This window comes from Tympanuchus pallidicinctus, unplaced genomic scaffold, assembly GCF_026119805.1.
Source record: "Tympanuchus pallidicinctus isolate F22 unplaced genomic scaffold, pur_lepc_1.0 scaffold8, whole genome shotgun sequence".
Classification (NCBI taxonomy): domain Eukaryota; kingdom Metazoa; phylum Chordata; class Aves; order Galliformes; family Phasianidae; genus Tympanuchus; species Tympanuchus pallidicinctus.
In genome coordinates this window covers 26,347,210-26,923,925 of record NW_026294802.1, presented here as the reverse complement: position 1 = coordinate 26,923,925, position 576,716 = coordinate 26,347,210, and the positions used below count along the sequence as shown (strand labels likewise).

Sequence of the window (576,716 nt, the reverse complement as noted above, 5' to 3'; positions counted from 1 at the left end):
CTTTGTTTCTTCATCATAGGAGCAGTAAGTGGTTGTTACCTGAAGAAGAATGGTAAGCATACAGCAGGTGTTGATGCTGGGAAATGATATTCAGTAATGCATATGCAGTGATCAGTAAAACAGCCCCTCTAATTAATTCACCCATTTTGCCCTTCTTTTACTGTGGTCTTGCATTTCAAATTCTGTGAACCCATTTCTTTCTCATCTGCTTTTTTTGCTAGAAGCATGTAATCATTTGCATCTAATGACACTGTTCCAAATGGAGTATGGAGAACACCCAGTGGCACAGAAAAAAATGGCAGACTGACAGAGGAGGAGAGATATACTCTTCGTAGAGTATATGGGAGAGAAGAAAAAGGAAGCATCTTATTCAGGAAAGGGGAAAAGGAGTGGGAAAGTTAGCACCTCTCTTCACTGAGTTGGTTACACAAAATTCTCTTCTCCCTGAACTTTTTTCTTCCTGCCTCACTGTGTGAAGAATACGTCTGCTGATAGGAACCACTGCTGATACGTAGGGAGGCAGAAAAAGGGAGATGATGCCTCTGTTGACAGGAAATTAGAGAGCGTGGCATTGCTTCACAAAAGTTGCCACTGATCCCTAAAATGAGCGTGGCAGTACTGTGAGCCAGATAGTTTGGTCTACAGTCAGAGGGAGCCTGAACACTCTATGGTTGCTCTCATGGGGGTACTGACAGTAAGACAAGGTGCCTCTGGGGGATTGAAAACAGCGTAGTGGTGAGCACCATGGCACAGTAAAAATACATGAAGAATTTTGATTCTGGAATGGGCTTGTGTGAACCCTATTAAAAAAACAAATTAATTCTGAGTGCAAACACAGAACAAATTAAAACACTGAGCTAAGCTGAGTTTTAACCATTTTATGCATAGAATAGTAAATAGTTCTGGTGGGGACCAGAATGTGGTCACGATCATGAACCTGAAGCATAATATGAGCAAAAGCAGTGAACATGAGGTAATACTAAGGCTGCAAAAATAGCATTTTCCTTCTTTGGAGAGATTGATTTTGCAAGCTTAATTGTGTTCTTTGAATGTAGTTGTTCAAAGTAGCACTGTATGATAATAAAACATGGGATAGTGTGAAATACTACCTTGTTAATGAATATCTGCTTATAACAAGTACTTAGCTCAGTGACCCATTTTCTTATTAATTTCCCAAAAGGTTCAGCAACTATGCCCATACTAGTGTGATTTACTGAGAGAGAAGTTTTATTACACAGGACCTTCTTCCAAGGCAATTTTGATAAGTGATTTTATTTTATACCATTAAATTGGTTTAACTCACAGCATACAGAGAACTCTTTATATACCCCATAGAACTGGTATTGTATTTCAGATGGTTTTATCTTCTGAATAAAAGCCATGCAAAATTGCTTCTAGGTCATTTATGTTTCAGACTGTGGTAGATGCATCCGTACCTTAAGATGTTCTATGTGCTGTAGGGGAATATACTTAGTATTGCAACGTTGTAATGACAGCATGCAACCATTAAGACCCAGTAATTTGGTCTGTTTGGATGACAGTTGGACGATGGCAGACTGGCCCATATGTTTCTAATGCTGCTTTATTTCATTCAAAAAGATTGCAATCAAAGCAGGTGGATTTAATTAAGCATATTTATCTCATATCATTTTCAATTAACCTCTCTTTTTCTCCTGAACTCATAAAAGAAAGCTATGTTCTATAATTTATTTATTAAACAAACAAACAAAACAAACAAAAAATACCTAAACTGATTGTTGATTAATTCCTCTTGGTCTCTTTTTTTTTCTGCTTCATCTTTTCCCCTCTTTTCTTCATCATATTGGTCCCCATGGTGAAACTGCTCGTAGTCAAATCACTGAACATAACGCATCATGAATTCCTCAGTGGGTAAATGCAAACTGTTGTCTCTATTTCCTTGCTTTATTTATAATTCATACATATATATATATAAATTTATGTATTATTTATTTATTGTGAAACCTTATTTTCATGTAAAAGTCCAACGCAGACATGCATGTAGAGATTAGACTGAATCCAATTTCATTTTGTAGCATTCTACACACAACATATGAATATCAAGAATTTGTTTGACCATCATCTGTTTTTATATAGTTTATTTTTGTATATTTGTATATATATATTTATGTATGTATTTTAATATAGCATTTCAGAAAATTATCTAGGGGCATATGTAAACTGGATTGGTTTTTTTAGCTGCAGACTTATCAGGAAAGATGTTAACTCTTCAGAGGAAAATACGTAAGAAGAAAAATGAACAGATTTACAATTAACATACTTTTATCTTGTAACACTTCCTGAAAATATTTGCAGAGGGAGCTGTCAAAAAGTTGTCGTCAAGTAGAAAAATATAATCACACAGAATTGCAAAGCATCATAGGTACTGGAAGGGACCTTTGGGGATTGTTCTGCCCAACACCTTTGCTGAAGCAGGTATTCTAGAGAGATTTGAAACTTTTGAATCACAATAACTGAAATTTACTTTCAAACTTTATTAAAATTCCTATAAAATTTTTCAAATTCCATTACAACAGACTTCAAATTTGTGTTACGCTTCAGTTGCAACTATCCTTTCTGCTGCCAAAAAAAGTAGGCAATGCTGTTATTTGAACTTGTCATTCTTTAGTTCTGTGTGATCTGGAGAGCTGGGAGCTCAATCCTGTTTTCACAGTTACCAAGTGTTTCCAAGGAAATAAGAAGGTGGAAAAATTTGGAAAACAATCAGAAATAATTGTTACTTAGTGTAGGGAATAGATTTAATATTTATTACCACAAAAACTATCTGCTATTAGAGCCCATTGGTACAATTTCCACTCAAGTTCCTGAAAAATGATTGCATGTCAAATTTGTCATCAATATATATATAAATATATATATTAGATATATATAGAGAGAGAATCATATATATATATATTTGTATATATAGAGAGAGAGAATCATATATATATATATTTGTATAAATATGTATATATCTATATAATCATAGAATCACCAATGTTGGAAAAGACCCACAGGATCACCCAGTCCAACCATCCATCCATCACATAGTTCTCACTAAACCATGTCCCTCAACACAAAATCCAAACGTTCCTTGAACACCTGCAGGGTTGGTGACTCCACCACCTCCCTGGGCAGCCCATTCCAGTGCCTGACCACTCTTTCTGAAAAGTAGCATTTCCTAACGTCCAGCGTAAATCTCCCCTGGTGCAGCTTGAGGTCATTCCATTTCATCCTATCACTGGTTGCACGAGAGCTGACCCCCAACTCACTACACCCTCCCTTCAGGTAGTTATAGAGAGAAATAAGGTCTCCCCTGAGCCTCCTCTTCTTCAGATTGAACAATCCCAGCTCCTTCAGCCACTCCTCATACGGCCTGTGCTCCAGACCCCTCACCAGCTTTGTTGCCTTTCTTTGAACATGCTCCAGGGCTTCCAGGACTTAAGGCTTTGTTTCTTAAAGACATTATTTCCCAATCTGTAATGAAGGAAATCAATATGTCTCTGTCTCACAGATGTTTGCAAACCTAAACTCAGTCATATGTGGAAACTTGTGTAACATGATGGAAACTCAATAAAAATTGTTATGTATATGTTACCCCCAGTGTAAGGCTTTGGTCCATGAAATTGCTGCCATACGTAAGTAAAACTGGTCAAATTGCAGTGGGAGGTAGAGGAGGAGGGAAGAAACTTAAAATAGGATAGCTTTATCCCTGAGAATTGAGAACAAATCATGAATATTGAAGAAAATAAAAAAAAAACAAAAAACAACCCACAAAGAAACACTTAACTAACCAAAAAGAAACAACAACTTTGTAATCAGAATTAAAAAGCAAAAAAATGAACAAAAGACCTACACTTTCTCTAATTTAGTTCGTGTCCATAAGCATGGAGACGACTGCAAAGTTAAGTTGGTACAGGGAAAAAAAAAAGACACACCGTTTATTTCTGGATAAGTTCCTTAGACTCATTTCATAATAGTTTTAAGGAAAACAGGAATGCTTAGCTGGGGATTATAATCTACAGACATAAGTAAAATACATCTGTAAAAAGAGTTCATTTTGCAAAGGTCATGTTTATACAGATCTCTTAAGAGCTGATTTAATTGACCCCTCTCCCAGAGAAGAAGTGCTGAAATTTCCACAGTAACATACAGAAGAACTTTTTGGATAACTTCCATAAAATTTTCATCTTGGTTACACCTTCCAAGTTTTTTCCATGGATGCCTCCAACCTGTGGTTTAAGCTATTTTTCCTTGACATTGCCCATGCTTTTTATCCGTGTTTTTAAGGTGGATATGTTTGTCCAAATGTCTCACTAGTTTTATCAAGATTTTTAATCCCACTAAGAGCAGAGTACGTAGGTTTGATGTACAGAGTGCTTCTGTTAGGTCTATTTGTTCAAAATAGAAAAATATTTCATAAGTATTATGCCTGTGGATGCTCTTTATTATCTTAGGAATAGGTTAATAACACTAGCATGAGCTCTCTATCTCTTCCAGCTGTTCCCCGCTAGAGCTTTTGATTCTCATGTCTTTGTCTTTCGTTTTTAGTCTATTCTAAAGATGGACCCATCCTCTTCGACATTTTGCCATGGCTATGACTGCCAATTCCTTTTCAAGTTCAGCAAATAATGCAACAACTTATGCAATCTATTTTCTGTGCAGCTTCAGGGAGGGGATACTTTGCTGGACATGCAGAAGAGTGACTGTATGATGAATGGTTGTATGTCCCTGGTGTCTCAGTACACAAGCAGGTCTTTTAGAGATGTCATGACAAGGTGACCACATGTTGTTTGTGTAATGACTTCAGTGAGACCTCCTGGTGAACTATGGTCCTTATGGATATTGTGATCTATGCTAGGGTTTGTGATGTCTGAGTCTATTGCATATGCATAAATGCAGGAATCATCTACAAATTAAAGATGGCTGTAACTAGAAACTGTAGAATTTGTTTTAAAATGTAATTTACCCTTAAAATTATGTGATGGAATTCATATACTTAAAATTTTATTGAAGAGCTCATCAACTGTGCTGCAATGAATAGCCAGGTTACATTAGGCATGCAAAGAAAATTGTTTCATTTCAGGTGACAAGTGACAACATTATCTGGCACAACTACTAGTAGTTATTACAACAGTAAATGCAATGGAAATAGAATGAAATTATCCATATGCTGCACAGCAGAAATTAACAAGAATGTTGCATCCAAAATGGTAATTGGCAATCAGGGGAAGACTGAAAAAGAGATGTATATTATCTTGTTTAAGGTGTATTTTTTAGTGTTATGAGCAAACTCGATCTCAAGTAAACAACAGTGAAAATAAAGGCAGAAAAAATAGACCACAGAGTAACAAGCAGTGAGAAGGTGTTGTAATTACTCTAATTTAAACATCTGAAGACGACATTGCATCTTTGAGACATCCCAGACTTACTGTTAAACTAGCAAAAAGCAACAAAGAAAGTAAATATGTACTATTTTCAATATTGCTCAGATCATTCTGAAAAGGAAAAAAACAGCCCACCCAGATATAAATATAGATTTGAGCTATTATTTTAGAAATGTTTCAAAAAGCATTTCTCTACATTAGTTTAATATTCTTTCTTCTTAATATTACTTGAGGAGGTTGATTCTTAAAAAAAAAACAGCGTGTAACCTAAAGACTTAATTCTCTTGTCACATCCCACTTACCTGAGTTTCTGTGCTGTGAAATAAAGAAAGAGCACAGCATTTCCATCACTTGAATTATTCCACCTGGTGAAAAAGTCTCCCTTGGCTGAGACTTACAATGCCAAATGGAGGAGATGCTCATCTAAACAAAGACAGATGAGTTTGTATATGTTGGCCTACACATCTATCACTATTTTCTGAAATATGTATTGGAACATTATAAAAATTCCTTGTACTTCATTTTGAGCATTGGTAGCCACTATCAAGATGCTAGCTTCATCTGGGAACTGCTTTAATCCGGTGAGAATATTGTTAGTAGAAGACAGCCTCTTTTGCTGTGCTCTCCTCTTTGATTCCATGGCCATTGTAATAGAGATATATCTGTCCTTTCCACATTCTGGAGGTCTAAAAGCGATTCCAATGCCAAAAATTGTTAAACGTTGCGCTCAGGGTTATTTCCTTTGTATGTCCAATATGTTGTTACATAGGCAGGCTTTTTAAATATCTACATTTTCGTTATAAAATTTCTTAGAATTAACATCTCAAATAGATTTTGGGAAAAATAATTGAAAATGTTTAATTTTCTCTTTATCTATGTTATGCACATGAAGTTAAAAAGTGAAAGTCCAGAATAAATACACTGAATAAATACAGAAAATCTCATAAGCAATATTTTTAAAAAAATTTTTTGTCACTTGGTTTTTGTGAAAATCTTTAGTAGTGTAGGATTTATTTAATGTAAGGGATGAACTTTTATCTTTTTAAATTTTTTTTCACTGTTGCTCTTAAAGAGTAACACTTAAGGTCAAACATTTAATGATTCCATTATTTTGAGATCGATCAACTGTACGTATTATATGTATGTTTTGTTTTATCCTTTAGCTATTCATTATTCTCATTTTTTTAAAATAAACCATTATTATCCTATAATATTTTCCCATACAGCCGACATGATGCTGCCACAAACATCAGTATGTATTGCAATACCCAAAGTCTAATTAATTTCGGGATAGATGCTTCACAAAAAAAAAAAATTAGCAGAAAACATTATTTTTCTATTTTCTATGAGAACGCTTGTTTGGATTCTAATTATAGATTCCTCTTCTCAGGTTATTTGAAAGACGAGCAGTCTTCTACTTTTCCTCTGAGCCCCATCGCTTTCCTTACCACAGCAGCCCTGTGCGTCCTTTGTGTCTCCTCTCTGATGCATGGATCCATCCATCCTGAAGCTGTACACTAGCCTGTACTATCAGTCTTTCATAGTCTTCAGGATACATAGCAACATTAAATAGCTACAAAAGAAATGACCAAAACCAGGAAGTTTCTGTGTATCTATCTGAGATGCTGTCTACACATTTGGAAAGCTCAATCTGGCCTTTATAAGAGTAGAAGTGTAAGTATTTTCTACCATCCGTATTGACATTTGTATGGAAAACTGCAACAATCCTAAAACCACGGGTAATTTTTCCTCAAAACTGTCTTTAATTTTAACAGGGACTTAGGTTTTAAACCAAATGATACTTTTTTTTTTTTTTTTTCCTACAAATTGAAAACCGAGAAGCAAAGAAACAGGTAGTGGTATCAGGGTTGTTTTTTGTCTATTTCTTCATTTGTTTGTTTTGCTTTGTTTTATTTTCCCCCCAAAATTAAATGCAGTAAAGGCAAAAAAAATTTCTCATCAAAAATTCAGTATTTTCATAGCTGAAATAAATCAGCTATGATTTCATTATTCATTCATCACTGTAAACAGTCTCTTGGGAGAGATTGGTTATGGTTATAAATTAATTTCATGACTACCATTTCCTTGCTCTTTTTTCCATAGATCTTTCTTAACTACAGTTTTTAATAGGCTCTCAGAAGCATGGTCTCACCATCAATGGTGAGCTTAGGAAATCATGAAAATCTTGTTTCTGATATTCATTTAGCTGAATAGGCTGCAGAGCTGGAGGAACAAACATTGTGCAAAATAAATACAATATGGACTTAGCTAGGATTTAGCCAGAGTCAAGTGTATGGAATGAGCCATTTCCTTCTTTCAGACATGCCTTAGGGAGATTTTTGGTCTCTGTCTGACTTTCCAGATTACGTATACATGTTTCAGACATACTGGATTACAATTCTGCAATGTGCCATTTTGTGGCTATCACCTGAAAATATAGATATGGTTTTAAAATAGAAGGGAGTAATAGATAAGTATAAGAGTAAAAGCAGCAGGAGGAATCAAACCTGCCTTTGAAAAATCCTGAGTGTTTAACACCAGAAAGATTTTATGCCCAAGTTTTCAGATTCATAAGTGATGAATTTAAATATATATATATCTGTATATGGTTTATGAGTATTACAAGTCCAAGTTGTCAAAACACTTATTCTATATTTATTCTAGCATAAACTATAGTGAGATTGCACATGCAGTTAATTGTGCATTTCACATAATAGTGTCCACAGGGAAATAAATGAAGAAAAAATAACAGATACTAAGTTCATGTTTTGTCTTCCATGTACAACTGCATCTTCTCAGCCCTTTCTTCTATCTGATGTTTTCTGATGATATGGTCATTTATGCACTATGTTACTTGCACAGAAATAGCAGAAACAGAGTTAAATGTGCAGCCCCATCTTTGGTAATTTTATTACCATGTATGGCTGCTAGCTTAAGAAATGTTTTTAAGGTGTTTTAAAATGGAATAGTAAAATAGCCTTTGTAATTAAAAACAATTATTAACTACGTTACGGTACCCATGCTGATTTTAGTTTGTGCAACAAGGCTTGCAAATATGAAATAAACTGCTATATGTGTGAAAAGTAGGCAATCCTTTAGACATATAAGCCCCTCATGATTTCTCACAAACCTTCATTTACTTGTGCTTTAAGTCTATAATACTTGTCCTTCTGAGTATGAAATATGTCCTTTATAATGCATTACTCCAACCTCCTCCCCAGCTCTTTTCTCCAGATATGTGGTGCTCTCTTCAAGCTGTAAAAAACATTTCCCATTTAAATCAACATCCATCAGTGGCTTGGAACCCTTCTCTGCTGTGGGATTTTGTCCTTTCCTTTTGGTTAGCACTATGTACAGATGAAGAACAGAACAAGGACACCATGTTAGATTTATAAGGAAATAATGTCAAAATGGTTAATGCAATTCACCAGTTCAATAAACTGGATTACATTCTAGTAGGACAAAAGATCAACGAAAGCCTATTTATATTCATTGAGTGAAGGCTGCAACAGCAATCACATAATGCATTCCCCGTCTTTGGGCTCATTAGCTGTGCCTATTAGATTTGTTAGGTATCATAACATCCAGATGTTTCTGGACAGCTCAGCTGACATTTTATCCATGTGCAGATTAAATATTAATGGATGACAGGTGAAGAAGTGCAATAACCAGTCTTGGGTTTGGAGCATTTTCAACACGGACAGGGTTTTGTATTTCTTTTTTCCTTCTTCATGTCTTTTTTCAGAATGCATGAAAAAACAGAAAATCATGTTTAGCAAGAGTGTTTCTAGTAGAAGGAAAAGGCAGGGAGCATCTTATTTCTTCTTTGTGTACATTACCTTTGTATTCTGAAAAAAAATTCAAACTGGCACACCAAGGTTGCCTGTTCTTTTCTAGAAAGCTCACTATGCTCAAGTTGAGCTCTTATTTGAGCAACTGACCCTTTATTGACCCTTTCAGTTTCCTTTTTGAAACCAGTTCAATTCAGGAACAATTCCTTTGGCTGATGCTTTTGAGTAATAATATATTCTTACTCCTCCTCTCCAGTGGGGAGAATTTCTTACCCCACCTCATTGGGAGAATCCCCTCATTTGTTAAGGGGAATTTGTTAAGAATGTGGGAATTCTCCTACTGCTCCTTCTATGCTGAGTATCAAACTCTCAGTCATGGCCATTTTGCTCTTTCTTTCTCTCCCCAAGTATCATGATCAGTGAATAGCTAAGAGAAGTTTTTGAATTCATCTGCCTGTGCTGACATTCTTACCAGTTCAAAATAAGTGAGATACATAAGATATACTTAAAATCTTTATTTCTCTTTCCTGTTTTCTTCAAATATCAGAATACCTTTGATCGTAAGTAATTAACACAGGAATAGGTTTTGCCTTCTTTTCTCCTTTCTGCACTATTTTTTTTTAATTCCCTCTCTGGATTCTGTAGTTGTTGTATAACTATACTTTTTTTTTTTTTAACTGAAACTAGTGAAATTATTCTAGTTTGCACCAGTTAGAGAGGTGACCTACTGCTATAAGAAAGAAAAGTGAATTAAGGTCAGCCTGTTCATTAGGATCTTGTCGTTCCTACAGGTCCTCTGCAGTAACATTATCCCTTTGAATAGTCCAGTGGATGTGTATGAAAGATGGCAGAACCTGTCCCATTAACTATTTCAGTGTTCTACAAAGCAAAAATAATCTTACTCATCATTTAACAGACAATATTTTACTGTCAGATGTGCCCCAGGATATTTTCTGAAACTAATAAAATACTTTTTCAGACCAAATTAAAAAGGCCAGGAAATTTGCAAGAGAGTTCAAGTGAACTTCTTTGAATTCCTAAGCCATAATTAGGGTATTTGCATAAGTGTGTTGTCATGTGGATTCTGTGTAGATTTTCTTCTCTTGTCATCTGCAAGAGCCTGGGGAGTGAGCTTTGTTGCACTGATGAGTGTTATCCAACAATTATCAGTTTTTGAGAATGTGTGAGTCAGAGACAAAATTTTGTGCATTATGTTTTAACATTTTACTGTCTGTCCATTGTCAATATCTGTATTAGAAGTCATCCAGTTGTTTGCTTTGAGTGGCAGAGCAAATACATACATGAACCAAAAATAATTACTCAAAATGAGAAATGCAGCTGCGTAGCCCAATCAGAATGAAGTCACTGTGCTCTCTGAGTACAGTCAGCCTTAGATGTTCAGGAACAAGCAGCATATACTGCTTGTCATCTGTTGATGCTGTTTAACCTGGCAAGCGGCTTAGCACCACACAGTCGTTCAGCCACTCCTTCCCTTTCGAGTAGGATGGGGAAGAGAATTAAAAAAAAATTGTAGAAGTCTTTAGTTGAGATAAAACTATTTAATAAAATAGAGAAAAAGAAAATAGCTATTATTATTATATGTAAATGTACATGATAAATGATGCACAAGCAATCATTCACCATCTCCTGACTGAAGCCCAGCTAGCCCAAGCAGTGAAAGAGAGCCACCTCTTCAAAACTCTTTTCGCGTGATGTCACATGGTATGGAATGTCTCTTTGGCCAATTTAAGTCAGCTGTCCTAATTCTACTCCGTCCCAGCTCTGTGGGGCCCTCATTGCATATGGCCTTGGCTCTGTACAACACTGCTTAGCAGCAGCTATAAGCATTGGTATGTTATTGACACTGTTTTTCTCCTAGAACCAGAACACAGTGTCATACCTGACACTCTGAGGAGAACAGTTTCATCCCAGCTGAAATAAATGAATTTGAGAATTTAGAATTTTGAGATCATCAGTATTTCTAAACTAGAAAAGCAGCAAAAGTAACTTTTGTCTAATTGTGAAGCCCACTCAAATATCATCGTTTTGACATTTCATCTTGAAAATATCACTTTGGATTTTCAGTTCCTTGAAGAGTGATTTGTTCTGTTTTACTTCATTGTTGTTTTCCTCTACTAGGCAAGTGAATAGAGAATAAAAAGAAATAATCCAGTGGGGATGAAGAAGTTAACTGAGTAAAAAACAGAACATAAAAGACTACAGAAAAAAAAAAAAAAAGGATCAGTGTTATTAGGAGAAAAAAAAAACGAATTAAAAAAATAGACTTTATTTTCTTTTCAAATCAAAATTGAATATTACTACTAAAATATAAATTGCAGTTCTAGCGAAAGTTTGATATGTGATGCAGTAATGAATAGGTGTCAACATTTTATGGGCTGGTTCGGCCCAGTTCCATGACTGGCGGGGTGAAGGGATTTCGCAAAATCTGTGCCTCTGGAAAAAGGGAACAGGGGACCCCAAAATAATTAAAAACAGCGGCAATGATCTGAGGAGAAACAAACTAATTTACTAAATATAGTATCAGAATGCAAGATGACACACTATAATACAGTATAATCAGAAATGAAGCTAATAAATCAAATATAATAATAGAGAGAATGTCTGAAAGGTGGATAGGCTCACCACAATGCTGAGGTGAGACACACAGTCCAGCTGAGCAGCAGAGAGACAGGAGGAGAACCAACAAAGAAGAGCGGATGAAAAAAAGAGAGCATCAAGTGACCTTGCCAGGAGTTCTATCTCCTCCTTGTTATCACAAAGTCCCCTGGGGAATGTAGTTCTTTTTCTTTTCCGGGCAGGTACCCAGGACTTTAGCATTAACAGTTAAACTCCCAGTGCCCCACATGATGTTATGATGTGGAATACCAAAAACCAAAAATCACAAAATCATGACATTAGACAACATTTTTCACGCCTTACTTTGTGTAACAAGAACCAAACTTTATGATCATAAAGATACTTTTATTTGTAACTCCCATAGAAAATACATAAAACATAACTTCTGGCCCATCTTAACACTTGGGTTACTTTAACTATCCAGAACAGAAGCTTTTTTTTGTCACTGTAAACTCCTTTGAAGTAAAATTATAATGAGAAAGGAGCAACAGATTTCAGTGCAATAGAGAAGACTTCTGCATTTTATTTTGAAATATGTTTGGTGCTGATGAAAGAGTTAAAATTTTGAAAACTTGATGAAATCTATTCCTTATTTGATTTGCAGAAATAGAATGTATCAATCAGACTGACAAGACATTGTCATCTCAGACAGGTAATACTTTTCGTTACTTTGGAACATGTCCTTGCTTAAACCACTAAAATTACATTCATGATTGTTTGATTTTAAGTTTTTAAAAGAAAAGCAACTTTCCCAATATGATTTTTTTTCAAGTTTCCTTTTACCTGCTATATGAAAAAAATAAGAGTGATAGATAAGGGGAAAAAAAAAAGAAGGAAAGAAAACAAAAAAAAAAAAGGTATCACATGGACAATAGTAGGTCAGTGAACATGTGTTATAATAGGTCAATATTCAAAATGCACCTCAAATCTGGATCAGATGATAGCATTACAGACAGCAACATGCAGCAAATTTTATTTTTGGCTATTCCTTCTGACCCCACTTAAGATCAGTCTGTCCTATGCCATTCTAAAATCTTCTGGATGTTTTTGACACATCTCAAATCTCAGCGCTTTGGCAGTGAAATTATAAAAGCTGAAAAAACCAATTTGAACTCATCCATAATGTTTAATTAGACACTTTGTACTCGATTAGATGCAAAATCTTCAGCATCAAGATAACGGGTAAAAATTGTAGTGCAAAGTAACTTTTAAGCAGACAATTTCACTTGCAGTGCTTTTTGCTCCTTTTATAGAAATCAGCTGTCTCTGTAGTTGCTACCTCCCCGTAACCATAGGAACAATACCCACTGTAATTTCTTAAAGTGGAATCACTGATAAAGTCATTTAATCTACAGGAAAATATATGAACAGAGTTATATCATAATAATCATACATGATACTTCACACTGCAGCTTGCATTTCAACAACTTTTGTACCTGAAGGAAGAGTCAGGATGGTGACCATTTCCTCCACTGGTGATTGTGATACATGAGATTGCAAGTTGATTCCACAGTTTTATTTTTATTTTAATCAGAATCTGATGTTGGCCAAGAAATCTTTGACTCTTCTTCATGATGGAGACTGAAAACTTCAGCACCCATTCCAATTCTGCTTTTTATCTATCTCTCTACCTTTACAAAAGCCTCTGTCATCTGGCCTCATGGTAAAGGAAGGGCTTGGTGTGATGATGAGAACCTCCCTTGAAATCAGGACTATGTTGTATGGGGGGTGAGGTCAGCTGTATTATTCCACCACTTCCTCCTGCCGCTTCTTCACTTTCCTTGAGTGATACTGTTCAGAAAGAATCCAGATGTACTCATCCCTCCCATAGCATCTCCAGTAGATGAGCTATGAATTTTTTTTTTTTCAGACAATTAGACACCAGCATTCAGCAAATAAAACGTCACAAAATTCAGCCTAAAACTTGGCCTAAATTGGTTCTCAGTAGACAGAAATCATGCACACTGCTTAATCATAAGCTTCCCCTCAGGTCCCCTTTGGTTTCATTATTTCTCTTGAAGTTCAGTAGTACCTGGCGAACAAGAAAAGCAGCTATTTCCCTGGACTTTTGAGCCCCTTCGCTGGTACCTTTTCCTCCATTCTTTCATTTAAATTCTCAAAAATTCCTCCAAGCTTCAAAATACGGACTCCACTATATAAGCCATGGTGATCTTGATGAGAATTGATTTTTAGCCAGCAAATGTCATTCTTTAAATGCCCAAAGGCTGTTTAAACTAAGACATAGGCAGTGTTAGTAATGACAGAAGAATCTGATCCAACTTACCTGGCAGTTTCTGCTCCATAAGTCAGAGTAAATAAATGCATAGCGGGTTTTCTCGGGATGGCAAAAGATTTTTAAAGAACTTTGCAGTTGCCTTCTCACAGTGCTCTAAAAGATGTTTTGTTTTTTGTTTTGTTTTGTTTTGTTTTGCTGCATATTTGCACCATATTGTGTTCTATTTCCTAACTGTAAACCAATAATCTTTTTTTTCTTTTTTTTTTTCCTAAACTGAGAGCATTTTACTTCCTCCTGATACCACTGAGATGTATACTACTTTACCTAAAAATCCCTCCAAAATTAAAACATTCTCATTACTGTAAGATATTTGAATACCTTTGCAATGATGTTCTACAAAAGAATGGGTATAAACCAAGTGTTTACATCTTTAAAAGTCCAGAATATGAAAACCTTCTGGATTTCCACCATTAGAAAGATACGCTTGTTCTCCTTTGGCTCTCATTCAGAGCAAAATATAAAGATGTAAAGAAATTGAGAACCACTGAGTGGACATATAAATTAGAAAGAAGAACACTAATTAGGGAATATTTGGACAGAGAAACCAGTGTGTATTAAACATTATAAAACTGCAAGGTAGATTGGAGGAAATATGCACTTTCCTGTGCGTCAGCAGTCACCAACTGCTCCGCACTCAGGGACAGTATGGATCCTTCTTGTGTTTCCCTTTGATTGTACTGTTTCCTCCTGGAGGCTTGCCTACATGATTGCTAACTTTATCATTCATACCCCAGGATGCTGTGAGTAACCAAAAACAGCTCAGAGGGGAGCCCTTCTTAGAGGGCCTTGATAGGAGAGATGGGAGGACCCTTATCTCCAGGAATACCCCATACTCTGTTAAGTCACTCAATATTGCAGCAAGACAATGTTTAATGATTACAAAATGAATAGTTCTCTTAAAGTCATAGAACTGAATTATTGGAACAACCTCTAAAATTAAAACGAATTGTTAACATCAGTATTTACACTAAAATTTGCTCTATTAGCTCTCAGAATACCAATGTCGTGCTGCCTACTTGTCTCTTAGAATAAACTGGAATCTCCAACTCTTTCTTCAGATGAAGTACCTTTTAGCTTGATAAACTGAGTTGGCTTTTGGCACTACTTTCTCTTCCCAAAGAATTAGCAAAAGCCATGGAAATCAAAGTATGAGTATATTATGGCTTACTGTTGCCTGAATTTCTCCTCAACAAATGTTCTTCTGAGTTTTCTGTGTTTAGATGTACAAACACCACCTGGCATGCACATTTTTCTTCTTCACATTCCCTTGCAAATTAATATTTCTATTGAATACTTTAATTGGCACATTCATGGCTTCAGGCTGCTTTCCTTTTAACAGTCTTCTGCTAATACACTTCTGAAAATTCTTATTTCCTATTAGGAGAAGTATGACATACATAGTCATCTGATTCAATTTCTAAGTACTTTCTGCTTTACAGAGACTGAAAAAAGCTAAACGCAATGCCATTGCTAAAAAAGAAACTGAGAATTAGATCCTTATCCTCAGTACTTCACTCTCCTCCCACATCCCCAGTCTGGGGACTTATCATAATCTCATAATGGAATGAATGGAAACTCCAGTGTGTAGGTCTACAAAATTTTCACAGCAAGATTTCCGTATCAACAATAAGTTTTGCAGAAAGTTCACAGAGAAAGCTTTTACACTTTTGTTTAATCAAAACTCCATACCCTCTGCAAATTCTTTCTAAGTGGGAAGCATAATTCTCAGCAGTTATAAACTCAAAAGAATAACACCTTTGACATTCCCCTCTCTTTTCTTCCCAGCCTTATATGCCATTTCCCAGATTTTGCTGCTGATTACAACCACATCTAATCCTTGTGTGGGTTGCCATTTTCTTTTCATTTGGTTTGGTTTGGTCTGGTTGTTTGTTTTATTAGCATTTCTTAATACATTTAAAGAGTGTAAGGAATAGTAAAAGACCTGTGGCAGCCTCAATAGCCACATTTGTCTGGTAGTTCAACTTTCACTTTACACCCAGCTTCAGCATCTGGTCCCTCTCCTCCATCCTCCTGGCATCTTTCCCTCCCATTTTATTTGTAACTAATGAAAGAGTCACAACAGAAATGTTATTTGCAGTTGTTACATTTCAGAGAATGCAGACCTGAAATAACAATTTTGAAGACAGCTACACTTGTTATAGCACTGGTATCTTTGCAAGCTCCCTAAAAGGTACACGTGATATTTGATCCTTTTACTTTCTCTATGTGGGAGTTTTCATTACTAAGCCACTTGCCTTTTATGTTTGAGTGTGTGCTCTTCAGTATGCATATCCCCTAAGCCAAACAGTCTGCTGCATTTCATCTATGGAGGCAAGGAATTCTGTTTGCAAGGTGCCCTTATTCTTTCTGCTATTTCTTCATTTACTGGTTTAATAACCTTCTTTCACTGCTCATTGTGTTATTCATTCAGTTTTTTTAATCCACAGTAGAATAAGACTCTGCAAAGCAAAGCTGTAGAGTACAAAGGCAAGGAGGATTGAGTAAAAAATTGGAAAAGTCTTTATTTTATTCACTTTCTTTGCAATTAGTTATTAGTTAGTTATTAGTTATTAGTTAGTACATTTAATTATGCTACTTATTTATTTTTGTGTTGGCAAATACGTGAATGGAAAAGCAGAGTGATTTTCTAAATGCCCTTGATACATTTGCATAAGGAAAAAATTTAATAAGTAAAAGGAATCCGATCGAATTGTTCAATCGTTCAGTTAATTGATACTTCTGATCTAAAACATATTTGACAAATGTAGATGAGTAGATTATTCTTTCCATTCCAGAGCTCTTATTCTCCATCTCCTTGGTTTAGGTTATACTAGCAAGAACCATTTCTTACATTACTCTTTTTCTTGTCGGCATGAAAATTTTAATTTAGAGATGGATTTTTGGCTTCTATTCAAATAAATGTCTATAATCAATTTTACTAAATCTCTTCTATCACTTCTACTATGTGTCATTGTGTAAATAGTTGTTAATGATTATCCATTTTCTAGAGGCTTGGTCATATTGTAAAAAAAAACAACAGGAGTCTAAAAGTTGTCATTTATTGATAATAAAGGAAAACATAAGATTAACTCAATAAAATATTTTATTCAGCTCATTTCATTTTTTATTTCAGTTTCTCAGTCCTTAAATGTAAAATTATTATACTTTCAAAATGAAAGTCAATCATTTTGAGAAAAAAGATATGTTAAAACAGTTCCTTTCAAATCAGAAATTTTGTGTAAAAGCAGAAAAAAATTGAAATGTACCTATTTCTTTGAATACATATGTACACAAAAAAGCACTTCTGTGGATAACATTATTATTGCTCTGCTGTAGGACTGCTGTTTTGCCCTGCAAGCTGTCTGATACTCTCTTCGTATCACTGCTGCTGGTGGGAATGGATGCTATTGTTATTAAATATCATTTACACTTGATTTTCATCAACTAAAGGTTTCCTTGAGTGTTTTTACAGCTTGCAACTCTTGGGCAAAATTACTTAGTTAAGCTGATGTCTACAAACACAAACAAAAAAACTTGACCTTCTTGCTTTTTTTTTTTTTTTTGCACTTATATCTTCTTCCCACAGGTGTGGATGTAAAGTGATGGTTCCACATTTGCACAAAGCTGCTCTCTGTTGGAATTAGCCACATTATCCACATAGACTAGAGAGCTGATAGCAGCTCTGAATTCGCAGTACCATCATCATCTCTCTCCTTCCTTGCCTACCAGCTCTATGGTGGGGAGTGGGACAGCCTGCTGCTCTCAGTGACATTGCTGTCCCTTATTGGATGGAGGAAACAAGCAGTTACAAAAATAAGGTCCCAGTTCTATTGTGGTACTAATTCCCAGCTTGCTGGAATAGGAAACATACAGTGGCTTAGAATGGCTAAACGGCTGCATTTATTTACCAGTTTTGTTAAAGTCTCTTCAAATCTTTGTAAAGGGTCTGAGGAGGCCTTAAAAAATAAATTAAAAAAAAAAAAATCCACTAGACTGAGCATTGCTATATTTATGTCTTTGAGCACTCAATTCTTTCTCTTCAGTGTTATCTGTTGTGCTGCTAACTGCTGTGTCTCCCATGACTGCATCCTCAGCTGTCATGCAGTCCTTACTTCCATGTTGCACAGGAGAGACCATCAGGCAGCAGTCAGCCCACTACCACTTGCCTACATTGCAGGCTTTTCTGATTTTCTGTATCAACAAAACCAACAAAAAAGATGCTTGATCCAGAAATTATTAGTGGCAACCATTTCAGGTAGTTTCTTGGTTATGACCATTGAAATGACATATTAAAAGCTAACAAGCCTGAAGGAAGCAAGCGATCCACATCTCCTCCCTCAATAGGCAGTATGTACCCAGCTGGTCTCTGTGGTAATCTGAACTGAGTGCTACCCAAGAGAGTCATTTCCATTAACTCATCCTGACAAACAGTATTAACCATGGGCCAGTTTCCAAACTTGGACAGTGTAAATCAAGATCTTCAGTTAATTTCTAGGCATTAACAGCATTGCTTGGTTGCCAAATTGCCAGCTTTAAATTGTATAGTACTTCAGATTTTTGTGCAGGGCAACATGATTTAAGTATTCATGATGTTTGAAAATTGTATTGGATTTTTCCCAAATTGCTATCACACTTTAGAGCTGTGATGATCAAAACCAGTCTCAGAAGCAACCTCACTAAATTATATCATTTAGTAGGGACAAGTCAGGTCTGATATTGGTTACTTTTAGTCTTCTGGCTTGTCAAACTATATTTATTATCACTTCTCACAGTTCCAGACAGCAGCTGCTGCTGTTTTCAGCAGAACTACGGGAAAGAAGAGAACAATAAATGATAGAATAATACCATTTCTTTTCTTCTCCCCTCCTTCTCACTTCAATGATTGTTTGATAGAAGAGTCAAAGCTGGAAGGATGTGTAGTGGCGATCTTCATTAGCCATAAGGTCCTTGGAAAAAGAAAATTTATTTCTGTACAAGGACAAAATTTATTGAGGAGGGAGAATAGATATGCTTAAGGAGACACAAAAGGAGGAAGGTGCTTATGGGTTTTTTTGTAACTGCTGTACTACAGCATATTTGCCTGCTCATCCATAACCTGATATATGACTGCTACTCTATTAGGAAATGTTCAGATTTAAGAAAACTCTATATTTACCTTTCCTCAGTTCTTCTATTTTCTGTCCTGAACAAATGCCATTATAAAATCCTGTTGTTTTTTGTTGTTATTGTGTAGTTGTTTTAGTTTTGTTTATTTATTAATTTGTCTGTTTTAGAAAGATCCTCATTCTTTTTAACAAGATAAAGTGTTATCCTACAATATTTGAATTGAAATCAGGACCTCCAGCAGAGAACCTCTAGATGAAATGACAATAAAGATTCAGACCTTTCTCCATAAAGAGAATTTACCATCCAGTCAGAGGAGGAAATAATGCCAGGAAAGGTGAAGGAGGTGTCAAATTAATGTACTAAGAGATCAGTTTAGGTCCATATAATGCCATGACAGCTTTTCTGGGAGGCTCCCTTATAAAAGCCAGTAGGACTACATGTTAGGTAGCTTGAATGTAAAAACTTCAAGATACAACAGCAAGAAAAAGAATGAACATTCTATTTTATGAATCATTTTTTATCTTGAGAGATAAACCAGCACAGAAATGTGAAACTTGTATTTAGTGGTATCAGCAAGAGTAAACTTAGTGCCCATCAAATATTGATCTACCTAAGAGAATAAAAGTAACTGAAAAGATTCAAAGTTCAGTTCACATTATTAAATTATTTTAACATGTAATGACAAGACAAGATCTTAAAATTGCTTCAGCAATTGTCTGCAGAGATATTTAGTCATCCAGCTCCTCAAAGTGCAATAGTTTTTAGAGGTCAAAACAAAAAATCAACTGATCACAACAGTGAGATTCAGCTAATGAAAATATGTAGCCAGCTGAAATACGTAACCTTCAGCCTTCAGTGGGATGTAGCACAGTGAATTGGAGATCAGCTGGCCAATTTTGCTGTTGGTATAAATTGAGATACATATTTTATGAAGCCTACCTTGTGACTCTAGACATAAGCTACAGAAGTGAAGCCATCAGACTACTCAAGTTATGTTATAAGAATATTTGTAAAATATTTTTTCAGCATTAATTTTCCTTTCTTGTAACAGAATGAGCCTTAAATTAACCCGTAAAAGTCTTCCTGGAGATCTATACAAAATCTGAGTTTGTAGGGCATCATTTGGTGTTATTGACAAACTGAAATTTACTGCACGTTGTTTTTCTGTTTAAATATCAGGAATCACTTCTTTAGTGTGCAGATGACCAAGCATTGGCACAGGATGCCCAGAGTGGTTGTGGAGTCTTCGCCTTAGAGATCTTCAAAAGCCTGAACCTGAGCCTGAACAATCTGCTCTGCATGTCCCTGTTTGAGTGGGAGGTGGACCATATGGCCTCCAGATGCATCAGCCAGATTTACATATTCTTTGATTCTGTAGTACATTTCAAGTAACTCAGTCACATAGAATTATAAGGTTAAACGATAAATTGGGCTAGGATGGGCCTTAGGGTGTCCCTAAACCAACCCTAGGCTCACAGCAGGATACACTATAAGGTCAGGTCAGATTGCTCACTGCTGTCTCCACTGTGTGGACTTGAAAACCTCCAGGAATGGAGTTTACACAGCCTTTCTGGGCATCCATTCCACTGCTGGACTGAAAGCACTGTCACAGCATGTATCCCTTAGAGCCTAAAACAGTGTTTTTAAAATCTATTTCAATAAGAAGATCCATTTTCTTTTTCTACTAAGGATTCAGAAAACTAGGTAATTTAAATCTTCTAAGAGTGGGTTTTCTTTGCTTTGCCATTGTTCACAGTGCTCAGAGAATCAAAAAACAGTGAGAAACAGTGGTAAAAACTCAGGGTGCAAACGCTCAGATACAGTCAGTAAGTCAGGAAGAAACTGGAGATGAAGTCAGAAATGATTGATATAAGCTCATGCTCTTTTTTTTTTTTTTTTTTTTTTTTTTTGTATATTTCTTGACCAGTGAATTCAATTCTGAACTGTTAAACATAAATCTTCAATATTATTTATAAAATTCACCCACAATCTGCAGAGAATAAAATACGCTTCAGTACAGGATCCAAGTGCCAAATGAATATGGAGATGGAACATGCAGATGCATCTATGGCATTAAATCTGGATACATAGCACATTCAGAATGTTAGGAGAAGGAGGCTACAGCTCTCTGTTGCTTCTTTTCCTCTCTGAAATCTGTTCCCAGACAGTTTTTTCTCTGTTATGGAAGATAAGGACTTCCTGAAAGATAAAAACTGAAGGAAGTTATTTCCTAAATAAAGAGAGAGAGTGGGGAAATATACAAACACACAAAATGCACAAACAACAATAAAATAACAAAAAATACTAGGTAGTTTTCAGAAGAAAATAATGAAAGAAGAAACACTGACAGCTCAAAACCATGAAAAAATATTTTTATAGGATCAGTGCGAAAGTGTTTTTTCTTGGTTGCTCTAGTGAGCAACACAAAGAAAATCATTTATTTCTGTACACCAATATAGAATATTTTATTTTACAATACCAAAAAAGAACATTTCAACAACTGTGAACTTCTTGCTATTGCAGGGCCTCAGATTTTGGTAGTTGAGCTAGTTTGATGTATTTTCCTTCCTTTTATATCAGTCAGAAACATCCTGAAAAAGTAACATAAAAGATGACAAATTAATATTTCGCGTGTGGAATTATGTATCACATTCTACCCTGTGAATTATAGAGATTTTATCTAGGAATATAACCTTTCGTACAAATACATAGCACAAATGGAGTTCCACACCCAAAATAGACCATAAACTTTTGAAAAGCATAGACCCAGGAAAATGATGCATCAATACAATATTTTATTAGCAACTAAATTTAAAGCAAGCTTTAAATGTGTTCCTTCTTGATGCTGAGTAAATGAGCTGTTTTTTTTTTTTTCTTTTTCCCCTTTCTCTGAACTTAATTTATCAACCGTCCTGAACTCACATTTTCATTCTCTCAGTACCCTTAAGAGAGGAGACCTGTTGTTATTTTTAGTCAGTTCACTAGAACTTGAGTGCAAAAACTACAAGAATCTCTGCCTCAAAATGCCTCACTGAAAACACTTTTACAGGGGGGAGACAGCCCTTCATACCTCCCTCAAGCAAGAAAATTCACTCCCACCAATCCCCTGCCTTCCCCCTCCCTAAAAAAAAAAAAAAAAAACAACCCACAAAAAAAATACATCAATCTATTTCTCTGTCTCAACCAAAATTCCTCCTTCCTCCATCACTTTGTAGACTAGACACACAAAAATGCAGTCTTGTACACACAATGCTACCCCTTAAAATATATGTCCTGCTGCCACCTAACACTAGCAAAGCCCAGAGAATTATATGCAGTGGGTTGAGGTTCACCTCTGTAGCTTAAACCCTCAGCTTCTTTTAACCTCCTCAGCTAGAATCACTCTTTTTAGGGAAATTTTCATCCCAAGCAGGATATTTGAAATAGAGGAGATGAAATATCAAATAAAAGTGAGTGCTCATGCTGAGCACACAGAGATCCATTGGCACAAAGACAGATACCATAGCCCTTATCAAGCTACCTTTGTATTACATCAGTCAGCTGAGAAGACTGAATATCACTACTTTTTCGAGGCTTTTAAAAACAGAATATATTCTGCTGGTCTGCTGGCTCTGCTGTAAGGACAAAAAAAAAAACAACCACACAGGTAAACAGTTGTGATAGGATTGACTGACTCAAGAGGGAAAAACCTTCTGTGCTGGTCATCTGGCATTCCCTCTATAGTGACTTTACAGTGACAGAAAGCCTAAAGCATCCACCCACCATAAAATCTGTGCCTCAAAGAAATGAGATGAATCATAGCCTAAAGCTGTCTGTTTCCCTCACTGACTATGAAGAAGTCAAATGAAGTGAATGCACCCTCCTCAAATGAAGTTTGGAAACCACAATAGTAACAGTAAAGGGCTTTCAGATTAGAGGATCCAAGAGTTGTATAGGATCCAGATTTGCACACTTCATTCTGAAATGTGATCAGTTGCACATCCCTGTAATGCTGACCTCAGAAACTGAACTCAAAGGATTCCAGATGTATAAGGTATTTAAAAAGGCATAAGCTGGCTTATATTTGAAGTTCAGGGTGTGCTCCATAGAAAATCTTCAAAGACATACATCGAAAATTATGCAAGATTTGGAATGACCTACAAGGAAAGATTAAAAGACTGTAACTGCTTAACTGAAGAGCTTATACTCAAAGAGGGCATGTTAGCATGAAAACTAGCGTAAGAACAGCACACAGAAGAAATAAACATTTATTTGAAGTTGGAAATCTTTTGGAAAAAGAAATGAGAATGTAGTACTGATGAAGACTTCCTGGGTCATCAGTTTTTTCTCCCCTTGCCATTTTAGTCAGATATCTCAGAGAAGCTCTTAGTAATCTCATTTTAAAACAAGACAAATTCCTTGCTGAATGAAAGAATACCCAAATCCTCAATTCTCCGGCAAAGAGAAAAGTCTTCTCTATTACTGCCCTATCTTTATCTATGGCTCACATATTCTCCTTCATATTTCTGAAACAGTGTTTTTAATTTTCCAGCTAAGTGGTGAAATCCTTATTTTTAATAGGTATAGATATCACATATATGGTTTTATGTGTCATCTCTTCTGTCCATGAATTCTGTACATACTGAGCAATAAACTTCCACACATTTTTTCCCCATTTTGATTGTGTAGCTATTTGCATTTCCTTAAACTCATCCCCATTAGTTTTTTTTATATCCTCGACAACTGAAACTGAAGTATAGTATCTATTTAGTTTCAATCAGTTTCTGCATTTTAACCTTTCTCTGTCAGTATGATGTTGCCCCATGACATTTCTCTTCCTTTCTTTTGTCATTTCTTCAAAATCCCACAGATAACTAACTCATCTCAATTTTTGCCAGGATTCATTCTCTTTTCCAGCACTTTTCATAGTCTCCAGGATATAGTTTTACTTGCTTCATAGTATTACAGGTAACAGTACCTAAGCCTGGATTCCAAATGGTCTCAGACAATCAAGACAGAGACTTTATTTAAAGGCTTTATTTTCTAACAGACTTGGTCTTTTAAACACAACAATTGTTTATAAGAACAAATAAGAAGGCTTTTCTTTCATTACAACAGAGAGCAAAAAGAAATTAAAATTTACAAAGTTATAATCATATAAATTATTCTCTACGCATTTCAGAAATCAATGACAAACTTTCTCAAAATAAACTTAAATCAGTAAGTTTAGATTTTGACAGACACAAAGAAATACATTTAATAGTAAAACTGACTGAAGAAAACAGCCACTGGATACATTAAAGGAAGTCCTTTTGTATACTGGAGCTCCATGGGGTCTTTGCTGATGAAGTCTGAATAGAATTGTCTAAGGGATGCTCCTTAATTTGGAGTATGAGTAGAACAGAGACTTCATGAGAAGATTTTTCATGTCTTCCGTTTCATGAGGATGGTGACATTTTCCATGAGAATATGATGGAATGATTATTTCAGCTTTCTGAGTTTCTTCCACTTAAGTTAGTATAATTTCAGTCTCATAAAGCAATTGTGTTTCATAAATATTTCCTGTTTTATTAAATTTTGTTTCAATTTTGACAGTATGCATTCTAATAAGCAATGTTTCACAGTACACACATACACACACACATAAACATGCATATATATGGTATTTACTGCAGCATTCCACGTCACTAAAACTGGTTTTATCTGAATGAAATAAAATTTCACATACATATTTCTGCATGAATTATTTTAAAGTTTTCTTCCCTCATGCATTTTTATTGTTATTTTTATTCCAGTTGAGAATGAAAAAAACTTCAGAAATGTCAAAATTTCCCTTGTGAGACAAAGTCTATTTTTCAGCCATCCCTAGAAACTAACAGCAGTTTCTGAAGCCAAGAAAAATAATCAGAAGATCCATTTAAATAAATGGATGCTTTTAGCCAATGAACAAATAAATTTATGTTGTAATCAACATAGTACCTCTATGAGGTCCTTTCACATTCAATAATATTAGTATAATTAACGAATGATGTTGTAAAGAAGACATCAAAACATAAATTAAGCACTCAGGATTCAATTTTGCTCCAAGACACTCAAAACACTTCAGTTACCTTCAACAGAAATTGCATGTGCCTAATGAAGGAAAGAATTTGGCTATTAAGAATCACCATAAACAAAAAGTAACAGATTGTGAATGGATACTTCTATTAATTTTTCTAACAGCTTGCAAACAGCCCAAGCATTATGTAACATGGTAAGTATTATACCATTTTATGTTTGTAGGTAAGTCAGAGCCAGCAATGTCACATGATATTTTTGTCAGGATTAGTGATTGGGCAAGGTCAGCTTCAGCTTCAGTTTACATGCTGATTCAAAGTAGGTTTCATCTTCTCTCAAGGTATATATGTGCATGTATGTAGGTCGGAAGTCAGACATGAAATCTCCTCATTTTTATGACAAAGAGGAATGCAGGTCAGTATCCCCAAAACTGCCTGCCTTTCATTTCTTCATATTTTGGTTTCACTCAGTCAAAAACCAAGGTCACTATTTTATTATTTTTATTTTCCCTCAAGAAGAGGATGGTATAGAGAAATTAGCTTTAACAGGAACATATAACTATACAGCACAATGGCTGAAGCTCATCTGGAATAAAATATGAGTTATAATATATTACATATAATATATATTATATAAGTATATATATTATATGTAAGAAATTTTAAATATGAGCTATCAGAGAGCAATGAGCTTTGAAGAAAGAAGATTATTGTGGTTTAAGGTGTTGGAAAGCGAAAAACCTGTTTTCTTCTTTGAAAATTAAACTAAAAAGTATTTGATGAACAAGGTGCAAAAGATTTTTAAAAATTAGAGTTAGATAGAAGCAGATTATTGAGCTGTGTTCTATGGTACTAAATTCTTTGCATAAAATACTGGACCAGTTGCAGTGCCCAAAGACTGACACACACACGGGGCTGGCAGTCCAGAGCCTTCTGGGAAAGCAGCTGAAGGCAAGGAAGAACACCTACAGGTGTCTCAGATGGCACCAGAGTCCTCTGCTTAGGTAAATTAGTCCAAGTCTGGATAAAGAATAGCTATCCATTATTTCCCATCTGCATAAATTTATATTGTGGCCAGCTCTCATGATCCGATGTTTGTACATGATATTTCAGAATCACACTATTCTGAAATGTACTCAAATTTTCTTTAAGTGAAAAAATATGTTTTAACTGCTCTTGTAAATTGATTTTTGTTTCTGTCTCTGAATACCATCATAAGCAACCATGTCCTATGTCCACTATTTTACATAGGCATTCATTAGGAAAGGTTAAATTAGCTCTACAAATAAGTTGTAAGTTAGATTTATTTTCCCTAATTGAACTAGTGGGTTGACACCTATTGTCAGTCTTTCTGTGAGTGCTAGGATTGTATTACTTGTATCAGTCCTGAGTGGCTCCAATAAATTAAAAAAACTTGAAGTTCTTTGAAAGATATATGTTTCAATAAACCACAATTAAATTTGGGAGTTACAATTAGATCATTTTCCTAGTTTCATTTTTTGTTAAAGGATTGTTGCTTGTGTGGTTCAATAATGATCTGATATAGTGACCACAATTAATACAGTATTAAGAATTTTGAATTTATGAACCTCAAAATTAGGTTCATTCTCAATTACTAGATGTGGTGACAAACCACCGTGATTGAGCATTTCTCAGAATGTTAGAATGTTTCAACAGAACACTGAATGAACACATCTTTATTCACATACCAACTCTGACTGCTTTCTGTGATCATGTATAGCTGCCAGCACAAGTGCTTCAAAACAAAAAGACCAGCAAAACTCTAATAAAATATATGCAACATTTTAATAGGTCAAGAGTAGTTCTATTCAGTTATATTGAAATCAGAGGTTGAACAATATTTTGTTCAATTTTACCTGGCACAATTTAGACCAGATCATCAGAAGTAACTTTGGTAGATGTTCCTACCTTCTCTATGTGCATATATATATAATGTATATATATATTTTACAAGTTGTGAACATCTGAACTATTCCAGAAACTTCTGATCTCCTCAATTAATAGAGAACTACCAAAGTCTTAAATGTTGTTGTATTTTCTAGATCACAAAATTGAATTGAAGTTTCTCAGAAAACTTGCAAATTCAAAAATCACCAGAAGCACAGAATAATACAGTTGTTAAAACCTTAATAGAGCATCAGATTAGGAATTGTTTCTCTTCTTCTTCCCTTTCCTTCTCTGCAAGTATGAAATGAATTGTGCCTCTTTCTGGGCAGAGAAATGTGAACAAGGGTAGTTGTAATGAAGTATTATTAAATTACATCTAGATAAGAATGTTGATGCATAAAACATAAATATTTTAGAAATCTTAATTCTTAAATAAGTGTTGATGTGACTGTGAGATTGGGAAACATTGTTATGGGCTGCAAATTTTAGCCAGTTTAATTTCTTAACATCTAGAAGAAGGTGGAAAAAAAATATATTCCTTAAATAAAGGAAGTAAATCTCTTTGCATATTTGACATAAATTTGTTTTTAATGAAATTACTTTTCAACCTCAAGCCTGAATGTGGTCTGTTACTAAATGAAAAAGATTGTTCAATATCCTACCAATATCCTATCCAATATCTATGACAGACTGACTTCAGTCAACCTTTTAACTGTATATCAGCTGTATATTCTGTGAACAATGATTCACTATAGCACATGTATGTGCCAGCACAGTTTTACCACTGAGAGTATTTTACATGAGTATCAAATTTAATTTTAGTTCTTCATATGCTAGTTATTAAAGCATATTGTTTAGTCAGTGTTTCTAAGTGACATTCTTCCTCTTCTAACTTTGGACGATGATGATCAAATAAATACTATCATGAATGCATTGGAATGGTTTCTTTAGCTGGATTCCTGAGTGTCTGGGACAAAATGAAAGAACAGATCAGTCATAAGAAGAGCCTCAGAGACATCTTTCATCTGTGACAGCTGAAGGCTCACCAGACCAGATTTTGAAGAGAGATGGCCTTGACCTCTGCTGAAACTTCTGTCAAAATAACTGATTGGTTTTCATATAGACTGTCCATCAGATTTAACCCAGCAGGATGCTGTGGAGTCCAAGGCAGGGAGCCAATTGGAGCAAAAGAACAATAAAATAAATAAATAAATAAGAGCATGAAACTCTGGGGGTTAGGGGTTAGGGCAGCATTCTAACATTCAGCAATTCCCAAGAACATCTTATCTCAGCAAGCTGTGAAGAATTTAGTTTCTCATTTGTTTCAGCCTTCCAAAGGCATCTTGCTGGCAGATTGAGTTTCAGAATGAGGCTGCCAGGTCCATATCAATACTGGACAGTTTTCAACTGTGAACAGTACAGTACAGCATAATACAACAGCTTGTGACAGTGCTTCAACTGAAGACTTTTACAGAACCTGGAGATTTTCTGTTAGATCAATTTGGACATGGTCTGCCCCTCTCGTCCCAAAAGTAAGTGAAACAGCTGCAATAAAGGAAAAGTTTTTGCTCACTCAGCTTGTTGCGGACATTTTTTGGCACACTTTGCTGTTTTGCCTGTTCATACTTGCCAAAGACAAAGTGTTTTGAAACAGTTATACACTTCATGTTGTTTTGCAACTTTGCCCATTTAGTTTTTGCTATGCATTACAAAAAGAAAATGCCTGTAGATGTGAAGAGCTTACAACATAACTTTCAGACTCTCTACAGCATCAGTTTGATCTAATCTCATATAAGCAAATGACACATTAGCAAAATAAATTTTAAAATCACTATTATAATTGGTGTAGGCCTTTCAAACAAATCATTGATTGACAAAATAAGAAATATCTATTTTCTTGAGAAGGTGGGAACATTTGGGAATAATTAAAAAAAAAAACAGATGGAAATATGCAGAGTTTATATATATAAACTCTGAAATATATGCATGTACGTATATGCCTTTGTTTCATCCAAATAAAAGAGTGTTGTAGTCCTTACTGTGTATTTTATCATATATCATAAAGCACAAAAGGGAACTGCTGTACAGGATAATTTTCATGATTCCTAAGCACCCTTCATTAAATGTATGCTCATTTGTTTTTTATAGGTAAAGACTTCTCATACATTTATGAAATATGTAACAAAAATTTGGAACTCAGACAGCCAGGGCAGAGAGAAGTCAAGAAAGTTTGCCTGGAGTTGTGAAAATAACCCACTTTCATACCACATCTGTACAGGCAATTATTTTGCCTTCAATTTGTAATAACCATAAAGCATGTTCCCTGATCATGGAAATAATTCTTTCAGAAATTGACAAGCTAGGGCAAGTATAAACATGGCTCCTTCATGGCACTTTACTTTTCTGACAGTTCACCGCCCTTTCCCAAAGGAAGTGAAAGAACATTTCCAAAAGTTTCTAACTGATTAAGTCATTTAGAAACACAAATGGTACCAAAACAACTGGGTCATGCTTTTCATGACCCCTTATTTGTTGTTACCCTCAACACTACTTTGGATTTTCCCAAATATTTGAACTCCCTGTAAAAGCTCCCAGGAGTTGCTTACAAGATTATCAATCTGGTCATTTAATAGATAATCTCTTTTCTTCCCCATTGTATCCATTAGATAGTATTGATTTGGATCCACACTGAATTCCCATAATTTTCCAGATACTCAGGTGTTTTAATAAAATTCCACAGTCTGCATCATTGTTATTACCACCTTTATAACTGTGATGTGTGACAGAGTTCCAGCACTTTGATTCTCACTGCCGGGAAGCACAAAAAAAAAAATTAATTTCCAGGGTGAAGTGCTTATGACTAATATATTCCCTTCTATCAAAATGTTTCAGATGCACACAGGGAAAAACAAACATTTAACATGTATTACATTACGCACTTAACATATAAATTCATGTTTCCAGATATCTCTTTTTTTTAATTTTTTTTCCTCCAGTTATTGGTCCTTCTACTCAAATCCATGAATCTGTGCTAAAACTGTGATGAAAAGATGGTATGATGTAAATGTGCTGTTCAGAACTTCACAAAATTGTTGATTTCTGAAACTTGTTAAAAGAGCAGAGTAAGTACAAAGGACAACTGTAGGTTATAACAGAAATTTGTCAGTCCTTTGTAAAGCACATAAAAAGCTATGTTGAAATGCATTACAGAAGACATCTTTAGTATCTGAAATGAAAAATTAATGCAGTAGGTGGTGAATGAATGCTGAAGTCACTGCCAGCCACTCAGAAATGATGGTGATAAAGATCCTGTAGATGTTACGACAAATAGCCAGCACTTAATTGTGGGGATAATTCAAATATAGGGAAGAGGTATAGGTCAGTTCTTTTGTTCTAAAGTGAATGGTTTACTTCTCTTGAAAGCAACTCTAATTAAGATAAAAGGCAGGACATTAGCACTCAGAATTAACATTATGAACAGCACCAGCAGTATGCACCTCTGAAGTGAGATAGTTATTTATGGTGTCTGTGGTGCAGCAGGGCTCTTTGCATACACATCAGATATCGGGCTCCAATGTACACATACATGTTCAGTGAGGGAATTAAGAAGGTGAATATCACCTGGGGAGTGATTTAACAAACTGAAGCTGAAGACTCCTTTCTTCATGACTCAAGGCCTTCACGGATTCATATGGATTTTACAGATTATGTCTAAAAGGAGATGATAGCACATGACAGCAGCACTCCACAGCAAAACCAATGTGTGCCTCAGTCTCACCCAAGTTTGCACAGAGAAACCCCAGTTGGATCAGCCAGGCAGCCACAACTGCCTTCAGCCTGAGTCCTGGTGTGGGTAAGCCACTGCAGACACCCAGATGTCACTAGAGACAATCAGATCACACCCAGCCTATTGTCCAACTGAAATGTAAGATCAGAAATGTACTTCAATCTCCAGAGGTTGGCCAACTTATATATAAGTTTTTAAGATCAATAGCCTTTCTAGTCCTTGCTAGTGCAGCTCAGTTTCTTTCAGATATTGATCAAGACAAGTGAGGCATACTCCAGTGCAATCAATACAGTGTTCCCATAAAACCCCAGCAGTTCACTGCCTCTGTACCTCATTAACAAAGTTCCTGCCTCTTGTTTAACCAGGTATAAGATCAGCCATAATATAACATTACCAGAGATGATAACTACTATGATTGGCATAGCTTTTAAGTTAAAGTATTTTAACTTTGTTGAGTTCTCTTCCTGCTGGTGCCCCAGATTGTGTCCCAAATGTTACTTTTTTTTCTCTCTCTTTCAAACTGAAAGGTACCGTACTCATATCCACTTGAAAGCTATTCTTTCTTCCCTTACGTTCCCACCTATTTCCGTAACTGTATGTCTTATTCAGTCATGGTGAACAACCTTTGAATTTTTTCTCAGATAAAAGACTCCTGGAAGATAACAAAGCAAATAAGAAATTATGCATAATGATGCAAGTTGCATTAACATGAGCTTGGAGCACATTCATCTCAACAGAGATAACTTTTCCAGTTTCCAGGAGCACCAGAGATACCATGATACCATTTCTCTGGGGAGAGCTGTTGTTCATAATTCTATCTCTGATCTGAGAAGGGATTTCATAACATTTAGACAAACACTTTCAGTGCAAAGCAGTAAAATCTGAATCTTTTATGATTCCCTCAGCTGGATTTGACTCTTGAAGAGGCATATGAGGACAGATTCTGTATTCTTTTTACTGTTTACAAGTATATTTCTTTGCATAAGAGACAGGTACAGATTGAGAATCTCTCACTATAATAATAGCAATAATAATAGCAAGTTAGTAACAATATTTTGCATATATATCCCTGTAAAGACATTAAGAGGATGGGACTAGAACATTTTCCATTGCTACTAATGCTCCTATTTATCTGATCGGAACTTTTCTGAACATTAATATGTATGAATTAAGGTATTGGCATTAGTATCTGTATTTGCTTAGGTCTAAGGTAACAAAACTTTTCTGGGAATGATTTTTGAAAAAAAATTCTGTCCTGCTCCCAGAAAATATAGGCATTCCTGTGCTGTCAAACATGACTGTGTTTTGCTATGATGTTTGATGCAACTACAGACTTTTATGCCCTCATTTTCTGGTGATATAAAATGGAATAGAATACTTGAAGAAATAGTGAAAAAAATTAAGCTCAGAATTACAGACAGTCAGAGGACAGACATGCAGTTTTCTGAATGGAGTTTTCTAGCTTTATCCTAGCCCAGAATTCTTAACACAGAAATCACTGTGGTATTTTTACAACTTGTGCTCTAGAGGGAGTGAAATAGATCCTTATTATTGTCCCTTCTGGCCATGAACATCTACCTGCATAAAATAAAACTCCTAATATAGGAGTACTCACAAAAATACCTTGATGTTGCTCAGATCTCAAAACATACTTTGAAAAAAAAATTAAAGCAATTGATCAGGTTTTTTTCAAGTGTTTTGTCCCCACTGAACTCTTTTCTGCTCTGTAGTGATGCTCTAATAGGAAGAATAGAGGTTTTGCTACCAGTAAGACATACAATCTAGTATGTGTGAAAATTGATATATTTTAGATTTAAATTTTCTCCAGCAGAGGAAAGAGTTGAAGTGGTATCCCACATCTTAGATGAACAGTTTAATTCTCTTAGGGAGTTACACAAAAATGACAGTGTGCATTGAAAGTGAAAGTAACATCCAGAAAAGTGCTAGTGGCTTCCCTGAACCCAGATTTCCAAGTGAGGTTAGGTACTTTTTTGACATGCCCAGTGGGATGTCTGGGAAAGGGAGGAAAATAGGAGCCCACTGAAAAACAAAAACTCACCACTGCAGTCCTGATCCTCAAGGAAATGCAAGTACTGGGGTTCTGTGTGCAGATTTCTCAACTCCAGGCAGGCCAAAATTCACTTCCTGCTATGTCCCACTGATGCAGTGTATGCCCAGGATGGCCACAGCTTCGGCATTCTGTCTTTTCTGAATGTCTTTCTTGGTAATGGGGAAAAGCAAGATTTTTGAGTGCTATCTGTCCTGCCCGAAAGCTGCAGCCAGAAATGCAAGACAGGCTGGATCTCTTCCCCATGACAATTAGTGCTAGATCTCTCTCTAGGCACTCTCCCAGTCCTATCTCAGTTTCTGAAGCTACGCCTTTCCTCTTGCAAAGTTACACTGCTAATACCCTCAGAGCTAATGTGTGGTTTTATAATACATGTTTTATAGAAGATCAAGTAGTTAATGTTTCAAAACACATTCAAAGTAAGGTAAGCATAGATAATCAAAGCTAGTATGTTTTATTGCCGTGACTCTATTTGCATATACTTTTACTGAAATCCAGCTCTGATCAGTGAGCATCCAAATGCAGGTATGCTTTTTTTGTTCTTCAGATAGAGCTAGTGACATAGTCACCCTTTTTTGAATAATGGCAGAGGAGACTACCTCAAGGGAGAGAGTGATAACATCACAAAACTGGAATAAGTAACCTCAAAGATTAATGAGGACAACTGAAATACTTCATCTTGACTAAAAAAATGTTCAAGATTTGCATGAGATCTGGACTAAATGGAAATACTTCCACAGACTTGAACTGGATTTGTATTCATCTCATCATCTGCTTTAAGTAAAATAATACAGCATAGCAGTGATTCCTGGGAGAGTTTCCTTTTTCAGACCTTACACAAACAGACCTACAAAGCTGTTCAGTGATGATATTATACTTGTCTGATCTGTATTGCCTGGCCTGGATTAGATGACCTTACCATTCCTATTTCTCCCTCATTAAAGCACTTTCAGATAACTCAGTATGTAATACAATTGTGAATTAAATACAGTGAGAAATATACCTTTTACCTATTGTAGAATTAATTCCAGTGACAAGTAAAATGTAAATCTCAGGATTGCAGCATTTTGCCCACGAAGAAGAAAGCTAATTTCTCCTATCAATTGTGTCTGATTGTGTCTCTCAGCTGAAACGAAGAAAGAAGTCATTCTGAACATTTTGCTAATAAGTAATATCAATCAGGGAGGAATAATTACAAAGAAATGGAAGTAAATTAGCTTGTCTCTTGACAGCACTGAAGTGAGAAATGAGTACATAGGAAAGGGTATGCAATGGGTATGAAGAGTGTATTTGAGTGGAACATGAGTGCACTTGGAATGTAAAAGAAAAATGAGTTGAAGGGAGAATTTTAAGAAATAAAAGGCTCTTTTCAGTGGTGTTCAGCAACAGGACAAGGGGCAAAAACTGCAACACTGGGAGTTCCATACAGATATGAGGAAGAACTTCTTTACTGTGAGGGTAATAGAGGACTGGAACAGGCAGCCCAGAAAAGTGGGAGATTCTTCTTCTCTGGAGACAGGGAGCATCTTATCATTTTGGAAAAAAATTACATTTATTTATTGTTTCAGGGGAGTTTTGTTGTCTTTAGTACTTAGTCTCTGTTTCTTGATATGTCTGATATGGAGGCTGCAATCTGGACCTTGTTTCAAAAGTTGTTAAACAATTTAAGAATTTAAGATGCAAATGAAATATTACTGTATTCCTGGTAAATAATATCTTCCACAGATCTATATATGATCTGACTTCCTTCAAATCCTCTACCTAACATAAGCAGCTTGTTGGTTGTTAATAGAAAAAAACAGGAGAGTGATTATCCCGAGCCTACTGAAATCATATTTTAGCACTGTCACAAACTGCATTACTTCTGAATTACTACTTCTCTACATGGAGACTAGATTGCGAAGACTGTGGTCTGTCTTCAAACTTAAAATGAGAGGTGGCTCTAACATAGCAGAGTTGTTTCTCCAAAAATATTTTGTTGTCCTGTAAAATGTTACATATTAAAAGATTAATGAATTTTACCACAGTTGCAAATTTCATTCACCATCATGCTCTGGTTCTCTGAGAAAATGAAATCTTCCCTCATTCTAGATGAACATCACAGCTTCCATAACAAATTGCTTATGTTGATTTTTCTTAAGAGGCCATAGAACTGAGATTTGAAATTCCCAGAGAGATGGAAATGGGAGGAAAATATCTGGCTTCAGGGAAAACTGTTAACAGAAAATCTTCATGAAAAGGTAAGATAAATTAGGAGAAAATACTTAGTTGGTGTAAGTACTTTGATTTACAAAATATAAGCCATACAGCTTCAATCTTTAGTCAATAGGATCTGGGATTGTGATTTCTCAAAGGATATGTTTCACATCTCTTTGAGTTTTAGTACGTTCATTTTAAAAGTTCTGCATCATATATACAACGATGTCAAAAGAGCCAAATTACATCTCTGTCTGAATGGAATTCAGACAAGTATAGAAGGTAAAAAACAGATCTGAATTTTAGTGTTCAGATCAATTTCTGAATTGATCTGAATACAATATTCCAAAAATAATTTTCAAATCCTAATTGAATTCCAACCAAAAGCTATTTCTACTGAAATAGTAAACAAGTTAACAACAAACAAAAACCAGAGCTATTAAAATGTCTAAGCAATAGCTGTTTCCATTATTTAATGAACTTTAAATATAATTCTTAATAAAATTTCTTATGGGATTAAGGAGGGGGATTTTCTAGGGTTACTGTTTCTGAAGTTTGCCTGTTATTTCAGAATATTATACATGAAATTAAAAGCATTTAAAGATAAAATTTACAAAATTACTGAATAGATCAGAGAGTTATGCTTCCATCAATGCTCACTGAAATAAGGTTCCATTTATCTTAAAAAAAAAAGCTCTAAAATAGATTAGGGGTTTTTTTCTTTGGTTTTTTTTTTTTGTTTTTGTTTTTTTATTTTTTCTTTTTCTTTTTCTTTTTCTTCTTTTTCTTTTTCTTTTTCTTTTTTTTTTCTAATGCACGTTTTGTCTCGTCAGCAGTTCAAAGCTTGACAGGATAAAATATTGCTATGTACATCTTCTGTTATCTTGTCAGAATCTTCTTCCAGACGCTTTGACCTTCAATCCCATGATGGCATCTATTCACATGGCCCCAAGCCACATTTACAGCCCACACTGCCAGCTGCAAGTTGCAAGTCCAGGATAATAATATTTCATTTTCCCTGATGGTTCAGTTTTCTTAGGAAAAAAAAAAAAAAAAAGGAAAAAAAAAAAAGGATGTTATCATTGCTTTCTGCAGTTAAAGGTTACTAACAGATTGTGAAATTCCAGTCAAAGAGTACCTTAATAAAAATATTATTTGCAAAGTCATTTATGTAAGCTTAGATTTTTCAGCATATTCAGCAGAGAGAGAAAAAGCATCCACATAATTGCTTTTTCTCCTCTTTCAGCTATAAAAAGATTAGAGAAATAAGTGAAGCAATGTCATTAGCAAACATCACTAGTTCGGCACAACTGATGTGTTATTGTGCATTGAAACATAACTAGAAGATGTGAGACACATCAGAGAAATAAAAAGCAACAGACAGACTATTTTGGTATTGCTAAATATTCTGATTTTGCAGAAATATATCATTTGTTTTTTGCAAAAGCTAGTCTTTTTTCACAATTAAAGTGATCTGTAAGGGAAAAAAAATACACAAAACATAGTATAAAACCAGTATGCACGATTACTTCTCTCTTTTTCAGACAAGCAGAAAATCAGCAGATGTGTGATTTCTGTATTAATCTAGGATGTAGAATTGAATATTGAAGCAGCTATTTAAAGTTTGAATCTATGTGAAGAAGTATTAATATGCTAACACTGATAACTCTGTGCATCCACCCTATCATCACTGCCCATCCACTTTTCACTTTTTAAAGCACAACCCCTCTTTACATTGACAATTTCCCTTCTTTCCCATGTGATTAATAGAATATTAACTTGAGATAATTGAGTTCTGTAATTAACATTCCAGCCCTCTGTGCTAACAGGAACATGAAATTCAGGAGAAAAATGTTTTTTGCTCCCCATTAAGCTATGGCATTTCTCAGATTAGTCCTACTTATTTACCATTCTCTTTAAAGTCCAGAGAGATGAAATTAATTTAGGCTTGATAATTTGAGGGTATACCCAAACCTAGAAATCTTTATTTATCTTCTATTGCTTTTTTCATAGAAGTAAGAAAACATTTAAACAGACATTACTGCTTAATATAAATGAATAAAAATATTTAGTATTGTGTTAACTGTTGAATTATGGAGACATAGATAATAATATTCATAAAAGCCTGATCTTTGAACAGAAAGATTATACTTTAATATTTCACTTTTAGATATTTCAGCAAGTTCTGTTTTCAGTCACTATCAATTAATCTTACAAAATTTATTAGTCATTTTTGTTGGCTGCACTATCCTGCATAAAATAGAATTCCTTATCTTGCTAGACAGTCTCCTTTTTGTATATCGTTGCTATTTAGGACTTTATTCTTACTTTACTAAGTAAGAATAAGTAATGTTTAGAATCATTTATTAATGCCATAAAAAATATATGTGCAAACACTTGAATTGCCTTATTGTTAATTCTCAGGCTTAGATACTCTTGAAGCCCACAGAAAGGTAATATGCAACCCCTCTGCAATGGTTACAAGATTCAGATGCAATCATGTATTCGTTTGTGCAGATACTGTCTGATTTCACAGTCCAGTGACTCATGCAACAGAAAAGGCCGCTCATAGCTCAGCTATTCGTCCGTTAGCATCTCAGCAGAGCCAAGAGGTCCCTGCAATACCTGCCTTCAGGTCTTCTACAGCACTCTGCCATGTACACGTACACTCTGCCAGTACTGCCATGTCACATTCAGGAACTTGATGAGCTTCTGCCAGCAAAGAAAATGAAAGCAAGTGCTTTCACATAAATATTGATTTCCACCTTGGGAGCACTGGGTTCACACTGTCTGCATCCCCTGACATCTGTGGAAGTGCAGGTTCATAGCCAGGGAATATTTCTGGATCCCACAGCCTCTTCTTTTGCATCCTTTGTCAATATGGTATAAATGATTGCCTGAATCTTCTCAAAATTACCTAAAGGGCTTCTCAATTGCACAAGTAAAGCAAATGGGAATTCACTAGCAAAAATTATTCTTCCAAAGTCATAGTAAGCCAGAGGTGTCATTATGTGTAGCGCTAAGGTTGCTAAGTATTGCTTCCAATTTTGACACATCCACACATGCTTCAGAGGGACTGTCCATAACTGACTTGGAAAGTCCTAGAAGAGTGTTCTGCTGACCCAACTCAGAAGAGCTGCTCACACAGGAACAGGTCTCCTGCTCCCCCAAAACCTTAAATATGGACCTGCCATAACCTAGCAACCTGGTTTGTCACTGTGGAAAAACTTAATCTCTAGAAATTCCAGAGTGGCAGTAAAAGTAATAACTTTCCTTTCTTCTCTCTTTATAATAATTCTTTCCAAGAATAAACATAGAACTAAGTCTTAGTCTGTTTAAAAAAAAAAAAAAAAAAAAAAAGCTGTGCAATATTGTGGCTCTGTGGATAACATTCTCACTGCAGGACTGAAAGAATCTGAGTTCCATCCCAGGGAGTCATTCAATTAACATACAGAACTTTGGCCAATATTTACATCTCTAAATTAACACACATCACAGAGTAAGCAGAACTATACAAGCTCAAATACCTTTGGAAGGCATCATTGAGCACATAATGACCAGGACAATACCTTGCATAAAATTGCTAGAGCTCAAATGAGCAGTTCACTGCAGTATAAAGACCTCAGAGAGTCAGAGAAAGGTTTTTCTTCAGAGAGAGGAAATTGCTCGTTCAGGAGTTACCACAACTCTGTTAAAGACAGAGAGCAAAATGTGTTGTACTCATCCACCTCAGTTACAAGCAAAAGTGTGGATCACTAAAAAAAAAGAACTGAGAATGTTAGATTCAACAAAATTTTGACCAATATCTTCCACATTGCATCTAAAGAAATCAGAGTATTTTAGTCTGAATAACCCAAGTGTTACTAGGTAGACATACAGGTGGAAGGAGGGAGTAATTTTTCTCTCTCCTCTTAGCCCAAAGGTTAAAACAAAAAACAAACTTGAACACCCTTCGTAAGCCCTTGGATATGCCTACAGACACACATCTGAAAAACCCGTGCTCTGAGATGAGCTGTGGGTATTTTCACAGCCCAAATGTTCTCTTTGCCACCAGGGATCTCAGAGAGATTTAAGTTCAACAGGGCTACACTCTGAAAGGTGCTATAGCTGCGTGCTAATTATGTGTGCCTTTCTATAGCAGAATGGGAATTTGTATATTTTAATTCCAGCCATATCAACTAAATACATACAAGCTTCAACTTTACATTCCCTGGAGTCATTTTGAAAATTACATCTGAAGGTTTCAAAGATTGCACTTCATTATATACATAAAAATACAGAAACATGTACACAGGTTGAGGTGAAAATTATTAATTTAAGCTATTAATTTAATCCATCTTTTGAATAAAAAATAAAAGCTTCTCCAAGACTTTATCTTCTTATCGGGGAACGTGAGTCCTGATGAGTTTTCTTTAACTCTGTGTAAAGTTAAAATAGTCCTTCCATAGGGTTCTGCAGACCAAGACCCATCCCATTTACTAGTGCTGATGCAACCAAGGACTCTTACAGTGACTAAATGTACAACAGCCTACAGAGACAATGACCAGCATACTCAGAGGACTTAATCAAAACAGTATATTATGAAAATTTTGCAATAGACAGAGCTATTCAGTCACTGGAGCAGTAGTCTCATAGCTACAAAATATTCCAGAGCTAGACAGAAACCTTTTTTTCTCTGTTATATATTCAGAAAGACCAAAAATAAACTTTTTATTTTTATTAATGAATAATTTTCCAGATTTTCCAACTGATTGAATTGATTCCCTTAACAATGTTAGCAGAAGGTAGGAAAGAAAATCATGGTGAACAACAGAAAAAAATGTATATTTTACAGGATGAATAAGGGGAGCTGAGATGAGAAGAAAGGCACAGTCAGGGGAGATGAACTGGGAGGTAATGAGTGGAATGGCTACCCTCTCTCCCCTGTGTCCAAAACAATGTGTGTGTCGTGGGGAAATGGGGAACACTAAATGCTGACACATCATTAGGATGTCATGAGTTGTAATTAGACCTCAGAGCATGATGACATCATAAACCCATTAACACCAGCTGCTAATTATGGTGTCAATGGAGCCCCTCTCCAGGTGTTTACAGTCTGCTTCTTCACAGGCACTGTATTCAATGAATTATTCATCATACATCTACCTCTGTTTGATTAGTCAAAATGCACTCACAAAGTACAAACCTGGGCATAAAAGTGGATTTTGCTAGACCTCATTTAAGCTGTCATATAAATCTACTTTTTCAATTTATGAATAAGTAACCCAACAGTTTATCTTTTCTTTTCATGATGTACGAAGCAAAGAAATTGGCATAGAAAAGCTTTTCCGATAGTTTTTGTCTTCACAAACCAGTCTCTAAAAAAAGTAAATGCTCTCAAAGCAAATGCATCTTTTATGCTTTGCAAATACTATCTGCCTGCTGAATGAAGATTTTCTGATTTATTATAGAAACATATTGACACAAGGTAAGAGAAAAGAAAATAATGGGAGACATTTGTATGCTTTGGTAAAGTCAATTTAATTAGTATGTGAACCACACAGATAAATATCATCACTTCCTAATGTACTCAGTCTGGACACAAATCAAACCAAACAAGGCAAGCTTTTCAAGCAAAACTATTTATCACAAAATGAATAAAAACAAAAAACAAACAAAAAAAACCTCCAGCCAACAACTAGAGCAAACAGCCCACACTTGCTTTCTTATTCATAACAGCCATTGCTAAGGGTAAATGAAACAGTTCAGTTTAATCAGACTCTCACAAAAAAGTACTGATTCTTGTAACCACACTAAATAAATATCGTAATTTACATTATTATCTGGAGTATAAAACAAGCAGCAACTTTACAAATTCTAAGCCATAAATCCATTTGCTTCTTTTCACTCATTCTATCTATAAAAAAAAAAAAAAAAGATAAACTTTCATTAGTATAGAAAGCCACCTCATTATTTCTTTTTATTATGCCTCTCTCCACAAAACTGTCTACTTTCAATCTCTGAGATCCTCAGGAAAGAGACAATTCTTTGTGTCTTCAAACCAGGATATCATTGAACAATAACGGAGTTCACCGAAAACCAAAACTTCTTTCTCAAGAGAAGAACTAATATTAAGGCAAGTATTCTTTTTTGCATGAAACAAAGTGAAAAGGTGAACATACAATTTAAAAAATCCTGCTGAAATTTACATTATTGTAGCTAAGACTGTAATTACAAAATTTTTCAAATAAAAATGCTCTCATTGCCAGCATTTACTATACCATTTTTGTGCAGGGCTCTTGAAATTTCTTTCTTACCCAAGCTCTGAGTCTGTTGCATAGAGGCTGATGTTTTCCCTTAAACATGTTTGCAGTCCATTGGCTAGTCAGTTAACTCTCCCACAATACAGTCTGCTCATTTCCTATAGTGCCAAGATGTTCACTCTAGAAGATACAAATACCAATATTGATTAAAAACCAAATGTTAATCTGAAATGTAGAAATGTAATAGATGTATTTGACTTTGGTATTCTCAGTTGAGGAAATATTCCAAGACTAAATGTTTCACACACAAAAAAAGATTAAATTCAGAGTTCAGTGGAGAAAATGCTTTATCAGTAATTAATTTTTAATTCACCCTTAGTAGCAGTAACAATAAAAATAATATCCTGAGTACAGTTATGAAGTTATCATAAAAAAATTACCTTTTTTTCAAGAAACAGTACAACATAGAAATAAAAAGCAAGATACCAGACTTTGAAAAATTGTACCTTTAATTTGCATAATTTTATACCAACAGAGAAAAAAGACCTTATGTCCTTAAGGACAAAATATGCTCTGGTTACAAAATACACAGTGAACAGCCCCTTGAATAAAGCATTTACAACAGAATAGGTAGAACAGAGTGAGAAACACCTCAAGCCCTTAGAGTCTCAATGGAGCCACTATTAACTTAGTAAAGAGGGCCTGAAGATTTACAGAAGTGACGGGAAACTGAATATCTACAAAGTAGCTTGAAGGTAAAAGATATTCCATATCCCTATTCAAACACCTTGATTCTTCCTTCAAAACATTCTTGACATTTCTTTTGCTGTGAAGATCACCTTTCCCAAGCGTTCAGCTGTGATGTGTGAGAAAGCTTAGAAACAGTAATAGGTGTTAAAGGTCCTCTACACTTTATACCTCTAGCCCTCTCCACTTTGGAATGTACTTTACTTTTGATATAAGCAATTGTTATGGTCTATTTCTGTCCTGTCCTTAAGTGAATCAATATAAATCCTTGTGAAATGAAGCAACGTGTTACTAAATCAGGTTTGACCTTTTAATCCTTAAGAAAGTGTTAGAGTTGGCTATGTTTCTACATTTTTTTGGCAGTTGTTCAATAATATCTTTTTTTTCTTTCTTTCTTAAGAAGCTGCCTGGGGTAATTATTCACATAATGGGTATGGGAATAAGTAAGATGAAATATTTTAATTGCCTCAGAAAGAAAAAAAGAAAAGAAAAAAAGAGTGTACTTGTTAAATTGACATCACAGTAAATATTCATTCACTTGCAGATGCATCTTTTTTTACAATTATTGTTAGCTGAAGACAATAAAAATATTTTCCACTTGTTGGAGCAAGGCATTTACTTCAGTAGAGCATCAAATCAAAGCTCACGGCCAGAGCTCTCTTTTCAAAACACCTCGATCATCATCATATCTACCTGCAGAACAACCCATTAAGAACAGTCCAAAGATCACCTAGGAATATTGAATTATGTGCATTCATTCCTCCTGAATTCTCACATTTAAAGTTTATAATTTATAAATAATACATCCTCATAAAGACAGAAAAGAGCAAAAATAGGCCAATGGGAAGGAGCTGATCAGGGAAGGGTGCAGGGAAAGGGAGTCTATCAGTCTGTGAAATCTCTTGATCTTCAGTGAAAAGACTAAAATAAAAATCATTTATTGAAATATCCCCCAGTTCCATGTTGTGAAAATGTCTGTATTTTTTCAGGGGAGTTTTTTCTTACAAAATTTCATTTCTGCTGCAAACTATGTTTATTCTGTGGGAGTAATTTAAGGTAGGGTGTGATCCTGGCATCCATGCACTGCCTGTACTCATCACTTATTCTAATGACAGCCCCACTCAGCCACACAGATGAACAAGGACAGCCTGGCTTCAAGCTGTCTCTGGACTCCCCTTGCTCTTCTGTGTCTTAGTCCCATACTCCTAGACCTACTTCTCTGCTTTCAGCCCAGTGCACTTCTAACCAGTAATATCCTTGGGCTGCAAAAGGTTGTTTCCTTCCTGTGGATTGGCTTATAGTTAAACAAACCTCCATTTATACTCTTTGTGGAGCTGTGCCATCTTGAATGCCCTGCATAGGCAAAGTAAGTAGAATGACCCATTTACTATTGTTTCCATATTCCTACATTCCTTGACATGTATCCTGACAAAGATATGTGTATGTAAGTTTCAGATACTTTAACTTACTTTTTTAAATAAAATAAAAATAAATAAATAAATATTGGATTTATTTAATGAAGATAATGAAGATATCATTACATTTGTTTTAATGGGATGTTTTTCTCTCATCTCTCTTTTCATTATTATTTTTCCAGTGTTATTTTCAGGTTCAAATACAATTCAGGTTGTTTTCCTCCTTTTTATTGCTTTGCAGAGCTGCACCTGAAATATTTATTCAAAACAAGAAGTACAAACATAGAGCAGCACTTGCATATTTCTCTGGTGTTACCTGACCTCCTGTACAGTTCTTCTCTTTTGTTAATAGTTAAGAGAATAACTAGGATAGCAGAAGAGCATTTGCGCAATTAATAGTACTTTCTATTATTTTTAAGCAGAGGAGCAAGCAGAACAAAGACTCTGTTTGGAAGACTATCTCAGAAATTCTTTCTATAGTAGACAAGAAGCATCTTTCCCAGAAGGAGATTTTTATTTGCAGAAAAGAGCACACAAAGAGGACAATGATCTGATACATATCTGAGCTGGATGGGACTGCAAATCTATAGCCCTAGTATCTATAGTCTGTGTTGTATAAAACTTAATGAGCTCATATCAAAGCACTTGAGAGAAAAGATGTGTCTGTCCATGGCCCCAAGCACTCCTATAGCTCTCATCAGAATTCAGACACCATCTTTCTCAATATGTCATGGCCCAAATATAGACCTGTATGTGACAAGAACATGAAATCAATGAAAACAGCATGGGAAACCCAATGAATGGGATTTTTATTCTTTGTTTAAATTTTTCCTCATTAGTCTTTTATTCTGTTTCACATTGCTTTCAACAACAGCAATACTGAGTGCAGTCAGAATCAAATATGAGAGCTTCAAGAACTGAGCACTCCAAGCCTGAATGAGAAATAACATCCTTCAGATCAGGGACACTTGAAATATTTCTGAAAGGCTGCTTGGCCTTTCCATCTTTGTATTCAGGGAATGATGGAAAACAGAATCACAGAATCACCCGGGTTGGAAGGGACCTCAAGGATCATGTAGTTCCAACCCCCCTGCCTAGCAGGGCCACCTAACATACACATTCAGATCAGGTTGCCCAGGACCCCGTCCAACCTGGCCTTGAACACGTCCAAGGACGGGGCATCCACAACCTCCCTGGGCAGCCTGTTCCAGGGCCTAACTACTCTCCTTGTGAAGAACTTCCCCCTAACATCCAACCTAAATCTTTCTTCCTTCAACTTGGATCCATTTCCCCTAGTCCTGCTGTTGTCAGCCCTTCTGAAGAGTTTACTCCCCTCCTGGGTGTAGGTTCCCTTCAGGTATTGATAGGCTGCAATGAGGTCACCCCGCAGCCTTCTCTTCTCCAGGCTGAACAAGCCCAACTCCCTCAGCCTGTCCTCATAGGGGAGGTGCTCCAGCCCCCTGATCATCTTAGTCGCCCTCCTCTGGACCCTTTCCAAAATCTCTCTGTCTTTCTTGTACAGAGGGCTCCACACCTGGACAAAGTACTCCAGATGGGGCCTCACAAAAGCCGAGTAGAGAGGGACAATTACCTCCCTCTCCCTGCTGACCACCCCTCTCCTGATGGAGCCCAGGATCCCATTTGCCTTTCGAGCTGCCAGAGCGCACTGCTGGCTCATGTTAAGACATGTATATACAAATATACATGTACATATACATGTCATATACAAATGACATGTATGTACAAAACAAATATATATATACATGAATAAAGAAAAAGAACATGTTACAAGAAAAAGAACTAATGATGGTCAAAGGAGATCTTTATCACAGAAAGATTCCTAGGGGAGTCCACTTCATTCTAGGGTCTGAGATACAGCATTTACACAAAGTTTCTCAGAAGCAACTTCTCTTTGCTGCAAAGAAAATTGTTTTGATATCACAGATTTTTCTGGTACATCTTTAATGAATTTGGAACTTCCATGTAGTACAACTTGGATAAATTATATGATAGAAGTCACACAAGCACTTCAGTTAATGTACCTAGGTCTCTCTGAAATCAGTGTCTCCTATTTATTTCCATGGAAAATATACAAATATACATAATATACATAGAGCATATACATATATATATAAATATACAAAGAGTACAATAACACTGTTTGACTGAACAAATTCTAAGCTACAAAACTGTTTTTCAACATGATCACCAACATTAGCTCTCCATTTTTTGATAGCGATGAACAAGAGCCTGCATTCTGCACTGAAAAAAAAAAATCTGCAACAAAATTTAACAGAATATTGACAAGAAGGTTCAAACTCTAGTGCCATATCACGAACAGCCACCTCTAATGTCTTGGACTAATATAATAAAATAGGAGGCATTACTTTCTGAGCCACCCTTGTATATATTCCTAATTTTTCTAGTAAGTATGTATCCCTTCCAACCTGAGTAATTCTATGATTCTATGATCTGCTACACAGACAGTTCAATCTTCCTGAGTGTTTTCAACCAAGCAGTCACTGAACTAACAAAACACATACTAATTTTTGGTAACAAAACAATCAGATTGACTAATGACGCATAACTGACAATCTTTGCAGTAGAAATGCCAACATCCAAGGTAACTTCCATTTACTTCCATGTATGGTCAAGGGAGAAAAACAGATATTATTAATATGTATTCTGATGACTTATTTTGTATTTATTCTAGCATGAATCACAATCTAGAAATGGTTATTTGTCTCTGCCAACTAGAAAAGGAGAACACAGTGACCAGATCTGGATGTCTTCCTTTCAGCATTTTAAAAATAGCATTGGCATATTTTTTCCTTTTATGAAATTTTCTTCTCTTTCAAAAGCTTAGAGCACCTGTCTTCTTTATTATTTATCACTCCTCCAGGTGTTTTGTCATCCACCTACTAAAACAAAGATTTTACATTTTTCTTCCAGGATATGGATGAAAAAGAAGTGTTAAACAGCACAGGGCAAGAACTGACTTCCATACAGTTTCACTAGAAATCCACCCACATGGTGATGAATCTAAATTGCCAATGGAATTTGGAGACCCACCTGTTAGCCAGTTGTTAATGCATTACATGTATGTCTTGTTGATTGTGTGCCACTTTATTTTCTAATCTAAATGTCAGTCAGCACTAAGTCAAAAACAATAGCAGATTATATCACATTGACACTCATACTTTTATCAACAGATATCAAATTAGTTTGAGAAAATCTATTTTTCATAAATTGTTTAAATAGAAATTTATTTTATTATGGTCCAATCACAATTTAAGAATTTGAGTCCACAGTGATTTCAAATTTGTTTCTGAGGAAGCTATCATGAGAACAGATATATAGAAGCTAGGGTCATAATCTCAGGTAGGATATATTAATGACAGCCCACACTGAATCTGGATAATGGAGTCCACTTAAGAATCTCTGAGATCAGATCTTTTGTCCTGTTTGGTTATCTCAGATATGAATTCACTTGTTCCCACAAGACCACTATTAACTGCCTATCCAACCAGGGCCTCTTGGTCTGAAGTCGTCAGACAGAAAGTCAGTGTAGAATGCTGCTCTTCAGAGTATCAAGGAAGAATTGGCCAAGGTTCATGAATGTACTCTCAGCATTCTTCTCCACACAGTTATCCAATTTCAGGATCTTTCCTCACTTCCAGTATGTTTTGTCTAGCCTCTTTTAACCACCCTCTTCCTAGGACCTCTTGTTTCAAGGAACAGCTACTTCTGGGAATCTTTCTTTCAGAGCCATTTCTTCTTTCCTAAGTGCTTGCTTTTTCCAGTCCAAATAGTCATTGTGTCTGATAGTCTGGAGAAGGTTCTTCAAGTGCTGAGCAGAAGTCCCCTGAATCCCAGGACTATATCCTTTCTTTCTTCTTCACTTGTGATAGCCATAGCTTCGAGATTTTCTTGTTTTCTTGGTCAAGATTATTTGAGAACTCTAAAAATTATTTAAATTTCCATATTAATTAATACTAATTAATTGAATAGCCAAGAAAGAACTTCGTCCGGTTAGTTATGAATACTATATTTACATATTTGCATGTACAAAATACCTAAATACAGTAATGTCTATTAATCAGTCTTTTTAGTCATTGTTGGAGTAGAAAAATTGTGAAGTAGAATTATTAAATTATCTTTCTCCCTCTCCATGACTGAAAAATAGAGCAGGAGAACTTGGAAGAATTCAGTGATTGTTTCTCACTTTCACTCTATTATTTTTCAAAATTAAAACTGAAACATTTTGCCATTGTTAAGTTTCTAGAGTATTTAGGATTCCTGTAAGTATCCTTTATGGATTTCCTGTGACAATGGTTTACAGTTCTTAGCTTCTAATTATGTATATTACTTGACCTTTTTTTGTTCTTTTAAATCTTTTCTCCCACCAGAGTTGAAAGAGACCACAAGCAGAGGTAATCCCTATTGGCACTGCCACCATTGCTGTTACCTCTTGTTCTCCGCAGGGGCATTGAATCAACTGAGATTTTGTATTTTTTCCTTCTAAAACAGCTGTTTATCTATGGTTTTCTGTGCTAAACCCTCAACATACACCTTCCACTGTCCCTTATTATTGTCTCTCAGTCAGGCAAAACTGATTTAATTCTCAAATGCCTGATGCTGTGGGGGATTGAGCCACACAGACTTTACAGAAAAAGACAGAGATTTCTTGTCACACTTGTTCAATGCCACAGTCTCCCTCCTCATAACCTTGCTGGAGAGCAAATAAACAGTCTCAGCACGCAACTGTCCAAGACTTACTACTGCCAAACACCAAACTTGAAGCTACACTTTAGCAAAACTCTTCTGTTTAGCCCTCATTCATGTTATACCTCTGATTGTGAGTCAAAGTCTGACTTGCATTTTTTTTGTGGTAGCTGGAATACATTTATATCATCCGATAGTTATTTATTGTCAAGCCTCAAAAAAAGCAAGTCATGAAATGGTAAATGATTTCCAGTGATATCAGACCTTGAATGGGTGCTGATACAGTGACACCAGGATTATCCATCAGTGCAGCCTAGATGTGCATCTAGAGAAAACCACCCTTCTCCCTTTTCTCTGCAGAAGCAAGTTTATCTCAGGTGGCACGGTCTAAATTTCCCTCTTGTAGCTTTGATGGTCAAGACCCAGTTCATCGCATATGATTCACATACTTTATTACTTCTTTTCTCAAGTCTTGATTGACCTTTTCATCGTGTATCTCCTTTTCTCTGCCCCGGCCTCTTCACAAATAAACAAACTTCTCAAATTATGTTTTTCCCCCCAGTCTCACTTGTGTTATTTCCATACCCATATTAAGTATTTCTGTTATCACTATTACCTAGACAATCTTGGCCTTGTGATAGATCTCTCTTTTAGCTCCAGTTACACATGAAGTCTTCCCATCTCTCTCATAACTCCTGCTTATAAACCTGTGAAATCCAGCCTTTGCTCATGGCAATATCTGTTTGTGACTCCTCACACAGGAATCCAGCATATCCAGTAGTTTTTACTAAACATCTTGTTCAGTTAGCCAAATATCAGGCTAACACCTAGCAAGTGGTTTAGACATTGACTTGTACCACTATGAAGAGAGGACTAAAAGAAAGACAGCTTCAGTTGGGTTTCAGAAATAGAGTAAAAAATGGGAATAAGCATTTCCTTGATAAACAAATTGAGAGTGAAGATTGTATCTCACATGACAGTGTTAGTCTGAGGAGATAGACTTTAACTATCCTTGTAGCAATATCAGATACCTTACATAAACACCTGGGTTGATAGAAAAATAAGGTTAATATCAAATGAGAGTTAAAGACTTCTATGCGCTGGATTTGCATCTTACTAGAAAGTAGGCAAACAAAATAGATGGATTGGTTTGGGAAGTTATAAGACCCATAGCGAATATAAAGTAAAGGATTTAGTGGCAAGGTGCGATACAAAATAACTTTGCATATGGAATACTGTGTAAAAACCAGCAAGTTATACTTTTCCTACTGAAAACATTAAAACAATATTAAAGATTATGTTAGGAATGAGAGTTTTAAACTAAATTACACTATTTTTCTACCTGATCATTATGGGATTGTAAATCTCAGAGGATTTTCAGACTAGATTCCAAGGATAATTTACCTTCAAAGAGACAAACTAAGTATTAAATACTTATGAATAACTGTTACATTGTTCCTAAAGTAGTTGCTGTGGACTAACTAAAATTTGGTCTTGTAAAACAAAATACAGTTTTGCAAAAACGCTACAAGTTTTTTTATTTGAAACTGAACTAATTTCATTCCTGAAAGGATATTTAGAATCATAGAATCATAGAATCATAGAATGGCTTAGGTTGGAAGAGTCCCCAAGGATCACCAAGTTCCAAGCCCCAGCACAGGCAGAGCTACCTACCTCCAGATCTGGTACTAGAACAGGTTACCCAGGGTCCCATCCAACCAGGGATGGGACATCCATAGCCTCTCTGGGCAGCCTGTTCCAGCACCTCAGCACTCTCTCTGTGAGGGGCTTCCACCTGACGTCTAGTCAAAACTTCACTCCTTAGCTTAAATGGTAGGGTTGCCAGCCACTAGATAAAGTACTGGATCAGATTGCCCAGAACCCCACCCAACCTGGCCTTAAACACATTCAGGGATGAAGTATTAACTGTTTCTCTGTGCAAATTATTTGAACACCTCACCACTCTCTCAGTAAAAAACTTCCCCCTGACATTTAATCTAAATCTCCTTTCTTTTAGTTTATAACTCTCTCCCCTTGTCCTATCATTATCTACTTGTGTAAAAAGTTGATTTCCTCGTGTTTCTAAGTTCCCTTTAAATATTGGAAAGCTGTAATGAGTTCACTCCACAGCTGAACAATCCCAGTTCTTTCATTCTATCTTCACAGAAGAGGTTCTCCAATCCTTGGATCATCTTCATGGTCCTCCTCTGCAGCCTCTCCAAAAGCTCCACACCTTTCCTACTTTGATAGCCCCAGACTTGGACACTGTACTCCAGCTGGGGCCTCATGAGTGCAGAACAGAGGGAGATAATCACCTTATTTGACCTGCTGGCCACCTCTCTTCTGATGGAACCCAGGATACCATTGGACTTCTGAGCTGCAAGTTCATGCTGTGGCTCATCAACAATTACACTGTGGTTTTTCATCAACTAGGACCCCTGAGTTTTTCTCAGTAGGGCTACTCTCAAGGAGTTCTTCTCCCAGTTTGTATACACACCTGGGATTTCCTTAAACCAAGTGCAAAAACTTGCACTTTGCTTTGTTGAACTAAATGAGTTTCACAAGGGCCCACCTTTGGAGTTTATCATGGTCCCTCTGCATGGCATCCCTTACTTCTGCTATATCAGTTGTACCGCTCAGCTTGGTGTCAACAGCAAACTTGCTCAAGGTGCACTCAATCTCATCATCTATGTCACTGATTAAGAAGTAAAGAGGACTGGACCCAAGATGGACTCCTGGGAGACACTGTTCATGACCAGCCTCCACCTGGACATAGAACCATTGACAACATCCCTCTGGCTGTGACTTCTCAACCAGTTCTTTATTCTCTGAGTAGTCCACCCTTTAAATCCATATCTCTCCAGCTTAGAAATAATGGTGCTGTGGGGGACCATGCCAAAGGTCTTGCAGAAGTCCAGGTAGGTATCATCACTTGCCTCCCCTTTGTTCACTATGCCATTACTCCATACTAGAAAGCCATGAAATTGGTCAGGCAAAACCTTAGAATCATACCAATAAATCTCAGGAAAGTTCATCAAAGCAGACAAAGTCAGACATCTGTACAGAGTATAGGCACCTGTACAAAATACACATCTATGGAAGGAATAACTGTGAAAGATAAAAGTCTGATCAAATATTCACACATCTGTATAATAGTTAAGTGATGTGTTGCTAACTGATGTTACTAATTTCACAAGATCCTACACAAGTTCTCTACATAACACAGAATTATTTTATCAGGTAACTTTAAAATGGTGCCCAGCAGCTCGTTGGCTTCCAAGGCTTGCTCAATGCTATATATAGATCACGATGGGAGCTTGCTCTTGTGTAGGTACATGGAGATAGTTAACTATGTTTAAGTGTTTTTTAGAGAAGACTTTCTATTGCTTACTTACAGCCTCTGAAATTCAGGCAGAGAGTCAAATTGGTAAAATCAAGATATCCTCACACACCTGAGGCAGAAGGTGAAAATCATGTTGGATACCTGAGGACAACTCAGACAGCACAAGATAACTTATGCTAAGACAACTAAGTCTTACTTCTGCTATCTCAAACTGCTTGCTTAGACATCACTTTGCAAATACAAGATGATGTTGCATTACCTAGAAATAAAATCTAAGTGCCTTTGGCCTTTATTGCACAACAAATATAGTGACAGAATTTCAAATTTCGTCTTCTTACAGGTTAAATTTTAAGTAAAAATCTGTCACATTTCCAAATCAGAAGAAAAAATGTGGAGGAAATGAGTCCTATGACTCGAGAAAAGATAAAAAGAGATCTGCATACTGTAGCTGTAACTGTGTAGGCTGTTGTGAAGTTTGATAAAGCAGGAGTTCATCATCAATGACAATCTACTTATTAGTGAAACAGACAAGGAAATCATGAATGAAAAGCCATAACAGAGATATTATTTTCCTAAGCAGAACCCTGAATGTGCTTCTCACTAACGGAAGGTTATAGTTAATCAGTAGCTAACAAGCTGTAATATCAGTAGGGACAGATGTTTTCTAAAATGTAAATAAAATGCATCTGAAAACTCATCATCAAGAGGAATTTGTCTTTCTTGATTTAAGCATATTACTGATTTTTCTCTCTGTAATTATGCTGTCTATTTGTTATTATCTGCCCCAGCACTAAGGAAGATTTCACCCTATGAATGTCAGTTTCCTATGAGACACCAAAATCTTATTTTTTTAAAATGTATTTCATTTGGCAGCTTGTTGTATAATAATAGAGGTAAATAATGTTGACTCTGAATTTTAATTCTTTAGGTTTCTACTCTCTCCTTGGCAATAGTATTTGATGTTCAATTGAAAAAGAATGATAATTAAATAAATTCTCCTGAAAAATGTATTTTGTCAAATGTAGTCAATTTAATCTTTTTTTTTTTCCTCAAGGGAATCATCCTATAAATTAAGCTCATCTCTTTTAATTTCTTTTCCTCTTCTTTATTTGGCTCCTAAAGAATAATTTGTTAGAGTCTTTTGCTAAAAAAACACTTCAAAGTTGGTCCCCTAGCTGCAGAAATGAGTCACATACCTTTTATTAATATATCTGTGCAGTTCTAGATTATTCTTTCGTAGTGGCAACAAGAAAGATCATTTAGTGGGAACAGTTTGAAAATACTGTTTGCTTTAGCTGTATCAGTCTTGTAATAAAAGTTTTACTGATAACAAATAAGAATATGAAATCATTGCAACCATGACTTACGATGTCTCAACCACTCTCTAGTGATCTGAAGACACCTTACTCAGGTTTCATGGTTAGGTACAAAAGGGAAAGACTCCCATTTGTTTTGTCCCTTACGTGATTAAGCAAAAAAGCAAAACATCTTGCTACTTTGTGGCATGAGCTCTGATTGTTGTCCAAACGGCAGCTTCATTACCCACTGTGCAGTAAGCCAATCTCACACAATAACGAGATTCTGATTTAATGTAAAGTGTGGGTGCTTGGAAAAGCTATCACATCCTGGGATGTTCACAGTACTTTTTTGATACATATTCTTACCACTTGACCATTGCCTTGATACAGCCTCTGGCCTACAGTTTGTTGGTTAATGATAGCACTAATATCCCTACCTTCAGGCTAGCTAGACATCTTAATTAACCATATGTTTTTTCAGAATGCTCCTATCTTTAAAGACTTAAATGAGTATTTCTTTTCACATCTCTGATAGCTACTTCCTATCAAGGTCCTTTTATGTCTCCCTGGCCTTCAAACATTGAAATGTTTTCCATGAAAATATGACTTTTATTTTTTAAGTTATTAATTAGTCATTCAATTTGAGGTACTTTTACTGGTGCAGGAATGATTATTTAATGGAATTCTCACACCAGCATAAGAATAGAATTTCATTTTGAATTCTCTCTTTATGACCCCTAGTAAACTTCAGATTATTTATATATTTGAAAGATGGATGTTTTTGGATACTCAATTTCCATCATACACAAATTTAAAACATCTGGAGGTCTCCTCAGGATCTACTGCCACTCTTATCCTAGCTCTATCAGAAAAACAAATTATCAACCTCATGTTTCTGCTTCCACTCTTGCTGCTATAGCAAATAAAAATATTAATTTTAAAATCTACAAGCCTGGCTTAGTCTAACATTGAATATACCATGCTTTGCTGTTAGCTTTTTAAATTCATATTTCAGAAGATTTTGTGTTATTATGAAATTCATCCTGTTCTCAAATACAAATAAATTATCCAAATGAGTGCTCTCAGCGCAGGTGATATGATGTGTGTCACTTTAACTGCAAGGAAAATAAATAAACAAACAAATAAATGAACAAACAAATAAGATACCTTCATCAGAATTGTCTGGCTTATCTCTTTTCCAGAAAAGGAATGAAAATGCTAAGAAGAATTTAAAGTTTCAATCCTAATGTTTCAGCACAATAACTGAGCACCTGAGTCAAAGCAGTTCATGTGATGTAACCTGTGTGACTGTTAAGATAATGGCCTGCCTTGCATCCAGGGAATGGGCGGATGCAATCTGGAAAGACACTGTTAGGAACTTAATTCTCTGTTCTCAACAAATAGCAGACTATGCTGGAGCAGCTGATTGAATCTGGCCACAGTAATCTTCAGTCATTCTTCCATTTGCAGTGAGGCCTCCAGAAGGTAAAGGATGTGTTCCTTCTAGCACTATGCCCTCTGCAGATGCTCCCACACTATGGATTGTCCCATGTAGGAGTCCCAGCTTCTTTTTGTGCTCTTTGAGGATGAAGCATCTCTTGGAAGAGACCCAGAGACAATGTATATATGTTGATTGGATTTGTACTGCACTAAATCTATTCTCTCAAGCTGGCAGCACTGAGGCCATTTATGACATGCACAGAAACACAAAGCTGCACCACAATTTTTTTAGCACAATGTGATTTTCATTTCATGTGAATTATAGTCTCTCTGCTTCATCCTGCAATTGATATTTCACCAGTAATAGACTGGCACATTTTCTCAACTGAAACTATTTTAAGATACACCTTATTTTTTTTACAAGATCATGCACAATTAATTTGCAAAATGTTCAAATTTTTATCAAAGTGATTTGTAAGCTACTTGGTCGAAAATGTTAGATGCCCATTTTTTTTAGAGTCACTGCACTGTGGAAATGGATAAGCTGTATTGTTTTATTTTTTCACAGTTAGATAGCACTTTCCTTTATGAGCGGAATGGAAATGTATTATTTGCCAAATTTGTGAAATACAATGCAAACGCAAACAGATAACTGTATACTGCTTACTGCAGCAAATAATAAAGATCTCAATGCACTTTCTCTTGAAGTTATGATATACATTTGTCTGCTTCCAGGTTAATAATGAATAATGCTGACAAACACATACCAAAGAGGCATCTTCCACAAGTAGCTAAGTCTGCATCTTACAGGAAGAGAAGTATGGTATGTTCCTGGTTTGCATACTTCTTGTCCAAATGAAGGACTTGCAGGATGATGAACAGAGCTAAAGGATGATCTAGGATTTACCTAGGGCACACTATGGCCTTACTAGTAGAATACTAATATGCCAAATACTGTGCCAAATAATTTGGATGCGGCACATCTGGACTCACTTCTTTTGTCTCACTGTTTGGATGGCAATCTAATCATGATAATTGATTTGAGGATAGTCTCAGAAGACAATTCTCATAGTAAAATATTGTTTCATAGCTTCTCACAACACCTGTCACTTAAATTAATATTTGTTTTCAGTGAGAGATGAATATAGCTCCAAACAAAGTGTCTCAAAAAGAATCTATGAGAGCTATAATAAAGAACTGCACAGAAAAGGTAAAAGGAGTTATTTGGCCTTCAGGTTTTCTTCCATATGAGAGGAGTACAAAAATTTTGATAATTTGGTTTGAAAACATGAGAACATGGAAAAATATGTGAGAACATATATCAGATCATTAGTAGTGTGAAAGGCAAGCATCTATTCACTACAGAACATCCAGTCAAGGAAAGATCAAGAAGATACTGTTTTTCACGTGCTGTAATATATTTGCCAGAGTGTTGTATAAATCATTAAAAAAAAAGGATGCTCAGAAAAATCACTTTTAAAAAGTCAGTTTAGATGTTAAGAATACAGAAGTTGAAAGACAGAAAGGTTTTACGAAGCCTTAATACAGCTTAAGAGGTTAAGAAATGTCAAGTTCCACAAGTTTCACATGCTCCATCTGCAACTTTTCCACCTTATTAGGCTCAAATCTCATCACTACTGATTTCCAGAGATGACATTTCAAATGTAAGATCATACTTTAGATGAATTTGTCCTGCTGACTTTAGAGGTTGCAACAGGACATTTCAAGTATAAATACAATTATTCTGAATTGCTGCAGCAAATTAATACCCTACACTGATGCTATTTTCAAATCCTTAATTTACAGTCTTCTGGGTAGAGCTAACTCCATAACTTTACTGATAAAAAATGTATAACTACAAATAAATCGTAGTGCAAAATTAATCACTTTTCTTTGGGTTTGAGTAAAAAAGACTTCAATACTCTCATTAAATGAAATCAAGCTTACAACCGTGCTAAAGGACAGAGCCTGATCCTAATCCAGAGACCAATTAAACAAGTTTTTGCTTCAGTCTTCACTGGCTACTTCTCTTCAAACACCTCTTGAGTGAACGGGTCAAACGGTGCCCCATCTGCTGTAAGCAAAGATCAGGTTTGTGACCACCTGAGGAACCTGAAAATTCATAACTACCAGTGAGATGCATCTCAAAGTCCTCAGGTAAATGCCTGATGTAGTCATCAGGTCACTCTTGATAAAATTAGAAAAGTCACAATGGTCAGGTGAAGAACCTAGTGAGTGGAAAAAAAGGCAATACACTTTTAAGAAATGTAGAAAAGACACCCCAGGGAACTACTGACTTGTCATCGTCACTCCTGTGATGGAATGCTCATGGAACAGATCCTCTTGGAAGCACATGGAACAGACAGAGGAGACGGAGTATAACCTGCCTGATTTCACCAAGGGGATGTCCTGCCTGACCAAGCTAGTGGCATTCTATGATGGCATAGCTGCATTAATGGACAAGGGAGAGCCACTGACATCTATCTGGATTTCAGTTATGGCCTTTGATACTGTCCACACCAACATACTTCTGGAAAGACATAGATTTGATGGGTGGATGGACTGCTTGATGGACAAGGAACTGGTGGTGAGATTGTACCCAGGGAGCAGTGATCAGTGGCTCAGTGTCTGGGTGGAGATTAGTGATGAGTGGCATCCCTCAGGATTCAGTACTAGAACCAATCTCTAATATCTTTATTAAAGACATTGACAAAGGAATTGAGTGTACCCTCAGCAAGATTGTATATGACACCAAGCTGTACAAGGTGGTCGACATGCTCAAGGGACGAGATGTCATTCAGAAAGATCTAAAGAGGCTCGAGCAATGGGCCAAGGTGAAACTCATCAGGTTTGATGAATCCAAGTGCAAACTTTTGCCTCAAGCTCATGGTGAGCCCCACTGTCAATACAATATGAGGGATGAAAGAGACAGAGTCCCACTGGAAAAACTTGGGAGTACAAGTGAATGGCAATCTGGACAGCCAGCAATGTGTCCTCACAGCCCAAAAAGTCAACCACATCCTGGGCTACATCAAAAGAAGCATAATCAGCCATCTGGGGGAAGTGATCCTGCCCACCTGCTCTGTGCTGGTGAGACCTCACCTGCAGGACTAATACAGGTGTTGAGTCCATATTACGGAAGAAGCATGGACATGTTAGGAGCATGTCCAGAGGAGGACCACAAAAATGAACCATGGAATGGAACGCCTCCACTGTGAGGACTGGCTGAAAGAGCTGGAGCTGTTCAGCACTGAGAAGACAAGGCTCCGGGAGACCTAAGACCAGTCTTTCAGTGTCTAAAAGGGGGCTGTAAGAAGGAAGGGGACAGACTATTTAGTGGTCTGTTGAGACAGGAAAGGGGAAATAGTTCCAAACTAAAAGAGATCTAGACTGCATATAAGGAAAGGTTTTTTTTATAATAGGGGTAGTGAAGCATGGGGACAGAGATGAGGTGGATGCCCCATCCTTGGAGGCACTCAAAATCAGTCTATGACAGGGTTCTGAGCAACCTGCTCTAGCTGTAGATGTCCCTGTTCACTGCTGTTGCAAACCTCCACGCAATTCCAGCCCAGTCCACAGCCCCCTATCAGCACCCTTATCCTTCTGCGCCCCTACCCGGCACAGGGACACGAGACACACATGATAGAGTGTAGCTCAAGTGCCAATTTATTGTTGCACAACAACTACCTACATACCGTGATGCGCAACCACCCCGTGAACCCATGACCTGTTAAGCACCACCCAGAACCACCCCCTGTAACTACCACCCACTTTAGCCCAAGTATCACTCACACCGAGTACTGCTCACAATTGCAAAGGAATTTGGCCAGATAACTTTTGAAGTTTCCTTCCAATTCAACAGTTCTATAAGTTGAAGCTCTGATGCTGCATAAACTGATCTACAAAGTTAGACAGACTAGGAATCTAACCAAAATGTATGATGTTTCTTAGCCAAACTATATCCATGAATTTATTTTTTCATTTAAAAAAAGACATAAATAAATCAAAACCAAGTAAACAATGAACAAACAATAAACATGGAAGTGAAATTGGGGGAAAAAAACATGGCCTCTGATCTCAGTCCAGTACAGATTAAGGATAGATCATATGTTTGATACTAACCATCATTTAGGTCCTCCATTATGAAGGAAAACACACTAAAGCTCTGCAATAGTAGTTTCAGTTCTCTAAACCAGTGCATTCAAGAACAATCGTGATTTCATATAATGGAGGTTCCTTTCATCATATATTTGTTGCATATTTGGAGTATCTGAAATGTACATCTCCCTGCTTCATTTCCTTTAAAGAGGTGAACATATAAATGTTGTTTATGTACCCCCAATAAAACAAGCACAGTACAAAACGTAAGTCCTCCCACTCTCCAGTTCATTTACCGATCTATATATAAATCCCATTAGTTGGTTGCAAACACAGTATACAAGCAGATTATTTTGGTATTAATGAGGTGTTTAGATATTACTTGTGTTGCAAAATATGTGATTACTGAAATTACGTATTAAGCTAAAGGAATTGTCTGAGCTAAGAAGAGAAGGCTAGTTTAGCCAGCATGATAGATGCATGGAGTCTAATGAAAGAAATACCCTCTGTGCATTTGCACTAAGCACTATGCATCAGTCAGAACCAGGCTGCCTGATCATGAAAACAAACTTCATTGTGTTTCCTTTGTATTGCTGCTGACAAACATAGCCAACAGAAAAACTTTTCTGAATGAGATAGCAGTGAGGGGCAAAAAAAAAGGAGTAGAAGGCTCTTTCTGAAATAAATAAAAGGAACAGAGAGCAACAGGGAAACAGCAGCTACCCGTCTGTACCCCTCATGCCCACTAAGCATAAGTAAGAATTTTAATCAAAAGAAATGATCACTTCTCAATAGTAGCACTGTGACAGAGAAACTTACTGGAAGCCCTCTTCAAAGAAATGTCTGAGTGATGCCTTGGAAAAGAGATGTCAGGGAGAGAACAGATCTATCACCTCAGGTTGAAATTGACAAGTATTTCATTATATTTTTCTTTCTGTTTTTTCTTTCTATTTTTTCTTTTTTTATTTTCTTTTTCTGACATTTTTTCTTCTTTCTATATTTGTTTGCAATTCTGCAGCCAATTATTTAACCTGTGTTTTGCTAGGATAAATGTCTTTTGATTTTCTCCTTCAAAATTTTTAAATTACTGTCCGGGTCTCAAAATGTTCTGCCCAGTTCTGCCCAGTTCTGACAATAATGGATAATCTGATCCTAGGTTGGGCTGATGTGTTTCCAGGCTATATCTAGATGACTATTTCTCAGCAGAACTAGCTTCAATACTGATCCCTCTTCAACCCTCGTTTGCTCAGTGTTGCATTTCTATTATGAAATATGGCTTAAATCCAGTCAAAAATCACAATGGAAAAAATACATCCTACATCCTGTTCTGCTCTTGCAACAGTACTGTATGCTACTGCACTTTGGGAGCTGCTCCATGCGGCACGTAGAGGGAAGTCATGGGAAGACTATGAGCTTCAGAAGACCAGCTCAGCAGCAAAACTCACTGAGTGATCATGGACTAGGGTACCCACATCCGCGCTGAGTTTTGCTATTCTCAAGTGACAAAGGTCCAGCTCTTCATGAAGCTGCCAGAATCAGATGGTTCCACAGGCAGAGAAACACAGAGAACCATAGGACTGCACAGAAGCAAACATGAAAGAAGACTGCTGGAGGACTGTTTGAAAGAACATCTGTATGAAGGTTCACAGTTGTAGTTACTCCTGATTCATGACACTCGTCAGTCTTGTCTGTGGTCGTCTGAAGCTGGTGGGGGTTCTGGAGCACAAATGAGGAGAGGCTGAGGGAAACAGGACTGTTTAGTGTGGAGAAGAGTAGGCTCAGGAGAGATCTTATTGCTCTCTAAAACTGAAAGGAGGTAGTGGTGAGATGGGGGTTAGTCTCTTCTCCCACGTAAGTAGCAAGAGGACTAGAAGGAATGGCCTGAAGATGCACCAGGGGAGGTTCAGGTTGGATATTTGCAGAAACCTTTTTCCTTCCCTGAATGAGATTTTCTCATTGTAAGGATAGAGTCATAGAATCATAGAATGGCCTGGGTTGAAAAGGACCATAATGTCATCTAGTTTTAACCCCCTGCTATGTGCAGGGATGCCAACCACCAGATCAGGCTGCCCAGAGTCACATCCAGCCTGGCCTTGAATGCCTCCAGAAATGGGGCATCCACAGCCTCCATGAGCAAAGAGTGGTCAGTCATTGGAATGGGCAGTCATTGGAATGGGCTTCCCAGTAAGGTGGTTGAGTCACTATCATTGGAGGATTCAAGAAACGTTTAGATGTTCAAAATTTAACATACATTAAATGTTATATTAAGGGAGATGATTTAGTGGAGAAATAATGGTGGTGAAATGGTTGGACTGGATGATCTTGGAGTTCTTTTCCAATCTTAGTGATTCTATGATTCCGTGATTGTAACAAATATTAATTAAATTAATCTCTCTTGAAGACATCTACTTCTGGACTTCCCTGGTTTTTCACAGTACTACAATACTACAATAATGCAAATTTAGGCCAGATAGAAGTTATATGTCTTTATCTGTAAGGATATAATTAAAATTGCCAGAGGACAAAAAGCTTTTTTTGAAACACATGGAATTGTGTGTGTGTATATATATATATATATATATATACATATATATATTCCTTTCATAGAATATACATACACTGCCAATAACTTTCATTTACCCTTATGTCTATTGTCTATTTCAGATTTTCTTTTCATTGCAAGGTATTGTTCACACAAGGAAAAAAAAGGCCAGTTATTACAGAATTAAACCACATACTATATTCCTAAATGCCTGCAAACAATGCAGGTAATTACTTTTTAATTTTTTTCAAGCACCTCTCATCTGAGAGTACAGAATAGCCTGAAAGACATCCTTACATAAATATTGTATGGAAGAGTTTCTGACTATTAAGATAAAAAGCTACCCATTTCAGTATACCCCACTGAATTGAGAAGTTGACATTTTATAATAGAAAACAAATTCTGTTTATTTGTTTCAGCTGGTGTCTGCACGAATCGAAGGCCATAATGGTAATCTGGGATTCACAGGGTTGCATTAGAAGTGTTTGACAAAATCATCTATGATGATTGTGTACATCTGTACTCCTTCCAAGACACCACATATGGCACAGCCTACCTGCAGATTGTACTTCAGAGCGGGGTGAAACCTATATTGTCATATAGGAACATATGGAAATGAAGGCCACAAGCCTCAGAGTCTGCAATTTAGCATTACACACAGATGTTTTGTTGCTGCTGAGTGAGAGAGTGAGCCTGGGGCCAAGCTGAACAGGGCCATTCAACAGGGAAGAGCCACTGCCTGACAACACAGCAGCAGGGTGTGGGGCAGAGCTAGTGCAGGTGCCTGAATTAGGCCAGGGCTTATTTCATACTGCATGACATTACGTGGAAGGCCATGAAGTGATGGGGAGTTGGCTGGGGCCTGGCCACTGCTGGCCAGCTGGGTGTCAGTTTTTGGGAGGTGAGACATGGTGTTGCCATGGCCGTGGCAGGTTGTATTCTTAGCTGGGTGCTGGTCAAGGGGAAGCAAGTAACAATGTTACAATGTAACAATTGTAACAATGTAGATATATATGTACTGTTCTATTTGCATTTTTGTTTCATGTCCCTTTTCTTAGCAAATAGCTCTTATTTCAATGCACAAGTTCTATTTTGTTTCCACTTCTCTACCCTGTCCCACTGAGGGGGAGGGGGCATGAGAAAGGCTGCATGGTGCTGAGCAACCAGCCTGATTAAACCACTGCATAGCACAGGAGGAAAAGGCTCACCTCAGAGGATGACCTGCACAAGTACAACTGATCTTGCAGCCTTCAGACTCTCACTAGTCCTGCCAAGGCCTAAGAGGCAGAACTGGCTGTACCATCAGTTTTTCCTGCACTCCTTTACCATGCCACACTCTGGCTTTCATCTGCTGGTCCCACCTAAGTCATCCTGCAACAGTGTCAAATGTTTAGTGGGGAAAAAAAAATGTCATTTAATTTATTTATTCTTATTGTATAATACATTGCCATGAGAAGAAAGCAGCTTCAGGACATGTAAATTCTAATCTCTAGCTGCCTATGATTCAAACCCAGAGGAAAATACATCTGCTCAAGGCCTTGCAGTTTTGGGAATTTTCTTTGAAAAATTTTCAAATGAATTTCCTTGGAGCATATTTGTTCTTTCTCTCTTAGCAACTCCTTCCCTCACAGACATAAAACTTAGAAGGAAAAAAAGGCCTTTTCTCCATACCATTTTCATTTATCTTCTGAGCAAGGCAGTAGTTGAATGCACTACAGAATTATACACTTTTTTGAACAGCTTTTCTCATGTTCAGGTTTATTTATTTTGTTTCGCTCTGCCACAGGCCATTCTGTCATCCTTAATTTTAGAAAATAATTCTCTTATTCCTCTAGATCAAAGTGGAGACATTTCTGCGCTGGCTCTTTTCATGCTTTGTCCTTGTGGTCTGAAACTGGCAGTATCTGCAGCAACTGTGCCTCCAGCTTTGAAGTCCATGGGGGCAGCCTCATCCTGAGTGCCAGTCTACTCATCCTGAGGAAGTCCAAAGGCTCTTCACCATTGACAGTCTTACTGAGTATTAAATGTTTGGACAAACTTTGTTAGCGACTACCGAAGAACCAGCTGCATGGGTCCTTATGAAGAGCAGTCACCCATCAGCAGTTGCCCCGTGGGAAGGGCAGGCAAGTGCCTGGTTCCTATTTTGCAACGTTTTCAGGCACAGACCAGCAGGATTGGAATAATGCTGTTCAGTACCACTCCAAGCTGTCTGCACTTCTTGGTTCTAATCTACGTTGCAGGAAGGGAGGACAAATCTCCATGCTGATAGTAGCAGAATGGGGATTAGACCTCTCCTTCTATTAAAGCATTCTGGGAAATACAGTTTTTATAGTTCTCTATAAACAAGATTTACTGTAGATAGTAATTTCAATTGAAGATTACTTTTAGTGCTGCTGTACATGTAAAGATTTTTTAAGAGTAGGATATATCTGACAAACACAGGAATGAGGGACGACTTCTTAGTACGCTACTGGTAGAACCCAGAGAACATATATTGACTCTTCTGCAGTTGCATAATATAAAAGTATCTATCAATCAAAATCAGAGGTAGTACTTAAGAAATGACATAGCCTAAGTCATGGCAAGTATATTCTATGCACTGGAGACTGATGTTACCTTCTGTTGATATGATACTGACAAGTACTTAGGTATACTACCAAGTATATCTATGGCTGAAAGCATGATTCTTTTCGTGACTCAGCTCTTGCACAGGGTTACCTACAGTTGAAGTTAACACTGAAAATCAGAATTTTGAAAAGTTAAATCCCTTCCCACTTTACTTTTGGATACTAGAGGTCACTAGGCATAGGAAAAAAGTGAAATGATGGATGAGTTGATACTTGGGTACTCAACAAAGAAGTTACAAGAGTAAATTCTGGCTGAGCTCAGCAAAAAAAAAAAAAAAAAAAAATCTCTGTGGTATGACCCTCCCCATGTCCTTCTGCTTGGGCAATCATTTATATCTAATAACAGTTTAGAAGCTGATTCTTCTTGCAACAAATCTATTGAATGGATCTCAAGTGCCTCTGACAGAGGAAAAATTTGTGAAAAGGCACACTGTACCACTAACTGGCATTGGATAGGACTCTGTTTGACATGAAATTTTACTGTATTTGGTAGAAGCAAGCAGGGTCATCATGATCCTTTCTTTTTTTTCATTTTTATTTTTATTTTAGTGTACCATAGGGGTACACAAATGGGGATAATGTTTCTGTTCTTCCATCTCATTTCTAGGGTTTTAATTGCCACGATGAAGAGAAATAGCTGATTATTTTAAATATTTAAACAATTCCCTACTGTGTACAACTTTGCATGTATTCAAAATTTAAGTTCATCATTCCTGAATTAATTCTTTGACTGTTAGTTCTTTTTTTCCACATGAATGTTAGAACATGACTATATGTGTCATTTTTATAGCAGATGAGAAAGGCTTAGTATTTGCATTGGTTCAACTTTGGGACAATAGGTGTATACTATTTACATAAACAGGTACCAAAATTGTTGCTATAAGTAATTTTTTACTGCCACCTTGTGGTGCTGCTAACTTTTGCTGGCCAAAAAAAAAAAAAAAGAAAAAAAAGAAAGGTCCAAAATCAAGGCCTCATACAGATTCTTGTTCATGCAAAACCAATGAGTACATACAATTACACTGATTTATTTTTTTTCCTTCATGACATCCGTGGTGGCTTTTGTTTAATTTTTTTCCCAGCTTCTGGATTTCACAACTTCTTTCTTTGCTGTCATTTTTAGATAAGAATACAGCTCACAAAATGCAAACTATGAACCATTGATCTTATACCCATGAAAACTAAATGCAATCAAGACAATCCTTTTTTAAAAAGGCAAAACAATGATTGGAAAAGGTCTAAACACTACGGTGTCTTTAAAAATAAAATTATATACTTGATACTATTTTCAGTTCCTCATTTCCTCTATATACTAAAATTTGTCTTTTAACATGCTGTTCATATTTAGTACAGGTCTTTTTCTTATTTTGCCTCCTTCTTGTGTAAAACTATATGTGAGAAGTTAAATGTTGATTTATTTCAGCAAATTAATCCATTACTGAATAGAAAAACATGCTTCAGCTTCTTTTATGATGGAAGCTTATGAAAATAAGAGTCTTCTTGATTTAGATGGGATACAAATACAGTGCACCTCCCTTGCTCCAAGAACAACCTAAGTTAGGGTAGGAGAAACTGGTGTCTCAGTTGTTACAGCAGGAAAAAACTGGCAGCAATTCAGTGTATAATAACTCCCTTCCCTCAAATGCAAACAGATTCCCAAAGTCTACTTCCCTTCAGGAATTTTTCTAGCCCACATGTGTGCAGAGGATGATTTTACTGCGTCATTTAGACTGGCTCCCTGCTTGGGGACTGCATAACTATGATCATGCCCTTTAACTTTACACTCTTCATTTACTTCTGCATAATCTATCAGCTCCTTGGAATGAAGGCTGCCGCAGAGATAAAAACTCAGAGTCTCTGATGGGGAACTCATACATAACTGTTCAGGTCTCCTGGAAGATCTGTACGTGGCTATAACAATATCCTTCAGCCTGTTTTCTGCCTTTTTTCCCATGAGCTAGTGAGGGGTCACATCTCTCAGCAAAAAGCCTTCTAAATGAAGGGACAAAGCGGCTATCTCTGTTCATATGTTCATGAATAGAAACCTACATGAATCATCCAGATCATAGAGAATGGATGTTAAACCCTATGGAGGGCATACAGGATATGCTGGAATATTTTGCATGACCATAAGCAGAAGTGAAATGTACCACTGTCAGATGAAAAAGTGCTTTACTTTCACAAAACCCCCTGGAGTTAATTTGACATTCTCCTTAGCGAAAATGTGATCTGTCAAGCCATGCCTTGTGATGTAATCTCTAGGAAAGGTTGAACATATCCCTGCAATTTTCTTGAGCAACACATGCTAGACATAAGAGGATACAAGTTTTGAACACACTGTATAGGCTTTAAAACCAATAAACCTTTTATTGTGGGTTCATTGGTGGCCACTCTATCAACTTTATTTACTCCCCAGTATATTCACTTATTCTCCATAACAAGAAATCACTCAGATCACTGAAGGTGTGGCTTACCATAAAGTTTTTACTCCTGCAATATCGGAGCAGATGTTAAAGTGTTTCAAGAGTGAGGTTGCTTTACTAAGGAATAGGAACAGTCCCAGTATTAGCTTGTCCTTGCCCAGAAAGCAACTCATACTTACAGGACAGATTATATGATCATGTACACACTACAGTGAAACAGGAGACCATCCCAGTTAGGACAGTGTTTTTTATGTTCTATGGGATATTTCTGACATGGAATAAGAAGCAATAAAGAATACTTTCTGACCACAGGATGCAGATGGTTAGACAATCTAAGAAGATGTAGGCCTGCCTACTCTGCAGTCTCATCTGTGATGGCAGTACAGTGAGGAGTCAGTAAAGATGAAAGTGTGAGGTAAAGTGCAGCACTTGTTTCTTTTTGCTCAGCTGTCATCATCTTCTGGAATTTAGGCTTCAACAGGTAAATAGAGCTTTTCTTCCAGGCTTATGAAGAATTTTAACTTCATTCTACTATAAATGAAATGTATCAAATTAACACTTGAACTGGATGTAAAAAAATAACTATATAATAAAACATAAATTAAATATGTTATATAATTAGCGAATTTATACTCTCTATATCCTTTCTATACTATCTGTATTTTTGGATTTTATAAATGTTTATACTGTCTTTCACAGTATCAGTATAGACAAACTGTCCAGCATACAGTTAGACAAAAGCATACTAAAATGACTGAACAGTTGGTGGATGAGTGGGGCTCAAAGGGTTATAGTAAATGAGGTTACATCAGGCTGGTGACCGGTCATTAGTGGGGCTTTGCAAGACTTCATTTTGGGGCCAGTTCTCTTTAATGTTTTCATAAATGAGCTGGATGAAGGACTCAAATGCATACTAAGTAGCTTTGCAAATGACACTAAATTAGGAGAAGCTGTTGACTTCCTCAAGGGTCAAAAGGCCTTGCAGAGAGAGCTTGAAACATTGGAAGGCTGGGCAATCACCAATCACATGAAATTCAACAGCAAATGCTACATTCTGCACCTGGGCAACCCTGGATTAATGTGCAGAGTAGGGGTTGAGAGGCTGGAGAGCTGCTCTACTGAAAGGAACCAGGGGGTTGTGATTGAGGGCAAGTTCAACCTGGGTCAGTAGTTTGCTTTGGCAGCTAAGACATCCAACCACGTCCTGGAGTGCATGCCCAGAACAGCCAGCTGGGCCAGGGAAAGAGATTGTTCCTCTCTGCTCTGTGCTGCTCATCCTGAACTCGAGCAGTGTGCTGTTTGGGTGATATCAGGAGGACATAAAACTACTGAAGAGCATCCAAAGAAGGGCTGTGAAGATGGTGAAGAGACTAGAGGGCAAGGTGTATGGGGAGCATCTGAGTTCCTTCAGTCTGTTCAGCCCAGAGCACTGATTGTGATAACAAGCCGCTGAAGTTTGAGAAGCATTTGGACAATACACTCGGATGAGGGGGTTTAGTTTTTGGAACATCCTGTGTGGGGCCAGGAGCTGAACTTGATCCTTGTCCGTCCTTTCCAAATTAGGATATTTTTTTCAGCTCTCTTCTATTCCAGAAATAAATAACAAAGGGTGTACTGAGCATGCTGATTAATCCACAAGGAGAGAAAGCAGTTCTCAAAGTTGCAATGAGGAAGGAGAAATTTCAGGAACGGAAGTAAGCAAAAGATTTACTCCTTTTATGTGCTTAGAAAATTCTGACAGAATTACTCCCTGGGTATATGACAGACATAGATACTTCCAGGCATTTTATATTTCTGTTTCTCCTCTGCTGAGTTTTTTCACTCATCTATAGCTTCCCTCATCTTGTCCTTTCATGATAATTTTTGTTTACAAAACCATATTTTCTCACTTCAGCTACTGTAATATCTGAACTTTCTGTTAGTCATTTTATGTTTAACTTTCTTTTCATCTACTGAATTCCTCACATTACTGCTAAAATGCTTTTTCTGCCCTGCTCCTTCAGCCATAAAATCTTCCTGTTCATGCAATAATCACAGTCCAATTGTCTATCTTTCTCTGGCTACATGAATCAAAATAAAAATACACTGTCCTCTGCCTTTAAACGTCAGAAAAATTCTGGTTTTGTTTTTGTTGCTGTTGTTTCAGTTTTGTTTTTTTTTTCCCCTCTGTCTTTTGTCTGTTTTTCCTTCCATACCTCTTTCTTGTTTTTGCTGTACATTCAACATTTCAACAATTTATTGGCTACTTGCATTTGATCCTCAAGGGTCTATACAAAAAATGTCAAAAAATGTCAGAGTACTGAAGTGTTAGAGATTATAGAATGGTCAGAAAGGACTTGTGTCATGATTCCTATATATTCTAGAAAGACATCTTCATAAACTTTGGAATACATGGTTTTAGATAGCATGAGGAAAGTGATGAAATAGGGACGGTCTAAGATAGAAACAGTAGATACTAGCCCCACATAATATATCTGGAGGATGTAGAGAAGGAAAGGAGACCAGAGATGGGGCAACTGAAGTAAAAAATGAGAACAGTGTGTTTTACTCAAAAAAGTTTCCTTCTTTTCACTATCCCACTTACGAAAGCTTGCAGCTATGAGGCCGTCCTATGATAGGTAAATGGAAAAATACAATACCTTTTAGTGCTTGTTGTACATACAAAGAGTTTTAAAATGTTATAGAATTCAGGGGGTAAGTTGATTTTTGTTTCGTTATGTTTTGTATCTCCTTTCTGAAGAAGTGCAGTCACCTGGAATAATATACTGCGCAAAATCAGGAGGAGAGTATAAACTACAATATCGTATATCATGATATCATATATCATGAGCCACTCTGAAAAATACCTCAATTTATTCTTATTTTTTATGGAAAAGAAGCAAAATATATATTTACCAACAGCAAACTCTTTCTCACCCTATAAAAAAATTGATGAGCTCTAAGGTTTTTGAAACAATCTCATGTCAGAGAAGTGATCTATGCTAGCATCATTTAAAGTAACTTAAACCAATGATTATCACAGCTGATTATATCTCCAAAGACATAGTATCAATTGAAAGAGAAGGAACAGTGGAAGGTCTGGGAGAATTATGGTGATTGCAAATGTAGAGGAAGAATAAAGATGATAAGAGAAAAGCTCAGCAAAAACATTTTAATCAGATACCAAGGGGCAGAAAACAATACAAAAAGAACAGAGAAAAGAATTACAATTATAAGATAAAAGAAAGCATCTCTAGAAGTTCAAATATGTTTGTGCTGACAGAAAGCACTATTACAGCCTCAGTCTACTGCCTTACTTGCTGGCAAACACAGCACTAAAAATAACAACCAAGTGCTGGCAGTGTGAAAAATCTGACTGTGGCACTACATAAAGCCTTGAAATCATCTTCAGTAAAAGGAAAAGCATGACAGTGACCCACACATCTGTCTCTTTGGTTAATGGGAAAAGTGGTGGTGTGTGAAACAGCACAGAAGACCATCGCAGTGACTGTCAGAGTGTTTGTTAAAGAGAGATTTAGAAAAGTAGAAGGAGTGAGTTCACTGTAGTCCAAGCCAACTTTCACTCGTGTACAGACAAGTCAGTGGAATTTCAAAATGACTACTTTCACTGCATTTCTAATGGTAAACTTTTCTGGTTTGACCATTAATCAACCCAGATTCTTTAGAACTAAACACAAGACATCAGTTAGCAGGAAACCGGCTTTTCCTGGACCTCTGGGCACTCAAGAGCTGTTTCCGAGTGATTGGGACCAGACAGAGAGTGTCACAGTGGTAAGGTAGCTCTCCTTCTGTGTACTGTCACTTATGGTTCCCAGCAGCTGTATTGGCTCAGGCTGTCACTGCACCTCAGAGCACTGAGCAGGACTGAGCCAACATCACCCAGGCAGCAGAAAGGGCTCCCAGTGTCGTGCTTCCTTCAGAGCTGATGCTCATGTAACACCTAACAGTCTAAATTTCTGTCTCTCCCTTGCCCAACTCTAAAACCTTAGCATTCTTCAAGAAAAATGACTGAAATCAGTTTCTTTCATGTGGCTGCTTTTTTGCTTCTTCAGCACCTTTTTTTTTCCTACCAATAATCTCACATACATCTTGAAAACTGTCTCCCTGTGCTTCATGATTTACTGAACCCAAGTCACATTATGCAGGTGATACAATAGTTTAATTTAACAATAAAATCAGGTATGGTAGAATTGAATTTACATGACAGTCAAATGTTGTCACACTTGGAAAAATTATGGGAAGTAGCAGCGTAAAGTCTATGCACAGGATTTTCTAATCTACATGGATTTGGCAGTTTGTTTGTTATCTCAGCAACATCTGACACTTAGGGAAGGAAAACAACAGCACTGATGTAGCCCACCTGAAAAAAGAATACATTTGTGTTAATTACTGTGCAGTTATATCACAAGCTTCTCTAGAGAACTGACAACCTAAAGCAAGAAAAAGAAATGATGGATGGGAAAAAAATTACTCTTTCTTATGTCATCACTCTAAGACTTTATGTCCAGCTTTTTAAATCAAATATAGGAACTCTGGATGGCTTTTGCCCATATGAAATATTCAGAGAAAGTTCACAGATAAACAGCTCCTTTGGATGAGAATACGAATCCATATTCATTGTTCAAGTCTTCTAAATTTCTCTCAAATTGGCACCCAGAAATACGTATTTCTACCATTACTATATTGTGTTTCTAGTCTGCCCCAGTCAAGAGACTTGGAAATGTACTTCAGGGGCAAATTTCATGAACTTATTACACAGATGGGACACTTCTTTGACCTTATCCTGTCTAGCATAAATCTACATCGATATGCATTAAAAAATGCAAAGCAAACACTCTAGTAGTATACTTCTCACTCCTCAAAGGACGAGAAACAGATGTATAATTACTTCTTTAGCATCTCACTGGCAGCTGTTTCAAAACTATAGTGATAAGAGCAGTAGACAAACCACTCTAATATAGAAAAATGTGAAGTAGTTTGTTCAAAGTCAGACAAGAGCTGCATAGTTTAACTGCAAAAAAAAAGAATGTAAATATTCTGTGCCAATTGGAACTTGCTATCTTCTTATAATCGAGACCCATAATGATATAATATATTCTTTTGACTAATGAAAGATTTCAGACTCTCAAATATATAATTAATTATATAATCCTTTTAAAAAGAGATGTGCTTGCTTCAAAGGATTTACATCCAAAGGTGATTCTGATATGACTCAGGTTACAAAGGTCAGTCAAAATGGAAGTGCATATATTTTAATCAGTAAAGGGATTGAAAAAATCTCAACAGAAGCAAGAAATCTGTCCTACATTTGAAAATTCAAATTGTTTCAGCAAAACCGCTATGCAAAATATGTGAATGATGTTGATTGATACACATACTGCCATGGTGCAAAATAGTTAAAGTCTAATTTTCAGAAAAATTTGCTGCAAATGAAATGGCAAATACTTTCCCGATATATTGACACAGGCCAATATTCAGCTGTGAATTTCACTTAGATTTTTGTAAATCAGTTTACATATTGCTTATTTTCAGAAATGTTATAGAATTAATGTGAGTGCTCTTATCTTATGACATGATCTTGATGAATAAAGTGTGTCTAAGAGTAAGCTGATCTGCCTTTTCAAATGCACCGCTAATCTGTATTAGAATACACAAAAATTTCTAGCAGGAAGAATTTGTATATTTATTTGTTTTTACATTAGAAAGGAGATAAAATTAATTAATGTATTTATGTCACCAAACGTGCTTTTTTCAATGGGATTTTTATCTTTGTGGCACGATTGTCTTATATGTTTTTTTCTGTACAAGTTTTGTGAGCTGTGCCACATAGGCCACACATTTCCTGTTTTCTGTCCTCAAATTTAGTATTTTAAGCTGACAAGAGATTAAGATTAGGATACTCATTTGTGCATGGAGCACAGAGCAGGAAATCAATTAAGCAACCTGATCTAGTGGGTGGCAATATTGCCCATAGCATGGAGATTCAAACTAGGTGATCTTTAAAGTCCTTCCAGCTCAAACTATTGTACAAATCTGTGATTCTGTGATACTCTTCTGTGTTTTCCCATAGCTAAGCACCTAAAACAAGTACTTAGTTCTCTTACAGTACATAAGCTACATTCAAGACCTATGGCATTTACATCCTTAAGTACAAAGACCAGTCATTCTAGACTTCCAATCTGGTCAAATGCAAGAGCGGCTCTTCTAGAGGATCAATTGGAGTTTCTGACTTTAAATTGGTCTTTAGGGAAACTTGGTGTTGACTGTATACAGAAACTAAAATGGTTGTGCTTCATGCTTAGTCTTACAAAGCTGGATCAGGTGATCTGTGCCTGTGAGCATAGAAAGGGATTGAGTACCTCAAGTGGAAATGTGGGATGCATGATACTTGTATACTGAGAAGCACATACACAGAAGACTAATCTTCCAAAACCATGAATCTAGACCAAAATGACACTATTTTTTTCTCTTCAAAGAAGCAAAATTCACTCACCACAAAGAAGACAACTAATAAGTTATCTAATCTGGTGAAATAGCATTTGCTGTTTGAGCCATTTTGTATCTCTTTCAGCTATGCCCTTCAGTATGACTTGAGCAGCTGTACATTTTCAAGTTTTCAATTTCTGCACTATTTCTAAATAACTTCAATAAATCTGAAGTTAAGCATCCTCTTGAATCTACTGTTAAGAAGAACATGAAACTTCTCAGTAGAAAATATCATTTCATATCATTTTTCAAATATTATTTTAAAAAACTGCACATTTTAATAATTGTTACATGTTTTCATAATTGTTCAGACTATACTAAATGTGTGTACAGTCTACTCATTCTGCTGAAAGCAATAACTAAGAGATTAGTGTATTAGTATTTCACAAGCAAATTATGAAACTTGAGATTTCTCCTTGAATCAAGAGTCAAATGCCTTTAAAGATGAAGAACACTAGCAGAAGTCTTAAAATATTATATATGGTTTTACTTGACACATTATAACATTGGTATGCTTTCTCACTTTTCTGTAACACTAGACAGTAGTGATTCTTTGTGGCTTACATTTCCTTAGCTCCTTCTCTCAATTTCATACAGGTTCTGTTCACACAAGTAGTCTACCTTTCTCCTACCTTCTTGGAAACTTTTGGGAGAAATGAATGCTTCTTTCAAAGTATGCTGGGAGTCTTACCAGTTAATTCTCAGTAGTGCACCTGACAGTGGTGTACAGCTAGTACAGTGAAAATTCTGAGTTAAATCCTCATTTCCAGTGGAGATACAGGAAAGAAAGTAGTTTGGGAATCTCTCTGCTGTATAGAGCTGGAAATGAAACAAGAAGCAATTTGGAGTTAATTAACTCAAAGTAAATATCCTATAATATAATAGAAGTTAATTTTGTTCTTTTAGAATAAGTTCATGAATTTTTATACTGGTGAAATGTCTTCTGTTATTTGTGACATATGCTGTGATCTACTGTGAAAACTGCTTCCCTATGCAGTCTTTCTTCTGCTGCTGCTTTGGCAACATGACATTGTATTCTCAAACACACTAGTATTCCTCTAGATTGACACCTGAATTTTCTTATTTAAAAAGTATTTTTTTTCTACAAAGCTAATTTGAATGTTTTATATGAATATGCTCTAAATGAACATATTTACATGCATTGACACAGCTAGAGAGTCTCACAAAAAAGACTGTATCTGATATGTTTTCTCCATCGTGTGAATAGTCCCCTGGGATCTTATTCAATACGAATAGGTCCATCATTTTAGGATAGCACAGAACATTTTCCCAGGTGGCTTATGGGAATCTGCTTATCACTCCTCTTTTTCTTCCTGCATAACAATAGTCTTTCTGGAGATCATTAATAAGTCCCATGCAAACACCTCTCTTTCAAAATATCGCAAGCTGACTGATTTAATCTGCACTGACATTTCGAAGAATCAGCATAAATGTACTGACCAAAGAATTTGAAATATTTAATACTCAAATATGTATTAACTGGTGTGCCTTTGCACCCAGGATCAGCTCAGGAAGAACTAGAGAAGAAAAACAAAGGAACTTGAGAACGGAAATTAATGATTTGCAACTAAGAAGAAGTTCTACATCCCTGAGTGAAAATGGTCTCACAATAATAAAACTTAGCACTTGCAGAGTGCAGCCTTCATTATCTCCAAAATGCTTCCTCACCAGTTGAGACTAAAGAGGAGAAGGAAGCGCAAAGAAAACACTGCAGAACTTTATTGTCCTTGAGAGGTATACTGAGAAAGGGAGGATGATCATGAATCTAAGATGATTAAATACTAATGGCACAAACTTCACAAGTGATGAAACAGCCAAATAAATTACCAGCACTTGAAACCAGACACATTTAGATTAAAAGTACTTCTGTGTGACAGTTTGATAAATGTCTCGGATTTAGCAAAGCTATGCTGTCCCACTTTAGGGACCTTTGGCTTTGGTCACCTGCTTATTAATTGGACTGGTTTGTAGCTATGCATTGTGAGATGTCATCCTCATGTTCTGGATAATCTTTGGACAAACAGGATTTTATTTATGACTGTACAGCATAGGTCTTCTCAGAAAGTAAGAACAGCAAGTTGCTGTTTCAACATGTTAGTATCAATAATATTCAGCCTAACTGAAGATAGATCTATGTTGATAAAATCCAAGCTGAATCCAGACTAGTTTAGTTTGTTCAGACTTTAGGTCAAGTATTTAGAATTGCTGTCACCATGAATCAAAGTTGATTGTTTTATTATGACAGAGCTGATATCCTTATATATTCTGAGCAGTAAGTTATCCCATATACGACACTGACTTTTGTATGATTACTTACTGTGCAAGGCACAATATATTTTAGCTATCTTAATGTGGTGTGCAGAAAAAAAGAATCATTTGGTCTAAATTACTGTAGTCCTTTCAAAAGTGAATTGTGTCAGATCAAGATATGCTGAGCCATGAGGCAGTGCTCCAAGGACAGCTGTACAAGCCAGAAATACAGCCTGCTGGACAATTCACCCCAAACTGCACATTGATATGCATGACAGACCAGATTCATCTATACCAAATAACACTGAGAATTTGCCACTGACATTATTAAAAATTTATTTAACATTTATTGAATAATTTTGCCCATGCTTTCTCCTTTGTCCTCTTCACAAAGCAGTCTTTAATTTGATGAGCTTCAGAATTTACTCAGAAATTTCAAATTTAGAGTGAAATTTCACTGTGAAGTTTTACAAGTGGTATATTAAGCAAGATTGTAGAAATGTATCTCATGCTGCTAATCTTCAAATTTTTCTTGTTAATTGATGATTTCAAATGTGAAATCAATAACCTTGAATTTGTCTCTAAACTGCTGTACTGCATGACAATGCCTGTGTAGCCTGATAGACCATTCCTATCTTCATCATTTAATGGATATAGCAGTGGGTAGATGACTAGTATGTCATTTCCATGGGAAAAGTGAACAAATCAATAGTAGCAAAATGATAGATATGTGGTGTTGTCAGAAAAACAAAACCTACTGTTCATGGTCTCAGATGAGGAGAAAGCATAACTAATCAGAGACTCTGTCTATCTTAGCTGAAGACAACCTAAAGGCCCAGTCTTGTGAACAAACGGAACAGAATAGACTTTTTGAGAGAAATGTCTAGTATTTGACATCTCAGTATCTACAGACCTCTGGGGCCACAGTGCTATTGAACAATACACCTTTTATGCAATAATTACTGATATCTAGTCAGCACCAGCTGCAGAACTCTATCAAATGATTCTTAAACTAAATACCTTTAACTGTATAAGAAATGAATGTTGATTTTTAATTTGAAAAATTTTAGATCTCACCACAGTTTTTGTTCTTTTTCTCAGAGCTAAATTTTTGTCTATTCTGAATATACAGAACTTTACTATGTAAGCTTTTGATTGCATTGTCTCTCCTTACCATCAGCAGTTATAAAACTCTTCCAAACACATGTTTTTTTATCTGACCTAAACAAGAAACACCTTGTAAGAACAAAATGTTTTACAACACTCAAAAATCTCTCAATTATTTTTCTCTCATCAATTTTTCAGCAGCTTTTTAACAAATGAAAACAAAGTCTTTAGCAGAATAATCTGATAATGGTATTCCTAGTGTTATATTCAAGAACTGCGATGTTTGTCTATTTTTCTTGATACTCCTTAAGAGTTATTTTAGCCTTTTAAGTTGTACTTCAGAGTCAGCTATTTCAGTGCCTAAAGCCTGCTAAAAATCGTAGCTTTCTAGGATGCATTTCCTCTGCCGTTTATCATAAGCACTGTGTTTTGTTCTTAGCTGAATGACATTTGGAAGAATTAAAAACTGCACTGGGATAATCCAAGTGGCAGTTTAAAGGCGATATTTTGTTTACAATTGACAGCAAGATGCTTGCTGGAGCTAGTGAGCCTGAGCAGATTGCAGTGGGACAGGCTGGCTATTTTCAAGCTGCAACATGCAGCCTGGAGTCTGAACAATCCATTCGAGCCCGGGGGATCTGCGATATGGTTAGCAGGCAGCTGCAAATTAGCCTGCCCACAGCTGTGCAAAGGATAATGGGATCAAACACTGCTAACTGCTAAACAAACTGGCAAGGAAGTGAGGAGATCCTGGGAATCACTGAAAAAAAGCAAGGAAGTAATAGAACACATCCCCCCAAGTTGCCTCCTGGCTGGATGTTATGAAAAGTTTGATATGAAAGACTGTTTGTCAGTGCCTCCTCTTCTTCCACCAGCAGACTAAGTTTTTTGAGCTCGGACAGCAAATTTTTAGTTGAAACAACAGCAAAAATGTGTGTAGAGAATATCAAGTGACTGTGTTGCAGACCACTAGCAAAATTAACAAGGGACATGCAATCACAGTGTAGACATCCACAAATCTTCTAAATGCCACCCATCTACTCAGGGGATGTTGTGTAACTGTACGTTCTGTACATTGCAATAGATGTGGCAGATTGTAGCCTGGTACCCTGACTCATCTTATTTATGATGCAAACTTACATTTAAGGATTATTTAAAAAAAAAAAAACGGTATATCTTAAGAGTAAAATTATTCCTCAGATTCTTGATGACGAGAGGTGTAATGGACCTACTAAAAAGACTTCTGACTTTCTGGGGTATGCTTATAGGAGGTTTACCTACTGACAAGTAGAAAAGAGAGCAAAAGACGCACTTGAAACCCTCTGAACCTGAATGTCCCAGGACAAGATCAAATATTGATGCTGAAAGAAAAGATTTTCTTTTAACACACATCCATCTAAAGTGTGCGTTCATGGCAGTACTGGAACTGCAAAAAATACAGCAAATTCACTAGAAACTATATTTCCTTCAATGCCAAAGATGCATGAATGTATTTCATTTACTACTAATAGTGACTAAGATAATGAAACTCTATTATGATCAAAGGGCTGGAGCATCTCTCCTATGAAGAAAAGTTGAGGGATCTGAGTTTGTTTAGCTTAGAAAAGAGAAGGTGCTGGAGAGACCTCATTGTGACCTCCAATACTTGAAGGAAGCATATAAACAGGAGGGGGTACACTGTTTATGAGGGTGGATGGTGATAGGACAAGGGGGAATGGTCTTAAACTGAGACAGGGGAGATTCAGGTTAGATATTAGGAGGAAGTTTTTCACACACAGGGTGGTGACGCACTGGAACAGTCACCCAAGGAGGTTGTGGATGCCCCATCCTGGAGGCATTCAAGGCCATATATACCATATAAACCTCCAGGCTGCAACGTTTGGAGCCAATGTAAATGGTTATGCACTGTACTTTACCTGCTATCTCTTTCTTCTGATGGCGGACTAATTTACTGAATATGTAATGGATGACTAAAAAAAGATGAAAAACTGTTACTATCACTTGTAGAGCAACACCACAGTGCAGGACATTTCTTCCATTCAGACTCTTAAGAAGATTAACAGTAGTAGAGTAGTTTTTTTCTAGAAAGTGGAGCCTTAGAAGTGTTTTTGATGTGCACTGCACATCACCTTTCAATATTTCAATAATGCAAGCAATGTGGCTTTAAGTAATCTACTGTATTATAAATACCCCTTAAGCAGAAAATATGTGTGATCTGATGTTTCTGGCACTTTAATGCTTAGGCATGTTATGCTATATTTGGTTGAAAATTGCAGTTTTCGCACAATTACCAACTTTACTAAACAGATATATATTTTTATTGTCAGGGAAGACATGTATCAGAATCAGATGTAATAAAAGGCAAATATCAAAGAGATGACCTCTCCAGACCATCCATCTGATCAATAGAGCTGTATTCACATTAACAATTCATGTAGATAAGCTGAAGTTGTTCCATATAAATAAATTTTAACTAGATTTTGATATGTTCTTCACAGTTTTTAACACTATTGTTATGGTTTTGTGATTTTTGGTTTTTGGTATTCCACATCATAAGATCATGTAGTGCACTGGGAGTTTAATTGTTAACGCTCAAGTTCTGGGTACCTGTCTGGAAGACAAGAAGAATTACATTCCCCAGGGGGCTTTGCAGTCACAGCGGAGGTATGACTCCTGGCAAGGTCACCTGATGTACTCTTCTTCGTTGGCTCCTCTTCACCAGCTTTTCTTTGTGTCCTTGCTGCTCAACCGGACTGCACATCTCACCTCAGCGTTGTGGTGAGGCCTATCCACCTTTTGGACATTCTCTCTCTCATTATATTTGATTTATTAGCTTCAATTCTGATTATATTGTATTATAGTGTGTTATCTTGCATTCCGATACTATGTTTAGTAAATTAGTTTGTCGCCATTGTTTGTAATTATTTTGGAGTCCCCTGTTTCCCTTTTCCAGAGGTGTAGATCTGTGGATTCCTCCACCCTGTTAGTCACGGAACCGGGCCAAACCACCCCATAAACCATTGACAACTGTTTCTCTGAAATAATAGCTTAGAATTTTTTTGACAAACACTCTGTGTAAACAGTTTTCAAGCGATCTCTCTATTTCTTTTACATGTTTACTATCCTTAATTTGCATTGAAAGACAATTATTTTACTTGTATTTGTTCTATTCTCTGACTGAAATGTTGAGATTTTAGACAGAAAATTAGATGCATTTAATGAATATATGTAGTTTACAGTTAATAATACAGTCATTATGTCATTTTTATAAACCCAAAATATATCCAGACTTCTGCAATGTTTAAAATGTTTCAGCCCAATTATGATTATTAGAATTCTAGAAAAGGATAAATGTGATTTTAAAGGACTTATTCTCTCTTCTCTCACATACTGCATGTTACCTATGGTTATCTCTGTGATATGCAGTACTAGAAAAGAGTTTAAATGGATCTGGTGTTTATTCTGGTAGTCTTGATATTGTTCTCCTTGCCCTATTTTCATAGGGAATTGTCTATTCATTTAATCTTTAAATAAAGCTTCAGTGACTCTGAAAGACTAATTAATTCATTGGTATCTGCTGACTTGATGGTGTCAAATATGCAGCTGAATTAGAAGATGAAGAAACTTGCAGATTTTTCAATGAATATTTAAAAGTTATCAGAATCTATATGACTGAGTTATTTGACCCATGAATCAGAGGAAATCAATGAATCATTTTTATTCATGACAATACACTTCTTCATATCTAGTTCAGGAGACATAGCTGAAAGAGCTACAGCTCTTCTTCTGTATAGCTCAGTATTTTTATAAAGAAATAATAAATGTAGTGAATATTTGTTTGCAGAAACCAAATGTCTGTAGTTGATAGTTTTAGCAATAGTATTTCCCTTCAGTTCCCTAAACATAGCTAGATTTTCACCAGTCTATGCAATAATGTTTAATCTGAGTTCAGTTAGGAATGGCAAACAGTTTGAGTAAGGAATAAAAAGTCTATTCACCTTCATTATAGCTTTTATAACCACTCAGTTAGGTGACCTGAAGAAAGCTTGATTGCAGATGATGTGGGGTAAAGTGGGAGAAAAAGAGTTAAAGTGTCTTAGTAGTCACAGTTACATGATAGAATCTGAACAGTCCTTCAACTGAATCCAACTTGAAATGTTATTGAATTTCAACAAGAAAACAAAAACCATTCTCAACTAATCAGAATTTATACCTCCATGCAATAGGTCCTACAGAATCACTGAAGGAGTTTTATTGCTTCTTTTCTCAGACTTACAAATTACTCCTGTTACATCAAGTTCATGGTCTACTCCTGTAAAAAAATTGCAGTTAACAGCTGTGAACACTTCAGGCAAACAGAAAGCCATTTGACTGGAAAGAAATTGTACAAATACATGTGATATGTCTCAGATTTCTCTTCTACTAGTTTTTTGTTATTGGCAGTGTTTGAATGAGAACAGATTTGCTTGTTTGTTTGTTCTGGGAACATCACATAATTGTTGTTGAAAGTCTGCAGTTCTTCACAGGCCTCCCTCATGGAGCTGGAGAGAGGCTGGAAGCAGGCTGCAATTGCAACCCAGGCTGGATGTGAAGCTTCTCTGTTGGCCTCCTCTCCAGTTATCATCCCGCCAATTATCAGAGGAAAATGAAAAATGGATAGTCATCCTCAAATCTAGAAAAACAGAGTATAAATTCATTTTGAAATAATAAAATGCTAACCAGATAATTTTAACCAGTGCCTGCCAGAGAGGCAGACCCTCTCTACTCTATTTCTGATCATTTGAATTTAGTCTAACCTAATGTTTCATAGGTATTACTCAAACAAACTCAATATGCAAAATATGGCTGACATAAAGCATAAAGTACAACAGGCTATATTTTGTTGCTGCCATACTTGGATGAAAATATATTTACCTTTATCCATCTTTCAAAGTATTTCCCTCAGCAGCATTCAAACATCCCAGCTGGGAAGCAGGGACCTGCATGGTATGAACAAAAATTATCAACTCAATTAGAAAAATTTCATTTGGGAAATCATACTGTTTAGGATTATAAAGCTAAATACTTTTGTTTGGCTCATCCAGCACATCATTTAATACACACAGATTGCATATACTAGCTTATACTAGCCAGAAGCCGACAGTCCTTAATTAAGCAGAGTGTCCCACTGCCTTCAGAAGTTTTGGATTTGCTCAAAAGGGGACTGTCTAAGGGGTTGTTATACCCACTTTCCAGGCAGTACAACAGAGGAATAAAGAGGCTAAGTTTCTTAAGCCTTTCAGAACTATGTGAGTTAATAGCACATTTAGAAAGACTCAAATAACCTGACATCTAATCCCTTGCTGCAACATATGCATAGTATGAAACAGTTGTGCAGTTTGTTTTGTTGTGTCTTTTGGGGTTTTTTTTTGTTTCGTTTTGTTTTTTTTTGTGTGTGTGTGTGTGTGTGTGCTTCTATTTATATGTATATATTTTTTTTAATAAAAGAAATGTCTTACTAAACAGCACTGAATTGTCAAATCTGAAGAGCTCTGGGAACAAGATCTGAGTTTTCAGATTCCTTCTCCCCAGATCTTTGCCATTTCTTCTTTGCACAAGAAACTGTCTACCCATATGTCTCCAGGGCTCTTAATGCTTTCCTGTAAATAGATTATTTAGCCATCTCCTTTCTTCAGCATCACTCAGTCATTTCACACAAGTAATAAGTAAATATTCCTTATTAATTGTATGCAAACACTCAGTCACCTTTGTCAAACTTTCCATTTATATCATTACTTAGATTCTACTTGCAGCCACAATAGCTTCTTGTGCATATGCTGCCCTGTCCCCTGATTTCTTTGACCTATCTGTTGGTATATATTGCACCATGAAGAGAAAACACAGTCCTCCTGAAAACCCCAAGGCAAGTTTTCTCTGCAGGGTGAACTAAGTGGGGATGAGTAGTTTAGCTTTGTTTTCTCCTTCAGCTGGCATTTCATTAATGGTTCTATAGCAGCCCTGCATCTCTAGATATAAAAAGGAAGTGCAAAGCACTGAGCAGAGTGTGACAGACATGCTGCTACAGTGATTAATGTGCTCATCCAACCCGATGCCTCACCATCCAGTCAATTCATCACTCTCCAGTATTTTGGAATTTGTTAAATTCAATCCCATTTTTAATGTATTTTTACCATTAGGCAGCCTTTCTTTTGAAGTGTGATGTCACCAATTCTCAGTTTCTTTCCTGCTTCATTTTATTTCTTCACTGTCTGCTAAAACATATTTCAATGGCTGCTGCTGTACTGGGTGGGTAATTTCATTTTCTAATTGGGATACACTCCAGAAAACACTAAATATGTGGAGAAGATTTTCTCCTTCATTTCTGTTTCTTGGGACAAACACTCCCGCACCGGAAGCCCAGTTCTTGCACACTGAAGGTTCATGCCCTCACCCAGATGTTCCTGGCTGTGAAGGAGATAAGGACAAGAATTCTGCCATCCTGCCAGACCAATGTTGCAGTGGATTTTCATTATCCTTTAGAAGAAGTGGATGTACAGTGATCTGGCCCCAAAACAGCTCCAGCAATAGTGATTTCATGTCCATTTCTCCATCTGAACGTCTCTAAAGCAGGCCCTATGACAAATTTGTACTGAAAGGCCCCTCAAAACACCTTAGTGGGCAAAAGAGTATTAACAAACTTCAATAATCCAACCAACTCATTTTCAGCTTTCCACATGACTTTAAGCAGCTATTCTCTGACCTCAATTTTCCTTCTCTAGTTGCTGCATTTGGCAAGCTTTCTACAAAAATAAATCTTCAGCTTGGTTACTCTTATTAATGATGTCAGGCAGGGCATTTTGCAATCTGAGACTCTTTGTGCTAGAAAAGAGTTTCAACAGACTTGATAAGAAACACCAGGCAACAAGCACTATTTTGAGAAGGAAAATGATCGATCATTACCTCTGCACAAAGAGAAACAGAAAGTTGCTCATTTAAGTGCAGGCTTTGAATAATAAAGTAAAGCACTTTAGCCCAGCAACCTGCTAGAACTGGCAGAAAATAAAATACAGTACAGGGTCAAAAAAGCCAGATTTAGCAGGAAGCATCCAGAGCAAATATCACCTAGTAGGGGTGAAAAGGTACACCAGACAAGCCTTGAGAACAACACAGTTCATTTGCAGACTAGATGAGGAAGACTCCTTCCTCAGCCTCTGTACAGAACCCCACTGGTCTCACAGAAATTTTATTTCTTTTTCTTATGGATATGGACATAAGCACATACATGCAAATGTATAAGATGAGAACATCCAGCATTCTACCATTCTTCCATTCTAATGAAAAGCAGAAATAAAAGCACACAATTACTGCTGTAGGTTCATGTTACACTGTAATGTATCACTAATGTTCATGACGGAAGTGGGACAAGGAACCTTAAACCTGTGGTCTTATTGTCATTTCATTCTGAACAGTAACATTATCACTTCAACATCATAGAACCAGCTCTTTCAAGTACAAAGAAATAAATTCAAACAGCAGTATCTTGCCCTTGGGATGCATAATTGTTCAAGTGACTAGGTTATAAAGATTAAGTTAATGCTTTGTAAGAATATGTTGTGATTTAAAGTCAAAATGCCAAGCACAATTATTTCTTATGGCTCAAAATTAGTCTTTTTTCCCTTGTGTTGGAGACAAATTGTTAGTTCATCACTTGCGTCAAGAAATTAGACTATAAACTGAGCTGTCTTCAGTACAGCTAGCTAGAACTCATCCCAAAAATTTGAGATACTTGTTTCTAACACCTAGCTCAGCTGTGCAGAATCACGCATGGTAGTTCCAGAGTGTAGGTAACTACTTAATTCACAAAATAGTGAACTATAGATAAGGATAGAAAACACTTGCGCCTGATCACTGACTTGTTGTCCTCACTGTTTAATGCCATAAGAAAGGCAATAACCACAGGGAAATTGTGGTAACAGTGAAAAAAAAAATTGATGCCACCCAAATTTGAAGAGAGAGATCTGATTTTGTGGAAATTATTGTTGGAATAAAAACAGCAGAACAGTCTCAAAAAAGTTAAGAAGAAGAGCAGAGAGTTAGCCATACAAAGCCCACAGGAAAAACTTGTATTCAAATCTACCAATAAAAAGGCAGAGAAATAACCTGAGTGATGTCTGCATATAGTCCAGAGCAAGTGAAAAGAGAAGAGAAGGAAAGTGAAGATCTCTTCCAATAGGTCCATGGTCAGAAAAATGCTTCTCACCTCTTCTCCCCCCTCCCCCCAAGAAAAACAACCAATCAACCAATCAGACAAATAAAACAAGCAAGAAAAACTGGCCAGTTTTAAGAAAGACCCTGTGAAACTAATGAAAGGGACTGCTGAATTTCTTCATTTCTCCCAGAGTCTGGAGTAGATGATAAAAACAAAATCTTCTAGGTTTGCATCACCTAAAAACAGTTTGTCCTTTCTCTGTAGGACTTCTCACACATCATGAATATAAGTGTGCGATGCAGATCTTTAACTCTTAAAGCAGTAGTTTTAATACTTCATCCTATCTATTTAAGTGCAGTTTTCTTACTCAGAGCAATGTTTTTCAGAGAGACTGTTTATACTAAATTTCACCTAAGGCCAGCTGAGAGCATCTGTATGGTGGCTGGGACACAGACTGGATTCCCAAGCTTGCCTTGCAGTAGCCCCTAGCTAAATAGCACCCTGCTAACAAATTTGGAGAACATCATAGCCTATGTACGCTGTACTTATTTAGTGGCAGCTAAGGCCTACTTCTTAGAATATGCTCATTTGTTTTTGTAGAAAACAAACCTTCCTTTTTTATGCTAGACAGAATCTTAGTGAGAGTGGTCTGCTCTGTCTTTGACAAAAAGGAGTGTAATTGCTGTGGAATGCTATGCAATCCATACAAATGTTGTGTTGCACTGGCTTATATACAAATGCAAAGTAGTGGAAAATAACAGTAAGAAAGAAAGAAGCAGGAAGTCAGAAAAACTGAAATCAAAAGAGATTCAGCTGTGGACTCCATTCAAATGAAATTACTTCATTTGGTCCCATTATTTGTCTTATTTCATGTGTACCAGCAGTTAGAATTAATGGCCCACAGTTTCCTTCCCTGCCTAAGCCGCAGCCACCACGAGAGGATGGCTGCCATAATCAGTCAGTGTCAGCTCCGGAAGGGAGAATCTGTTAGATAGAAATTAATTTTTACTGCTGTTATTAGCTCAATTTTTTGTACATTTTGAGCAATTCTGTGTATATTTCCATATGGGAATACGTATCTACCATATATATGTAATACATATTACATTACATATATTTCCCTGACAGGAAAAGGTACAAGATTATCTTACAATATCTTCAATTTTAGACCTCTTGGATGCCAGCTTGAGATATCTGAGTGCACATGGTCCCCATAAGAATACCACAAGAGTACTGTTGGTGAGAACTTGTCAGAACATTGCTGGAAACATGGCTACACTACAAATGCACCAGAAAATACTTACCTTACTAACATATCCTGAACAATTTCTTGGTGTAAAAAAAAAAAAACACCTTAATTAATTACATGAGAATAAGCACATATATCCTTAAGAATTTAGAGAATGTCCGGGATCCTCTGTTGATAGGCACTGTTCACTGTTGTCATGAGTAATTACATGAGTAATTAGTGCAATTACAGTTGCAGGCCTGGCCAGAAAGAGCACTTTAGAGCTCAGCATATAACAACTCAAACACGTAACTCAAACATGTTGACCTTGCACAGTTTTGGTAATAATCACGCAGCACTTAAGAATAAATTCATAAATAATATGCCTGTAATCTTGTATTTCAATTTGAAAAGAAATTGAAAGACTCAAGAAGTAGATGTGAAAATACCTGATCCGAAGAAAGTTTAAACAATTTCATATTTTATCCATCATTCCCAGCCTTGGTTACTTGCAAGTAAAAACTGGGATGAAATTAACTTATTTTAAAAATACATTGCTAAGATTTCCATGTCCATTTGCATGGAAAAGCCAGCCTCTGTCTACCTCAACCTGATACTTATTCCAATTCCTTTTAAAGTCATTGCAAATCTTTCTGTTGCCTTGAACAGAAGATGAAACAATTTTTTCAGCACTGAAGTGAATCAGAGATTAAAACAAAAATATTTGTGTGACAATGATGTGTGGAATCAAATTCTGTAACCCAAGTAAGATTACAAAACAGGTATGGTTTATTCAGTGCTGTGCAGGCACTGGGTGCAAGGGGGATAGATCCGCCTAACTTGCACACCATCAGGAAAAATCATGCTACAGATATAGGCCAAATTAATACAAAATCAGTAGTTTTCCTGGAATTCGGATACATATTCATTACACCCCCGAGTACATCAGCATGCAGACCTCCCCTCTTGTGCATGCGTAGTGGGTTGTGAAAGGAAGATTTGTTGTTTTTCTTGCGAAGGCTTCTGACCTTTCTCGCTGTAAACTTCTGACCTTTCAGGTTTCTTCTTTCCCTGTGAACACCTCATCACCTTCCTCGCAAATGTCCTTGGGCTGTTCTCAAACTTTGTCAATACGGCCTTCAACCCCCTCACTATCCCACACCCATTATCTGACATCCCTTATTTTCTAACAAGCTCTACATTCTTACTTTTATAAACTAACTATTCCCCTTCACCTCCCCTTATTCTCAATCACTGTGAAATCTTTTTGCCTTTTTACTTTCACTTATGGGTCCCTTCTCACCTTATAACAACCTTTTATTACCCTCCTGGGTAGCAGGATGCAGTATGCAAAGACAGTACCAATTCTATCTGATTAGTGACTGGAAAGCCTTTATGTGTTTCCTAAATTTCATTCATTTGAACTCATTTCCTTAATGGTTATCTATAGGTCCATAAGATAAGATATAGGTAGATATAGATAATCAAGTTCAGCTTTGTCTGCAAATATCTGACTTATTAAGGTCATATAATCCCAGAACCATATCAAAAAATAGGATGGAGGGGATCACTAGAAATCTAGTATCTAGATAATGATCTAGTACCAGAATTTAGTACAGCCTCCTGCTCAGAGCAAGATACAGATTAAGATTGGATTGCTCGCCCTTTGGTGTTTAAAACTCCCAAGGACAGAGAATGACCCAACCACTCTGGACAATATCTCAAGGTGAACAGTTTTTTCCTTAAATGCAATTACAATCTCTCTCATTTTTCTTATTTCATCCTCCAGCTGGTGCCTCTCCTCTCCAAAACTTTCCAATGTGAATCTGGTTCAATTTTCTTTGTAAAACTGCAGTTAGATCCTCTCTTATTCTTTTCCTTAGGTTAAATACATCTAGCTCTCAGATTTTCTTTACTCCAACTTCCTAACTGCTGTCATGGCCACTCCATTGGGCCACTGTCCATCCCACAGGCAAATGCTGTGATCAGTATGGTAATGGCCTGACTATATACCATAAAGGAATTAAATGATTCAGCTTTATTAGTATCATCTATTTATAGCTATTCTTCCCTGATTATTAGTAATGTTTTCTGTACTGTTTTTCCTCTTGCAGTCAGTGTATTTGTGGACAATTTCTCCTTGCAGTTTGTGTCCCTTCTAGGTGAACAATTCCATTAGCCACTTTTATATTTGGCTCCATATGCTTTTGCATTCATCCTCTTCTTGGTTGTTGTTCTTAAATCAGTGACTTCAGACAAATTACTTTCTTATTACATTTCCTATATTTTCTCCATAATCAGAAAGAATTTGTGCCCATGTCAATATGACTTAGAAGAACTACCAGGTTGTTCTAACTACATTCTTCCATTCAATCAGTTTGCCAAAAAACCTTACAAAGCAATAAGCTGAGTTAATTGCAGTTCATCTACTTAAAATCCATATTTTTTAATTAACAGTTATTCTGTATTCCTCTGTAAAGTGTTAGTAAATAAACTCATTCGTACACTTAGAGAATTTAAGACCAAGAAGAGGAAGTTTATTCATTACTAAAAACAAACAAACAAAAAAATAACATTTCTATTTTTTGTATGTGTGTTTGTTAAGAATAATTCTGTATTAACTACAGAACTATCACTTATTAGCTATGCAAGGTTTCTTATAAAATTATTTCTTTTAATAAAAAAATATTGTTGAATTAAGAAAAGCAAGGAAGCAAACAGAAAATCACATAACAAAAAAACAAGAAAATGCAAATACCTGATAATATAACTGAAATTTTCTAATCCAATATATATAAAACATAAAAGATTCAAGGCTGAAATATAGTAAATGGATTGACTATAAGAATAAGCTTCAAGTTTGGAATTAAAATTATCAGAAAGCTCTGAACACATTAAATGTGACCTTTAAGCTTCAATTTCTTGTGTGAGAGTGTAAGGTTAATGAAATAGCTGAAAGATCATATTTGTAAGAAATCTGCCTGCTCGTGAAAGCAGTGTTAGTTTTGCCAGTGCTGTTAACATTCTCCACAAAGAATCAGTGGACTCTAAGGTCTGACATGTTATTTATTTGATAAAGTGTTTTATTCTTGAGCCTCATTTTTTTGCATGTCTATTGTTTTCTTCATGCTCTCCATGTTTCCAAGTTTAAAATATAAAACTGGCCTTTTTACTAGGCCAAAACTACACATCTAAAGCCTAGAGAGCATTTAGATTGAGAGAACTTGATGCTTAGCAGTCTGCATTGTGGGTTTTTTTCCATTCATACTTGAACAGCAAGACAGGTATTATACAAGTTGTTAAACTTATTTACATGAAAAAATTAGTTTGCCCTTTTTTTCTTCACTCAGTGTGTCATTTATACAACCCTTGCACTGTTGTCTTTAGATTAATTTTTCCTGGCAAAGTAGTTGCCTGTTTCTAAGTCCAATAAATAATTTCCATCACTAGTGGATTTGTATGGATGAATAGCGCCCCCAAAATATGAAGATGAGAGGGATGAAATGCTAAAGTGATCCAAAGAAATATATATATTCTGTTGTGAAGATTGATACGGAAATTACTGATTTCAAATTAGAGTTCCTGGAGGTGTTCAAGAAATGTTTAGATGTTGTACTAAGGGACATGATTTAGTGAGGAAATATTGGTGCTAGGTAGACACATGGGCTAGATGATCTCACAGGTTTTTTCCAGCCTTGGTAATTCTATGATTGCATAACATGTCATCAGTAGCATTCACTTATAGCCTCAGACAGGAAGACAATTTGACGAGGAATTTGAAGACAGCCTGCTTAGGTCTTTTTCTTACAGCAAACACGCGCAAAAAGCTAAAAGGGATGGAAGATCTAATTGCAGCCTTTCAGTACCTAAAAAGAGCCTACAAACAGGAGGAAAGTCAACTCTTTGAAAAGGTAGATAACAGCAGGACGAGGGGAAATGGTTTTAAGTTGAGCAAAAGAAGATTTAGGTTGGATGTCAGGGGGAAGTTCTTTACTATGAGAGTGGTGAGTTGCTGGAACAGGCTGCCCAGGGAGGTTATGGATGCCCCATCCCTTGAGGTGTTCAAGGCCAGATTGGATGGGGCCCCAGGCAACCTGGTCTAGCATTAAATGGGGAGGTTGGTGGCCCTGCATGTGGCAGGGGGTTGGAGGTTCATGATCCTTGATGTCTCTTCCAACCTGGGCCATTCTGTGATTCTGTGATTGTCTGAAGACAGATGGCTGTGTGCTCAATCCATCCCTGCTGAACAGGTCCTTTACTGGACAGTGACTCACTGCACACTGTCCCGCATGAGCAGTGTAGAGTTCCTCCTGTTCCACCTTAGGCTTGAGAGAGCATTTTCTCTTTTATTGTCTCTTTTCCCAGGTTCTTGTGTATCCTCCTCCATGTTTCCTGATTGGTTTGTTTGCTTATGTTCCATGCTGCATCTCATTCACTGCCTTCCTATTTCCTATCTTTATACTCATTCTTTCATCATATCTCAGCAGATCCAAAGAGGACACCATTTTTTTCATTTCCATCTATCTTAGAGAAGGGGAAGGACACATGAACAGATCATCTCCTCCATCACAAAGGAACACTCTGCTGTGGGAACATGCTATGTAATGCACAATTTACTACATGAAAACATACATGCCAAACCTCCCCATCATAGAAAAGGATTTTACTGATTTTATGTCTTTTAATGATTTTAACCAAGTGCCAGGTTCTAGAAAAACAAAGTTGATAATGGACAGTTGGAGGACAGTGACAAGTGGAATAACCCAGGGATTAGCATTTGATTCAGTCCTGTTTAACATTTTTACTAAAAATCTGGACAAAGGATGAAGTGTACCCTCAATAAATTCACATTCACAGATAAAACAAAAATACAGGAAGTGTCAGATTCATCAGAGTACCAAACTGGCAAGACAATTAAGGAAAATCAAGAGTCCTGCACCTGAAGAATAACAACTCCAGGCATCAGAACATGCTGGGGGTGGCATGGCTTGAAAGCAGCTTTGAAAAAAAGAGCCTGGGCATCCTTGTAGACACCAAGTTGAACATGAGTCAGAAATGTGCCCTTGCTGCTATGAAGGCTATGTTATTCTTGGCTGAGTTAGGTAAATTGTTGCCAGCTGGTCAAAGAAAGTGAACCTTCCATTCTACTCAACATTTGTTGAGTACCATGTCAAGTTCTGACTCCCTAGTATATAACCTGGATATGCTGGAAAAAGTCCAATGTAGGGCCACCAAGATGATGAAACTATTCCACCCAGAGAAGGAGAGGCTTAATGTTTCTAAGTACCTGAAGGGAGAATGTAAAGAGAGTGAAGTCAGGCTATTTTCAGAGGTGCCCAGCAGAAAAATAAGAGGCAATGGGCACATACTGGAATATAGGAGGTACCCTTTTAACATTAGGAAACACTTCTGTGCTGTCCAGGTGATGGAGCACTGGCAAAAGTTGCCCAGACCTGTTGTGGAGTCTCCTCCTTATAGATCTTCAGAAGCCACCTGATCATGGCCCAGAGCAACTTGTTTTGAGTGATCCTACTTGAGCAGGTGTTGGATCAGATGGTCTCCAGAGGTCCCAGCAAACCTCAGACATCCTTTGATTCTTTAAAACAGTGTTAAGCTCGTTTCCCTCTCTTTGTCTGCCTTCCATCTTATTGTTTTATGCATTTTGATTTCTTCTTAGGAGGAATTTTTCAATGTGCCATTCACCCCCTGGTGCTTTTTTATACGCACAAAAATACATTACAAGAACATTAAAGATGTGCCAAAGACTAAAGATTGTCAGCACTAACACTGCTTGTACAGTTTTAATTTGGTCTCTTGTGTATATGATGCAGCTGTTAATATTTTCCACAGAACCTCTGTCTCACTCAACTTACAAGATGGACAGTGCTTATCGAACAAGCAATTATACAATATCTCATTTGTCCTCATTTAAGGCATATAATTAAACTGTTTTTTTATGCAAAAATATTCCTTTTCCCATGGGCATTTCTAGAATACTCATTACTAAAGTGATTCTTTTGTACAGACATGCACAGGCTTAGTGTTTGTAAGACAAAAGGAAATACATTATTGGGATTTTTCCATAGAGTAATGAAGATTTAAGGAATCAAATCTCTTAAAAAATAGGTTCAGCTATTTCCTAGATGACAAAATGAATCTCTATTGCAAGGGTCCTCAAATTGCCATCTTCAGATGGATCTGATGAGAAACATTGAATGGTTCTTCCAGTAAATTCTTATATACAATGTGACAGCTCAAACACATGTATGACTACTGCTATTGATTATCTTGAAGAACATACAGAATATCTCCATCCTATGTGACCATTGCTGCAGCCAGAGGAATTGTTTCTCCTGATCATCTTCAAATAACTCATCTATTTTTGAGTCTAACTTCAGATAATTATGTATTAGGAACTTCCTGAGTAGTCTTAGTGATGAGCAGACATTTTATCCAGAGTAGTCATCTTTACCACTGAAGCACAGAACTTGTGTGCACAGATTGGATTTAGACACAGTAAGAGCAGCTTGGTGAGAATATTAGGGGCTGTCCAAAATTCCCATCTCAAATGCTTAATTGTGAAGACACAGTTCAGCCAGTCCAGTTCCTTACAGTTATTATCTTATGTATCTCATGTACATCTGAAGTCTCATAGCACTTGTTATAACACAGAAACTTTAAATGCATTTATTCCATATAAGAATGGAGGTATGTTTAGTTTTGTGAGGTTTGTCCTTATTCCTGCTGCTCCAGCTTTTGCTGTATATCCTTGTTCCACGCAGTTCCTAATTCACAAAATTTTCTTAAAGGCTCTCTTGCTCTCATCCTCTTCTCTTTAATTTGTCCCAGTCTTGGTGTCTAAGATATTCACACATGCTTGTATCATCATTCCAATCATTCTAAAACGCTATTCCATTCTTTTTCTCAAGAATCTTCATTGCAACCCCCTAACTTCCTTTTGTTCCCCAGATTCACTGTCCAAATCCCCCATGTTTACACAGTTCACCTGAGAGGCAGTATCTGCAACTACCTTTGTCCATCAGGGCCACATATTCTAAATTTTATCTAGCTCTTCATTGGATTTTGGTCTTTTGTCTCCCGATTACATTTCTTATTTTCATCCCTCACATTTAGTCTCTTTGTCTTTGAATCTCAAGCTCCCTACATGGATCACCATTTCCAAGCTCCTTTTATGCCTCTTCTATCTCAGACATTTACACCCATTTTTTTTTTTTTTTTTATTTAAGTCAAAACCAGATTAAAGTGGGCAGCAGCAGGTGGAGGAGAGGCCCTTGCCCTCCCAGGAGACATGAGTAACAGCTATAGGAAGGTCGAACTCAGCCCACACAGCTGTGGCACAAGCATACCCAGATGGAAGCTGCAGCATCAATATCCAATTGCCAAGAATATTAAAGATTATTCAAAGGCTTTTAAATTTCCCAAATTTGGGCAGTTTCTCTCAGAGACAGTAAAAGGTTCATTCTTGACAAAAGCACTGCACTTAACCACCTTTTCAGACAAAACTCAGGTCACATTATTAAAAAGCTATGCAAGCTCTTTATCTTAGGTAAAAACTCCCCCTTCTGCCCTTTCTTCCATTTGCAGAATTTGCAAAAAACATGAACTAATGTTAAAATTTTATAAACAAAGGCTAACATTCTGGCTCCAGTAGCTGGGGAGGGAAAGTTCAATCTTCACATTTAATTGCAGCAAATTTATAAGAAAATGAAAATGGAGATTTGAAATAGGAATGTGTGCTATGGGCAGTCCTTCAGATCACAGAATCACAGAATCACAGAATCACCCGGGTTGGAAGGGACCTCAAGGATCATGTAGTTCCAACCCCCCTGCCTAGCAGGGCCACCAAACGTACACATTCAGATCAGGTTGCCCAGGACCCCGTCCAACCTGGCCTTGAACACGTCCAAGGACGGGGCATCCACAACCTCCCTGGGCAGCCTGTTCCAGGGCCTAACCACTCTCCTTGTAAAGAACTTCCCCCTAACATCCAACCTAAATCTTCCCTCCTTCAACTTGGATCCATTTCCCCTAGTCCTGCTGTTGTCAGCCCTTCTGAAGAGTTTACTCCCCTCCTGGGTATAGGTTCCCTTCAGGTATTGATAGGCTGCAATGAGGTCACCCCGCAGCCTTCTCTTCTCCAGGCTGAACAAGCTCAGCTCCCTCAGCCTGTCCTCGTAGGGGAGGTGCTCCAGCCCCCTGATCATCTTAGTCGCCCTCCTCTGGACCCTTTCCAAGATCTCTATGTCTTTCTTGTACTGAGGGCTCCACACCTGGACACAGTACTCCAGGTGGGGCCTCACAAGAGCCGAGTAGAGAGGGACAATTACCTCCCTCTCCCTGCTGACCACCCCTCTCCTGATGGAGCCCAGGATCCCATTTGCCTTTCCCATTTGCCAGATGCCTCCTGCAAGAAAGAAAACACAGTAAGTTGATTTAAGTTTCTGCTTGCTTACACTTTTTTTTTTTTTTTTTGTATTCTTTAATGCTTTTCTTTAAAATTCATAGATGCAGCAGGGCAAAATTCACTTTGTGCAGCTATCTGGATGCTTCTGTCTAGTATTGCACACTGAGGATAGCGGGGGAAGCTGGACAGGAGCTGATGCAGTAATGTATCACTGACTACTGGATACTGTAGAACAGAACACATAAAAAAATCGAACAGAAAATTGCATAGAGGCCTCAAAGAAATTAAGTAAACTACTGTACATCCTTTTTCTGCATGCTATGCTGTTGTCTTAAGACTGAGTCACTCCCTGTTCCAGATAGGCCTATCACTTCTTATTACAATTAATTGCCTACTAAATGCAGCTGCTGTTTCTAGAACAGTAGGAAATTCAATTTTGGAATGAATTTTTAACAGATCGTATCAGGGACAAATTCAAATGACTACTTATCTTTCCCAGTAGTGAGGGAAGGTTTCTATCTTTAAAATAGGACTTGTTACTACCACCAGCATTGAGCCAGATTTCCTAAGTTGACTGTCCAGACATAAAGATTCCTTTTCTTATTTCCCAGATTTCTCCAATACTCCCAAGTTATTTCTTTCTTTCTTCAGCAATCCCCAAATGCCAAAAAATTGTTACCTTCTTGTAAAATCTTTGAAATCTCTTTGCAATCTTTTTTGCTTCAGTCCCAATGGTGCCCACTCTCTCTCCTCACATGATACCTTCAATCAGTGAGCAAATTCTCCAGTATGCTGTTTAGCATGATGCAAAACAAGCTGATTAGTAACAGCAGCAACAAGAGTAATCAAAAAAGAAACAAGAAAGGACTTCAAAAAATCTTCTTCAACACAGTTTTTCTTCAACACTTATCTTTTTTTTCTTTTTAAACAGAAAATCAAAATTTTTAACTGAAATGTTTGCCTATAGGCCTTAGGTGAGTCCAAAATTCAACTTCCATACACAAAATACTAGAAAAGAATAGCAGTTACTGCATCTTCTACATTCTAACAGCTAGCAGATATGTGATGCCATCAATAATGTATAAATATATATGGTTTGTATTTCTGTAGCCTTTTTTGAAGACCGTGGCTTATTGCAGAAATGATATTAAGCAATCAATCTTTATTTACAAAGCTGCTTTCATATGTACCATAGATTATAGAACAAAACCACACCAGAATATCAGTGATAAAACAGAACTAACAATATTACAAAAATGTTTCCAAAAGAACACAGCCCATATAAATTATGAAAACTGTACCTGATCAAACAGAGAGAGCTTTTATTTAAATGCACAAGCAGGTAAGGCTTACCTAAAGTCATTAGAAAGAACAGTCAAAAAAAGGCAGTCTCCAAAACAAAATATAAGAGTAGACAATGAGACAATGAGAAAAAAAAGAAAAAAAAAAAAAAAAGGCCATTAGAAATTGTAAAATCTTACTTTGAACCTTGCAGTAAATATGCATGACTGACAGCACAGAGGGTCGTTGTTGGTGGTGCAGAGTCCGGTTGGAGACCTGTAACCAGCGGTGTTCCTCAGGGGTCTGTGCTGGGTCCGGTCTTGTTCAACATCTTCATCAATGACCTTGATGAGGGGATAATGGCCACCCTCAGCAAGTTTGCTGATGATACGAAGTTGGGAGGATTGGCTGACACGCCTGAAGGCCGTGCTGCCATTCAGCAAGACCTGGACAGGCTGGAGAGCTGGGCAGAAAAAAAACGGATGAGGTTTAACAAAAGCAAGTGTAGAGTCTTGCATCTGGGGAGGAATAATTGCATGCACCAGTACAGGTTGGGGGATGAGCTGCTAGAGGGGAGCCCTGCGGTAAGGGACCTGGGTGTCCTGGTGGATGACAGGTTGGCCATGAGCCAGCAGTGTGCCCTTGTGGCCAAAAAGGCCAATGGCTTACTGGGGTGCATTAAAAAGAGCGTGGCCAGCAGGTCGAGGGAGGTGATCCTCCCCCTCTACTCTGCCCTGGTAAGACCTCATCTGGAGTACTGTGTCCAGTTCTGGGCTCCCCAGTACAAAAAAGACAAGGATCTCTTGGAAAGAGTCCAGCGGAGGGCCAAGAAGATGGTGAAGGGCCTGGAGCATCTCTCCTATGAGGAAAGGCTGAGTGAACTGGGTCTGTTCAGCCTTGAGAAAAGGAGACTGAGAGGGGACCTGATCCAGGTCTATAAGTGTCTAAGGTGTGGGGGGCAGAATGGCGAGGCCAGACTGTTTTCAGTGGTGAGTGGAGACAGGACAAGGGGAAACAGACGGAAACTGCAGCATAGGAAGTTCTGCACAAATGTGCGCAAGAACTTCTTTACAGTGAGGTGACGGAGCACTGGAACAGGCTGCCCAGGGAGGTGGTGGAGTCTCCTTCTCTGGAGATGTTCGAGACCTGCCTGGATGCCCACCTGTGTGACCTACTGTAGGGAACCTGCTTTGGCAGGGGGGTTGGACTCGATGATCTCTGGAGGTCCCTTCCAACCCCTACAATTCTGTGATTCTGTGATTCTGTGATTCTTTTCCAAATAATACATCTGAAATTTGCCTTTGAAATTTTAAATTTGAAGTCTTAACTCACTGATGTCTGGATCCTTTGTGGCCACATATTTATTTCCACAGATGCGCTGGACCATGTGCTTGCTATCCTTTCTGACAGGAAATGTAAGAGGAGTAATAGAATGCAGTGAGACATGAGATATGCCCTACAGAAAACAAAGGCAAGCATGGGGAAATGAATTGTGGCTGGAGCAATGGGAAAATCTAATGTCCTACTGGCTGAAACCTTGATTCTTGCAATATTTTTCAACAAGAAGCATCTAAATTAAAATCATGGACAAAAGGAAATATATTTTCCAGCTGAGTGCTCTAGTCAGAAGTTTTTGACCCTTGGCCTTCCTCATCTCTTTTTGGTTCTGCCTGCTTACAAGCTTTTTGCTGGTTTGTAGGCAGTATCAAGTGCCAAACACAAGAAAACCTGAATAGCTTTTAGCCATCACTCCCTTGTTGGCTTTTGAATTGACCTCAAATCCCTGCAGGTAAAGTATTTCCCAAAACCAGATTTCCTGTTTTTATGCCAAATCTTTTAGATAGATTTGCACTAATAAATGGAATATGTCTGGGACACAGACTCAAGCACTGGATGTAACTGCCTATACTGTTTAACTTTTAGCTTGTTTCCCCGTACCTTTTGATCAAGCAGTGATCACTCAAATTATATCTGCAAGGTTCAGGGCTAAAATATTCCACATGTGTTTTTTAATAATCAAAACAAATGCCACTTGTTTTTGTTTGTTTGTTTGTTTGTTTGTTTGTTTGTTTTGTACTAAGAATAAAGATTAGCCAAAATAATGCATGCTGTGAAAAACAATCCAATCTCTCCTCAGGGTATTTTACTAAGACATAGCATTGTCGTAAATGGTTTAATAAAATTTGGCCTTGGCTTTCTTCCTCTGTGGATATACTCATATATTCAGATATACTGAATCTCACAGAAAAATCCCTGTCCACACTGGGGTGTGATTTTACACATACCTCTCTTTCTGGGGCTTCCTGCTGGAAATTGCCGTCCAAGTGGCAATTAAATAATTTCTGCCATTTACCATGCAGGACATTTGGAGACTTTTGCCTTCATTTTGAACCCTTCACCCTAAGGATGTTGAGATGTTTGAAATGCCAACGTCCCTTTTTTAACTCTCAACCAATGTACACTGCTATTTAAGCCTGAGTACTTGAAGCTTTGCTTAATTTCTCATCTGCTGTCATTCCTTCTCTTCTAGGTTAATTCCTTCCGCTTCTCATTTCACATACTAGTAGAAGCAGAATATCATCAGGCATACATCACTAAGAATTTGTTCTATCTCTTCACTTTGGTTGGTTGCTGTTAACAAAATTCTCTAAGGGTAATTTGCCAAATGTCCTTTTATATCACCTTTATGCTCTCACACTCTGGAAATTAACTGTAAGAGTGTAATTAATAAATTCAGACATCCTCTCTCCCCCCCCCCCCTCTCAACAGATTGTGCGACTGCTTGTTTGGCTTGGGGTAATATATACAAGGTACCCCAAGAAACACTTACATAACAGTAAAAGAAGGACATATTCTAAAATCATGTGTTTAGGATGACAAAATGTGAAGCTGCCTTGGCCTACTTACCGAGGTGTGTGTTTCTACATGTGGGGGCTGAAAAATGATGGGAGCAGGAGGTTACATATGGCAACCTTACCCCTATCCTGAGGTGTCTACCCACTAAGATCAGCCTGAGTTGCCACTTTGGAAACAGAGCCTCCCTAGTTAAGATTGAGCTTCCTGCTGTACTTTGAGAGACACGAATTGGTACTTGGTTGTATTAAATCATACCTTCTTTTCTTGCACCAAGTCTTCTTGCTCTACACATCACCTTGCAATGGAGACCTGATATTTTCATCTCTTCCCTGTCCTCTTCATAGTTGCTTCAATGCTGATTTTGTCTATCAAAAATAAATGTTTCCTTCAAAATCCCTCAGTACTCTACCTACATCACTGATGGCTCCCATTTGCAACTATAGTTGCAAAAACTGCAGTCTACCCATTTTTAACCTGTTAAGTCTGTTCCTGTAACAGCAATATGTGGAACTTTTCACTGATCTCAAAATACTTCATAAAGTCATGTTTTTTGAAGACACAAGTCCAAGGTCACCTAGAATGCCAGCAGCAGAACTGGGGAAAAAATACAGTAGCTCTAGGACTTCCTTAGGAAGGAAAGAAATTAAGAAATGCTAAAAGGTCTTTAACCTCGACCTGAAAAATCACTCAGAGATGTGTAAATAAAAGCTGCGGTTTAATAATGCCAGGGAAAGATAAAGGTTCTAATTGTAAATGATGCTTCTTTCAGAATCGCAGAACTCTAAGGCCTAATATTATGCAGCCATTGAAAATATTTCACATTTATGAGCTAGACTGAGACTACTTGCTGTTCAGAATAACATTTATTTTTCAGCTAAAATATTTTTCAGCTGCATAGGTAAAAATCTATGTGTGAACTTTACCTTTTCATACTTTGATGATACATAAAGGACATTAGAGATACTTTATGTCTTTGCTTAGATGCAGTCCAGAACGGCAATAGGTCCCTTAAGCATATAATATTAATGCAAATTGTACAGTCCTTTCTGGAAATGTGTTCTGTGGACTATAGCCAGATAACTGAATAGTTGTATTAGCTCAAATAGAGCTCCTGTCAAAGGGCTTAGGACACAAATGCTCACTTTCTTCCTCATACTAATTACCTCCCCCAGCTATGAATGTGTTGTTTTTTCCTCACTGTGCTGTAAATCATCTGAATCTGTGTTTCTGAGTTGAGAAAATGGGTTGGGACTGGGGGGGTGAAGAAGCACATGGATAAGAAAAAAGGTTTCTGGGTCATCTGTTGTTAAAAGAGAAGACAGATAAATTGAGGTTTTGCAGGATAATTTTAAGCCCCATCTCTAAGCTGGGCTTGATGTTCCATATCCATAAAAAAAATAGGCAGTTTCTGTTGCATATGGTTAAGTTATGTAATTTATTTTGGTCATTACACTGTTGCAGAATTGCAAGGAGACTCACAGTCAGCATATCACAGAAATTACATCAGCCCCTGCTGTCCTCTACACAGTGAAGTCACTACTCCATTTTGTCACATTGTTATAGAATGCCTGAAATGTGACCAGCACTTGGACTTGAGGAGCTCTCGAAAGAGTGAAAAAATACAGATTTCATAATTCTAGTGGTGATGGACATTATTGAACCCTCTTATTACTCAAGTAGTAATGTGTGCTCATGGTCTCCCGTGAAGCACAATAAATCTAGGAACACAAAAATGCACGAATACTAAGATATTCGAATCCATCCCTGATTTTCTTTTCAGATAAAAGATGTATTTACCCTAGATTTTGTTGTCTGTTGGATTTCATTATCACTTCAAAATGATTTCAGCACTCCCTTTCTCCATTTGTCATTTCTGGAGCACTGGGAGAAAAAGAGGGAGCCATGGTACAGCCTCTCTCACTTTCCTATACCATCTTCTGTGTATCCTAGAGACATCTAGGTACCACTACAGACACACAGAACTTCAAAATATCTCAGAGATGCTCTCTATGCTACCAGTATATTATAGTCCTGTCCATTGCTTGGATATTTCATCCAACGGTGCAGCCAAAATAACACGAGTTAGAAACAGCAGCTCCAAATATTTCAACAAAGATGTTCACCTGTTTTAAAGGTAATGGTTGTCAACCTCTGAAGACTTCAAATCCACTTTGAGATACCAGAATCACAAAGGGACTTGTTAGAAAGGGAGGTGGGCTTTGTACCAGCTAGCTATCAAAATATATTAGTGTATGGGTTGCTTTCCACAATGAAGAGGGGAAATATTTCTGCACTGATTTTATTATCCTGCAAATCAAGTGGTAACATTTGCATCAGAAAACCTACCAAAAATTAGCATTTCTGAAATGGGAACCTTCTGAGTGATATTGAATGATCACAGGGGAACTGGACTAGATGGCCTTCAGAGGTCCCTTCCAACTCTAAGGATTCTATGATTCTATGATATTCGTGTTAGTTACGTGCAAGTACATAGGTATAAATAAGGTATGTTCATATGCATATGTGACAGTACACAGAAAATGCATAACAGAGTTAAAAACTGCCAAGCAAATTCCATTCATTAAGCTAGAAGTGACCAAATGCATGCTACGCTTTTGAGTGCCAAGTAAGATTAATTACAATACTCAGCTGGTCTCCAACAAATGAATGATCTTAACTGTTTTTCAGCCACCAGATGGAGTGAAGAAGAATAGTCTGTGCATGCATCTAGGGATGAAAAAGATCTCTAAAAAATCAAATTAATGTTTTATTGTTTCTGACAAGAACATTTTGTACCTCCCAAACCATGTACATTTGCAAAGCCAACTTTCATCTAAAACACTCAAAGTGGCTCAGAAACCACTGTTTGTTTGCCCAGCACTCTCCTATAGTATGAGTGCATTATATCAATTTTCCAAAAGGACACAGTGCACCACACATTTTAACTGGTTGAATTCTGGGTCACGCTACCTTGAATTTGACTGGTGGTATCTAAGAGTCTCTGAGCTTTTGTTTAATGCCACAAATAGCCTTGATGATTTCCACTGATGTAAGAAAGTGCAGCATGGTGTGAGTAAAGCACTCACAGCTACACATGGAATCCAAGTCTACAGCAGGATGATTTGCAGACATGGCCACCAGTGATTTCAGCTTTGACCCCCATGAATCCTCCAAACTGTTTTCAGTTCAGGGGGAGCTTACAGTCCTACCTATTCTATTAATAAAAAAAGTAGCAGGACCTAACACAGTTCATAGCAGGCTGCTTTGACATTGGTGTTCTTAACTTCTAGAAGAAGCACAGATCTATTTACACAGTCCCAGCTAGCAGCACTGCTGTAGTGCCTTTTATGCCTGGCTGGCACTGGTGAGCCAGATCGTGAGCCCTAACCCCAGCTGGGCCCCAACTCTTTCCATGCAGGCAATGGCACCACGAATGAGCTGAAGTGCAAATTAAGTTACTGCAGACAGACCCTTTTGCTGGTATAATTAGGGTGATCGGAGGGGAACAACACATTAGAAGTTGCAACTGCTGCTCCAGCATCATCCAACTGAGAGTTTGACATATCCATAAAAACAGCTTGGATGGTGACATTTGAAGAGTAATAAGAAATCCTGAGGACCTCTTCACATCAAGCTGTGTACATATGTGTAAATGTGTGTATATGTTTTAATGTGCATTTAAAAAATTCTACTTGTTATTTTGTGATGTTTCTAGATCCTTTCCCCTCCCTCCAAGTACCAGCAGGAGCTTGTTATGTAAGAGAAATAAAAAATCTGCTTTTCACTGCTGGAGACTAGATATATACAACTTTCTTCTATTTATGTCCTTAACATTAGATAAGGATATGTGTGGAATTACACATCCTACAGACATGGAGGACTTGATCCACCAAATGTTTTACTGTGACTGAGAGCTACAATTCTATAATTGCAACTGGATTGATTGAGGGAATAACTGAATAACTTCTCTAATATAGGTAGAGTCAGAGATTATCTGTTCTGAATGTATGTATTTGTCTGTTTATTGCAAAATTATAAAACCTGTGATGTTGATGTTCCATGGGAAGATGTGGGGTCTAAGTCTGTAGTGTTTCAAATACAAATTAAAGGTAATTGTTAGACTTCAGACTCAACATAAAGTAACAGAAAATCTAAAAGACCTGCCAAAATGATTACATGACATACAACATTAATATCCAGATGAATTGTTTCATCTTTCCCAGCTTTCTTTGCCTTGGGTATGTATGGAGGTACATACATTTACAAAACACAGGCTATTTGAAACTCAAAGCAACCCAAAATGAATGTTTCTAAGGATTATTCTTTTATCTTCATTTCTTAATTGAACTAGTGCTTACGGTGACAACCTTCAGCAATTTTTCAAGATGAGGGCAGTCTTTTACAACCATGAACTATGAGCATCTTAATATCTGAAGTTTTCCTTTTGCTTCTCCTTGTTAATGCCACAAAACGGTTTACACTAAACCAGACAGTAATTTGTTTCCTTGTGCCATCTGGTGGATATTGTTTGTAAATGCACAGTCATATCTAGAGAAATTCATCCACTCTGTGCAATACCAGGTTTTTTTTGCAAGGCAGTAATGCATCCAGAAGAACTCCAGCTGATGTAAACATTCCTGTATGCCTTATTTCTATAACTCGCTCCATTTTTATTTCCTGCAAGAATGGAGGAGGTCAAAATTGAACTATTCATATTGAAAAAGCAAAGCGAAAAATTATACTGTAATTCCGATTTCATATTCTGAGAGCTGTTACATATGCTTCAGAGGCTTTTTTTTTTTTTTCCATAATATTACTCCAGTGGAACAACCTTATAATAAATCAAAAATAGCTGATGATTTTAGAAAAACTTTACAAAAGGCACCGGTGTCATAATGTTGTTCCCACAGTTAAAGGAAAACTCAATTGTTTTTCATCAGTTCTTTGAGTAACTTCCATGCAGAAAAAAAAGTCAGACAGCTTCTAAAGTGATATGTTAAAATGAACACTTTTTATGAATTATTTTTAGAGTATTTCATCTAAATATTTCACTAAAATCACTAATACAGAAATAGTTACTCTTCCGGCTAGGGCTATTTTTTCTCATTTTTTACCATTAATCATTAATCATTATTTGTGAGTAATGCATTCCACTTAAAGTAATCGCATATTTGTTCATTTCTAGTGCTCCCCACAAAACTACTATTCCACTGTTTCTATTGATGAAGCTATTTATTATGGTTGTAAATCTTGTTTTCTAATACCAGAAGAGAAATGGTCAAAGTTACTCACACTACAGAAAAAAATCCCTCAGTATTTTATTTTTTTTCCTCGGAAATTTCTTGTTGTTGTCACGTGGGTGACAGTTCCAAGCAATGCTGATACATAAGCCCAAAATCATATTATAAGGAAAAGTTGATGCAAAATCAGCTTACATTGTGATTTTAAAATGAAATTAAAAGAGGGACAAGAAACCCTGAAATACATTTTTCACTGAATTTACTTATTTTCTAATAAAGACTTTGATGCTCAACTAGGTGCTAAATGAAAACATCTCTGTTCAGAAGCCCATTGTGAATCGAATCCCAGGTGCTTCCTACCCATCATGGCTCTATTCTGAAAAAAAGTTACATTTAGTTAGGATTTAACTTTGCCTTCCAAAGCTTTGATAAGCGTTATGCTGAACGTCTCTCATGTCTGTGCATTCGTGTCTGCTTAACAATTAACCAAGAATTACTTTCCCAACTGTGTCTAATTTAACTTTTGTGCTTAATTTTCAGGATTAAATTAAAAACAGATGGCCCCTGAGTGCTAAAATGATCATAAATTAGTCTTATATATTGAAATTAACATGGCAAAATATTAAAATGAATCTGAAGTGCATTTTTTTTTTGCTGTGCCTTGGTTTTTTATGAGTTAACATGATGGTGTGTATAATTGAGCAATCTTGCTGTACAGATATAGAGCCCTAAAACTCCATCTGTCTTGAGAGTCTCTTCCTACAACATGGTGTACTTTTCCACAGAATTATATAGAGGATTTTCATTTCATAATTGTGTTCTTCATTAAGTAAGTCATGGTAAGCACTGAGATGTAGGGACTGCTTCAAGCTCACAAAGCAATTTAGGGGCATAGGCTCTGTGAATTCCATGGGCTGAAGGTACTCATTCTGTTTCTGAGCACTATATGCTAACACATTCTCATCTCCCTCAGCTCCACATGCAGTCAGCAGAGCACTACTTACCTCTTTTTGCAAGAGCAATCAGATCCTCATGATTAAATTTAAGGAAAGGCTGTTTAAGTTCTCATCCTTTATCCTAGAAAGTCTTTGTGGGGAAAAGTTCCCTCTAGGACTTTCTTCCTCAGATTTTCACCTGAGGTAAAGAGATCTCCTTTTTCTACATGAGCCTCTTATGGGCAGGTTTGTGACTTGCACTGGCAAGAGCAAGAGTTATTTTAATGAACTATATAAAATATGGAGGCATTGCCACAGCATAGACAAGACTCCTCCTGCTGGTTTAAACACCATGCCAAAGGCATGACCAATCCTAAGTGAGACACGTTAATTATAGTAATTCATGCAGTGAGTAGATAAAAGGGCTTAAACGATTAGGCCATCAGTTTGAATCTTGAATGATCACTCTGTAACAGGTAGGCAGCCTGGTGATGTTTCTTTTCTGCTTATTTATGTGAAGTAATGCCAATCCTTCAAATGTTTCTTCAACTTCCATTTATCTCCTTCATCTTCTCTATCGTCCTTCTCTTCCCCTGATACAGCACTGTAGTTTAAACCAACAGGCTGCTGAACACCACACAGTGAGATGGGGAGAAAATTGAAAAATGCAGAAATTTCTGGATTGAGATAAGGACAGAATAACAAGAAAGTAAGAAAAGATGGATAGAAAAAAATAATAATAAATTTCATTTAAAATACAGCAACAAGTAACAAAGCAAGTAATGCACGACACAATTGCTCACCACCTGCTGGCCAGTGCCCTACCAGTTTCTGAGTAATGGTGAACTCCCAGCCAACTTCTTTGGTTTTACAGTACCACATGACACTGTATGGCACAAGATACTCCTTTGTCCTGTTTAGGTCAGTTGCCCTGGTTCCATCCCCTTCCAGCTCCTTGTATTCCCAAAACTCCTCACTGGCAGAGCGGGACAAGAAGCTAAAATGTCTTCATCTCTGTGTAACACTTCTCACCAACAACTAAAATAGTGTGTTACTGACCTTATTCTCACCTTAAATCCAAAACACATTGCTATTAACTCTATCTCAGCTGAAACTGGGACATATAATAACCAACAAACCATTCTTCAAGAAATCTGTGCCTGTAAGCACAAAGCAAATTATGTAGCAAAATGAAAACAACACATTTGGAGTTGATTTGTTGGTCTCTTCAAGACTCCCAAGACTTTGGGGATAACAAAATAATGTTAGGCCCCTGGGATCATGGTAGAATTAACATGGCCTCAAGTTCTAATGGTTCATCTGCCTGACCCACACAGCAAAGATGCTTTCCTAGTCAAAAATTATTCTTATTGCAGGTGTGAAAACCAAACAGCACTGCTGAGCATTACACTGACACCTCATCTGTACAGTAAAAGTATGTCACAGCAAACATAATAAAGAGCCATCAGTGGATATTTGTCCTTGGTTATCCTAGACCTTTATTATCAGTCCAAATGTACCTCCAAAAGGTCCCATGTGCCACCCTGACCTGCTGTGTTTCTGCATGATTTCCTTCACCTGTTCCTTCATCACAGCTGCAGTGAAGTGATTTGCCTGGGTTCTGCTTTGTCAGGTGGGAATCTCTTCCTTTCCTCTCTTTGCACAGTAAAATGCCAGAGAAAGTAATGCAGGGCACACTTGCTGTTCGTGTAGGGTCATTGGAGATTAAGAGAGGGAAGAGGTTCAGGAGGGCAACACCCCAAGAATGAAGTAGGCTGCAGCTTCACCCTGATGTTCTAGAGGGCAAAGCCTTGTCACGAAATCAATAGTCTCTAGCGTGAGGGGATGTTTACAGCAAGCAGAAGCACATGAATAAGAGAAAGCAAAAAAAATAATAATAATTGCATGTTGTTGTGGAAATACTGAGTATATGCAATTTGTTTTCTGTTTTCTGCCACAGCACAGCCTCCATCATTCATAGCAGTCTTGTTCTGTTGCACCAATTTTTTCATTTGCCTTTTCTAAGAGTATAGACCTAGGAATTATGGTACTTCAGTGGCATTTGAAAAACCTTTTTAGTTGGCACATGTCAGAACACAGAAGCCCCACAGGTACCTAAGACATAGTGTTATTTAATCTGCCTATAACACCTTTGTTTCTATTTTCTTTTGTGTTTGGCTTTATATAATTTTAACCTAGTACTAGTAAGAGCCTAGTACTAATGTAAATGTATGTGTTATCTTGAATGTTATGCAATTTTCCTTGATAATGATTATTCAGTTCTGCTAAGGTATTGCTACCAATGTGAATTGGCAAAAACCAAGCTCTATTTCCCATGATATCACTGACAAAGAACAGTCTCCAAAGGAAAAACGACAATAGGCATCTTGTGATAAACCTGTGTTTTTATCCTAAGCAATATTTTCTGCATCATCTTACTTCAAGCAAACTATTCAGAAACTATGTTCATTACAGAAGTCATTCTAGACGTCTAGAAACACAGTCTGTAAATCCAACCATCTAGCCAAAGCAGGATTGTGCAAGCCACTTTACATGGGCAGGCAGAGACTAGGTGAGGTGAATCAACTGAGCCCTGTGGTACTGGGTAGCAGAAGTATCCAAGTCTTGGGAGAGTTCCCTTACCAGAAAAAGAGGCTGTATGAAGAGGTCTGCAATTACGTGTATTTCTCTGTAAGCTGGCCGTGGGTGGGTTGAGTGCTGTACTTTTAGCTGGACCCTGTGTACTGTGCACACAGCCTCCCTTCACATGATGCTGGTCAAAGAGGAACCAAGACAGAAGGACACAGATTCTGGCAAACTCCTCTGCTCTAAGTGACCTTTCTTAACTGCCCTTCACAAAGTAAAAACTTGATTTTCCATGTTCCTCAGTTTATTTGGAAAGGTAAATGGCCTAAAGGAAGCAGCTCCCAGACCTCTCCAAAACAGGTACTTCCAAGAGAAAGGAATCAGTCTATAGGTCTTCTGTATGACTGGAGAACTATGATGCTGGCTTCCAGCATTCTTTTTGGCAGCTAAACAACCTCACCACAACAGAAGCAGCTACACTCCCTCCCCACCCTCCCTGCTTAGCCTTGTCTGTAGCCTTTCTCAGCTTCCTGCAAAAGAAAAGCAACCGATCTGAGCTCCACTCGTGAGACATGGTCCCAGAACTCAGTCCCTGCAGGTATGAGAAGACAAACCCAACTTAAACAGCAGGTGACATGTATCCTGATCAGTTCTCTCGTAAACAAAGTGCACAGCTTAAGATGAGGTTGGGTTTAGGTCTGCAGCTGTAGTCTTGGCTTGGGTTCTAGCTCTCTAGAAAGACAGAGAATTTCAAATATAGCCCTATGCTTGGTGTTTAGCTTTGTCTTTGCCTTTGTTATAACAGTGTGCAGTTTTAGCTTCACAGCCTAAAGGGCATGTCTTGTGAGATCATCCGTGCATCTTATGTAAAGCACGTACATTCAAGTATAGCTACATATGTATACAAATTATATTAATACCCACATGTCAGAATTCAGTTATCACCCTCTCAACTCATCAAAAACAAAACAAAACATTACATGGAATAGACTCTTCTCCCATCATTCAGGGCATTTTCTAACTTTAGTTTCTAAATATAATAACAAAAGATGGTGGGTAAATTTTATCCCCACAAGTTTTCTGAAAACAGGGTGTTGGTATATTTGACAAGCTAAAGAAAAACCTACTGAACTGAATTTTTGTAGAGAGCTGTCAACAGTGCACTGATGGAAATCTCACACCATAAAAAACAAATCTGTTATTAGACCTTTCATCTTTTTGGATGCAAAGAGCTCACCTAGAAAGCAAGAAGATACTGAACATAGGTGGAACTATTTTGTCTAATTGCAGAGCATCTCACTCAAAGTTGCTCTGCAGAGGTGCACGGCAATCCCTGCTCACCATCCAGAAAGATCTTTGCCCTGTTCGGGTCACGAACACTGCAGCACAGGGATTAAAATGTTAGTTACTAGTATCTTGCACTAGATAATTTACTGGCAAAGCATTACTGATGATTTCAAATGCGAGGACATAATTATATTCCCTCTGCCAAAAGAAGAATTATTCTTTTATCTGTATTGTCTTTATCTGCAACAAAAATGACATGGAATATTTCAAATATTTGAAAGTCTGAATCAAGGGCAGTCTAAAGGAAAATTCTATTTATCAATATTTTACACCTGAAATGTCTGAACAGTAGGTGACTCTTAATTCATGAATTCTCATAAATGTTAGATTATTCTAAATGCATTCATCACGCAATACATTTATTGTTTGTGCTCAGCTTAAAGGTGAAGTACTTCTCAAGATCCTCTTCATTTGTCGAAGTTAGAAATTGATTTTGTTCTGAATTCTCTGATTCACAAATCCTTCCTTCTCTCATAGTTCTTATAAAAAAAAAAAGAAAGAAACTTAGTTGAGCCTCCTTAATTTACATAAAACTGTGAGGACTGAATTAATAATGAAGGAATAAGGATTTTTACAAATGCATCCTTTGATGAATAATCTGAAAAAAGTGAGTATCTAACATTGTTGAAGTGTACAAATATGCAGAAAATAAGAGTTCTTTTTCATTATCATCTTTCCTGATAAAACTCTGTGATTAATTAGCACATTTATTATTTTCTATAATTTTCTAGAAAAGCCACCTAATATATATTTTTCTTCCTATCATAGGAATAGATATTTCAGTGAGCATTGCTAAAAGTCAGGGATAGAATTGCAGTTTTTGTACAAATTATACAGAAGATCCTTTACCTGCTGTTTTGAATCAAATGTTTTTGACTGTAGGCTTAAGTACTTTTCTATCTATCTGAAAATAAAACGTATTTTAGTGCAGAAGAAAATTCAGACCGTAACCCAAGCGGCAGATGTCTGTCTACATTTGTTGAAAATCTTGAATGTTTCCTTTGACCTCTGGTCATGAGAAAAGTTATGAAGGAGTGTCTATCAGAGCGGTTGCAACTTCCATGACAGTCTGTGGAAAGAAAAAGGCATGGCTGAAACGTAATCACAGGTTCAGTGAATCACTTTACAGCACTGCTTCTTTCTATTGATTCTAAGGGCAGACTAGTGTGAATGTGATAGACTTTGGTTTTAGACCCTTTCCCAGCTCTTGCCAACCTGAAATCATGTTGTCCGACTATTGTCACCTCTTTTCATATATACGTGCACCTACCAACTTGCCTCCTTGTTTGGTCTAGTAGAACACTGTAGGCACCTGGAAACAAGAAATTCAACTAACTTTCTTCCATCACATTTTCCAGTCCTCTGCTCCCTTTCTATCCTCTCACTTTTAGTTGCTTATAGTTTGCTCCCTCCCTCTTCCTATTTAACCATCCAGCCTCTTATCTATCTTCCCTCAACTGTTGTCACTTTTTCTATCTATGCAGAACTGGCTGGTGTGGAGAACTGCATACGACCATAGAAAAGCCCCTTCATGGACAGATCATTAGCCCACATAATTCAATATTCTGTTACCAGTAGCATCCATAACCTACACTGCTCTAGGAGAGCACAAGAGCCCAGCCTTTTTCTGCCCATGCTTTTCTTCCTCTTCATATCCCAGAGTGTTCAAAACCACTGAATTGAGAGTGTTACAGCATGTCACATAGGCTAGACATTTTATTACCCATACAGAGGCCATTTGTTTAATCTCTTTTTACTTCCATGTTCTCCAGATAAGACACATTAAATTCCATCTGTGCACAAACAAATCTTCTTTAGTGTGAGAGTGGTCTATCACTGAAAAATGCTGACAACAGAGGTTGTGAAGTCTCCATTCTTTTAGACAGTCAAACCTTACCAGACATAGTCATGGACATTCTGCTTTATATGACCCTGCTTGAGCAGAAGATTAACTAGATGACCTACAAGAAGCACTTTAAAGTGCTAAAGAGAAGAGTGTTAATGAACTTAAATTAATGCCATTGTAGGATGCCTGAGATCTCTGCGGTTTTGAGAAATGTTTGTGCTAGAGAAACGAGTACTACTGTGTTACTGAGGGAGGCTGAGACTTCAATGAGAAGAGGAAGTTTCTGTCTGCAACATGAATGTGGCATGAATGTGAGGAAACTGTGTGGTGCAGGGATATGGGAAGGGGGATATTGCACTGCAAGGCTCTCAGTTGTTAATCATGGAAAAGCACTGTTCCATAAGTGCTCCGTAGTAACAGGAGTAGAGAGTCTGGCAACAAGCTGTTCTGGAAGAGTTCTGAAAGTCTTTTGGTGCCACCAGTAGAGAAAATGTTCCAATACCACTGGGAAAGTGTAGGTGAGCAAGGATCTGCCCCGTGAACTGAAACTGTGTATTTAGGTTGAATTGTATAATGAAGTTTCTGAATGATTGAAAGGAAAGGGAAAAAGTATGTCCTTCTAAAAATACATATGCTCCAGATGGAGAGAAGGATGGGACAGGAGATGCAGCTGCCTGAGCATCTGCTGCTGCGCCTGGGGCTCTCTCCGAGATCCTGCTTTCATTGCTTTCTCCTCTTTGAAAATCCCTTGAAGAGGAGCCTGCAGGATTTTGCCATCCCAGAAAGAAGACACAGGTCTGTGAAGAGGAATTGCCTGAAATGAATAGATAGATCAGCAGCTGCACTCATGAGGTTTAGTCATGGGCTGTCTGGGTCATGGGACTGGACTCTGTAAAGTGAACAGCACAGCCACCTCATCTATCTTCATTGGGGTCTTTGTCCACTGAGTGGTGGGACAAGGATCCCAGAAGTGGAAACAGAACTCCTGTACTGCTTCTTCCTTCCAGATATGGACTAATATACAAAAGGACTGTGACTGACAGAATTGTTCCTCCTGCCTTCTTTTCTTTACCACACTGCAGTATTTTTGGAGGTAGAGGACAGATATGTTATTGTTTCTGAGTACTGTCTCACTGAGTACAACTGAATTGGACAAGGACTGTGTGAGTTGATTTATAAATGAAGATGAGCAGAGTTTGAAATATTTAATCTGACAAAGTACACACAAATACCATCAAAATACTCAAGAGTGAATGAATAATGCAACCTGCTTAATATCTTAATGGTATATTGGATGTGGGCTCTCTAAGACTCCCAAAAAACCATCCTTTGGGGTCACTGATGGAAAAAAGAGATCAAGAAAGTGGAAGCGATCTTGTATACAAGAAAGCTTCTCTAACTTCTGAGCAAGGATTTTAACTCTTACACATAAATAGTACAATACTTGCAGCTTTCACCTAAATGAGTGAGAAAACTTGCTAGACTGCTTTCTAGTGTTAAATGGGCTGCACACAATAGGTGTAAGAAGCAATTCAGTGGAGCACTTGTGGACTACACAGAAGCTTGCTTTCAATGTCATATTCCCTAATAAAAATGCAAATGTAAAGCTAATTCAGTTCCATGAGCACTCAATAAACCTCAGTAGGAGCAAAACAAAACGTTGGACTGTTCTTTAGTATAATATAGTCACATCTGACTCTTTCACTAATGTTCTTTTAGGAGTCACTTGCTTCTATCATTTGAAAGGTTCACAATTCATATGCCAAATGGTTCCATACTTTTCCAAGTCTATTTTCAAACCAAATGAATAACTTAGTGATCTCTGGGAGCTGTTGTCATTACAATACATGGCTTCAGTCAGAACATTTTCTACGTGAGGTACAATTAAATAAGTAGCAAAGTCAGAAACCCCTTCAGAGAGTATAGTTCATCTCACCTAACTTTAGCCACCTAAGTTACTGATCAAAGCTCTCTGTGTAGTTGATGGAGTTCTCTTGAATACTTCCTGAAGGTGATTCATCTCATCTTGAATTGAGCAACAAAAAGAGGTGAGAATAGTCCTTTGGAGGTACTTGTCTCTCTCCATCAGCTTGAGAGCTGACGTAAGAGTCTTAGGGTATATCTTGGATAATTAGCTTTAAGATCTCTGGTAACTTTTAGCTGTCTATCTGATCAATGAGTTATCATGATTTGTATGCACAACAAATTTAGAGAGCCTATTTCTCTACCCTGACTTCCTAACAATGCCCTAATTTATGGGCAGACATAAATATATGTTTACAAATATTTAACTTTTCAATTTTAAATTTAGACATATATTTAAAAAAATATATCAGAAAGTATTTCTTTATACATCCTTCTATTGTTTGCTTTCAATTTTTGTGGCCAAATAACGTCATCCTTCAATAGGTTTTAATTATATTGGCTGCTAGTTAAACTTCCAATATCCCAAACATAAGATCTTTCTGCTCTTACTGTTTAGAAACTTACGGGAAGAGAGGAAAGCATTCCCAGAATTCTTGCTTCCTGGAGAGGACTTAAATATTTTAGCTGACTTAAAAGTCTTGCCACTAGGCTGAGCATCAGGGCTAGACAGAGCAAATGGGAGCAGGCTGCCCAGGGAGGTTGTTGAGTCACCATCCCTGGACTTGGTCATTTAGAAACAATTAGAAGTTATACTAAGGGAAATGGTCTAGTGGGGAAATATTGGTGGTAGGTAGACAGTTGGACGAGATGACCTTGGAGTTCTTTTCCAACCTTTGTGATTCTATGATTCTATGAACTGAAGTATTTGATTACCGCAGCTGGCAATTGAGGGTGATTTATCTTTAAATCTTTAGTCTTAAAAATTAGTACAGTTAGTGTGCATGCAGAAAAAAATCCTGGTGATAAAAGAAAAGACATAGTCAACAACTGAACAAATTTGGGCTTGCTATCTCGTCACAAACTGAAAGAAGCAAATGCAACAGTAGATGCTTACCGTGTACAAATATTTTTAATTACACCAAACCATTTTCTTTACTGATTGCACCCCTTAAACTTCCTACTGATTTTGGCTACTAATGATGTGCATTTTCCTGCCTCCTAGCCTACTGTATTTCATCATTACTTTTTTTTTTTTTTTTGTATCAAAGGCTGTCATCAAGTAAAATGTAATCCCTCAGACCCAAAGAAGAAGGGAAAACATGGTCCTGTCCTGGGAGTTCACAGAGATGGAAACCTTTAATGTCTCTATATAAGTGCTGTGTTTGTATCTGTTGAAGAAAGAGGCAGCAAGTCTGGAAGGAGGCAACAAGTTTAGATGAGGCTAATCTGGACAAATGTCTCATAGGACATGGGAGACTTCATGCATGCAGGTCTATGGAGAGGAAAGTTATGAACAGAGAACACAACATTATGAAAAACATATTGTTGGAGTACTAGACAAAAATGGGAAAATTATCTGTGCCCAGTGTATGGAAGTTACTACACTTGAATGCCGCATTGCAGTGAAGGAACGCAGAGCAGAGATTTATGAGAGGATATTCATAGTTTAAAAAAGTAAAAAATCTTCTCTTGAAGAAAAGGACTTTGCATGCCTTTCCTACTTTACTGGACACTTCTTTGACATGTATTGTGTGCCTATCTAACAGTGACCAGGTAAGAATATCATACAGTAGTAGCCCTGAACTACAAGCAAAGCCAGAAGAAATAAATGAAAGTGATCATATTCAGTAACGGTAGCTAACAGCAATCTTTCTGCAGATGTGTCTTTCCCTTTAATTATTTCTTCACGTGTACTTGGAGTTCACCTGGAAAATACATGTTTGTAGTGGGGAATTCTGACAGGATATATTCATAGAATCATAGAATGGCCTGGGTTGAAAAGGACCACAATGATCATCTAGTTTCAACCCCCTGCTATGTGCAGGGTCGCCAACCAGCAGACCAGGCTGCCCAGAGCCACATCCAGCCTGGCCTTGAATGCCTCCAGGGATGTGACATCCAAACCCTCCCTGGGCAACCTGTTCCAGTGCATCACCACTCTCTGTGTGAAAAACACACTGATTTTACCATGGCCACCATGTTTTGTTTATGACTGACAGAAGTTGTATACACTGACCAGAATGATTTCCAAAATAGGTAACAAAAATTTTGCAAAATTAATAGAATTTACAATATAATATAATATAATGTAATGTAATGTAATGTAGTATAATATAATATATATATAATATATATAAAATATATTAATTGTTTATTATTTATTATATATATTATTTGTTATTATTATATTAATATATAATATACATATAATATATTATACATATATATTATATATAATATAATAATAATATATAATATAAATAATATAATATATATATAAATATATAATATTATATTATGTAATTCATTGAATTGACGGGGTTATTTCCAGTTTGGTGCTTGGAGGTTAGGAGATAAATATTCTTACAATGTCTTTATTGATTTTTATTTACTGATTTGATGACATGTACTATGGAGTCACTTAAATATACTCTCAGGAAATCTCAGTTTCATCCTGTCATCTCCAGTCATGATAAACATCACCCTTGGGCCTTAACCTTATTCCTTGTGAGTATAGCTCTAAGAAAATCCTAAAATATCAGTAATTCAGTTTAATACACAATAATTTAGAGACTGTTCAAGGCAGTAAGACCTTTTTCTTCTCCTTTCTGTTAACATAAAACTTCTGTACACACACATCACATGTATGCATACACACAAAATGCTAAACATATTCATAAAAACAGATTTGTTGTATAACCACAGCAAATGATTTACTGAACTTTAAGTCATGATCTAGTGAAGTGGGATGCGTTTTGAGTACAGCTCATTTCACAGCTCCTCCTAGAGACAGACAGTGAAGACAAGAAAGGGTTCATGGTTTGTCAAAAATTAACTGTTTTTTGGATGCATCCAACAGAAGTTTAGAGGCGACTCAGGCAGCCCTGTGCAGCTTACACTCCTGCCTGCCCTGTCACTCTCAGGGCATGGAGCAAGCAGCAAGTCACAGACCAGTGTCTCAGGGACAGACACTGCTCCTGGCTTCAGACAATCAAAGATGCAACTGAGCAGGAATTGCTCCTCAAGCCCCCAAAATTCTCAGGAAAACCAAGATATCTTTTTCTCCTCTCAGCTCTGTGTTCACTTTCTCTTTCAAAGTTTATGATGAAAAAAACTTCTGTAAAATTCATACATAAATATTTTACCACAAACTGTAGGAAGTTACTATAACGTTTTCCTGAGCATCACTAGTATTTGTTGCTCGCATTTCTGTTATCTGATAAATTATAGTTATATGTCAAGATGGATTCAAATAGCCTTATTGTAACTGATTATCAACATGTGCAAAGCCAAGTTAACCAAAACATTTCTACTCATTCAGTAACCACGTGACTTTTTTAGCATTACTTTGTCAACTTTACTGGATCGAAGAAAATAGAATTCCTTCTCCACAGGATTTTAACAAAATAACCCCCTTGCTTTAGAGTCTTTCAATAACCATACAATTTAAAAAATACCAAAGTGCTTCTTTTAAATTTTGGTTCATGTGAAATTCAACATCTAAATTCTAGTATAAGTTATACTACAGTGGTCTTTTGAATAGGCAGTGTTTGTCTTCCCATTAAACCATCACTCATTATGAGTCCTGCTTTCTTGAGAGTGGCTGAATATCTGCCTGGCAGTGGAAAGTAGCAAATGAATTCCTTGTTTTTCTTTTCTGCACATTAAACTTTTCTTTCACCAAGAACATTGTCTTCATCTATGAACTCTCACACTTTTACCTCCCACCTATCCCACAGAGTAGTTGAGTGAGTGTTTGCGTGTTGCTTAGCTTCCTGCTGAGGCTAAACCACTACATTTTCTCCAGTCAAAGTGGCAATCACAAGGCAAGACAAGTACCAGGAAGGTGCTACCATTTCAGACCAAGTTCCTGTTCAGCATTCATAGGTTAAAATTTGTCCTGAGCCTTCATGTAGAGGTGCTCAATTAGGGGAGAACAGAGAGTACAGATCAATCCCATGAGCAGTTCTGCTTGTTATTTCCTATCACCTGCATGAAGTTAACAATACAGGACAAAAAATGGATACTTCACTGCAGTAAGTGGCTTCATGTTCTGAATCTGTTCGATTTTACAAAGTACTCAATTGCAGCAACAAAACTCACAGCTGATGAAAAATTTTCAACACCCACCAATTTGTGCCATTCCTTACTGTTGAACTGAAGGACTCAGTACAATAGATACCACAAATGGTTTTTCTAATGAACAACCTCTCCCCCAGGCAAGGCACTGAGAATGCAAGGGATGAATTCGGCACTAGAAAATTTACTTGCTGAGCTGGGATTCATCATACAAACATCCCTTCATGAATATAAGCGTAAGTGCTTAGATTTCCATACACTTAAGTAAATTTCATTCCTCCTTTTTCCACAGTGCCATCTGCATTCGAGCAGATCTTCTCACTGGTCGTACCACCGAAATAATTGATATTCTTATTAGCAAATCTTTAGTTCCTTAATTTTCTCCCTGAGGAAATCTATCTCGGCATAAGCCTGTTTGCGTTTTCAATATATCTCTGTCCAGACTTTTGATTACAGCAGATTTGGGAATTCTTGACAAATAACTTTGAGAGGTTACTTGTAATTAGCTTTCATAATGTAGATAATTCTAACACTGAAGTCAAATTCACTTTCTTGGCCCTCAAGTGACTTTCAAGAAAAAAATCACAGTAAAATTCATATTAAGTTTTAAAATGCTTACTCTAGTCTATAGCTCCCAGTGCATCAGTAAGACACTTCTCCAAACATACTTTCTGGTTATTATTATTGTTATTATTCACATTTGTTCTATGAATGATTTCTGAAGAAAAAAAAAAAAGGAACTGTGATTACCAAAAGTATTGAAAAAAACTATTTGTGCAAAATGTAATAGGTTATTTTGCTGTCTACATCATCCTACTGCAGCAGAGAATAAGTCCATTATGACTATGTCTACATTAAGAAGTAATGAATAAGAGGAGAGCTGTATTGTGAAATAGGTGATGCTGAGGCTTGGATGTTGAAGAGCTGCTCATATTTCTGCTCTTGTATGTAACTAGGAATATATATTACTCTTGTAACAAGCAGGTGTCTCCATTTACATAGAGGATATGGTAACTGTAAAAAAATGCCCACATTTCAGCTCCATGTTTTGCTCCTGCGGTTAACATACTGCTCACATTCTTAAGTAAAATCTGTTTGCTTTTGTCTGTCTGTTCCATTAGTATTATCAAATATTTCTATTCTGTTGTTACTGTACTTTAATAAATAACTAATTTGATTCAAGGAAAGCTAATATAAATTGTATCTAGATTAGTGGATTTTAATTTGTAGAAAGATAGATTCTCCTTTGGTTCTAGGTTGTAAACCAAAGCCAAATTAGAATGATCAGGAAATTCACCACATAGGTACATTTTTAATTTAAACTAACAAATTAATAAAGATGTATGCTGTGTAGGAGTATTGAAGTCTACAAAGCACACGTAAGCAGTAACAAAACTCTGACAAACATGGGGAAGGAAAGAGCACTGATCTGGGCAAACTTCAAACACAGCATCAAGGATATAGCAGCTTTATTTCACACACCTTGTCACAACACACAGGTTAAGCTTGTGGATATTAGGGCAAAGTAAAACAAAACCAAGAACAAGCTTTGAATGGAAAATTATTTCTAAAAGAGTAAGTGCCTCTTATACTGCCAGTAATTTGAAAGATTCGCGTTTACAAGTCTTCCACAGTGGGCAGTGCTGTTTGCTGAGAAAGACTAGAAATGAGATGGCAGCAGTGTTACACATCAGGACTGGCTTCTCATAAGCCCTGTCCTCACTCTTGTGTTCACAGTACTTCATTATTTTATCTGCTTGTCATATTCATGAGCAGGAGGAGGAGCTTGAATTATTGGGAAATGGATATAAGTACTTGATATGAGCATAGGGTCATCAGGAAACACAGTGTTAGAGATAGAAGAGACAGAAAGTTAGACATGCTTCTTAGGTTGCAATCACAGATGAAGAGTAGTGTCTTGAATTTCAAGCCAAAGTAACCCTAGAAGACCAGCCAATATAGCTGAGGTGATATCAAAGATGTATTGCAATTTAGGCAGATTGGTTGATTTTGATTTTGTTTTTGTTTCTTCTGTTTGTTGTCTGTTTGTTTGTTTTTAACTGACGTGTAAAAAAAAGCTGGACTTTTTCAAGGAAGCCAGTTAAATGACTGTAGTAGAGGATTATATAAGGTCCAAGGAAGGACCACGAGGAAAGCTTAACTGGGAAATCCCTAGTATAATAGGAATAAGTCAGAGCACAACTTCAACCACTCCGTGCAGTTTTCACAGATCTGTATCCAAATTCAGACATCTTTTTATGATGGTAAATCCAAACTGTGAAATTTAAAAACTAAGCATGTTGTTTTTTGATTTTTTTCTTGATTTTTGGGTTTTTTGTTTGTTTGTTTGTTGTTTTCTCTTTTTTTCCCCTAAATATGTGTATGCCTTGACCTGGAATTCAATGTTTGATTTATTAAGATGCTACTCCTTGCTACCTTCAATTATGCCTGATCATTCATTACTTCTTGATGTACTTTCTGACATACATTCAATGTCATTTTCATACTCTGCATGGGGCACCTGCATGCCTTCTGGATCCCATTCAGTCTCACTGAAGCAAAGAGGTACAACTGGCAACTTTTTCTGTCAGCAAAAGATCTGTTTGTTGTAGAGCCATCCTTAGAAACTTCACGTCACATATCAGAAGGTGGGTAACCACTCAGAGGAGACTATGTTCTTTTTTAAATATACAAGTGTGAACTGTCATAACTGTGCAGTTTCTGAACTGCATAACTGGTTTCAGTGCAGCACTGGCTTCTTATAAATTGTGAATATTGCTGCAATTAGTTTTGGTCTCAGGTCAAAGACGCCTCCTTTCTGAAACCAGCAGGAGAGTTAAAAATCAAGGAGGTATTTGCATTTGTATTGCTGAAATTTAGACTACATTTTGGACGTTTTGAGGGTTGTTCATCCTATAATTCCTGTAACTACTTTTGCTAATGAATACTGGTTTGAACCTACATTTGCTGCTCATGTACCTGAAAATTAAAGTGAGATTCAGCAAATGTGGCAGGAGAAAATAAGTAGCCCCCCTCATTTACCGCTAGTCCTAAATCTTCCCTGTTTCTTGAAGGATCATCTACCACAATGTCTTTTTTAAAGACAGAGGTGCATATCCTAGATAAGCTTCACCCTGAGTGAAAAAAAGCCAGCAAAACAGATCATGTTTTTTGACTTTTATTTATATATTCACGACCACTTTAATAGAAAAAAAAAAAAAAAAGGTGACAAAAAAGGTGACAGTATATCATTATACAATGCTTCTCAGTACTGATAATATCTAGACACATGCTTTATAAGAAGACCCACAAAAACAAATTCTATTCACTGTGAGTAATTGTGCATTAAGTTTTCAGCTGCAGGCTGGCTGTAAAATACTTTTCTTTTGTGCTCTGGGCTATCATACTTCTGAAGCTGACAAAGACTAGTTATTAAAAATGCCATATAAAACAATGTTTCATCTCCAGCAAAAACAGTGAAGAAGACCAATATAAAAAAATTAAGACAGCTGAGAGGCTTATTTTTTGCGCTGGGGGGCATTATGATGCAGTGAGCATCATGCTTCCCTATGGCCACATGTATCAGAAGCAAAAACGTACTTTTAATCTAGCTGGACAAATACTTTTCAGTGTTTTCAAGTGCACTTTTTCTCAGACAGCATTGCATCCTAGATTTAGGCTGAAAGTCTGAAGAAGCATACAGCAACTGTGAAATATCCACATAGACTTCCTGAAGAAATGTACCTTAGTTTTACTTTGCCAACTAGTCAAATAAACTGACAGCTCACATTCTCCATACTCTGAGAAACTGCAAACATGCTGTAAGTATTGCAAATGATTTGTAAGTACTTGATAAAAGCTGTATCTGCTACAGGGTAACAACATCACATGTTATTTTATGGTGTTACAGTTAATTGCAGTAATGATAGACTTCTAATTGCCTTCAAAGAGAAAAGAAAAAGGGTAAAGTAATGTGAAAAGGAAAATGAACAATTAGCAAACTTTATACTAGTCATGGTGAAGATGGATAGGAAATAAATTTGGGGATTACAGTGCATGACATAGCATCATGTTGCTTTTTTATGATTATGGACAAATCTCTAATTCATACTGTCAGCATTCTTCACAATTGGGAAAGTGATAATTTGAATTTTCTGTTGCATAGTTAGTGATATATATACTACTTTTAATTTTCACTCTATAAATGATACAAAACTCTGGAGACTTGTAATTTTATTGTTATTGCTTAGTTAGTCACTTCACAATGTGGAGAGTGTCAGTACTGCTGAGATTAGAAATTCCGTTGACCAAAGACTAATGGAAAGACTATAACATGGATGCAGAAAAATCTTTCAAGGCTTATATAATGAGGAGAAGAGCACTCTGCAGAACAAGATGTTAACACTGTAGAAACATGGCTGGCTTTTAAAACCCAAGAAGCTGATTCCAATAGGGAACTAGGCTATTCTCCCTGCCTCTATTTAGACATGAATATTTCTGAATTTCAACAAGCACAGGTTCAGACTCAGTGGCTACTGCTTCCCAGAGGCCTTCAGTGAAAACATGTCTTTCACACAAAAAAACAAGCTGCAACACCTAAAGTGTATGCTTACATCTTGACAGGCAGAGTCTTTTTATGTGAAAATTAGAATGTTGATTAAAATATCCACCATATTTAAGTTTAAAAACACTAGTATTTCTTATATATTTGATGATAAACATCAAACATTTGCTTAATTTTTCTTTGGGTATGAATGTGCAACCATGTTTGTGTGCTGCCAATAATGGTTTTTCAATCACAGACTTAAAGGTTATTCCTCACCAGGCAATTTAACAGAAGAAAGAAACACACTGAAGGAAAGAGAGTTCAATTAAATTCCCAGTAAAGCAAGGGAAAGGCTCCCAACAACTTTTGGGAGCTGTGGACAAATTCCAAGTGTTCTTGTTTCTGCAGTTCCATATAATTCAAGCCATTTATGCTTCTTTTTTTTTTCTCTCAGTAAGCCACTGCTATCATACCACAGAAACAGAGTAAAAATACTCTATGTTTGCCATACATGAAAGGTTCCTCTAATATCTGAAGCATTTGGATGTTTCATATAGCTAAAGTCACAGGAAGAGCAGAGAATTAACTTCTTTGACATAAAGAGACATTGCATCAGAGTTACGACACAGTGCAGGAACTGTCTTAATCCTTTATGAAAACAGTTTAATTATGCAGAGAAGTAGAGCTTCCAGACGGGATAAAAAGCTCTTCTCTAACCCTAGTTTCCCTTTGTTAAAGAGCCACAGTGTGAATGAAATATCCACAATAGATAGAATAGAAGGTGGATTTAGCTCTGAAGAATTCAGCCTTTCCCAGGTATTCCCCATCTCATACAGTGCACCTCACAGCATCATTGTTTTTTACTTCAGGTCTTGTTCACTATGACTGGAGAATGTTGAAACAATTTATAATAGATGCACAAGAATGCGACAACATTTTGCAATAGGTGCACGATCAACTCCCCACAGTAAAATTATTGGGACAACTGCTCACTATCTGAGTGACTACAGGATATTTTGGTAGCCATTGTCCAACAAAGATGAAGAGCTGTGATTACTTCTGGATTTGTATTTATAATCTGGCATGTTTTTACGTGCTGCTCCTTACTCAGAACTTATTTCTGAGAGAAACATGAATGAATTCATTGATTTATTTTCGTAGCTCCCTTTATCACAAGCCAGTTTACTGTAAATCTAGGGGTTTAATCTTGACATTGCAATTTACATATAGAAACTATAGTCTATTTACATAAAATGTCTAGGCACCTGAAAAATGTATTGTCCAGTGTATAAACAGTTCTAATGAAGATATTTTTCCCTTATCTCTTACTCCATTACAAATCTAACCATCCATGGTCTCTTGAAAGGCAAGAGACCTCTTCCAACCCTAATTTTTTTTTAAGCAGGCAGGAGATGTTCCCTGAGCAATCATCCTTCCAGTTGTACTAACTGCCACTTCCTAGGGTGCTTTGTCATTAACAAAAGCTAATCTGTCCCATCTATTGGTTGGCACAGCTCCTCTGTACAAGGATTCCTGCCAGGGACAAAGATAAAACTCACAGTAAGGAAATACGAGCAGAAATTTAATACACACCTAATAATAATAGTTACAGAGATTGTTCTTGGTCCTCATGTTAGGAAAAATAGAGCAACCACCAAAGTTTTTAAGTGTCCTTCAAATTAAAACAGTCTCCAGATGTTCTCAGTGTTATCAAAAATCAGACTACAAAATTTAAGCCATTTATTTTATAGACTCCATCCGCATGGTTTGAAGGGAACTGCTCCAAAGAGTATTAGCAAAGTTCCTAGGGAAAGTAAATTTCAGACTAATGTCTGTGGAAGGAAGGAAGTTCTTCAGATAAACTTATGTGTCCTTTCTGAAGTTTCAAGTCCCATAACATATGTACTCATAAAAATGAATACATTAAATCCTATTAATAGTTTTAACAACATTCCTCACCCCACTAGAGCGCAATATTTTACTATCGCACTCTAAATCCTTCATATCTAGTATGCAGTGTTAAGAACATGCAGTGAAACAAGTGAGATTTGAACATATAGTGGGGAAGACAACAATGGGAAGAAAACTTTATTCCTTCAAAATTGTTTCTTCAAAGATTCTAGTTTTCTAGAAAACTAGAAGTTCACACCTGGACTTCCGCCAGAAAAAAAAAAAAAAAATTAGTTACTTAATTTAGTTACTTAAGTCATTATCTAAAAGTCTCTGAAAGTTACTCTTCTAACCTCATAAACACACATGTATGTACAAACAATCAAATGACAAGATGAAGGAAAATCTGACTTTTGAGCTCTCTTCATTCTGTGTAGATACATTGAGATAGAGTACTGAGTCATTTCACACACATCACAGATTGCTCATGTAGCACCCAAGCATCCCCCTTGTCTCAAGTGGAAAGATTATTTTATGAGTAAGGATTACAGGTATCACTAGAAGATACAAGAAGAGGTCCACTATTGCTGCATTGTCTGGAGCTGTTCTAGTTGGTAACCAGTACAGAAAGCCTGCTGAATGGAAAAGACCAAGTCTAAAATAAGGGTTGGTTTATGGCTTGCACAGTGTGCTCACTTCAGCTCCAACAATAAAAGAAAGATACTGCTTTGGAGCTCATTAATTATTTATTACCAGATATCTGCACCTCTGAACTGTTCCTGCTGCAGGAGCCACTGTGAATTTATGGTAATTCATCAGATACAGATGTTTCCAAATTCCCTCTAAAGCCATAAACAGGGGCTGCCAGCTGTCCAGCTAAGTTAGAAAAGCCTTGATTTATTGGAACAGATTTTAGTACTTAAAAGGCCTAATATACAAACTCTGGATAAGATACGCAAACACACGCCGAAATACTAAACAATAGAGAAGAAGGAAAAAAAAGTCAGAAGTTTGTTTGATGATCAACCATGTGGTTACTGAAATAAAGACAGATGGAAACACGTAAACATCAACTTTGTAATAGCAACTCTGTTATTCCAGATTCTCACTAGTGCTTCCCCTGACTAACTTGGTTTGCCATTTAAAGCCATAACTGTGAATCCTAAGCAGCTTTCAGTGCCCTTCATGCAGAACTGCTTCTGCAAAATAACATTTGCTTCATTTTTTCCTTTCTGTCATTTGTTTTCTGTAGTACTTGATCCTTCACAAAATTATGCATAGTTACTCAACTCACTGCGAACACTAGGGTCTTTCACAGAAACAAAAATACTTACATTCCAGAAGAGAAAGAGGCCATATGAGTGTCTTTGAAGACTTAGAATTTCTTTATTACTATGCTTGCTCTCACAATATATTTTTACTTCCATGCCATTAGATCAATGCTGTCAGAAGCTGTTCAAACTTTTAATGTTCAAACTTGCTAGCAGTATCATTTCATGTCAGAGGAGATCAGCTGATAAATGAAAATATGTATATTAAGCTTTGGTCATGCACGTGGTGTTAGCATTTCTGTTGCCAATTGACAGTCTCCTCTATGGGTTTTGGTGGTACATGATCCTATTGTCATTTTTCTAAGAACCAAATTCTTTCTCTTCTGATGAGACTAAAATCATTATTTTAATCAGATAATACATTTGTAGCCATGGCACATAAAGGATATGGATCAGAATATATAGAGGATCCTATTTTAAAGAACTGGCCACTCTCATCCATTTGCTAGAATTTTCTAAGAATGATACAGTAAAAAAGATAGCCAAGCATCAGATTTATATTACACACTAAGTAATTGATCCTAATGAGTAGCATGCACTTATTAAGAGTCCCACAGTGACAGAGATAACAATTCATGCAGCACAAGATCAGGTGAATGTGCACAGCACAACTTCGTACACTGCAGATACATTAAACATGAAACAGCCAGCAAACTCGTGACCCATCTGTAAGGAGTAGAAGTTCAGAAAAATGAGCACGAAGGGAAAGATAAAAGGGTTGTATTCACTATGTTGTGTGATCAGTTACATACTTTCATTTTCCTTATTTCCTTTCTTTACTGAAGTATGCTGAAAGACTGGAAGAGTCCTAATGATCCTCCTTATAATGTCCACCATGACTCGTGTCCACTGTGATTGCTAGGTTCAGTGTATTTTCAGTATTTTAAAGATCAGAAGATACACCATAATGGAGCAAAGTAATGAAAAGATCCTGTTGTGCATTAAAATAAACACATAAATAATTAATTAAAGAAATTGTCAACAATTCCACAAAAAGGGAAGAAACTCAGGGTTCAAAGTAAGGAATGAAAATTCAGAAACAAGTTTTGATCCCAAAGGTTCACAGCTTCTAATCAGTCTGAAATAAAATGATTCCTTGTAGATATCCCTAAGTCATAAATAACTGGATTTGTTAAGGACGTTCCAAAGTAACATATGTTCTTACCTATATCTTGTACCTTTCATCTTGCATTTATCCTTGGATGCTTTTCAGAGACTGGTAACTGGACTAGATGAATCTATAGTCTATCTCCATACATCTTCTCCTATGTTCTCCCAGTATCCTGCACATGGCATGAGTTACAAGACATGCATCTCACTTCTGATGACATGAACCAAGTGAGCAATACTATGGAATAATTTCCTAATATAGAATCAGTGGATTTAAAACTTCAGAAGGCTAATATATCATCCCAAAACACGTAGCTTTCATTAGCAACATTTTTCATGATGTAGCCAGTTTTATGTCAAGACTTCGTATTTAGGTGGCACAAATATTTCATGCTCCAGCACTGTCATATCTCATTTTAATCAAAGTCTACTTTAATCAGTAAACTTCTCCCATATTCATTTTGAGATGCTATTCTGAGCCAAACAAGCTTCGATCTCATCCATCTTTGAGATAATTAGTTTACCTATTATATTTACTCAAGCACCTAGGGCTATGCTTTCAGTATGTGCAACCCAAGGACTGAATAATGTATGAGTCTGCTAAGGACTGATTCTGGAGGAGGATTCTCCATTAGGATGCACTACTAAGATTGGCCTACTTGTGATGAAATTGTGATGATTAGATTGAGTATCCTTTATGTAGTTAACATTTGATAGATCTGCCAAGTGATTCCATAGCACTTCTTTCAATTCTATCAAAATTATTAAAAATGTTACAGCATCATAGGCGTGTGCTCATATCCTAAAAAACACTACCTGCACCTGTGGGGCGTTTTTCATGCCAGATTAATGTGAAGGATTTTTTTAATACCAGATGGCATTTAAAGAGGAAGTAAATTAAATTGCGAGGTCTTCAAATGCTGGTTAGGAATGCACTAAATTTGGAAGCATTTTTTCCATTGGTTTGGAGAAGGAACAATCGTTTAGATTTCTGATAAGCAAGTTTTCTTAGGAAGGTCTAAAGATGATGAACATGAAAATTGTAAGCTAGTTTTCCATGAAGAGTGTATTATCCCAAATATATAAATATATTTCACAAATTCTTTAAAAACCATTTAAATCAGTTAGAATATTAAAATTTTTCATCAGTAAGTAAGGTATTTGAAATAATATAAAATCAAATTTACAAAATTCAGATGGAAATATTGGAGCTTTATATGGTATTGAACCAGATTTTATGAAAACAAATTATGCCTCAGACTTGTCAAAATGAGGTGTTTTTCTTTTTTTCCAAAAGGACAGATTTAGAATGCTAGATTCAACCATTCTAGATAGTTTCTTTTGTATTATAGTCTGTAACACTGTAGTTCAGTAGAGTATTTTGAGCCTATTTGAACACTTGATAAGAAACAGCAAGATAAATATTTTTTCTATCTTGTTATTTCTCCAAAATTATAAATTTCTAGACTAGCTGATCAAGCAAAGAATGAAATGAAGATGGATATGAACATAAATGGTGAGATGGATATGAACACAAATGCATTCAAGATTAATCATGAAGTCACAGTAATGATCCCCAAGTATTTTTGACTGAATCTCAAATTCTGAACATTGGTTTTTATGTCCCCTCCAAAAATACACAGTTTTTATTTTTGAACTGCCACATGCAATGAAATATCCTGAAATAAAATGCTGAGTGCTATGTGTCTGCCAAATCACTGTGTGTTCTATGATTCCATGTTGGACACTGATGAAAACTTACTCCAAAAAAGCCATGTTTCTGGGATTTTCTTCCAAATCAAATCCCATGGGTACCATAGCTGTCCCAAACTTTTTGTGTAGCTATTCTCAACACAGAGAAAAAGACCTGTCTTTTAGCCATCCAACATACCTAGTCAAGCGACTCCAAATATTTGTCTCATTTTTATTTTGTTAATTCTTCTAAATTTGGGGGGTTATTGAAACTTTTGACTTCTGCCAGGGCTACTGCTGGAGAGACGTATCTATTCTTGATATAGGTCAGTGATCTAAATATCAGTGATTTCCCTAACAGTCTTCTCTTGGAACCTAGGGGAACCAGATTGTCAATTATATGCTGCAATACATAGCACTGTCTACATATCAGCCCATCACCTTGATCAGAATATCATACTCTTGTCGTCCTGCATTCTTCTGACACCACCCCATATCAGAACACCACCCTGCTAGTTGCTTGGCGCTTACATTCTGTTTCTTCCTGTGAATTCCCCAGCCACTGAACATCATTTTTCTTTTCCCTGTACCCCTTTACTATGAAAAATGAATATTGGTTCTTGCGCATTCTCCTGTACCTCTAAAAATGAACATTTATCCCAGACTTCTCTTTTCACCCTTGAAAATTTCTGTCCTGATGAATAAATAAGAAGGAGTCTCCTTCCACCATTTATTTAGTTGCTTCTCTTGTATCCAAAAACCACCTCTTTGTGAAGAATTGAGGCTTTACTTAACAGAAAATCCTTCCTTAAAAAAAAAAAAAAAAAAAAAAAAAAAAAAAAAAAAAGTGTGTATGAAATCTAAATATTATAGGATTTATCATTGCAAAAGGACGAGTGGTTTCATAGAAGGATCAGTCTCAAGACCAGTGCTCTTCAAAGTCTTTATTAACTATCTAGACAGTGAGATTAAGTGCATCTTCAGCAAGTTTGCAGGCAACACAAAGCTGAGCACTGTAGTTGACACAACAGAAGGAAAGGATGACATGCAGAAAGACCTGGACATCCTTCATCCTTGAAAAGAGAGCCCATGAGAACCTGATGAAAGGCCAAATGCCAGGTATTGTACTTTAGTACAGTCTACAGACTGGGAGAACTCATTGAGAGCAGCCCTCTGGGGAAGGACTTGGAGGTTCTGGTAGACAAAAAGCTGGACACGAGCCAGCAGTGTTCTCTTGCAGCCCAGGAGGCCAGACAAATGAGTGGATGGAAACAGGTAGAGGGAGGGAATTTCCCTCTACTCTGCCCTTCCGAGACCCCATCTGGAGTATGGTGTTCAGGCCTTACGTCTGCAGCACAGGAAGGACGCAGAGACATTGGAGCAGGACCAGAGATGGCCACAAAGATGATCAGAGAGATGAAGCAACTCTTCTGTTATCCTATCCTATTCTTTAATTTGAAGGGTAGTCTATTCTTGTTATACCCAGTATGATGGAAACTGTAGTGCTATCCTTTGAGGTGTAGTGAGACATGAAATCCATATGAAAGTTCATCATTCATCAGACACTGAGAGTCACTGATGTTTGCAATCAATATAAAAATATTATCTTTTTAAATTCTGAATACTTCCTCTCTTTCTAGTGTATTTTAAAAACTATAAGGTTTGCATTGCATATGGGAAGTCCTATGTGAGCTATAAGAAAGTCTCTGTCCAAAGGATTTACAGTAATTCTGTACTGGATAAATAGAACTGGATCCAAGAGTATAACTCTTCTTATATAAGAATGGACTTAACACCAGATGCCAAAGCTAGAAAAATGCAGGCATTAGTCCATAGCAGCATATCATCTGTGTAAAAATGGAGGTTGTTTAATAACGGGGAAAGTCACAAACTGGTTTAACAGGAAACCTGACTTCTGTGACTTCTGAAGTCCTTTGCTGTACTGCCATCAGGAGTCCGTGACATTGATTTAGAAATGCTATAAAAGCATTGACCCATCTTCAACATTTCCTAGTGTTCTCTCATTTTCTCTGGGCTATTTTAAGCATTCATTGACATTGTTCCTCCTGCCTTTCATCTGCTTATCAGTCACGTTCAGGCATCAGTCAGAATTTCCCACCTCAGCTTTCTACTTGCATACTGCTGATGCTGTCCTGCCAGGATTTCTCAAAGACTGTTTCTGCTTTCCAGCACTAGACAATAGTGTCTAATAATGCAGCTTCAGCACAGAAATAATTCACCTCAAAACTGGTATAAATAATCCGATATTTTAAAATTGTTTTATGACTTCTACTGTTGTTGAGAGACACTGATTTCTTAGGTTTTGAATTTAAAAGTGCAGCATATCATTTGTGTGTGAGTGTGGTCCCAGTTTGAGAAGGGCATAGGGAGGTCAGAACTGCAGATCAATTGTGATATAATTAATTACAATTACGTAACTTAGAGTTCAGGCAAGTGATCATTCAATTACACTTGCAGGAGATGGAGCACAAATTGATTTTGTCCCAAACAGTTATGCAGAAAGGTCACTGTATATTTCTGTTATGAAAAGAAACTGCTGAGAAACTGCCTCTGAGAAAAATCATCAAAACTAAGCTTAGAGATATTTTCAATCTGAATAAAGTCAATACTTTAAACTTTTTAAAGTAAAAACCATGATGCATACAGTTTGCACTGTGCAAAATCAAAGGGCAACTAAGTCTTCCAGTCTTTCACTCAACAGTTTTGGAAAAGGTATAGCCTGAAATAAAATGAAGTGAGAAAATTTTGAGGAATAACAAGTTAAAGATGATATTGATTATTCACCAAGAAAAAGCTTGCTATTCCACATAATGAGTTATTCTCCAACCTTGAAAATTATTTTTCTCCCACTTGAAGCAAACAATTTGCTGCATCTTCTAGGAGTCTATCATTTTTCATTGGCGCAATCATCTGAACTTGGGAAAAAATGCAGAATAATGGATAAATAGGAGACTTAAAACAGCTATCATTCTTATAGATCTCACTGCCCCCAAAGATACCTTTAGCTAGCAATCTTCAGTGCAACAATTTCCTATTTTAATACCTCACACTCTCATTTTATTGGTTGATTTGATCAGGTACAGGATCATAAATGTCAGACACGATGAAAAAGATTGTAACAAATGTTATTAATGCTGCTGGTGAGTCAAAATCAAATCTCTGGTGGACTTTATAAGTAGCCAGCAGAGACAGATGGACAAAGCATATATAGCAGCTAAAACTCAGCAACTCTTCCTCTTGTCATCAAGTTGCTGTACATGCCAGCTGGTCACTAAATTAAATTAGGTAAAATGGAAAAAACTTTGTATCTAATAAAAGGTAAGTCTTGAAGAGAATATAGGGATAAGACAAATTCCTTCTATCTTTGTTCTCTACAAGTTCAGCATTTAAAGATGGCCATACTGGGCCCCTCAGCATAACAAGGTTGATCAGCACACAGCTCAGCTGCTTATGTAGGACTTTTGTATTGCACTGGAAGAAGTCCCACGTAGGGCTTTCACTGCACTGATTGTAGAAGGCTTTTGGATGATTGGCTCAGATTAAAAAAGTGCTTTAGGTGAATAAAGTGTGGAGGTTTAATACACATTTTCTGATTCCAAGTATGTCACAAAAGTCTGTATTGAACTTCACATTTGAGGAATGCCTACTATTTAGAGAGATTATTTCTTGTGTGGACATAGGAAGAATTTCTCAGGATAGCAATGTAATTTTAAGATACTACATGTTTTATCCATTAAGTATCCATTAAATGAAATTAACCCTTACCTTAGGATTTCTCATGGAATTTTATCCATTCCCTGCATAAGCAGTTAAAATAACTGCTGGACTGTTATAAAATTATAATAAAGTTGGACTGCTGGATTGTCCAGTATTGCTGCGAAACGTATATAGTATAATGCTGCTTCCACTGAGGATGTTAATAACAGATGTCAAAAAGGCATGATGAAATTAGAAGTTCTAAAAATTATTTTAAAGTAGTAGACTATAACCTTTTTCATCTATAAATGCATCATTATTGTGCGAGTTTATATACAGGACATTGAGCTACATGACAATGTACAACTACTGAACTTAATTATAAAAAGTTACATAAAATTTGAATAGTAAACATCAGATTGTCTGAATTTGTAGATAAATACTTTTAAAAAAATTAAATTTATTAAAGAAAAATTTTCAAAATATAAACTGTAGAACAATGGAATGGAAAATTAAGAGAAGTTCCCACAAGGAGGAGATAGGTACTTGCCAATGATCAGACAATGAATATCATCAAGCTATAAAATACAATGGAAATACACAGGGCAAACTTTGAGAAAGGAAATATGAGCTCTGTGTTCTGAATCTAGACCTCCTAATCACATCCACTGGGTTTTGTTCAGCTGGTTAATTTATGTGGTTTTTCTCTTGAGCAGTACGCTTATTTTCCAATAACTGGTGGTCAAGTTCATGGGAGCTTGCAAAACTTGAATCTTTCTTAGCTCCATGAAGATATAAATATCAAAAGACTCATGGGTGCTGAAGAGATAAAGTAGAACAAAGTTAAAAAGAAAAAGAAAAACAAAGAAACAGCCTGAAGGATTTTAGTTTTAGGACGCAGAATCATTTTATGAACAATATGTTACCTCATGGCACAAAAGAGTTCGTTTTAAGGACTAAAATTATATAAAAATCATCTAGTGTCTTCTTAGTTTTTCCATGTGCAAGGAGGGTGGATCTGTTAGAAACAAAGACATGTGTCTTGTCAATCTACACAGTGAAAACAGTAAATGTAAAATCTATGTGGACTGGATTTTTGCATTGCATTGTATTGCATCTTTTCAATATAAATTTCTTTGCTCATAGTATGAAGGTCCTGACTTTGGTTTAAAGAAGTACTTCTTTAGAAGTGGTATTTTGGAGGATGTATTCCTTAAGTTTCACATTTATTATTCACGTCCATCCTTAGTTCTCCTCACCACCATCAGCAGAACAGCTTCTTTCAAGAAAACTATAAAGCACATAAATAAGAAGATTTGGGAAAAGCACTTACTTTGAAGGTTAATGTATCAGTGGACTCTAAATTTTAGAAAATTTCTGAAAATTATAAAAGCAAATTTCTCTCTCTGTTACATGCACATGCATGTATGCATCTGCACTCCATTTAAAAATGGAAAAGAACATGTGATTTTAAAACAGAATATAGACAGAATATAGGAATGAAATTCTTTTTTTTTCTTTCTTTCTTTTTTTTCCCATGACATTTACCATATTGAGGAGCTTTCTATGAATGGGTGGGCAGCAGAGTTTCAGATTTAATTCATAACGAATGGGGGATCTCATCTTGTCACCAGCTGACTAAAGTGGCCACAGCATAATTTACATCACCTGCTATCTTATGACTTGCTTTCCTAGTTTGTTCATTGTTCCTCAGGAACAATCTTTAGGACTGGAGATCCAAATAGATGAAAAATAGGTTCCACATGGTCATCAAGAATCAAACAATACATGGACTTTGGGCCTTAGGCTACAGTAGAAAGTCCTATAGTTGAAGGAATTTCTGTATTTTTAACGTTCATAATTGTAATGTTTTACCAGTAGTTCTAGGGTCATGATAAGTAATTATACTTCACAAAAAAAACAAAACATTGGATTTTACTTACAGTAATGAGTATAGCATTTATAATGAGTGAAGATTATTTTTTATAAAAATGTTAAGCATTCTAACAAATGACACGCTTTTTTCTTCACCATCCATCCCATTCTTATCTCTTTCTTCAGACACACGTCATCTTCTACCTAATTATACATCCAGAATTTCCTGCTTCCTGGTTCAGATTTCTCTCCAGGACATCTAACGTCATATCTCTTGGCTCTGCTTTTTCTTTACTGCAAGCAAAGCTACTGCACTTCTCTTCTCAACTTGGGCCAAAGAGATCATCTATCTACAGTGAAGAAGAAAGGGGAGAAAAAGTATTGTAAAAAAGTCACTAAGAACCTATGTAAACAAGACCTTTCCAATTTCCATATCAGTAAAACTGAGGATGGGAAGGATAAGAAATATCTTTAATCATGGGTTCAATCACTGTGTATGGAGGGCATGGGTACAGTTTGATCAAAATAGGTAGTTTCTGAAAGTCATGCCTGTCTAATCAGGAAAAAAAATCCTAAAAGACTCAAGCTAAACCTGTCTGAACCTCTGCTTTGGTCACACAGTGTGACTGGGTAAATAATATGCCTTGTCCATATGTTTATACAAATGGTCAAAGGTATATTCATGCAAATGGATATTCATTCAAATTTCAGGCTCACATTAAGAGCTTTAATACGAAGTCTAATTTTTACAGAAGGATAAAGGATAAATTTGTAGCATTCACACACTACACACTTTCTGGCAAAATTCTTATTATTTTGTAAAGAAGAATAAGAAAGATATATTGAAATGTAACATTTCTCTGTAAAGTAAGAAATGATTCTAAGCACCCACTCAATTAAATAGCCAACAATACCAGTAATTTCATGTGTAAATGCACATAGATAAAAAAGAAATAATGTCTGCTGTCCAGGATAACAGATGACTACACAACTGATATAAAGTGTTCACAGTGGATCCTCAAAAATAAAAGAACATAACATAGTTAAAATGCAAAAAGCTCACTTCTATTTTCACTATAGACAAATGTTATTATTGACTGTTGCAGCTAGAATGGAGCTCACAGTATGTCTCCTTATCTTCAGAACTCACTAAATTTGAAGTATCAAGGGTAATAACTGTGTCAGTGATGTAGATTGTATTATTGTTATTCTATGATTAGCTGAGCAAACAAGCTCTGTTAGCAATCATATCAATATATATTAGCAAGGGGAAAAGCAAAAGTATTCATTGAAAGTTCCAACCAGAAAGCATTCAGGCAGATTCATTTGTTTGCTCAGTGTTTATTGAAAGTGAACATAAAAAGGAAGCAAACGAAACCAGATGGAATTTGTTCTTTTATCATATCAGCAGTACAAAACTCAATATTATAAAATGCACAGTCATGCTCCTCAGAAGGAAAAACATAAATGTCTACTATAAAGTCAACTGGGAATCCATCATCTAGAAAGACTGAGAAAAGGAGAGACCTGAGTTAATCAGAGTTAATAGAGACAAGAGTACTGCAGTCATTAAAAAGCAAATATGATCCAAGGATGCTTCTTGTGAAGTACTTCCTGTAGAGAGAGACATTTATTTACATTCTATAGGACACTGATAATCTTTTATCTGAAATATCTCAAACGGTGTACAACTCTGGCTATACGTATCCATGAAAGATTAAGTGAAGCTGAAATAAGTCCTTGGAAATATAAACGGACTGAACTGTTGACAGAGATCTTGTGTTACAGGAACAGACTAAGCAAAATTACTCTAACCAAGTTAAAGGTGGGATCAATCGTGACAGTATTCCATATAAACACTAGAAACTATTTAAAATGAAATATAAAGGAATTATAATGGTAGAGGAATATGAATGCAGATAAGTTGAAAATCTGATTTTTTTTTTTTTTTAAGTCCATCATTATTGCAAGATTTTAGAAGAGTGTTCAAATTCAGTAAGGATTACAGAAGACCTGATCAATTCTAAAATGGATTTTGATAAATTTTAGAAAGATCTATAAAATAATATGCATATGGTAACCTTGTTTAGGACTTGATGGCTTACCATACATTTCCCACTAATTCACATTTAAAAGATTTCCAGATACTGTCAGTGATGCACTGTATTTAAGCTTCAATTTTATATTGAATTTTCATTGTAGTTCCTTATTATAAACGTGGAGTACTAGGAAAGGTCTTTATTATTACAGAAAAGTTGTAGGAGACTCTTGATTCCCACTTGTTACTCTCTCTCTAAACTCCCTCAATTTGAGAAATACCATTTATTTGTTTCAAAATTTCAGCTGAAAGACATTTAGAAATTATCTTCTCTGAAAAAGCCTTTAATAATTCTGTCTAATGGCAAGCAGAACAACATTAATGACCAACAAAATTAAATGAATTCCAAAACACAACTGTATTTCTAACGACATAATAAATCTTAACTCCTAAAATAAGTGAATAATTAAATAAAAACCCACACTGAATTTTTCACTTATAGGTTATCAATTGCTCAATATTTTAAGGCATGAATAACAGATCTCAGACTTATTTAGTGAGCACAGTATGACTCAAACTTAGCCTAGTCTTCAATTTGCAGTTCTACACCATGTCTATTATCTATTACTAAACAGAAATTAATTAAAGCATGGATCTATACTATACACATAGCATTTAAATGAAAACTGAAGGAAGAAAGGGTAACCATCTGCAGAAAAATAGAACTGAAGTGACAATAAAACATCTTTACATAGTCATTTTGGACACAGTCTGGCTAGTTTCCTGTTAATCAAAACATGGACAAAAAGAGAAGTTCTATTCTGCATTTTAATACGAACGGATTTTCAAAGAAAGGAGCTCCTGAACAACAACAAAAAATAAGATGAAATAGTATACAGCTTAAGGTTACTTTTTTCTCCAGTCATTTATTTGTTCCTTAACTTATACCAGTAGGACTTCTTGTAGAGCTCCGCTCTAAAGCAGAGTGAGTGAGTGAGTGTTCTGAAAATCAAAGAATAAATATTCAACTTTTGAGTCCTTTGATACTAAAATATGCATTCTGATTTATAACCCAAAATTGAAAGCAGGGACAGAATTGCAGAGCTTTGTAAATGCAAATATAATAGATTTTTTTTTTTTACAGTGAAATAAGTCAGACTTTTTTTCCATTATGAATGTATACATTAAAAACTATCTTTTTGATACCAGTTTTTAAGGGGAAAAAAATATTTTTTTACCTGATTTAAGTTAGTGTAGAGGTAGAAAGGCTCAAACCCAGTAATTCTAAGGATTCATGAACAACTACATGACCGTGTCTTTACCCTGTAACAGTTAGAGGAAGTGTCCACATGCAACTGCTTTGCTTTTGAAATACAAGTACTTGCTTCTTCTCAATCAGTGCACAAAACACAGCTAAATCAGCTCACATTTACTTGAGGTTAAGAACTCCTAAGTTAACTCTTGCCAAGGCTCAGTCAGTCATTACAGTCCATATGTTAAACAGCCATTGCATCGTGTTTTACATTTCTAAATCTAGAATTGCATAGAAGGGACCTGAAATGTGTGTCAGAAAAAGTACATTTATAAAGGATGACAATATAATTTTCTAGCTTTCACTTAATTCCAGGTTCTAGGCACAGGCCAAGGGCAGCATTACAGTGTGCTTCATTTAATTCTCACTTGGCTTCCTTAGCTGCACATCTGCTCTGTTCTCAGTAAAGTAATGTGAAGTAAACCAGTTTGACCCTTAAACCATGAGTTTGCACAAAGATCTATGTTGAAATAGTTTTCCCAAACACTGGTATCATTATCTTTCACTCTTCTACTCTGACCCTACTGCTAATGACAAGAAACATCACTGCCAAGTGAAATAGGAGAAAAAACTATGAATTTGAGTAATGGATTTTTGATGCATATTTTATATTTCCTTTTCCATTACTTATCTCAGGTTTGTTCTTTCAATGAGATAATGTGGAGCTGAGGCTACAAGCTATTAAATATTTCCTAGAGGTAATTAATACTAGAGGTTGTATTGAAATTGAAGTACAAAATAAGAAGTTATGGCTAACTCCTAGGTCCCCAGGAATTATCTTACTGTTCTTAAAATGCAGTTCTGAGGGACAATCAGGTATTCCTCTGGGTGTATGAGAAATCCAAGCATAATGAAACTGCAAGATCAAACCTCCCACATTGTCAATTCTGACACTGACAATGATCATCATCTTTCCCGTTCTCCTACAGTTAATTGCAATTGCGGGGGAATCCGTGGCTAAGATGATTTGAACCAATCTTACATTCTTCTGTGTCAACACAGACTGTTTGTTTCTATGGAAAAGCTGGGCTGTGTAATGCGGATAGCTTTCTAAGCTATTCAGAAGCTGTATTTCTTAATTATTACTATGTCAGCACAAAGCAGTGATTCCTGCTTGGATTTGTTTTACGTATTATGACTGACATATGGCACAAACAGCAACATGGTACTAGACAAAATTTCCATAAATGAGATAACAAAATATCAACAGATTGAAAATGTTTACTTTCTTCTTTGTAATGAAGGCTTGCGCTGAACTCAAAGACCTAAGTTATCCAGCGATGATAGCTGTGTTCATGCTGTGAAATCCAAAGAACAAAAGAGCTCCAAAAAAATAAAGAAAACAGGCAATCCCACTTGTCCATCGAACAAGGATGCAGGAAAATGTTCTCAGTAAATCTTATGAGGATTGTCAGCCTCAAAATTAGTTCCCTTTTGCTCCCCCACTACAGATCCTTTTCTCCCAAAGCATGTATCAACGTGATCATAAGAGTTATGCCCATTTCTCTCAAAATGTGAGCAATATGAGCCTGTAAAACTGACCTCCCTGTCATGATGCACCACAGCTGTGCCATCCAAATGCATTGGAGAAAGATTCGTGGTCTGTATCTACACATCTGTACACTCCAGTTCTCTTATTCCTCAAGAGGGAGTAGCCATATCTAAAATGTTTCTCAGCCTCATAATGCTCTTAGGCTCTGGCTGCTGTCTATGGATTTTCTGGTTAAGTAACAGGTCAGTCAATCCAAACTGTGTCAGAGACTGTGCTAGAAATACGTCTTTCTGCACATCACGTGCTGCCTCCAAATTCTATGCAATGCTATAGCTAAGTATTACTAGCACAAGTGTGAGCTGAAATGACATTCTCAAAATCAAATATATAAAACAGACAAATTTAGAAGTCAGCACTACCAAAAAGAGTAATGGAATTTACTCTTCTACATTTCTTTGTAATTTTCTAAAATCTGTACTTGTATTTCTTAGTTACTTGAAAGAGTTTTCGAAAATCATTTTCCAGATCCTCAATTCCTGAGTTTGCTGAATGTTACTGTGCCTCCTTTATTCAAATGCAAATTCTGATATATATGCATTCATGTGACCTTTAATACAGAATTCTTCTTTCATTCCAGTGACTTATCCCAAACACTATGCAATTACAAACAATAAAAATGCAAAATAATGTGCAGACAGGTATATGGAGAATACTTACTGGAATTAAGTATAGCAATTTCTCCTTTTCTATTTTTGTAAGCTCTCATAAGTGTGCATATGTCTCACATTAAGAAATTTAATGATTTTTAAATTACAGAGTTAGAAAAGATATACCCATATCTTACTTTACATGAAGTTTTTCTTTGACCTACTGTAGATTGTTAACACTTGGTAAAATCTTTTATCCTCAAGGAAAAAATAAGAAAGAAGAGAGGTTAGCGCTACAGCAACGTTATGAGTAGAGTGCAATATCAAAATAAAATAATTAAATATTTTGTGTTCTGTGTGGAATTATATCTGAAATTAAAAGGGAGGGTACAATTTGCCTTGTGAATTCAAAATTCAAAAAAGCAGCATAAGCAAGGGTGTTTTGCTCTAGCAATATGGTACTAATCTTTTATGTTTGTTCTGTTTTGTTTTCTTAAGGGGGAAATATTTCTGTGATTAGGTCAAAAGTAAAGATGCAATGTACAAATGAGCTCGTAGACATTAACATAGTTGAGTGAATCAAAGTCTGCCTCTGCTCTCAAGTAATTCAGATAGAATGTTGGAGAGTAATATATTTTTTTTTCTTTCTCTCTAGTTCTCTCCTATCAGCTAATGATCTCTGACCATATACATCTTTTTAATTTAAATTAAATTGAATAGAAATGATGGTGTCACTGTATGCTTTGCAAGACATAAAATAAACATAGTATGTACACTACCCCAAAATGTTTGCAGTTCAATTTAAGGATGGAGTTTAAAGGATCATAGAGAAGTGAAGGTTAATTTAACTGGGATGAACATGGTATCAAATGCAGGTTAACTTTGACGGTGATCAAATAATTCCTATTTCACAGAATCACAAAAACACCAAGGTTAGAAAAGACCTAAAAGATCATCCAGTCCAACCATTCATCTATTACCAATAGTTCTCACTAAATCATGTCCCTCAACACAAAATCCAAACATTCCTTGAACACCTGCAGGGTTGGTGACTCCACCACCTCCCTGGGCAGTCCATTCCAGTGCCTGACCACTCTTTCAGAAAAGTAGCATTTCCTAACGTCCAGCCTAAATCTCCCCTAGCGCAGCTTGAAGCCATTCCCTCTAGTTCTATCACTAGTTACCTGAGAGAAGAGGCCAACTCCCAGCTCACTACAACCTCCCTTCAGGAAGTTATAGAGAGCAATGATGTCTCCCCTGAGCCTCCTCTTCTACAGATTGAACAATCCCAGCTCCTTCAGCCGCTCCTCATAAGGCCTGTGCTCCAGCCCCTCACCAGCCTTGTTGCCCTTCTTTGAACCTGCTCCAGGGCCTCAATGTCTTTCTCACAGTGAGGGGCCCAAAACTGGACACAGCACTCGAGGTGTGGCCTCACCACAGCTGAGTACCGGGGCACAATCACTTCCCACTTCAACACTGTTTCTGATGCAAGCCAGGATGCCAATGGCCTTCCTGGCCACCCAGGCATACTGCTGGCTCATGTTCAGCCCAGCATCAATCAATACCTCCACGTCCATTTCCTCTATGCAGTCTTCCAGCCACTCTGCCTCAAGCCTGTAGAGTTGCCTAGGGTTGTTGTGGCCAAAGTGCAGGACGCAGCATTTGGTCTTGTTGAAACTCATCCCATTGGCTCTCCCATCTCCCATCTCATCCCAGCTCTCCATCCTGTCCATATCACTCTGTATGGCCTTGCTACCCCCAGGCAGATCCACACTTCCAGCCAACTTGGTGTCCTCTACAAACTTACTGAGGATGCACTCAATGCCCTCATCCAGGTCACCAATAAAGATATTGAAGAGGGCAGGTCCCAGCACTGACCCATGAGCAAAACCACTACTGACCAGTTGCCAGCTGGATTTAGCTCCAGTCATCACCACTCTCTGGCCCAGCCTTCCAGCCAGTTCCTTATCCAACCGAGTGTACCTGTCTAAGCCACGGGCTGCCAGCTTCTGCAGGAGAAGAGAATACTGTGGAAGACAGTGTCAAAGGCATTGCTGAAGTCTAGGTAGACTACATCAACAGCCTTTCCCTTGTCTACCAGATGGGTCACTAGATCATAGAAGGAGATCAGATTATTTGCTATAAACTCACTGAAAACTAAAAAACAAATGTATAATTTCACATTGCAATAATGAGGAGAGGTGTTACTTGAAAGCCCTCAAAGTAGACTTTGATTTCTAAGATGATTCATTAGATGTTCCTGAATAAGGATGCTATAGGCTCTAAATGCCACAGTTGCATTTAGTACAGCCTTCTTTACGTATCATATGACTGTGGTGGTGACCATCACTTTCCCAGTAATATACCTGTCAGCTTCTGTTTCCCAAATAATGTACTTAAAATCCTCTGAAATAAGACTTCTCAGCTGTTATTTGTTCATGATTTAGGGGCTTCATATCAGAATGAAGATTTAAAAATTTTTGTTGCGTCTCTCTTCCTTTTCTATTTTTTTACTTCTTTACAACTTTTTTCTTTTTGAATTGCACTCTATACTTATGACCATCTGTGTCTTCTTCAGCTCCTCTAAGGACTCACATGTCACATAGTAAAAAAGGCCTTCGTCACCGACTCTCAAAACATGAAGTCATATTTTTATTAACTAATTCATCTTCTCATAATGAAAGACTGGAGTCCAAAACTCTTGTTCAGCTACTTTTTCTGGATGAAGAGTTGTACAGTGAGAGCTTAATACGCTCTTCTGAAGGAGAAGATTGCATGGCTTTGAAATTTAATGAAGATAACTTGATTAATTTTGTTTTGAAATTTTAGTTATGAACTGCTGCTCAGCTCATTTCAACTATATACACTATAATGTTATGGTGTATGCACACACACATACCATAATTGAGAATACAAAATCAAGATCTCCAGCTTTTAAATTGAAGAATCTAAATTATCTGTGCAAATATAATTCAATCACATTAAGTATGTAAACGAGAACAATACTGCAGAGGAAATAGAAAGATTCAGAGCTGTATAACCCATTTTCCTTGTCTTACTGCCTCTCCTGCCTACATGGTCTCAGTTTCACTGCCCTAAGGACCCAAACAGGCAGAAGAACCTACTGGAGGTCTTTTATGTACATGTATTCCTGGGAATTCTATTTCATTTAGAACGTACAATATTTTGTTTTACAATCAATTTCCAGTGAACATTCCCATGATTTATTTAATTTACGCCATTCACATCATTCTCTGAGGACACAAATCTCCTCGTGGTTTTTTGTTCTGCGGTAATTTTCATTATATTATGGAAATACTACACAAAGTAAGTATTTTCAGATTTTGTGAAATGACAGGTTGGTATCCTTTCCTCATTCTACAAGTGCCCTGAAAAGACAGAAGCATTAAGATTTGCAAAATATCCCTGAGCTTTGGATATACATTTGGAAATATTTGTCACCTGCTTTCTCACACGGACATCTTGTATAACAGGCAGATTCAAAGTGTGGCCTACACCAAAAAAGAACTATGTGGTACACTTGTGGTTATGGCCTTTTTCACTGTGAAGACCTTCAGTGGCCTTAAACTTAACCTCTCTCCTTGCTTTCCTGAAATTCTATCTTTATAGTTCCCATCTGCTACCTGTGGTAAAATGAATAGAATGCTCCTAAAAACGTCTGTGTTCCTTCCCATTCTTAAGCAATCACTCTTTTTTTCTGTAGTGTACTGGAGGAATGACATTTGGGGCTTGGGGTAAATAAAGGCAGGATTTCTCTGACCTGCAGCATTTTTTTCAATCTACTATGTCATGTACTGAAATTAATTTATTCAGATTGACTAGAACATCCACCAAGTGGGACCTCAAACTGAATTTTACTTCTTTCTAGAGCTTTGATTCACAAACTTTGAGCTAAATTTTTAAGACTTTGTAATATTAATTTCTCAAGGTTAACCATGGGGCACAGAAACCTGTGTTCAACACTGATTACATATCAATAGGTACTACCATCAAAATTTAGACTGTCAGGCCTGTGTTCTTTAAATCTTTAAATGTGTGAGACTTCAATGCATGGGATGTAACCAGGCAGTAAGAACCAAAAGGGAATGATAATGTTTCACTTACATGTAATCATATAAATTCTTCAAATTTTACTGCTGCAGTAAATAGCTTTCAGTGTGAATAGAGCTGCCAGTTACTGTCACAGTATTTCACCTACAAAACTTGAAGAGACTAATTCACTTCTATGAAAATCTTAAAAGGTAATATAACTAGAAGGCTGGTTTAGTCTAACATTCATAATCTACACTGCAGTCTCCATGAAGTCAAAGCATTTAATGTGCCCCAATTGAAAAGCAGCAGCAGAGCTAGAGCCATGGACATCAACTATCCAGGATTTATGCATTTATGTGGTTTATAAGCAGTGAGAGGGTGTTGTGGTTTATCCTGGCTGGCAGCTCAGCACCATATAGCTATTCATTCCCTCCTCCCACACTGGGAAGGAAAAGAGAACTGGAAAAAGGTAAAACTCATTGAAAAAGATAAAGACAGTTTGATAGAACAGAAACAGAATGGAAAAATAGTAATAATGATGATGATGGTGGTATGGCAGTAGATGTTAAATCTTCCTACCAACATCCTGCTATAAGGTAGCAGAGGGGCAGTCTGACACAATGGTGTTCAGCATGGAAGTGTGCATGAAGAAAAGGTGTGGCATTGAATTCCTCCATGTGGAAATAAATTGCACCCATTGATACTCATTGACACTTGCTGAAAGTTTATGGAGGCTGAAGAGTGGATATGAACACAGTGAGGTGGTGAGTGGTGCATTTTCGTGCTGGTGACAGTGATGGTGGGATACACCTCTACAGGTGCAGATATTTTCCAAAGCACACATTCAGACTCTTGCTCATCACTGACAAAAATGCACAGTTAAAGTGGTGACTGTGTTGAGAAATATATTTTTGAAGCTTAGAAATTACTTTATCAAATAGTATTATTGTGCTCTTTTATCTATGGTATTTTCCATGGAAATAAACTTTCAGAGCAACTTGTGAATTCATGTATTCTATACAAAAAAATCTGAAAGAAGGATTTGGCATCTGGAAAACATATCCTGCTGTACTTGAGAATATCACAGATGCAATCCCAAGGTGCATTTGAAAAAGTGTCTTTTGTATTGTCTACAGCTGTAGGCTTCTGATATTCTCATATCTGATTAAGTTGGCAGAAGTATTTGGAAGCTGAAGACAGATGATCTTAAGCAGAAAGAAAAGGGTCATTTTTCAAAAGAATAGTACTAATGCAATGAACCTAGGGCTCTCAATCTTTTGACATCCACAGTTAGGAAAGAAAATATGTCAAATATTTACTGTGAGGACAGAGGAGTTCTGAGTTCATATGGACAAATCTATAACTTGTGCTTTGCATGAAAGTAAATAGAGAATACGGCTGCAGAAACTGAAAGAGTAACAGAGACCATTTCACCTGTCAGAGTTTTATGCAGTGCTAGAATGGTTCTAAGCACTGCTGTGTCAAGAAACTGAGAGTTACTATGCAAGGATTAATCTTTCGGGGTAATCTTTTGAAACAATAGTCAGGAAATGTCTGAATTTAAATGTTGTACACCTGCACATTATCAGAATGAAAATCTGTATTCACTGGAAGGGTATGTGAACTTTTTTCAATATCAGTCTTTTTGGACAGAATATTTTCCTGACCACATAGGAAATCTCTTTCATTGGCTCATACACGCAGAAAGCAGCCTTGTGCTCCTTTCAGCTTCAGGAGGAAGGAGAAAATAAACTCTAAAGTATTTCCAATATATGAACCCTGCTTTTGGATTCATATGAGTCATAAGAGAAGTTTTCCAGTACATTTCCTCAGGTCTTCTAAAGCATTGAGTTGATGTCAGTTTGGCTCCATTTTTCTGGCATAATAATTCTAGCAGAAGGCAAAAATTCAAAAATTCTGTCTAATTATGTCAAACATACAACGTCCCAGAATAGATAACTATCTTTCATGTGAAAAACTCAGCAACCTCAGCTATTTTTAAAGAAAAGTAACTTTCAATACAACATAGAGAAACAGGTAAAATCTTTTCTGAAGAAGTTGTGCAAAAAAATGTGCAAAGAACCTAGTTAATGACAGATTGCAGAATTAAGACATACATCGTGGCGTAGTTACAGAAATGATTCTATATACAGAGAGCTGGATGTTCAGAAACACATCAGTGGTTAAATGGTACAGAAACTGCAAGGGTAACTCTTACTATATCATCTGAAAGTCAACATGAAGCCCAAGAGATGGTTGCTTATGTGAGGTAAACAGAAACAGTAAGAATCTTTTCTCTAGATTCATTCTAACATATATATACTATTGTTAATATTTCATAAATACTGCAAAAAATTACCTTAGTTTTTCGGTTCTAGTTCAGAGGATCCATTATGTAAAGTCAAAAAGAACTTTCCTGTAGTGATGTCTGATGGTTAAGTAGACAATCAGGGTCTATTTTCTATTTGAGTATCAATCCTAAGACAGAGCATCCTATACATGATGTTCTTTGGAGAGGGAGCTGTAAGAATTAGATGTAAGGCAGAGCTTTCTGGGGCTGGAAGGTAAGAAAAGCCAGCAATGGGCCAAGAGGCAAGATGTGAGAACAGTCCCTTGACTGGTCTGGACCAAAGGCAAAGATGCATCATGTTAAACAGAGCATGTTAATTAACTTAATGAATGAGAAGAGAATGGATTTGTTTAATGAACCTGTTTAGGGTCTACTTGACCACAAATTGTTTCTTTCTGAAAAAAACTCAAATTGCTTGTGAGTAGCCTTTGTATTTTAAACTCCAGTAAAAGTTATCTTCATTTCCTATCCTATTCCCTCCAAAAAAACTTCAGATTTTAAGAAATTAACATCTATATTACTTATTTAGTAACAAAAGATACTTTGTAGTATCTGAACACCTGAAAATGGGAACTGGAGATGAGGCTTTTATAACTATTTATAGTAAATTTAACATCTTCGCTTCTATAGCTTCCTTTTAAAGTCATTTTCCAAGGAAACACAATGTTGTCTCATGAGTAAAATTATTTTGCTGTTGTCCCTCTGCAGATGCTTTTTTTCCATTCTGTTCTCTTTTCATAACTGCAGAGAGAATTGGGTTGCTTGCTTCTCCCAAGTAGATGTAAAGCATGCTTTATGAAACATGTTTTTCTTTTTACATGTGCAAAACTAACTGATGAAATGTATTTGTTTTGATGGTAACAGAAACAAGAGAGAGGTGGCACTGGTTTTCAATCATTAATTTATCATCCAGATTTTGTATCTATCTGAAGAGAAAGAACAGAGAAAGATCAGAGAAAGAATAGAAGTACTGGGGAAAATGTGCATTTCCATGTCTGAAGTAGCTTGTAGTAATAGCACGGGGATGAGAGGAGATGCTCAGAGGAAACTCTGCCTCAGGAAAGCAGAAAGACTCCTGCAGAGTGTTTGAGAGGGAGTCAATAAGATATAAAAAGCAGAATAATGTTTGGGAGAGAGCACAGAGTGTAGGAGTCCATGCACAAGAGAATTTGAAATGCAGAGTGCCTTTTTCAGTACTTCAAAAACACACTATCAAAGCTTGCAATCTTACAGATGTCTGTATCCAGTGGACAGCCATGCCTAACTGTTACCTTACATTACTGTATATACACTTTATCTTATGTTCTTGCTCTTTTTTTCTTTGATCATTTTCTTTTCTCTGCCCCAGTGCTCCCAGTTCAGGCATTTGGTCAATGAGGCAGGGACAGTTACCAGTCTGTGATGTTGGCTCTGTGTGACTCATTAGTCTTGGCTGTTTTCAGAGGATGCAGCACCAGTGCCTTCTGTGCTGAAAGGGTATATAGGCAGTTATACCTGGATCTGCAGCTAGAAGGATTTCAGGACACAAAGATCCCTGCCAGTTGTCTTTCTGCAAGGAGAACAGGTTCTACATCTAACACTACTGGCTAAAGCTCATTGAAAAATACGAACATAGTTTTTATCTCAGATAATATTTGATAAATTGTTTTAAATCTATTTATATTATGAATTCCGTGGAAAATTTACTATAGTTTTATTAGAAGGTTTAGTTCATTTTATTCATATTAGGAGCTCTACAACTTACCAATGATAAGAAAATGATTCTGAGAATTGAAAGCTGCCACAGATGATTCTCAGAATAATATTCTAGAAGCAAATTCTAAAAAGAATTAGAATTTAAAATTTCAGCTGTGTTTTCACCACAGATTTCATCTGGGAACAGAAGAGACAAAATAATTTGAATCAGAAAATTTTCATGCCAAATCCTTCCACCTGCTCTGCAAATGTTGGTGTGGGTGCTGCCACCTGGAGCTGCTGCTGAGTAAGGAGGAGGAGAGAATGGGAGAGCCAGTAGCTGCTCTATGCAGGCAGCACAGGGAAAACAAGCAGAAGCAGCCAGATAATTAATGTAAGTTTTTATCTCAGCTGTTTAAAGCATTTTTAAGCAAACTGAAATCTAGGCTGGTGACTTCATGTGAGCTCATAAGGGTGCCAACTCTAAAGTTAACAGTTTGATAGAAATTGGAGCTCTTAACCTGATTTACCCTGCAATAAGTGCCTTGGTTTTAACTAAGTTGTGTCACTTGCAGCCCTCTGCAGCTAGGATGGCAGGAGCTGTCTTGTAAATCAGTGAGAAGTAAGATGCTGACTTGCTTAGTAGTCATTTTTGAGAGTGTTTGAGAGTATTGTAAGCATTAAATTATTTATAAACAGAGCTGAATAGTATGCTAACTCATTAGAACATCTGATATCTATATGTAGCAATAAGTAGTTAAGACAAAGAATCGTTAAAGTTCCAAAAGACTACTAAGATCATCTAGTCCAACAGCAAGCCCATCACCACCATTCCCACTAAGCCACATCCCTCAGTGCCACATCTACATGGTTCTTGAACACCTCCAGGGACAGTGACTCAACCATCTGCTTGGGCAGCCTATTTCAGCACCTGACAACTCTTTTTGAGAAGAAATTCTTCCTAACATCCAACGTGAACCTCCCCTGGCTCAACTTGAGGACATTCCCTCTTGTCCTGTCATTGTTACCCACGAAAACTGGCTGACTCCCACCTCTCCACAACCTCCTTTCAGGAAGTTGTAGAGAATGATGAATTCTCCCCTGAGCCTCCTTTTCTTCAGACTGAACAGTCCCAGTTCCTTCAGGTTGAGTTGTGCTCCAGACCTCTTACCGGCTTTGTTGCCTTTCTTTGGACGTGATGACTATATGGATAAAAAGACCAACCTAACATTAAAATAAAGCTTATCTGGCCTGATTTCTACTTCAGTCTGTAGCAAGGAAGTGATAAAAAATTTGTAATGTTGCTTGAATAAGAGTCTTCCCTTTGCTCCCTGCTTGCAGAATCTAACCATTTCAGAGATGGTCCAAGGCTTCCAGACTGGTCCTACAGGGATACAAATGAAATGGCAACTTCTAGCATTCCCAAGTCCGAAGCAGAGCCTGGGTCTGCCCTGCCATGAAGCTTCAACACCATCTCTATTTTTCATATATGTATATTTACTGTCAAAGCTATTAAGATAGTACTTTTACAAATGAATGCTGTTTTATGTTGAAATATGGAAAAATATGATACCTTTTGTTAAAGGATAATTTAATTATCACTTTCGAGAGATGGTTATGATCTGCTGCACAAAGGCCTGTCAGAGTGCTGAGTGACTTAGAGCAAAGATTAGTTATTCACTTTCTAACTTTTCCAATATGAAAAACAAAAGTTTTGTTCTTATTAATAAAATATTAAATAGAAATTGTCCATTTCCAATTAAAATTATGTACATAGTATTTGGGGAGTTTATTCATAGGAAACTGTTGAAAAGACTAGTATTTCATTAAAACTTACATTTTTGTATAAAATTTCAATATTTTAAGTGAAATTGTCAGTATAAACAAATTCATTCAAGTGTTTCTCACATTATTGTCTTGACTATTCTCTGCTTGTGAAAATTTTGGGGAAAGCTCACATATATATATGTATGTCATTCAAGTTAGTTTTTGAATAACTGAAAATTTACAGGAATGGTTCAAATACTCTTCCAAATGCTCTTCCAATTCTTTTCCAAAGGATGCTTTTCCATCTGGTCAGACCAGAAGTACCAGGTGACATATTAAGTTCAGTCTACCACAAGTAGTCAAGAAAGGTCACTTTTTAAAACAAATTTCTAAGCAACATACGCTAAAAAAAGTACTTAATTGATATTCCTGATTTTACTTTAACTTTGCCAGACTCTATCACACAGATGCGAATCCAAATTTCCCAGAAGCATAACAAATGCTTACGTTTTCAGGTGCAGTGAGAAGGGGATCATATCAAGTTCTTTGGAGCAGAAGGTGAGCAGCTCTCCTGATGTCCAGAGCAGCACAGACAGTGCTAAAATATATGTATGGTTTAGGCTGTTGTTAGTTTATGGTTCAGTCTGTCGCTAGACTGAAAGAAAGGAGGTGCTCTGTCAATAAATTGATCCCTATGAGACACAGTATTTCTTTTATCCTGCACACTGAGTGATTTCCATATCTTTTGCTTTCCTAATGAGCATAATCTCAAATAAGTCACAAATATTAGCTGTAGTCAGTTATTACTTTACATGAGAACTTGAAGATTCATCATGACTTTGGTGTATTTTAAAAAGCCATAAAATGCAGGAACAGAAACTACTGATGTTGATTTGATTGTAATAAAGAACAAAACAGTACTAGGGTTTCTCAGAAAAATGATAATAGCAGAAACTTGCAAGCATGTTCAGGGCTTCCAAGGGATAGGGTTGAATGTTTAAAAGGCATGTGGAAAAGAGGAGGATGAAAATAATTGGGATACATGGGAGAGTTCAAAAATAATTGATATCCAAGGGCAGACTAAAAATGTCACTATTTATTAATGAATGCTTAGCATTCTTTTTAATGTGTTCTCCTCATTCTATTCCACATCTAAAACTGCAGTTTTCAGAGTTAATGTAAGTAATAGAATATTATTTCTGGAGGTCATGACTTTTCCCTTTTTTAGAGTAGAAAGGAAAAGTTTTCCAATTCTGAAATATGTGAGAACATCAGAACATTCCTTGTTCTCATGAGCAAAGCCCACCTGCTTCTTCCAATTGATTTAGCTCCTTTTCAAAGACTGGTGTCTTCATATGGTTATAAATTAGCTCCAGCAATTTGCACATTAAAAGCAGACAGCAATCATTTGGGCATCTCTTTTACAAAAGCAGAGCTTATGTAAAGTGATGGGAAAGTTGTTTTGTTTTGATTTGTTTTGTTTTGTTCCAAAAACTGAACTGGTTCTGGCAATTAGTAAGGACATTTCTTTATATAATTGAATGAAATAACCTGTCTGATTAATGTTCCCTTCACAGCTCTTATTTTATCCACCCCGTTGGCCAGGCGGGCTACAAAGTTTGAATGGTGGAAAAAAAAAAAATGGAAAAAAAATATAGTATACATTTGAATTGCTAGAAACTGTCATGGATCAAAAAATCACGGAATGGTTGAGGTGGAAAGGGATCTCTGGAGATCCAAACCTCTGATCAAGCAGAGCTACATAGAACAGGTGTCCCAGGACCAGGTGGCTTTTGAATGTGTCTAAGAACCCTACATATAAGCTGTATATAAAGAAGTGTGCCAGAAGGTCAGGGGAGGTGATTATCCCCAGGTCTTCTGCTATTGTGAGACCTCATCTACAGTCCTGTATTCATCTCTGAGGCCCCTATCAGAAGAAAAACATAGAGTTGCTAGAAAGGGGCCACAGTAGTGATGAGGATGATCAGAGGGTTGAAGCATATCTCCTATGAAGAAAGGTTGAGATATGAGGCTATTCATCCTAGAGAAAAGAAGGCTTCTGGGAGACCTTATAGCAGCTATTCAATACTTAAAAGGGGCTTCTAAGAGATTTTTTCTAAGTGAGTGAGAGGACAGAGGGTAATGGTTTTAAAGTGAAAGGGAGTGAATTTAGTTTTAGAAATGGTAGAAATCCATTGCCCAGGGAGGTTGTGGATGCCCTGTCCTTGGACGTGTTCAAGGCCAGGTTGGACGGGGTCCTGGGCAACCTGGTCTAAATGTGTATGTTTGGTGGCCCTGCTAGGCAGGGGTTTGGAACTACATGATCCTTGAGGTCCCTTCCAACCCGGGTGATTCTGTGATTCTGTGTGATTCTGTGAAATCATAGAAAGGTAGAAATTGTTCACTGTGAGGGTAATGAAGCACTGGAAAGATTGCCCAGAGAAGCTGTGACTGTCCCAACCATGAAACTGCTCAAGGTCAGGTTGGATGGGGCTTTAAACACCCTGACCTAGTGGTTGATGTCCTTGCCCATAAAAGGGGTTGGAGACTAGATGATCTTTAAGGTTTCTTCCAATCCAAACCATTCTATGACTCTATAAACAGTTCACAATCCAAGGCCTTTCTTCATAGGCTTGATGCTCTGTCCAGTCCCTTCGTCATATAGCGGCCTTCACTATACTTTTATCCAGTGTGTCTGTATTTCTCTTGTAATAGAGAGTCCAAAACCAGGCACACTAAAGAAGCATTAAATAGATTCATTATCAATGAAAGATTTTCTAAGAAGAAAATGATTTCTCTTTTTATTGGCTAAATTCTTCAATTTTTTTCTGAAATCCTTAACCGTCAAATGCTCTGGTTTGGTTTACAGCATTTCCCATGGCTTCTTTCCATTTCAGAGGCATGCTAATTTTCCCAGAAGAATACACTGAATGGAATTTATACTACATAGATTTATTCATACTCTAATGCACTTCTATACATGTAACTAAGAATTAATTTGCCTGCAAGAACAGAGTGACAGGAGGATTCTTACTAAAAGTACTGTTAAAGGATGCTGAATGGTGTAATGCTTTAGAAGCAATGTCTTCACTTCCAGTCATTTTAACTGGAAGAACTTTGGAACTAATTGGTTTAATGAAAGAGTAAGAATTTCACTGACAGTGTCTTTGGAATGAATACAGGCCCAAAGCCCACAGTGCCTTCCATTGTGCAGAGTGCTTGTGCTTACAGGAGGACATCAGGGCAATGCTGCTGCTGTTTTGTTTTTTTATGCCTTGGTTAGGTTTAGTTTTTCATATACCAGCCACTGCATATAGTCACAGAATAGAGCTTACCCATTTTCTGATTCTTTTGGGCTTCCCAAAGAGCTGTCCTCTTTGGTTAAACTGAAAAAAAAACACAGAAATGTCACTTTGGACAAATTTTAGCCCATGGTACTGCACTTTATAGAAAAGCCCATCAACTCAAATAACAGTTAGTGAGATGTACACATTTACCATAACCTTGAGAAAGAATGTCTGAACTGTTGCAGATGTGATTCTATAGACATTGGGGAACAGGAAATGAAGGCAGAGGTTGAATCATGTCTGACCAGCCCCAGTGAAAGGAACACACACACACATCTTTCCATGGGCAAGAGCAGCAAGCCACAGAAGCTCTGCAGAACCAAGAGAAGGAGGACCTCTGGGGATGGCAAGGGATGTCAACCGTTTTATTTCTGAAAGAGACTGAAAAAGGGCTTACAGCTGCCCTTCACAGTGGCGAGGCACTGCTGTACCCAACAGCTTTCCTCCCACAGCACCAAATCGAGGTTACCGGAAAGGCCCCACAGCCACACAACCTGACCTTTGCCACAGCCCCAAATAGGAACAGTCCTCAAGAGGTGTGCATAATTGCAAAGGTCTTCCTTCCTAGGAAAAGGACAGACAATGTCAACTTCCCACTGTTTTTTCTAAAGACAGCCTGTGAAAGCAATGAGACATTAAAACTGTCACACTCAAATACAAACTGTAAACACAGACGCATTTAGAAGTTTGTGAGCTGCTTGTTTGCATCTGATTGCCATTTTTTTCTTCAGAATGTGCATACTTGTAATAATATTTGGCTTGTGTTGCTGGCATTTTAAAACAAGCACAAATATCTGAATATCTGCCAACTTCTTGCACATATTAATATGCCACAACACAATATAATTTCTTTTTAGGAATGTTTTGTTTTTACAGGTTTACCCTTGCCTTGAAAGTTTGATGCAAATTTTCCTTGATCATATTAATTTGCCTGTGAGAAGTTTAACAGGGGCTGGATTTGTATGAGACATTCTTACCTATAGGTACAGCAGAATGTAGCACCATCTACTCAAGAAAAAGAGAGAGCCTCCAGTCCAGAGCCCCTCTTTCCCTCCCCTCCTCACTACACAGAATACAAAATCTTAACATCTTATATAGAGGACAGTCCTACAGATTCATCGTTCAGACACGTTCAGAATGGAAATCAAGTCAGAGAGGGAATATGAAATGAAAACATTCCTTGATCACAATCTTAGGATAAAAACCACACAGCTATCAATGCATATAAAACTTCAGAAATATTCCTGAAATCTAAGGATGATACAGGTAATCAGAAATCCTCTCACGCAACACAAAATTATACTATTTTGTTATTTCTGAATACTGTGCATCTAAAGAAAATAGCTTTCCTCATGATTCCAACCCAGATCTACTGGTCACTGAAGGTCCTGTGGATTTTTCCTGACAGGCAAACTGCATTTAGCCAATGCTGAGCCTGTTCTGGGGACTGTGCCATCTCACAGTGTGAGATGCACAACTTTTATCAATCAGAAGGTGGCACCTTATTAACGCTGCAGCGGTGCCAATGTGCTGGCATGGTAGGCGGGCTCTGTGCTGTGCTGGCTGCAGAGGGCAGGAAGACTGGGCTGCTGCAGTCAGAGACAAGGGGGAAAGTGCTCTGAAGTGTAAGATGAAGGTTTCTGGTGATGTGACAGACATGCCAGCCCTGGGCAGAGACAATTCTTGGAGGCATATCAAAGATATGATAAGATTACCTAAATAATTTGAACGTGTAGAAACTGACCAGATAACATTATTACTATAACTCTCATTGTATTTTATTATTCCTACTTTTACTGAGCAGAGTTCTGGGTCTTTAAATTATGCTCAAGCTTTGAATCAATGCATATTTACATCAAAGATTTAATTTCAGCCCTTCTCAGATTTGCAGTAATTAGATTTTGAAGAGTATTTAGTATGAGTATATTGGACTGGATGATCTTGAAGGTCTTTTCCAACCTTGGTGATTCTATGATTCTATGATTCTAAGTATAGCCATAAATGTACCCCTATGGAACACCCACAATGACTGTGCACCACATCAAGGCTTGCCCCACATTTTAGGAGTTGAAGGAGATATTCTGCAGCTTACCTAAACATAATACAGCTAATTTAGTTAATAAAGTTGTAAACATTTGAAAAAGTGCACAATCACTTAGGTTGGAAAAGACCACTAAGGTCATCTAGAGCAACCATCAAATGTCAACTTGTACTTATTTTTTCTTATCTGGCTGAAAAAGAAAAGGGAACTGCATCTCAGCAATGCTGGAGTAAGGCAGTTTGGAAGTTGTAATGCTAGACAGACGTTCATTTTATTCTGAGTTGTAAAAATTCAGACGGTGAACAGAACAGAATTCCCACAGGCTCCTCAGTTCAGTGCAAGACATATTGCAGAAGTGGTTTGACATGTTTTACAGATCAGACACTTAACTGAAGGTGCTTCCAAGATCAAATAGGAGAAACACAAAACTGGAGAAAAAATATAGAAACATTACATTTTACCTCAATTTCTGGATCCTGTCTAGAGTCTGAACTGCTGGCTGCAAACTTTGGGAAACTGAGGCATATTCAAATTCAAACAGCATATTTATTAAGCGTCAAGCCCTTCTAACACCATTAGTATCAAGGTACGTAGTCAAATATCAGCCCAGGTACTATATATTGTTATATTTCTTCTCAAAAAAAGGAATTATATATAAATTAAATTGAGAAATTTGGATGCCAGAAAACTGACAAAATGGTGGGACTGCCGTTGTTTTCTATCTAGATTTAACTCTCCAGCAGCAGTTCCTTCGCATGGACCTGCAGCATGAGCCTTACCAACTCTCCTGTCTTCCATGGGTCAAATGTTAATGTTCATTACCACCTAAATGGGCAGATTCTGAGACTGCCTGTTTTGCTGATGAGAGTGGATTTGCAACTTAAACATCAAAGAACATACAGAACATAAAATCAGGAATAAAAGCAGCCATATTGGGGTCCATTTAACAATTCCTTTCTAAATATAAGTACCAAAAGATGCTTGCTCGCTGATAGTTCGCTTGGTGCTTCATCATTCCCATACTGTCTATGAACAAGTCAACCTTATTCATCCCTTTCTTGCTGCTTTTGGCTTTGCAGGGCTCTCATGATTCCCCTCTCAGTACCCCATTTTCCTGACTCCAGTTCCAGCTTGTGCAGGTATTTTCATATGCCTTTGCTCCGCAAAGCTTTGTCACCACTGGTTCTGTATCTCCTGCTCCTTCCACTGGAACCTGTCTTCCTAGAGTGTTGCTTGCTCCCGACTGCCAGAATGAAAAAGTTAAAAGTTAAAACTTCAGTTGGCAGCCAAGTCATCCTGTGCCAGGCAGGGTGCCACACATGACAGCATGCATCTTTGAATTTGTTTTTCCAGTAATGAAGGAGAACAAATGACAGCTGGAGGTTTAAATGGATTCTGATTTTATTTTGAATAAATTTTAATCAACTTTATCCCACAGGCTCCCTAAAGAACAACTCTGATATGAATGAATTGATGCAGAAACCTGGTCAGTGGTGACTGTTTGAAACCACATGTCAAAAGTACTGTGTGATTACTGACTGACATTTTTAATTATTCTTTTTTTTTTTAATAACAATGTTGAAGAATCACTTTTGATGATTAGTTGCCTAACAGGACAAATGACTCTCAATGAATACGTGCAAATTGTAATTGGAGGGAAAGGCTGAGAAAGAAAATCCATTTTCTGGTTCAACACGATTGTTTTAATTTTAGTGCTTTAAAAACCTGCTATTAATTAATAAAACCAAAGTTTCAACAAAGGCCAACTTTATGTTTTATTAGCCTGGCCTAAATAACTTTTAATATGTCTTTAAATAATAGTTTACCCAACTTCTATGTTTTATTTGTCTGGCCTAAATAACCTTTAATATATCTTTAAACAGTAGTTTACAGAAATAATTAATGTAATTACTCCATTTGGCACTTTTTAATGAAGCTATTGCACTGCGTGAGCTGCTTCTGAAGGAGATGAAGTACAACAAATCTTACTGAGTTATTATTTCATTATCTGAAATTCTGGTGATGCTTATGAAAAAACACAAACACCGTGCTGACAAAGATTACTTGCAAACAATCGTCTGCTGCTGAAATATAAAAATAATAATAAACTAGTTCCAATCCTATCAGGGAGTGATTAATTGTGAAAGAATTCAAATGATTGCTGTGATTCGGATTTCACAGCAGCACAGTTAGCAGGCAGAGGTTAGCTAGACGGCCTTTGTTTGATCATTTGAGGCTCTGTAGCAAAGGAGAAAGAAAAGCACTTCTAAGGGCATTTCGCTCTGCTTGTCTTCAGAAGGCATGATCCACAGAGGGAAGGTGTTTCTATCTTTCACTCATTTGTTTTGAAAGTTTAGGTTTTGCGTTAATAACACTGAAAGAATTTCCAGGCTCACATGAACATGTCTTAGTAGGTCCTACAGCCAGTTGGAGTAAACAGGATTATCTCCTTGGCACACTGGAGGACCTGGCATCACTTTGCTGCAGGATGTCAGTCGTTGCACACAATTGATTAAAAGATGCTAAGTTCCAGTTCAGAAAATTCAAATCCTCACTGCATGTATTTTACCATATAGTTAACTTGTAGAATTGAAGAGTAAACAGGTGTGGGATGGATTCCAGTGAATTCTTCAGTCTTGCTCTATGAGTACCTGTCGCAAAGTCAAGTCATGTTTGGTCTAGAAACTTAAAACTTAAGTCTGAAGAAAATCACTGTCCCAGTTTGTTCTAACATAAGAAAAAGATTTCACTTGTCAGTGAAATGCATGTAATGCAAGCCACTCACAACAAAAATCACTTTTCTCTGTCTTTGCTAATTTGCAAATATTGCTCCCAAGATTAAATGCGTTTCAGAAACTGACAAAGGAGCAATTTGTCTTGAGAAAAAGCTCGTCAAAGGGATACCACTGGTACCAACTCTCATAGCACCAAAAAAGACTAAGTCTTCTGCTCTGACTGATTTTTGCTATGTCATCAGCAGAGGACAGCCCTGAAGGCACTACTTGCTAAAGGGCTTCTTCCAGTTACCCAGATCTGCAGTGGTGCTGCAACACCTTCTTTATAAATGAATAGAGCCTGGAGTGATACCATGCTGCAGCTGGAGTGAAGCTATACTGTGGCAACTCTTGCCTTGAAAAAGACTATGAAATCCATGACTGCATCCTACCTGCTGAGACCACATTCCTCACTAGTTCATTGTCACTTAAATGCAATCTCTAAGCCTGTCAGCACTCTAGTATGGTAAACAATTTTTATGTTAGGAAGTCAAAGTGCCCTAACATAAGAACAAAGCACAGGAAGGGAAACACTCATCTCTGTATTCTTCCAAACTCTGTAGGACTTCCTGAGAGTAAGAGCGTGTAACATCCATCCTGGTTCCCTTCTACCCATGACTGGAATGTGGCTATCAATGGCTTCAAGCTGTAGCCATATTGTATTAGGCTACCTGAAAAACGGCTTTATATTGACATTTCTAATTGTTGCAGACCTCCACACAATTCCAGCCCGGTCCACAACACCCTATCAGCACTCCTCCCATCTGCACCCCTACCCGGGATGGGGACAGAAGAGACGCATGCCATAGGGTGTAGCTCAAGTGCCAATTTATTGCTGCACAACAACTACCTACATACCATGACACGCGACCGCCCCATGAACCCATGACCCATTAAGCAGCACCCAGAACCACCCCCTGTAACTACCACCCACCTCAGCCCAAGTATCACCTACACTGAGTACCTTTCTAACTATTCTAATCAAGTAGCTGCCGCAAGAATTTATTTTGGCCAATGAAAACTATTTGTCCTCTCATTCATGCCTGCTGAGACGTTTATTAGGATTAATTTTTTAGATTTTATTTGCTAGTATGACGTAAAAAAAAATTCAAAGATCAGTAGATATTCACATGCATGAGTTAAACAGGTCTCTTGCTTTTGCTGGAAATGTTTCAATGTTAGCTGTAAAACTGAGTTACTTCACCTGACAGAAATATTCCATCATAAAACAAACTCAGATTTAAAACTCTTGGCTGCCTGACTTTAAGTCTGTATTAATCACATGGCATAATAACAAGTGAATCATGTTCTGAAGTATTATGCTGGATCAGGACCTTATGGTAAAGTTGTCTTTCAAAATTTCACCATATACTTTGCATATCTATAATGACTGTGAACACTTACTTCTGCGTATAGAAGCAAACAGACTACTTCAGCAACTGAATGAAGTGAGATGTCTGAAAGATCCCTATTGCACACCAACAAAAAGCAAATGACAGCTGCTGAAGAGCTAAACTTGATTTGGTAACACCGAAATGTGCTGGTTTGAGCATAGTGGGTAGTTACAAGGAATGCAGCTGATTTTCTGACCTAACCTACTAGAAATATCGTGTGCTCTAGGTATGGGATAGGGCCCCCAAAGGAACCTGCAAAGGCAAATTCGTTTCCTGAAGAACCTTCGCAAAACATAAAGGAATAATAGTTTTAAGCCATTTTAGATAATAAGAGAAAACATGCTTTCTAAATGTCTAAGCCAGAACAAATGCATAATTCCAACATCTTGGTCAAACACCATTTCTCCTTCAAATATCAAGCATAACTGAAGGACTGGGAAATTATTCTCAAGCTACGCTTAATCAATTATTCACAAACCAGTCCTTAATTTAATGCTTTAAGCACCAGTATTGTGCCTTTTTATTTATCTATTTTCTGAGTCTAGAGATTATTTTCACAATATTACTTGCAACTACTATTACCAATAGTATATGATTGATCACCTTACTCATGTGATAGTTTTCTGTTCTTGCAGAACAATAAAAGGCATGTCTCTAACAAAAAAAAAAAAAAAAAAGCAAAAAAAAAAAAGTGAGCCTTTTCCTATGTTTCAGTGTCATAACTAAATAACTAGGCCATGCTCAAGGAGGTTAATATTTTTTTCCATTATTTAGGAACAGCTTGTAGAATGAAACTGAAGGAACTTTCTTTATCCTTTAGGTTTTATACTTCATGCTTGTTGGCCTAATGTTTCATAATTTTTCCATCTATCTGTGAACTTTTAAAAATATTGCAGTTTGTAAACACACAGTTTATTTCAGTAGAATGTATGTATATTCTATGTACCATATTTCTTCTGTTATTGTGCATCAGATGTCCATAATAATTTACCTCCTTCCTAGAAAGTCTATTACAAAAATGGGTAGGAGTTCAGAAAACCACAAGGAGGAATTAAGGGCTGAAGAAAGGCTCACTGGCAAGTTTGGCAAAACCAAATATTGTCACCTCAAGGAGGAGGGGGCCATGCAGCTGAGGGAGAGATCTTCTCAAAGGAGAGAGACAAGAGGAGGGACAGGGCTGGGACAATGAGCTGGGCGGGTTGGGTAGGTGGATGAACTCAGTAACACTGCCTGCTGCTGTACAGTACAGATGTCACCTGGCCTACACTCCTGAATCTATTACCTATCAGGAAGCTAGGCTGCTTGCAGGACACAAGCCATACATACATATAAGGTAAGCATCAATGTTGCCACCTCAGCATCCTCTCTCCTTACTGTTTCCATCGAATCATAGAATTATTAAGGAAAAGACCACTAAGATCATTTAGTCCAACCATCAGCCAATCACCACCATACTCACTAAGCCATGTCCCCCCAGTGTCAAATCTACCTTTGGCTCTGAGTTAGCACTGTTGCTGGTTTTCTTTGCAACTCCTATTGTTTTACTCTGTTCTTCCTTTTTGCTCGGAGATGACAAATACTCAGCTAATTTTTCCAACAAAGGGCCAAGGTACCTAATCACATCAGAGTAGCATTGCCCAAATTTCCCGTGCTATCCCCTTGCATGAAATTTTGGTCCATTTTCTTTTTGGCCAGCCTCTGACTATTAACACCAAGTACCCTGAGGGAGTTGTTTTCTCTCTTGCAGCTGACAGGTGAGTGGTTGTACTTTGCTGATGTTAGTAGTAGCATCATTCACTGTGTGCTGAATCATTATGCAGCTATAACACCAGTAGTGGGGCCTGCCTTGCTGACGCCTGTGCACGATCTCCTTTGCATACAGAGCAGGGAAGAATTGTCACTGGCATCTCAGATTCAGTGCTATTAAGCAGAAAGGCAACTGATGAGCTCTGTTATTCTGTATGTCAACCTAGCTGAGTCATGGACTGTATTTAGTATTCACATGAGAGAAAGCAGAGCTGTGTCTCACGCCTGCAGTGGGTTTAGCTGTTGACCATTGCGCAGTGGGATTCCAACTGTAATCCACTCTTTTTTTTTTCGTTAAACAATTTTCAGCCCCAACTTGTGCTGATGTCTGATAGTTGAGCAGTTTTGGATATTTCATTAACTAAGCCTTAGAACACAAGTAGGACTGTTTTGTTAGTGGTCAAATAGCACAGCATTCATATGGAATTCTTTGAACGTTGGTTGACATGTCATCTCTGGCATTCATTGCTGCTGTTTGCTACTTGCCTGGAAGCATACAGGCTCTCACTTGGAGTGCAGAATACTGAGAGGGAAAAGTCTCTGCCACATCCAATTTGTCTTCTTGTAACTGGACAGAAAATAAGCTAGATCATATAGGACAGATAACAACAAACGGCAGACTCAGCATAAAAAATGTGCATGAGCAAAAGCAAATGTGTCTGATGCTGATGTACATATTCACCTTGACTTTCTATTTTATCTATTGTCAGAGTCTATATTTTTCTGTGCTTCAGTGGCTCGTCATTTAGTCTCATATCTTCTCTGCGTAATGTGAACAGTTAAAATTGAGGCAACTAATAATAATAAAGTAAATATAAAGCCTCTTGCATAAGTGTAAATAAGTAAAACATCATGAGAATGATTTTTACAGTAATGGATAACTAGAAGAGAAAAATCTACAGCAGGAAAAGAGCACAGGTGGTATATTTAGACAATCTTTTTATAGCAGCTGTTGCCATAGCAATACTGAAACAAAGTGGGGAGGTAGGCATGGATTCTCTGAGCTTCAAATGGACTCCAGATCAGGCTCTGCTTCACACACCCTGCTCAATGCACTAGATATTTACTATGGGCACTGAACTGAAGTTCCCAAAGCCCAAACAAAGTTCAGGCCCCAGAGAAAATGTAAAAAAAATTCTTTATGTGAAGGACAGTACTACACCTCTTCTGCAAATAAAACCAACAAATAAGAAGCAATGCTCTCTCAAACTTTTATCCTGTCTTTTATGTATTTTTACAGGGAATAAAAACAGATGGGTTGCAGAGACCTCTCTGACAGAATTTGAAAATCACATACTACAAACTGGACAGCTTCTGGGGACAGTGGGATCCATCTCCAAATCATTAAAATCTTCATCTTTTTGTCTTGTGGGGAACAAAAAAGGTAATAATTCAGCATATGCTTACCCCTGCAATGGAACAAAGGCAATCACAACCTTCATACACTTCCTATAGCAGGCGGCAAATTATAACACATAACAATTATTACTAGAAAAAAATAAAATAAAACAAATATACCCACTTTGCTATTGCACTGCAAAGTTTCAACACATTCATTACGTGCTCCTCAATAACAGGATTTTTGCTGATAGGCCCTTAGCTTGCATGTCTCCTTGTTAGAAAAATTTTTGGTGCCAGAGCTGACTCTGAACTGCATTTGCTCCATCACAGTCTGAGTAACTTGTGTTAGCAATGACTCAAATAAAAGTTCCCCTCACAGTCCTTTTGTGCTTCTCTGCCTAACAGGGTTTACCCATTTTGCACTCTTCCTTTTACTTTCGAAAATTCTTAAGACTCAGATTTTGACAGGGAGCCCTTTTTAAGTGAATAACTCACTCAGCCAATGCTCAGTGCTGAATCACCTTAGATGTTTACCAAAATTCAGTTTCTCTTCAGATAAAATAAGGATAAAAGAAGGACGAGAAACTTAAACTCTCTGACAAATCTTAAATTCATTAATTTGCTATTTGCTCTGGAAGTGATACACCCAGTTGATCCTGTGATGTGCACATTCATAAAATAAATTCCCAAGGGGTGCCTAGCAACCTTCCTGTGTTTCACAGTGTAAGATATTTCTTGCTTTAGAATTTGATAGAGTTCAGAAATAACTGATGTTATCAACACTGACAAAACACTAGTCCAATAGCTTCAAAACTCTTCATGTCAACTTTTGCTCTGAGAAAGAACATGGTTCATCCAAACTTGTTTGAGATAGTAACTCAATCAATGGGTTATACTCCTTTTTTTCTCAATAAATAAATAAATAAAATAAAATAAAATAAAATAAAATAAAATAAAATAAACGAAATAAAATAATCTGGACTTTCAAAGGAGCCCCCTAATTCCTTTACCTCTTTGACGTGGTAGTAGAGCCCTGCAAGCAGTTCTCTGGCATCCATAGTTCAGATCTTGAACTTCTTGATGTTTTAAATGGCATTTTACTTCTGGAAGCCTTAGGCTATGACTCACAGCAAATACTGCAGACCAAAACTCACTTACCAAGGCTTCTTTTTTTCATAGCAGTTCTGAATGTGGTAATTCTTCCTTTTATCTCCTTTCTTATAGAAATGTGATGTAGCTTTTTTCCTAAGGTGCAGCAGACTATCAGGCACACCAAAAATGTCGCTTCTTTTTCTGGGTATTATAGTAGGTGCTACATTTCCTGTCTGACATTTAAATGTTCCACCATTAAACCAAATGACTTTGATTCACAAAGTCTTCATATTAAAAATAAAAAATAAAAAAAGGCATTGGATTTTGCTGTTAATAATATTTCCTTCCTAAGAAAATACCAGGACAGAAGATACTCACTTAGTTTTATGAGAGAAGGCACTCACAGAAAAATCTATTTTTCTGTTTGTCCTCACAATTGTCTTCACAGTGACTTTCAACCTCACTTTCAGGGGCAATCCATCATGTGGATGCAATATTTCTCCTCTGGTTCAGTCCTGGGCAGCACCCACAATAATCCCTCAGGAAAGATCTGAAGCATCAAGCCACCTAAATTATTTTAGTTAGGCAAAGAAATGAAATTAGAATGAACAACACACCAGTGTTGTTCACTGCTTAATACACAACGTCAACAAGACTCAAGATATTCTTTGGTAAGTTTAATCAAAAAAGTGAAGAAGTTATTCATTTATAGCAGTGAAAGCTCAACTCATTCCCTTAAAAAACTTCAATTCCTATTTCAACATGACATTTTGACGCAAGCAGTTTGGAATACTTCTCAGTGATACAATTATAGTATGGAATATATTATTCTGTTCTAGGTCTCCCTGTTCTTCATGTAAACCACATAAAATAATAAACATTTCAAAAACTTGAGGTAAGCTCATTACCATTTCAGCCGTCCTTGCGACAGTGTGCTCATCGATCCATTCCCCTGGAACTCACTGAAATTCCAAAGCTTTAAGCAACTTCTAGGACCTGCTTCCCACTTTTCTCATGAAAAGTGCTGAAGTTTCCCTGATCCATTACAGTGAGACACGGCTCAAGAGAACAAAGTTCTGTTTTGAATTATTTATTCATTTTTAATGTATTCAAATTTAAAACTGATTTATCATACAACTGTAAAATTAAAAAAGGCACACTTAAACTATTGAGTAAGTGATTTTCTTAGCTTCCCAATGAGGCACATCAATCACTTTTGTCCAGCAAAGTACTGAGATGAAATAAACGGAATGCTTTGCTTATTTTAGTACAAAGCAAGCTTCAAGTTCTTTTTAACAAATGTCTTTGCAGAACAGGCCATTTGGTTGAGAAGGCACTCAGTTTTACAGCTGAGGAAAAATAAGACAGTATTTCAAACGAACCTGAAAGTCCATGTACAGAATTGTGTTGCCATGATATCTGTCATGACGTGAACGTAAGAGGATAAGAATCTAAAGGATCTTGAAAATCACCTGCAGGAAGTCTTCAGGACTTAGGTGTAATGGTGAATGCAGGATGCCAAATTTTAGTTTATTTGGTAAAATAGAGACCACTGATATTAGTACAGAATCCATATGGCTATGTGAAGAGATATACATGATAATTTATAGGCGTGATAGCAAGCTTATAAACACAGGCAAATCCTTACCAGAAATTACCCAAATGTTATCATAAATGACTAGAAGTATATATAACAAACTTGGCATTTTATAACCTCCAATAATTATTTGTGAATTAAACATGAGAAAATGTCAAATGCAAATTGTGTTTTTGCAGATCCAGTCATTCTGTATTAATGTAAAACAAGGAAGTTTTAGCACTTCCATATAAAATCTTGCATGGATTACTGACTCTGAAAACCAGAAATGTACAGAGACTACTTAATTAAAACTGTGTACTTCATTAACCAAAGAGCAGTGCATGTTTTTCATTACCTCTTCCACATGCTTGCCCTGCTTGAAGCAGTCAGCTCAACAATAACCTTGTAAAGAAAAGGCCTGTTTGCTCCATTCTCTTTCAACTGCACCAAAATGCATGGAGTGAGGAGGCTGGAGAAGCGTGGAAGGAACAGAAACCAGCCTGCTGAATGCAAGCAGTGTTTTCAGCTGTTTGGTAAATAATTCTCCATGTAAGACAGATTAATTTCAAACACATGGAAACCCTTTTAGTGATTACATTCAGGGATAAAACATGCCATGGAGCAGCAGCTGGCAGTGTGAAGACACTCAATATGGAGAAAGATAAGGAATGGAGAGGGAAAACAGCAGCATTTTGAAAGTCTGCAATCCAGCAAATACCTGAATAACTGAATGCTGGAAAAGCAATAACTGGTGGGGAATAGGAGAAAGGTTCTTTAAAGTAATGTCAGCATTACCCTTCTGATGCAATTCTCGTGTTTTACTGTCTTTGCCCTAAGCAGGGCATTAAACACTAAGAGCTCCCCTATTCACAAACCCCACTCCATTAAAATCCTTACTTTCTTATCCATCTGCCCACCTATTTTTGCCTGGAAAGAAAAAGTGGGTCACCCCATCTCCAAAACGCATCAACTGCAGAAGCTACTTGAAGTCATCAGTCATAACTCTAATTACAACAGCTTTCTGAACAGGCAAACCTAGAATTAGAGTGTTTTTAGTCTTCACTAGGACTGTAAACTGTAAAGCACATTTATCCTTTCCTGAGATTTGGAACATAACTTTCTACTTTGCATTTTTACATAAAAATATTTCCACTGAAATTGACTTCCTTCTGCTCTAAATAACTAAGCTCTGAAAGTACGGAGTACTTTTGTACATTTGTAAGTTTTTCTAAAAAAGAAGCCCATGTCATACAAATAAGGATTTTTCTTTTTTTTTTTTCATTTGCTACTGTACTGGCTTCAGTTCTTCATTAATATCTCTTTTTCATGAAAATGAAAAAGTTTGTTCACTCATTTTCCAATTAATCACACAATATTATGCCTCAGTTTCCATTGCAAATGGGACTAATTCTTACCTAGATTACATGAATTGACTGGTTGAAATTAGAGCACTGTTTTCATGAGATTGTTTATATATATATGAGAGCAATTCATATCTTAGGACAATGCCTCAGTAGCCAGAAGAAGTAAGAAGAAAGTAATACTTTTTATGAGATTCAGTCAACACAGAGATAGAAAAGCAGATGAAAGTCACAGACTCTGTGATATGTCTGTGACTTTAGCATTGCTCAGACTTAGTAGTTAGGGTGGGATGTAAAGGACCAACAGAGGTACTTTTTAGCAAACTTTTCCTCAGAGAACTCAACATATCCTATCATGCAAGAATTAATGAACTGATTTAAAAGAACTTCTTGTCCTGAGTCTGTCTGGGATCTGTACCCTGTAGCTGAAAGTACCAGATTATTCAGAAGAATGTATATAAAAGTTCTGTAACAGAAAATTACACACAAATGTCCTCTTTACATTGCCAAAAGCACTCTTTTCTTTCTCCACAGTCTATACTTGACTATGTGAAACTGTCCTGCATCTATGTAATGGTTAATGAGAATGGAGGAACCTAGGAGAGACAGGGTGATTTGAAATATTTTGTACCTCATATAAAGTTTAATCTTTAGCAATGCCTTCTCAGCTTCCAGTGACATCTCCTGTCAGTATCAATGCATTGATGTATTGTAGGGTATTTGTTCAAACAGATAGACTACTGTTCTGCACACTGAGGAAAGCTAACTTCCTTAATACAAACACAACAGGGTTCTTTGCTGTTCCTGAGGCTTAGGGAATTCAGGATATATCCTTCCATCTTAAGCATATTCAATCTGCACACTGAGAGGGAAGATGTGTCTCATATCCCCCAGGAAAAGTCCTCAGGGTCGATGTTTGCACCTAGGTTTTCCTTAATTGACAGACTGAAAGACATTCACAGCATGTGATTCATCTCACCTATCTCCAATGCCTTCTTTAGCATAAGATAAATTGTGCCATAACAGTGCCCATTTTTCTCCACTGACAGTAATGGAGAGTAATAACCTAGGGAACACCTAGTGATTAGCTCAGATTCAGGTGTCAATGTCTGGTCAAGGATGAATTCCAGTCACTGTGACTGCCATGTAATGAAGACATATCCAAGCTAGTTTTTACACCAGCAGTAGCTAATCCCCACTCTGCATGGTACTCAGCACAAGTAACAAAATGAAACTGAGAAGCTGGCCCAAACCTGCTGCGCATAATCCTACCTGAGCTCTACAAATGGCAATGTATGGATCTCACTGCCTTGGCTGACCTGCTTATCCCAAATCCAGCCCTGCTCAGCAGGGTACCACAGAGGGCACATCTGTGTCATATGTTGACAGTCAGTGGTCATCAGCCAAAAGTGATGAAGTACTGAGATGGAGATAATGTCATCTGCCATTCAGCAGAGGTAGACTTTATGCATTCAGTTTTCTGCATTCTGCTTTTAGTTTGACTATGAGGACAGCCTGTGTCTCAAAGAAGTCTTTGCATATGCATCAGAGGGTCTATTTATTTCCCTGTGGAAAAAAAAAAGGTTTTATGATCTTTGCATCCAGAGATCTTCATAGTTTCAAGTGCGATTAATTCAGCATTTTCTAATATATGTATATTTTTTAAAAAGTTTAATAGAACTCTCCCTCCTGTACTTAAGCATTTATTTGACCTAGTTGGAAGTCAGATCTATGTATTTGTTTAATTTCCTTCCTATTGTGACATCTTTCTTTGTTCAGTGATTGATTCCTTGCCGCATCAGCTAAATTTGTTTTAAAACTATTGCTCTACGCTTTGCCAAATTGACATGTTTGAATTGATATATCCTGTGTTTACTTACAGACTTTGACATAAACTGAGTTGCGGAAGAATCTGTTCAAAACTTTTCCATTCTCTAAGCATTTTCTTGAACTATTTGCATGCTCTGGTTAATGTCTGTGTTTCTTTACCATGATTGCCTTTTAGAATGGAGGGTTGTATTTTATATGATTGTGGAAAAATGCCTGAAGGCATGACTTTTCCTATGTCAATGTTACGTTTTACTAATATGAAATTACAGATCAGAGATCAACCCATGATCTCCTGACTGGAATTAATTATTCACTCCTCAATTAAATATGCTTGCAATAAACACAAGAGGCTGTCAAATTGGAAACTAATGGTTCTGCAGCTTAGAGAGCAGAAGTTCCACTTGCTTCTGAGAAAGTACACATAAGGAAGGAATCAAATACTGGATGATGATACAGAGACAGAGTTAATGCCAAATTAGAATTTATATTCAAATTTAAGGCTAATTTTATGAATGTTTAAGTAGTAGGTGTTTTTTAGTTGAGCATATTTAAATTAACTTGTGTTACTTTGTGCATTTTTATCCATAAAATATTTATGGCTCCTAAAAATATTCTGGAGCTTTCTAAGTAGACTATGAACAGCCCTAAACTATAGTCCAAAAGGCCCTACAAAGTCTTCAGCTTACATTTTATGCCAAGACCACATATCTAAAATTAAGCAAATTCACAATCCGGAGTAAGCCAGATAAGAAACATGGAATAAAATTAAGAAGAGAATAATATGTTAAAGCTATTCTCAGAAAAGTGTTTTCTGTCATTCCTCTCTTCTTATGTATTTATTTTTAAGGCTATTTCAATTTGAGGTCAGAACTAAAATGTATCATTTCCCATACTGTAATTTTTTGTCGGTTCTCACTGGGCAGCTATGTTTCGCTATGTTATTAAATTAAATGTGTTTTCAGTGGTATGGTTGGCTGAGGAAAAAGATTATATTTTAATACTAATTAAAATCTGGTTTTATTACTATCTAAGAAAACAAATGAGAGTATGCAATGAAAAAGGATGGAGCTGAGGAATCTGGTAAATCAGAGCTTCAAGAAAGTCTGACAGTTAGGAAGCTAAAAAACAAGTGAGTCTCTGGGTAAAAAGTCATGCAGAGTTGCACCAGAAGAACCCAGTCATTCTTGATAATACTTCAACTACAAACTTTTTACAAATCCTCATAGATCTTCTATCTACAAATTTTGCATCATGAGCATACCATATGAACAAAACTGGATTTATGTTCCTGTCAGCTGAAATGTTATAATTTTTAATGCTTGTTCTATCTCATCCCACTTTCAAAATAAACTAGCCCTGAATTAGATGAACAAATGCATTGATAGCTAGCACACAGGCATGAGCACCTTCTGAAGTACTTCACCCAAGGAAAGCTTGCACCAAATAACTTATTTTATTTACACAGACTTTGCTACAAGAACAGTGTGTGACAGACTTAATAAAAGCATCTCCTTATTATATAGCCATCATTAACATTCAACCTTGGTCTTACTGCAGAATAATCGAGCTCTTTGAATAAGTCTAAGAGCAATGAAGTGCCATGCCCATTTGTTGTGGACTGATTTGTCTGTCATCTGAGTGGTTATCAATTAGCTAGGAGGTAAAATATTGCCTTTCCACTACAAATGGAGGTAATGTACTAGTAATTCATTTTGCTTTACAAACTGCAACAGTCCCACATGCTTGCCAGTCCCGACAACAGTGAATTCTGTAACCCCTAAAGATTTATGAATTGAATTTACTGCTCACAATACTCTGTACTTCTGAATCAGTCTGAACAGGAAGAGGTTACCTCAAGTAGAGAAAAGTCAGCATTTCTTGATCTATCTGATAGAAACCACATCAATCGTATCCTCAGTTCTCACCTTCGCCTGAAGGAATGTTGTTACCTCAGCAGAACTGTATCCTGTTCTTCCCACCCACTCATTTTGACATAGGAAATATTCATTTCCCATGTGCACATATATAGACAAGGTAATTTCTGTTGGCCTACATCTCCCATCTGGTTGAAATACATTGATTTTCCTTGAGAAGGACATCTCCACCTAGGGAACACGAGACCAGAACAAGAGTTGTCTCTAAGACTAATACCCAGTATTTACTTACAGGCAGACGAATTCCAGCCTTACGCTTCTGAACACAAGAAATGTGAGGATGATAGTCATGTCATAGAGGACCCCAAATTCTCTGTAAAGACAAGTAAATACAGCATTTCATTCCCATAGCCCTATTTCTCAAGTACTTCTGCTTCTAGGTCAATAGTTAAGTTCATTCCTATGCTTAATTTTGAAAACAAAAAACTAGAAAAAATTCATAGTAGAGGAAGGAGAGCTATACTATCCTGGCAGGAAGGCAGAAGGGTCAAGGAGAATCTTCATCCTTGAGTGAATGTGGCAAGAAACATTACCAGTAAATATGAGGAAAAGACTGAGGTATTCACTGCCTATTTTGCTTATGTCTTTAATAGTAAAAAATAAAAATAGTTATTCTAAGGGTACTCAGTCCCCTGAGCTGGAAGACAGGAATGGGAAGCAGAATAAACCCCCCATAATTCAGGAGAAAACATTTAGTGACCTTCTACTCCACCTAGACTAATGCAAGTCTATGGGGCTGGATGAGATCCACCCAAGGATACCAATGGAGCTGGCAGAAGAGCTTTCCAAGTCACTTTCCATCATTGATCTTGGTCCATTGGGGAGATTCCACATGACTGGAGACTCACCTGTGTGATGCCCACCTACAAGAACAGTAGGAAGGAGAATCCAAGGAACCACAGGCCTGTCAGTCTGATCATGGTAGCAGGTCATGCAGCAGACCTGCTAGAGAGTGATCACAGAGTATTTTCAGGACAACCAGAAGATCAGGCCTAATCCGTATGGATTCATAAAAGGCCGGTCCTGTTTGACCAGTCTGATCTTCTATGGCAAAGTGACCTGCCTCATGGATGAGGTAAAGGCTGTGGATGTAATTTACTTAGACTTTAGTAAAGCCTTTGATGCTGTCTCCCATATCATTCTCCCAGAGAACCTGGCAGCTCATGGCTTAGAGAGGTGTACTCTTTGCTGAGTAAAAACTGGCTGGACAGCCAGGCCCAAAAAGTCATGGTAAATGGAGTAAAATCCAGATGGTAACTGGTTGCTAAAGATGTTCCTCAGAGGTCAGTATTAAGGCCAGTTCTGTTTAATATCTGTATTGATGATCTGGACAAAAGGATGGAGTGTATCCTCAGTATTTTTGCATATGACTAAATTGGGATAGAGTACTGATCTGCCTAATGGTAGGAAAGCTCTACAAAGGGATCTGGGTAGGCAGGACTCATGAGCTGAAGCCAGTTGTAAGAGGTTCAGTAACAAGAAGTGTCAGATCCTGCACTTAATCACAACAACTCCATGAAGAAAGAACCAGCATTAAAAGTAGCAGAGAAACCAAAAACACAAGTCTGTTTGAAAACATGAAGGATGAAACACTCTTCTTTTTCATAGTTTTTCATAACTTACTATGATATGATAAAATGAAAATTCTTTCATTTTATCAGAACCAATTAAATAAAACCATTACATTTCTCACACTTTGTTCAAATTTGAATTATTTTGTATTGAAGGACAAAATTCACTGAAGTGTAAAGATCCTATATGCTCACACTCTAGAGGAAGGTAAACACAACTCCTGTATTCTGACAGGTTCCAAGACTGGAAGGCAATTACATTTTGTACACTGTTATTACCATTTCTACAAAAGTTGTCACACTAATAAAGAGATTTTGCAAGATGAAAGTAATATTCCACAATAAAAATACTTCTTTAATAAAACTTAGCAAGAAGAACTATTTTTTTTCACCCCTTACAACGCAACTATCCAGATCACTTAAAGAAATCTAGATTATAAACATTTTTAGAGGGTTTCAGAGCTTCCTTATGAAATATCTTCTATACCAAGAAGGCAGCAAGATTGCTGCTTTTTCATTTTCGGAATAAAATTCTACACTAGAATGATTCAGTGGAATATCTCTGCTTATCTGTTAATCTTTTAGTATTATATAGCCCTGTATGTAGACAGGACTCTGTACACACACTTCTTTCCTGTCTGATCCTTCTTCAAAATATCTAAAATAATATCTCATGCTTTTGAAGTTTCTCTCTAATCTGATGTTACTCAAGTGCAGAAGAATTTTGCATTCTCACAGCTTAATTGAGTTGCAATGACAGCAGAGATCCATGTGTACAAGAAACTTCAATTCCTACCCCATAGCATGCCATATAGATACCCAATATTCTAATTTTACCTAATGCTTATTGCTTGTCTCCTTATATTCAACAATTACCATAGCTTGAGTGCTTGCTTAAAAACTGTGTTATTATTGCTCAGCATTATTGCTGTAATTGCAAAAGTAATACATATTACTTGGAAAAAAATATTTTGCTGTAATATCAAAAGAAATAATTTGTTGTTCTTTAACTCTAACATATGCATATCTTTTTTTTCCCCATTTATCTTCGAAGCAACACCATTTCATCTCACAGAAAACGGATAAGATAACCTTGGATTTCTACTGTAAAAATCGATGTTCAGCAAATTTTATGTAGCTCAAGAGCTGCTTCATAAGTAATATAATTTGTGACAAATTTCTTAAGAACTTTTGAGCTTTGTTGGTATACATGTATGAGGCTTTTAAGATCCCCTGTATTTCATCCCATGCTTCTGTGAAAATATATGGTTCTGTAACAAAAAAAAAACAAAAAACCAAACAAGAAGCAAATAGTATACTTTAAGTAAATCATACCTTCAAGTAAGAATAGAATTCTTTCCTCTTTCCCATCCTCACTCTCCACTCTCTTGGAATAACAGAAACATAATGTTGAGTAATTGATAAAAATAATTGATAAAAAATAATTGAATTTCTTAAACAGGAAATCTTTATGGAAATTTCCTCTAGTAACATGCAAATAGAGTAGTGTATTTCTTAATATATGACCTGCCTGTGCATCTATCTTGGCTTTAATTTAATTCCCAGTCCCATTGAAACTTGTTACAGGAAATGATATCATAAAGCAGCTAAGTGATTCCTCTGATTTTGCCCTTGCCTGAAGATACACGACCCTTTCAGAATTAGTGATAATTACAGTGTATTTTTTCCTGCAGAGACAGACACGAATTTCAATTAAATATAGCATACACTGATCACGCATTCACTGGCAAAACAAGTCCTAACAATGTTTCCTGCCGCACTTGAAATATCTGTAGACATTGCCAGCATGTTCTATGTTATCTCTCATATTCCATTTTTTTAGCTGGCTTTTTGAAAATTGCTACTTTTAGTAACAGCAGTTTTGCTTTCTCAGCCACGTACAAGTGTCCAGTGCCTTGATCCTCTGGCAAGAGAAAGTATCTGAATGCAACATTATCTGGAAATGGGCTTATTAGCTAACTTATTTTTTTTCTTCCTTTGTGACATTCATTTTTTTCCAAATCCAAAATATTTCTGACACTCCTCAAGTTTGAGTCAGTAATTTAGAGGCAATGCAACAGATCACTCAGCTGCTTCTCACACATCTTTCCCTCCTGATCCTTCAACATATTCATAGTCTTCCTTTGAGTGTTTTCCAATAGCTTTATGTCCTTTTTATACTGTGGCTTGCAGTGCTTGATGTGAAGATGCACAGTGCAAAGCAGAGTGGACAATTCCTTCTGTCACTCAGCTGGCAGTATACTGGGCTTGGTGCACCCTAGAATATGGTGGACGATTTTGGTTTTCAGGGCACTCTGCATACTCAGTTTCAACTTGCCCTCAAACAGAACCTCCAGACCCTTTTCCATGCAGCTGCTCCCAGCCTCTTGTCCCTCACTCTGTACTTATATTCAGAGTTCTCTTTCCTAAGTACAGAATCTAACACTTTGATGTGATTAAATTTTTTGCAGTTGGTGACTTCCCAGCCCTCCAATTTGTCAAGATCTCTCTGCAAGGCCTCTCTGCCTTCAAGGGAATCAACAACTTCTCCAATTTAGTGTCATCCACAAACTTAGTATACCTTCAAGTCCTTTATCCAAGTCATTTATGAAAAATTTAGAGAGGACTTAGTTTCCATGACGTCATTCTTTCTGTGAGCAGCTAAGCAGATTTGTATTGATGTGATGTTTTTCAGCACCCTAGCAAGTCAACCAGTAGAGCTAAATGGCACTTTAATCATTCCCAGCAGAGAAGTCCAAGTCAATGACCTGTGTCATTGAGCTACATTGCTTTTAGATGCCATTATTTATTCTTTAATAAGCAGTCCAGTGGAACTATCCTCTGCAGCATCTGCTTATTCACATACTATTCTGTGGCATGTAATTTATATTAATTTGAAGCTTTCTATTGGCTTGAATATTTTTTAACCTTTTCAGATTTACTTTTGGCACCTGGAAATTTAAAAGTCCACAGTTTGCATACTGACCATCAAATAATAGAATATATAAAACCATGTGGTCAGCTGGTGGTCTTTATAAAACTATATTATAAACTTTTTTGTCAAATGAAGAATTGGAAGTTCAAATCGCTTTACTAAATGTAAAGTTCACCAAAGTGAATAAGAATCTGCCCAGAGATTTCAGGAGATTTCTGAAGAATGTTGCAAGTCTATTTAAAGAAGAGATGCATCTACCACAGATTGGAAATCAGCAGCAGAAAGTTTAGGGGTAGTGGATGCCCCTTCCCATGTGAAATTCAAGGTCAGGCTGCATGGGGCTCTGAGCGACCTGATCTAGCTCTAGGTGTTCCTCCCTGTTCATTGCAGGGAAGTGGGACCAGATAGCTTTTTAAGGATCCCTTCCAATTTAAAAGATCCTATGATTCTGATTCCCTTAAACTCAGAAACAGTTTCATATGCAGATGAGTTGTTTGGGAGATTTTCTCTTGTAGCATGTTTGTTAAACATATGATAATCTGTTTATTATTTCTGCTTCTGACAACGGTATTACTGAATATAAATATACTTGTCTGCTCACTAAATCTTGCATGCAAAGGCAGATTCAAAAAATAGTGGTAATGAGGAATTAATTGAAAGCGGTGATAATTCCAAGTAGTCTGCAAGAGAGCTTTATGTTTATATATGATTTTAGGTTCTTAAAAAAATATATTTAATTTCCTGACTTTAAATATGTGACAAGATTCAGAGAAAGAGAGAGGGAAAGAAAAAGATCTCTAATCCAGACAAAAGCATAAGTGGATAGATACAGTTCAGATGAGAGGTAGCCACAAATGGACAGATCTGAAAGACTTTTCTGCCTATGACAGAAATAAATATATGAGTTTCTTCTCAAGCTGAACAGGCCATTCTGTAACTTATAAGTAAAATATTTAAGTAAAATAATGAGCAACCCCAATGATCAGGAATATTTGTCCCTTTAGAACTGAATGAGCAATTACCATTTCTTTTAGTCTATTTTGTGGATTATTCTTCCTCTGTGACTGAGTATACCAATGTTGGCAGGTATGTCATCAGAGCGGTCCAAAGAAAGCAATAGACATTGTCAAAATAGACAGAATTTGTTACTACATTTTATTGCATGTAATTGCTTTGTACCTGAGTCAACTCAACTACACAAAATTTACCATTGTCAAACCCAGGAGACTTTCATTCTAACCTATTATTTTTCCAAAAATAATACTAGATAAAAATAAAACTAAATACTCAAATTACTAAGGCAAGTAATTTGCATGTGTATATATAACTGTTGTAGTCACTTTTCTCCAACAATCATTTTGATTTTTGCATTTCCTCTGAGTATGGAGGACTTACAGTGCAACGAATTCAGCTGTGAGGTTAGGGCACTTAGTTCCAGATCCCAATCACTGTCCTTATGACAGGGAGCACAGTAGGCTCCCACCGTGCTGGTGAGCAGAGGTATTTAGGAGGAATGCCATCAGATTCATTTAAGTGAATACAAAACAACTCAGTGTAATGTTCCACTTGACTTCTCTAGTGTTTTTCCTTCAGCTCTGATCACCTCACATTAGAGGTGGGAACATTTTCTCTGCCACGTCTCTCTAAAGAACTACCTAATTACTCAGCTTTGACTGAATTATGCCCAAGGAAGTTTTTAATAAAACATACTCCACAGAAAAAGAAGAAAAAAAAAAGAAAAAAGAAGAAAAAAAAAGACAATGTAATTGCTATGCAGGTGTTTAGTTGTTCAAATTAAAGTATGGGCACATAAAATAGAAGTTCTTTGCTTGCAAAATACTCACACTCAATTTACAGTTTATTTTTTCATCTGTACATATTTTTCATTACTTTTCAGCCAAGAAGCAGCCTAATATGTGTAGACACAATGTTTCCATGCCATTCATTCCTTTCATTCACAGTGGAAAGCCCCTTTATCAACTTTCTTACATGTTTCAGTACATGACTGTTATGAAACCAGTGAATATATCACAGTGAGAAAATGTGATGCAGTGACTTTCCTCCTAGCTTCCATCTAAAATATGAGAAGAAAAAAAAAGAATAAATAGAATGTACACAACCAAATGTTTTGTTTAGCCCTTGTCATCAAAAGTTTTTTAAAAAGTTTTTTTAAAAAAGTTTTTTTTTACATCATCAAAATGATAATTTATTTTTTGCTGTTTTTCGTATTCTATATTGTTTTTCTTGGGAGTCAACACGATTTCATAACACTCATTTATATTTAGAAAAAGTGTCTACATCTATAAACGCTAAATTATAAATAATAGTAATAATTAAATATTAAATCTAGGAGGCCTGTGTCTGTATAAATCAAGCAGGTCCAACCTGTCTCTTAAATCAGGATTTGACATAACTCTCTCACTGAGTTTCTTACCCTCTTCAGACATCAAATTACATTATTCACTTAATTTCAACTCTTCTTTTTTTTTTTTTGTGTCCCCTCCCAGCTATAATTGTAAGTATATTAAATAAAGAGCAAATTTACTAAATCAACTTCACAAGCCCATGTCACCCATCTTTCGAGGTGCAGTTTGATCCCAATCTCTCACCCCAGAACCACCTTATCTTCTCTTGCTCAAACTTCAGGAAACTCTGATTTCTAATGAGGTGGAGCCATCTGGTGTCTGTCACTTATGTCACAATTTCCTTCAGCCAGCTTACAAAGAGCAGGGTTTTTTTAATACTATAACTATCTGAGACAATCAGTGAACTTTAAATCCCCTTCCCAGATATACTTTGAAATATTTTAAATAGTCTTTGCACTTTTTTCTCATATTCTTAATAGATAGAATTCAATATAGCACTTTAGGCTGCTTGAGTATTATGTTCAATCAATTTTGTACTTGCAAGGGTAAGCTGAAGAAGTAAGTGGGGAATATAGAAAAGCGTGATTTTCTAGAGGTTGCCCAGCATGGCACTGCCTACTACACTAGCCAGATCCTAGTCACTGTTTATCACATCTACCTTGACATTTGATACTTGTGTCTTCACGGAGAACAAATGATATTGATTACTTCAGATGTTGAAAGTATACACTGAGTTAGAAGGAAAACCATCTGCATTGATGAGTGCATCATTCAGGCTCTACTAAAGGACCTATTGCTGGCAGAGGAAAGCTCTCCTGTCTGCCCTCAGAGTGAGAAGTTAGACACAGTACTGTGACAGCAAACATCAATTCAAGACCAAGAGTGAACTCCCATCATCTATACAAGAGATCGGATCCTAAATTTGGGGCAATTTCATCTTTAGTAGTTCTGGGAATGATGGGAGCTACAAGATAGTTAACTCTATTGCAAAGCTGGCCCTACTGCTATTACAGTCATACCCATCCCATCCTACAGGAATGAGATTTATTATTCATCTGTTTACGCCACGAAAGGATAGCAACATTTTCTGTGGGCAAAAATGCCTGCCAAAACATGTTAGATCATCAGAATATTACAGGGACTGGTCTTCATAGCACAGTATTGAGTGCAAAAAGACTGGTGTTCTTCCCATTCTGGTGGACAAGATGAAATCAGATGTCTGCAGCACTGTATGCAATGGAAAACTATGGGACAGAGGCAATGTGCCATACGCTTAATATAAGGCTTGTTTTAGCATGCTTTGATAAAATGAATCTTGGTCACATTCAGGAACAGAATTTAAACATGAAGGAAAATATATCAGGTGATTACAGAACTAAATGGCTCATGAGTCATCACAGCAGCATTTTAAAGTATGCCGTTTCATCATGATATTTAATGTAAGTTGTGAGACACTTTAACAGATCTGTAAACCTAAAATGAAAATATCAGTTAAAATCTTTTATTTCTGCATTAGAATTAGAGGAACAAACTACTTGTACATGTGACTAAAATAATAATACCAAAACTAAATAGAATTATTGTCATCATAAAGAATCAATTCAAACGTTCAAATTATAGAATCATAGAATATCCTGAGTTGGAAGGGCACTGTAAGAATCAATGAGTCTGGCTCTTGGCTACACACAGAACCACCCAAGATAAAACATCAATTCCTATGCCTTAGAGCTTTGGCAAGACGTTTCTTGAACTCTGACAACTCATGATCTCTTCCCTGGGGAGGCTGTCTCACAGCTTGATCATCCTCTGGTGAGGAACCTTTTCTTGATATCTAAGCTAATGACAAATAACAGCAAAATGGATTTTTAGTAGAGTTAAAATGATAGAATAGAAATATATATATATTTCTCAGAGGAACAGATCTCTAAATGTTTGTGTGTGTGTTTTGTACTCCTATAATGCATTTGTAAGTTTCTTTGGCAGCTAATAAATTTTAAATTTTCTGTGGGGCAACTGTGTTCTTAATATTGGTCTCAAATAAATGTGCAATCTCACTGAATCATCAATTTTATTTAAAGTTGCTTTCTTTTGTTGTTTATTGCAAAGTCTAATGACTAAGGTGTAGTCTTTGTGAAGTCCATAGTGTATTCTAGGACATAAAGTAAATTAAGAGATATGTAAGAAAAGATAATCTAAGCATTTTTTTACCACTCACATTATGCATATCCCACAACTACAACCTTGCTTAAAAAATTTATTCACCTTTTTTTCTTTTTGTAAAAGAAAGTTAAATAAATTAGAATGTTCCTTCATGCATGATATTTCATCCAACCATAAACCATTTTTCTGCACTTTGCAGATAGTTCTGGAAAATACTAATTCAGCTATACATTCAGCTTCCATATGGTGTTTGGCTTTATAAATCAATAATGCAATCTAAAAAGCAATTCGAGTTTTCAGCTGCAAGCCAGAATCCTTCTCTCCAAACTGGCCTGGCACAGTAAATTAATTTGGTATAAATTCAGTTTCTGGCCATCGGCCTTTACTGAACCAGTCTATAACAATTTCTGTTCTGTTTCCTTTCCTGCAGGCTTTATCAGATGGGCCATCACATTTGGGTCCCCAGCTGCTGATCCCAGTCTGCAGGTGGCAAAGAAATGGACATGGCATGCACAGTGCATTCAAGGAATACTCCGGACTCAGCCTGCTCAGAAATTCAATATGACAGCCTAGACTCACTTCCCCAAGGCTTTTTTTATATCATGCCTGTAACTCTGCACTGCCTACAGCCTGATGAAGAAATACTCCATTAGCTTTCATTTAACTAGCAAGGACTGTAACAATAACCCAAACAGAGGTGTGCAGAGGTCAGGTCACAACCTGTTTTAGATCAGAATGTTCTCCAGCCACTGACTTACTGCTGTAGATGCTTCAATCCTCCTTCTTTCACTAAGCAAGATTAGACACTGGAGATCTAGAACAGCTTCCTGTCTTCAAAGAGCAGTGGTGCTGGTGCGCCATCTTTCTGGACAGACAAAACTGAGCAGGAAGATGCATATGTCATTCTCACACCTGGGGGAAAGTCAGGAGCCAGCACTGGTGATGTGGCTGGGAGGGAAAGAAAAAGATTCACATGGGGCACAGAGATAGAACTGGAGGTCCTGGGATCTCAGAAATGGGCACTGACCCTCAGCTGGTCACTACCATTGTCACCATTCTTCTACGTGTACCCTTCCTTTCACCTTTGATCCCCATATTGTACAGCTGTGGCTAAAGCCTATCTCCAGTCCATCCTCCTGCAACATCTGATACACAGCAACCTCCTTGGAGACACCTGTTCCCAGTATTACCTACTTCACATTCTGTGCAACAAGGGTAGAACATACACATGCATAGGTTGGAGATGAAGCAAACAGCCTGCTGACAGCTATTAGGGATGTTTAGAGGCTTAGTGATTTTCACTTTTCTGTAATGCTTGTAGATAAGCCTATGAGGAAACTCCAATTATGCTTCTCTTGGCAAGGGAGCACTACAAAATATAAATTATTTACTAACTCTTTTAGATGCTTTAATCAATACTTTATCAATTATTATTACCAGTGTGAATAATGTCTGTGATCCTTCATAAGCAAAGTGCTTAACTGCATGCCTAAACTCAATGCATTTTGTCTAATTTAATCCCTGCCACAGGCAATTTCTTACAAACATCAAACAAACTGGGGCCTGTACTGTGAGATAATAGATCCTACAGTTCCAAGCTGGCCAAAATGATTGTTGATGAAATGGTAGTTTTTCTGTGAATGAGATCTCTTCTATCAAAACCTGAGGACTGTTTATTTTGTCATCATCAATAATGGAAAAAAATTATTTTATTTTTTTTTTCAAATCCTTCCAAAAACATTTGTTTCTTTAACAGCTTAAGAAAGTAAGTTTTTCAAATAAAAATATTTTCTGAGCAAAATGAACAATCAGAATGTAATTTATCACTTTTTACACTGCAAACCTTGTAACGAGTATTTTCATACAGATGTATCTTTTCAGCTGACTGAAAGTTAAAAGTTGAAAAGTTGAAACTTGAAAGTTTCTTGAAGCATACTTCTCTCCATGAAGTCATCACTGACGTCCTACACTTCTTTTAATTAATAAATGTTGAGATTTTTCCAGTGGTCAATTGTTCACCTAAAACAAGATCTCTGTGTATTTTAGATTAACCTGGCTGTCTTTTAACTTCATGTAACTCAGTTTCGCATGACAAGGTGATTGTTAACATCCCTGTCTTGATTGTGTCATTTTGTAGTAAAAAGATACCTACAAAGCTACTTAAAAACTATACCATCTGATAGAAACCCTTTCCATTTCTCTTTTCCACATAAGGTAGTAAATTCAGTTAAAAAGTCAATCTCTATGAATTATTAATTATTCCTCCAGCTTTCTGATTGACATGTGCCATTACATGGTTCTTGGATATTAGAAGTCTTAAAAATGAATTTTAATCCTCCTGAAGAACCATCACTTCTTCATCATACACAAAGACTGAATTATCATATCAGAGTCTTTTAAAAAGTCTGTCTTAAATTTGAGAACTGCAGTGATTTACCAGTTCTTGCTGATACTTTTTTCTCTGTCATTCTTGATAGGTGAGCATGAGGACTCCATGATTTTAAATAATCTGCTAAAATAAAATTTATGGCTTCTTTTAATTCCTTGAATCCGCTGAATCTTCTTTGTTCCAAAATAGCATAGAGGTTGGTCACATGTGTGCTATATTTGTCATGACCCTTGGAGGAACAGAAGAACATTCTGATTGACAGCTGTTCCAAGAAATAATGTCTGCAGGTGACCAAGGAGAATACACTGAGGAAAAAAAAGTCAGGCAGGAAAAGCAACAGACACGCATGCATTACCTTTGCAAAAGGAAATTACTTGGCCTCACTTGATCTCATATGGCTGTGATTAGGATTGGAAGAGTAGGGCATGCTCTAAAGGACTGCAAAACATCCAAATGCAGGAGACATTTGGGAACATATTATCTCTTGATTTTATTAGTAGAAGCTAATGAATCATTGTGGACACCTAGATATTTTCCACTGCCACTGTGGACAATTTTAGAAATTTTATATACGTAACTGATTTTATAAGTGAATATATATGTATGAGCTTGTGATTTTTCTGTCAACTCCTGTCTATTCATTTTAACTGCTTTCAAGAACTAGGGCACTATCTTGAGAAAGGGACATACATTCTCTTCTTGCTGAGTGGTACAGCCTACCTGAAAATGCTTCACAAATAGCTGAGACCCCGACTACATATGCCCAGCTCTAGCTGAGCAAATGATTGGTATGTGCAGGAAAGAAAGAAGCACAGAAAAGCTGTTAATAGCTTTACACTCTAATGGTAACACAGTTGGGGTAGCTGCTACCCAAGTAAAAACAAATAACTATGTTCAGATATGGGGAAAATCAAGAAGACTTGGCTAAGATAATATCACTTAGAAGACCATTGGAATTTTGTGCTGACCACCTCAGCCAGAAAGTAATAGAGGAAACAACTGTCCATTTATGGGAAGACCTTCCCACAAGTCCAACATAATGCAGAAAGAATAAAAGATATCTGCTTGAATATGATTGCTCGTCAGGAGGAGGTTTTGAACAAGAACTTATATTACTTCAAATGGTATTTTGCTTGCAGAAACGTGCTTTTGGAAATAATTTGCATAGGTGATTAATTTAAGGCCCCAATTTGCAAGATTATCCTGTTGTATTTTACCCCTCAGCAAGGGTCTGCCTTCAGCAGAATAAGGAAGACATGCAGCACATGCTAGTAAAAGGAAATATTAAACCAAACCCTAACAAAACCCAGCTGATATTTTTCTTCCTCTATTTATTGCACAGTATTTCCAACCTTACACTGTAAATGATTCTAAAGACCATAACATTTTAACTAAAATTAAAAATGACCTTTTTGTTCTCTTTCGTTTTTCATGAAAAGTAGGATGCGTTCTTGTTGGGAACTAAGCACTTTTAGTATTAACAATTATTTTTGAAATATTGTTAATGGAACTTAGGGTCTTATCTATTAAATATACCAGTCATTTTTCCAACCTTTTTTTGTCTGAAAATAATGTCATTTTGTAAATATCATCAAAATAATGTGTTATATACTATTTTGTTCATTATAAAAGGGGGTTTATTCACAGCGAGAGAAAGGGCAGAGTTTTCTTATAACTCACATGTTATTTGATATATAATAATTACGTGAAATGTTAAACAGAAATTAAATTAACACATTTGTCATCTTCTGTGCAAAGGAGATAATTTTATCCAGATAGTGGACTGAAGGGCTGAGAATTCTCCCTGTCATTAAAAGCCTATCTGGATTTACACTTTTTATGGACAAGTTTGACTTCATATAGAGCAGCTACATAATATCTCATTAAGTTATTTCATTTCATATCATTATAATTTAAAATTTGGAACATCAACAATAACAAGATATTTTGCCCTAACTAGATATCTTTTTGGGAACCTCTTGTTGTTTAATTTCTTCAGTGGCAAGCAATTTAACCATTAATGAAAGACATTTCTTTTGCCCTCTTTGACCTTCAGAATAACAATCTAAACAATAGCAACTGTGGCTATTCATCAAATTAACAGCAGGAAAAAATCTATGTTTTTAGAGTACAGAAATGGAAATAGTGGCCTGGGAGGGAATGAGCTAGAAGAAAATACAAGTTTCCAAGTCATGGCTCACTGGGATATGCTGCATCCTGTTGTTGCAAAAGATGCTCCACAGTGGCAGACAGAAAGAACTAAAGCCCAAACAAGAGGGAAGCAGAAAAACAAAGTGAGGCTGAGGTTATGTACAAATGGAGAAACAGCTTCACCCTATGTGCATTCTCCAAGCATTCAACTCCCTGGTCATCCAGATAGGTAATGTGCCATGATTTCTTTCATATCTATATGTCCAACTTCCCTACTGTATTCACTCTACCAGTAGATTCAGTACAATTGGTCTACAAGCTATTTTAAAACCAGGTTGGAGTGACCAAGTCTCTGACAATAATTATTCCTGATCCAAGAAAGAAAGACTCCATTTGGCAGAGTGTGTGTATGGGAAACAGTAGAGAACAGGCTTAGGAGCATGAGTGCCTGCAGGTCAGCTGTTTTAGCTGTTTCTGCCTGAAGACATCTTGTGCAACGCCACTCAGTATTTTAACTTGTATATCACAGGTTGAGTAACATAAGCTGTAAGAAGGATTGTCAATTACGAAAGCTCCATTCTCCTGATTAAATCATTCCTCCTTCTTTTTCAACTCTTTCCAACTGTTTTTCACACCACATCCAGTTGAAGTTAAATGATTCAGTCAAATACTGAATGAAACTACCGTCTGTTTTCTGCTAGCACTCTTTATCTGTAGTCTTTTCTAGGACTAAATTTTATTACTGCAGTTAGTCAACTGTTTTTCACTCCAGCTGTAATACCATACCCAGCTGAGCTTTTATCCCAACAGAACATCCAGTCTCATTACACAGGAGAGTACTGTAGTGTATACAGCTCAATAGTGCAGACATAGTCTGTAAGTGAGACTACCCTAAAATAACCACTGCAGGAGCAATTCCCAAGGAGCACCTTGCTGTCCTGCTCATTACTTTTTCTTCAGCTATTCTAGTGATAATGTTTGGCAGACATTTTATCTGAAGTTATAGAAATGTAGGACAGCTTCACAAAAGACCTTTCAAGAGATCAAAATATACTTAATTGATCCTGAATGGAAGACGAATAGAAGCCCTTTCCTTCTCTCATTTCAGCTCTAAATAAGACTCCTGCTATTCTCTCCTGTTTCTCCTTCCTAATCCCATAAGAGCCTAATTATGTGACAGGCTGTTGTATTCTTGTTTTGCTTGGCAAAACTAAAGCTTTATGGTAGATGAAGAGGCCTCTCTTCCCTTTTGGCTTTTCATAGCTAGCACTGACCAAAGAAAGAGCTAGCGTCCTTGACCAGCAAGTGCGCAAATCCATTTCCATGACAGTGAAGCTGTGGATTGAGTAAACACTCTGTGCTACTTATGATTTATCTGTCCTGAGTAGCAGGCAATGACAACACACGTCTGAGAAGTATTTCATCCTTCTGTGGTATTCAGGATCCAGGGCTGTGCCAGAACTGATGAATGACTTACTATGAGACACTCAGCCCCTCTGTGATGTTGTGTGACCAGTGTAACCACAAAGGTCAAGTCAAACAGGCTGTTTTGTGGCACCACACTACTAGACTTCCAAATTTCAGACACCGCTGAACCACTGTTTAATTCAAAGTTAGGGTACTAATAGAAACCCTAGTTTTGAAAACTGTGAGAATACATTTTGCATTTGACTTCTTGGCAAGTTTCATCTTTCCAATGCCAGTGCAGTATAGTATAAATACATATATATATATATAATATTATTACATTATATATTATATATATATTACTATATTTATATATATATATATACATATATACTACATATACACTACATATATATACATATATGTAGTGTAAATCTTCCAGTTAAAATCATTCCAGTTGTTTTCATTTGGTTTGGTTTGGGTTATTTTAGAATATCTTACTTGGTAGTAGTAGTAGTATTTCTTTTAATGTATTTCTTTCAATTCAATATCAGTTGTGTATTGAAGCCTTTATACAAAGTACGAAGATGGAGAATGTGTCCCTATCTTCTAAACAGCTCTATTTCTGTCTTCTTAGTATAAGTGCAGTTTTGAAAAGCTAGTGGCCCTTTCTATGACCAATAACATCTGCAAGTATTGTTTTTATTCTCATTTCAGCATGGAAGCTGCTTCTCACTTGTGGTTCTGGCATAATTCCAGGTCCTTGTACTTATCATCAGTTGATTTAATTGCTGTTCATAGCTGAGATCAGCAAGAATTCTTTTGCTTTAGATCCTGCTGACAAATCTGTGTTATTATCACTTTCCATTCAAGTAGTTACAAAATGCATATGCTCCACAAAAACTCTGTTACAATAATGGAAAAAAAGCAGAAAAATCTTGGGATTTAAACCTACCCAATTCAGACTTAAATTGGACTGGCATAGTAATAAAGATAATTGTGTTGGCGTCTTTCTATATGCATCAATCTCTACCAATTAATGCAGATCAAAGAGAAAAGCTAGAGTAGACCTGCAGTACTGTTCCATCAGTACTGTTCCATCAGTAATCAGTTCCATCATCCAAGAAAGTCTGCAGAGCTAGAGCAAAAAAAGCCAGATCGTGTTCCTTTCTCCACTACTCATTTGCTTCAGGGATTTGGGTTATGTCTATATCTTAACTTCTCTATGTCTGTAACATAAAGTGGGTCTATGTGTTCCATTTCTGCTTCCAAGGAGATGGAAACATAGAATTCTAATTGTACTACCAACACTGCTTCAGCAAAAGCACCACCTCTTGAGAATTCATGCTGTCCAATTTGAGGAACTTGCTCTTACATGCAAAAAAATACATAGTTTTTACAAGCCTTCCCCAAGACACTGTTGTAATTCCAGAGTTTGACATCACTAAGCTGTGTGAAAAGCTCACTTTATTTCCCTTTCTAAGGGAAATATATCTTAAACATTGAAGGCTGAGGGTTTTATCTTAAGAATTCTGCTAGGTTCCCCTTCATTTTTTACTTTCCTTTAGTCTCCTTGTACCTTAGCATTTTGTTAATCCTCACCAGTGGCTTTTAAATAAGTGCATGTGAACCCTATTTACTCTTCATAAGTAACGGAACAATAGCCACTGACTCAATGCCATTATCTTCATTACTATGCCAGTCCAGTCAGAGACTATCAGGAATGCTGACAAGTGTATCTGATCATAAAACCTTGCCTGTCTGAAAGAAAGAATTCAAAAAGAGGAAACAGTTTCAGACATAGTTTCTAAAACAGCCTCCTCAGACTTCTCCGAATGCCACTCCACTTTGTAAATGGAGTTCATCTATCATAAGAAAAAGCAACAGAATTGAACTCAGAGCCTGGACAAAAGGGTCACAGCTATACTTGCACCTTTTCCTAATATTTTCCCAAAATAAGTATCTATAACTTTTACACATTGTAATGATGTCTATTTCTAGTAAGTGTTTCTTTCCCATTATTGTAAAGAGTTTGTTTGCTATAAAGGTCTACTTTTTTTTTTTTTTTTTTTTTTTTTTTTTCCTGAAGCCCTTGTTTTCTCTTTTGAGGATTCTGATTTGCAGCAGAGTTTGAAAACTTGAGTTTGTGTCATGCTCTCATGAGACTACAAAGTAAATAGTAAATATACTTGTGCTACTTGTTCTACCAAATACTACAATTCTTCCAAAAATTGACATGATTCTCAAGAGTTTTCTTACTTCAAGATAGTAAAGGATTTTTGCCAGGTACAATAGTTAATATTTATTTTCCTGTTATTAGTTATTTTTTCCAAGCAACAGAGTTAAAGGATGTATAGAACTGACCTATGTGTGAAACGGTAAGAACGGACAGTAAGAAACTATTCTAGTGACCTCAGATAATGGAAATGCCCCAAATAAAGAAGGCAGTGCATAAATAAAAATAAAAATAAAAATGTAAGGATAAAATTTCAAATCATGCGACTTTCTCAGTACTTTGGACAGAAAAAAATCATCTTATCCATATGATTATCACAAAGAGATTAATCAAAATCTGCTCTCTGCATCTAACATCAGTGCATACTAGCGTTCTGAAGAAGTATTTGTTTGTCTTACATTGCCCTGTAATCTCTGTTCCTGTCACTTTAACATTTATCCTGTGTCTGAATGAGGTGTTTCAGGTTCCACACAAGGTTAGACCATACCCTTTTTTGTTGTTCGTAGATCAGCAGCAGAAGCAGAAATTTTAGGTAAAGAACTCACCATACCCAAGACAGCTTTCACAATCAGCATGCAAGCTGCTGGTGCTGTACACTCATCTCGCTGAGGTAAGGACCAGTATAATACTTTAAAGGTTTGCTTTCCTCTCTCATCTTTGATATTCATCTTTTCCTCACTAGGCTTTCCACAGCAAGTACAGTCTAATGAGGTCCTGGCTTCAGTATTCATGGCATGCAGGTCTTTAAAGGAAAATGTGAGTCACTTGATTATCACCAATTACCAACTGTCTGCAGAGATGATAGAGCTGATTGTCACTCAGAGCTAGCTCAGGGATCTCTACCATACACTGGGTAAAGCTGTGAATGCAGGAGGAGACAGAATAACAGTTCAATATCTATTATTCTATGATTCTATCATCTTCTGGTAGCCTATACAAAAAAAAAATATATATATATATATATATATACTTATAATATAAGTATATAATATATACTTATATATATATAAGTAGCAGCCTAAAAAACACAAACCATCATTAGCCTTACTGGTCCAGAAAAATTTTAACTGCTGGCAATGATCATTTTGCATGTAGTGTCAAAGTGGATCATTATGTATACTAACTCAAAAATAGAAAGGCAAATAGCATGCAAAAATATGTTTATTAAGAGATACTACGTATGAAAAACATAATAACACTAAAAAAAAATTCTGCTTGTTTAGAGACATTCTCAAATATGACCAGCAGGCAAACAAGTGTTTTCAGAGATATTTCTGCCTGAATGGCATTCCCAGACGTGACCAATTAGCATCAATGTTTTTAGCTCTGGGAAAAAATATTTTTTCCTTTGTTTTAATATTTCAAACCTAACATTCATTAAACAATTCTAACAAAGATCTAAAATCTACATGTTTCGAAAAGTTAAGAAAAACCAGAGAACAGATGGCTACCGCCGCCACTCATAACCTGACACTGCTTGATATGCCTGGCTTTCAGCAGTCCATTCAGCTTAGACTCATGCAAAAGTCCTATTTAGCAATCTTCATCATCTCTACTCCAACTGAACAATACCAATGAGATTATTTGTTTTGCTCTTGTATTCGGCCAGCTACTGACGCAGCCTCTTCCTTCTGTTAAAATGTATTCTGTTAGAGAAACCTATTAAAGAGGATGAAAACAAAGTAAGACGCTTCTGAAGTGTTTCTTTATTCTTCTCCAATTGAGCAAGATTTTGCCATTAATATTTCAGAGCACCACACTTAAGATTAGACTTCTTCAGTCCTGATTAACAGCAAGGTCATTCTGTTGCATAAAATCTGTTGTTATTTGAAAAACTACATGGTCCTTGTAATCAAAAGTGTATTAAGAACAAATATTTGCATTTTTACTGACAAAAATCAATAATCACATCAAAGAAAAGGACATAAGTCTTAATGACAAGACATGGTTTAGTTTGCCAGTAAAATTTCTTCCTAATCTCTAACATTGTGAAGCTAAGATACACTGAATCATAACCAAGCTTGGTTATGACACTTTAACTTTGGCCTTTAATAAATTTATAAGTGGTTGTGTCATTTATATCCTCTCACTGTGATTTTCCATGATGAGATATGTGCCCTTTACCTAGATATCAGCATAGATACAGCTGCCAGATTTCAGCATTTCTAATGTGAGGCTAAAGCGGCAAGAAGACAATATCTAAATCTGCAGGCAGACTGGTGATCTGTCTATATATTATATAGCTTACATGTTTTTTCTTAGTAGCTTTAAAGATAGCCAAAGTATCATTGATTTGTTGTACACACCCCCAAAAAAGACTAAAAATATTCAGCTTACCTAACCATGCCTCAAATCAATTACTGGCATCTTTTCAGGCTGCATTTAATTATGCTTTCCTGAGATATCAAATGGAAAAAGACACACTGCGTCACACTTATTGAAGGGCAGGTTCTTAGCATCACTGAAACTAGTTCAGTCCCCAGCACTGGATGCTTTTTTTTTCTAACACAAGATGCCCAAGTAGGGTTGCTTTTGATCTCTCCAGCCCTGAAAGACAATATGAGCCATGAAAGATATCATGAATCTTTGGTCCTCACTCTGCAGGGAGAACAAGTAGGATTCCTTCAGAGAAGCCATCTGGCTCTTCTGCTATTTGCTTTGATGCTTATAGTTCTGAAATTCTCCCTGATCAAATTTCAGATTTCTTTCTAGCCTATTTTAAGCATGTTCAGATATCTCTTCCTGTAAGGTTATGAGACCATTTTTTGGCTTTAAAGTGTTAGAGGGTGTATTTAAAATGTTTGAACAATGTCTTAACAAATCAGAGTTCATTAATTTATTTATTACTTATTCATGAACAAATGAAGAGGGGGAACATCTCTATGCAGTACTTGATAGGATAATTCCAGAACACTTTTACTGGAACAACTGATACCACTAAAATAACTAATTTTTCCACCCTTACTCACAATTAATGATTTCTGCTTTGGGTGAGATAAAGGTGAGGAGGAACAGCAGACTGTATCTTTTCATGTATATATTTACTGGTGAATTTAAGCTGTAAAGAGTTTGGAGATCATATTTTATTTTTAAATCACTAAAGATTTCTATGGAAGCTGTGGAGCAGAACTCATTTGTCTTTCTTAACGCATATGCTTTTTTACTTTGGGGAATTTGTAGTTAGATCAGCACCAAAAATAAAAATAAAAAATAAAGAAAAGAAAATCAGCTTTCCCTTACTTGTTTAATATTCAACCTCAATTGAACTTCCCATCCTTCATGACTTCATTTTGTCTAGTCCTCCATATTACTGCATTATCAACAAAATTCAGTCAGTACAGCTAATCTGTTAGAAAAAATAAGCTCTGCCTTCATTTGTGTAGACATTGTACAAAGCTCCTCACAATAGCACATTCAAGTAAAATTAAAGACATAGTCAAAAGAGAAGAAGAACACCAATTATTGTTTGGTAACTACTAAGCGTTGATAGCTCTACTGGTATAAGTTCATTAAAAGCATTCCGTAGTCTACTCTCCCTCTTTTGAAATGTATTGTTTGGAGAAGAAAAACCTACTATTCAAGAATTGGAAATACCAAGGAAAATAATGAGGTGGGCATAGCCTAGTGCAGGAAAACAGCTAAGAATTATACACATACAAAAAAAGTAAAAATAAATAAGCATCAGTTTCTGACTTTCTAAGCCTCATTCAAACCATGAGATTTTACATGCATAGAAATACTCAGTGTATTTACTAAGGCAAGTAAATTATACCAGGCTTCTGCAAGATTCAGAAGAATAGCAATTTTTATTTTTCCAGTCAGACTGAATTAAAATTTTTCCAGTCAACAGAAGGCAGAATGTGCCAAACTTCCCATCATTTCTGGAATATTTTAATGTTAAAGTAGCTCATTAAATTGTTGGAAATCCACCATTTTTCAAAATATGGCACAGAAGGTCTTCTAAACCTGGTCTTGCAAATATGATTATATTTATGCTACACAAGGAATAGGTAGCAATGTTAATTTAATGAAAGTCTATCTATTCATTTTGTAAGAAATGAGACGAGGAATGAAAAATGTGTCTTGCCAGAAAAGATGAAAGTGCCCTCGAACAAAGCCCAAATAAAGAGAAGTCCCTGAAGGGAAACATGGAAAGAAGAAACAAGCAGCACTTGATGCACTTTGTAAAGAGATTTTCCACTTTGTGAAATGATCTGTATTTTCCTGTGATGAGCTCAAGAAAAGCAAACCAGTGTATTACAGATTTTCCAAAGAAACTCCTTTAGCTGAGAAGCTGCTGCAAAAAGCAATGGGAACATGTCCTTCTGCTAGGCCTGGGAGCTTCTTCACAACCTGAATATTGCAACTGAATTTGAAAAGTTAATGGCTAAGAATGTCAGAGCAATGGAGGAAGTTTGCAAATGAGCTTAAAACATGACATTTGAGCAAGCGTCAGGAGTGCAGAAATGCCCTCAGTGATTCCGCACAGGCCAGCATAACAACAGGAGATGCCAAGCAAGAGTCTGTGCCTTCAGATCCTCAGCAGTAAATCAAAGGTACAAGCTTCTGTTTTACCGTTTGTAACTCAACAAGATGGGTGATTGCACACATGTTTTATCACTCTTTTTACAATGTACCAATTAATAGAAAACATGAATGAGCAAGAAAAATTAATCTGTGTTTCTTAATAGAATTGTGTCAGGGCCATTTTGGCTTGCTGGTGCCCTAAGAGCCTGACAGAAAGCAGCCAAACATGACAGTAACCTACCTTCTCCTTCCTGTAGCTTCTTGCTTATATAACTGACCTTCTTGTTGCTTTCTTTTATTTTGCTTTTTTTTTTTTTTGGTTACTATTCTGGTGTTTCAGGATTTTTAGATAGGACTTTCATTCTCATAGGAATAGGTAATGTTAAATGCATATTCTGCCCTACAAAACATATATTATTGTTGAGAGCACAGTCTGCTTCAACGTGGAAATGTTACTTCATTTGACCAGCACTGAATGAAAATCACCTGCTGAAAGCTAGGACTAATATTTTGCAATTACAAAGTAGAACAGTATTACTGTTCCACTAAAAGGTTGGGGGGTATTTAGATGAAAAACAAAAAAGAAGTCAAAAGACTCTATTTGGGTGAAATCACTCAAATGAAAAAGAAATAGAAAATGTGAAATTGTCTCAGTTCAGATGTTATTATTCCAAATTTGCAGGTATGTGCAGATTGGCTATAGCACTGATCTTCAATTGAAAGAGTTTTGTTTTGTTTTTTTTTTAATTTAAGTAAGCAAAAATAAGAAGAGGCACTGGATATTCAGAGAAGGTGCATGGCATGCATTTTCTGTACAAGCTCATTCACAATTCATTCTAGTGAAGGTGATGATCATTCCCTTTCAGAAGATAATGTGAGGAAATAGATTTTAGGAGACAAAAAACACTTATGTCTTTTAACTGTATGTTCTCTTTTTCTTACCGCTGGAGATGGATTAAAGTGATTTCAAACATCAAACCGTAGATGGAATACGAATGATTTGGGAAACTGAGCAAAGCACTCTCTAATAGCAAACAGAAGCAGAGAAGTCAATCCATGAAGGGACATAGGCACTTTTACCTCCTCTTCTGCTGTTTAGGTTTTAAACGGCATTTGCATTTTAAAACAGAAGTGTTAGCACTGCACTGCATGTCCATATAACCTTTTTGGAAATGCAGGTACATTCACTGAAATGAGACCAAATGTTTTCCCTTCCCAGGCAGAAGTTCACCCTATTTGTCTGAAGCATCATTCTAATTATTCCCTATAATACAATAAAATTGTATTTCCTTACACAGGGTAAAACATTCTCAACAAGGAAAAACAAGACAGAAGTAGCTCCATGTAGCCAAGTGCACAAAATACTCTAGGATATATATAAGGTTGGGCTGAACTTCTTTAAACAGGGATAGAGTCCATAGATGCTCTTTAAATAAGTTTGAGTTTGATGATTTAGAACCTAACAGGATTATGACATCTTTCTCTGTAAAAATAAAGGAAGAAAGAAGCATTTAAACATCTGGCATGGGATTCACCTCACCAAACATTAGACTACAAAGCTAGGAGATACATCTATGGCATTTGTTCATTTTCCTAAGAGTTAAAACATATTATAGATTTGCTCTCTATTTGTTGCTTCTCCAAAACATTCAAAAGCACTGTTTAGATGTAGTCCTCTATGTGTGGGTGTCTGTATTTACTCAGAGGATCTTCACCTGTACTTACACAGAATCATAATGCACTGTTTCCGATTCCTTTCTTTAGTACATACAAAGACTTAAATGCTATGGGGTTTAAGACAGACCTCTCCATGCAATATTTTCTATCTTTAACTTCCCTGGTTTTGTTCCACAATCTGATTTTGATAAATTTCCTGTACATCCATCTTCCTGTGCACTGATTATAGCTTACCTGCTGCACAAATGTTTTAGCTGGAAAGAGAAGTACACTTCTACAGGAGCTATCTCAGCCAAACTATTTACTGTGTTGTTCTCCTCATATATGGAGTACACTGTTTGCTTTCGAATAAAATTAAACAGGAGGAAAATATTCAAGAGCTCACATAGCACATGCTCTAGACATAATCAGTCATTTAGACTACAGGACGAGACAAAAAAAAAATCTAAAATTAAAAAGCAGGCATCAGATTATCAGCATCAATTGTTTTTCTCTAATAATCTATCCTTATGCCATCTACCATAGATACATCTTCCAGATGCCTGACTCCAGATAATGGATATCATCTTTCTATTAAGACCTTTTGTATGGATTTTGATTTAGGGTTGGCCCTGAAAGTTACTGCTGACAGAAGAAAGCTTCATTGGCTAAGTAAAACATTTTCCAAGGAAACTGGAAGCTGCCAGGTTCCCTCTGCATAGTGATTTCTAATACGCTGCCCTCCTTCCTGGGTCTGGTATTACACATGGCAATAAAAGGAGGAACAAGGGCAATGCAAAAAGAAGGAAAAAGCCTCATATTAGAATTACAAAATATGTAATGTTTAGAAGGAATTTCCCTTTATATATTTATATTATATATATTAATGTACAGTTGGAATGAATAAGAAGCTGCTAATCCTCTGTCTCTCTCCCTCTGGAGAAAAAGCTCTTATTTTCCATCAACTCCTCCTAAGTGGCAGACACTTTGGCTCATCCTCTGAGGCCTTTCAGGCAGCTTAAATCAAGGTAGAGCAGCACCTAGGCAACAGCTTGCAAAGTTGCTATGAAGCCAGCACCATCCTCAGCTGCTTTTAAACAACCAGGCTCTCCTTCACAACTGCCCTGACAACAGATAGCTTTAGATTGCCACTTCTCACTGCTGTACACCTCATCATCCTCCCAGCACATGTTCAAGAACAGTCACATGGTCAAGACACAAACTCCTGTTCTATGTAGAGGTAAATGAAATGAAATGTAATGTAAATGTAAAATGTATTTCTGAAATTAAATAGGGACTGGTTCCTTAGAGCTTGGTGAAGAGGAGAACCTGTGCAAGCCACTGCAGTTGTTCAGTTTCAGGGTTCATCTCTGGTACATCCTTTGCTCAGGTCAAGATTAGTTCTGAATAGGCTTGTGCTGGTAGTAAAAGCCATCCGGCTGTGTTAGCATGCAGCTCAGCTGAGGTTAATGTCATCCTCTTTTAGGTCATGCACAGACACATGCTACATGGACTGTGCAGAATATACAGGATGCCAACTTCAGAGAGCGTTCAAAAGAGCTCATGCTGAAAACTGACAGAGTTGGCTCCTGAGAAAGAACTGCAAACTGCAGGAGGAGAAGAAATTCACCAGTATGGGGCTATGCCTCAGTATTTAATGCCCTAACATCCCTATTGTTGTTTTTTTTTTCCTCTGAAACTGAAATAAATACCTTTAAAATATTTGCAAAAATGATAAAAATACATATTTTTTGTATGGCATTCGAATGAAGGGAACAAAAAGCTTTAGCATTTAAATGGGGAATCTTAGAAGCAGATGCTTGCAGATAATCACTGTCATCAGTTACACACTGATTTCAGATTTTCAGAGTTATTCCAAATGTATCTCTGTCTAATGAGTTTTAGTTTCTTTCAAGCTAATCACAACTGGACTGTGAGAAACTAAATCAGTCCACTGCAAGGATGAGTTAACCAAAACAATTAAAAAATACTGGAGTTCTGTATAATTTATTCTCTATACGTAATTACTGAGGATGAATTTAGTTATCAATTCCATAATTATAAAAGTATGAGGACACCAGTCAGAGAACTGGATTTTAGAGAACAGCTCTTCCTTGTCTTGTCATCTTTTATTTGTCATTCTTCTTTTCTTTCATTTTTACCAGAATTACAAAATATTGCTTTTGTTATTAGTCAAAATGTCTGGTCATTCATCTTGCTGTTGTTCTTCTAATTTTCTTTTGAGAAAGATGGTTTTGGTGCAGCTCCTGTTTCTGACTCAATCCTCACTTAACATAGCTGACGTGAACCATATTATGTAGCAACCCAATTTAGACCTGCAGGCTAGTCATACCTTCTGTCCCATATTTACTTCTACTTCACAAACTTATAAAAATATCTCTGTCACTGACTTTGTAATGTTTCCAAGAACATAACCAACTTTCTTTAGTCTATTAATATGCATGTAGAATTGGCCATTTCTTTCAGTGTGGTCTTTTAAAAATTAACAATGATTTCAGTGTGCTTAATTCCTTGGTTTCAGGTTCACTTATTTTAGCCTCAGTCATTGCAATGAAAACAATCATAGAGTGCACAAGCATTGGTTAGCTGCATTTCCATGGATGCATGGAAATTAATATTTTTGTGTTTTCAATCACTTTTTTGCAGTCTTTCTTTCACATAATTCAAAGCTGGAATGCATACCTATATATTGTTATATGGCTGTAGGCCAGTGTCTTACACTGTGTTTCCTGACTGTGATCCATGAGGACAAATCTCAGTTTACCACAAGTCCTAGGTAGAAAGAGAAACAGTTTCCCCCTCACACTGCAAGATAACAGTACAAGTGGTAAGCACTGCTGGAGAGCCCCAGCATGAAGCATATCCTCATCCTGGCAAACTATTAATTCACATCTAAACAGATGTGCTATGGAAACATCTAAAACAGATACAGCTTCCTTGCAATACTATGGGAAGAAGGCCTAGAGAGGGAAGCTCTACATCACAAAATCTGCAGCATCTTTGTTCACTGTGCTAGGGAGCATTTTCTCGTTCCTTTAGTACACTACTGGAGTGCATGCTGAGCCACTGCTGATGGTCTAATCAAACACATTAATTAGCAACCGTATGTCACGCTTCACATTTGTATGAACAAATTCATTCTGCAACTCCAGTTCTGCCAGCACTTTTGAATGCTGTTTTCAGCCACACTGTGGCCATAAAAGACTGGGTAAAGTGACTAACACACATATAATCTGAAAGGTGGCTTTGTAATCTATCACTATGAGAGCTGCTGCAAATCTGTGATGTGGTACAATTAGTCCCTTCCTTATTTGGAGAATGCTTGGTTTTAAAGTCAGCATGGTTTTGGTTTGCCCATAAATGTGCCAAGTGAAAAAGGCAGTAGTTAGTGATTTCTGAAATGATGCAGAGTAGAGTGAGATTTTCCCCTAGTTCTGCTACCACTATCAACAGCTTCTGTTATAGTCTGATAATCATTTCTGCCTGCTACTTGTAAGGATTTTACTGCCTATCTTTTTCTCTCAGGTGTTTGGATGTTCACTTGTACCATTTCCCTTTAAGTGCCCTTTATCCAGACATCAAAAGTTCTGCTAAAAATTAAAATTTGTCTTTCTATTTTGATTCTGCCGGAGTGTATCAATTTAATTTTTTATTAATTAATTTGGAGAAAAGGAGATAGATCATGTTTAACTGGATATATAAAAATCATTCTAGTTCGCAGGTTTCTCTGCTTTGTGTTTAACATTCCCACATTTGTAATTATTAGTTGCTTTTCTAAATTTTTGCCAGCACTATAAATGCACCATACACACTAGGGAGAACAATTCCAATGATTAGAAAAACTGAAGCACACACACACAAAAAAAAAAAACAGATTCATGCAGTGCAGCTGCAGAGACAAGGTCATGGAGACAAAGTGATACTCTCACTGAAAGAAATAGTGAACCTGTTGAAACTTTCTGCTTCTTTTCTCAGTACTTTGTATATACACTTCTTTCTAAGTTTTCATCTGCCTGCTCCAGATGAAACATTAAGCAGTATGTTTAAACTTTGATTTAAACTTTTTTTAAATATTATTACATGACATATACAATAAAAATATTCAAACACATGTAAGGTCATAATAGGCAAAAAAAATAATACCTTTATGGCTTCAGAAATTATTTATTGTTCACTCCTCAACATAATCAATTTCAATAAGATGGCACCTTTATGAATTGCATGTATGTGTGATAGCACTGACAGTACTTAAAAACCAACCAAACAATTATTCTTGGAAAAAAGAAAGGGTGAAATGCAAATTATGTGAAAGTGTTGTATAAAATTCTTGAGAAAAATTAAAATCTAGGAAATATGTGTAAGTACAAGAACACAAAACTGCTTCAATTCAGATGCTGAAAGCACAGAATGGAGAAAAGAATATATACAAGGGAGTAGACAAAGATTAATGAATCAGTAAGATAAAATTCAAGATCACAGCTAAAATAAAGTCATTTTTTTACTGAGTTTGACTACGTTCACCTATCACACTGTATATCTATGTACTGTATTCAGTACAGAGGCTTCCTCTCTAAGCCACAACTTCTCCAAGTGTCTGAGCACCAGCCAGCTCTGTTCAGCTGGAATCATAGAACGGCTTGGATTGGAATGGACCTCAAGGATCATCAAGATCCAGCCCCACTACCACAGGCAAGGCTGGAAGTGTGTTGTCTCATGTCTCCAAAGTCAGCTCCAGGGTAGCAGCTGCTAGTGTTTAGTCATTGTTCTGTGACTGGAAGCAGAGGTAGAGGCAAAACCAGGGCAAAAACTTCATGTACTATATAATACTCTAGCTGGAGGAACCACTAGCACTCTGGTGTATTCATTATATTCACAAATATTCTTTAAAATGTCATAATACAATTATCAGAACTATATTTAGTCTATTGGAGATAGAAGGATTACACCATGGTTTATCCATATCCATACATATGCGTGTGGACATAGATATACATTATACAGGAAATACAAATTATACATATATAGGAAAGAAGGTGACAGACTCTTTAGCAGGGTCTGTGGAAATAGAAATGGCTTCAAGCTCAGGGAGGGTCGATTTAGGTTAGATATAAGGAAAAAGTCTTTTATAGTGGGGGTGGCGAGGCACTGGAACAGGTTGCCTAGAGATATGATTGATGCCCTGTCCCTGGAGACTTTCAAGGCAAGGCTGGGTAAGGCCTCAGGCAGCCTGATCTAGCTGGGGTGTCCCTTTCATTGCAGGGAAGTTAGACTAGATGGCCGTTAGAGGTCTCTTCCAACTCTAAGGATTCTATGATTCTGAGATTATTCTGAGACTGCAAAAGAGTGATTGCAGCATCTCAGAATTATTCTCTGATTCAGAATTATTCTCTGTTCCTGTGATTGCCTGAGCAACAGCTTCTCTGTTTTGAAGCACAATGTATATAAATGTTATGTAAATGTTTATAGATGTTAATAAATGTGTCTGACCACGAAGATAATTATATATAGGAGTTTATTTAAGATCTAGAATTACATTAATCATGCATTAAATAGTATATTTAATCTGACATATCTGGGTTCCTTGTCAGCCAGGAGTCCTATGTCCTGTCACTTCTGTACTCCAGAATCAAAGGCCCATTTACTAACAACTATAATAGGTGGTTTGTGCTTCTCCAAGGAAAAGCAGGAGGAAAGGCATCATGATCGGAAAAAAAAGCCAGCATAAAGAATGCTCCTTTGTAATACTTTTACCTTTTCCATGTCAGTTAAACTACTTTGGTTTTGTCTGATACCGGCTTCTGACCATCAAGATTTACAATCCATCAGTAAGATTTGAAATTTTCCAAATTTAATGATGAAATGCTTAGGGATGTTACATTTAATTCCCTTGTTCTGCTGACAGAAATCACTTTGCCACTTCCTTCACTGTTTCAGAGTAAGACAGTGGTTGGTGGGATGAAGCTTATTAGACAGAACTGAGCGGCACAGCTTTCAAATTTAAGTATTTTCAACAGAACATTATGGAAAAATACCTACAGATGATTCTGTCTTTCCTGATGCTGACTTATCTAGACTCAAGAGCTGGAAATATGCCTTAAATATGGAGACGAAAACATACAAACTACCCTACAAATTAGATAAAGTGTTAAACCAAGTAAAGGCATACATAGAAACAGACATTACCAAAATATTTCTAGCAGCCATGTGTTAAAAGAATAGACTTCCTGTTTCCTTTTTTTGCCTTTTTCTATCTTATTCCCCTGGAATGGGAACAAATAACCATTTGATATAGGGAAAAAAAATGAATGCATAGAGCTGAAATTCTATTCAGAAAACAGAAAATAAAATAACAACTATTAAGTTTCTTGCTTTACGTGGTAAGTATGAAAAATATGCTGTAGTTGTTCAGCCCAACATTAAATGTAGTTTGGTACCCCGTATATACTTGTCCCTTCTCACAAACTATTGCTTTTACAGTGATCATATTTTAAAAGCCACAGCTACACCTTCCATATTTACCTACAAAAGGGAGTTGGAATATATTTTATTTTTTTCTGACCTTCAGCCTCCTGTCCATAGCTAAGGATTTCCCATCAACAAAAAGGGTTATGGACTGAACCATATAATGTTGTATTAAGTAAATACAATATGAAGGTAATATGAAGTACTGGGGGAGGAGGTTTGTGTTTGTGTGTGTATTGCCTGGATTATCTCTTTTTCGGGGGGCAGTAGAATCACAGGAGTGATATACAGACAAGTGACATCCTGAGGAATGTTCTGAGTGCCTGACCAAAAGTCTGGGGCAAAGATCTTCACCTTACACCCAGAGTGGGATAAATAATCCATCTGTATATAGACTCATGGACATCCATTGGCATGTTTATGGAGATAAGTAAACCATTTTTTGTGTAAGCCTAGCTGCTGGCTATTTTCTACCTTCTGAGCAAAGGGATCAGAGTGAGATATTCTTGAGTTTTTAACCCTCATACTATTTGTGCTGTTTCACAATCCTCCGTCCTTTTGTGAAATGCACAGTGTGAAATCTCCACGAGTGCTTCCTAGACAGAGGAAAAATAGTACAAACCTTAAAGATTTTAAAATCAGGAGGAAAAGAAACAGCTTTCCTCTCTTAAGATGTTCAGCCTTTCAGTCAGACTCATGGATCTGAGGTGCCTGAACATGATATCTGAATGTGAGAATGGCAGGGCAGATCCTTACCCAATCCCTACCTGTCTGCCTATGAATGTGGTTCCTCAGAGATCCCTTCAGAAACCAGGGCTTGTAAAAATTAGCAAGAGCAATAAGACTCACAGACAAATGGTTAAAATTATCTTTGAGGAGCAGAAGAAGTGAATTTTAGGAGTACCAGTGTTGAGTTCACCACACAAACAAGGGATTTGACTAGTTGGGAAAGCACAGCTCTTGGTGCTTTTCAGCTGATGCTCAGCATGGATATAGGGGATGCAGGAGGAACAAACAGCCTGAAGTAGGCAAAAGCAACAGTGACAACCTACTGATTGCTATTTCCATGAAACTGAAAGAGGAAGGCAGCCAACCGCAGACTCCTGACACAGCTTTCTTTTTGTCTCAACCTCCCAACCTGAAGGAGCTGAGGGAAAGGATAGACGATACAAGGAGGAAACACATTCCCTTCTTAGGAGAGAAGAGGGACAGAAAGAACAAAAATCCAACACAGCTTTGCTTTCTCTCCATTTCTATTTTTCTAATGAAAGGCCTCTGCTGCTTCCTCTTCCCTTGCTGTCCATTTTGCTCCTGCAATTCTACTTGCAAAATGGTAGATATGGCAAAGGTTGGAAATAGCAGAGAAGGTCTGCTGGTCTCAGTTACAACCTGGCACTCTGAACTTCAAAAAATCAGTTAGTACAGTTCCCCATATAAGTGTTCTCCAGTTCTCATAGAAGACTATTTGGACTGAACACCATTTTTTGCAATTCACTTGCATCCTAGGAAAATCTATTCTGCCAAAAAAGAGAGCAACAAATAACACAGTATTCTAGCTAATGTTAGCAAAATTGTCTGGAAATGATTTATGTTTTGTAGATTAGCACCATAATAAACAGTAAGATAAGTATTAATATAATTTGCTGACCTTGTGTTTACTCAAACCAGGAGAAATCTCTGTGCTTGCTATTTTGAGAGTGCACATTTTGCTCAGTTAATTAAACTTCTGTTGGGCAAGAAGTAAGGACAAAACTCTGATCTTATGGATGATTCGCCCTGAAGTATTCTGTGCAAACAGCGTATTGTGGTTCACCCAGAAAAATTGTGTAACATCTACCTTCATTTCCTCAGCAGCCTTCCTGCAGTCTGACTTAGCTATACCTTGCTCCAGCAGCTTCTGGCAGCACCAGGAGGGGCTTCAGCACCACTGCAGCTCTTCTGGCCTTGCAGAGTGAAATGCTCTGAGAAGTGGAAGTTTTTTTCCCTGCACTCTGCCATCCAGGCACTGAGCTTTCATGTCCAAAACTATTGGTGCCAAGGGGTGATAGCCAGAGCAATGACGGTAACAATTTATGCTTTTTGGTCTGCAGCCTTAATCTTGCAAATCAGCACACCATGGCAGTCCTCCAGTGATTGATTTCTCTCTTGGGTTAAGGTAAATAAGTTCTGTAACTTTTAGACTAACGGTCTAATGAAATACTGTTTAGCTCATCATAACTTATTACTTTGCTTTTCACATACATAATTTTCAAATGCTAATTCATGCCTGATCCACTGATTCGACTCTGGGAAATCTCTCCAGATTAATCTGACTTCTCTATATTCAGGTAAAATAAGGAGTATGTCAAAATGAAATGTTACAATGGGGGAGAAACAGCAGCTGGTACTGATTAACCGTTAATCATTAGAGAGGGACCTGGGTGCCCTGGCTCAGCAGAGGGTTTCTTTTTTTTTTTTCCAGCTGCCTGTGGGATCTGACTGGGAGCTGGAATTTGGGGAGGTTTCTCCATCTCCTCAGGGATGAAAGCTGTGGGGTGATGCCATGGCCAAGGAAGGCCTGGAACTGGGGCTGGAGCTGGAGCCTGGTAGGTGCCGATATGGATTTGGACCGAGATCAGCACAAGGTGGCAGCATTTTAGCACACTTGTGTTGAGACTGATCGGGATGTGACTTGGGAGCTCCAAACTCTCTGGCTGTTCTGGATTAAAAAAAAAAGCATAGAGAAGACGTGAGCCTAAGCAAACAGAAAGGAGTTATAAATTGTGGTCTCTACTTAGCAGACCTGCACAATGTAAGGGGTGACTATGGAGTGTGCTGAATTGTTACATGAGAACACACAAAGGAAAATCCAGCAACTTGCCTGATAAACTATTATCAGTTGCTTAAACCATGGCATTATTAAAAATTATGCATTGTTTTCTATAGGAGCTTTTCTATTTACAAATAGTTCCAACCACTGATTACTGCTGTACATTTCACTATCAGATTGAGACACTTTTTATGATGCCTCATAGATGCTTTTATGGGGTTAAAGTCATAATTCATCTTTTAAATTAAATGAAGAATGCCAAACCCTTTAAATATATCAGAAAATAAGGATTCTATGTTCTCAGCAGCTTTCTTTTGTACTTTCCAGCTTCTCAACATGTTATCAGATGGTGGCCACCCAGAGTGACTGCATTGCTCTGCTATTGATCTCAGCAGCACCATACAGAGGTAAAATATCACCTCCCTGCTGCTCCTCATTACTGCCATCTTTGTACCAATAACAAACTCTGCCTCTATAGCCCCTAACACAGATATCTCACATTTCAGCACAAAGTGACATTGATGACATTAAACAAAGTGCCTGTGTTATGTTCCCCCATGAGACGAGCATTTTTCTTTTTTAGGCTGTTGGTTTTTTTTTTGTTTTTTTTTTTTGCTGTTGTTCAGTATTCTAGGTAACATTCATAAGACATGTTTCCTGAGAGCAGCTCTCATTGGAGCCTTGAATTGTGAGATTTTGATAAGCTTGTGGGATTTGAAAGGAAAACAATGTGAGAACGAGCTGGCTCCACAACTCAATACTTTTGGAATTAAGTTAGGCTTCCATGGTAACAATATTGACTGCTTTTGTTTTCTTTTTAGCAGCAGAGAGCCTTTAGGTAAGAATCTTGAAATTCTGAGTCTTTTATATCATATTAAAGATAGTAAATTTTTCAATTTAAGGAGAAGTCATGGTAGTCCATCTGCGCCTGTCAAAGTCTGGTTCTTCCCCACAGGGAAGTTGGAAATCCACAAAGGAATGAAGGAGCAGTATAGAGGCTTAGAGAAGCGTCAGTTCTGTTCCTGAACTGTTTTTGCTGTTGCTATACTGGAGGATCAGTCTATCACCTGCCCTAAGATCTGGCAAAAATATGCAAGTCTTGGGTGCTGAGAAAGGAACTTCTCATCCACCTCACTTAGAAGCTCAAAGAGCTGCTACAGAGGGGAGAGATATTGAGCAGCCTCTCTTTCCCTTGAACATCTTTAACTAGAAAGCAGATTTTAAAAAGAATAAGCTAATAGATGAATAAGTGAAAGAAAGAGCAGAGGGAGCAAAACCTGCTATCCCCAGTGCTCAAGATTTAGCTAGAAAGGAGGGGATCTAAGAGCAATCTGATGCCTCTTCCTGAGCTAGTATGGTCTGCACTACCTCAACAGGGATAAGCATGTCCTGGTGGATCTAGGATTCGATCACATAGTGAGGACGCTATCTATCATCATAATCTAACAACGTTTTTAATGAATGACGTTTGAGGAGAGAGTCTCCCAACAGTGCTAGTAGACTTGTTCATTGAGTACTAACCAACTGAATAATCGTAATAAAGATAGCAGCAACTGTTAACAGTTCCTTCTTTTTTGTAGTTCATTGCAATGGATCTGAAGTGTGAGTATCACAATACCATCAATTAAGTGTCCCATTCAGAGTAATACATCACTTTCAATTCTGCCTGAGGTTATTGCATTTTGTGTAAAAGACTGAAATGACCTCTCTTCTTTAAATCTTTCAGGACCAGTATATGAGAAGTGAAAAGGCCAAATTTCTCAAGATAAAAATCAAAAGTTTATTGAGAAAATCAAGAAATACTGTATAAATTATTGCTTGGGTAACATCCCACTGCTGATTTATACTGTCATTCTCAGGTAGTCATTGGAAAGACTGGAATGTTTCTAGATGTATTTCCCCCCTGAGGAGGATGTGTGTAATTGAAGTTTGTATTAAATTTGATTAGTTATCTCAGCTAATACATGAGTCCCATACTGTAAAAGATGATCTGTTTTGGAAGAAATTATCTGTTTTGAAGGGGTTACACCTTAAAGAAGAAAAGGGGAAAAAAAATGAAGCAACTTGTCCAAGATTATATAGTACCTCTGTGGTAGATTCAGAATTATTCTGCAAATCTCAAGTGCTCTGTGATTTTACCATAGTTAATTTTCCTTGGAGAGCTGTTCAACTTTGAGAAATCTTTTGTCCTATTGTGGAAACCGTTTTATTTTCCTGCTTAGTGGTAGCAATAGAAATGAGCTCTGTGTTGTCCTGGTAACTGCCGCAACAGGAGAACAGTTACCAGAAGGAAAAGTAAGAGCTGTTATATTCATCCCAGCTCCATAGTTAACCATTATTTTACTCAAAGATTTCTGGTGTGGTTTTCATTAGTTTTCATTAGACATACCTGGTCTTTGTAGACATACCAATATTCATCATTCAATTGGCTTGCTTGAAATATGTTATTGTAATTACTTCATTTTCCCTTGTGACCTGTGCTACAACCAAGTTTGCACAAGGAGATTGACCAATCCCACACTCTTCTCACTGCCTCACCTTCCTTCTTAAGCAATTGACTGGTCTCAGCTGCAGTTGCCTTCGCAATCCAGTGTCACTTTCCCTTCACACCTAAAAGTTTTCTCCAGACTCTGATCAGGCTAGAATCAGCAACTATTGTAAAATTTAAATATCTTGCCAAACAAACTCTGTTCTTTCTGCTGTGGTCACTCTCAATATTTGGAAAGAATTCTAATAGCACTGTGTGGTATGGATTCTTATATTGAGGGTCTCCTTTAGAGCTCTTTTATAATTTTTTACCTGTAAGGAAAAGAGATCTAAATACTCTGAGATAGATAAAAATCCAGTGTATATTACTGGTTAACTATCATCTTAGTCTGCCTTGCAGATCTGATTATGAAATGTGCGTCTCCTCCTGTCTCATTTCATGGACATACAGCACCTTGCGTAGCTGAGTCACTTGCTGCAAGTACAGTTTTGTACAACAATGATATGCAAGGAGAAAAATATACTTCTCTGGAAATTCCATGCTCTGTTTTCCTATACAACTTCCATCCCTTAGCAAGTACAACTAAGAATACCGTGCCCCAAATGACCTATAGTTTTAAGATAACTTTCCTAAGTAGTTGCATTCATAACTACTCCCTAGCATGTTGGATAAATAATCTAAAATTCTCCATCCAAGCTACTCATCAAGAGTGTCTGCCCCAGAATTTGTGTCAACTCATATTAGTATGTGAGTCAAGCAGTCAGCTTTTGATCATGGTTGATGGCTATGATGAATTCTAGCTGGGAGGTATTTCTCCTGCAGTCCCAGTAATTGCCTCTGAGAAGGTAGGGGGTTAGAGTACAATCCTTGTTTCAGAACTTGTGGTGTATTATTCCCAAATAAAATTGTTCATAATCCGAAGTTGTCTTGTTGTATACCCTGAAGGTCAACATGGGTTTTAAAACCTGCCTAAACATTTGGGCTGTCTGCAGTGCAGCTCTTACAGTAGACCCTGAATATCTAGCCTAAGGTTATGAGCTTTGAAAGGTGACATATCCCTGAACAGCTGAGCTGTAACAAAGCCTTTTTTTTTTTTTTTTTTTTTTTTTTTTTTGGAGGATATAGCCTGTAAGGTACATAACTGGTCAAAGTAGAGCAGCAAAGTAGATCTAGGCAAAATACAGGAACATTTCAGCTTTTCAGCAGAGCTAGCTTAGCAGTGCATTTGTATATGTCTGCTAGCTCCTGTACACTTTTAAGCTTATTCAGAGCTAGCTGTGCATGACATAGCTTAGCAGGAATAACCTTAATAGATGTTTGCTTCCATTCTACATCTGAAAAGAGGGCTATCTATGCATCCCAGCCCTAAGCAGATAGCAAGAATTGATGATAGTGGAGGACAGATTTTGAAGAGGGAGTGCTATCGGTCCTGATGGCAACAGAGGCCTCCTCCTTGATGAGGAATTAAATTGGAGCTTAGTAAAATTCAGCCTCCTTCTGGAAAGGTAAAATGTTTAGAAATGGCATTTGTGCTCACTGGTCTCCTTAAAAAAACTTGGAAACCACGTATGATGGAGGCTCTGACTCTCTTCCAGGTTCTGGAAACCAGTTGCAGCCATTTAGTTCATTATGTGCTGCGTAATTTAGACCTGATTAAGTAACCCTTGAAGTTTATTCCAACATTGTGAATTTCTACAAATATCAGGTTCATCAGTACTGTGACTCTCAACAGTGATAGTGACACAGTTATAGAAGCACAAATGAAGGGAAGACAGAGACTTGTGTGAAGATGTCTCCCTTATTCACATGAATACAGATTGGATAGGTCTGAGACAGAAAATGTTTATCAATAAAAGGAAGATTATTTGGCAATAGCAGATGTTTTAGTGTGAATGCCTTCATTTTCAAAGACACCTTTTGCCTTCTCCCACCATGAAAACAAATAAATGAAGAAGAAATGAAAAGTATAATGTCCAAAGCTTTTCCACTTTTCAGGACAAATGCCCTAGCATAACTTTTTGATAATGAGCTTCACATGTACCAGTGGGTATTGTCGTTTGTTTTTTTGAAGGTTTTTTAGAAAACCTTTCCCAATTCATCCAAGGATAGGACTATGCAACGCTGAACTTTCCTAGTAGGTGACAGGCCCCTGAAACTTTGCCAGAACTGTGTCCAACCGAGCATCCATCTTTATCACAGAATCACAGAATCACAGAGTTGTAGGGGTTGGAAGGGACCTCCAGAGATCATCGTGTCCAACCCCCCTGCCAAAGCAGGTTCCCTACAGCAGGTCACACAGGTGGGCATCCAGGCAGCTCTTGAACATCTCCAGAGAAGGAGACTCCACCACCTCCCTGGGCAGCCTGTTCCAGTGCTCCGTCACCTCACTGTAAAGAAGTGCTTGTGCACATTTGTGCAGAACTTCCTAAGCTGCAGTTTCCAGCCGTTTCCCCTTGTCCTGTCTCCACTCACCACTGAAAACAGTCCGGCCTCGCCATTCTGCCCCCCACACCTTAGATATTTATAGACCTGGATCAGGTCCCCTCTCAGTCTTCTTTTCTCAAGGCTGAACAGACCCAGCTGTGGCCCTTGTGGCCCTTTATGTGGCCCTTTATAGCTGTAAGTTATGTAGATATATTTTTCTCAGTGTCCGGAAGGATCTACATCCATGCACATTCATTGTGAACTAGTAGTAAGCCCTTTTTCCATTATTAAATATACAAAGTAGTGCACATCCGAGGAGATAACAGGGTTCTTTTATTCCAGTGACTGTTCAGATAAAGGAAATAACAGACAATAACAATGAGCAGAGACATGTTTTCCTTCTTGGGAAGTGAAGGGCAGGGCAGGGCAGGGCAGGGCAGGGCAGGGCAGGGCAGGGCAGGGCAGGGAAGGGAAGGGAAGGGAAGGGAAGGGAAGGGAAGGGAAGGGAAGGGAAGGGAAGGGAAGGGAAGGGAAGGGAAGGGAAGGGAAGGGAAGGGAAGGGAAGGGAAGGGAAGGGAATGCAAACAGAGATTTCAGTCCTGCTTTGCTGTAAACAACAATAAAGTAACAATGAGCAGTAGGAGAAAGTCCACACCAAAGAGATTGTCAGAGTAACTTCAGTGTATAATATTTATGTACTAGGAGAAGAAAGAAGATTAAACACTAGATAATCACTTGCTTGTTATTTCAAGAGGTTTCACATCACAGTCAAAATCACTGTCTCATACCAGATTCTTCCACATAAGGAGCAATTTCACTTGTAAGGTATAATGCAAAAACAAATAGAACATCTCTCATTTTTCTAATGTATTCTCTTTTCATGACAAACATGGTAGCACAAAAATGCTACTTCCTGCTATTTACCTACATTAAACCAAAACTAATTCACTCAGTTTATGTATATACTAACGTTCTTGTGATTAATAGCTTTGCTTTCTCAAAGATCAACTAGGAAGTGTAATTGAAAAGCAATAACTTTTTAAGGATTCTTGCCAAAAGGAATATACACTAATAATGCGGGTTTTTTTCTCTTAGTTTGCTGTTCCTTCATACAACAGTTTCCCTAATCAAAGCACAGCCTACATGAAACACTACTGAATTTGCTTAGTGCAAAAGATTCAACATTTTCAAGCACTCCATCATGAAAACGTTTTTGATCTTCCCTTTAATCATAAACAGCTTGAATGCAGCAGGAAACCTGCGGCACTCTGTTTCTTGTTTAAAAATGTATGAAGAGTTTGATTAATGGTTTCATCTACCAGATGAGTTGAAAACAGGATTTTCCTGGGATCGTACCAAGTGCAGAAGGTTGCTGGTATTCTTCAGGAGAGAACAGAATTGCTCTACATGTATTTTCTTAATTAAAAGATAACTGCAATCACTTCCATTAAAGAAAATGGTGTTGTATCCCTGTTTTGTTTCAGAGTGAAGTTATGTAGGTTTTACTCCTTCTGTGTCACACTTCCAGATTTTCCCAAGGCTTTCTAATGGCTCCAGTGGGCATTCCTAAATTGTCCCTCTGGTGCATTTTTGAAGATCTGCTTCTTTTCTGTACAGACAACACATCTGGAAGCAAGTCCCATTTGGGGCTCTCCAGGGCATCATTGACAAGAGAAGGGTCCCTGAGTGCCTAAGTGTTTAATGGTGTGTTGTTATGCCACTAAACATATCCAGACCAGCCATGGGCTCCAAAAGCTGTCCTTGTTGCTGCCTGCAGCAGCTCTGTGAGTCCCACTCTAGATAAAGGTATGGTAGATGCTGAAGCAAGATGTTCCCAACTGTGGAGATTCATTGTTTCATAGAGGCAGTATAATGAAGGTAAGACTTGCTCAGCTATCCCTGCATGAAATGAAGAGTTTTTTGTAAATGTTGGAGTTGAGTCTCTGCAAAAAAAGCTGGGAATTCTCTAAGAAATTAGAGAAAACAGATGCTAGAATTGCTAACTCGAATATTCTGAGTGCAAATATTAAACTATAATTCCCCAGTGAATATTCTGATTTTGACAACTGCAGAAAACCGATGTATAAGCAGATAGAGGACCCGGCTTGTAGAAAATATTTTACTTTTTACTTTTGATTATTTAATATTTATTTCTGTCTCATTATGATGAGTTGTGGCCCGGAAGAACCCTATTTAATATTCCCAAATCCAATTTGCTTTTTTCCAAATCCAATCCCATAATATGTATTTTGCATAGATCATAGTTAATGTGCTAACAATTAATCAACTCAGCTTAAAAATCAGAAACACCTGCCCGTATCTGTCTGTAATGTATTTGTTAGGAACCATTTCAAATATTTAAATTAATTTTTTAAAAGAGGCTTGGAGAATTAAACATGTTTCCCAAGTATTATATTTCTGTCTCAGTTTCAAACATAGATGCATAGGCATGACAATACAACAAAAAAAAAAAGTGACATTTTTATGAATTACACATATGAGAAAATATAGAGCAGAGTGACCCATCAACAAATTGGAAAAAGATGGATTTGTAAGTCAGAGACTACCTCCAGGTTTCCTTCACATTCAGCACTTTCGCACACAGCCCATATTTCCCAGGTCTCAGCCAATGTCTTGCAGACAAAAAGCATGCCTGGGATAAACAAACTCCTTTGGTTCCAGACCCCTTGCATAAAGGTCACAGTGTCCGTATTGGAGATTTTACCTTCAGCCAATTTCACGTGGATTGGTAAGATACCAGTATCCCTCATGGACACCCGGAATCTCTCTCCCAGGTTTACCTTAGAAAATATAAAGGATTCATTTTGTTGTCTTCAGCAAATCATCTTCCTGTGCCCAATGCTGTGTATCAGAGACTGTTTCTCTGGAAGAGACAAAACTTCTGATATATTATTTATGAAGTACATTTGGCACAGGGATTATAAATATTTAGTGCTTTGGGTGCACACTGTATGTTGTGTGACCTGCATCCACATAAGAAAAGCAGCCCAGCTTTTGGACTACAGGAGCTGAATGTCTCATCTTCTAGGGTGAACTGCTGTTGGAAAGACTTCACACAATTTGCACCACTTTCTCAACTTAGTTCCCTAAACTTTTAGGTGTTTAGTGTATATTTTTGTGATGATAATTACTAAACACTTTGAGACCCAGGAACAACAAAAGTCACTAACTAGTAGATAGCATAATCTCAATGGGATAAACAAACCAGGATTGTAAAGCACTCTTATGTGTCATTTTATTTTCTTCATTTATACTCTGTAAAGCTGAATCTGTCTGATGGAGTTAAATACTGCACTCTCCACTGTGACAGCTTCCTCATCTGTATCTTGCTGCTCAGATGCAGATAAGCTCAGGAATCCAAGCAATGACCTGAAACACCCTGACTCACAAGCTGCTGGCACTAAAATATGGAAATGTCTTCTGGCACATATTCAGGCTATTGCAACAAACAGGACAATGGCCACTACTGCAGGATGGAATGCTGGAAACTAGTTTTCCAAAGGATGTAATGTTTTAAAATCACCCTTTCCACAAGTTCAAACACCTTCAGGAACATCACATGCTGCAGCAAGAATGACTGCACTGAGATATATCGGAGTGTGTAGCCACAAAAGCACCCTGCATCTTCCTTCCCCTTGTCAGCATGTGGCAAAGCAGAAAGAGGCCAACTGGTCCTTTGTGACAGTGGGGCTTTAAGATGACCAGGTGATGTAGAAGAAAAGCTGATGTTGCAAAGGGGCTCCAGTCAGAGCGATCAAAGCTTTGCTGGGCTTTGATCTGCTTCCTGCTGCCAGCTTTCTAAGTATCAATTCGAACCTTTCACACTTTCACCTTTCCCAGAGGCCTCCATAAATGCATTAGTTACAGTTTTACACAACTTGCATGAGGATCATCCGAGTTCTATACATGCATGAATTTTATATACACTGATTGCTCTGTAAATAACTTGCCATTCCCGGTGGAAAAGTCTGGCATCTGGTAACACTGTTAAGTAAAAAATCAACCATTTGTTGACAAAGTACGAGCACACACAATGTGGTATTTTGTACTCTTATGGGAGTTCAGTCTTCAGAAGAAAGATACTGATGGCTTTCAAAGCTTAGAATGCCAAAGTCGTGCTGTTATTTTTTTAAACATGCAGGTGTAGCACTACATTTGTAATTCACACTCCCACTGTAGCAGCCCTACTAAAAAAATAGCATCCTTCTTTCACCATCAGCACAAATGATGGAAGAAGTTTGACAACTTGTTTGGCAATCCTTTCAATAATAGAGCTGCTCAAGACTAATGAGAGGCCTGAGTCATTTATTCCTGTGCTTTTCTTGTTTGCTTCATTTTCAAAAGATAATGATGGCAATAAAAACAAACTACTTTAATGTAAAAATAATGGTTCCTTGTGGGGCTTTGTTAAAATATTATTTTCAAAAAGTCTTTGCCAACCCTCTTTGGGAAGTATTGTGCTGTCTCCCATGTGTCAACAAGTCAGATGTTTCATGAAGAACATCAGGGCTAAAATTTTAGTTAAGCAGTTCATTTACATATCAGTCCTTGAAATATTAATACAAAATTTTTTCAGCTGAATTGTTCCCTACAAGCACTGCAAAATCTCATTTATGAAGACTGCCTTCTTTGTCACTGTGAGGTGTTGTAGTCAAAGTGGTTTCCAAACACGTAGCCACTCTTAAAGACAAGTGACAACTGAGAGTGTTGATTGGCATTACTATAAAGTGAATTTGGAAATGTTCTAATTTCTTCTATGAGTTTTATTTCTAAGATATTCACCTGAACATGTTGTCACCCACACCAGAATACAATTCACTTTTTAGAAACGTAAAAGAAGACTGAGGGCAAAGGATCAACCATGAGGAGGATCGTAGTGACAGAGAATAATAATAATCACTTCAGGGATTCATCTTGGATCATTTCAAAACTAGTTTTCCTTCAGATGCATTCTGTGCCTTCTAGTTGGGCATTTGGTTTTGAAAGCCACGTTCAAGTGCTTTTGAGATTTCCATGAAAATGAATTGAAACTCTTCCTATTAAAGTACTGTTTCAGGGTTCATTAGATATCAAAAGTGGAATTTGTGATATTTTTAGAGACTTTGTACCAGTTTGTTAAATACATAGAGTCCTTTGGCTTGAATACACACTTAAGTTTTCTTCATGATTTGAAATAATATATTTACAAATGGCACTTTACATGAAATGCTGTTTTAAATTAATGCAATTCTAGTAAGTGAAATATGAAATATTCATATACCTTATCTCTAACAATACTTTATCCTTTACCTTGAACAAAACTGCAGTTATAATAAACCTATTATATAATAAGAGTATATAAGTTTTCATTCATGTGGTTATTTTAATAATAACGCATAATAAAGGGAATCAACACATAGTGGAGGGCAAATAATTGTGTCTCTGCATTTTGTATATAAATGCTTTTGAAAAATGGTATGTAATGTTAAATTTCAAAATCACCAGGACACCTATATAAAATATTGTATATTTATAATATACCTACATAAATGTTGTATACCTATTTGATAAATGTTGGAGCATACACTGCAAATTCTTAATAATTTTGAATAGTTTCAGTAACATACCTTCACTTCAAATGGTTGCAAGAATATATTATTGAACTGGAGATTTCAGCAGTTCTCTTTCCATGTAGATTACACCCGTGATCTTAAATGTCTTTGTTTCACTCTGTCAGTTCAAACCAACATACCCCCATGAAGAATTCAAGTCATTCTGTGTTTTAGTGGATGTTTCTCATTTGACCCAGCAGTGGTAAGCTTTTCCAAACATTTTTTCCATTGTAGTTGTTTCAGTTCAAGGTATGTCAGACAGATGGCATCACTGACATCATTCATGAAACTATGAGGTGTATGCTCTGCCTAGAAGCGACTGACAACACATGACCTGATCATGCAGCTAGGTTCATGTTGCTGATTTACTGTAACTGGTCTAAGAAATATTTTGGAAATTAATATCTGCTAAGCTAAGTGCTTCATTTCACTGCATTAATAAATCTCATCCTGAGCAGAAAGTATTTCCATTTTCTGAGGTGCTACTGAGTATGCATGTACAAAAAGCAATATTTTGTTCTTACTTTTCAGGAACTTAAATCATTCAGAGACACATTCTGTCTTTTCTGATGTTTATATGACAGTTCTCTTAAGAATGCCAAAGTCTGGGTTAAATTCTGGGTTAAATGCTATCATGGTAATACATTTTTTTCTGTGCCTTAGATCCAAATGCAAAATCCTTTCCAGACATTACAATTACTTGGACTCTTAATGTCAGTCTTGTTTGAAATTCAGTCCATTTTCAAGCATCACCTGACAATAAATCTCCAGAGAATACACAGATAGCAGCTGCTTCTGCTATACATTACTATTAGAAATTAGTGAGCAGTTTTCTAAATGGAAACTCTTAATTCTGGCATCTTAATCCAGGTAACTTCCAAGGCTGTAGAATTATATTGGTACCATTGATTATTGAATCAAAAACATGGTAATTTACAGTTGATCAAATGGCTGCCAAAAATATATATTGAGCCTTTGGAAGTACTTGGAAATTCTGCAATAGCATTGCTATTACTCCAGCAGTACAATGACTAGAACAAGGAGAAAGGTGAGGAGAAAAATGACTTTTCTCTTTTCCACCAATAGTTCCCCACTCTGCTCCTTTAGCTCACAAAATTAAGAAGACTGCAAAGCTGTGTTTGCAGGTATTGATTGGTACTTAGCCAAATGTGAGTCATCATTGTGCTTAGGTGGCCAGGAAAATTGACAATATCCTAGCTTGTATCAGAAATAGAGTAGCCAGCAGGACCAGGGATGTGATTGTCCCCCTGTACTCAGCACTTGTGAGGCTGCACCTCAAATACTGTGTTCAGTTTTGGGCCCATCACTACAAGAAAGACATGGAGGCCCTGGAGCATATCCAGAAAGGGACAATGAAGCTGGTGAAGAGTCTGGAGCACAAGTCTTATGATAGTGGCTGAGGGAACTGGGATTATATAGTGTGGAGAAGGAGAGGCTCAGGGGAGACATTATTGCTTTCTACAGCTAGCTGAAAGGAGGTTGTGGTGAGGTGGGTTTTGGCCTCTTCTCCCATGTAACAAGGATAGGATGGAGGGAATGGCCTCAAGTTGCTTCAGCTCAGGTTCAGGTTGGATATTAGGAAAAATTTATTCTCAGAAAAAGTGATATGGTGTTGGAATGGGCCGCCTAGGGAATTGGTGGAGCTACTGTCCCTTGAGGCGCTTAAGGAAAGGGTAAGTGCAGAACTTAGGGACATGGTTTAGTGTGGAAATATTGGTGTGGCTGGATGGACTGTGTTAAAAGTCTTTTCCAATCTTAATGATTCTATGATCCACAAGAGCTAAGAAAAAGAGGAACCCCAACACACACAAATGTTCTACACAAAGTTCTACAAAGCAGAAAATACTACACTCATCAGTTGTTCTTGACCTGTAGATGAGAGAAATTGTTATGTAATATAGCCTCCAATAGCAACAAATAAGGATGTAAAACAGAAGGCAATAAGGCAGTAATGCTAAACATTTAAAAATTAATCGTGCCTGAATTATTTGTGCTTATGAGTCTTTAAAAAAGTAAGCCAAAGGGATGTGTGAACATCAATGCATTTTTAATACCCTTGGATAACAGGAAATTTCAGAATGATATGAAAAAAGTCTTGCTAACATTTTTAAAGAACTTACTGTTTTATCATATTGATATAATCCCGGACAAGTAATGAATAGGTGGTATAATATTCTGTTGCTACAGAATTAAGGAGAGGAACAAATCAAATTAGATGTGTTTTGAGGAAAAAAATTCTGAGTACATGGATTTTTTTCCTGAGATTCTAAGGCTTATTTGAGAATTGCATGGTTGTTAATTTAATATATTTAGTATGTTATTAATGTATTTCAGTAAGATTTTGGGATTGTTCCATATGGTATTTTCACAGAAATGAAGATAAAAATAAATCAACATTATATACATTAGAATGATTCAAAGCTATTTAACAGAACTGCTGTCAGAATAATTGTGAACAGTGTTTGCCATCGTTGAGCAGATGTGCTCTTAATAAAGACTCTAAGGTTTCATTTTCATTTGTATTGAACACTTTCTTGCTAGTGACCTTGAGGGAAATGTAAAAGGTAAAAGGAAAATAGAAGTTGAAGGCAAATGAATTCATATGGACTCTGCTGGACTAACATATGAACCCATACCCAAACTTCAGTGAGCCAAACTGAAATCATAAAATGATTGAATAAACAATCAAAGACCTTTTTCTATAAGCAGCACATACTAATTTTAATCAGTTTGTCCTGACTTAGATCAAGAATCGAGATTACATGTCATTTTCCTTTGATTAAATCAATTATAACTACTGCAGTTAGTCCAGTGCAAATTCTGAGTCAGGCCAGCTTCAGTTTAGCTCTGCCGCTTCTCAGTCCTGCTCACAGTGTCTAAACAAGAACAATTATTACAGTGAATTGGCCATTTATGCATATCAGAAATTAGCACGATTCTACACTGATGCTTGCATCATTTATCACTTTATAGTGATAGTTCTCCTTTCTGAGCAAGATTTAACACTGCCACACTTTAGAGAACAAAGTTGAATATGGTTCTCTGCCTCAACAATTGCTCATGCTTATTGAGATCTGAAAAGAGGAAAACCTCAAGTTCATCTACCAGAAACTGATTTGATGCTAAGGATGCAAATATACATATACATGTATATATATAATCAGACTTACTTTGTTTCAGATTTTTGATAGTCATACTAAAAAATATGAGATAAGATGTGAAAATCACATTTTTCTTTGTTTGAATTACACTGAATAACTCTATTAGACAGACCTCGAAATGTCACTATAGTTCATGGATACTAACAAAAGGAGAAGAGTTAATCAAAGGAGTGCAGATGTTAATTCTTGTTTTGCAGTGAAAAGCGGTCATCTCTGAACTTACCAGGAAAATTCTAAATTGCTATTTTCTCACTTAAATCTATCAATTTTCCTCTTGAATGTCATTTCTTTTTGTGCTCTAGCCTTTGGCCTAGAACCATCTGCAATGTGTACTGGGATGCTATTAGCTCAGCAGGAATTGGTCACACCTTCTGTAGGGGCATCTCCTGTGAAGTATCAATTTGTTCCACTAACAAAACGGTTCATTTGTTGCTGTGTCCTATTTTACCTTGTGTTGTCTTTCTCCAATGTCATTTATTTCCCAGTAAGTTCAGTCACCGAGGTTTTAAAAAGCACTGGCTCTCAGTAAAGTATAATGTATAACATACATATGTTAGCAATGTTTTCAACAACATAGTATATCTCAGATGCATTTGATGTATTTACCCCTTCCACTGGGGACTAGAAGCTTGAACAGTCATTGTTATGCCTCTGGGAAGTTCAGCATGTCTGCTTCTTCTAATGGTAATAGTTTATTCAGGTGCAGTGCATACATATTACTTACTTAGCAGCCATTTATAATTCCATGTGAGACAGGTCAGGTTTTGGATAAATAGGCCAACTGTAAAAGTAAACAGCTGAGATTTTCTTTTCTCCCACTTATTGTCAGCAATAACAAATTTACAACTACAATATCCGTGCTGTGCCATGCAAGACATTAATTTGGAACATTTTAACACTGAGTGCTGTCATACTCCCCTGTCTTTCAATTCCTCAGTAAAAACAACTTCATAAAAGCTCTGGCCTAAATCCAGGGCAACTCAAACCTGGCTTTCAAAGTGTCTGTCTTAGGCACTCTGTTCCCTCTGGGAAGAGAAGAGAAAGGATGTGAGCCTAACAATTTCTCTATCAATTTTCTCCATCAATTGAAATATAGCCTTTCCTGAAAGCATTCTTTCTAAGAGGTTTGGCACTAAACCCAAGGCCTAAGAGAGAACACATACCATCAGCCCCTGACATCCCACATACATAGTTCTAAAATATTTATTACAATGTTGAAGACTTATCCACAGGTCAAATATAAATACAGATAAAGTAACTTGAAGTAAAACTAGTAAAATGGAAGAGTTTAAAGATGAAATTATAAACATAAGCTATTCTCCTAGTAAGCTATTCACTGCCTTTGAGGATTGGAAACCCATCCCGTGATTATATATAAGTGACATAAGCTCAGAAGCTTGATGTGATTCAAAACAAGTTTTTCCATCTTTTCTTTAGCCACCAGGATAATCATTTCTAGATTAGTTAAAAACTGTGCTGCCGGAGATTTTCATGACTGTTAGCAATCAGTCATCATAATCAAAATTCTCAGCAAGGTCTGATTTGCACAGAAGACCAGCCATGCTGAGTTAGACAATATGCTTCTTCATCAATAGCCATAAATACACACTTAGAGAAGAGTGAAAGAACAGGGAAAGCATATGCATTGCTTCTCCCTAGCCTTCTTCCAGCCTCTGAACCTTCTTAGTCTTTTTCCTATATTTAGTAGCTCTGGATAGATGTCTCTGCTAGGAGCTGTTCTCAAACTCACATTCCCTTATGGCAACCATAGCACCCTCCAGTAGAGGTCCATTTTTAGGCTGCATAAGACCTGCTCATTCTTTGGAGGACCGTACAACCATAATCATACCTTTCCCCATTGACTTTGGAGCAAGCAATTATTTTCCCAGAAGGCACAATTCTATGTATGACAACAATAATATTAAGCAGACAGCAATGTATTTCTGTTCATTCTTCTCATCTATCATTCTGCTATGTATTTGTATTCTCTGCTGCACATTTGTAGGTTAAGGTGTTTTTCATCAGCCATGAGCGTGACCTCAATAAAGAGGCTTTCAGCATCCGTTTGTGTCTGACAGTGAATACCATTAGCTAGAGGCATTCTGCTCTGAAGCAGGGAGTGCACATTTTCTGCAGTGGGAATTTTGAAAGCTGTCTCCAACTAATTAATACGAGTAGTAACACTCCCTGTGAAAATGGTTCAGAATTTAACACAGGGCAATCTGCATGGAGAAAAAGCACAAATGATGGCGAGCTTCAGGAGCCCTAATAGTTTGCCTATAATACAGTCACATCACACAACCTGAGGAAGTGCAGTCCTGCGTATAATAGTTGAAGAGGAGGTCCTCAAGAGAAATCCAGTGCAATACAAAAACTACTCTGATCCAGCCCAATATCAGTGTCTCTCAATAAATATTTTCATTGCTGGGCGTTGAGATGGTACTTAATGCCAGCCAAGACACAGGTAGGAAAATTTTTTAGGTATGGTGTGAGCATGAGACAGAGGAATTTCTTAGTAGATTAAGACTTTTACATTCAAAGAACTATGCAGGAGCTAAATTCAAAATAAATGGACTCTATCTCCAAACGCCATCCCCTGTGTCCTGTGGAAGCACCTTAGCCTCACTCATCACAGAGAGCTGGAAGTTCAGTGGAGTCTGCGTCACTGCTGAACAGAGCATGGAAGGAAACGTTTCCTGTGCCCGTTCCTCAGGATGTTCCCCTGGGAGGCCTGAGCTGTGATCTCTGCTCCCGTCACTGAGGGTTGCAGCTTAGGACTATCTCATGTAAAATGCATAAACAGGCCATGGAAGAACTTTGGGAGCCTGGGTCTCTGTTTGTCCCCAGGGTGCACTCTAACTACAACATCGTGTTCACAGGTAAACTCTTTCCAGGATTTTCATGGCTTAGTGCACAAACCAGCAGACACTATGGGGAGCATCCCTGAGGAGCCTGATGTTTTATTGGAGCAGGTAAACCTATCTGATAGGTGACGATGGCTCCTGTTCTCTTCCATCATGAATAAACACCCTAGAAACTAGCGTATTGCAAAGACAGTAATGCTAATGACATTGTTATAGCTATGTCTCACTTAAAAAGAAAAAAGAAAAAATATGATCCATGCTTACTTTTAAATGAATATACTGAGGAGAGAGGAGAGTTGCTCTTGAAAGAGCTTTATGAGACTTCTAGAATTTTCCTTATGGTTGCAGAACTTGTAAGGCATGTGGGAAATGAAAAGATTCCCATATGAAACTAACACGCTGCCAGTGTTTTTAAATCTTTGATCAGGATGAGAGGACTATTAAATATCATGGATATGTATATATATACTTAGAAAGTGCTGCATGATAGAAGATGGATATTGCTTTTCTATTAAGTAAGACCCAGAGTTTTACATTTTCTTTAGTATTTTCAGTTGCTCAGACCTTGAAGAAACCCCCAAAGGAAAAGTTACTGATAACCAACAGAAAAGCAAAAAAAAATTAAATGACAGTTATTTGTTTGATATTTGGTAGGATTTGAAGATGACAGACTTTATAAAAAGAAGAAGGATAAAGTTATAGCAGTAATTATTACGCTGTAGTTTTATTAAGTTGATATTCTATTTATCTAAAATACTGCACAGATTTTAGTAAGTGACAGCTGTGAAGTTCATGCATATATGGTACGCAGATGGAAATGATGAACTGTAACATCTCCAAAGGGGCTTTTCCAGTGCATCAGACCAGTGAGTCATGAAATGAGAAATGTTTGTGTGACAGAACCCAGCAGCTCCATACTAGATGAATGCAACACCATCAGGTAAGTATTCTACAGACTAATAAGCAGTGAGACACACCACAGTCATTTCCCTGATATTTTTAAAAAGATATTTCCGGAGTGTTTGTTAGTTCATTTATATCCACTTCATAAATTTTTGTTCAAAACAGTACTCAAGAAACTCCAATTTCTACAGGGGCAATATTAGATATGATTGGGGAAAAAAAAATAATAAAAAATGCTGCAGTTAGAAAAAATGCTGTGGCTGGTTTTGTAAATAAGGAGGATCCAGAGAACTACAAGCCTATCAGCCTGTCCTCAGTGACAGGAAAGGTCATGGAGCAGATTATTTCAAGTAAGATCAATGGCATGTCCTGGACAACCAGGTGATCAGGTCAGCCAGCATGGGTTCACAAAAATCAGGTCCTGCTTGACAACCTAATCTCTGTAATCGAGTGACCTGCCTAGTGGATGAAAGAGAGACTGTTGACATAGCCTACATGGATTTCAGCAAAGCTTGTGACACTGTCCCCCACAGTATTCTCCTAGAGAAGCTGGAAGCCCATGGTTTGCACTGGTACACTCTTTGCTGGATAAAGAACTGGCTGGATGGCCAGAGTGGTGGCGAATGGAGTTAAATACAGCTGGTGACAAGTGGGGTTCCCTAGGGTCAGTTCTGCAGCCTGTCCTCTTTGATATCTTCACTGATGGCTTGGATGAGGGGATTGAGCCATTTTCTCTTTTTTTCTTTTTTGCCTTTTATTTTTTTTTTTTTTTCAGTTTGCCTTTTAGCTGCAAAAATATTACATATTATAGGCTCAAAGTGAATTGTAGGCCAAAAGCCATCATGCTTCTGCTTCTATGCTTTATTTTATGAACCAAACTCACCTGGAAGTTATGTGTTTTTCCACTCTTTGGAGTAGGTTTTTTTTCAGATCATTTGTTCTATACTTAAAATGTATCGTACTTAAAAGATAGTGATTTTGTATCTTTGTAATGTGAAACATACAGTGCATTGCTAAGTTTAACAACTTAAAGACCATCGTATGATAAGGAGAAAAATACCACTTTCTAAGTTTCTAGACAGTGTTATTTTTCCATTGTGCAGTTATTATTTTCAAATTCTTCCTACACAAAGGCAGTATTTCTAATAATAAATATGATTTAGGATTGCTGAGATTAGAAACACTATGGATGAGTGTTTGTTTTCCTGAAAGCCATGAAAGCCAAGAAACCATAAATATGTTTTACATTTGCTGTCATTGTGATCATTAATACTCTGTAGTCACCACCAGGTAAATACTGAAGTTGTAACAGTACCTTGACATAGATCTAAAAATCCTAATACAGACAAAACATAACTTATATGCAAAGACAATGATTTTCAATTAATGTTACTCACATTTTGTCTAATCATTCATATAAAATTACTACCAAAGAGGGAAATAATAGTAACACATAAAAAGTTTGTGTGGTAATAAAACTGTTTGTTATATAAACTTCCTAACATTTATCTGCTTTTAAATTTACCATTCACTGCACTCCAGTCTGAAGGTTGCTGGATTGTGAAGGCAGCCATCAGCGTCCCTAGTCCTTTGCCAGGAGTGCCACGTTGATGCTTTTTTCTTCTTCATTCCTGAGTCCTTGCTCCTACTTTTACGTGACAGTAACACAATCTATGCTTTTCTTTTTCTTCAGTGTTTTAGAACTCCACACATACCTGTATTTAATAAAGATGTACTGTTTGACTTGTATTAGATGTCTGGATCTGGTTGTTACCTCCTGAAATCAGCTCCAAAGTCTGCTATTCTTCACCCATCAGTAACAGACCAGTGATGAGATACACACACCCTTGTGTTCTCCAGTGTAATTTTGTGCCCCCATTGTTACCTCTCCACTCCTTTAACCAATACTCCATGTATCTACATTTGAGGCCCTGGCTACCAATCCATAGCTGTATTTCACATCACGTCATTATGCTGGGGTCATAAATACTTCATTCTGTATGCTACAATAACTTCTGTGTTGGTACAATTAATTTTATGTTAAGATTTATGATACTTCCACATAACTGCACAAAAAGAAGTAAAAATAAAACAAATTAGAAATAGTCCCTTCATAATTAGAAAATTGCTTTTTTAACTAAAGCAAATCTCAAGGCAAGCCAAGACAAACTTAGACAAATTAACACAGACAAAAAAGTAAGCCTCAGAGCTGAATACCTGCAAGATTGGTACGAAGTCTGTGGCTGTTACTTGCAAAGTCAATGCTGTTTGCACCAGCAGTCCATACAGAAGTCCAAAAGGAATGGAAAACTTGGTGCATAGTGGGATGAAAGACATATGCTAAGTACTGAAGAGGCTTTAGAAAGCTATTTGACATTTCTGTAATGACTTTATGGAAGATTACTGATTTGTGAATCTTACATAATGTTGCATGCCAAAACAAAAGAACCCTTTCTAGAGGACTCTGTGCTGTTGGAAGAATACAAGCTAAGGCCCAGGGCTGTGCATCACCCTATGAGCAGGCTGAGTGTCAAGTCTCTACCCACAGTGCTAGTTAGAAGGTCAGAGGATACAAACTTTTCTGGCTGCACATTCCCACTGCTTCAGAGCAAACTAGGTCTCCAGGGCTTGCTACAAGGAGTTTTCTGATTTATGCCACTCATATTTTATTTTTGCTAATACTTTAGGTTAAAGTTTACTAGGACATTTTGTGAATGTCAGTAACCTTATTTTTCACATTATCTTTCATACTATGCCCTTGTGTCCCAAGTCAAAACAATGATTGTTCAGGCAATTTTTTGTAATGTTGTCATTTCCATATTTATTCTTTTTCTTTCCTTGGAATTTTTTTTTTTTTTTAAAGAAACAATGGGATTCCTTACAAATTGAAACTATACATTTTCAATTTCAACCAAATCTAAAGAAGTAAGACAAAGGCTCACCAGCTGTCAATGACAGCAGTCAAACTATTATTAGGACACACATAAACATAAAAAAGAGAAACTGTAACTTTGATAAGTGAGAGACGAAACAATAGCTAATGCTAATCCTTATTTATTTCCTATTTTTTCTGCATTACATAGAAAATCTTTTGTCCAGCAGTGACTTGTATGCACTCTATAGATAGAAGAAATCCATGCCAGATTCAAATACTTGCCCATTCCTTGACTGACTACCAAAAAAGAAACAATTTTGTGTGCTTTAATAGAACTGGAAGAAACTTCTCATGTCTTGATGACAATATTTTATCTAAAAAAAAACAGATAAAAATTTTGTACAAAATTAAATGAAATTGGAAAGATCTACTCATTTAGTTCTGTATGAAATTGAGAGAGCAGATAATTTTTTTCTGCTTTCTAGTTCTTTCTATAAATTCAAAAACTTTATTTTCCTCTTGTCTTTTTCATTCTTCAGGGAATAGGCAGGAGTCCTTCCTCTGGGTGCTTCCACTAGAGAGCAAATCTCCATTCCACTTAATCCACATTTATAACATCTGAATAGCTCTCTCCCAGAAGACAAGAAAAAAGTAATTCTCCCATCTGCAACAATGCATTTGGGAGAGGATCTACTGAAGTCATTACACTTTTACAGCTGAGCTCTTTCAACCTTCAAATTATCCTGAGTTTCCTCAGTGTCAAGACACACAGAATTTACAGCAGAACTTGATATAAGTTAAGCTTTTTTATGTTTTTGAAATCCATAGCGATGGTGGAGCTGATTGTTTATTTTACAAAAATGCAATTTTGTAGCTGTCTCAAATATTTATTTCCTTCTAGTTTCTAATATTAGTATTTTGGAAGTGTAATTTAGGATGCCACTGTAGAAGCAGAAAAAATATTCAAATTAGATAGTGCAAAAAGCATATCAGCACCATCTGCAGTCAATTCCTGCCTGTTCATTCAACGGTACGGCTTCTGCACTATGACAAGATGCCCTCATTTGAGCCCTCTAAGAGATGTAACTCACTGTCTTGCTTATTTGGAACCTAATTAATCATAATTGTCTTGGTTATTACATGAATTTTATTACTTTTCCTATTTTTTTTCTGTTAATTTTCAAAAGCTGTAAACTTTTTCAGAAATGTGGTGCTTCATTGCCTCAAGGAGTAACCCAAAGGCACAGTAAAATTCATTTCCTCATGTACAACCAGTTATTTCATTTTGCTTAGGGAAAGACTTTTTGCAACCATTCATCATTTTCTTCTCTGTGTAATACTCATTTTTATTGCCTCACTGTCATTGGAAGTTTTTAGGTTATGTGTGTTCAAGGCTGGCCCTCTTTATCACCAGAGATATATAGGGCAGATTCTACACTTGATTTAAGTGCATAACTACTGTTCTACTAATGAAAGTTCTAAGCATATGTATTATTAACCTCTTCCTTTTGTTTGTCTGCTAATATTCTTTAAGAGCAAAAGTCCAGTTTCTTAAATCACCGAACTATTTTCCATCTATTGTCACATTTGCAGATTCCATTTGCCTGCTCATCATTCTTCACAAAGTATCATATCCAATTGTTCCTACACTGCTCTTAACAAGAAAAGTGAAGCTAAAGTTATTTAAGTTGATACAACAAAAGGTTTTGCTGAAGGCCAACTGCTTCATGAGCAAATCCTTTTGCAGTTTTTAAAAAAATCAACATCTTATATCAAGCTTCTTGAATTGTCATATTAGGAACTTGTTGGCCTACATTTTTGTATAAGCAACTTTAAAATCTCCTTCTGTCATGGTGTTCTAAAGATAGATGCATTAGCAATAAAACCTTATTTGATTAAATAATTAAGTCCTTGTCAGACGTAATTAAACACTAGCTCTTAACAGAACTCTAATTATTTCTGCTTAGATTTCTCAGATCACATAAACAACTCTTAACTTCTAAAAAGTGTGCAACTATTAATCTAATTTGGATTTGTATTTTGTTTACTCTGTTCGTTCTAACCTGATTCTTCATAGTCATTGGAGCTGAGGACAATAAATGTCAAGAGTCCCATTTCTGTGCCATCTGAGAGCCATCCTCTGCTCTCATGTAAATCTCACAGGAACAGTATTATACTTTTATTTCAAATAAGTCTGCTTTTAGACTAGGTCTTTTTGTGTCAGACATAGATGATGGTATGAAAAAAGAAACAACTTCACATTAATTTTTCACTTACCATTGAAAGAGGTCAATTTATTTTTCACATTGACTATCACTTTGGAGTGTAATCTCTGAAGAAACTGAAGATCTTCTCCAAATGAAACCATCATGCTGTTACAACATAGTCTGGGAATAACTTAGCTTCAAAGTGGTGCCAAAAGTAGTCACTGGAAATGAAGAGAAAAACTGACTATCAACAAAGAATGACCTTTTAATTAAGATTTTGCAGCCTGCACATTCTGTCTTACAACAACCTGCAAGGTAAATCTGATCTATTCATTCCACTTTGAATGGACTGCCCCACTTGCTCCACTCAAGTATTCCAACGAAGAAATTTAATCACAAGATAGAAGGTGTTTCTATGTTGTACATTTGGAGTTACTTTATGTCTCAAAGGATGACGTAGGGGACCTGTAAGACCATGAAGATCAAAATAATATAATCAGACTAATTCTGCTCATCCTATACGTAAAAACAAATGAATGTAAAAGTCGAAATGCAAAGCTTTTATGCAAGCTTCTATTTATTTCTGTGCAGCTTTGAACTGATAAGCTATTTCAAGAAGCAATTTCAATCAGTCTTAGAAGAGGTCAAATGGGATAAAGCGAACAGTTTCGTGGATTTTACAAATGATAAAAAGAAACAGACAGAGGCTAGCATTTCCATCTGATCACATTTTATCAGCTTGAACAGCAAGGAGATTTTGGATGTAAAGGGACCTTGACTGATGATAAAGGTGACTGACCAATTCAGATTTTGAAAACAGGACTCATTTTTTTTCAAGTCTTTCAGTGCAACCACTAAAACAAATGCTCCAACAAATTGTTGTTATAATACATCTTTGGGGAAATATTTCTTGAGATTCTCAATATCAGAACCAATATTGGTTCATCTCTCAGTGCAACCAAAAATGGAATATATAATAGGGAAACAGACACAGGCAGAATCATGTCGTTAAAGCACAGATAATGATGCATGGGTTGAGGTCTCCCTGTTCTTTCAACTACGAAACCTGTTTTTTTAACTGAGAGAATTAAAATTATGATGAATCATGACTCCATTCCAGGAAACATGCTGAGCAGGCATGGATTCTATGATTCCTTTGCACTTTACTCTGACTGGCTTGTTAACCTGTAGGCTGGAAGCTGTCCATGTTTGAGAGCAGCTGGATGTTTTACTTGGCATGGTACTGGTGGGAGCAAAAGAGCAAATAAAACAAATGAATGTGCTAAAAAAATGAATTCCACAGACTAGTCCTGCTTCTCTCATAAGCTTAAAAAATCATGGTGTTTTTTACTTAAGAACAGCACATGAACATTATACAAGAAATACTGTTCAGACTACTGAACTTCTTCTGTATGAAACAAAGGAATTGAAAACCCACTGTGCTTAGATTTTCAGTCCCGATGGCACAGGTTAAATCACTTGTTCTTCATGGAACATTAATCACAAGACTGTGGTGTACAGAATATATTGTGAAAGTCTAATCTCTACAGTTAAAAAATGACCACCAGTGAAGACATGATGAAATGAGGACAAATTTTTATATGTTAGGTGATGAGCTGTGAATGAGCCAGACTCAAATTCTTTTGAAGTTTGAAATCCAAGAAGAGAATTTCTTTTGGAGTATTTTGTTTTTACAGCAGTCCTCTAATTTTAGCATGAATGCTAATCCATCCATTCACAAAGAAAGGCAGAAATAAATTACTTGATTCAGAGAGTATTTGACTCTCATCACATAGTGGATGGATAGGACTGGAGCTTTTTTGAGTTGCTTTTGCAGGCTGTAATGTTCACTGGCATGATTCTGAGAGCTCCCGAATCGTAGGTAAGTCAAGTGAGCTTCCACTGTGTATTAGATCCAGGATGAACAAACCTGGCATAACACCAGTAAGCAACTGATGTGCCTTGAGGATTTTAGAAGAGTTTTATTAGCTGCAATAGTGCGCTCACTTTTATGAAAGAAAACCAGTATGTGTGCATGCTTGGGAGAGCTTTGCTTGTATTGATTGCATCAGATCAGCAAAACAAGATTTAGTCAAGAACCACTGGAAAGCCTGTAGGTTTTGGAGACATCAATTCACTGACTTCCTCTCCCCTCTGCTCCTCCTTTCTTTTACTACTCTTTATAAATGCTGAGTGATTTTCCACCCAGTCTGATAAGATGAGTTTTTGTCTGGGTTACATTGTTCATTATTCTCCTATTTCTTCATTTTATCTGAATATATTTAAACATGCCATCTGACTACAGGAAGAGTTGCCTTTTGTAGAGAAAAAGCTTTTACAAGGAACAGAAAAAACACAATCTATTCTCTTATTTTGTTCTTCTCTTTCATTTTTATCTTTCTTTCTCTTCTTTTCTTCCAGAAATACCCAAAAACTTACATAACAGGTTTCACGAACCACATCCAGCCCAACAGTCAGAGTAAGATGATCATCAGGAGGCAGAGAAAGTCATCAGGAATGCCATGGGGCAGAACCAAGGCAGAAGTAACTGTCAGAACCACAAACCAGTCTTGTTGGAGAAGGATCTGATATACTTGCAATGTTCTTTGTGTATGGACATGCCTGTGTCAAAAAATGAAATGGACATGGATAGCCATTTTACTGAACTTGTTAAGGCAAAAAGGTGCACGGCAGGCTGACCTGCTGGGCTCCCAACAAAGCTGGGTTCAGTTAGCAAAGCTCAGACATGCTAGGACCAGACAAAGCCAAAGGGACTGAGCTGGGAAATGCTGGGCCCAAAGGGGGATTACTCTGCCAGTGCCAAATAGATGACAGTGAACTTTCCATGGCACAACTCTCTCCTGAAAGACATGACTTAGCCTAAGCTCAGTCCAATGACACTTGCTGAAGTATCCAAAACATCTCCAAGGAGCTATATAGCTTGGTTTTTTCTTTCCCAGAGAGGGTATGTTTACAGATATCATATACAGCACAGCAGAAATCAGAAAAAAATATATATTCTGTGAGTTCTATGTCCACTCCACATACAGTGAACTTTTGATCGTGGATTTACTCTAACACACATACTTCTATCTCCTGCACTAGTTTCCAGTTCCTCACCTAATGAAAAAACAAACTTCATGCAGTCTGATCAGCAGTTCAGTTTTCATTTACTATAGAGTACAGATCGTATTATTTGAGGCAACTGACAAACAGCAATTTTCTGAGCACTGTGAGATCTCCAGATCTGCAGTGATGATCACTGCCATGAGATCACAAATATTTTTGTAAAAGGAAAATTCTGAAATTCTCTCTTGGACATAAGCTACCCACCTTCTCTTTTTCTTCCTTTTTTTTTTTTTTTTTTTTTTCTCTGAAAACAGAATAGACTGGAAAACATTCCACATTGTTTTACTCATTTAGCCTGCATGTTCAAGGTAAGATCTTAATTGCCATAGGTTTCCTTTAGAAGTCATGGGTAGGGACATGTCTTCCTAGAGGGTGAAACAGGAGGTCATTAGTGGGCTAAGTTGCCAGATTGTTCCACAGTCTATTGAGCAAGTAACATCACTATGGCATCAATGATAATTTGTAAAGAAATCCAAGTGATATGACTGAGCACTATTCCATACGTAGCTGGAAATTATAAGAGGAGAGATTATAACTTCTGTGTCCTTTTATTCAACCATGTAGGACAAGTAACACTTCCTTGTCATCAAACACCTTTTTATACAGCATCCACTGAAAATGCACGGGTAAAACAAGTCTTCTGAAGGGCAACATGACACATAAAGCCTTCAGTGCCCAGTGGCACCAAGTTCGTACTTGTGCATCTACAATTGCATTTGGGTTTTCAGCATTTCCCCAGTTCAGATGACATTCAGAAGGGTAATATCGTAACACAAATTTCTTCCCATACACTTAATCACTTCTTCCTCCTAATTGGTAGAAACTTAGATCAATAAGTATATCAAAAACTGTATTTATGATTCTATCAGTTTTTGGATAGAGAATATAATGGCTGGTGTGACATGTACAGCCCACAGTCTGTTTGCACATGGTATCAGAAGAGCTCATTTGTACTCCACTAGTGCCTCACAGTATATCAGGACATACGGCACATATGGATAAATATAACTTAGCTGCTGGGTTACAGCTATCCATGGTAGTCTCAAAAAAATGGCAAGGCTGACAGGGTTAGCCAGACCGCAAAGCCCATTTTAGACTAAGAGATGCATTTCCAATCTTGCTCAGTGGCAGAACAATGCCAGTAAATGTCACCCACTGATGTCCATAAGATCTGACACATGTAGACGGCGTAGGAAACACTCATTTTCTATTCCTAGGGAAAAGCTGTAATCTGGAGGTAAAACTGCTAGATGAGATGCACAGATAGACAGAAGAAAAAACGGGTACATGATGATGCTTTTCAATGGTGGGAAGCCACAAGGACTGCAGAACTGTAAGGATGCAATACTTCATGTTTGAGTAACTGAAAGATGAAAGGGATGGATAGCACCAATGACTATGGGCCACACCTGGTCCAAACAGAGATTCATTGGACAATCAGCTGCCACTCAGCTGTAGACGGTGCTGAAAAATTCACCGCAACAGTGCCAAAGATGTTTAGGAACAATCTTCTCAAAAGAACTCCAGGGATAACTGCACAGATTTTCTTGCTTATTGTCAGGAACCAAAGAGGTAATCAAAATTCAAGAAATTCTCTTCCCACTCCTCTTCCACAGGCAGCTGAGTCAGAAGTCAACATAGAGGAGACGCCTTGCAAAGGGATGGTGGGCGTGAATCACTTTTCCTGACCAAGCAAGCCACCCTTGTGGTGCAAAGTTGTTGCATGTGTTTACATTGACAAGTATGCCAGATGAATAAATTTGCCCAACAGTTTCTCAGTAGCTTAGAAAGAAATAGCTTAGAAAGTAATAAAAACAATTTTCTTGTGAGTAATGCAGCAAATAGAGGTTTTTGCAGGTTATTATATATATATCCCAGGCAAGAGATGTTCCCAGCCTTTCTCCAGATATCATCTTGGTTTTTCTACAAGTGTTATATCATTGAAATATGAGGAAGGAAAGACATCAGTATTGCGTCCATAGAAGCCACATTCTATTTTTGGTGTTACATTGAGGTAAGTCAGAAGTCAATCCACTGAAGAAAATTGAGTGCTCTTAGATACACTGATATTAACCTAAAAGCAGAGCACAGCCCTGGAAATGCAGTTATATAATGTCTGAAAAAGAGATGCTGGTGGAACAAATGATCTCTGAAATGCTACTAGTTAATTAAGCAGAAATTGAAGCTCAAACCTAGATCTCATTGCTGCATATTAATTTAGTGAAACTGATTATTCATACTACAGATGCTACCTCTTCATTTGGGAAAAGCAGGTATGTCCATAAGGAAATTCTGTTTTTATTTCACTGACTTATGTCAAATTTAAAATCCTTTAGAACAGCAAAGGAAACTGTATAACTGATAAACATCTGAAACCAAGGGGAAAACATCACATCAACCAATATTTTAAGTTCCCCATGAATGATTTACATTCCCCTGCACTATCAGAGATCTTCAAAAGAGCATGTCAAAAGAGGAGAGCAGTGCACTTGGTTCATGTAATGTTAAATTTGCTGCAAAAAGTCCAATGAATTCAAAAGCTCTGAGACCCAGTTTTCATTTCCAGTATTAGTCACACTCCTACAGTCTGCCTTTGAAAAGCTGGTAAGCTTTCTGAAGGGCTTCAGGCTTCACGACGACATTGTTATGGGAAAGCACCCATTAAGGTCCTCTGCATAAAGGTGCATCAAAGTCATGGTGGCATAGGTGGGTGTAAACCCACACTGAACAGAGCAATGGAAATGCAGTATTTCTCAAACCTTCTTACCTCAGGGGAGCTGTTTGTGCCATCAGAAGGCTGTTGCAACACCCCAAACCAAGGGGTGGTTAGCATCCATCTCTCCCAAAAAAGATGGAACTCCTGGTTTCCAGGTTGATTTCCACAATCCCCATTAGTAAGTTTTATAGTCAGTAGTAACAGCTTTTTTTTCTGCCTCCCTTGTCTTTTGGTGTACCTTTCCATTCTGGAGCAAACTGAGAACAAGAAGTATTAAAGTTCTATCATAGATTGAGAGAGACAAGACAACTGAGATTCAGCAATATATCCAGAATCACTGGGTAAATTGTAGAGATTCACTCCAAAGATCTCAGTCAAGAGCTTCTCTCATGGCTTGCCCTTGACTTGATCTTCCCCACTGCTGTGCATCCTGAGACATTCATCAGTGGATCATTCTTTATCATAGTTTCCACAAAGGACTGGGTCTGAAACTCACTAGAGAGTATCTAAATACATCAGGAATACATAGTGAAAAAGACATGAGTATGCTACTTGTAGCTGACTTCATACAATAAGAATACTCCATTACATCAGTGTTTGATATTATCTAGCACTTCAGTTTTGGTTACTTGTGTTGTTCTTTTTCCCAGTCTTGATTCAGTCACTGAAGATCTGAAAAAAAACACCTCCAAATGTTGAACACTTAAAGTATAAAAATAATAGGCATCACCACCTTTTCTATCCAGCTGTGAGCTCAGAGATACTTTACTTCTGCAGATGTTCTGCCAGGGCTGAGTGAACTCCTTCAGACCAGGTTTGAAAATGACAGCTTTTCTTCCATCATGCACAGTGACTCTGTGGAACTGTTTCTATATCTGTATGCGTGTGTGTGTGTAAAACATTTAATGTAAATGCATATAATCCAGTATCACCTTCAGCCCTCATTTATGGTTGCAGTAGTTTAACGTATAGCTACTAGAAATGGAAGGAGAGTGTGAAAATCTGAGAACAAATACACTATTTGTTATTAATAGATGTACTAAAAAATAGCTTTAATATTCAGTGCTGCTTAATGAATTCAAGATATTTTCCTTCTCAGTTCTTACCAGCATGGAACATTCTTTTCTTTGCAGTTAAATGAAAGTCCTTCATCGTCTTGGGAAAGTTATTCCCTAAAATGACAAGATAATGTCAATGTGAGTTATGCTGACTTTTCTTCTAGTGTGACTCTCATACCAGAAGGCTTAGTTACAGTGACATTTAGGATGTCAAATTTACTGTCTATAGAAAGAATTCTAGTTAGAGCATTTTCAGCAAGGAAGAACTCACAACTAATGCCCCTTTTAATTAAAAGATAAAATGTTGCCGAGGAGACTGATCTTATGTTGTTGTGTCACTAGAGTGAGAAAAAGTTCAGTTGTATTTAAAGTGACTCCTGAAAATGTTTTCTTCTTGCTTACTTATGTTGCTGAAAGTTTTTAAGAAATGAAATATCGTCAGGAAATTCAGTGAAATTCAGACTCTCATGCTTATCTCCTGTTTTCAACTGTATCCACTGCTGCCCCAGCACATCCTTCTTCATCACATGCCGCCATTAAGTTTAATCTTTCTGGAGTTTCCAATGAAAGTGGCACTGGGACTAGGACTGCTGATGTGGAAACCATTCTGTGGTTCAATTTTCAGCTTTAACTTATCAGCAAAAGGTACTAACTAACACAGCAGTGATTTAGATATTATAAAGTTTTGAACACATGCGTATGTCCTGAATACACTAGCACAAGATGTATGGAAATAAGTAAAAGAGGATATTTAGATTGGTGGCACTCATGCTGTACTTTTTCAGGTGTTTTTTTTTTTTTTTTTTTTTTTTCCAGTTGACTGATAGGCTGCTTTTTGTTTTATTTGTTGTTGTTTTTAATAAATAATGAATATATTTCTTCTTTTGGTATTTAGACAGTTACTCATGTCACTATTTGAGGGCTGACACATCTTCTAAAGTGATATATGTCATTATTCATTACATTACCTTGGCAGAAGATCTCACAACTTTGTGGAAGAGGATGGTTTGTCTCTCTGATGTTCCAGAGCTTCAGTCAGCAGATGAACACAGTCTCAGACTATCTCTGCATCTATATGAAACCTGTGATATGCTTTTATTAAATTGCAATCCCTTCTAGAATTTGACATTACCTCCAGCAAGGGCTTGTCATACTGTTCAACCAGGTACTTTCTGCTCCTGTAAAAAATGAATTCCCACATGTTCACTCATCTTCACTTGTAATGAATTGGTCACATACCTTATTGGCTTTTTCATCTAAGATCTCTTCCTGAAAAATGAACTACCATCCAGAAGGATGATGTCAACTGTACTGCCAAGGAATTTCTAATCTATAGCCTCTGACTGTTTTGTTAAGAACATAAAATCTTAGTATGGGAAGAGAGGATGCAGAGCAAGTTGGAAGCAGTAAAGGAGCAGCAGACTTTTTCCCATTTTATTACAAAAAAAAAAAAAAAAAAAAGCCTTATTAGAATATGAATTATAAACCATGATCTGTTATCACAGCTTTGTGACTCCATGTGACAAAAATGAGTAAAAATAATAAATGGGATTTTCTTCTGCTAACACAATTCAAAAAGTAAACCAAATCTTTATATCATAAATTAGGGCTGAGACTTTGTATAAGGTCAGTCCAGTGTTTCTTAATGTGGTAGAATTTTATTTCAGAAACAGCTCTGAGACATGATATTTCTCTAAGCTTTTTATTTTGCCAGATTCTGACTGGGCAAACAATGACTCCTGTCACTTGCAAAGTAAGAAAGTAATGTTGCATTTCCAGTTGAGTGATTCAGTACCATGCCAAGAGTTGCAACTACAGTAATGTCACACATTAACACCTACTGAGAACTTGACTACAGTAATTTGTTTCACTTTTTTGCCAAGGACAGTTTGGGACAGCTAGATTTATGAAACCATAATAAAATATTGACCACGTCAGTTGTAAAATTACATTCATTTAACTTTCTTACTCTTTCTGCCTTACTTGTTTTTCAGTGCTGTTCAAAATGCCTTCCTATGCATTTGCACACAGCTGTAAAAGAAACATGCTGCAAAAGAACTGTTAAATTAATAATCTATAATGTAGCTTATAATATTCTCACGATTTTAAATTATAATAATATGTTCCCTCACAGATTTTACTAAGTCTCTGGATAAATAAAGGCTACGTTATGTTTTCCCTCTCTCCTGAAACTTTTAAGTAGTTTACTTCCAAAAGCCCCACTATAGCATCTAGAGAAGTGTTCATACCATGGTGGACCTGTTCCCTATTCAGTTCCCTTCCCTCTGTTTCAGTGCCCACCCTTCAGGGACAATAACTTGCTATTTGCTGTCTGAACATCAACGCACAGGCATGGAGAAAAATGACAGCCCACAAAAATGGCATTTCTGGCTTTTATATTAATGAGATGCCTTTACATCCAACTTTCTTCCATAATGGAACAAAGGGAAAAAGTTTCGATGAGCTTCCTGGACCTGAGCAAGGCCTTTCACATGGTCCCCCACCACATCCTCATCTCCAAATTGGAGGGAAGTGGATTTGATGGGTGGACGACCCGATGGATAAGCAATTGGTTGAAAGGCCGCAGACAGAGGGTGGTGGTCAATGGCTCTATGTCCAGGTGGAGGCCGGTAACAAGTGGTGTCCCCCAAGGGTCTGTCTTGGGACCGGTGCTCTTTAACATCTTTATTAATGACATCGATGATGGAATTGAGTGCACCCTCAGCAAGTTTGCTGACGACACCAAGCTGAGTGGTGCGGTTGATACGGTGGAAGGAAGGGATGCCATTCAGAGGGACCTCGACAGGCTGGAGGGCTGGGCTCGGGTGAACCTAACGAGGTTCAACACGGCTAAGTGCAAGGTTTTGCATTTGGGCCGGAAGAACCCCAGGCACCCGTACAGGCTGGGAGGAGTGGTCCTTGAGAGCAGCTCGGCAGAGAAGGACCTCGGGGTCCTGATGGACGAGAGACTGAACATGAGCCAGCAGTGCGCTCTGGCAGCTCGAAAGGCAAATGGGATCCTGGGCTCCATCAGGAGAGGGGTGGTCAGCAGGGAGAGGGAGGTGATTGTCCCTCTCTACTCGGCTCTTGTGAGGCCCCACCTGGAGTACTGTGTCCAGGTGTGGAGCCTTCAGTACAAGAAAGACATTGAGATTTTGGAAAGGGTCCAGAGGAGGGCGACTAAGATGATCAGGGGGCTGGAGCACCTCCCCTATGAGGACAGGCTGAGGGAGTTGGGCTTGTTCAGCCTGGAGAAGAGAAGGCTGCGGGGTGACCTCATTGCAGCCTATCAATACCTGAAGGGAACCTACACCCAGGAGGGGAGTAAACTCTTCAAAAGGGCTGACAACAGCAGGACTAGGGGAAATGGATCCAAGTTGAAGGAGGGAAGATTTAGGTTGGATGTTAGGGGGAAGTTCTTTACAAGGAGAGTGGTTAGGCCCTGGAACGGGCTGCCCAGGGAGGTTGTGGATGCCCCGTCCTTGGACGTGTTCAAGGCCAGGTTGGACGGGGTCCTGGGCAACCTGATCTGAATGTGTACGTTTGGTGGCCCTGCTAGGCAGGGGGGTTGGAACTACATGATCCTTGAGGTCCCTTCCAACCTGGGTGATTTTGTGATTCTGTGATTCTGTGATTCATATCACTTCACCCCACAGCAAGACTGTGTTCATCCTAATGTTGAATAGCTCTTTCCTGACTATGTTTACCTTCTGTGCCACAAAACATGTAGTGGCAGATCTACTCCACGCCATCAAGAACCCCAAGGGCATTCAGTGTTTTAACCTTGCATGTTGACCCTGGCACTTAACCATGAGTTCTCCTCTAGACAGAGACTACTGTCACATTTAGTTTGATCAAGTTGGAGCGAATTCTTTGGTCCACATCTCCTTCTAAGGAGGATGAACAAATTATCTCTACTTCTCACCTGGTACACTGTCCTTCATGCTTTGCCGTTCTGGGCTTTTCAACACCCTGGGACACTGACCAGCTGCAAGGCACTGGCTGACCCATTTCTCTGATGGTAACATCATTTTCCCACCTGGGCTGTGAGCTAAGCTGGAGATGAGGGAGACAACTCTTACAGCCAAGAGGATCAGCTCTCTGAAAGAAAGCTCAGATGCAAGTGATCTGGGAGCCTGATGTTAGTGCTGAAAGAGAGGATAGGTAATTCCTGCGTGGAGGGCATTCACGTCACTTCTGTGGCATGAAAGTGAAAACCACTGTTCTACGGTCTTCCTGATGCATCCATCTAACATTAAACCAACTTGTCAACAAGTCACATTTTTAGGAGCATTCAGAGTGGGAAAGGATGTTCATGGGCCAAAAACAGGAGCATTCCATACATCATAAAACAGAAGAATTTGTTTCTGGTGAGAGATTTTTTTTCTTTGCACAAAGGAAAACCAAATGGATCTGTGTTTAGAATGAATTCAAAGAGAGGTATAAACACAGAGAATTTTTCATTGATCTTCATTATTACAGAAGAAAAATGCACAGTTCAGCTGTGCTGACGTAGCCTCAATCCAGCCCTGGTGGTGGACTGTGGTTAAAGAAATGCAGAGAAATGTATAAGCATTACTTTGGAAAGCACAAATACCAAGTAAGCTATTTTTGTTGTTATTGTTGTTGTTGTTGTTAGTGCTATGGAAAAGAGTTATAGCTTTTTTTATAACTCTATAGTAATATGTAGAACATTGTCATTTAGCTTTGTGTTTTGTGTCAGTTACTTATCAGATATGTTTGGGGAAACATTACTTAGTCCATCATCACCCTGGATGGCAGTCCATGAAGAGTAACTTGCTGTTGTGGAAAGAGAAGGCTCTTCTTTGTTCCATGCATACCCTTCAGTTTGAAGGAGAGCAGCCTCAGTCCGTTCTGTATTCGACCTGCCTGTGAACCAACCACAAAGTATCCTAAATTTTGTTCCTATTTTTGAAGTGTGCTGTGAATGTTTGCTTTTTCTGTACCTGCACTTATTATCACGTTGCTTCTCAACTTGCAAGTCAAGTTCAAACCTTTAGAGAAAGCCTTAGGGCAAGCCAGCTACTGATGCTCACATATTTCCCCCACTGAGGAAAGCTACAGTTCTGCTCACAGAGAGCCGTCTTCACTGAGATGTATAATGCAGCAGAGTTCAGCAATGAACGGAGTTCAGAAAAAAAAAATGGTGTCGAGGCTTTATATAATTGCTGGGATGAGAAAATCTGTTAACAGCCTTGCGCTTCGGCCATGTCTTGCTCCTGTTCTGGTCAGAACCTTGCCCTTAGCTCTGTGAGGAACACAGAGCAGAAGAACATACTGGGGACCCTCCCATCACCAGAAGATAAACAGGAGGTTTCTGTGCACTTAGCTGTGAGTCGGCTTCTTACAGCCAGACCATATCATGAAACAAGCAAATTCTATGTGCTACTCCTAGAAATACCACATGTAGTATTAAGTAAATTGCTCTGAAAATGCAGAGATGAGTGCTGGTAGTGAGATGATTTGACTGAGTATGAATGCATTGCTTTTGCTTCATCTAATTGTAAAAAATATACATCAAAATTTATATGCAAGATAGATTCAAATTGTCACAGAAATAGAGAAAATCAGAAGAGAATGTCAACTGTCATGAACAACAACCTTACACATAAAATGAAGTTTGGCTTCCAACAACATTAAGTTTTCTGCTCTGAAAAATTGTATCCATGCAACATACATGCTTAGATATGAAACTATTTTATTCTGTGTTGGGTTCTGTTTCTGGGTGTAATTCTTTTTCCATATAAGACACCTGACTATTCACTAGTTTCATCTCTGATTAGCTTTTAGAAATACCTTTTGTGATGTTCCATACTGAAGGCTTGAAAAGGTCTCTTCAAATTACATCTGACAAGTTTTAGGCATTCCAGTCAGAGCACTGCGATCTGTGAAATCAGAGAGCTGCAGTGCTCCATCCCTCCAGGCAGGTGTTTCTGCTCTTTCCAGCTGAAATGCAGACAGATGGAACTTGACAGTGTTTCCCCTTCAGTTGCATCCAAAAGAAAATTAGCTAGCCTTGTCTTTTAGTTAATGCAGGCACAAATGACAAACAATTGCCAGCTAGGGGTATTTTCCCATGCTAAATCCACAGATCTGACAGCAAACACTTCTGAAACAAAAGCAATAATAAGGAAACAAATTCTCATGGGCCGGTGAAATTAGAATGTTTTGTAGGAATGCCTGCATTTTTCATCTTTCTTATTAATGACAGATGGAAAGTTAATCATGCTATTCGTACGAAAAATGAAGTTAATAACAGGGAGCCCATAGGGCCTTTTTGTTAATATTGCTGTGCCTCAGCTATGTTTGAGCTAGACAATAAAAGAGCTTAATTGCAACTGCATAAATGGTGACTTCACAAAACTGTAGCATTCTGATGAAGCAAGTAAGTTATTCAAAGATCCTCCTAGAGCAAGTCCAGCTTTCTCAAGGATTCCATGAGTTCACACTAAGTGGGCTACAGGGGAGAATTTTGCAGAAATGAATCTGCAAACTCAGCAAGAAAAGGTTCTTAGTAATATTTCTGTACCCAAGAAATTCAGTACTTGTAATACGTATATTAAATAGTCTTAACATAATGTAGTGTCATATAATGAAAAATTATTATTCACCCTGGCTTTAGAGACTGTTAATATAACCTTTGTGCCAGCCCTTCCTCTACCACAGTACCCAGTAATACTATTTCTGCTATCTACAGAGAATAACTTCCCTCCCAAAAGGTTTCTCTCCTGAATAGTGAATAAAGGAAAGTTTGCATTTCTTTCCATATTCCAGAATTTGGGAGAATTTGTAGCACATCTCTTTGCTTTTACTATTGTATTTCTCATGTATTTCTCTCTCATGCTCCAATTTCTTAGCCCACTTTAGTCAAAAAACAGCAGCTCAGACCAATTATCAGAAATGTCTACTGATAGAAGATCCTTAGAAATAAACATTGTAAGTGCAATGATGCTACCTTCTTTCAACTTTCTTTTCTGAGTTGTAAGAGAAGATCTCAGATTGAGGACAGAATGAAATTTTGCAGAACCCCAGTGTGGTAGTGTATTACCATATGACTTTAAGAGGAAAACTGGTCTGAAACCAATCCCCAACAAAATAAAACCTGCCAAGGATATCCATTGTTGTTTTTTCTTTTCTTTTTTCAGTCCAGTTTGCTGTGTTATTCTTTAAATTCCTTTCAGCATAAAAGAAGAAAAAAAAGAAAAATGAAGAACAACAAAAACAGTAGACAGACATAAAAGTACATTTTAGAAGTGCAATTTATGATGTGTTCATCAATTCCAGACCTTCAGTGTAGAAAAAAAAAATCTTCTATAGTTGTACAGACCCACCTGCTCATGAGAAGTTGAGGCATTAATAACCTGCAAGTATGTACTGCCAGCTTTCTGCAGTTCTACATATCATTAGAAGTCCGCTGGATGGATGGCTTCTTATCACATTGCATAATAATCACTCCTTTAAGAGAGGAGACTTTCACTTGCCACTCCGTTCACACACTTTTAGTGCCATATATAGTGGAACTATTGCTTATGGAGTAAGATCGTTACAGAGGTAATTTCTTTCTGTAGCATGACTCAAAGCTATAATAAAACTTTTATTGGATCGATACCTGCTCAAGTATTGAAAGTAGTCATAAATTTTCATGGCATTAGCAGAATCCAGCAATTTGTCACTCAAATGGGTCCAAACAGAACCTGCGAAACTCTATGTGACAGATACTAAAGCTATTGAAATAACACAGGTAATTTGGAAAGAATGGTTGGGTTATGTCTCAAACTCTAATTTGTACATCAATAAGATCAGAGAATAAATTTCTGCAAAAGATTGACAGGCTTGTTTCTTGGCTGGCACATTGCCTCACGGCCCAGTTCCTCTGTGAGTTCAATTCAAGCAAATATGCACTGCTACTGAATGAAAGGCAATGTTCTCTGCTTCCTTTGAAACACTGATGGTAATTAGCCTTACAAAAAAATGGACATACTGACCATCAATGAGATTGCCTCGCTTTCTCAGGAAAAAGCCAATGGAGAAATATGAGGCAGGTTTTTCCTCAGATTGTTTCATGAGTGTTGCTACACGCTGCCCTTGAATTTCTCATCTGATTTTGTCTTAGGCCTTTAAATAAAACTATGATTCACTAATCAACCATGAAGCAGTGTAAAAACAAATGTTTAACGTATTGGAAATTTCTTACCTTAAGAACCACAGTGTTTTCCTTTAGGAGTCTTTGTTCTGTGCAGTTCTGGGGGGGCTTCATTTGTTGTTTCATAATAATGAAAACAAAGACGATGATGTGGAAGGAAGAATTATCAAAAAGAACCTTCCACCAGAATTTAAGTAATTGATTCAAGTATGCTGAGATTTTTTTTCTCTGCCTAAGAAAAAATATTTCTTTAACTGAAGACAATTATAAATTTTTCTCTTTTAAAAAATACAGAGAATGATTTCTGGATTATTTGATATCATTTTTTGCTAAAGTTTTGGAAACAGTCTTGGTTTGTTTTGTTTTGTTTTTGAAATGATGACACCCTTCTGGCTTCTGCTACATTTTGAGCCTCTTCTTTCTCTGGTAGGATAGATACTATAGGAAAATATGACTAAACACATAATCTGTAACCATGAATTTTTCTGGTAGTGTCATTTGTCTTCATTCTGGAGCATGGAGACCAGTGCCAGGGTCCATTTTGTAACGTGGCTTTTATTAGCACCGTTAGTAGGAGCATTACTCAAGTTCATTTCTGAACACACAGAAACTAAAACAGACATTATCACCCTAGCTCTTTGTCTCAGCAAGCATAATCTGCACCAGCCTACAAAGCATCACTCTTGTTATCTGAGGAGCAGGGGGTTACTCAAGGCATGTTTGTCCATGTCTGCCACAATGGCCATGGAAGCCGTCAGCCCATCGTTGTGCTCTGAACCAATGTTCATTTGTCACGGTACTGTGAGGTTCTATGGAGTTGTTATGCTACTGTTAAGAGCCACTTATGTCTCAGACTTCAGGAAAACAAGAAACACGTGCTATCTTCGTACAGATTATTACTTTCCAATGTAAAATATATGCACGTGACCACTTAGTCTTTGTATGTGTGATGGATCTTGTGCTTCAAAATGGCAGGGAGACTGGAAGATGATCAGCGCAATCCTTGTCCTGGCACATGAAGCATCAGAGCTACAAAGCAAAAGATGTTCTTGTATGTAATATTAGTTATTTGAGCCCAGATATCTCACAGGTTGATCTCAAAGGTCTTCTTGTATATGACTGGAAAGCTTGATTGGCAGATTTGAAAATATAACACCAAATCTTATACATGATCTCGGATGAATGTGCAATAAGCTGTGAAAGGCAAATAATTTTTTTTAGTATCACTTTTTATTTATGGAAACAAAAAGGACATAGAAGAATCAGTTTGCTTGATTTACTAAGCAATTCTGCATGAATTAAAGCCATTCTGTTGATAATACTAAAGAAACTAGTTCAGCTAGAGAGCATGATGATTTTTCTGCCACTGGCACAACAAAAAAAAAACTCCAGAAGAATAAAGGATGAGGATTTGTTTCATCTTTGCAGATCTTCTCAAAATACCATTTCCTTTAACGGATTAACAGATCTTTTTTGCCCTTTGTTCCCAAAAATACATTTCTACTTTCTCTTGAAAATGTTATTCAGTTATCATGAATCAATTTATTTGCTAAAAGGACACTTGTATAAGGTTCTGTATGCTTCACTGCATCAAGCATTTTTGAATACCAATTTATTAAACTCTCTACATCTACAAATAAAATTAATTTGAAAGTCAGAAAAATCAATATTTAAATTTTCTGAAATCCTTTCTACCATGTGTTCTGATGGCAAATATTCTTCTCATAGCTGCATCTTTAAACCTTTTAAATATATTTCATGATTTTTAATGAAATGAGAAGAAAAGCACTTACTTAAGGATAGAACATTAAACTTATGCCTAATACAATCCACTAAGGTATATGAATATAAATATGCTGCATTGACTTTCCTTGATAACACGCCTCACATGAAAAATCGTATCTAGCCTTTTGTGATCTTTGGTAGCATTCATTATTTTCTAAAAGTCAGATAAATGGCTGAAACAAGTTAAAATACTTTTGTTTTCAAAATCACACGTAGAACTAGATATCACAAACCTCAATGTCCAGGGCTTAATGAAATCCTTTTCACCTTTTCTATTTTATTATGACATTTTCTTATGCTAAGAGCTAAATCTTCGATAAAAAAAATTCATTTTATGTAGTTTAATATTTAATCAGTGCATTCTGCCAGAAATTTCAGCATAAATTAATTTTAAGAATGCGACATGAAGGGACAACACTTAGCACATCAAAATAAAATTATTAATAAGTACCAGCAATACTCAAGGAAAGCATTTCTCCTCTATCTCCATTTCTTAAAGAGCAACAAAAACAATTTAGTTTAAAAGAGCTTAATTAAGATTGGGAAGCTATTACGTGCCGTGAAACGTATTTCTGTTAACACTGTGATGTAGGGATCCAACAGCTATTAATTTTATTTCCTAGGAACATCTTCCGAAGTTGTTTTCTGTCTCTTAAAGTATCAGGAGTCAGAGTACAATGACTTTCTCTTGTAAATTGTTTCCCCAGTTTGTTTCTGTTCTGTGATGGTCCTCCTGTTTCTCTGATGGTACTTTGCTTTCTTTCCCATTAACTCCAATGTGGCCGCTAATGCGCAGCTCCTGGGCCAGCCACATACAGATATATCACAAATAATCTGCACAACTAAGCCTGCAGTGGACACAAGGTGCACACACACCTACATTTTTGCACAGTCCTATCTCAGTGATGTTCACGACAGCTGTGTTAACCACCATTCCTACATCAGGCATCGGCCAGTCAACATCAGCAGCACAAAAACCTGCACTTCCAAACAGCTGTATGTAGGTGAGCTCCGTAGGCAAACTGACATCACAAAACGAGCAGTTATTTAATGCTTGAGAAGAACCAGGATCCTACCTACCTCATCAGTTCCTTTGAGAACTCTGTACTCTACCGTGGTGAGGCTTGAGGACTGTGATCAGTTTTGGTCCACCCACTACAAGAAAGACAACAAGGCCCTGGAGCATGTCCAGAGAAGGGCAGTGAAGTTGGTGTGGGGTCTGGAGCACAAGTCTTACGGGGAGCAGCTGAGGGAACAGGAATTGTTTAATCTGGAGTAGTGGAGACTCAGGGGAGACCATATTGCTCTCTACAACTGCCTGAAGGGAGGTTGTGGCGAGGTGGGGGTCGACCTCTTCTGCATAACTGGAGATGGGATGAGAGGGAATGGCCATGGCCTCAAGTAGCGCCAAGAGAGATTCAGGTTGGATGTTAGGAAGAATTTCTTCTCTGAAACAGTGGTCAGGTGCTGGAAGGCCCAGGGAAGTGGTTGAATTGCCATCCCTGGTGATGTTCAAGAAATGTGTAGCTATACAAAGGGACATGTTTTAGTTGTAAAGTATTGGTGGTAAGCGGGCTGATTTGGGAAGTATTTTCCAAACTTGGTGATTCTGATTCTATGATACCATTACCATATCTTCAAGTTACCATAATATTTCTCTAGCAAAAAATTATATTAATATATATAAAATATTCTAATATTCTTAAGTTAATCTCATATTCAAAGGAGACACACAAAGTATTTTCCAAATGTAAGTTTAGAAGTTAAGGTATATATTCATTGTGATGTAAAGATGGCAGGAAAAAAAAAAAGTGAAGAAAAAAAATATATATATATAATTACCAGATATTACATTTCTTTTCTTTCTTTGTCTATTCCAGGCTGTAAAGCTTGGAATTTTGGCATGTCTACAAAGTCACGCAAATGTATAGAAAATTGTACTGTGAAATGCAGAATGAGTGGCTCCCCTCCCCCAGGCTAACACCTGCTCTTAAGAGCAAAAAACAGTGCACCAGCAAAGGACACAGGGATATTTCTGGGTGTCACGCATGGTTTGTAATGTGTCCTGAAAGATTTTACCACTGTTTCAATTCCAAAGCAAGTGGTGAAGGGAAAGCAGTTGTTTGTGGGTGTGCTTATTTTCCTTTTCATATCTCAGTGTTATTGGATAGTTACATCTCAGTGTGATCAATATTTTTCGAACCTCTTTCCATATGAGATTTTTATTATGGTTTTCTGCTCTAAGACATGTAAACACAGTTCAACAGGTCCTGCAGCTTTTGGTTATGAGGAGGGTTATATTTATTGCTGTTTTCTTGCAGTGAAATAAATTTAACCAAGGGAACTGTGACTCTCTCAGCACTGCCTACCAGGGTACCAGGTCTTCATGGGAGGACATGGGGCACAGCTCTTCCTCAAGCACAAGATTTCTGTAGCCCAGAATCTGTCATTCCAGCCTGTGCCAGGCACCGGACAGCCAACTGCTCTTTGTTGTGGTTCAAAGCCATCTCAGTGAGTATGATAGACGTTAAACCATGGATAGGCATAGACCATCACTGTTCCCTGCATTGGCACAGTTTCATTATGACAACCTATATGCTATCCATACCATATGACAAAATATTCTGTCTTCAATATGAGTTAGTAACCTTCTTCCTGCATCTGAAGCTGGTTTGCTCAGCTCCTCCTGGAGATCAGAAAAAGAATTTCTACTGATTGCAGGATGTTTGGTAGCATTTGATACCTACATGCACGAAGGCTGCTGTGAAGCATGAGGACTTTGTTAGGAGTGAGGACATTCTGACTAACAAACAGAGGAAGGAAGAAAATGGAATAATGCCCAAGAGCAAGGATTGGGTGAGCATGAGAAAAGCAAAAGGTCAAGGCAAAGAAAGGAATGAAGTGAAGAAGAAAGCAAAGAGGAACAAAAAGAATTTTTAAAAATGGGGAGAAGACAACTCAGGGGGAATGAGTCGTAAATAAGGCCAGCTTTAAAGCAGAACAGGATAAAAATAATATGTTCAAAAGAGATGGACCTGCAGAACTTTACTGAGCTGAATTTAGAGATTCTAGTCCCTGAGGTAGGAATATCTCAGGTTAAGAGATGAAGGGAGCCCTGGTGATTTTGCATGTACTGCTATACAGATGGAGGATACTGGTGACATCATCCTGTCCTCCATTTTAAGATTGCTGCTGAGACCTTCATTCAGGACAGTCCCATCCTTTTTGTCCTCAGCCAGAAAAGGCCAACAGCAGTGCTAGCAGTGTGTTTTGCATCACACGAAAAAAGGCAATCTTGAGCTAAAGTGAAAGTCATTACAGTGTGACAGCATCAAATCTGCTGTTAAAACTCTGCACTGCTTCCCTGGCCAACATCATCTCTCTGGAGCGGTGCACAAGCTGAAAGGATGACAGGCCACCTGTCCTCAGGGGGCCACAAGATTTCTGCACAAAATTATGTATTACTTACTGTATTCTAGACTGCAAGAACTAGGTGGCGATACGAAGTGAGGCTTTCCTTCTGCTACACCATACACAGTGTTCAGAGGTAATTCCTATGTGTTAGGACTAAACCAAGGATTTGTAGCTGCTATGCCTTCATCTGGTGCTTTCACTTGCTGCATTGCTCACTTGAGTTTCTGACTAATTACCAAAACTGGCTGCAGGCATGAGTCATGTGCTTTAGCACAACCTGATTAACCAGTCAAAAGGGATATAGTAATTTTTCACTATAGCAGACTTTTCTAATTGGGTTCAGGGTCTTCTTTTTCTCTACACAATGTGTCATGAAGAAGTAAGTGTCTAATCAGTTTAAAACTCTCCATCCTTGAAAAGCGCCCTTTCTCCTACCCTGCGTTTTTGTTTTTTTTTTCCCTTCAGAGATGTCTCTTCTCCCCACACACTTCATCAGAGAAAGAGCAAATGGGCGGAGAGGCAGAAGAAAGGAGCAGGGAAATGCCAGCAATGTCATGGGAGGGCTGAGAGGAGTCATGCTAAATCCTGGTCTCACAGTCTGCATATTAGTGTGAATGCAACCATCCAGCCTGCACTCTTTTTCCTGGGTATTTTATGCTCATTTAGGAATTTAGTCAGGAAAGGCTTCAGAGCCACATCAAAAACATAGCAATGGAGGAGAGTAGGAGAATCTTTTATTAATGGATAACCTAAGGCTACTGTCTTCCTGAAAGGCAATATGGGAATCCATGGAACAAGCGTCAGTGAGCACAACAGAGATTCATTAGCCAGGAAAGAGTCATCATCCGGTTACAGAAAAGTTGTTCTGCCACCGAATTCTGTAATGGAATCTTCAAACTTTTAGATTAATTTAAAAGAAAAGGTAATAAAGAGAGCAAGCAAGCTGTCAGATTTCTTAAAGGTGAATTTTTAAATGTGCAATATGAACATAAAACATATTAATTCTCCATCTTTCATCTCTTCTTTGTTGCTTCATTTTTCTTCTGCCTTCTTTGTGGTCTCCTCCTCTAAATTAGTATCAGTGGCTCAAACCAGCACCACATCCATGCAGAGGCTCTGGTTGTGCAGGACTGTGGGTGGCCACTGGGCAGGGTGGGCTGTGAGCCAGCAGGAAGACCAGCATGCTGCATATCAGTGCCTGTCCTCTTCTCCAACAAACCCTCCCCGTTTTGGAGAAATATATTCAAATAGCATGAGTAAAAGGATGACTTAATCCTTCCCGCAGGAGAATTACATATGTACATTCAGCAGTAGATTACCCTTAGGCAAGATGATGATAAAACTGAAAATATATATATATATAAATCAATGTGAACAAATCTCTGTAACATTTAGTCCCAGGAGAAAATTAATACAAACAACAAGAAAACTCCTACAAATAATTTAGATTGTCACTGAGTCCACTAAAGAAAAAAACACTGTAATAAAGCGTGTCAGCATGCTCATATCTACATGGCTTTATCGTTTTTTGTAGGAAATACTACCCTCACCTTCCATAGCATAACACCTGCTGCCAGACATTGTACAAGGACAGCCAGGGGCCCAAATGGCCTTCAGCTGATCGTGTCTGTGCCCCTAATGCAGAAGTGAAAACTACACCATTTCAACTTGCTGCTGGCAGAAGAAAGAGCAAATGGGGATGTAGATACACATCTTTCTGTCAGCAGAAGACAGGCTTCCTCTTACAGGAAGAAAGCTTTATTTCCAAGCAAATATTATTTGATTTTCTATCAGTATATAACACTGTGGAAAACGTTTCACTAAGATGGACTGAAAATTGTTATTCTCTGTCAACATGAGAAGAGGGTTATTCAGACTTGAGAACCCAGGTGTGAGTTAAGCACGGATAATACAAACACCACAGACAAGCCTGAAAACTTTGAGAAGGGAATTTAAGAAATAAGAAAGGTTTCCAGCTTGGCTACCCAACCCATGCGCTTAGAGAGCTAATGGGACAACAATTATTGCATGGCAGGGCAGAAGGAAGCTCTGTTATCGCTCACCAAACATGTCATGATGCACTGCTGTACATTAGGGAAGCCGTGATGACCTTGAACTCCAGGCACAAAACAGGTGGCAATAAAGAAAAAAAAATCAGGAAACTCCAGACTGCTGAAGTACCTAACTCTATTTTGCTTTAATAAGTGGTAAGGATTTAGTATTCTTCATCATTCCTGTCATCAAATACCTTGTGTCCTTGGGCCTGCAGAGTGAGGCTGCTCTCAGGAAGACAAGATAGACAATGGGAATATCTCCAAATCAGCAAAGAAGTGGTATTTCAGATGCAGAATCAAAACCAGATGTATAATTTCAACAGATTCAGAAGCAAAACCAAATATATCATGCAACTGCTGTAAGAAAAGAGGTTAGCAAATCTGAAGATATTTCTGTCTTTCAAACTGAGTCTGTTAGTAATGAACCTCCAAGGTAAGCAGCAGGATTTCAGCACTAGCACTGTTGTTCCTTTGAGTCATCTGTAATTGGGCAGAACAAAGCTCAATTCTTTGCTTTAGATCTCACAGCACTATTTTTCTCTACAATCTCCAAATTTCACAAACCTCTCAATTTCCAGCAGAAAAAAAAAAATAAATAAAAAATAAAAAAATTCAGTTGTGTGGCTTTCTTTTACCAGCTCTGCATATACTCAGTTGCTAGCTATGGAGCATCATGGTTTAGTGGACAGTACCAGTGGTAGGTTGGACTAGATGATCTTAGAGATCTCTTCCAACCTTACTGATTCTATGATTCTATGATTTCCATATCCTCATATCAATGTAAAAAAACAAAAGAATCCTTCCTGATGTTTGGAGATATACAGGACAGTGAGGTTTACAGGCCAATCCTATATGAAGCTCCAGTTGCATAGCACAGTGGCGTGTGTCGGGTCCTGATGTAACTGCTGGTCAGTCAGAGAGAACTCCTAATTCCTGAGAAAAAATAGAGTGAGACCTGGCCTTCATGCTTTATGATCACACATTCCATATATGCCTATATATTCCATATATGACTATATTGCCTATATTGGAGTTCACTTAATGCACCCAACTCTGTTGGGTAGGGCTCTAGGACACACAGGATTTGAGGCATGATTAGTTATAATTTTTTTTTTTACAGAGACTTTGGCTGTAACTAACTTTTATCTCTGAAGTTTTGAAGCGAGCAGCATTTTTGGATCTTCAGCTTTCTTTAGAAAAACATGTTTTGTTGTCATCGCAATAAAATTTTTAGCAGATCTGCTTTTGTAAGAAGTAGAATACATTTTAACTTGCTTCTAGATGTATTCAGTCAGTCCGTTTTAGCTGAAGAATGGAAAGAATCTAAACCCTTATCAGCTTTGTTTCAGATAAAAGAAGCATCTGACAAGCATTTTATTCCATACTCAAAGTGAAGCATTAGCACAAAAATTAAATGACAAAGAAAAATATGCTGTTATCCAAAACTGGTACAGTTATGTTTACTCCTTAGGAGCGGTTTCTTTTTCAACAGAAATATATTGAGAGTCACTCTATGCTTTTTCAGCTTAGGCAGGTCACCACTGCATTGTTTAAAAATAAAAACCTACTCAGCATTCTATTTCTTTCTTATTTCTAAGTTTTGCTGAGTAGAACTACAGAAATTGGATTCCTTCACTCTTCCACCTACACCATTCTGGGTCAAACAAGATTGGGTGATTAAAATGAAATGGAGCAAGTAATGGATAAAGCAATAGTATCAGCACAAACAGATGATTTGAGTGTCTTCACTGTGCAGTGTATCCCTCCCATCACCGCAGAAGGACTTTAGGTCTGTTGCCATTCAGAACAACTATGCATTTGGCTCCCAAAACAACTGTGCTTCAAACACTGTGTGCATTTAATTTATCCTCAGTGGACAACAACATTCAGAAGCAAGACAAAGGCCCTTTCCAGATGAGAAATTAGGTGAGGTTCAATATTCAGTGCACATTGTTAAGGACATTTCCAAAGTTCTTTAATGTACCAAAAAGGTACTCTTAATTTACCCTTTACTAAAATACTGGATTGTATCTCCCTACGGTGGTTTTCAGTCTCTTTGTGACTCATACTCAAGCACTGGGGCACCAAAGTTCTTCTGAATAGGCCTGTAGATCAATCAAAAGATGCCTTCCTCAGTGCTTTGTAAGAGGTTCATGAATGTCAATCTGAAAAAACAAACAAACAAAAAAAAAAAACACAATGGTTTCAGGTTATTCTCAGTGGATTTTTGCAGGTTCCTGCCAATTCGCATTGGTCTCATATGGGAGAGAAGGCTGCAGTTGCACCTGGACCTGGACAGACCAATATCAGAGGCTTTCCACAGTGCCCCTGACGCTATATTGCACAGCAGTCACTGCCATCAGTCATTGGATTAGGAAATTTCCACAGCAGAAAGCCAAAAGTAATGCAAATGTCTCAGGTCCTACCTCACTCAGTGCACAAATTGAGCTCGACATTATCCCTGTGTTACACGCAGGTGCTCTCATTCTGGGGCTGTCCAGGAGAAGTGGCAGGTCTGATGACTTCAGTGGGAAAAAAATAACAAAGCACTGAAGTGCTCTAATACAGGTCTGCAGGTTTGCTTCTCTGTTGCTGGTTTTTGTTGTTGCTGTTGTTGTTTTTTCTCTTTTTCTCCTCATTCTCTCTCTGTGCAGCTCCGCTGGCTATGCAGGACAGCAACTCAGAGTGCTGATTTATCACTGTCTCACCTTTATCACAAAAAAATAAAAAAAGTTTACCAAAAAGTTCAAGTCTCAATTTACCTTTAGTTTCCAAACCATAGGAAATTACTGCTTAGCAATTTAGTTTGTTCTTTTGATCCATTAACAGGATCTCTCCAGGACCCATGCCAGCTCCTCTTTATCTGCATTCTTCTATTTGTGACAGCCTTGTGACCTTGGATGTTACAGGACTTCTGTGGAAACTTCACCTTTATTCAAGTGCTTTACCAATTCTGGATATCAAATAACAAAACAAAGCACCAAAAATAGCACTTCTCTCAAATCACAGCCAGCATTTACTAAGTACTGAAGCCAACTATGCATTTTAAAAGCACAGGGACAGACAATTCCAAAATGTCAGAAGACATGCAAGCAAGGCAGATAGTCAGCTCCTTGAGAGCAGACCTTCTTCTAGAGTTTTAGTGCAGAAAGAAAGTGTATGGCAACTGGAAGCAAGGTCAACAAATGTGGAAGGATTGCAAAGATGTTGTTCACCGCTGTAGGAAGAAAGTTTGTGTGGCCAAAGTTCAAGTTCAATATAGAAAATTATATGGTGGACAACAAAAAGAGCTTTTTAAATGAAAGACCTTGCAGAGAGGTCCTGACCACAGTGGTGGGATGAGCAATAACCAACCGCATGAAGTTTAAAAAAAGCAAGTGCTGGATTCTGCAAGTGGGACAAGGCAGCCCTGGATATACATACACAGTGGGGGGTGAGAAGTTTGAGAGCAGCCCCATGGAATGGGATCTGGTGACAGGACCTGAGGGAACAACATGGAGCTGTGTCAGGGGAGGGTCAGGTGTCTTTTAGGGAAAGATTGTTCATAAGAGGGCAGTGAGCATGGAACAGGCTCCTTGAGGCACTGGGCATGATTCTAAGCTGCTGGAGTGCAAGGAATGTTTGGACAATGCTCTCAGACATAAGGTTTAGATTTTGAGTGGTCCTGATTGGACCCAGGAATTGGACTCAATAATTCTTTTGGGTCCCTTCCCAACTCAAGATATCCTGTGTTTGTGTGATTCTATGATTCTATTTCAGTGATGTCCTCTGATAACTGATCATTTTCTTTTGATCCAGCACCCAGAAAAAGTAGTGAATAGCACTATATCATAATGGGAGTCCATGCTGCTCAAGAGATTGTTTTGTATTTTAGCTATCTGGTGTTCTCCCACAGGAAAAGTTATTAACACTAATGAGTGTAGATTGTAAGCTGCAAGAGATCCAAGTTCTATTTTTGGATAAGCAGGTCAAAGCTCAGCTCCAAAAGCTCAGAACATTCCAAGTGAGAAACTTATTTCTCATCTGAAGGTGTTTGGTAGCTCTAGGTTCCTCTCTTTTCCCAAAAAAAGCAAGTTTGTTAAGAAACTTGAGTGATGGGAGGAGCCAGAATAAAGGCCAATGTATCATAGCAAGATTCACTCGTCTCTCATGTTTCCCCATCTCTAGCTTAGAGGTGCCCTGTATGGTAGTGTTGACTCCACCTAGGCTGCTCCTAAGCTGCTTTGTGCTCACTACAAAGGGCAGGCATCCCTGGCCCACTGGCACTGTGAATGCTGCTGCATGGCCAGCTCCCTATAAATTGTTTGCTGCAACACAAAGTACTGCCCTTTCCATTTCACTTTGTGGATGAAGCTCATAGGTGCAGGTCTCCAGGTATTTCAGCACCCTTGATGACTCCAGCAGCACTTCCAATATTGGCATCAGCTGCAATTGTAATGGAATTTCTCTCAGGGAAAGAGAAATTGCCTCCCATTTATCAAGGGTGACATATAATAGGAATGCGGGTGTTACCGGCCACTTGTTGCTATAGAATAACTAGTTGGTATCTCAAACCTCTGATTGTAGAGTTTTTAATAGACATCAAAAAGGCTTAATCACCCAGTTGCTTACTTTTTGTTTTCGGGCAATGTGGAAAGTAAGAATCTTCAGTGCTGCCACCAGTGCAGCCTAAGGCTTCCACGTTAAGAATAAATGACACTCCAAATTTATTACTGTACAGAGTTTTCAAATCAGGGGCTTCAATGAATCTGGAAGATTTGGGAAAGCTCAGTTGAGTCAATTGGTTTTCATCACAAAATAAAGCACAGAGAATCCAAACTTTGTGGTATTTTTCAATGTAATATCACTATGGAATGACAAAATTCTGTCCTCTGTTCATCATCTGAATTATCCACCATTTCTGTACTGGATTCAGCTCTTTTTGTTTACAATATATTTTTAGAGGATGAGATTTGAAGAAAGCATATTATGTAGGAAACAAATTTATCAAGCAACTGTTTTTTCCTAACTTAAGCATGATCATATCACTAAAAAGATATAAAGACATTCACATGTGTCTGTTTCATATATTTGTATTTACAGCTATGTTGTTAACATTTGAGTAATAAATATATTGTTACATTGTATATTACATATAAGACAGTATATAAATTATATATAAGTCAGTATATAAAAGGAGAATAAATTGCCAATATTAAGCTTGGCAATTTTATCCAGATAAGACTGATCTCTATGTGCTAGCTAAAGTAAAGCAAACGTGTTTTCTTATTTTATTTTGATCTCCTTAATTAAAATTGGATTACTACATATATGTGACAACAGAGTACCTTCTTCAGATCAGCTGGGATTATGGGCATTGCCAAAAGCATAGATAAAAGCATTCATTTAATGAGTGTGACATGAGCTGTTTTTCCCAGTGCCTGGCTGAGTGGCTCAGTTCTATCTTCTTGTCTCTACCACCCTAGGCTCCCAGTATGTCCACAAAGCCATCAGCTTCTTCAACACTACAGACCAGCTCTGGAGAGAGAGAAGAGCTGCCAGATGTTTGCACAGGATCTTATCCACCAGCTAAAGAAAGAAAAAAAAAAAAAAAAGAACTGAGCCTGTAATTTAAAAAATGTACCAAAACAGCAAAAATCCCTCACTGACATCAAGTGCATCTCTTCTCACTCTGCAGCAAGATGAATGTTTCCAGGGCAGCTGCAATCCCAGTATCAGAGGGGTGAAGTGTGACACCAAGTCATTATTTCTCATGATCTCTTTTGACGCTTCAGGAAATAAGTCAATAAAGTAAAAGAAGAATGTTTTCTTTTCCTTTTCTTCAGACTCAGGTCCTTCTTGCATTTTTCCCTCTCTTTACATGACTTCCCAAGTTAATCTTATCTGACACATAGGGTGAGTAGCATTTATTACTGCATCACTGAAAGGCTGCTGGTTCAGATTTCTGAAGTTTGTATCTCTTTCAGAGAAGGGTAATTCTACCTTTTATGATAGCAAAAGAATAGACCTTCCCGTGGATAGGAATATAAAAATATTTCTAATAAAGTGCTCAATTTTTTTTTTTACTCAGTAATTAATGACACGAATGACTTGTAATGCACGGTCCATGATGAGATAGTTTTGTACCTGCTCCAAAAGATGGATGCTCACAAGTCCATGGGGCCAAATGGATTGCACCCTAGAGTGCTGAGGGGGTTGGCAGATGTGTTTGCCAAGCCACTCTCCATCATTCTTAGGCAGTTCTGGCTAACTGGGGATGTCCCGGCAGACTGGAGATTGGCAAATGTGATGCCCATCTTCAGAAAGGGCCAGAAGGATGATCCTGGTAGCTACAGACCTATCAGTCTCACCTCGGTGCCCAGGAAGTTTATGGAACAGATAGTTTCAGGAGCCATCATGGACCAATTAAAGGTCAACCAGGGAATCAGGCCCTGTCAGCATGGGTTTACAAATAGTAGATCCTGTCTGACAAACCTGATTTCGTCCTATGACAAGGTGACTCGCTTAGTAGATGAGGGTAAGGCTGTCAATATGGTCTACGTGAACTTCAGTAAAGCCTTTGGACACTTTCCCTCACAGCATTCTCATGGAGAATCTGGCTGCCCACGGTTTGGATGGAAATACACTCCACTGGGTGAAGCAATGGCCGGGCCCAAAGAGTTGTGGTCAGTGGAGTTAAATCCAGTTGGCTGCTGGTCACAAGCGGTGTCCTCCAGGGCTTGGTACTGGGGCCACTTCTATTGAACATCTTTATTAGAGATCTTGATGAGGGGATTGAGTGCAACCTCAGTAAGTTTGCAAATGATACCAAGTTGGGAGGGAGTGTTGATCTGCCTGAGGGGAGAAGGGCACTGTAGAGGGACCTGGATAGACTGGATCAATGGGCCAAGGCAAACTGTATGAGTTTCAATAAGGCCAAGTGTCGGGTCCTGCACTTTGGTCACAACAACCCCAGGCAACCCTACAGGCTTGGGGAGGAGTTTCTGGAAAGCTGCCTGATGGAAAGGGACCTTGGTGTACTGATGGACAGTATGACATGAATATGAGCCAGCAGTGTGCCCAGGTGGCCAAGAAGGCCAATGGCATCCTGGCTTGTATCAGGAATGGTGTGGTGAGCAGGACTAGAGAAGTCATCCTGCCCCTGTACTCTGCACTGGTGAGGCCTCACCTCGAGTATTGTGTTCAGTTTTGGGCATCTCAGTACAGAAAGGACATTGAGGTGCTGGAGCAGGTCCAGAGAAGGGCAACAAGGCTTGTGAAGGGCTTGGAGAATGTGCCCTATGAGGAGAGACTGAAGGAACTGGGGCTGTTCAGTCTGGGGAAAAGGAGGCTGAGGGGAGACCTTATTGCTCTCTTCCAGTATCTGAAAGGTGCTTACAGCGAGAGTGGGGTTGGTGTCTTCTCACTGGTGACAGGTGACAGGACGAGGAGAAATGGCGTCAAGGTGCACCAGAGTAAGTTTAGGTTGGATGTCAGGAGACACTTCTTTACAGAAAGGGTTGTTAAGCACTGGAATAGGCTCCTCAGGAAGGTGGTTGAGTGGCCATCCCTGGATGTGACTAAAATCCGTTTGGATGTGCTGCTCAGGGACGTGATTTAGCGCAGGATTGTTAGTTAGGGTACTATGGTTAGGTTGTGATTGGACTTGATGATCTTTAAGATCTTTTCTAACCTGAGTGATTTTTATTTTTTAGTTTTTTCCAAAGAGTTATTAGAATCTATGTTATTGCATTTACTTTTACTTTTTTTTCTCTCCCAATTCTTTATCATTTGAAGCAAGTGACACTAAAAAACATCATAAGCAAAATAACCAAGGAGGTTGTCATTGTTTTATAATCTAGAATTACATGAGTATAACTCACCAAAATCCAGCTCAGTTTTTCTGAACTTTGTGAACAGAAACTTCACTGTTGTTTTTGTCCCTGAGTTCACAGAATAGTCCAGCTTGCCCTTTCTCATGATCATGATGCCTTATGTCATCATGGGATCTCCCATGATCCACTTCTAGTCTGTATGCTGTTGGATTTCAGTTAACTATCACGCTTTTAATAACAAAGAGTTCAAATATATTCATACTCTCAACATCAGCTGAATCTAGTGATAGATAATTGAATTTGTAAGAAGTGAATTATGTTTTTATTTTCTTCTTTTGTATTAGTTACACCAAATGTCATTTCCAAACAGTTATAAAATCAGAGAGAAAACACTCTAACTAAGACTTTGCTAATGAGGTCACCTTAGAGGTAGGACACTGTAAAGGTATAGGTTCACTGGTAGCATCCGTACACAGCACTGCAAAGAAGCAGCACTTGCACAGGAAGGCAATTAATGGGGATATTTTACCTCCTGAAACCCAAGTGAGAAAATCAGTCTTTTTCTACATGTGCCAAGATTAAAAATTAATCATTCCATACTTTGCTTTGTTTTAGATGTCCTTCCAAAATTTGTCACAGCCCATTTACCATTCATATGCAGATCTAAGAAACATAAAACACCATCAGGCACAACTAAGAGGATAAAACCTGTGAGCTGAATCCAAACAAGGGACCTTCAGACATCTAAACGCAGAACTCAGATCTTCATGGCACCTTTGCCAGCTTCTGACAAGCCAGCAAGACGTGTGTTCACCAGAGAGCTGTTAAGGAAAATAACTTCTACTTGGTATTGATAGTGTCTTAACGATCCTTACAGTTAGCTTTAGTAAGAAGAACTAATTCCTTGTCAATTTCTTAAAATACAAGCCCTTAGATTGTCTTTTCTAACTCCAGCAAGCCATTCTGCACCATTAGTCTGAAAGGGATAGAGGAAAGTGAATATTTTTCTAGAGTGCTTGTGATTTGAAAGGCTAAGGAGCAGGAAAGCCCTTAAACACTCTGAAATCCACTGAACACTTCCCACTTGCTGGCTCCAGCAACTGAATTTTGAGAATTCCAATACACAGACTCTTACACACAGGTTTCTTATAGCTCATCAAAATCCAGCTCAGTTTTTCTGAACTTTGTGAACGGAAACTTCACTGTTGTTTTTGGCCCTAAGTTCACAGAATAGTCCAGCTTGCCCTTTCTCATGATCATCATGTTTTGTGAGTACTCTGAGGTGGTTACATAGACATTAGATGCTGTGATGTGAGGTACTGAAACCCCCAGGTCTCTCTGTAGATCTTTCTGCAACTTGTGTTGAAGTCTTCACATGCTACATGTGCCTCTACCTGTGAGACACAAAATCCCAAATTTAGCAATGTCTCCTTGTGTTTGCTGGGAGAATCCCTTCCATCAGCCTCTGTTCTCCATGTCAACCTGTTCCTGGTTCCTCTGTGATCTAGGCACTGCCAAAATATCTTGTTGAAATTTGGGACATTTTCTTGATGACAGATAACATAATGAACACAGAAATTACTCTCCATTTCTCCTTTTGTTTTTGTTAACAAATTCATGCTGACTGGTCCAACATGGACTTAACAAGCACTTTTACTCAGCTCCTCCTTGGAAGCAGCCATTATTAGGGCTATTAGCCCAAACAACTAATACCATGTCACTCCCATTAGGAACCAAAACATGCAAAGATTGTTTCCCAAAAAAGAATTCAGCTTCAATGGGAGAGCATAGGTATGATAGAAGGGGCCTTCTAAGAACTAATGAACTAATGAACTAGTGAGAGAAAACTGAGGTAGGACTGCCTTCAGAATACTTGTGGGCACAAAAGGACAAGTCAAGAGCATCTTTGAATAGACCTAGAATATTGGAAACAAAGGTGAGTAAGGAAAGAGGATTGTAAATGGCAGGGTAAATAAAGGAGCTTTATATTGATGGGGCATATGCAAGAGCATGCTTGCAGGCAGTGAGACAGGAGCCAGCACAGATGAAAATATGAAAAGAAATAAAAGAAGAAAGGAAGCTCGAGACAGCAGGGGTTGAAGGGATGAGAAGCAAAAGATAGTCCTCAGACCTCAGAACTGGAGACGGACAGTGACATAGAAGGAGAAATGAACTATTGGTCAGCAGAAGGATGGGGAGAGACGTAAACTTTATTCAGACTTCTTTTTGTAAGAAATGGTAAAGTAATCTGAGCAATGTAGTCTAGCAGCAACGTGCATGCAGCAGTTTATCCACTCAGATAGAGTCTGCCTTCTATATTCCTCCCTGCTTCCTTCTCCTAGGGCTTCTTCCCCACCAAAGCAGGAAACATAGAAAATTCCTTCAAGTAACAGCTGTCTTCCCAATGCTCCACAGAGTCTTGTCTTTCTGGGCACGGATATAGATATAGTCTGCCAGGCTGCATTATCACAAGCAAAGCTTCATTATTGTCAGAGTAATCCTCAGTTACTTTGAAGCACCACCAGGCTGGAGAAACTTCTCTGAATATGGTGGAATGCTAGCAAACTTAACTAACTTTCTTGCAGGCATTTTACTGGTGAAAACAAGAGTCAATACCATCTCGTTAATTCTCCCTGCACAGGTCCCATTATTGTTCAGTGGAATTTCAGAAATAAGGAGATAAAGCTGTGTAGTAAACTTGCTGTAAATACTCTTTCCCACACATTAAGAGAGATGCCTCAGATTTCAGAATAATTGTGAAGCTGTTGCTGTTCAATTCTACTCAAGATTTGCAGATTTCAGAAGACAGACTGCTATCCCATAAGAAAATCTCTTTACCTTTCAGAAATTGTTACAGGTAGCACTCTGTAATTACAGAACACCATGACAAAATTATTATTCCTAGGTATAACTGGAGCAGGAACCTCTTTTCAATTATATTCTGTCATCAGCAGTGAGCTGAAGATGTGTATTCCCAACCACTGAAAGCAATGCAATGCAGAAGTAGTCTCCATTAAAGTGAGACATCACTTGCCATCACCATCACTGTGAGTTTCCTCACGGTCAGGTTTTACTTAGCAAGGTTTGTGTAAGCCTTTATTTTTTTCTGTTTCTACAGCCTTTGTATCTGTTCCTCTTCTATTCTAAGAGAATGCTCCTTTAGCCTCTTCCTTCCAAATATTTCTTTTCTCTGAGTGTCACATGACACACTTCCAGAGGTTGTCCCTCCCTTACTGTCACTAATTCCTGTTGCTTTATGCAGTGTTGTTCTCACATAGTAAAATCACCCAAAAGCACCTTAGCACCAACTGTGAATGACTCTTGGTCATAGTGAGATGCTAGCAGATGACTAGATGATTTTGATAGTACCATAAATTACTCGTCTGCTTCTAGAATCATAGTGCCATATCAAATTTGTCTCTCAGGATCATATGAGCATGTCTGTGCTGAGCAACTCACTGTAGCATGGATGAAATTGTCAAGACGAAGTTGTTTTGATAAACCCATTCATAGCAGGGTAGCTCCACCCAGGGGAATAACCTGAAGCCATGGAGACCAGATTATCCCATGAGCATGGCACTGCATCAGGCCTCACTGCGGCTATAGAGTGCAGCCTCACATGGGACACTCTTTCCAAATCATCGTTCAAGTGCAGTGGTGTTCAGGCTTGTAATTCACTCAAGCCCTTTGGAAAACCTAATGTCCTTTTCTTCACTCATCAATATTCACATTGTGATGCTTTGAAATGCTTTTGAAAACAAGCAGTTCTTTTCTTTGTATTTGCAGTCTTCAAGGACAATGACTCTTCCATTGACACTAGGAACAAACTTCACTTCCTTTAAACACAAAAAGTCATATGAGTAGGATAAAGATGGGCATTTGATTTATCTCATTTTTCCCTTGCAAGAATTTCTTGTTCCCAGGCATGGGAACACTTAAATGTCTCAGTTAAAAGGATGCCATCTTTTTTCTTAACATTAGCAAAATGTCTTTCACTATTTCTTCCTTCATTAAGTATTAACAGTGCTTCTCTCATCTTTTTTTCCAAATAATAAAAACATAAATTAGCAGACACAATACGTGGAAGATTTTAGCACAAAGGAGTAAAGTCTGGTGAAATTCTAAGACATGAAAAAGAACATCAATATGCTAACGCATAAATTAGATTTTGCCAGAGCAGGAGTCACAGCTCCAGATGAGACCATGACAGCTAAATGAGCTGTCAGAGGCCAAACAGAAGCATAACTCTTGGAGATCACAAGCCTGATGAAAGTAGAGATTACATGCAGAATATCCATGTTACTCCTAGGAAGGATCAGGAACTGTGGTAAAGAGCACAGTCCCCCTGGCTGTGGAAGTAATGTGGAATGAGAGAAAAAAAAAACATGTGGGAAATGTAGTGGCTCTGACATAAACCAGGAATTAAAACACTGGAGGTGAAATCCTGTCTCCTGTCAGGTTGCATATTGACTTCTGTGACTCGAGGCTTGACTCTGCATCTATATATCACAAGGTAGGAAAAAAAGCATCTGCTTGATTCCTTGAACTGTAGTCTTTCAAGCTGTGTTTTGCACACTCCTGCTTTGATCTTTGCATCAGTTTCAGGTTCAATGGAAGCTGCTTCTCTGCTGTTTTGCTTCATATTCAGTGGTACCCAGCCACTGCAGGGCTCAGTGGAGATGGGAGTGCAGTGCTTGCACAGTGCCTTCTCCTATTGCTCCTACTGGGCACTGTGCAGTGCTCAGAAAAGCTTTTGAGGCATCTGTAACCAAGCAGAGCAAAGATAAACATAGGCAACTCTTAGTGTGGAAAAAGAGACTTGAGGAGATTATGAAGAACAAATAGCATAACATAGTGCTGCTTCAAAAACACAAACCAAAAGTGCAGTTTCCCATGCAGCATCCAAGCAAGAAAGCCTCCTATTTTCTGGGGTGTACAGACAGTGTGGTAGCTGGACTGCCACTTTGTACCACATTGCCTGAAAGAGCTTTGCCTCGGCTGGACTCATGCAGAGACACAGGGCAGATGCAGGCTTGCCTGGAAGGAGAATATTGCACCCAGAAGGAGCAGAGGAATCCACACCGGTTCTTCCCAAGACTGAAAATATGCAAGCACATGGGCAATGGCCACAGTCAGGTAGTCATGAGTGCCCAGCAGGAGGTGAGGTGAGGTGCTGGTGCCTATGAGGAGGTGGATGATACCACCTCAGAACAGGCATCAAGAACAGGAAAGGGATGGGTGAGACTTGCACCTTGACTTTGACAGAGAAGGAAAGGCCACAAAGGGTTAAATTTAGCTTATGTAGCTTTTAGACAGTACTGGTGAGTGGTACAATTATTTTTCTAGGTAAGCAATTGTGATGCTATTCAAAAGCAACATGGGGGCATTTCTGTATGTTTTAAAGTCAAAGGCGAGTTGGCTGAGGAAGTATTTGTGCCTACATCAACCTGAGCGAAATCCGGCCCAAGTGAAATACAACAGGCATTTGTTATGCATTTCTGTAGATCCCATTTAACTCTGCAATCCTGTGGAATTGTTCACGCTTACTTTTTCATCCCCATAGCTTCACAGGGATATGATATAAAGATCCTGTAACAAGAATATCCTTCATTAAATCTATCAGCTGTGTAACAGTACAGTTTTCATTTGATTTGCCTCATAAACAGTGAACAAACATCCACTTTCTCGTGATTTTTTTATTTTCTTAATACATTAATACAACGTTTGACAGCTTCCTGAAAAGTTGTCCCCATGAAGAAACACCTTGTCCAGAACATGTCATCTGGCCAGACAGACACGACTCCCTCAAAAACCTATGAGCTATTTTTGCTGTCAGAAGGGAGCTGTAACAGTGCATAAATGCTTCACTGGCTCAGTCCTCTGCTGCAAGTCTCCACAGTGCTTGCTGATAAGGCCAAATGCATGGAACCTATTTGCCCTAATGAGTGTGCGTGGACCTTCTCTGTTCCACTATTCATGTGCACAGGCCACTTTTGCCTAAATTACTGTGTGCATGGACAGTGTCTGCTTTAGTGACAGTTCAGGCAGCTCAAGCTTATCGTCATGGATACTTGAATCTAGCACATCCATCAGCTGAAGGGGAGAGGGATGCCCATAACTGCTCTCTGCTCCACTGGGGAAGGCTGAGCTGCCTCACCTCCAAAAGAGACATGACTACAAGCAACCCCCAAGGCAGTGGTTTTTCCTTTGCTCTTTCTTCCTGGTTTAAATTTGCTATTTCAATTGCAGGGACTGTTGCTTCTTTTTATTTTATTCTTTTCTTTATGTTTTTCTTTTTTTTTTCTTTATTTTGCCAATGTTTGACATACCAGTGATCCTTTCATTGTACTTCCTTTGCTTTCTTCCTCTTTCTCCAGTACATTTCCATTTCCTCATATAACTGACTCCTATTTCATCATTCCTCTTATTCATCTAACTCTGAAATTACTGTGAGATTTCCTTACATGAAGAGCATGAAAGCTACACTCTCTTGCTTTCTTTAGAAGTTATAAGTTTTCAGGAATTAACTACCCTGGCTGTAAACCCCTGGGCATCTTTGTAAATGGATTGCTGGAGCCCTGGATATGTGCTTGGTCACATAGTTGTGTATAAGTGATGAACATAGTTGGGAGGCAAGAAGTAGTCATGGCTGGAGGTGAGATAGAAATTGAGGGAAGAGGGCTCTGCAGTAGGAGCTTTGGCTGCCCACTGGAAGAAGCAGTAGAGCCTAACAGCTTTCCTGCTAGGAAGATGAGCACAGACAGAGCGAATCAAGTAAGGATATATTACATATATACAATTATACATCCAAATACATACAGATGCTTAACCTAAACTAAGGAGGTGTTAGTTCTTCAGCCACTTCAATCACTAAGTCCACATTTCCAAGGCCATATTTTAAATAGTTAATATATTTTCTGTAGGGGGATAGTCATAGAGAAGTTTTAACTTAAAGCAAAATTAATTCTTTCATAGGGAGCTTTTTGGGATGGGGGAACTGAAAATTTATTAGCAACTCTATGATCTTTAATCTATAAAATGATTTTCATTACTTTTCCAATTGGCTGTCTCCTTCACTGCCTTTCTCATTTTTTCTGTTTTAGAATTGTTTGGGGTCTCTGACACTAATTTGTTTAACAAATATAGAGAGCTCTAACCTCTTTGCTTAGCATATTTAAGAGATGATTTTGATAAAAGTTTGGCATGGGAATTAAAGCTATGCAAAAGCTGTTTGTGCTGAAACCAAACTGAAAGAAGTGTAGGCATAATGCTGATATGTACCATGGGGACCATGAAAAACAATTATGAAGGGGCACACAGTTCTTTCCCTGACATATTCATCAACAGTAGAAAACATATCTCAGTAAGAGTAGTTTTTTATTATTCCTTTTCTCATGGAAAAAAAGTTTGGAGGACTGGTTGTTGTGGTTGTTTTTAAATACATACTTAGTGAAATATGCATGACCATATAGCTTTTAACAAAATAAAATATCAGAATTCACATAAAACTGCCCTATTTTGATAGGTATGAATGTTATTATTTATGGGAACTAGACACAGTAATTCACACAGCATGAGATAGTTTGCACTGCAGGTTAAATGATCACCATCCTACTGAAGAGGGAATATAACCGGACAAGATTTCTGATTGCTCGCAGGACTGAAATTGAGAGCAGACCTGCAGAAGCCTTATGCTGGAGTTCTAGGACTGCTGAAAGACCTCTATTTTTCATTTTCTATTTACAGAGAATCAAAAGTCACCCACTCAGCTGCTCCCTGCAGCATATCTACATTCTCCAAGCTGCCAGGCAGCAGAATAAGTGACAAAAGCATTCATTTCCTCAACCTCAGGCCAAGATTGCACACTCAGACTGCGGGTTCCCCAGACACTTTGATTACAGCCACAAAGCCTCAGTTGTTTGCAGCTCAGAAAGCACTGCAAGAGCAGCAGGTGCTGCTTTACCGCTTGTCTGCCCCTACATCTCCATCAGTAGGCACAACTGCAGGCAGAAGTAGCCAAGGAGGCAATCAAAGTTTAACTTATCCTCATTTCCAGCACGTAGCTGGAGAAAGTGAGCTAACAGAACAACTCCATTTTGTATCCCTATGCCAAGCATGTGTTTGAAGCTGTAGTCTCATTTCTCTGGTGTTGTCAATAGAGGCACTCAACAAGAGATGCCAAACTCAGTGAGTTGATTTTTAACCCAGGCACAGCTTCTGGTCTCTGTCAATTCAAGTCTGATCAGGTGTTGAAGGAGCAAACATGGAGAAAGTGAAGAAGTGGCATGACTTCTGAAAGCTTAGAGGCAATCCACTGCTAAGCAATCACTCCGCAGCCTGGAGGGCTTAACATGGTTTTGTCTTACTAGTGGAGAAACCCCTCACTAAGTACGTAGAAATGTATGTATGTGCAGACAGGACTGTTGCTTAATTGAGGACCAGAGAAGTTTGCCTTTAGCTTTGCTTCTTAATCAACCTATAAACCTGCCTCTTTGCAGATAAAGCTTTTAAAAGAAATGAGATTAAAAATGGAAACTGCAAACAGCAAGCCTCCAAAATAGTTTTCTCAATGACAAGCCACTTCAAGTCCTTCCTCTTTCTATAACCCAGCAAGCACTACAGAAATCCACTCAGATTGTACCCCTTGAAGCGTAGCACCCTGCCTTGCTTTGCTTTCCACCCAGTAGAACTTCTCCCAGTTGCCTCAAAATGTTTCAGAGCAGTTTAGGCACATGTTTTGCAGAGCAGTTTAGGCAAATGTTTTGCAGGAGAAGATGAGAGCAGGGATGGTCAGCACCATCCTTTCAAAGACTTCCAGCCAGCAGTGAAAGTTTCATCCAATCAGCTGTTCCTTCTTGGAACAAAAAGGGGATGGTTTGCTGACGAGCCAAATTGCGGCTGCAGTGGCTGCTGCCTGGAGTCTTTACAATGGGATTGATTGTGTGTGGTGAAAAGGGATTAAATGTGAGCAGATAGGAATGAAGATGCATAAGAATGCTAGTGTTAGGATTTTTCCTATTGAAACAGCAGCTAGTGAGGAGCAGCTGTGGTTATCTAAAAACACTCGTGCGTGGAAGAACAATTTTTCTTCCAAAATCTGAAAGAAACTCTAATGATGAATCATAGGCCAGGCTATAAATAAAACATGTCTATGGATTTGCAGACCCAGAAAAAATCTCATTAGAGAATGTTGTTTTTAGGGGCAAATTGCTTTTTTTTTTTTAAAATCTATCAGAACCATTTTGGAATAATTACATCCATGATGTCAAATCCCTTGGAGAAGTGGAATTTGCTGCATGAGCAAGTGATGAGCATTAGGGTTAAACAAATGAGTCTGGCTAAATACCTGCTAATTAGCATGATTCACCAGCATGATATTCCTAAGTTTACATCCTCCTTCTATAGATATTAAATGAGAGTATGGATGAGAGACCAGTCCTCAAACTTCCTTGTGCTGAAGAACTGAATGCTTTCTTGAGCTTCATCTTCCAGATGGAAAGATCAAAGGTGTTTTCTGCATCTGACAAATAAGATGGAGTAGTGTAAAGATTGGGGTATTTACTAGTAACAAATATAGGTAAATATATTTAGCAATAAAACCCATTCTTTCTAGGGAACGCAAAATTATCTCAAAACAAAAGTGAAACATTTGGGAAGGATTAGAAAAATTGGGATAGAGGAATCTGTTCGGTAGACTTTGTGCAACTTGATACCCAGATGGCAAAAATTCTGAAATCTTGTCCTCTGCATGTACGCTGTGTCTTGTGTAGGACTTGGAAACCGGGCATCAGTTATCAGTTATCTAGTTACTGAATGTCTTTCTATCATTCTTTTCTATTTTTTCAAACCATCCCTCAAAGAGCTGCTTTTCTCCCCTGGTAAGTTCATGTTTCTTTATCTCTCTCCCTCTCTCTCTCATTGTGTGCATCTATTACCAGAAACTGATGGCATAAAATTGCTTATATTGTCATCTGAAGCATAAGTAAGATACATAGCATACACTTTCTGAGTCAAAAAATCCAGGTTTTGTTCCACTGGGATCCAGTACAGCGTTCAGGTTCAATCTACTAATTGCCATATGGATAAGCCCTGCTTACAAAGATGCCATCTGTCTAGCTATACGTAGACATGTATTCATACTTTCTATTTTAATTTTTTTCCTCCCAGTTTTTAAAGTTGTTTCTGTTTTGGCATTTGACTGATCACCTGATCAGTTATAGTAGATTTTATGAATTATTCAGACACTGTGCATGTGGTTCGCCAATATCTGATGGCAGAAAGCCCTCCTAGAAGGCACTACCATCTACCAACCCTCCATCTCACAACAAGCCTCTGGTGGCCACAGTCCCAGATGGCCATCAGTGGCCTGTGGGGTGAACAGCCTCAAGATAACTTCAGGGCTCTCTATGCTCTGTTCCCGGGTACCCCCAAGAGGTCTGTTCCCATGGTTATGCAATGCCTGTGGGCATTCATGTGTCTTGGGTGCCAGGACTTCATGAGACAAAGATAATGACACAGGTGAGTCAGTAGACGAGATTAGTGGTCCCAGTTAAGAATTCATGTTGCGTGAGCTAAGGTAAGTATTCTGTAGATGAACAGGAAGCAACCTCCTTCTATTATAGTTGCAAAATAAGTGATTTATTTTAAGAATAAACATATTTTTTCTTCAAAACTTATGACAGTGTTTGTTGCTGTTAAGTAGTAAAATACTTTCGAATCACTGAAATCAATAAAGTGGCCCTGACAGATACCCAGCTTGGGTCAGTTCAGAGATCTGAAGATAATAGGTGAACTTCTCAGCCTTGGGTTCTCCACTGAAAGATCTCCTAGAATCAGTGACATTTATGGAGAAACTGCCAGTGATTTCAAAAGGAGACAGTATTTTACCTGGTATATTATCAAAAGTTCCAGACAAAATAATGGCCTTTTACTGTTCTTAAAGTATCACTTAACTAAAAAGTATCATAGAATCACCAAAGTTGGAAAAGACCTCCAAGACACAACTATCCACCTGCCATCAGTATTTCCCACTAAACTATGTCCCTTAGTACAACATCTAAATGTTATTTGAACACCTCTGGGGATGGTGACTCAAACTACCTGCCTGGGCATCCCATTTCAGTGCCTGGCCGTTTTTTCAGAGAACAAATTTTTCCTAGTATCCAACCGGAACAATCCCTGGAGCAACATGAGGCCATACCCTCTCACCCTATGACTAGTTACATGGCAGAAGAAGTCAATCCTTACCTCACCACAATCTCCTTTCAGGTAGTTTTAGAGTGCAATTAAGTCTCCCCTGAGCCTCCTTTTCTCCAGACTAAACAATTCCAGTTCCCTCAGCTGCTCCCCATAAGACCATTGCTGCAGACCCCTCACTAGCTTTGTTACCCTTCTATGGACACGTTCCAGGGCCTCGTTGTCTTTCTCGTACTGAGGGACCTAACCTCAGTTTCCACATGTCCCACGACAGAATTTCAATAACGTTTCAGGCAGAACAGGAGTCCTTAATATCTTTAGGACATGACTTTCTCATGTTGTTATTTTTAGAGAAAAGACAGTGAACTGGAACATTTTGTTTTCCTGGTAACTCTTGGAGGAGTCAGTCAGTGGTAGAATTGATGATTATGGCAGAAATTTAAAGATAATTGAATAGTAAAGGAAAGCTTTTTTTTTTTAATAGACATGTATCTCTGCCATCTGTAGAAAGATGTTATCTAGTGTAAATATCAAAAGCTAAGTCAGATGGACAGATAGTTACACAACAAAGACCTTCAGGAATGTACATACAGACTGATGAAGAATGGTAACTCACTCAAAAAAGTCCAAACAGATTTCTTCAGTGCCAAAAAAAAACCCCATAAAGACAGGACTACAAGTGTACTCATCTCCCAGCAGGCACACAGCAAACCTAAAAAAATTGGAAATTATCTGAAAACTGAATCTGAAGCGAGCTGAATTTTAAGTCGTTCTGTTCTGAATAATTTTGGATTCTCAGGAGGACAGCAACACTGCTGAAGTGGTAGTGAGTGAGTAACAGGATATCAGTTTCTGCTCAAGGGTGAACATTGCTTTGCTGATGGAGTAACTGGGATCTTTAGGATGATTTGTGGAATGGAAACAAAATACTGATAGGAAAGTTTAAATATCAAAATGCACTTTTTAGCAAAAGAGATTACATTCTGACTCTCTGAAAGCAAGTGAATTCGTTAGGAGATCTACCAATGCAAATATTACTGGAAAAAGAAATCCAGTAAAATGTTCTTTATTTTCTACTTCAAGTGTATGATTAGCCAGACTGTTTAAACAAAAAAAAAAAAAAAAGGCTAATATTGCAATATTGTTTGGACTTTTCAACCAGCAGTCTTTAATTTTAAAATAATATAAGGAATCAAACAAGTTCTAAAAACTTAGCTTTTTACTCAAATTTAGTGGGATTAAAAAAAAAAAAAAAAAAAGTGCAGTTGCATAAATTGACTTTGTCTCACTGTCTTTGAACTACTGTGATGTGAAACCTTCCAGAAGACAAACCAGAGATCAAACACTTTGGTGTTCAGATGCTCTGAGAAACAACTCTCATCATTCTTACACACAAAAAATTCCAAGAAAGAGCACTGATGGTAATAAAAAGCTTAAGGACCTTGTGACTAATTCTGATGTGCAATATGACATCAAAATATTTCCACCAGAGAAGAGAGTTGTATTGTATTTCTGAGAGTAAAAGGTAACTAGACACTGACAAATGTTATGCACAGCTTCATAAATTAAAGCATGATAATTTTGCCTTGCTAGAATAATGATGATGATGAGTGGAATTAAGTACGTGATTAAGAATCAATTTCCTTACTCTTGGGAAGTCTCAGGCAGGCATTTTAGCTTCCACCATTTGGCATCTGCTCCTAAAATCTCTTTTTGGTGCAGAGAAACCAGCCTGTGCAGAACTCAGGCCACCACATGCCCTGTCACACCTCAGCCTGGCCAAGTCCCCCTCTGCTGATGGAGACGGTGCTGCCAGATCCTAGAAGAGAACCTCGTTAGTCACTGAGAAGCCAGCCACTGTTGCCAGGCTGGTATGAATTTGAAAATTCTGCCAAACAAATGCTAGAAAAGTGCCAAATGCATAATGGTGAGTGAAAAAATAATACTCTTAATAACAAGGACCTGTCCTTTTTGAACCAAGAGGCATCTTTTGCAAAGACAGCTGGAGGAAATTTGTGATTTGCGAAACAATTGGAGATTTCTGTGCTCAGTGTAACACACAGGGAAGCCTCATAAACAACATAAGCTCTTTCTCTATTCTCTGCTCTCAGCAGGTCCATCTTGTTCAGCCCTGTCAGCATGATGTTGGAATTTGCCCACATCTTTCTAAATTTTGACTTCAGGATCAAATCTCGCATTAGGATTTACTAGGCAGGAATTTTGTACAGCGCATTTGGGGCACAGTAGTCCTGTTTGTGCATCTTCACCTCCATGCAGTTATTCCATGCAGGTATTTGGCTCATGAGTACTCACCTAAGATATTTCAGAGAAATGAACACATTCTTAAAATATTATGCAGTGTGAAATCTTGCAGCTTGCAAAAAGACAATTCCTCAGACTGCAGAGAGCTTGTAGGGAAAAGATTAATATATTTCAGTCTTAACCTCTGCTCCTGAATTTTCTGCTCTTTCAATATGCACCCACCTGTTGCCATGGTTTCTGGTGCCAGTTGCATCTTTGTCTCATATTTGTCTTTTTCAGATATAGCCTTTTTATGACAGGCTTCTGATTCCTTGTTCTGAGCAGAGCTGTGTGGTCCTGACATTCTCTTGGGCTCTTCCCCAGCAACTCTTGGCCAAGTACATTTGGCCCTCACCAGCTTTCTGTGCATAACTGTGGCTACATTTGTAGCACTTTTTTTTTTTTTTTTCTTAATGGTGAAATGCATGGCTGAAATGGTAAATTCCATATCAGGAAGCTCTGTATAATGTAAAACAGACTGACTTGTGAAAAAAACACACCCTGTATGGAGGCACAATGCTACATCATTTCTTTATCACACAACCCATGAGAAAAGCAGAAAGCAGAATGGCTTCTTTCTCCTCTTGAATTACTTCATTCTATTTCACTTACAGTGAGTCAAATAATCTTTTTTTTGCCTTAAGAATTCTCTGCTTTAAGTGCACAGAGCATTAGTCCAGATGAATATCAAGATTTATTGGCAGAAGGATCTCAGCCCATGAATTCTTACTGAGAAGATAATAAATCTTCCTGCTTACCAGAAAGATCTCAGATTCCCTATGGTTACAGACATACTGTATAAGCAAGGTCAAAATCTAGCTGACTCCTTACGTGATTCGTTTTTGGTTTTGTTTTTTTGGATGGTTTTTTTTGGGTTTTTTTGTTGTTTTTTTTTTTTGAAACATCAACATAAATTAGAAATTGGATAAAAAGTCTCATAAAAGTGTTATCTGCTGAGAGTCTAGTCAAAATTTTCTAGATTGCATTAAGATGTTATGAATTCAGGAATTAATGCTGCAGAGATCTCACAGGCTGGAAACTCACAACATCTTCAGGCAGTCTGCGGACAGACTTTTTCTCATATTTTAAAATATGTATAAAGAAAAGATTAAAAATGAACTATAAGGTAGAAATGTAAGTCTTGCAAAAAAAAAAAAAAAAATACATAAACTGCTGTAGGTCCTGGCTATGTATATTTTCATAGCACTTTCCTTTTCAGGACAAGGAATTCTAACATCCATGCTGATTTATGTTTGTTCACAGCTTCAGGACTATTATAAATAATATAGGGGATGAAACTGTGACAAACAGACCAGGATTGTTAACAAGATGATAGGAGAGGGAAAGTAGCCAAAAAGTAGAGAGGAGTCAGAATTTGCAGTGAAGGCTGAATTTTACTAAGTTTCACTAGAAGTAAAGTAATAAAACAAGGGTTTCACATAACTTTCAGCAATGCTAAGCAAGCACAAGAAGTTAGCAAATGAAATATGTAACAGAAAACAAAACTGAGAGGCAGGTTCAGGTAATGATCCAAGATACGGTAATGATCCAATTAACCTGATCTCATCTTCAAGGAAGCCTTGTCTTGTAGAGAAGGGACAAATTTCTAAAAGGCAATACAACAGCTGTGTCTGTCTGACATATTCACAGTTGAAAGAAAATTGACCCCATGCGAGCACGGTGATCTGCTCTACAGCTGAAATTATTCATTCGCATGCAAAGATGGCAGAGTTCTAGGGATGTGCCCACATCTTTCTCCGAATTCATCCCTGGTTCCAATGAGGAGAGCTGTAGTCTTCTGAACAAGTAGATGTGCAAATGGGCTAAAGGAGTGGGGAATAAAAATAAAAAAAAAGTCACACTATGTTCTTAATGCCTGTCAAAAACAGGCATTCTTTCAGGGCATGTTAACTTGTCTGGTGGAGTGGATATTTTTGATTGATAGGACTGAAATAAAAAGGCTGAAGTGTTGTTGATACTTTCTGCAGTAAAACAGCTGTATTAAATTACATATTTCCCACTTTTTGTCAACAAGTTGGCAGGGTGTATGCAATGTGTCAGCTCTGCAATGACAGGCACCACTTTAAACAGCAGTTAGAAGCACTTAGCATGCCCAATTGTTTTTGTGAATAGGTACCTCTAACGAGGGAAAATATAACCAGTCATGTTGAGAATCAGTAGGTAATGTGTGTCAAAGGGATGCTCCAGCCTTATAATATTCAATTCCTCTGTCCAGATACTAATTGGCAAGGAGGCATAATCACAGTCTGAGTCATGAACTCCTGCACTTCAAGTAACAGAAATCCCATTCCTGCAGTGTTTCCAAGCAGACACTCCATTCCCTGCCTCCTGCGTGGTTGATGATGGAAACGGCACACTCACCATATGCTTGCTGTGGCACTTTGGAATAGCTCTGTTGGTCCTGGCCCAAAACGAAGGAGAAGAAGACAAAGAAAAAGTGTGAAAGAGCCACCAAAAGATTGCAGACTTCTGTTTAGTATACTTTTGAAGTAAGTTACTGAGGTAGATCTCATGCAATTCTTTTCTATATGCTCTGGATATGGACAACGTTGTTCATTTTACTCTATCCTAATGCCTAATGCTCCCTGGAGCACCCAGTTACAACTACACCTCATCTGATGAATATGAGGCTTTGAAAATTATGTTTTCAGATGCCATTTGCAAGATCCCATACAATTACACACGCTAAATACATGCTTTCCTCCTGTTGGCTGGCAGTGCACTGTTTCTGCAAGACATTGCTGTTTTAGAACCACATAGCAGGGTTAATGCATAAAAACAAGGCAAAGAGAGGGATTTCACTCACCTGCAGTGAGAAAAGGATGAGGGAGCTCACAAGCAACACAGCCCTGTCACTATGGTGAATGTAGTTCTGGTAGGAAATGGAATAGGGACAGCTGAGTAGAGAGCACGAAGGACAAGTGCTGCTTTTGCCACGTAACCATAGTGACTACAGAGAAGGTGACAGCTGTGACACCAACCCAGAAGGTTATTGCATTTGTCTCCAAACAGAAAACTTGCTCCATTACCAAAGGCAGGAAGAGACAGAGAACAGGTTGGCCTGAGATAATAGGTCTGCCAGTCAGAATATTTTAGTCAGATTTTTTTTAGTCAGAATTCTTGGTTGAGTAGCATTCACACCCACAATGAAATGCTTTTGGTATGTGTCAGTATTGACAGCTTTTCATTTAGGAGGAAAATGCCATGATACTGAAAAGCCTACTTTTTGGAAAAACAATATTGAAAAGCCATTTAAAGACAAAATTAATATAATCATGCTTTCATGAAAAGGTGGAATTTGAAATGAAATATTTTGTTTCCTCAAACGAAAACCGAACAGTAACTCAATACGCTTTTCAGAATTGTGGATGTCATTCTCTTACTACAGAGCAAATGAAATATTGAAAAAGAATAGAATTTTGAAGGGAAAATACATTCCCAATTCAATTACTCAGCTTACAAATCCTATGCAGATCTGACAGCCACTTAGCTTTGTGTATATATTAGCATGAGTTTGCACATATTCCACACATCTCTCTGGAAATATTTTGGTATTGCTAGTGCCATTTCACCTTCTGAGAGACTATTTTGATCTTTCCTTCTGAGTTATCTGGAGTAGGCTCTCAAAGGAAAAGAAAAGAAATTTTGAGTCTGTATCTTCCTACTAAGTGTAGGAAGTGCCCTGTGTATTAGAATCCTCATTTGGAATTTTGCTGTACTTTCCAAAGCAACTGTGCACATCCATGATCCTTAAACGCTCCCACTGGAGCTGGCTGTGTCCAGCCTAGGGCTGCCCCCACCACACAGGGGAGACCAGCAGCACCCAACTGTCAAAGCCTTCACGTCTCCCTGGTTCCAGGCTCAACTTTTTGCCAGGAGAGAACTTTAAAAAAATAATTTGGACCTCTCAACATGGAAATTATCTCATTTCAATTGAGGAATTATCTTATTTTTAGCCATCACAAATTCTGACTGTAAATGGAAGGTAATGTCTGGTGAGCTCTATAGATGCTGTAGGAAAGACATGCAACTTAAAGGAAAATACAACCTACCAATTTTAAATGCTTATCTTTAAATAATCTGCATCACTCTCCGGAGGTATGAATGCTTTCTCTTGTCTTGTCCTCTTGAAGAGAAGATCCTGGTTACTGACATGACTAAGCATCTCTCTTTCAGACATCTCATCTTTAATAATCTTCAAGGCCACATGCTGAAATGAACGCACAGCTCCCTTTATTCTCTCTTTATCAGTCTATGCAGTTGTTCCTGTATGCTGTTCTTTACAGAAGAGGCTGACAAGCAAGAAAGGGAGAAAAACTTTTACTAGAAAAAAAGATTAGAAAACAGAAGCCATCTACACAGCCTGTAGTCTGCAGGCCAAAGTCTCGCAGCAAGCCAACCTGCCCTCCTGCAAGTCCCTGCCACACAGATGAGAGCAGCCACTCTTCTCCTTCAACACTGAACTTTTCTGCTGAACACAAAACCTAAATAATTTACACATTGTAGTTCTGTAGCAGCTAAATGTATCTGGCAGCTTTAGAATTTAGATATGCTATCATTCTCTTGCAGTCAGTTGCATATGTTTGACAGATTCATAATCTGTAAATAAAATCACTGCCATGTATCAGTGACAGCAAGAGTACCTGGAAGACTTTAGCAAAGGATGAAGTATTTAAGAAGATGTAAAATCTACCACTAAGGCTATATCCCCCATATACATACTCTACTGTCATATTTAATAACATTTTGACAAGGGAGGGCATTATATACTCCAGAGCTTTCTTGTCAGTGAACATTAAGGCCCTCTGTTGCGTTAGCCCAAATACCTGATGACACAGCTTTCACAGTTTCAGAGCAAAGTGTTGAGCTGCCCCAATTTCAATTACAGCTGATAATGATAAATGGCAATGTACTTTGTTCCAAATACTTCATTCTTCCTGCACAGATAAATTCACAAGGTCTGTCATCCCAATTGCTGCTCAGTTACTGTTCATTCTTTTCTGCATTTCAAGGCAAGTTCATTTGAATTGGCTTTCATGGTGTTAACTGTATTTTGACAAAGTTTTAAAATTTCCAGTTACATTTCTGTTATCTACATCAGACTTAATTTTATATTTTGTAACTTCAGTCTCTCACAATTTGCTGGAACTATAATTTAAACAACTGAAATTATATTAAGTTTCTTTACATTTTATTCTCCCAACTGTTTGATACCAGCGGTTTTGTTATTCTATAAATTATTGAACAGTTGATCAACCTCTACAGATCTGAGGCAATCACACACATGTAAGAATCCAAGGTTGGATAAGGTCTCCAAGATCATTCAGTCTGACTGTCTACCTACCATCAATACTTCCCCACTAAACCATGTCCCTTAGTACATCCACATGTTTCTTGAACACCTCCAGGGATGGTGACTCAACCAGCTCCCTGGGCAGCCAGTTCCAGTGCTGAACACTCTTTCAGAGAATAAATTTTTCCTAATGTCCAGCCTGAATCTCCCTTGGCACAACTTGAGGCCATTTCCCCTGCTTGTCCTGTTGCTAGTTACACGGGAGAAGAGGTCGACCCACATTTTGCCACAGCCTCGTTTCTGGTAGTTGTAGATAACAAAAAGGTCTCACAAATTAGTATTCCCTCATAAATTCCTGCTTTTGAAAAAACACAGGAGCCCTATGCCTCTTGAAAATATCTTTTATTCAACACCCAAAAAATTTCCCAAAATCCTGTCTTCTTGTTTTTTTTTTCAGGTTGCATGATGTTCCCTGCAGAGACTGGCCAGGCTGGTTTCTGTGCCATAGTGCTCTGTGCTCACTGATGACTAGTAAGATGCACAAACCAAAGCTAGAAAACTAGCGACTGCTTTCTTCCTGTTTGATACTGGATCTACAGGTGACTGACAGGATGACACAAATGTAGGCTGGAAGCTGAATGATTGTTTTTTCATTTTATTTTTTTCTACCCAACGGTGTTTCTTTTTGATTTATCCATGGCTTCTATAAGATGTACAGTCTCTTTTTATTTCTTGTTACACAGCATTTCTGTAGGCTGATAAACAGCTGCCGAATATTTTCTATGCCAAAGAAGATCATAGCAGCGGTGGAGAGAATGTAATTCTTACAGAATAAAGGAGACATTGTGTAAATAAAAGACTTTTAAAGCCTCCAGGCTACAAGGTGCCATCCGAATAAGACAGTATCACCCGCAGCCTCATGTGCTCTGTAAAAATAATCAGAGTTAAGTGTCAGTTTAGATGTTCATTTCAATTAGGGTCGATAGTTTCACAGTTTATGACTCATAAGAAAGAGTTTGTTTGGGGGTGAAGCAAAACACACGTGAATTTTGCCTCCAAGACAGATGTGTTGGGAAAAAATATTTTGCACATGAGTCTGATGGTTGAACAAAAGGACTTAGAAATCTTCTGTGTTTGAAAAAGCACCTAGAAGCTGATTTCGGAGTTCTTCCAAAATACAATTAGAATAAGCTGATAGAAACTGTAGCTCCTCTTACCTGCTGAGACATAGGATCCAGCGTTGTTCTCTTGGAACTGCAAGCTGCAAAACTGTCACTCTGTGTTCTTTATTAAATTCTTCAGGTTTCCTTTATTTTGTTCTCACTGAATGGTTTTCTGTTCTTATGCAAGGTGCATGTAAACCCTCTAGTGAATGCAGTTTAATACTTGGTGATCAAGGATGATTGAGAATGGGGAACCAGGGTAGGCAGCAGTTCTTGCTTCCCTTTAGAAAGAACTCTGTAGTGAAGGGATTCAAGATGATAGGTAAGAACAGAGAGATTACCTTGAAACCTGGGTCAGGTGATTAAATGTACTTGAAGATGTGGGCCTTTATACTGTTTGTTAGGTGCCAACAGCATACACTGTTTTACATACTGAAGCATAGTTAAGAAGCCCCATCCTCTGAAGGACTGGCAAGAGGCAGTACAGTCAGGAGGACATTCTTACTGCTGAGTATCAGCTGCAACAAAAATTTTTCCTTTCCTTTTCTTACAGACAAAGAAGTTGTCATGATGATGCAGGACTTACATGCCCCTGATGTTTTACAAATAAATGTCTGTGATATCATTTGCCTTCAAAGGCAGTTAGTATTTGTATCATCTTCGAAGGAATCACATGCAAAATAACATTCATTTCTGTGAGTTATGTAGAGTGTAGCCACAAGGAAAATAAAAAGGAAAATACGTTGGTAACTGAAAGAGAGCAGAAGTTGTACAAAAGGAATCATGAGCTACAAGCAAAATTAAAGCTGTGTTCAGCCTGAGAGCTCAGTGATGCTCCCAGACAATGAAGAGAAAGTCCCACACAATAGAAAAAAATGTTCCAACAATTAATCAGCAGGTAAATAGGTTTTTATTTATTTTTTATTTTATTTGCTATTTTGGTGGAAATGCATTGGACAGAGACCTCAAAGGCTTCCGTGATCCTCTGCCCTGCCGTCACAGATCACCGCTTTATTTCATTTGGGGCACACTCATTGAGAGCAAGAGTTACTGGGGCTGCCAACAATTTCCACTGACACAGTAAGATTCAGGCAAGTATTTTTAATAAGGAAGACTTGGATTTGTAAAAATTGTACAGTTTTCAACACAGCTGGAAAACAGGTTTACAGAAAAGAACATAGGGGTACTCTGGTGTCCTCTAACCTCAGTCATTCAGCAGTTAAATGAAAATGTAAGGTAAAAAGAATTAAAAACATTGATTACTTCACTTTATAAAAGGTAAAAGTTGTTTTCCATCCAACACTGGTAATCAATTATTGAGTTTTACCTTCTGCACAATCTCCATAGGTCTTCAGCGCAGTGTATGTGTCTCCTTGCTTCACCTGCACACATCTTCTTTTGCAAAAGCGTAACACAACACTTCAGTAACTCTTGAATGGCAAACAGCTGACAATCAAATAGCATAATCTGAACTCCATCTACTTCATAACATCAACATTGCATTTTTGTGGAGAATTGAAAATTCTCCCGTCTTCAACATTCTATTGGATTTTCAGACTGAAGAGCCCCCAGATATACATGGAAGGACAGAGAGGGCGCTAAGAAAGTGACCAACTGAAGGAGACTATTATTTTGGTGAGGGTTTGATCATGGAGCCATGGTGAAATATAGAGAAGTGGGGTTCTGGTTGTGTGAGGACAGCAGCGTTAGCATAGCAGTCAGAGTGTGTTAAGCTGGATTTCCAGAGCTGCTACCTCAGCTAAAGGTCTCAAAATAAAAGATCAAACACAAGTTTCCAGGCTACTTGTACAAGAACAGGTACATACAAAAAAAAAATTATGTTATGAAGTCCACTGCTCCTAGCAGTTAGAAATTAAGAGTTAGAAGTCAGAGTTAGAAAATAAGCTGGAACCAAGCAGCTTCACTCCACAGTTCTTCAGAACAATCACTAGTGCAGATTGTGAGATGGAGATCTTAATTTCCAGGAAAGGGAAAAGCAGTGTAGAAGATTCACAATATTCTGTATTGATCTGACTTGCAAATTCTTGTTTTCCTTCTCATTTATATTACTTATAACTGTTGGTGCCTTCAACCATCGACAGCCCATTATAATGCCGTCCATTTTAAGGAAAACTGACACTACAAACTGAATTGAATTCACTTGGTGAAGACAGGAAAAAGTCATAAATCCTTCATAACAGCATTCTTCCCACACTTATAATTCAATTTCAGCACTGCAAATAATTATTGCATGAATTAGTTGAGCGTTGTTTTTTCTATTTTTTTTCTTTTTGACTCAATAAAGAACTTACAATTCAAATGGATTCATGAGCAGTTAGAAATATGCACAAATCACAAATAAGTTTGACCATGTCTCTCTTGGCTTTCTTGTTTTGGTTTGTAAACTGACACTAATAACTTGTTTCAAATAATTCAGCAATATCAAATTGACTCATTCATTTTCCATCAAGGAAGTATGAAACGTAAAGATTTTGGTATCATTAACTTCAACTAGACATTGCACTGTGTTGTATTTTATCTACTTAAAACCACTAAAATTAACTAAGCACAAATTTTGGGCCATGGGATTTTATTTAGCAATACCAATTCCTTCATATCAAGGGTTATTAAATTTATGGATTAATTTATTTTCATTTGAAAGCTTGGTTAAGTGGTAAGTTCATGTAATATTTCAAATTAAAGCACCTTATTTCAGTTAGAATTAATTGCATCCAAGAGAACATATCTGACACTGCAGAAGGAAAAAGCTCCGATACAGCAATTAAATATAATTTCTTCATTAAATCAAAATAATTATATTCCATTCTCCATCAAAAGGAAAGATTTTCCCTTTTAACTCCAGGCTGCTTTCATCTGGTAGAGTGAAGAAAACAAAGTGAGTTTATATCTTGCTAAGTTACTACCTGAAGCAATGTAATGCTCAGTATGGTGTGCCCGTAAAGGGACAATGTGATTTTGTGCAAGATTCTCTTTGTGGGAAAGATATTCCCACAACATTCAAAATATCAAAAGGTACATACCAAATCTAATTCAGTGATACAATTCCTTATTGCCACTGGCCAGCTTGTTGAACAGCAGAGCTGTTGATGTTCTGGTTGCATTACCTTTTGCCGTAAGGAAGATTTTATTTTTGGAAGAATTTATCCTCAGCATAGCTAGAGTCTGACAGTGCTAATAGTTAAAGTATAGCGTTCCAAAGTTTAAAACTTCTGTTGTATCTGAATCAACAGCATGGAATTTGGTAGGTGTTCTTTATTTACAACTTTCTGGCCATGTAGACCTTTATGGAGATTCTCCAGCTGACAAATCAAGTGTCCCCGCATCAAATCAAATGTCTGTTTGTGGGGTGGCTGATTACAAATATGTCCCATTACATAGGCAGAGTATTCTTGCTTTTAATGGAACAAAACAAACACAAATCAGAAAAAAAAGAAAAAAATCTCAAATTTCCTGTTAATCCTGTGGACCTATCTTCCTTCTCTGCATATAATTTGGGAAGTTCCAGGAGTTTCTACCAACAACTCCAGAATACATATTAAGGAAAAGATTCCGTCAGCATTGTCCAACACAAAGTTCGGGGACTTTACAGGGTTTAGAATTCAAATGCTGTTGAAGGATGCAAGTACTCAAGGATAAGATGACGTCTCAAGCCTGCATGCTGCCTTCTCCTATTTCATCTGTTGTGCTGAATAATCAGCCAATTCTGAGCTAATGGAACATTTTTCTTCTAGTAAGTTAAACCTTATTTGCAGGTAGTAGGAATCAGTACCCTACTGGAAAGAAGCCAGCTGGCCAAGTGGGACACTTTAATAACAACCTATTCTAACTGTCTGGTTCATTAAGTGAATGAAGAAAAATCATTGCAGATTATCAGACTCCGTAGATTTGGGAGCAGAGATTGTCCATGGAATAAAACATATCTACATTTTTTCTTTAAAGACTCTGACACAGTTTTTGCCATTATACTTGACATTAAAATCTTATCTTCATAAACTCTTCTATATAGGTCACATTTTAATTACAGCAACTCATTCGATACCCATTAAGGAAGCTGTATAATCATTATGCCCTACTGGCCGACGAGCAACATTAAATTCCAACGAACAATCAATTCAGTACAGGAACAGGGCACAGTGACAAAATATCAAAGGTCTGACACAGCTCATACAGATAGCAATGTGGGCCTTACACAGCACAGCTGGCAAAGGATTTATTAGCTAATTTACAGAAATGTTGTATTTTTGGCAGAACATCTTTGTTACCCTTCAGTTTCTCAAAATGATGTCCTGCAGAGATTGAAAAGTCAGTCAATCTAGTATCAGTGTTATTAATAACATGTTTTTATTGCTGATGTTATGTCGATAAAGAGCTCCACGTACTTTTCAGGGCATTTTGGTTATCTTCTGTAAAGGAATAAAACTTTGACAGCTGCAAAAAGCAATAAAATAAAAGGACATTTTGCTGCTAAAAGAAAACTTTGAATTAGAGAGTTCCCAAACCATCAGGCAAAAGGATAGCACTTGCTTAGTGATACTCAGAAGGAACTCTCAGTTTTGAAAACGTAGGCTTTTACCTATCAGTATCAGACTGTAGAGAAAGCCAGTCTTTCCCTTACACTGCCTTGCTTTCTGCCTGCACAGACTTTGTTCCTCTTAATTATCTCAGTCTTTTTTTTTATTTTATTTGTTTTGAAGGAGTTGCCCTTTTATCTTCAAGACTGTTATTCTCTACATTAGATTCTGGGAAAATCCATCCACTCACATCAAAATCAACAGGAATTTTGCCATACTTCCATGTCATTTTGAGTTTTTCTTTTTATTTATTCTGCATTTTTTTGTCTTGCATTATTTTCCTTTCTCTCCCCTTGTCTCATAGAATCATATCATGGAATCATAGAACGGCTTGGGTTGGAAGGGACCTCAAGGATCTTCAAGCTCCAACCCCCCCGCCACATGCAGGGCTGCCAGCTTCTCCTTTAATTTATCATTATGTCTTCCCAACAGCTTGTCATTGCTTAGCAAATGCTATGTTACTGCACATCACTTTTGATATTACCAAGACTCTAGATTTTATTTCTCCATTGCAGTTGAAGATAATTGTGAATTCATAAGGAGAACTCTGTGTAGTCCAGTTCCTGAGATGAAAGCAATACCCTCTTGTACAGCCTGGGGATCTCGTGTCAGAAAGGGACCAGAAAATACAGTGTTCTCAGGAGGAAAAAATGTGGGTGATCTAATTAAGTTGCTCATTCTTCAGTTATACTGATGTTCCTGGATCCAAAATAAGCATTTGCATTAAGAAGCCTAAATTTAGAAACCTGAATCTATAGCCTCAAGCTCTACTTGGATTAAATAAGGGCTGCTCCTGCCTTTTGTTTCCATGCTGAAAAGTGTTTCAATTAAAAAAAAGAAAAAAAGAAGAAAAAACAGAGAAAAGAATTAATCCAAGCCACTCCGCAGGAGTAGTTTGCAGTAAATTTCCATTCATTGGTTTAACACAAGTTCTGTCATTCATTGGGGAATGCAGAGCTTTTAATACAAATGAGTCAAGAGTGAAAATAAAATAGCTGAAAGCATAAAAAATAAAGTTTCTTAACAGAAAATGATGATGCATGACCTGGAGAGATCAAAATATATGCACTAAAATTGAAAAATCCTTTCAAAGTGGGTGCAATTAGTTGAACTTAATTGCCTTGTGTAACACCAGCCATCATGCTTGTGTTATATCATGCTTGTTGGTTTTTAGCCACCATCAGGAAGGGCATTTTAGCTTATTGATTTTATCAAATGGACAAATCATGCAGATGAACCCTTTAGATTTTCTTTTGTAATATTTATACTAATTGAAGAATAATGGAAATAACTTCTGCATTAGCTTATTGTATGTTTGAATACTGACAAACTTGGAGCACTATAGGAATTTAAGATGTTTCTGAATGGGAAAATATATATATATCTATTTTGTTCTCAGTTTCATCATTCACATGTCACCCAGGAAAAAAAAAAAATTAAATGTAAATCCTTTGGGTTAGCCCTGCATATAAAAACCACATGCCCAGTATGCTACTGCCTACCCAGGATCTACCCTATGAAGATACCTTTGTAAATCTGATGACAAACTTCTCTTATAAGGTTACTACCAGCATGGAAGTGTTTTAAGTTGAAAAAAGAGTAAGAAAGGAATTTTCATTTATGAGAAAGACACTTTGGTTACAAACACGGGAAAGATAGTAACTTAAATATCATGGGTAAACAATGAATATGTATGCTGGAGTCAAAATAAAACTGTGTCAATGATGGCTTTTGGAGCTGGTTCTCTGGAGTCTACTTCTGTGGTTGTTTGTCTGATTTCTGACAGATAAAGCATATCAGAAAGCTCCTTTGCTGTTAGAAATTGTTTTGATGATTTCAGTGAAAACAACTAACTTGGAGGGCACTCTGGTTGGGCACTGCTTTCACAAGAAAGAAAAAGAATTGAAGCTGAATCCTTGGCAATGAAACTCATGCACTTTGAACAGCTACAGAGAGTGAGACAAACAGCTCAAGCTACTTTTAGAGAAATTTACTTGGAAGTGTACTTCCACTATACCACGACTATAGGTCTCCTTGAAAAAGAAAGGTGAAATTTCAACAGAGCATTTTGGAATCATCTGCAATAGAAGAATGTGCAAATATCAGTTAAATATTTGCAGATTGCTCTGGAACTTCATAAACTTTAGAAAAAATACATATATCCTTGTTGATTTTTTTCTGAATGACCTATAAAAGATGTGAAAAGATTTGTCTTAGGAATCCAAGTTTAAAATACCAACTTCTCAGATTCACAGATTCACAGAATGGTCCAGGTTGGAAGGGATCTCAAGGATCATGAAGCTCCGGCCACCCCACCACAGGCAGGGCCACCAACCTCCCCATTTAATACTAGACCAGGCTGCCCAGGGACCCATCCAACTTGGCCTTGAACACCTCCAGGGACGGGACATCCACATCTTCTCTGGGCAGTTTGTGCCAGCACCTCACCACTCTCATAGTAAAGAACTTCCCCCTGACATCCAACCTAAATCTTCCCTCCTTCATCTTAAAACCATAGCTCAGTTCACAATATCAAAACTCTGATGTCATCAGTTACTGCTTATTTACCTGAACATACAGGTAAGTGCACGGAGTTTCTCTCATCTCTACTGTGAAATGCTCATTTTTAATATCTGGGGTGTTTTCTGGTACTACCTTACATCCTGTGTGTAACCACAATCTCCATGTAGTCTTCCAGAGTTCCTAGTTTCTAGTTGCAAAGAAAACCTAGAAAATACACAAGTGCTTAAGTAGCAAGAAAAGAAATAGAAATTAATATATTCATTATTTAAGTCATCATTCTAAAGGTATTCTTATGACTATCGGGATTCTGGTGAAGGGTTTCTGAATATCTTGCTGAGTTACATCCAGGGTTTCACATAAGGATAGACAGAGATGAATTATGATGTTATTGTTCCCCCTGGTCAGTAGGTGATAAAAGAGATATATGACCACTGCTTAGCAAAGTCAAACACCTCAGAGCTCAGGGCACGAGATTTTGCAAAGGAATGATTGACGAATGATCACATAGCCACAGTCTGCTGCTGCTGCTGCAATAAGCACTATCAGAGGGAAAGGAACAAGCAGCTGCAAGATGCAAGTGCCAGAAAGCACCTCTTCCTGGCACTCGCTATGTTGATGTGCTTGCAATCTGAGGGAGAAGCGTGAAAGCATGCACAGAATTCAAAGTATGGTACTAGAATTTGCATGAGGTTTGTTTATCCTGGTGCTTACCTGCTCGCCATTAGCTGCTTAAGGGTATGGAAGACAATATTCAGAAGGTAGCCCAGGTCTAAGAATAACGAGGTTATATATGCTTCTCTAACAAGTGAGATTCCTGTTTAACACTGTGGTGGAAGACAAGTCTGCATCTCTGAATGCTGTTAATAGAAGCAATGGAAATTCTAGCATCTGAATCTGCACTGAGCAGTTTCACTGACCTCAGCTGCACTTCAGGGCTGGACAACTGTGCTGGTTCTGCTCCCACAGAGGCATTTTTTCTTACTGTTCCAAGCAATACTGACTGAGTGATTTGGAAAAGTTTATTAGAAAGTGTTCAACTCTTCCTTAGTGTTTTATATTGTCATTTTCAGACAGCTTGGTAAGGCTGATTTCCCTCTGCAGCAGGACAAAAAAAAAAAAAAAAAAAAAAAAGTCTTCTTCAAGAAGTTCTCTGCAGGAGTTGAAAATTAGACACTGAAAAGTATAAAGGGCTTATCCATATAGATAGATTGACATCCATGATAGAAACAAGCAACTGCATACTGCATAGGAAACTCATTGCCAGTATGTGGATGTCCTCAATGTCACTACCATAAGCTTTCAGTGACTAATTCTGTTTTACAGCATGAATGTAAGGAAATGTAATGAGGGTTGATAAAGTTGGACATGTAACTGTCACTATCTGAAGTCAGACATCTGGTCTAACGTAGGCATCTCTGCTTTCTACATTCAATAAAATTACCTCTGAAAGCAAGTCATCCCATTTAGCTTCGACCCTTACCTTGGAAGTGGCATGAACTGCCCACAGGAATTTCCTCTTTCCACTGCCTCAAAGGAAATGGCTTAGAAATTACATTTTCATTCTCATTCTCTTAGTATTACTTAATTCATGAAGGTGGATTGGTTTATTTGTTTGTTTTCAAGTGTTCAAGCTTGGTCACATCCTTTGTTTTACTTTGAGAGGCACATAGATGGTCATTTTTACTTCAGAAACTCACAGTTAAATGTTGCTGGAATTGAATATAATGATGCCCTTTGAGAATGGGAAACACTTTCCCTAACAGAGAGCAATGAAATGTACCTTAAGTGACTGCAGAAAATATGGGGACTGAAAAAATGACTGTAATTAGCTGAACTGACTTCACTGCTGTGTGAACACTAACATGTATTGTTATTTTGATCTCACATTAAGGCTAAATAAAACTCATTAGGTGAATGAGGAAACAGGTGAAAGGACTGCTAGACTAGAACAAGCAGCTTACTAGAGGAGCTAAAATGTAACAAAATAGAGTTAGGAAGTTCAAAGTAAGAATTGCAGACTGTCTCATATTCCATCATAATGAAAGTTCTGTGTAGCTATTTAACCATAGCTCAGACACCAGCAATCTCAACAAGTCTGCCATGGGCTTAAAATGCAGTGGCTCTTCCATGGCTGCATATGGAGATCTTCTGTATGTGGTGCCCATAAGCTACAAGGGGACACCCTGCTCCTCCATGGGCCTTTCCTGGGCTGCAGGTAGCTTCTTGGAGGTTGTGGAGGCCATCTCTGCAGCCCTCCACTACCAAAACCTTGCCCCGTAAACCCAATACATTAAGCTGTTTTTACATGACAAGGACCTTACCTCTGGCATCCAGAGACCACTCCAAGGTGTACTTGAATTCTTTAAAGCATGCCAGTACTTTTATAGGGGGAAGTGCTGTCACCATTAATGGTCACCTACTAATGTCTTCTACCTTTGAAAGCATTGATCAGAATAGGGAAACTACTGAGTGCTAAAATACAGCACCATATCATTTGAAACTTGACTGAAGAACGTTAGAACGTCTGCTGTATAGAAAGAGCAGTTATTTGTTGAATTTTGAAAGTCCAGTGTTTTACTGATCTTTCGGTGCAACCTGACATTTACAAGCTGCCATTAATATCATCATGGGAATCTCAGAGTTTGGTGCAAAGGAACAAATTCTCTGATTAGTATTTCACTGGATAACGACACCTGATGGAAGTTGGAGACAGCAAAACGACAACCTGAAATATTAATATAACCATTATATCTCCATGGTCCCTAAATAATGTAATAAAAATGTATTTGGCTCTTCATATAGTGTGCAACCCCTCCAGTAATGATTTCTATGATGGGTGTTTGGAAACTAGTAGTTGGTGTCAGCTATATTTTTTTTCATTTTTTTCATAAGTTAAAAGTGACTCATTTCGTTAGCTTAGCTTTACCTATTTTGTTTTATGGCTATGATTCCATCTTGAAAGAAACAACTCAGAAAAGTTCAGCTAATTTGTTTTCAACCAGATATGATAACTTTTCTTTTTGAACCTGCAGGCTTGTTGTGACTTGCCAATGAAATGATGTGTGATACTTGTACTTCATAACGTAAAATTTTAACACAGACTGTTTATCATTACGGTCTCTCTTCTGCCTAATGACACCCAGATGGGTGAGGACTCCCCATCTAGACAGAAAAGAAGATTTTTTTCTTGTGACTTAGCTTCTTTATGTGGTCCCGATAGTCTTGCTGTGGAATTAGAAACCATAGATCTAGTAAGAAGCTCAACTTATTCTGTTTGTGAAGAAATCCAAATAACATTTACTTTGTAGTTTCTTAAATCAAATGGATACAGAAGGTACGCCATTATCTCAGGCACCCTCATGTTGCCATCTGGAAGAGAAGCTCAGAACTCGTGGCAGTGCTCTCACAAGTTGACAACTATCTGTTCACCATGTTTTTTCAGTTTTTTATTCTTAATTCATATTTTATTTGCTATGAACTGGTATTAACTGGTATTAGCTCTTGATTTTTGTTTGTTGGTTTGTTTGGGTTGGGTTTTTTGTTGTTTTGTTGTTGGTTTTTTGTTTGTTTGTTTGTTTGTTTTTTGGTGCTTGGTTTGGTTTTTTTCCTGAATTTTATATGGGAGTTTTCATCTTAAAACAATTTAAAAAGGAGACCAGGATTGATATCCTGGTTTTTAGAGATTTGGAAGATTAAGGCACAAGTTGCCTAGGCCACGTAACTGAGCAGCCTAAGGCTGACCCAGGTCTCCTGAGCATTCAAGGTATGATTAGACAAACCCAAGAAAAACAGAATTAGCAATTTGCCTGAGGTGCTTGTATCTGTCCATGATCTACTCACAGATCACTGCCATGCCCAATAAAACCAGTTGAAGTGGCGCTGAGGACACCCAGGACTGAGAAAGTCATAACTTCCAGCTGAGGAGGCATCAGCTCATTGAAAACTGCTGGCTCATACACAAACACCATGTGTAACCCAGCTTTCTTCTGCCTTGTCTAACTTTCATTGCCCTGCTATCTTTACTGATCCACGCACTTGGAATTTGTTTAATTTATTCTTCTGCTCTGCTAGTAACAATCAAAACACCACCATTATTTCATTTACCTTAGAGAAGGGTGCCATATTTTAAAAGAAGTTGCCAGTTCTTTGCAGATATTCTATTGAAAGGTTAATAGGTGCTGTTGCAAGCTATTAGAAGCTGTGCAGATAGGTGACTAGGACTTCATTTGCAAAGTCTCCATGTTTTCTTCCAAGGTAAGGGTTCTTTCATGGTGTTCAGGATTTGAGAAACCCCTCTGGATGTAACATGCAACCTGTTATCCTCAAGTTCATAAATGAGTATTCAAAAAGCTTCCACTACATCATGTATTTTTTATAACATGAGTGGGTTGGGTTTCTGGGAACAGTGTGACTTCAGTTAGAGGTTTTTAAGCCCTGCATCAATGAATTTTCCTTGAAAATCACCAGATAAACTTGTTGTGATTTTTGGACTCATAACCTGCAGCATATATTTTATTCTTCCATTTTATTCTTTTATTCTTCCTCTGACCAAAGAGATTGGTAGATCTGTCTTTGTGGTAGGAGGTGGTAATGTAGAATTTAGCAGCAGGTTGAGATTCCTGTGATATATACTGCCTGAGCCCAGCCATTGTTCATAATTATTGCTCAACACAATTTACAAGAGAAATGACAGTAATCTACATTTCCTTTAAATCTATTCTCATTCTGCTATGGCACTAAAATTCAGCTGCCCTCAAGAAATGTTTCAATAGGAACCTCCATATATAATACATGTGTTCAATTTATTATTAATGCACTTCAATCTGAATCGCAAATTCAACATGATGCCTGCATTTTTCTCATACTCATTCTGTTCTGTGTCAGCTCTTATAACATGTTCATTGCCAAAGCATCTGAGCAACAGACCCATAGTGCATTTGGTGATGGTCTTCAAAATCAGCCACACACTGCTTAGCTTCTCAGCTTTGCCCCAGAGGTGGAAGCCTGGTCAGTGTGGAAAATGCAGTGTTGGTAGGGTTTTTGTGTAGGTAGCTCCAGAAGAAATGCCTCCTCTAATTTATTTCCATGGATACTGCCACAGCTGTGAAGAGCACAACACTATTTGATAGAGAAAATTCTCAGCTACCGAGCACTATTTTTCAACATAGTCTCCATCGTTAGCTGCATAAGTTTCAGAGTCTGCATGTTGCACTCATAAAAATCTGCATCAGCAGAGGTGCCCCACTGTCACTGTTACCACTGCTGAAATGCACCACCCACTGCCTCATTGTGCTCATATCCACCAGGTGGTCTCCATAAACATTCAGCAACTGTCAATGAATGCCAACAGGTGCCATTTTTTTCTGCATAGAGGAATTCAATTCCACACCTTTGCTTCATACACACTCCCATGCCAGACACCATTCTGTCAGACTGCCCCTCTGCTGCCATCTGTCACACAGCAACAACACGGAACGGGATATTGGTGAGAAGGTTCATCCTGTACTGCCATATCACCAGAATCTGCCTCTGATATCAGGGGCTGACATAATAACATAGGAACAGAGTTGCCCTTGTATTTAGTTTGGTCTGATACAGTTTATTTAACACCTTCATATTTGTGCCAGTCAAAGCGATGGCTCTCCTCATCAGAGGACATGATGGGTAGGTTAGTGATAGTCCTCAGTTCCTACACAATTAGATGCACAGTTTCAGCTCAGCCATCAGGAAAGGACCATGCCCAAGTCTTACCTCTATGACAGAATGCAAGTTGTCACTTGGCAGTTGTCAGCTTTGATCTTGATCCCAGCATGTTAGGACATTTTGAAGAAATTCTGGGCCCACGTTCAAAATAAAGACCAAAGCCTGGCAATTAGCTACAGATACTATGACCTAATCCCATCTGCATGCTGAGCCATGGCAGTGTCAGCCTTTGCCTGTCTGCGGTGCCAGACTGACAGGGCAGCGAGTCACCTGCACACTGCTTGCACCTTGGCTGAGGAGTTAAGCCCTCTCACCAGGCACAACTGTTTCTAAATCTTGTTGGGTCTCTTCCCAGCACTACCCGCTTGTCTCTTGGGGAGAGGAGTTTTAATAACTCTGTTACCACCTGGTGGGAGTAACAACTGTGCCACCAGGCATGCAGAGCCAGCAGGATCATTAAGCTCAGATCCAAATGCTGATCAGTGGGATTTCATTAACTATGCTCAGGAAGCCTGAGGAAACTCAAGGGAGAGTGAAGCCAGAAGCAACTCAAATGCCACACATTGTCATTTTCCCTCATAGAAATCTAAAAAGGAGCTATATGGAAGTACAGACTTTATACAGGATTGGCTCCCTCCAGGAGCACAGAATATTTTGCTGTCAATGTAAATATTGCATTTATGACTGTCATCTTGTTATCTGGCTCCTGGATGTTGTTCAAAAGGCACCCCTCAATATGCTTCCTCTGGCAGTCAGTGAATTACTAAAAATCCCACAAGTCAAGTCATGCTGTGCTACAAAAACACAAGCACAATGTGCTATACACCAGCTGGATGAAGACTGTAAGTGCATTAAAGTGTCCCTTCAATGTTCTTTGAGAACATGTTTGGCAAGCTAGTAATGCAGTGATACTAGTGATCAACTCTGTAACCAGTGATGCCAAGAATGAGATTGCTTTACTTGGAAGGAACAACCCAGCCAAATTATCTTTCAAACCTCTAATAAGACGAAAAATAAAATCTTTCATACAAGTAAGCATATCAGAAGAATGCAGCTCAGCCAAATAATCATTATTTTGACATTTATAAAACACACTTTGATGACCTCAGTGCACAGTGTAATATTAATGCATTTATAAGTGCTGAGTAACAGCTTAACCTCGCCACGACATCAGTAAGACAGTAACGTACTGTTTATTACAACGGATTGAGAAGGAATATTTTCAGTAAATGCTGGAAAAATAGTAATTTTTAAGGAGCTATATTGTATCATCAGCATTTAATTCAGAAGGGCTCTCTGTACAATGTGGAAAAAGCCCAGCAGCATCTCTTAGCTGCTGTAAAAATGAGGTTTACAGGGTGGATCTGTGACCATGGCAGAGCTTAGGAGTTTTCCTTATGCTTGCCTGTGAGCTTCATGCTCTGTATGCCTGCAAATCCCCTATGCTAGACAGACAGCCGTTCCCTAATACAGGCCAACCTGCTGATCACTTCTTTCCTCTGGATGGAATTCCTGTTCATGAAGGCCAGCTGTCTTTCAGGTGTTCCTATTAAATTTGTAATCCAGAGTGGTCTGAGTGTTTTAAAAATTTACTAGTGCTCCATTTGTGTGAAATAACTGTATGATATTCTAAGGAATTATATTGTAGTTTATAAATATTTGATTACTGCAGTTGCAAAAGTAATACCTTATCAGCTCTTCTCTATGTTTTGTCCACATAAAGAGTTGAAGAACAAAGTGCATGGAAGTTGCAAGGTCCCATTATGGAAAAGATAATCTGGGGGATGAAGAAGCTCAGAGAAGGCTGAGGTGACACGGGATCAAGGATGTGGTGACTCACTTCCAAGTACACAAGAGACATTTTGTCCTCACATTTTGATAACTGTACCCCCAACCCTAGTGCTGACCACATGAATTGCTGAACACATCCCAAATTGAGGGAGGTCTGATGCCTCCCAGCTGCTGGTCCATCCAAGACAGGAAAAGACAGGCAGTCGTGTAGGCAGCTGTGAGAATTTATTGCTGGTGGAGGAACATCGGAGACTTTGGGGGCTAGATGCCAATGAGTAGTATCTTGGAGGCACTGGGTGTTGGACATGGGAAAGCCCCCAAGTCTTTGCATATCAGCTTTACTGATATTGTCATGAAGAGTTATAAGAGATTTCACAAAGAAAAGTCTTCTTGGATGGAGCAGTACATATAATTATGTTGATGAATAACCCAAAGATGTGCCGTCTCCAGAACATTCAACATTTAATGCTGCTATTTCCAGGTTAATATATGCTAGGCATTTTTTTCCTGCTGTCTGATTATTAGTAAGCACAAAGCTATAATCGCCCTTGAAAGAGAGATTCTGTGTGAAGCTGCCAGAATTTTCCTGACCTTGTTAAACATTTCCACTGGATATTTTTGATGATCAGGTCTGAGTCACCTGACTGAAGAAGTAGAAAAGGAAGTAATCATTAAACAATATTGCATAGCAATGACCTACTAATTCTTCGTCTGTTCAAAAAGCATAATTTTGCAGGCTAGATTTTGAACATTAGGGTGATTCACTAAAGCACTTGAAGATGTGTTTTTGGTACATTTAAATTAAATGAGTCTTGAGTAAGTCCATGCATTCAAGTGTACCTAAATGCTCTGATGGAAAGGGACTGTTTCTTAGAACGAAGATTTTATCTATTAGCCCTGACATTCATCTGAGCGGTCTGCTGTTATGGCCAAGTGCTTTTGGCAGAAACATGTTCTGTGTGAAGGGCTTTCACATTCAGCCTCAGAAACAGTTTGCCTCAAGTCAGAGCTTGTAAAGAAGGGCCATGGAGAAATTTTGGATAGAAGATGAAGCAGTCACTGGCAACTAGCTTGGCTATGAGTAGTGGATAAACTCCAAATCAGGAGTGCTGTGGACAAACAAAAAATCCTCAGTTCCAGGTGAGGAATTGAATTGGGTAGGATGTTTCTGAAAGATTTTCTTGTCTAGATTGACAGCATAAGAACAATTACTAGGTAAAGGCATCTGATGGAATTAGGAGTGAAAATCTATCAAGAGCACAAGAAACTAAAAAATTCTGCTTATTTATGAAGCAGAAGACAATGTGGCAAAGAAGAGATTGTAAAGAGGCTGTAAGAACTATCTCAGATACTGGGATGCATTTAGTGTGTTATGTCTGCCCCCTGTCCAGTCTAGTCACCTCAAAATGTCTGGGTTTAGTAGATCTTGGGGGTGCCAGCTGGATCCTTAACATCAACATGGCTTTGCAGCTGTATTCTAAGCTCTTCGTGGTGAACTGGGCAACTTTCGTAACAATCTAAGTAAAAACAGAGATCAGCATCACCCTGGGTCCTTATACAGATAATAATGGCCTCTGCTGACTATCAAGGTACTTTCCAGGAGATGAATATTACCAAGCAAAGACAAAAGCATTGCCTCTCCCTAAGGGCAGAACCCTTAGGAAGGTCTAGAACAGGACTCTGTCCGCACTCTGTCTGATGACAACGCTGCCTGAGCTCAGATACAGTGAGAGCTGGGGCTGCCATAGTGCAGCTAAGGATGACAACTGGCAGGAGGCAATCAAAGTTATTAGCAGCCACATGAAATGCTACCATGAGCATTTCCTCAGCCCCTAGTGTCAGTGAGAGGGAGACCTCTCAGTAATTCTTTTTTTTTTTAATCTTTCTAGAAAGAGGATGATGTGTCATTCCCAAATGCTTACAGAAAACATGTTTAAAGGCTATGTGAGGGTTATTTAGGGACTGAAAAATTTCAGGGGAACCAGAGACATTTTAGGTTGACCTCAAATGAACTGTGGCATTATGGAAAGTCTGCAGGTTTGTCACATATGCCAAAATACAAGTCAAATGAAACAGCCCATTTTGGTACCAAGGAAAGAAGAAAAAATTGCTGCCTGGAGCAAAGCAGGCATTAGTTTGTTTAACCTGGTGACAAAAAATGTTTCTTGTTCATATCTATTTTTAAAAACTAGCGGAGTCTCTTTTCTAGATCTGGATGTAGTGTGTCAAGCATCACACATGAGTCATCGCTTGTATTTTAATACACTTATTTGAACCATTCCCACAGAAGTTTTTTGGTATTGCTTTAAAAAAGTACTTCTGTGTTTTAATCTTAGTGGTACCTCAGTTCAGTTTAGGTTAAATCCATTTGTGAGCAGACCAAATTAATTCAGTGCATTATTTTAATCATAATAAGAACAAGCAAGTTTTAGGAATGCTTGCTGTGCTGGCTTTTGAAGAAGATGCCAAGTTGTGGACACACAAAACTGTAGAAAAAATGAACATTTAATTGACAGATAATAGTGAATATAACAGAAATGTTGGTTCACTGAAAACCTGGTCCAGTGAAAGGATATACTCTAGCAATGCAATTGTTATAGTACCAGAGTTAGCCCCTGACAAGCTGAAACAAGGATCACTCACAGACCCTGTGCACTCCACACTCTCAGTAACTGATATTCAAATACATTTTCTCCTGTTAGAGACCATACCCAAACGGTATAAATATGAACATCTTGGAGGAAAAGAAACCTTATAAGAATAGGAAAATAAAGAATTGTACCAGAATGATGTCTAAGATTTCACCCATACACTTTCTAAGTAGGTATACAAATTTTCCCACAGATCCATTCCAGGAAATCATACTCTACTTAAAAGCATTAAGAAAGGCCATACTTTCAAGCTGAATTTTTAGTTCTGAATTATAAGCTTCTTGCTTACTCCATTACTTTTTCACTTTCAGAGCTGGGCAGGTAATCTAGATTTCCTTTCACAGACACGTTTCATCAACATTGATCTTTTCCAGGCAGAGCAGGTTACTGCAAAACCTTGTGACTCAGCATGTTATTATTCTGTTGCGTCTTTTCTGTTTTCTTTCCACTCTGCACAAAGACACATTGATAGTTCAAAGATGCCTGCTCTTGGCACTCTGCACTTTAACTGGTGGCTTCTGATGTCTGATCGTGACAGCATTCACTGATGCTTTTTTTCTCCTGCAATTCTATATTTTTTTTAATCTTCAGTTTCAGTCTTCTTTTGTAAGGAATAGCTATTTCCTTCATCGTGCATTAGTGCTCTTCATGTCTTTGCAATTTGAAAAGAAAATTTCACCATGCCACTTTGGTTTGAAAATGGGAATGCGCCTGCCATTTTGATGCTGTTCTAAAGAAAAGAACAAAAATTGTGCTTGACGCCAACCTGCCAGCCGGTGTGGACTTTAAGGTGAGTTTTCAGGAAAGGTCACATTTCTGTACTTACCTTGCTGCTGCTGAGGAATGTGTGAAATGTGGGAAGAAAATCTGAGACTCTGTATAAAGCAGCAGCAGCAGAATTCACAGCCCCTCACTCTGTCTCAGCACCACTCACGCTTTTCTTCTGGTGGTCAGGGGAATTACACTCGTCTAAGGTCTCCATGGTGAGACACAGAGTGAGAAATGAGAACATGTAAGCTGAAGAAGGGCTGTTGTCCTTGCACTTTCTGTAATTCTTAGGTTCAAGTTTCAGTTCAAGTTTCCCCTGGCTGTGGGTGTGGTGGCAACAATTGGGACACACTCACATTTAGAGGTCAAGGAGGAAAATGAACTATGGACATCCAGTGTTAAAGGTAAGAACACTGTTCAGGCAGATCCTGATCTGAGGTAAGTTATTCTGGTCCCCTGTCTTTACACTTGGTGGGCCAGTGTAAGCTCTCTATGCCAATCACGAACTGCTAGGTTTTCTTTCCATCATGCTGTAAATGAATTTTTCATGTAGCCAGTATGCATGGGATAATGTTTATAAAATTGAGAGAACAAGACACACTGAGGTTTGGACCAGGTTGATAGGAAAAGCAAATCCTTCTCATACTTTTCAGAAGCAGAGGGCAGCTTTGTTGGTTTTTTTTCGTTTTTAATCCCAGAGTACCTGGGCAGGCTTCCTGACTGTGGAGCAACCCTACCTGTGACTGATGTGGGCTTCTTGTCCTTCTATTGAGAAAGCAGGAAAATACCGTGCGCTCTCATCGCATTCATACTGCTTTCATCAGTAATTTCAAGTCCGCATCTTGAATCTGTGCTCCTAACCCTACATGGCAGGAAGAAATGTCTTCCCTGACAGAAGGTTGGCTATGCTGTGAATAGAGGAATAGGTGAAACATTCAGTATTTGTGTCAAGCAGGAGTGCTGGAATAGCGCTTACACCAATTACAGCTATTTGACTATGGGGCTGGGACCGAAGGCTGTTTGTTTTGTTTGTGAGAAAGCTGGTGTGCATCACACACTTGTAGCAGAAGAGCTCATCTCTCTGCAGTGCTCACTGTGTGCTCAGGATATGCAGTCAGTGAGACAGCTGGGAGCGTGACCACTCCACATGGTTACACCATGACTGCAGCACAGGGCTCTGAACTGCCCTTCTCCACGAGGATGCATGTCTCCTTGCTGATGAGTCAAAGCTACCACAGCAGGAACAGCTTACTCAGAAGCTAAAGCAGATTCAGCAGATGTTTAGCAATATTGCTGAAAGCTGAACATTATCTCGCTGGAATGGGCTAATAGATATGGCATCTGAAATAACTCAGTTGAAATGGAAGTTTCATTAAGACTTCTATACGCAACGTACAACTTTCCTACTTTCAGCTTGCCAATCATCGGTTTTTAAAATAGTTCATAGTCATATCAGTCTATAATGGCTTTTGCTGCTTGTTACACAAGGGTCAAAAGCAAAAAAGTTGAGAACATTAATGCTGGACACTGTCCACACAGCACGGCTACTGTTATTGCCTGTTCCAGTAGTGCTTGATCTTACATTACATTATTGTTTCTGTCGGTGGTACAGGGTAATATTAGCGTGGGTGAAATCTACATTGCAAGTCAAAGAAATGTCTCTCAATACTGTCAAATATTAAAAGAAAGTAAAGCTGAATTCTCTTTATATGCATGTGGAAAAGTAACTCAGTTTTATCAAAATGATAAAAATACAAGATACATTTGAGATATTGAAAAGGGTTGCTTTTGTTATTATTGTTGTTTATTTATAAACAGGCAATAGGAGTCCTTTCAATGACAGACCCAGGAGATGAAAACTGAGGAAGTACACTAGTGGGCATTCATTAGATTATGAGTTTTGCTTCCTTCCATTATTTTGGGGGGACTTTTTAAAACATAATTCTTAGCCATTATATTAAACAGTGTTCAAAGCTTCAGAGTGCTGCTTTGCTAATAGAAGTTCCTTTTATCCTTGTTTCTTTTTCACTGAGAAAAATAAAGTAAAAAATAAAAAATAAAGTGCTAGTTAGTTTGCTGTCAATTCAGAGGAGCATTTCCAAAGGAGGAATGATGTCTGAATTAAAGCTGGTGACAGGTTGTAAAGTGCCCATGGGCCAAGGGCACTTTACCCCAGAGGTGTCCCACAGGAGGCTGTGGGGATGCTGCAAACTCTTTTCCTTTGGGACATAGCACAACCTGATGTGGTGGAGTCAGCTGCCAGGCAGGGCTGCACTGTCTCTGTGTTTGCTGGACAGCTGCATGCAGAGTGATAGAAAACCCTGGCAACTCATGGCAGTCCATGTTGCTCAAAAAATGCAGTGCCTAGGTCTGAAACGTGCAGTTCATTTGCTCACTGCATTCACATTCACAAGCAGAATGTACAGTGTCCAAATTCCCTTTCAGGGTATCAAGAGTGTTTTTGTATTGTATGCTAGTGCAGCGTGGCTGAAGAATTAGCATTCTCCTGAGATCCCAGCCCTGATGGAGTCCCAGCGCTTCCCAAGTCACCTGTAACCAAATCACCACCAGCACCCTCACAGCAGTTGTGTCTGACTGGCAGAGAGGGAGATGCTTCTTTCCAACTGCACTGCATCCTCACTTGCCCCAGGGCCAGTGCCAGGCCAAAGGTACCATTTAGCTCGGTACCAGCCTCCCCCTGCAGAGTGCATTACAAACAGAACACCCTTCAAGAGTTTATGCCTAGAATTATCTATTATTTTGGTCTTCGATTTTTTTTGTTGTTGTTGTTCATTTTTTAAAAAGGAAACAGAAACCCAGGCATTTGGCATTTAAGGCACAACAACACAATTTAAAGATCAAGGTTGGAATACCAAGGGTCCTGTTGCCACGTCTGGAGCAGATCCACTCCATCTGCCGTATCCAGAAGCATTTACAATCTTAAACCCCATAGATTTCAGTGAATGCTTGGGCCCCAAATGGCAGGCTGTCAACTTTATCATTGGTCCCCACTGTTTCTTTTTCCTTGGCTAAGGAACAGAGTAGCCTGACACTTCCACCCATGTGAGCAGGTGTGGGACAAGTGCAGGGAAGAAACCACTTAGACTGGAGTGCTCATGTTGGAAACCCCTTGCTGAGCCATGCTCTGCCTTCCCTGGGTCTTCTGGAGCAGGAGTGAAGTCAAACACTGATTAGAGGGAGAGTTCCTGAGATCCTCCCTTGAACGTTTGATACTAAGTACAGCATTCTTTAAATCTATTCCCTGAGATCCACAGAGTGAACAAAAGTGCAGAATTTCTCCCTTGTTTATTCTTAGATTGAATCCTTCATGAGAATGAGGAGACCAGCCATAGGTGTGCATTCTAACAGACACTCCTGTTCGTTTGAAGTTATGTAAAATTAATTTGGAAACACTGATAGCCTTGTAATTCTGGTGAGGTTAAAGCCCACGTGTAGCTATGGAACTGTGAGCCAGGGCCTGCATTTCAATGTCAGCTGCCATGCTTTTGATGTCTTCAACATGCCATGAGTTGGTCTTGAAAGAGAAAGTGGTGTTGAACAAAGGAAAAGAAGGAATTTCCTATGTAGAAGCTAAATTGGATATTCAAGCCTACCTGACTGAAGGAATAAATATCTACAGAAATAAACAAGCCCTGCTTGTCACTTCAAACAAAACCAAAAGCAAGTTCTGGAAGAGTATGTGCATTCTGTATTTAAAAAGCATGCTAATAGTCACTTCTGTAGAGGCAGGGAGCCCACATCCTGCCCACAGAGCCAATTAATGAACCTTTCCTTTGACCACATTGTTTTGGGCTGGTTGCACTGACAAAGCGCACATGATGCCAGCCTTCATGGTGACCTGAACTCCTTTCAATCTCCAAAAAAAAATTCCATGCCATTACCACTTACAGCTGAGCTCCCAGAGGCAAACTCCTGCTGAGAGATTTAGGGCAGAACCCAGACTCCTTGTGCCACACTATTCCATCTACAGTTTAAAACTTGATAAAACACTGAGATGTAGAATTAGTCCAATATTTTTATGATGATGTAAATTTACAGCGAGAGGGCTCTGACACATTCAGTGCCCACCACACAGCTCTGTTGCAAGAAACTTGTGTGCAAAGGAAAACATGCTAAATAATTTCTCCAGATATGAGGAGACAGAAACCCTGCTTCAGTGACTGCTTCTCAGGCAAGCAGCACATAGTATGACTTGCTAGAACTTCTGTTATGGATCGCACAGATGCTGTTGTACTTACTATGTACACCACCACCACACCAGGTGTTTGCCTGCAAATACAAGTTATCAACATCATTGTTCCCATAAATTCAAAACACAGCATCATAGCAGCAACAATGAAGAAAATTTGCCCTATCCCACAATATCAGATCCAGGCTCCCAAAGGGTGCTGGTTATGCAGGTGTAACTCCAGAGCTGTGACCTGGAGGTTGTCTGCACTGTATAGTGAGCTTGGATGGACTATTTAGGGAGAAAGGGAATTAAATCCTGGTGCTGGCTTTGGACACATGCTGGCACTTCTCAGCTCTACACGGTGAAACCTTTATGGGGAGACATGGATGCAGTTCTAGCCCCTTCCTCTCCCCTGGAAATGGTAGCAGCAGCCCAGGCAGCCGAGGCAAAACCAGCCCAAAAATCACAACAAGGACCAGATGCAAGCTACAGACCATTAACCTGGTGCTACCCATATATCCCTGCTCTGTTTTGCTTGCCAGTCACATACAATACATCCCTAGAAGCACTTTCAGGCTCACCAGAAAACTTGGAGAAAACACATAACACAAGGGGGAGACAAGCCTGTCCAGCTGCCTAAGGATGCACAGGCACAGGTTATGCCTCTCCCTGGACTTTACTTAGTGCTTTCCAATGGACACAGAAATGAATTAAAATCTGACCATTTACTTCCTAGAGATGCAAATATAGATAAGTGAAACACCCCACTAACATGGGCAGTAGAAATCTAAAATTAGGCTGTACTTGAAGGGTAGTGAGGACTATGAAGAAAACTTAAAGAATGACTTTCATCTAAGACTAGCATATAAAAATGTTTCCTAAAGTAAATTCTTATAGTTGCTCTTGGGAGATGTTTATTCTCTGACATTTATTTAGATGAGGCACTTATTTTCATTGTACTTATTTTCAGGTCTGAAGGAAATTCAGTATCACAGTAAAGCCTTAAACAAAGGCAGAAAGAATCATGTCAGTATTTGCCATTATTTTTGATAAATTATGATATATTCAGCACTCCAATCAGTGTGCTCAGTACTGTTATATTGATTGGCAAATCAATAGTCCAGTGAATATGTGGTTGGAAAATCTAATTTATAAATTTGGTTTCTAAGCAATCTTTTCCATCATTTTTTGTCATGGGCCTCCACAGTGTCCCTGGCACTGGCTGTATTCCAGTTGCAAATTGTTCCTCATTCACAGCCGGGGTGCTTTTAGACAATACTTTGTTGTTCCAAAATTTGATGTTCCCTACTGTGGTGGCCACAGAAAAGGAGCTGCACAAGCCTGCAAATTCATTCCAAGCTGGGTTGGATCCAACTGTTCAATGCAAGGGTGGCAACTCCAGCAAGTTTTAGTCATCTTTACGAGGAAACTCAATCAAGTACTCCTCTATGCTTGCGGTTAGGATCCAAATTCATTTATCTTTTCCCCCACTGAGCCCTCCCAGCAGTTCTCATGCACAGCACAGCTGCACTGTAATGAGGTGGGAGGCAAAGGAGGCACCTGGATGAATCTTGAATACAGGATGGACTGAGCTGAAGCTAAGGAAGCTGCAGAAGGTAGTGAGAAGTAGTGATACATGCAAAATTAAACCCAGGTGGAATAATCTACGTAGTCGGATTGGGAGACTGGATAAGGACAAAAAGCAAGTAACAAAACTGAACTCTGCTTAAAGCTTCTCGAACAGATAAATGATTTTTCAGAAAGTATTTCTGAAGTCTGTCTGGAGCTCACACAGTACACTGGTTCCAAACGGGGATTTATTTCTTGCATCAAGAAAAGTGAAGAAAACTTGGCAGTCAGAGAGGACATGTCAACCCCATGCCTCCTCAACAGGCTCTAATGCACATAGCCTTCCTCTTCTAAAAAGAGTAGGAAATAGGAGCTCTGTCTAGGGCAAGTGGAAATTATTATGAAGAAGCCTCGGTGTCTTATGGATAAAACACAGAGAAGGGCAGGTGGTGGAGCAGAGGCACAATGTCTCTGCAGGGATGGAAGCAGGTGGAAGTTGATGCACAGGATCTGGGGAATCTCATCCTTGCTTCATTGCTAGAACTGAAAAGGTACTCACAAAATGTATAAGAGAGGAAGCAAGGACACTTTTTCAGAATGCAGAGAGAAAGTAAGAAAGAAATTCACTTAAACAAGTTTAATTCTCCCCCACCCTCTTCCTTCCAGAGGTGGGTCACCCACACAGCCACTTTGTTTTGTATGTATGCATTAGGACTTTTCTCCAGCAACAGTCATAAGGTAAGTGATAAAGATGCAAATGTGACTGCAAAGGTAATGCTAGGCTCACAGCATCAACAGTGATCAATTCTGTAAAGAATTTAACCCTAAAATATTTAAGAAACAGTTTTAGTCACATCCATCGAGTTGTTTTATGGCAGTTGATGCAAAGATATGAGAGAACAATGTTATTATTTAGGAATGCCCTAATTTCTCAGATGCTCTTTTATGAGAGAGAGCCTCCTTTGGGGCATTAAAAGATATTTAATTCAGGCACATTGAATGCAGAACTTTAATTGATGTGACTTCAATTCCCTCAATACTCTCATCTAGACAAATTCTGGGGCTGCAACTCACCACACTGAGATTTGATGTCTTCCGATTAATTGCCCTGCTTCAGCTACTAGAGTTACATCAGCCTGTTGTCCAGACAATGTGGGGTTCCACAGGGCTATTTCTTCAATATTCTCCTAAACAACTTGGATACAGGACTTGAGGGTATACTTAGTGAGTTTGGAGATGATACTAAATTGGAGGAGCTATTGACTCCCTGCAGTGCAGCGAGGTCTTGCAGAGAGACTCTGACACGCTGGAGGTGTGGGCAAACACCAACCACAAGACATTTAACAACAGCAGATGTCAGATTTGTTCAGATTCTGCACCTGAGATGCAGCCCTGCAGACCCCTAGGGTGCCAGCACTGTCAACCAGCTGAGGAAAGGGGTTGTCCACTGCGCTCTGAGATGCGTGGCCTCACTTTGAGCACTGCGTGCAGCCTGGGGGCCACAGTATCAGGACATGAAACTATTGGAGTGCATTGTCCAAAGGGGGGCTATGGAGATGGTGAAGGGTCTGGAGGGAAAGACAAGGAGCGGCTGAGGTCCCTGGGTTTGTTCAGCTCAGAGCAGAGGAGCTGAGGGGAGGCCTGATGGCGGCTGCAGCTCCTCACAGGGAGCGGAGGGGCAGCGCTGAGCTCTGCTCTGTGTGACAGCGACAGGGAACGGCATGGAGCTGTGTGAGGGGAGGGAGCTGGGGATTGGGGACAGGGTCTGCACCAGAGGGTGGAGGGCATGGAACGGGCTGCACAGGGCAGGGGGCACAGCCCCAAGTGCTGGAGTTCAGGGTGCATTCAGACAGTGATTCAGACAGTGCTCTCAGACAAAGGGTTTGATTTTGGGTAGGTGCTGTGCGGAGCAAGGAGTTGGTCTGGATGATCCTGGTGGGTCCCTTCCAACTCAAGATATTCTATGGTTCTGTGACTCTACTTCCTACTTTTTTTTTTTTTTTTTTTGGTGTTGGTGTTGGGGAGAAGTCAGTAGACATTCACAGAGATCAGGTTGTCCCATCCTGAGTCAGATACTTCAGATGTGTGCAATCTGCACTAGGCACACGTGAGTGCTGCTGCGTATAGGTGAGCTGGGTGCAGAGGTGATAATCCCCATTTCTTCTGTCCTGCACCATGGCAAGGTTCAGACCTGTCAAATGCAGTGCAGAGCCCCAGGCACTGGCCTGAGCCACTCTGCTGCAGCCACAGTAGGCAGTGGAGGATGGAGAAAGGGGAGCAGGGCACAGATGAAAACTGAGGCTGAGTGTATTTATGGATGCCGTAGTCAAAGCAGAAATTGTGACCACTGCAATAAATCAGAGGCAATATTCATCATTATCATGTCAGCTGAAATATGTTTCAACACTAAGATACTGGTGATAAATGTTCTGAAAATATCCATGATATAGACGAATTGCTTACCAAAACCTAGTTTCTCTTGAGTAAGCTAAGGACAGTTTTGCTATTCCTTTCAGTGAGGCTGTTTCACTATGGGAACTTGCTCAGATAATGCCTGTAATTCTTAATTCTTAATTAATTCTTAATTACAGATAAATACACCAAGTTTGCGAATTTTCCTCTGAGCTCAAACGTGTTGTTGTTAGGCTCTGTATTGTTAAAGCAGGTTTACCAAGGGTGTTATAAACAGCAGTAACTAAATTGCTGTGATTTCCAACCACGACTGAGAAGGGGAAGTTCCAGAACTTAAAAAGTCAGTGATGAGATATGGACTGTGTATATATATTTCTGTGTAGATGTAGATACATGCAGCAGATTACACAACCCATCAAGAAAACTGTGTCCATCAGTGCCTCATTTACCCTCTTCTCCAATGCTGCACTTCAGAAGAAGTGTGAATTTCATGCTGACAAAATACAAAAAGCCACTGGCAAACTATGAGATTGTTCTAAGGCTTTCAGAATGTCAAACACTGCATGGTCCCAACAATATTTATAATTGTGTAGGAAATATAATTTTCATAAAACCTGGTTGTGAATTTAGTCACAAAGCAAGGAAACCCATGTAAGAAACTGAAAATCCATTCTATATTTAGAACCAGTCTAATAGGATAATGTGGCTATGGCTTATTATTCTTCCTATTGATGGAGTTTTGCAGTGCTTCACTGCAAAGACCAAGATTCCTAAATAAGTTTAATCTTGCTGCTTTTGCAAATGAGTAGTCTTAATTTGCACTTTCATTATTTTTATGCAGGTCTAATGCTGCTCTGAGGAGCCTGACAGAAGATCGTCTGCTTTCTGTGCTTTAAAGGAAGGTTGCCTGTACCATTCTGCTAATCAAAAATGGATTACTCCTTAGTATTTCCTAAACAATATCTCTCTTCATATTCCAATTCGTCTTTACAGTCCTACATTCTGTAGCAAGAACACATATCACAAAACAGTACTCTCTGTCTTGCCCTAGCAGCTTATTCCCAAATCCTGTTTGGGAAGAAAGCAAAGAGCTTCATATAATAGCACCATACAGTAATGCTCAAAAGAGGTGCAGAGGATAAAATGAACTCCTCTTACAATTTTCAGGATAGTCTGGCTGTGGTCTTTGTTTTAAACTGATCTCCAGACTTCCACCTGCAGATAACAGAGATGTTAAATGAAATTTATTGTGTTTCAGTTTCAAATTTTCAAAAAAGTGTCCGCCTCCTTTTCTTTTTCTCCAAATCTGCTAGAATACTGTCTGAGAATGTGAAGCTGTGAAAGCACAAATCTGAAATCTGTCAACTGTTCATCAACATGCTCGTGAGAAAAAAATCCAACAGAAAGGTAGCTTCTGGGGAGGAAGTGATGAGGCAGCAGGGAAAGCACATGTTTGTTGCCAGCAGGCAATAAGAAATCATAGATAGATCATAGATCGAGGTGCTTCTGCACTGGGGTGCTTTCAAGTGGGAAGTCTGCATAAGGAGATGTCTCCGTAAGTTTCAGTGTTAAGGATATCCAGTTGAAGAGGAGAGAAATGCTGGTATTGGCACAACAGTTAAGTCCCCAGCATGAGGACACATACACCAAGATCTCAGTATTTGTTCAGAAGCCATTTCTCTGCTGTAGAAATCACCTTTCTTAAAATAACTTGCTTCTATTAATTAAACAATAAGCATTACAAAGGGGAAATCAATGTCTTATAAAAATATTAATATTTCTGATCATTTTGACTTGATAGAAACCTTTGCTTTTTGCAATTTCTTCTCACTCAGTTAGTATTCAAAGGCTCTATTATGAAATCGTTCAAGGCACTGCTTGTAATACAGCATATTAATGTACTCATTTTCTCTTTCTAGTAGCAGTTTTCAACTCCGATTTCCTTAATCTGACTTCTGCATGATTTATTCTGATGATAAAATACCCTTCTCTTTCATATAGTTTAATTCATTCACAACTTTTTAATTTCATATCTTCTGATAAAATACGTGGGCAAGTTCACCGTGTGAGATCAGTCCTCCTCAGGTTTTCAGGAACCAGTCAGAACAGAGTTTTCCTTACAATTCTTTCTCCTTTGGAAGTTTTAATTTAATCAAGACAATTTGCAAGAAAATATATAGGAATGATACTTTTTTTCACACATGAAAAAGCTGTCAACGCACCACAGCTTTTCATTGTCATTAACTGCAAGTTTCTTAGCAATTCCAGTGCCAGTTTGTAGTACCTATCTATAACACTTTTAATAAAGCATCTCAAATGAGACAGGCCAGCAAAGTTTTCTCAATGCTGAATAGGACCTCATAAGAAGGCCAAAGTCCAAAGGGCTCATAATCTGCTCATCTCTGCAATATATCAGATTTTGATCTCTGCATCAATCCTCTTGTTTATCTAGACTATCTAGACTAGTTTGTCCTTCGAAAAGATGGACATTTTTGGCACAACAAGGTTACAACTTTAAAAGGCAAACAAACAACAGCCCTTAGTAAATTGCTTTAATGGATGCATTGATTCTGACCTTATTTCCAGTTTACGTGTATCCAGTTTTGACTTTTAATCTTCAAGTTTTATTTATAAAAAGCTTAAATAACATTCAGACTCTTCATGCCCATAAACTCCCACAACCACCCCTCAGTGGTTACTGATCCATCAGATACCTGCTTTCACATAGAATCTTCCTGCTTGACCCAAGAGTCCTTCCTCCAAGTGCAGTTCTGCTGCAGGGCTGACAGTGACTGGGCACCTGTGTAGATCTGCTCTGTATAGGCACACCATGCTGGCAGAGCGAGCCTCCCTCCACAGAAGATCACTGTATTGACCCACCTGTCTTAAAGGATGCCCAAGAGAAGAAACGGATGCAAATGTGCTGCCCATCCTTTACATAGTATCTGAGATGGAAATACTGTAGTATCCTGAAGAGGGAAGCGAAGGTTCAAAACCCTCCTCCATTTGAACAAATTAAGACTTGCTGGTGCACCACCCAAAGACATGCCCTTTTTGGGCCCAGAGGTGGATGGACACCAGAAGAAGGCTGGTCTTTGTGTGATGGTCATTAAGCAAACTTCTCTTTTTAGAAAAGTCAGATTTGAGTTATAGTCCATAGACACACGAGTTGTTAATGGACTCATCAACCCCTTGTCCTGCTGGTCAGTTTTAAAAGAAAACATCTAAACACAGGCTTGTTTCTATGGCGGTAGATAAGTGGCTGCAACCAGAATATTCTGGACTCAAGGTCCTGTGTTGGTAGAGGTCCATTCCTACCCTCCAGGGGCAGCAAATGTCAAACACCCTCTGACCATTAGTGTTTTCTACTGTCTTGGTCAAAGCAATGCGCAACCTGGCCTGCATCTCATCTGGGGCTTCTCTCAGTCCCCGTGTAGCACTGAGGAGAGGCAATTGCAATCACCTCTCTTTTTGGGTACGTGGGACAGATAGCGAACCTGCTCAACTGGAACTGGCTGTGAGCCTTGTCCTGGTTGATCACTGCACATCTTCTTCATGTGGGTACTGCTTACAGAACAGAGTAGCTAGACAACCTTTGGGCCAACTCAGCACTTTGAGCATTGGTGGCATATCACTAAAATGCATTTTTCCAAACTTGAACACTTTTTGAGCTTTCTTTCTGGAATCTTCCTTATGTTCTGAAATCTCATTCAAAATACTGAAGTAACAGCTTCTCAAACCATGTGTGCAGGTGTACTAACACCTTCATCCTTCTCTGATTTTCTGCTTCTTTATGTCATGGACTGCCCCAAATATGGTATTTGATTAGAAGCTTTAAGTAATCATTTATCACTTCTTTAGTTTCACTTCACACCAGGTTGCAATAAAACTGTTTTGAGATCAATAATACCTCGACTGATTACAATGTCCAGAGAAGGCGTGAGGTCATTATCAGGAAGGTCGATTTTAAATTGGTTTAGAAGCCAGCTCATGCTAGTCTTTGAATTAAACCTCATGTGCCCAAGGAAACTCTCTGAGAATTGGGATGGCCAGTGGCAGGCAAGGGACAGATAAAGCTAAAGAAAGCGCATGAGCCACTTCAGATGATATGTTCCAAGTTCCTCCCCAGGTTTTTTGCCTTTTATTCTCCAATTCAGGTATTACATTGCCACTGGTTTCCACCAGGATTGTGCATGCACCTTGACATGTTCACAGAAGTTCCACAATACAGAGTTTCACAACTGGGACAGGTCCCTACAATTGGGACACCAGGGTGACAAACAGATTCTGGAGAATTTCTCACTGAATAGGTGGAGAGAACATAATTACCACATCGTAGCACTACAAAGCCTCATAAACATAGAATAGACTAGATCCATTTACCACAAAAATCACAGAAAGTAGCTGATCAAAGAATATCTCTTTTATGTAAAATATACATTTTTAAGATATAATTTTAATACATCTTTTATATTTACTGATGTTGGGTTTGAAACATTTTAAATTAAAAAGAAAAAGAAAAAAAAATACTCTTGCTGCCAGAATTTTATTTCTCGAAATAGTTATAGTCTGAGGTAACAATGAAAGAAGACTGTGTGCTGTGAACAAAGTTGGTGATGTTTGTCTGCAGTCACATTTCACTTATTAAAGTGAAAAGTAAAGTTAGGACTTGGCATGTACACTAGAATTCATACAAATATAGCTTATGGCAAACTGAGAAAGCAAGAACTTATGCAAACCTACTCTGATTATATTTGTGACCTTTGCAAATAATACCATTGTTATGACAGAAATCAAGACCAATGTAGTTTACATCACTATCATCATTACGTGTGTGTCTTTGTATGATCCACAGCACAACTTACTGCAGGAACCAGGAATAATACGCACAGGGGTGTGGGTCTTTGCATGGAGCCTTAGCAATGATGACTTTAATTCAGCTTTCCTTGATATAGATAAAAACTGATATTCCATGCACACACGTTTTATTTACAGCTGACTCATCAACAGTGACTAATCACCCCCTCCTCTGGCAGCAGTAATTATGAGCAGTCTTTAATCTTCTTTAACAAGCTCTACTTCCCATGTAAAGCCTCAGTGACCTCCTCAAGGCGTGAGCTGTTTATCAGGGCCCATTCAGCAGCAGCAGTCTCTTTCCAGTACAGTCCTTGGTATGGCTAAATTCCATTGTCCCTTTTTCAGCAGTCAAAAATCCATGATAAATTCTGTACAACACTGTAGTTAATATAACAGCAGCACCAAATATTATATTAATTCCTTTGCTAAAAGCTGTTTGCAATCATCTCTCTATTGACAATATTTTAGCAAAACTAAATCAATGTACATCTCTAAATATCAGAAATGTATGCTCTGATAAATATATTATTGCACAAGAATTTTGTCATGCAGGTCATGCTGTCGGGCTAGGCTATATACAGAAGAACATGTGACATGGTTAACAATACTTTTCAGTTCTTGTCCTAACAAAAAGTAAAACATGACAGTCAGGGATTATTCAACAATCTCAAGGATCTCTTGTGATTTGGGTAGCTACAGACTCCCCTATGTAATTCTAAAATTCTGTATTTTAGGGTAATTGTTCCTCACCAGCCCAGATGTTTAATCAAATGTGCTATTGCATTTGTCCCGTTGCATAAACACAGATTAATACTGAATGAAAAAGCCACTAGAGGAGATACAGTTTCAGAACTGTAAGGAATGCTGGTTGCTAGGAGGAGGACCGATGCAATAGGCAACTGGTCAGCATTGTAAAGTTGTTACTAAATCTCACTCTAAAAATCGTGAGAGTGCTCACTCTGAGTTAGTTAGTCTACATAATATGAACTTGCACTTGAAAAATATATTTATGTATCTATACACATATGAAAAAAAAAAAAAAGGAGAGAGAAAAGGAGAAAAATGTCCTTAGTTAGCCTTAAAAGAAGGGGGCATTTTAAGAGTATCTCTGTGCTTTATGGAGACAGATGGAGAATACATTAGACAGGTCGCAAAACAGACAGACAAACAACACACAGGACAAAGCACCTCAAAAAAACACTGAAGAATTTTTCAAAGCGCATGAGCCAGAGGTATTAGTCTGGTCAAAAAAAAAACCACTTGAGAACTATGACTCTCTTACAGTGGTACAAAAAAAAGCCCCCAGTAATCTTCTCAATTTTACTTGGTACTAAGTCTCTGAAAATGTTGAAGAACCCTGGAGTAGAGAAATGACTACAGTACCAAGCAGCACTTGCTAGCTTAACATTGCAAGTCTGGATGGCGTTTACCTTTCTTGCATGTTTTGTGCCTTCCCCAAGCCATTAAGAAAGAGATCTGGCTTCTGCTTGCGTGTAACCAGTAATGACAACCTCTTTGCAGTTATCTGTGTGCAAACAACCGGAGACATTCAGAACTCTGATACAGTAATCCAGTACCAAGTAAGTTAATCACAAAATAAAACAATTTATAAACAAGTAGATCATTAAAAACTAAAGGAAAAGGTTAAACAAAGAAAAACAATCCCACATGCAGACCAGTTTATCAGTGCTTTCATTTCAGCAGGATGTTACAATGCGAGAACACACATCCAGAGCCCTCTGTGGTCTCCGCGATCGGCAACACGGCTTGTCAGGTGATGGGGACAGGATGGTCCATGCAAATGAGCAGACCCAAGTCACACTGTGTGCAACCAAGACACAATTCCAGACATCTTCAGAATGGATTAGAGTCACAAGAAATGGAGGTTCAATGGAGTGACGGATAATTAGTTGGAAGCACATTATTTTAAGTAAATCTCCCTGAAAAACTGCTTATTTATTGTATATACTGTCCAATGGCATCCACTAACTGCCCTTTTATTGCCACAGGGAAGTAGGACAATATAGGAGATCAAAGAAGGAGCGCTACCTTAGATAATCTTCAAAAGCCAAGATAAAATTCTTCAGCTATCCAGGTGGCACTTCTATAACTACTGACAGTTATATCATGCAGGAGTTATATCATATTTCTGGAGCCTATGGATTAAGCTACATTTATGTCCAATATTTGGTAAACAGTATTTGAATTAATATTATGTAGCCGGTTGATGCCATCTGGTTTACAAGATAGAAGGGATGGGAGACCGAGAACGCCTTAGAGGACAAGGTGAGCTGTAGGGTGATGTTACTGGAGACAGTCGCAGAGCATTGCCTGTCAAGCCAGCTATGTTGTTTAAGCTTCGAGATTTTTCGTAGCCTTGTATGAGAAAATGCACAGACATCAGTTGAATTCAGCCAAAAAAATAGACAAAGACAAACAATACAATGTCATGTAATCCAAGGAGCTATCTGGGACTCGGGGAATTTGCCTGCGAAAGAACTCAATACTTAGACGCAGTACTGTCAAAAGATGTTAATGAATAAAACAATTTATGAAAAACTGCAGCTATTCTTTCCCAGGAAATTAAACACAGAACCACGTCAGAGGTCTGGCCTGTTCTTCCACTCTGTGCCACTCTATTGGCTTCAACAGAGCTGTGCAGAGTGTAAAATTAAAAATCACAACAGAGTTTTCGGGTGAATTATGTGACTAAGCATAATCCCATTAAAATAGACCATAAATGCTGTTAGAATGATATACCCTCTGTTAAAATCAATTCCTAATAAAAAAATATTTTTCTTTAAAAAATGAAATTAAAAAAAAAATACAAAATTGCATCAATGTTTGTAAGTAATTTCTGCAGAGTATTGAATGATGCTATGGAAAGAAGCTTCATCTGCACAAATGTTATACTTACAACTTTGTGTCCACTATTAAATTATAATATGATAGCAGAGTTTGACATATTTTCAAATTCTTCCTGACTGGTCAATTTAAATCACTAAATTTATATTACTTGTCCAGCTGACTGAGATGAAATAAATGATATTAATCTGCATAAGCAAACAGTAAAGAATTAGTAATTAAATGAGGAAATCACATAATGCGTCACAATTTGGAGAGAACACTACACTTGCAGACATTTCTGTTCACACCATGAGCTCCACCTACTTTTAGCTGCACACCCATTGTTTTCACCTTTGGGAGGCTACGTTTGAAAAGCAGTGCTATGCTCTCTCTCTTCCTCACAGTCTTCACAATTAAGTAATTGCAAGAGCGTAATTCTGCTTATGAAGGATAGGATCGGCAGATTGGTCTAGAGAGAGATGTCAGCTAGGAGAATGACATGAAGATCAAAATGGAAGGGATGCTGCTCCTAAAGGGCACAGATACATGCTTCACTGCAAGCAGAAGTCCATTGATTTCAGTTGGTGCTATCTAACTTCCTCAAAAAGTATAATGCCATGTGCCATGTGAAGACGCTTAAGTAAACTGCCTGCTGTGAAACACGGAGACTTTTTCTCAGAGAATGTATAGAGTGCCAGTGACAATACATCTATCTAAACATCATGGCAGGTCAACGGCGTTTTCTAATTGAAACAGGTTCTGGTTCCAGATGACAGACCACAAGCAATAATGTTCTTCAGGAAAAAAATCACACTTAAGGTTCTCCCCAGAACAAGATATTTTTTGGGAGCAACTGTGATTCTGTTTGTGTTTGTACAGGCCCTGAGCAATTGAGAGACGAAAGCATACATAATAATAACAACTATCATATTTCTTAGCTATTGAAAATTGCATGCTGTAAACCTGTACTTAAAACACATGTACTGCCTTCGTGTCTGCTTAGCCATTGTGCAGTGTTATCTCCAGATTGCAAGGGCAGGCTGAACTGCGATGCTTCACAGACTGCTGATACATTTAAAATCCAGTTTCCTGCTTTGATTTTCTGTCAGTATTTACCCAGATTTGAGAGAATTGTGTTTGAAAGGGGAACAGAAGGGATGCACACTGCTTATGTATATATTTAACCTCCTGTGTAAACTTAATGCGTTACAAAAAAAAAAAATTAAAAAAAAATCAAAAGAGTTAGTTAACTTTTTCACACAGAAATTGGGAAACCTTTTTATCACTATTTTCATATTTTTTCTGCTATTTTTCTAATGATAAAAGCAAAGAACTGACAGAGGAAGATAGTAAAGATGACAAAACAAACAAACAAACAAGGACTTCTAAAAAATGAAAACCAGAAATACAAGATGAATAGAGATAGAGGCATAAACCAAAAATCAGTGATGTCCAGATAGTTTGGTGGGGTTTGGATTAGCACTGAATCAGTATAATCTGAGAAATGGAGATAAGGTGCCAAGGCAGAAAAGCTCAGAACAAATGATCACTGAACAAAACCAAGAACCAATCAAGGAAGCAACCAAACAGAAAGGATATACCAAAAGAAAGGAAGGGAAAAAAATTAAATGAAACACTAATAGACTTGATGTGTAAGTTAAATTCAAGAATTTAAGAATTCAAATATGCTACTTGAAAATATTTTCTGCTCATCAGCTAGCTTTCCTACTCTGTCTACAATAAATTTCAAAGCCAGTGGCTAAAACATTTCAACCTCGTTTAAGGTTATCATTAGAGTCAGTCAAAAAGCACATTTCTCACTGAGAAAATGTCAGTTCTGAACTCAAGCCCTGCTTTTCCAGTGCAAACTATAAAACAATGACTTTTCTCTTCAATCTAGATTTTGAAATGAAAATGTTCATGTATTCCTCATACAAAATACGCTGTTTCGTTGTCACATATGTCATTACTAGTTAATTGGTAACTTCTCCCATTATTTTTTTATCTGCTCTAATTAACAGTTACCAGCAAGTGAACAACACTCAAATGTTTATTCTGGCATTTCTAAAAGAAGTCAAGAATCTTGTCTTGCAGGATGCCATGGCAAATCTAATCTGCGTTATTCAGGTGCTTCTGACCTCCTCAAGAGACTGGAGCCTTACTCTAAAAGACACTGCAAATAATCCCAGTTGCCAAGCGACAGAGCAAGACATACACGCTGTAGACAAGAGTCCTAAATCCATGTGCAAAAAAACCCAAAAAATCTCCATTTAATCTAAACATTGTATACAGGAATATGTAAAATGTAGGTGCACAGAGATAACCTTTACAAACACCATACACATCAATTTCTGGTTACACATCTGCCTTCACAAGCTAAACCTACTGAGCTTTTGAAACATAAAGAGCATTTGCAGAATAACCAAGAGAATTGCTTTAGGATCTGCTGCTGGCTTGGACAGCTACATTTACAGTCGACACAGCTAGTAAAAAAAACAAAAACAAACAAACAAAATAAAAAACCAAGCAAACGAACAAACAAAAAAACCTGTCCAAAAAAAACAACAGAACAGAAAAATTGTAACCTTTGAAGACTGCTGCAGCTTAACAGGGAAAAAAAAGTAATTCTCTTTTAAGGAAAAGCAAGACTACCACTGGCATTGCTGATTTTGGGTTTATGCCCTAGGTTATGCCCAACTGTGGCCTGATTGGGTGGCCATATCATGGCTGATTCATAATGCCAAAAGGTTTTTACGGCTGCACCAAACCTGTGGAACAGGGAGCAATTAGGCTTGAAGAGGCTGAAGTACTTGTAAGACAGCAGCACCTTGCAAGATCAAGAACAGTTTACTGTATTTGAATTCTGGTTGGGGGAGGCAGTCACCATTTAGCATTAGGTAGCATATTACAAAGAGGGAATGTTTTGTGGCACTATAAATCCAAATTTTTCTTTGAAATAAACCTAAATAGCATCTCATCGATACGCTTTGTTGTGTTCAGAAATAAAAATGTTTTTGACTTCTGGTATTTCGATTTTTTAAATATAATTTATTCAGCTGTAATTTTTACTAAGTTATTAAGTGCGGATCAAAGTTACTAAATAATTAATTTGTCTTTCAAAGTGATAAATGGTATCAAGTGACGAGTAGTGGAATGAGTAAAGTCTGAATTGCAGGCTTGTCCATAAAAAGTAACAGACAAATGAAGGCACAAGTGATATGAAGGTCCAACATCAAGCACTTCTCGTGAAGACGAAAGGAAATGAGTTTTTAAAAGAAAAGCAGGAAAAGAATGACTAGGAATAAAGAAAAAAAGATACACTGTGGTACAGTCTTTCCTCTAAGAGCATTGTGCACATCATTTTACTCTAAGTTTGCTTTTCACACGCACACTGCTGAGTGATCTTTATGATCTAATGAAAGAAGTCCATACCTTTCCTGATCCCTCCATCAGTAGCACACGTGTAATCCCCTGTTGTCAGTAGGAAACATGTTCCCCCTCTTCTGTTTTTGTCTCTGGTACTAGAGCGTCTGATGGGAGGGAGCCTTTCACCAGGTGAGAGTGGCTGCTCACTTCCTGCACTGTCTTCACCTGATAACACTGGTTAAAGCACCATGCCCATTTACAGACAAGAATGAATGAGGAAATGAGACATCACAAAGAGCTTATGTAGAACGCCAGATATTCCCATCACTCAAAAAGTAGTTACAAGGTAAATCATTAGAAAACAACATTGCAGATCATCAGTAATCAGCATAAAATGGCAAAAAGTTGTTGGTTTTTTTTTTTAATTCAAGAGTAAATTATCTTTTGATTTTCCTGTTTTTCTTTTAAGTCTCACATAAGCTTCCACTAGACTATGTAATAAGAAAGAAGCAAAACAAGGCTCAGTTAGTTGCCTGTTAAAGACTGTAAGTAGTCAGTTTCAGAGATTTAAAGATGCATTTACTATTTTTTATATCCTTTTTATTAAGTAAGAGGTCATGCTAGTCATTTTTACTTGGAATATGTTACTTAGCACTTTGTAAAGATAACCCCTCCCCCAGAAGGGTTCAATTATCAATATTTGACACTAAAGCCTGTTTCACTATGCACACTTAGTTTTCATTTCTGTACTTGCTGCAATGTTTGCACAGCTTGTCACTTTAAGTACCCAACATTAAATGTTGTCTGTGTGGTTTATTTTGTCAAACACTGAAACTCTTACCTCTCTTGATTTGGGTCTCCCAAAGGACTATTAAAAAAAAAAAAAAATCTACCGATTCAGATTCAGGCCACACTTCAAGAAATAAATCTCTGCTAGTACAGCACATAACAGGTAATGGCATGATTTTGGCTTCTGCTTTACCTTTGCATTTAAATCTGAGCATGTGCTTTTGTGAACTTTTAGTGCCACTGGCTATATTCAGCCTAAAATTTTTGCACAAGATTCCTAATTACTTTAACAGCATTTTCTACCAGAAATAAAGTCAGAACATATAGTGTGTGTGCTGGCACTGCCAAAAAGATAACATTTTAAAATTACTTCTTTTTTGCATATCTGTTTTTCACCTAACTTCAGTGATTACACCACCTTGTCAATAAAGTTGCAGATACAGAAAAGTGTCTCTTTGCTCTGATCACATTGAGCCTCCTCCATTCTGGAATACCTTTGGTAGGACCTGATGGCATGAAAAAGCTGTTATCATTTTTACTTTAAAGATATCGTCTGAAAGTCAGTCAAAGCACTGTAAAACTAACTATATTTCACCCTCAAAGTAAGTCCTCTCAAAGGTTCCATCCTCCTAAATACATTTAGGATGTTCAAAAAGCTGTGTTAACTTTGTGAACACTCGCTCAGAGACTGAAACTGAGTTTCTTTGAAGATAAATGCTATTCAGCAACAAAGCAACAGAACCAAGAAAGATGTTCAGAAACTGGTTTTCCAGACTCTTCTTTAGAAAAAATAAACTTCGGTTACTGAATGACACTACTCATGTACTGCTTTGTTTTGTTATTCTCATATTAGCAATCATCAGCTTTCCAACAGGCACCTAATGACTGGCGTGTAAGCTTTGTAATCAGATTGCATTTTGCTTAAGAAAGAATGCATTCAAGAAACAAATTAAAAAAAAAAAAAAAAAAAAAATCCCTGCAATTAAAAATAATGTTTTAATCATATTGAGAAAAATTCCTCTTTAATTGGAAGAAATATGGAATATGAGGCATGGGCTCAGAGGGGCAGAGGCTGTCATTTGATATATGTTTTCACAGCAATTAGCACAAAGTATCCTCTTCCATGAAGCTCTGAGAAGAAGGTATTAAAAATTATGAAAACCAACACTTATAGCATGGATGTTGTCAGGGGCTGCCATTTTCATTTTTCTTGAAAAAATCAACATCAGTTTTACTGTTATCATCCAATTGATAGTAAATGTCGTGCAATGTCTCATCTAACACAGATAAAAGATATTTTTTCTAGCCAGGGAAGCAGAATGCCAAATAGAAAGAAAACTAGAGAGAATTTCTCTTTATCTCCTTTGAGTGCTGGGCTTTTGATGTAAAGCACCTGCTCCTTTTAAATGACTGCTTCTTTGTAGGATCTTGCTTAACAGGCCACGATGTGGCACAGGCAAAGCTGACACAAGAGACAAACACTGAGGCAAAACACCATGGAGTCCAACAGAGTGGGACACAGTGGCTGCTCAAATCGTCACAGTCATGCAGAAAAACAAGAAACATCCATATAACACAACAAACAACAGGCAAAAGAAAAGGTTGATATCATCAGCAGGAAAGCATTCTCAACAGAGCAAGCAAAACTGTATAGACCAGCTACATAGAGGTTTGAGAATGTCACTATAACTATTTTGTCCTCTATGAGACTGACACACGCAAACACTGGAGGGGAGAAGGGTGGGAGCTACATCTTCTCCTGGCAGAAAGACTGGCTGCTTTCTGACCCCTACCAAACATACTGGTCTATAAAGCGTTCTCAGAGAACATGCATCTCCAGTGGGTCCTACCTGATGATCTGTTGTGCTCCATCAACTGGTTGTCCTTGCCCAGGCAGATGTCCCCTTGTGTGCTATTGCAGGCCATGTTCAAGTCTGTCTTGCAGAAGGTGGGAGAGCTAGCTTGTGGAGCCGGAGGGATGTGCTTCTTCCTCTTCCTCGGCAGTTTCTGCTTTGCCATGGCCAGGGAGTAGTACATCCCAAAGTTGTTAACAATCACAGGCACAGGCATGGCTATGGTGAGCACCCCTGCTAACGCACACAGGGCTCCCACCAGCATACCTGACCAAGTCCGTGGATACATGTCCCCGTATCCCAGGGTGGTCATGGTGACTACAGCCCACCAGAAGCCAATAGGGATATTTTTGAACTGCGTGTGCTCGCTTGCTGATGGATCATTGGGCTGAGCTCCCACACGCTCTGCGTAGTAGATCATGGTGGCAAATATCAAAACACCGAGTGCCAAGAATATTATCAGCAGCAAAAATTCATTGGTGCTGGCTCTCAGAGTGTGGCCCAGCACCCTGAGGCCCACAAAGTGCCGTGTGAGCTTGAAGATTCGCAGGATCCTCACAAACCTTACTACCCTGAGGAAACCAAGTACATCCTTAGCAGCTTTGGAGGAGAGCCCGCTCAGGCCCACTTCTAAGTAAAAGGGCAGGATGGCCACAAAGTCGATGATGTTCAAGAGGTTTTTGATAAATTCAAGTTTGTTGGGGGAAAAAATAACACGCACTAAAAATTCAAATGTAAACCATACTACGCAGACTCCTTCCACATACGTTAGGGCTGGATCTGTCTCAATTTCATACTGTGGTACAGTTTCTGTTCCATTGACAACATGCTCAGTTTTATTTATAATAGTATTGAAAGCCTCATGCGTTTCCAGGCAAAAGGTTGTGATTGAAACTAGGATGAAGAATAAGGAGGCAAAGGCGATGAACTGAAATAAGAAAAGGGAAAAAGAGATATCAAAACCACACAGCTTTTCACAACAATAACATATCGTATCACAATAATCACATATCAGTGCTCATTATCGATATTTTACTGGTTCATGCCCAAGTGATTCACAACTTCAAGAATACAAAACTTTGCATCCAGGACAGAGGAGTGGCAGACAGCTCTCACACATACCTTAGGAGTCTGGCTGCAAGAGAAGTCTTTGTGATGGACACTATAATAACATGGTGCAACTCTTCCAAAAAGGGGTTAAAAAAAAAATCTCAAATCCATGCTAAGCCTATCAAGGCCTCTTATCAACAGCCCACATACATGCCAGCTGCAGCAGTATTTAAAGCTGTTGAAGAAGAGGGGAAAACTGGGCTGACTCTACCTGTTTTGAGATTATGGTTCAGGAGTTCCTATCTAGTCTGACAAACACAAGAATGTCTTAGGAACATGTTCCAAAGGTAGGCTTCTTTTGGATTTCAACCATCCACAACCACAGGTTGTCACAGAATTGTAGATTCATGGAATCATAGAATACCGCGAGTTGGAAGGGACCCACAAGGACCACTGAGTCCAACTCCTGGCTCCACACAGCACCACCCAAAATCAAACCCTGTATCTGAAAGCACTGTTCAAATGCACCCTGAACTCCAGAACTTGGAGCCGTGCCCACTGCCCTGTGCAGCCCGTTCCATGCCCACCGTCCTCTGGTGCAGACCCTGTCCCCAGCCCAGCTGCCCTCCCCTGACAGCTCCACGCCGTTCCCTGTCGCTGTCACACAGAGCAGAGCTCAGCGCTGCCCTCCGCTCCCTGCAAGGAGCTGCAGCCGCCATCAGGCCTCCCCTCAGCTCCTCTGCTCTGCACTGGGCACATCCAGGGACCTCAGCTGCTCCTCATACGTCTTGCCCTCCAGACCCTTCACTCTCCTTTGGACACTCAAATAATTTTATGTCCTTCCGATATTGTGGCACACAAACTGCTCGAGATGAGGCCACACAGCTCAGAGGCCCTCACTCAGCTGGCAGCGCCGGCCCTGGTGCACCCTAGAGTACAGTTGTCTGTTTGGCTGCAGAGTACACTGCTGGATCATGTTCAACTTGATATCAACCAGAACCTCCACATCCCTTTCTGCAGGGCTGCTCTCCAGCCTCTCATCCCCAAGTCTGTACTTAGATACAGAGTTGCCTAATCCCAGTGCAGCACTTAGGCTTATTAAATTTCATGAGGTTGACAACTCAGCACTCTAATTTGTTATCATTTCTGAAATCAAATTTAGAAGAATACATATTTTATCCATTTTCAGGAATACACACAACCATTTAATGGGAAACATCTGGTTACATTCAGGAACGTTCGAAGTCTCAGAATTTGGGCACAGGCTTGAGCATTACAGTTTATTGTATCTATACAGAAAGTCTGAAAAATCCAAAATGCAAAATGCAGCGTGTTAAACATCCTTCCAGCCCTCTACTGATATGTATTTATTATCTTGCTTCTCTGAGGAAGGAAAGACACCTATTAATTTATGTAAGCTATTAAGACTAAAGACCTAGTTAAGTACTTGGGGATCACCCAGCAGTAAAATGATCCTTGTAATGTAGACAAGCAAGTAGATCAGAAGAGCTGGCTGACACTTGTGTCGACACATCAGATTCTCATACTAAGATCTCGAGCAGCAGCCCTGAACTGTGTCTTGTTCCATTCATTCAAAAGGCACTTAGCAGTATTTAATGGGGAGTGCAGCATACACAACACTTTCAGACAAAAGCAGTCTCTCTCACTGTCATGGCAGTGCCTTATCAGTGCTTGATCTAACTCCTGTTATCAAAATTGCAAATCCAGAATAAGCTGAACAAATAAGGAAGCAGAAATTCAGTTCTGGTAGTGGCACATAAACATAAAATGCAGTTATATAATGCAAATTGTTAAGGACTTAAAAAATGTATGGCTGACGTTCAACTCTGTTATCACAGTCAAGTCATCCAGTCATTGAAGCAAACGGAACTTCCAGCACAGGATCTCACAGAAAAACAGCTGGAAGGTGAGATAAACTTAGTTACACCTAGTAAAATGCACTGAATAGAAATGTGTTTCCTGGGCAGTTGCTCCACTGCTACAAAGGCTATCTTCTTTCTAATGTCAGCTCTTTACCACCATGTTACTGCTCCACAAGTACGTATGGTACTTGAATAAGCACTGTATTTAAATGCTTCTTCTCTGAATCACTGTTTACAACACGCTGCGAACATGTGTGTTATTCTGTATTTTCCAATTGACATGTTTTATGTCCAGCATTATTGCTTGGGGGAAAAAACACCATACTGAAGACCTGAATATTTTCAAAAGTGGTAAGGACCCAAAGAGACAAAATGATGCCTAAACAGGTTTAAAAACACATCCCACCCTCTGAGCTTCCTTACAAATCTAGCATCCTGAAAGTGTACCATCATGTGATATCAGGAAAGCAACACAACAAAATGATATGTTACCACACATTACAATTCAATCTCAAATCCTATTTGAAATATATATATATATATATAAAATAGTGGAGACAGAAATGCAGCCATAAGCAAATATGTCTCCATTCTGTCTCTTTAATCCTGAATGCAATACTGTGGTAAAACTGATTTTGTGTACTTCAGGTATCAATCACTGAATGTAGTATTAGCCCACAGATTTACCAGTGTGCACTGAACGAATTCCTTCGGGCTGGTCTAATATTGAGTGGCTCCATTTTCCTAACACACAATGTTAGTTAGACAACAGTTAGACAACAGAATGCTGTCTCTACAGCTGCTAGACAGAACTGCTTTGATTCTAGAAGACAAGTTTAAATTTGCAATGCAGGTCTGGTTAAGCGTATTATATTCAGAGTGACAAGATATATCTATCCAAAACTCACATACTTAATACATCTATAACAGAGACTAGCAGCTTGGTTATGGCTTACCTTCCTCAATCAATGAAACAAAGTGATTATACCGAGCCTCTCAATTACAAACACTCTAAATCTGTTCTCTCTCAAAAAGGACCGACTCAGGGACTGAAATGACCACTTATCATCCAGTCTGAGCTTCTAGGCACATGCTAGGCAAGCAATCTTATACTGTCTGGCCAGTTTTTACCAGTGACGTTTTTCTGCTCAAACTACAAAATTTCTACACGTTCATAGCGCATTTCTTCCTCACCTTATACCAAGGCACCAGCACACTAGCACACACACCAACTCACATCTCCACACCCATACATTTCTGTGAAACAGCTAGAGTCAGCAAATACAACCAGATTTATATAGCCTAAATGAATTAATCTCAGCAGATCTCTGCAAAGCCTCTCCTTAACAGCGACAGAAAATTTATCAGACTCTAAGCCAGTGGTTAAGAATGACCCTTGGGATGCTACTTCAGGATCCTCCAGCATTTTTCTGCACAGCAACAGGATACAAAGCAAACAAATGTGTGGAATTTGAGTATCACTTAAGTTATGTCAGTGCTGTAGTTTGTAATTTGAGTGGGGAGTTTTAATAGATAAAATACTGGGCAACCTCTTTCAGCGGCAACACTTTGGTGACTGCAGGCAGCTATGAATGCTTTTCGTATGGAAAGAACAGAAAATTACAATCAGGCTAACCAAATTCAAATTTACCAAGAACTTGGTTATAATAAGGATTAAATGTGCATTCAGCAAGACCCTACATCTAGAAGCAGGTAAATAATTAACATCTATCTTGGGGCTGCATTTCAGAAAAAGACTTCACTGTGGTTCAGATCTTTCTAAAAATGCCAAACAGCAAGGAATCAACTACAGGTAGAAGAACTACCTGACAAGCTGTTTGTTACTGTTTCGCACAACATTGACACTGTGAGAGGCCACAGTACACCTGGCACTTGGTAAAGCAGCTGGGAATTTTTAACTGTAAAATTATATTCAATGGTGCTTTGTTAGCCCTGAAGGAAAAAGACTTTCAACAATTTCCAAAATCAGTCGAGTAATCCATTCTCTTATCCTAGAGGAGATCATAAGTGATTGTAAAGAAAGGCAAGAAAACACTATTATATGTGTTACATAATGTAAGATTCTTTGATAATGCCACAATTTCATAACAATGTAAATAAGATGTATACATCTGGCTGTGCACATAATCACAGAATCACAGAATCACAGAATCACCCGGGTTGGAAGGGACCTCAAGGATCATGTAGTTCCAACCCCCCTGCCTAGCAGGGCCACCAAACGTACACATTCAGATCAGGTTGCCCAGGACCCCATCCAACCTGGCCTTGAACACGTCCAAGGACGGGGCATCCACAACCTCCCTGGGCAGCCCGTTCCAGGGCCTAACCACTCTCCTTGTAAAGAACTTCCCCCTAACATCCAACCTAAATCTTTCCTCCTTCAACTTGGATCCATTTCCCCTAGTCCTGCTGTTGTCAGCCCTTCTGAAGAGTTTACTCCCCTCCTGGGTGTAGGTTCCCTTCAGGTATTGATAGGCTGCAATGAGGTCACCCCGCAGCCTTCTCTTCTCCAGGCTGAACAAGCCCAGCTCCCTCAGCCTGTCCTCATAGGGGAGGTGCTCCAGCCCCCTGATCATCTTAGTCGCCCTCCTCTGGACCCTTTCCAAGATCTCTATGTCTTTCTTGTACTGAGGGCTCCACACCTGGACACAGTACTCCAGGTGGGGCCTCACAAGAGCCGAGTAGAGAGGGACAATCACCTCCCTGTCCCTGCTGACCACCCCTCTCCTGATGGAGCCCAGGATCCCATTTGCCTTTCGAGCTGCCAGAGCGCACTGCTGGCTCATGTTCAGTCTCTCGTCCATCAGGACCCCGAGGTCCTTCTCTGCCGAGCTGCTCTCAAGGACCACTCCTCCCAGCCTGTACGGGTGCCTGGGGTTCTTCCGGCCCAAATGCAAAACCTTGCACTTTGCCGTGTTGAACCTCATTAGGTTCACCCGAGCCCATAAGAGCATATACACCTCATTTTGAGCAAGTACACTCATTCTTTTGCTGCACTTTATAGCTCTTGCTGTGTTTTGTTTTAAACTGCACACTTGGACATTTTGGACAGATCTTGTAGAGCACCTGAAGCAATGAAACCCCACTCATGAGAAGATGCGTTTACACAATTATAGTGTATTATAGTCAGAGGCTTCAGAGAAAATGACAGTGGTGTCCAATGTGAGAAGGAAAATATTCCCAGTGAAAGAAGAGACCTTGGATATTTACTTTAGCATTTTCTTTTTATAGTATTAAATAATATTAAGCAATACGTTGAAAAGAATCTGTCATGCTTTTCACAAACAGTTGTAATGACAGAAACAAAAAATCACACACTATTCTCACTTACTGTTAGCCTTCTGCTTCTTCTTAATTCATTCCACCTTCTCTCATTTTGAATGAATCGAGACTTTAAAAACACATCCATTTTTGTTTATGTGAGTAAGGACTGCAAACCAGACATTACTGGTACAGATTCAAACTCCCATCTTCTCTGGTGAACGTGACCAAACAGGTTCTGTTCTTCAGTGACACTCACTATAAATGGGATATCACACTCAACTTTTGTTTGCTTTCCTTAAGCAAAGCAAACAAATTTAAAAGGAATTAGCTTGACCATCATCTCAGAAAAGCCACAGGATGAGTTTTTTGTTTGACACATAAGCAAACCTTCACCTTGAAAAGTTTTCATGAGTTGTAAGACAAATTCAGCCTTGGCACATAGCAAAATAATTTCATTAACCCTGTTGCCCAAGGCTAGAAATTCATTAGAAAAAAAAAAAAAAAAAAGTCGAAAAAAAATGAGATCCAAATAATTAGTATTTTTTTTTAATTTTTTCTAAAAAAAATTCATAAATAATAGTTTCTTGTTTGCATTAGTGGATGTGATAAAATTATCTTTATTCTTTTAGGTTTTCTTTTTTTTCTCCCCCTGAGAAAAACAGTTTTCAAGATGAGATAAAACTAGCTCTTTTTGAAATTAATTGAATTAATAATGGTTCAATGCATTTAGACCAGAAAAGAGCAGTTAAAAGCAATGTGTGCAGTCAGTATGTAATCAGTATGTAATACAAAGCATGCAGAACATTCATTTAGTAGTAAAAGGTCTCAGTAGGTTTCTGATCCCCCCCCATCACATTTTGAAGGCAATCTGCACCCAATTTTGTTCCTGTGCATCAATATCACATTTCAGATGACACTGGTACAGATTCTAGCTCTAGCTTCCCTAGTCAGTAGGATCACCAGTCAAGTTCTGCTACTGAGTCCTACTAATGTTCACAGAAACTAAATTAACCATCTACAACTTTGTTTTTGATGTTTTTAAATCCAGAATGAATGGCCGATGCCCATGGATAATGTGTTGGAGGTATCCATGATTTCTGTTTTGAACTGAGCATCTCATGGCTACACATCTAGCTCACTGGCCTGATTTTCCTCTCCAAAACAGATGGAATTGGTGCACACTTCAGTGCCACCCTGTGATGCAACCAGCACCGGCATCAGTCATTCTATCAGCGACTATTAGACATTCTAAGGCTTATTGTCTATTGTCTATTCCTAAAGAAACCAGAAACAGAGCTGGAAATTGGTCCTTACATTCAGGCATGTTATTTATATTCATTAAAAAGAGGCTAATATTTACTACTCAATACTGAACATATGCTTTGTTCATCCTCTCCCACCCCTAAAACAGGCTATTTCTACATTACCTAAGTATTGCAGAATGAATAGGTCAACATCAGTGATGAGGCCAATATGCAGACTGGTAGTCACAGTTGCCTTACTTGTTTCATAATTCAGTTTTGAATAAAATCTCTCATAACCTATCACTATTTTGAAAGTAAGAGTCTATCTTCCATCTACATCCAGCGTGTTCTGGGCTGGATATTAACAACTCCATCATCTCCCATCAGTGTGCAACATGTATTTTCTAATTTAAGTATTCAGTAGCAACTTTTCAAGTCTGGTTAGTATGAGTTGCATTCCAGGATTTAAAAAGCTTGTCCTTCACACACTTGGCTACAGAAAAAGAAAACTAATGAACTTTAATAAGCCCTTGGAAATACAATGTTTAATATTCTCTAGTTCTCTAGGTAGAGAACTGCCTTAGAAAAAAAAAAGTTGCATTAAACATCTTCATATTAAATATATTATGAAACTTGATACCTGCATGTTGCTAAAATTTAAAATAATAATAGCAATAATAATAATAAGAAGAAGAAAAAATAAGAAGAGTCCGTATCACAATTAAACTAAAAATACAACCACAGGAAGACAAGCAAAGACAAGAGTTTGCATTGTATTTCTTGAAGAAACCAATTTTGAATACCTGCCCTCTACTGGAACCAAAATCGTCCTTTCTCTACAAAAGATAAAGAGTTCAGTAAACAAATCTTAACTTTTTCTGAACATAAAAAGCATGGGGGATTTTCTACAGACAGTTCTCTTTCCTACCAGCACTTTCATGCTAAACAAATCTCTGAAATTAGAGCAACCTTTCTGTTAGGTAAGAAGATACCCAAAGGAGAAGCAGTTGTTTTTTTTTTAATATCATATTCATTTTGAAAAAAAAGAAAATAGTAATAAAAAAATGTCCATACTTGAGCCATACAATCATTATTTCCAGCGATGCCAACTGGTTAAGCCTCTACACTTTACATTTCAGAAAACAATACAGCTTATCTGAAAAAAATAATTTATTAGGTTTATTCTTCCTTCTGATCCTCGGGCCATGGAAGTAATCTATGCATTAAACGCATCCAATTTCACTAACTGCAACAATTTAATCAGATATATTAACTACAGGACTGTATTTTACAGTTTTTCTTCATCTGTACTTTTAAGACTAATTGATCAGTGCTACGTCTTGATTAAAAATAACCCTCGAATAAGGCAGTTATAACCAGTTATATCAAAATTTATCATTCCCATCTTAAAAATTTATAATCTGGCATTTACTGTTGTTGTTTTTTTTTTTCTCTCAAGAGCCCAAGAGAGGAAATTGTTCCTGCACATTTTCCATGTATTCATCACATAAGATCAGCCTCTTTTTCAGGAACTCAAATCTTCAGCTCCTTTCTGAATCCTTCTAGGGCTATAGGAGTGGGTCCCAGTCAAGCATGGAACAACTTCAATGTCACAGATGCCCATCAGTCACAACTGATGTGCAGCACTGACTTTTCAATCAAGTTTTATAGAAATTTAGTCATATAAAACCAGTCTTAAAAAAAAGAAATAAAGATTCCAGTAAATTTGGGTAATTTGGATGTTCAAGGAAACTATGACTCAGCTGTGGATATTATACAAGCAGAAAAAGAAACTGTATTCATAAGGTGCATGATATGCTTCACTCCAATGAGCAGTAATTAAGACTGGCATGAAATCACAATGTTAGATATGACTTCCAGCTTCAAAGAGAGTTGTCTCTAGATTTAGATTGGACAGATCGTTCTTATTTCTGTTCTTAACACAATTGATTTTTTTTCCTCTGTTTAAATTCATCTGGGTGTCAGGAGACTGCTAAAATCATAATGTGATTTCAGAATGAACTCTCGTGATGACTTTACCTCCTTGTATGGTTTCATGTTCTGAGGAACAAAATTTAAGCACTGAGGCTCAGTCTGCACAAACCTCATCACAGATAGAGGCTATTCCAATACCTAAGCAAAGAGATCATCGCTGTCTTCACCCCTTTATTCCTCAAAGGTGCTATTTCTCTGTAGTTACAAGATCCCCTTGGAAAATTACTATTACTCTCAAATGAATAAACAGATGGATAGATAGATAGACAGACAGACAGACAGATAGATAGATAAGGAAAAGTCCCAAACACTTTTACACTGTGATATATTTTCAGTTCGCTACATCTGGGTCTACCAAGTAAGAAACCACATAGCTACTACCAAGAAGTTACTTACCAAGCAACTGCTATTTAAAATACAAACTCAAGACAAATAAACTATCGTTTTGCATCATCACCTGTAATCTCTCATATTGTCATTCTCCACAGATTAAAGAATGTATACAGACAAAGCATTTTAAATAAATCTTCAAGGGAAAAACAAAAACTTGGCACATAAAGCATTAGACACTGAGAGAAGGCTAATTTAATGTCTGTAAAAATCTACAACTCATCCTTTTTAGGGCAACGGGCTACAGTACCAGCATTAAAATGTTTTTATATACAAGCATAAAGATTTAACAGCACAAATCTCCCTGAGGAACTCCTCACTGAGAATAATTTCTCAACCAACATCACACCATGGTTGGTAGAGTTCCTGCCAACATTTCAGGTTTTATTCTGTGAATGTTGTCTCCTGTTTTCAAATCCCTAGCACAGTTCTTCCTAATTTGTACTCCCTTCTTACTTGGCATTCAATTTAGCAGTTAACATTCTGCTGCTACAATTCTATACAGAGTCACATTTCAATGAAAAAATCTACATATCAGTGTACTTCTATTGTGATATTGTGTAAGAACAGCCTGTAAGATAGACAGTAATATGCTACGAGTAGATCTATAGTATGGTAGTACTTACAGTTAAGACTGGCTACCATCTGTAGGCAGTAGTGGGAACACAAACGTGCCTTTGCTTGCTCATTCTTTCCCCATTTATTGAAGTCTTACAAAGAAGCTGTCTTTCATTACCAGCTGGAGCACAAATGAAAAGGTTATGAATGCCTCCCATCCTATTCAGAAACCCAGTTCCACAATGAAGTTTTTCTCAGCTGTCAGGTAAATCAGCAGTTTGACACCACAGATACACATCTTACTCAACAAATCTTATAAACATCTACATTTTAAAGTGGATCATAAAGAAAACCAGAGTTACAAATTAGGCTGCATTTTAATTGCATTTAAGTGACATACATCTTCCAAAGGATTAAAAACTGATCTACAAACCTAACGTGATACATACAGGTGCTCTGCCACTCAGCTCACAACACTTCACCTCTGCTGAGCAGCCAGAGAGGAGACAATGACAGCATGTTTGAGTGGTGGGAGGTCCTGGGACAGGACTGACCTGCTGCCCACATCATTTGGTTGCACCACAAATCTAGTCAGCTTACTTTCCACAGAATCACCAGTTTCCTAAATGACCAAAGCAGTTTTATCCTAGGCAAACCAAAAGTTATCTGATTTCGTTGTTCCATTGAGCAGCTAAGTCAAACATTTCACACTGACACACAGTCTACCTCCTACCAGCTGAGTTTTGCTCCTGCTGCCTCAGTAGAACTCATCAAAAAGCGATTATGCTCCCTCCAGAAGCTTTCCTTACCCATCCACTTGAATTTATCAAGCTTGTTTTACTTAGTGTTTTTCTGAGCTGTGACTATCCCAGCACTATCCTAGATCTTACAGCTAGCTGTGCTTATTTTTTTAACTAGACTTTGCACTTACATTCTAGGAATCATCTTTTAAAAAAGGAACCAGAAAAGCTCACTATGACCTTGCTTTATTGAAAATGCCTGTGTGGTTACATGAACTGATAAGACTCACTCATTAAAAATCGCTACATATCTGTAGTAAAACTATAAAACTATTTCCAGCAGCTGGAAAAAAGCAATAGATGTTGTTCCTGGAGTCAAGGCAAAAGTGAGAAAACAAATTCTCAATCCATATTCTGGGTCTACTGTCAGATATTCAGTGGCTTCTTCTTACTAAGAAAGCATCTTCCAAAAGGAAGGTGAAATTCACTGAATGGATGAAGGAGGCAGATTACGAAGGACCCATTTCAGCCAATCCCAGACTTACGTGCAGAGCTGAATTAGCCTTTCTGCATGCTTGATTTCCCTTCCCCAGACTACCCACTGCCTGCAGCATCACAGCAGAGATTAGGCTCTGGGACTTGGCAACCTGAAATACTGCACAGGCAGTATCTTCTTTCCCTGCTGTGATTTCTTACGAAAATGTTTTATTTGGTTCAATGGGCCAAAAGTAGAAAAAACCTTCAGTGTTGTACTATTTAACAGACATTCACATCCATGCAGATAAATGGAGAAGAGAAAGAAATTCTTGAGAAAAAATGATGAAAATTCTGTTACACTAGAGTTTCCCTAGTACATAAACCTCATGTCCATTAAAATTACAGAAACATTTTGAGCACTACCATCTCTCTCTCTCTCCTTTAAGCACTCAGGCTCACTTTATGTTTATTTTTTCTCTGATTCAAAACAGCTCTGACAGTCTAATTTAAAATTACACTCAAGCACATTTTGAAAACTTTAGAATTCAGAACTTTAGAAGGCTTGATATCCATTAAGATTTTTACAAGAAACTAACAGCTTTCACCACAGAACCCATATAGCCATATCATACCTTTCTGACAACCCTAGTCCAATTGAAACATATTGGAATTATTTAAAATTTTTCCAGGCCTATGTCTTTCCTGTACGACACAGTAAAACTTCAAACACTCGAACAGAAATTACCATGTTTTGTTGGTTTTTTTTTTAATTAATTGGATTGAACCATTGCCAACAGTGTACACAGAGTCTTCAAACAGATGATTACAAGGTCTCATCTGACTTGAAGCTCTTCCTTATAGTAATTAAGCAGCATCGGTACAATTCTTCATACTGTCACCAAAGAAAATGCCATACAGTTGATATTAAGTGGTATCCATGTTGGCAGTTAGAAGGCAATAAGAGAATGAATGGATATGGAGGTTAAAATCTAGCCAAAGACAAGTCCAGAATCAGAAAACTGAGATATTCCGAAGAGTCCCACATCAAAACATCAAGGGACCAAACAGTCTTCTAAAGCAGATTAATGCTATCTATATTTAATTAAATGCATACAGAAAGGTTTCATTAAAAGAACATTATGAAATTGCAAAGTCGAGCACTTGAAAGTAAGAAAACGTCAAAAGCAATGTTGGCCGAGCAACCTTCATTCTGCTCCCTTGGGCACTTGGATTTGGATACCATTCTTATTTAATGATTGCAAATTAATTATGCAAAAGCATAAGCATGGTATCTAGACCATGGCATAGCCTAAATCTTAGTTTGTCTGGTATAGCAGTCTTAATGACGAGCTTCCATGACAGCAGATTTTGTGGTATAACCTTAGTTTGATGAAAGTAAATGATGAGCCCAGAAACTTGTACAGCCTCTTAGGGAAACTGGCAGCATCACAATTCAGCAGACAAAACCACTCTGCCAGTGGTTAAGTCAACAACTGAGTAGTCTGAACTGACTCATGGTAGAACACTCTACGCCAACACTCAGGAATCTCAATTTCCCTGTTTCTAATATGAAAAGACTCTAGAAAGCACAGATGGTTTTATTTTTGTCTTCTTTTTTTTTTTTTTTTCCCTCCACATTTGTCTGTGCCTTGCTCCTTTTTCTGCCTTCTCCTTCACTACTTGTCCCAGCTTTACAGTTGGATCCCAGACTTTTTTCCTCTCTTCTTCTAAGCAGTGGGTTCTTACCTGTTTGGCACGTTCCATCTCCAACCTTTACCTATTTCCACACACAGCCCTCACTCAAGAGCTGATGTCTTCCTTCTTCCTGGGTCTTCCTCCAGCCACAGCCCTTACTTCATTTGCTGCCCTGGCTCCTTGTTCCAGGTTGCTTGGTTGTGGTAGTGTACTCTCCGTGTCAGTTCTGTGACTTTAACACGTAAGGCTCACATACCTGCAAACTTATCTGCTGAACAACCAGTCTAATGAAAGATATATCATTTCTTCCTGCAAACTTGGCCTTGCTGTGAGTCTGATGGCTTCCTCCTCTACCTCAGCTAGATGCCAGGAAAATGGAAGGGAGCACAGGAGAAATGCTGATCTAATTAAACAGATCTACCATCAAATAAAATTAAAACAGTTCTTCAGATGAAGATTTATGCCTTTGTCTAGTGAAGTCACTGGATAGTCTATAAAATGTAAACAGTATGTCAGCTTTAACCTTTTCCTCAGCCAGATGAGCCAGTGCCCTTGGAATTCCTCTCCAATCTCATAAAAACTTAAAAAAAGTCATTCAAGGTTTTCAAAAAAATCTTTGAGATGCCTAAATTAATGAACTGTGCACCCTAACACTAGCACAATAAAACAAGTGATGCATGTGGAGAACAGTTTGAGGTCAGAAGGGTGTTTTTATGATGGGGGGGGAGAGCAAGGCTGTGAAAGCTCCTGTGCATGATGTATGCGAATATGTTCCAGGCTCACAACACAATCCCATAGACCCAAGCTAAATTTAGAGACAGTGAATTATTCATTGCAACAGTAGTCAGCCTGGCTTATGCAGACTCTCAGGAACTCAGCCCATCATCCCAGACAACAGTAGTTCACATATACACACTTTTTTTTCAGATTTAATTTTTCACAATCTTGTGGAGAAAAAAAACAAAACAACATTGGTCAACAAGCCAGTCAGAATCTTGTAAAGAATTACATATTTTTAAAATAGATGGGTTAAAAATACATGTAGCTTACTTGCACTTTTCAATCATACAATTCCATTTACCTCCACCTCCAAGGATACAGCTGTAATCCTTCAACTGAAATAAGAAAGGGAACAAGAAAAAGAAAAGCCACCAGTACAACTATTAGGACACTCCGACAACTGTGACGTTCAAAGTCCTGCTCAAAGCAGACACTTGAACTGAGATGAACAATGGTTCAAGTCCATCTCTCGACCCTGGCAGAAGCATGCTGAAGTGAATGAAAAGGATTACGCAAGTCTATGAGAGGGATTTTATGACTTCAGAACTGTGATAATGGAGAATTGGATTGAACGACCAAGAGGCTCCTCCAGCCCTCTGTCCACATGAATATTTCCAAATCCAATTTACACATTTATTTAATACATAGATTATGTTCTAAGCCATTGCCCTTGCAAGCATTAGCACTGAAGCTGTACACAGCACCATTTCAAAGGAATTCCTGTTATTTATAATGCATCTGCATTGCCGACTTTATTTAGCTTTAACTATCTTAGAGCTTTGTCATCAGTTTGCCCTAGAGGCTGACACTAATCCTTATACTCAGGGCTGGACTAATTAACACACTGACAAATACCCCTGATGTTGTGCACAGGCCATCATGCTACTGAAGATTTCTTTACATGGGAGCTTGTTAGTGATGAGAGCAAACTGCTAGGAGCAGAGGGGACCATACGCATCTTGCCCCATGACCCCAGGAGAACCAAGGAATTAATCATCAGTACAGCACAGCACGTATTTCTTCAGAACCAGAAGGTTTCCCAAATTGCTGAAAGGCACTGACTGCTTCTACTTTGCACAATGACTCCACCTCCTTAAAACGTGTAACAGTTATTCAAAAAAAAATACTTATCTTTATCCTTTCTCATGTGATTCTAAACCCCACTTATTTATTCTCTTTACTTGCATTAATAGCTTACTTATGGAAAATAAATAGTAGAATATACAGTGGATCTTCTTTATTAAATTCTCCACACAAAGGAGGTATGGGTAAAAATACAAATATAGAAGAAACTTTTGGATGCCTCAGATGGCTAAAACTCATTTGCAGTAAAGCAGCCAGCAGTGTGAATACTTATATTATCATTTATATGTCAGAGTCAAAGCAGCGTTGAGTTAGCTGGGGCAGTTCTTTCTCCACGTAAGTAGGATTTCAGGAAGGAAAATAACTCTGCACTGCTTATAGTATATACCTGTGTCTTTAAAATACTCCTCATAGCAACAAATGCATTTCTTTTAGCATGTGATGTAAGTTTTGCACTGAGAGACCAAAATTCTCCAGAGAGAGTTTCTGTGGCAAAGACCAGAGCCAGGCAGTCATTCAGTGAACCAATTCCTTGACCAGACTTGAGGTCTTGCTGATGATGACACACAGGATGGGCTCTCTGGCACAGCAGAGTGCCATCACAGTCATTCCTAAGCAGGCTGTGCTTGTTAGGGACTGTATCAAATGCAACCTGCAAAAGGAGCGGCACACAACATTGCTCAGAGGCACACTCTGCAGTGTGAGGTCTACAAGGGACGTTTACTGCTGGCACATTCATTTCAAAACTGGTTACAGCTGCCTGTATACTCTTAAATAAGGAGCAGGTTACTTGTACATGGATTTACAAGTGTTGTCACTGCTGAAATATGCATGCGACACCAACAGAGGCTGGTCACTGGTGGTGGTTATGGAGGAGCAAACTGTGCTTTGGGGAATGCTGTGCTTTTATTTAAGACTCTGCTGTTCTGATTTGAAGGGTAATATATTCTCTTTGTTTACATATCACTGACAGCCCTGCAACATCTTGATACACGCCATGAAAAACAATTTTACTTAACAGCATACAAGCAGAGAAGTCTAGAGGTAGAATCAGCCTTGTTTCTCCTGCTCTCTCATCAGTTCGCCTATATTCTCTCTTTTACCATCTTGCAGTTCAAGATGCAGAAAAGGAAGATAAGCCACCTTATCACATTTTTTTCAGACAGTTTGTTTCTTCAGGATTTGAATGAGAGCCTATTTCCCTGATTTTTCTGGTAACTCTTCAGGAAACAGAAAACAAAACCAAAACATTAGCAGGATGCTAGTGGCAACTGCATTCTTTACAGCCTAAATTCTAAGAAAAATACTATTGCTCGCAAAGGATTCTTACATACTATCTGTACACTAATATGTTCAATATCGTAGTGAGAACATTAAAGGGTCACCCTTTATGTAAACAGTTTTTTAGGAATTTCTTTTCCCTTTTCCCCCAGTTTTTTTTTGTTTGTTTGTGACTGAAGCCACTAGAAGAGGTGATGCTCAGTAAAGCAGTCTGATAAAAAGTTATCACTTGCAGTGTGCAGGATGAACTTGCCAAACAGAAATACATTAAGAGACTGTATGTGACAACCCTGGAAGAGTGAGAGAAAACAAGCTAACTTAAATGCAACATGAAGTATTTCCTTTTAGGAATAAAAGACCATTTCTTTCTTTACTGAAGGATACTCTACACCATAAATGCTGCATCAGCTGACCTCGACACATGCACAGCCCAAAAAATATAACTCCTGAACAAGATTTACGTTGTGTGTTTTGTTTACCATATGCATTAATGATGCATGTTATGTCATATTCAGCTTTGCATTACCACATTCAAATATAGGCTGCTTATAATCCATTCTGTTTGACCTCCAGATTTGTGACAGGCAATTTTGTTGCATGTCTCAATGCAGTTATGAGTTTGGTACTGGTGTCAGAGATGTGCTCCAGCACTTGCAGGAGAAGCCAGTCAGGAACAGCAGCACGTCCACTCAACAAGTGAAAGAATCGTGCCATCAAAGGGATTTTGAGCTTTGCAGAAAATTGTGATGGTCTTATTTCACAGCAGGAGTAGTGACTACTGACTGCAAATCCATTCTCTCTATTCTCCAGAGGAAAACAATGAAAGGAAACGTTACTTGCTAAATTGAAACTGATAATAGAGAAACCCATATCTTCAGAACATCTTTCATAAACCCTGTTCAAATCCTTTAAAATGGTCTGAGACACCAACTAGACTGTGTGGGCTGGGATTTTGGGTCCCAGTGCCTCCAGTGCCAGTTCCATCTCACCACAGCAAGGGCAGCCCCCAGGCACAGGGCTGCTTCAGATGCCTCAGTGCCATAAAAACACTATCTCTAGCTTTGTCATACACAAAAGAGATGAAAATAATTGAAGTTTTGACAAAACTAACCTTTCTCCCACATATCTCAGGGAGACTGTTTGGTTCCTAAACCTTAAAGTCCTCCCATTCATTTGTCATATCTAAATATAGTGAAAAATTTCTAAATAGAGAATGGCATTCAATCATAAAGTAGAACTTTTGGGCTCTATTCTGCTTTGGTTTGTTTTCTGTAGGTCCAAATATGCTTGCTGGCATCTGTTTCATTCACATGAAGTTGAACCCTGGACACCAGAGCTTGCAGCAGTACGCAAAAGCAGCAACTGGTAACAGCAAGTCAGCACTCCTTTACATGAACACTGCATAAAAGGATCCGGAAGGACTGCACAGTGCATGACATACAGCCTTTTCTTTTATTGGCAAATTCCTGCATGGAGACAAAGCTCCTATTCCAGTCTACTAGCTACATGCTCTCTAAACCTGCACACTTGCATACGAATAGCATGTTTCTAGCAATACTTTTCTTTTACACTGAATGTGGCCATTGATTTATCACCCTTTTTATCAAAATAGTCTTAATATACAAATGGTGCACTTCTGCTTTTTAAAGCTTACTGTGGCAGTGGATCATCCAAGCATTCTGTCAAGCTTCTTCATCCCACTGACGTCAATACATTTTTAGGTGGGAGGACATAGAGAGGTGCCACACAACCTCTAGAAATGTTACAGTGCGAAAAATCATCATGCCTGGTCAGCTCTCGTAGTCTTAACACATCATTTGCATGCTGCTCCTTTGATTTCTCAAATAATGAAATCCAAGACAAGACAGTTATTCAAAGAAAAACTGCTCACAAAAAGTCCATTAGGAATTCCAGTTTATCCAGGTCAGAATTTAATTTCTCTTCTCTCCTTCCTCCCTGCACAAAACAGCCAGAAGCTAGGGGCGAGGATACTCAAGTCAGAGTTGATGCCCCAAACAACAGCCTTGGATTGATGTGGAGTCCACCTTTCCTTACCTTCTAAAGGCCATGCAGAATTACAGCAAACTTCAAAACCCTAAAGTTTCATGAAACAAAGGTCTTGTTTTCCTATGATCCTTAATGATTTTATCCCAGTTTCGAGTAGGCAAGATCTTCCAGCTGCAACGCCCCAAACATACTCTGCCTCTTGCTTTTCCTTTCCATCTCTTTTGCTGCATCAAACACCATCTGAATTAACAGACAGGCAGACAATGCATCAGCCTTTTCAAGCTCTACTGGGAAACACACTTGAAAGAAAAGTACTAAACTCATCCAAAACCACACAGAAAATATAATGGCATGCAATTAATTAACCTGTCAAGAGAGAAGCAGACATTATTGTTCTGATGAGCTTTTTAGATTGTGGGTTGATTCCTCTTGCCAGGTGCAGCTGCAGCGATAGCGGGGGGGAAGCTTACAAAAACACTACGCTGCCAACCCAGAACAAAACCTGGCCCTCAGACAGACGAGCTGGCTGTGCACTCACTGAACACAACAGCTTCTCCCCAGAAGAAGTTAGACACAGGATGAGACAAAGCAAAGATTTATTTCCATTTTGTACAGCTGGCACCAATACGATCAGAAAAAAAAAAAAAGAAAAAAAGAAAAAAAAAAGTAATATAATGAATGGCTGGAGCTCAATCAGAGCCAAAAATATGGAGCTTTAAGGATTCAGTACTGGTAAATCATAAGCCTCTCCTGCAATGAACGCTTGATGCAGTGGGACATAAACACAACATGGGAGCAGTGTGATGAAAGCTGTTTGCCCAGGATCCCTGTTGGAAACATACAGATGTGGAAATCTCACAAAACTCTTCAGCTTTACGGAAAAGAAACACTGTGGAAATCTCAGTTTGTACACACTGTATCATCTGACTCTCTTGAGATCCTATCTGTTTCCACATAGGATTTATACTAAGTGCTTTCAGAGTCCACGTTTTGCTGCCATAGCTATCTGGATTTTTTTTTTCCCCACTTTGTTAATGTCTCATCTACAGTTTCTTCGAAAATACAATGTCCAAAATACCCTGCCAGTTACAGTTGTATTTTCCTGGCCTAATCTTTAAAAATTACCTAGGAGTCAGAAAATTCTCCATGTTATATGGGCTAAATCGGTACGAAGGCTGAGGGCTCGTTGAACAGCTGGCATTATGTAAGTATCCTTACCCTGGGGCCTTTCTTGTTCATAAGTTCATGGTAGGTTATTCATAAGGTAAATGAGTAGAAAATAGATAATCCTCTAGGGTACAGATAAATGCAGTACCGGGATGGAAGGTTTTCCAAAATAAACAATATTTTACTTAGGCATTATTATTCTTTTCAGATTTCAAACACAAAAGTTCAGTTGAATCACAACAGGCAACCACGGCTACAGATACACTTTACAATTTGGGAATACAACCTTAGAGCTACCTTCTGAAAATATGGGTAGCAAGAAGTTAATTATTGCTTCTCCAAAACACTACTTAAATCCTGTGGCTTTTGGAAATACTTCTGGAAAAAAGTGGGTTATGTATATTCCCAGTTGAAGCATCTGTCAGGTCAGATGAGATGGAGTTTTGCTCACTGGGTACAGGCCAACGTTTAAAAGATAAAAAAGTTAAGATAAAAAAGATAAAAAAGTTTTATTCCCCATGTTGCTTGTAGGGATTCCATTAAACATTATGACCATTCGAAAGTTACCAACTGATATAATGCTTTCAGTAAGAAGTGATGAGCAACGCTTTTCATATTTGGTTTCACAGCTTCATATTCATTATCAGTTTGTTTCAGATATATAAAAAGTTATGCTGGATATGAGCAAAAAAAAAACACACAAAAGATTGTTATTAAATCGCTTTTTATCTAGTGATAGCTAATGATCCACATACTCAGATGTCAAAAAATGAGTATAATAAAGAACAAAGATGGTCTGGGAAGGTTTGTATACATCTGTTGACAGACCTACGCCCACCCCAGAAAGACAGACTACTGTTAAATTGAAATACTACTGTCGCAAATCCATGACCACATCAGATAACCAGAACAGCAAAATAAAAAGTCACTACCTATACTACACGAGGAAAAGTGTTTCCCATATTTTATTTCACTTATCTGTTAATAGTAATACATGAAAACATTAGTTTTCTGGAGTTCCATGTGATTGAGATACTCATATTGCAAGAGGCTGAAAGGCCCTAACTGGTTTAGTGCGTGAGGTTCTTGCACTTCCCAAGGAAATGTCATAGGATAGGCAAACTTCCCCTACAAAAGCAAAATAAGCCAAAAATTTTGTGAACATGGAGCTTGCTATTAAAAGTGTTTTGGATGGGTTTTTTGCATGCAAAAATGGTAATGAATGACACCGACTTATGCAAGGTATGTTTCCATAAAATTTACATATGTCAGTGGATACACATGGAGAGCAAAAGCAGCCCAACTAAACATTTGGGCCATAAAATGTAACAGCATAAGGAAAGCAACATTCAAGAGCGAAGGGAGAACATAAATCAGTTGGATTTTGTGTACTGAAGATACAGGAGAGGCAGTAGGCAGTTGGTTAGGACATCTTTTCCTCACTTCATTCAGATCTAGACTGACTGCAATGCTAGCTGATAACAATGCCAATCTTCAACAAATGTAAGTTTTTCTGGCTTGAACTCCTTCAGTGCTGGATCATCACCATAAAAGACCTGATGATGAATGCAGCCATGCTGGTATTATAGCAGGATAGCTTAGTATGGCTCTGTGGAGCTTCATGTTGCTGGAACTGTGACCAGAAATAAACTCAATGTCAAAGAATAGGGAAAATGGGAGAGTAAGCCAAAAAAAGTAACCTAGACAATGCCTGACAATATCAGATCATCAAAGACAGTGACTGTGCAATTCTCCTGAAGTCAACATGATGACACAGAGGTTTCAATAGGGCAGCATTTAAATATCTTGCTGACTCAAGAATAAACACATTGATTTTGGTAATGTGATGCTGACTCTGTTCTCCCTGTGTGTGTGTAGGCTCACTCCATGGGCACAGACTTCTGCTGTACTACTCTACAGCTAGTAGGTGTAGTAAATTCATAGAGAAACAATAAAACAGTGAAATTCATTGTTAAATGGTCCAAGATTTGGTTCATGACAGGCACTTTAATATCTTTCTCTTCTTTGAAGTAAATCTGGATAAGCTCACATGATTTAGAAGTGCACAATAAAATATTCAATGCAGGCTTGTAAGATATGCAGACTTGCAGTGAGATGTTGGTTATGAATCATCAGTTAAAATCTCTTACAGGCTTACCTCAGAAGTAAGCTTGAACTGAAGATTAAAATAGTGAGAATATAAGAGAGGAAGCTCAATGTCCCTGCTAAATTTCTCCATGAAGCTACAAGCATGATAGAAGCATGGAGTAAACTAAGTTTGGATGGTATAAACACATGAAATTATTTGGCAAACCAGCCAAACAGAACGTACTCCATTGTCACTGCTAACTAGGCACATGCAGAGAGGTTGGGGAAGGGAGAAGGTCTCTAAAGGCCACCAAAATAAAGCTTTCCACTTCTCCATATGGCAGTTCTCAAATAATCATGACCTTACCATTTTTAAGATTATCAGCCAGAATGACTTACAGGAACCAGTGAGCAGCTGCTGCTATTTCCAAACTAGTCTCATAAAGGGACTCCTAAGTTCTAAGAATAGTACTAATTTTTATGCCAAATAATTAGCTGAGTATAAGAGAAAAAGTAAACATGGCCTTATTCAACCTCTTGGTTACTATTCTTATCTCAACTGCAACCCACATCGATGAAATGCCAGCAGAAATGCTTTGAATTAATGGCATTCATTTGATCAGAAGCTTTGTTTTGGTCTTCAGCTTTAAGCCTCAGGCTAGACTTGAGAGCTGCTTATCCAATGTGTCCTAAGGAACTCACTGAGCAGATAGAGGAATTTGCAGGTTAGAAAGGAGGGAGAAGAAGGCTCACGTACAGGTACAGCCCACCATTTAACGGTGCAGCTCAGGTATTACAAGCAGCTCATGAGCTCCAGCCATCGAGTCAAACTGAGCTCTTAGCTCAACCGATCTTCAGTCAGAAGATTATTTATGATCACAGAATCACAGAATCACAAGGTTGGAAACGACCTGCAAGATCATCTAGTCCAACTACCCTCCCATTCCTATTAGTACCACAAGCACTAAACCATCTCTCGTAGCTCCTCATCCAGGCGCCTCTTGAACACTACCAGGGATGGTGACTCCACCACCTCCCTGAGCAGCCATTCCAGTGCCTGACCACCCTTTGAGAGAAAAAGTTTCTCCTAGTATCCAACCTAAACCTCCTCTGGTACAACTGATAATGTTCACCCTAGGAGGAGAATCCTGATTCCTCAAGTAGGAAGCCTGGCTGGGGAAACTGGAGTATGGGCAGAATTTTGCTTTGAGCATCGGTACCAGTTAAACAGAATAGCCACCAGTCACTTGTGCCACAGTCAGAAAGTTTTCCATAAATTTCTAATGTCTCTCACAGAAAGACCTGGAGGTCTCAGCCCCTGACCATATACATAGCAGATCAGAGGCTTGTTTCATTTCACATGTCCACAGCTGATGAATCAATACTGAAAATCGGTGAGGCAGTACCTTACCACAGTTAGCATAGCTTTCCATCAAAATAGCCGAAAAACTCTTAGGGCAACAGCTTTATGAATTGCTCTTGTACTCTCAGCAACAGAGGATGGAGACAAAGAGCTACTGGTTAGCAGATAGGAACCCTCGCTGATAAATACACGTAGCTGAAAACACGCCCTTGCTACTTGCTTCTCTGCAACATCCACAGCAAGCTAGTCACTCTATTTAGGATGTTTCAAGAGTACATCTGAAATGAGACACATTTTCACTAGCAACAACACAAATAATACATCGTCTCATCTTTAACCTGACCATGCCATAAGCAATTAATTTGTTTTCTTACCAAATGAAAGGGTAAACAAACATGACATAAATATTTAATCCGCAGTGCTTCCCTCTTGCCAGTGGTTGGTTTCTCATAGCAACAACAGGAATGCCATTTTCAGCGGGCCACTTGCATTACAGCAACCTGGAGTAATTCCACTGAACATAACAGTACTACATCTGTCCTTCATTCTAGCTGTTTGCTTGGTGCCAGCTGGAAAGGATTGCTCATGGTGGTTCTGTGAGCCAAAGGTCGATAAATAATCCTAGTCAAAGTCCCACCCACCTCCTGTGGCACATCTTAGTTGGATGCTTTTCCCACAGCGATGCAGGAACAAGTGGCATTCAACACAGATAGCTACGTGCTCCTCAGACAGAACAGAGAGCAGAAATAGCTCTACAACAGAGAGGAGAAAACAGGGGGCGCAGAAACTCAGGCCGCTTCAGCAATTTCAGAAGTTTGTCCAGATTGAAATTAATACGTCATGTAGCACCCAACACACCACCATCTCACTGAGCTGGAATAAATCATGATCCCATAGACCACACTGCATTCATCCTTTTGGCAATTAGTCATACAAAGTCCCTGATTTAATTTAGCAGATGATCATTCTACTTATCTGAGAACCAATTTTCTGCACAATGGCAGTCTTCTTAATCTCCAGTTGGCCTTGGTGAAATTCCCAATTAAGGATTCTCTCATCTCATCATGTTTATATATCACCCTTAGCATAACAGCACATAAGTCAAAATGACAGCAGTCACTACAAGAAGATTTATGCTCCATTCTAGTTAGCTGTTATTTTCTGAAATTGCCTGTAAATTTCACAGTTCAACTAATAATGCAGCTAAATGTGAGGAAAATTGCAACAAACTGAACTATAATAGCTTTTTATTACCATTTATATTGCTGGTATCTAGAATCCTGGAAATATTACTATCAAATCACTATTATTGCAAATAATTGCACATAACAGTGAATCATTCCCTCGTCATAAGTGACTGCAAAAGAAACTATATCTATACAATTCAATGGGAACATTTCAGAAGGAAAAGAAAATCAGCCAAGATGCATGCATTTTGTATTGAATAATAAGGAACTGTCAGCACAGGTAGGAAATATCCCAAGTTAGATTTCACTGTAGTTGCTAACCTCTTGAAAGAATCTGAAATATGATTTTAAAAATCCCTGTAACCAATGGACTACATGTGTCAACTTGCCTTGAAAGATTAACTTAATTATGTTGAAAGAAGAAAGCAGAGACGGTAGGATTGGTAGGATTTAAAACTCTTTGATGTATGTTTCTTAAGTGCTGAGACAGGGCAGTTGAAACCACATGAAACACCATGAAAATGAGCTTTTTAATGTAAATGTCATGCACACATTTTCTTTGAATGGAAAGTGTTATTAGAATCTTTGACCAGGCTGGAAGTTATCTCAAAGAGGTCTTACTGAAGGATGTTTTCTAACATCCTGTAATTTCCTGTTATTGTAGGACTAATAAATCTCATCAAAGTTAATGGGAATTAGGCTTGGGTTGAAAATCTAGCACCTGCTCTCATTTTCCTGAATTGACACCTATGCGTTTCTTATTTCTCTTTACCTAATGAACAAAACTTCTGTTGTATTCCCAGATTCACGAGGCCATGTCCAGAGGTCCTAGACAACACACGCGACACCGCAGGGAAGCTGGGACTCTTCAGTTCCCTTCCAACACCTGCAATTCTGTGAGAACACCAAAACTGAGGTTTAAAAAAGCCTCCATCTATATCACCAGAGTTTAGAGGTGCCCCAATTTGACAGCTGACTCTTCACTGCTTCCTTATAATTTTCTGAGCATCATGAGATCTGTATATCCTTCCCACTCACAGCATCCGCCTTTGGAGAATTTCACCATAGATTTCAAGGACTCCATTAAGTTGAGTGAGGCTCCAGACAATAGATGCTCTCTCACATTTATAGCATGTTCTCACCAAATTCCTACCATCTAGTCTCTTTCTACAGTCAGTGGAGAGTCAGGCAAACTTAAAGTACAGTTTCATCTGAACCATAAAGAGATCTTCTGTAGAACTGAATCAAGGACATGAAAGTGTGCCTCTGTGAATCATGAAAGAAGCCCAGTGTGACTGAATGACACTGCTAATCATAGAATCATTAAAGTTGGAGTCCAGCGTTTGAGCAGATTGCTCCCATCTTTGTATCTAATGCACTCAGGATGCTAATACTGTGGAACAACTTGTAGCAACTTCCTACACAGAGAGAAGATTCCTCGAGACAAGAGTTTGGTAATGACAGATAGTCTAATTAGATCTGCTAGGCTTCAGTTACACTTTGAGGAGAAGGAAAAGAGAGACACAAATATAAAATTCCTATCTGTGAGGACCACCTGATATGTTAAATTTGAGATTTTACATTGCAGAGAAAATTCAAACCTACTGAATGTTTATGGAATTCTGAAATTTGACTCAAAAATTAGCAAACTAAGGTGATTATTTTTCCCTCTCATGCATTTTATTATGAATAAAGAACATTAAATTCTTTATGCCCTATTAAATTCTTGAATGCCCTTTAAATTTTTTCACTTTCAAATCAAAATGTTTGTTTCGGACCCTGAAGCACAATAGAATGGCTTCTGCTTGTTGAATCACAAGCCATTTGTAGCTGTAAAATTGTGTCAAAAGAAAGATTTCTGTTAAGTGGGGCAGTAAAGGGAACTGGAATAGAAGGACAGGTTTTAAAAGAATTTTTTCCAATGTACTGTTAAACCCAGATCAGAATAAATTTTTATCAAAAGAATAACATTGCAATTTTATCAGGTCATGAAACAAATGGGCTTTCTTAATGTGACCTTGAAAAAACATCCTATTTGGTTGAATGACTGGCCGTTTACTCCTATAACACAGATACACAGCCTGGGGTCAAAAAACAATCAGCAAAGGAATGCAGAAAATCTACAAATGAACTTCCATGTAAGTGACAAAGTACTGTTAATAAACAAAGCCTCTCATTTTAAATGCAAATTAAGGAATATTTTTCTCTAGAGAAACTGCACACAGGAAAGTTTGAGAGAAAAACATTTTTCCCCGTAGTTCCATTTAAGAGTGCTTACAGCCCTTGGGACAAGTGATATTGCCTTTGACACTGGCACATTTTTATGTAAAGGGAGCAGAGCTGGATTCATTTGCTGCAGTTCAAGCTAGACATTATGACTCACAGAACATGAGTTTTGAGGGTCTTCCCATAGACTATCGACAAAACTGGTTTTAAAAGCTAAGAAACTGAGGCTTAATGCAGTCAAATGGGATTAGTTAGAAGAGGACAGAGTAATACTTTGCTCCCTTCCTATGCTGCGGCTCCACAGATTGACGTAGTACTCTCTCTAGTATTTTATGTCATTTCCCTGAAGAATGTCACTAAATTGCTGATACTGCCATCACATTCTCTGGCTTACCCCAAACCAGTTTCATCTTGCTGCTTCCTACTTAGGCTGACTGCTTGAGGAGCCAGTAAAGTCTAATCTTCCCGTGTGTTCCCAGATGAAACAGCAATGAATTCAAAGATAAGGAAAAGAACTACAGCCCAAGCAGAATCAGACAATCACAGAATGGCCCAGGTTGGAAGGGACCTCAAGGATCATGAAGCTCCAACCCTCTTGCCACAGGCAGGGCCACCAACCTCCGCATTTAATACCAGACCAGGCTGCCCAGGACCCCATCCAATCTGGCCTTGAAAGCCTCTTGGGACAGGGCATCTACAGCCTCTCTGGGCAGCCTGTTCCAGTACTTCAGCACCCCCTCTGCAAAGAATTTCCCCCTGACATCCAAAGCAATTTGTGAGAGAAAAAAAAAAAAAAAGTTAAAAAATAATCTCCTTTTCAGAGTGATTATTCATTTTTTCTCCATCATACCAATGCTTTGAAAATATACAGCACTACACAGATGCTATTACAATTACTGTATCTAAACACAAGCTTATCAGTCTTTCATAGAAATACTCATTCAGGAAAAAAAATAAATCCCAATACTTTAGTCACATAGAAATACATTTCTGAATGTTTCCTATGAACTGGTTTCACAAACCTCATACGCATTACTGTGATACACAGAAGGCAATTCAAGCAGTACGTCAATATTCCCTTTCATAATATTTGATAAATGAGTCAGGAATATTCACAATCAAACCCCTATTTCCTTGATGTGTTACCAATGCTACAATATATTTTATATTTACAAGAGATATTTTGCATTTCTTGTTTTAGTTAAGCAGGTATTTATATGGATCTACTCGTAGCAAAAAAATACTTAGGTGGAAGATTACCACCTTCTTAATACAAGCAGAACAGATGGATGATTGTTGTGTCATTTGGTAAACTCTTATGAAATTAATAGTATAAACTAATGAGCAGAGTTATAACCACTGAGTGTAGACATTATGTGAAATATTGTCCCTATGGAGTAAAAAAAATCATTTTTCAAATGGCTGACCTACAGTTTTGCTGATATATACCTCTCAGTTTGCATCATATGAAGGAATACTTGGACTTTCACCTCTGGACTCTCTATTCTTGGTTGTTGTTTTTTTTTCTAGAATAAATGAAATAAAATAATAATAATAACAAAAGCTTAAAAGAAGTCAACACGGCATTTCAGATAGCTCTTAAATTTCCAAGGCTAAGAAATTATTAGCAATAATAATTGAACAATCAACACAATACCATTTAAATAATAAAATGCATGAATAAATCATATATTTTATGCCAGTCTTTAAAGATATTACACAGTTTCCTTCTCTAAGACTTAAACTGGCTTTTCATACAATTAAAAAAATGATTTACACCCTCATGAAAGATAATATTACATCCTCACTCTACACATGCAAAGATCGCATCTTCCCATGGACAATACAAGACAAAGCAAAGCAGAACAAAACACAATAAATGCTGCTTTCACTGAAGGAGGAAAACCAAAGAAAAATTCAGTACCTGATGTATTCCATTCCCTACTGTTGTAAACGAAAGAGCACACCATGATAGAAAACACTTTGATTTCTCATTTAATTCAGCTGGAAAGCCTCAGAAGGGGAAACACTGTCTGACTTGCAAACCACTGCTTCAGGAGTTCTTAGAATTCCTGAAGTATTTAGTTGCTTTACTCTCCTTGTCCTTCATCTTTCAGCTTAATGTAATAAGGTTAAAAAACAACCCGAGTCTTAATAGCAGATTCACGTGTGAGTTAAACTTCTATAACATTCACTTCCTGCTTTTCACATTGCAAATGAAGCTTACTTCTCTACATCTTTAGTATTGCTAAGTTGTACTTAGAAATATCTGAAAAATCAGGCGTAAAATAACAGCTGGAATGCTGCTGCTCAGTGCTTTTTAGTTTTGCACACAAAAGCACTTGCTGTAGTGACCTACAAGGGACTTCATTTTTGAGGCTGATTTTTGCAGTAGTTCAACACTGTTTAGTTTGATTTTTAAACTTGCTTTGAAAAGATCTTACATTCAGTGGTACTAATTTTCATTTTACCTGTGAAGTAATATTCTCATGCTCACACTGTAATTCTGTGATTTTTCTCCTTCAAGGGAAATTTTTCTTTATGTCCCTTGCCTCCCCTGTCTCTACCTGCTTACAAATCTGTAACACTTATCAATAGAGAACAGAACACTGCCTGCCTTCCTACCTGCAGAACAGAAAATATGCAAAACATGTTCTTGCCCTTTGAGATGCCTAGAAGGCATTGATCATGCTTGATGAACTAAGAAAATCAGACATATTCAGCTCTAAAAAATCCCATTAAGAGCTATTACGTTTGCAACACCTCTTATTATCGTACTCTCATCTTTCTCGGGATTTGTGGGGTTGAAGTTGGCATTTTTCACTTGCCACTGAAACCAACAGCAAGCCAATAGAAAGAAGATTCCATTAAGCCTCTCACACTCATCCTGTAATGCATTCCTCCCTTTGTTTCAACTGGCATCTCTCAGAAAAGGGCTGAAGAGTCTCTGTACTTCACTGTTCAAAGCTATGAAGATGATAAAGAGAAAGCCCTAGATGAACCTTCTCAGTTCTCTGTGAGGCAGAGAGCAAATTCATCTGTTAGAAAGAGAGCAGTTATTTCTCCTCAAGTTCAGACATCTTAAATATGGAAGAAAGAAAGAAAAAGTAACTTCCCTCAGCATTCAGCAAATGTCTGGCTTTTTTATACAGTCCTCTCCAGAGCTACACGCTCCTTGCAGATCTTCTTGATGAGTCAGTATGGCTGGTGGGTTGTGGAGCTGCAAAGTCCAGAGAAGCCAGGAACAAAGAAAAATGCAACAAAGAGAGCACTGCTAGGGAGCAGCAAGATCTGAATGACAGCATAAACCATTCGGGAGGACATCTTACATACAAAGAACAAGTGGCATGCAGTCTGGAGGCATGGGCAGTGAAAAGCGTGCCCCATGGAGTAAGCATACAGGATGTGGGGCATGCTTCAGCCTGTGAAATGCCTGCATGAATGCCTAATAACATGTCTCTAAAGTACATTACTACAGGTGGTACAAATCTTCAGCAGGAAGGTTTATACTACACATAGGTGCTTCACAGCACAGACACAACACAGGCATGATATTGTGACACCAACTGTAACCCCCTGCATAGGGGACCATACTGGCAGGGAGGTCTCCATTCTTGAAGAAGAAACTGCAGTGAGGAGCTGAAACTGCACAGCTTGGATGAACAATGCAAATGAAAAAAAGCTAGAATGAACAGCAAAGGCATCTTGCTGATTTGTGGTACTGGTCTCATTTTAAAGTTCTGTGTAATTTGTTTTTGATTATCCAAAATCCTTCATATCCATTTTATCTTCTAAGTGGCATGGCTGAAAAACCTATTGTCTCATGATTCAAGAACTATCATGATCAAATGCTTTCCTGCATTTGGAGAAAGCTTTTCGGTCAATGCTGTTTGTTCATATGCTTGAAAACATCATTCAAGGGAAATCCCTGTGAGCTGATCACTGCCAGAGACAACCATGAGTAGATTACCCAAACCTGTGTTTGAAGAGGAGGCAGGGAAACATTTCTGCCATTGATTTGAAGGTTACATACAAGATACCCCTTAGAGAGAGCTTCAAATGACAACAGATGGTGTTTACATGATTTCAATCCTACTTGACTCTTTTATGGATATATCGCTTATCTATTGCTCCATTTGCCATATAAACAAAGACTAAAAGAAGTTTAGACACTCATTTTGATCATGCATTTTCTGCTTGGTGTTGAAATGGTTGCTTTTCATAATTTGATACTCTGGATGACTTATTGTAAAACTCATGAAATACAAAATAATAAAATTCTAAAACTAGGAAGCAAAGAGTTACACAAAACATATATTTCTGCAACCATTCTTTAGTGCACATGCTTGGAGCTAAAATAAATAAAGCACTTTTCTGCTTAGAAGACTTTGGTAGCATTAAGTTCTTAAAAATGTGAATGCATTGCTTGTTACTGCACTGATAGACACAAAACCAGAAGGGTTAGAATAGGAATACCACCGTGACCACTTAGAAATCCTGGTATATCTCTGCTCTTTCCTCATGTCCCCTCTGCAGAAAATTCTGTAACATGTATTTGAAGTGACAGCACGCATAACAACATATGCCAAATAATTTTGAATTATTTTATGTATTTAGGCATATGTATACATGCAAAATTCACACTTCCAAAAAAACTTGCTATACGTTCTGTTATAATAGTGTTTGAAAGTCTCGAACATTGTCCCTTTCTACAACTTTTCTCTCTCACCTTCCATTGTATTAGGACTGATATCATGTTAGAAAGAAGAGAAAGCAAAGCAAAGCAGAAGGAATGTTGCTAGCTGACTCAAGAAGAACAGTGACGAGGACAGACCTGTAATTCCACCTACTGGGGAGATCCCACACAACCTCTGCAACACATAAGTCAAAAGCAGTTTTCCTTCCTAGCAACTGATGTCAAAATATGTCAAAGGATTCTGATAACTGATTATGAGGAATAAAAGAGATAAGAAACAGCAGCTTCCTTCAGCTCCCTCTGACAGCCTTGGAAGGGCTGAATCCAAGGGCTCTCTGCTGTGCATCCAGCCAGGAAGGGCACATTCACAATCCCTTAACCTTGGAGAGCAGCTCAAAGCCACAGTTTATTTTTAAACGTTTCAATAATAGAAGGCTGAAATAACCTTCTGAGGTTTGCGTGGGACGGATCCAGTGTGCACATCTGACAGCCAGAGCGCTCACACCGTCTGCACAGCTCAAATACCAGTCAGAGAGGCTTTGAAGGGAGCGTGACTGAAGTCTGACACCAAGCACTGGATGTGATTTGGAGGCAGCTCGGTTTCCACAAAATACATGACCCTACATAATCCTGTGAGCATACATATTTACATCTGCAAAGAAGGGCACTTCACAGAATCATCTCAGGGCTCCTCCACAAACATCGCTCTAGAAGGCCATCCCACACCATGCTAATTCCAGCCCCCTTCCACATAGTGAAGTGTCCAGGAATCACTTTCCCTCCACTTACTATAGAAGGTTCCTCAGAAGACTGTCCTCTGAATCTAGCTGTGGTTTCACTAGAAGCACCACCTCTCTGATTTCAGTTTTTCCCAACTCTTATACTTCTTATGCCATCCATTTCCAAATCCAACTCGCTGCACAGCTGCACAAAGCTTTGTGGTGAAACAGCAAAGGGAGCAATGTATGCAGTAACAAGAGGTGAAATTACCCTGTGGTGACAGAGTAGGAATATCACAGGCCATTACTGTCCATACAATATCGTCTTTGTCTTACAGCATCTTGGCTGCAGTTAAATAAGAAATTTGGGTCATGAAATCTCCTGTCTTCTCTCAACCCACATCTTAGTGTTTAAGAGTGGAAAATTACACAGCAAGGCTAATGGGTAAAAGGAACTCTTGCATTAGGAACCTTTTTCATACAATTCCCATGACTTTCTACAGCCAGTAAACAGCAGAACACTAACAGTCAGATTTCAGTGCTATTTACTGGAATAATCAATCTACCACAGAATGATTAGTACTTCTTGTGCAAAATACTGACCGTGTTACTCTTCCTATGCTGGCAGAGATGCTATACACTGTACTTGCCCCTCCAACAAGCAGCCAATGAGAAAACAGTAATTGTCAAAAGTAATATGAGAGAGAAGGGCACATGAATAAACAAACACAACAAGACTATTCCTCCCTTCAGGACAAACCAAATGTTATTGTGATCAGGAGTCACTGAGGTCTTAGTCTTGATTTAATACAGTGAAAGCATAATCATTTTGTCAGGCTTTGGGCAGGAGAGATGGAAGGGACAGAAAGTCGCAACGAAATTGCTTTGAAAGCCACACAGGGCTAGAAATGGTAATTTTCAAAAGACAATTATCCTTCCCACTACTTCATACAGAATATCTTTCTTCAGATCTAGATATATGGAGATAATGAACATTTACACAGCTGCTTTGAGCTTCAGTGCTAGCTGCCAGTATTCAACTAGTTCAAATTGGAGTCTTTCAAATTGGAAATGGACAGCTAAAGGTACACCTTGTTCACTTCGTACCTCCTCAAGCATCTAAGGTATCAACTTCTGTTGTCTGTGAGCTGGACAGAGGAAAGGTCTGTATAATTCCTTGCTGATCAAATCCAGCAAGCCCTTAATTAGCATGAAAACAACTTTTTGTTGATAAATAAAGAGCAAATATTTAAACACAGAAACAGTCCAGTTCAAGCAGCTTATTCCAGCAATGGAAAGTGACAGTATATGCACACATATAATCACATGGGAAATAATAATAGTACATCCCAGTGTACTGCATATCATGAGAAAGCCAACTGCCCAAGGGATATGTCAAGAATGATTTATTTGTATACAGTGCTCTCTTTCCATGTGTCACTGCCTGATTTCTTCAATGGAATCACCGAAACCTTGGTGGAAAAAAACATCTGTACCTTCTTTTACTCTCCTTCACAGAATCATCATACAATCATAGAATGGCCTGGGTTGAAGAGGACCACAGTGATCATCCAGTTTCAACCCCCTGCTATGTGCAGGGTCACCAACCAGCAGACCAGGCTGCCCAGAGCCACATCCAGCCTGGCCTTGAATGCCTCCAGGGATGGGGATCCACAGCCTCCCTAGGCAACCTGTTCCAGTGCATCACCACCTCTGTGTGAAAAACTTCCTCCTAATATCTAACCTAAAACTCCCCTGTCTCAACTTCAGACCACTCCCCTTTGTCCTATCACTACCCACCCTCATAAACAGTCAGTGGAAATGAAGACAGAGATTATATACAGATTCATAAGATTATATGGTATTGATCACATTTAACCTAATCATTATTCTAGGTGAATAGAAATGTTTGACACCTGATACTACACATCATTTTTAAACTGGATGCATTTGGAATTCCTACTGATGATCTGCCTACATTGTGCCACATAGATCAGTAAACTGTTGCTATTGTTTGCTTGCCAGAATCAAAAGTTGTCATAAAAAGAGACCCGAATGAACAGATGACAGCAAATCTGGCAAAAGAAGCTGTATGTATTAAGCCTGTTTCTGAATCACAGGGATGCAGCAGTAGTGCTTTTTATGAAGTGAGACAGACACACAAGGAGCTGCAGTCCACGTGTGACACAGTGAGTGCCAGAGGTACATGCCACAGCACACATCAAAACATGGCCTGGTGTGAGCTACAGAAACTCCTGATTTCCTGTAGAAAAGTTAAAGGTTTGTTTAGCTAAGGAGGAGGGCGTGCCAGAAAAAACAAAGGCAGGAAAAAATGAAAAAACACCAAAAGAGGAAGACACTGTCATGGCAGTATTCAGAGAGGGACTGCAGAGACAGAGAGAGCTTTTTGGATGTGAGAAGTAGAGGTGGGAATTTCCACATTAGCAACCACATCCCAAAGAACTTCTAACATCACTTTAGCAGTATATTTGACACCATATGATTAAGTAGTGACAAATTTATTTCAGCAGTAACAATTACTGTCATTCTCCTTGCTAGTCTGCAGAAAAGAAACCGAAGACATAAACATTCAGCTGGGTTTACTGATGAGCTCAAGTTATGCAAGGTAAAGGACTTTGCGTCTTATACATTTTCAGTCTGCTTACAAAAAAAGCCACTGCATTCACTTATCATCAGCCAATTTGCATAAAGGAGAACAAAAATATAAACAATCATCAGGGTTTTTTACTTTCAAAATGTTGTGACCACAAGTCTCTCTTGCAAGTTTCATAACCTGAGTTATTTTCCGCCCATATTAGATAACTGAAGCAGGGATGATTATGCATTATACAAATTGCATTAGGCAAACCTCTAGAACAAACGATACGTTCCGAGCTAATGCCTTTTAATCACAGACCTGCATCAGCAACTAGAAAAGTCACCCTGCTGATGGAAATGGGGTACGTGTCAGGAGGCTTGGTTCCCAAATGTCACATTGCCTCTTAGACTGCAGAAGCTGAGGGTGGGCAAACCTTCCCTGAGCCTGAGTTCCTTAAAAATGGGCTACTTGCTGATGTCAGCAGCAATTCATTTTTGCAAGGGTCCTGATGCTCTGCAGCCTCACAGCAATTGGTCTTTGGTTGGTTTTGCCTCCCCTTCTTATAACTCCAAACGACCTGAAATGTTAGCTAAAAGTCTGAAAATGAAAGAAATGGGAGCAGCTCTCAGACATGCCTACACCATGGAGATTAGAGCAAGAGCAAGAGCTATAAAAGTGCCACAGTCAGGATGTAATCAAGAACAGGTTTGCTTTATTCGTAACAGAAACATCACCTCACTGTGCAAATGTAACTCTACATTGAAGAGAGAAGAAGCTTCTGCAGCATTAGCTGTGCTTAAGAAGTCATTTCCCCCTCTTATTCAGTACTTTTTAAGAGGCTTGGGAGACATCTGTTCATTTTGTTATTTGACTGCTGCTAAGCAGACAATAAGAGCTTGTAAACACTCATAAATACTGCATTTGCTAGTTCCTTTAAATACAGTTATGAATTGCCATGAACTAAATATGAAAAACTTCAGAACCAGCCATTCAACCATCTAAAGATCAAGTTCCTTCTCTCCATAACTACCAGGATTCATTAAAATACAAAGTCACGTAAAAAATTGTGACCTAAATGTCTTCTAGGCTTTAACTTTTAGTGTTGCTTTTATTTTTATTGTACTTGCATCTAAAAAGGCTTTTCATTTCTCTGAGAAATATGAAATATTTTATATATGGAAGAAAAATAAGCATATACAAAAGTGATGCATTCATAAATGAGCCAATTTATGAATGTCATAGTTCTACAGTCCCTTCTATTACAGGGGAAAATGCACATTAATTGCAAGTTAATGAAGCACATGTTGAAATAAAGAAAAAAAGTCTCAGCTTTAAAAAAGCACCAGTAACATTTGTCAGATTCAGATGAAGCAAAGCAGAGCCCTAAATAAATGATTTAATGCACACCCCTCTTATATGAAATTAAAATATTCCTATCTTCTGCTATTAATTCAACTGTGATACCAGAACCTTCAATTGCAATTAGAGCAGAATTTTGCAAACACTGAAGTGACAATTCCCTGCCCCAGAGAAACAACGTCTGAATTTATGCAATCAGTAACAGCTAAACTGCTTCGGAATTTTTGAGGAAGAATATAAATATCTATTTGACGAAAGCACAAACAAAATTTCTAAGTAAGATAATTGAAAATACGAACTGATTACTTCATTATAAAATATGGCATGGTGTATAGTTATTAACTTCTACTTGTATCAACTTGGATAGTCAGCGCGCCTTAATTAGCTGCAGTTTTGACAGACCATAATCTCCGGGGACGGTAGAGTCATTTTACATGGCAGCCATTCATCTGTTAAGACCTGTAGCTGTATGCTTAAAAGGTACATAGCATTTGTAACTCATGCAGAATGGAAGTAGATTGCACGGATCAGGTGAAAATAAAACAGTTATCCAGTAGTTCACTCTTTCTCTAAAACAGATATACGTGGACATCTGCCTTTGTCCTAACTGCACAAAGTCAAAGCAAGACTTTGCACAGGGTTCTAGCACAGCAGTTAAGCAGCAGGTCCTGTCACCCAGCTACTTCCTCTTCATCCTTAGACATCACCCATCAAATGATACAAGAACAGTGAATCTGCAAAGCCAGCTCTTCTCCTTATTCTTGTAGCTGATTCCCCAGGTTCTCCAGTCCCTGGCTTATTTTATACGGAAGCAAACAGATAAACAGCACAGGTAGCATCATGTAAGCATTAAAGATCAAATGTAGGTGCCTGTCTCATACACATACACATTCCTTCATAGACAGTGGTGAGAAACAGACATTCTTAATAGGCACTGCATCTTTGGCCAAAGATTTTCTCTTCCCACTGCAGTCCAGCTGGATGTGATACCACCTTCTGGAAACAAATACATTGTTTGACATACTCAGTTCTACAGAGAGGGAAGAAAAATCAGAAGGGAGAAGTGGGAAAGAAGCAGACATGAAAGAATAAACAAAGTGGCCCCAGAATAAAAACTCACAGATAAACTCACACCCACAGAAATGCTGGAGAGGGCAAAACCCAATCTAGGTCCCGGTGGTTTGACTTCATCAGCTGCAGAGGCCGTTCTCCACCTCTTCGGAACAAAAGTACCCAAAAGGTTCTCTCCATTCCATACAAGATCTGGCAAGCACAAGGAGGGTAATTCCACAAGTCTCCCATGACCAACCAATAAGAACAGGAACTATTCTGCCTTTTAAATTCATCCTTGGGACTACTCAGCCATGACATATAATGATAGGCATTTGGGGTACTGATACTAACGTCAGCTTCCTAACTTTTGTGTTAGGAACTTTTATGTGTTGCTAATAGATGCCCACATGCAACTGTTATGCTGCCTTTCTTCCATCATGTGAATTTGCTTCAAGTTCTCACCTATCTCAAGGCCCACATCACAAAGTTCAGTGCTGACCCTGAATTTCTGCAGAGCCCATGAGGTAACCAACTTCTGTCTAGACATTTCTCTGCTCCATGTAACATTAAAGAAAGAAAAAAAAAAGACATTTTAATTAAATAGTAGTCTTAAGAATTTACTGAAACTTCTTTGTTCATTTTACATGACCAATGCAGACAGGAATACTTGGAGACACATGCATTATATTGCAGAGTGAAAAACTCAAAATCAAGAGCTAAGCATGGTACAGTTTCCACCTTCATTTATTCTTTAATCTACAAATAAAACCATCCATTCTTTTCTCATGCCATACCAAAGAGAGGAAATACACTTGGGAGCTCAAAGGCCCAGTTAGTTTCTTGCTGGATAAGTGCGCTGTATGGCAGCTTCAAAAGAAATAAAAAATATTTGTTGCTAGCAGATGGAAGTGCTCAAGGCCCTGTCTTTTTCCTCAAGAGTATGTTCTAGCCTGGAGCATGGAAAGGTACTTTCTTGCTAACTCCTGCAGGATTTTGTCCGAAGAGTGGAAAATCTCTCACTAAACTAAATCAAGATTTCTTAGACCCTATGCATTTTCTTCGTGATTTCTCTCCCTGCAAATTGAACAGCTTGATCTGTTGAAACGTGATGTTGTGAATATTCTAGCAAGGAACATCAATACAACCTAAGCAGTCACATGCCTGAGCCGTGAGTCAAACTGTTGTTCAAGTATTTTCCCAAATTGACTGCACATACTTATTGCATCAGCTGCTACATTTCTTCAGGCTGACTGGTACTTGATTTTGTATTAGCACTCCACTCTGAAATTTTCCAAATTCTCTCCACTCTTTAAAGGTCTGAGACTGAAGTCTCTGAACCTGCAGAGAGAATGGCACAGATCCTAATCAATTTCAGTGAGACAATTAAATAGAATTAAATCTCCAATTTTGAAGTGTTTTCTTAGGGGAAAAAAAAAACAGCTTAGTTGCAATTTATAAAGCCTGCTTTCACATATTTTTAACAAGTCCTCTCATTTCAGTGTTTAGATACCAAGATGTAGCATATCTGTGTCCTGAAACTTATACATTCTATAGGATTATCTGAGGGTGAACTAATATTTGGAACGGCAGAAAGAAACATTAAACAGGTTACTTACATGTAACATTTGCAATAACATAAAATCTACAGAAGACAGTGAAAGTCACAGCTTCCATGTTTAGCCCAAGCCCGAGCCTTGGAGCAGAATTCCAGCTGAAGTAACACTACACTGCCAGTCCTTGTTTTCTTAGGAGGAAGATTTTCTAGCTAGCAGAAATCCCCAGCCATCATGTGTTTTTTGCTTTAAGCTCAGATTTTCACGGGCAGCATCTCACTTTGACTCTAACTTTAGCCAAGGGTTACCTTCCTTGTGTTCTAATCAATCTTAGGTTTGCAACCATGAGGGCTACAGGCAGCATCTCTCCCCCGGAACTCATTGTCCTTATCAACTGTAGACAATTAACATTTGCTTAAGGGACTTCAAGAAAGCACTCAGTTGTTCCCCTTCTTGGCAGGCTGTAGTTCAGCTAAATATCAGCACTAAGAAAAGTTTCATAAAAGTAAATACCAATTAAAACTTAAATCAGAAGAAAAAAATTATCCAGCTTGTATGATAACCTTAAAGGTGTGCTAAAGAATAATTCTCCATCTGATTACAAGGCTCCTGCGTATCAAAGCTGTGGCTGAGCTTGGACCTGAGAGTTCTTCTGAGCTCGTGGGTCCAGAAATTTGTTCTGACTTGCCCTGACACTGCTGTGGCCAAGATGCAGGCATGCGATGGCTCCCTCTCTCCCCTACTCCGGAAGTTTTCCCCAGGAAGGAAACCCAGACACACAAAGCTGGGAGTCCTGGGAGGAACTAGCAGATCCCAGATCTCTGCAGGCAGAAATTGGTCAGCCTCAACACAGCCTGAGGCACCCATCCAGCTCTCCAGAAAGAATGATTTAAATAGCTGAAATTAGCACACTCTCAGCATGCTGAACCTCTTTTTCCTCTGGAACAGTGATTTCAACTCCTCCACAGTCCTTGGGTTCACCTCAGTGCCTCCAAATACCTTCATTCAAGAAGCTAGTTAGGAACAAAACTTTCTCAGTTTTTTGCATGGGCAATGGAAAAAGAGAGGCACCCCTCTGGCCTGCCTGGGGTCTAAGTACCTCCCAAAAGCCTCTGTTTAAATGGAGGGTGGCACTTTTTGAGAAAATTGATAATCTTCCTCAGTGGAATTCTGAATTTCTCTAGAGATGCATACAAAAATGCAGCTACAGGCAACTATCTATGATTTCACATTCAGTCAGTTTTCAGTGCATTTTCATACTAAGATGGTGCACGTGGTTTTTCCAATCCTCCTGTCTGGAGTGTCTCCTACAGTTGTCTGCAGGACAACATGCAACCGGTGCAGTTTCACCCATACTTCAGAACTCTCGATCATTTTTAAAGACAGGGCTTCTACAAAGCATTTCAACTTTCCTGTTTTTCCCGGTAAGTCGCTGCTGTCAAAAGGTCAGTGTAAGAAACCATATATTCCCAGCTAATAGAAACTGTCCTGGTCAGATAAAGACTTCTATGTGCAAATAACACTTGTTTTTCTTTCCAGAACTACAGCTTTTCAAATTCATTTTGAAAAGCCAAACTGAAGTTTGTTTTTATTCTGCCTCAAATTAAATACCTGTAATTTTCAAGTCAGTGCTAAACAAGACAGAAATAATTTCAATGCTAGAGGTTATGCAATTAGAACTACTGACGTATAATTTTTAAGACACTTCTCTCTTTTGCACACTTAGCCTTAAAGATATAAGAAAAAGAAGAAAGGAAAACATTTAGCCAAGTTAGCATTAGCTTCTTTACAGAACAGAGACGAATGAACAGAATTCTAAGTGCTCAAGGAACGGAGATGATGAAATGTCTGTTATTTATTCTTAATAAACATTTATTAAGGAAGTGAGCTACACAAACCATCATGTTTATTCTACTACTGACACTGTAAATCTTTATTTGATTCTACATGAGTTGCAGCTAGCAACTTAGCTCTGATAAGACAGGGCTCTTCCATCTATTAAGCAATTCCTCTATCTGGCCAATATACCAAAACACATTTTGAAGTTGGAATGTGAAAACTATAATAAGAACCAACAAAAAAAGCGTGTAGGATGTTAATAAAATATGTTAATAAAATATGTGGCTAGGAAAAAGCCTCAAATACACTTGATCATTTTTCCTTTAGAAGCTGACAGTGCTGACAACACAGCAAACCAAACGTGTAGGAATATCTTGCAAAATCTGAGATATGACATGCAAAGTCGCATCGTCTAATCTAAAAAAAATAATATTGGTGCAGTCCATCATGCTTATCACCAGTGTTCTGGCTGAGCCAATTCAGTGTACAGATTCATTCTGCATCCCTCACAATGTATAGAATAGGATCATATAACCTAAGACTCATTCAAAGCTAGTGCCAGAGATGGGAGACACTTCCATTTTCATGCAAAGGCAGATTGTAAAAAAGTGTCACCACTGACACAGGTTATTGCCTCTTCCTGAAATCAACACCTGCATTTTTCATTCAGAAGGCCTCCATTTTCAAATGATTGTGTTTCTCTGTTTTATTTTCTACCTTGCAATCATGTGCCTCAGATGCTTGCAGACATGGAAAGAAACACTAGAAGTTTTTCCTTCTGGATCCTGAATTACCTTCTCCTTTCACCTGCTATGATAAACCACGTTAAGATTTTCAAATACGCAGCATTTACTTAATAAAACTTCATTATTTACTTAGAAGAAAATTAATTCCCGCATTTTCAGTATCTTTCCTAGATGAATAGATCTGATTTCAATTTTTCTCCTTCAGTATTTGTTCCCTGTGAGGTTAGTCATGGCAAATACGGTATCTTCCCACTGCCTGATTTTCCACATCATCACCAGGAAAATATACAGACCATTTCATTCTCTTTTCATTGAGGCAGTAAACCCTCAGAGACACTTTAACAAGTAATATGCATCACATTAATTTACTATTCACTTATTTTAGCTGTTTGTTTCATTTGCACAGACTGGTTCTTCAGTATTTCACCATGGGACAATAAATGTTCTAATTCAGAGTAAATCAAAAACAACAGTATGCTCAGTGTTAATGGGAGGAATATTTTAAAACATGAAGCTGTTTGACCGTAGAAAAATTACTTACTTGAAGACAGTTCTATTAAAGAACATTTACTTTCCACTTCATACACCGATGTGAAATTCAAAGTGATTCAAATTTCAGACACAAACCCTTTGCTTCAACTGCCTCAACCAAAGCGGCTCCAAAGAATTTCCATTCTCTGCTCCTCCAGATGACAAGACCTCTGGGGAACTCTAACAGCAATTCCAAGACCAAATAGATACGATGGCCATGAAGGAACAGAGACAACCATCCACGAAAATCCTGTGCAAGTTAGGTGAATTCAGAGGTTTCCCATTAAACTTTTTGAGTTCAAGCAATCAGGATTTTGCCTTATTAGAAATTCTATGATCATTTACTTCCTTTGGATAATGTTTGAGTATTCTTGCTGTTGAGTATTCCTATTAGAAATTGAAAATTGTCTCAGAGTTTGAATAAACTAAACAAAGACCATCAAACTAGCCTTTCTTGTACACCACGAAAATGAAAGTCATTTCCAGTTCTTCCATAATTTTCTAGAAGTTACTACTGTGATACACAAATTATTCAGTAGTGTGCTTTATGCTCTACTTAAAAATTAACAAGCATGGTAATGATTTTGGTTTAAATAAGGTAAATTTCATACAGCAGTAAGTTGCAGCTATTCCCCTCTAACACATCTGCAGGACTCCACATACTTTGCAGCCTTGCATTCACTCAGCCTCCCCATACATCTTTACTGTGCCACTTTAGAGACAAAGAAACAAACACATGTAAAGACATTAAACAGTTTGGTTTCCTAAAGCTTCTTCCAGCACTGGAAATATAGACCATGCTTGACTCTTTTATTTCTTTGCTGTAATTATGAGTCATTTTATCCTATAAAATTCTTCTACATAATCACTTTCAGAATTTCTCTCATTCCCTGTTAACATTCCAGTTTGCCACTAGGTGTAGAATTCCTGTCTTGGGAGACAAGAAGGAAAAAAAGAAAACCTTTGCTATTAAAGAAATTTAGCCTGAAAGTGCAGTCATCTCAGCAGAACATGGCAATTCAGCAGTAAAGGCATTGGAAGCAAACTGGTTCAGTATGTAGGGGAAAAGAACAGTTCACGAACATAAATTCAACTATTTTAGTATACCTTCTACTCACAGCTTTGGCATCACTGTATGTCTTTACTGTCTGGTTAGTCAGCGATAGCTAATGCTGAGGCAGTTAGTAGCACAGATGTCAAATCTACAAAATTTTACTTGCCACTTATGCCTAAAAAGTACTCAGACACTATTAATTTATTCAGACTATTTCATCTTGTCATAAAGATCTTCTGCAGTAATACTTTTTTTTTCAGCCATTATTTTGCCAGTCATGTTACAAAAAATACTTATGCAACATATGCATAAGACCAGCAAGGAAAAGCACCTGTTTGCAGCCGTTAAATCAAAGCTAACTGACTGTACATGGACAAAGGCAGCATAGTACATTCATTCTTTTTGAGGTGACATTTAATAAGTTGAAATTTTATTTTGTCAGAGAAAAGAGGTGTTCAGTCTTCAAATCTCATTTAATAATAAGAGCATAACAGCTTATTTCAAAATAATACAAAGGCTTAATTGCAGCCTTGCTTGCACCTTACATGCACAAGGTAAAGTACACGCTACATGAGCCATTGCAAAAACAGCTGCTTTTGCCCCTGCACATACCTTAGCCTCTAAACCCTAAGAGTAATCTGGTACTCATGAACTGAGACCTGTTACAGCCCTGATTATGATACTGTTATCCCATCTTCTCCTAGGAGAGTTTAAATCCATGTATCTGCACTGCAGCAGTCATTTGGTTGGACTGGAACTCTGTAACGCACGGAGCTAAGATTCCATTCCATACCCACAGCATAGCCCTGTATCTGTAAAGAAACACTTTATTTCTATAGGGAAATCAAATATTTTTAATAGATTATATTTAAATATTGGTAGACAGGGTACTGTTCATGTCTGATTTTTCTTTCAACTAAAGCACCATGTAAAAATGTTACCCACTGACTGTAATACCAGTAAGTTATGTATCATACAGGCATTTGAGAGCAGAGGCTTGCTTTGATAGGGAAGCGAGATCTCACAGATGAAGTCATGGTAAAACAAGAGATGGGTTGTGAAGGCAAAGCAGCAGCAATAACAATTCTTTTTAGCTGAAAGGCTCAGTACCATTTAACGTTATATAAAGAACTTCATTCATGTTTACATTGTCAAGTCTCATAACTGCTAGAAGAAAACACTGAAGAAATGAAACTGATTGAACAATTATACACAATATAATCCACCAGCAGAAGCAGGGAGGTGAAGCGGTGTGGTCTGGTTGAACTTTTCCATCTCCCACCTTTCTTCTGCACTCGTACACTGCAGCAAGCCTTTACATCCCCCTGGGCTTCACACATCCTTTGAAGCAGTGCAGACCTTTCTGCACGGTGCTGTTAATAGTTATCTTAGCACATCTCCAACACAGAGAATTAAAAATAAGCTACCTACCACTACGCACAGGCTTTGTTAGAACAACTTATGGAGCTCCAATGAATTCATCACACAGATGCTTCAACAGATCGGTTCTTTACAAAGAGAATGGTGAGGTGATGGCACAGGCTGCCTGGAGAGGTTGTGGATGCCCCGTCCCTGGAGGTGTTCAAGGTTGAGTTGGATGCGGTCCTGGGCAGCCTGGTCTAGTATTAGATGTGGAGGTTGGTGGCCCTGCATGCGGTGGGGGAGGATTGCAGGAGCTTCATGGTCCCTGGGGTCCCTTCCAACCCAAGCCATTCTGATCAGGATGATGATAAGAGTTCACCCTTTCGCTTATCTGAGTGATAATAATAGTTAATGGCAAAAGCTGCCAATCAGGCATGGCATCACACATCTCTTCCAGCACAGCACACAGCCTGTGGAAGTTCTCCTTGAAAAGTATCTGTGACAGTATTCTTGCAAGAGGATATGCATGTCTGCAGCTATTGTATATTTCTGTGTGTACACATGAAATATATTTCATACATAAAAGTTGCTTTACGTTTAAACATAAAAATTGTAAAAATACAGTTCCTCTCTGCTCGGGAAAAGGATATGACTTAAACTTTCCCTTCTGCGCACTGTAAAGTAGTTCTATTCTACTATGCAGTTAATTTTACAAAAATAAAAGCAGCTGAAAAAAGGGATTTGTAATGAAAAATAACAGGCGATATAACTGCAGGTTACAACTAGGAACTGCTTTGATTCTCACCGTGTTCAGAAAAACTGAACTGATTCTGTCTTCAGAAAAATGACTGTTTTTGCTGATAAATGAAAAGAAAGCATAAAAAAGACCGCAGTGAGAAAATGTGAGCCACTTTTGACCAGAACAAGGGGAAGAGAATAGAACATCTGTGGGTGACTCCTCAAACCTTCATTGCATGTTCTTTATTTTTTTCAGGCTGGAAAACATATAGCTGTTTCTAAGAATGGGGGCAAAAGCATCGACATGTAATTTGCTTAACTGGAACTGACTTGCAAATGACAGAAAGAAGACAGCGAATCTTCATGCATTCCCATACTGGCAAAATCACTAAAAATGTCTGATCTCATAACTTTTCCAGCCCAAAAGTATCATGGCTGAGCAGGAGAAAGGAGAGAAATATTCATTTGCATATATGCATCTGTATAGATATATAGATGTGATTGGTGTATATAAATATGAGCATATATACACACATGCACATACATATAAATATACATAATGTATAAAGTTACATGTTAAATTTACAATATATTATCTATATTCCCAAATCTGGAAAGTGCCCAGACAGCAATCATAGGTGCAATGCAAGAATTAAGAACATCATCTGTTCTACTGGAATTTTTGTTGTTTGTTTCTCTGCTTTCTACTTCTAGTCTGGCAAAAAAAAAAAAAAAAATTCTTAATCATTACAGAGCATCATATGCATTAATATCAAAAATCAAATTCCTGCTTTCTGAGTTTAGAGGGGAAAAGAATTCTCTTATGTGGGAACATCCACCAGAATAGTACATGTGGAGTGTACATACAAGAGAAGTTTAAAGCCAGTTTCTAAGCTCTTCTGTGTAAAAGTTCAGAGCAGTCTGCACATAGGAAACAGAAATAGCTCCATTTCTCTCTCAGAATTAAGTACAGACTGTCTCCGCAACTGCCAATTAAATAAAATATGATACATTATCACAATATTATTTTCAATACGCTATGAACAGCTGAAGAGGAGGGATTTGAATAAAACGTCTGCCTCAGCATTAATCATGGAGTCATTTCCTCAAAGCTGTAATAACATACATTTTTGCAAAGCAGTTTTTCTTTTTTCCCCTTGCTTATTTTATCTCAGGAGCAAGTGCGAGATTAAACAGTTCTTAAAACTGGACCAAAAGTGACATATTACAGAAAGATTTAACAAATCTTATGCATCGATTCATAGGTGAAAATTAAGAGGGGAAGAAATGAATACAGAACACCAAAAATCGTCACAAAAGAAGCTGCTCTGCTGTGAGTGTTGTAAAAAAAAAAAAAAAAAAAAAAAGGCAATCTTGATCTATTTAATACTGGAAAAGGAGTTGAAATATTTATTTGTAACTATGAATGTGACAAAATCACTTAGAGTGAAGGTACACAAGTACATATATATTCAGCACACAAGTACATCTAACTACATAAGCACATTCACAAATTGTTCACAGATCTATTTCAGCTGTTACTTCCATATTTTTATCCTAAATCCTTTGCATACAGCAAGTGAAAAAGGCATTGAATGGGCTAGAAATGTTCTGGATACTCTACAGATCCTTTACAGTCTGAATCACCATGCTCATAGTTTGGCTGAAGGTTTTCCATAAAGCAGACAGTGCCAAAGTGCCAGCCAGGAAAAAAAAACACCAGGAGTTGTTCACTTGTTGTGTTGCTGATTTTTTTCTTCTCTCCTGCCAAGATAAGAAGACTATGTCTACTGAAACAGAATGAATCAGCACAGACAATGCAGAGTATGAGCCTGAACGTGAACCTAAGCCGCAAGGTAACACAAGAGACTGGGAAGTACAGGCATTTCAGTGTGGGCACTGTATCCACAGACCTCTTCAAGGGAGCATCACGCCCAATGTGATGTTGTAGACCAGTGTCAGTCAGCACCAAGGCTACCTGTCCTTTTCTCTGTTGATGCCTGAGGCTGATTTCCTGAGTTTGGAAAGGAGTAGAAGAGGTTAGCAGAAAGCACTGTTAGAACACACAGCTGCCTTCCAGCCTTCTACCTCCCCACAAACGCAAAGGATGGAATAAATAGGTCAGCCAGGTAGTTATGAAGAACCCAGAAAAAGGTTTGGCAGCAAAATGTAAATATATATGTAAATATACAGGAGTACAGTGATAAGGCTTCACATCTCTTCGGTAGTAGAATTGTAGAATCCTTACAGTTGGAAGGGACCTCTGAGGGCCATCTAGTCCAACTCTCCTGCAAAGAACAGAGACACCACAGCTAGATCAGGTTGCTCAGGGCCTTATCCAGCCTTGCGTTGGAAGCAGGGATGGGGCATCAACCACATCACTAGGTAACCTGTTCCAGCGCCTCACCACCCTCACTGTAAAATATTTTTTCCTTATATCTAACCTAAATTTACTCTCTTTGAGCTTGCTTTAAATAGCAGGGAGAAGGACAAACACGAGTCCATTTCCATTTGGGGCAGAACCCACTAATGTTTGCTGGTGTGGAACACAGAATCTGATCACAGTGAACAAACTAGGAGTGCTGTGTGCTAACACTGGAAATGAACTGACTATGGACACCACAGGTAAGAATGCTCTCAGTTCCACACCAGAGGGGCAACTCTACGAAATCTACACTCCTGTCCTCTTATTTCTGAAGTCACTGAAGCAAAATCTGTAGTATCAGATAAATGAGACCAAAGGGAAGTTACAATTAAAAACAGTGTTCATTCTGTTGAGTAAAGCTAAAAACACATTAAAAATTAAAATTATTGTTTCCTGGACACATCATTTGGGATACTTGCCCACAAACTGTTTAGAGGTTTTCCTACAGCTTCCTAAAACTGCAGACAGTTGAATTTTCTAAAGAACAGTCTGGCACAGTAGCTAATAAACATCACAAAACCTCATCAAACATCACATGAAATCTCTAACTGGCTAATTTATTTCTCCAGGGGAAAAATTACACTCAACAAATATTTTTATGTAGATGCTTATTTTCTTTTTACATTTAAGCTTTGACTAAACACATTAATTACATTTTGAATGGCCTGTGATAAGAACAGGCAGTATCACACTGTGTTGCACCGTGGAGAAGCAAAACTTCAAGTACACACGGTCTGGTTCCCAACTGTTTCCTGCCTTGGCCAAACAGCATGACAGAGCCCTGCCTGTGCAGTCAGCTTGTAGTATTGCCTTCATTTAGAAATAAATACACACAAGTGCAAGTATATATATTATCTCTCACAGCGTCACAGAACTGCTCTCATGTTCAAGGTTTTGATTTGGGGTTCTTTTGTACATCAGTACAATGAATCTCATTGAGCATTAAGGCAACATAATGCCTGTGAACAAAACAAATCCCTTCTGTTGTAGGAGCTGTCTCAGTTGGAATAGCTCCTACCATATGATTGTACACTGGCCAATGTGGAATGTTACCCTGTTGGGCTAAAAGTAGTCCTGTCCAATCACTAACACAAAAACACAGAGAAAAACTTGTAAAAGAAGCACCTGGAAAGCAAAGAGGTTGTAGGGCAAATTGTTGCTGACATAAGTTTTTTTTAAAGCTTAAACTGGAACTTTCTTAACCATCATCTCCTACTGGACGTTCTTCCAAACTATGCTATATTGTAAAGCTAAAATGCTTTATTGTCTTGTATCAGATGAATTATTATTCCTTCCATTTTATTCTACCCACAGCTTTCATTTCTTCTTTCCAAGTTGGTGAGTTGCAGAGTTTTAGATCTGTTTTCTCGAGAAGGCAATAGCTAGGTAGGCTGACTTTTCTCCCAGACAGAACACTGCAGATCACAGCATGCATGATACAAAAGCTATCCTGGGCCAGAGGCAATATTCACAACAATTTCCACCACTAGCTTAGTTCTGTGCTGCTGAATACTGATTTAGGAGCACAGCTGCGAGAAAGCAGGCCTGCACCTCACCCAGCCAATGCACAGTGACTATGCCAAAGGCAACCTCGATAACAAGGCAGCAGGAAGGCAGACCCCAGGGCCCAGCCCTTCTCCAGCCCTGTCCCCACAGCTTGGCCATGCTCAGTCGAGCCCCTGCTTCTCAATGGAATATGCCCTACTCTGGCAGATATTATGGTTTGCATACCATGAGAAATGCAAGCAAACAGCTGTCAGCAGCACCCATCTGTATTGGCATACAGACACACCTCCGATGAAGGGGAAAAAGTGTCTCCAAACCACTGACATCAACACCTAAGATCATTCTCCCTGGCATAAAAATAGTGTGATGACGCAGTAATCACACAAAGTACAGATGGGAAGAGATATCTGTGACTATTCTGGAAGCTCCTGGAGTATCTCAGCATTAGCACTCTATCCCAAACTGCTTATTTGTCCTCTCTTTGCCAGTCCCACAGGAAAAAATAGATGTAAGCATCCTTAGTTCATTTCAAAGCAAAGCTTTTCATCTTAGCTCTAAAATACCTTCCTAAAGCATTGTGGAAGACCAAAATGACAAATAGATAAATAATTATTCTTTTCATCTAGCCTCTTTTGGTCATAATAACCTCTATCTCCATGACAACCCGGGGGTGACTGTAACATCTTTGATGTGTGCAATAAAGAGTAATCTGTCTTTGCCCCAAACACAGGAGAAAACTGTATGTCATTCAGGTTTCCATTTAATGTTAACATTTCTGCACTGGTTACAGCTGTGCAATCCCACTCAGGTCAGTGCATGGGCACCAAGGTAAATTAAGCTCAACTTTTTAGTTTTTGACTCTCCCAGGCCAACAGAAAAGTAAATCTATACAATTAATAACCACTAGCCATTAATTTTCTATTAGGTAGAACTCCTATTTAATTTTAGAACCACAGAATCATTGAGGTTGAAAAAGACCTTTCAGATCATCTAGTCCAACCTCTCACCTACGAGCAACCAAACCATGTGCCTGAGTACCTTTCCTTAAACACCTCCAGGGATGGTGACTCCAACACTTCCCTGGGCAACTTCTGTCAGTACCTGACCACTCATTCTGAGAAGTAATTTTTCCTATTATCTCAACCTGAACTTCCCCTTGGGTAAACTGAGGCCATTCCCTCTTGTCCTATCACTGTTACCTGGAGGGAGAAAAGGCTGACCCTCACCTTGCCACAACTTCATTTCAGGTAGTTGTAGACAACAATAAGGTCTCCTTCAGCTGCTCTTCTTAAGACTTGTGCTCCAGATCCTTCACAGCCCATCAATCCAGACTGTCCATATCCCTCTACAGGGCCTTCCAACTCCCAGGCAGATCGACACTTCCCCCCAACTTGGTGCCATCTACAAACTTACTGAGGCTGCACTCAGTGCTCTCATCCAGGTCATCAATAAGGATATTGAAGAGGACAGGCCCCAGCACCAAGCCCTTGGGAACATCTCTTGTGACCAATGCCAGCTGCATTTAACTCCATTCACCACCGCTCTCTGGGCCCAGCTCTCCAGCCAGTTCACCCAGCAAAGATTGTCCAAGCCACAGGCTGCCAGATACTGCAGGAGAAGAACACTGTGGGATACAGTGTCAAGGGCTTTGCTGAAGTCTAGGTAGACTACATCAACAGCCTTTCCTTCATCTGCCAGGCAGGTCCACTTGCTCATACAAGGAGGTTGGTCAAGCAGTACCTGCCTTTCATGAACCCATGCTGGCTGGATGTGATCCCTCAGTTGTCCCACAGACGCCATGTCTTCACACTCAAGATGATCTGTTAGATATTGGTTCTCTTTAATGTCAGCTATATAGCCGTGAAGTCTTCATGCTTACAAGAAAACTCAAAGTAATAGAAAATATTATTTTTCCCATCTTTATTTTTTCCTTTTCCTACACTACTGGATACTCTGTAATATAAATTATTGTGCTTCTGTGCTAATATTATGAAACTTTGTTGCTGCAGTGTCTTTGAAAAACAAAAAAGGAGGAATTTATTCCATCAAACTTTGCCCAGCTATAAAATAAAGTAAAAGAAGCAGGCCAACTCCTCCCATGAATAATGCGAATAAAGTTGGATGAATACCTGTCATCTGCTGCTGCTTGTATTTTCCAGTTCACTCCCTTTAAATCAACAAAAGAAAGGCAATGGAGCTTTATACTCTGTCCCTCAGAATATAATAAAAATGGAATTTCAACATCCATTTCAAGCCAAATCTGTTTCTGATTAAATTCAGTCTGCAAAATTGAAAATGGTTCCAATACACATATTTCACATATTCCCTTCATTTTCAGCTTTCATTATTCATTAGTATGCAATGTGAAAATTTTTACTTTCTATTCATCCTCATATTTCCCAAGAAATAGTTGCTTCTGTTATCAAATTCCATGAAAAAAGGTATTCTTTCCACTAAAAAAAGAAATGTTTTGACCTAAATTTATAGTCTTTCTTTTTGCTGTTGTTCAATTATTGATTTGAATCCAGATTTTCCAGCTGAAAACCACAATGGAGCACAGGTGTACTTGAATGCAGTCAGTGAATTGAAGCAATTGGAGTCCTTTCACACAGCCATACACTGTGTAGTACCCAGCCCACCCACATAGCTATTAGCTCATTTGCCCATTAAAAAGCAGAAACTTAATAAACTTTAATTTTGCATAATTCATAAGCAAACAATTTCCATCTGTTTTACCTTTGGAGTCAGCACTGATTAGGAGCATGAACACACTGAAGGAGTGAATGCTCAGTGGTACTCTGCTGGTATAAATATATGCTAAGAAAAGTGCCTGAAGGCTTCAAAGACTTGCAATACTTTCAAGCTTATGTGCAAAAAGAAAACTGATCAGGACTTGAAAACCTGAAGAAGGATTCAGTATGTTCCAGCACCCCATTTAATTGTCACATTTATCTGTCTGCCCTCCCAAGAAAGGTGTGCACAAAAAAAGCAAAACAAGTGCAATCAGGAATATATAGTATTCTCACTCTAAGTTTTATCTTCCTTTTATTGATAGATCTGCCAAGCAGAAGTCCCTTCCTTAAAGGGAGGCAAACCCAGACCCATTTATACAGTCTTCTCTTCAGACCGCTTGGACTGGATGAAGGTTCTGAAGGTTCTTAAGGCTCACCTTAAGTTTCAACAACACTTTATCCTTTCATAAGGCTGTGTTGTAGGCTTCTGTCCTCCTGCTATATATACAGACATACAAATTTCATTAAACAATTCACAGGGTAGCTCGATTTTTTCTCCAAGTACACAATAAATAATGCTTCAAATCCTTGGTTTCAAAAGAGAAGCTATGCATATTGTACATGTCTTGAATACATTCTGGCTTATCCTTTCTTCTGATTAACAGGGTAAACACACTTAGGGTACTATTATGCATTTCAGTAATTACAGAAATAAAACATGGGCTTCTGGCAAATCTGCTGCTTCTGTAAACTATCTCCTTTCTGTGCCTTTCTAGCCCCCTTCCACCAGCCAAGAGCTGCTCAGGTACTCCTGGCTCTCCTGGGGCATCTATGCTCTGCTTCAAGGGACAGTGTTGGAAGTTGATTACTAGTCAGTGATATTTCCCTTTTTTTTTTTTTTTTTTTTAAGGCAGCAATTCAGCTGCTGGCCCTTCTACAGAACATCTCCTGACCACCTCTGAACTACAGCTGCGGAATGATTGCCTAGTTTTAGCATCTGTAATAAGTAAATGCTGGCAGCTGCTGAAGGCTTTTCTGTCTGCTGCATCCAACTGCAATACATGCAGATTGCCCCTTTAATTCTGTTCTAGACACCGTGCGTGTGATATGACATCTACGGAACTTGTACTGGCATGTTAATTCTCCTGACATCTTCCCACAGAAAAGAGAACTTTCTGCTTAACATACAAAAATAATAGTAAGACGTAAGCTAAGCACATTTATAATACGAAGGAAAGAAAAGATCCTTTAAGAAAGGAAAAAAAAAAAAAAAAAAAGAACAAGGGTAGAGGACAAAAGCAACTCTCAAGAGTCCCGGGGAGAAAAGAAAAAAAGAAGAAAAAAAAAAAAAGCTGTAAAAGAATATTTTAAAATTGCATTAGAATAACTTGAACAGATGCCTGCCAACATGCAGTAAAATAAATTCCTATGTGGTGACAAAATAATTGCCTAGACAGAGATGATCACACTTTCCCCGTTACATACCTGTAGCCTTGGAGGAAAACCTGTACGTCAGCACATCTCACCCACCTAAGGCTTGCCTCCTCCAGATCAGAACTATGATCTATCATAACAGCTCTCTCTGCACCACAGGTAGGAAGAACCCTTTTCTTCCTCTCGCCTAGCTGGTCTGTATAATTAATTTAAATTCACAGTCACTGTCTTCAAAGTCTATCTCTGTTTTTCCTGTTTCTCATCTGAACAAGGGCTTACACAGCTAAAGCCTTATTTATTTCTTCTACCTATGCCTTTTGATACAAGAGAAGTTGTTATTTCTACCTATAAGTTGTATTTCTCTTCATCCTTTAACTACAACAACCTGACTGCCAGAACGAGGATGAACATCTCATTGAGAATGGCCAACCACAACAACAGCAAACATTTGCCAACAACCCATATTTGTGCTTCTGTTCTCAATGTAGGACAGTACAGAAGATTACAGTTCACAGCAGCAAAAAGGGCTCAAACTGCATCTTGCTCCTGACATTCAGCATTACCACTTCAGAATTCCCACTTCTGGACTTCTTCTTTTTTCCCCTCTCCATGAACTGCCCCAAGGCTAAAGATACCCTCATTGCCTGCTGCTCAGCTCAGTTCTGCACTAAGGCAACTTCCAGCTGGTGAGGTCTGCCCTCAGCAGCAGAAAGGACTGCTAAGTCAATGGGAGTAACTTCAGGTTTCTGGGAGACAAAAGGCTGATTCATCCACATGAAAACAAATCCCCAAAAAAGGAATAAACAAAATAAAAAATGCAGGTCCGGCATGTTTGCTACATGGTTACTTTTCATCTCACAGAATAAAATATTCATGAACTTCCCAACACTGGCTGCCTACCGCTCAGGAGAAACTGTTAAATATGTAGTAGGATGATGTGCTGTGTGAGCTTTATACATTTAGACATTCAATTTTTTATATGATGCTTTTAGGTTTTTTGTGTATTTCACAGTTTTATGCACCAAAGTTCCCTGCCAGTGCCTCTCACAAAAGGCACTATATCACATGGAAAACAGGCAAAGAAGACTGGAGAATTTTCTCTTTTCAGCCAGGAACACTCCTAAAAAGGCAGAATTTATGTCAGACAGAAGGGCAAAATGCAACTAAAGAAAGCATCTCTTTAAAAAAGAATAAATATTTTAAAGTAATAAAAAAAAAAAAAAAAACATTAAGAAATTTAGGCTGAGAAGTTTAGAAACCCTGTAGACTGCAAAAATTATAGAATTAAATTATCTTCCCCTTATCTCTGATGAGTATTTCAATGGTATAAGCAACACAGGAGTAAAGTAATTCTCACTTTTCCATCAGTATGTACCCATATATAAAAGCCCTCGGTGCCTATTTTTATTAAATTGCTCATCCTAGCACTGTCCAGATCCATCTCTGACCCATCTCATCCTCAAGACCTCCTCCCAAGACCTTCATATCTGCAGCCTGCATGAATTCAGGTCAGGTCACAGCGCGCTTCTTCCTCAGCCCTGGAGCTATGCGATGCTGCTTCCCATACTTCAGACAACTTCAAAGATGCCCATTCTCAGCAACCTTAGAGGTAGAAATTAGACAGTACTCGAGGTGATTAGAGAATACTCCAAACAGTTAGATAATATTCCAAGCAAAAGCAGCGGCTTTATTTCTCAGCCCACACCAATGCTTCTTTCGGAATACTTTGAAGTAGTGTTTAATGATTAACATTCCACAGCTCACAGATAATTGATAATGCTATTCAGGTGAAAAATTCCTTCACTGATGTGCATAGAAGAGCAGTCATTAGTCAGTGCTTTGTAATAGCTGCAGGCTATGCAGTGACAACAGTAGTCCCAAATTCCTTATTAAACATAGAAATCTGTTAATATGTTTGAACAAAAGATCTTCCCAATGAGAAGGTGAAATATTTGTGCACTATCTTGGCACAAAGTAAATTTGCAAATGTTTAAAAAGGACTGAACGTTGAATCAGTTTAGTTTATAGAGATTTACCTTTTATGAGACTCTCCTACTTCTGTAATAGAAAATATTTTTAGGGGGATGAATTTCATGACTGACTGGAATACATCCAATGAAACAGCTGCTGAAGCAGACGCCTGTTGCTTTTCTGGTTTGTAAATGCTTTGTCTTTCCAAATTATTACTGCCTGAATATACGGCTATAAAAGGGTAGCACTGCAAGAGGAAAAATAGAAATCTTCCACCCTGATTTAAAAAAAAAAAAACATTTTTTTGTATCATATTTATAATTATTTCCTACATGAGAAAGTTGAGATTTTTTTGTTGTTGTTCTGAAAAACAAATAAGATATTTTCATTTCCTCTTCAGTGTTTTTCAAAAGCAACCTTGCATAAAGCAATATTCTATATTACAGACTCATAAGGAAGTACATAAAAAATGTTAATTAGGTGTTAATAACAAAACACTCATAAGCTGGAAATGCCAAATTCACTTGTTCTGTCCTCAGAGCATAGTGACAGCGTCATCAACACTAATCCCTCATAACTGCAGGCAACTGGGTGATAAATATAAATATAAAGCAAGGGCTTTAAAATACCCACTGAAAAAAAAATAAATCTTCCATTCTTTCATACAAGAGACCTAAAGCTCTGAGGAAGTACCCCAAGCCCCTTTCTGCAATGCAGTTACAGTGATTACCAGCCAACCAACCTGACATTCAAACCTGGTGAGAGACCTTGTGGCAGCCCTGAGCATGTAAGCATGACAAACCACAGAGGGACTGATGACACCCAGGTACTGCTTACAGCATCAGCAGGTGCCAGCAGTGTCTCCTATCTATGTCCTTGCAGCCACTCTTGTATGCTACAAGTACAAATGAAAAAAACCTACGACAAGATACATAGTGGAAGCTCAGGGATCAGTAAGCAAGCATCAGAAGACCTGAGGGCTGGGATTAATAAAGCAATGGTACAAATGGACACTGTTAGCACCAATAACATCTTGGAGATACTGAGAAGCAAGCAACTCATACTAGTCATCAGTTTCTTACAGCTTTGTCACCCAGTTCCATCCATAAACTTAGCAAGCTCTGCAGTAAAGGAGTTTTACATCTATGTCGTTAGATGACAAGAGCTTTACTACACCCAGGAAAGTCCAATCATTCTACACCAATGTCTGATTTGCCATTAGAGCCCACAGAAGCTGAAGTGCATAAAAACATTGGTCCAATGGAAGAAGACTGTGAGATATATATTCCCTCAAACCTACACTCTCCGAGTATCGCCCTCTGCAGCACCTGTCCCCATAGCTGTCCTTTCATGGAAGATCTCCAACTGCTCCCAGGTGGACGGATGCTCAAAGAGTGCTCAGCTTTGTTTACATTTCTTTGTTACAAAAGATTTTCATTCTCCCCTCATACACATACCCACATGCACAAAGTCATGACCAGCTCCTAGGGAGTGTATCTTGAAGCCTCAGGGCACCATTCAATTTCTTTCTGGTACTTCTGCCCTTAGGAACCTTTTCCTTTAATCTGATGTATTGATAGAGAGGCATAATCAAATGGCAGGCGCATTTTCAGGCTCAGCAATCAGGCAGTGCTCCATGATGTCTAATCACATATTCAGCGGCTGCTGAACAGAGGGGATTTTTACTTCCCAAAAGATCTGTAATTATCCTCCACAGGCAAAATCTGCAGACTTTTTGCAGGCCAGCAACTGCAGAAGTGAATTTCTCATTGCTTTAATTCTCAGACAGTCTGACTGTATGTGTTCTTCTCAATTAGTAATCATCTAAAGGCATGCATGTCTCATTAGGACAGCAAAAAATTATTTGTCCAAAGCCTGATGCCCCTATACAAACCTGCAGTCCTAGAATGAGTAAAACAAAATACTGAAAAGTAATCTTCTATTTAGTCTTTCTTGTTTCTCTTTACATAATATGCAAGCCAAAACATTCTATTTATTTAAAAAAAAAAAAATCAGAATTTTTATTTGCAATAATAATTCCATTATTATATATATATAAATAATATAAATTATGTGTGTATATATATAAGTATTCTATTTATAAACAAATTACTAAATGGCTATAGAAGAGCCATTTCATGAATAAATATCTTCCTTTTAACAAAGAACATGAAATTGACCAAACTGGCAAACCTTGTATTTAAATGTCTTAATGACAGAGCGGTTCATTTTCCATAAAACTGGATTCAAGTTTGACATTTAAGGATAAAACTAAGGCTGTTGCTCTTAACCTTAGCGTCTGGAGGAGAAAAGCACTCCTAGCAACCTTTTATCCCTTCCCCCATAAAGCAGAGCCCGTGCAGGAAGGCTGGAACACAGCAGCCCATGGCAAGCTGTAAGTTTGCTACCAGAGCCAAAGGCAATTTCCCTCACTCTCAAGAGCTTTCCACTAAAACGAATTAATTAAAATCAAATCTTGTTGCTAACACACCTTGTCTATCATGGTTCAGAGCAGAAAAAATTTACTTAGTGTAGTTAAATTCTAAAAAACATGGCTTAGAACAGGCATACTCACACATCCTAAATTGAGGCCACAAGTAGCATTGTGATGATTAAACAGAATGCACACAAGCATCATTTCAGTACTTTAGGGACAATTTTCAAGAGTGATAGCTTTGCAAAACACCATCATACACAAAGGGTGGCCAGGCAGTATTCACTCTGAAGGCAACTGACCACACCAGATGAAAGATACCAGGAGCCATTATCTATGGCAACAGCTACATGCAGCATGAGTCCAATGCCCCCCAGAACCTGGCTTAAACCTTCTCTACAGAGGAGAAATGTCTCCACACTGAAGAAAATCAGAGGCAGTCCTCATTAATTCAAGGTGGGTTTCTATTGCTAGTGCACAGTCCTCATAATTCCAGGAGATTTACTGAAATGCTTGCTGCTTCAAAACAAGAGATTTCACATGCATTTCCCAGAGTATGCAATTACAAACCCCTCAAGGCTGCAGAACTTTTAGCTGAGAAAAACTATCTTGCCCTTTGGCATGGCAAGTTAGGCTAATATTAATAGGATTCCTTCACCTTGTTTTGAAGCAGACATCTGGATGTTTTCTGTGCTGTATTTTGCCTTTCTGGAAAGAAAGATACCCATTCTCCCACACAAAAGCCACCCTGCTTTTGCTGGCTGAAAATTAAAACCAGCTGCTTGTATTGTAAAACTTAAACTTACAGTACATTTTCATGTGAATGAGAGTGCAATTGTTTAGACTCTCATTATAAAGGAGCCATTCTGCAATATCAATTTTTCTGCCAGCAAAAGAGCCAGTGTGGAAGTACATTGTTTTAAAAATTAGTATTTGTTCTACTCACTGAGCTAAAGACTTCTTCTAATAGATGAATGGAATCTGTGTCATAAGAATTTTGTTTTCTCAGAAACAACAACAACAAAAAAAAGTTTAAGCAGATTTACTCCTCTTCCAGTAAAATTAAAGCTTCTTCTTTTAATCAAGTTTACTTTTAGTACCAAAACCACATCAAAATGCAACAATAATAACTGATATCAAATGGAATACTACAGATATTGTTTTTTTCATGTGGTCTTTGAATAATCTACAAGATCAGCGCTTTGAGACTCTCCACGTATACAGTTTGGTGCAGGTACATCATGATGATTTAAGTGTAGGCCAGATTCTGCTCAGCTGTGCATCAGTGAAGATAAAAGAAGATGCTAACATGGCGCTTCCTAAAGAAGTCTGAGCAAGACCCATCTCAGGTGATCTCAGTGATAGGGAAGTTCACTGTGCAGTTGGCCATGCCCTGGCACAGGCTGCCCTGAGAGGCTGAGGTCCCTCCACCCTCAGAGATCCTCAACCCCATGACCACCCTGCTTCAGGCTGGGTGTTGGGCTGGAAGGTCTTCATGGCCCTTTCCTACCTCTGACATGCTCTGAATCTGCCAGGACATCCTGGGAGCACACTCATTTACCACATTATTCCATAAACGTGTCATCAGTACAGCTCTTGCTCAAGCCTAAATAACAAAGCTGGTGAATAAGCCTTTTAGTTTGAGTCTGACTTGAAGTACCTTCATGATTTCCCTGGGCTGGGATTCTAAATAGGACTGGGTTAAATGAGGGAAATGAAAGGCGGCTAATCAGATGTTAGGAGAAAAAGTAAATAAATAGTATGGCAGAAGGTGTATCACCAAATTATACAAGGAACTATCATGCTAAGAAGAGTGAGCATGAAATCAATATCCTAGTCATGTCTGGGAAATACTCCCTTCAGCTGTGACAGTGACATTAAGCAGTAAGTTGACAGTAAATCTGGAATTGTTCACAGGCCCCAGAACAGGATTACCTTTTGGCTTTCACTCCATATTCATTTCCAAAGCACTGTAGATATGTCCATCAGTACTTCATGCAAACTCTCAAGCAGTTGCCCCTCATGCAACTTATTTTGGTATGATATAAAATAAAAATGTTTTCTCTCACAGAACTAAGCTTTTCTCCCAAGGCCATCTTGAACTGAATAACAAAAGGAGGCACTTTTCAATGGAGTTTCTGATCCGACAGCAAAAAAACTGAGTATGTATTAAAAACAAGGCCTTGGAAGTCTCAAATGAAAAAAATAGAGGCTCTTTTCCTACTTAATGAAAGGATAGTGATACTGAAGGGAAAAAATCCTGAAATAAACAAAGAAGTATCAACAAGTTTTCTAGTGTATCCATTCAAGAAAATAAGTGAGCTCCTATTGTAGTACAAACCAAGGTTACTTTGCTGAACTACACCAGTATGGCTTACACAGAGTTTACAAGACGGGTGATATATTTGACTATTGACATCTGTCAGCCAGGATTTGCAGAGCAGTTTTAACAAGTTAGGCACTGAAATACTGGTATGCTATGCCATTTGGCACACAGCCCTTCTCCTTTGAAAATGGGAGCTGTGAGCCATGGAGAATTTTAGCAACAAGGAGCCAAAGCATCACTTAGTTCTTCTTTTGGAATAAAGCAAGTCTCACTTGATCCAATTTTATTCATTGCTTGTAGGATAAAGACAATCAGTGACACTTATTAACTCCAATGCTGTGATACAGCCAGATGCATTATTTCACTCCTCTGCACGAACATTTTAGTGTTAAAGAAACCAAAGTTCTCCTCAGTATATACATCTGATCCAGGGCTAAAAAATACAAATGCCACAAATCAGATAGTAATGCTGCATTCAGGACATAAGAAGATTAAACATGCAAATCGAAGTGACCCTTCCTGCAAATTCACTGGGGATGGTATCCCCTTTAGCATGCTTTAGCATGACCCTGAGACTAACTTTAAAATGCTCATCAGCGGGATCAAATCACTCATCTTTACCTCAGCAGGACGCATTCAGTGAGGCTGTGGCTGGATCTAAACTCTACCTTAGAAACAGCAGGCTTGAAGACAGTGATTAAAGTTACAAACCAAGCTTTTTCCTACATTCTGATGGATTCTAATACTTTCGTAGGCTTCAACGCACCAGATGCCCTTACTTTGTCAGGTGAAGATCTGCAGTATCCCATCCGACCAAGACGCATTGTTGTGTCACAGTTTTGATGTTCAGTCCCACGGTGCCCCTGAGAGGCTTGGAACTCTACATTTAGCACATCCGCAGGGAATGGATCACTGTTACTGATCAAATACATTGTCTCACGACAACTCTCTCCTTCTTCACTTCCTCCCTTCCTCCCTTCCTTCCTTCCCTCCTTTCTTTTCCAGCCTCATTTCACCTGCTATGTAAAATAAATACACAATCTGAAAAGCCCTAAATGCCTGCTCTGTTATGGCAGAAGTTTAATTAGTCCTAAAACTAAACTGAAAGTGTCAGCAATATCTTCTCTGAAGTGCATTTAGCTATACTCCATTTAATAATAACATGACATGAAGTAAGTAATGAAATTATTATCACAGGAGTGAAAATTGTTTTAAAAGAGAGACGTATTATTCATACTGAATACCACATGTTTAAATGACTGGCATTGTATGAATAATTATAGTAGTTATCACTCTCCGTTGAATAGCAAATGTATTCAGATTACAAGCTCTATTATACTATAGCAAAAAGAAAAAAACCAACAGATTTAACAAATGTTATTGCCTAGCTGGGGTTGTCATTTGCCAAATTCTACTCCCATTATTAGTAGACAATTTGTTTTGAAGTTGATGAAAATCTGGGTAAGAAAACTGTTATTGATAGACACATTTTATTGATAGCAAGACAAATAGATACACACACTGTGAGAATTCAGAGAGTATGTTTTTAAATACGTTTGGGTGTTCTCCCTCTTACTCTATCTGTCTCCGTTATGATAGTAAAAAGAGAAAAGTGAAAAGTTTCTTCTAGTACCCATTGCTCGATGACATGCAAATTTTGTATGCAAGAGAGATGGACATAAAGCTGCATCTCAAAGCTCTGTTTTCTATCACAGATAAGCTGGAAGCATGAGAATTGTCTATCAGTTCTAGCAAACTAGTTCACAACCACTTGTTTCTCCTGGGAAGGACAGAATAGACAGCAGAGATGCTCCACGCACATTCATTTTCCTGATACTTTTCACGCCTCTTTCCTTACCGCATTTCACCATCAGAAATGAGATGTAGGGCAACCTCATGAGGTTGTCCTACAAAGCCCCTTGCACCGCACGTTCCAGAAAGTTGGCTTCAAAGCAGTGAGCCCCTGTGCAGTGCAGGTACAGCTCTGGACTGAGCTGCGAACTCGGAACATCTAGTCATGTAGTTATTAGGGTGGGTCTGGGGTTTCCAGATGGGGAGATCTTTTTTCCTCTCTTTTTTGATTGAATTAGTCACTGCTTCAGTCATTCAAAGAGTTTTTTAACCTCAGATATTCAAGATACGTATTTTCATTAATTCAGCATTTCTTTCTCCCTTCAGCAACAGCGCTGTGAAAGGAAATAATTCTCTCACATTTTGAGCGCCAGAAAGACAGCGCTGCATCTCTCAGCTGCAAACCCTCCAGCAGCATCAGGAACCCAGCACTCCTGGTAAAACATCTGCTGGAGACAGTTAACCTTGACAGTCCTGCAAGCAGAAATATTAATAACAAAATCAGCCTGAGCTGTGGGCATGTGTCTGCTGGTATTCCTGTCTAAAGGGCCTTCACCTCAGACTCTTTCCATCTTCATTACAACATCAAACAGCTTGCTGAACTGAGTTAACTCGTATTTCAATTTGTGTAGTGGTGGTTGGGAAACAGCATGAAGCGTGATGCTCACACAGCCTGCAAAATATTTTCTATTAATACCAGAACAACATTTAAAGACAATTAAGGATCAACTGGTGGGTGAGTATTCCTTTGCACAACACGTCCTTTGTGTCACAGTTACTCAAGTCCCATACAGCTGCAGGGAACTCACGCAGCAGCAGTAACATCCCTCAGGCATAAGGCAGCCAGCAAGTTCTACAAATCATTTTTAGCCACAGAAAAATTATTTTTACATGTATATATTTTCTTTCTTTTTTCCAAATAAAGTGGAGGCTAATCTTGGAAATGCTGGCTAATCTTGGAAAGAAGTTTTGTTCAAAATTTCTGACCAGTTTCTAACTTCTTAACTTGGTGAGCAATCACCATTTAATAGATACAGCATTTCTCCTGCTTTGAGTAATGTAAGTCTTAAAAACAGGAGTGCAACTTATTAGGTTCAGCTGAACTAAGTCAACACTGGGTGCTGTGCCAAAGGTTTTCTATTATGTGCACAGAGAGAGCATGTGGGACATAGTGCCCAGCTCTCTCATGCACTGGAAAAGCAAAGACCCCCCAGTACATGGTAGGTCTGACACATCCAAGAGGAGAAATATTCCTCAAGGCCACAAGTTGACATCACACCAGGCAGCTGGGAATTGACAGAGGGATCCAACTCTGCTGTCACTAGATACTCAATGACAAGGGCTCATACAACAGCTCAGCAGCACCTGGACAACATTTGCATGCACATCTTACTGGCAAATCATCTAAATCTCTAAATCATAGAATCGTGGAATCATAGAATGGCCTGGGTTGAAGAGGACCACAGTGATCATCCAGTTCCAACCCCCTGCTATGTGCAGGGTCACCAACCAGCAGACCAGGCTGCCCAGAGCCACATCCAGCCTGGCCTTGAATGCCTCCAGGGATGGGGCATCCACAGCCTCCTTGGGCAACCTGTTCCAGTGCATCACCACCTTGTGTGTGAAAATCTTCCTCCTAATATCTAACCTAAACCTCTCCTGTCTCAGTTTAAAACCATTCCCCCTCATCCTATCACTATCCATCCTCATAAACAGCTGTTCCCCGTCCTGTTCATATGCTCCCTTCAAGTACTGGAAGCCCACAATGAGGTCTCCCCAGAACCTTCTCTTCTCCAAGCTGAACAAACCCAGTTCCCTCAACCTTTCTTCATAGGAGAGGTGCTCCAGCCTCTGATCAAGCAACTGATTTCCCTTGAAGGAAAAAAAAAATGAGGAATTTTTTTAAAGAGTTTTTGTTTCTTTCTTTTTTTCCAGCAGTGCATCTGACTATGCTGGTTTTTAATTCCTCTAAGAGCAATGCTCCTCCCTGGCCCACATGCAGTCAGACTGCTGCTGGCATGGAGGAGTTAACCACTGTCATTTCTTTCACTGGAACTTCTTTTGTTTGTTTTAATAACACGCAAAATTCATCTAAATTGATAATATTTACATTTCATCTACCAAAAAAAATCCATTTCATTTCTGCTGATAATTGGGCCATCTCTGCTACAATTCACTTATTAACTACACAGAACAAAGCTCATCTTAGTAAGTTATGCACATTAATAACAGCCTATTAGCCATGCCGCCTTCTTATGAATCAATTAAGTCTAACGCTCAAGCTTTAAAATGAGCAGAAGAGACATATTTCTCTGTAATGAACTTTGTTGAAAAGCCAATAAATGTTCATAAAGACTCACTGTCTTTACTTACACAGGCTTTTACTGATATTCAAATTTACATATCAAGTGTCATCTGCTGCATTTTTGTTGGTTTTCTTTATTTATATATACTTGAGCCTGAGATTCAGTTCACTCATCAAGACTACCAAGCCTTTTCTTTACTATTATTTTTTTAACTCTTTGCATGCATCTAAGTTCTGCTGGGGCTCAATTTGCCCTCTCAGGTGACTATGATTTCTCTAGAATTAGTGAATGTTCACCAAAAAAAACTACTGGCAGAGCACACATGGCCCTCACAACCAGCTGCACAGTTCAGTCTGAAAGCAGTAAGCTGTACTTTCAGTGTCTGATGTCTATGTTCTTTGCCACTATGTACCATTTAGTACTCTATCCAGCAGCAGTACTCATAGAGTACTAAATTTAGAGGTCTAGGTGCTAAACACTCCTGTTTCTGTCTATCTCAGAAAGCCTGGAATGCCCAGCCATGGCCAGTCACTTAAGCAATGAAAATAATGGACTTCTCAGTTTGGAGAACACATTGAAATACTGAAATATGGATGAGTCCATAATACATGTTTTTTCTTTTTTTGTAGGGAAAACCTATTATTTTTTGTTTAAAATATATGTTTTACCATTCTTTCCAACCTACAATGAGATTTCTACTGAAAATGCTGTTTCAAAATTAAAAGCTGACAAAAGTAAAGTATTTCAGAACTTTCAAAATGTTGTCTCTTGCCATTATCTCATTTTCCATACAAGCACCACTTAAAAGAGAATATTTTCTGTTCCTTTTAAGCTGCAGTTTGGACAGATTTATTACTGACCAAATTTTAATTTTTGGTCAGAAGTAACTACTGCTGAGAATTTCCACTACTTTTCACAAATCTGAATGCACTTCCCTGTATGAAACGTACGTTTTACACAAAAAATATACAGCTCTGATTCAGAAATGTTTAAGAGCACATTCAATAAGCAATAACTATCTGCTTAAGCACAAACGTGAAAAGGCAGAACATCAGAGGCACACCAAAACTGGAAGAAGGAACTGCTGAATGAATAAAAATATATCCAAGATCTAGTTGAATTCAAGGTTTTGGAGGGTATTCCAGAATTTTTTTTATTATTATTTTCAAGTCTTTGTAAACCCACTTTCAGATCCTCTTTTAAGAAAAAAATGTTGCTATAACTTCCCATAAGAAAGGGACAGATCCCTTAAAAACAATCAAGTATTTCTGGCACAAGCACGCACTGTAAATTTTCCCTGCATTTCTTCAGATACGTGACTGGACTATCAATAGATCGTTTCTAAACTAATGTAAATTTACATGGAGTGTACCTCTAGTGGTATAAATTGGCCAGCATCTTCTGTTATGTAGGAAAGGTTTGTAAATAAGTGATGACTCCGGATTTGATGTGGTCAAGACAATAGGAGCTGGTGCCTTCTTGATCACCTTCCAGAATCCACTTGTAAAAAACTAAAGCTTGCTTCAAGATTCAAACTGGAGATAGTAAAGCAGAAATTTAAGATTACAAATTAAGGCTGTACAGCAAAAATGTTCTAAGTCCCCATTCTGCTGTTGTTGGGGGACTTATCCTACCAATCATCTGAATTGCACCCATCCCATTACTGATATGCAGCAACTGCAATATGAAGTGAAAATAGTGTCAGTCCACATTGCCTTACTGCACGATTCCTTTCACTCTCAGCACTTCTGTCCCAGGGAACTAGTTTTGTTATTTGATTCTTTTAGGAGCTAGAAACAACAATACAGACTAAGAAAGTAATCACAGAATCACAGAATCACAGAACTGTAGGGGTTGGAAGGGACCTCCAGAGATCATCGAGTCCAACCCCCCTGCCAAAGCAGGTTCCCTACACCAGGTCGCACAGGTAGGCATCCAGGCAGCTCTTGAACATCTCCAGAGAAGGAGACTCCACCACCTCCCTGGGCAGCCTGTTCCAGTGCTCCGTCACCTCACTGTAAAGAAGTTCTTGCACACATTTGTGCAGAACTTCCTATGCTGCAGTTTCCAGCCGTTTCCCCTTGTCCTGTCTCCACTCACCACTGAAAACATTCTGGCCTCGCCATTCTGCTTCCCACACCTTAGATATTTATAGACCTGGATCAGGTCCCCTCTCAGTCGTCTTTTCTCAAGGCTGAACAGACCCAGTTCACTCAGCCTTTCCTCATAGGAGAGATGCTCCAGGCCCTTCACCATCTTTGTGGCCCTCCGCTGGACTCTTTCCAAGAGATCCGTGTCTTTTTTGTACTGGGGAGCCCAGAACTGGACACAGTGCTCCAGATGAGGTCTTACCAGGGCAGAATAATGCCCACATACAAAAAAATAACAGTAATTTTTAAAAATCTAGAATACACCAACCTTAGCTTCTAATCTGAGGCAACTCTCTTGTTCTACAAGTGCATGATCACAATCAACGGGTAAATACACATTACTAAAATTTATGTGACTATAAAATATACCACCTCCTAAATATTAACAATTTCGACTGCTTTCAAAAATTATAAAGCAACTCCGCAATTAAGAACAGAACATAAGATATGCACAAATGGTAATAAAGTATGGATTATATCATTCAAGGCAATACAATGAACACACCCTAAAAGCATCCACCAGCTACTTTTATATCTTACAACCTTTCTACATAAGCTATAATTCAAATATGAATCAAGCGATACCCAGCAGCCACATACTGCATGGCTGGGCTGGATTCCCTCTGTCATTACCTGTTGCCTTGAAATGTAAAGCAAGTGGTTTTGATTTTGGTTTTGGTTTTGATTGATTGGTTTACGACATTTGCAGTGACATTTAGTCAAACAATCAATCTCACTCTGATGCACCACAAGACAGTTTCTTCTGAAATGGGTGAAGCCATTCATTTCAGTCAAGCAAATGGAGTCAGATTCCAGGCGCAAACAAAATCTACTAGAAAAAAACAAAATAGAAGTGGTCAGGCACCCTTCAGAACAGAACATTATTTATAGCAATATTAGGGGAGAGTTTGTGGTGCTTGACAAAGTCCGTATTTGTTGTCTAGCCTCTTTGCCAGGACTGAACACCATACGGTAGTAACTCACTGTTCACACCAGAGCATTTGTCAGTCATCCTGATCCAAAATTCAGCCTAGATGGATGCAAATCCCAGTGATGCTCACAGCAGTGTTGGGAGGGTAACTCAGCATGCAACAATGAAACCAAAATCATTACATCATCACTACATGACCTTTTGTCTAACTTCTGAATCTCCTTCTCTAAACCACACACTATGAAAACACATCCTGCTCAACATTTAAAGTTACAAGAATTCAATCCCAATAGTTTCTACTACTATCAAAGATTAAAATAGCAAAATCAGAATTTCAATTAGTGAATTTGCACAGCTTCATAAGGTTAAAAAAAACAAACAAAAAACCTCACCAACCAATCTAAATAGAGCTGCCACAGTGCTGCACAGGTAAATAGTGCTTCCCATTCGAATAGCGCTGAGCGGGTGCCTGCTTACTGCAGCCCAGTGTGAGGTTTCCTGCAGAAGCCTTTGTTTTACCTCCCCTGTGAGCCAAGACTATTTGCATACCTTTCAAAATAAAACCGTGCCTGGGTTATGGCTGGCCTCTGTTTTGATTGACTGTTGTCTGTTGAAAAACAGCTTCTGGAGTTGATGATGCTCTGAAGCATCTTACCCTGCCAGGACTGAGGCTGCACTTGCATGGGCCTCCACAGCTTCGTGCAGGCAGCTCTCTGCTTCAGTGTTGTTCTCCTTGCCTCACATGGCAAAGAACAAACAGAGCTCACCCTTCGACCCTCCTGCATGCAACCCCCCCAACAAAAACACAAAGCCACTGTTTTCAGGGAGAACTTCTGAGTTCAGAGTGCAGGACACACGAGCGGCAGCTGAGGTCCCTCAGTTTGCTTGGAAGGGTAGAATCTGGGGTGGGGAAGCACAGAAATCACTAATGTAGACATAACAGCTTTAGAAGTCTATCCCTGTGGGGCTCATGAAGCCACAGCCCATCCAAAGAGCAGTGCAGCGTTGTGTGCCTGGACAACATGGCAAAGAGGGAATGCAGCACACAGATAAAGAATGATAAAAATGACCACTTGGTGGTTATGTGATGTCACAAGTTGTAATAATGTCACAGTTCGTTGTCACAGTTCGTCCCCATTAACACTAATAAAACAGTGTTTAGACCAGAATGAAATTGAGATGATTTTACTAATTTCCTAAAAATAAATATGAATATGTACACATTCAAGCTCTCTAAAACTATACTTAGAGATTATAAAGTCAACTTCAGATTGCAGTGGGAACTTATCTCTGTCTACTCCATTAACAATCAGGGAAACCTAGAACTGATATCAGGACTCCAGCTGCACAGTCCTAAATGTTCTGTGCTTACACAGAATTTAAAGCTGAAAGAGATCAAGGCAAAGAACAGGAACAATAAAATACTAAACAAGTGCAGGCAGTGCGTGGCTCCAAAGCAAGCCTTTGAGTAGCTGAATCACTTCAATCTGATTTCTAGAGTAGTACCACATACTGACAGCAACTTCAGATATACCAAGCATTCAGATGCAGAACGCAAGGTGTAAAAAAGAGATTTCCTAGAATATGTAATTAAGGTCTAAACACCCTAATACTGCAAGTGGTCTACACAGAAATTGCACCAACTTGGTTAAACCTTTTTGGAAATGGACTGATTTACACTGGAGCAATCTTCTGGCATGTTCTGTAAAGTGTGGGAAAATTGGGTTGGAAGCCAAACTAAGCTAAATGAGTACATGACACACTCTTAACCTGATTGAACCACGGTTGTACAAGCCTGCTATACTAATTTAGGTAAATCACCTCTAGCAAGCAATTTAGTATAACAGTGCCAATTCTGTATGTAATGCATAGAGACAACAATCTACTCTTTTTCCACTTTTCCTCCGCCTACTTCTCATTTGTACAACTTATTTGAAATCAAGGAGATTCCAATGAAATGCAGTGAGCAAAAATGCCTGTTTTGGTCATACACAGCAGAATTGCACTGATAACACTTGAAAGGGGATTTATGCTGAGTATATGTATCTATCTTGCCTATTTCTCATCATTTGGGTCTGTATCTCTTACTACAAAGAAGACAAAGAACTTAAGACTCCTACTAATTTTAAGTGTTCTGAATTGCACCCAGTTGCATTACATACCACAACACATGGGAACTTTTTAAGCAGAAACTTCTAGAGGTAACTGAAATAAAATGGATCAGTATGTAGGATTTTTTTTTTTAAAGCAGAGGCAGTCCTTCCTGCTGTTTTAAGTTTGCAGGTGTAGTTGTGTTTGAAAATAGACAATTGATTGTATATTTAACGGCACAGAGTTCTAAGTCTGTAGAGATTTATATATTTTTATCTTACCTACCAGCTTAGGGGGGAAAAAAATTCAGACTCCAATGTCGAATTTTGTTTGCAGCATCAGGTATCTATGGCCACAAGATATACTACCTGCTCTACAAATGGAAAGACCTGCACTTATGGAATGGAGCCTTGCTGATGAATCTTTCTACAGAGAAACAACAGGCTACTACAGTATATTAAGTCCTCAAGTAATAAGAAAAATGAATGGAGAGGAAAAAAAAAAGGAAAACAGATTAATTAGGAAAAAAATGGGAATTAGCCAAAAGAAAAATAATTTGTTCCAAACAAATTTATGAAATAAGGATGATGTAACACACACATAGTTGAGTAAAAGAAGGTGAAGAAAAATCTAAGTTTAATGCAGAACTGTAAGCGTCTCTGATTATGCCATACCTACGAAGGGTTATCTTTTCCACATAATTATCAGTAAGGCCTTCCAAGCAAATCTTTTATGAAAGGTGTCACAAAATCATCACTGACAGATACTGATTTTCATATGTAGGTGGGTCTGTTTCTTCCTGTTTGTTCCAAAATATTTCCAACTTTCATTAAATGGTCTTATTACAGTCACAGACAAAGCGGCTTTTCAATACTGTCTGACACTTTAATTTACATCATCTATAATTCATGAAAAAAGATACTGCAAATCTTAAGGCTTCATTTTCAACTTCTACTGCTCTTCCTTTTCCAAGCCTTCATCTTAATTGAATGGATACAGAATAAGTCTCCTAGACCCAGTAATGAAAATGTATCCTATAGATCAGACAACACAGCATTTTATGTTGTTGCAAGTCATTCAGTCATTGTTGTCTCTCTTTCTTAATATCAAACTAACATTAGCTAATGGCATTAACAGTGTTACCTTTGAAGACAGAAAACTGATGACAGTCAAGGACAATTATGCCACTAATTTTATGGTATTAATAAATAGCAGGAAAAGTACTTGGTGAAACTCTCCTTGAAAATAAGACTCCTACAGCCAAGCAAAAGATTTCCATGTATGTATTACATATATATAGGACTTGTTTAACTAGTATCAAGATAGAGAGAGGCGCATTACATCAGCAAGGAAGTAAATCACCCATTCTTCACTGATATAAGCATAAAGGTACATTACAAATAATTTAAAAAAAAACTATCACAAAAAAAATTGTATTTTCATAATATAAATTTACCATGAAGAAAAAAAATTTCAAACAACGCAACTCTACTACAGAGCTTCCAATAGCTTTTAAGGCACTAAAAGTCAGGAATTTTGTATAAGCTCAAGAACAAATTTCAGGGGCCATCACATTTCTGTACTCCAGGCAAAGACTGAGAGAAAATGTAGCCTTTTTCATTCTACAGAGAAAAGTAGCAAAACAAGCCAAAAAAAAAAAAAATAGAAGTTATTTGCAAAAAAAGTTTATTCTAGACTTTATCTTTGGCCAAAGAAAAGCATGAGACAAGATCAAGGGGGAGTAAGGGCTTTGGAAACAACATTTATTAAGCTTCTAATTTATTCCTAATTTTTCTTATTAAATGAAAAGGGATTCCTGTGCTGAAAAATGCAGAAAAAATATTATACCTTCTTTTAAAAGTTCTGCCCCATCATTTATGGCTGTCTTCACTTTTTCTGTGCAGAGCACACTGTTAGCTATTCTTTGCACTTGATTTGGGGATTTTCTCCCAACAGAATAAAAACCACAGCTAGCTTATACCACTTAAATGCACTGTTTTCAGAAGGGTACTCCATAATGATGTACAGGATGCATGTCTTTCCTAGTGTTCAAAAAGCTTCAGAAATGCTTTTTGTTTAAAGAATTAGAAGAATTACCTGGTATTTGAGATTCTCTAAAAGCTTGTTAGTATTTTTTCTTCCTGCTGCAGGACCAGTGTCCAACAGCCAAAAAAAGGACTGGAGATGTAAAAAAAGGCCTTGACTTGAATAGGTCAATTCATAATGATACGGTCTGTCATAGGATAATTTCATTCAAGACTATTTTATTTTTAGCCCATTAACTTCTACGAAGGAAAAAAAAAATCTTTATGCTACTTACTGAATTTCAGATATTAAAAATTTATCTTATTAGCCTCTTCTGTCTCTTTAGCATGACCTATTTTTCATTTTCCTATGAACTGGAAGAAAATAGCACTCAGTTTTCTTGAAAAGATCACCATGTTACAATGTTTATAACATTAGTAAATAAATACATCCTTACCAACTCAAAGACGAAGTGCTCTGTCTAATGCATTTGTATCTCAATGCCATATGCTACCTATTTTCACAGATTTAATATTTCCTAGCTAAGAAGCTACAAACACTACAGAATAAGCATCAGTTTTGATACAGAGCGTACATATGAGTAGCATCAAGAGTAAATCCACGCTCAGGACCTCAATCCAAAACGCAGAGGTACACTGAATTTCATAGTTCAGATAAAGCCTCAGACAGATTCATGGTAAAATGAAAGATTTTAAATATTTCTTTCAGAAGTTCAAGAGCCAAACGTATAATTAGGCCTAAGACGACCGCACAGCTCTGTACAAATGGGCACTGAGGCTTCTCCCTGCCTGCCTCCCTACCAATACTTAATTCTAATCAGCTAAAGAATTCCCAAGGACTGTGATAAATGCAAATATTTTCACCCTACAAAACTGTTAGCACGTATTTTTCTCTTCCCTAGGCTGCAGAATAAAACAAATCTGGAAGCAACTATAACCAACACAACCTATATTTCAAGGCAACACTAGTCTCCAGTTTTCTAAGCCTAAGACTTTGAGGTCTTAAAAAATACAAATAAAAAGATCCCTCCACTCCCTTTATCAGATCTTTTTCTTTTTCCCTCTCATCTGGTCTTTTAAATTAATTGATATTTCAAATGTATCATTCTTCTTCAGCAGCTCCTGATTAGATGTTACCTTTGTGCTTCTGTCTCCTCAAAGACTCAGTGTAATGTTTTTCAGATTGGTTTCCTACTTCTGGGTATTTATAGGAACACTCAAACCCTCAGGCATCCTTATCAATTTGACAGTGCACAGTCTGTGCAGGATTCCTTGCATGTTCTAGGGAATCCTTTCCTGATTCAGAGATTGACAGGCTAATGAGAAAGGTCCAGAGTCATTCTTTTAAACACAAATATTCTCAAATGGAAAAAAACACTACAGTGAACTTCAATCTTCATTTGAAAACAACAACAAAAAGAAGTGTTTAGCTGGATAGCACTCAATATTTTATAATATTAGGACGCTTTCATTTGGTTTCATTCTGTGATATCTCTATAACACACAGCAAGGGAGGACCTTTTCAACCTCTAGTGCCAAATTCAGCTCATTAGCACGGCCTCCAGCTCCTAGCCTTTTTAGGGCCAAACTACAATTCATGCCAACGATTAGCCATTACCACTAGGAACACATAGAACTATTTTTTCATGCTAAACATCCATTATGAAGGATTTAGTTTTTTAGAGTACACAGCGAATGTAAAAAAAAGATCAGTGCTATACTCCTGGTTCACCCTAGCACATTCAGAATCTTGCACAAAATCAGCACAGTACACATGCTTTCTCCTCTGTGTAAGTGGCAGACATATAGAGCTATAACTCTACGTGTTTTCGGTTGCTAATTACTTTACAGATGATTTATTGCTTATAAGTAGACATTCAAACCTACATAAAAACTTGAATATTTTATTATTCTTCACGAGGAACCATGCTGAAATCCAGCCCTACTTTATGTGGCTATTATCAGCACTCCAGAGAACTTTCCAAACTTCAAAAGCCTCAGATGTTGTTCCAAAAGCAGCTTTCACTGTCAGGACTACAGGCAGAAATCATTTCAGGTGGAAAAAGAAATCAAGCTCACTCATTTATCCTGCAATTAACTGAATGAAGAAATTGCTTGCCATTCCACCATCAGAGCAAGACTAAACACTTGTCAGCTGCCACATTCTGGGCTGAGTTCAGCCAACACTGTCATGTGCTTCGAACACATCCTCAAGTCTTGGCCAAATAGAGTTAGAAGTCATTTCCGGCATAGAAGCATAGCAGCTAAATTATTAATGAATTTCCTGTAATAATTCAGTATGGCTTCCAAGATTTGTAAAAGTAATGTACATGTCATTGCTGAGGTAGGAAGAAACTATCAAACCAACAATACTGCCCTGCAAAACTCTTCAGCAGTTCTTTCAGCAACTTGCTTTGGCTTCCACTGCTTACATAACAGTTGATTTATCAATTTAGAACATACTTGAGAAGCTCGTTATGAGGGCTTTAAACTACAGCTGCTTGGCGAAGGGAACCTCAGGCTATCCAGTTCCTACTACTTTGATGCCAGTGCCAGCAATAGATACCAGAGAAGGACCACAGGTCAGGGGGAGAGCATCCAAAGGAGCATGAAGAAATTCCAGCCCCTCGAGACAGTAAGGCAGTTTCATTAGGGGCCCATCTTAAATGCTGCTGTGCATGCACATGTAGCCAGAGTAATAAACAAGAGGAGTTGAAGACACGTGCATGCTTTCAGGGATATGAAGTTATTGGGATCACAGAGACATGACAGGATGGTTCCCATGACTGTTGAAGATGACTCTTGTGACTCCTATGGAGCACTGCAATGGGGATGCGGGCTTTTTAGGAAGGACCAGCAAGGGACACGAGAAGGGGATGTCACTCAGCATGTTAGTGGTCAGCTGAAGTGCTGTGAGTTAAAAATGGCCAGAGACATCCAGAGCAATGAGAAAAGCTTCTGTAGGCACATCTGCGATAAAAGGAAGAGAAAATGTGGGCTCTCATCAGAAGGAAATAGGAGATCTGTCTACTTGGGATGTGGAGAAGGCTGAGGTACTCCACAACATTTTTGTCACAGTCGTCACCAGCAAGTGCTCTAGTCATACTGCCCAAGTCACAGAAGGCAAAAAGTGGAACTGGGAGTATGAAGAACCTCTCACTGTAGAACAAGATCAGGTTTGAGACCATTTAAGGAATCTGAAGGAACACAACAACACGAAATCAATGAAGATATTGAACAGTTTTTCTAATATACTGCAGATCGAACTGGTAGCAGAGCCAACTGTATAAATTGGCCAATATTTCTCATTTTAAGACTCTCTACTCTGATGCACCTGAGTTTAACTGCACAGGCTTTGCAAACATTACACCAGTGGTGAGAAGACTGAAAATAACATTGTTTTCAAGTGTACTAAAATCTGGAAATCTTTATTTCAGAAATTCTTGGAAGTTTCAGAAGGAAAAACTGTCAGCCTGCCTAACTGAGCCAATCCCTGCCTTAATTTGACCTGCTTGCCTTCACAAAGCAACCTTCATAAATGTGACTGAGACGTTCCTTCCCATGCAGACCCTGCCCCAGTCAGCTCACAAAGTGAACAATGCTTTCTTCCTCAATTCAAAGTTTCCTTTTTTTCCAGATTGTTGAGGGGTGGGATATACACCCACTGTTCGAATATGTACTTCCAACTGTTCTCCAAACAAAATTATCAATATATTTAAGGGATTTCCTTTCATGCCCTTTAATGCCTATATCCAAATGACACAATCCCAGTTTATTCCCAGCACAGACCCATGCTGTAAAGTAAATGAGACAAAGGTATCAAAAAACAAACACAGATCATGAGATGATTATATATACTTAAACCTTTGGGTACCGAAAACAACTATCCTCTTTCCCTTCTACAAAATATAACTAAATGCATAATTTCTTTAAAAAAAACCAACCTAGTAAATGAATAATAGGACAGCCTATATTACTTAAACAAAACGAAAAATCAAAGTATGTGCTTATCAGCATCATCTGAAGAAAACAACTGCCAAATCTGATGTTTTCTTAATACTTCCCTTTTATCAATAGGTGTAGATAGGAAAGCTACATCCCTGGGAGAGATGACTTTCTTAAAATGTCTTATCATATAATGAATATGCATAATTTTGCAGTATAAAAATGAGTAGGGTTCTAGTGCAAAACCATATAATTTACTAGAAGAACTTGACCTTTCTATAAGCTTTTGAGCCATTTTGTCTAACTCTATAAATTCTCTTAAACGCTGAAGGATATTTGAAACAAACCTGTGGAAAGAATTGTCTTATTTACATTTTGTAGATACTGTCCATAAATATGAACACCACAAAATACTGGTTTGCTTTGGAATATATATATACATATTTTTTAAAGGACATCATGCATGTCATAAAGCAGAAGTGACTATATGAAATACTAAAACTATTTCCATCTTGATTTATTATTTATTGAACAAAAAACAGAGCTCTCAAGTGCAGATGTATTTGCTTATATCAGCAAAACCCACTCCTGGTAGAAAAGACTGTTCTTTTCTCCTTTTCTTGAGGTCTGCAGTGGACTTGCACTACCTGATGATGCAACAAATGGAAATGCAAGGGCTTTCCTGTTCTCTGTTATTGAGACTTCTAAGGTAAAAGCAAATTTACCTTTTAAAAATTAAAAAACTTACCTGTCTCGCATCTAAGAACTCTGCAGCAGCTGGCCATTCATAATAAGGTTGGACCAAGGGATAGAGGTCTTGAAAAGAACTGAATCTGTATGGGATTGTAAAAATAAGGTGCAGTATAGACAAAGAAATCCTTCCAAACAAAAAAGCTGTCATGTGAGCTCAGAATCTCCCGACAGCAACAAATCTGCACTCAAGACTTCATAATACAGCCGGGTAAGGAAAAACTGTAAATGGAGCTGAGAGTCACCTCACCAGCTGAGGTACACATTCACAGAAAGCAAAACTTCCTTAGTTTCAGAGCTCACAGAACTGCTTCAAAAATTTTTCCCATTCTTCAGTAAGAAAAAAAATTGCAAAGAAAGGAGCACTGGTTCTGTCATCAAATATGATATGATCAACAAAATACTATGTCAGTATAGTAATACATATGCATATCCACTAAGATCTGTCTATCGTATTTTAATAAAGCAAGATACTCAGACAATCTCACAAAACTCTACTTGAACTAACAGCTAGAATCTCTATTAAACAAGTGAAAGAATTAAGTCACAAGACTGGGATGCAGCCTTCTTCATTAAGTCTTTAAGGACAAACAGGTGGCCAAAAAGCCAAATAAATAAATAAACAAAAGGGTGGAGAAAATAAAAATCTTGACTACCACAGTTACTGGTTAGGAATATTCAAATGCACATTTAGAAATGCATGCATGTAATATTTTCAGACGGATACCAAACTCTATGGTGCAGCCAACACACTGGAGGGAAGGAATGCCACCCACAGGGATCCTGAGAGGCTCAACAGATAAGTCCATGAGATCCTCAGGATGTTCAGTAAGGCCAAGTGCAAGTTCCTGGACCTGGGTTGGGGCAAATCCAAGCCCAAATACAGGCTGGGCTGAGAATGGATGGAGAGCAGCCCTAAGGAGAACAACTTGGGGGTGTTGGTTGATGAAAAACTTGACATGAGCCAGCAGTGTATACTTGCAGCCCAGAAGGCCAGCTCCATCTCTGCTGCATCAAAAGAGGGGTGGCGAGCAGGGCAAGGGAAGTGACTGTCCCTTTCTGCTCTGCCCTCGAGAGGCCACACCCACAGTATTTCGTTCAGATCTGGAGACCCCAACAAAGGAAGGATGCAGAGCTGTTGATGCAGGTCCAGAGGAGGCCATGAGCATCATCAGAGGACTGGAGCATCTTTCACAGAATCACAGAATTGTAGGGGTTGGAAGGGACCTCCAGAGATCATCGAGTCCAACCCCCCTGCCAAAGCAGGTTCCCTACACCAGGTCGCACAGGTAGGCATCCAGGCAGCTCTTGAACATCTCCAGAGAAGGAGACTCCACCACCTCCCTGGGCAGCCTGTTCCAGTGCTCCGTCACCTCACTGTAAAGAAGTTCTTGCGCACATTTGTGCAGAACTTCCTATGCTGCAGTTTCCAGCCGTTTCCCCTTGTCCTGTCTCCACTCACCACTGAAAACAGTCTGGCCTCGCCATTCTGCCCCCCACACCTTAGATATTTATAGACCTGGATCAGGTCCCCTCTCAGTCTTCTTTTCTCAAGGCTGAACAGATCCAGTTCACTCAGCCTTTCCTCATAGGAGAGATGCTCCAGGCCCTTCATCATATTCATGGCCCTCCGCTGGACTCTTTCCAAGAGATCCCTGTCTTTTTTGTAACTGGGGAGCCCAGAACTGGAGGCAGTGCTCCAGATGAGGCCTCACCAGGGCAGAGTAGAGGGGGGCATATTTCCTATGAAGAGCTTCTGAGGAAATCGGGGCTGTTAAGTGTGGAGGAGAGAAGGCTAGAGAGCCTAAAGGAAAGCTGGGGAGGGACTCTTTTTGTAGAGAGACAAGGGGGAATGGTTTTAAACTAAAAGAGAATGGGATTAGATGAAATATCAGGAAGAAAATTCTTCACGTCAGGACTGGTGAGACAGTGCAACAGACTGCCCAGAAAAGCTGTGTGTGCCCCCTCCTGGAGGCATTCAGGACCAGGTTGGATGGGGCCCTAAGGAACCTGATCCACTGGGTGGCAACTCTGCCTTCAGCAGTGGAGCTGTAACTAGATGGTCCTTAAGGTCCCTTCCAACCAACACCATTCCATGATTCCTTAATTCTACAACTTGCATTTATTTTTATAGAGAGATATATAGATACACAGATACATAAATACATGGATAAAAACTCCACCTGAAGTCTGAAAGCGTGACAACCACAAACATTCTCCCCTGCGTTAGATTCACGCTTCACAGCTGGTCTGGTGAAGCAAGGAATACTGTGTTGCACTGACATGGTACTTGTCCAAGCAGTAGAATTTCAAGGAAAAATTTATAGCACAAGCTTTTATTGCACACAGCATTTTCCTTTAGTCCCCACTATTGCCAACAACCTTCCCACAGTATCACAAGGCTTGGGTTTCTGGAGAAAGGATTTTGCTCACATTAAGATTACAAACCGTGACAATTACCTCATCACTTTTAAAAAGCTTTGCCAGTAAACAACTAAAATAAGATTTTGCAACGTTTGTTGATTTTAATTACTACTACACATCTCCTGATCTCTGTTTTCAAGGAGTACACAAGGAACAGCAGCAAAAGGTGAGAGCTGAGTAGTTTTCCTCGCTCTGTTTTAGAAACATAGCTATCGATACTTTTTAACTAAAGCAGACATTTTTCCAAAGAAAACTGCCTCCATCTCGTGAATCTGTCAGAACTCAAGAACAAGACAGGTTCCTCTGATCATAGAATCATAGAATCCTATATATATAGAATCATGTATGATGAAATACAAACCCAATTTGAACTAAATCTGCACTTCTCTAAGTGCGTTTCTACCACTGAATACTTTGAATTCTTGAGAATTCAAAATCATTGAAATGAAAAGCCAGCAAAATTTCAGTATGTGATGCATGCCATCAATCTTTCAAAGAAAAGCTGCTAGCATGGATATTACTGAAGGTAGCAATGAAAGTAGAGAGGAATGTATAACTATCATTGTACTTCAAGCTGAAGTACAATGGTTAATTTTATTACAAACGCATCGGAAAAGTCCTTGTTTGGAAAGTGTCAGAACAGTCAGTTACTGGCTCAGTGGCAGTGCAAGGTGTTGCCCGAGTGCAGCGATGTGGGGACAAAGAAAGAGGACATGAGTAACTAAGAAATCAGCTCTGAGTGCCTTTGAAGACATTTCGGGAGACACCTGTACCTTTCTCAGAGGCTGGATTAAGGTGAAAACCTTCATCATGACCGTAATTGCTGCAATAGCCCTTTACAAAATGGAATAAACCCCGTTATTAAAGCAGTAATTCTGAAAGCTCCCTTTGCACTTCAAGGAAGAGGCAACTGCAATGAAAAGCATCAATCTGTTAGATATACCTGCAGTTTAAAGACAACTGACAACTTCCATCCTTAACTTGATGAAAATCATTCATTAGAGAAATAGACACAAAACTGGAGAAGACGGTATTTTACGTTAGATCTCATAGACTATATTGTGAAAAACTAAAATAATGACATTACATTCCTTGTTTCAATCTGCAATGATTCATTTTCCACTAAGATGTAATTTCTCCTTCGTATCAAATATTCTCTGCTTTTTAAATTCCCCAGTTCGTTTGTCCTGCTACCAAGGCATTAATTTAAAGCACACAATGACTAACCAAGGAGACCCTATAGCTGCAATGCATCAAACTGATGCTGTTGACCATTCATGGGTCAGTGAAACATCAGCTTCATCTGCGTTGTTTTTTTTTTTCTTGGCAACAAATGACAAGCATTATCATTTATTTCTTCAACCTCACAAGTACAACAGCACATAGGTGAGCAGGAAGGTAACTTCCGCCAGTTGTCAGGAGCTTCAACCTAGCCTAGAATAGTAATGTCACTTACTGGCCAGGGGATGGAAATATCCAACATTTTTAAATAAATCTGTTTAACATCAATTATTAAGAGATAATGTAAAGGTAATGAGCTACATAGCAGTGCAGATGTTCCGTACTTGAGCTGAACTGCAGTTCTACTTGAATTCTACCCAGTGAAAAGCTTCTGATGTCATTTACTTTATACACTTAAACTATGAAAACATGAAACTCAGAAATATTGGTAGTATGAGGATTTCATTTTCTACTGTAAGGGAAGTTTGAAATATGGGTACTTAACTCTGTACGTGGTCCAAACTCAGCTCCTACTCCAACAAAACATTTCAGCACAAGCATAACTTTAAGCACACAAGAAATCAAATATGCACCTAATTTATTTAAGTAATTTCCCAGACCAATTCCCAGACCAATGCAAGAATGTTCAAGACGAAATCCACGTGTGCTTGAAGATCAATTATGTCCTAAAATTCAAATGGAAAACTGAAAGCAGATACTAGACCTAGAATTTAAAATTGAAAAGAAATGAAGATCTTCTCCAAACCGTAACTGGATTAAGTTTAGAATACTGCAAAGTTCTGGTCAGAAAAAAGGAAAAAAAAAAAAAAAAAAAAAAAAGCAGATATTAAAAATTAACCAACTAAACCAAACTAACATTTTATCCTCTTAACCATCATAACTCTGTACAAATTAAAATAATTCTGAAACCAATTATGATAATTATGATTCATACGAGCATAGGATTACTAGGTGCCAATGACCAAGATAAAACACACCGCTCACTTGAAAATGACTGAATTTTTGAATGCCTGTTTACCAATACGGACAGACAAGGATGTCTTCTGTGGTACTGTCTAAAAAATGAAGAAATTTTATAGCCAGGTGTTTGCATACTTTAAAACATCCTTTATTTTATCCCACAGGAATTTCTACCACTACTTTGAAGTACAACCTGTGGTTGCACAGGCTGTTAAATACCAACAGACACGATTACCCTTTATCTCACAATAGAATGTGTATAAAGGTCTTTCGTGAACATTTATGCACTGAGAAATTAAGCAAGCCAACCAAAATACAACTGGAGACATTACTCTTGCTCCCACTTAGGAGCAACACCAGCAGCAGGATGCCAGCTGTGACAGCTGACCATCCAGTCCTGCACAGGGATGGGCACCAGCAGTGTCATCCAGGCAAAATCATCAGGATTGCAGCTCACAGTCCTTATTTTTGCAACCACAAGTATGCAGCGTTCCAAAGCACCGTTCTGTAGTCCTGTGTCACCATACTAAACTCTGTGTTCTCTAAAATGATTCACTGAGAGAGAATTTTCTCAGCCACTAAAACTGCATCTCTGTATGATTTCTGTTGCTTTAAATTCCCCTATCTTGACAGTGGCCCTCTGCTTTTACCAAACACAGCATTTTAGTCTGGTGGTAGTCATTCCTCAAGAATTCTCTCTCTTAGGAAAAGGATTAAATATTTAAGAAGAAGATTACTGCTATGCAGCTGGTACTCAACCCATTATCAAAACCAGCAACCAGCTCCAAGAGATGTTCTGCCTTCTTGAGAAAGTAGGCATGCTTAAAAGTACAGGTTTGTCGGCTGCAGTGTAAAAATTTAAGAAACTATACTTATTTCAGAAATAAATGATACTGTTTTTATATCCAGTACATACTTGTGAACCAAGACAACAGACTGTTCTCTATTTACAACATTTTTTTCTGGAGCGTATCAAAGACCTGATTCCCCAGATTCACCTAGAAATACTAAGGATCCACGTGTCTGTAATAAGAAAGAACTGAGTTATTACCCCCCTGTAATAATTAACCTACTAGTATAAAGATCAAAAACACAGCAGCATCTCAAAATTCTCAGACAACTTAAAGGCAAGGGAAAAAATACAGTTATAACATGTAACTGGATAACTTGGTTTTTAACTTTCATGTCACCACTTCAGTCAAAAAATCTGTAGAGCAAATCACAAGAAATTGTATGATTAGATGGCATTCTATTTTTAACACTTCTGATTAACAGATGGGAGTTTTTCCTTCAAAAATGCTGTAGTCATTATAAAGTACTAACAATGATGTTAATTAAACACATTTGTAGGACTAAAAAGAATGTGAAATCACTTTTTTTTTTCCGCTCTACATCTAAGTATTTTTTTGACAAGCTCATCACTCAGTTACAGCAATACGTACATGAGCATATCACCATAGGGCAGTGAATATACCAGACCAGCACTCCAACTTATGGTCTCTTTTATCATGTTGATAATGCTAACTTTCCATCAGTATGTCTGTACACATTTCTGCAGTTGCATATTGAGTTCACTGGTTCAAATTGGTTTTGATGCAAGAAATATCCTCTTGTTCCAGCCCTCGCACCAGGAGAAGGGCTCTTGGGAAGTAACAGTAGACATAAAAATGTATTGCTATAGAAATATCCTTTGTAGAATTATAAGCGACAGCTTGATATTCCGTATTTTATCCTCTCTGTATTTTTACTGGCCTACCTACTTTACTCATGGTAAAAAGTACACTGCAGAAACCCCCACAAGCTCCTACATGGGATCAGTAAGCTTATGTAAGTCATAAGCTGCCAGCAGAAAGGTCTGAAGAAGACTTCATAATAAGAATGAAAAGGGAACTTCCCACCCCATCAGGTGCCAAATACAGAGAGCACAAACCCTTTCTTTCCTGCGCTGGTTGAAGGAAACGTGCTTCCCCACGATGAGCCAAGTCCAAAGCAAGGGAAGATCAGCAGCCTCTGCAAAAATGAACAGCACCAAAGCAGCTCTTCCACCAGAGATGATACAGAATGTTAAGAAAATATGCAGAGATGCCTCGCCTCTGATGCTTCTGCCCTGATTGAAAGGTAATAACTTCATGAGGAGAGAACAGACTCCTTCTAGCCATGATTGCTGAGGGAGAAAAGGCCAAGTAAGTTCAAGACAAAGTTCCTTTAAAAATCTTCACATGCTGATAATGAGGGACACTAACCAAGGGTGCAACTGAGTTTTGATTTTTTTTTCATTACAATTCAAAATGAGTTCAAAAAAAGCCAAGCAAAAACATCATCGTCTTCAGAAGGTATCAGGCACCTTTTGAATAAGAACCTTGAAGACACCATTTTTTTTAAATTCAGTCCTTGCTTATCCTGACAGCATCACTTGATGGCACGATACCCTGACTCCTGACCAAACGGAAACACTGAAACCTATGCAGTATTCCCCAGAGCTGTGGGCTGCTCCTCCACCACCACATGAATGGTTATGAATGGGTCTGAAGACACATTCTAATCCCAAAGCATGTCGTTTCAGCACTTCACCGCTGTAAACAAAACGTGACAGAGAGCAGCAGGGCATTACGTCTGAATTGCACACAGGAATGGGACGCTGTCTGCCAGACTTCTCAGCCAAGAATAATTCTCAATATTGTTATCCTGGGCTGCGTGTGGTAAGCTAATTTCCACTTCCAGTTATACCAAAGCAAATTCAGAGCAAGTCCATCAATCGAATTATTTTAAGCCAGAGGATAATCTGTCTACGTGCATGGGTGCATACGGACCTGCATCCATTCCTGAGATGCTCAGGCAGATCAGCTCTGTGGCGCTCATGTCAGAGCCATGACAGAATGCTTTTCTGAGATTAATAAGTGACAGAGAGAAGGCTGTTTCCAATGGAAAAAGGAAGCGAAGAGCTGGCTTGTTTCCATGGAAACAGTAGCAGCAGCAGGCAGAACAGCTGTAGAGAAAAAGGCAGAAGTTAGGGAGGCAGAAATCTTTCTGATTTTACCTCACCGCTATGTCAGTGCCACCAGATACCATCTAAATTTAATGCAGATCAGAGTGGCTTACCTTGAGCGGGAAACTTCTTAAGCAACTACTTGCAATTAAGACTCTTAACAGCCAGCATTCCAGAAATGAATTAATGAAAAGTACTTATGAGTTAGCCTGTGCACCTATGAAGCCATGGAACGTGCGAGTACCCATAGCAGTGATGGGTCACAGTGTTTGTCCCAGGCACAAAGGTGCTGTTGCTTTAAAAGCAACCAATGTAAATGAACGGATTCTTTTCCCACTTAAGAATAAACACTACACTCTGATTATCAAGATGGCAAGAGGAAAGCCTACTCTTTCAGTTTCTTTGTAATCTCTACCGTCTTCTTTATACAATCCTATAACCATTTTCAGATAGGAGAAAAATCTTCGTAAATCACAAATTTCTAAGACTTGCACTTAGAAATTAAATGCCAGTTCTATTTTTAATAAAGCAAGTGAGCCCTGCACTTCACTATTGATGTACACTCTGAGCTGGCCGTATCCTCCCCACTCCATTCACGGTGTGTCTGTCAGACTATCCCAGCAGTGCTGCTTCCACCAAAAATAAAAGCCGTTTGCATCCTGAGCAGCCCACATAAACCACCCTGGTACCCAGCACTTATCCACCTACCTGGAAAACAGTGCACAAGCCACCAAAGAAAGATGCAAGTTAACTTCACTAAGAATGCCTTCCCATATGATTTCTGGGGCTCTAAGCCTTGAGGGGACCCATTAACCCCATTCTCTCCCTTGCTTGCCTCCCTCACTTCGCCAACCCTTCCCACAGCTGACCTCTCTGAGTGCTGGAGGCCAGAAGTGTCACTGCAAGCAGCCTCCAAAGGCATCATCGCAGGTACAGCCACACTCAGGAGCTTCTCTTTTCCAGCAGCACACAGCCCGGCATCCCTGTCCCATCCCTGCTCTGTGCATGGACAGACAGGCTGCTCCTGGGGACAGAGAGACAGCCATGAACACTGCGAGTCCCCCTGCAGCTTCTAGTTCCTGTGCTAAGTGCAAGAATAATCCACAATCCTTAACAAAAATCAATGATGAACACTAATTATTTCTTTAAACAGCATCATATTTCAACTATTATTCAAAAATAAAAGGCCTTAAAAGCTTAATTAATTTGAAATATGGTATCTGAGATTGGCGCTGACATTCCGGGTCCCGCCGGGCATCTGCAGACACTCTGTCAAACTCAGTGCTAATTACATCTCTCGTACTTCCTTGCAAACTATTTGGACGTCTCTCTGCACATTACTAAAGCATAAAGAGCCCCTTGTGCTCACGAGCCAAGGACCATCAGAGACCCCAAAATACCCCACCGTTGTTAACCAGTCACACAACACACCGTGCAATAAGAGTTGGGTACAGAACTGCATCACACAGGAGGATTTGGCTGCCCAATGCGTCTCGTGCTAGGGCAGCTCTTAAACTGGGACCTCTCCATCCAGACAGCAGTGCTCCATCAGAGAGCAATCTGTGAGAGGCAGCTTCGGGGAGCTCAAAGCAAAAGCAGTGCCACTGCACCCTTCCTTACAATCCACAGACAGAGAAATCCAAAATGGTGAAATGAAAACAAATGATATTCAGATGCAACTCCTGAACTTGAGATACAAAGGAAAGTGTTGCAGGTTTCAAAGCAATCGCATGCATACGATGCGCATTACATTTTGTATTTACAAGAAGTATGGCTACCAGATGTCACTATCAAACTGCATATATTAAAGTTGATTTTTTCAAGTCCTTAATGCAGTACACCTTTTTGTCAACAGATGAGTTCCACTGTTTATATAACATCGCTGGATGGTCTTGCTAGAATAATCTGTGCGTGCACTATCCCCCAATAGGTTACCATGGCAACTTATATTTGAATTTCTATAAATTTCTATTTTTAGAGACTACAGTTTAGGATAAAGAAAAACAGAAATATTAACTGCCACCCCATTAATAACCAACATCCAGTTTTTCTCAACATCACGTTCCTCCGAACAGACAGTGCGGAAGTTCAATCAGGCAGCACTGCTACGGATCACCACCGTCATTAAGAAAGTTTACCAGCAAGCTGTCTCACCACCACCCCAGCAGCGCATGAGTCAGGAGCTCGCACTGCGAGGCACAATTGATGCTCACGGAGCTTTTCTTGCGCTCAGTAAGGATCTCACCCAAATATTTTTAGAGTTAGTCATCATTTCAGCCGATACACAACAACGCTGCGTTTGCCAGAATACTCAGAAAACAAAGTGTCTATCTCAGGTGCGGGGAAATACTGAACTGACAACGGCAGTTCAGCTCCCAGCTGGGTGTACCACCACCCAAACTGCCACGCATTGGGGTGTGGGTGCAGGCGTATGCGGGCCCTGAGGCACAGGGGTGCCCCATGCTTCCAAGTTGCCAGCAGCAATCCGAGCAGCCTGCCTGAGTGGGGGGGTGCAAGGGGAAATGACTGCACAGAGCAGCAGCGCTGAACAGAACCAGAACTTGGGGCTGCAGCTCTGGCATTGCCTCGCTCTGCCTGCCCGTGGCTGAAATCAGAACATATTACTTTAAACCCCTTTCTAACTTTACGAAGCTAAATATCTTCTCTAATAGATGATCATTGCCAGCGCTCCACCAAGTTCAGTGAAAGGCTCCGTGCCATAAAAGCTGCAGATCTGCTGCTGTCAGCAGCTTCTCCAAGAGTGGTGGGGAACACCACACTGCTGTTAGGTCAGGTACTGACAGCTGAACTCTGCTGAGTTCGGGCAGCCAAGATGTGAGCTGCGTGTGTGTCCTTAATGAGCAACAATACAAACACTACCAATGTGTATTCTGAACACAGCCTGCTCTAGAGACAATTGGGGTACCAGCTGGAGTTCAGCACCCCCTGACACCCCACTCTCTGTCAGGCTGTGGTGACTCCAGCGGCACTGTTGGGGACAGTACTGATCGCTGACACAGGATGAGGTCTGAGTTCTTCACAGAGACACCCAGTGAAAGCACTGTGAAATGCTTCCTGCAGCTTTAAATCCAAGCCCATTTCAACCACGAGCTCTTTCTCATGTGCTGCAGGCAGGACTCGCTGCTGGGTGTTCTTCCCACAGCTGAGTTCAAAGCATCACTGCATACTTCTCCCAGAGGTGTTACAACCATTTGCTTGTTCCATGGGTTAGAAAGCAAAACCCATCACCGCCAACAGCAGTAACTACAAGTCAGGGCTGAAACTTGCACCGTGCTCCAGCACAGAAGAAAGAGCCAAAATCTGAAATGCCACCTGTCAAGAACTCGCTGAGGACCAGTGTTCCCTCACAGCCTTCAGCTGCAGAGCCATGAGGGCCACCCTGACAGGCAGAGGGCAGGTGGGTGCCCTGTCACTGGGTCCCACAAAGCTCATCAGGGCAGGAGCACCGAGCAGGAGCTGCCGGCAGAGCCCTCCTGGAAGGGCTGTGGGCAGCCACCACCTCATACAACCCAACACTTCCCTGAAAGCCAGAGCACATGGAACATATACAGCCTTGCATGCCCCCAGAACGGGCACTTAGAGCCCACTGGTACACAGCGTGGTCCCCCAGTCAGTAGCGCTCCCACATCCCCACTGAGACCAGGATGGCAGGCACAGCTCAGTCCAGAGGGGCCGGTGTCACACCTCACAGCATCCCACCACGGCACCACTGCACAGCCCACCCCGTGGAGGCCGACCTCCACCAAGACGCCCCACACTGCCAGCACCCCGAGGCTCCCGAGGCACCACCACCGCCATCACCCAGACGTGACGACGCATCACCCGGGAGCGCCGTCGGCAGGCGCTTACCCTGGCGGCCCGGGAGGAGTAGGGGTCCTCGAAGAGCGCCCAGACGCGGGGCTGCAGCCGCCTCCAGCGCCCACCCTTGCCCTCGGCGGCCGCCGCCACGTCCTCGATGCCCAGCCGCTTGGCCGCCATGTCGTCGTCGTCGCCGTCGGGAGGCGGCTCGCCCGTCAGCAGATCGGGCGCCTCGAAGATGTCGAGCGCTTCCTCGGCGTCGCGGTGCTGCCGGTAGGTCATCCAGCAGCAGGGCTCCACGTCGGTCTCGTCGATGCCCCAGAACGCCAGCTCCTCCTCGAAGAGCGGCCCGCACACGTCGGCGGGGCAGTGCAGCTTGCCGGTGCGGTAGTAGTTGAGCACATAGGCGAAGACCCCCGGGTGGCGGTCGAAAAAGAACTCGCTGACCCCGCCGCCGCCCCGCGGGCTGCAGCCGCTGCCGGGTTCGGGGCAGCCGCCCGCCGGCGGGGCCGCGTTGGGGGGCGGCGGCGGCGGCTCCTCGGCGCCCGGAGACTCGCCCTGCGACTCGGCGGCGAGCAGGGCCAGGCGGGTGCCCGGCAGGGTCTTCAGGGTGCTGCGGTAGGTCTCGTGCCGCGTGCCCCCCACGTTGAGGATCACCCTCTCGTTGTCCTCGAGCTTCCCCATCGCTCCGGGTGGGACATGACTGGGGCGGCGCGGGGCGGAGGAGCGGGACGAGCTTCTGCCTTCAGCACGGACAGAGAGAAGGAATGAAGGAGAAGCCCCCCCGGCATCCTCGCGCCATTGCCCGCCTATCCCGGCCGCCTCCGTCCCACCCCGTTTCCCGGCGCGATGTCCCCGCGCCGAGCTCTGCCTCCCGCCGCCCCCAACGGCTCCACTCCTCCTCGAGTCGATAGCACGGAGCGCGGGCAGCCGGTACCGAACCGCGCCTCCAGACTAAGCACACAAAGAGACGTGGGAGATCCGCGTCTCTTTCCCCCGCCTCTAACCCTGAGAGGGGAATAGCCGCGTGCGAGGGGACGCGAGCCCCGGCAGCAGCAGGCAGGGCGGAGGTCGCTGCCTCTCAGACGCGCCCGCGGCGGGGACAGTCGGGGAAGGGCTGCTCCCGGCCCCCGCCCCTCAGTACCTGGACCGGCGGCCCGGCGGCGGCTCCTCGTCTCGGGCGTCGGCGGCTGAGCGAGAGCTACTTGTTGTATTGCTCCGCGTTCAGGTGGCCGCGCCGCCTCCCCCCGCGCTCAACTCCGGCGGACGGAGAGGCGGCTCCGGCCGCCCTCGTGGGAACCCCGCGGCCATGGCGCACCGCCGGCGGACACCTGAGGCCGCGCCGCTCCGGCACCGTGCGCGGGGAGCCGAACGAGAGCCAAACCACGGCCGGGGCCGAAGCTCCGCCCGCGGCGGGGGCAGCGCCGCCCCCCACAGCTTTCGGCCCCGCCGCCGTGTGCGGGTCTGCTTCGGGAAAGCAGCGCGGAGGGATGGGCGGGTGGCTGCGGGTGTACGCATCGGTACGCCCCCTCCTCCGTGTGCTGAGGGAGGGGGGAAGGGGGACAGACCGAAGGTGAGAGCTCCTGTAATGTACCAGAGGAGCGAGTTGGACCCTGTCCGTGCCTGTGCCAAGCTCGCTGCCTCCAAGGAGGCTGAACCGTTTCATACAGCATTCCTTTTTATATTCCTTTTTGCTCTCTACTGAAATTAGTCAAAGGGAAGTAGGCATTCAGACTCAGAGGCTGAAAAGAGGGGCTTTCAGCCCTAGAGGCTCTGCCTGCCAGGCAAAGCGAGAGGCGATTCCTCATAGGGCTTCCTCGGAAAAAAGTTCTTCCTCCGCACGCAGGGCGCTGCTGGCACAAGGCGGGGTAACAAACGGGATAAGGCTGTCTGAAGTGTCCCCCTCCATGTCAGAGACTCTGGCTGGACGCTGCTGACTTAGGGGGGCAGAGCTCTGCTGGCAGCGTTGCTCGGAGGACACCGTGCTTTGACCACATTGCCCTAACCCAGATCTGTCTCTGTGGGGCATCCGTGATGTAAATACAGCCACCCAGAGCAGCAGCAACTTTCAGAAATGAGTTTCAAAAGCATGTTGCTGATGTACGTTTTGAAGTTCTTAAAAAAAAAAAAAAAAGAAAGAAAAAGAAAAACTGGAATATTTCCTGCCAAGGTACATAAAGTCAGTCAGTGAAAACTCCTGAGAGCCAAAATTAATATTCAGTTATAGAGTTGGAAATCCGGTGGAAAGCACTCACCCATCTTAAACCAGAGCAGTGCTTGCTTCTCTTTGCAGAGGGGATTTGTGAGAAAGGGGACACAGGGGAGAGCAGAGCAAAATGAATATTCATCATCTTCCCTCTGACCTAAGAGAGGTTTCTGGAGAAATGCAACACAATGGAGCACTGCAGCATTCATCCCTTATGGAAAGCCATGGGGTGGCAGCAGCTGCCAGAGCACCAGGCAGGCTGTATCAGTGCAAGTGCTGGGATGGCCCCTTGGCTGCCACTGCCACCCAGAGCCCATGTCCATGTCGGGATCCAGCCTAAGGTCTCCTTCACAAGGACCAGCCACCACTACAGGGACTAACAGGGATGGCATCTCACAAGCTGAGTTTTACTGTTGTACCCCATAACGCAGATACCACGAGGAAGGCCCGTGTTACAAGAAATTAGCTTATGCTTCAGATTTCCTTAAGATAGAATGGGGGGGGGGGGGGGGGGGGGGGGTTTACTTGTGGGAAAGAATAAGCCACAGAAATAATTTTTCTAACTGGTAAGACAAGAATGGTCTCTTCTATAGCGTAACATTCCATCAGTCAAGTCAAAGCATCTGTATCCTACAATCTCTGTTTCTAAATATAATGCTTTTCATTTCTCTGTGTCACTCTTCCCTGTGTTTCCAGCATGCGGCACATTTCTCAATGAAGGATGAAATTATGTCAGACATTGAGTTCCCAGAGCCAGCGTTTTATTAAGTGATACCAGCGAACACGCAGACAATATTCAACATAGGTGGGAGAATTAGCAGTTATGAATTAATTTCACCCCCCACAGGACACAGAATTTTGGCACCACCTTTTTGCAACAGAAGCAGAAACAAATTAGACATAAGTACGAGAGAAGCGTGCCTGCCAGGTTAGACTTACCATGAAACATGTCTGCAAACAAACAAAACAAATTAAACCTATCCACAGACTGTCAAACATTTTCAGGTAAAAGTTTAGTGGGAACATTTCTGTAGCTCAGGACTGTGAACTTTCCATGAAGAACTGAGTGACACTGAGCAGTACACAACCAATTTTCCCTACTGGGTAGGAGGGTTCCTATGGGATTGCTTTAACTGAGAAAGCAGTGACATCAGATGCTATTAGATGATGAGCATTTTAGCTACTAGAAGCTATATTCTTCTTGCAAGCTTGAGTACTGCAGTGCAAAGTCATTGAATGAGCAGCTGTCTAAATGAAATAAATGGGAGAAAGGACAAGGCAGAAAAGAAAAGCAGATCTGATGGAGAAAGCCACACTCTAGATTCACCCACCCCTCCACAGGAGCTCAGTTGACTAGAGGCAGCTAACCTTCCCAGCTGCCTCCTGGGGTGAAACACAAGGCAGAAGCCTCTGAGTTTCTCTGGTGTGGGCACCATCTCGTATTTTTCATACGATGTTGTAATTGGAGAACGAAGAAATCAATTTTATAATTGAGAATTACAATGAAGATAGTGCAACAGCCAAAATACGATCAATTTATATCAGGTTAGTTGATGATTAAATAAGCAAGTAATTATTTTAAATATTTGCCATCATTAGCATGTTATTAAGGTTCCACTTATTTCTTTTGCTTGTTTTTCCATTCTCCCTATTATTTATAATCATTCTCACTGTTTGCATGTACTAATTCATTCCAGAACTTGTGCAACGTGACAGCCACATTATACTGAAGTGCACTGGTGATAAATTAGAATAACCATTCGGAATTTGGGGACAAAAAAGAAGTCTTGGATTAAGTAAATGTCTGTAAAATACAACTGTTAGAAGCCATGGGGTAGTGAAACCGCACAAGGCTAGAAGCAGAGCCAGCAGGAAGATGTCATCATTTTTCATTTCTAGAGCACAACTGCATTTTTAGTCAATGCAGTAGAAATGTAAATGTGGTTTGATCAATACCACAGAATTGGTGAAAATAGGTCTCCTTGTAGAAAATGATCCAAAAAAGCAACTGAGATTGGATGAGATGAGCAAAATGTGGAAGTGTTCGTGCTCTCCAATACTCCCCCCAGAGCAGGCAGAAGTCCCCAGTATGGGCCAGTGCACGTACACAGATGTGTTCCACCCACCTTCTGCCATCACAGATCTTCAGCTCTTTGTGCCATCCTGGTGAATGGGGTGTCACTCACTGGAAAACAAAAAACTGGAAGAATTCCTCTTATGTTATATATATTAAAGAAAGAAAAAGTAGAGGACTCAAGTCTGGGGTCTACTGAGAAGCCACAGCACGTGTTGGAAACACAGGTGTGTGCTAACTGCACTGCCAGATTAGTATTGCACAGCACAAGTAGGGTGGGGAGTGAGTGGTAAAATCCATAGCTTTCCATATGTTAAAATAGGCTTTTGGTTTCTCTTTCCAAAAGAGGGGTGTTGGGAAGCGACATGCCCACTGAGCTGGGACTGGCACATTCTATGTTGTGCAGCTCCAGATCTTCATCACACCCAGCTCCCATTGCAATGCACACTCCACTTATCATCAATCAATATTCCAGCTGTCATTGAACAGCTAGCCCATGTTTCCAAAAGAATAGAACCACTTACTAAAGTAATTTAGGAGTGGTTTTATGTTTCATTTAATGGTAATTTTAAGGGATCTTCTCCTGAAATCAATTCAAATCCGATATAGAACCAGCATAAGATGGTGATTTATCTGAGGAAGTCAACAAACTCTCCTTCAGATGACATCAAAATCAATGGAAACACACAAAAGAACCACAACCATTTTCAGACAGCTCCAGCATTGCTCCACCCAGTTTTTTTGTTCCATCACAGCTGAACTAGAAATCCACCTCATCTATCATTTTCCTCCTTTCTGTGACTAACCAACTCCATTAATTTCATTAATGTTTAATAAGAGACCCCACTTTATCTACTCCAACAAGACAAGGGATCTGCTTTAACAAGTTATCTTCTAAGGACGTGTGCACTGGTGATCTTTCAGGCATTCCTGGAGGAGCAGCCATTTTCATTGATCACTGATTTTTTTAATAATGATTAATTCTCCGCTATTGATCCAAGGAGTAACAATTATGTTTTGCAATGGCTTTGTTCTCTCATCATGAGCAGTTACAGTATTTCTGTCAGAAGAAAATCCCTGGGATGCAAGTGGCAGAAGTCTCACACAGAGTCTCAGTGACTGAGGCAGGCAGATCTTAAATCTGATGCCGTTTCTGTGCGGCAAGCAAAGGTTTCTTCAGCGTCTGCAGTCTCATACAGCAGATCCAGTCTCACTGTATGCAAGCTTGATTAATTTTGACTGCTTCCATTCAGTTGCAGTCAAGTTTTTCTCTCTGACTTTTTTTTTCGTACCACTCTGCAGACAAGATTGCCCAAATCTGGACTGAGCTGTCTACTGCCATGGAAACAGAACAGTATTCTCAAAAGATAAACACTGCATCTCCTCTGCTAGCACTTCAGCCTTGTTCACAAAAGTTAGAAGTTTGGCACAGGTTTCTTTTTGCAGCCTGTAAACTTGGCTATTACTTTGCCTGGAAGGAGAGAGCCCAATAGGGAATCCCACATCCACCACTGGTTGCACCATCAGCATTTCTCCTCTGAGGCAAGGGGCCAGCAAGCCTAAGGAGCCATGCAAGCTTATGCTTAAGCAGAGAAGTCTTGGCAGAAACAGCCTCACTGGCTGTTAGCAGCCTTTGTATAAGGAAAAATCAAAGGAAGCTTCAAGTTTTCTTGAGTCTTTATGCACCTTTAAATGCATCACCTTGAGTGCAGAGCAAGCTGGTCACACTACTGTTATACTTGATTGCCAAAGATGGCATGTCCACACTGATCTTGCAAGCATTATAACAACATTTGATACCCTTGAGAGCTTTTCCAGATTTGTTTTGACTAAGACTCTTTTGCAGTAAAAGTCTAGAACAGAGATGATTGCTGGGCCCTGAACTGATCTCACCAGCCAGACTACAGCAGGGATCTGTGTGCCGTAAGGAAAGGTGAGCAAGATGAACGTCTTCTTAGCTTTAGCTATACCACTTTGCTACAGTAATTTCCTTATCCTTCTTACAGGAGAAAGGTATGTGCCTCTACAGAAAGGCCTGGTACCCTGCTTTTCCTACACAAGTGGACAGACTGAAGTCTGTAGCACCACAGTGCATGCACCAGTTAGGCAGCAACTTGCCAAGACCTTTCTGCAATGCACGGCTGTTCCTGTACCTTCAAAGGTAGCAGTACCTTTGTGCTGTAGCACCTTCTTCATTCCTTCTCAACTTTTTTGCAAACAAAACTGAGCCGAGAGCGTTATTTCCCTTCAGTACCATTGTGCTTTAGAAAGCCAGCTCTGGCAGGCCCCAGATGGACCCCGAGGTTTATGGCCTGCGTCGTGCAGCTTGCTGTGCAGCCTGACAGCAGGAAAGGCAGAGACAGCAGTCAGCCTGCCATCGCTGTGCTGGGGGAAGCTGCTTCGGTGCACAAGGCAGCGCATGGCGGTGTTCACGAGGCAGTCCCTCACTACCACTATGTGCCACTCAGATTCTTGTCTGCTTTTTGTTCCCCAAGATGGAGGCCAACAAAACAAACACACAAAATTGAAATCTTTCCTATTATGTTTACGAGTAAATGCTTACCGTCAAAAATGGAAGTACTCTCGTATCACATAATAATTTGGTTTTTTAAGCTCTGCAGTCAGAAACATCACATGGGATATTCAAAGTGCCTTTTGAAAACATGAGTGACTGCTAAAGATGGTCTCTTTGAGAGTTGCTTAAACAACAAAAATCATCCTGTTCTGAAATCCTGCCTTTTTAGGGTTACTCTCGCCTCGTGTTCCTGCTAATCTGTGCAGAGAAGATTTACTCTGACTTTTAAATTATCTTTTCTTTCTACCAATTATCGATATTTGTTAAGCAAGCAGCAAGCTGAAATGCCTGTGCTTACATTGCACTGCAGCTGCTTGTATCATTAGCATAATATTCCCTTCTACAGCTCTCTCCCTCTCCTCTTCTCCAACACAGATGTTACATTTCCTGAGGCAAGAACTGCGCCCTGTGGGAACTGCTTTGCCCAGCTCTGGGCTTCAAAGCTAGAAAACGCACCAATGTGACTGACCCAGCACAGAAAGATTCTTCCTCACCTAAAGAATTATAATAGAAGCCCAAAAGCAAAGAGAGTCGCCCAGGAGCAGCCTGCCATCCCAAGTGTAACTTTAAGCTCCTCCAACGCTGTGACTGAAAGACTGCCAACCATGCTCCAGAAAGGGCCGCTCCAGTTTAAAGTCCACCAGAATCACAATTAAAACTCATTTACAGTTTTTAATAACTCCTTGACTTTGGCATTTAGCATTAATTTAGAAAATTGCTTTGGAGGTTCTTAGGGTCAGCTCCCATCCTACAGTCACCTGGCCCCTTGTGCAGAATGCGGTCACGAACACAGATGGACAAGACTGACAGCCCGTGGGCTCTCCTCAGGGAGGAGCATCACTGCACCTTGTTTTGTCACAAGCACACTCAGCTTCACAGAACAGAAATGGCATAATCCACTTCTAAGAGCACAGAAGCATGTCACAAACCTCCCCCCACATTTTTATTAATTTGTATCACTAATTGACATTTACCATTACGATTTTTGCTTGATGATTCTCAACATTTCCCATCAGGACAGATACTAGGAATTGGCAATTTCAACAGTCTTCTTCCCTATGGTTACTTGAAACTATGCAACAATAATGCCTGGAAGCACATTAAATCCACAAAAAGCAGAATATTATAATTTGGACTACACTTAGTTGCCGTATCAGGCACTTCCAAAATGCTGCTTTCAAAAAAATGAATTTAAAAGAGACAAGTTCCAGCACCAGTTTGACCTCTGTTGGTGTTTATTTGGTCTTGAAATGTTGAAAAAGGGTCAATTCAACAACATCTACTGCATGAAAACAAGTGCAATCCTCACAGATGAAGCTTGTGCTTAATGACTAACATCTGCAAGGCGAATACTACCGTCAGAGGAAGTGACTTCAGGGGAGTAATTTTACCAGCATGAGTACAGGATCTAATTCATGCCAAGACGAATCACAGGATCTAAGAATTAGTCATAGGAGTCATTAATTGTGCACTTACTTAGCATAGGTTGTAAGAAAAGGGAGTAGTGCTTAAGATAGATCACTGAAGCTGCTATTTTAGTTTCCACTGATTTTAACATGCACACTCCTATAGTGGCCCAGGGTTTCCTCACATAAAGTGTAAAGCAAGGTAAAGTAGGCTTCCCCCACAGCATTTTCCTACCAAAGCGAGTTTTGTGAGGGCCCTGGCCAAACCTCAAAGTAAGAACAGACATGGAGTTATCAATAGCCCCAGAGGCAGGATTAAAAAAAAAAAAAAAAAAAAAAAAAAAAAACAGACACCACAAGTATCCTTGACACTGAGAGGGACCCTTGTAACAGAGACATTTGGAATCTGAATTAATCAGTTCCTACTGAGTTTAGCTCCCAGCTTCCATCAAGGCAAATCCCTGCTGCCTTTCTACTGTTTCATCTCCCCTACTGCCCCTAAAAGTACTATTATTTGATGTCTTTTGCTTTTTTTTCTTTTTTATGTATTTGCTTTAGTTCATCTCCATTCACTCTCTACCCTCTCCATTATACTTGCTTGCAGCCAGACCATATAACTGCTTGATGTTTTCGAAAGCTAAAAAACAAAACAAAACAAAAAAGAACAGTAGCTTCGCCATAAGGTCAGCTTTCTTGTTCTAGTGTGGCCAAGACAAAAATTTAGATGTGTGTAAGTCATCTCCATCCCAAAAGCTGCCTAGGAGCCAGCAGCAAGGTAATGCTGGGGCATCACAAGGGCTGTTTGAAAAGCAGTGCCTCTTATTTTACTATGTTGACCCCTGACATCAGAGGCAGATGTTGGTGGTATGGCCACAGAGGCTGAAGCTTCGCACCAGTGTCCCATTACACTTTGTTGCTGTGACAGATGGCAGCAGAGGGGCAGTCTGACACAACGGCGCTGACGTGGAAGTACATATGAAGCAATAGTGTGTCACTGAATTCCTCCATGCAGAAAAAAATGCACCTACTGACATTCACTGATGCTTGCTGGATGTTGATGGAGACCAACCGGAGGCAGTGATCACCATGAGGCAGTGGGTGGCGCATTTCAGCAGCGGTAACTGTGGGTCGCTTGCGCTAGTGCTGATGTTTACAAGCATGGCATGTGGTCTCTTGTTCATTGCTAGTGAAAATGCATAGCTAATGGAATTGAAAAATATTGTTTTGTACCTGAGAATTTGCTCTATCAAATGGTGTTACTGTGCTCTTTGTATCTGTTGTAACTTCCCTGGAAATAAACAGGAGCTATTACTTTTGGAGAAGTGTGTGCGTGTTTGTGTGTGTGCATATACATGTATAACTCCTGTGGGGAAAAAAACAGCCTGTTTGGGTCTGGAAGGAAATGCTAGCTTCCTCTGTCATCACTGGTGATACCTCAGGATTACAAAGCAGAGTCCACCTGACTCAGCTTCCAATAGACAAAGGTAACAACATGAAAGCCCAGTACAGAATTGGCTCAGTCTCTAATTCATGACTATAAAGGAGAGGAAAAATAGATTATTAGATGTTATACACACAGAAAAAATTACGCTATTTTGTACCAGCCCCTTTTCTTCCACAGAAACTTACCTGTTTTGCTTTTGTATGGGCTTATGTAGACCAACACAGAAGAAATCAATTCTAGGCTTTCTGTTTTACATGAGAGATAACCTGTTCTAAACCAGACACAAACTAAAGAATACCTCAGTGCGCACGTTTTAGCAGGGATGCTGTCCCTGAAGGAGAATAGAATTTGATCATCTGGCCGTGGCTCTTAAGGAAGAAAAATAAGTTTGTGTGTGTAAATCAGTCAGAACACCTTATCTTACCACCAGAGCTATCCCAGGTGAGGATGCTACATTTCCATTAACTGACAAAAGAGAAAATTCTGATTATTTGTACAGGTGCTTGTATTTTGCTTCTTAAAATGTCCACAAACATTCCAGCCAGTATTACCAGTGCACATTTGCTTGATGAAATGGTCTCAGACCTTAAGATTGAGAAGTTATATCACTTCATTAATTTTCACTTGTCTTCTGGGAGTGCATGCATTTCTTAGGACAAAACATGCTTGCAGCATAATGGACTTCTCCTATTCTCAATTACATCAGACTGCTAAGACTTCTTAGCATAAGTTTAAATTAGGCTGTCATTAAGACCACTAGTTTTTAGTAATTTTAAGGAAAGAAGCCAGTTCTGTGGCTGAGAACACCATGTTTAAAAACACATTCTAATTCAGAAAACATAAGCAACTTTGAGATACTAAGGCAGGAAATACAGAAAAGAGTTTTGTTCAAACACATTTAGAGGCATTAAGCCCCAGCAGATATATCCAGAAAGTGTTAAAGTTACAAAGCATTGACCAAAGAAAAGGCTTTGGGTTCATCAAATGATTCACAATTAAAAAAGAACAAATCAGAACACAATTAAGCAGAGCATTGAGACCGCTGCTACTAAGAACATCTTTTGACAGCTTTTCTGAGTACTGGAACACAGCAATACAGATCACAATGGTTGGTTATTCTCAGTTCTGAATAATTCAACCATAGAAGCAGATTTCAAGCCCCTTCAAACAAACAAACTTATTAGATACTGAGAGAAAAAGAAAACCTGTTGGGGTTTACAGAATCGCGTTGCTGCCCTGCCTTTCTTTGCTATCTGATTTCCAAAGAGGAACAGTACCGACTAAGATGGACAGCATTGATGGGTGCTTGCTTCCAATACAGAAAACAAAAAGAATCAGATGTCACAGACCTTGGTTTGAATATGGTTTCAGTCCTTCTGGTTTTACAACTAACTGTGAGCACGGTGTGCCAGGTTTGCATAGAAGTTTGTGTCAATTCTTTGCCACTTTCTTAAGCTGACAGAACAAATAACAGCAGGCAAATGGAAGACGACTTTTTAAAACAGGAGCTTTTGTGAACTCCATTAAAAATTCAGAGACATTATAGCTGATGTTTAGAGGCAGCCACTGATGTGTAACTGACCTTGAAGTTAATAGAAATGAAATACCTAGCAGGTTTTTCAGAATTACTAGAGTACATACTTACATTTTTTAGGCAATTTTTGACCTTTAGAGTTTATTGTAGATTAACCAACTAAAATTTTGACTTCAGATGAAGAAGCATTACTACAAAAATTATAGAAATATCATTCATGTACATCATTCACCCAAGTTTTGTGCTTAAAAAAAATTTTAAAAAGCACTTAATTTGCAGCACATAGGACCTGTGCAGCTTCTGCTGAGCGTGTCCATTTCAGAATCACCAGTTCCATGAGCAACTGACAGAACCTTACCAGCAAGAGAAATTTCAGCAGGAATGGGGAATAAAAAGATTGTAATGAGCCACATCAGAACTCTTCTTAGAATAAGCAATGACAGAATTTTGCTTTGTTTTGTAAACCAACGCAGACATCTGCAGCCTCAAAAGAACTGGGAAAAAAAAAATCCTTCATTTGAAGGTTCAGAGCAGAAACTGCAATTCTAATTACAAGAAAGGTCAGGCTACAGAAATTCAGATGATAACAAAAACATAAGTAATTAGAACACAAAAATGCTGTATCTAGAACAAACCAGTCAGACACAGGGGGTCTAAAGTCCCTCATTTTAGCATTCATTTCAGCACTGTCCCTAAATTTCTGTAGAACACAAATTCTGTTTCAGAGGAAGTCCCCTGAACCCCAAGCTATACATTCAGAACTGGTCAGACCAGCAAGGGGAAAAGGAATATACTGCAATTGCATAAGCTTAAGAAATCCAGTTCAACACACAGTTAATTTTGGTGAGAGGTACACTGAAACCAAAGGTATCAATACATGCATATATAATTTGTTAATAACACATTTTTTGTTACTTAACACAATTAACCTTACAGAACTAAAAGGATGTATTACATAGAAAAGCTTACCTGGCTAAATATCTGAAGTAGTAAGAAATATTTTAATTCAGAATTTAGTTTTTGGTGCAATGGTGCTCTTTCAATACAGATTTTTCTGATCTATACTTTTAAATTAGACACGAAGTTCTGCATGTTAGTCTGACAAAGGATATAATTGCTTAATTAAAAAAAAAACTCTCAGAAATTCAAAGTAGAAAAGTCAGATATTTACATACAAATCTGATTTGAAAATAATTTAGCAAAACATAGGCAGAAAAAATATACTTGTGCTTATTAAGCCTTTGGTGTTCAACATTCAGCTTCAGACGCCTGACCAAGACGAAAAAATAAGATCAGTAAAGATGAGCTGGGTACTGGTTTCAAAACTAATTTGTGTGAACTTCTCTGCATTTTCAGTACAGCAGACGTCCTCCAAATTGGATGAAGATGGCCTTTTCCAGGCTGATCACCAACACAGTAAAGGAGAAATAAAGCAAATAATGTTTTAAGAGCAATTATACTATTTTTATAAAATAAAACTGAAAAAAAAAAAAGATACCGTGCCTACACTGTCAAAACAATCATAAAACTTTTTTTTTTTCTTGCATTACTCATACATACATTTTAGTATTCTATTCGACTTACTTTTAAAATAAGTCTCTTTGTTTAAACCTCCACTGCATGATGCCTCCTGGTATGGGGAACAGGCCATGAAAGTGCATAAAGAGCATTTCCATTAAAACAGTGGTCATTTCTGCTCAAAAGGCACTCTAAGAAACTTACCATGTCTTGTATGATTCTGAAAGCATCTAAAATTTTCAGTCCTTGAAATCAATATAAAGCAATAATTATTAAGCAATGCACATCATGATCAAATCCTCCCTTATGTAGCTCTGGTTTTGTTCAGGAGGAGTCTCTCCCTCATTTTTGTCTTCTTCCACTCTAAATTCCCCAAGGGTTCCTTAAGACGTTAACAAAATCGTCATCATCTGTGATTCCAATACTTAATCCTTCATAGTAATCTTCAAACTCAGAATAGGACACTTCTTCAGGATTGCTGCAGGATTCTCCTAATGTCTCTAGAAATGACACTTTAATTTCTTCTTCTGTAGCTTTGCCTGTGAAAGTTTATTTTTTCCATCAAACACATTTCTAAGACCAGTGAATATACAGCTTTTAGTCTATCTTAAGAAACGAAACTTAAAATTCAATATTCTGACTTCACAGGGGGCAATGAAATCATTTGTCTGCCTGGTATCAGCTGCAGTATTTACCTTACTTTGATAGCAAATGATAGCATTAAATATAAATGGAAACATGAGGCCAAAGTCAGTTTCAATGGATTATGAGATCAAAAAGATTTTTCCTCAAATGACTGAGAAAACTGAACAATGTATTCTTTAATTAAAATGTTGGTAATTCAGAGGTAAACTTGTAACAAAACATGCATTTAACGTAAAACAAGCTCAAAGCTCTAGGAACACATTAAGATATGACTTTCATTCAAAAACATTCCGGATTGACAAGTGCTTTTTTGTGGCTTAATCAAGATTATACTCAGATAACTTTTACTGCACTGAGGAAAAAACTGGAGAAAATACAGCATTGTAGAGAAAAAAACTGCACGTCCATCATCCTTAAGCCACAGGCTGTCCTCATGTGCTACTATGATGTTGCTGGCAAAAAAAAAACATCCTCTTCTCTATAGGTAAAATAGAAGGGGTCAAGACATCAAGGAGGCTTTCACAGTAATGAGTCCAATACATTGGAGATGTTGTTTTAGAAACTGACCTACAAAGATTTAAACTCCTATTATTTATTTTTTTTTAGCAGCAAGAGTTTAAACACGCTGCTATCTTCATTATTTTTTCAGAATTCTCAAACATTTCCTCAGTAAAGAGGAAAAATCATGAGCAGAAATAAATGAATAATTTATTCAGAAGGAACTTCAAGTGATGAGAAAATCGTGTCACTTGGAAACCTTCTGTATATTGAGAGAGAACAGTAACATGAAAGGGAGAGCATCCTCCTAATTTAAGACTGCTAATATTGTGTATGTCAGTGAGTGCTTGCACACAAGAGCTAAGATACGACTACTTAGATACAGTCCTACAAAGGTAAGGAAAGAAACCTAGCCTGCATATCTGAAGTCTTCGCAGTGTGATAAAAGTATTAAAATCATATAGATGAACTGCAGTACTATTTATAGTCCTGTTTCACGTTATGGATAACCAGAGGAGAAAAGTTCTTGTCAACAGCTGAAGTCTAGGCCAACACAAAAACATTTAATGTTTGCAGCAGCCTCTGAGTCTGTTTTCTCTGCTAACATGGTGAATTCATTAATTACAGGTATATTCTTTTTGTTCATATGAATTACCTGCCAACACTAGAGGATGTTTCTTTGCGCAGTAACATTTTCTGATGTCTACCATGGGAACACTTCCAGTTTTGTTGAAATCTAGTTTCATATAAGCCTAAACAAGGTAAAATTAAAAAAAAAAAAAAAGGAAATATTTAAGATCAAATATACTCACATACTTAATACGTACTTCTAGATCTTTTGCAATTAATTATTCTGACATAACCATTTTACATAAGTAAACTCAGTCTTCCATCACTGACACTTGGATGCCAGTAAAAGATTCTACGGTGGGGAATTTTGCAATCATTTTATTTCAACAACTTTCACATTAAATGCTGTCCCTCACAAACTCAAAAAAAAAAAAATTGTATTCTCTCCAAAATTTCTAGCACATCCCTGGCATCTGCAGTCAAGATGCTTCCTTTCTGCCTCCTCCAATTAGTATGATTCCAGTGTCATTCCAATAGAGGCTTCTTCAGCACTTCTTACAGCAGCTTCATTCTCATTCCAACAGTTTACTTTTAATACACACACCCAATGCAGAAGGCCAGGAGAGTCAGATCCTTCATAATTAAAAGTTTCAAAGTATGTGTCATAGTTTTTCATTATGATATTCCATCCCTACAATACTGGCTGATTTGCAATCAGTGTTTCATATTGGAAATGGTTCCACAATACACTGGCACTATAGTTTGTCTTTCCAATTTCTAGATACACATTTAACAAATGACATTTCCAATATAAAAAGCTCTCACTAACTTAATGCCTCTAACTGTGCATTTCAAAGAAGGCAAGCATTATTGCCTCTATTTCAGACATTGGAAGAAAAAATAAGCGCACAGTATACACAGATCACAGAGTGATCTGCCAAAATACAGAAACAGACTTTTGGAAGATACTGCTTCAGAGTGCCAGATGCTTCACACGCTGAAGTGAACTGTAAGAATAGCATACAGACTCAATCTCAAAATAATAAAATATTTGATTCTAGGTGGCAGAGTTCAAAACTAAATTTCATTCAACAGTGAAACAGCGTGCAGTCTTCCAGTTTACATTCATTTTAATTCACTCCTTTGACAATTTAAAAAGACAATTACCAGGAACAAAATGTAAGGAAAAATATTCAAATAAATAACCAACTCCAAAAGTTAGACTGCAAAATATCTATAATTACAGTGCAGTAAAACTTACCTTTCTTACAAATGCTTTCCGATATTCATTCATTTCTCCAGCTATAGCATGAATAAATTCTCCATAGTCGACTTTAGCACTCTTGCTATCATCAAGAATAAGCCATAAGGATTCAAAGTCCTGTAATTTAAAAATATTTTGCCAAAGCTTTTCATGACGTCCTGAAATAAAGCAATTGCTGCAGTGCAAACTTCACAAAAAAGAATGTCCCAATCCAAACTGACTTGAAGATTCATCAAAATAATTCAAGTTATCATCAGTCACTGGTAGCCATAATTCACATTGTTTGCAGTTTTGATAGTTGTGTATTGTTTTTGTAAAATAGTATTTAGAAGGAAGTCTGATAAGTAAATGGCATCACATACAATAACTGCAAAAGGCCCCAAAAGAAAAATAATTGCAATTCCATTCATCCCTCAGAAAGACAGCTCTTTTTATTTTCTTTTTACTTATTTCAGAATTTTACAAGGGGCTGAATGTAGAAATGCCAATGTAGCACCAGAAAAAAAAAGCCTTGCAAAAATTACACCATATTAAACTATAGATTTAAGCAAAGAAAAGAAGCATTTCAGTAAACTAAAGTGAGATACTGCCCATTATTACAATTTCAGTTAGACTTACCTGTTCAGACACTTCCAAATGGAATAGTTTTAGAGCTTCTTTAAAGTCTGCCTGAGAAAGAAAACCACTGCCGTTCTTGTCTATGTGTCGGAAATATTTTCCTAAGCCTGTTACAACTCTAACTCCTCTTTTACTTAAAGTGTCTCTGAGCATACCTGAGGATTTACAGAAAGAAAAGAGTGCAATATTCAGCCAAAGTTGACCACACGTTACAGAGCTGTTATAAACATAAACAAAACCACAACAGCCTGTAACGCTGCAGGTTAAAACAGCCAATCCACACATCCAGGCTCTCTTACCTTCAATGATGGCATAGGAGTTTAAAATGTAACTATCAATTATTTAACATTTGAATGGAAATTGTATAAATTAGCAGGAACATCTAACAAAACATTTAGAAGATCGCAGGAGGAAAGAAAGAATGGCAAAAAACAAAACAATTTAGTAATGCTGTACTTTGGTAAAACAAATGTTCTACTAATGAATACAGAGTGCCTCCTCTGCCTATAAACATGCTAATACATGTGGAACCAGAAACAACTATTAGTAAGTTTGTAAAATCATTCCAAACTTTCTATGCTAACAATGACAGCATTACCAACATCTGTTTTACTTCAGGGATGTCTGAGTTTCTCAGCATACCATAACAGAAGCCACCTATTACCTCACTACATTTTCAAAGTACTGGCACCTACTTAAAAAGCAAAATGGAGGAGAGAGAAACGCATTTTTTCCACTAAAGATCAAAGTCAGAAGTACATGAAAATACATTTTGCCTTCTTCCAGGCCACACCAACAAACTTTAGATATATTCAGATAATTGAGAAATCAATTTGTGTGTAAATTCAACTGTTTATGTTGACTACCAGTTACACAGCAAGAGCACAGTAAGGTGCTCATGTTGTCATAGTTTTAAACACAAAGCTGTGCCCTTGTCCAAAATAAGAACCAGGTGGGAACCTGGTAAAATTCAATTGCATATTCTAGATACTAAATTGTATTCACATATTTAGTACGAACACTGTTACATGAGTATGAAAAAACAACTTCTCAGTGAGTAGAAATAATGGTCGAAGAACTACTGAGCACAGAAGCGATGAAATGAGAACGTATTCTTGCATTTCATCAGTGCTTTTTTAATTTAGTTTAACAAAGGATTAGTGTTATACTTTAGCATATTTTAAAGATTTTTGTCATCACAGAGAGTAATATCATCTTGATTACACTCACAATTATTCCACACTCTTTCCAAAATCATTAAGCAGACCATCTATTTAAAGGAAAAGGAGAATAGAACGCATTCTTATGATAGGTTTATTCCGATATCAGACTCCAATAATATTCTGACAACTACCGAACTCTTGTTTAATTTTGTTTATTCAAATAGAACCTCTGAACTGCCATCACTGCTCCTTGTATTGATCAATAAAGTTAGAGACACAGAAATGAAAATCAAGGGGGTTCTGGTAGACACAAACCTTGAATTTTCTTGAACACTCTGCCGTCATCAATCAATTGCTCAGAATATTCTTGGTTGAATTTCAGGGAGGAATCTCTACAATAATCAAAATTTAACGTTGGTTGGTTAAAATCACACATAACGTTACTTGATGGAAAACAGCTGTAGTAGAAATGCATTTTTTCTGGCAACGGCCAGAAATCCACTAAATATGAGAATGAAAATGCTGCAAGCTGAAGGAGGAACACTGTTCAGAAGAGGAATGGCCGGTAGATCGGCATAAGACCAGAGGACCTGAGGATTTTTCTGTCATGAAGACTTCAACGAATGCAAACATGTCCGTATGCTGATTATTGGTTAAAAATCTGCTTTCTTTGCTTGGTCACCACAGCACTACATAATGTAATACTTTTTAAAATGTTCTGAGAAATGAATCATGGATTTCTAAAAATGTGTTTATGGGAAGAAAAAAAAAAAAAAAAAAAAAAAAAAAGAAAAAGAGCTAATGAATGGGACACTGATGATTGGGAGTCACATCCAAAGAATGTTGTGAGATAGCTCAGAGAAATTTCAAAAGGTTGAAATTCCTCTATGTGTTTATAAAATATCCCATGTATTTTCCACATATATTCTGAAGGAAAATGTTTTCCTCACAGTCTTTGAACTTAATGACTAGAACAAACTAGTGGCAAGGTGATTCTGCAAGAAAAGAATTAACTGGAAGTGTTCTACACTCACGTGCCTTTATTGTTAGCAATCTTAGGAGACATTGGAGACAAAGATCTGAATGAACTTATTCTTTCAATAACCTCATTGTTACAAATAGTCTGTGCAGATTCCAATTACTTTTAACATCTGATGACACTCAGACAGATGAGGCACTGAGCATTAAAAGGATGAATAACAGGGTAACAAAATTTCATATAGTTCCTCCTTTTTGTTCCAGTGTAAATCAGCCATCTGAAAAGAATGTCAGCAAAGTTGAAATCTCCCAGAAAACACATACACAGATTTGATGTGTATTTATTTGGACATTGCACAGATAAATCCTCCAGGAAAAAAAAAAAAAGAATCTCTCTCAAATAAAGAAATGAATTTTCCAGGTAACTAACAAGCAATAATGAGGCATAGTAATGACAGATATGTTAACACTACACAGTTCTGGTTTTTTTTTTTCCTCCTTACTATGCCCACTTACAGGAAGAGACCATATAGGAGCCTTAACAACTGACTTTGAAATGCCAGTTAATCACAGAAATTTTCTCTTGCACTGGAGATTAAATGGAGGGACTTTAGGTTTATTAAGAGCCTAATTGGGAAATGCACAAGCCTTCTCATTTCAAAAACAAGCCAACCACTAACAAACAGAAGAAAGACAAGCATCCTTCCATGAAAAAGAAAGCGCCATTCCATGACACTGGTTTGCAACTTTTCCTCTAGAAAGCAGGATTAGCTACATATATTTGACACTGATTTGATGCAACAAAAAGTTTCTGACCTCGTTTATATTTTCATTCACAATGCTAACTGTATGTCTGACAAAATAAATGAATGCAAACTCAGTGTTGTTAAGTTTGTTTTCTAAGTCCATCTGGTAAGGGTACAAACAATAGCAAGGATATAGATCAAAAGCTGGATCAGTACATCATAGGCATGAACAAGGAATTACAGTGAAACTGTGTATTTTTTTTCCTGGCAAGTGATTGTGTTCTGAAAAAGTGTCGTGTCCCTTCTGCCCCCCCCCAGAATCCCCAGTCAGAAATCATTACAAAGATTGATAGAAAAAATACTGTTGCAAATAATCTGTACGAAGAAAATGAACAAAACAAAAGAAAACCTACTCCTACTCCTGCAACTACTTTAATCAGAGTAGGAAGGCAGATGCAAAAAGCTCTACTGTCAATTTAGAACTGCTTGTTCACCAATGCCTTGTCATGGAGGAGTACTTCTTCCTTCAGAGGAAGAATTACTTCTCTCCTGCCTATTAAGAATTTACATCTTTCCAGTTTGTGTACCTTCCATTATGAAGTCCCTATGAACTTGTTCATATCAAACCACCTAAACTGTACATTACCATCAACAGCCACCTGTAGAGGATAACACTCTAAAATAAACATAAAACACAGAAGATTCATAGCTCGTGACAGCAGGACATAGCTGCTCTTGTAAATCTGCATTAGACCTTCAAGACTCTATCTGAGCAGGATTCTCTCTAAGTATAGTAACGAGGGTAAGAGAGTATTCTGCCAGAGAAGAATAAGTTATAGTTCAATATCATCCCTTTCAAACACACTGTTCAGAAAAAAATAGGCTGATTTCACAATCTGAAATTTAGTCAACTATCTGGGAAAAAAAAAAATAACAACCCATAACACTTCAGTTAGAGAAAACGTGGAAGAAAGAAATTATTTGTTCCATCACAAGTAGCAGAAAATATGAAATTATAGCCTGAAGAGAGAGCCTTCAGAAATAACACTGAATCAACTCCAAATGTCACAGGTAGAAAATTAGCAATAAATGCAAGATATTTACCAAAATTATATGCTTCTGAGATGTAAAATATCCTACATAAGCTATCCAAAATTTAACTATATTATTTCATGAAAATGCTGCAGAGAGGGAGCAATTAGCAGTAAGTATAATACAGATATACCTTTCTACAACCAATTAAGTTTGAATATACTGTTCTGTGGACTGTTAGCTCACTATGGTCCCTTTGCAGAGCTTTCAGTGTAAAGAGATATAAAGTGAGTATTACCGTAACTGAGAACAAGCATCATGCACCTAAACAGCTTCAGAACGAAAAATAATAGTCAGTTAAATTGTTCTGATGAAAGCAGTCTTTACATACTGAATGTATTTAATTGAGGCTTTGTTATTGCTGTTCCAAATCAAGAGGCTGTGTGATCTGAGACTGGTTAGACCTGAGAAAGCAAGGCTCAGGGGTATCTTACCAATGTGTGCAAATATCTGATGGAAGAGAGTAAAGACGACTGAGCCAGGATCTGCTCAATGCAGCCCACTGACAGGACAAGAGGCAACAGGGACAAACTTCTCACCAAAATTTGAATAATCAAACTGATGGTATTTCAGACTTAATTAACTTCCATATTCAGGCAACAAATTTTCATACCTTTTTTTTTTTTTTTTTTTGGTGGTGGTAAGAAACAGTGTATTCACAATAGAAACCAGAAACCCCAGAGAAAGACAGTTCATTGCCCTATTTCTGCAGATAGTGAGATAAGTGTACTGACTGTGAAAAATAATGCATACTGGGGGATTAACAGAAAAAGTTCTATGAAATTCTCTATAGAACAATGTAGTTTACTAAAACATATTTTAAAAAAGTGTAGAAATCCTGCTCCAAAAAAGCTTTTCTGGTGTACCATGTAACGTATTAGAGTTGTGTTTTCATCATACTTATATCCCACTGTTCACAAAAGAGAGAAAATGCAAAAGAAGACAATTTCCTCCCTTCGATCACAGCCCATCCTCAGACATTATCAACTTCTATTTCAGCAGAAAAAGGGGGAAAAAAATCAAGTGCGGATAATCTGAGGAAATATCTAGGCCATGCATTCTAGTGAAACATGTTAAGATCACTCATATCTCATTATTATGAAGTTTGCAGGAAATCTGAGCAAATGTCCAAATCAGAAGTGTCATTTAATGACTGCTTAATGTACACACCATGACTACAATGATTTAGGGAGCAGATAAAACACTTGAACCTCTCTCTCCACAGCTCTTTGCCATCGCAAACCATACCAGTCGAGACACAAATAGCAAGAGACTGGAAAGACAATATATGGCATAATTTGATTTCTCATGTAGATATTAATGATATAATGTAGCACAAAAATAGTCCTTATTTCTACTTTGTTACCTCATGCACTTGCAATAGGGAGAGGAGAAATAGGCAATGTAGCAAAATTAACACTTTAATTCTTAAGACATTCAGTATCATACAATATCAAATTATTATGTGCTGATTTGATGAGCCTGTGCCATCTGTCCTAAAATCGATTGACTGTGTATGATACAGTAGCAGAGAGAATGCTATCAGGATGTGTATTCTTCAACAGTAACTCAAAATTGCTACTATGAGGCAAGCACCACCCTCTGGTGCATAAAGGAGCATTCCTCACTACACCAAAAGGCTAAAGCAGATTTGCAATAGACACAATTGAAGAGACTGAGGGAAAGAGCATGCGATAAAAGATTCTGCTGGAACATGGGGATCATTACAGAAGACAAATGAGTTGCCCCAGTGCCTGCAGTCTACAATGTGTAGCAATATCTGGAAAGAGATACAAAAATGAAAAAACAAACAAACAAAAAACAACAACAAAAAAAACCAACCCAAACAGAGAAATCTTCTATTCTTCCATTGACTGTGTTCAAACACCTGTATCATTTGACTAATGTAAGCTTTTAATACAGGCTTCACAGAAGATTCAATTATAACATTAATCACAAAAAAGTATTTTTCTCCTGAACACAGTATATTAGTTCATTACATTGAAAAATGTTCAGAAGGTTTTGTATTGAAAAAAACTTCAAAGCAAATAACATAGCTTCATCTCTAATTTTATTTTTCATCTTACTCCTTATCATTCTATAATAAATTACATACATCCTCTCATGTTTATTACTAATTTCTCCTAAATACAGTTTTTTTATTAACAGTATAAATAAGAAGTTATAAGTTTTTATAAAAAAGATTTTTTGCTTAAGTAGGGAAAACTAATTTGAAAAACAGTTGGTGGCACTTACTTTAGAAAATCCATAGCAGCTTCATCAATACCTATTACACGAAGGGTCAGAATTGGATTCTGCTTGATGCTTTTTGGAAGATTATGATCAACACTTTGGAAAGTTAGGTTAGCTCCCTGTTGAAAAGTGTACAATTATTTACAAATAGGTCACATAATTTGTAAAATACAACTACTTTCAAGAAGTATGACTATTAACATTTAGGTATGTAATGACAAAAAAAGTGTAGCTAATGTCAGTTAACCTTCTAAACAGCTTTTCTAGTAGTAAATAAAAATAGCTGCACGCTTCAAAATGAAATATTATCCTCTATGTAGAAGTTTGTCTAGGAAGAGGGCCGCTTGCGCCTCAAGTCACAGTTTAGGAATGAAGGACTACAGATTGTTGTTTCCTCAGCCTGGCTCTACTTTTCTTTTTCTCTTCTCTCTTGATCCTTTAAGATCACCTAGTTCTAATCCTCTGCTGTAGGTAGGGACACCTGCCTCTAGACCAGGTTGCTCACAGCCCCATCCAGCTTGGCCTTGAATGCTTCCAAGGAGGGGCACCCACAACCTCTCTGGGCAACCTGTTCCAGTGTCTCACCACCCTCACAGTAAATAATTTCTTCTTGATATCTAGTCTAAATCTACCCTCTTCCAGCTTAAAACAATTTCCCCTCGTTCTGTCGCTTCCTGCCCTTCTAAGAAGTCCCTCTTCAGCATTCTGTAGGCTCCCTTTAGGTTCTGGAAGGTCACTATAAGGTCTCCTCATAGCCTTCTCTTCTCCAGGCTGAAAAGCACAAGCTCTCTCAGCCTGTCTTCATAGAGGAGGTGCTCCAGCCCTCTGATTATCTTCATGGCCCTCCTCTGGACCTGCTTCAATGTCTCCACATCCTTCTTGTACTGGGGACTACAGACCTGGACTCCAGGTGGAGTCTCACAAGAGCAGAGAGTAGGGGGGCAGAAATCTCCACCCCCGACCTGCTGGTCACACTTCTCTTGATGCAACCTAGGATACAGTTGCCCAGATACTTCTGGGCTGCAAGCGCACACTGCTGGCTCATGTTGAATCTTTCATCAGTCAGCACTCCCAAATCCTTTTCCCCTGGGCTGCTCTCAAGCTATTCTTCACCCAACCTGTATCCGTGCTTGAGACTGCCCCAACCCAGATGCAGGACACTGCACTTAGCCTTGTTGAACTTCATGAGGTTGGCACAGGCCCATCTCTCAAGCATGTCCAGGTCCCACTGGATAGCATCCCCTCACTCCAGCATGTCAACCGCACCACTCAGCTTGGTATCAACTGTAAACTTGCTGAGGGTGCCCTCAATCCCACTGTCTACATCATCTACAAAGATGTTAAATAACACTGGTCCCAAGACTGCTCCCTGAGGAATGCCACTCATCACTGAACTTCACTTGGGCATTGAGCCCTCAACTGCAACTCTCCGAGTGCGACCATCCAGCCAATTAATTCCTTATCCAATGACTGGTCCATCCATCAAATCCCTTTTTCTCCAATTTGGTGACCAGGATGTCATGTGGGACAGTGTCAAACACTTTGCACAAGTCCAGGTATGTGACATAAGTTGCTGTTCCTTTATCCACTGATGCTGTAACTCCAATATAAAAAGCCACCATATTTGTCAGGCATGATTTACCCTTGATGAAGCCATGTTGGTTACCACCAACCACCTCATCTTTATTTTTCCATGTGCCTTCAGGAGGGTCTGCTCCATGATCTTTCCAGGCACAGAGGCGAGACTGACTGGCCTGTAGTTCCCCAGATCTTCTTTTTTTCCCTTCTTGAAAATGGCTGTTATGTTTTCCTTTTTCCAAACAGTGGCAACTTCACCAGACTTCCATGACCTTTCAAATATCATGAATAGCAGCCTGGCAACTTCATCCACCAGTTCCTTAAGAACCCATGGATGGATCTCATCAGGTCCCATGAACTTATGCACTTTCAAGTTCTTTAGATGGTCTTGATCCTCATAATCACTTACAGCAGGCAGATTACTTTCTCCAAGTTCTTACCATTGCTATCATCAGCTTAGGTGGTGTGGCTAGAGCCCTTACCAGTGAAGACTGAGGCAAAGAAGTCATTGAGCACCTCAGTTTTCTCCTTATCCCTCATGACCAAGTTTCCATTTTCCTTCCAGAGAGGGCCTGGATTCTTCCTGACTGTTTCAATACGTCACTCAAATACATTGTTTTCTCTAAATTTAAGTTTTTTCAGGGGGATGCAGACAAAACATGCCGTATTTGAAAAATTATGCTAGTGTTTATGAGTCAGGAACCCTTAACCCAGTGTGATTCATAATCATTAATCAGGTTAGCTGGCGGATGAAGTCGCAAATGCTCAAATAAGTATAAATTTGATTAGACATGCAACTTATTCAAATGATGTTTCAATCACTTTCTGCAAGAAAAAAGTAACAAAAGCTCTCTTTAAACAGCTGGTGGTCAATATTTTCAAACTTCTGGGTTAAAACCAATTAACGTACAATTCCCTCGTGCTTAAAAATATTTAGACATTGACTCTTGTCAAAAATTCCAGCAAAGCTTGTAAAGATGATTACTTTTTTAAAGAGTGCTTTGGTCTTCTATTTCATCTTCAAGACTCCGTGAATCACGTTTTTTCTACAGATAGGTCTACACTATCTGCAGTCTTCTGCCCTCTAGTGGGAATACTACAAACTGAAGTCAAAAGAGGAATCTCTAAAACATGAAGAGTAATTCAGACTCCTGAAAAATGTGTAAATTGAAAATGCTACTGAAAGGAAGACCCCAAATGATATACCACAATTTAAAATTTGAATATTGAAATATTAGTTCAAATTCGCCAACATCATTGCCTTGAGTTCAACAGAAAAACACTTACGATGTAGAAATCACTGAGATCATAAGCTTCTCCCTTCTTTTGTCCTCGCTGATGTTGATAAACTCCCTTCTGAATGAAAGGCAAGGCATTTGTTCTGTGAAATAATTCAGAAACAACCTGAAAACAATTATGTTTTGTTAAGTTTCCTAAGTAAAGTTAAAGACATTTTCTAAAACCTTTTGAAAAGAAACTTAACCTACCTATTTTTTCCAAACTGTCGGAATTCATATACAGTAAGGGATTTGTCACATGTAAAAAAGAATCCAATCAAGTCTCTACAAGCATCACGACCATTTCTGGAAGGAAAATTGAAAAGAATATTTACATTGTTACATACATACATGTTTAAATCAACCCAAACACAAATAGTACTTCTATTTTGAAGCACCCACTTTGTGTCTACTCTTCCATATTGCACAATGTTTTTTCCTCTTAAAAGCTATCTACTTTCTCCAAACCACTGTAGAATTCCTCTTCTGGATTTGTGAATAAATCTACATGGAATATTCTGTTCTCCATCATGTTAAGAAAGTCTATCAAATTTTCATGCTTTAGTAGACCAATGTAATTTTCATTCATTAACTAAAGGATTACCTAAACCTGGACTACCTGTAGTTATTATGGTATATGAAGCTATTCTGCTGAATCCTTGCCTGTATATACAGTTCACTGCTTCAGTGCAGAAGAACATGTTTATGCCATCACTACTCAATTCAGATCAGTTTCAAAGCTGCCTTAAACCTACAAGGTTTAGTACACAAGAATCCACAAACAAAACACAAACCCATCCCTTCCATTCACAGTGGTTGCCACATACCATGAGACAAGACCATACAATTTTTCATTTACCTATTTGCAGTGGTTGTCCTGCACAGACACCTCACTGTCCTATGACAGACATGATGGTAACATAGCATGACTTATGCATCTTAATGCTGCACAATGGCACTATGAGCCAGGTCAAATTTTGTACTGTAAGTGCACACGTGTATATATATATATTTATATATATACACACACATATATTCACCTACACTGCATATTCATTTTTTTTCCTATAGATACAACAGAGGAAGTTCATTATAATTAATTATTTCAGAAGAGTTACAATCATTATTCACATATTCACAGAATCGAAAAGCTTCCAAAAAAACTGTAATTACCTGGATATAATCCTACTATCAAAGCGTAGCTTGTTAGAGAGCATGTTTTCAGTTAATCCTGATTTCGTCCTTATTCTGTAAAAACAATGCTGCATGTTAGTGATAGCTATGTGGTCACAAGAGAATGTTATATGAAATTCAGCTGTTCCAAAACAGCAAAAAAAAAAAAAAAAAAGTGAAAAAGGGTATCCGTGGCAACTGGCTGAAGAGGTGATCCTTGGAGTTGAAGTAGGAAGCAACTCAGAGTTGCAGTGTGGAAGGCACTCTGTAATTACATCATATGAGAGTACATCTACAGAAAGCACAGACGTGAATGGGATATTTTGTTTATGAACACTTGTCAAGAATTAAAATTCTACCACCCATCATGTTTGCCTGCACGTTGAAAAAGATTAGCAGAATAAAACCAGGAAATGCAGATCCACATTTCAACATGAAATGCTGAAAAGCAAAATGTTTTCTCAATTTTTCTTAAGCCACTGGAATTATGATTTCAATACTTGCAGGCCAGGAATAAAATTTAAATGCCAATACATTTAATTACTGCAAAAGAAATCAAAACATAGAAGAAAAGCATGATTACACTGTGAAGATCTACATTAGTATTTATGGATGTATATTTATGCAATTTCATGCACCTCAGGATGGAAGTCTCTAAAAGGATACGACAGGATCTCAAGCATGCAAAAAAGGCTGGCAAAACTCTGGGAGGAACAATATCAATATAAGATTAAGTTGGTTCTCCCATGTTTTATAAATACTGTGAATAAACATTTTACACAGAGAATCCACAGATAAGGTCCCACTAGGCAATTATACAGAATGAGGAGTCTAGAAAGAGATGAAGCTGTTGGTTCCAAGCCAGGAATAAAACACCTGAAAGACAAAGAGAGACTCTGCAGATCCCAAAATAACAACAAAAAAGAGAATATTTCTAAACAAATGACCACTAGAGAAAACTTACTTTGTTTCATGCAGTGTTCTTTTTCTAAAACGCATGGGTGCAGTCCCAAGACCCAAATGTCCACGAGCTTCCTTGGAAACATCACCTCGTGTGGATTGTTCTGGATCACTTATGACAGCTCTGATGAAAAAGAGCAGGGATAAGCCTTCTAACTTGTATCAAGTGGGCACTTCAGACTTTTATGTTCTTACTTTGAAAAATAGAAACCTCACAATAATGCAACAATAGCACATGGAATTTAGCTATTATAGCTGAAAAAATTTGGGGAGAAGGGTGTTCATTTTTATTTGGTTGGTGGCTGTTCTTTTGTTGGGATTTGGAGGGTTTGGGGTTTTTTTTCTGTTTTTAAAATTCTGAAATCTATTATTCTAAATTAAGTATACAAAACAACAATCTGGTAGTGAACAAGTATACTTTGCATGGACGTGTTTATTACTTTATTTCCTTAGAATTATGGAGATTTTTTATTCTCCCCTTCCTCATTTCAGTAAACATTCATCTTCAATTTTCTTTATCCCTGGATCCCTCCACAATCAGTGATGGGAGTTACCAGTACTGGCTAGCAGCATCACTCAACAAAAACGCAGGCACCTCCACTGCCAAGGCACTCACCCAATCTACAGGAACTCAAAGTCCCATCTCACAGATAACAAGTTAACTGGATTCTGAATATTTTTATATTCTCTGTAGTTGTTTAACAAGTAAACAAGAGAAAAAAACCCTTAAAAATACTCAGAAGGAAAAATAATTTTGTACTGATACAACTTATGTTTATAGAGTTCTCTTTGATCCACAGTGAGCCATCCATACTGAGTGTGTATTAGTTACAAGGATTTTACTGCAAGATTGGCTGTATTAAAACAAATCAAAATACCTTTTGCACTTTTGTTAATAGATTTGCTGTGCAATAGTTTTGAACTAATCTTCCTCGATTAACATTTTGCTCTCTGACACTATTTTGGCAGTTCTGGCATGGTTATATATGGAAGGTAAATAGAGAGATTTCTTAAACAGAAAGTTCATCCTGATGCAACTGCAGCACTACTGAATATTGTTCTGACATTTGCCAACAGAAGGGTTTACAGCAGGAGCTACTTATGTAAAATTTTTAGCAAGCATAAAGTAATATGAAATCGAAATTACGTTACACCAGTTTATACCATCTCATAGTACCACGACCAGACAGCTTAGGTAAAACTCTGAAATATTAAAGCATACATAGAAACGAGAACAAATTTATAGGAACAATAGTAAGATGTCTTAATTACACTCATCTTCACAGGTAAGTTACTTTTTTTTCCCCTTAATCTATGATGAAATCGTTCTATATAGAACCAATGACTTCTCAGAGCTGAAGGAGAGCAATGAAGTTCGGAGAGCTTCCTTGTACAACCTCAATCAGTTAACTTCATTTGCTCCCTTATTTCCTGCACGCTTAACACTGGTATAATACTCCTTCATAGAATCGCTCAGGTTAGAAAAGACCTTAAAGATCATTGAATCCAACCACAACCCAACCATACCACCCTAACTAACAACCCTCCACTAAATCATGTCCCTGAGCACCACATCCAAACGGTTTTTAAACACATCCAGGGATGGCGACTCAACCACCTCCCTGGGCAACCTATGCCAGTGCTTAACAACCCTTTCTGTAAAGAAGTGTCTCCTGGCATCCAACCTAAACTTAGCCTTCAACTTCAGAGAGATATTAAAAAAAAAACATTAATAAAGGTAACAGACTTAGGATAGAAAATAAAAAATAATTGTAACGACAGGAATCCATATATTTTGCAGAGGTACAAGAGGGTTATTTATGTACTGTTATTGTGAAATCCTTAAAGCTTCCGGTATAAAATTAACAATTTTTCTCAGAGAAAAAGGAACTTAAAGCACTTGAAATTGATTTTTTTAATTACGGAGTCTTTTAAATGAAAAACAATTTCCATTTAAAGGGATTTTACAAATAGTAGTACTACATAATACGAGCTACAATGAGATGATCAAAACACGTAGGCAAGAGAAGCCACTCCTGAACCTAAATTCTTCAGTAAGGAAAGCCGTAGTTTTACATTAAAAATCCACTTACCTGCATAACTGATCTAGCATCACTTGTTCTACCACAGCCTGTTTCTTTCTCTCTGCAGCAACATCCTCCTATAATGGAAAAGTAACCAAATGCAAAGGGAATATAACAACAAGCAGTTCAAAAAATAAATTAGCTTTTAAGACAGCATTCAGATGTCTTAATCCTATTAATGTTACAATTCATTTGGAATTTTGAAGGTTTTTTCCATCTTTTTGAATCAAATCCTATTTGTGTAACTAAAAGACAAATAATGTTCTCTGCTACACACAGATCTACATTCAGAGAGAGGGATTCCACCTCCAGCAATGTTTAGCTAAAAACTCTTCAAAGATATAGTCTCATTCTTCAGTTCATACTTGCGGCATGCCAGAACAATTTTCTGATGGAAAAGGCCAATCTGAATAACTTGTTCTTGTAAAAGAACAAATATTCGGAGGAGGAAGGTGATTTAGCAGGATCTTACTGCATTTTTAGGATAACACTCAACCACAATCTTGTGCCCTTCACTGTAAAGTGTTTGATTATCAATCATTATTCATTTCACAGCAAGAGAAACCAAAGGCACATGAGGATGCCTATGGTCAGCATGGAGGCCACTGGCAACAATTAGGCTCTACTATCTTGCTTCATTTCACATTCCAGATCTCTGAACTTCTTTGCTACACTGATATTTGTTTTCAATCCTCCCATTTTACCTATGAGAAAAGAGAGATTATCCTTTCTAGGAGCTTAGGCAACCTCTTCAATGATTTATAATGTGTTCTGAAGCTGAAGATTTATGATATTTTTATGCTTACTGTAATTCATATTAGATAAGGTAATTCTCATTCCAAACCTCAAGAAAATTTAAGAGACGATCTATTTTAGCATTAAAAGTTTTAGTAATGATCATAGTAAACAAAACTTTTAAAAGTACTTTGTATTCTTAAGCAAATTTTTAAATGTAGTTTAAAAATCAAATGCCTACAATGGAGGCAACACATATCCAATTTAATTATTACATAAGCAGTTGTTACTTCTAATTTTTTCTATTATTACCACTTCTATCAGAATCTTGAATATGAGAGAACCTAAGAGATGCTCCTAGAAAGAGATAGGCAGCCTGTGTAACCATGAGTGCTAATCAGTAACAAAAGAGCTTCAGAGAGTCCCTCAGAAACCTGCTGGCTTCCTTTTAAAGCATGCCAGCTGCAGTGTACCTGCCATTTGGCTGTTCTGCACTGCTCCTTTTATCAGTCTCTTCAGCTTATTTGATTTAGCAGTAGTTAATCTGAAAGTACGTCAAACTTCCCCTCCTGCCCATTATACCAACTGTATTGTATAGATTTTTAGATTTATTTTAGAAATAATGAACAGGAAAGTCTTCGTCAGAGTACTTTCTAAAGAGATTTTCTGATCATGAAAATGAATGGTGACCTCAATAGCACAATATTCACATTCATTTTAGCAAGACCAGAAATCAAACATATGTTTGCAATGACATGAACTTCAGTGCTTAGTAATGAACAAACAATTTTTCATTTATTTTATTTACTTTCATAGTCTCATACAATTATCATGGCTTATTCCATCAGGATGTTAGAATGCTAATTCTGTTCAATAATACCTTCAAAATGAAGTTCTGAAGGCCATCACTCTGCACGTGAAAATACTGAATCAAGCAGTACCTAAAATTTTAAGATTCTTCACCACTTCAAATGACCCCAAATTTAAAATTTAGCCTTACATGGACAATAGTCCTGTTGAACAGTCCTAAAAAGAGTAAGAATTGTGTCTACGTAAGAAATAAAAGAAACATACTGAGTACGTCAACATAAGAGAAGTTAGTATTTCCTCTTGTAACAGCAAAGCTGCATCTGTTTCCAGTTTGGGGGGCTGCCTTCACCACAAAATTAATAAGGATGAAAGGAAACTGGAGAGGATCCAACAGAGGATCTGAACAGAAGAAACTGGAAAGAGAAACTAAGGGAGTCTGGTTTTGTTTAGACTGCAAAGGAAGCAGGTATGGGGTGTTCTAAAAGCATCCTACAACCAAAGGGCAAAGACGACAGCCAAACTTTTTTTTTTTTCCTTCAGATAGCAGCCAGCCATCAGGAGACCAAAGTTACAAACTGGGCCTTCTGAGGCTTAACAATGGTGATAGGAAGAAGTACTTCACAAAGGGAATAGTGAAGCAGCACAGAAACACTGTTGCTGATAAACGCTGTAGAATTCAATCCACCCTTGGAGCTTGGAGACATCCAAAGCCAGCTAATCTAATGCCAACAGCAGAGTCCATACTGCTTACGAGGAGGGTTATCAATCACATACTCCATTCCAACAGTTAATGAGGAAAATAAGACCATTTACTCTGGAAACGAGTCAGAGTAAAAGCTGACAGAATCATGAAATCCATGCACCACAGAATACAGGCTCATGTACAGGCTAGAGACTAGAAAACGTAGAACCGTACAGTCAGATTCACACAAGTCACTCAGCTGGTCTTTTTAGTTGTACTTACTGGCTTTTAACACGCGTTCTCACTTATTCACATTACAGCTTAAAAAAGAACAAGCATTGCACATGAGATTTTAAAATTGCTCACTGGATTACTCAACTTAGCTCCTGTCAAAACAAATGCTTAAACTCCTGTGATGACAATTAGAGACTAGGACCAAATCAAGAGCCTAACTTCTACTGAACACCTTCAAGTCATTCTACAAGTACAGAGACAGCTAACAGTCCAACAGCCAAAACACTTACAGCTTCTGATTTCCTCATACTGTGTTGCACATTGTAGGGCTTGCTTGTGTAGCATTGTTGCAGGAGAGCTTTCTCATCAAGAGCTGTAAGACCATCATTGTGCCCATCTTCAAACTGTGAACCCTAAGCAAAAATAAATTATTTTCAGAAATCAAATTCTTAACATCTAAACAAATTCCTTAATTTATTAAAAAGCATTTTTGGGAAGTTTCTTTATCCGACTTTTATGATAATTAAAAAGGCAAAGAAATTGTAAGCCTAGCTTTCTATTAAAACAGAACCTACAGATTTTGCTCACTAGTATTGCCTTCCAACTTCTCAATGCTTACCAACTTCCAATCATACTGAAACAAGAAAATAACAACAAAATAAAATCTCAAAAAATGTCATGGTTCTACAAACTTTGCTGAAAACCAGCAGCAAGTCAGGGAGAAAGTGGACTGTGAGTACCTCTCTGAAGAAGACAAGAGCTCTCCCTGTTCTGTTTAAGAACACTGAAGATAAAGCAAAAGATTTGCCATCAGGTGTATAAGATCTCAGTCACAGAGGTGCTGCTTTTTGATCAGCAAAGAAGTTAAAATACTGCCTGGATAGGAGAAAGAACTGAAGAGTGTGGGTGAACTGGCTCTAAGAGACTTCTAAATCAGCCTGAGTAGATTACAGAAGTATTTCCCACATGGAGGATTACAGACCTTGGAAAAAAGGAAACATGGGAGACAAATCAGTAGGGACAAATTATTATCCACACTACTGTAGGAGCAGCTTCTTTTCAGGGAAGAAAAGTTACAAGTTTCAATAATGGAACAAAATAATATCTTGAAATCCAATGAAGGTTTGATTTATTATTTAATACGATAGTAATAATGTCTAGCGGATTAATTTTCTTAGTTAGATATTATATTGATATCTGCCACAAGAATTGACAGACACAGCTTCTGGTGCTTGGCATTCACCTGTCTTGAACCCAAATGCACTGGAATGGGCCAGTCCTGCCTTTTCTCTGTGTTTAGGCTTGGGCCCAATCCTTCAGTTTCAGACTCACTTGGCCACTCACATAAATACCTTTTTGATGGGCTTGCAGAACAATATATAAAGGATTCACTCCTTGGAAAACAGATGACATCACTGTGTCAGTCTGGTGTGCAGGAGTGGAAACAAAAACAAAAGTAATACTGCAACAAAACACCAGAATGGACCCACCATCAAACATAAAAGCACTTAACAAGACAACAAATTTGTTTTCTTCACTCAGTTTTTACTTGAAGTACCCATAAATAAAGATTCTGTATGTTCTCCAAGTATTATCTGAATATCAGAAGTATGGCTCTAAGGGGAGAAAATCCTTTAAAATTATAAGTAATATATGCAAAAGAGACCTTAGCCCAAGCAATAAAAAAAATCTTTGTTTTCTACAAAACCATCTCTCCTCATGCTACTGAACACCAAGCAAATAAAATAATCTCGTTGTCAATTATGACAAACTTTATATCTGAAAAGCAATAGGCAGCGCTTATTAGCTCAACAACTGTGTATTTAGCCATTAATATTCTGAATATTGTATGTCATTAACACTCTGAAGTGGTCAGAACAGACTAGCTTTGACCAGTCCTCATATAATATGCTCATTTCTGTTTCTTGTTCCTTGCTGGGCACCTTCACTCAAGAACCTGATCTTCCCTTGTTTGCTGCTCAGTTTTACTTTTAAACAATTAAGAAACCTGGTAGATTTAACACAGCTTGCAGTCCAAGCTTTGTAGACTACAAGTGCTGGATCTTACAAAAGGTAAAGACAAAAAGTACAGATATTATTTTCCATTCTTTTAGCTCCATATTTCTGTCCATTTTCAGCACTAATATTTCTTAAAGGCTCAGACCACTTATTTCACCATTTCTTTTCTAAGTCCTTGGTACAAACTTAATTCAACAGAATAATCAGGGGGAGGAAAAAAAAAAAAAAAAGCCTGAATGTATTTCCATATTTGGAAAAAACATTTTACCAAGATCCTTCCTCTGTCACTTATCTTCTTAGGCTCCAGGCTCATCCCCACCAATCACTCTAATCTCAGTGCCCAGGCCAGACATGCGCTATGAGGGCAAACATTATGATAGCAGAGAACAGAAGCGTATTTACAAGGACCACCATCTCTCATTCTACACAGCAGCTGAAGTAAACTTCTTGGAGTCTATTCCCTGCTAAGTGTTAAATGCCAAAAGCATATATGGAAATGTCTTTAAAATTAATACATGGAAGAATATATATATACACACACACAAATGCAAATCTCTTCACACATTGAATGAAATACCAACAAACATTTACCACTTAAAAATGCAATTACTACTTTGCCAGCACCTTTACTGAAGCTTCTGGACATTGGAGGTGGATTTTTTTCTTTTCTGCAGTTCTCTCAGTGTGCTGCTTATACTCTGCCTTCATATCTGCTTCATACTGACGATACTTCAGTTTATATTTGTCTGTAGGGGTTGGCAGATTTTCTGGTAGTGTCTTCTGCTCCACAACAGAACGCAGAATAATCAATACAAACTAGTCTTTCTTTTTACAGAAAGAGTAATCAATATAAATGCCTCTGGTTGGGATCTTAAAAGAGGACAGCATTTTCATAATTCCCATTTGCAATAACTTCTGAAACTATTTGACACTATGCTTCACATTAAGAAAAAAAACAAAGTGCATGACTGCAAATTCACACTGAATTTTCGTAGAGTTCTACGAAATCTGCCTTTTTCTTTTTTAATCAAAGTAGTACACAGCCAAATACATTTATGCAAAGTTAAGATTCATTGGTGCTGTCCTATAAGACATTACAGATTAATTAAACAGGTATTCCGACAACTGATTCTGAAGGGCTGAAACTAGGCTGATGGACTGTTTTCAGTCAAAGATTCCAATAGTAGACGAGTATTAGGAGATCCACTCCCTTCCTGAAAACATCAGCTGAAAAGGCTATGAAGCCAACTAAGTATCTTCCCAACTTTACATTCCTTTCAGCAGTCTGTGCAATGGAGGCTGATGAGTAGAAACAGTTGCAAGATGATAAGCTCAAAACTCCATTCTTTCTTCTCTTCCTGAATAACCAATACCTTCAATGTTTAATTGATATCTCCTCAACGCTAACAAAAATGTCTCAAGATGAGATGTGTCAAGTAGAAATGCTGGATATGGACATCAGTAAACAGTCCTGTTCTAGAAAGTTCTTTTTCAAGAAACTCAGATCTTCAAAACGTTCTTTAAAGGGCAACTTTCTCATTCAAAAGGGGATCCATATGTCTTTACTAGTTAATCCCTGAACGGTAAGACCACATTCAAATTATTATTCCAAAAGTGACCTATTTTGGAAAGATTTACTTACACAGTCTGTTACTGAGGAACCTGGAATATATATTGCTAAAGGAATGCTCAGTCAGGGCCACAGAAGCAAGCAACATAGAAATAAAGGGCACTCGCTGAGAGGAATGTGACCTTAATATTTCAGAACTGCTTGAAAAGTCTTCTCCCCAAAAGTCAGGCAAAATAAACAATAAGAAGAGAAAGAGATGGCTAAAAGAAAGTAAATGAACAGAAGATGCATTACTGTAAATTTAGCACTACAGTATTTAAGACATAACAAAGGCAGAAAGGGAGCAGACAAGATAAAGGAAAGTGGAGAAGATATGAATATGTTCCTTGTATGAACATATTAAAAAAAAAAAAAGTAAACCAAGTGAAACCATAGGCATCCAAAGCTAAGAGGAGTATAGCAACTGAAGTATGTATGCACTGTGATCATAGTGCCATACAAAGGAAAATAGATAATTTGCAGTAAAAATAGAATTGTTTGAGTTGGAAGAGACCTTTAAAGGTCTTCTAGTCCAACTGCCCTGCAATGAACAGGGGCACCTACAGCCAGATGATGGTTGCCCAGGGGCCCCATCCAGCCTGACCATGAGTCTCTGCAGGAATGGAGCTTCCACCACACTTCTGGGCAACCTGTTCCAGTGCTTCACTACTCTTGTCATAAAAACACTTTCCTTATACCCAATTAAATCTCCTGTTTTAGACTGAAACATTTTTCCAGTGTTCCATCGCAAGAGACCCTGATAAGGAGTCTGTCTCCATCTTTCATGTAGGTCCCCTTTAGATACTGAAAAATCACTCCTCCCCTGAGCCTTCTCCTGGCTGAAGAGCCCAGCTCTCTCAGCTATCCTCACAGAGAAGGTGTTCCATCCCTTGGATCATTTTTGTGACCCTCCTCTGGACGCACTCCAACAGGTCCACATCTCTGCTGTGCTGAGGACTCCACATCTGGATGCAGTACGCCAGGTAACGCCTGGCCAGTGCAGAGCAGAGGGGCAGGATCACCTCCCTCAACCTGCTGGTCACATTTCTTTTGATGCAGCCCAGGATATGGTGGCTTTCTGGGCTGTGAGGTCACACTGCAAGCTCATATTAAGCTTCCTATTCACCAGTACCCAGAAGCTCTTCTTGGCAGGGCTGTGCCTTTTCTTTTTCTTTCCCTAGTGCTTACAGGTGCATTTTAAAATGTGTATAAATACTTTTGTTGGATACAGAGATATTCTGAGAACTAAAGCACTCCTAGTCCAGTTATCTCAATTTGTACAATCCATACATATTGCCTAAATTAATGAACATACTCATTAGCTGTGAACTCTAAGAAACAACAAAGGAGTTAGGCTTCAGGCAGCATGCAGAAGCTTAAACAGTAATAAAGAGTAAGCGAGAAGCTGCAGCAAATCAGTGTTATTTATATTCAGAAAACCTCTTCAGAAAAATACTTCTATTTGTTTTTGTGATGGATGTGTTTTACGCTTTTCTATTTTTATTCATAATTTTACCAGTTACTTTCAGTAAGACAGGATGAAGTAAAGAAGTATGAAGAAGGGGATAGAGGGTAGAAAGGAGACTGTGCCTTCTCTGGAGGAAATGACAAGATCAATCAGGAGAGAGACTTCTACAAAGTGTGGAGGACAGGGAGGCACAGCCTGGAGCAGCGTGCTTACAGCCCAGGGGCTACAGCTTATACTGTGAAATTGCAAGGACCAGACAGACAGCATTTGGCAAGGGCAATCAAACCAAAACCCCTCTAGAGACTGGTCTACTGCAATTCAGTGTTTGATTTTACAGCACCCATGAGTACATGCAAGAGACACAACGCGCAGGAATGAAGTTATATACTAACTTTTTAATTCTCTCCTACTCCACAGTGCTCCATATTTTCTCCATTAAAATAAAAAAATAAAAATAAAAATAAAAAAAACCTACTAAATATTTCAGATTTAAATATATTTTATTTCAAGTTGGAAACCACCTGGTCATACAAACAAAATGAAGATACTGGCAGATTCACCTTTGAGTGCCAGCCAATCTGGAGTCCTGCCATACAGGTCAATAAATTAGGAATAGAGATTAATATATGTAAATGTATTCATAATTGTTTTATGTCTGGCAGCGCTAGTGCTCTAGACAGACATAGCCACTCAGTAGTTCTTAGGTTCAAGTTAAATATTTCTGGAATAATAGGTTTTTAAACAGTAGAAAGTACTTCCTAGTTCTTCCAGATAACACTGGCAAGTCAGGGTATTTCCTGCACTCTAACCAAATAAAATTGCACAAATAGAACATTACAGAGTTTATGTTAAGTGCATGACAATGACAGAAAAAATATGTTGGTTTAAAAGCTCCAGATACTTCACCTCTCAAATATTTAGGGATCACTAACAGAGAAGTGTTGTATTAAGCGTCAGCATTTTCTCTCTAATTATCATTTTTGAAACATTTTCAAAATACCCTAGGATGCAGAATGACAAATTAAGAAGACTGTTAAATAAGCTACTTCCTGCAACACAAAAGATGTTGAAACATACTACACTTTCAGACCATCCACTGCTGTGTTTACTACTCAGTTGCTAACTTTGTCAGTGCATATTGCTTAACCTACCTCTCTTTTCATCTGACAAGACATTCTAGAAATCTGTTAAAAAGAGAAATTAAATAGTAATTAGCAAAATCTCAGATGTATGGAATGGTCAAATAAAAAACTGTCACTTATTTTTTCCAAACTTAACTCAGATCAACGTTCAAAGGAAAACTATCTGAGCAATTAACTCTTACATTTATTATACTGGACGCTGACCCTGAACAGTGCTGCAATTTTTAAATCAGAATGTTTTACAGAACCATCTGTACTACTGATATTCCTTATAAAGCATCAAAGATTTGCAGTGATTAAGTTTTAGTCAACCAGAAAATAATGCTGGTAGATGATTGGGAAATTTTAACAATGAAAGTGCTCAGACCAACTGAGCATACTTTCAAAATTAATATCAAACAGTTATATTTTAAAGAGACTGAAAAAAAGTCTGAGAGAAATATCTGTACCTAATTCCAAAAGTTCCCTTTTCAAAAGTAACTGTTCTTCCATAGAAAGAATACTTTACTGTTTGTAAGCTTAGGTTGTTTTTTTTCAGTCATATGCTTAATGATCACTATTGATCTCACCTTTTAACTTCAACAGATCAGAAGGATAGAGTTACATGCTATCTCAATGCTACTCAGTTTCTTTGACAAACTGTTAATAAAGCTAGTTATTAATATATCTCTTGCAAGTTACTAAGAGAAGGATAAATGCATCTACCAATGAAGATGAGCTCAGGCATTAAACAAACATTGGATTTTCAAAATATGCTATAGGCTTCTCAGTAGAAACTCCTTTGACAAAATTACTTTGGACCATTAGCAACTGGATTTGAGAATGTAATCGAAGGAGAAAGAAAAAAAAAAAACAAAAAAACCTGTATGATGATACTAAAATACTGAACTACTTTCTCCAAATTACTACTGAAGGGGCACATTTTAAACAGATTTGTTATGAGAGACTGACCTGTTGAGATGGTAGCTGCTGCCCATGTGGCATTTCTAATGACGTTCTCCAATCCGAAGATGAATTTAGAGAGCCTGTGTGAGGAAAACTTCTACTGCACGGTACGTAAGAGTTCCCATCCTAAAACAAGAAAGGACAAGTGATCGGGTTGTTTGTTTTTAATATTCAGAAACGTATTTGGTAAGTTCTTGCAACACGTGAATTCTAAAAACTATTCAAGACCAAATTAATTTATAATTACCTCATCATCAGAATCTCCCAGCCTCCCTAGATCTAGGCACGGCACCCTGCAGGAAGTTAAAATGATTTTAGGAACAATGCGTTTCTTATTTTTCCAGTTACATTAAAAACAAACTCCAATAGTTACTTCTATTAGTACCTACACAAAAGTTTCCTTACAACCAGAAACAGCCTACTTAGGAAACGTTTATTAGCCCCTCAGGAGCCAGACAATTAGTTTTTCCTCCTTCACACCAGCAACCACAAAAGGCCCCTGCAAGGTTCTCCTTCCTTCCCAGCCTCAGACAGCCCCAGCAAAGCAACAGATCATAAATCAAGAATTCTTATTTCCATTTTCCACAGCAGGTCTGTGGAAACATCCCTCTACAACCAGTCACCAGAGAGCCCACAGGGAAGCAATAATTCCTCAGGATGCAAGCATTCTCAATTATCTGAACTAGACTAAACAGTGGAACCTAACTACATAGTGGGAGCAAATTATACTTCAGTGTGTATACACACACACACACACACACACACACACACACACACACACACACACACACTTCTGCTTAAAGAAATGAAAATATCACAGATTTATTTAAGAATTTCTGTGTCTTACATCTTTACCTCAGTTACCCTCGGGGGGGACTGAATTTTACTGCCAGTATTTCCAAACAACCCTATTATAACATGATTGCTTCTACAAATAATAGAGCTCATTAATTTCCAGTTGTTTTTCATTACAAACTGACTGATAGTACACAAAAAGTTGAAGTTCTTTGATGCAGATATGAACAACAAGGCCATAATGACACACAGCTGGAAAATAACATAGAAAGATACAGTGGCTGTAAGGCACTTCACTAATGTAAATAATGCATTGAACATTTTTGCTTTTAACATGTCACAGAAAACAGCCTTAAGATGATAAATTTCATGCAATGCTGATTTACTTATCAATAGAAATGCAAGTGTATGGTGTAAATTATTAAAGAAATCAGATGAAATCTGATTCAGAAAAACATGAGCAGACTTACTCTGGGGGGCGAGGACCCCGAGCAGCACGTGTATCTGGTCTCCAACCCTAGAAGGACACATTATTAATGCTGACAGAGGTCAGGAGGTAAACACACAGTTGTCTCTTTCAGCCTGCCTTTGTTTAGAACCAATGTCTCCAGATATCTGATGTATGTATTTGACTGAGATAGCACTAAGAAAAGGACAAAACAAAAGCTTTTCACCAAAAGTTGATTCTTACAGATCTTGAAACAAGAATATTCAGTATTTGTCAATACAGAAAGTTTTCTTGACATTAAGAATACAGACAACATCCACACCGGCTATTAATACATTAAAAATAATCCATGTTTCTGAGATTTTGTTCATACAACAACTGCTCACCAGGTTTAAGGTCACATGGATGATGGCATGGAATGTTTCTGAGCCAGCCCTCAGCCAGCCCATAAACTGAAACCACAGCACAGACGGACAGCTGGCTTACATCGAGCCAGGAGCAATTCCTCCAGCTGGCCTTCCAGTTGGGAAAAAAAAAAATATGTGGCTCACAGATGTTCTGCAGCACCTTGTTTTTTAAAAGACCTTAACATATACATGTCAGCACTGCACCCTGAACTGTGCAAGCATCCTGCTTCCAGCTGTGGCCTAATGCACGCATGATTTGAAAGCCATCACAGAACTGTTAATTGCTTTCCTCCCCACACACCCTGGCAGCATACCCCTGGAAAAGAGAGTTCAAAACTTAGCACCACCAGCCTCTGGTGTCTTCAGAAAAGGGTATTTAGGTTCGGGAGGGGACGGGAAGGGAAGAAATAAAAAAAAAGACAAAAAAAAAAGACAAAAAAAAAAAGAAAATCTGTCTCAGAGCAGCCGCACATAACGAACACCACCACCTTGTGGTGAAATATGTGAAAAGTCTTTAAGGGACAAAAAACGCAGTCTTACTCCTCAAACTAACCAAAGTAAACGAACTCTAGTCTTCTTGGAATAACAGTGTGCTGTCTCATGTATTTTTGCAGTGCATTAAACCACAAGTTTTTCTGCAGCATTTCAACTGCCTTTAAGAAAAAAGAACACAACATGTTTAATGCCTTTTCTGAGAGTCATCAAATCAGAATAAAGCAAAGTTGTCCTGAAGACTACCCACATTTATTAGGACACAGTCTCAACCGCATTTCAATCTACAGTTTTTCAAGCCACAAAAAGTCATGTAATAAGGAGTCTAAATTTGGAAACTGACAGGCATAAAGGATGTTTCTTTTACAACCCAGAATAAATACCCAAGTTTTTTCAAAAAACATGGAAGGTAAATGGGTGCATGCGGGCTAAGGGAACACTGCAGATGAAGTTTACTTCACTGCATACTTTATGCTCATATCTGTGAGAAAAATCAACCGTTACAAAAAATATTTACTTTACCTGTAATAAAACCAATGGCTCTCATAATCCAAGATCGTATTTACTCTAGTCAGCCTTTCAAAAATTAACCTGGAAGTCTACCTACAGTAATCCTGTGAGGGCCGTCTACCTATCTGAACTCATAAGGTCAGCCACTACCTGAAAAATAACATCACTTGTCATGACGAATGCTAAGCACTGGGATTTATTTCACACAAAGGCAGTGTGGCATCACTCCTTCTGAGATTATGTTTTGAAGGCTGTTGGACTTCATTGCTCTTTTGGAAAACGAAACACTGTCACTGGTTTCACCAGGAGTCTGAAACAGCACAGAGCACAGGTTGAGTCCTTGCTGCAAACATTTGCTCTTACATTCCCCAGGCTCCAGGTAGTACTCAGCATGTCGGTGTGCTTCTTTCTGCAATCCTTCTCTTCATTTGAGAAACAGTTGTATGGAATTATCACTAAACTATCACCTTTATCAGAATTAACTTCTTTATAAGCTTTCTTCTCCACCAAAGGCACTGAAGCCCTGAACTCTAAACCTTAGTGTATGGTTAAAATTCTGTAAAAAAAACCTCAGCGTAGGGACAGAAAACAACCACACGCGCTCTGTTAACATACCTGACATTTCTTCTCTCTCGACAACAGCTGAGTCTGCCTTCGAGGGGATGCAGCAATTCCTCTCACTTCCAAATCCATACAAACTCAGTGACAGCCTTCAGAACAAACTGAAAAACACAGCTCACATTTCATCCGTCTGCCCTCCCTGCCGGGCTGTTTTTCCCTTCCATCTAGCGAGTTTAAACCCAAAGCCCATTGCGTGTTATCCCAGACAACAGACGCTCTCTCTTTAGACCGCCATCCACGACGGCTGACCCCGCTTCTACCTTCCGGACCCCCCCCCCCCTTCACCAGGCGGGAAGCGCACCGCGCTGTGTGCGCAGCCGGCCGCGCGGGACTCGCTGAGGCGGCCTCCCATACTCACCTTTCTCGAGGCGTTCGACACAAATCGGCACAAACTACCCGGCACGGCCCCGGCCCTCCCAACGAAGCCTCAGGCGGAGCGCAACGCAGCTAACGCCGAGCAAACCAGAGAGGGCCGGAGGAGGGCGGCCGCCGCAAGCGTCCCCTGGTAACGGCGCCGCGTCCCGCCCGTCACTCCGCCCCAGGCCGTGCAGGGCGCTGTGGAAGCTCAGCAAAGCCCGGGCTGCGGTCAGGCTCCGAAGGAGCAAAATAAGCAGAGACGGCAGCGGTGTGAATGGCTGTAGGCGGAATTGTGTGAGAAGGTAAGAGTCACGGCGCTGTACTTGATTATTTAAAAGCTACGTACTTCTAAAACCAAACATCAACAGCATTCTTCAGGCAAACCGACCTCTGAACTCATTTCTGCAACTGAAGCATTGCAGCATCACAGGCACGTGCATGTAGTGAAGAAAAAAATAAGAAAAAACTAAGGTCTGATAGAAATGATTACGGCAAAGGAGAATAATAATAATAATAAAAGCTTGTGTAAACAATTACCTAGAAAGCCACAATCCAGTTGGCACAATACATAAGAAACAACCGAGCCTACAGCTCTGGAGTGAGAAGCACTAGCACATCTGGTAATGCTAACTTAAAATAACAGCACGGTACAATGAATCAGGCCAGGTTCAATAGTCTTAATGTGAAGCAAGGACACAAGTATTAAGGGGTAAGTCGGTGATTGCACAGCTGCCAGGTTTAACCAGGAACAGCTGTGGGGGAAAAAAATGAAGTTACCCAGTGTAATGCATTAAGGTTTACATTGACATTGACATTAAAACTATACACCATTCCTGACAAGACAACAAGTGAAAATTATTTCAACAGTGTTTGTGGCTAAATTTCTCTCCCAATCAAGAAATTTCTCCATTAACACATCTCTAACACATCTACCCATAACTGTTTTTTATTTCCCCTCTCTCCAAAGACTTCCACAAAGAGCTAAATTCATCACTCATGCTCTTTAATGAACTCAAGGAATCACACTTCAAGTGGTACTGTGCTTACTAGTTACAAAACATGAAGCACCTATTATTTTTAGTCTAAATTACAAGATATTCCAATATTTCAGTGAAGCATAAGATTACAGTGTATTATATACAGAGTACAGAAATATCTTTATAGGAAAAAATAAATAGATAAAATATGTAAACATCTCCAGGAAAACTCTGCTGCCATTGAAATCAATTGCAGAACGATCAGATACAAGCAGTTTTAATCCCTCTTTTTAAAGCATACAGCAGTGCACATAACTTCATAACTTCATTCAAAACAGTTTAAAGTGCATACAACATTGTGAAAAAAAATTCATAAGCTTTTTAAGTTTTACACATGCAGATTTCATTCATATTTATTACGTCTCCTCAATCCCATCTCTGATTCTATTAAATCCTTGTTTATCATTTCTTGGTCTTCTACTACATCTGTTTCAAACCGATGTACTTCACATTCATCACGTAATTCATGCTCCTCTATTCTGTAATCATCATCAGCATCTTCATGCAAATCTTCATTACCTTCATCTTCTCCGTCATTCATTTCTTTCTCTGGAGAATGTTCAGAAAATGACTGAAGGAGATCTTCAAGTTTCTCATTACAAACGTGGCTGACATCTTACAATTTACAAAAAAAAAAAAGTTAAATTACTGGACAGGTTCCAAGTTTAGAGGCAGTTCAGAAGAAGAATATTTATTTCTTTTTTCTCTCTTTTAATAAAATTCAACTAATGGAGAAATTGCCAAACTTCTAATCAACTGTTCCTAACATTTAAAATTTCTCTTGGACTACTGTTCACCTTTTGGAAGATTCCAGAGGAAACTAACATACAATCTGCTGTTCAGTGTAACTGTGCAGTATTGCCCACAACCTCTCAGGTCCACACGTGGGTATCCTCAGACTAAAATTAGATCAATACTAATAGGTTGCTCAAGGACTTTCATTCAAGAAGCTAGTTTCTTGAAAGCGTAGCATGTCAGTTCAATGTATTTTAGCAATATTCTTTAAAAAAAACTACAATGTATCAAAAAACTTGATAATAGATTCCACTCAAACAGGAAGAATAGTACAACTGCAGAATAAAATTAATTCTACACTCATTTCACCTAAGATGCAGGAGCTGAACATTGTCATCACAGAAAGATGTTGACTGTTTAAAATGTAAATTAATTACATAACTATCCCACTGAAAACTGGAAGTACCTGTCATCTTGTTTTCTGATTTATCCAATCCACTTTCTTTCATCAGTCGTCTAATTGATTGGATCTGTGTCATTATTTCATCTTTCTGCTCACAAGCTAAAGCATTAACGCTAGAAAAGAGACATTATCAACAGCTGAAACATCACCTCAGAAATGACTACTTGGTAACAACGCATGCGATAGCAGTATTTCTTTCTGTACATAAATACGTTGGTTTAGCGATTATTTTTGTCAAGTTTTTCTTTAAGAACTTCTCCCATAAAGAGATCTTAACAGATTAGAGAGCTGTACAATCGCCAACTGTATGAAATTAAAGAGCAAGTGGCAGATCTTGTACCTGGGATGGGGCAACCCTGGATATGTACAGACTGGGGATGAGAGGCTAGAGCACAGCTCCACAAAAAGAGGCCCGAGGGAACAGCACAGAGCTGCATCAGGTTCAGTATCAGGAAAAGGTTCTTTACCAGGAGGTAGCTGAAACAGGCTGCCCAGGGCAGTGGTCACAGCACCAAGCCTGATGGAGCTGAAGGAACATTAGGTCAGTGCTCTCAGACATGGTCTGGATTTGAGTGCTCCAGCATGCAGCCAGGAGTTGGACTTTGTGATCCTGGCGGGTCCCCTTCCAACTCAGGATATTCTGTGATTCTACCATCACACACACATACTGAATAGTTGCTGAATTCAAACAGTGGAGATTCAATCACTCAGGTTGAGTAACGACTACTTAAAGAAACAACAACCCAATTAATTTTGGTTGTAGGAGAACCACGGCCAATACAGAAGATTTCAGCTTAGAGCATTTTCTCATTTATTTCTGGTTTTATTTACTCTCTTTCTCTTCCTTATGACTACCAGAAATTTGGTAAACAAATTGGCCTTACTATTAATGTTCTTACTATTTAATAGTTTCAATATATATTAAGTTTAGAAGCATACTAAAGGAGCAATTGTGAAGTTCACCATGTTTTAAACTAGGCTTCATGAAAGCTGTCAAGCCTACACAAAATATACAGCATGGATACTTTTATTTCTGGTACATGCATAAGGTCCTACCTTCTTAACGAAAGAACATCTTATTAAACTACAGGGAGGTGATATTATTCATTCCCATTTTTTCACCACCAAAGATCAGTTATGTTTCTCTCCAATGCACACACTCAGTTTAAAGCTTTTTCAAAACACAGAAATAAGCAGCTATACCTTGATAACCGATTTCATCTTCTAATGACATGCAAACTGAAAGAATTCAGTTTGCTACCAGAAATGTAATTCCCACAAGGGTTTTCAAAGGCTGCTGAGCTTAAGTGTTTTTTCACTATTATTCTCCTCAGTCCACTTTACAATTTAAATTGTTCAGTGACAGTAATCTGATTGTAAGTCTGAGCTTTGGCATTTATGTTGATGAACAAAGGAAAGGAGGTGTCTGCAGAAAATACCATAAATGAAAGAATTATTAAAGGCTACATAAACAGTAATTAAGGAAGGTTTCTAAGCAATATTTTCTACCTGTATTTCAGAAATGTGTTATTTTGCAGAAGTTCACTTAACAGAAGATGGATACTAAACCATTTTTGAAGCACTCACCAGTTTGACAGCGGATCCAACTGAGTCAACAAAGAATTCAACATTTTCTCTGTCTGTGCCAAGTGCTGCTCCAGTTCTAAAAGCTGATGTTCTAGCAAACAGAAAAACAAATTGAAAAAAGAGGGAAGAGCAGGGAGAAAGAGAGAAAGAATGTTACATTAGAAGTGTTTACAGTGCCAAAACGATATTACTTTATACTTTTGGATGGACAGATTCAAAATTCAGAAAGGTTTTTTCTCTAAAATCTAGAACGTGAAAAGGAGATGGCTGGGTTAAGAACAGAAACTTTACAGTGCATGTCCTGAAATCCCTCTTATCCAGTAACCTCTCTAACAGTATCCAACACAGGCATACCTTGGTAGAATCTGAGAACTTGACTGCCACTTTCCCAGCCTGAAGAACCATGCAGTTTTAAGACTTCCCGAGTCAAAAGCAGTGCCTTCATCCTTCATACTGTCATTAATTTTTTTTTACTCTTACCTTGCAAACTACATTGAAATAGTTGCATTCAACAAGTGCTTAAGGCACTAGCATTGTGAGGAGTAACTCCTCCTAAAATACTGTGAAACTCTGAAGAAAGAAAAATACAATATATGGGGGTAGTGAGGAAGCAGCATAACAAATCACTGCCAAAAACAATTATAGATCTGTTGTACAGGGACACCAAAAGAGGCTGCCAGTTGTTCACTTAACTAGAAGCATGCCCATACAAGAGGCAAGAAAAGGTATGAGAACAGTACAACTTAGATGTGCCTCAACTTTTTCTCCAAAAGAAAGTTCACTTTTTGGTGCGTCCTAAATACAGTGAATCAGACAGTTAAGGGTACTTTTGCTTCATAAAATGGCATCACTTACTTTCTCTCCTCTATAAACATATCATGACTTTGATCTCTAATTTGGCCCAGAAAAAGAACAATCTGTGTAACTGCATAATATTGTTATATTCTCCTACAACATCCTATTAATTCTCAAAGATATTATATCCTATTTTAACACTCTAATCTAATGAAGCCATTCACCAGGCATCGAGTGACAAGAACATTGCACATTACAAAGCAGAGAACCACCACACAAGGAGAAAACTGAAACCATTATATAATGCTTCTCTGCCTCGTATTACTGTAACTGTTTTAAAGAACAATTCCTTCGGGAATTTTCAACCAAATCCAGTGTGTGAAATATACAGAATAACAAAATGCTTTTTGTCCTTCCCTAGTGGCACCAAAGTAACTGAAAAGAACTTCCTTGTTGAGCTAGAACATATTCATGAAAATCAATAGCCTTGTTTCAGCAGGAAATACACGCAGGTGGTGAATGTATGCATTCTGAGTGGAATCTTACCCGTTTCCTTTGCCTTCTCTTCTGTACTCTTTTCCTTCTCAGAGAGATTTTCTTCATGTGCCTTCATCTTTGATAAACAAAATTGTGTTAAAAGATTACATTAGTATCTTTACATTAAAAATAAAAATACAATCAGAAATTCACTGGAAGAAAACAGCAACTGTAAAATTTATGCTCCATTAAGGAAATTTCATTTCTGCTTTGCCTTCTTGCAATATTAACGTAACACTTCAAAGCAATGTTAACATGACTGAGGAAAGTTATAAAAGAAGTGGCTGCTTCATCTTCAGCTTTACAAAAGTAGTAGAAGAAACCTTCTAGATTGCTATTAATTAGGAGATAAAACTACTTTCCTTAAACTAATAAAAATGTCACAAAAATATTATGTTACTATAGAAGCACTTTTGTTTCAGGCCTGCAAGCACAAGTTATAGAGTCATAACATCCAAAATAGAGTTTTTATTATATTAAATCTTACTTACAACTTCTAGTATTACATTTATTTTTAGACCCAAATTGTTCAACTTCTACCTTCATCTTGCTGAGTTGTATTCTTCTCATATATGATATGAAATTGATCATAGACATGAAAAGACTGCAGTATACATATAAAAATAAGTTTGACTTATTTTTTTATTTTCTCCCCCCTGAAGGCAAGCAACAACATTCCAGATGCACACAATCTTTCAAATGCTATCCATAAAACCTAACAAGTGTGATACTAAAACAACTAAGAATAAATCGATCATGCATTCTCCTTTCTTAATTCACTAATGGTACAAAAGGCATTGCATTTCATGGCTAGCAGTCTTTGTTACAGCAGCCTGATCAAATGAGAGGGGTCAGGGTGGGGAGAAGTTCTAGACTGCTCATTATTACTGCTCGCTGTTCTATTCAGTTGCTAGCCTAAAGCGGTTACTTTGCAGGAATCGCCTTGTTCCCATATCCCAGCTCATTCTGAAGGATGAAAAATACTGATGAAACTGAAATTACAGCTTCAGTAACAGCACTGTTCATATTCTCAGATTCTTTTATGAGACTGGGAGAAGCAGCATAAGACTCTCATTTAAGCATCTAAAAAAGATAAGACCAATGCTTTCATTAGGAAGAATGACATATACTACTATTTTAACTGCAGCATTTATGTTACAAGATAGATCTAACATCATCAGACAACCACACACATGGGCTCAGAACTGGGGAGAAAAAAAAGTTTCCTTTCAATTTCAATAATAATGATTTTCATATATCTCACCTTAAGGAATTTGTATGCTGCAAACACTCCCACTCCAAGAGCATACAAGGGCATGAGTGTGAATGCTAAGTCTCTGCCATTTCCTCTTGTCCTCTCACTCTTTATCTCCTTTGCCATTGCATTTCTCATCTGCTGAATACTCTGGTAAACACTACCTTCAGGATTTCCTGGATTTGGGCGACCTTGATGAACTGTCTGAGGACTACCTTCAAAGTTAAATTGAAAGAAATAAGACAAAATAAAAAAAATGAAATCAGAGGTGCAATCAGCTTCACAACCAGAATTAATTTCTTTCCTTCTTGTGATCAGCTTTACTCTTCACTCCAGCAGATGATGCTGTCAGCTCCACATTCAAACAAAGTTACCAGTAATCAACCTTCTATAAATAGAACATAAAGTTAAATCTGAGTAGGAAAGATTCTCAAATTAAGTTTCCACGCTGCTTTAACATACAAGTTTTATGTTTCTCCCTTCATGCACACGTTGGCTAATGCAGGGACAAACCACAGAAAAGACAGACATACAAAGAAAATATTTCAATGCTGTATTTCTGCTTTTGTTCTTTTAAGAGTAAACACAATCTTGCATCATGTTCCTTTCTGTCAAATGAGTCCCTGTTGAGGCCACAGCAGTTTCAGGAGCAAGACAGCAGTTGTATTAAATGTGAGGGGTATTTGTGGCCCCCCTTTTAGAAGAGGCCATCTGTCTTCATCCCAGGAGGGCAACGTCAGAGATGCTTATGGCCAGCACACAGACATTTACCCCAAAGCTTCCCCGAGGCTCTGAGCCAAGATGTACCCTGCCAGGCAACTCAGGCTGCCTGAAACATTACATAGGTTGTGTGGCCACAACAGCCTCCCATTTATAGCCAACAAGTACTGCCTGAATGCTAAATGCTTCCCTCCCTTGTCTGCTTCCTTTCTTCCACTGAGTTTGCTCTCAATGAGAAGACTGCAGGAAGCAAAGGCTGGCCTGGCAGGAGCAGGACACAGAGCAGTGTCCTCCCAGCACAGGCTCAACTCTGCACAACTTGGGCCACGGCAGCATCAGAGGTGCTGCAGATGGCAGCGTGGATATCTGCAAGCTGAACATTCTGGATGGCAAGGGGAGAAGAGTTTTCATTCCCGCAGCCAATGCAATGCACTTACCTGTTCGTTTCGCTGACCGGCATCATACATTTCCAGCAACACGGTTTCACCTATACTCTGTAAATAATTTTCTAAAGACAAACAGACAGCAACCAGCAGGGCCACAAAGGAGCAGGAAGTTTAAAGCTCACACACGCTGCTGGTGGGGCCCCGCTCGCTCACGTGTAGGCATTCCCAACACCTCCCTCACGGCCCCCTCCGTACCACGGACTCTCCTCGGGCCGCCCCGACACACACGGCTCCGAGCGGCCCCTCCGGCAGCGCGGGCCCGTACCTCTGTGCTGCTGCTGTTGCCGCGGCTCGAAATGGCCGGGCCCGGCCCTGCCGCCCCGCGGAGCCCGCCCGGCCCTGCCGCCGCCTCCGCCTCCCCCGAACATCCTGGGCATAACGACGAGCAGGCAGAGCACCAAAACCACCGACACTACCGCCTGCTGCGGCACCGACAGCACCATGGCCGCCGCCGGACCGACGCCCGCCCGGCGGCCCCGCAGCAGCGGCGCGGAGGAGGAGCGGCGGCCGGGCGGGCGGGGCGGTCCTTGTGCCGCCCTCTCACGGCTCCCGCACGGCTCGGAGCTCTAAGCGGCCGAGACCAGGGGTGGGGGAGTGGTGCCGCACTCGGGGGGCTGCGGGGGACTGTAGTTAGCTGTAGTTCAGCCGGCCCGCCGAACGTTCTGGAAGCGGCACAGCCGCCCGTCGCGTGCCCGAGCGGTTGCGGCAAGTGCGGCGCCATGGGGCTGTTGGTGGTGGCGGTGGCGGCGGCGGCACTGGGCGCGGCGGTCGGGCAGGTCCCCGCCTTGCCGCCCATCTCTGATAAGGCTTTCATCGGGGAGTGCGTGCGCACACACAACGCGTACCGCAGGAATGTGGAGCCCACCGCCAGCAACATGCGGTACATGGTAGGCGGCGGCCTGCGGCTGTGTGAGCGGGGTGGCGCAGTGAGACGGCCGGGGTAGAAGCAGTGCCGTGTGCGTTCAGATAACATCACGCTTATTTGATGAGAAATATCTTAGAAAGTTGGGTTGGTTATAGACAGGTGAGACAGAAACAGCTGTGCGTGCAGCTTGGTGCTGTAGGATGGGCAAACAGAAGAGGTTCACGTTAGCCCCAAGGAATTTCTGGTTGGAAGAATCACAGAATCATTAAGGTTGGAAAAGACCTCTGAGATCATCCAGTCCAACCTTCCGCCCAGCACCACCATGCGGCGGCCCTCACTGCCACATCTCCACACATCTCAAGCACCTGCAGGGGGCAGGGGTTGCACCAATTCCCTGGGCAGCCTGTGCCCATGACTCCACTCTTTTCTGACAATAAATCCTTCCCAATATCCAACCTGAACCTCCCTGGTGCAACTCCTGGCCCCTATTTCTTATTGTATCATTGCTACTTGGGAGAAGAGGCTGACTACTACCCTGCTACAACCTTTTCTCAGGGAGTTGTAGAGAGCCATGAGGTCTCCCCTGTGCTCCCTCCGGAAGATAAGCAGTCCAGCACCAGATGGCAGTTAAGTTTTCTGTCAAAAGCAAGAGTATAAACTGGACTGCTGGGGCTGGAGATCTCTGGTATCAAGGAAAAGTCTTTGTGTCTGGTACTGACACAAATGGCACTGAAAACTTTGGTGAAAATGGTTAAACAAAACTGAAGAACATGCTGAAAAAAAAGAGACCTGATACCTTGGTATTTTGAAGTAGTCTTGAAAATAATCACATGCTCTCATGCTGTGGGAACAGAATGGCTTTGTGTGTATGGGTTAGAATCCAGAATGGTAGGTGGAGAGCCATATAACTTTCAGGCTGAAGTACCTTGTTAAAGCGCTGTGCCTGGGTTTAGTGTTCCGGAGGAGGAAAAGCAGAGAAAAATGATGAAAAAAGGAAATACAAATTTAGACAGATAGAATCATAGAATCATAGAATCACCAAGGTTGGAAAAGACCTAAAAGATCATTCAGTCCAACCGTTCACCTATTCCCAATAGCTCCTACTAAACCATGTCCCTCAACACAACATCCAGTCTTTCCTTGAACACCCCCAGGGTCGGTGACTCCACCACCTCCCTGGGCAGTCCGTTCCAGTGCCTGACCACCCTTTCTGAAAAGTAATACTTTCTCATGTCCAGTCTGAATCTCCCCTGCCGTAGCTTGAAGCCATTCCCCCTGGTCCTATCACTAATGACACGAGAGAAGAGGCCGACCCCCAGCTCACTACAGCCTCCCTTCAGGAAGTTATAGAGAGCAATGAGGTCTCCCCTGAGCCTCCTCTTCTCCAGGCTGAACATTCCCAGCTCCTTCAGCCTCTCCTCATATGGCCTGTGTTCCAGACCCCTCATAGCTAGAAAAAAGCAACAGACCTTGGTGAAATAACAACATTGGCAGCCATGTAGAGACAGAGAGTAACCAAAATGTCTGCGCAATGCTAAGCTTAGGCATTAAAACCTGGGATCTTTTCTATAAGACATAAAACTAGGTAGTTACAGATAGAAGAAGCCTGCTGGAAAGCACTCATGACTGGAACACAAATACAAAATACCTTTGTTAAATAATCAGAAGTTATGTTACAGTGGTAGACTGCAGAGAAATAATAAATAGCAGAATAAATTATTTGCCAAACAAACGTATTCTATGAAGCTGTGTTTGTAAAATGCTCTGGTGTATTTAAAGCATTAGTGCAGGATGTGTTTGTGGAGAATCAAAATGCATAAAATATTTATACATCTTAATCTACAGAAGCTGTGTATTTTTTACTCTGAATTAATGTTTATGTGATGGAAATCCTTAACAATTTGTTCAGTAAGAAAAAATCCCCCAGAAATTTCACACTTAATTAATGACTCATTTATCTGAAGATAAAAGTGCGTTCCAAACATTTTTTTAGTTGCTAGTATGTGCTCTTACAAAGTTAATTGTCAGCAGTGAAAAGGGGAAAATTCTTTTAACTTTGTAATTCTGTGCTGCCACTGGAAAAGTCAAAATAAAACACGAGTACTTGCCTTAAATAAGGAAAAGCATTTCTTTATGTAGCTCCAATACATAAAGTCTACCTGTTATTAATATATAATAATCTGTATATGTCCATTTTATTGCCTGCTTTTATCTGACTGTTGGAGACTCCTGTAACTTGACATTGCACAATTATTTCAACTTTATTGTTTTGCAGACTTGGGATGCAGCTTTGGCAAGGACTGCCAGGGCATGGGCAAATAAATGCATTTTTGATCATAACATGTATTTAAACGTGAGATATCATGGCCATCCTCATTTTATGAGTGTTGGAGAGAATATATGGATTGGAAGTCATCAAATATTTCATGTTCAATATGCCATTAAAGCGTGGCATGATGAAGTCAGAAACTACAATTACTCACTGCAGAAATGTAGTAAAGTCTGCAGTCATTACACTCAGGTAAGAATCATCTTCAGTAAAATCTTCTGTGTAGTTAGTAGTATAGTGCCTAGCGGACAAATCAGGGTCTGTCACTAATACAGGATTGTGAATGTGGTTTGTAGTGACCATCAGCTTGTTGTCTTTTTTAATCTGAGGCAGTGGCAGCGCTGCAAGTTACCTGGTTCACCTTCTTGTTTCATAAAATCATGTGTAATAACAATCCATTATTGCCTATAATGTTAGCGTCACTGCTTATTCAATTGTATCAGCACTTTGTGAACTCTACTTAGTAATCACTCCGAGTTCTCCAGCTGTGTACACACACCATTCTGAATTCTGGAAATGTCAGGTTGGTGTTGGAAATAATCACAGTAATTGCAAAATATCTGGGAGAACTCCTTATTAGGAAAAAAAAAAACACCAAGAGAAAATGAAAATCCGGCCGAAATCAATTATATCCCATAATATCAATTATATCTAGTAAGAAAAGAGAAAGATAATTCTTAATCTGGGACTCAGTTAATTAAACTTTTTTTTAATTAAACATTTAAGTCCTTTTCTAAGCAAGGTGATGTCTGCTTAACATACTGCTTAACCACTTCTTGCAGTTAAAATGGACAGGATGGAACTTTTGGGAAAGTTCAGATGGTTTTGTCAGTCTGAGGCCTGTGCTGTTCATGCTGGGGAGATACTGAGAGCAATCTGGTTTGTCTTTGTTTTCCAAAAGTGGGGTATGTGATCATCCAGATATTGTAGGTATATAGTTAAAAGTTCTTAACTAAATTCAGGACATATGCAGAGGATATAGAAGGAATCTCCCAAGAAGAAGTAGTGGATACTCAGATTGTAAGCGATAGTAAGCCATCATTGTTCAAGTACGGCAGCTAGCAGTGGTCAGTCTGAAATTGTACAGTGCTAAAGCTTTCAGGTCAAGTTTGTTGTAGTTACCAGCCAGGCCATTTTTAGTGCACGTAAGAAGCCTTTTTCTGCAGTCCTACTTAAAGAAGCTGTCAGGTAATTGCCACTGATTTCTCTTCTGTTCCTTGGAACCTGCCCAGCGACCATAAAGCCAGTGATGTTTACTAAAGTTGTCCTGTAGAAGATTCTGAAAACTTGCAGGATAGCTCTCTTACTCCTGAGGTGTATTGGGATGTGCATCTTAGAATGCTTTCTTACCAGCAGTTCTTTTATGAATAAACATTAAGAGTAGATCCGTTACTGCAAAATGGAACTCATATGTAGAGTCTCTTAAAATAGCCTGCTATTTGCTGGATATTAGACCAGGTTGCCATGTGTGCCATTTTAATTTATTTTTGAACATTTTTTAGATCGTTTGGGATGATACATATAAACTAGGCTGTGCTGTTGCTTTCTGTAAAGAAGTTGGAGGAATAAGAAACGCAGCAAATTTTGTTTGCAACTATGCACCACCGTAAGTTGTTCTTCTAACTGTGAAGAAAGAGAAATCAATTGTAATGATAGTTCACTAAAAGTAAACTGAGATTTTCGTTTGTTGGTAGCCTTGCAAAAGCTAAACCTAGAGAGAATAGTAGTTGTCTAATTCATTTACTAACCATAACCATTACAACATGTACTTGTTTTTTTTAAATCTACCAACTTTACTCATAAGGTTATTCTGTGGCAATCTTAAGCAAATCCCACTCTGGTTTGTGATCCTCTTCATTTCTTTCTTTTTCATATGAGCCAGAACAAATGGGAAACTTGGCAGCTTTTTTTCTTCTGGCAAACTTGGGCCATTGTCACGGAGTTCAGTCAGTTTGAATGAAATATTTCCTTTAAGTTCTGCCTTTATCTCTTCTTAGCTGTACTTCTAATTGCATTATTATTTTGAAACTTACTGGGATATGGAGTTTTGCTGTTGTTTTCTTTTTAAAATCTGATGTAAAAAAATTTCCAGTTGCTGATTCAGAATAATGACTAATTGACATCAACAGTGGTGTGTAAAGATTGATTAATTTGATCTTTTCTAATCTGTAACAATTTATCATGCTGATATCTTGTGCCGTCCTACAGATTCTTGACAACTGATAGCTCAGCTGCATAGTGGTCCAGGTTGGAAGGATCTTCCATTTCCAAGCACTGTGCCACGGGCAGGGCTGCCCAGTGCCCCATGCAACCTGGTCTTGAATGCCTCCAGGAATGGGGCATCTACAGCTCTCTGCGTAGTTGTGCCAGCACCTCACCACCCTCTGTGTGAAGAATTTGCCTTTTATCTAATCTAAGCCTGCTTTTTTTTAAGTTTAAAACTACTACTTCTTGTCCTGTCACTTCAATCCAACAAAGAGATGAGGTCTAACTGTATGATACTAAGAACCCCAATCTCTAATTCACCACAGGAAATAAGTGGAGCTAGAACAGTAAGACCATTGTCTCAGAGCATCCTGAGGACTCAATTAGCCTGACAGATAGCAGTTTCTTCTCAGAATTGAGGATGCACCAATTAAAAGATCACCTTGCTAAAATTACCTTTTTCAGCATAGCAGTTGTGCAGTGTAGCCATTTTATAGATGCTTTTCAAAGGAAATGAGACAGCATGCTGTGGTACCATCCTTGTCTGAGATTCCCATTACTTCCCGTCAGCATTCCAAAGTTGGCTGCCCCATCTTGCTACAAGTGTGAGATGGTTTCACCCCAATGGCCAACTGAACTCTACCATGCTGCTCTTTCACTCCCCCTTGAGAAGGGGGGGACTTTTTTTCCTCTTCAAAAGTTAATCTGTGCTTTTTTTTCCCCATTCATTATTTCTTCTCAATGGGGTACCACTCCACAACTTAGACGTTATTCAATGTTTAGATTTATTTCTGTGTAATGAGAAGGCAAGGCATCTCAGGAAACAGACAGTGCCTGCCATCTCTCTGGATATGTAGCTCAGAGTCTGTTTTCTCAAAGAGGATTTTACAGAGGATTTTAAACTCTGTAGTAGCAGTACAATTATTGTTTGCAGTTGAAGCCTTTGATAACAAGAAAGACCTCCTGAACTGCAGCTCAGGCAATCTCTGTGGTTTGTATTGCATTCCTGCAATTGAACCATGCACAATCACCTGTTGGCCCTCCTTTCACACTGTTATCTGATATTATGCTTTGGCCAGAGCTTCTAGAAGCTTTGCTTTGTCCTTCTATCTTTCCATTCTGGAGTCTGAGACCCTTTTCAGGTAAGCCTTGTGTTTGAAATCACTCATGCTGTGAGTGTATATATGGATGTTGACTTAAAAGTTCTGCCACTTAACCTGCAACTTTTGTATAGATATGTATTTATTTATATGTACACAGAACTCTCTCCTGCTTTTCTATAGCAGGTTTCTGTAGCAGGTCTTTGATTCCTAGTAACGAAAGGGTTACGAGGGTGGGCACTCTGCTTCCATTTTCTTCCTATCTGAGCTTCAAGGCAGTGCATGTGGTGGAAATGGGCTGCTTTAGCTTCTGGGGTAACAGTCAAGCCAACCAACAGCGTGTGTGAATGTGTATAAAGGCATGTCAAAGAAAAGTTGCAGTTAAATTGCAGGTAATGTCTTGGAGGGGTTCTCTGTGCACCTTCTTCAGCAATGTTTTACCAGCTCATACATCATTATGTCTGGTGGGTAACTTCTGCTTATAAATACAGATAGTGAAGAGTGTGTGTAGAAACTTGTAATCCTGAAAAAACTATCATAGGTCCTGATGCAAGTGATCTTCTTTGAAGAAAATTATTCAAAGTGTCTGCTATTGAGGTGAAAAGTAGCCCACAGTCCTTGAGGGGAGCTAAATCTGTCTGTTTGTTCCCAGGGTTAGGCTGTGAGCATAGCACTGCTGCTTCTTTTTGAGCAGACCATACAGCATAGCCAGGATACTGTGCAGCTGATTACCTGGCGGCCAGAATGATGCTGTCTGTGCTGTCAGATCTACCAGTTACATGTATGAGTGGATTGTATAAGTGTGCCACTAATGAGTCCTGCAGGCTGACCCTTATGCTTAACAGTCAGGCTCCACTTAGATGAGGTACTTAAGCATGTAATAATCCACCTGTATTCATTAAGACTGCATTCTTACTGTTAGACATTTTCAAGTATTTTGCTGAACAAAGGTTATGTTTTTCAACAGTGAGTAGCCCACAGAATATCCTGTTACATACGTTGTTTTTATTTTTTTACTAAATGATTTGTTATAAGCTATTCAGGAGTGTGTCAGCTTTAAAATTTTCCACTCTAAAACTCTTCTCAATTTATCTCAGTTAAAACAAAATTCTACCAAGAACATTCTCATTTATCCACCAGTGTAAAATTTGAATAAAAAGCCATAGTACCTTCCTGTAAAAAAAATAAAAAAATAATAAAAAAAAAAGGAATAACTTCTTAGAAGTCTCTTCTTTCTCGTGGAGAGAACAAAGAAGATGAAAAGAGAGATTTCAAAATGACTCCAAGGTTTTTAATAGCGAGCAACTCATTGTATTTCGGTGTATTTACTTCAACCAGTGACTTTTTAAAAATTATGCATGACCTACCTGTCTCATAGAAACTTCTTCCCTTGTAGTGGTAATTTTCGAAGAAGACCATATAAAGAAGGAGCACCATGCAGTGAATGTGCCAGGAGGGACTTCTGTGATAGGAAACTGTGTAGTAAGTGAAAGACAATGCAAAATGTAATACGTAAAAGGAAAAAACACGACCAAGTGCTTGATAAAAACAGCTGCAAAATGTGGTTTACTCCTTTTTGATGCTCTCTCAGGTCCAGTTTGCAATTGTATTATTTAGTATTAGGTATTATTGTGTTATGCAATTATAAACTATCCGTAAGGCTATCTATATTCTGGAAACAAAGGTGTTCATGTTGCTGAATCAGTGTCCTAGTGATACTTATGAAGTCTCAATTTGATTTGCTAATTCGTGATTGCAGTTTTAAATGTATTATGGTTTCTGTTGTACTCTGTAAAGGTTCAGAGTATTTGGTATGACATCATTAGCTAGATAAAGAAATCAGCATCTCTCTGTGTACTTCTAAAGGTTCTTACTTCGGTGTCTCTCTTCAAGGTCCCAAACATACAGTTTCTACCTACTAGAAAGCCAAAAGCTGGAAGATTCATGTGGCTAAAGTTAGGGCATAAGTTTTTAAGTTTCAATCAATAACTGGAAGTTACACTCGTGGTTTAACAATTAGTTGTCTTAATATATGTTATATAGCTTTAATGTTATGGGTCGTAATTTCTAAGTAGGAGACACCTCTGAAAAACAGATAGGACTACCAGGGTATATTTACCCCAGTATTTAGGCCCAATTTAGGAAACAGTCTGTCTCCCATCCTCAGCTGTAAGGCTGTACTTGATGGCATGTACTAACTTCACGTGTATGTTGTGAATATCAAACAGTATTTATTATTTTGAGAAGCACAAAGAAGAAAGGGTTCAAACTGAAAATGGTCATATAAGGCTTCAATTCCTTTTCACGTGGGTCTTTGTTCTCATCAGTGTAACTGTTAGAAGCAAGAATATCTTTATGGAGGCATTATGAAGTATTGCAGTTTAATTTTTACCAAAGCAATTTCATTGTTTTGTAAGGTTTCTCAATTCAAGTTTTTGAATTGTTAGATTTTCTTGTTTCATTGGTAAGTTTCAGCTTACTAGGAAAGATTGGAAGAAAGAGAAATTCTGGCTGCCTGATAGAACTGTTTCTTTTTTTTCCTTTCTGCAGGAAATGAAGAACGTGATAAAATTGTTTGTAAGTGTTATAATTTTGCACTGTTGTTCATATTCCTTAGTTACTACAAATGAAAAAAATGTACACCTAAACTTCTAATGATATGTTTATTTTTAGATTACTCACGATGGTATCCACCTTGGGAGTTCAGAATTATCTGTGATGAAGCCTGCATTGCTGTTATAATTTCGAGAACATTGCTGATGTTTGTTGGTTTTCTAGCTATTTATTTGTTCAGAAGGCACTTTATAAACATGTTTGTGTTCACATAACTTGATTTGAAATACATTCAATATTCTGAACGTAATCTCTAATGTTTTAAGCAAAAATCTATATTAATATGATTTTAAAATCAGCTTTCTTTTACTGTAGTTTTGTTACTATTTTATGCTCCTTACAGAAAACTTAACATGCTATAAAAATAAAAAAATTATTTGTAGGTAAGACCCATGTTGAGAAATTAGTAAACTAAGGATGGCATTTGATGTTCAGAAGCATTGTTTTTAATTGCCAAATTTATTGAACTCTGTTTATTTACCAGATTTACACACTGTATTCTTGGAATTCAAGGAGAAAAATGCCTATCAGTTTAAAAATTTGTTACAGTTCATGCTAAGCCAATATTTGATGTGACAAATGCTTAGTTTAGTGCCAAGAGGAAGCTAGCATCAGATTACGTACAAAGTCCTTTTTGCTAGAGCGACTGAATGTTCTGAGTAAAATCTGTGAAGACATTTCTTTAGAAAGGCATTTCTGCAGAAGTATTGATTCTTCAGAAGTACATGAAGCAGGACAACTTGGTATTTATTCAGTTGTGCATTTATTGCTCCTTATTCAAAATAAGATTGTTCAGATTATTACTTTGTTCCCAATTTCCTCTAAACCTTGTGTTTCATTTCTGAACTTTTGCTGTTCTGTTCTTTACACTGCACTGTTACTGATAGAATATTTACTGTCCTGTAAGCGTTCTGTAGTTCTACTAATAAATGTTCTTGTTTTTTAAACCTACTGAAGCCTTTGTATTCAACACTGATTTCACTCTTCTATATCCAACAGATCAGATCTTTAATTATTTCACTTTCTTTAAAAAACAAGTGTTATTTATACAATAGTCTGAAGCTTCTTTTGTTCTTTTGTATAGTAAAAGTAGATTTTCCTAATTGTGTCACTGTCTTGTCTAGTAAAAACTAATATAGCTGCTTTAAAGTTCATTATTATTAGGTAATATTTCACCTTTATTGTAAAACAGGCTGAAGAAATCCAGACTGAAAAACTGCTATTTTCTGAACTTAATCTGAGCTTCAGGAAGCTTCCTTGAGTTCATCCATATGAAATAATTTGTTTTATGCTTCCTTTTTCTGTGTGTTTGATGGACAATCTGGGTCTAAATCACTGCAGATTATTATATAAGTTAGTATTTGTAATTCCACTGATTTTATATATTAAAAGTATTTCTTATAACACAGTCTTGAAGAAAATAAGCCAGACTTTTCTTGAAAATTAATTTATGATTAGATACAACAGCTTTTTCTTCTGTAAGTTTTCTCAGATTACTAAAATATGGAACAGACTGTGTGTATTCAGAATCAATGGATTACATTCTCAATGCTAGGAATCTAATTCTATATACTTACGACCATAAGCAGGCAGCCCTTACACACAAAATTGTTCAGTGTGGACATTCCTGAGGAGCAGTTCTTCCCATTGCTTTACTGAAAGATAAAATGGCTTCTTGTGATGGAGAAACTGAATTCCAAACCGTAAGGAAAGTTTCCTTAGTACTTGCAGTAGACAATTAGAAATGAATGGCCTAGTTTTGTACTATGCTTTGCTCAGTATTGGGAGGCACAAGAAGGATATTTCTACAAAATGATAAAATGTCAGATTGTTTACTTCACTGTTACCATCCTCAGTGCTGTGTGATGTTCCCAAAAATCATATTGTTTGCCCCATTCCCTAATTTGGTGTCTTTGGGAGAACAAATATGCAGCCTCTTGTGCTTTGGTCCTTGCAGCATCCCAGTGCATTGATCAGAGAAGTCAGCAAGCAGTGTGTTACAGTTCTGCTCTGTTGGGCTGCCAGGCGTAGCTGGAGTAGGCAGTACTGTACAAATTCCCCTAACCAAAAAAGCAGTAAAACTGTTGGAACTACCTGCAGTCCAGCCATGTAATGATGGCATCCCGTAATAATATTATCTGTTTATAGCCTCATTATTACCCCCCAAATTAACAAATATACCTTTTCTCTTTAATAAATAATTACAAAAGAATTTATTACAAAAGAATTCATGTGGAAATCATCCATACCAACATGATCCTTCCAATTAGTCTCTACCCTGAGGTGAAACTGTAATACAAGTAGCAACAGATGTCAGAATGCTAGCTTATTCACACCCCTGGAAGGGCAGGTGATCTTACATCTGCATATCCTATGGGCAGACCAAGAAAGCCTAGCAAATCCACCCACTTGTTAAGCTGAATCAAGCAAGTCAAAGATAAATAGTCTCTCTGTCCCTAGCACAAGTAACAACATTCACTGGGAAAGCTGGTAACTTGAGGAGAAAGCTGAATGCAGTTTTACATCTTGGACTTCTGTTAGTGTGTAGTCCACCAGTCCTTATTTATCTAACCATGTGATACTTTAGGGGAAAAAAAAAAAAAAGAAATGGAAACCTGTTTCCAGCCATTTTAAAATGAAAGCAGGAGGTACAAAGTGAGAAAGAGGAATCTAAGGATGGAATTACGGAATTTTCTTACGAACAATTGGGCTGTGCAGTTTCCTGCCCATCCGTCACTCCATGTGCTAAACCTCACTGGAGATTTATGCAAGGACAGGGAACGTTTGCATCATCCAGACAAATACTACATGGATATCCAAATCACAAAGCTTTATTTTCATCTGGCGTACAAAAGAGGACTTTTAATGCTGGTGATTAATTGGCTTTCTGTGAAAACATTATGTGTGGACAGACTGCACTTCTGTTTTAAGGATAGTCTCACTAGATGGAGCCAGAGTCATCTCTGCAGGAAAGCATCTTAGAACCCTGAATGTGCTGGATAAGCCAAGATTTCCTGCTGTATAAAGCACCCATTTTCAGTCTCCACACACATTTCAGCTACACAGATATAAAACTGCTAGATCACTGGATTGCTAAATCCGGTGCAATTGCTAAATTGATGGTGCAATTTTGGTGTGCTACTTGCGTTCTATTTTTGCAGTCTGTGTGTGTGTAATATAGCCAACAAAGACAACTGTGGGACCTGTTTCTTTCTCTCCCAGATGATCCAAAGCCCCAGAAGGTGTCCACCACACCATTGCCTTCTGCAGCTGGCCCTACCTTCATGAAATCAGTCAGCAAATCACGGCTGGGCCAAGACATGGGTGGGGGAGAATTAGTAATGCTTGACATCCATACATGTGCACGCAGAGAAATAGTTACATGCCTCCTATTAATAGCATAGATAGATATAAATGTGATGGAGTTGGAGGACCACCGTTTTGAAATTAAAGATTAACCAGCTTGTGGAAGCATTAATGAGACAATGCAGATCCCACCAGCGCACATCCTGCTGCCCCAGGAAGGGATCAGGCTTGGAGTTTTACACCAGGAGCGCTAATCCCACAGTGTTCTCTTTCCGGGAGCACAGAAGGCTCTTCCAATAATGTCAGCCTATCAGATAAGCACAGGTGGCTACTGACAGAGAATCAACATGCATTCATGGCTTGGATTTCTAAGGCATGCCTTTGTACACACCAAACCAAAAGGTCAGCAAGTCTGTTCCTGCTGCTTAGGAACTTTTTTCCTTCTAGTGAGGTTAAAATTTAATGTACACAGTTTCGCTACTTCTGTTTGTTCTTAGAGTAATTCTGAGAAGGAGGAAAGGTCCTGCAAAATAATGATGTAAGAAAATCAGATGAACAGCAGATCTGTGTTTTATCATAGCTAGAATTTTTATGGTTCAGAGGAGTTTTAGCAAACTCATTATGCATCACCTCTGTGGTTAGCACCAACAGCCACCAAATAGCTTGGCAGTCAACCAGAATGAAACACACTCAAAGAAAAGACAGAGTCATATCTTTAACATTGCCCCTCGACGATATGCATGGCAGATGCCTGTTTCATGGGCAGCCAGCAGATGTGATGTCAGTTAGATCTTCATCTTAGGAAGCAGTTTCACTTCCTGTTGCTTTGGCAGACACTTTCAAGTATTTCAACACCCGAAGGACTACAGAGGAAGAACCCAGCAGTACTGACTCCACCTGAGCAATTCTTCTTTTAAAAACTTCAAAAAAAATACCAAAAGCGTTGAAGAATTATGAAAATCACCTTTTTCTTTGCTGTGCTGTTCTTGCTTGATCTCTTTGTTTGCTGTCATACATATGACCAATATCCCTTGCCTGACATAGAAGATGCGAAGTTCATTGAGGACTGTGTGAGAGCTCACAACGGCTTCCGATCCAAAGTGAATCCACCAGCCAGCAATATGCTTCGTATGGTAAGGAGACTTCTGTGATCTATTTGAAAATTAATTAAGATGGTGCTGCTGATTTTAGACCATCCTCGTTTGCATTTCCTCTGTGCTTTTCTTTCCCTTTTTGTCAGTGATTTCTGCACTATGTACGATCATTCTTGGTAGGAAATAGAAAGCAATTCATTTTTGCAGTACTGTTCTATCTTAATAATTGGAAGGGGATTTCTTGTATAGGAACAGATTGTTGCTCTAATTGTCAGCCACAGCTAAGGACTGTATTTAAATGAAATATATATAATGTTCAGTTCTCAGCATTTCATTTACGTTTTTCAGAGAGAGACAGTAATCTTCATTATATTAGCCCAGTTTTCTTACAAGAAATCTGTTTGGTATTAAAAAACTCCTGGAAGGCAACCTGTACCACAGGGTTTATTGGAAATCTAGTCTCTTGCCTTGTTTCCTCCAATCTAGAATATGTACTGAAGAAAGAGATTTGCTTGGACATTCAAATAGATGCCTCATCTTGATTTGCTGCAACAGGGCTTGGAGAGCAGGGGTGCTAGTATCTGGACTAGAAAGCAGATCTCCCCATAAATGTAATGGATCTCAGAACAGGCTGTGTATCAGTCTTAGCTTGCTCAATGGAGTGTGTAAGGAGAAGACAGATAGGTGGGGGAGATAACCCCAGTCAGCTCATGTCATTGCTTTGAGCCTTCAGGCAGTGCTGCTTAGCTGAAAAGGAAGCTAAATGCATAATCACATAAATGATGATGCTATGAGTCATTTTATGTAAAGACGATCACAGCAAAGAAGTAACATTCATACTACTCATGATTTTAATTTCTTGGAACTTTGTTAAATCTATCTATATTTAATTGATAATGGAAAAGCACCAGAGGCAACTTAGCTGCTTGGAGCAAAGATCCAGCAATGCTGGAATAAGAGGACAAATATAAAGAAACCTGTTCCATTGTGTTTGAAAGCTCACAATGGACTTTTCTTGCATGACTTTTTTCAGTCTCTGCAAGTTTTTATCATCCCTAACAACTCACAGCAAAGAGCTGCACAGTCTACCTACAAGCTCCGTGATGATATCTCCCAGCATTTTATTTGCTTTTGATAACTACTAGCTTCTTCTGATAGGCTCTGGTGCCTGTATTGGGAAGAACATGCGAGCATTGCTTGCTTACATACTTAACACAAGATAAAAGCTGCTGTATAGGATGTTGCTTTATGAAAGCCTTCCATTCTTAGGATGATCGTGCTCCCCTATGTTCTCTGCATCCCTTCCAGTTCCAATGTCTCCTTCTTAAAGTGAGGTACTGCGCACAGTTTTTAACAGGACTTGTAGTGTACTTATATATTTTTTTTCATTCTCCATTCCTTCTCAAAGAATTTCTAAAACTTTGTCATTTATAGCATGTATGGGAATTACTGAGTCAGAGCCTGAACCTCTGACCACCTGAGGTGAGCCATGAGTCAGCCAGAGGAGCACAGCTGAAGGCAATTCAGCTGTGCTGCTGGAAGGGGTGGAGCCAGGCTGCCCCCCTCGTAGACCTATTGAAGAGCTGACTGCCAGTAGGGAAGGATCTCTTCTAGAGATTGCCTTTATTGGAGTTTTGTGGTGAGCCCAGCATAAGGGTAAGCCTTCCATTTATTCTCTCTTGTTATCATAGTCTACTTCACCTAACTCTCTTGTTTATTTTGTGGTTGTAACATCTTGATATCTATTGATTATACAATAGTACTACTCGGCATTGATTTATGCATAGTAATGGTCAGCTCCAAACCTGTCATTATGAACACAAAGCTAAAATTCTTTTTTTTTTTTTTCCTCACATCCCTTCACTTACTTACTTTAACTTATTTATTTTTCCATACCTACTTCCACTTGCCATTTTATTGCCTGGTGGCATAAATCTTTCTGCAGTCTCCACACAGACATGGCAGCTTAAACACTGCAGTCCAGCTCTAAGCATCATAACAAGTCAGATATTACAGAACAGTGAGAGGTGCTACATGTCCACTAATATCTGAGGGAGAAGGAAGAAGAAAATCTCTTGCTTTAAGAATAGAAAAGACAAGACAAAGAAGCTGAATGCAAAGAAAAAAAATAGCAGTCTACTCTTTTAGAATACCTGAATCCACCTAACTCACTGCAGTTCAGGTTACATTGTATTTTCCTTCTTTTCTACAGTCCTGGGACCCTGCTTTAGCTAAATCTGCCAAGGCGTGGGCAAAGAGGTGCATGTTTGAGCACAATATCTACCTTAAAATACCACAGAAGATGCACCCCACCTTTACATCTATTGGAGAAAACATCTGGACTGGCACCGCCACCATCTTTTCTGTGCACGTAGCTCTGACTGACTGGTTTAATGAAGTCAGCAGTTATGATTTCAACACCCGTCACTGCACTGACAAGTGTGGTCACTACACCCAGGTGAGTCTTACGTGCCCAGTGATTTATTGTGTTTAAAAAAAAAAAATGCAGACATGGACCAGACTGCTTTGGAACACAAGTTATGGCAGGGTTTTTACTCCGTATACTAGTGCTCAATGAGATTGGAAATAAATTCTGATCTGCAGGGCTGTCTGAGCTCTGTTTCATTAATGGTTGGAAGAGATTATCTCCCTGGCTTCTGAGGGAGGCAGGCAATAGGTGCCAGACCACCTATCAGTCATTGGTCCCAGGCACGCTTTGGGTTGTCAGCGTTGCCTGTTTTAAACTTTCACAAGATCCTTCCACTCAGTCACCAACTCCTTCATCAATACTGTGAATTCTGGTTCTGGTTGCTTTTACAGACCTTGATCAGGTGCATCACGTTTCACTTTTCCCTTCAGGTTGTTTGGGCAACGAGTTACAAAGTTGGCTGTGCAGTTCACTTCTGCCATAGAATTCACAATCTTCAAGGTTTCAACAATGTGGCACATTTTGTTTGTGACTATGGGCCAGCGTAAGTCAATTATGGCACTTGGGGTTTCATGCTTTTGTTTTTAAATGTGCTTTAACTAACAACATCAGATTTTACCAATGGCAGGAGCATTATAACAAATTTCAGAAGCTATGTCCACCAATCAGTGGTTCCCCTGACCATCTAAAGCATTAGGTGCTGGGCAGTCTGAGCTGCAGAAAATCACTCTCTATAAAAGCAGATGAGCAGATCCTGGCAGAGGGCACATGCTGTCAGCAAGGGCTGTGGAATAAAATCCATTTTCTGGACAAAATGAGATTGAGAGAAGACCTCATTGTTCTCTACAGCCACCTGAAAGGACGTTGCAGTGAGTGGGATGTCAGTCTCTTTTCTCAGGCAACAATTGATAGGATGTGAAGGAATAGCTTCAAGTTGTGTCAGGGAAGGTTTAGATTAAATATTAGGAAGAATTTATTTGTAGAAAGGTGGTCAGGCATTACTGACCAGGGAGGTGGTGGTGTCCTCGTATCTGGAGGTATTTAAGAGATATGTGGACATGGCAATAAAGGGCAAGGGTCAGTGCTGAACCTGGTAGTGTTAGCTGATGGTTGAACTTTGTTGTCTTAAGTGCCTTTTCCAACCTAAATTATTCTCTGATTCTAGTGCAAAAGGATGACAGTGTTCAAGTTCATCTCATGCTTTGTGATTTCTAGACATACATTTTATGGATTTTAAAAAATACAGATGGGTAATGAAGGACTAAAAGCAGATTCCCATAAACTTGGGCTGAATAATACAGCATTGCACAAGAAACCTCTGCATGTCAGTGAGAGTATGAGTCTCACCTAAGTGGAATTTCAGATAGTGATAATGATCCTTTTTTGGATAAGGGTTGTTTTGCCCAATAATAGCTTCCCAATAAATATTATTCTAGCATGTGTGTTTAAAGTGCCCTTCCAAAGACTGAGCTAACAAAATACTGTTCTTCTCCTTTTCAGGGGAAATTACCCAACAAAACCTTATAAAGCAGGACAACCATGTAGTGGATGCAGTAACGACCAGTGTGTGGGCAATCTCTGTGGTAAGATCAAAGTGATTCACTAAGGAGATTGCATAGAAATAGTGGTGTCATAAATATCAGTAAAAATACAGTGGTGGGTCAGTTTGCACTAAGTACATAGTGGGTCTGTAGCCCACCACAGGACTAAAGTCAGGTTAGGATAGTGTATGAAGTTATCAATTGGAACATTGTGTAATTTAGGGTTCCTGGAGGTACAAAGCAGAGTTTCCAATCAAAAGATGTATCGGTTAGATTACTTTTTACCTTTTATCTGCAGGGAAGTCAAAACTAAAATATACCCAACAAATATTCCCATCTGACTTTTTTTTCCCCAGGAGAAATAGTATACTCAATTTTTCCATTCATTTATATGTCCTAACACATTTTCCTGAAAACTATACTTCTGAACCAATAATGAGACTATACTGAAAAATACTTTGTTGTAACTGTTACAATTTTCTGAAATAGAGCAATGAGAGCTTGTTTTTCCACAGCGGTTTGCTGCCGTGGATCTTAATTGTCTCACCCAGTCCCAAATTAGTCAGAAACAGTGTTTTAAATGGTCAGAGAGTAACAGGCATGCAAGAGTGTCTTAAATATTACTCTTGTGCAGCGTTTCACAGGAGATGTTCTCTACTAGCCAGACTCTAGATAGCTTCAGCTGTAAAAATAATTGAGCATTTGCTATTTGTTTTCCTTCTGTGATGTCCTGGCTGACTCATTTTGAAATCACAGGCTGACAGGCCACAGAAAGGCTATCAGCATCACAAAGACTAGGGGGCCGGAGAGGAAAAAGAGAGCTTCTGTTAGTTCAGTGCTAGATCCTACAACCAGTTTTGCTATATTCTCCTACAGGACAGAGACTGTTGCATTGATGTCTTTTTTCTGATCTCTCCACAGTGAACGCAGAACGTGAGAAACTTATAAGTATGTATTTGATTGCTTTTCACTGTTTTGACTATGGCTTAGTTGATCAGACTTTAACAATCATTTCTTTATTCTTTTTTAGGTTATACCAACTGGTATCCAGACTGGGACACACTGCCGCAGCCACCACAGCCTCGTCCCCCCCAGCCTCCAGCCCATCGGCCCCCGGCCCGCACACCCACAGCTGGGCAGCTGCATTCTTCCTGTGACCACTACTGTGTTAGTGTCTTGATTTTAAGGCCACTGTTTTTGGTACTGAGTGCTGTAGGTGTTCGTTTAGCGCAGCGGTGGTTTCCACACATGTTTATATATGTGTAATGATTGCTAAGATGCTGATAGTGATTCTACCATTCCATTAGAGAACTGCGTGTTTGATAAAAAGCAGTCATCTCTGCTATACTTCGTGGTGTTTATCCAATGCAAAATGCTTCTGCATTCAGGACAAGATTTAAATGGCTGTGCATGGAGTTGCTTTAATTTATTAGCGTGGCTTCTACATCTGTAAGAGCCTCTTAACTCAGCTTCGGGGGAAGTTTGCTGGAAGGACCATGTAGGCAGTGTACTGCTGCGTATGCTAATAAGCCTTCTGGAAACCTGGAGCATCACAAAGATCTGAATCGTAGAATCAGAATATCCCAAGTTGGAAGGGACCTCAATGATTATTGAATCCAACTTCCAGCTCCATGCAGGACTACCAAAAAATCAAGGGACCTGAAGTGAAAAAGGCCAACAAAAAAGCTCTTTTTAAGGCTTTTCAAAAAAGACAGAGACAGCAACCCAGACAGAGGGCCTGCCCAGAAGTGTGGCTGTTCAGGTCTCCAGCTGCAAGGAGTGCCTGAGCCTGCTGCTGCCTGGGGAGGGGTGGCAGGGATTCCACCTGTGTGAGGTGTGAGCAGGTGGATGAGCTGCTCAGCCTGGTGGTGGAGCCCAAAGAGGAGGTGGAGAGACTAAGGACCAGTAGGGAGCGTGAGCGGGAAATCGACTGGTGGAGTGACTTGCTGGCGTGCCAGAGGGAAGGGTGCCAGGGAGATATCCCCAGAAAGGTGTGGACCCCTGCCCTGTCACAATCAGACAGACCTGACAGATGAGAAGGGTTGGAAGAGAGTTTCAACTCAGCATCACTGCCTAGCCCGCTTCCCCAGCTCCTGCTAAGCAACAGGTTTGAGACGCTGGAAATTGAAGGGGCGATGAGTGGTGAGGTGATGGAGGATCTGTCTAGGAGGGAGCCTAAGGCGAGGTGGTCACCCCCACGCCTTTAGACTGCCTCTGTCAGGAAAGAAAGAAAGGTGATCGTAGTGGGTGACTCCCTTCTCAGAGGAAGGCCCAGGTCAGGTGCATAACCAGGGAACTCCCAAAGCTGGTCAGGTCCACTGATTACTTTCCATTACTCATAGTTCAGTGAGTAATGATGAAATTGCTCAGGGAAACCTGTAAACTATGAAAAGAGATTTCAGAGGTTTAGGGCATTTAGTTCAAGGAAAAGGAGCTCAAGTGATCTTTTGTTCTATACTTTCAGGGGCAGTGAAGGACACAGAGTGGGCTTGGAAAGCCCAAGCAATGAATAATTGGCTCAGATGCTGGTGTCGAAGCAGAAACTTTGGGTTCTTTGATCATGGCCAATTGTCCATCCGTGGAACCCACCTATCTCAAAGAGGGAAACAATCCTCAATAAAGCTAGCAGGGCTTATCGATAGAGCTTTAAACTAGCTACAGTGGGGGAAGGAGACACAACAGGGCTCGCCAGAGATGAGCCTAAGAGAACAGTGCTGGAACTGGGGGAGAGGCGGATGACTCACACAGCGTGGACAACAAGCAGGAGGAGCTGGAAGCAATTGTGAGGCTAACTATGACCCAGTTGCTGTTACCAAAACATGGTGGAACCATTCCCATGACAGGAGTACTGTGATGGATGGCTACAAGCTCTCCAGAAGAGATAGACAAGGAAGGAAGGATGGTGGTGTGGCACTTCATATTAAAGTGTGTTTTGATGTCGAAGAGCTTGGGGTTGTGAATGATAAAGTTGAACATCTATGGGTAAGGATCAGGGGAAGGCCTGTAGGAGCGACATCTTAGTGGGGGTCTTTTATAGACCACCTAATCAGGATGAAGTGATGGATGAGGCATTCTATGAGCAGACTGCAGAAGTTGCACAATCGCCAGCACTTGTTCTCATTGAAGACTTCAACTTCCCTGATATATGTTGGAAATACAATACTGCAGAGAAAGTATTCCAAGAGGTTTCCAGAGTGCATGGAAAATAGCTTCTTTACTCAGCTGGTATGAGAGCCTGCCAGGGGTGGTGCCCTGCTTGACCTGCTCTTCACTAACAGAGAAGGACTGGCAGGAGATCTAAAGGCTAGGGACTGTCTTGGGCAGAATGACCACGAAATTGTAGAATTCTCTATTCTAGGAGATGTCAGAAGGGTGAGTAGCAAAACTGTTATCTTGAACTTCTAGAGGGCGGACTCTGACCTGTTTAGGATGCTTGTTGCAGATATCCCTTAGGAGTCCCTCCTTAAGGGCAAAAGGTCCAGGAAGCCTGGATGCTCCTCAAGATGGAAGTTTTAAAGGCACAAGAACAGGCTGTTCCTGAATGCTGTAAGGCAAGCCGTAGGGGAAGAAGACTGGTGTGAATGAACCAGGAATTGCTTTTGAGACTCCAGAAGAAAAAGAGATCTATGTCCTTTGGAAGAAGGGATAGGCTACTTGGGGGGATTACAAGGAAGTTGCTAAGGTATGCAGGGTGGAAGTTAGGAAGGCAAAAGCCCAACTCAAGCTCAGTTTGGCCACTGCAATGAAAGGGAATAAGAAATCCTTTCACAAATATATCAACGGTAAGAAAAGAACCAAGGAGAATTTCCATCCTTTACTTGATGCAGCAGGGAATGTAACCACTGAGGATAAGGTGAAGGCTGAGGTCCTCATTGCTTTCTTTACATCTGCCTTTAATAGGCAGATCAGACATCCTCAGAGCACTTTACACCCTGGTCTGGAAGTCTGGGATGCTATGCAGAATACATCCTGGGTGATTCAGGTGGAGATGGTTAGAGAGCTCCTCCTCCATCTGGACTGTCATAAATCCATGGGACCGGAGAGGTTCCACCCTCAGGTGCTGAGGGAGCTGGCGGAGGTGATTGCCAAGCTGCTCTCCACCATCTACCAGCACTCTTGGTTATCTGGAGAGGTCCCAGAGGACTGGAGGCTTGCTGATGTGACTCCTATCTGCAAGATAAGGTAAGGAGAATGCAGGGAACTACAGGCCTGTCAGTCTGACATCAGCACCAGCAAAAGTTATGGGGCAAATCATCTTGGACGAGATTGCACAGCATGTGTGTGGCATCCAGGGGATCAGGCCCAGCCAGCACGGGTTCATGAAAAGCAGATTGGGCTTGACCAACCTCATCTTCTACGACTGGGTGACCAGACGATAGACGGGGAAAAGGCTGTTGATACAGTCAATGTAGACTTCACCAAAGCCTTTGATGTGGTCTCTCACAGGCTTCTTCTAGGGAAACTGGCTGCCTGTGGCCTGGACAGGTATACCCTTCTTTGGGTAAGGAACTGGCTAGAGGGCCATGCCCAACAGGTTGTGATTAATGGAACTAAGTCCAGCTGGCGACCCATTTCAAGTGCTGTCCACCAGGGGTCAGTGCTGGGACCCATCTTGTTTAATATCTTTATTAATGACTTAGATGAGGGGATTGTGTGTACCCTCAGTAAGTTTGCAGATGACACCAAGCTGGGAGGTGGTGTTGATTTGCCTGATGGTAGGGAGGCCCTTCAAAGGGATCTGGATAAGCTGGATCGCTGGGCTGAGGTGAATGGGATGAGGTTGAACAAGGCCAAGTGTCGGGTGCTGCACTTTGGGCACGATAGCCCCGTGCAGCGCTACAGGCTTGGGGATGAGTGGTTGGATGACTGTGAAGAGGAAAGGGACCTGGAGGCGTTGGTTGATGCTCGGCTGAACATGAGCCCACAATGTGCCCAGGTGGCCAAGAGGGCCAATGGCATCCTGGCCTGCATTAGAAATAGTGTGGCCAGCAGGAGCAGGGAGATAATTGTCCCACTGTACTCAGCACTGGTGAGGCTGCACCTTGAGTACTGTGTTCAGTTTTGGGCCCCTCACTACAAGAAAGACATTGAGGCCCTGGAGCGTGTTCAGAGAAGGGTAACAAAATTGGTGAGGGGTCTGGAGCACAAGTCTTATGAGGAGTGGCTGAGGGAGCTGGGATTGTTCAGTCTGGAGAAGAGGAGGCTCAGGGGAGACCTCATTGCACTCTGCAACCTCCTGAAGGCAGGTTGGGGTGAAGAAGGGTTTGGCCTCGTTTCCCAGGCAACAAACAGGACCCGAGGAAATGGCTGCAAGTTGTGTCAGGGGAGATTTAGATTAGACATAAGGAAAAACTTTTTCTCTCAGAGGGTGGTCAGGCACTGGAATGGCTGCCCAGGGAGGTGGTGGAGTCACCATCCCTGGCAGTTCCAAGAGACTTCTGGATGAGGAGCTGCGAGATATGGGTTAGCGGTGTGTGGTAGCAATAGTAATGGCAGGATGGTTGGACTAGACGATCTTGCAGGTTCTTTCCAACCTTGTGACTCTATGATTCTATGATCATACTCTGTGTCTGAGAGCATCGTCTAAGTGCTCCTTCAGCTCTTAAGTTGAACTTAACTCTGGGTCCAAAAGAAGCAATAACTCATTTTCATTAAATTTCAATTATCCCAAACATCATTTTCTCTTAATATTGGAGATTTAACTTTGTATTACTTTTAAAGAAGAGAAAGAATAAAGCTTGTCCTTTACTAAGCCTGCATGTGTTAGTCTCCATTTAAGTTATTCTATTGTCAGTGTTACTATTCCATTCTTCTCTCAGAGCTAATCTTTGTTCTCTCTAGCTGAAAAAATACAGGCAAAGATTGATAGAGCGAGGTTTAAAATGGAGTGCCAGTGGAAGAAACCTAATATTAGGATATATGAAAGTGACAAAATGTGACACACAGAGTAGGTAACATCCACCCTAAGCTGCCAGAGAGGGGAGTAGGGAAGAAAACCAGGTGTGGGAGAAATGAGGCGGGCTCAGAACAGATTCCGGTTCAGAAATGAAGATCTCAGCCTCATTCAAAAAGCTTGAATCACTGGTGGCTTCAATTTGTTTTTAGAGACTTTTGGCTTCAACCACCTATTGCTCCTACATACCTCTGTTAGCAAAGGAAAACAAACCCTGTCTGAAAGCCATGCTTCAAGTTAAGAAATACTGGCTGAAATTAGCATGTGTAACTGCTATTAATGTTTCCCCTCCTTTATTTTAGACCTACTGTTTGTGAACTCAGTATCTCAAATTCTGAGCCATGATGTAGTTCACAAGGAATGTACTGAACTCCACCTGGGGGAGAGCGCTGTGGCAGTGGAGAGCTTGTGGGTGAGAATCATGGGGCGGGCTGGTATGGCTGACACTGTTGTGGCAGTGTGCTACAGGCCCCCTGATCAGGAGGAGGAGGTTGATGAGGCCTTCCACAAACAGTTGGAAGCAGCATCACGATCCCAGGTGCTGGTGCTTATGGGGGACTTCAATTATCCAGATATTTGCTGGAAAAGCAATGTGGCCAGGCATGCGCGGTCCAGACGGTTCCTGCAATGTGTTGAAGACAACTTCCTGATGCAGGTGGTTGAGGAATCGACGAGGAGAGGGGTACTGCTGGACCTTATTCACACTATTAGAGAAGGGCTTGTCAGGGAAGTAAAGGTTGCGGGCAGCTTGGGTTGTAGTGACCACGAGATGGTGGAGTTCAAGATCCTGAGTGGAACAAGTAAAGCAAAAAGTAGGATTGCTATCCTGGACTTTAGGAGAGCCAACTGTGATCTCTTCTGGGACCTACTTGGAGCTATCCCTTGGGCTGGGGTGTTCGAAGGCAAGGGGGCCTGTGAGAGCTGGTCGGCATTTAAGCAGCTCTTCTTCCAAGCTGATCAGGATCGGTGCGTCCCTGTGAGGAAGAAATTGGGAAAGGGTGGCAGGAGACCTGTGTGGATGAGCAAGGAGCTCGTGCACAAACTCAAAGGAAAGAAGAAGGCCCATGAAATGTGGAAAAAGGGTCTGACCACTTGGGAGGGATACAGGAATGTTGTCAGGGCCTGCAGGGATGCGACGAGGAAGGCTAAAGCCCACCTGGAATTAAATCTGGCAAAGGGGATAAAGGATAATAAAGAAGGCTTTTTTAAGTACGTTAACAGTAAAAGGAAGCTTGGGGGGAATGTGGCTCTCCTGCTAAGTGACAGGAGTGTTCTGGTAACGGGGGATGCTGAGAAGGCGGAGATACTGAATGCCTTCTTTGCTTCTGTCTTCAGTGAAAAAGCTCCCCCTCGGGAATCCGAGACCCTGGAGGTTAGTGAGAGGGTCTGGGGAATGGATGACCTCCCTTCAGTCAGGGAAGAGGTGGTCCGAGAGCGCCTAGGCAACACCAATGTTCACAAATCCATGGGATCCAATGGGATGCATCCACAGGTGCTGAGGGAGCTGGCAGAGCTGATTGCTGAACTGCTTTCTGTCATCTTTGAGAGGTCTTGGAGGACGGGGGAGGTGCCTGAAGACTGGAGGATAGCCAATGTCACTCCGGTCTTCAAAAAGGGCACGAAGGAAGATCCAGGCAATTATAGGCCAGTCAGCCTCACCTCTGTCCCTGGAAAGGAGATGGAACAGCTGGTGCTGGATGTCATCTCCAGACAACTGGAAGAAAAGGAGGCTAGCAGGAGTAGTCAGCACGGGTTCACAAGGGGGAGGTTGTGCTTGACCAACCTGGTAGCCTTCTATGATGTTGTCTCTGGCTGGGTGGATGGGGGGAGAGCAGAGATATAGTCTACCTTGATTTCAGCAAGGCATTTGATACTGTCCCCCACGACATCCTTATAACAAAGCTGAGCAAGTGTGGGATAGATGAGTGGACAGTGAGGTGGGTTGAAAACTGGCTGACTGGCAGAGCGCAGAGGGTCGTTGTTGGTGGTGCAGAGTCCGGTTGGAGACCTGTAAGCAGCGGTGTTCCTCAGGGGTCTGTGCTGGGTCCAGTCTTGTTCAACATCTTCATTAATGACCTTGATGAGGGAACAGTCGCCACTCTCAGCAAGTTTGCTGATGATACGAAGTTGGGAGGATTGGCTGACACGCCTGACGGCTGCGCTGCCATTCAGCAAGACCTGGACAGGCTGGAGAGCTGGGCAGAAAGAAACCAGATGAGGTTTAACAAAAGCCAGTGTAGAGCCTTGCATCTGGGGAGGAATAATTGCATGCACCGGTACAGGTTGGGGGATGAGCTGCTGGAGGGGAGCTCTGCGGAAAGGGACCTGGGTGTCCTGGTGGACGACAGGTTGGCCATGAGCCAGCAGTGTGCCCTTGTGGCCAAAAAGGCCAATGGCATCCTGGGGTGCATTAAAAAGAGCGTGTCCAGCAGGTCGAGGGAGGTGATCCTCCCCCTCTACTCTGCCCTGGTGAGGCCTCATCTGGAGCACTGTGTCCAGTTCTGGGCTCCCCAGTACAAAAAAGACAGGGATCTCTTGGAAAGAGTCCAGCGGAGGGCCACGAAGATGGTGAAGGGCCTGGAGCATCTCTCCTATGAGGAAAGGCTGAGTGAACTGGGTCTGTTCAGCCTTGAGAAAAGAAGACTGAGAGGGGACCTGATCCAGGTCTATAAGTGTCTAAGGTGTGGGGGGCAGAATGGCGAGGCCGGACTCTTTTCAGTGGTGAGTGGAGACAGGACAAGGGGAAACGGCTGGAAACTGCAGCACAGGAAGTTCTGCACAAATGTGCGCAAGAACTTCTTTACAGTGAGGTGACGGAGCACTGGAACAGGCTGCCCAGGGAGCTGGTGGAGTCTCCTTCTCTGGAGATGTTCAAGAGCTGCCTGGATGCCTACCTGTGCGACCTACTGTAGGGGAATCTGCTTTGGCAGGGGGGTTGGACTTGATGATCTCTGGAGGTTCCTTCCAACCCATACAATTCTGTGATTCTGTGATAAGGGAACTGTAATAGGGTAACAATGGAACTTAAATGGGATCACTATGGAGTTCCATGGGGTCAAAATGGAAGTCATTTAACTATGGAGCTCTTATGGTGTAAGAATGGAGATCTTATGGAGATCTTATGTGGTCACTATGGAGCTCTATGGGGTTAGAATGGAACAGTTATGTGGTCACTAGGAAGATCTATGGGGTCATAATGGAACTGTTATGGGTTTACAATGATACTTTCCTAGTGTAACTATGGAGCTCTTCCGGGGACAGCTCAGGGATTGCTTTGGGGCTCCATGGGGTGATAATGGAACTGTTTTGGAGTCACTATGGAGCTCTTATGGTCATAATGGAGCTGTTATGGGGTAAGAATAGAACAGTAATGGGGTCACCATGGAGCTCTGTGGGGTCACTGCGGAGCTCTGTGAGGTCATAAAGAAGCTGTTAAGGGATGACAATGGAACTTTGATGGGGTCACTGTGGAGCTTTATGGGGTCACTATGGTACTCTGTGGGGTCATAATCGATCTATTAAGTGGAACGTATGGAGCTCCATGGGGTCAAAAGGGAACTGTTATGGGGTCACGATGGAACAGCTCGGGGCTTAGTGTGGAGCTCTGATGGGGTCATAATGGAACTGTTATGGGCTCACTATGAAGCCCGCAAAGTCATAATTGAACCGTTATAGGGTTACAATAGAACATTTCTGGTGTCACTATGCAACTCTTCCGGTGACAGAATGGAACTTTAATGAGGTCACAATGGACCTCTAGGGGGTCCCGATGGAGCTCCGTGTGGTCATAATGGTACATATCATGCGGTAAGCATGGTGCTCTGTGGGGTCACTGTGGAGCTCCATGGGGTCATAATGGAACTTTAATGGGGTCACTATGGAGCTCTTTGAGGTCGTAACAGATCTGTTATGTGGAATCTACGGAGCTCTATGGGGTCACAAGGGAAATAATATGGGGTCTCTAGGCAGCTCTATGGGGTCTCTATGGAACTCCATGGGGTGTCTATGGAAATTATTCTCAGGTCCCTAAGAAGCTGTATGGGGTCCCATGGGAACTGTGATGGGGTCACAATGGAACAGCTCAGGGATTGCTTTGGGGCTCCATGGAGTCCTAATGGAATTGTTTTGGAGTCCACACGGAGCACTGTGGCGTCACTATGGAGATCTTATGGTCATAATGGAGCTGTTATGGGGTAAGAATAGAACATTAATGGGGTGACTACGGAGCTCTGTGGGGTCATAAAGAAGCTGTTAAGGGGTAACATTGGAACTTTGTTGGGGTCACTGTGGAGCTTTATGGGGTCACTATGGTACTCGGTGGGGTCATAATCAATCTATTATGTGGAACGTACGGAGCTCCATGGGGTCACAAGGGAACTGGTATGGGGTCACTATGGAGCTCTATTGTGTCACTATACAGCAGCTCTATGGCGTCACTCTGGAACTCTTCTGGCCGTAAGGCAACTGTAATGGGGTAACAATGGGACTTTTATGGTGTCACTATGGAGCTCTTCCAGGGACAGAATGGAACTTTAATGGGGTCACAATGGACCGCTACGGGGTCCCTATGGAGCTCCGTGGGGTCATAATGGACCTATCATGGGGTAAGCATGGTGCTCTGTGGGGTCACTATGGAGCTCTGTATGGTCATAAAGAAGCTGTTAAGGGGTAACAATGGAACTTTGGGGTCACTGTGGAGCTTTATGGGGTCACTATGGTACTCTGTGGGGTCATAATCGATGTATTATGTGGAACGTACGGAGCTCCATGTGTTCACAAGGGAACTGTTCTGGGGTCTCTATGGAGCTGTCTTGTGTCACTATACAGCAGCTCTATGGCATCACTCTGGAACTCTTCTGGCCGTAAGGGAACTGTAATGGCGTAACAATGGAACTTTTATGGGATCACTATGGAGTTCCATGGGGTCATAACGGAACTGTTTTGGGGTCACAGTGGAGCTCTTTGAGGTCGTAATAGAACTGTTATTTGGAACCTACAGAGCTCTATGGTGACCGAACGGAACTTTACTGGGGTCACTAGGCAGCTCTATGGGGTCTCTATGGAACTCCATGGGGTGTCTATGGAACTGTTCTCAGGTCCCTAAGAAGCTGTATGGGGTCCCAAGGGCACTCTGATGGGGTCACAATGGAACAGCTCGGGGATTGCTTTGGGGCTCCATGGAGTCCTAATGGAACTGTTCTGGGGTCGCCATGGAGCTCTATATGGTCTCTGTGGAGCTCTAGGACAACACTATGGAGCTCTAAGGGGCCATAGTGGAACTGTTATGGGGTCACTCTGCAGCTCTATGGGGACACTGTAGAGCTCCACAGGGGGTCTGTGGAACTCTTTTGAGGTCCCGAAGAAGCTCTGAGTGCTCACCAGGGCTCTGCTAAGGAGTCACATGAAGCTCTATGGGCTCCTAGCGCAACTGTTGTGGGGTCACTATGGAGCTCTAGGGGGTCAGGATGGAAACGTTGTGAGGTCACTATAGAGCTGGACGGGGTCACCATGGAGCTGCTATGTGGTCCTAATATTCCTGTTATAGGGGCCCTTTGGACCTCCATGGAGTCTCCAAGAAATTATTCTTAGTTGACTAAGAAGCTGAGTGGGGCCAGTACGGAACTGTTTTGGGCTCACTGTGCAGCTGTATGGTTTCACTATGGAGCTCTTAGGGGGCCACTGTGGTTCTCTTATAGTCATAATGGAGCTGTTATGGGGTAAGAATAGAACATTAATGTGGTGACTACGGAGCTCTGTGGGGTCACTGCGGAGCTCTGTGAGGTCATAAAGAAGCTGTTAAGGGGTAACAATGGAACTTTGTTGGGGTCACTGTGGAGCTTTATGGGGTCACTATGGTACTCGGTGGGGTCATAATCGATCGATTATGTGGAACGTACGGAGCTCCATGGGGTCACAAGGGAACTGGTATGGGGTCACTATGGAGCTCTATTGTGTCACTATACAGCAGCTCTATGGCGTCACTCTGGAACTCTTCTGGCCGTAAGGCAACTGTAATGGGGTAACAATGGGACTTTTATGGTGTCACTACGGAGCTCTTCCAGGGACAGAATGGAACTTTAATGGGGTCACAATGGACCGCTACGGGGTCCCTATGGAGCTCCGTGGGGTCATAATGGACCTATCATGGGGTAAGCATGGTGCTCTGTGGGGTCACTATGGAGCTCTGTATGGTCATAAAGATGCTGTTAAGGGGTAACAATGGAACTTTGTTGGGGTCACTGTGGAGCTTTATGGGGTCACTATGGTACTCTGTGGGGTCATAATCGATCTATTATGTGGAACGTACGGAGCTCCATGTGGTCACAAGGGAACTGTTCTGGGGTCTCTATGGAGCTGTCTTGTGTCACTATAAAGCAGCTCTATGGCATCACTCTGGAACTCTTCTGGCCGTAAGGGAACTGTAATGGGGTAACAATGGAACTTTTATGGGATCACTATGGAGTTCCATGGGGTCATAACGGAACTGTTTTGGGGTCACAGTGGAGCTCTTTGAGGTCGTAATAGAACTGTTATTTGGAACCTACAGAGCTCTATGGTGATCGAACGGAACTTTACTGGGGTCACTAGGCAGCTCTATGGGGTCTCTATGGAACTCCATGGGGTGTCTATGGAACTGTTCTCAGGTCCCTAAGAAGCTGTATGGGGTCCCAAGGGCACTCTGATGGGGTCACAATGGAACAGCTCAGGGATTGCTTTGGGGCTCCATGGAGTCATAATGGAACTGTTCTGGGGTCGCCATGGAGCTCTATATGGTCTCTGTGGTGCTCTAGGACAACACTATGGAGCTCTAAGGGGCCATAGTGGAACTGTTATGGGGTCACTCTGCAGCTCTATGGGGACACTGTAGAGCTCCACAGGGGGTCTGTGGAACTCTTTTGAGGTCCCGAAGAAGCTCTGAGTGCTCACCAGGGCTCTGCTAAGGAGTCACATGAAGCTCTATGGGCTCCTAGCGCAACTGTTGTGGGGTCACTATGGAGCTCTAGGGGGTCAGGATGGAAATGTTGTGAGGTCACTATAGAGCTGGACGGGGTCACCATGGAGCTGCTATGTGGTCCTAATCTTCTTGTAATAGGGGCCCTTTGGACCTCCATGGAGTCTCCAAGAAATTATTCTTAGTTGACTAAGAAGCTGAGTGGGGCCAGTATGGAACTGTTTTGGGCTCACTGTGCAGCTGTATGGTTTCACTATGGAGCTCTTAGGGGGCCACTGTGGTTCTCTTATAGTCATAATGGAGCTGTTATGGGGTAAGAATAGAACATTAATGGGGTGACTACGGAGCTCTGTGGGGTCACTGCGGAGCTCTGTGAGGTCATAAAGAAGCTGTTAAGGGGTAACAATGGAACTTTGTTGGGGTCACTGTGGAGCTTTATGGGGTCACTATGGTACTCGGTGGGGTCATAATCAATCTATTATGTGGAACGTACGGAGCTCCATGGGGTCACAAGGGAACTGGTATGGGGTCACTATGGAGCTCTATTGTGTCACTATACAGCAGCTCTATGGCGTCACTCTGGAACTCTTCTGGCCGTAAGGCAACTGTAATGGGGTAACAATGGGACTTTTATGGTGTCACTATGGAGCTCTTCCAGGGACAGAATGGAACTTTAATGGGGTCACAATGGACCGCTACGGGGTCCCTATGGAGCTCCGTGGGGTCATAATGGACCTATCATGGGGTAAGCATGGTGCTCTGTGGGGTCACTATGGAGCTCTGTATGGTCATAAAGAAGCTGTTAAGGGGTAACAATGGAACTTTGTTGGGGTCACTGTGGAGCTTTATGGGGTCACTATGGTACTCGGTGGGGTCATAATCGATCTATTATGTGGAACGTACGGAGCTCCATGTGGTCACAAGGGAACTGTTCTGGGGTCTCTATGGAGCTGTCTTGTGTCACTATAAAGCAGCTCTATGGCATCACTCTGGAACTCTTCTGGCCGTAAGGGAACTTTAATGGGGTAACAATGGAACTTTTATGGGATCACTATGGAGTTCCATGGGGTCATAACGGAACTGTTGTGGGGTCACAGTGGAGCTCTTTGAGGTCGTAATAGAACTGTTATTTGGAACCTACAGAGCTCTATGGTGACCGAACGGAACTTTACTGGGGTCACTAGGCAGCTCTATGGGGTCTCTATGGAACTCCATGGGGTGTCTATGGAACTGTTCTCAGGTCCCTAAGAAGCTGTATGGGGTCCCAAGGGCACTCTGATGGGGTCACAATGGAACAGCTCGGGGATTGCTTTGGGGCTCCATGGAGTCCTAATGGAACTGTTCTGGGGTCGCCATGGAGCTCTATATGGTCTCTGTGGAGCTCTAGGACAACACTATGGAGCTCTAAGGGGCCATAGTGGAACTGTTATGGGGTCACTCTGCAGCTCTATGGGGACACTGTAGAGCTCCACAGGGGGTCTGTGGAACTCTTTTGAGGTCCCGAAGAAGCTCTGAGTGCTCACCAGGGCTCTGCTAAGGAGTCACATGAAGCTCTATGGGCTCCTAGCGCAACTGTTGTGGGGTCACTATGGAGCTCTAGGGGGTCAGGATGGAAATGTTGTGAGGTCACTATAGAGCTGGACGGGGTCACCATGGAGCTGCTATGTGGTCCTAGTATTCCTGTTATAGGGGCCCTTTGGACCTCCATGGAGTCTCCAAGAAATTATTCTTAGTTGACTAAGAAGCTGAGTGGGGCCAGTATGGAACTGTTTTGGGCTCACTGTGCAGCTGTATGGTTTCACTATGGAGCTCTTAGGGGGCCACTGTGGTTCTCTTATAGTCATAATGGAGCTGTTATGGGGTAAGAATAGAACATTAATGGGGTGACTACGGAGCTCTGTGGGGTCACTGCGGAGCTCTGTGAGGTCATAAAGAAGCTGTTAAGGGGTAACAATGGAACTTTGTTGGGGTCACTGTGGAGCTTTATGGGGTCACTATGGTACTCGGTGGGGTCATAATCAATCTATTATGTGGAACGTACGGAGCTCCATGGGGTCACAAGGGAACTGGTATGGGGTCACTATGGAGCTCTATTGTGTCACTATACAGCAGCTCTATGGCGTCACTCTGGAACTCTTCTGGCCGTAAGGCAACTGTAATGGGGTAACAATGGGACTTTTATGGTGTCACTATGGAGCTCTTCCAGGGACAGAATGGAACTTTAATGGGGTCACAATGGACCGCTACGGGGTCCCTATGGAGCTCCGTGGGGTCATAATGGACCTATCATGGGGTAAGCATGGTGCTCTGTGGGGTCACTATGGAGCTCTGTATGGTCATAAAGAAGCTGTTAAGGGGTAAGAATGGAACTTTGTTGGGGTCACTGTGGAGCTTTATGGGGTCACTATGGTACTCTGTGGGGTCATAATCGATCTATTATGTGGAACGTACGGAGCTCCATGGGGTCACAAGGGAACTGTTCTGGGGTCTCTATGGAGCTGTCTTGTGTCACTATAAAGCAGCTCTATGGCATCACTCTGGAACTCTTCTGGCCGTAAGGGAACTGTAATGGGGTAACAATGGAACTTTTATGGGATCACTATGGAGTTCCATGGGGTCATAACGGAACTGTTTTGGGGTCACAGTGGAGCTCTTTGAGGTCGTAATAGAACTGTTATTTGGAACCTACAGAGCTCTATGGTGACCGAACGGAACTTTACTGGGGTCACTAGGCAGCTCTATGGGGTCTCTATGGAACTCCATGGGGTGTCTATGGAACTGTTCTCAGGTCCCTAAGAAGCTGTATGGGGTCCCAAGGGCACTCTGATGGGGTCACAATGGAACAGCTCGGGGATTGCTTTGGGGCTCCATGGAGTCCTAATGGAACTGTTCTGGGGTCGCCATGGAGCTCTATATGGTCTCTGTGGAGCTCTAGGACAACACTATGGAGCTCTAAGGGGCCATAGTGGAACTGTTATGGGGTCACTCTGCAGCTCTATGGGGACACTGTAGAGCTCCACAGGGGGTCTGTGGAACTCTTTTGAGGTCCCGAAGAAGCTCTGAGTGCTCACCAGGGCTCTGCTAAGGAGTCACATGAAGCTCTATGGGCTCCTAGCGCAACTGTTGTGGGGTCACTATGGAGCTCTAGGGGGTCAGGATGGAAATGTTGTGAGGTCACTATAGAGCTGGACGGGGTCACCATGGAGCTGCTATGTGGTCCTAATCTTCCTGTTATAGGGGCCCTTTGGACCTCCATGGAGTCTCCAAGAAATTATTCTTAGTTGACTAAGAAGCTGAGTGGGGCCAGTATGGAACTGTTTTGGGCTCACTGTGCAGCTGTATGGTTTCACTATGGAGCTCTTAGGGGGCCACTGTGGTTCTCTTATAGTCATAATGGAGCTGTTATGGGGTAAGAATAGAACATTAATGGGGTGACTACGGAGCTCTGTGGGGTCACTGCGGAGCTCTGTGAGGTCATAAAGAAGCTGTTAAGGGGTAACAATGGAACTTTGTTGGGGTCACTGTGGAGCTTTATGGGGTCACTATGGTACTCGGTGGGGTCATAATCAATCTATTATGTGGAACTTAAGGAGCTCCATGGGGTCACAAGGGAACTGGTATGGGGTCACTATGGAGCTCTATTGTGTCACTATACAGCAGCTCTATGGCGTCACTCTGGAACTCTTCTGGCCGTAAGGCAACTGTAATGGGGTAACAATGGGACTTTTATGGTGTCACTATGGAGCTCTTCCAGGGACAGAATGGAACTTTAATGGGGTCACAATGGACCGCTACGGGGTCCCTATGGAGCTCCGTGGGGTCATAATGGACCTATCATGGGGTAAGCATGGTGCTCTGTGGGGTCACTATGGAGCTCTGTATGGTCATAAAGAAGCTGTTAAGGGGTAACAATGGAACTTTGTTGGGGTCACTGTGGAGCTTTATGGGGTCACTATGGTACTCTGTGGGGTCATAATCGATCTATTATGTGGAACGTACGGAGCTCCATGGGGTCACAAGGGAACAGTTCTGGGGTCTCTATGGAGCTGTCTTGGGTCACTCTAAAGCAGCTCTATGGCATCACTCTGGAACTCTTCTGGCCGTAAGGGAACTGTAATGGGGTAACAATGGAACTTTTATGGGATCACTATGGAGTTCCATGGGGTCATAACGGAACTGTTGTGGGGTCACAGTGGAGCTCTTTGAGGTCGTAATAGAACTGTTATTTGGAACCTACAGAGCTCTATGGTGACCGAACGGAACTTTACTGGGGTCACTAGGCAGCTCTATGGGGTCTCTATGGAACTCCATGGGGTGTCTATGGAACTGTTCTCAGGTCCCTAAGAAGCTGTATGGGGTCCCAAGGGCACTCTGATGGGGTCACAATGGAACAGCTCGGGGATTGCTTTGGGGCTCCATGGAGTCCTAATGGAACTGTTCTGGGGTCGCCATGGAGCTCTATATGGTCTCTGTGGAGCTCTAGGACAACACTATGGAGCTCTAAGGGGCCATAGTGGAACTGTTATGGGGTCACTCTGCAGCTCTATGGGGACACTGTAGAGCTCCACAGGGGGTCTGTGGAACTCTTTTGAGGTCCCGAAGAAGCTCTGAGTGCTCACCAGGGCTCTGCTAAGGAGTCACATGAAGCTCTATGGGCTCCTAGCGCAACTGTTGTGGGGTCACTATGGAGCTCTAGGGGGTCAGGATGGAAATGTTGTGAGGTCACTATAGAGCTGGACGGGGTCACCATGGAGCTGCTATGTGGTCCTAATATTCCTGTTATAGGGGCCCTTTGGACCTCCATGGAGTCTCCAAGAAATTATTCTGAGTTGACTAAGAAGCTGAGTGGGGCCAGTATGGAACTGTTTTGGGCTCACTGTGCAGCTGTATGGTTTCACTATGGAGCTCTTAGGGGGCCACTGTGGTTCTCTTATAGTCATAATGGAGCTGTTATGGGGTAAGAATAGAACATTAATGGGGTGACTACGGAGCTCTGTGGGGTCACTGCGGAGCTCTGTGAGGTCATAAAGAAGCTGTTAAGGGGTAACAATGGAACTTTGTTGGGGTCACTGTGGAGCTTTATGGGGTCACTATGGTACTCGGTGGGGTCATAATCAATCTATTATGTGGAACGTACGGAGCTCCATGGGGTCACAAGGGAACTGGTATGGGGTCACTATGGAGCTCTATTGTGTCACTATACAGCAGCTCTATGGCGTCACTCTGGAACTCTTCTGGCCGTAAGGCAACTGTAATGGGGTAACAATGGGACTTTTATGGTGTCACTATGGAGCTCTTCCAGGGACAGAATGGAACTTTAATGGGGTCACAATGGACCGCTACGGGGTCCCTATGGAGCTCCGTGGGGTCATAATGGACCTATCATGGGGTAAGCATGGTGCTCTGTGGGGTCACTATGGAGCTCTGTATGGTCATAAAGAAGCTGTTAAGGGGTAAGAATGGAACTTTGTTGGGGTCACTGTGGAGCTTTATGGGGTCACTATGGTACTCTGTGGGGTCATAATCGATCTATTATGTGGAACGTACGGAGCTCCATGTGGTCACAAGGGAACTGTTCTGGGGTCTCTATGGAGCTGTCTTGGGTCACTCTAAAGCAGCTCTATGGCATCACTCTGGAACTCTTCTGGCCGTAAGGGAACTGTAATGGGGTAACAATGGAACTTTTATGGGATCACTATGGAGTTCCATGGGGTCATAACGGAACTGTTTTGGGGTCACAGTGGAGCTCTTTGAGGTCGTAATAGAACTGTTATTTGGAACCTACAGAGCTCTATGGTGACCGAACGGAACTTTACTGGGGTCACTAGGCAGCTCTATGGGGTCTCTATGGAACTCCATGGGGTGTCTATGGAACTGTTCTCAGGTCCCTAAGAAGCTGTATGGGGTCCCAAGGGCACTCTGATGGGGTCACAATGGAACAGCTCGGGGATTGCTTTGGGGCTCCATGGAGTCCTAATGGAACTGTTCTGGGGTCGCCATGGAGCTCTATATGGTCTCTGTGGAGCTCTAGGACAACACTATGGAGCTCTAAGGGGCCATAGTGGAACTGTTATGGGGTCACTCTGCAGCTCTATGGGGACACTGTAGAGCTCCACAGGGGGTCTGTGGAACTCTTTTGAGGTCCCGAAGAAGCTCTGAGTGCTCACCAGGGCTCTGCTAAGGAGTCACATGAAGCTCTATGGGCTCCTAGCGCAACTGTTGTGGGGTCACTATGGAGCTCTAGGGGGTCAGGATGGAAATGTTGTGAGGTCACTATAGAGCTGGACGGGGTCACCATGGAGCTGCTATGTGGTCCTAATATTCCTGTTATAGGGGCCCTTTGGACCTCCATGGAGTCTCCAAGAAATTATTCTTAGTTGACTAAGAAGCTGAGTGGGGCCAGTATGGAACTGTTTTGGGCTCACTGTGCAGCTGTATGGTTTCACTATGGAGCTCTTAGGGGGCCACTGTGGTTCTCTTATAGTCATAATGGAGCTGTTATGGGGTAAGAATAGAACATTAATGGGGTGACTACGGAGCTCTGTGGGGTCACTGCGGAGCTCTGTGAGGTCATAAAGAAGCTGTTAAGGGGTAACAATGGAACTTTGTTGGGGTCACTGTGGAGCTTTATGGGGTCACTATGGTACTCGGTGGGGTCATAATCAATCTATTATGTGGAACGTACGGAGCTCCATGGGGTCACAAGGGAACTGGTATGGGGTCACTATGGAGCTCTCTCTATTGTGTCACTATACAGCAGCTCTATGGCGTCACTCTGGAACTCTTCTGGCCGTAAGGCAACTGTAATGGGGTAACAATGGGACTTTTATGGTGTCACTATGGAGCTCTTCCAGGGACAGAATGGAACTTTAATGGGGTCACAATGGACCGCTACGGGGTCCCTATGGAGCTCCGTGGGGTCATAATGGACCTATCATGGGGTAAGCATGGTGCTCTGTGGGGTCACTATGGAGCTCTGTATGGTCATAAAGAAGCTGTTAAGGGGTAAGAATGGAACTTTGTTGGGGTCACTGTGGAGCTTTATGGGGTCACTATGGTACTCTGTGGGGTCATAATCGATCTATTATGTGGAACGTACGGAGCTCCATGGGGTCACAAGGGAACTGTTCTGGGGTCTCTATGGAGCTGTCTTGGGTCACTCTAAAGCAGCTCTATGGCATCACTCTGGAACTCTTCTGGCCGTAAGGGAACTGTAATGGGGTAACAATGGAACTTTTATGGGATCACTATGGAGTTCCATGGGGTCATAACGGAACTGTTGTGGGGTCACAGTGGAGCTCTTTGAGGTCGTAATAGAACTGTTATTTGGAACCTACAGAGCTCTATGGTGACCGAACGGAACTTTACTGGGGTCACTAGGCAGCTCTATGGGGTCTCTATGGAACTCCATGGGGTGTCTATGGAACTGTTCTCAGGTCCCTAAGAAGCTGTATGGGGTCCCAAGGGCACTCTGATGGGGTCACAATGGAACAGCTCGGGGATTGCTTTGGGGCTCCATGGAGTCCTAATGGAACTGTTCTGGGGTCGCCATGGAGCTCTATATGGTCTCTGTGGAGCTCTAGGACAACACTATGGAGCTCTAAGGGGCCATAGTGGAACTGTTATGGGGTCACTCTGCAGCTCTATGGGGACACTGTAGAGCTCCACAGGGGGTCTGTGGAACTCTTTTGAGGTCCCGAAGAAGCTCTGAGTGCTCACCAGGGCTCTGCTAAGGAGTCACATGAAGCTCTATGGGCTCCTAGCGCAACTGTTGTGGGGTCACTATGGAGCTCTAGGGGGTCAGGATGGAAATGTTGTGAGGTCACTATAGAGCTGGACGGGGTCACCATGGAGCTGCTATGTGGTCCTAATATTCCTGTTATAGGGGCCCTTTGGACCTCCATGGAGTCTCCAAGAAATTATTCTGAGTTGACTAAGAAGCTGAGTGGGGCCAGTATGGAACTGTTTTGGGCTCACTGTGCAGCTGTATGGTTTCACTATGGAGCTCTTAGGGGGCCACTGTGGTTCTCTTATAGTCATAATGGAGCTGTTATGGGGTAAGAATAGAACATTAATGGGGTGACTACGGAGCTCTGTGGGGTCACTGCGGAGCTCTGTGAGGTCATAAAGAAGCTGTTAAGGGGTAACAATGGAACTTTGTTGGGGTCACTGTGGAGCTTTATGGGGTCACTATGGTACTCGGTGGGGTCATAATCAATCTATTATGTGGAACTTAAGGAGCTCCATGGGGTCACAAGGGAACTGGTATGGGGTCACTATGGAGCTCTCTCTATTGTGTCACTATACAGCAGCTCTATGGCGTCACTCTGGAACTCTTCTGGCCGTAAGGCAACTGTAATGGGGTAACAATGGGACTTTTATGGTGTCACTATGGAGCTCTTCCAGGGACAGAATGGAACTTTAATGGGGTCACAATGGACCGCTACGGGGTCCCTATGGAGCTCCGTGGGGTCATAATGGACCTATCATGGGGTAAGCATGGTGCTCTGTGGGGTCACTATGGAGCTCTGTATGGTCATAAAGAAGCTGTTAAGGGGTAAGAATGGAACTTTGTTGGGGTCACTGTGGAGCTTTATGGGGTCACTATGGTACTCTGTGGGGTCATAATCGATCTATTATGTGGAACGTACGGAGCTCCATGGGGTCACAAGGGAACAGTTCTGGGGTCTCTATGGAGCTGTCTTGGGTCACTCTAAAGCAGCTCTATGGCATCACTCTGGAACTCTTCTGGCCGTAAGGGAACTGTAATGGGGTAACAATGGAACTTTTATGGGATCACTATGGAGTTCCATGGGGTCATAACGGAACTGTTGTGGGGTCACAGTGGAGCTCTTTGAGGTCGTAATAGAACTGTTATTTGGAACCTACAGAGCTCTATGGTGACCGAACGGAACTTTACTGGGGTCACTAGGCAGCTCTATGGGGTCTCTATGGAACTCCATGGGGTGTCTATGGAACTGTTCTCAGGTCCCTAAGAAGCTGTATGGGGTCCCAAGGGCACTCTGATGGGGTCACAATGGAACAGCTCGGGGATTGCTTTGGGGCTCCATGGAGTCCTAATGGAACTGTTCTGGGGTCGCCATGGAGCTCTATATGGTCTCTGTGGAGCTCTAGGACAACACTATGGAGCTCTAAGGGGCCATAGTGGAACTGTTATGGGGTCACTCTGCAGCTCTATGGGGACACTGTAGAGCTCCACAGGGGGTCTGTGGAACTCTTTTGAGGTCCCGAAGAAGCTCTGAGTGCTCACCAGGGCTCTGCTAAGGAGTCACATGAAGCTCTATGGGCTCCTAGCGCAACTGTTGTGGGGTCACTATGGAGCTCTAGGGGGTCAGGATGGAAATGTTGTGAGGTCACTATAGAGCTGGACGGGGTCACCATGGAGCTGCTATGTGGTCCTAATATTCCTGTTATAGGGGCCCTTTGGACCTCCATGGAGTCTCCAAGAAATTATTCTGAGTTGACTAAGAAGCTGAGTGGGGCCAGTATGGAACTGTTTTGGGCTCACTGTGCAGCTGTATGGTTTCACTATGGAGCTCTTAGGGGGCCACTGTGGTTCTCTTATAGTCATAATGGAGCTGTTATGGGGTAAGAATAGAACATTAATGGGGTGACTACGGAGCTCTGTGGGGTCACTGCGGAGCTCTGTGAGGTCATAAAGAAGCTGTTAAGGGGTAACAATGGAACTTTGTTGGGGTCACTGTGGAGCTTTATGGGGTCACTATGGTACTCGGTGGGGTCATAATCAATCTATTATGTGGAACGTACGGAGCTCCATGGGGTCACAAGGGAACTGGTATGGGGTCACTATGGAGCTCTATTGTGTCACTATACAGCAGCTCTATGGCGTCACTCTGGAACTCTTCTGGCCGTAAGGCAACTGTAATGGGGTAACAATGGGACTTTTATGGTGTCACTATGGAGCTCTTCCAGGGACAGAATGGAACTTTAATGGGGTCACAATGGACCGCTACGGGGTCCCTATGGAGCTCCGTGGGGTCATAATGGACCTATCATGGGGTAAGCATGGTGCTCTGTGGGGTCACTATGGAGCTCTGTATGGTCATAAAGAAGCTGTTAAGGGGTAAGAATGGAACTTTGTTGGGGTCACTGTGGAGCTTTATGGGGTCACTATGGTACTCTGTGGGGTCATAATCGATCTATTATGTGGAACGTACGGAGCTCCATGGGGTCACAAGGGAACAGTTCTGGGGTCTCTATGGAGCTGTCTTGGGTCACTCTAAAGCAGCTCTATGGCATCACTCTGGAACTCTTCTGGCCGTAAGGGAACTGTAATGGGGTACCAATGGAACTTTTATGGGATCACTATGGAGTTCCATGGGGTCATAACGGAACTGTTTTGGGGTCACAGTGGAGCTCTTTGAGGTCGTAATAGAACTGTTATTTGGAACCTACAGAGCTCTATGGTGACCGAACGGAACTTTACTGGGGTCACTAGGCAGCTCTATGGGGTCTCTATGGAACTCCATGGGGTGTCTATGGAACTGTTCTCAGGTCCCTAAGAAGCTGTATGGGGTCCCAAGGGCACTCTGATGGGGTCACAATGGAACAGCTCAGGGATTGCTTTGGGGCTCCATGGAGTCCTAATGGAACTGTTCTGGGGTCGCCATGGAGCTCTATATGGTCTCTGTGGAGCTCTAGGACAACACTATGGAGCTCTAAGGGGCCATAGTGGAACTGTTATGGGGTCACTCTGCAGCTCTATGGGGACACTGTAGAGCTCCACAGGGGGTCTGTGGAACTCTTTTGAGGTCCCGAAGAAGCTCTGAGTGCTCACCAGGGCTCTGCTAAGGAGTCACATGAAGCTCTATGGGCTCCTAGCGCAACTGTTGTGGGGTCACTATGGAGCTCTAGGGGGTCAGGATGGAAATGTTGTGAGGTCACTATAGAGCTGGACGGGGTCACCATGGAGCTGCTATGTGGTCCTAATATTCCTGTTATAGGGGCCCTTTGGACCTCCATGGAGTCTCCAAGAAATTATTCTGAGTTGACTAAGAAGCTGAGTGGGGCCAGTATGGAACTGTTTTGGGCTCACTGTGCAGCTGTATGGTTTCACTATGGAGCTCTTAGGGGGCCACTGTGGTTCTCTTATAGTCATAATGGAGCTGTTATGGGGTAAGAATAGAACATTAATGGGGTGACTACGGAGCTCTGTGGGGTCACTGCGGAGCTCTGTGAGGTCATAAAGAAGCTGTTAAGGGGTAACAATGGAACTTTGTTGGGGTCACTGTGGAGCTTTATGGGGTCACTATGGTACTCGGTGGGGTCATAATCAATCTATTATGTGGAACGTACGGAGCTCCATGGGGTCACAAGGGAACTGGTATGGGGTCACTATGGAGCTCTATTGTGTCACTATACAGCAGCTCTATGGCGTCACTCTGGAACTCTTCTGGCCGTAAGGCAACTGTAATGGGGTAACAATGGGACTTTTATGGTGTCACTATGGAGCTCTTCCAGGGACAGAATGGAACTTTAATGGGGTCACAATGGACCGCTACGGGGTCCCTATGGAGCTCCGTGGGGTCATAATGGACCTATCATGGGGTAAGCATGGTGCTCTGTGGGGTCACTATGGAGCTCTGTATGGTCATAAAGAAGCTGTTAAGGGGTAAGAATGGAACTTTGTTGGGGTCACTGTGGAGCTTTATGGGGTCACTATGGTACTCTGTGGGGTCATAATCGATCTATTATGTGGAACGTACGGAGCTCCATGGGGTCACAAGGGAACTGTTCTGGGGTCTCTATGGAGCTGTCTTGTGTCACTCTAAAGCAGCTCTATGGCATCACTCTGGAACTCTTCTGGCCGTAAGGGAACTGTAATGGGGTAACAATGGACTTTTATGGGATCACTATGGAGTTCCATGGGGTCATAACGGAACTGTTGTGGGGTCACAGTGGAGCTCTTTGAGGTCGTAATAGAACTGTTATTTGGAACCTACAGAGCTCTATGGTGACCGAACGGAACTTTACTGGGGTCACTAGGCAGCTCTATGGGGTCTCTATGGAACTCCATGGGGTGTCTATGGAACTGTTCTCAGGTCCCTAAGAAGCTGTATGGGGTCCCAAGGGCACTCTGATGGGGTCACAATGGAACAGCTCAGGGATTGCTTTGGGGCTCCATGGAGTCCTAATGGAACTGTTCTGGGGTCGCCATGGAGCTCTATATGGTCTCTGTGGAGCTCTAGGACAACACTATGGAGCTCTAAGGGGCCATAGTGGAACTGTTATGGGGTCACTCTGCAGCTCTATGGGGACACTGTAGAGCTCCACAGGGGGTCTGTGGAACTCTTTTGAGGTCCCGAAGAAGCTCTGAGTGCTCACCAGGGCTCTGCTAAGGAGTCACATGAAGCTCTATGGGCTCCTAGCGCAACTGTTGTGGGGTCACTATGGAGCTCTAGGGGGTCAGGATGGAAATGTTGTGAGGTCACTATAGAGCTGGACGGGGTCACCATGGAGCTGCTATGTGGTCCTAATATTCCTGTTATAGGGGCCCTTTGGACCTCCATGGAGTCTCCAAGAAATTATTCTGAGTTGACTAAGAAGCTGAGTGGGGCCAGTATGGAACTGTTTTGGGCTCACTGTGCAGCTGTATGGTTTCACTATGGAGCTCTTAGGGGGCCACTGTGGTTCTCTCATAGTCATAATGGAGCTGTTATGGGGTAAGAATAGAACATTAATGGGGTGACTACGGAGCTCTGTGGGGTCACTGCGGAGCTCTGTGAGGTCATAAAGAAGCTGTTAAGGGGTAACAATGGAACTTTGTTGGGGTCACTGTGGAGCTTTATGGGGTCACTATGGTACTCGGTGGGGTCATAATCGATCGATTATGTGGAACGTACGGAGCTTAATGGGGTCACAAGGGAACTGGTATGGGGTCACTATGGAGCTCTATTGTGTCACTATACAGCAGCTCTATGGCGTCACTCTGGAACTCTTCTGGCCGTAAGGCAACTGTAATGGGGTATCAATGGGACTTTTATGGTGTCACTATGGAGCTCTTCCAGGGACAGAATGGAACTTTAATGGGGTCACAATGGACCGCTACGGGGTCCCTATGGAGCTCCGTGGGGTCATAATGGACCTATCATGGGGTAAGCATGGTGCTCTGTGGGGTCACTATGGAGCTCTGTATGGTCATAAAGAAGCTGTTAAGGGGTAAGAATGGAACTTTGTTGGGGTCACTGTGGAGCTTTATGGGGTCACTATGGTACTCTGTGGGGTCATAATCGATCTATTATGTGGAACGTACGGAGCTCCATGGGGTCACAAGGGAACTGTTCTGGGGTCTCTATGGAGCTGTCTTGTGTCACTCTAAAGCAGCTCTATGGCATCACTCTGGAACTCTTCTGGCCGTAAGGGAACTGTAATGGGGTAACAATGGAACTTTTATGGGATCACTATGGAGTTCCATGGGGTCATAACGGAACTGTTTTGGGGTCACAGTGGAGCTCTTTGAGGTCGTAATAGAACTGTTATTTGGAACCTACAGAGCTCTATGGTGACCGAACGGAACTTTACTGGGGTCACTAGGCAGCTCTATGGGGTCTCTATGGAACTCCATGGGGTGTCTATGGAACTGTTCTCAGGTCCCTAAGAAGCTGTATGGGGTCCCAAGGGCACTCTGATGGGGTCACAATGGAACAGCTCAGGGATTGCTTTGGGGCTCCATGGAGTCCTAATGGAACTGTTCTGGGGTCGCCATGGAGCTCTATATGGTCTCTGTGGAGCTCTAGGACAACACTATGGAGCTCTAAGGGGCCATAGTGGAACTGTTATGGGGTCACTCTGCAGCTCTATGGGGACACTGTAGAGCTCCACAGGGGGTCTGTGGAACTCTTTTGAGGTCCCGAAGAAGCTCTGAGTGCTCACCAGGGCTCTGCTAAGGAGTCACATGAAGCTCTATGGGCTCCTAGCGCAACTGTTGTGGGGTCACTATGGAGCTCTAGGGGGTCAGGATGGAAATGTTGTGAGGTCACTATAGAGCTGGACGGGGTCACCATGGAGCTGCTATGTGGTCCTAATATTCCTGTTATAGGGGCCCTTTGGACCTCCATGGAGTCTCCAAGAAATTATTCTGAGTTGACTAAGAAGCTGAGTGGGGCCAGTATGGAACTGTTTTGGGCTCACTGTGCAGCTGTATGGTTTCACTATGGAGCTCTTAGGGGGCCACTGTGGTTCTCTTATAGTCATAATGGAGCTGTTATGGGGTAAGAATAGAACATTAATGGGGTGACTACGGAGCTCTGTGGGGTCACTGCGGAGCTCTGTGAGGTCATAAAGAAGCTGTTAAGGGGTAACAATGGAACTTTGTTGGGGTCACTGTGGAGCTTTATGGGGTCACTATGGTACTCGGTGGGGTCATAATCAATCTATTATGTGGAACGTACGGAGCTCCATGGGGTCACAAGGGAACTGGTATGGGGTCACTATGGAGCTCTATTGTGTCACTATACAGCAGCTCTATGGCGTCACTCTGGAACTCTTCTGGCCGTAAGGCAACTGTAATGGGGTAACAATGGGACTTTTATGGTGTCACTATGGAGCTCTTCCAGGGACAGAATGGAACTTTAATGGGGTCACAATGGACCGCTACGGGGTCCCTATGGAGCTCCGTGGGGTCATAATGGACCTATCATGGGGTAAGCATGGTGCTCTGTGGGGTCACTATGGAGCTCTGTATGGTCATAAAGAAGCTGTTAAGGGGTAAGAATGGAACTTTGTTGGGGTCACTGTGGAGCTTTATGGGGTCACTATGGTACTCTGTGGGGTCATAATCGATCTATTATGTGGAACGTACGGAGCTCCATGGGGTCACAAGGGAACTGTTCTGGGGTCTCTATGGAGCTGTCTTGTGTCACTCTAAAGCAGCTCTATGGCATCACTCTGGAACTCTTCTGGCCGTAAGGGAACTGTAATGGGGTAACAATGGAACTTTTATGGGATCACTATGGAGTTCCATGGGGTCATAACGGAACTGTTTTGGGGTCACAGTGGAGCTCTTTGAGGTCGTAATAGAACTGTTATTTGGAACCTACAGAGCTCTATGGTGACCGAACGGAACTTTACTGGGGTCACTAGGCAGCTCTATGGGGTCTCTATGGAACTCCATGGGGTGTCTATGGAACTGTTCTCAGGTCCCTAAGAAGCTGTATGGGGTCCCAAGGGCACTCTGATGGGGTCACAATGGAACAGCTCGGGGATTGCTTTGGGGCTCCATGGAGTCCTAATGGAACTGTTCTGGGGTCGCCATGGAGCTCTATATGGTCTCTGTGGAGCTCTAGGACAACACTATGGAGCTCTAAGGGGCCATAGTGGAACTGTTATGGGGTCACTCTGCAGCTCTATGGGGACACTGTAGAGCTCCACAGGGGGTCTGTGGAACTCTTTTGAGGTCCCGAAGAAGCTCTGAGTGCTCACCAGGGCTCTGCTAAGGAGTCACATGAAGCTCTATGGGCTCCTAGCGCAACTGTTGTGGGGTCACTATGGAGCTCTAGGGGGTCAGGATGGAAATGTTGTGAGGTCACTATAGAGCTGGACGGGGTCACCATGGAGCTGCTATGTGGTCCTAATATTCCTGTTATAGGGGCCCTTTGGACCTCCATGGAGTCTCCAAGAAATTATTCTGAGTTGACTAAGAAGCTGAGTGGGGCCAGTATGGAACTGTTTTGGGCTCACTGTGCAGCTGTATGGTTTCACTATGGAGCTCTTAGGGGGCCACTGTGGTTCTCTTATAGTCATAATGGAGCTGTTATGGGGTAAGAATAGAACATTAATGGGGTGACTACGGAGCTCTGTGGGGTCACTGCGGAGCTCTGTGAGGTCATAAAGAAGCTGTTAAGGGGTAACAATGGAACTTTGTTGGGGTCACTGTGGAGCTTTATGGGGTCACTATGGTACTCGGTGGGGTCATAATCAATCTATTATGTGGAACGTACGGAGCTCCATGGGGTCACAAGGGAACTGGTATGGGGTCACTATGGAGCTCTATTGTGTCACTATACAGCAGCTCTATGGCGTCACTCTGGAACTCTTCTGGCCGTAAGGCAACTGTAATGGGGTAACAATGGGACTTTTATGGTGTCACTATGGAGCTCTTCCAGGGACAGAATGGAACTTTAATGGGGTCACAATGGACCGCTACGGGGTCCCTATGGAGCTCCGTGGGGTCATAATGGACCTATCATGGGGTAAGCATGGTGCTCTGTGGGGTCACTATGGAGCTCTGTATGGTCATAAAGAAGCTGTTAAGGGGTAAGAATGGAACTTTGTTGGGGTCACTGTGGAGCTTTATGGGGTCACTATGGTACTCTGTGGGGTCATAATCGATCTATTATGTGGAACGTACGGAGCTCCATGGGGTCACAAGGGAACTGTTCTGGGGTCTCTATGGAGCTGTCTTGTGTCACTCTAAAGCAGCTCTATGGCATCACTCTGGAACTCTTCTGGCCGTAAGGGAACTGTAATGGGGTAACAATGGAACTTTTATGGGATCACTATGGAGTTCCATGGGGTCATAACGGAACTGTTTTGGGGTCACAGTGGAGCTCTTTGAGGTCGTAATAGAACTGTTATTTGGAACCTACAGAGCTCTATGGTGACCGAACGGAACTTTACTGGGGTCACTAGGCAGCTCTATGGGGTCTCTATGGAACTCCATGGGGTGTCTATGGAACTGTTCTCAGGTCCCTAAGAAGCTGTATGGGGTCCCAAGGGCACTCTGATGGGGTCACAATGGAACAGCTCGGGGATTGCTTTGGGGCTCCATGGAGTCCTAATGGAACTGTTCTGGGGTCGCCATGGAGCTCTATATGGTCTCTGTGGAGCTCTAGGACAACACTATGGAGCTCTAAGGGGCCATAGTGGAACTGTTATGGGGTCACTCTGCAGCTCTATGGGGACACTGTAGAGCTCCACAGGGGGTCTGTGGAACTCTTTTGAGGTCCCGAAGAAGCTCTGAGTGCTCACCAGGGCTCTGCTAAGGAGTCACATGAAGCTCTATGGGCTCCTAGCGCAACTGTTGTGGGGTCACTATGGAGCTCTAGGGGGTCAGGATGGAAATGTTGTGAGGTCACTATAGAGCTGGACGGGGTCACCATGGAGCTGCTATGTGGTCCTAATATTCCTGTTATAGGGGCCCTTTGGACCTCCATGGAGTCTCCAAGAAATTATTCTGAGTTGACTAAGAAGCTGAGTGGGGCCAGTATGGAACTGTTTTGGGCTCACTGTGCAGCTGTATGGTTTCACTATGGAGCTCTTAGGGGGCCACTGTGGTTCTCTCATAGTCGTAATGGAGCTGTTATGGGGTAAGAATAGAACATTAATGGGGTGACTACGGAGCTCTGTGGGGTCACTGCGGAGCTCTGTGAGGTCATAAAGAAGCTGTTAAGGGGTAACAATGGAACTTTGTTGGGGTCACTGTGGAGCTTTATGGGGTCACTATGGTACTCGGTGGGGTCATAATCGATCGATTATGTGGAACGTACGGAGCTCCATGGGGTCACAAGGGAACTGGTATGGGGTCACTATGGAGCTCTATTGTGTCACTATACAGCAGCTCTATGGCGTCACTCTGGAACTCTTCTGGCCGTAAGGCAACTGTAATGGGGTATCAATGGGACTTTTATGGTGTCACTATGGAGCTCTTCCAGGGACAGAATGGAACTTTAATGGGGTCACAATGGACCGCTACGGGGTCCCTATGGAGCTCCGTGGGGTCATAATGGACCTATCATGGGGTAAGCATGGTGCTCTGTGGGGTCACTATGGAGCTCTGTATGGTCATAAAGATGCTGTTAAGGGGTAAGAATGGAACTTTGTTGGGGTCACTGTGGAGCTTTATGGGGTCACTATGGTACTCTGGGGGGTCATAATCGATCTATTATGTGGAACGTACGGAGCTCCATGTGGTCACAAGGGAACTGTTCTGGGGTCTCTATGGAGCTGTCTTGTGTCACTATAAAGCAGCTCTATGGCATCACTCTGGAACTCTTCTGGCAGTAAGGGAACTGTAATGGGGTAACAATGGGACTTTTATGGGATCACTATGGAGTTCCATGGGGTCATAACGGAACTGTTTTGGGGTCACAGTGGAGCTCTTTATGGTTGTAACAAATCTGTTAAGTGGAATCTACAGAGTTCCATGGGGTCACAAGGGAACTTTACTGGGGTCACTAGGCAGCTCTATGGGGTCTCTATGGAACTCCATGGGGTGTCTATGGAACTGTTCTCAGGTCCCTAAGAAGCTGTATGGGGTCCCAAGGGCACTCTGATGGGGTCACAATGGAACAGCTCGGGGATTGCTTTGGGGCTCCATGGAGTCCTAATGGAACTGTTCTGGGGTCGCCATGGAGCTCTATATGGTCTCTGTGGAGCTCTAGGACAACACTATGGAGCTCTAAGGGGCCATAGTGGAACTGTTATGGGGTCACTCTGCCGCTCTATGGGGACACTGTAGAGCTCCACAGGGGGTCTGTGGAACTCTTTTGAGGTCCCGAAGAAGCTCTGAGTGCTCACCAGGGCTCTGCTAAGGAGTCACATGAAGCTCTATGGGCTCCTAGCGCAACTGTTGTGGGGTCACTATGGAGCTCTAGGGGGTCAGGATGCAAATGTTGTGAGGTCACTATAGAGCTGGACGGGGTCACCATGGAGCTGCTATGTGGTCCTAATATTCCTGTTATAGGGGCCCTTTGGACCTCCATGGAGTCTCCAAGAAATTATTCTTAGTTGACTAAGAAGCTGAGTGGAGCCAGTATGGAACTGTTTTGGGCTCACTGTGCAGCTGTATGGTTTCACTATGGAGCTCTTACGTGGTCATAATGGAGCTCTATGGGTGACTGTGGTGCTCTTATGGTCATAATGGACCTTTTAAGGGGTAAGAATAGAACATTAATGGAGTCACTGTGGAGCTCCGTGAGGTCTCTGTGGAGCTCTGTATTGTCATAAAGAAGCTGTTATGGGGTGACAATGGAACTTTGATGGGGTCATTTTGGAGCTTTATGGGCTCACTATGGTACTCTGTGGCGTCATAATTCATCTAGGGAGAATGTGGCTCCCCTGCTAAGTGACAGGAGTGTTCTGGTAACGGGGGATGCTGAGAAGGCGGAGATACTGAATGCCTTCTTTGCTTCTGTCTTCAGTGAAAAAGCTCCCCCTCGGGAATCCGGGACCCTGGAGGTTAGTGAGAGGGTCTGGGGAATGGATGACGTCCCTTCAGTCAGGGAAGAGGTGGTCCGAGAGCGCCTAGGCAACAGCAATGTTCACAAATCCATGGGATCCAATGGGATGCATCCACAGGTGCTGAGGGAGCTGGCAGAGCTGATTGCTGAACTGCTTTCTGTCATCTTTGAGAGGTCTTGGAGGACGGGGGAGGTGCCTGAAGACTGGAGGATAGCCAATGTCACTCCGGTCTTCAAAAAGGGCACGAAGGAAGATCCAGGCAATTATAGGCCAGTCAGCCTCACCTCTGTCCCTGGAAAGGAGATGGAACAGCTGGTGCTGGATGTCATCTCCAGACAACTGGAAGAAAAGGAGGCTAGCAGGAGTAGTCAGCACGGGTTCACCAGGGGGAGGTTGTGCTTGACCAACCTGGTAGCCTTCTATGATGTTGTCTCTGGCTGGGTGGATAGGGGGAGAGCAGTGGAGTTAGTCTACCTTGATTTCAGCAAGGCTTTTGATACTGTCCCCCACGACATCCTTATAACAAAGCTGAGCAAGTGTGGGATAGATGAGTGGACAGTGAGGTGGGTTGAGAACTGGCTGACTGGCAGAGCACAGAGGGTCGTTGTTGGTGGTGCAGAGTCCGGTTGGAGACCTGTAAGCAGCGGTGTTCCTCAGGGGTCTGTGCTGGGTCCGGTCTTGTTCAACATCTTCATCAATGACCTTGATGAGGGGATAATGGCCACCCTCAGCAAGTTTGCTGATGATACGAAGTTGGGAGGATTGGCTGACATGCCTGAAAGCTGTGTTGCCATTCAGCGAGACCTGGATAGGCTGGAGAGCTGGGCAGAAAGAAACCAGATGAGGTTTAACAGGAGGAAGTGTAGAGCCTTGCATCTGGGGAGGAATAATTGCATGCACCGGTACAGGTTGGGGGATGAGCTGCTGGAGGGGAGCTCTGCGGAAAGGGACCTGGGTGTCCTGGTGGATGACAGGTTGGCCATGAGCCAGCAGTGTGCCCTTGTGGCCAAGAGGGCCAATGGCATCCTGGGGTGCATTAAAAAGAGCGTGTCCAGCAGGTCGAGGGAGGTGATCCTCCCCCTCTACTCTGCCCTGGTGAGGCCTCATCTGGAGTACTGTGTCCAGTTCTGGGCTCCCCAGTACAACAAAGACAGGGATCTCTTGGAAAGAGTCCAGCGGAGGGCCACAGAGATGGTGAAGGGCCTGGAGCATCTCTCCTATGAGGAAAGGCTGAGTGAACTGGGTCTGTTCAGCCTTGAGAAAAGAAGACTGAGAGGGGACCTGATCCAGGTCTATAAATATCTAAGGTGTGGGGGGCAGAATGGTGAGGCTGGACTCTGTTCAGAGTGGAGACAGGACAAGGGGAAACGGCCGGAAACTGCAGCACAGGAAGTTCTGCACAAATGTGCTCAAGAACTTCTTTACAGTGAGGTGACGGAGCACTGGAACAGGCTGCCCAGGGAGGTGGTGGAGTCTCCTTTTCTGGAGATGTTCAAGAGCTGCCTGGATGCCTACCTGTGTGACCTGGTGTAGGGAACCTGCTTTGGCAGGGGGGTTGGACTCGATGATCCCTTCCAACCCCTACAATTCTGTGATTCTGTGATTCTGTGAATGTAGCATCTCTGCTGCCATCTTTCATACTGAGAGATAAGTAAAGATTTAAATTATAGGGTTTAAATAAAGATTTAGAGAGTATATATGCATGCATTTATTATTGTTTGCCTTTAACAGACAGGATAGCTGACCTGAATTGTCCAAAAGATATATCACATCATGTAACATTGTGCTCAGAAATGAAATCAAGAGTAGAGGAAGAAGAGGCAGGGTTTTCTTCCAGGGTGGCCACTGCTCACAGACTGGGCATCTATATATCTGTCTGTGAGGGTGATTGCCTTCATAGCACTTGTTATTTTGTTTGTTTTTCTCCTTCATCTCCACTTCTGTTGAGCTGTCTTTATCCTGACTCATGAGTTTTATCATCTTTATCATCTTTTAATTCCTGCTTTCTACTCCATTCTGGTCAGAATGGAGACTGAGTGAGTGGCTGTGTGGGTGTGTCTTGCTCCAATTTATAGGAGGGAAAGGAGGTTCTTTGATATCTGAATACTCGGTGTGAAATTAAGAAGCAGTGGTTCAAATGTTGGTCCGACCAGTTGATTACAAATCTTAATCAGGGTGATAGAGAAGGGGAGGACAGACACTATGACGAATTAGGGTGATGGGGAAGGGAAGAAAGGTGATAGAAAAGATAGGAAAGAAGCAAGGAGTATTTCTGTGAAACAAGAGGGAGATAGTCACCACAATGGATCCAGCGTTGTTCGTAGCTCAGTCTTCAGTAGTGGTGGGTCATCAGGCGTTGTTCTGTTGACAATGATAGTGACCATGGCGATGGTGATGGCAGCTTCTCAATAGTAGAACCAACTTATTTATAAGTCCAAAGTGGTCGAGTCAGCTCTCTTTTGAGTGGCAGCTTCTGGCTCTGGGATCTCAGCAGAAACTCCTTTGTTCCCATCTTCCGGGCCTTGCCAGCAGATAAGAGGGAACAGGGAAGCGCCAACTTGTATCTTGCCTTCACAGGATGCAATGGTTTCATCCCCCAGTCTCCCATAGCAAGCTGGAGTTATTTGGTCACAGGCTAGATCTTCTGCCAGTAAGCAGTCCTGAGCACTCTCTTCCAAAGGCAAACAGCTCCAAAGAAATGCTTTCAAATGTAAAATTGTCCACACAGTGATGTTGATTGGCACATGCAGCACCCATCACTCATCTCCTAGACAAGTCAGTCTTATCACAAGAAATACCTCAGGAAACAAGCTTTGAGCCAAAAGCAAAGGATTCATAGAGGGTGCTTGACTGCTGGCAGGGCCCAATCCACCCTATTATTCTTTAAGAAGTGATCTGTAGTGAAATTGGGAGCTTGGTGTTTCCTGCACCTGATTCCTTCAGAGGGCTTTCTTGCCCATAAACGGTCTCCCCCAAAAAGCTGAGGTGTGCAACCCATGGCACGTAATGTGTCCTGGTGGGGCTGCTTCTGTGGGCCCACAGCATAACTTGCTATGACCAAGGCCAACATTTACGGCATCTCATGCACAGAAGTGGTAACTGTGATTTACACCTAAGTATCCAAAATTGCAAATTCCTAAAATGAAACATGGAGTGGGAAGAAATCCAACTTCATTCCCATGAAGATGTCCAAGTTGGGTCACAGAAAGGATCCTGAGCTTGGTAGAGAGATTATAGTTACAGGCACTGTGAGGAAAGGGTGGTGATGTTAGCGGGTCTGGGCAGGGGGTGTTGGGGTACATGAGGCAGTGTGACTGGGACAGCAGCTGCTGGGTGAAAAGCCCAGTGTGGGTGCTGGGCATGTAGCATGAGGCAGCACCAACCTCCACTGCAGACTTGGGTCACGGGGAATGATTCATGAATTGCTGAAGCTGGGGAGGAAAATTTGGGAGCAACAAATACCACAAGCAAGTGATCACAGAAGAAACCCATCAGTATGCATAGTACATTTAACTCACACTTAGCCAATAACTGCAAGTACAGCCATAGTGACTGCTCTACTATAGTAAAAGATTTAATTCAGATCAATTATGTCTCATGGCTTTTTGTCTCAGAATGGCAGACTTAACAGCAATGCTGTTTTTATGAAAAGCAGAAAAAATATCCAAAACGTTCTTGTAACCCATTGTGATTGCTATGGATGGCAGGTTACAAAAACAAAGAAGCCCTAGGGCTAGGAGACGAGAAGCTTGCCCACTGCAGTGAAAGAGAAGAGAGAAAAAGATTCTGCGGCTTTAATGTGAATTCGTAGCTTAATTTCCCTATTCTCATAGCAACGCTCTTGAAATATGACTCATTTCCTGTGACATGTGCTGCAGTCAATTACCATGGCTAAGACAAGTCCAGCCCACAAGCCTTCCAAGCAACACAAGTCCACAAGCTGCAAGGAGAGCTAAAGCCACCTTACGCAGCTGAAGTGTTCTGTTCTTCAAGCTGATAGACTGGAGGCTAAGTAACATGATAAGCAGATTTTTCACTTGTGAGCTGGCTTTATTGCATTTCTGTCTTTCTTCTGGCTTCTATCAACCAGAGACGTTGCCTGATATTGGAGATGCAGAGTTCATTGAGGAATGTGTGAGAACGCACAACAGATTCCGGTCTGGAGTGAGCCCCCCAGCCAGCAACATGTTGTACATGGTAAGGGGATATTCGCAGTTTACATGCAAGTGTGGTGTTTACAGTTGTTAAAGATGATTCTTCTAATCAAATGTAAAAAAATGAAAAAGAAACCAACTCCTGGGATCATAGCTGCAGTTCCTCTTTAAAGCAGAAGATAAAGCTCTGATTGTCGGATGGTGTTACACAATCAGATACGTGTGTAGCTTAGCTGACTTCGTTTTTTCATTCAAAACTCAAAATTTTAACCCTAAGCTTAGCACTGTAAAAAGTGCTGTGAAAAGGCTCCTCGTTACAAGGCATTGCAGTTTATCAGCCTGGGGTGTGATTTATGTGCAGACCTTAGCACAACCTTTCATACTTGAGTTGGCAAGTGCAGAAAACATTGCCAAATGGCTTTGGAGAGCTTTTCTTTTAGCTTTCTTTGCAAAGATCTCTGCAGCCTGAGCCAATAGAGAGCTGTTAGCTGCAGCTCCTAGGTGCTGGGCTGCAAAGGAAGCCAAAACAAGTGCAGCAGCTGCAATAGCTGGAGGCATTGGTCCTGCACAGTGGTGCCCATCTCTGGCTGCAACCATCATGCAAAAGGCAATCTGTTGTGATTCAAAAGAACCCCAGACCTGGGAAGTAGCTTTAGTGGGGCAAACCAAACCTCCACTGCATATTGCTCCAGATCTTTTCTGAAACTTTCTCTAAACCGCTTCGCTAGCTCTGTGCTAACAGAGTCTTGCTATGAGCAGCATCCATCTTTTTAAAATTGCAGCGATTTTGTGCCTGATTTTTCTTTTTGAAAAGCTGAAGATCTGGAACCAGGAAAAAAAAGAGAAAAAAAAAAAAAAAAAGCAAACAAAGGTCACCACAAAGAAGAAAAGAACCAAAATAATGGCAGCTTTCTTTTAAAGAGCTGCAAAAAAACTAGTCTTGGGTATGACCTCTCCCAGTAAGAATTTGTTGTGGATAAAGCAGTGAAAAACATTATAAAATCAATGAGAAAAGGAGAAGTATTGACATTGAGAAGATCATATATGTTCATTGTTGTAATTGACCTTAGTGCTACAAAAATGAGGAAAACAAGAAAACTTTTTTATTTCTCAGAACACTTCTGTTTCCTGCGGATAACTGTCCATCCAGATGCATAAAGATGAAGGATATGAACTCAAGGCACTTCCATCCTTTGGGAAAAAAATACTTTTTAAAACAAAATGCAAGACAGAAACTCCTTTAAGCACAAGTGACAAAGCCTAACCAGCCACATTTGTAATACAGCTGTTATTATTAATGCTAGTGCAGGATGAAGAAGAAAAGAGGGGTGCGAACTCTCCAGCAGAGGCTGAAAAATGGGACTGCAGAGGACTAACCTATCAACTGCTGTCACACAGCTTTTGTCACAGTCTTCTGCTTGTGACCTCACAGCATTGCCAAAATGTAAACTGCAGCCTCTGTCTCAGCTTGCAGCAATGCTAGGACTGGGAGATAAAGCCTGAACAAAGCGAGATTGTGTTAATTATCCTTCAGAGTTATCATCTAAGGAAACAACAGATCTTCAGTTGCATTTAGACCCCCTGCTACCAAGCTTACCTTTATTATTCCATGTACTGAGTTCTTAGACTTATTATTTATGTTTTAGCTTTGCAGGACAACACTTCTCCCAAATAATTAGCATAGGGAGAATTGGAAGAAGGTGGTTACAAAATATTTTCAAATCTTTGTAGATCTATTTTGATGTCACCTGGCAATTTCTCCTTACCTATTCATTGCATAAAATTAAAAAAAAAAAAAAAAAAAGACATCTTCAGTACAAAAAGACTATATTATATAAAACATAGGCATGAAATTCAGCAACCTCCAAATCTTTCCTCAGTCACGATCAGATCAAAACAGTTTCTCTCTGGTGATCCCACTGTTTGCAGAGGCAACTGAGAGATTTTAATCCATGCACAGAAGGATAAATAAGGAAATCTTATTTTTTTACAAAAGCCCAATCAGAAATTCTCCAGCAGTACTGAACAGCTTAATTTTCATGACACAGTGCTTAAGCAGAGCTCCAGGAGCTGTTTTCCAGGAGGGATAACACTGCTTGCTCAATCAGATTGTGTACACAAGAAAACCCAGTGGAATCAGACAATGCCTCCAGTGCAAACAAAAGACATTCATATAACTCAATGGCTTATGCAACAGCTCTTTGTTGGACTGAATTGCAAGTGAGTGAGTGATTCCACAAATATGAATTCAGTGCTAGTGTTTGAAGCCACAAAATTCCCTGAGTTTAGACTGTTTCAAAAATCCTGCATGTTTGTGACTTGACCGGCAAGCAGCAGCCCTAATCTGTGAGGCTGCATGAGATTTCAGACAGTTTGGGACAGAAAGCACAACCCTCTTCTTCCAGGCTTTCTATAAATACTTTTTTTTAAAGGTTAAATTAACATTCACCCTTAAGTGGCACAGCCTGAAAATGTGTATTGTGCTCCATACACTTTGATGCATAAGTCTTGGCACTCAACAAGCATGTCAGACACAATTGTCCACCTCTCCAAAATCTTCCCCATGTTTAATGAGTGACTAGATTCCCACTGGAACTTACAAGTCAGTCTACCATACAGCACTCGAAGTCTCAGCAGAAATAAACAAGCGAACCTGCAGCATATAGACACAACTTCTCCAAAATCTGTTCAGCACTACTGCATTGCTAAGATAACCAAGTCATTTTTACTTGTCTTTATTTTGCAGAGTTGGGATCCAGACTTGGCAAAGACTGCAAGAGGTTGGGCAAAGAGATGCGAGTTTAAACATAACATATACCTCCAAGAGCCAGGGCAGGCTCACCCCAGATTTACTCCTGTTGGAGAAAATCTCTGGACTGGCTCACTTTCAATTTTTTCAGTGCAAGGAGCCATCACCTCTTGGTACAAAGAGGTTGGAGACTACACATACACCAGCAATAGCTGTAGCAGAGTATGTGGCCATTACACACAGGTAAGGCATCACAATTCTCCAACTCTGTCAAGTTTAGTTGTACTCAGTGCTGCTGAGGCTTCAAGTACTGTGTCTTGCAAGAAATATATCTCACTGCAAGAAATATATCAAAGCCATGGAGCCTGGTGTCCAGAGAAGGGCAGCAAAGTTGCTGAGGGACCTGGAGTACAGGTCATATGGAGAATGGCTGAGGGAACTGAGATTATTTAGTCTGGAGAAGAGGAGGCTTTGGGGAGACGTTATTGCTCTATACAACTGCCTGAAAGGAGGTTGAGGTGAGCTGGGGTTGACCTCTTCTGCCAGGTAACAGGGACAAAGCAAAAAGTCATGGTCTTAAGCTGAATGAAGGGAAGCTCACCTTGGATATTAGGAAAAATTTCTTCCCAGAAAGAGTGGTGAGGTGTTGGAATAGGCTGAGGAAGTGGTAGAGTCATCACCATCCCTGGAAATTTTCAAGAAACATGGAGATGCAGCACTTAGGGACATGGTTTAGTGTACATTGCAGTGATGAGTGGATGGCTAGAATAGATGATCTTAGAGGTCCTTTCCAACTTTCATGGGTCTATGATTCTATGGTTATATGAACTAGACTTGCAGTTCTGACAAAGAAATTCTGTTCTGTTCATGGACTTGGCAAACAACGAGTTGCAGGCTTCCCTTTGGAAAGGGAAATAGGGTATGTGGTGCTGAGTTCAATTGGATAACTCATGCTACGCAGAGGATCTGATGCTCTTGTCTCTGTTATGTCAGTCATGCTTGTGGTCATAGAAGGCAAGACTGCAACCTGAATGTGCTCCTTCTCCCTGTTGTTCCTGTAGCTCCCTGCTTTTTGTCATTTGCCTGCGCAGTAAACCCCTGTAGAAGACAGCAAACAGCTTTGTACTCACAGATTTTATATCCTCCAGTGGGAAAGGCAGAACTATCATGGATTACTATGAAGGAAAGGAGACAAATTTCACCTTCTCCTTTGCAAGAAAGGAAAACTATCTGTCACAATCAATTTCTCTTTCTTTCAGCCATTTTAATAGCAAAATCATAGAATGGTTTGGGTTAGAAGGGACTTTCAAGATCACCTAGTTCCAATCTCCTGCTATAAGCAGGGACACCTCCCCCTAGACCAGGTTGCTCACAGCCCCATGCAGCCTTGAATGCTTCCAGGGACAGGCACCCACAGCCTCACTGGGCAACCTGTTCCAGTGTCTCACCACCCTCGCAGTAAATAATTTCTTCCTGATATCTAGTATAAATCTACCCTCTTCCAGTTTAAAACCATTTTCCCTCATCCTGTTGCTATATGCCCTTCTAAGAAGTCCCTTCCCAGCTTTCCTTTAGGCCTCCTTTGGGTACTGGAAGGCCACTATGAGGTCCCCCAGAGTCTTTTCTAGGCTGAAAATACCCAGCTCTCTCAGTGTGTCCTCATAGAAGAGGTGCTCCAGTCCTCTGGTCATCAAATAAATTAATAAACATCTAGTGAATTAGTTAAAACAACCAGATATTCTTCAGAACAAGCGATTATTTAGATATCCATCACTACTGCTTACCACTGCAAATCATGTCCAAGGAGCATTCCAAAGCCTATCTGACATGTAACATACAGGAGAGCAAGGCTTTTCCCTTAAAGTGCAGCTGTTAACCAAATATTCAGCCACCAATGTTTGTGTCTGTCTTTCCAGGTCGTTTGGGCTCAAAGCTACAAGGTTGGCTGTGCTGTCCACTTCTGTCCCACAGTGTCATACTTCTCAGGAACCAACGCAGCACACTTCGTCTGCAACTATGGGCCAGCGTAAGGTTTCCAGGACAAATATTTTAGAGGATTCAGATCCTGCCCCTTCTTCCCTCCCACAATGTGCAATTTGACAGGATCAGACCATTTTTTCTTGTGTTTATGGGTAGAAATGGTCCTCAAAACAGAGAAAGATACATACGTCTATCCAAGCAACCCTAGTTTGAGTAAATGGGAGTTATATATTGTAGCCAAAAAGCAGTGGTGCTGGTAGAAAAGGTAAAATATAAGACACTGAAATAAGCATACCTAAGCGATCATTTGAAAGCTGTTCCCTCGTTCCTCAGTGCCGAGGTGGCCCCAGATGGTTGCCAAGGCGCAGATCCAAGGTGTGAAAATTTTTACACATTTGTCTGCAGAATCAGGTCTCTTGGTCAATGGTTTGAGTAAATACTGAAGTGTGCAGTGCTTGTAGCTGCAGGCTGAGCTTTAGTATGAGAGCTTGGACATGTGATGCTAGGGCTGCTCAAGACAGAATTTTATTGAGAGATCCTTCATATGCATTGTAAGTAGCATATTTGCTGCCTGAGGTATAGAGAGACACGGAGGCTTTGAAGGACCTGCTGAACCTTGGTCTCAGCTTATGAGGGCAGGATGCTTTTTTGGTCCTGGTTGAGGCCCTGATCTGCTCAGCCCTTAAAGTCACAGGGAGCATAGAGTACAAAGCCATTACTGTGGATATTTACTGCCTGCCAAAATCTTCATGGAGCAGCCTGGGCACCTTCTGGGCGAGGTGGGCAGTCAGGCAGGGCTGACCAGGACACAGTTCACTGTCAATACAAGCAGAGAAAATCTCAAGTTCAGAAGTAAATAAGCAGAAGGGATTGCCATCCCCTCATAAGGGCAGCTTCAAAGCAATGTTATTTTCTTTCACAGTGGGAATTACAGACGGCACCCATATGAGACAGGAGCAGCATGCAGCAAATGCAACGGCGAGCAGTGCGCTGACAATCTGTGTCGTAAGTAGGCAACCCACCCTCCTCCACAGGCACGTGTAGAAAGAGAGGGAGCATGCAAGAAGACTCTGGCAGGAAGCACAGCATCCCCTATTCCCAAATACTGTCTGAAAAAATGCAATGAGGATCCAAGAGAGCAGTGATGCCCATGGATAGTAAAGGTTTTAAAATACCAGCATCAAGGAATGAGAGGGGATCCCTGGCTGCTGATGTCAGCTAGACAAGTGGATCTTGAACTTGAGAGCTGGGAATAAAAAAAAGGTGATGGAGTGAAGTGTACCTGAGGAATAAGTCCTCTCCATGCCAGCCACTGGCAGGGGCACTCAGTAAGATGCAATCGAGGTCTCTGCAGCAAAGCCCCAGAATCACTCTCTGGAAATCTACAGGTCTTTGGTTCTTCCTGGAAAGAAACACAACTGTATTTCTTGTCAGCCCACTGTGAGCGAATTCTCCTCTTTTATAACTCACATTGTTTACAGATTCTAAGCCTGCTGCTTACATTCACTTCTTCTTTTCTCTCCAGGAAACACTGAGCGTGACAAAGTCATTAGTAAGTACCACAGATATTAAATCAGTGCCTCGGTTTGTTGTCCCCAGTGCAGTTACGCTTGAAATAATTGATCTGTTTTGCCTCCAGGTGATTCTAGGTGGCACCCAGCTTGGGACAGACCTGCCTGCGATGAGTACTGCATCTCTGTGGTTGTTTTAAGGCTGTTACTTCTTATTCTGAGTATTGTAGCCACTTGGATCCTACCCAAATACTGGTCCATAACACCTGCCACCAAGTAACTCATAGAAGGCTGTGGCAGCACTGAGGTTGATTCGTCCTCTCCCTGTGCTTAAGCTACTGGCAGTGCTGAGATGGATGGAGATGTTGTTTGCATCCATAAATCATTCTAAATATAGAAATACCATCCCCATTTCATGGAGGAGCTGGCAGAGCTGATAAGGAGCCTTCTCATTGTTCAGAATCAGTAGCTGTTTTTAAATTACCTGCTTATTTTTCCAAAGTGGAGCACTGTGGCAGAGATGGGTGTGCCATGGAACAGCTTGCCACACTTCCCAGGGAGGGAGTGGGGTGTCTGCAGCCCAGCAGAGCAGACTCCTCTATACCTATTGAGCTCTCCTCCAGCGAGACGCAGCAGCATGGTTTTGGGTAGCCTGGAGAGATTTTCTTCTATCATTTATAGCTTTTTTTTTTTACCTCATAATTTTTGGGTACAGGTGAGTTCCAGCATGTGAATCCCACAGCAGGCAGTGCGTTTCCCTGTATCGCAGTGCACAGGGACCACTGGCATTTCTCTTTGCTTAGAATCTGTTTTCAAACACACATCATCTCTGCCAAGACACAGAGCTTCACCCGTGTTTAAATGTGACTCTGCACCACCTTAAACTTTTTTTTTTTTCTTTTTCTGAGCATGAGGTTTCTGATTTCTGCTTCAAACAATAAACCACTATTTCCTGCCTCTCATGCACGGTGATCATGTATCTGCAACCTGATCTGAAGGTCCACTGGTGCACAAACCCAGAACAAATACATTCAGTTCCAGCCTGCACAATGCCAAGAAACACGATGCTGGGAAACACAGTGCAGTGCTCTAAAAACTGTGCTGTGCCCAAAGTCGTGCTCTGGGCTCAGTGGCTGCCGAGCTCCAGTCTCCATGAGGCTGTGCTGAGAGCAGGCAGGGTTCAGCCAGGCCCCTTCAATATATCACACCACTCTGCTGGGTGCTTTTACGCAGGAATCCAGGGAGTCCCCCAGCTGCTTCCCGTCTGTGGTGCTGTCTTTGCTCACTTCTGTCAGTGTTGCTGCACAGGTCCTGCTCTGATGCCACTCCTGGAGTCAGCCTCACCTGGAATTACTGCAACTGCAACCCAGAGTTTCTGACATTATTCTTCCATGCAGTTAGCTGCTAGTACTTGAATCATCTCAGCATCACAGCATGTCCTCAATAAATCATTTTCCAAAATGTAAATGCGGTCAGGGACAGAATTCCTAATTCTCTTCCTTGTCCTTCACTTATATTTACAATTTGTTTGTGCCAGAGCCTCTTTTCTGCCATCCAGTGACCCCAGTGTCACAGCACCTGTTCTGGCCAAAATAGAGAGACAATTTTGTTTAAAAAAAATAAAAAATAAAAAATCCTCACTACCGATTCAAGGCCACGGGTCTATCTGTTGAAAAGGGCAGCCACTTTCATTCCCACTTACCTTTTTGCCACACTTTTTTGAGCACCACTCAAGCCTCACGCTTTCTGTACTGCGAAGTCCCATCTGGAAATCCCACAAGGACAATAACCAGCACATGTTGGCAGCAGGACGTACTCTGCAGTGTCCTTTTGCAGAGAAGGGCTGTTATGCCAGCATCTGCCCCATGTGCAGGAAGGTCCTACTGATGCAAGAAGAAATGGAGGAAAGGAAAGTGCATACAATGCTGTGTCCAGGGAGCAAAATGAGCTCAGCAGGAATGCTCCCCTGCTAAGTTTAATCTATACTTGGTTTCCAGGAGAGTAAACAGAACCAACACAGAGCCCTAAAAGTTCAGAACATTCACAGTGCTGCCACTGAACCACATACCTTAGCAGCTTGAAGGGAATTCCATAGAGAAAGCTTCATTTAAAAAAAAACAACTGTAAATCACTGGGGCTCATGGGGAAAAAAAACAACCAACCCACAACAAATTCTACAGCATGGTAACGTTCAAACAAAAAAATCCAGAAAGTCAAGGAGTCCAAGCCAAACAACTGCATCTCATTTTTTAAGGACACCCAAAATCCAGATATTTAACTCCCGATGATTAAACCCCCTCAAGTTGTTCACATTCTTTTTATGGCACCCATCTGCGACTTCCACATGATCAATGCAAAATACGGATACAGAAACAGCCATTGAGTACTTTGCTAGTCTCTAAACTCTAAAATCAGTTTAAGGAGATAATTTGCAAAAATTCAAGCTAGTTCTGAAATTACTAAAACAACTACTTTGCCCTTCTAAACTTATTTTTCTGTTTGTTGTTTTTTTTTTTACATCAGAATAGGTGTCAAAAGCACTGTAGTGAGCCCAGCGCAGGTGGTTACCACTAAAAAGCTGATTCTAAGCACACAAATCCTTGGTTTGCCTTCCTTACGTGAATGAAGGGCCTTTCTAGATTTTCCTGTTTAACTAAATAGAAGTCTAACCAACAATCCCTGAAACTCAGCAGCCATAACAACCAAAAAAGGTTAAACATAACCCTTTCATCTCACAAAAACAGAACAAGACTCCATGAAATCAAGTAAGTTCTACTGCGGTTGGGGCTTTGATGCCCAACCTACACACATACCTCAGCTGGGGAACCAAAATTCAAAACATACATTTCCATGGAAGTACACAGATGCATTTTGAGGTCAGGCTGCCACCAAGCTAACGTACATTTTCCTGCTCTGTGACTCAGGCAACCACGCAGTTGGTTGGCCCAGCGGGAAAACAATCATTTAATTAGCAGCAAGCCTTTTTAGCCAAACCAGGTTCCTGAAATAAAAGGCCAACCTACAAAGTCAAACGGCCCTTTGCATCGTGGAACAAGATATGAACTTAATTTTAGCAAGCAGAAATTTGCTGCAGGGACCTTCTGCAGTAAAAGGGGCCTCATTCAGTCTAAAATATAACAGAGGACTCTCCCTCCTTGCACCTCCCCTGAATCCAGTTCAGCTCCTCTTTACTGGCTTTGGACTCTGCAGATTAATGTTGAAGTTGTGATCCCACTCACTTGTGGGATCACATGAGAACCATGGCAATGCCTCTGGAGGTAGCCCAGGCCAATATGTCTGACCCACCTGATACTGAGCTCAAGTCTCCCCTTTGCACCATCAACAGCTACGTATCAGATAACATGTCTAAGAGCTTATCATAGGGCTGGTATCCTAAACATATCAGCCTACTACAGCTTCTGAGATGGGTGTGTAATTTTCTTATTTTCTCAGTGAAGCATCTGTTGAGCTTTCTTACATGATTTTATAAGTACTTAAAATGACATTTATGGATGATAGAGTATTGAGTTTTCTCTTCCAGAACTAAGTTGCAAGAAAAGGTCAGGCAACGGAAAGGGGTACCAATATTGCCCCCCACCCTAAAGGGCAAGAATCCTAGATCATCTTCTCCATGCACACACACATACTGACTCTTTAACATACATTCTAAATTCTTATTTAGACATGTAACAAAGAAAACAGCTGTGTTTTCACTGACCAGTCTCAAATAAAAGGCCACTAACCAAACCAAAGTGAGCTGCAGTGTTCTAGCATAATCATCTTTACCACATGTGCAAGGGATCAGAATTCCAAAGTCTGGCAAAGCACTCAAACGCTGTGGTGAAACTGGTGTGGCCTGACCACCTACTTACTGTTACATTTGCTTCTTGAACCTCAGATGCATCAACTAAGTAACATCTGCTTTTCCAGTGCACTCTGTTTCATCATAATTTCCATTTGTACTTCCTTCAAAAAAGGGGAAGGGGCTGAACAAAGTTAAAAGTAACCTAAGTTCTCATTTCTTGTAAGAAATGAATTTAAAACACATTTAAAGAAAGGTAACATTTATGTTTTCCCTGCAGCACACTTGCATTGTGTTACATTCTGCCTAACAAGATAATGCTAATAAATGACAATTTATTAATGGCGTTCAATTAAGATTATGGTTGTCTAATCCTCACACAAAGCTGTGAGCTTGCTTACAAGAATACAAGATGTAGGTTTTGCAATAGATGACTAATTAAAGGATTTATCATCAATATATTAAAATAGTTTATTAACACCAAGACAAGACACACAAGAAAAACAGCTTGTACAGAAATAAAAGCTTAATAGAACTAATAAATCTTGCCTATCTTGACATTTATTTGGTAGCCTTTCATAGAAGTATTCCATTTAACTCCCACTGAGTTCTCCAATCCTTACCGTTTCACATTCTGTATCAAACTCCTGAATGCTTCTAATATAAAACTTCCTTTAGGCAGACAGATATTACCCAAATACACTCTCACTTTCTCAAAAAAACATGAGAGAGCAGACTTTGTACACCAACTTTGACAATTCTGCATAGCTGCCCTAGGTTCATTTGTTAAAATGGGCTTGTGAAAAGAGAACAATCTTCCTGCCTAGGATTTTCTCATCCACACTACACTGACAGCAAGTGGTTTACTCCACGTCTCAGTTGTTCCAAGTGTGAAAACGTTCATTATTGTAGGAGAAGAGTAAGCATGAGTGGTGCATTACTTCTTTTTTTTCTTCTTTTCGTCTGCTGCCATTTTTAACTTGACTTCTTCCATAGGAAGTGCTCCTAATTTCTTCTTCTTTGCATTCTTTACTTTTTCCTTGATGGCTTCAATATCAATTTTTTTCTCAGTGGAGGCTACACAGTAACAACACAAGCACAAACAGACACAAGTTTTACTTTTCTGATTTTTCACAGCCTGTAAGATTACTTCGTATGTATCCATGGTAAACTGCATGCTGTAGCATTGGTTAGGACCAATTTTATGTTTGCTAACAATTTTATAAACTATTCTTATCATTTTTACTGAAAATGATACACAATCCTCTTTCAACAGAATTCAAGGAATAGTTACATAAAAAAACCCCTATACAACTGTATTTGAAAACTGATGCCCTACTACACTGCACACTTAGAAATTATCACCTGCTCATCAGATCACAGCTGTACTCCAAGATTAATACATACATAGTCTGCTGGACACGTGTTGGTTGGTTGTTGCCTTGGTTGGTCTTACATAAAAAGAATAAACTATTTATTGAGTACTTATTTTCAGAGCTTTCATGGCATTTTATATATATGCATGTAACTAGGGTGATGAGTTCACAGACATGCCTGTACCATCCTTATTTTCCTTCCCTGGCCATGCATTAATGATGGCTGCTGGAAAAAGTCTGATCCCTGCATAAAAACTTTTGTAAGAGACTTCTACAGGAAGTGACAGAGCATGAAGAGTATCCTATTTTATGTTCATAAAACATTGTAAGAACATGCTTTATAAGGACATGACTGACAGAACGAGGGGAAGTGGTTTTAAACTGGAAGAGGGTAGATTTAGATTAGATATCAGGAAGAAATTCTTTACTGCGAGGGTGGTGAGACACTGAACAGGCTGCAGTGAGGCTGTGGGTGCCCCTCCCTGGAAGCATTCAAGGCCAGGCTGGATGGGGCTGTGAGCAACCTGGTCTAGAGGGCGGTGGCCCTGCCCATAGGAGGGGGTTGGAATTAGGATATTAAGGTTCCTTCCAAGCCAAACCATTCCATGATTCTGTGATTCATCTGGTATTTTCTCTTTTGGCCAAGAGACATGAGCTTAGGTCCAACTCTGCCACCTCACATGGTTAATTCCTACACACCATCAGGTGTCCTTCTTGGAACTCAGTTCTTCTCTACATACAAAGTATTTCTGTTATTTAGTTCTGGAAGACTGAATGGTTTCATTCAAAACACTTACCAGCTGGAAGATCACACTATTTGATATACAGAAGAGGCAGTAGCATGATTACAGAAAATTTACTGCTATCACAAAAAAGTATTTTATACAAATCAGTGCTCCAGAATATACACTGTTTAAGAAGTATACGAATTCTTCAGCTCACAAGAAACTGCAATATACAGTGTATTAACATGTAAGTAGCATGACCTTTCTTATTTCCTATGGCTACATCTCCACATCATCAGGCTAGGAATTTACACTACAAATGTTTAGAACAGGGAAAAAAAAAGTGTTACCTCTCTTTGCTTTCACAACTGGCTTTTCCTTCGGTGGGATAAAAGCTTTATTCCTTTCCTCTTGTCTCTTCTTGACTGCGTCAGCTTGCTTTGCCTAAAATTAACAATAACAAGTATGAAGTACCAACAGAGCAGGGCAAAAGGGAGAAAAATCGAAGACAGAAATCAAGCCTTTTCTAATTGGTTGTAACAAGTTTACCTTTATTTCTTCCACTCGCTTTCGTTTCTTCTGGCTTTCTTTCAAAAAATATTCACCACTTGCCAATTCTTTATCAATCTGTACAAGAAAAGTATCAGGAAGCTTTAGAAAATTATACATTATCAGCCAGATATATAGTATCAGGAAATACAAACTTGACAGAAAAAGCCCGTTAACTTCATCTTAACAAAAGCAGGATTTAAAATCATCATCATATACTCCTGCATAAGCAAATAAAGTTTCAGCTGACCTGGCTTTCTGGCTGTGGAGGTGGGAATGGTGTGTACTCCTTCTTAATATTTTTCTTCTTTGGCTCCTTGCGTTTTTTCAAGTTCTTCCGCTTGAACTTAGGCAAAAATCTTTCCCAGTTCTGTGTCCTCAGTTCAGGATCTTTTGATAATTCACGTTTGATCATCAAAGTCTTTGGGAGTTTTAGAATGTCACAAAGAAGAATAAAACAACAGTTTGCAGTAGTGCCTAAAAGCTCCAAACTAAAAGTTTCTGATAGTATACTAATAGTTGAGGGATTTAATTATGAACAGAAGCAGAAAGGTGAATATGTCTCAGGATGGAAACAATTTAAATGAGCAGGTATCAAGCAAACAATGAAAGGGAAGAAAACATGATATTTTCTCAGATACTGTCAATGATATGACAACATATCCCCAGCAAGTAGACTATTTTTCTTCTTCTTTTTATTTTTTATTTTTTTTTTTAAGTACGAAACAGAAATACTCACAAAGAGTTTACTACATTGACACATATAACTATTAACATAAAGCTCTGTACAAAGACATAATGCTTTCAGAGGTGCACACCAGACCATACCAACCTTAATGTTGTATATGGGATGTATATTCTTCATTGTGTCCAGAACAACTTTCCTAACCTGCATTTAATAAAAGAAAATGAACGGTACGCTCAGCAGGTACTTCATATTCTAATCAATTAAAATATTAAGTACCCTAAGTTTCTTCAAAATCAGAACTTTTCTCTTTCCTAGCTGCACAACAAAAGCAGCTAGACTGAAAAAGCCACAAAGCCAACTAGAAGGCACAGTGCTTCAAAAATATCATTAGTTCCTAGCCAGGCTTCTGATACACTCCAGCATCACCCGTAAGCACTACTTTCATGCCACCATGGATGTTACGTTGTTTTGTAGCTTTTGACATGTATTTTTCCCTACAGAATTACTAAAAATACATGAGATGTTCACCCATGCTATATGCCATTAGCACTGCAGTATTTTCACTTAAATCTCTTAACTATAGCAACTCTGCACAGTAATCTACAGAGAAAAAAAAAAGCCAAAGAAGCAGAAGTAGATACATTATTCAGAATTATAAGAAGGCACTCCTTTGATATGCCTGCTAAACCTTACCTTAAGAAACAAAAAATACTTTTTCAGCAACTAACAAAATTCAAGAGCTAAGATTATAGGCATTCACATAGAAGCAGCACTAACATGTAGCCGAAAGGACAACTCTCAAGGCTGTCAGATTCTGCCTGCAATCCATGTCAGAGCTGGGCACAAAAGTGGGCTACAGAAACCACTCATCTGCCTTCTCTTACCTCTTTTAGCCCACTGAAAGGTCCAAGAGCTGAAACAGTGTTACCTTGCACCATAATATAACAGTTGGTTAACAGTTCGAGGGCCTGGAACAACAAAAACGAATAAAGTCAGTGTGAGCTCAAGGTCTGAAACAAATCTACATCTAAGATTTTTATGGTAAAATCTTATACCTTCAGAGTAGATCCTTTTGGCCCAAGAAGTCGTCCTCTTCTTTTCACAAAACTTTCTCTGTTCCTCACTAGAGAACCTATTTTAATGATGTCACACGCAACATCATCCTGAAGAATACGAACTGCCTGAAGATACAAGCAGCAGGTATTAACACCTGAATCCAAAAGTATTATTCAGAAGAGCCAAAAGACTCATTTCATTTGCAGTTATGCTTACTTTAAATATATATTTTCATATCATTATAAAATCATTTGAATTGAAGGGACTTTTAAAGGTCAGCTAGTCCAACTCCTCTGCAACAGAGACACCTACAGGTAGGTCAAGCTGCTCAGAGCCCCATCCGGTCTGACCTTACGTATCTCCTGGAGTGGGGCATCCACCACCTCTGTTCCAGTTTTTCACCACCACTACCTGAAAAACCCATATTTTGAAAACATACTACTTTATAAGCATTACAGTATTATTTGCTACAAACCTGCTCAAATGGAACACTTCTTGCCAGAAGCTTTATTAAGTCTCTAGCCCTGATGATCGCATATGGATCAAAAGTCTTCTTAGTAGTAGTGACTGTCATGCTTCCTTCAATTAGATCCAGCGTTGCATTCACATACTGCAACATGTGAAAATAAACAGCAAAGCAATCTCTAAAATAAGAATCTAAGATCATATTTCTGGTAGGATGAACTTAAGAAATATAAAACTACACGCTGCAGAGGCACGCAAATCCATTATCCAAACCTCTGAAAATGACTCTCAGACACACACACACACACACACACACACACACACACACACACACACACAAAAGCCACCAGATTGGCAGTCTCTATGTATCACAAGGCCTGAAACACTATCCCCCTCATCTCCTTTAAAGTTGGCAGATTGTGGACAACACCTGCTACTACAGCAAGTTTTAATGCAAAAGTAACACCTATATCTCCCAAATAATAGAGCACAGCATCACAACTCATACATGCTCACTCAGGGCTTTCTGGACAAGAGGCCAGCACTCCTTCAGGTAAGCTTCTCTGTACTTGGGGAATAACGTTGCAAAACTGCTTTCTTCCAGCAGCCCCCTGGGATTGTCTTCCTTGGTAAATGCCGGTTCTTTCCATCCATCCGGCACGGTGAGCAGTTCAGACTCATCAACTGCTAGAGATTAAAAGACGAAATAAAGTTTGTTTCTCATTTGTCACCGATGGCAGCGATAACCGAAAGCAGGCACATAGCAGGCGGTGCGTGCAATGCTCCATTGGAGGCGATCTGCATTTCTCCTTACAGAAGTTACCCCCTTTCCGGCCCGCCGCCGGGCCCCTCATTCCCTCAGCGAGCGAAAAGGAAAGCACGGCGGAGCAGCAGGCCCAAACCCCGCCGCCAAGAAGCCGCGCAACCCGCAGACAGCTCCCGCAGAGCCCCGCACCCACCTTTGGCCGCTTTCTTCTTGCCGGGACGCCGCGCCTTTTCCTCCGCCGCCTCAGGAGCCGCCATGCTCACCGCGCGCACACAACTTCCGCCCGGCGCCGGAAGTGGAACAGGGGCCGCGCGGCATGCCGGGAACTGGAGTCCCAGGTTGCACGCCGTTGTAGTCACGCTTCCGGGCGGCACAGCGCGCTGGGCAGCCGGGTCGGGTGCCGTATCTGCACTCAGGCAGCAGCCGCGGGTCCTGGAGATGGGCTTGGCTGGGGGGCGTGCGGCAAGCACCTTCTTTCCTCCTTCCTCTTTCACGTCAGACATCGCTCCCATCCGCGCACCTCAGCGCTGAATTTGCTGCTGGCGTTTTGCAGCGCAAAGGGAAAAAAAATCCAGCATCATCAAAATCAAACCAAAGCACTTGGGTAGATGCTTGAAGTACTTTAGTACTTGCAACTAAAAAGAACACGTGTTCCTGATGAGATCTAATTATTTAGTTGAATGACATAGCTTAATGCCTCCTGGGTGATGCTCTGCCTCCTCCCCACTCCCCATCACACACTTGTACTTCAGCATTTTCTTCAGAATGAAAGCAAGCTTGTGCAGCCTTTGCTGCTTTCCTAGGCATCAGGAGAAGCTGGAAGAGATGTTTGAGCAGGAGTCCCTGAGGCAGGGCAGCGTTCCTGCAAATGTTCATCAGAGCTGCTCACTGTGAGGGGTTTAATTATTGTCATAATTATGGAATCATAGAATGCCTTAAGTTGAAAGTGACCTTAAAGATCAATTCCAACCCCTCCCCCATGGCCAGGCTACCCCCCACCAGCTCAGGCTGCCCAAGGCACCATCCAACCCAGCCTTTAACCCAACAGAGATGAGGCACCCACAGGCGTTCTGGGCACCCAGTGCCTCACTGCCTGCTGAGTAAAAGATTCTTTGTAATATCCACCTTAAATTTCCCCTCTTTTCGTTTAAAGCCATTCTCTTTTTACTATCACTATCAAACCCCTTCAGCTTTTAAGTTCCCTTCAAGTACTAGAAGTCTGCAATGAGGTCTCCCTAGAGCCTTTTCTTCAGATGAATAAGTCCAATTCCCACAACAACAATAAGAGGCTCCAGCCCTTTGATCATCTTCGTGGCCCTCCCCTGGACCCTCTCCAACAGCTATCCCTACTGTCTACTCTACACATAAATAAAACATCCAAAACTCAGTTTTGACGACCAAAGACCTTTCATTGGGCCGCACTGCTGCTTTTACCCGCTGGGTGGCACTGACCGCCGCGACAAAAGGAGCAGCCCCAGCAAGCCTCGGTGCCCGACGAACAGCAGATTCCCGAGCTGCTCTGGCAATGGGCACGGACAGACCGCGGCTCAGAAGTTTCTGATGAGACGCACCTGGATCTTCTCCAAATTGCAAGCACGCTCCAGAGACGTCTGTCTCCAAGGAAATGGGAACAGAGCATCCCTGTTGCTCGCTGGCTGAAAATATAAAACAATGGAGTAATTCAGGTTGGAAAAGAACTAAGATCATCAAGTTCGCCTGTCAAAGCTCTGCACCCCAATGGGGTCAACCCACAAGGCCACCCAAACCACAGCCCAGGCAGCACCCAGCTCCCAGCTATTAGTGTGTGCAGCTCTCTCATCATTCAGGAGCCTGACAGTATAATTCGTATCTGGGGAACCTGAAACAATTACAAATCCAACTGAAATGCTATTTATTTTTCAAGATTTCACCCTTAGTTAGGCGCTGTTGTTTTGCTTTAATTACACCATAATTTACTGCAACAAAACTGTTCGGAAAGCATATATGTGTGTGGCAGAAAGGCTCTGACATTGCAACCTGCTTACCTACGACAACGAGCACTAAACAGGGAATTTATGATCCTAGGTTGATAGAGCACTTGGTGTTCACTACACTACCTTCATAGAATTACAGAACCAGAGAATCATGAAGGTTGGAAAAGACCTCCACGACCATCAGGCCCAATTGTAGACCCAACCCCACCATGCCCACTCAAGGAATTGTAGAAGCATTAAGGTTGGAAAAGATCTCTAATATTACCCAGTCCAACCATTAACCCATCCCCACTATGCCCACTATACCCACTTTCATCCAGAGGGTCTCCAACTCCTTTCAAAACCAGACCAAGACCCATGAGCGTGACTACTGAGCTATTTTGCACAGAGGAATATTAAGGTGCAGAGGAGCTAATCTCCTTAATTTATCTCCAGGTGGGGATCAGCCCAGATGCAATATGAGGATGAAAGAATATCATGCTACGGGGAAGAAAATCTAGCCTCAAATTAAGAGACAATACCAGCAGTTGTGCTGTCAGACTTGGAAGCTGTGACTCAGGATGGCCCCTCATATCCCATCCTGCCTGGCTCTCTGGTGGCGGCAGTGACTTCTCAGCTTTCTTCTTACCTCAAATTTTGCAGAGGAGCTGAATACAAGGAAGCCGCCTCCCTAATTCCTGTCACAGACCAGATGCTCGTGTAGACCCCTCTCCTGCTCCAGTCAGCCCACTTGGGCTCAGACAATGACAGATTTATATCACTTTTGTCCGACACTGCTCAGACACAATGGCCAGCCCCAGCATGTCTGCAGTGACAGGCTGGGAGGTGGGGACAGCTGTCTGGGGCCAGGGACTGCCGAGGGGACAGGGAGATGGAGGTTACTGCAGGGAGTTCCAGCAGTCCTATACAAGACTCTGATGGGGCAACGCATTTTCTTAAAGCAGCTCTCATGGAATCACAGAATTGCAGGGGTTGGATCATACCTCTGGGGATCGAGTCCAAGGCCCTGCTGAAGCAGTTTTCCTACAGGAAGCAACATGTATCAAATTCCCTTTGTGTGACCTTTTGAAGTCTTCTGCCGGAATAACGCAGATCTCAGTCTAGCAAGACCCCTACATCTGCAGAGCCAGTTGCTGGGCTCTGGAGGAAGCTAGGCAGCTGTGCGTGTGTCTCTGTGCGCACACCGCTTTCCTGTTAGAAGGAAAGCAGGCGATGAAACAGCACAGCCACACAGCCTCCCCTGAATGCACTTCAGGCTGTAAGATAAAATAGGCAGAGCGCTGCTGTTAGGCTGAAGGTGCCTCTATTATGCAGCAAAGTAATTATTTCCCAGTCAGTAGATAGGACTCAAGCCACTTGGCACTTTCTTACGTGCCATTTTCAAATCCAAAAGAGCAACTTGGGATTTTGTGATAATTCAAGCAATCAGATGAGCTCATGCACATGGCATTCATTCACTAGAAATGCCATGCAGATCCCATTCAGCCCCAGCACTCGTAAATCCATGTGACACTTTTATCTATTTATAAACTTTTAACAGCAGATTATGATTGTTATGCAAGCCATTTTCCAGGGATTAATAAGCAGTTTGTGTTGATGGCAGTGAGAAGAACCATTAACTGCTCTGGGACAGTCATTAATCTGTAGTAAATGCTCAGCATCTGGATCTTTTCTGCGTAATTAAATAATCAATACTGCCTTTTGATTGAAACAACTGGAGAATTGTATCTCAAATTTGTCTTAGCTTAGGTATTCTTAATTCTTTTTGCTCATGTCAGGGCAGGAAACAGCCATGTGGGCAAGTGAGAGTCCGAGCTCTTTCATGAAAAACACCCCAAATGATAAAAATATAACTCAAACTGGATACCAAAATCTGTTCACTGGTCACGATATAGGGGAAAAAAAAAAAAAATAAAAATTGAGAATGTGTTGTCCTTTTCATGTAAATATTAAAGTCCTTCATTATTTGAGTAAAGTTATGGCATGAAGTGACCCAATACTTAGAGACAGCCTGACAGAATAAAAATAATCAAGCAGAAAGTTCCTGTGCCCAGCTACCTCCAGAAAAGCCCCATCCTGCTAACACAACCAAGGCTGATATGGCTGGGCTTTCCATTTCTCTTTCCTCTTCAGTTCTCTCTCTAGCAGAGGTGTAAGTCGCTTTTCTGGTTCTGCTTTATTCTTGACTTTGCTGCTGAGTGCAGCAATCTGCAGAGGTGCTGACAGATAAAAGTAACAGTGCCCACTGCAAACCACGCTGATGCAGTGCTGCTGCCAACTCTGCAGGGAGCCTGAGGAGGGGGAGGTCATCACAGGTGCCAAGCAGGAAGCAGGAGAGGAAAACACAAATTTCAGAAGAGGGAATGAGACTGTGTATCATCACAGGATCATAAACAAATTCTCAGTCTTCTGGGCTCTCTTCACCACATAGCAAATCCACACCTCGCTACAAGGTCAGTATGGAGAAATAACTGCACAGCTTCCTGCTAGTTGGGTTAAAGTTGAAAAAAGAGCAAGCGCTCACACTGTCAGTTATCTACTAGTATTTCAAAGCTGGAAAGCCAGAAGGAAGGTTTTGCTAAAAATGAGAGAAGTGTCACTGATTCAAGAGCAAAGTTTTCAGATGTAGCTAGCACTTGCAAGGCTAGGCATGGAGAGATCAGGAAAGGGGACAGCAGCCATCATAAATTCAGCTCGGCTAAGAGCTAGCTGACTCTAAGAGAGCGAGAACTTCCCTTTGAAAGAGAGCAGAAAGGAGAGCACATGCTAAACCCTAAAGAGGAACAAAGAGCTGAAACATGAGAGGGGCACGAAGCACGAGATCATCTGAAAGGATTTGCTGGAAAACCATAGCAAAGATAATTTGAGGCAGAAGGAAAAACCCAGAATAAGAAGAAAGAACCAACAGACAGAAAGGATGACAGCTTTGTCTGGGGAAAGCCTTGGCGCAATAAAACTGCTGTCACCAAGAAAGGGAAGGAGCCAAATGGGAAAAGGAACTCAATGTCATTATGAAATAAAAGCAGCAGGCTTAAATCAAAAAGTCTTTGGAGCAGGGGATGTGTCTAATCATGCGTCGTACAGTGATGGACAGGATGGGGCTTTTTTCTTGACTTGAGCGTCTGGGAGTTGTCAGAAAGCGAACAACACACAACAGAAACTGTGCCAGGACCTGAGATATGCACAGAGAATGTGCAGCTGAGAGTGCTCAGGAAATACGTCCCTGAATTTCTCCAAAATGCGTGATTAAAATCATTTTAATATTGTACCTGAGCAGCCAGGCTTTGAGCATTGCGGATTTTTAGGAATGCGCAATAGTGCCAGTGTGTATTATTCTGGAATGTGGAGATAAAATACTCCCTCAATCTATTTTTCTCTTGTACTAGAATCCAGGCATTATTATGCAGATTTCCACTATAGCAAAATTACAGCAGAATAAATAGCTCTGCTATACACGAAGGGGGAATCCTATTACATCTTCAGTAACTCTCAGTAAGCATCATCGCTATTATACCAATTGAAGAGACAGAAAACAATTTTTAATTAAAAATATTTATAGCAGGCATAATACCAACTGCCAGTTTCACTATCCAATGAATGCATTTTGCAGCTGGTACTAATTCTCTCTTATTTCCATGAGGTTAGCCAATATCAGCTGTTCATTAAGCAGAGGACATTTCAGGAGTATCCATATTATAAGCTGTAACTAACTGCAAAGTTCTTCCTTTGACAGATTTCAGGAAATCAAGATTGCTTCACTATGTTATTCTGGGACTTTATAATAAGGAGGTCATTTCCCAGTGATCTGAGTAGGCTGCATCATCAGTTTTATTGAAATCAATCCTACAAACTGCTTTCCAGCAGATAAGAACATTTTAATTAGCAATATATCTTTTGTCTCGTATCCGCAATGGAGTAGGGGGTGGGAAACTGATTGCAGCACATCCTTTATTTTACTGGGGTAGCAGCATAATCAGAAGGTGTCAGCAGAAGCACAGATGAGTTAGTTTTCAGATGCAGAGCCTGAGCTGTCAGGCTGCATGGGTGAGCTCACCACAGTCGATGGCACCAGGCAGGCTAGGGGCATAGCATGGTGCAGCTCTTCTGGCCCAAGGACACCATGACAGTCACCCTGAAGCACTCATTCTTTCTGTGCCAGAAAACAAGCAAGACCTCAGCTCTTGCTCTTTTTTAATGTATGTGTCAGTCAAATTGTTATATGTAGCTGTGGGTACTCTGGAAGCAGCTATGAGCCTGTATCCTATGCTGCAGGCAGGGGATCAAGCCCAGACTATCCTCACTCCCATATCTCCATTCCTCCTGTCTCTGTGTGCCTGAAATCCTGAGCTGCAGTAGTGTCCCCACCAGCCTGGTGTCCACGGGGAGCTCTCTCACCATAAAAGCGGTGATTCAGCGGCACAGCTTGTCCTTGGTTCACAGTCATGCGACTCAGAGGGAACTCAGTATGCTGAAGGCTACAGCCCATAACATCTGATATGAAACTTTGTGCTTGATGCATTTACCCCTGAGATAGCCAGTGAGAAATTCCCCTGTGATTTATCAAAGTAGCAGCTGAGAACTGGCAGACAAAACATCTGTTCATAACCTGCCCTGTGACTCGCTAAATCCACATGGTTCTTGTTTTTCACTAAAATATTAGCAGCCAGTTTCAAAACCCAGAATTTAGCAAGCTTTTTTTTTAAAACTGAACATCAAGCCTCTTATATATCTATGAAGTCGTTTAATACATGTGTATCCTTCCACCCACAGCAGATTTCACAGCACTTTCCCCTGATCCAGATCCACAGCAACCATCTGGAGCCTGGGGGACACAGGCAGGGACACAAAATGTGGAGTGCAGGGCAGCACGAAGTGTCCCAGAGGTAATCTGGGAGGTGATGCCAGGACTTCTTTCAGAGCACTTTGGACTGTCCCCTTCCCTTACCAAAGTAAAGATTTTAGGTGGCGAGCTTTCTCCAAGTACCGATTTGTACAGGACAGCAGTTTGAGAGGAGCTTGTGCGCGGCACAGCTGCCGCATGGGACACTGAGTTTGTTGTAAAGTCATATCCGATGTGAAAGGAAACACAATGGAGCTGGTGGGTGGTGAAGTAGCTGTTAAAACAACCATTTCGGATGAAATATCGCAGACCAAAGTTTGAATGATAAAATTTCGTTTTTGCATGCCACCGGGAGGAAGAAAAGAGGCCATCTGTTCTCCAGGCATTGCACATTGTTAAACAAACCACTTGCAGCTTGGCAAATCAGAACACTAGAAGGAAAAAAAAAAAAAAAAGCCGACTATAGATGAGTATGAATACAAGATGAGTCATTGAAGTTTACCCAAAAGCAATATAAAAATGATGGTCTGTGCCATGAAACTATGCCAAGGTATTTTCTGGACCCTGGCTGGCTGGGGCAGAGGCCTAGCAGTGCATTTGCCCACCACGGAGCCTGGCCAGGGCCGCTTGGCTGCCGGTGCATGGGGAGCACGCGCGTTGGGCTCAGCAGACAAGGGATGCCATTATCACGTACCTCAGCGGGGCTGTCATGTCAACCAAACAGCCTGTTTTGTTTCAAATGTGACGTCTGACTGGTGAATGAGGCATTTTGGGTGTCCTGGAAAGACTTTATATACAAACCAGCTGGAATCCCATTGACAGGCACAGCCTCTTCCTTCCCCTCTCCCCCCTGCCCTGTGCTCTCAGACAGAACTGGAAGTGACTGAGAAGAGCTCTCAAAGCCTGTGCCTTGGAGCGGTGAAGGCCGCTGGTGCTGAACATCTGACAGTTGTTCATTAAGAGAGACCCCGGGCAGGCACCGCATCACTGAGATGAGCTTTTAATACATGAATGGGAAGTGAGAAAACATATTTGTGGGCATTTCAAAAGGCTGTCATACAAGGAGACACCAAGTCTGAGCAGGTTGGAAAAGCTGTCAAGCGCTTTGGAAATGTCTCAAATGGACTCATGGTTTTAAAGCACAAAGTTGCTGTTGCAGCTTCCAAAGGAAAGAGAAACAGAAACAGCGGGCAGGCTGGCTTTCTCCAGCACACAGCCAGGCTATAAGGCAGGGAGGGAAGGTTACCTAGTCTGCAGCTCCCCGTGCACAGGATCTGCATCCAGCCACCCTAAAACAAGGCAACATTAGTCCTGCCTCCTAGCTGCATAAGCTGTTTTCTGGGGCTTCCCAGGTCCACGTAATTCTATTACATCTCATGCCCAGTGAAGGAACAATGAATTGTCTAGATGTGAAAAATTACCATATGTTCAAGGACAATTATATGTTCAAACCAAAACTGAAAGTAGACCTCCAATAGCTGAGATAGAAGAATGTTTAAAGTAATGCAAAGTAGAAGCAGAAACATTCGGGAAAGCGCTATTTCTCTGATTTTGGAAGATGCAAGGTTCTGGCTTCTGTAACACAGGCAGAGTGCCTCTTGTGCATCCCAAGTGTCCCAGAAGAGCTGGCTGAGAAGCTTCTAAAATACCAGGGGAACTACAGGAACTTTGAAGCAAGATGATGAGGTGCTAATTGAAGAGGATGTCAAGGATGTCACTAGCTGACAGCTATGGACTGGCTGGTTAATTTCTATCCTACTTGAAACTACTGAGAAGCTTGCTATGAGATTCAGTGATGTACATTTAATTACTGACACCGGTGCTTTGCAAGAACAAACCTACATTATTAATCATATATTTCACTTTTCCAGTGTACAAGTTTGTCTGATAAAAGACAGTTATGGATATAGAACAGACCCTTAACTCATATGTACTATAACGGACTACATGGATGTTATCTCAAAAAGCTCCATCAACATCAACCAAAATAAAAACCTTGTCACATCACACAGGACACAGCCAGTGGATTAAGACCTTCCTGATTAACAATGAGGAATAACCCTGAAATGAGCTGCCAGATTTGGGATTCAGTCTGCATAGGGCCAACGTAGTGTTTTGTTGAGCACCTAAGAGCAATGCAAAGCCAAAGTGTGGAAGACACCCGGGATGTAAAGCAGATCGGCTGTAATATGGCAGTCATGTAGAATGTGCTGGGACACTCACTCAGCTCGAGTCATCCAGACAAGGAGTACTTTAACATAAGATGATGCAAAAACACACACTTGGGAAGAAGGAATGCTAGCTGGACCCCTGTGGGAAATAGGATCCTGGAAAGAAGTGACTGTGTGTAGCTTGTGGGAATTAAAGAAGCACAAGCAATACGGCTGAAGTGGTTGGAACAGTGTTGTGACAAATATATAATTTTTACAAGAATGCAAAAATAAGGATAATTGTTAAATGCTCAGGATAAAAACGTTTTCTCCGCTTCTTCTACACTGAAGATTTGGTGCCTTTCTGGATGATATGCTTTACTCTAACAGCAGCAGTTTAGTTAAGTGTATGGACAGTTAAACAGTCTATTCCCAGGCAGTTGTGCTATACTTCGTGGTCCTCTTCTGCCATGAGATCTGTGATCCTTCCAGTTCTCTCCTTGAATTGCATATTAAGGCTTGCGCTGTAGAAACCACAACTAGGCTAGGAAATGTCCTCATAAATCACTGTGGCTAAGCAACACTTCTTATTTAGGGTTTGAGGCCATCTCCAAATGAGGAGAGAGGAAATACAGGGAGTCAGCAGGGAAGACAAGTTATGCCAAAAGCATAACAAAATAGCATTAGGGCTGTGGGCACGCAGCAAGCTCAGCGGGACCCAAGGGCACTGCTGATCACATGGGTCAGATGACCCTATTTCAGCAAGTGCTGGACTGAGACATCCTGCCTGCATGGCCCCAGAGCCTTTGGCTGTAGGTTTGGGCAGTGTGCTGATCCTTTTATCACGCTTAAGAGCAGGAACTGCGGTCCTGCCAAAATTAGATAAGGGTTAAACAAAAGACAAGGGCAGCAGCACACACTGCTATCAAACTGAGTGCTTGCTTGTACTCTTACATGGTTGGAAATCATCAGCAAATTAGGTATAAAAAGAACAGGCAGCATGTTCCCAGCTGAACTGCTGTAAATGTCACAGCTCTTATGTTGGCATCGCTTCTTCATTTATATAAAAAAAAAAAATGAAGAAGAAAGGAGGGAAGGAAGGAAGGAAGGAAGGAAGGAAGGAAGGAAGGAAGGAAGGAAGGAAGGAAGGAAGGAAGGAAGGAAGGAAGGAAGGAAGGAAGGAAGGAAGGAAGGAAGGAAGGAAGGAAGGAAGGAAGGAAGGAAGGAAGGAAGGAAGGAAAGGGAGGGGAGGGGAGGGGAGGGGAGGGGAGGGAGAGAGAGAAAGAAAGGAAGGAAGAAAATAAATAGAGCAAAGAGGATTGTTTTTTGAATGAGAAGAGTCAAACATTTAGCAAAATCTACTCTGCAGGCATCTAATAGTCAGGTCCTAATTTGCTGATGGCTGTATGATGGTTGGAAGCTGAATGGTCAAGTCACAACTCTTTACCATCACTGATAAAAATAATTAAAATGTGTGAAATATTTTATATTATAGAGCAAATGAGAAATGAGATAAAGATATGAAAGTGCTTAAGATCCTTATTTGAATCAGAAAACACTTGGAACTGGATGAAGCTTGGGCAAAAATAAAAGTAATACTGCAAAAGGTACTGTGTTGCTGCGCTGAGATTAATGGTCTGCCATTATGTTAAGGATCTCCTAATTCACTGTTTGTAAAGAAACAGTGCTTCTCATTAGGTGACAGAACCCAGCACTTTCTCTCTTGCTGCTAACTCAATATTCAAAGGAGCAATTTTGCAGGAACTGTAAGTAAAGTAACAACTATTTCAGCTTAGCATTTTTTAAGGGGAAAATTAAGATTTAAAAGTTGTCTTAAAGAGCCTGGCTGACACATGGCTTTCTACAACCAGCCTCACCCAAACCATTCACAAGCACTTGCTGCTTCCCAAAGCAAGGCCAAATTCTCCTGCTTTCAGTCTGTGGTGAATTCCAAAGTTGGGACAGGTTTGCAAAGCTCTGGGTGCCTGGGTATGACTGTGGGAGGATGTCATGTTTCAGAGCAAGCACTGGGTGGTGCAACAAGGCTCAGCAGTCACCCTGACTGCAAAACTGAAGGGATGAAAAATATGCGAAATACTGGCAGGTGAAAGGACTTCCCTGAGAACCAGCTGTATTCTGCAATCACCTGAAAGTTTCTGGAGTACTTCGGTATCTCTTGTTCTGTTGGTGAAGAAAGAAGCAGGATGGGCTGCTCCTGCACTCAGCAATGCAGGCTGGAGACAGGATCCCAAGTTGCCAAAGGGATTTTATGAAACCTTAGTGCAGTGACATCTGCCCATTCAGGACAGCATGTATGTGTTAAGGAGTCTCCTACGTTGCTTTGAGTACCACAGTGCATCATATGTTCCCTTTCATCCAGGAGGAAAATTTTCTCATAATTTATGACGCTGTGTTTGGTAACAAACAGGCTGTGACCTCTCTGCTTGGAGGTTCATTCCTGTGGCCACAGGAAGGAGCAGCAGGATGTTTCACAGAACCCTTCACCCTGTCCTTCCTGGGGCACCACAGCTCTCATCTCTGCCTCATACAAGTGAAGTCAGGGCGTACATTGCAATGAGACAACATTTCGATACAGCAACCTACATACCAGGCTCCCAGTCTGGGAAAAATGACCATGGCCATGCACACACCCTCCTACAGCAAGAATGTTTCTTCTCATGAAGACCAGTTTTGCCTCCCTGCCCAGCCTGTGGTTCACACTTCAAATTTGGTCTTCAGATGTACTCCACCTTCAGTGCTCCTTCTTCTATAGTGCCAAATCTTGGAGACTTTAAAAAAAAAAGTATTGTTTGAATATTGTCTATCAGTGTTTATTCCGTCTGGGCTGCTTTAATGTTCTATGGTAACCTGAAAGTAGGCCATCATGATTTTGAATTAACTTTCTATTCTCTATTTATTTTAAGAAAAAAAAAAAAAATACAGCGAAGTAAAAATCGTACATTTGTCCTTATGTAAATCCTACATCGTATTTATTTAATAAGCCTTGGTCAGCTAAATGCTGTATTTGTATTAATTGTACATACGTTTCTGATTACCCCTGCATGGCAGGCGTTACAGGGCAGAACAGCCTCCATGCCTGCCTGAGGCCAGGTGCCCACATCCAGCACCCAGCACGCTCAGGGGTAGAGGAGGACAGGGCCCACAGTTAATGTGCAGGGGAGGGCCACATGCAGGGTGCTGCCTAACTACAGTGCAGGTGTTTCTCCCATTGGGGTGGGCAGCAGTTTTCCTGTATGTTCCACATCTGGAGCTGTGCACATCTGGAGGGAGGCACCCATGGAGCCTGTGGCTGAAGTCGTTTCACCCCTAAGCTCCACGTCCAAATACAAGAGTAAAATCCCATCTCATGATGGCACAAATCTCATTAGTAGAGCTTTCTTCCAAATAGTGTGTGAAAAGATGAAAGCCCCGTGCAGGACACTTTGAACAGATTATGGTTCTATTGGAGAAGGATTTCTGGTGCCCTGCTTGTAAAGCTGTCAGTGAGCTTTATTGCTGCATCCACTTAACCCTGAGCATCAGCTCCAAAGCCTCTGTGATTTGTGAGTGATGTTGGTCTTTCAGACATAAAAAAACCTGATTTCTACTAAAAGATGTTCTTTGTTCCTCTTGTTGGATAAGCAGAATGTCCTGGCAGTCTTAGCATTTCATCATTAACTGCAAAACAGAGTTTGTGCACAGCTTAGGAAAGATCCGGTGTGAAAAGAAAAATGCATTTGCCTCGTTGCCCCCAAACCCACGCCACCTGTTATTTTTCACAAAATTGTTACCGTGTTTATGAGCCTAAATCAGTATCTTTGGAAAAAAAGTGTCTCAGAGCAGCAAAGGGAACGATAAAAATCCCAGGGTTTTATGAATGAGAGGGATTGTTGGGCCCTGCTGGGCTGAGATCAATGCAGGGCTGGCAGGTGATGCTGCAGCGACGGCACAAATGCTGCCATCTGTCGCTCTGGAGCTCCCAGAGCACAGGAGGCAGCAGGGAATGGCAGCCATGCCCTGACACAAGGTGCTCAAGCAGCTCCCGCATGGTGCTTGGGGCTTACTTCCTCATCTTGTGCTGCCTGTTTGCCCTTGGCTGTTTTGGAGGCTCCAGGGCTTGATGACTTGCATGTGAGCATGGTGTGCTGGGGAGAATGCAGAGCTGAGATACTTGCAGCTGAGCTCCTGAGCATGGAGGAACCCTGAAAGACAAAAGGCTGTAGTTCTCTGCGAGGCCAGTGTCTTAACAACAGAAGCAGAAAGAAAGAGGAGACACCCATGTATGAAAGCAGTCTATTATGCTGTTTTTATTAGTATGTAGGAATACTCATGTTTGCAGGTTTTTTTTTCCCACTCTGATTCAATGCAGAGGATGGGACATAGCTCCAAAATAGCTCATCATTTCCGTTTTTCTTTATATTCAGATAATGTATTTTCAGGTTAGAGGACTTAGCAAGACAATACTGGCTACGCATGCTGCACTGCTGGAAATGGAACTTACCCTGAAAATCCATCCCCTGGGGGATGTGATAACTTCTCTCATTATTCCAGCTATTCCTCTCTGACCTTCCCCCCCCCACCTTCAGGCACATCACTGCCTCAAGCTGCAGCTGAATCCCCCACAAACACATGGGAACTTCCGACTGTGCTGCCTGCCTACTGCGGGGCTTCAGGGGCGGCCAACTGCAGCTCATTATGGGCAGCAAAACACCAGCCCCAAGGCAGGGACAAGCATGCAGATGAACCTCTCAAAAGATTTAATTATGTAGGAGCAATTTCTATTTTGAAATCCCACAGGATTTCTGTTTTGAAAATCAACTGTTAGAAAAATGCTTTCTCTGCCTTTGTCTCAAAACATTTGTGTCCCTCCTACACTCTCCCTGAATGTGCCTTGTATTTATGGAAAACAGTGCAAGCATCATGACACTGTGTATTCTGAGCAGCCTTCTTCCTCAAAAGCAGATTCAATTGATTGTGTTGGAGTTTCCGCTGGATGAGAATAAAAGTCAGTTCGGGCCTCACCTCAAAGCTCATCAGGAGTGGTTAACAATACACAGCTAGCTGGGAAAAGGCAAGACAGAAGCTTGCACTGCTAAGCAGAACAGCCTTTGAACTGTTTTTTAATGGTTTTCATCTAGGAAGAACTTCACCAGAAGGAAAATAAGACTGATCAGACAAGCAGAATAAAGATTTCACATCAAATAAACCTACAACTCACGAGTCACTTAGGTCTGGAAAATCTATTAGTGGGGGTACTTGGAGCCTGTCTGGCTACTGTTGATCAGTGATTAGTCAGGTGGTCTGGTGGTCCAGCAGTTCTTTGCTACATCTGCAGATAAATGTGCTTGATCAGAGCTATTTAGTAATTCAGATAAGCCATGGGCAACCATCACCCCATGTGAAGAAGGGAACAGATATACAGTGATCTTAAAACACGCTTTCTTTTTGTGCATATTCAGAAGATGTATGGGAGAAGGGCAGTTTTTGCGTCACCGAGTGTTGATATAGATGCAAAGCCAAGGCTGGAAGAGAGCCAGGGAGCCAAGTATTTGAGCAGGTGTGAAGACCTGGGGCTAGGATCAGGGGATTTTAGGTAACCCAGGTAGGAAGAGGTCTCGGCAGGGTCCTGTGGCCATCAGCCTCCTGCTTGGAGCAGGGTCAGCCCCTTTGCCATCTGCTCGTGCACAGCTCACCCTGAGGAGCAGATTGCCTCGCAGCAGAGCTGCCGGGCTCTGCCATGGCCTATCCCTGTGGCAGAGCTGCTTCCTCCTCTGGGCAGTGAGGGCTGCCATTGGGCAGCTGTGGGCACGGTGTGTGCTGGGGTAGGAACTGCCCTCAGCAAGTGCCTCCATGGCTCTGCAGGCATTAACTGAGACTTTGCACTGAGAGACAAAAGGCCTTATAATGGAGAATGCTGTTTTATTAAATATATTGAACGCAACATGATCTAGTATCCTAACTGATGTGTATGTTTATATACAGCACTCTGCAGAACTCAGTAGAACTGTTTTTTCTGTAAGCCTGCATGCAGGTATCAGCTGGGGGACTGAGAGAACAGAAAAGCAAACAGGAAGCAAAATGCAGCCCTTTATTTGGATGTGGGAATCATCAGAAGCTGACAGAGGGCTTGGCTCTGCATTAGCAGTGGTGAACTGCTGCAATAGGAACCTATTTTGTTACTGAGGCACACTACATGTCAGCAGACAGCCACATTTTTCTGACTCATCAGCCGATATTAATGAATGACCTGGGGATAAACCAAAATTCCCACTGTACTTCCTTCCTTGAAAGGCTGTGGTTGTTTCTCTTTCCATTCCCCCATCTCTAGAAACAAATCATGTTGGCAAATCTATAAATTTGGTGCATGGAAAGATGGCTGAAATAGCTCAGCCTCTATTCCTTGTAGCACAGTACTGTGCCTGCAGCAAGGGTCCTTACCAGCTCCTCCCAGAGAAGATGCAGGACCCCAGGGGCAGAGTAGAAACCAAGTGAGGAGCAGAACAGATGGCAAGCAGCATTTGTAGCCTCTCTTTTTTTCACATGAAAACCTGCCTTGTATTTTACAGAAACTGCCCATGACAAAGCATATGCCTATCTCTATGACCTGCTGAATCTCCTTGCCAGTCAGGAAAGTAATTCTGAGCACTGGCATTCTGGGTATATGCATTCATAATATCTTAATTTCCATCAAACAAAGGAATGTGGCAACTCCACCTAACTCACAGCTGCAGGAAAAAAAATAAAAAACCACCAGTGTTGTCCTCCTTCAATGAGGGCACCCACCTCCCTAGGGGTTCCAGGCTCCTTCCCCTATGGCACACCTGTATCCTTTCCAGGGCCAGGATTGGTTAAAACCCAGTCTCCAAGAATCATGTTAGGGCTGATTGCCAACACCTGAATTTGTTTGTCCTAGCAAACAGAGGTACTCATTATGTGTTCTCTGGGGGATCCTGTATCTCTTACTCTAAAGTCCAGTTTTTGGATAAATATATGCATGGATATAAAGCCTTCCTGTAAATGTTAAACTTCAGAGAAACATTTAGAAGAAAAAAATAAAGCAGATATCCTTATATAAATTTGTTTGGACCAAACAACTGCCACCAAGATATCATGCAGTTTCCAGAATATTATGAATTGTGCTTTCATCCTTTTCCATCACTGCATAGTAATAAAAAGCTCTTTTCTTGTCTTGAGTCACTACTGGAAAAATAAAGCCTGCTTGTGAATGACCTCAGGTTCCTTCAACATGAGCACTAAAACAGAGCAAAGCTGTTCTTCCTAACTCAGTCCATTTTTATCACACATAACCCTCTTAATAAGAACTTAGCAGTGTCTTTGCAGTCACAGATGTTCAGCCAGGTCTTTCCTTTGGTTCTCATTAACCTGGAGCACCAAGGAGCATCAAATACCCTTTCCACAGTTTTGTAGAGGAAGTTTTAATGAGTGGGAGCCCTGATGAAATAATCTTACCTTTATCATGTATGTGTCTAACTCCAAATTAAATATTAAAATGTCTTTGGAGGTGACAGGTCACTAAAGCAACAGAAACACTTGCCACCCCTGACTACCTCTGCAGTAAATGGTGGTGTCTCCAAGGGAAAAGTAGGTAAGAGCAAAGTTAATTCTCTATTGTACCCTTGTTCATCCAAAGCCTAGCTTCAGTTTAGACTTAAAAACTCAAAAAAAAAAAAAAAGTTTAAGTAATTAGAACTAGAATAAGTTTACTAGTGAGTTAGCTTGCTTATGAATTTGTGAGAGCACAGAACTGTTTGTTTTTGTTGTTGTGCTTGAAATTTACAACGGGCCAGTCATCTGAAGATGTGTTTAGCTGATCTCCAAATTGCTTTCTTCCTCACTAGACAGTAATAATTTTGGTTTTTCTTTTGTTCAGACATGAGACACTGTTTACAAAACAAAGAATAACAATAAGAAAATAAGAAAATGGAAGCAATAACAAAATGATACATACCTATCTGTACCTGAAGCAAGAAGCATAGACCTGTTGCTGGCCTAAGGAAGACAATTTGGTTTGTATTTTTCCACCAGAAGACTCAAACTCAGCCCCCAACTGTCTCTACACCAAAGAGAAATAATTTTCCTCACAGTCTGATTTTGAGGAGCACATGCTTTGATCAGATGAGGCTGTGGACTTCCTAGATGAACAGAAATGTTATTCTGAGCCAAGGCTTTGAGGCAGCTTCTAAAGCAAGCGTGGAAAATGTGTCTGAGGGTTTTTCAGTAGAATTTGTCTGTTGCTTACTGGTGCCTAAAACTGTTGTAATTTAAACCCAGAGGGCTTATGTTATCCGCATGGTTGTACATGATAAATCCAAAAACAAAGTTTGACTTTAATAGCAGAGGTGACAGAACTGAAAGAGTGACACTAAAGCCCTGAAAATATCAAATCCTTTTCTGTGTGCCCTCAAAATCCAGACTACAATCCACACTGTCTTCATTGGATTCTCCTCTCTGCTTCCTCTACTTTTGCTGAAAAATTACAGTTTCCTGATCTAACAAGTGCCTGGACAGGCCAAATTCATGGAGAAAATGTGTTCGTCTGAGTTTAGCTCCCCAGTTCATCAGCCTGACCTGGGTTACTCATGAGTGCTGTGCATAGCAAACTATTTAAAAATGGACTCTGGGAGTGCTTCTGCCTGCTCTGCAGGAGTGAAAAACTGAGTTGTATCAGATATCCAAACAGGCATCCTAAACCAACAGAGCATCTTTAACTAACCCTAATAAAAATGTTCTTTCCAGAAATCTTGCATGCAGCATTTGGCAACTTTATCTACTTAAAAATGGACTCAGATTGCTGCTTGTATATTATTGCTGTAATATGTTCTTATTATCAAATTGTAAAATAACAGTGATGTAAATTATGTATCCACATGCCATGAGATTACAAACTCTTTGGGTACGAGCAACAGCATTTAAACAGTGGCAATGATACACCAACACTACTGAATGATCTAACCCAGAAATTCATCCACAAAGGACTAGTGTTGCAGTGAGCAAACTAGCATCCAGCACAGCATCCCCACTCACTCTTTTTTGCTCATCTCTCTCCTGGTTCCAGCCTACCACTGCCTTTTCCTTTGGCTCATTGCAACACCATGTATAGATTCTGAAGTCTGCCTTGAACTGACAGTGTTGTAACAAAGTGGTTGCTGAAAGAAAAGGAAGCAAAGTCCTTAACAAGTAGAAATATCACATAACCTAGCAATGAAAGACTTTTTTTTTTCTTAAATGATGTACTCCTGCATACAATAAAATGTGGTTATGGGTGATATATAGGGCTTAACAGGTTGTTTTTTCAAACCCTGCTTTGCAAGTTCTTGGTAAAAGGTCTGGCCACTTTGGTTTCTTTTTTTTTCATTTCTAAAGAGTGGGATTTCAGCTGAAACTCCCCCAGGACACAGAAGCCAATTCACGACTCCATCATTTATTGCCATAGTTGTGATGTTACGGAGTGCTCCCATGAAGCTTTGCATATTGCAGTCTGACTGTGAGACATCTCCTCACACATTATCTGTGTGCTAGCACACAGAGCTAGAGATCAGCCAAAATTGTATTTCAGGAAATCAGAAACACTGCAAGATGAATGCAGAAAGCATTTGGTAGACATTAAAGTCACTGAAATGATTTTTCTTTTCCCCATGCTGAATTAGGAGTTACAGGATTCCAGGGAAGAGAGATAAGAAAGAAGGGCTATAAAAGGAACCAGGTTCAAAGGCAGATCTGTGAGAGACCTCAGATTTCCACATCAACTCCTGACAGAACACTCAGCAGGAAAAAAATGCAGTCTACTCTGATCACTAATGAGTATTAATTAATTAATTAATTAATAATTAATTGTTGATTAATGCTATTGTTAGATATTTGTGCCTTATTTTTATTCTAAGGCATTAGTGTCTTCTGCTCTTCTTGATGGATGATGCTATATATTTTTCTGTTGGGCTGAAGAATCATCTGCTAATAAATTTGTGTTTCATCTGTAGGCAGCCATAGGCTGCATTATCCTGATTTTGATAAGATAAACAGACTCCCCTCCTTGGGTCTTCCTCACATTTTCCATTTTTTTCTCATTCTGGTAGCTCTCCCTTGAATCCCCTCCAGTTCCTCAATATCCTTTCTGAATTGCTGACACCAGAAATGGACTCACTTGGCCAGACACAGAGGTAACACATCCTGCTCACTCCCACTCAGTATTCCCCTGCCTTTAATCACTTGGCAGAAGGGCTGGGCTAACTGCTCATGTTCAGTGGGGCCTCCACCTCTTTTCCCATCTGCCACAGTTTCCAGGGAGGAAGGGCTGTCTTTCTCCCAAAGGATGCTCAGAGCCCCATCTCCTTGGATGTCTGGATTTGAACTTGGCTGCAGTACACTCATACTGTTTAACAGCAACCAGACCGCCAGGCGATGCAGGCTGCTGTGTGCCACTGCACTGTTCATGGCTCATTTGCCTTTCCTCCAATCCGTACATCACTGGCAACCTTCCGGAAGATGACAAAGTTTTAAGACCTGCTCCACCGAAAAAAAAAAAGAATCATCTTTCTGTCGCAGGCACAAGCACAGGCTCTTTGTTCAGGGATCTTTTCTATCCCTGTTTCTCTACCGTTTAACTGCAGACTTGTTGTCACTGAACTATATCTTATTATCAGATAGTATTATTTGTCTGGATGAGGTTTAGTTCTGCAAAGGATCAATTCCAGTCAATGGGAATGCTTCATCAACAAGAAGTTTCTAGCAATCGCTGGCTAGGATGTTAAAGCACAAAAACACTGCATTGCTCTGCCCCTCAAGGGATGTTACTGCTTGCTTAGTTTTCATGGAAACAAATTCTTACAATGTGAATGCAGCAAATGAGAACGTATAAGCTTATTAATAATTACTTTCTTCTAGTTACTTCTCATCCTTATGGTACTGTTTTCCTGGCCCTATAATTTGAGCTTTCCAAACTGTAAAGAACAGTTTTAAACTTGTAATTTGCTTCTGGATGCCATAATTGTGCATGTCGGGGTGAACTCAGCTTAATGCAGACTCACACAGCATCTCCACACTGATGCAAACTGCAGCAACCTGCCAAATCCCATGTGAGGTGCCCCAGTAAGCCTGATGTGACCCTCTCTATTCCACAGCATGTCAACAACCACCAGTGCCCCCGATCCCCAAAGTGGGGATGCCTGGAGACTTGCAGCCTGGTGCCCTACCAGCTGGAGGTCTTGCAGCATGGGGTGAGTGAGCCTTGGTGGCTACAGCTGCTCCATCAGCCTACCAAGCAGCTGTGCTGATGTTCGGACATTTCTTTCTCTGCTTGGCTGACGCAGTGAGCAGAAAGGCTGGTTGGTGTTAGGGGCAATGAGCATCCTATTGAGGTGGCACTGGTGCACTGTGATCTGGTGAGCTGCTGTGCTCTTGGCTCTCCCCTACCACTGAGCTATACATGCATGGTACTGGCATTGCTGGGCAAGCTGCTCTAGGACCAAACTTTTTCATCTGCTGCTGCTGTAAAAGCTTTAGCTGATCCCATTATCTTTTGAGAAGCCCACCTTGCCATTCCAATGAGATCACAACATCCTGGAAGCATCTGGAGGCCATGTGGTTCATTAGGGGATGACTAATGGAGCAAAGCTTTTCTTCTCTATGCAGGCAGACAACACACGTCTTCACAGACCACCTTTCCTGCACACCCCTACCCCATCATTTTGCTCTGTATTTTAAAGTACTGGTTGTTAGGGGAAAAAAAACACATTTAGTCTTGACCTTCTGTGAAAAGCTCATCCTTGTCTTGCTCCAGCGTGGAAAGATAAGGTACATGGCCAGCACGGGCTGCTCTTTGTGGCACAGCATTTACAGGGCTGTTCGAAGGTCTTCTTTACTGAAGCACACAGGTTGAGGCCATCTCCAGCTGATCCCAAGATGAAGAGTAGATTCGAGTGGCATAAATTCAACTTCTAGTCCTGTCTCAGGGTGACAGAAGCCAAGACGAGCTTGGCTGGAAACACTGGGCTATGGCAGGACCAGGATTTGTGTCTGATGGCTGCCAGAGGTCAAGGCTCCTGCACCTTCCTCGTGTTGCTGGCACTGCCTGCTCTAGGCCTGACTGCAGCAAGAGCATTTCATTCAGGATTTGCAACTACCCGTATCAGGTCCTGTTTCAATACACAAAGAGAAAGGAAGAGCTCAGCAGGACACAGCAGGCTGCAGTCCCTGAGGTATACAGCGAGGCTGAGCGCAACACCTGAGCACCCACTGTGGGGAGCAACCCTGGCTGAGGGCAGAGGAGACAAGTGCACACACTGAGCCTGTCTCTCGCTTTCAAGCACCACTTCTTATGCTCCTCGTTCCCTGCAGAGCTGAGCTAGTAAATACACATGCCCTCCCCTTCTTTTTGCCAGCCCTTCTTAACACCTATGTAATTCCACCCCCGATTCCTTTTTGCTGTCATCCATGCAAATCCAACAACCGAGTGGTCAGTATGTAAGTGACTCCTATTCTTAAATAGCTGTAAAGCTGCATTACAGTGCAGATTTCTTCTTATCCATGACACAGTCGTTCAATTGTGCAAACCTCCCTCCCCACCAGTTCTGAGCTCAGTCCCTGGAGAAGGGCTGCCTGGTGAGGGTCAGGAGGAGGGATGCCTGGAGACACTGCTCATTTTATGCCCTCAGGATGGCTGTGTTGCTCTGAGCAGACAGCCACTTTCAACTGCTGGCCTGCACGTGATAGAGGGTCATGAACACTCCGGATACGTATCTGCTCATGACTTGAAAATGCTAGGAAGTGTTCTATTTATTTCAGCTTAAAAAAAAAAAAAAAAAAAAAGCCACACACACACACAAAAAAAACGCCACACAAACAAAGAAAGTAACTAACAAACAAAAACCAACAAAATTCACACACAGAAATCAAAGTGCTTTCTTCCATCCTCTATTTTCCCCATGCCCAGTTACACTCCTTGGAGAGTGCTGTAACACCTCCTTGGCTCAATTAGCAGAGAGAGCAGCAGGACAAGCCAAACAAAGTGACTGGTATCCTTCTAGAACTGCAACGGTTCTCCATTCTTTCTTTTTTCTTTCTTTTTATTTTTTTTTTTTCTCCTCTCACATTCTCCTTTGGTACTGTCCTTTATTAAAAGCAGGTGCTATTTTTTATTATCTGTCCCTCTGCCTGTTCTCCCCATCACTCACATCCTTCCAGGAGTTTAAATGGACTTCCACAAATGCTGAGCTCTGTTCTGAAGGTTGCTTAAAAGGACATTGCCAACTCACTGCCTCTGCTTATGTTTTAAAAAGCTTACTGTCTTAGAACTGTAAGACATGTTATTTCATATTGGAAGATATTTGATGCTTACCCAAGCATGGGCAGATTCAGCTTTCACTTACTACCTGGGCTATAATTGAAGTAATATTTTTTCTTCAGTGTGAAACTGCTACCAATATAAACATTCCTCACACTGTAACACAATAAAACCAAGTATTCACAACTAAAAAAAGAAATAAAAATCTGGCTTTAAATTGCTGTTTTATGTAGTGACAGGAATTGTTGTCAGTCTTGGTTTTTTATTCCTTTTCATACCAAGATGCTTGGGAAGAAATGAAAAGTTACCAGGAATGTCAAGCTTTTGTTTCCTGTACTTAGAAAAAATAGCTTCTTCTGTGAACGTTTGTTTGGAAATCATGCAGTGTAACAAGTCCCACTGCAGGGTACCTTCTCATTCTTTACCATTGAGAATGAAAATCGTCCTCAAGAAAATAAAAATCAAGCATTATCTTTGACACAGTCCCATTGAATGTTACGTCCTCCTCCTTTTTCAGTTGTTTTATTTTGTTACCAGGGTAATATTGCCCACAAAGAACAGCTCCTGACCAAGGGCAGCATATGGTAATGAGGTAAAAGCTATCAATGGCTGCAACCAAGTAGAAGGAAATTTAGGTGGTGATAACAGGATGGCTTTTACACAACGGAATGATGTGTGAAGGAAATTAAATTGGACTACAAAGCCTGCAGTATGTGACCCCATTACTCAAGTTTATCTACTGCAAGACCAATTCCCTTTTTCTCTGTACTCATCGTATGTTTCCACAGCACCTTATTTATCTCCTCAGTGATCCATTTACTACTACAAATTTCAACTCTTCTCTTGGGTTATAAAATGAACAAATAAATAAATGTAGCCTCACATCTTTTTTCTCCTCTCTTCCTCTTTCCAGAACTTCCCATCATTGGCACAGCACAGTCAAAAGCATGGTCCAACAGCACATGTCAGATTTTAACACGCTGCTCACAGGTATTTTCTCCTTCGTGCTGTGCTCTAAGAGTGCTGTGCTGCTGTGGGTTGGGAAGCAATGTCAGAACGTGATCTGCAAGTATTTAATCCCCTTGCTGCTGCCACTGTACAATGAAGAAGTCCCAGCAGAGGGAGAGCAGAGCTGAAGTGTGGTGCTGCGACTACTCAGAGCTGATTTCAGCCTGTGGCTCCTCCAAAGAAGGGTCTAAACTAGACAGTGTTGGAGTCAGTGCTTGTCTCCCAGTGACATTTGGTGACTACTTATTCAGCGTGCAAACAAAAGTCTTGCTCTTTTCCAATCTTGTTGTCCTGCTTCTGATCGCCAACTGAGGCCGAATGTATATTGCACACTGTAATACAGTGTTCTGACAGGTGTGTCCTGCCGTACTTTGTTTTTTAGAATCAGTTTGATTGTCATATTTTTCCTGCCTCCTCCCTGTGTGCCCATCTCAAAATCCAGCCTCCAGAACAGCACCTGGATTGCTGTGATCACCGAAGTCAGGGAGGAGTGGGAAACTGAACAACTACATGAACCAGGCTGAGGAGAAGGATCTCCCTGCAGGTTGCTGACCCAGAACTGCTACTGGAAACAAAATTGGTAACAAACAGCATTTGGGGAATTTGTGCTCTGCTCATCAGGTCTGTTGATTATGAAGCTGTTACTGGTTACACAGTCACCTTTCTGAAATGACAAAATCCTTTGTTGCAGCAGTGAAATGCCACGTGAATGTGCTTGGAGGGAATTTCCCCAGGCAAAAATGTATCCTGGGCAGAGATTCATCCCTTTTACTGCAAAAATGCAACTACAGCAAGCACCTTGCCTTTGAACCAGCAGTACTCTATATACCACCTTCTGTGCCTCCCACTGCTTCGGAGAAGAAATGAACTTGAAAGTGAAGTGCTCACTCTTCAAAACCACGCATGAATTATCCCACAGAACCTTGTGTTGATTTATGATTTTCAGACCTGACTTGAAATGCTCTCCTACAGAAACAGAAAGAAGTTCAGTAAGTATCTAATCTAATAAGGCTGTAAAGAAACAGAATTATCTTGGGTGAACTCACAATTTTGGTCTTGGCCAGAAGTGACAAGCGGGAATTATACTGCAAGTAGTTGTGGATCCACTTAGTTGTTTGTCCTAGAAAAAGATATCTTTTAATAACAGATAAGAATCAAATCAGTAAAAGGAGAGAGAAAGGAAGAGAGAACCACAACTATTTTAACCTGCTCTGCTCAGCAAGGTATGTTCTTGTGTAGGGCCACCAAGTGGCACATCTCCCTCCCACTGATGGGAATGAGACTTAAGGGTTTGTTGGTTTTATGCCTGTCAGTAAAACTTAAGGCACAAAGAACATCATGGGGATACTAATATTTGGGCACTTTGGTCAAAGAAGGTGTTTTTGTTATTTTTCTGAGGACTTCATTTAGGCATTAAGTGGAGACACTTTCATGCAGATATTGTTCCTGCACATGGAGATCATGTTGATATCTCCTTGCTGCTGCAGTTTGGCACTGAAGCACTGTCACCTCAGAGAGCATCCTTGAGGTTACTCTTTAAAGAGAACTGACTGCAGAGATTTGATAAAATCTGCAGAGAAATCAACAACATTTTTACAGTTGTTGCTTTTATAGGGCCCAATTGTTTCCCTTCAGGCCTCGGTCCATATGAACTAAATTTACTTCAGTATCAATCCTTCTTGCCTCACAGTTTGAAGTAACCACAAAGATAATCTTTAAAATCACTCCTCTGCAGCTGGGAGACCGTGCATTCCCTTCTCCTGGCCAGAACAAGCACATTCTACGTGACATGAAATTAAAGCTGCTCCACTGAGTCAACAGCAGTATTTTAGAACCAACACATTCTCTTTTCAGGCACCCAAAAATGACAATAGCAAATATATTAGGACATGTCACCGTAAAGGCAAAGTAAAAAATGTCATATATATGTTAATTTTCAAGTATTCACAATGTATTGTCTAGAAGATCTGTGGAAGTGAGGAATGTTTAAGTAAGATTTGAGAGGACTGCTTTGTCCCCATGTCTGGCACAGGATTGTTCTTTAAAATGGTTAAGGATCATCTTCCTGCTTGTGAAAAGGACACTTGACTTCATAGAATCATAGAATGGTGTGGGTTGGAAGGGATCTTAAAGCCTATCCAGTCTCAACCCCCTACCATGGGCAGGCTTTGCCACCCACTGGATCAGGCTGCCCAGGGCCCCATTCAACCCAGCCTTGAACACCTCCAGGGATGGGGCATCCCTGGGACTTCTCTCATTTCCAAGAAATTTATAATCTGTAATGGGAAGACAGGCTCCTCCACCATGCACAATGCCATGTACCAAGGTTTTTTCAACTCTGAAACCTACAGACACAAAGATAATATAATTAAGAGTTTATTGTTGCAGTGACTAACTTTCAGTTGAAAGATTACTCAGGCTTGTAACAGTAGCTACTCTGTTGTTTGTTCCAAAGCATTACATGTTTTTTTTTAGATGTTATCAACAAAATTTGTCCTGGCCTGTAGTATGCTTGAGTGACACAAGCAGCTGAAAGTGAATCAAGCACACCTTTTCACTTAATCACTTATTTTTGAGACACTTGACTCCAGATTGAGCCAACAAGGCATTTCCAAAAAAGATATTGCTCACCAAGTGTTGATAGTTCATAATACATGATGTCTTCCAGAAAGAGGTTTCCACTTTCTTTCCCCATTAGAGAGATCTGAAGGGGCCAGTGGGGTTTTAACCACAGTAGGTGACAGATGGAAAATTGCCCATTACTTAAAAGAAAACAAAGACAACATGCAAAATCTTGAGATGCCTTAGAAACAGAAATGCTCAAGTAACTGCTGCAGAACTGGCGCTGAAAAGCTTTTTCCGTGAGCCGCAACGAACAAAACGAAACCCTTTTATACTTGCAGAATTGTATGGTAATCAAGTAGGTCTTCCTGATAGGCCATTTACTCTGTGACTACATCTATGCTGGCAAATGGAGGTGTGGGCGATGGCAGGCTGCTGTAAGAAGAGCAGAAAGAAGGGTCCAGAGGCCTGGCTGGGACTCTGGGAGCGTGCTCAGAGCCTAACTTTAAAGAAGATTCTGGCTGCTTTTATGCTGCTCAGGGAAATGGGATCACAACGTGGGCTTGAGTACCAACCAAGTCTGTATTGTCAAAGAGCAAATGAGATGATCACCCTCATCAATTGACTTTTGCAGACATTTTCCTGATGCTACGTTTGTTTCATTTCTAACAAGAACCTGAGGCAGATGCTACAGCAGCTCAACTGCTGTCTGCTGTACATTTCTGACTGAGCTTTAACTCAATGCAAACACTTTCCACGATCTACAGAGGTGGGCTGCAACCCACCCAGTTCCTGCCTGGCTGCCCGTGATGCCTCAAGCCACAGCATCCTTGTGCAGGGGCTCAGAGAGCCAGCAAGAAAGATATTTGCATTTCCATAAACTGTTAAATTCTGATTTTAGGCTTCTGTGTCATTTTGATATCTCTGAATGGCAGCTGAAATGTAGGGCTTTTAGATCCAGTAAGCAGATATTGTTTTGGCTAGCTCAGGAGACTGTTCTGTAACTTCATCTTCTCTACTGAACTGGATGTTCCCTGAGTGGGAGGAACTGATATCTGAATTTCAAAGCACTTAATAGTCTTACTCGCACTTTTGCAATATTTGGAAAATTGTAATTAACCAGCTTAGCTAATTTACGTTTTTAATATTTAAATGTTGCTTGTTACACAGAAGATGATTGCTGTAGTAGCTTCATTCTGAAAGCTCATTAGAACTGCTAAAAGGTCTAAATACACACAGCTGAAGAAATACATGCATTTTTATAAGGCAGGTATTGTGGCAGTATTTTGGATTTCATTGGCCTCGACAAATACGCCAGCCTTCTGCAGGAGGTTTTAATCAAGCTCATTTGCATTTGCTTGGGAAGGTACATTGCTTTTTTTCTGTGCGAACTGCTTAAATGACATTAGCTAGCAGGATTTCTAGCTCTATGTTTTTCACTGTCATTAACCTTCTATTATGACAGAGCCAAAGAAAATCAGACAGGGGCCCTTTTGTGCTGCTTATGACTCACGCAGGATGTAGATAGCACGTGGACAGGAGGAATGAGACTGGAATTCGGAATTTTCTTTTGAAATTATTTAAGTACAATATTTCTTCAATTGAGGATGTGTGCTATTTTTCCAAAGCTGGGATGAAAGGAATTCCTGTGGGATGAAAAGCCCACGCATCACCTGCTCGCTGCTGAAGGTGATGCAGATGACAGGATAAGAAGGGTGACTGGGGAGGAAGGATGTGGTGGGGACATGCTGCTGTGCTGGGTGACGTGGCATGGCCTGACACAGAGCGCGAGGACAAGGCAGATGTCTGGCACAACCACCTCACACTGCCTGTTTCCAGTTCCATGTTCCAGCCACGTCCCAGCCTGACAGGCATTGGCTCTCCTTGGCGGTGGGCTCTTTTCGTGTTTAAACATTTACCAGCAGGTGTGATAAATCTGTTAGCTATGGTGGTAATACCGTTTATATTTTCCTTCCGTTTTTTCCCCTCTATCGTGTTGTCTCCTCTCATAGTCTCTCCTCCTGCTCCAGTACTCCCCTTTCCCAACATGTAACTGATTCCTGCCTGGAAATATCACAGAAATATTCAGAGTGCCAGGCTAATGATTAGGAGAGCATCACCGGGCCCATCTGACTGTGTAAATATCCCTTTGTAGTTTGGGCTTTTCTGTCTGTTCAGCTATTTGGGAGAAAAAACAACCACCCCAGAAGCCAAAAGCTATTTATATATTTGTGAATATATATATATGTGCACGCAGAATCCCCAGTCAGCAGATCTTACAAATGAGCTGACGTTACCCCACCAGCAGAACCCACAGCGTGCTTAGTTCAGCACAGGGAGAGCCCTGCTGTCATGGGCTGCCCACCCCTTTCCCCTTCACCCTGGCTCCTGCCATAGGCCCCACATCCATCTCCACTCCTTCCTGTGCTTCAGCTCCTGTCTTGGCCTGCAGAGCTATGAGGGCTGGATGCCCCCTGGGAGGCTGCTGATGTCAACTTTGAGGTGCTTGTCCAGGGATCCCCCAGGTGATACAACACTGAGCTTAAGGACAGAGCTCTGATATTTGTTGCAGGCCACAGTCCCACACTGAGCTCAAATCATGGAATCATTAAGGCTGGAAAAGACTTCTAAGATCATCTAGTCCAACCATCAGCCTATCACCACCATACCCATTGAGCCTTGTCTCTCTGTGCCACATCCACACATTTCTTGAACACCTCCAGGGAAGTGATGACTCCACCACCTCCCTGGACAGCCTGTTCTCATGGGCTCTCATCACTCTTTCTAAGAAATTCTTCCTTATATCCACTCTGAGCCTCTCACAGTACAACTTAAGTCCATGACCTCTTGCCTTGTTGCTGCTACCTGGCAGTAGAAGCCAACCCCACCTCACCACAACTTCCTGAGCCTCCTCTTCCCCAGACTAAACAATTCCTCAGCCATTCTGCATAAGACTTGTGCTCCAGACCCTTCACCAGCTTCACTGCCCTTCTCTGGACGTGCTCCAGGGCCTCCATGTCTTTCTTATAGGGACGGGCCCAAAACTGAACACAGCACTTGAGGTGCAATCTCACCAGTGCTGAAGTACAGGGGGAAAGAAGGGGACAGGTCCACAATTCCTTCCTTTCCTGCCATTATGTCTGATATTAGAGCTTTGACAGCATGCAGACAGATCTTTTTTTTTTTTTTTTTTGACAGTAGTAAACTTGATTGCCTAAAACCATCAGCTTCATTTTCAGTAGTAAATCCCAGAGCAATACAGAGGTTACAGCAAGCTGCAAGCACAAGAAAGGTCCCGAAAGACTGCTCCTCCTTCCTGAGTGAGACAGACAGCTGTATCACAGTCCTGTCAAACAGCATCTTTAAGGCATGGGAAATGATTTTTCCTTTCTCTAACTTACCATAGAAGCCAAGTACCTGCTAAACGCAGGAAGGGTGTGAGAGGAAACATCAAAGTAAGAGCATTGGTTGGAGAGAGTGGTGATGCTGAGAGAGGCAGTGCCACAAGCCTAGAATAATTCTCACGCTCTGGTCCACAGCAATCCCAAGCAGGCTGTGCACACCAGACTGTCAAGCTGTGCATCATAGAGATCATCACTGAAAGGTACCTAGAAGCAAATTAGGCTTGCAGGAGGTCAGAGGCTTCTTGGCTAACACACCTGTGAGTCTGCAGGAGCGCTTTCCTTCCCACAAAGCTCAGGTAGCAGTAATAGCCACCTAAACCAATGCACAGGCTTGCATTGCTGATGTTTCCCATCCTCTTCCCCTGCACTGGCACAAAGAAAGTCAAATTGCTCATTGCTTCCCGAACTGAAATCTTTCCCACCAGCAGTTCTCAAATCTCGCAAAAAACACGTGGGTCCTGCCCTGCCTTTAAATGTTAAAGGAGTGCAAAGCCTCTTGAAATAGGCAGGCACCATGAGATCCCAAGCCTTAATGAAACACACACCCGATGGACTGCTGGAAAAAACAGGCCTGCTTACAGCCAGCCTCATACTTTCCAGCAGTCAGAAAGCCTTGGCTCTGCCGAAAAGGGGAATTTCCATTGATCTCACCATATTTTTGATAAAAGCTTTTTGTAGCGCATGCATACTCAATTTGATTTCTAAACACTCAGAAGACACACATAGAAGCACAAGCACAAGAAAATCCCTCACTGCCCCCAGTGTATGACACAGCATTACAGGAAAAGAAGCCTTCATATTACATCATTGAAAAAGACCAAGAAAGAGGGGGATTTTCACCCAGATACATGATAGTGTGACTGCAGCCTGAAGTATATGAAAATATCAGGATGCAATCATCAAACATGTAACAGTCAGGGGGAAATCTCTTTCATGGTCTCAATCTCAGTAAGTGAATAAAGAACCAAATTTACAACCAGCACTCTGCATCTGCTCACTGCCGCGTGCCCTCTGCAGACAGCCTCTCACTAAATCACAGCCGTAGTTAATCTGGAAAGCATAACGAGAAAGAAGCAGTAACAGCATCAAATTTTCCCTCCTAGGACAGTAATTGCCTGGCATTTTTTTCTCATTATAAAGGACATTTCATTGTTTGTCTTGTTTTGCTGTTTTGGGGAGAAAACGTAGTAATAAAATCCCAAAGAAGATGCATGTGAAATGATCTGAGTTCTGTGGAGAGGTGCTGACACTGTTACCGGAGGTATAGGTGTGTGCTGGTGTCTCTGGAGAGCATCACCACTCACATGCAATCTGCTGCAGCTCAGCAGGCCACGGCACAGCACCCACACTGCTTCAGTGCAATGGTGTTAATTCCTGCAGATGTCCCACACCGCTACAAGTGCGGCAGCTGATAAGCAGAGGCTTTTACAAGAGATAGCACACAGTAGTGCTTTCAAAATAAACCCTAGGAACCTGGACCAGCACCAAGAGCAGAGTGAGTCTGTGCTTGGAGGTGGGCAGAAGGTCTGAAACGAGTGTGCTGTGCCTAACTAGTGCCCACAAAAGCAGATGAAAGGTTTTAATGCTGCAGAGATCGAAACAGAGCACATCACATTTCACCTCTGCCATTTCAAAAATGTAAGCTGGAAAATCCAGGCAGCGATCCTGGAGTTTAATTCTGCCTGGGCTGCTCTCCAGTGTGCAGCACTCGCAGGCAGTGTGCAGCACATCTTTCTGAGACAGCAGCTGCCTCTCACTTCTACATGCTCTCTCTCAGCCAAAGACATGTACAACATAGCACATGTATGCCTGAAAGGATTGTCCCTAGTTGTCAAGTTGACCCAGAGCAGTCGCAAATGAAGCCGTGGCTCCAGCCTTGTACCCATGGCTGGTATGGGAAACAGCTGACCCGGGGCTCAGGACTTGTCAGGTTTTGAGCACAACCTGTGCTCAATGCGCAGATTCATGGTGCTATGAAGAGATATTTACCTGCATGTAACGTGAAGAGAGGGGAGAAGGGGGGTTGCTCTCTTTGCAAAGGAAGAGAATGAGAGAGAAGGACCAGTCCTCAGACAAAAAAGGGAAGCTCCCAGAGAGCTTGGTGACAATCGTTCAGCAGCACCAGCATTTATTATGGAGGAGCATGCCTTGCCCTGATTTATGTTATCTGGGGATGGCCAACTAAATATGGCAATAAAGACCATTCCAATTTTCTAGCTGAGTGATGAGCCCAGCAGTGCCCCACCAAACTGCATGCCTGAGCAGGGAAGATCATTTCACATTGCGTGGCTTAGGGAAAAGCATGTGGAAACCTCATTTGCAAAGGCAAGATTTTTCAAACATTTTATCACACTTTGGGTAAACATAAACCAGAGAACAAAGCAGAAGCACAGCTGTACTCACAACATCAGTGTTTAATTTTTCCCCTGTATTTTCTCTGGCGATATTTGTATAAGCTATGGGACTTGAAATACTGCATGTCTACCTCTTTAAAATAATTTGCAGCAGTGACTTGCAATACAGTGTAGCTGTCCAAAGCTCCACACTCTCCCAAGCTGCTGCCAGCTGTGAAATACCAGATGTACTTGCCCGTGAACCAGAAAACCCAGAGCTGTGGGCTTTTTTCCTTCCACAGCTATGAAAGGAGATAATGTATGTCCTGACTTATATTGCATGCTGCAGCAGTGAAATAAGCAAGGTGAGAGAAATTAAAAAAAAAAAAAAAAAAAGCCCACAGAAAAGTCACCTTAGTGGCTCCATTAATGTCGAGCTGAACCTCCCTGTGATCTTTAGCAGCTCCTGGGTCCAACTGCTCTCAAAGGTGGGTGAGCCCTGGTGGGATGTGGATACCGTGGGGAAAATATCACTGGGGGCCTCAGGAGCATCCCTCTGTGCTGTAGTGGATGCTGCTCATGTCTGGCAGAACGGCACATGGATGGTCACCAAGCCAGTGTCACACCTACCATGAAGCAGTGGTCTGGAAAAGGCAACTGGCCTGAAATGATAGCCCAGAGAAGAAGAAACTCCATTGACTTCAATGTGTTTAACACAAGGCTGAATTTCACCCACTGTCCACCCTGCTCAAGATACAAACAGGCTTTTCTTGGACATCTATGATTTCTTACAGTGCTGAATTAAAAATATGTTTATTGTGGTCAATAGCAAGAAAACAAGTCTCCATTTATAACCGAATTTCCTCCTATCCCATTTACAGTAACAACCTAAGGTATTCATGGGCTGGGGGATGTACAGTGCGTGCTCACATCTTTGTTCTCAGCAGCACCAGGGCCATGTCACAGCTGGTGGGACTCATGCTAAGTCGTGCCAGTAATTGTACCTCCCAGTAAAGCATCTCCCACTGTCCACCAGCACTGAAAGGAGCCAGTGCAACAATTACTTGCCATTTGCTGATCTGTTACAAAAAGCTTTAAACAAAGAGCTCCTCTCCTATACTTAAATGGGAGGAGCTAGACGTACTTGTGATCAAGACAGAGATACTAAAAGATGGGGAAAGCATAAATGCACTGAGCACTGAAAGAAAAATAAAAGACAGTTGGAGAACAAGAGGGAGTCTGAATGAAGGAATGAAAAATTCGATTGACGGAAGGACATGGAGGTCACCCAGAGAGAATAAAAAATAAATTTAATCATATAAATGTTTTTCCTTGCAGGCAACAAAGGATTACCTTCTTGCACAGAGCTTTATAGCTTTGGGCTTATTAGTTTATTTTGTAACCATATTCTTTAGCCTACTTTGAGAATATCAAATCTGAAATTTAAGGCAAATCACTCGATTGTTTCTGAAAGGCAGCGGGCAATACTTTAACCTTGTCTTCATCAATTTTCTGCTGCATGTATCTCTAATTAGATTCATAGCTTACATTAATATTGTGTTACAACTGCTCAGCAGTCACATCAATATTTCTCAAACCTTCCAGCAGAAAACGATTCGTAATTCAGCGTTACTTATTGATTTTTAAAACTGATGACTTTTGAGCTGCTGCAAAAATGAATAGGGCCAATCTGGGGTCATGTCTGCATATAATTGATATGTGGCTTCTGTAGCTCCTTCCCTCAAGTGAGAGATAAGTAAAATAACTCAGCATTGCCTAACAACCATCGCAGCCTAAAGAACAAGAGAAATATCACCCATATATTCTTTACTTTGCCACATGTTCTCTAGAGCACCGTCATTCATCCATACACCATTACAGTTTCTGGAGGCATCACATTTCCTTGCTGGACTGAGAATGCTTCTTGTTATACCTTATACCCTTTTGGTCTGTATTGCTTACAGTGATGTAATGTTTGGAATAGTTTGACTTCCCCTTGCTTCCCACGTGCTCCATTTCCCACCACCAGCCATGACCACCTTGCAGGAGGGAATGGTGGGAGGAGAGGGCTTTCCAGATTTCATACATGGCAAGCACCATGAGGAAAGCTATTTAGGTTTGGATTTGTTGTGCTGATTTTAAACTTGCTCTCCAATGATGATGGCTTTCAACTTGGTGCTGTGGATGGCTGCAAGAAAAGAAGATTAAAAAAAAAAATCAAAAGCTGTTGCAAATGAAAAATATTTCTAGTTAAAAGAGGCTTTCATTTTGGTGAGTCCTAGGAAGTAGCTCCAGAAATCACAGTTGGAGGAGGGAAGAAAATATTTCTAATATTTCTAATATTTCTAATATTTCTAATATTTCTAATATTTCTATGGAGCCTCCTTTCAGTTCCCTAAGCAATATTTCTGAGCCCAAATTTGACATATGGTGAGGCCTGTCTAACACCGTCTGCATTTAATTTGAGTAGCCCAGCAACCTTGACGATCATGCATTTACTTTGGTTCCTAATGCAGTCCTCTAAAGATGTGATTTTTCTTGAGCAATACAAAAGAGATGAACTCAACGTCACCTTAACAAATCACAGCTGTGTTCAGTGATCCAAATCTGGTAGTTCTGAACTTGTTCAACTAGGGAAGATGAATCTAGCTGGTAATAATTTATACATCTTTCACCTCACATTGCTTCAAGTGCAGGAAGGGAAAGGCTCCAAAACTCCTGGAAAGATCTTCTTCAGCAGAAGAATGAAAGAAGGAGTAGATTGGGTACCCCCTCCCATGACAGCTATGGAAAGCTAAACTCTTCTGCTTCTTCCCACAGTTATCTTTATGGGGAGAAAAATAATTTCCAAGCACCCTTAGTCTCTACATTACTGCTTGTTTGTGTATTTTTTGTAAAATAATTGTGCTACAATAGCCCCAAAGGTTCCCTTTATGGTAGGAGCACTCTACAAAAGGCAGTAGCTGTTAAAGGCTGTCACCTGCCCCACAGATGACAATTTTAGATTAAGGTGAGAAATAACAGATGGGACAACACAACCAAAATAAAGGAAGAAGCAGAGCAAGGCTGGTGTGGTTTCCATAGACTGGTTGTCTACACAACTTCAGGTATGTTTACAAAATATCTAAACAAATACATAATAGCACATTTCCTCTGTTCAACACGAAAAGTGAAAAATAGGATTTAATTGTGTAAACACTGTGCCAGACACTGTGTTTGGAGAAGCAAGTGATTTCTGATGCAAACATTTGTATACAGATTTTGAGTAATGACTGACTTTCATGTCACTTAAATCTGACCCTCTGCCCATTACTCTCAAAACCTCATTGTGTTCCCAAGGCTTTTGACCAGATAGCTGGTTGCTCAGTGATTTGTTAGGCTCATGAAGGCATGATTGCCACTGTTCTGCTGGTTGCTTTGAGTGTTGTGTCTACAGAGAAAATCAGTATTTCTGCATTGCTAAAATGTTTTACAACTCATTTTTCCAAGTAGCAGCAAGCAAAAAAAAAAAAACAAGCAACCAACCAAACAAACAAAAACCCAAACAAACAAACAAACAAACAAAAAAAAAAACACCAAAAACCATGGGATTAGTAGACTTGTGATAGTACACTTTTCATCTCTTGCATTTTGTTCCACAGCATTTACACATTGATCCTAATGAGACAGCCTTAGCATCCCATACTGGTCCTCTGCACTGACTGAGAGGATCTTGGAGGTTGGGACAAACAATGGCGATACTGGGGAGCCTGCATGTAGTGCCCCCAGATCAGCTGAGCAGACACCTGCACAGAAATACTGAGCTCATTGTACAAAACTAAATCCCAGGCCTCACCAATTTCGCATATATGAAAGAGGTGCAGATACTTCTAGAAAAACTGGCGCGAAACTCTGCAAAATTAAAAGGTTAGAAGGGCAGAGCTAAAAGACTAATATACTATCAATAGTAACTGAGCTTTCAAAGCATTTGTTCCAGTAAAAAGTATTAAAAAAGGCTTCAAAAATATTAAAAAAAAAAACCCACCAACATGAAACATAAAAGGCAGAGCAAGTATGTTAGGAACTGATCTAAAGTATTTGCAGTCAATGCAGAATTTCCCTCTGAGAGGTGGAGATTGTGTCCTCATTTTTCCACCAGTGGTGGTAGTCAGGACCATTCCCTGTATCTCAGGTGTGGTTATCTCAGGACAGAACCAGGAAGCAGTCAAGGTGAGGCAGTTAATTATTACATGAGCAGCACAATATGAAGCAGCAGTGCAGTTACTGATCTGCTCTATTAAAGCTGCAGTTTGCCTTCTCAAGAACATTGTATCTGAGATCAAGAATCCACTGTAAAACAAGGATGGTATAAAGTCTGACAGTTTGTAATGTGGTCTCAGTAAAGCCTGCTGCTTTTGGGAAGGGGAATAGGGTACAGAAGTTGGAGTGCTCAGTCAGAGCCTCCCCATGCAGGAGAGCTGTGCTGCTGGAATACCTCTGCAAGGGGCAGCCAACACCAGACTAACAGCTGGGCTTGGCCAGCTGTTGTGAATTCATCTGAAAACTGCCACTTTGGTCTTTCCGTTTATTCATAGAGTTGAAAGGGACTTCTGAGGGCCATCTAGTCCAACTCCCCTGCAACGAACAGGGACACCACAGCTAGATGAAGTTGCCCAGAGCCTTATTCAGCCTCACCTTGAAAGTCTCCAAGGACAGGACATCAACCACATCTCTAGGCAACCTGTTCCAGTGCCTCACCACCCTCACTGTTAAAGATTTTTGCCTTATATCTAACCTAAATCTGCCCTCTTTGAGCTTGAAACCATTTCCCCTTGTTGTATCACCACAGACTCTGCTAAAGATTCTGTGCCTTTCTTTCCTGTTGCTTCCCTTTAGATACTGAAAGGCCACTCTCAGGTCACCTCACAGCCTTCTCTTCGCCAGGCTGAACAGCCCCAGTTCTTGCAGCCTGTCCTCATAGGAGTGGTGTTTCATCCCTTGGATCCTTTCTGTGGCCTTTTTCTGAGTGTGTTCCAACAGATCCACACCTCTCTTGTACTGAGCCACATCCAGACGCAGTGCTCCACGTGAAGTCTCACCAGCACAGAGTAGAAGGGCAAGATCACCTTCCTCAACCTGGTGGACACACTTCTTTTGATGCAGCCCAACATACAGTTTGCTTTCTAGGCTGCGAGGGCACATTGCTGGCTCAATTCCAGCTTCCCATCCACCAGTACTCCCAGGCCTTTTTCAGCAGATCTGCTATTTACATACGTCTAGATGCAATTAAAAGCTGTGCTAAGAATCAGGTCTCACCAGGGCAAACGTAGCTTTGGGCTATGCCTGTGGCTCTGAGCCTGCAGGCAGCTCTCAGACAGCTTCCAACCTGCACAGCCGTAGAAACCCACATGCTGTGTATGCACAACAGTGCAAAACTAAGTTGAAAGAATTGGTGCAAAGGCAATACAGATGATCTGTATCAGGATGGGTGCATCAGAAGAACTCACTGGAACAGAAAGGCTGTGGATCGGGAAGAAGCCAGCCCACAGTTTTAGGTGCTGCTGCTGTTCCTGAAGTCACGTTGTTGCTGGTGACATGAATGAGGTTCACTTGTGCACATACCATTTTGTGCAAGAGGGCTGGAGGCAGCAAGGCCCTTACATCCACTTAAGCAGCAACGGGATTTAGGCACCTAACCCTCTTAAAACCTTTTGTAATCCCCGGTGTAAATGTCTCTGATGCAAAGTAAGAACAATCTCTCCTGTCAATAGAACACATCTGCTTTAGTTCTTTGGCTGTGAAACAGAACACATCTCATTAACACCATTGCTGTCTCTGCACACTCAGCGTGCAGCATGCTGTACCCGTGTGTCAGGGAAAGGAAGGCTGAGTGAAAGCAAGCCTTGAGTGAAAACAAAGTGAGGAGAGACTTTTTCTTGTCAGTAGCATTTGGACATCCACCCCAAAACAAAATCAGAAAAGCCAAGAACACAGAACTGAGGATGTACAAGCGCAGCACAGTAAGGTATTTGTGCTGCTGGATGCAGCACTCATCTCCTTTCATTACACTCTTCTGTATGTATAGCATAGAGGCAATATTACTTTATACTTCTGGAATCTGTTTAAGGGCCCAAAGCAATCTGACAAATGTTAGTCTGACAGCAGTTTAGATATTGGGCAATGGTCAAAGAGGGAACTGGTTCCAGGGCCAAAAAACGCTCCTGTTCCCCTGGAAGAAGGACTGCCCTGGAGCACCACCATTGATCTTTTCCTGAGTTAAGAAAATTATTGTTTTTTGTGTTATTTTAAGTTCCTACCCATTCTTAGATCACCCTGGAAAAAATGCAGAGGAGGATATAGAAAGCTCTGTAGTCACCTGAAGTCACAAGATTATTTTGTTCCACTGGACACAGATGAACCAGAAGACACACTTAATAGAACAAGAGAAGAAAAACAAATATTTCAGTGAGCTCAGTGTTAGCAGCTACTGAACTGCAAGCCACAAGGCAGCAGCAGCACTCTTATGGTGCCTTGATCTCAAGCTACAGCAGTCACCATTAGCAACCACTGCAGCCAACGCTGAACATCACCACTGACAGAGGAGAAGGGGGAATATTTGCTGTCTTAAAGCAACTAAACACAGTAGAATGCAGAACCGTGTATAGAATGTATTGCTGTTATGCTTCAATCATTTTAATGTGGGTGTTCTGACTGATAGAGCTTCTAGAAAATAGGGCAAATGCTTTGTGTGTGCTGCAAAAGAGGGATTTCAGCTCTCCTCCAGTTGCAGGAGGGCTGTACCCCTAACCCTGGTTGCACTCAGCACAGCTGACCTCAGACTTGCCACTTGGCTACTCCTGCTCTTCTGGGATCTAATCCAGCATTTTGGATAGCAAACTCAGCGTGCAATTTGACATCGATGGGCAGGAGTTTCCCACTGCTCAAGAGCCTGGAAAATATTACTTGTGGAGCTTTTCATCCCTTTTCCCAGATCTAGCAGCGTGATAAGCAGTCAGACTTCTGGGTGTTTATATTGACTAAAAAATTCCATTGGCAAACTTCATCTACACACATTCATTTTTGATTTCTCTTCTATTTTGAAGATATACTGAAGGTGTTAGAGTACAGAGAAAAGATAAATAAATAAATAAAATTATATAAATATATTAATTAATAATACAGAAATATTCCTCTTTAATGACTATACTATAGACAATTTTACATTTTTGCCCAAATTTAGACACACCAGACAGATATTCTTTCATTTATATGCTTTGACATGTGTGAAAATACATTCAAGCCAAGACCCAGCAGGGCCTTTAGATTGTCGTTTCAAAGTGCTCCCACATCTTTTTGTCATAGTTCTACACTAATTTCAAGCATGAATCTATCTTAGCTAATTCTCCTGTTTATTTAAGAATATGTATATACTTCTGATGTTCAAGATATTCTTCTTTCTCAGGAAATTTCCACTTTTAGTTTATAAAAATGTCATCTGAGTTGGTAGCAACATCAGACACCATGTGTAAGAGATGTTCCTAAGTAAAAATACGTTCCTAAATTAAAATCCTTATTTTGTTGCTTCAAAAAGACATCAGACAAACTGTTCAAACTTCCCTTCCCTTCCCTTCCCTTCCCTTCCCTTCCCTTCCCTTCCCTTCCCTTCCCTTCCCTTCCCTTCCCTTCCCTTCCCTTCCCTTCCCTTCCCTTCCCTTCCCTTCCCTTCCCTTCCCTTCCCTTCCCTTCCCTTCCCTTCCCTTCCCTTCCCTTCCCTTCCCTTCCCTTCCCTTCCCCTTTCCGTTTTTCTCCCTTTTCTTCGTTCTCTTCCCCCCTCTTTCTAAAACTGAGTGGTACCTGTTGTTAAAACCTTATTTTTTCATACTTAAGTGCAATTTCTTTAAAAAAAAAAAAAATTGTGATAAAGAATGGGAGGAACCACAAGACACACAAGTGCAAAACTCGACAAGGCAGTCACCACTGCCACTTAGTGCTCTTCAGCTGGATAAGGGCAAATGACATTTTCATTTCAGATCCTACCACCACCCTTTCTCTATCAGGCATTGGAAGTGGAACAAACCCAAGTGCCTATGTTCTTCCAGTTTGAAAAAGTCAAAGTCCTTGAAATCAGCAATTTAGTATTCAGGTGATTGAAGTCAGTGGGGTTTGATTACATGAAATCTACTTCTCTAGGTCAAAATAAGTAATGACAACAGCAGGCTAGAATGGTTTTATGAGCAAAGCCTAGTATCAGACTGGAAAGTAACTGCAGTGACCTGCCTTTAGTGATGTTACTCCAGCAAAATACCACCAGTTCTGACATGGTTCTTGTCTGGATAAGTTCTGCAAAATAGAGGTGTTGGCAGTCAGTGGGTGTATTTGGTCTGTACAGTTTTTGCAACAGTGCTCTCTTCCCACACAATGTCTTCTCAGCAAAGCTGCTTTCCAGCTGGGCAGTCCCCAGTATGTGCTGGTGCTCGGTGATGATTCTCCTCAGGTGCAAAAGTTTGCATTCTCCTGTTTTAAAAAAATAACTTTTGCAGACAGCTCTCCAGAAGTTCACCTATATGAACAGGGGATGTAGTTCAGTTTTATTTCTAGAGTATTTTTCATATCTCATTTTCATCAGCAAAGTGGCCCCTTGCAGTAACCTGAATCATATGTTGGGCTGCAACTATTTTTTGCCTTTGTCAAGCCTGCATTTGGCTTCGTGAAGCTCATCCTCATTCTGAATCCAAACAGCACATCCCCTCCCATTGGCAGTGGCTGCCTTGTTGATAGGATGGTAAATAGTATCACTGTGCTCCCAAAAGGAGCTTAAAAACAAAACAGGGAGATTAGACAGCAGCTGTTCGAGGAGTGGTGATGATGGGACGGAAGGAGGACACTCCCAAGGCAAATATCCTTCTGCATCATGGTTAAAACCAAAATAAACCCAACTAAGAATAGATAGGACTAAAGGAGTTGTCACTGTATATAAAATGTGAGTCAGATCATACTGAAGAACAGGACATGTGGTACAACACATTGGACAAAAGGCTGTGTGCCTTGAGCTGGGAACAATCAGAACAGGCTGAAATGTATGTCACTGCAATGTCCACCAGACACCATCCCTGCACAAGGGTCTAAGGAAACAGGTGGGAGTGTTTCTCAGGGCTTTTCCTGTTGGATTATCCAGGCATATTAATGGGTTTGGCTTAGGGCACCTATGGGCAGTCGCTGCTGGCGGGATTATATGGAAAGGAAGCCAGTTGTACCTCAAACACTGAAGAAAAATTGGTACAACCCAATTGCTTTCAGCATTAATTTTGTCAACTGATTTCATTACAGGCTTGATGAATTTACTGGCTGGGTAATCTGAACCCATTGATTTATAGATTCTGGCTAAATTATAACCTTAACATTATAATTGCATTGCTCAATTTTTTTAATTAGCTCACTGAGACTGCAGTAAGTGAGCCCGACAGACTGGTCTATGTGTTTATTTGCCTGTTTGTACTTAGTAATAGAAAAAAAACACAGAAAAAAATGAGTGTTAATAGTTATTTAGAATCCCAGACACTGGGAAGGAAAAGCATAACAGATGCAAGATTTGCTTGTTTGTTTTTTTCCCCTAAGTAACTTACACAAGGCAGAAAATACTGCCTCTCCCACGCAGATAATGAGCCACAGTGACTAAAGGATCAAAGAAGAAATAATTAACAACCCACTACAACTTCACACTTCATCAAAATGGCACTAATTTTCCAGAGTTAAGAAAAAAATACCCACAGAAAATGAGAGAGATGAGGAAGAAGAGTCATCATCACCAAAAAATATTCTCCTGCAAATACTTAACAAAACAGGGCACTGTCACAGAAGGGCTATTTAAAGAAAAACAGACAACAGTTATTGAGACCTGTGGGGAATTTTCATTGCTTCAAGTCCCCACATGGAGGGGAGGACCTAGACACAGCGAAGCAGAGTGGCACAAGGTTAGTGACTGCAGCAAACCCGTGTCAGATGGCTGTTTTCCCTGACAGTGCAGGGAAGGCCATATCCTTCGACCTTATGCTTCTGTGCCATTTATTGCTGGCCGCTTTTGTTTGCCACGACGGCAGTGACAAGCGCTGGCGCTGACCCCTCTGCCATTTGTGCAGGTCTCCGTGCAGAGAGGAGGCTGGTGCTTTCCTCCAGCTGTTGTCACAGGAATGAAATATCAGCAAGTGAATGCCTCATATACTCTGCAAACTGGTTCATGGCACTGCTTTGATCTTTTCATTATTCTGCAGGGTCATTGCCTGACTATTCAACCTCTGCTTGACAGCTTCGATCATTAGAAAGAGGGACTTTAATGCATTTAATGTATATATACAACCAGAATGCTGGCTGTTGACAAGGTCAAGGAAAAATAATGAAATGCTGCAATTAGCAGAATATATTGGCCATTAAAATATGACGCCTCATTCTCTCGATGGAGACACTAACAAGAAAAAAATGACCTGATTAAAAATCTTCATGTTCTTGTAAATCAGAGGCACAGTTTTATGGCCACAGGTTCCAGCCAGCAAAACCTCCATGAGGTGTCTCTGCAGAGATCTGCAGCCCCAAAAAGCACTGGGCAGAGGTGTGACAGTGGGTTAGAGCTGGGAGACATCACTGGGAGCTGTGTTCCTGCTGTAAGCCTTGCTTTAAAGGCACACCAATACACAGTTCTCTGAATTAAAGTGCCTCAGCATGGCTGGGATGAGCCCTGTGTATGTGTTGCAGCAGCAAACGACAGTAGGAATTGGATGTAGCTGAAGAAAAAAGTCATCAGCTAAAAGTAGCCAAGAATAAGCAGCACTATCTAGCAGATTCCAGGGCAAAAGATTTGAGTTTCTCTATCTTAATTTACTGCAGCCTGTTTACAGTCTTGGCCCTTCCATAATTCATTCTTCCTGAGCATAGAAGAGGGAATTCACCACTCATTTCTTGCACACTTGGAATTTGGGAGAGGAGTGGTGCTGTGCAATCTGTTATTCTTATTGGCAGACACTGGTTTCTGGTATTTTCACCTAAAATCTAAAAGCCCATTAGAGGGTGTATTGACACCACAGCTACAAATAAATCTTTAAGGCTTGAAAAATATCTCTCCTTGAAAAAAACATTTCTCCGGTTGCCAAAAAAAACCCAAACCAAACCAAAAACCAAGCTCCAGTAATGTTAGGACGAGGTTTAACTAATTGCTGCAGTTCAATACACACACTCAGCAACAGCTGGAATAACAGAAAGAGGTGTCTGACTTGAAGCAGCAGATGTTAGGAATTTTATCTGGTCAGATCTGATGGCTGATGTGGAGATCCTGCTTCACATCTGTGAAACAGTCACCATATTCCACATACCACATTTCTGAAGCAGATATTTCAGGGGTCTTAGGAATAGAGGAACACATTTGTTCCAGAAGTGCTGAGAAGGAAATAGGAGTGGGGCAGGAAAATAGTGAGTGTGTAAAGTCACTTTATAAATGCCAATGGTGAGCACCAGTATGTTTAAAAATCATGATCTAGGCTCCAAGCATCGCAGTCTGCAAGTTTGAAGTTAGATATTACTCAATATTAAAATTAGTAACATGTAGGGGAGCTTTATTACAGTAATTAATCCACTGCAGTTGCTAGCACGGATGACGTTAATTACACTGAACACAAATGTCTTCCATGTCTTCCTTAGGTGCTCACAAAAGATTAACTGAGGTGGGATTAAGCCCCCAATCTTCACAGAACCACGCCAGTAACAATGATGGGATCCAAAGCCTGCAGTTTGGGTGGAATTGTACGTCCATGTGTCACAGCAGGGTATGAAAACCTCCCATCCCAGCGAGCAGCCATGCTCACCATGCCACAAGCACTGGGGTGTTCCCCCAGGAAACAGCAGGCAGGAGGACTCGCGGCCATGCTCCCTGCTGGCAGGTGATTTGGGCAGGGAGCTGGGCCTGGCTTAGCCTGGCTGCAGTGGCTGCTAAGATTTCGCATATGGGAGGGAAAGCTTTGTTCCCTGCTTCTCTCCGTGAGCAGATTAAATTACTTTTCATGCACTTCATGGACTGTGACCAACGCTCTCCAGCTGACATTGATCCACCAGGGCTCGGGTGGGGCTGCTAATAAATCCCACTCCGTGTAGCCAGAGCTGCTGTTGTTGCTGCAGGAGGGAGGAGGTGGGCGAGATGTGGCTGGCAGCGTGGAGCTGACGCTGCCTGGCTGCTGAGATCTGGATTAGGCAGTCATAGGAGCTATGCTTTTTCACCTTGTGCTGGTTCGTTGCACTCGTTCCTTCAGTCTGACCTTCATCTTGTTTCTGCAAGGAGCACTGACTCCTGTTTTAGATCCAGGAGCAGAGGACTGTGTAGCAGTCTGTACTCTTTTTATACTGGAAAACTGTAAGGGAAGCTTATTTCATACAAATTTATATTGAAAATGTAAACAAAATTTGAAAAGCCAGGCTTTGTGCTCTGTTTGTATTGGGTGATATATATGTAGGGAAAGCACTTTTCTCATTGCCAATTTGTCAGAATGATATCTTGATTTTGAAGAAAGTAGCTTTCACGTTTCCCAAGTATTCCACTTCTGTTTCATTGTTCTTTTCTTGCTGGCTGCCTGTGAGAAAGGAAACAGCCACTGCCAACAACTGAAAGCCTGACTTCTTTCAGCAGGAGTGCCATCCTACGCCAGGTTAAAGCATTCACTGAATGTCAACCTCCCTCATTCTGAGCATTAAACTACTGGGAAGCACTCTGCAGACATCTGATTGGCTCCATGACTGGCTCCTGCTACTTGCTTCCTTGCTCTCCTGCCCTTCCCACTCGCAATGGCAGCAAGCCTGCTCTATAGTTACCAGAAATCCTCTATGATGGCACAAAGACAAGCAAGTTACCAGTGTTAGCAAAGCCAGACTTCTGCAGGCTCCACCCCCCTCTTCCTACTTCATGTGCGTGTGCTTTAATACACCTCTGTCCTCATTCCAGGCTGAAAAAAAACAGTGAAACGCAATGCAGTTCTGTAAATAAAGATGCTGACATCTAATATGAATATGTTTATTTTTTCTTTCTTTCTTCCTTTTTCTCCAGCCCATTAGTCAATCTCCTGTCTCACAGTTATGGATGATTTTTCTAAACGTTAAAAGAGATACTGCTGCAACCGCTCATCCTTCACACATTTCTCACCCTGAGCCTTTGCTGTCTTTTTTCTCCCTGATCTAACTGCACGGGCTGTGGCTGCTAGGACTGCGTGCTCATTTGTTGTCTGTCTGTTAGTCACATGTTCAGCTTCATGAAGCCTGAGTGGATTCCAATTCCTGGAAAAAGAAAAGAGCACGAGCTCTGCAGGTGGGGCACAAGTGAAAAACGGAAAAGAGTTTGTGAGGTGCCTGGCTGTCAAATGCGCTCTGCATAGCATCATTCAAAGCGCTGTGGTAAATAAATAGAAGCACATGGGATTTGTCCACAGATACTAAAACAGCACACAGAGCCATCTACTTGTTAAAGAAGCATACGGCATACCGCTAGTGGCTGGCATGCTTGCACCTGCTAAATATTTGTTGGCACTGATGCTGCTTGCCAGCTTGAGGTCAGTTTGACAAATGTGTTTATGGAGCCACATCTCTACCTTTGACTCTCTGGATCATTTCTCATGCCCACGCTGTAATTACAGTGAAGCAGAGGAATTTGACAAGCTCATGGTTTGTTGACATAACACAAAAGAGGCAAAAAACTTTCCTTAGGAGAATGAAAACTGAGCACAAATTAAATGAGCCTAACCCTAATGCTCAAGTGATCCTCTGAAATGTGTTGCTTTAGTTGAAAGAAGATGTCTAAAACATCAGGCTATGGCTGAGCAGGGAGTTACAACCACCACATTGCCAGTCTTCAAGAAATTGTTTCAGAACAATCAAAAGGAAATATTTTATCTGCTTGAATTCAGGTCTTCTATGAACTAGGAGGGAGATGACAGCTGCAGCTAAGGCTGAAGAGACAAAAGATGTTGAGGACACAGGGCCAGTCTGATCTGAGACAGATTGTATGGAGCAGTCCCAATTTCTGCTCCAGGCAGCTACAGCTGAGTTCAGATGGAGTTCTGGGTGCTGAACACTTCCTACAGTTGTCACTAGGTCCCAAATCAGACTCATTTGTTGAAAAGACAGCCTAAGTGGCAAATACAAAAAGGAAATGGCAGGCTGAAATGGCTCAGCATTGGGATGCTTTAAGAAAAAACACAGAAGCTAACCACCTGTGCTGAGCAGAATGAAAATCCAGACTACAGTCTAATTAGTGCCTTGAAACAGGATTTCTACATCAGTGCAAGAGTACATAGTAAGCCACGTGGTTATCTGTGAACAGCAGGAGGTCTGTCCAGAGCTTCGCATGCACTCATCATGTACACATTATGCAAAGGGGAGGGAGCCAAGGGGGTTGGGGTCTCCCCTGCCTGCAGTAGCATTGTACCGCTGCCTGCACAGCCCCTGCTGCACGGTGTAGTTGTGGACATTCAGTCAGACAGCTCATCCCATTTCTCCTTTCCCTCTTTCTTCCATCCACAGCCAAATATGGCCTTTATGATGAGAATTAGGTTCTTCCAGTCTGATAGGGATGTTTCATGTTGAACAACAACATTATTTTGTTATGTGAATAAAATACAGAAAGATTCACTGATAACCAAAATCTCCCTGTTACCATCAGTGCACTTGAAAATGTCTGTGCTGCAATGGGAAGAAGTGCTTTATTTAGATTGAATCCACAGCCTAAAAGGAAACAGTAAGCTTTTCAAATTAGTGCTGTTCTTTAAAAGCTTCTCTTTGATAGTGTTAGAAAAAGGCTTCTTCCATAAAAGGAAATTTTCTATATTAATTCTCCAGCTGGTAGTACTTCGCTGTCCTCATAAAGATGCTGCTTACATTGAGGAAAGAAAGATTAGAGCAACCCCCCTGCCCCCACACCCAGAGCTGCTTTTATTTTGTTTGAAGGGATGAAATTATTCTGGAGAAGTTGAGCTCCATGGCAGAGAGGGGCTGGACGCACTTAGTGCTGAGCACATTGCCAGCAAGACTCCATTGGAGACCAGCGGGTGCGCATGGATGGCATGAGCAGCTGTTCAGCCACTCTAAGTGAAAATGCAGGCTGTAAGCTGGGGCAAATCACTCTTCCCAGCAACTATGGAAAAAAGTGGATGTGGAGAGGGTAGGGATATAAGATCTGGTTGGAGTGAGCAACAAGAAGAGCTGCTGCTGCTAATAAATTGACATATTCTCACAATTATTCCAGGCGCTTGACCAGATGTGCTAATTCAAAATAAAGTGGGCGAGATCACAGAACTGGAGAAAAAAGACATGAAAAGGCCTTGTTATTAGAAATTCCAGTGATTAAAGAACTTTGTCCTCTTGAGGTACTCTGCTGCTCTGTTGCCCTTGCTGCCTGAACATCAACACTGTATTTCCTCTATTGTAATTTAATTTCCTTGCTCCTTGTTCACCTCTGGCAGGACATGCATGAGGGGAGGAAATTAACCACCACCTTTTTTGTGATGAGCTTTTATGCATTTGAAGACTACACCCTCTGTCTCCTTGTCTCCTTCAGATTTTCCTACTCCAGACTATGCACTCCTAGTTCTTTCCAATTTTCTCATATTTCATATATTATGGGACATCTTTGTCACTTTCCTTTAGGCTTCCTTCATCCTTCTTTTAAGGGTGACATCCACCACAGCACTATAGCTGAGAAGCTGGAATAAAGCTAGGTGAATAATTATATAGTAGAAGTGAAGGAAAATAACTGTATTAGCTATTCTGTATTACAGAACTCAAATATTTAAGCATCCTCATCTGATGATTGCTTTTATTTTCCACATCGGTGTAGAACTTACTGCAGTTTGTGCAGTGTGCACCTCCTTCCACTGGTGCCTGCATACTTTTTTTTTCCATCCAGCAACAGATTGTTCCTAAGCCTATGTCCTCACAGAACAACATATTAAAGACTATTTCTCCAATTTGTCACTATCCCTTGAAACTGCACTCATCTCACCAGCATGGTTATAACCCTTTCTAGGCTTTCATCACAACACAGTAATCAATACACAGCCTATTCTGTCACTCAGATTACTGGAGAAACTGAAGGACAGCAAAGTCAGGATAAACTTTTACTAAGTCTTTAGTCCTTAGACAACAAACCATTGGTTGACTACCATCTGACTTCCCTTTTCCAATATATTCTGGTGCCAAGAGTGGGACTTGCTCTCACTTTATTTTAGCTGCCTAAAAATTGACCCCTAGTCTATTCCAGTCAGGCAGGCTCTTCTTCCCTGCCAGTGGAGAGATACAAACACCAATCTTCAACTCTGGTCAGAACTTGCAAGCAAGAATAAATTGCCAAGAAAAAAAGTGAGTTTCTTTGACTACCTAAATTAAGTAGCACACATGAGGTGAATGTAATTCCCTCCTCTGAAGGTTTCAGTTCCTCTTTTCTGCAGAATTTCAATGATAGCATCCCCACTCTCACTGTCTGTCAAGTGGGGCACTTTCCAAGATGGAGAGTTTTTCACTATGTATTTATGTGGTGGATTTTTCATATGAGGTCTCTGAATACCATTGCAATAACAAAGAATGAAGAAAAAATGTTGAATCTGGTTCTCTGCACCTACACAGCAACTCAGATTTTATAACTTGTGAAGAGAATCAAGCTGATCATTTTTTTCTACAGACCAATCCATCTAGGCCTAGATAAAGACTTGGATTATAATTTCAAAGAATAGAGTGAACGTTTGTTACATTTCTACTTAACAGAAAGGTTTTCTTCAAAGCACACAGAACTTCGAGGGCCTTCCATCAGGCCTAGTCTTTAGGTCATAACAGAGCAATCCAATTGACAGTCACAAGTGTTGACCAAGAGAAACGTCTTCACTAAGGATGGTGAAGTGGAGCACCCTCTTCTGCCTCTGCTGAACTCCACTCCTGGTTTCATGTTGGCCTGCAAGCAATGGCAGATGGAGCAAGGACATCAAATATATTCTTGAAGGCTTCAGCGTAAAGAGATGTAAGGGATGTGAATCAGCTCTTAAGCAGCTGTAGTTTACAGTATGGCTTAAAAGCATGACCCCAAGTCAGCAGCAGCTTTCCATAACATGCTGGGCTGTGAGCTCTGGAGGTTGAGGAGCTGACTCATAAGCCTTCCTGTTACCCCTGTTTTGGGGACAAATCTCCCTCAATAAAGATGGAGCAAACAGCTACAGTGATCAATCTTAACCTGTTGTCACAGTGTGTCAGCGCCTCTGAGCAGTCCAATGAGCTGCACTTGTGCTCTCCAAATCTGCACAGAGAGAATGAGTTCATCCACATATTTGCCAAGCACAGGGCACTCTGCACATGTCAGGAGTTACTCAGCTGCAGCACAGGAAGCCTCTTCCAGGAGACCTGGCACACATTTATGTTGGGAGAGCTGATGTTGGGTGACACAGGGGAACTCGCCTTTCCGAGGTGGCCGAGACTGATACTTCTGCAACCCTGGCGAAAAGCAGCCTGGGTTCTGCACTGAATTAGAATTCCCCAGGAATTTATAACTGTGCTCACGCTGCGCAGCCGTGTGTAAGATGCCGTGTGGTATGAATGTCCCTGCTCAAGGCCCTACTCTTTATTGAACAAGCAGTGTAACTTACACCTGCCAAATCTCAAGCAGTATGGCATCCAAGTATTAAACATCAATATGCTTAGCCTCACTAGATGTATTTCTTTCAGTAAATCACCACAAAAGCACAGATAACCAAGAGAGATCATCCAATGCTCTTCTGGTGTTTGATCCTCTCTCTCATTCTCCATCCCTGTCCTTGTCTATTGCCTCATCACTTTCTGCACATGACATGACACTGGAAACATCCTCCTGAGTTACTGAGTCCCATTCTCCCCCAGACACTGTTCAGAAGGGTCCACAATAGAGATGTGTCTTCAAAAACATTGCAATACACAAAAATTGAATTCAGAAGACCCAAACAACAGATTTTCATGTAACAAATGGCAGAGTAAGGCCCCAGACTGTGTGGCACTCATCCAACAACCTCTCCTTTGTTGCCAACTGAGTGAGGAGCACTTATCAAAATCTGTCTAGGAAACTAGTGCCTTTAAAGGCTGTCACTCCTTACCTGAGGTCCTGCAGCACATGATTACTCCAGGCAGAGGGATGAGCCCCATCTATTTGCCACTTCCAGGTCTCAGACCTTGTATGTTAAGAACAGTTTGTGCCAAGACACTGCTTGGCTAGAACTTCCTCATATAATATGATGGAGCAGGGGGAAAAGGGAGGAAAGGAGGAAGCTGAAGAGCAGCAAAGATTTACAAGGTCATCCTGGTTCCAGAATATGGCAAAAGACTGTCTTGAATCTAGGAAGGAACTAGCATGATAAGCAAATTTTCATTTTATCTAAATTATATCCAGATCCTTAGCTGGTCCTTTCTTTTTCTTCTTCTATTTTTAATATCTCTCATAGGAGCAGAAAACTCTCTACGACTACTAATGCAGACAGTGACAGGAAGATTTGGTCATGGTGAAGGCCACATCTCTTTCAACATTTGAATGATTTAGCTGAACATCTGCAGAATGATGCCACAGAATAATGACAAATAGCCATTTCTGACTTCCTTTCTTCTCACTCAGGATAATATTAAATAGAGTAATAACATATATTAAGAAACTTAGCTTTCCTATGAAAGAAAGGGATGCTGTATGCCTCCTGAATAGATTTTGCATGACGTTTATGCATGGGGAGGTAATGCATGCCGTATCTATCTCAGACCCAATACTTAGTGCAGGTCCCATTACAGACCTTCTGTGTTATCATCTTACACTTTTAGGCTTTTGTGACATGAAATAATGAAAGAAAATCAGTCAAAAACTGAATAGCTGCCATCCTCTTTGCATAAAACCGGGTGGGAAAATGTAAATCTGTTCTCTCACATCGTATAACTTAGCTAAGATTACAAAGAAATGAAAGGCAATGTATCCAGTGACCAAAGCAAGTCTTTTCAGGACAGCACCTTTTATTAGTAATCCCTCTTCCCATATAAACTGCCCTTCTTCTCCCTCACACGCTTTCTCTCTCCTCACACCTGTTATTTTCAAGGTTAGGATAATGGATTGTACATTCCCAAGGAACCAACAGAATGGGTACAGAGCATTTGTCTTGCCAGAAAAAACAAGCTCAACCCAGACACTGTTTACACAGACAGACCTCCCAAAACACTCGTAGTCTGCACTACGTTTTTTTTAAATACATACTCTCACAAACTCACCTACAGATTTATCAGGTGAGTGATTGCATCTGACTGTAATATATCAGCTTAACAGAATGTACCCTTGTAGATCCTTTCTGAGAGCGTGCATCACTCTTCCACAGAAAATACCGGTAACGATGTCAGTGATGGTCAGCAGGACAAGCATTTGCATTCTGCCCCAGTTTTAAGTAACAGAGGCCCATTTTCAAAATGAGTCAACTCATTTTATGCCAAGAACAGTTGGCAGCAAAGCTGCAAAAGCATGTATGTTGCCACATTGTGTTCAGTCATTTTAGTTTTGCAATCATAGAGCCAAACAACAGGATGTGAGCTAATGCACCTTTCAGTAAAACTCAGGCTGGTTTTGGCTATTAATGAGCATCAGAGTTTATTGGCTATCAAACAATGCAGTGAACTTGAAACAGAGTTCAGATGATTTTAGTAAAAGAATATCCAATAACAGCAATCAGTCCTTCAATGAAAAGGTTCTAAATAATTCAGTAACGATGGTGTGGCTACAGGCATAAGAATGGGGTTAGTAGCCTATGCACTTTCTTTAAAAAACCTTACACTTCCTTTGTATCTGAGCACCAGTGATCTAAGCTAAGGACAGTAATAAAATAGGGTCTAACACTTCATGTCCCAAGGTCTATACCTACACTGGGCTCTATGCTGCCTCCTTAGGAGGCAGAATGGTGTAGATGTACCCTTCATAAGGACCTGTCAGCCCTTCTTACAATAGGACTGGCTCCTAAACATTCTCCATCATGTCCCCCCACTACTAAGCCATACTGCTACTCAGAATAGTTGGCTATTATTGACCAAGAAATTCTTTGCTCTGAAATACAACAGGACTTCTTCTAGATAGGCATCCACTACTCTGCGTATAGACACAAACCTTTACTCCTGTTCTGTACAATAGGGGCTGTTCACTTTGTAGTCTGCATGTTTTGCCTGGCTGAAACCTTTTGTCTGAGTAATTGGAGCTGAGGATGGTAACCTTCAGTGGAAACAGTATTCACTTTCCTAAAGAAGCTGCAGCCAATGCTCTCCTTAAATCTGCTTTGTTGTCCTTTAACAGGATAAATAAAAAATTCCTGAATTTGACCTTGTTTTGCTTTTGCTGCTCTAGAAGAAAGAGTTTTGCTTCCCTATCTCAAAACTGCTTGAGTCACAGTCTTAACCTCTCCTTGACTTCACTTGTATCAATGGGTTTGCCTCAGTATAGCCAGAGTGGTCAGAAGTTGCTATGATTCAGCTCTTGTTGTTCCCTGCTATAAACTGGATCCTCAAGGCTGTGCTGAACACACAGGGAAGGAGAGGACTTTCAAGCAGCTTTTGGATTTTTGGATGTTTATTTTGGTTGGTTTTTGTTCTGTTTACATTTCATTCTATTTACATTTCCCCTCCATTCTCTGCAGAACGGTACTGCAAGGAAACACGAAAACCAGTCACCGGTTTCCCATTTAGTCAGCAAAATACAAACAGTATAACTATCTCTTGTACAGGTGTTCTTTACACCAGGGGACTCCAAATGCTGCTTCTGCAGCAGTCCAGGCTTCTTGACAGCAATAGCTTGACTGCAGAGCACTCTCAGTGCCACGCATCATGGGGTGCAGGAATGCCCTTAAGCAGCCTGGTGTCAGATATATTTCATGGATAATGAAAACAGCCTGCTACATTTCCTTAGAGAATGAAGCAGCCATAAGCAGAAGCAGGCCCTCTCCTGCCCAGAATTCATTGAAATCATGCAAAGAACTCATCACTTTGAAATATAAAAGAAACTCTATCCTTTTCAGCAGGACAAACTCAATTAGACAGAAAAAATGGAACAGCTGCTTTTTCAAAGAGACAGACGACCTTATGGTGTAATTTTCACACTCAGTCGATCAAAGCTTGTGGTGTGATTCATTGACCATGAGAATGCAACTAGACAAGAGACATTGTTGAAAGGTCATTCCCTCCTATTGATACAAGAGGCTTAAGTCAAGTATTACAGGAGCCTCCTTCAAGAGATTCTGGCTGCACCTCCACCTGCATTAAAAATAAATAAATAAATGAGATAGAAGATAAAAGAGCAAATATTGTGCAGTGGCATGAAACATTATGGTCAAACTTTAAGGTTTTCCTCTGCTTCTGTGGTCAGTGATGCAATATTCCCCACCCCCGAGCTTTTGCTAGAGAGGCTGGACCTGGCCAATTAAGCCAATGAGAATTTGTATTGATTACAACAGACAGGCCTGTTGTGAAGGAAGATGGAGAACAGCTGAACAGAGATGACAGCTACAGCTTATGAGAGCAGGTGTTGGGATTTAGCTTCAACTGTTACCATTAGCCTCATTTAAGCCAATATTCCCATGCCTGGGGACCTATAAATACAATAAAGGAATGAAAGTCCTTCTGGATGAATGTGCAGATGCAAGCCAGAAAACTTACTCAGTGTATAATGATGCCTCTTTTTTCTTTTCTGCTTGCAACAAGGGGAGGATCAGAGCAGTTCCTTCCCCTACACCAGGGTCCAGATTGGGGTTTTCATCTCTCCTGGACAAAGCACAAGGAAATGGCATCTTCAGTGACAATTCCTAAAGGAGAAGGGGATCCCTCTTCTACTTTCTCCTCTCTTCAGATAGTATTTCATTCAGGAACGTGATGCACCACTGGTGGTGTTGGTAGCATGACAGCCTTAGTGGTAGGTAGCCACATGCCTGGCTATCTAATCAATGCTGAAAACTGTCTGCCCTCTGCAATGCTGAGTAACAGGTGGCTAACTCCAAGCAAGGCTGCTCAGCTCTTGCAATCACCTACAGGAAACAGATGGACCAAAAGTTCCTAATCCTACCCTCTATTGTTTGTTTGCATCCTTCTCTGGCCCATGTTGGGTCACTGCTCTCAATGAGCTATTGAGAAACCTCCCTCCGCTGTCTCCATCCTGTACCTTAATGAGTCCCTTTCACAAGTTCCAGTCAGGCATACAAACACTCCTTCTATCTATAAACCATCAGTTGGCTTGGGGAGAAGTTTTAATTGAAACTTCTTCCCTTCCCTGCACAAGACCCACAGTTTGTGTATGCACATGCACTTAATGGTTTTGTTTTTATCAAATTGTTTTGGTTTGGAAAAGTAAAACAGCAACATAATTGACCCTCTAATCTCTCCTCAACTTCTTTTGTTTTCAGATTTTGAGAAAAGTTTTTTTTTCATCTTTGGAAAAAAAAAAATGTCATTTCATTGAAAAATATATCATTAAAAATAAAGAAATGAAAGCTTAAAAGCAAAATTAAGTTCTTTTTTTTTTTTTTTTTTTTTTTTTTTTTTAGTTTTTTGGGACTGTTTCCCAGCTTTTCTGGTTATCCAGACATCCCTTCCTTCCTTTAAACTATCTCTGTAAGCCCAAAGCACAATGCTCACAACCAGGAAGGAAGACAGACTGTTTCTCCAGCCAGAATACTCATATATTACTGTGTCTTGATTCATCTGGAATTACCCTTGTTTGACTCTTCTACAAGACTGTTGACTTTGACTGAACAGAGATTTACATAAGTTACTCTTGGGAATCTTGAACGCTGATAACACGTTGCCCCGAGAGTGTCATTTCTCTATTTCATTTCAACAGCAAAATAAATCAGAATACACTACTGCATATTACTGTGCATGATGTTTTTTTATATTCATTTTTGAATCAGATGAAAAACACAAGATAGAATTTATAGCTACGGTCCTTACTTGGTTGTGGTAAAAAAATAAAAAATAAATTTAAAAAAGAACAAATGGCTCCCCACCTCCTTTTCATATCTGCACTAGAGACAAAGGAAACATTAGTCAAACTATTTGATGAAATCTTTCTCTCTGAGGCCAGTAAAAATGCAAGCAAGCTTGCATGTGGCTGGAGACAGCAGCATATCTATCATGGGCTGCAGTGCTAGAACAGTACTCTCAACATTACTTTCCTCTCTGCTCCCAACAAATGTAGTGTTCTGTATTATACATGCTCCACATATCCCATAGAGATGCCAGAGGTGGGGATCCTATTCATGAAAGGATGATGATGCAGGAAGATGAAATGATTTCTTGCTTGGTGAAGGCAGGTGATAGGGTAACTATGGATCTGATGGATCTGATGAACGATCATCATTCGTGACTTACGTGGACTTGGGAAAAGAAGGTGAACTTTCTGTTTTAAAACCTTGTTAAAAGTCCTTTTGAAGTGATCCTGTTTAAGTAAATAACAGCACAGAGTGGGAAGCACTTCTGTCGGCACAGAAGTATGAGGACAGGAGCCCACCATTAGGCATCTGCATTTCTCAGTGCTTGGCCCACCCTCTGTTTCTCCCAGCTGTAAGATGGAACAGAAGGGTGCAAGGGTGCTACAGCGCCTTGTGCAAGAACTAGGAACTGCTGCTTGATGAGGCTTTGTGGAAGCTTACATGTCTGAAGGTGCTAGTAATGTTTGGGCCAGTAAAATCCTTTCTACATCTCCCATCTCCCTGCTGTCTTTAATGTCTGTGTCATCATAACGCAAGACAGCCTGCAAACATTGCAGCTTTCCTGCTGTGAGCAACCTTGTCTGATAGCTGACATTTCACACTGTGGTTTCTGGTCTTTAGCTTGTGCCCTAAAGAAATTAACTGGTTAGAGTCTGACATACATTTTCATGAGGAAAGAGGTTACCAAACTCGTGAAGTGCTGCTACTGCTACTGTGTGAGCCCTGGCAATCAAAGCACGGCACTTTTTTAACACAGTGGTCATCATTAAGACCCACAAAACAGTCAAAATCTTGCCTTTTCCTACTCTTTACCATAAAAAGCTCAGTGGATTATTATAGAGCCAGTATCACGGTTCATTTATATTCCAATGCACCCTGCTTTTGGGCTGACCTAAGATATGTAAAACGCTGTACTAGCAATTTCAATATTTTCTTAATTGATACATTCCCTTAGAGTCATTCTGCACCACTGGAGCAGATCAAAGAGGATTGGCTTTCACTCTCAATCCTGCAGCAAAGCCAGAAGCATCCTAATTCCAAGCTACACAGGAAGATTTCTTAAACACCATCATTTGCATTTTTCTGAGAGCTCAGCTATCAATACGCACTGTTCCCTTCGCTCTCTCTTTTCTTCTTTCCCTCATGAACCGTTTCATTGTCTGTTTACTTCATCTGATATTTTCCACTTCTGGTGTTATCCACATATTTTTTATATTCTCCCTTCCCTTCCCTTCCCTTCCCTTCCCTTCCCTTCCCTTCCCTTCCCTTCCCTTCCCTTCCCTTCCCTTCCCTTCCCTTCTCTTCCCTTCCCTTCCCTTCCCTTCCCTTCCCTTCCCTTCCCTTCCCTTCCCTTCCCTTCCCTTCCCTTCCCTTCCCTTCCCTTCCCTTCCCTTCCCTTCCCTTCCGCTTGCCTCGCACCAACTGTTCTCTTGACAGTCACCAGCTAAATGCATAAACTGCTGGAGGGGTGGAGAGGCTTGTTCAGAAACACAGCCTGCAGATATGGAACAAGGGATGGGAAATAATTGCTCACCCTCTAGTCCTGCGCATTAATGATACAAAAAT

At 39.7% G+C, this 576,716-nt stretch overlaps 8 protein-coding genes and 1 long non-coding RNA gene across 21 annotated transcripts; 4 read left to right on the top strand and 5 right to left on the bottom strand.

Moving 5' to 3' along the window:
- The first annotated feature begins 95,353 nt into the window (after nt 1–95,353).
- Nucleotides 95,354–477,226, top strand: LOC128073438 (uncharacterized). The gene is made up of 2 exons (XM_052668364.1): nt 95,354–95,665; nt 476,647–477,226. The coding sequence occupies exons 1-2, from the start codon at nt 95,475–95,477 to the stop codon at nt 477,176–477,178; spliced, it is 723 nt and encodes a 240-aa protein (XP_052524324.1). The 5' UTR covers nt 95,354–95,474; the 3' UTR covers nt 477,179–477,226.
- LOC128073442 (uncharacterized) lies at nt 105,394–168,398 on the bottom strand. The gene is made up of 3 exons (XR_008202711.1): nt 168,316–168,398; nt 150,920–150,970; nt 105,394–109,148 (listed from the first exon to the last, which is right to left on the bottom strand). It is a non-coding gene; the product is annotated as an uncharacterized LOC128073442 (long non-coding RNA).
- Nucleotides 303,742–401,867, bottom strand: KCNC2 (potassium voltage-gated channel subfamily C member 2). 8 transcript variants are annotated; one of them, XM_052668344.1, is made up of 6 exons: nt 401,570–401,865; nt 400,477–401,168; nt 313,347–314,277; nt 310,774–310,941; nt 305,925–306,019; nt 304,753–304,872 (listed from the first exon to the last, which is right to left on the bottom strand). In XM_052668344.1, the coding sequence occupies exons 2-5, from the start codon at nt 401,107–401,109 to the stop codon at nt 305,958–305,960; spliced, it is 1,794 nt and encodes a 597-aa protein (XP_052524304.1). In that variant the 5' UTR covers nt 401,110–401,168; nt 401,570–401,865; the 3' UTR covers nt 304,753–304,872; nt 305,925–305,957. The 8 variants fall into 8 exon arrangements, with proteins under 8 accessions (XP_052524303.1, XP_052524306.1, XP_052524304.1 ...); XM_052668343.1 differs by lacking the exon at nt 305,925–306,019 and having other exon boundaries at nt 303,742–304,872; nt 401,570–401,864; XM_052668340.1 differs by lacking the exon at nt 304,753–304,872 and having other exon boundaries at nt 305,517–306,870; nt 401,570–401,867.
- CAPS2 (calcyphosine 2) lies at nt 408,498–443,502 on the bottom strand. 5 transcript variants are annotated; one of them, XM_052668350.1, is made up of 18 exons: nt 443,300–443,502; nt 442,993–443,099; nt 440,991–441,037; nt 439,973–440,018; nt 439,732–439,851; nt 435,186–435,341; nt 432,833–432,955; nt 430,091–430,158; nt 428,002–428,121; nt 427,038–427,112; nt 426,075–426,170; nt 425,875–425,968; nt 423,013–423,128; nt 418,256–418,332; nt 416,778–416,932; nt 416,157–416,276; nt 414,981–415,077; nt 408,498–413,721 (listed from the first exon to the last, which is right to left on the bottom strand). In XM_052668350.1, exons 2-18 carry the CDS (start codon nt 443,068–443,070, stop codon nt 413,546–413,548), a joined length of 1,764 nt encoding a protein of 587 aa, XP_052524310.1. In that variant the 5' UTR covers nt 443,071–443,099; nt 443,300–443,502; the 3' UTR covers nt 408,498–413,545. The 5 variants fall into 5 exon arrangements, with proteins under 5 accessions (XP_052524310.1, XP_052524309.1, XP_052524311.1 ...); XM_052668349.1 differs by having other exon boundaries at nt 443,357–443,501; XM_052668351.1 differs by lacking the exon at nt 435,186–435,341 and having other exon boundaries at nt 443,357–443,499.
- CCDC107 (coiled-coil domain containing 107) lies at nt 444,342–451,419 on the bottom strand. The gene is made up of 6 exons (XM_052668359.1): nt 451,196–451,419; nt 449,774–449,979; nt 448,519–448,585; nt 447,178–447,268; nt 445,594–445,703; nt 444,342–445,007 (listed from the first exon to the last, which is right to left on the bottom strand). Exons 1-6 carry the CDS (start codon nt 451,371–451,373, stop codon nt 444,736–444,738), a joined length of 924 nt encoding a protein of 307 aa, XP_052524319.1. The 5' UTR covers nt 451,374–451,419; the 3' UTR covers nt 444,342–444,735.
- LOC128073437 (GLIPR1-like protein 2) lies at nt 451,468–461,293 on the top strand. The gene is made up of 6 exons (XM_052668363.1): nt 451,468–451,817; nt 454,071–454,316; nt 455,627–455,730; nt 458,826–458,911; nt 459,980–460,006; nt 460,103–461,293. The coding sequence occupies exons 1-6, from the start codon at nt 451,650–451,652 to the stop codon at nt 460,255–460,257; spliced, it is 786 nt and encodes a 261-aa protein (XP_052524323.1). The 5' UTR covers nt 451,468–451,649; the 3' UTR covers nt 460,258–461,293.
- Nucleotides 464,189–473,516, top strand: LOC128073435 (glioma pathogenesis-related protein 1-like). Its single transcript, XM_052668360.1, has 6 exons — nt 464,189–464,481; nt 466,655–466,900; nt 467,302–467,414; nt 468,371–468,453; nt 469,333–469,359; nt 469,442–473,516. The coding sequence occupies exons 1-6, from the start codon at nt 464,302–464,304 to the stop codon at nt 469,675–469,677; spliced, it is 885 nt and encodes a 294-aa protein (XP_052524320.1). The 5' UTR covers nt 464,189–464,301; the 3' UTR covers nt 469,678–473,516.
- Nucleotides 477,227–504,429: 27,203 nt separating the features above from the next.
- Nucleotides 504,430–511,888, top strand: LOC128073436 (glioma pathogenesis-related protein 1-like). The gene is made up of 6 exons (XM_052668362.1): nt 504,430–504,734; nt 507,438–507,683; nt 509,357–509,466; nt 510,343–510,425; nt 510,946–510,972; nt 511,060–511,888. Exons 1-6 carry the CDS (start codon nt 504,555–504,557, stop codon nt 511,209–511,211), a joined length of 798 nt encoding a protein of 265 aa, XP_052524322.1. The 5' UTR covers nt 504,430–504,554; the 3' UTR covers nt 511,212–511,888.
- Nucleotides 511,889–515,179: 3,291 nt separating this feature from the next.
- KRR1 (KRR1 small subunit processome component homolog) lies at nt 515,180–520,885 on the bottom strand. 2 transcript variants are annotated; one of them, XM_052668356.1, is made up of 10 exons: nt 520,552–520,885; nt 520,101–520,276; nt 519,603–519,737; nt 519,127–519,252; nt 518,956–519,039; nt 518,216–518,272; nt 517,634–517,804; nt 517,384–517,461; nt 517,185–517,278; nt 515,180–515,810 (listed from the first exon to the last, which is right to left on the bottom strand). In XM_052668356.1, exons 1-10 carry the CDS (start codon nt 520,868–520,870, stop codon nt 515,671–515,673), a joined length of 1,380 nt encoding a protein of 459 aa, XP_052524316.1. In that variant the 5' UTR covers nt 520,871–520,885; the 3' UTR covers nt 515,180–515,670. The 2 variants fall into 2 exon arrangements, with proteins under 2 accessions (XP_052524316.1, XP_052524315.1); XM_052668355.1 differs by having other exon boundaries at nt 520,101–520,279; nt 520,552–520,877.
- Between the last annotated feature and the right edge of the window lie 55,831 nt (nt 520,886–576,716).

Bases quoted from the DNA above. Each gene is read 5' to 3' on its own strand.
- LOC128073438 (XM_052668364.1), top strand. From the start codon at position 95,475: ATGGCCACCCTCAGCAAGTTTGCTGATGATACGAAGTTGGGAGGATTG. The intron at 95,666-476,646 runs GTTGGGGGATGA...GCACCGGTACAG, and splicing joins AATTGCATGCACCAGTACAG to GTTGGGGGATGAGCTGCTGG.
- KCNC2 (XM_052668340.1), bottom strand. From the start codon at position 401,109: ATGGGGAAGCTCGAGGACAACGAGAGGGTGATCCTCAACGTGGGGGGC. The intron at 310,942-313,346 runs GTAGGACCCACT...TGCTTTAACCAG, and splicing joins GGAGCACAACAGATCATCAG to TGTTATCAGGTGAAGACAGT. The intron at 306,871-310,773 runs GTATGGACTTCT...TTCTCATACAAG, and splicing joins TGATGGAGGGATCAGGAAAG to GCTACGAAAAATCTCGAAGC.
- CAPS2 (XM_052668350.1), bottom strand. From the start codon at position 443,070: ATGGATTTGGAAGTGAGAGGAATTGCTGCATCCCCTCGAAGGCAGACT. The intron at 430,159-432,832 runs GTAAGTGTTTTG...TTTCCATTATAG, and splicing joins GTATGAGGAAATCAGAAGCT to GAGGATGTTGCTGCAGAGAG. The intron at 416,277-416,777 runs GTAAGTCTAACT...TTTAAATTACAG, and splicing joins ATTTGGAAGTGTCTGAACAG to GACTTTGAATCCTTATGGCT.
- CCDC107 (XM_052668359.1), bottom strand. From the start codon at position 451,373: ATGGTGCTGTCGGTGCCGCAGCAGGCGGTAGTGTCGGTGGTTTTGGTG. The intron at 445,704-447,177 runs GTGAGTGCTTCA...TCTCTTTTCTAG, and splicing joins TTGGATCCGCTGTCAAACTG to CGTTAATGCTTTAGCTTGTG. The intron at 445,008-445,593 runs GTACTTCCAGTT...GTAAATTGTAAG, and splicing joins ATCAGAAAACAAGATGACAG to ATGTCAGCCACGTTTGTAAT.
- LOC128073437 (XM_052668363.1), top strand. From the start codon at position 451,650: ATGGGGCTGTTGGTGGTGGCGGTGGCGGCGGCGGCACTGGGCGCGGCG. The intron at 454,317-455,626 runs GTAAGAATCATC...AACATTTTTTAG, and splicing joins TCTGCAGTCATTACACTCAG to ATCGTTTGGGATGATACATA. The intron at 455,731-458,825 runs GTAAGTTGTTCT...CTTCCCTTGTAG, and splicing joins GTTTGCAACTATGCACCACC to TGGTAATTTTCGAAGAAGAC.
- LOC128073435 (XM_052668360.1), top strand. From the start codon at position 464,302: ATGAAAATCACCTTTTTCTTTGCTGTGCTGTTCTTGCTTGATCTCTTT. The intron at 466,901-467,301 runs GTGAGTCTTACG...TTTTCCCTTCAG, and splicing joins AGTGTGGTCACTACACCCAG to GTTGTTTGGGCAACGAGTTA. The intron at 467,415-468,370 runs GTAAGTCAATTA...TCTCCTTTTCAG, and splicing joins GTTTGTGACTATGGGCCAGC to GGGAAATTACCCAACAAAAC.
- LOC128073436 (XM_052668362.1), top strand. From the start codon at position 504,555: ATGATAAGCAGATTTTTCACTTGTGAGCTGGCTTTATTGCATTTCTGT. The intron at 504,735-507,437 runs GTAAGGGGATAT...TTTATTTTGCAG, and splicing joins CCAGCAACATGTTGTACATG to AGTTGGGATCCAGACTTGGC. The intron at 510,426-510,945 runs GTAAGTAGGCAA...TTTTCTCTCCAG, and splicing joins GTGCGCTGACAATCTGTGTC to GAAACACTGAGCGTGACAAA.
- KRR1 (XM_052668355.1), bottom strand. From the start codon at position 520,870: ATGGGAGCGATGTCTGACGTGAAAGAGGAAGGAGGAAAGAAGGTGCTT. The intron at 519,040-519,126 runs GTATAAGATTTT...TTGTTGTTCCAG, and splicing joins CAAAAGGATCTACTCTGAAG to GCCCTCGAACTGTTAACCAA. The intron at 517,805-518,215 runs GTTGGTATGGTC...AAACTCCCAAAG, and splicing joins ATCCCATATACAACATTAAG to ACTTTGATGATCAAACGTGA.